This window comes from Dipodomys merriami, unplaced genomic scaffold, assembly GCF_024711535.1.
Source record: "Dipodomys merriami isolate MVZ:Mamm:240054 unplaced genomic scaffold, mDipMer1.0.p SCAF_19, whole genome shotgun sequence".
Taxonomy (NCBI): domain Eukaryota; kingdom Metazoa; phylum Chordata; class Mammalia; order Rodentia; family Heteromyidae; genus Dipodomys; species Dipodomys merriami.
The window spans coordinates 2455975-3032690 of NW_027203270.1; the positions used below are offsets into that span (position 1 = coordinate 2455975).

The following is a 576716-nucleotide window of genomic DNA, read 5'->3' on the forward strand; positions in this document are numbered from 1 at the left end:
GTGATAGGCTGGGGTCCACTTTTAGTTTTCTGCATGTGGCTGCCCAGTTTTCCCAGCACCAGCGGTTGAAGAGGCTGTGTTTCTTCCATTGTATGTCTTTGGCTCCTTTATTGAATATCAGCTGGCTGTAGGCTTATGGATTTATTTCTGGGTCTTCTATTCTGTAAATGGCAAAGAAACACATGAGGAAATGTTCATCATCCCTGGTGGTGAAGGAAATGCAAATAAAGACAACCCTGAGATACCACCTTACCCCAGTCAGAATGTCCCACATCCACAAATCAGCCAACGACAAATGCTGGAGGGGATGTGGAGAAAGAGGAACCCTATTACACTGCTGGTGTGAATGTACACTTACACAACCACTTTGGAAAGCAGTCTGGAGGGTCCTTAGAAAGCTAAAGATTGACCTCCCTTACTACCCAGTCATACCACTTCTAGGCATTTACCCTGAACAACAGGAACCAATATACAAGGACACGTGCACCTCCGTGTTTATTGCAGCACTGTTCGCAATAGCTAGGATATGGAAACAACCTAGATGCCCCACCACAGATGAATGGATCCAAAAATTGTGGTATCTATACACAATGGAATATTATGCAGCCATTAGAAATGACAAAATAATGGCATTTGCAGGGAAATGGATGGAGCTAGAAGGAATCATGTTGCGCGAGGTAAGCCAAGAAAGAAGAGACAAACGGTACATGGTCTCCCTGATAAGCGGATGATAAATCCAAAATGTTAGGCGATACGACAAAACTAACAGGACTTAAGAAACAAAGAACTCCCACTCATCTGGTTGAACCACTACTAAATATCCCCATGCTGCTGATCACATATATGGTATATAACATGTGAACACCGTTATATGTTACAGACTGTGATAGACAATTTGCTCCAGGAAAGTTAGAATGAACTTGTGACTTTAAATGAACATCATTATTCCACAATACTGTGAAATCCTGGAAATTATGTAATCACTTAATCACAATTAAAAAAAAAAGAACCTTGGGGAAGGGAAGGGGGGATGGTAGGGGGAAAACAATGGAGGGGGTAACAATGTTCAAGAGGAAGTGTACTCAATACCTCACTCATGTAACTGTAACTCTCTGTATAGTATCTTTACAATAAAAAGAAAAAAAAGAAAAAAAGAAATAAATAAAAGTATGATCCTTAAATCTCAGTACCTAGATTGTAGGCATAAGCCACCAGCACCTGGAAAATCTCAATTCTTAAATGTGCACCTTTTTGATAAAATTGAAAGAATACTACAGTCTGGTGATCATTTCAGGGGAAAGCACACGTGCAGTTGTAAGAATTAAGAGCTGAAATGGCCACTTCATTAAGAAAGTACCATTTTCACTCGGAAGATCAACTAACAAGCAGATAATGGTTATTCAAACTTGGATATTTGGCAGCAAATTCTCAAAAGGTAAAAAGTATGATTATCATTTTGAGGAAAAAAACTGACAATATACTTGTGAATGATACATTTGAGCCTTCAAGCAAGAACTGGAATATAAGAAAACATATATCCTATCACCATTCTCTTGGCAGAACCCCAGTACTTCATTTTTATCACTATCTTGGTGATGATACTCGTGGTTGTGAGTTTTTTATATTGTATAATAAAATATGTACACAGCTGGAAGTTCAATGTAAGTCAGAGAGATAATACTTTCCAAATGGCCACTGTACAATACACATGTTTATTAAAGAAGATATATTTAAAATGCAACATGGAAGACAGTATTGATAACACATGTCTGTAACCCCAGTACTTGAAAGACAGGGTCAGAAGGATTATAAATTGGAGGCCTGCCCAGGTTACATATTAAGATTTTGACTCCAAGAATTAACAAATTAAAAATGCAATGGATTAAAGTGTAATGTCCAGGAAGTGGAGGTGGAGATCAAATGATAAACTGGCAGATTTGAGTGGAAAAAGCCAAGGGACAGTGCAGGTCATTGAGTTCAAGTCTCAGTACTGGCACACAAAAAGGTATCATATCCAAGTTGTGGGCTTGGATATTGAGAAAGGTGGGCATCCTCTCTACCTGGAAAAGAACCCTGTGTTATTCCTAAAGGCATGTAGGACAGCAGTGGGAATACCTCCAGCCATGGATTCCTGTGGCACAAACACACTTACACACACTGGCACTCTAATATGGGTCTACAATTCCTTTTTTTTGGGGGGGGGTGTCCGGTCGTGGGGCCTAAACTCTGGGCCTAAGTGCTGTCCCTCAGCTCTTCAGCTCAAGGCTAGCCCTCTACCACTTGAGCCATAGCTCCACTTCCGTCTTTCTTTTTGCTTATGTGGTGCTGGGGAATCGAACCCAGGGCCTCATGCATGCAAGGCAAGCGCTCTACCACTGAGCCACCTTCCCAGCCCTTGGGTCTACAATTCTTACACCTAAGGTTTTACCTTATCCAGAATCTGCCTTCTCCCTCTTCAACTTAATTTTAGTGCATTTAGTTAATTGGGTTATAATTGTTGATCTATTTTCAGAGTTCATGTTGCAAATAGTCTTTGAGAATCTACCACTTGTCAAGTTTGGATACAGCATTGGAAAAAAAGCTACTATGTGAAAACATGATTAACATAATCTTTCCTTTTCCAAGTTACTTTACTATGTAAAGATCTGGGCTATTTTTAGATTCACTTTCACCAATAAAAATGTATGCCAATAGACTAAATACAGAAGCAGACATGAAAATCCACCTGTCTTTCTGTGAGGCAGACATTAGATATTCACAAAAATGAAAAACGGTGTTATTCTTTCTCAGCAGTATTTGGAGAATATCACTTGTAAAGGAAAAAATATATTGTTCATGCTAATCTGTAAGGAATTGGGTAGTAAATTTTTAAGAATCAGTACCTTGTCTCAATTTACACTTTACTAGATATGAATGACGTAAACAAAAACTCCTTAGGTTCTTATAATTTACTTTTTAAAAATGTAAAGGGTATATGCCTATAATCCCAGCATTCAGGAAAGAGAAGCAGGAAGATGATCAGCTTGGGCCAACCTGGGGTACATAGCCAGACTCTGTTTCCAAAACAAAAAGAACATTAAGCAATTAGGCAGGGTTCTGACATCACAGAGTTGGATAACTACTAGTGTAATAAAAACCACTTAAGCCATCACACTAGAGACTGACTGCCCTTAGGGAAATGAAAGGTAAAAATTAATTATTAGTGATTAATTCTTTCTACTCTGGAAGGTAATAGAGCTATGGCTCAAGTGGTAGAGTACTATCCTTGAGTGGGAAAAGCTCGGGGACAGTGTCCAGGACCTGAGTTCAAACCCCAGAACTAGCACAAAATAATAATGATGATGATGATGATGATGATGATGATGATGATGATGATGATGATGATGATGATGATGATGATAAAAGTCTTGTTTTGTTACCAAATAAACGATGCCCACGTCATTTACTTGTTGCTAGACTATCTGAAATTTCTATTAGGAATTACTGCCATTGTGATAAATATTTTCAGACTTATAGAAAATTTGGGAGTGGTGCTGAGGGCAGCAGGCTCAAACCAGATGTCCACTTGACAAGAAATGCTTCCTGCAGCTTCCTTTCCTCCGTTCACCCTGGCTTCATCTAGTTGGTTCGAAATGGTATATGCCAAACTAATTGACGAACCAAACTAAGACATTCTCCAAAATAATACCCAGCTTTTATGCTTTTTTCCCTCCCTTAAAGTATATCATTCCTTCTCATTTACCTGCATATGCCCATTCTGTGCTTTAGACTTCGTTATAGATACCTTGGTCTATAGGTTCATCTCAGGAATCTTTACAACCAGGCCCTGTATTTGGATGGAAATCACGGATGGGGTGGATGGTCCTGCAGATGGAACATTCATCCACCCACAAGACCCAGCAGTGTCCCCTTGCTCTTCCCAGCCCGTCGTCATCATGAGCACTGACGCAGAGATGGCCATTTTTGGAGAAGCAGCTCCCTACCTCCGGAAGCCAGAGAAGGAGAGAATCGAAGCTCAGAATCGTCCCTTCGATTCTAAGAAAGCCTGCTTCGCAGTGGATGATAAGGAGATGTACGTGAAAGGCATGATCCAGAGTAGGGAGAATGACAAAGTCACCGTCAAGACCCTGGATGACCGGGTAATGTTGAGCTCCGATGTCATTGATAAGGGGAAGGGGTCCCTTGGCTGCCTGGAAGAACCACATGCTGGTCCATAGGAATCTGAGGATCAAATAAACTTACATGTACTGTTCTGGGGAGAGAGGTTAGGGGAAAGCTGCTATTATGTATACCTTCAGTCTTGCCTTTCTCACTCCAGAATTTTGGCTCTGTAGGATTTTGTGGTGTTTGCCTTGGAGGAAAGGAGAAATGCAGAACAGTTGGAACAGGGTGGATTACTTAAGGAGAAATTGCTGCTCATTGTAAGCTGGGGAAACCAAATGCAGTCTCTGAGCCGCACTGGTCTTACAGGGGAAGCTCAGGATGAGACTATCTCAATGTGGACAATCAGCATCCTTCCATCAGATCTCCTATTGGAGCGTGGGGGTCATTTTGCAAAATCTAAGCCAGTACTCTCAAGCACCTTACTTTCCCAAAAGTTGCCATCTTGCAGAGCATTGTGTATATGAAAGATCATCTCAATTCACAAGCTCATGCATAGGAGAAAAACCTGGCTTTTATGTATTTCTATTATTATAATGATTGAACTTGACCTTATTGCCAGCCCCTTTTCACTGGGCTCGGAAAAAAATGCCTTCTATCACTCTTGGAGTCTCACTGGCCCCCTCTTGAGAACAGTGTCACAACTTTGGAACTTTATACAGTATGACATTGAGGCTTCACTGACTCCCTGGAGGATCTATTAAGAAATGTGTCAAGGGGCACTCAAATAGTATAATTCCTTAGAGAGGTTGAGTCACCATCCAACAAAATAAACACTAGGAAATGGGCTCTCAAAAAGAGTGGGATCAAGAGGAGGGGGGTAGACAGATGAGGAGAGGAGGAGGAAGGGAAGAGTACAGTCATAAAACTCAATGCAGATCCTACAAAACAAGATGATCAAGGGAAGGGATAAGGTGAAGAGAGAGGGAAGAATAATGAGATGGGTGGCACTGAGCAAGATGCATTGTTCAATTTGTTCAGCTTCCTTTGTACAACTACTTAAAGATGTTTTTGGTGTTGATTTTGTGGCTTGAACTCAGGGCCCGGGTGCTACCTCTGAGCTCTTTTGCCCAAGGCTAAGCTCTCTACCACCTGAGCTATAACTCCACTTCCAGCTAATCTGGCGCTTAATTAGAGATAAGAGAGTCACAAACGTTACTGCTCAGGCTGGCTCCAACTTCGATCCTCAGATCTCAGTCTCCTGAGTAGCTAGGATTACAGGTGTGACCTACCAATGCCTGGCTCATTGAAGATACTATTTTAATGAAAAAAAAATGAGAAATAAGTGTCAATCCCTAAAGATTGAGAGTATGTAGATGTCTCCTTACCTCCCCTTGGCTACTCTGAAATCTAGAGCAGTGGGAGAGGAAGACCTCTCTTCTTGGAGAAATTTAGTCTGTACCAGCAAGTTTTAATCCTTTTACCTTTTTGGTAAAACCTTCAAAGCTTTTCTATGAACCTAGGTTTAGGGGAAGGAAAAACATAGAAAACTATACAGGCATATTCCCTTTTCTGTCTTCGTTTCTATATCTCCTAAACAAAGGAAGATGCTATTGCAGGCTAGAATGTGAGAAAAAGGTGGAAAAATTATAGTGGGGGATGGAGGGATTCAGTAATTGTCTCAAAATATTATCCTGTCATGAGGCAACTCCAAATGTTTTAACTATGAAAGCAAAGTTATAAAGAGTAATTGGAGCCTTGAAGAGACTGAGGAAAGAAACAATGGGTAATGCAAGAAAGGGGTGATTGAGCTGAGCTTTTATGTTGTCTAGACACAATTTCAATGAAGACATACTGGACAAAGGAATCCCCAACAGCAGGGGTATTGAAGTGGAAATGCAGCAAACACATTGGAGCAGTTCATTCCTATTTCACAATGTGTTATCATCCCCGTGTTCACAGCACATAGGGTAAACCAAGGCAATCTGCCTTGACATTGACTACCCTAAAACCCTTCTGGCCACCTGGAGGCCCAAGTGTTGTATACCTCTGCATACCTGTAGCCCTCTTCCAGTACACACAATGGCAGGCTGACTCAGGGAGGGTCTCAGGCAAAAACTGGTTTATACAGTTTTACAGAATTAGGTTCATCAAGGTCAGTTACTCTTGGATCATTGCTAGACTTGGAAATGCTCCATTAAGTTATAACAATGAGATACTTGCCACAGTAGCTCACAACTTCATTCCCTCCAATCAAAGGAGGTACACAGCACCCTCACCTACTTTTTCTCTCCATGCTTAGGTTCTCACTCTGAACAGTGACCAGGTATTCCCCATGAACCCTCCCAAGTTTGACAAGATCGAGGACATGGCCATGATGACTCACCTGCACGAGCCTGCTGTGCTGTACAACCTCAAAGAGCGCTATGCAGCCTGGATGATCTACGTGAGTGTGCTTTGATTTGCTCCTATTGCATTCATCTCTCTGAGTTAAAAACAAGATCCAAATATGGCATTTAGTCTGATTTCCCCACAGACCTACTCTGGCCTCTTCTGTGTCACCGTCAACCCCTACAAGTGGCTGCCGGTGTACAACCCCGAGGTGGTGGCTGCCTACAGAGGCAAAAAGCGTCAGGAGGCCCCGCCCCACATCTTCTCCATCTCTGACAACGCCTATCAGTTCATGCTGACGGGTGAGTGGTCTCTGATTCTTATTTGAAGTGAATAGGCTCTGGTCATCTAAATATTACAGTGATCAGCATGATATGAAAAACGTACCGAATTTGGAGATGAAAAAGTCAAAAGCACAATGTCTTTCATGACCAGTCAGGGTGTGTGGCAGGCCATTCAGGGTCATAGCTGGAGCCATACTAAACTTATAGCTACTTAAGAGGAGATTGTGGCATGCCCTCCCCCTGCTCCCTAGGCACTCACTGTGTAGGATATCTAGAAAAGAAACTGCATTAGTAACTACTGAGGAAAAGATGTCATTGAAGTTGGTTCTTGCTGGGGACTGTGAAGGTGAATCTGTTTGAGGCCTTTCACTAGGCTTTGGTGGTTTGCCTGCAATCTTTGGTGCTCCTTAGCTCTCTTCATCTCATATAATGTTCTGTCTTTCTGTCTGTCTTTAAATGCTCTTATATTATGAAGACTACAGGCATATCTAATCAGGGGATCATTCTGCTCCAGGGTGGCCTCCTTTGGACTAATTACATCTGCATCCTATTTCCATCTCATTTTCAAATAAGGTCATATCTTGAAATAGGAGGGGTTGGGACTTCAATATATAAAGTATAGAGAGATACAATTCAGTCCATACATTCTATAAATGTAAAACAAGTATTACTTTCCAGAAGTAGAAAAGAAAGTTATTGAAGAGCTATAGCTTGGTGATAGAGTGCTTGCCTGGCATTTGCAAGGTCCTGATTTCATTCCTAGCATCATGCTCCTCCCTCCCACAAATACAGTGATGTAAATTTTGCAAAACGATGGTCTCTCACCAGCTCTGAGTTTGAGACTTGCTTTGTTTGTTTAGAAGAGAAATGAGAACATATTAGAAGGTAACTGAAGATCTACAACATGAATAACTTACCTTATTCACCTCCAAGGAGGCCTGTGATACAGTTCCCCCATTTAGGAAATCTGCATGAATTCTCTCCAAGAAGATTAAACGTGCCCATATCTCACCCTTAATTTGTGCCAAAGTCAAAACCATGGTCTGTGATAGCTAACTTTTCCCCAGTGCCACCCTGTTTTTGTAATCCTGTCTGGTTTGTTCATTTGTTCTGTTTCTAGATCGAGACAACCAGTCCATCCTCATCACGTGAGTAATATTTGCACCATGATGACTTACAAGCTAATACTGCTCCTTCACTTTTCCTTATACCATTTACATTTTGTCCTGGTTACTGGGGCTTGAATTCAGAGCCTCATCCATTTGTATGCTTGCTCACGGTCAGTGCTCTACTACTTGGACCACTTCTCCAGCCTGGCTTTTTTCTGGTTAATTGAAGATGAAGTATCTTAGATCTTTTTTCTGCTTGGAATTGCTTGGAACCATGATCTTCCAGGTCTCTGCCTCCTGTGTAGCTAGGATTACAAGCATGAGACACCAGCACTCTGTGACCTTATCCATCCCATTTACTTATAAATCCACAGTGGAGAATCTGGTGCTGGGAAGACTGTGAACACCAAACGTGTCATCCAGTACTTTGCAACAATTGCAGTCACTGGGGATAAAAAGAAAGAGCAGCAGCCTGGAAAAATGCAGGTAAGCAGTGGTGTGCCCTCAGATTTGTCAGAAAACATATACCCGAAATACTGGGTGAGCACCAAGAATTTGCAGGGTATATGCTCAGCAGAGATGGGTAAATGGGTCATACTTCTTGTCTTCCCTGTATTCTTATATAGAACAACTGCTTGACTTTTTTTAAAAAAGTCCTGGATTTTTTCTCCACATCAGACAATTCTCTAATTCTCTGCAGATACCACTCAGGATCCTGCAATTCAACTGGATTCAATTGTAACACTAATTAGCTAGAGATAGCATGAGATCCAACAGCATAAGGGTACAGTCACACATGATTACCCTCACTTCGGATGACAGTCATGTGCCCCAGTTTGTTCTATCTATCTTTCTGACTAAATTGAAAGTTCTTACAACCCTGCCCCCCCCACCTCAGGCTCAATTATTTGCTAGAATAGTTCACAACATTTAGAGAAATATGACTTATATTCACTGGATATAAACTCAAGCACAGTCATAGAGAAGAGATATAGGATAATGTATGAGAGAAAGGTATAGAACTTCCATGCCTTTTCTGGGCATGCTACCTCCCAATATCTCCATGGTGCATCAGTCTAAAAGCTCTCCAAACCCTTTGCTTAAAGATTCTTATGGAGAGCTCATTTGGTTGGCATAACTGACTGAATCATTGGCCACTGACGATCAGCTCTGCCTTCAGCTTATCTCTTCTGACATCTCAAATTCTCTAATCACTTGATTGGCTCCCGCTGCCACCAGCCACCAGCCCACCACCATTCTGCAGCCCCTAGCTGCCATTCAGTTATTAGAATTAGGAAAGACACTTTTCACTTCAGAGATCCTAAGAGGTTTAGAACATTTATGCTTGGAAACTGGATGAAAACCCAAATGCACATTTCTTACTCTATCACAAGAACTCAGTGGAATAAGTCAGGAGTTGGTCCTACCCATGTCCACTTGGGGTCTAACCTTACTTCTATCAGCAGTAATTCAGGGATCCTCACCAATTCCACATCCTCCTCTGGAGAAGAAATGGTACCATCAGGGGTTTCCACACTGTAGTACACATCAGAATCAGCCAAAGAGCTGTTAACAAGGAATTGTGGGATCCCACCCCAAAACTTCTAGTTGAATAGGAGTTGGGCAGGACTTCTTAGTCTTCATTTCTAACATATTCCTAGGAAAAGTTCACACTGCTGATCCAGGGACCAGACTTTGAGAACAGGTTTCAAACTGCTTTAAAACGTCCAGGCAAAGTAATCATGAGAGTCAGAACAAAAACCCTACTGGCTGTGGCAGACTTCTGGGCATTCATTCTCATGAAAATATTGCTACTTGAACATTTTTGCAAGCCCTTGGTTTCTGCTGTGTGCTCTCTTGGGTTAATTATATTGCTAACGTTCTTCTACCTTCTGAACACCAATGTCTATGATCTTAGGTGGATCATGACACATTGTAATCAAGAGGTTACAATTTTCTTGAACACCCTGTTCAAGAAAATCTATGATATATAATGAAATGGGACCAGAAATGAAAGGTAGTATGCATGTCAAAATGATGGAGACAGAGAGTGTTCCAGTCTACATTTAACATGACTAGATGTTATTTTAGTGTTGTCCTACCTAATAAGAACTTCCCTAGGGGAGGATCTAAGACTCTTCCAGTATGGGGACTGTGTGTTCCTCTGTAAGTGTGCCCTGGCCACCAGGTGGTGCTGACCAGACACACTCCTGGACCCTGCTCAAAGCACCCACACTACCTTCTAGTTGCCAATAGTCTACTTCAGAAGTAAGTCCAAAGTGTCCTCTCTCTCTCTCTCTCTCTCTCTCTCTTTCTCTCTCTCTCTCTCTCTCTCTCTCTCTCTCTCTCTCTCTCTCTCTCTCTCTCTCTCTCTCTCTCTCTCTCTCTCTCTCTCTCTCTCTCTCTTTCTCTCTCTCTTCATCCTTAGGGAACCTTGGAGGACCAAATAATTCAGGCCAACCCTCTATTGGAGGCCTTTGGAAATGCCAAGACTGTGAGGAATGACAACTCCTCCAGATTTGTAAGACCCAGAACAATTTCAGTTATTTTCTCCCCTGCAACCACACCAACCTCTAAATGCTAGCTTTAGAAAAAATTCCACAGAAACTCAAGTATGGTGGATCTCATTCTACCCTCAAGAAATTCAGATCAGGGGCTGGGAAGGTGGCTCAGTGGTAGAGCGCTTGCCTTGCATGCCTGAGGCCCTGGGTTCGATTCCTCAGCACCACATAAGCAAAAAGAAAAAAGCCGGAAGTGGCACTGTGGCTCAAGTGGTAGAGCGCTAGCCTTGAACTGAAGAGCTGAGGGACAGCGCCCAGGCCTAGAGTTCAGGCCCCACAACCAGACCCAAAAATAAATAAATAAATAAATTCAGATCAATCTGCTAAAATAGAATAACTTAGTACACCTTGAAGAAAGTGTTGTCTTATTAATTACAGGAATAATACATGTGTATAGGAATATATGTATGTGTAGCTTTTCCGAGCTGTAGGAAAAAGACCAGGTCCTCTGGATAAAATTACCTGAGCATTGGGTAATCCAGCCTTTGAGGACTCTGAGTGCCAGGCAAATAGAAAGCAAGAAAGTGCTCCTACTTCTGGCTTCACATTTCCCAGGATTGTGTTCCTCACCTCTCAGTGGTAGCACTTATTAGAGGCCAGCAACAAATCATATAAATCAAATGTCTGTGGTGTTTTCCCACCTGCACTGGATAGGGGAAGTTCATCCGGATTCACTTTGGAGCCACAGGGAAGCTGGCATCAGCAGACATTGAAACCTGTGAGTCAAAATGCTGTACAAATAATCTTGGCAGTTAGTCAAAGGCATCTCTCAGCAATCTGAAATGACATGATGTGTTGTTACCTTAGATCTGCTGGAGAAATCCAGAGTGACATTTCAGCTCTCCAGTGAGAGAAGCTATCACATTTTTTACCAAATCATGTCAAACAAGAAACCAGAACTAATTGGTAAGTTCTCAGGATGTGTTTGTTTAGCTTCCAAACAAGCAACCTTGGAACAATGACCCAAAGTAAGTCACATATGGATGTTAAAGGGATTGTCTCCTTCAGATCTGCTTCTGATTTCAACCAACCCATTTGACTTCCCCTTCGTGAGCCAAGGAGAGGTCACTGTGGCCAGCATTGATGACAGCGAGGAACTGCTGGCAACAGACGTAAGTATATTTATTTGTTTGTAGAGAATTAAGATGTTTATTAAGCAAAAGGCATCTTTGAAAACTCAAGGGATAATAGGGATACAGAGCAAATGAGGGAGAGGGTGACAGTGTTCAAAAAGAAATGTACTCAATCCTGACTTATGTAACTGTAACCCCTCTGTATATCACCTTTACAATATTTTTTTTAATCAAAGGACACTAAATGATTAGACTCGAGATCTCAGAGAGACCAAGAACTCAGAGAATAGCTATAGACTACTCCCAGGAACCTTTCAGCTCTAGTCCAGGGCATTTTAGTTCTAATAAAATAGTCAATTTATGATATTTGTAATATAACATTTGTTGGAAGTTTTCAAGTTCCAAAACCATCTACAACTCAAAAAAAGTTGGAAAAAATACAAAAAAGCACAAAGTAAGAAAAGAAAATCTCACTCTGCAATGGCATTTTCCCTCCTCTCTGTTATCTCAATCCCTCAGTCCCTTTCCTCTTCAGTACTGTGGTTTGTATCTTTGGGGAGCATCTGCAAGATTAATAATCATAACCGTAATAACTAAATGTGGTTGGCACTGATATGGCACTGGGACAAGTGGCTCTATCTGCCTTATATCATTTAAGTCTTAAAAAATACTTTTGGCTAGTAGCATGGCTCACATGGTAGAGCACTTGCCTAGCAAGCACAAAGCCCTGAATTCAACCTTAGTACTGCCAAAAATCACTTTTTGACATAGGTAGCACTATTAGCCCATTTCAACAATGTGAAAACTGGGTCTTAGAAGAAGATACATAATTTTCCTGAAGACACAACGTCCATAGAAGACTAAGTGTTCACATGCAATATGAAAACTTAGAACTAGAATTCATTCCCTCCTCTGCTTGCTCCACCTTCACAGAAGTGCAAGAGCTATGGAAAGAGGTCTTACCCTTTATCCTAGGGACACTGCCCAAGTGCTTACCTTCTTAACCTTTATTTTGTGACATTTCCAGGTGGTATTATTTGTTTTAGGAAAATAGAAAATTTTCATGACTAAAGAAAGAAAACTACAGTCTAGCTGTTATGTAGTTTTAACAAGGCTTCCTTAGTCATTACTAACTTATCAGAACCATAAAGGGTCAGCCTCCAGGCCCAGAGAAGGGACCTCTGAAGTGCAGTCACAGATTTCATGGCATCTGTAGGGAATTTGTTCTGGGATATCCTTTGGATACCAAAAATCACAGATGCTCAAGTATTTCACATACACTGACACTCTATTTTCATATAATTACACATTCTTCTGTAGACTGCAAATCATCTCTAATACATTATCTAATACAATGGAAATACTATGTCAATAGATGTGAGACTACATTGTTTTGACAATAATGACAAGATAAAAGCCTGCATAAGTTTAGTACAAATGCATTTTTTACTCCTTTCTTTTAATTTATAGATGGTTGAACCCACAGATGAAGAATCTAGGGGTACTGAAGGCCAACTATAATTCTAAAAGTCACCAACGTGTCTCCCATGCACCCCATAGCTCTCTTACTGCCAGGGGCTCCATTCCCCTCCCACTCCTGGTATTTCTCCTTAATGTTCTGAGTTCATGACCTAGGAGGAAAAAACTTCTTGGGATTATATTTTCCATGAGGATCCTTAAGTAGTAATGCTTTCTTTGTTTCTTTTCACTTACCGAAAGATGATAAGATAGATAGATAGATAGATAGATAGATAGATAGATAGATAGATAGATAGATAGATAGATAGACAGACAGACATTCCTCAAATAAGATATAGATTAAAAGGATGGCCATCATGGCCCCATAATCTCTTCTTTTCTGTTAGCTTCTGATATGGTTACTTTTTCATGTCATCCCAAGAGTGTCTCACTCTTTGATATTATCCTATTGACCTACTTGGTCTACTGGTCCACCAGACATGTTTCAGCCCCTCTGGTAGACATTTGGGTAGGCTCATGCTGCAACCCCTATTACATATTCTGTGTGTGTGTGTGTGTGTGTGTGTGTGTGTGTGTGTGTGTGTGTGTGTGTGTGTGTGTGTGTGTGTGTGTGTGTGTGTGTGTGTGTGTGTGTGTGTGTGTGTGTACCCCAGAGTAGGATTTTTCCAGTTGAAAGCTTTCTGATAGAAGATGGGTAAAGAGGCTATGACACTAAGCCAATAACTATTATAGGCTCTAACTCAGCAGTGATCCAGCCTAGCTCTCATCATTGCTTTATCTTAACTTTTAGCTCTTGAAAAATCTACCTAACAACAAGTTTTTCATGTAAATCTGATAGCATAGAACCAGTGCATTACCAGGAAAATTTGGAGTTCCTGAAAAAAGGAGGGATCTGCAAAGTCTACCCCTTTCTCATGTGGAGAATGAAAGTATTACTTTTTGATGGTCTCCACTTCCAGACCTAACATTCTGTAATGAATTTGCTTGTTTCTGAACAACATGGGAATTTCTAGATTACAATGACAAACACTCAGCTTTCAAACATTATTTCTCCATCACTCTATACATATTTGTTCTCTCAAGATCACACTGGTGGGGCTGGGAAGGTGGCTCAGTGGTAGAGTGCTTGCCTTGCATGCATGAGGCCCTGGGTTTGATTCCTCAGCACCACATAAGCAAAAAGAAAAAAGCCAGAAGTGGCGCTGTGGCTCAAGTGGTAGAGTGCTAGCCTTGAGCTGAAGAGCTGAGGGACAGCGCCCAGGCCCAGAGTTCAGGCCCCATGATTGGACCCCCCCCCAAAGAAGAACAAAAAAGATCACACTGGCTCTGAATAGCCTTACTCAGACAACAACTTATATATAGGAAAAGGATTGTGCTGATTTCTTACCTGATGGAATAAAATAGGAAGTCACACTTTCTTCCCATAATGTTTGGCCACCAAAGCAAGCATGTTTTTTAAATGATTTTTGATCTTTAATTTACTGCCACCCACTTACTTGGGTAAACATTTTGTCATGTGCTATATAAAAATGAAGTAAGAACTCTGCTAAGAGAAAGCTGCATACAGGCCCCTGACTCCTACTGAAACAACTGTCCTTGTTTTTCTCCCAGAATGCCATTGACATCTTGGGCTTCAGTTCAGAAGAGAAAGTTGGGATCTACAAGCTGACAGGCGCAGTGATGCATTATGGGAACATGAAGTTCAAGCAGAAGCAGCGAGAAGAGCAGGCAGAGCCTGACGGCACTGAAGGTAATCACCTCCAAGAAGAGGGCTGGTCTGACTCTCCACCAGTGTTCATGTATAGTGTAGGCCACATGAGCTAAGTGACATTCAGCTTAAGACCTACTCTTCTAATGGCATAAACTGCCTTTGAGTTGTCTGAGTCGCACTGAATGTGAACCAGGTAAATCAATTCACTTGGTCAAGGACTCTACCCTGGTGAATCTCCATTCACTCTCACATCAAAGTTTGCCCCCTCTTTAAGGCAAACTCTGGTAGATGAACTCCTGTCTTGCACATCATCGCTCATTGAAAAATACTGTCCTCATCATTTAAACCCAAAGACTGGTAAAGTAGGAGTCAGATTTTCTTCCTTCTTTCACCCCTACCCTGACATCTGTGAACTTGAATCTCATTCAAGAACTGGGAAAAAATACAACTCTTCTTCTCTCATCTGGCTGGTACTATGATCACCCCCTCTCTGCCTTATTCCCAAATAATCTGGTAATAGATCTGCAGGAGGGAGGAAGAATTAAGCAGTGTTACTCATTGGATTTATCATCTTTTATAAAACACCCTACAAATTCCTTGAGTAAACAGCTGACAACATGGGTCTCTAATACCTCTCTACCTTTTGATTATATCCCCACAGTGTGTTTTAAATTCTCGGGTAATTAAAAAGAACTGTAGCCATAGGTTACAAGTTGGGAAAATCTACATTCATTTTTTCTTGTACCATAGGTCTCATGATTTGGTTAGCCATACCTGAGATCATCTTCCTCTTCAAATACCAAAAGCTTTTCATGCTAACATCCCATATATAAAAAGGTGGAGGTGCCAAGTTTAGTGGAATACTTTTACAAACCTAGCAACTCAGAACGCTAAGGCAGAAGGGATCATGAGTTCAAGGCTACACAGCAAGCCCTTGTCTCAAATAAGTAAATAAAATAAAATGGAGTCAAATTCGCATATAATCTATACACATCCTCTAGTATACTTTAAGTTGTCTCTAGGTCTCTTATAATACCTAATGCGATGTAAATGCCATATAAATAAATAATCGCTATACTATATTATTTAGACACTAACAACAAGAAAAAGAAGTCTGTATGCATTTAGTATAGATGCAATATTTTTCCATTCATGATTGGTAGAATCTACAGATTCTGTGAGAGGAAGCAATGGATAACCAGGGTTAACTGTACTCCATAAGCTATATGAAATTGCCGGTGTTCCTCTGCTTTTGACACCTCCAAACACTTGAAAGCAAGATGTAGGCTTTATATTTTCTTTCACTGATTAGCATAGAACTTGGCATAAATTTGCATAAATTTGCCTGATATAGGTTGTTAACTGTCCAATTGTGCCTCCTTTACTTATTTACCTTTGTAGGCATTATTAGATTTTAATATCATTACATAATTAATATCCTTTATGAAGCTGAAAAAGCAGTAAGTCAAGAGCAATCAAAAAGCTTGTCATGGGGGCTGGGAAGGTGGCTCAGTGGTAGAGCACTTGCCTTGCATGCATGAGGCCCTGACTTTGATTCCTCAGCACCACATAAGCAGAAAAAGCTGGAAGTGGCACTATGGCTCAAATGGTAGAGCGCTAGCCTTGAGCTGAAGAGCTGAGGCATAGCACCCAGGCCCAGAGTTCAGGCCCCACAACCAAAAAAAAAAAAAAAAAAAAAAAAAAAAAGCTTGTCATGGGTAAAATTCACCTCTAGAAAGGGGAAGTGGAAGTTTTTTGAGATCCACAGGCCTGGAGAAATTCAATGGGTGGGTAGTTTGCAGGAAAAGTCTAGGCCTGGTGCCTGTCACATCATCTCGCCTCTTTCTCCAGTGGCTGACAAGGCGGGATACCTGATGGGACTGAATTCTGCAGAAATGCTGAAAGGCTTGTGCTGCCCAAGGGTGAAGGTTGGAAATGAATACGTCACAAAAGGGCAAAATGTCCAGCAGGTAATAGAGATGCTCTGAATCCAGTGGGGTAAGGTTTTTTTGCCATCTGTTAACCATCTTTTCAATGTTCTTCCTTTTGTAGCACTCTGAAATACATGTGAAGCTATGCCTTGGGATTCATGGGGAGCTTATTCTCCGGGGAAGCCAAAATATGCAAATTAAATAGTGCCCCCTAGGTGCCATGAGGGCCTAGGACCAGCTTTGCTGGAGCATTATGGGCTATCCTCTATTTCCTGTTAGACCTTAGCTAGATAAGCTTTCTTTACTTTTCCTGCACACAACCCCCTCAGACATTTCAAGTATATTTTTTGTATTTTTATTCTCCTCCTGCAATTCCAGTGTCTTGATTCTAGTTCCAGATTCTCAGGAGAGACACTTAATTACCTGATGTGGGTCAATGATCCTCCAATTTTGATGAAGTGTACCCAGGGCTATGGAGTCCCATAGTATCATCATGGTTCTTAGGAAATTGTCTTCAGCAGTGGATTCGTTCTCACAGAAAGGAAAGGCCACAAGTTAGGAAAATTGTCTCAAGAAATATTTACTATATAATGCTTCACTATGTGAAACTGACAGCATCAACAGCTAATCATCTACATGACATCAAATCCATGTGTTTCCATTGCATGTGCAATGCTTTGAGTATTAAATGGTTGCTCCCTCTTCAAGGTGACCAACTCAGTGGGTGCCCTGGCCAAGGCCGTCTACGAGAAGATGTTCCTGTGGATGGTCACCCGCATCAACCAGCAGCTGGACACCAAGCAACCCAGGCAGTACTTCATTGGGGTCTTGGACATCGCTGGCTTTGAGATCTTTGATGTGAGTTCGTTGAAGCAAGTGGTGGGCGTACTTTGTGTTTGCCTTGGCTAGATTTCCAGGGAACTTTTTTCCCAAACTTTCTCAAATGGCTTGGTATTTAAAATAACCCAGTTCAACAGTCTGGAGCAGCTGTGTATCAATTTCACCAACGAGAAACTGCAACAGTTTTTCAACCACCACATGTTCGTGCTGGAGCAAGAAGAGTACAAGAAGGAAGGCATCGACTGGGAGTTCATTGACTTTGGGATGGACCTGGCTGCCTGCATCGAGCTCATCGAGAAGGTAGGAAATTTCAGGTGTTCCTGGGTTGGAACGCTCACCTTTTTCCTCTCTTCTGCTAATCCATTGCTGTCCCTAATCTCCTTCCCCAAGGCCGTGAGCCTTCAGAGCCCTGAATCTCCTCCTACAGAGGGGAAGCATGTGGAAAGCACCCAGATGTCTGTTCTCGCAGCTAAAGAGATCCATGGAAGGTCAAATTCTAAGGCTCAGCTATCCTTAATATGTGAGCAAGCTGGGCACTGGTATTCATGCCTGTAATCCTAGCTACTCAAAAAGCTGAGATCTGAGGATTGCAGTTCAAAGCCAGCCCAGGCAGGAATGTCCGAGAGACTTTTCTCTCCAATTAACCAGCAAAAATCTGAAAGTAGAGCTGTGGCTCAAATAGTTGTGTGCTAGCCTTAAGCAGAAAAGCTTAACTCAGCACCCTGAGTTCAAGCCCTAGTACATACACACACACACACACACACACACACACACACACACACACACACACACACACACACACACACACAGAATGTGAGTGAAAACTCAGCAAGAACCATGACATTTCTTATCTATTTAACTTTCCCAGTCCCAAGGAGGAGGGACTAGAGATAGGGGGGTTCTTGGTAGGACATTATCATGAAAACAGCATTAACATTTTAGGCACTAATCCATGTCTTCCCAAACTAGCAATAGAAAGTCCTGATGTTGTTTAACCTATGACTCAAATGAATTCATAGTTCTCTATGTAACTTCATGTTTGAAATATAGTTACAAGTGCTACATGTATATGTGTATAGTGTGTATAAATTCCACCCATGTTCTTTTGTCCAACAAGTATTAAGCACATTCCCTTTTTCCACCACTGTATAGGTGTTGCACCAAACACACTAGGAGCCTTGCCTTCACCATGCTCACATTCTAGTGCTCTTAGCACTACAGTGATGTCACCATAGAAAGTGTCATTGGCTTCTCTGCCAGGGAGCCATTGTAATGCACTGTGATTTGTTAACATCCAGTCTCTGTTGCCTGCCTTCCAGCCAATGGGCATCTTCTCCATCCTGGAAGAAGAGTGCATGTTTCCCAAGGCAACAGATACCTCTTTCAAGAACAAGCTCTATGACCAGCACCTGGGCAAATCTAACAACTTCCAGAAGCCCAAGCCTGCCAAAGGCAAGGCTGAGGCCCACTTCTCGCTGGTGCACTATGCGGGCACTGTAGACTACAACATTGCCGGCTGGCTGGACAAGAACAAGGACCCCCTGAATGAGACGGTGGTGGGGCTCTACCAGAAGTCTTCACTGAAGCTGCTTTCCTTCCTTTTCTCCAACTATGCTGGTGCAGAAACAGGTGAAATTCCATTCTTTCCCCTCCATTGTGGACAGTTCGATATAAGTACCCATATCCTAAAGCTACTCATTGAGCCAGGAATCAACCATGAGCTTCAGATTAAGCTGGATTTTTTAGTCTGCCTTTCCTCTCCATTTTCCTTCCTTCTACTCTCATTTCTCCTCTTCCTTAAAAATTCTGTGGAGTAAATGACTCTCACTGGACAAAGAAGACAATGTCATATTGTTAGGTTTTTTTCAAAAGTTAAGATATAATTCATATACAATAAAAGGGATACTTTAAAATATTCAGTGATGTTAGTCAGGAACTAGTGGCTCATACTTGTAATCCTAGCTCCGCAGGAGGATGAGATCTAGAATTTTTATTCAAACCCAAACCAAGAGGTAAAGTTTGTGAGACTCTTATTTCCAGTTAACCAGCAAATAACCGGGAGTGGAGTTGTGATTCGAATGATAGAGCATTAGCCTGGAGCACATAAAGCCAAGCAAGAGCACAAGGCCCTGAGTTCAAGCCCCAGGACTAGTATTCAAAAAATAAAAAGAAATTCAATGATGTTTCCTATATTCACAATAATAGGCAGTCAGCACCTTTATCTACGTAAAGGACTTCTGTAATATCCCTGTAATCAATGAGTAGTCTCTCCCCAGTCTTTGACAACTGCTACTCTACTCTCTGGCTCTTCTGAATTTCCCTAATCTAGAAATTCCATGCAAATTGAATGAAGTATTATGTGGGCCTCTGTGTTTGGATCTTTTCACTCACAATGATGGTTTCAAGGTCTGTCCGCATTGCAACATGTCTCAGTGCTTCATTCTATAGGCAAATAATATTGGATTGTATGACCAGACCAATATGGTCTCCTCGTTTAGCAGTTGACAGACACTCAGATTGTCTCTGCTTTCTGGCTAATGTGGACAGGCCTTTGTGTCCATGTGTCCATGTGGGTCTTGGTTGTCTATTCTCTTGGTATGCGCCTAGGAATGGAACTGCTGTGTCAAGTGATAACTATGGTTAACTTTTGAGGAATAAAACTCTCTTTCCAAAGTAGTTGCGTGGCTAATGTCACTTTTTAAGTTCATTAGCATATGTAAACTTTAGATGATCACCAAAAAAGAGATTAGAATGGTAGAGGTTCTGGTTTCTGTGGGTTGTTCATTTGGTGTGAGGTGACATCTCACTATGTAGCTCAAGGTGGCCTGGAATTTCACGATGGAGCCCAGGCTCTCTTTAAACTCTGTCTCCTTGCCTCAGTAGATGTGTAACACCATGAGGTGCCTTGTGTGATGCACACCAGTAACCTAACAGTCAGGAGGCTGGGTCAGGAGTATTGAGAGCTCAAGGCCAGCCGTGGCTACATGGTGAGGCCTGGCCTAATAATAATAATGATAATAACAACAACAACAACAACAACAATAATAATAATAATAATAATAATAAACCAGAACCAAACAAAAATAATAGAAAAGAGGTAAAGTCCTGAAAAAAAATCTATAGGCATTAAGAAGGATGCTTCAGTCTTGCCAGTTAATCAGTTCACTTTCCTATCTGTCTCCTAAAGGAAAGTTCTGTCCTCATCTAAAAGCATTAGTTAGATTCCCAGCCAAATTCCACCTGACTCTCCATTAACACAGTGGTAAAGTCAAATGTTCCCCGATGAGAGTATTTTAGAAGCATGTCACAAACAACCAGACAAACAGTACTTCTGGTCCTAAAGTCTAAAGGCAATAAAAACTCGCCTTTCTTGGGGCGTGGAAGAGGTGGTTCTGAGCCCTTACCGTGGGTGCTCTGAGCGGCACTTGACCTTCAGGCACTTCTGTGTCCATCTCCAGGTGACTCCGGAGGAAGCAAGAAGGGCGGGAAGAAGAAGGGTTCCTCTTTCCAGACCGTGTCTGCTGTGTTCAGGGTTTGTGACCTGTCAGTTTCTACTTTTCAGTTGTTTGTTTGCCCCTGTGACATGGCATATGCTTAGACAAGGGTGTTTTGATTTGATTTGTGTCTCAGGAAAATTTAAACAAATTGATGACCAACCTAAGGAGCACACACCCTCACTTTGTACGATGCCTGATTCCCAATGAGACCAAAACTCCTGGTAAGTAGCAAGCCAATCTTGCCATTATTTTGGACAGAAAAGCATACCCTGAAATGTATGTGAAATTCTGTGGGTGTACGGAAAGGAATAAGATCTCTATCGTTTCTCAAACTAATCTACTAAATCTAGTTGCTCGATTCAGCAAATACAAATACCAGATGCATGTTAAATTACATCTTTAGGTAAAACAAAAAAAAATTGCTCAGTAAGTATATCAATCAGGCAATGTTTGAAATATGTTCACTAAAACATATTTTTATTGTTTATTCTGAAACTACAATGCAATTGAATGTTATATTCTCTCTGACCCACTATGAGAATGATCTCATAGCCAAGATACAGAGAGTGTGTGTGTACATACAGAGACATGTTCAATCTATAACTTTCCAGAGTGTCTTGAAGGAAGGAGGATCCAGATGACTTCGAAGGTTCTCTCTACAACATTCTGTGGGTTTCTAGTCCATTTTCTCCTTAGCCTTAACCAGATTTTCTTCAGGGAATTCCTATCCACTAGAACTCTGGCAAATGATGGAACTGTTATACATCTACCCTATATGGTAGCCACTGTTTGTATGAGATGTACCCAGGGAAACAAAGAAATTGAATTTGTACTGTTGATGAATTCAAATGTAAGCAGCCTCCTGTGGGTCTAGTTGCTGTATTGGACAGTGCAAGCCAAAGCTTTGAACGTTGTATGGTTATATGATGATCTTCCCTCACATCAACCAGGGAAGCTCATGAGCACTCTCAAAGTTTTTACAAGGTTAAGACAAAAGCTAGCCTTACCTGCATCTCTCCTCAGAAATACAGGGATCCCCAAAGAAGAAGACATCATATCACCACAGTCTCAGACCCAGACCCAGCTTCCCATAACCCTCTGCTTTCCAGAATAGAATGAATGAATGACCTTTTTCCACAAAAGGCACTAAAGTATCCCTATCCTTAAGCAGAAACAGGAAACCACCTCAGGTTATCTAACGGGATAATGCCTACTGCCTATTCCCTCTGTCCTCTCTTGTAGCCTTGCTAGAACCCAGGGCCACCAGTAGGCTAAAGATCCAAATGCTGGCTTTCATTCATTCTTATAGTTAAGTGCAATTGAGCCTCCCTAAGGAGGTTAGGATTCTTTCCTCTGTGGGATTTCATCTGGTACTAACTCTTTCCATTCAAATCCGGGGGTTTTGATGCATCAAGTCATCAAAGATAAAAAATTAAAAAGTTGGGTAAACCAGAGACATGGACTCCTGGCATCTCCCCCCAGGTGTAATGGACCACTACTTGGTCATGCACCAGCTGCGCTGTAACGGGGTTCTCGAGGGCATCCGGATCTGCAGGAAAGGGTTCCCCAGTCGGATCCTCTACGCAGACTTCAAGCAACGGTGAGCTTCCTTCTCTTAACATCTCTCTCCTGTTGAGGACAGCCAAAGCTCACCTGGCCTGGGTGGTTGGTGGGCTCACCTATCTCCCAGGGTTTCTGTAGACTTCTTCTTTTGCTGGAAGGATGACCCCATGTCCAAAGTGAGTGCTAAGCCAGCCCAATGTGGTTCCAAGGCCAGTGGCCCTGTAGCCCAGCTATGAAGATGTGTCAGCTCTGATTTGATGGATGTGTAGGAATGGATAATTCTGGTACCAAACCATACCACTCACTTCCAAGCTGAGAGGCTAAAAAGAATGTCTCAGACAGTGTCCTATGTCCCCCATGGGAGCCAAGTTGAGATCTGCTGTCTTGGACTACCTCTCTCTTCTAAGATGCCATCTTGTGAGGAGTCCTTGAGGCCTTGACCTGGGTAGAAGGAGAGAGCGCCCTCTAGAGGCATAAATCACAGCTGACTTCAGGGCTCTTCCAAGTCAGATTAGAGCCATTTCCTCTAATGGCAAAAGCCCATGTATGTATGCACTGGCTGGACTTTCTTCCTTCTTGCATCTCTCCTCTCTAGGCCTCCTTGCCTAGTTAGAACCCATCGTTGGATTGCATCCAGACCAGCTGTACTGTGCAGAATTCTGCTTCCTCCTAAGGCTAGTGCAGGAGAAGTTTCTAGAAGGTGCTGATATCAGGACATTCTGGGAGGTTGAATCCACTTAAGAAAGGTGTCCCTTCTCCTCAGGTACCGGATCCTCAATGCCAGTGCCATCCCAGAAGGGCAGTTCATCGACAGCAAGAACGCTTCTGAGAAGCTGCTGAACTCCATCGACGTGGACCGAGAGCAGTTCCGCTTCGGCCACACCAAGGTGAGAAGGCTTGTCAGAGGAAGATGAGGGGCTCCTTCCTCTTCCATCAACCTGACCATCCCTTGTCTGGAAGCTCAGATATAGGGAGCTCTGCAGCTGGGTGGAGAGGGATCTGGCTCTTTAAGTGGCTGAGAAGAAAGCAAGGGCAATTCGAGACATCCATAGAGAGGAAGGATTCTTTAGAGAAGAGAACAAAGTTTTGTTTTGTTTTTTTAAAAAGGGACTCCAGGAACAGTGCAGGAAGAATAATCATAACCACCCAAACCAACCAGTTCCTGAGTACATGTGAATGCCCTTGTCAAAAATAGCCTTCCAGATATATTTAACTGTCTTCTCACTGGTGACGTAGGGATGATGGTAGTAAGGATGGGCCCTACCTAACTGAGTTTCTGGGCGAGGCAGGTCCATAAATCAGGTAAGGACCAGTGAGTGCCAAAAGCCATGTTCCAATCCTGACCAGACTCCCAAGAGTGAGGCAAACTAGGATTTCCAGTCTAGAGTCCAGGCAGGACTGTTTCCTTGGATGTCATGGGTGGGGAGAGGGGAGATGTTCTGCTGCTCAGAACAGCAAAGACAATGGGATTCAGGGTGGGACAGAGATAAAAGGAGGCATCTGTGACTTTCTCCTAACCTGGGCGTAATTGCTCTGTGGTTATCTTCGGGATTTGTCTTTGCCTTCTATGTGAGTCTGTAGGAACTCAACCATGTGGGTAGATGGGTCTAGAGCCTGCTTTACAACAGGTTGCCTTGCTGTCCAAGATGTGCAAGAGCAAAGAGAAGATCAGCTGGGAAGTAGATTCTGGGAGCTTGGTTGCTGCTGGTCCAATTCAGTGCTTGGAGACTTGACCTAGGATTGGGTAGAAAGAGGCTCCCGTGAGAGCCGATGGAGGACCCACTGGGGACCAAGCAGGATCCATTTCTCCTTTCATGCAGGTGTTCTTCAAAGCTGGGCTCCTGGGACTTTTGGAGGAGATGAGGGACGAGAAGCTGGTGACCCTGATGACACGCACACAGGCTTTGTGCAGGGGTTACCTGATGCGGGTGGAGTTCAAGAAGATGATGGAGAGGAGGTGATACAGACTCTCCCCCCACTTCCCCCCACCCTCTTTACTGAGCTGCCCGTGGTCACTTCCTGCTTCTAGTCTGGGGATCCTATCATTCATTCTTCATCCATTCATTCCTCTAATGTTTATTGAGCCAAAGTCCTGTGCTGGATAATCTGCTTGAAATTAGGGACACAGAAATAAGCTCTACCTTAAAGTGGCTCACAAAGCTCTCTTCACATTTGCATACATGGCAAATTTTAATAACTGCAATGATAAGGTTGCAGTCAAAGGCACAGAGGCCTGGGGCAAACAAATCCTCAACCCAGATGGTTGAGTGGTGGGATGGAGGGATCAGCAACCAAGACTAGCTTCCTGAAAGAAACTTTGCACGATCTGTAACAGGATGATCTGAAGGTGAGGGTGATAATAAGATCACGGTTACTTGTGGTATGGGGTCAAATGTGGGCATTGGAAAACTCTGTGCATCATCTTGAGGAACCCAGACTGCCTCTGGTGAATGGGGAGCCCTGGGGAGCATGTAAGAGATCAGTAATGGCATAAGGTCACTCTGACAGCTTGGGGGAAAGTTAACTTGAGGGGTGGAGAGGAAGAAGATTTCTAACAGAAGTCCAAATGAGAGGTGACAAGAACCTAAATTAGAACAGGCATGAGACAGAACAGAGTAGAAGAGAGGAATCTCAAAGACTCTGTGTGTATGTGTGCGTGCATGTATGTATGTGTGTATGTGTGTGTGTGCACATGCACACCCATACTGGGACTTGAACTCATGGCCTTAGCTTTTTTACTCAAGGCTAATGCTCTGCCACTTGAGTCTCAGCTCCCCTTCTGGCCTTGTGCTGGTTATTTGGAGATTAGAGTCTCAGGGATTCTTCTGTCCAGCTGGCCATGAACCATAATCCATATCTCAGGTTCCTGAGCAGCTGGGATTACAGGCGTAAACCACCAGTTCTTGGTGGAAAAGGAATAGCAACATTGACAACTAGTTATGTGTGGGGATTTCTAAGAAAGCAGAACTGGGGTCCCCCATTGAGGGTTAGGAATACCTCCAAACTTTAGCTTCACGAAGCCAATGGTGTTTGGTGAAACCAGCACAAAATGGGGGGGGGGGGGTTGGGGGAGGAAATCCCCAAGAAGGGGCTAGGTTAGGGAAAATTGAAACTAGGTTTCAGGTATCCCATAAATTTTGTAATGAGTTGTATAAATGTGGAACTCTGTGTAGTATTGGGAAGGGAGCAAGCAGTAACATAGGCTGGAAAGGAAGGTTCCAGTACTTATTGGGGTGGGATTGGGGGGATTAGCTATACCTTCCGTGGTCTGTTAATCCAAATCCTAACTGGTGCACAGGGAGTCCATCTTCTGCATCCAGTACAACATCCGCTCTTTCATGAACGTCAAGCACTGGCCCTGGATGAACCTGTTCTTCAAGATCAAGCCCTTGCTAAAGAGTGCAGAGGCGGAGAAGGAGATGGCCACCATGAAGGAAGACTTCGAAAAGGCTAAGGAGGATCTGGCCAGATCTGAAGCTCGCCGGAAGGAGCTAGAAGAGAAAATGGTCTCCCTGCTACAGGAAAAGAATGATCTCCAGTTGCAGGTCCAGTCTGTAAGTACCTTTGTTCTGAAGATACAAAACATAAGACTCTGAAAGGACCAAAAATGAGGAAGAGAGAGGACCCCCACCCCCACCCCCACCCCCCACAAAGGTGTGTCTATTCAAGCAACAGTGGTGACACCATGTGGTTATACAGCATATTGCAGGGCTGGCTCTGGCTTCCCTGAAACTAAGTGGACCAAAATCAGATCTACAGAGTAAACTTGTGTGGACTTTCATTTCTCCCTGTCTTCCCTAGCAGAGTTAAACATATTTTACTGTGGATATGAGAAATGTCTGTGTCTTATCCTAATCAATAGCTGTCACAAGTTCACCAAGTCTTTTAAAAAAAAAAGTCCTATCAACAAAAATAAATCATTCAAATTAAATAACCCAATCCAAAAACAGAGAAAGTAGTTCTTCCATGTGATGTTCAATACTATAATTATACTCAACAATCTTTCTGAAAATGCAATTTTTGTGTGTGCTGGTTCTGGGCTTGAACTGAACCTAGGCACTGTCCCTGAGCTTTTATGATCAAGACTAGTTTTCTACCACTTGAGCCATAGTGCCACTACTGGCTTTTTGGTGGCTAACTGAAGATAAGACTCTTATAGACTTCTCTTTCCAGGCTGGCTTTGAACAGATTTTCAGATCTGAGCCTCCTGAGTAGTTAGGGTTACAGGTATGAACTACCAGCATCTGGCTTTTGAGTTTTTTTTTCCTTTTGTACACAAGGTTAGCACTCTACGACTTGAGCCACAGCTCCACTTTCAACTTTCTTGGTATTTTTCGGAGATAAGCATCTCACAGACTTCCTACACAAGTGGGCTTTGAACCATGATCCTCAGACCTCAGTCTCCTGAGTTGCTAGAATTACAGGTGTGAGCCACCAACGCTAGGCAAGAATGTACTTCTTGCCGGGCGCTGGTGGCTCACGCCTGTAATCCTAGCTACTCAGGAGGCTGAGATCTGAGGATCGCGGTTCAAAGCCAGCCTGGGCAGGAGAGACCGTGAGACTCCTATCTCCAATAAACCACCAGAAAACCAGAAGTGGCGCTGTAGCTCAAGTGGTAGAGCGCTCGCCTTGAGCTGAAGAGCTGAGGGACAGCGCCCAGACCCAGAGTTCAAGCCCCACGGCCGACAAAAAAAAAAAAAAGAATGTACTTCTTAATTAATAGGAGAAACAAAACTACACCAGCAGGGCACAGCATTCTTCCACCCTCTCATTTCTTGGAGTTAAGGAATTTTTAATTTCCCCATCTACATAAACTTCTTCATATTTCCTTACCTTTTCGCTACATGCCCAAAACATTTTCTCCTCACTTCACCCTTTTCCAGACATGGTGGGCAAGGGGACAAATATGAAACCAGATTGTTGGGTGTGTGGTCCTCCATATAGGAGCTGTGTGCCCACAAGACAAGTCACTTGCCTCTGAGTCTTGGTTTTCTCATCTGTAAAGTGGGCAGAGCAACAGCACTCACTGATGTGGGTGTTGGGGAATCAAAGGGTTTAATGCATGTTGATCTTTAGCACATGGCTTAGGTTTATAAAACTTTTACCCTGTCTCATCATAGCAATTTCCCAGCAAGGTATGGCCAGTTCTGAACATATTTTTAACAGGGAAAGATGGTTTGATTTACTGAAAGAAAAGGATTTACTAGTTTTGTCTTGCCCTAGGGATTCACTATAATTCTTCTGGCACTAATTCATTCATGTGCTCATTTGTTCATCTTTGTGTGAGTGTGAGTGTGTGTGTGTGTGTATGTGTGTTTGGTGTCTGTCCTGGGGCTTGAACTCAGGGCCTTGCGATGTCATGGGGCTTTTTCACTCAAGGCTAGTGCTCTACCACTTGAGCCACACTTCCACTTCTGGCTTTTTGCTGGTTAATTGGAGATAAGAATTTCACAGATTTTCTGCCCAGGCTGGCTTGAAACTGCAATCCTCAGATCTCAGCTACCTGAGTAGTTAGGATGATAGGAGTGAGTGTCCAGCACCAGACTTCTTGTGTGCTTATAATGTCTTGTTTTGAAGGTTGAGGCAGCTTTTCTCTGTTAAAAGTTATATAAGGTAGCCATGTTTTGCAAATACAAGTCAGTTTAGCTTGACACAGAGTGCATGGCTTGTTTGTTAGCTGGTGGTGGTACCAGAAAAATGATATAATCCAATAGGCAAATTCAGCAAAGGTGGAGGCTTAGATGCTGGACTTTTATCCTTCTTGGCTTAGGTTCAGGCAATGGGCTTTTAGGGGTTTCTTAAGGAGCTGATTGAAATGTACAACATCCTGGTTCTTGCAGGAAACAGAAAATCTGATGGACGCCGAGGAGCGATGTGAGGGGCTTATCAAGAGCAAGATCCAGCTGGAAGCAAAAGTCAAGGAGCTGAATGAGAGGCTGGAAGAGGAGGAAGAGATCAATTCCGAGCTGGTGGCCAAGAAGAGGAATTTGGAAGACAAGTGTTCCTCTCTCAAAAGGGATATTGATGACCTGGAGCTGACCCTGACCAAAGTGGAGAAGGAGAAGCACGCCACAGAAAACAAGGTGGGCACTTGAGAATCCCACAGGCTACGTACCAAGGAAGATGGGTACAGGAGCCTCCTCCACCCAGCACCACCTAGAAGTTAGAGGCAGAAAGAAAGCGGAAGGGAAGGAGGGAGGGAGGAAAAGATAAAAAGGGGAAGGAAAACTTTACAGGTTACCAATTCCAAAGTAAAGATCTAATAGAGCAAGATAGAAATATTATTTTGAGCCAGGCGCCGGTAGCTCACACCTGTAATCCTAGCTATTCAGGAGGCTGAGATCTGAAGATCGTGGTTCAAAGCCAGCCCGGGCAGGAAAGTCTGTGAGACTCTTATCTCCAATAAACCACTAAAAAACCAGAAGTGGCGCTGTGGCTCAAGTGGTAGAACTCTAGCCTTGAGCTGAAGAGCACAAGGACAGCACCCAAGCCCAGAGTTCAAGCCCCACAAACAACAACAAAAAAAAAGAAATATTATTTTGTTATTGGAAGTTCCTGGCCTAAATGTTTCAATATAACATTGGTGCTGATGTCCTCCCAGGTAAAGAATCTTTCTGAAGAAATGACAGCCCTTGAGGAAAACATTTCCAAACTGACCAAGGAGAAGAAAGCCCTGCAGGAAGCCCATCAGCAGACCCTAGATGACCTGCAGGTTGAAGAAGACAAAGTCAATGGCTTAATCAAAATCAACGTCAAGCTCGAACAGCAAACAGATGATGTAAGGAGAGCTGAAGAGTTCCGATTCTGGAACCAGAGTCCAGAGTTCAGATCTCAGCCAATCCCCAATCCCAAATGTGGTGATAAGCAGGGTGACTGACTTTTAAAATCTCAGCTTCCACCTGAGAAAAAGGGATGCAAGCAGCTCTACCTGTAGGGGGGGGGGAGAGGGTTCCAAGGGACACTCAACGCCCAGTGGGCGGCAGTTATACACCCTAAAACAACAGGCACACAACACACCAATACACATTCACCACAGATCAATTGACATTTTCAGTAAAATATAGCATCATCATTATTATAATTAACATATGCCTGCAGGTTATTAGGATTCCCAAATCTCCTACTGTGTTCTAATACAATGAAGATCTGGCTCCAGTTCAGTGGTAGAATGCTTGAGCAGCATGTACAAGGCTCTGGGTTTGATGTTGGGTATTGCCAAAACAAAACAATATAATATAATGCAATACAAGAATAATAATAATACTTCATCTGTGGCCATGTGTCTCCATCATGGTATACTCTCATTCTTGGTGTAAGATCCAGGTTTGAGGTAATCTGATTTTATGTGTTACTGTGGCTAGAAGTTTTCTACATCTCTAATCTTCCTGAGGCCAGAGTAGGTATGCTCCGTTCACACACTTTGCTTTCCCTGTGCTCACATGGACACACACTGACATGTGAACAACTCCTTGCCTAAATCTCCCCATGGTTTCTACTGTGAGAAGGGAAGAGTAATGGCAGGCAAGGTAGACCTCCTGGCATTGCCCTTCCCACTGTGTATTCCTGTCTGGGTAAAAGCACTAGTCTATGGGTGTTGACCTTTTACCAACAGGAATGTGACCTGGACAGGCCAACTAGGAATCAGCCAAAAGAGGCACTAGGAGGCACCCAAGGGATCCAGATTCCCCCTCTCTCCAGGGGCTTTGCTAGAAGAGAGAAGAAGGCAAAGAAGGGAAGACTTGCTTCCTTCCAGGGATAACCTCTGACTATGTAACCCTGAAGCCTTGGGCAGGTGTATGGCTCTAAGGGCTGAAGGGGGTCCAGCTTGCTTTCCCAATGGGTTCCTATGTCTTATTGCCCATGTCTTTCCAGCTGGAGGGGAGCTTGGAGCAGGAGAAAAAACTTCGGGCCGATCTGGAAAGGGTGAAGAGGAAGCTGGAAGGAGATTTGAAAATCTCCCAGGAATCCATAATGGACCTAGAAAATGACAAGCAGCAAGTGGAAGAGAAATTAAAGAAGTGGGTGTTGCGTTTTCTGCCTCTCCCTTTGAGCCCGGAAGCCATCTTGTTTGCACCTCAAAGGGTGATAGTTTGTGTCCTTTGATTTTTGGTGGTTAATCTCTTTTCAGGAAGGAGTTTGAAATCAGTCAATTGCAAACTAAAATCGATGATGAACAAGTTCAGAGTTTGCAGTTGCAGAAGAAGATTAAAGAATTACAGGCAAGTGCCAGCCCTGCCTAGTGAGGGACATCTGTGTGCCAGTATACTGCTTGCTCTTCTCCGGCTCTCTCTTGTCTGGTTTATGTGTTTGCATGTTTGTAGACAAAGTCCCCCTTCATAGCTCAGGCTGGCTTCAAACTCTTGATCTTCCTGACTCATCCTCCCAAGTCCTTGGATGACACTCATGAACGACCATATCCAACTCTCCCTTTGTTTCTTGAACATTTCTATTCCATCTATTGGAGCTAGAGAGAATGTCCTATCCTTTTCTCTATGCTTTTTGCTTTTTGGTTGGTTTTGTTGCTTGGCTTGGTTTTTGAGACAGGGTCTCACTGTGTTGCTCTGCCTGGATTTTGAACTCCTGGGCTCAAGAATATCTTTCTGCTTCACTTTCCACAGTAGCTGGCACCATAGACAAGCATCATGCCTGGCTTTTCCCTCTCTTTAAAAAATAATACACTAATTTTATTGGTGACACATAAACATATCTCCTTGAAAAGAGACAAAATATTACCAGTAAGGCTAACTATTGTCAATAAAGGTGACTGACCACTATCCCTAAGCCTAATACCCTTGTAGTCTTCTCAGAAAGAACAATCAATTTCCCATGTTTATGGATCCTTCCAGAACTTCCCCCCAAGCCCTCATCACCTAGTCCCTCCACAAGTGGGCTGCTCTTTGTACGATGACCTCCCTGATCCATTGACCTTTCAGGCTCGCACAGAAGAGCTGGAGGAAGAAATTGAAGCAGAACACACACTCCGAGCCAAGATTGAGAAGCAGCGCTCTGACCTGGCCAGGGAACTGGAGGAGATCAGCGATCGACTGGAAGAAGCCAGTGGAGCCACTTCTGCCCAGATCGAGATGAACAAGAAGCGGGAGGCTGAGTTCCAGAAAATGCGCAGGGACCTGGAGGAGGCCACCCTGCAGCACGAAGCCACAACCGCCACCCTGAGGAAGAAGCATGCAGACAGTGTGGCTGAGCTTGGGGAGCAGATCGACAATCTGCAGAGGGTCAAGCAGAAGCTGGAGAAGGAGAAGAGTGAGCTGAAGATGGAGATCGACGACATGGCCAGCAACATTGAAACAGTCTCCAAGTCCAAGGTACAGACTCACCCTTTCTGTCCTTGGCCATGGGGAGCCCCTGAGCGTGTGGAACTTGATGCTTCTACACTCATTGCATGATCTGCACTGAGCCCCTCCTCCCTCCCAAGTCCTCACATTCATCTTATCCATCTTGGGGAGATGCAGTAGCAAAAGACTTTAAGACTGGGTAAATTCCAAACAACAGTCCGGGAGGCTGGGAAATCCAGGATCTAGATTTTGTGTCTGCTGAGGAACCCAAACTGTGCTTCTAAGATGGCAGCGTGATGCTATGTCTGCCCATAGCAGCAGGGACAAGGGAGCTAGTGCTCATTTTCTGTACAGACTGTGACTCTCTGCAAAGGCTGAATCATCAAGACCTAATCACCTCCCCAAGCCTCCACTTCCCAGCATTTCACTGGGGATATCGTGTCATCACAAGCACTTTGAGGTGACACACACGTTCAGACCCTCACCATGCAAGCTCAGTCAATGACATGCTGCCACTCTAGGTTGCATTACAGAAAAAGCTTCCAGTCTATCTGGAATATACCAGAGCGAATTCTATCCATGGATGATCTTCTTAGCCCACAATTCATTCCTGCAACAATTAACTCAGCCTCAAGAGACCAGATTCATCCTTTCCTGAGATGGTGCCATCATGACTTAGTAGCCTCCCACTGAGGCGCCTACCACTGCTCAGCCCCACCATGGGGGATGGAGCAAGCTTCCTTGGGAGGTATATAAACCCTGGAAGTACAAACCACATCCAAACATAGCATTTTCGGACAGCACTGCAGCTGTCTCCCTCTCCCTCTCCTTCTCCCACTCTCTCTCTCTTTCCTTCTCCCTCTCTTTCTTCCTCTCTCTCTCCTATGTCTCAGGGTTGGTTGAGTTAGAAGAAATTCCAGCATCACTCACCCAGTTAGGTCTCTAGCCAGCCCTCCTCACAGCCTCTCCACCTCCAACACTGCTTTCTGCTCTGTTTTCTTTTCTTGATTATTTTTAAAATATGATTGTATTGTTATTATTAAGGTATGGTACAGAGAGGTTACCCTTTTATAAGCCAGGTAACGAATACGTTTCTTTTTCTTTTTCTTTTTTTTTTTTTTTTTTTTTTTTTTTTGGTTGTGGGGCTTGAACTCTGGGCCTGGACACTGTCCCTCAGTTCGTCAGCTCAAGGTTAGTGTTCTACCACTTGAGCCACCGCGCTACTTCCAGTTTTCTGACTGATTTATTGGAGATAAGAGTCTCATGAACTTTCCTGCCTGGGATGACTTTGAACCATGATCCTCAGATCTCAGATCTCCTGCGTAGCTAGGTTTACAGGTGTGAGCCACCAGTGCCTGGCTTACTCGGGTTCTTTTGAGTGGCATCTCCTCAGAGGTTTGTTTACAAATATTAAATACTTAACCAACCACAAGCTGTTGCTCTAAGCTATTCATAATTAAGTAGCAATCACAAATCAAAATAAAACAAATCCGAAATTATTACAATTTTTTATTAAGTAGTTGCACTTCAATTCCAGAAGTCAACTTATGAGTCCAATGCATCTTGATCAATGTCGTTCTTGACCTTTCTTTCCCCATCTCATTCCTATCCTCAAGTTACGTATGGTTATAACTTTTATTCTTGTCATTTGTGGGGCTTGAACTCAGGGCCTGGGAACTGTCCCTGAGCTCTTTTGCTCAAGGCTAGCGCTCCACTTCTGGGTTTTAAGTGCTTAATTGGAGATAAGAGTCTCTCAAGGACTTTTCTGCCCAGGCTGGCTTCAAACTGTGATCCTCAGATCTCAGCCTCCTGAGTAGCTAGGATTACAGACATGAGCCACTGGCACCCAGCTGGTTATGATTTTTTAAGCCAACCTAACAAGAAGCCACATTGTCAAACTGTCCAGTTCCATATTGTACTCCAGAAACTCATTTTTCCCATTCATGAAGACATTTTATTTTTTTTTCTTTTAAGAGTAATATAGAAAGAATGTGCCGGTCCGTGGAAGATCAGTTTAATGAAATCAAAGCTAAGGATGACCAACAGACCCAGATAATCCATGATTTGAACATGCAGAAGGCAAGACTCCAGACCCAAAATGGTAAGGATATGGGCCAGGGTCTAAGGTCCAGCCAGGCTGGTCCAGGAGGTTGAAGACCAGCAAGGCTGATGGACCATATCTTTTTGGTAGGGGAACTGAGCCACCAAGTGGAAGAGAAGGAGTCTCTGATCTCACAGCTAACTAAAGGCAAGCAGGCCCTCACCCAGCAACTGGAGGAGCTTAAGAGGCAACTAGAGGAAGAGACCAAGGTGAGGATGCCTCTTTGGGGAAATGGTAGAGTTAGAGAGAATATGAGAGGTCAAATAATGCAATTGGACACATGGAGAAGTCTGGAGCTTCCTGTCTAGGCCTTGTAGAGCGGGAAGAGCCTGTACACAGAGGCCCTTGGCACTGGATCTTCTTTCTCAGGACTAGGAATCCACCAGGGGCCTTTCCTCTTGATACCTCTGTCCTTACAGGATGGTCTGAGAAGTTTGCTCTTCAGCTCAGAGCCTCTCTTCCCCATCAAAGTACTAGACTGTCCATCTCAGTCAAGCCAACCAGCCCCACAACTTGGAATGCTTTCAACTCTTTCTTCTTTATTGAAATCAGATGTTTGTGTCCAGAAATTATGTCAGCCCACTGTAGAGGCACCTAGTAGGTATAGCACCAGTACACACCATAAAAACTCAGGAAATGCCAAGAATATATATTCAATCATTGGAATAGGAATTTAAGGGTTCTCAAAACTGCATGAGTGGGGGGCTGGGAAGGTGGCTCAGTGGTAGCGTGCTTGCCTTTTATGCACGAGGCCCTGGTTTTGATTCCTCAGTACCACATAAGCAGAAAAAAGCCGGAAGTGGTGCTGTGGCTCATGTGGTAGAGCACTAGCCTTGAGCTGAAGAGCTGAGGGACAGTGCCCAGGCCCAGAGTTCAGGTCCCATGACAGACAAAAAAAAAATGCATGAATGGAATTCTGTGGTTGCTGTACACTGGCTATGAGTTACAGGATAATCTTCCAAAAAAAAAAAAACTAGGTTCATGTTCACTGTCCATCTTTCTCTTCTACAGTAAGGCAGTTTGATAGAACTGGAATCAGGGAAAGTAGGTAAGAACCAGTGCTTGAACAAGTATTGAGGTAGTCTCCTCTGTTTTGGTAGTACTGAGGCTTGAACTTGGGGCCTTGTGCTTGCTAGGCAGATGCCCTATCACTTGAGACATACCTCCAATGCTTTTTGCTTTAGCCATTTTTCAGATAGGATCTTGCATTTTCCTCCCCAGGCTGGCCTTGGCCCACAACCCTCATACCTATATCTACTGTGTAACTGGATTACGGCGTGTACTACTATTCCCAGCCTTACATGTGTTTGTTTTTTCAAGGATAAAGATGTACACCTGACTACACTGGGGAAACAGAATTCCTTGATGGTGGCATTAGAGGGTGCTTTGTGACCACTATAGCTAGAACTGAACTTTTACCCTGTCCAGATACGAATGTCCTCTCTTGCTTAGGAAGAGGAGGCTGAGCCCTGGAACAGCACAGCCCATCAGCAGGCCCTAGTGTGAGGACAGCTCATTCATGACACCAAAATATGCTCTATGTTTCTCATAGCCACAATTCTTTATCATTCCAGACCAAGGAGCAAGACAGTCAGTGCCTTTTTAATTCCATTTCCATACTTCTAATTAGATCCGCGGAAGAGGTCTCCATTTGAGCAACAGCTCTTTAGCATTATTTATTTACCTAACTATGACATCAACAGAGGATAGACCACAGGCCCAGAGTCACAGTGGGTAACCAACCAGACAGGGATTATATTGCTTTATTCTCAGTGTGTTTACTTTTATGGCTACCTACTGTTTGGCTGTTAGCAAATGTTCATGGTATTCTCTCCAACATGGTGTCATGAATTGTGTTTTGTTTTTAATAAAGAGATTTAGATATAAAATTTTAATATATTTAAATATATTCTAATGAAGGAGAGAACCTAAAAAATTTAAGTAGGTGATAAGCAAACATGGCCACATTTATACTTCATGGGAATGCTTCAAGTGTAAACTTTAAAAAAAAAATCACCTTAACTTGAAAAAGGATCTCATCATTTTACGATTTGTCACCGCTGCAATTCTCCAGGCCAAGAATGCCCTGGCCCACGCCCTGCAATCCTCCCGCCATGACTGTGACCTCCTTCGGGAGCAGTATGAGGAGGAGCAGGAAGGCAAAGCCGAGCTGCAGAGGGCGCTGTCCAAGGCCAACAGTGAGGTTGCCCAGTGGAGAACCAAATATGAGACGGACGCCATCCAGCGCACGGAGGAGCTGGAGGAGGCCAAGTATGATTCCAGGGTTACAACAGACATGCTGGCTTTATGACAGAAGCTAAGCGACAGGGAAGTGCTTGCTCCTGCCTGGCCAGAATCTCTCTTCCCTCCTTCTTAGTTCCTTAAGCATCCAGTGACATCTTATCACCTCTCGGGGGTCTCCCTGCCGTCCCCCTGTGAAACTACCTATCCACCTGGCTCTCTTGAGGACTCCTTGGGGATCCCTTCCTTGCCACCAACCATTTTGGGATTATTCAAGCAATACAGTCATGTCACTTAACCATGCATGGGGTATGTTCTGAGAAGCACATCTCTGTTGCCATTGTGGGAACGTTCTAGAGCGTATGTGTACATACCTCAATCAATCTATGTGGCTTCTTCAAGTGCTTTCCAGCACCACTGTAATTTTGTGGGCCCACCATGGGGTATGTTGCCTGGAACATGTTATTGGATAACACATGGCTGTGCTAGGATCCTCTCCTCTCAACACACCAGGGCCTGCTGATTCCTTCCCAGACTGTTCCTTTCTATTTTACCCTAACAGTCATTTTCCGAAATAATCCCACTCTTGCCAAGACACAAACAACATCTGGTTCTCTTAGGAAGAAACTGGCCCAGAGGCTCCAGGAGGCAGAAGAAAACACAGAGACGGCCAATTCTAAGTGCGCTTCCTTGGAGAAAACCAAGCAGAGGCTCCAGGGGGAAGTGGATGACTTGATGCTGGACTTGGAGCGGGCCCACACTGCCTGCGCCACTCTGGACAAGAAGCAGAGAAACTTCGACAAGGTCCTGTCCCTCCCCTCCCTCATCCCACCCCCCTGCATGGCTTCATGGAGGGGGTGGTCCAAGGGAGAGTCTCTCATGGCTGGGTGCATGAGAGGTCCTGCAGCTGCAGCCGCAACGTCCAGTTGGAAAGATCCTGAGTCTCTCTTTAGTCTCATGACAGACCCTCCTCCAAAGGGAGTCTTCTTATTAGTCAAAGCTAATTCTAATTACATTAAGCATGGAATACAAGTCAAGTGTCTCTAATCCAGAAAAATAAATCCCAAGTCTGAATACTGGAGAGGGATGATGTATCAAGTGGAAAATTCTACACCCGACCTCATGCACCATGTGGCAAATCAAAACACGGGCATGCCAAAACTGTCCCATGACAGGCTAGGTGTAGAAGATGTATCTGAAACATGAGTGAGCCCATCTCCAAGTATTTTATGCCTACACAAAAGTTCAAAAATCTAACCAGGAGGAGGGCAGGGTGAGGGATCACAGATCTGAAACATTTCTAGTCCCCAGTCATCTCAGATCAGAGATTCCCAACTTGTATCTTAAAGAACCTGGATGAACATTGTAGGGCCACCAGTTGGAAGCCAGTCTCTTTCTCTGGTCCATAAGAAGGAAAGGGCTACACTTTGGTATTGTTTCCAGCTCGTGTCTGAGTGGTCTCTATTCAGCCCCAAACCCCTCCCCGTACCCCATCCCACTTTCCACCCCCCACCCTCACTGCAGGGCTTTCTCCTTCTTACCTGTCTCTTTGTCATGTCTCAGGTCCTTGCAGAGTGGAAGCAAAAGCTGGATGAAAGTCAAGCAGAGCTGGAAGCTGCTCAGAAAGAATCCAGGTCTCTCAGTACCGAGATCTTCAAGATGAGGAACGCTTATGAAGAGGTGGTAGATCAGGTAGAGACGCTGAGGCGGGAGAACAAAAATCTGCAAGGTGAGCACTGTCAGCACCACCAGCGTGCAAAGTCTGTTTCTTCCTCTCCTCCTTCCAGCCCCTTCCCCAGTCAGCCACAGCCTCCTCCCTCCTACTGCCTTTCAAAACCCTCACCCATCATGCCTTGCGTCTACCAGTTTGCTCCAAGGCCCAACTCCTCTTCATGTAAGGTGGCAGCTTAAGTCTCATTTTTGAGGAGCAGGAGTCTCTAACAACAGGCTGCTGTTGTTAGAGAACAAGATCTTTCAGAGAGTCTGTCTCTAAATGTCTTTGCAACCTTGTGTTTGTCAATAAATTCCTTAGGCTGCAGAAAATTAGAAAACCAGACAAGACCTCTCTAAAGCCCCCATGCATTCTAGGTGATGATGATTCCATCCATTTTTTTCTGGTTCCTCTCTGTGACCCTTTTGAGGTCTTAGGGTGATGGTGTTGTCTCCCTGTTGCTACTTTCTCTGCATAGTTCAGGAGTGACACAGCTGTGTCTGCTGACACCTCCAAGGAACCACTTCCCCACATTCTCCCCTATATAAATGTCATCAGTGAACCACCAGCCCCTACAACGCCTGGCAAATACCTCTGCTGTGAAACCAGAGCCCATTGACAGAGATCCTAAATCAAACCCGTTCTTTGCAGAAGAGATTTCTGACTTAACGGAGCACATTGCAGAAACTGTCAAGAACCTTCAAGAAGTGGAAAAGACCAAGAAGCAAATGGAGCAGGAAAAGTCTGATCTCCAGGCTGCCTTAGAAGAAGTGGAGGCAAGTGTCATGTCTGGGATTCAGAATTTGGAAGCTGAAAGAGGGTGTGCTTGTCCATCCCTGTGAGGAGTTCCTTCCTGCCTGGAGGCAGACACTTCCTCCAAGGGGAAGATGATTACCTCTGGGGTCTGAAAAGGCTCTGCTCTGGTGTCCACTCACACACATCGCCTCTTGAGAATATATGCATCCTCAGTAGCTTCCTCTCTGAAAGCAAAACAGCAATCACTTGAAATGGCTCCTGAAATCATCAATCCTGAAAATGGCTCCCTAGCCCTCAGTGACTGTTGTAGCACAGAATCACCTAGAACAGAGCACTTTGTGCTGTCAGGAATGCTGCAGAAGCAAAATAGGCCTAGAGTCATCCGTGGCCACGCAAGACCATTGGTTGAAACATGTCTCAGGAAATTTAAACTGGTGCAGAATAACAAGGGAACAGATGTTCTGTCAAAAACACTGCTGGGTGACACATCACATCCTCCACAAACTGTGGTGTGTGTGTGTGTATGTGTGTGTGTGTGCATGCGTGCATGCATGTGTGTGTGTGTGTGTGTGTGTGTGTGTGTGTGTGTGTGTGTGTGTGTGTGTGTGTGCATGTACAGATACAAGGACTTAAACTCAGGGCCTGAGCACTGTCTCTTCAGTGTTTTCTGCTCAAGGCTGGTGCTCTGCCACTTGAGCCACACCTCTGTTTCTGGGTTTTTGGTGACTAATGGGAGATAAGAGTCTCATAGACTTTCATGTGTGGGCTGGGGTCAAACTTTGATCCTCAGGTCTCAGCCTCGTGAGTAGCTAGAATTACAGGTGTGAGCCACCAGCATCCTGGATCCTAAACGTTTTGCCAATTCCCAACTCAAGATGGATTCCTTGTTATTAACAGACACAATGTGTTGCAGTTTCATCACTGTTTGGGACTTTCGGGAACAGGTCAAATGCTCAAACCTCTGAGGATCATTCTCTCCATCTGTATAATGGGTTATTCTTATGCTATTTGTATTGGGATCGAAATATTCACAGTACTCCCAATAGCTCCTTTGCTCTAATCAGGGTTCCTTGGAACACGAGGAGAGCAAGATCCTGCGCATCCAGCTAGAACTAAACCAGGTGAAGTCCGAGCTGGACCGCAAGGTCACTGAGAAGGATGAGGAAATCGAGCAGCTCAAAAGAAACAGCCAACGAGCCACAGAGGCCATGCAGAGCGTGCTGGATGCCGAGATCCGCAGCCGGAATGATGCCCTGCGGCTGAAGAAGAAGATGGAGGGCGATCTCAACGAGATGGAGATCCAGCTGGGCCATTCCAACCGCCAGGTGGCTGAGACCCAGAAACACCTGCGCACCATCCAGGGCCAGCTGAAGGTGAGCCCCAGCCGCCTCCCGTGGAACCCAGGGTCCCCCAGCCCACCCAGCAGCTCTAGCTTCACTTCTGGTTTTCCCCCATCCCCGATCGGAAAGGATTCCCAGCTGCACCTGGATGATGCCCTAAGGAGCAATGAGGACCTCAAGGAGCAGCTGGCCATTGTGGAGCGCAGGAACGGCCTCCTCCAGGAGGAGCTGGAGGAGATGAAGGTGGCCCTGGAGCAGACAGAGCGGACCCGCAAGCTGTCAGAGCAGGAGCTGCTGGATGCCAGTGACAGAGTGCAGCTGCTACACTCCCAGGTGCCCACTCTCCTTTGGCTCTCATCTGCCTGAGGCAGGGAGAGCCCCCCCCCCCTTGCCGTCTTCCTCATGTCCAAGGAACACCCCTTTCCTCCATCCTTCAGCTCAGGTCCCTCCCCAGGGGTAGCGAGAGCCTAGGTAGGGAGTTGGCAGGGAGTTTTCCATTCCTCCATTCTAGCAGTCAAGACCAGCCCCTTGCCAGGAAAATCAGACTCTTGACTGATTCTTTTTTTTAAGTTTCCTGTTATCCTAAAGAAGCAGATAAAAAAAAAACCATATATGGGGGCTGGGAAGGTGGCTCAGTGATAGAGCGCTTGCCTTGCATGCATGAGGCCCTGGGTTCGATTCCCCAGCACCACGTAAGCAAAAAAGAAAAAAGCCGGAAATGGCGCTGTGGCTCAAGTGGTAGAGCACTAGCTTTGAGCTGAAGAGCTGAGGGACAGTGCCCAGGCCCAGAGTTCAGGCCCCTCAACGGTACCAAAAAAAATTTTTTTAAAAAATCATATATGAAGCTGGGTGCTGGTAGCTGATGCCTATAATCCTAGCTACTCAAGAGGATGAGATATGAGGATCATAGTTTGAAACCAGACCTGGCAGGAAAGCCTGTAAGACTCTTTATCTCCAAAAACTATCCAAAAAAATATCTGGGAGTGTGGCTCAAGAGATAGAGTGCTAGCCTTGAGCAAAGAAAAAACTAAGAGATAGAGCCTGGACCATTCGTTCAAGGCCCAGAACTGCGCACACACACACACACGCACACACACACACACACACACACACACACACACACACACACACACACACACACACACACGTTGTGGGAGAATCAGGATGAGAAAAAATTAGTTGTAGCTTAAAGCACTGAAGGATGCTTCACAGAAGGTGTACATGTTAAGAATTCCTTATCCCAAATACTTACAAGTGGGAAGGAAGGAAGGGAATACTTGGGACCAGACATGTTTCAGAGTTCAGGTTAGATTTTTGATTTAGGGGAATATTTACATATACAAAATGAGATCTATTAGGGATGAGATCCAAAGCCAAACGTGAAATTCATTTGCTTTGTATAAATGTGATAGTCAGAACCTAAAATGAATGTTATATAATATTTTTTACCTGAAGGGTTTTTTTGCTGTTGTTGTTTGGGATTTTGGTTTGGGGAATTTTTAAAATATATTTTTTATTATCTTTAAGTTGTTTATTATCTTTAAGGAGTTGCCATTCAACAAAACAGTTTATGGATACAATGTGTCTTGATCAGTTTTACCCCTTTTAACAATTTCACCTGTCCCATTCAACCCACCGGTCCCCTCACTTTTCTTAATTTTGTAGGAAATGCATTTAATTTTGACTGCATCTCTCCTCCCCCTTCTTCTGTGATTTGCCTATCCTGTTCCCTTAACCCCATCCAACTCCTTTCAATTATCTGTTTCCTGGTGCATTTTTTTTTGAGACAGGGTCTTGCTATGTGGCTCAGGCTGGCATTGAACCTGTGATCCTTCTGCCTCAGACTTCAGTGCTGAGAATTCAAGCATGCAACATTGTGCCCAGATTTTTTTGTTGGTGGTGGCAGATTTTGTTCCCTTGTGGTGCTAGGGATCAACTCAAGGCCTTGAGCTACATCCTTAATTCTACTCTGGCATTGTCACTGAGAACAGCCACATGAGGTCAGGTGTGACCATTTCTACTTGTGGTCAAAGTTGATATTCAGAAACTTAGAGATTTGAGAAGATTTTCAGATTTCAGGCATTCACACTAGGATGCTCAGTCTGGGCCATCTAAAATGAAATGTTAGAATCTTTTCAAAATAATTATTTGCATTGCTTTCATGAAAGTTGGATTTTATTTTTTTATGTATTTGTTTTTTGGAAGTACTGGAGTTTGAACTCAGGGCCTTGTGCTTGCTGGAGCAGACTCTACCACTACTAAGCCATGATGCTACACAACTTTTTTTTTGCACTGGCTGTTTTTGAGATAGTACCTCACTTCCTTTCTTACATACCTAGACCACAATTCACCTAGATTTTGTTTCCTATCATAACTCATTGACAAGCATGAACCTGTCATTCCCAACTTTATTCATGAAGGTAAAGAGTCTCATGGGTTTCTCTGCCTAGGCTGACCCAGAAACTTCATCCTCGCAATCTCAGCTTCCTGAGTAACTAGGGCTATGGGTGTGAGGCCCTGAAACCAGCTAAAAGTTGCTTATTGAAGAAGAATTAGGAGGAGGAGGAGGAGGAGGAGGAGGAGGAGGAGGAGGAGGAGGAGGAGGAGGAGGAGGAGGAGGAAGAGGAGGAGGAGGGGGAGGAGGAGGAGGAGGGGGAGGAGGAGGAGGAGGGGGAGGAGGAGGAAATAAGCAAACCCATATTGTTACTATTTAAGGGTCCCTCTTCTTAGATTGTTATGAATTATACAAATATTGTATTTTTATTCACTTACATTATAGAGGGGGAGATTTTATTGTTGCATTTCCACATGTTTACAACACATTCTAATCAATGTCCACCCTCTTGCCTCCCTTCCCCTAATATTATATAAATATATATCAACCTTTTACAAGTAAAATATATATGTTAGATATATAGATATAGATATATATATAATCAACCTTTTGCAAGCTACTAGTGTCATTTAACAGTATCTGGCGAACATATTTCTATCTCTTTAAATGTTCTTCTATGATGTAATACTAATGGCCAAAAAGCAAAATGTCTAGTTATATATAAAGAGCTTTAATCAGGGCTTTGTGAGTGGATTAGATTGTTCCCAATAAAAAATTATATTACAAAAAGAGTCATAATAAATATCTTCACAAATATCTGAGATGATTACTATTGTCTTACTATCTCTAGAAGCACTTTTCTAGATGTAAAATTTCAGGTAGAAACAGTGAAGATGTGCATAATTATATTGTAAATTACTATTTAACAAGGCCATCCCTATTTTTTCTCATTGGGAAACTGTGTGAAAACTGATTTATTATTGTCATTATTATTATCAAGTTTATTATTATTATTGTCAACTTTATGTTGAATACACTTCATCGGGTTTTTTTTATCATTGTTACTAAGGAATTGGATTCTCATCATTATTTTGTCCATTTGTATTTCTTTTTATGTGCCTGTCCCAAAGCTTGAACTCAGGGCTTAGGTACTGTCCTTCAGCTTTTGTGCTTAAGGCTAGTTCTCTATCACTTTGAACCACAGTTCTGTTTCCAGATTTTTGGTGATTAATTAAAGATAAGCATGTTTTCACAAACTCTCCTGCCTGGGCTGGCTTTGATGATCTTCAGATCTCAGCCTCCTGAGTAGCTAGGATTACAGGCGTGAGTCACCAGCAACTAGCCCGTTTGTATTTGTTTTCTGATGTGTTTAACCTATTTATACTTCTTACCTTTTTTCTCATTGATTTGTCTTATTTATATGAAAGAGAATTTTCCCCATGTTATACATTGCAAATGTTGTCTAGTTTGTCCTAGGTATAGTTTATTTTGATTGTTAAAATTATTTTTTGTGTTACATAGTTATTTCTATCAGTCACTTCTGTGTTCCAATACTATTTTGCTGAATAACCTAACTATACTCATATTTGAGATTTATCATTTGTTCAATTATTTATTTGTGATACTGAGATTTGAACTTGGGACCTTACACTTGCTGGGAAGGTGTTCTTCCACTTAATGCTTGCCTCCAGCCTCTTTTAGCTCTGGTTATTTTTGAGATAAGGGTCTTGCATTTTTACCTGAGCCTGCCTGAACCTCAATCTTTGTATTCACAGTTCTCCAAGTAGTTGGTATACTAACTGTTGAGACAAGGTTTCACAAGCCTTCTAGTTTAGGTTGGCTGAGAACCTCTTGATTTCCACCTCTCATGTCACTGGAATGGCAGGTGCATACCACCAAACCCAGCTGTTGGTTGAGATGGAGGCCTTGTGAACTTTTTTTTTTTTTCTGGGGTGGCCTCAAACCTGGATCCTCCATATCTCTGTCTCCCAAAGAGCTCGTATTTCAGCATGAGTCACCAAATGCCTGGCTTCAATTTTTCTGCTTCAGGACTTGGTGTTCAGTCAAAAATGACACAGTGTCTCATAGGATCACCCCTGGGAGAAATAAGAAAAAGAACCTGATTATGATTTACCTAATTCCCCACTCCACTTGCTGTCTTCCTGTTGTTTGGATTGCCCAAATGGAACCTTCACCCTGATATCTAATTTTTCTTGTAGAATACAAGCTTGATAAATACCAAGAAAAAACTGGAGACTGACTTGGCTCAGTGCCAGGCTGAGGTGGAGAACTCCATCCAGGAGTCCAGGAACGCAGAGGAGAAGGCCAAGAAGGCCATCACTGATGTAAGCGCCCTCTTCTTATTTTGCAGAGATGGTGACTGCAGATCAGAAACGGCTTTTGGACTAGGGCCCAGAAAGAGGGGGAACGATTCCTTGAGAGCTTACAGTGGCATCCTGGAGGGATGCCATGAGAGAAGGGAGTCATTGTAGAGCAGAGTGGGATGTGGTAACTGACCCACGGTGGGGGAGGTGGAGGCAATGTGAGGCTCAGCATGGTGCACACAACCAACCTTACCCTCATCTTCCATATGCCATGGGTGGGTATGAACAGAAGCTCCACCGATTATCCTGTAACCCTAACTAGGCTGCCATGATGGCCGAGGAGCTGAAGAAGGAACAGGACACCAGCGCTCACCTGGAGCGGATGAAGAAGAACCTGGAACAGACAGTGAAGGACCTGCAGCACCGTCTGGATGAGGCTGAGCAGCTGGCTCTGAAGGGTGGCAAGAAGCAGATCCAGAAACTGGAGGCCAGGGTAGGATAGTGTGAGAAGGTTCTGGCTCTCCAAGTGCCCCCTTAGGCAGAGTCACAATCCAGAAATTTAGGGAGGGGGGGAGAGTGTCTGCTGATCAAGTCCCTGCAAAAGTAGCTTTAGATCACTTGCCAAAATCACTGGGGGCCAAATGCCCACCTATCTCTTTTCCACCTGTCACTACGCCCCACCACCCACAAATCCATCTTGATTTGCTATTACTTGTAGTGACTTTTTCTTAATATTTTATTTTTTCATTTTTATTATTTATTGAATGACTTTTTTATTGATGTGGTACTAAAAAATGGAACCCAGGGCCTCAAGCACGCTAGGCAAATACTCTACTGCTAAGCCACAATCCCAGTCCTTTAGTGACTTTTTTTAAAAAAACGTTTCTTTTTTAAAAATTTTATTTTATTGTAAAGATGCTGTACAGAGGTACAGTTACATGAGTAAGGCAATGAGTGCATTACTTGTCAGTCATTGTTATCCTGTCCCTTTTGTTGTCCCACTATCTCCTCCCCCACCTCCCACACTCCTGCCCACCCCACCCCATCCCTGCACCCGAAGTTGTAAAGTGTGTTTCCTGTGGGTATCATTGTTGCAATGGGTCGTCCTGTGTCGCTGTTTCAGCATTTCGTTATTCCCCTTCCCCTCCCCAGATTAGACAAATGTATATACAAGATGCAGGGTACCAAAATCAAGTACAATGACAACAGGGGATATGCCATAGGGGGAAGAACATACAAAAGAAACAACCAAAAAAAGAAATCACATAGTACATTTAAAACAATAACAATAAAGGCAGACCTCTTGTGTCCATATCTCGGGGTTCATTTCACTTAGCATCATCTTATATGGACACATGTACATCGCTTTTGAGCTTTGCAGCTCATCTGATAAGATTATTCTACATGTATACTAATTATTGCAAATAAGGGAAACCATGGGACCTAAATTTCTTTTGGACTGGCTTACTTCACTTAATATGATTTTTTTCCAAGTCTTTCCATTTCCTAACAAATAGGGCAGTGTCATTCTTTATGATGGAAGTGTAGAATTCCATATATATAACACATTTTCCTGATCCATTCATCTACTGCCCTCAATAGTACTGCTCTCATCTTGATTGGTTCCATATCTTAGCTATGGTGAATAATGCTGCGATAAATATAGTTGTGCTGGTAGCTTTAGTACGGTCTTGTTTGTGATCATTTGGGTAACTGCCCAAAAATGGGATTGCTGGGTCATAGGGGAGCTCTATGTGAAGTCTTTTGAGGAACCTCCATAATGCTTTCCACAGTGGTTGAACAAATTTATACTCCCACCAACAAAGCAGTAGGGTTCCCTTTTGTCCACATCCCCTCCAGCATCTGTTGTTATTAGATTTCTTGATTATAGCCATTCTAACTGGGGTGATGTGAAATCTCAATGTTGTCTTGATTTGCATTTCTTTTATGGCCAGAGAAGTTGAGCATTTCTTCATGTGTCTATTGGCCATTCTTATTTCCTTTTCAGAGAAGTATCTCTTTAAGTTTTAGCCAACTTATTAATCAGGCAGTTATTTCTTTGAGGATTTGTTGTTGGAGGATTTAATTTTTTGAATTCCAGGTATATTTTAGATATGAGATCCTTGTCGATTGTATGGCTAGTGAAGATCTTTTCCCAATCCGTGGGCTTTCTATTGATCTTGCTAGCTATGTCCTTTGCCATGCAGAGGCTCTGCAATTTCATGCAATCCCATTTGCCCAACCTTTCTTTGATTTGTTGTGTTTCTGGATCTTTATTAAGAAAATTTGGCCTGTGCCAAGGAGCCTAGATTTTCTCCTATTCTTCCTGTAATGTTTTCAGGGTGTCTGCTTTGACTTCAAGGTCTTTGATCCATTTAGAGTTGATTCTGGTGCAGGGTGATAGATAAGGATATAGCTTTAGTTTTCTACAGGTGTTTAACCAATTTTGCCAGCACCACTTACTGAAGAGGCTGTCTTTCTTCTATACTATTTTTTGGCACCCTTATCAAAGATTAGGTGGCTATAGATCTGCGGGTTAATTTTTGGGTCTTTGGTTCTACTCCATTGGTTTTCGAGTCTGTTCTTGGCCAGTACCAAGCTGTTTTTATTATTATGGCCTTATAGTAGAGTTTGAAGTCTGGTAATGTTATTCCTCCATCACTGTCCTTTCTGCTAAAGATTATTTTTGCTCTTTGGTGTCTTTTATTGTTCCATATGAATTTTTGGATTGCTTCTTCTATTTCATTGAAGAATGAGGTTGGAATATTGATAGGTATTGCACTGAGTTTGTAGATAGCCTTTGGCAGTATTGCCATTTTCACAATGTTAATCCTCCCTATCCAGGAGCACGGGAGGTTTTTCCACTTCATTAGTTCTGCTTTAATTTCCTTTTCCAAGTTTTTAACATTTTCATCATAAAGATTCTTCACCTCTTTAGTTAATTCCTAGCTACATTATTTTTTTGTGGGGCTATTATAAAAGGAGTTGCTTTCCTGATTTCAGGTGTGTTCTTTTCATTGTTGGCATACAGGAGAGCCATTGATTTGGGGCGGGGGTTAATTTTATACCCTGCTACTTTGCCAAAGGTTCAAATCAGCTCAAGTAACTTGGGAGTAGAGTGCTTTAAGTACAAGATCATATCATCTGCAAAGAGGGAGAGTTTTACTTCATCTTTCCCTATTTGAATCCTCTTTATGTTTGCATCTTGTCCTATTGCTCTGGCTAGACATTCTAATACTATATTGAAGAGGAGTGGAAAGAGTGGACATTGTTCCTGAGTTTAGAGGAAATGTCTTCAGCTTTGTTTCCATTAAGTATAATGCTGGCTGTAGGTTTGTTATACAAGGCCTTCATTGTATTGAGAAATGTTCCCTAGATTCCTCGCTTCTCCAGATCTTTCATTATAAAGGGGTGTTGGATCTTGTCAAATGCTTTTTCTGCATCTGTTAAGATAATCATGTGGTTCTTATCCTTGCTCTTGTTGATGTGATGTATTACATTAATCGATTTGTGTATATTGAACCAGCTTTGTATTCTTGAAATGAATCTGTTTGATCATGGCATATGATTTTTTTGATTAGTTGTTGAAGTCTATTGGCCAGATTTTTGTTGAGAAGTTTTGCATCGATGTTCATCAAAGAAATGGGTCTATAGTTCTCTTTCTTTGATGAGTCCCTGTCTGGTTTTTGGATGAGGGTTATGATGGCTTCATAGAAGGAGTTAACTTTCACTTTCAATTTCATTGACTTGTTGGAGAAGTATGCTGTGAATTCTGCTTTGAAGGCCTTGTAGAATTTAGCAGTGAGCCCATCTGATTCTGGGATTTTCTTGGATGAGAGGTCTCTTATTGCTGTTTCTATTTCAATGCTGTTAAGTTGTTTTAGCTCATCTGGTTTAGTTTGGGCATATCAATAGTTGCTAGAAATTCTTCCATTTCATCCAGAGTCTCAAACTGAAATGAGAAATATTCCCTTATAATGTTCTGAATCTTGGTTGTTTCTGTGGTGATGTTTCCATTCTCATCTCTGAGTTTGTTCTCTTCTTCTTCTGGTAAGATTTGCTAAGGGTCTGTCAATTTTGTTAATTTTTTTCAAAGAACCAACTCTTTCTTTTACTGATTCCTTCTATGGTTTTTTTTTTTGAAGAACCAGCTCTTTGTTTTGTTGATTCTATGGGGGGTTTTGGATTCTAATTCATTTAATTCTGATTTAATTTTAATTATTTGTTTCTGTCTGCTGGATTAGGGTTTGGCTTGTTGCTCTTTTTCAAGGAACTTCAGGTGTCTCATTAAATTGTTGGTTTCAGATCTCTCCAATTTGTTGATGTAGGAACTCAGAGCTATAAACTTCCCTCTGAGTACTCCCTTTGCTGTGTCCCAGAGGAGCCGGTAATTTGTAAGTTCATTTTTGTTAACTATCATAAACATTTGAGTTTCTTTTCTAATCTCTTCCATGACCCACTGGTGGTTCAACAGTGTGTGGTTTAGCCTTCATGTGTTATAGGATTTTCTTTGGTGACTTTTGGAGTGGAATTCTAATTTTATTCCCTTGTGGTCTGAGAGAATGCAGGGAATAATTTCAGTGTTTCTGTATTTGGACAGATTTGGTTTATGACCTAAAATGTGGTATATTTTGGAGAATGTTCCATGTGCTGTTGCTGATGGGTGAAATAGTCTATAGAGAGCTGTTAAGTCTAGTTGGTCTATGCACTTGTTTAGATCTGCTGTTCTCTGGTGAGTTTTTGCCAACTTGATCTATCCAGCAGGGAAAGCAGTATGTTAAAATCACCAAAAATCAACATCTTTGGATCTATGTGTAATTTTAGGGAAAGTAGTATTTCTTGGGTAAATTTGGGTGCTCTCGTACTTGATGAATAGATATTTAGAACTGTTCTATCCTCCTATAGGAGAGATCCTTTCATTAGTGTGTAGCGTCCTTCTTTATCTCTTCTCACTAATTTTAAATTGAAGTCTATTTTATCTGATATTAGTATTACTACTCCAGCCTGTTTGTGGGGGCCGTTTGCTTGGTAGATTTTATTCCAGCGTTTCACTTCAAGAATATGTTTGTTTTTGTAGAAAAGGTACATCTCTTGAAGACAACAGACAGACAGATCCTGTTTTTTTGATCCAACTAGATTCTATATCTTTTGATTGGAGATTTAAGTCCATTAATATTGAGAGTTAGGATTGAGAGGTGTTTGGTAATTCCTGTCATGTTACCCACCTTCTTAGAGGCTGTGTCTATATTAGGGGTTCTGTCTATGTTTATCTGATTCTTTGCTTGGGGGCTGTTTCTCTGCCTTCATCATGTTTTAGTTGGTCCTCTATGTGTAGGACATCTTTAAGTATCTTTTGTAGTGCTGGTTTGGTAGAGACATATTGTTTAAAGGTTTTTTTTGTTGATGTGGAAGGTTTTTATTTTTCCCTCATTTATGAAGGAGAGTTTAGCTGGGTACACAATTCTTGGTTGATAATTGTTTGTCTTTAGGGTGTGGCATACTTCATTCCAGGTTCTTCTTGCTTTCATGTCTCTGCGGAGAAATCTGTGATTCTCCTGATTGGTTTTCCTTTATAGATGATTAATCTTTTCTCCCTGGCAGCTTTAAGAATCCTTTCCTTGGTTTCTATTGATCCTGTATGGATTACAATGTGGTGGTGGGATGTCCTGTTCTGTTCTGGTTTATTTGGGATTCCAAAAGATTCTTGTATCAAAAATGGGCCTATCTTTTTGCATGTTTAGGAAGTTCTCTGTTGGGATTCTGTTAAATAAATGTCCTAAACCTTTGGCTTCTGTTTCTAGGTCCTCTTCTATACCCATTAGCCTTAAATTAGGCCTTCTGGTGGTATCTTCTCTATGCTGAATAGATCTATCATATTTTTGGATTTGTTTTGAATACTTGTCTGTTCTTTCTCTATAATATCTAGGCTGTCTTCTATCCCAGAGATATAGTCTTTTGCATGGTCTAGCCTACTCTCCAGACTTTCTACTTTGTTTTTTTTTTTACTTCCTTTCCTTCTAATTGCTCAGTTTTAATGGCTTCAATTTCTTTGTTGAATCTTTGCTTTAGATCTTGTATGGATTTCTTTTCCTCCTTAATTTGGTTTTCCATGTTCACTTTCACTGGAATCCCGTTCCTTTTGTTGGAATTCATTCAGCTTTCTGGTGTGGATTCCATGAATTCATCTATTAATCTTTTGTTTGCCTTATCATGCTCATATGTAGCCTTATGTAGACTTTCAATTTTTCATTCAGCATGTTTACCAGTAGTGTTTGTAAAGCATTTTGAGAGGTATTCTCTGGATTTTTATTAACTGCTCTATTGCCTGTTTGTCCTGGGTGGGATTTGAAATTCCTTGACTTGTCATTTTTCTTGTTTTTCTGTGCTTGTTCTTCCCATTTGGGAATGAAAGCAAATCCAATTCCTCATTAGAACACAAGTACCAACCCAGGGCCCTGTGGTTACACAGATTTTGGAGGTTTACAATTAGCAATGGGTGTTTTCACTCTATCTCTCCTTTTTTGGGAGTGAGTGTATATTCAATTACACACCAGAACACAATTCTAAGACAAGCACCTACCCAGAACCCTGTAGTTGCACAGACTGGGAGTTTACAATCAGCGATGTGTATTTTCACTCTGTCTCACCTTTTTGGGAGTGTGATTATATCCTGTTACACACCAGAACACATGTCTAAGACTAGCACTTACCCAGAGCACTGTAATAACACAGACTTTTGGGTTTACAATCAACAATGGGAGTTTTCATAGTATCTTACCTTTTGGGGGAGTGAGAGTATACCAGTTACACATTAAATCACAATTCTAATACAAGCCCCCACCCAGAGCCCTGTAGTTACACAGGAATTGGAGGTTCACACTCAAAATGGGTATTTTCATTCTATTTCTCCTTTTTGGAATTGAAAATATTTCCACTTCACCACCAGAACACAATTTTATGGCAAGTCTGACCCAAAGCCCTTCAATTGCACAGACTTTGGAGGTTCTCACCCAAAGATAGATGTTTTCCCTATATCTCTCCTTTTTGGGAGTTCAAAGTATACCTAGTCACTTACCAGATAAGCACCAACTCAGAGCCCTATGATTGTGCAAACTTAGGAAGTACACAATCCAAATAGATAATACACTCTATCTCTCCTCTATTGGATATGTAAGTAGGCCCAATACCAACACTGAGCACAGTTTTAAGACAAAATCCACACCTGGATTAAAAAAATAAAGAAAAATTAAAAAATTATAATTAGGGAAAAAGGAAAGAGGAAAAAAGTATCTTCTATTTATTTGGGGGCTCTTATGTCTCCCCTAAGTCCACTTTCCAGTTTCTTGATGGCATCTTAAATTTGCTTTTAGTGATCGGTTTTCCCTGTTGCTTGGTTGGTTTCTCAAAGCAGTTTGTTTGGGTGCACAGAAAAAAGTTCTGCTTCACAGGCTTAGGGATTTTTTACCTTCTTCCCAGACTAAAAAGCAGGATCTGCTTTTGTTTTTTTCTTTGAGCTGCTGGGAAGAGGTGTCTGGAGCTGCTGGGACTTAGCTTGTGCATGTCAGTGATCTTTCCCAAAGTGGGGAGCTCCCTTTGGGTGACTGTCCTGGATCCTCTCTTGTTTTTTTAGCCTGTCCAGTTTTTATTTATTATTTTTAATGAATTACTATGAGATTCCTGCAGCCGGCTAAGGTGCTGGTTTGGCTGAGGTATAGATGGAATTCCTTTGTTGCCTGCAGTGGGTCATGGCTGCCTGTCTGGGCTCACCAGGTAGTGAAGGTTGTTCTACTCTGGCCCTGTGAGGAGTTCATTCCTCCTGGATGGGGCAGCCTTCCCCTAGGCAGAGCCGACTCTCACAGGTCCAAATCCTTGCCCTGGACAGAAACGGTACCCCCTGCTGCTTTTCTGTTCCCAGTTCTCTGCTAGCTGTTATGGTGGAATCTATGCCAGTATCAAATACGGCGTTCTTCTCTGGTGGCAGAGAGGGTAGGGCTGCCTTCCCTGAGCTGTTCTGTGAGTAGGAGTGGGGATACTCACCATTTCCCTTGGCTTTTTGGCCCCTCCTGATCTGCACTGGTGGTCAGCAGGATGTGGAATTCCTGTCTACGCTGGAGGTGGGTGAAGAGATGCGGCCCTCAGTCTCTGGAGCATTTGTTCCAGCTTTGTCTGGCCAGTCCCACAGCAGCTGGTGGCAGCTGTGGCAGCCACTTTTGCTCAAATCTATCTTCTGGTGCAAACTGACTGAGTTTTTCCTTGCTAGGCAGAATCTCTGTACTATTACGGCTCACTTGGTATGATTTTCCCATAGTGAGTTATTCCTTGAACTGGGAAAATTGGTTTCTTGGAGAGAGCTCACATGTAACCCAGCTACATCTCCACCATCTTTCTCTGGTCCCTAAAGTGACTTTTTAATGTTGACTTTTTAAGGTTCACTTTCTGTGTTCCATGGATATTCCTGTCTACACACATAAGTGGTGAAAATACTATTTATCATCAAAACTAAATGTTTCCATGTGATTTGCTTCTAGAAGCAAGCTTTGTTTTGAAAAGCAAAGGCCCATCCTGCATAAAATCTTTCACTTCTCCATGGCTGCCCTTTTCAGATCTCATCCCTCCTTAGCTTTTCTGATCTCCACCTAAGGTCTGCCATTCTGATGTATTTCCTCCTCCATCCTCAAAGAAAGGAAGAAGCTTGTGTTTTCTTCCTTCAAATCCAAATACCAGAAAAGATGGATTCCCCCAACACCAGAAGTCCTGCTTTTTTCCTTCATCTGGAAGCATACATATTTCCTATTTGTTCTGTTACTTTGCTAGTGGTTTCTTCATTTCCCTCTGATAGTTTATTTCAATCATGAGCATTTGGCATTTAGAGGAAGAGGAGGTGATTAGAATGTTTCTGTTGTCCTGCGGAGAGCAAAGACAAGAGTGGGTGGAAAGGGGGTGGAAGAGAAGAAGGAGGAGAGGAGAGGAATAATTTCCCAGCAGGAAAGTTCCCAGACACTAGTTTTAGTCACCAGGCTCAGGGTTCCTATAAATACAAAAAGAGTTTTGGGGTTTTGGGGGGGGGCAGGATTAAAAACAAGATCATAGACATGTGATTAACAAAAGAAACTGTAGGAAAGTTAGAACTGCTCCAAAAAGTAGTGCTTATTTTCCATTATTCCCAGTTTCTATGCCATTAAAAGGGGCTTAGACACATCTGTCCTCTGGGATCCCCTACTGCTATCAAGGGTTCTTTGTTTCCTGGGTTGGCTGGGAGCCCTCTGCCGCCTTCTTCCTGGAAACATGTCATCCAGTTGCACACACCCAGTTCTCTGAGCTCTACAACCTTTCCAGAGGTCAAGACAACAATCACAGGGGAAAGAGTGTTATAAGGCCTGCTAGGAGACAGTTTCCTGATCCATGAAGAAGGTGGGGCTCTTTTTAAGAACGGTGTTCAGAGTGAACCTATCCTAACTGTCCAAGGCCAGCATCACCCTCGCTGTAACCATCGGGACTCCCTGGGGAGAGGGGCAAGTGTCTCCCCACCATGGGTTGTGGCCATTGGGACCACAGTGGGTGACCATGATCGTGAATGAAGGCTTGGAGATGTGACTTGACTTCTGTCTTCTCTCTGCTTTACTCAGGTGCGGGAGTTGGAGAATGAGCTGGATGCTGAACAGAAGAGAGGAGCTGAAGCTCTGAAGGGGGCCCACAAATATGAACGCAAAGTCAAGGAAATGACTTACCAGGTGCATGTCTCCAAATCTCATGCATGGGCTCCAAATCTCATGGATAGCAGCCATGGACTAGTGGAGGGTGGGTAGGGCTGGGGGATTTGGAGGGTCCCCCTGACACAGAGGCTCTGTTTATAGGCTGAGGAGGACCGTAAGAATATCCTCCGGCTCCAGGATCTGGTGGATAAGTTGCAGGCCAAAGTGAAGTCTTATAAGAGGCAGGCAGAGGAAGCGGTGAGTATAACAGGTCGCCAGGACACTCTCACCCACCTGGGTATCCTATGGGGCAGAGGTGGAAATGGGTATTGGGTGAGGACCAGCCAGGAAGCCTCATCCTTAATTTGCCTTTGTAGGTGTGAACACAGATACCTGCCCTCAGTCCCTGCCAGCTCTCCCACCTCTGTGCCCTCTTATCTTGCCTCACATTCCCACACGCCTCCATCCCTTTTCAATCTGTCCATCTCAGTCTATCCTACCCCCATCCTCACTCACTCTACCCACCCCAGAGCAGCTTAGACCCCCCTATGGGCCTCGAACCAACCAAGCCTATCCACCAGGCTCCTGCCTCCTAGCCTGTACACCATCCCTCCACCCTCTGTTCTCCCTGGTCCCCATCACCTCCAGCCTCCAGAAGCCCTTCCTTCCCTCCTAACCCCCACCCCTTGCCTCTTACCCCACCCCCGCTCATATCTGTGAAATCAACAAGAGAAAAAAGGAATAAGGTAAAGCCAGGGTCCTCCTCTTTCTTTTCACCTTTTAGGGTGGTTTACAAAGTGTCTTCTCTTGGGGCTGTAGGTCTGAGGGTTATGGATAGCAGAAAGCTGAGGTTGAGAGAAGGAGTGGCTTTTTCCTTTATTGAAAAGAAATTGTGCTGGGTGGGTTGGGACATGCCTAAAATCCCAGTACTCAGAAGCACTCAGAGGCAGAAGACTAGCCTAGGTTACATTCTCAAAAAGGAAGAAAGGAATAAAGAAAGGGAGGAAGGGAGGAAGGGAGGGAAGGATGGAGGGAAGGAGGGAGGGAAGGAAGGAGGGAAGGAAGGAAGGAAGGAAAGAGGGAGGGAGGGAAGGAAGGAAGGAAGGAAGGAAGGAAGGAAGGAAGGAAGGAAGGAAGGAAGGAAGGAAGGAAGGAAGGAAAGGAGGGAGGGAGGGAGGGAGGGAGAGAGGGAGGGAGGGAGGGAGGGAGGGAGGGAGGGAGGGAGGGAGGGAGGGAGGGAGTAAGGGAAGGAGGAGGGGAAAGGAAAATTGAATTACATAAAGTTAAACTGGTTGCTTTAGTTCAAGAATTTCTCAATTAGCTCTCCAAGGTGGAAGAAGCATGCTAGAAAGTAGCACTTTCTGCCCTCAGCTGGCCTTGGGAGAATCTCAGGACTAGTATTCTGAGCAACAAAAATTTAGGAGGCCCTGCCTGAGACAAACGACTAGCACTTGGCTCCTCCCAGTACTCTTGACTGTCCCTGCCCAAGAGTCTGGTCACTTCCATCCTAACCTCCAGCAAGCACATTTGAGCTGGTTAAGTGGAGGAAGGGACTATGCATGCTGGCTTAGTCCAGGATTGACTGGGCAAGGGGATGAGAGAAGGCAGCAGGACACCTAAGAATCATTAGATGCCCAGAGTTCAAGCCCCAGGACCAACAAAAAAAAAAGAAACATTAGATGAGCTTTAAATAGACCCATACAGTGACCTGGTTCCACACAGGTAATGGGCAGAGGCATTGGACAAGGAGGACCTGAGCCATTCACTGGTGTTTGATATGCCAGGTGCCTTGGGAGAGCTCTGGACTTGAATATCCTCCAAAGAGCTCTAGGAGTCATATGGAAGAGGGCTCCAGGGAGGGTGAGTGGTCCTTGGAGAGGCAGCAGCACCTGCAAGGTGACCCCAGGCCATCTACATGAGCTGCCTGTCCTCACACTCCGGAGAACTCCACCTATCTTCCCTACTTGCTGGCAGAGAATCTAGAGTCCATATTTCCCTGGTCCTCCAACCCCCCAGAACTCTACTGAGAAGCCCCACAGCTTCATACCCCCCCCCCCGTCTTCTACACAGGAAGAGCAAGCCAACACGCAGCTGTCCAGGTGCCGGAGGGTCCAGCATGAGCTGGAGGAGGCTGAGGAGAGGGCAGACATTGCTGAGTCCCAAGTCAACAAGCTGAGGGCCAAGAGCCGTGATGTGGGGGGCCAGGTAAGAGTGAATACCTTGGGGTGGCTTTCCCCCAGAGATCCAGGGAGGCCTAGGAACTACCCAGGAAGAGTTTGATCTCTTTATTCCTGCTACTGGATCACACACACACACACACACACACACACACACACACACACACACACACACACACACACACACACACACACACACACAAATTCCCATGTCACAGACTCTCACAAGAACAAGCAATGAGGTACAGGAGGAAAGGCATGTCATCCACACCGCTCAGGAAGCCCCTGCCTTTAAGAGGATCTGTTCTATTTTCAGTAGCTTCACCGGCTCATCTTTTCACAATCTGCAAAGAGAAGCAAAGCCATTCCTTAATGTCACTTTCCTGAAGCTCCAAACTTTCCATCTGCTCCACTTCAAAGTAATCTTCAGCCTCCCATCAAGTTTGACTCATTTCCTGTGTACAATTTTTTTTTCTCCCCACAGAAGATGGAAGAATGAGACTCTCCTGAGGCTGATTGGTACATCCAGGAGAATAGTGGGGAGATGTGTGAGAAATAAAGTCTCCTCCATACTCAGATTCCTGGCTCTGCTGTGTTTGTGATTATGATCTGCTCATGTTTCATGGACTTGCTTCTTAAAGTCTTACTTGCAGTGTGGTAAGGCATGTGAAATGGGAGTCTCCATGCCCCAAGTAAAAGAGGTGAAATCCAACTCATGGCCAGATAAATCACATTTCCATTAACACTGTGAAAATAATCATTGAGCTGAGATAGAGTTCAGTGGTAGAGCTTTTACTGGGCTTGCAACAGGCCCTGGTTTTGAGCACAACAAATACAATAAAAAATAAAAATAGCTGGGTGCTAGTAGCTCATGCCTGTAATCTTAGCTACTCAAAGGAGTTTGAGGAGATCTGAGGATCATGGTTTGAGGTCAGCCAGGGCAGGAAAGTCTGTGAGATTCTTATCTCCAATTAACCACCAAAAAAGCCAAAAGTTGCTCAAGGAGTAGAGCACTAACCATAAGCCCAAAAGCTAAAGGACAGCACCTTGGCCCTGAGTTCAAGCACTGGCATAGAAGTTTAACTTAAAAAAATAAATAAAAGAAATTCTGCTGTTTAAGGCAACAGGGATTTACAAACATCATGCTAAGTAAAATAAAACAGATGCAGAAGTAGACATTTTGTACGGTTTATTTGTGGGATCTAAAATAGGTCTCACAGAAGCAAGGATAAGAATTGTGGTTGCCAGTGGCTAGGAGTTGAGGGAAATGGAGAGAAGTTGGCCAAGGGTATGGAGTTTCAGTTATACAAGGTGAGTCACTGGAGACCTGATGTAAGCATGGTGGTTATGAGGTACTACATACGTGAAGCTCTGGAGCTCTGGGTTCAATTTCCAGTAAACACACACATATACCAATCAAGTGGTAGACCTTACATATGTACATCACCTGTTTGTCAATAATACCTCAGTAAAACTGAAAAAAGGATTACATGCTGGCAAGTTCAAAGAGGAAAGAAGGATCCTTTTGCATAGTGATACCCCATTTTCCATAACTTTTGCAAATTCAGTTCCCCATTTTCTCCCTAAAGTTAGAGAGAGGGACACTGAGATCCAAATAGATGAAGCACTCTGACTTTAATTATGCAGGGCAGAGTAAATAGGCCTCTGACATCCCAGACTCCATGCATCCCTCTGGAGAGCTGTGTTACACAACTCTGTCATGCTCACACACAGTTTTTTTAAGAACATCTGAGCAATTAGCAGGTACAGCCATGCTCACTCACCTTAGGCAGACAGAGGCTTTGGATCAATTATATAGTGTGTGCACACCATCTTGATGAAACTTTTTAAAATTCATAGTTTCCATAACGTAGTAGTAAGAACGGGCTTACTACATGCCAGCACTGGAATAAGACCACTAATGTCCTAAACACCTAACGTCCATCTTCATCAGCCCTCTTTCAGGCTTTCTAGATTCTCCTTTTCATCTCATCACCAACCCACCCCCAAATGCCTTTGACCCCGTAAGTTGGTAGTTGAGGAAGATTAGAGTTGTAGTAGTAGCAGAAAACCATCCGGACATTACCTGCCTCTAACATGACCACCACTATCATCATCATCACCATTCTTTATCGCCATTACCATCATCATCAAGTCTATGATTTTCATTATCATCACCATCATTACCACCACCATCATTATTATCACTGTTACCATAACCACCACCAGCATCAGCATCACCATCTTCATCACCATCATGACCACATCCTCACCACCACCATCTTCATCATCATCATCGCCACCATCAATAGTCTCATGATCCTTGTTGAAAGGCCATTAGAAATGACTGTTTTTTGTCTGAGAGAACTTAAGGAGGGACTTTGATGATGATGCAGAGAAAATTCTGAATAAAATTGGTTTGTGATTTGTTTTTAATTTACCTTTTCAGTCTCATAGACAAGAAGACCAAAAGGGAGAAGCCACATTCTTGGTATTTCCCAGCTCACAAATTCTAATCCATGCTCCTGCAAATTCCATGGAGTTCCCAATAAGAGCAATTATATTATTTTTTTAAAACATGGAACAATTTCAAACGATGCTATTTGTGCACTCGTTTTTCGCTTTACAATCCCAGCCTGTCAGGAGACCAGGAAGATACAATGCCTCCAGGTTCTGGAGTTCACAATCTGCCTGGTACTTTGTGGAGAAATGAGCCTGTAGTGCTTCACTTCCCTGCACACTACAGAACCTCAGTGTTTGGCTGTTTCTCTGCCTGAGGATGCACTGTGGCTTTAAGAGCCCTGAGTCCCCTTCTGCCAGTATCCCCAACCTGCCCTTGCTTCTTCTCACTACCCAGGGACAAATCACTTTATGACTTAACCCTCCATTTCCTCACAGGTAAAAGAAAGCATAGCAAATTACTTTATATGGGGAAGGGGGTGGAGCTGAGAAGTAAATGAGAACATAAAGGAAGGAAGTTCCTTTGGTCTACAGCCTACCACATGGCAATAATCTTTTATAATGGAGGGGAGGGTTGAGGCATGGCCCCCAGGGCTGGGTGAAAGGCAAGACAGTAATCTAGCTGGACTTCAGTCTGGGGTCTCTCAAGGGTTTTCTCTGTCATGAGTACTATACTAGGTGTCATAACAGGACCCCTAGTATATGGACTCACTCCTTCATGATACCCCCAAAGAACCAGATTATTCTTATTCCATCTCCTCAAATATTCTTCAATTCACATGGAGGTCCTTAAGAAAAACTCACCCCTTAGTATCTCTTCACTTTTCCCAAGTAGTTCTTGGCCCCCCAGTCTCTGAATTAAAAGAGAAGAAAACATTCCTGAGTCCTTCCTTGTATCATATGTGGTGTAGTATCATACCCTGTAATATCATCACAGTATTGTATACTACATCATTAGCCTGATGATTAAATGAATCAATGAGTTTTTCATACCTTAATACCAGGTATGCTTTAATGAGGGTTAAGTATCTGAAGGTATTTCTTTTCTAAGGATTGGAGAAAAACAAAACAGAAGGAAATGAAAACAGGGTTCATGTCTTGAATTTTCTTCCCAAGACCTTGACCTTTGCCAAGGTTCAGCTGGCAGCTGGAAAGCAGATTTTTGAGCCCTGAGGCTGAGCTTGGTCCCTGAATCTCCTGGAACATTAAGCAAGAGGCTGCCAGACATCTACAGCTCACACCTGTAATCCTAGCTACTCAGGAGGCTGAGATCTGAGGATCGAGGTTCAAAGCCATCTGGGCCAAGGAAAGGGGAAAGTCCATGAGACTCTTATCTCCAATTAACCACCAAAAGCTAGAAGTAGAGCTGTGGCTTAAGTGGTAAAGAAATAGCCTTGGGCAAAAGAAGTTCAGGGACAGCACTCAAGCCCTGAATTCAAGCCCAAGGACTTGCACCTAAATAAATAAATAAATAAATAAATATGCAGTAGGGACCCTTCCCAGGATCTTTGACACTATGATACAGAGTAGTTCATATAAAAATCTCTTGGGACCTGATCCCACACATCTATACTTTTCAGAAGGCCTTGAGCAAGCCACGTAAATGCCACTGAATCTCAGCATGGGGTTGAACATCTTAATGAAACCTACGTCCATGCTGGGTGGCTAAAAAGCTGTTATGTGGTAGAGTGTCCAAATTGAAGGGACATAGTTGATGTTGTTTTACTAGCAATAATGACAATAATTTTGCTACTACATTATTATTAATTTTCATTCAGCAGTAAAATCTGGCCACCAAACCAGGACTTTAAGCTTGTCTAAGGCTTTGGAGAGCAAAGTTTATAGCCCCCTGCAAAACAGAGCTTTGCTGCCACCTCCTGGCTGAGGAAAGACTTGCTCTTCATTATGCAAAGGACCCCGAAAATTGGACTCAAGTCTGGAATTAAGCATTCAGAGCCAGACATGCCCTTAGGAATCATGAGCATCTCATCAGGTTTTACAGATGAGAAAATTCAGATTAGCAATAGGCTCTGATAACCCCTCAAGACTCAATGCCACAGCCACACACCCCATGTATCTTGGCTCCCAAAGCAGAAATCTCCCTACCCCTAAATGATTATTCCTGTAAATTCTCAAATGGAAGGTCATCTGAAGGTGGAGCTTGGTGATGGCTCTAGCAACAGAACTGGGACCATGTCCACAGATCTGTTCCACAGACCTCATTCTCCTCATCCAAGGACACTTGGCCAGGCTGGAAGAAAGTGTATGGGTCCCACAGGGGAAAACAGTACATCCATACCAACAGCTCCTGCTTCTAGCAAGCATGACCCACAATGTCCTGAAAGCCTCTGGAATGAAAGTGGCACATGGCACCCCAAAGCAAGCCTCCCCATGTCCCTTCCCTAGGCTCCAAATAGAGGAGGAAGTGTCCACTCTGCAGCAAGACACCAAAGCCAGCCCTGGGCCATTCCATCCCTGACATCCTTTCCACCTGCCTGCATCCTGCTCATTGTCACCAGGTTGACATCAAAGACTACCTGGCCCTCTAGCTTTGGGTGGTTCCAGCCTAGGGGAAGCTGGGATGGAGCAGCAGAAGGAAAAAGGAGATTGAGCTCAGTGTTTATTCCCTTTTTTTTCCTCGCTGAGGTCAAAGATCTCATTTCTGTCAGGTTCCAAGGTCCTCAGCCCTCTGACTCCAGGCCTTTCTCTCTACTTGGGTCTTCAAGTGTAAGGATGCAAATGGAGGCCCAGGCCGTTAGGCTCTACTGAATCCCTGTGGTTTCTCTATCCCAGCCCACACCTTAGGAGGAAGTCTCTTTCTCAAACACCCTTCACATTATATTCATAGGGAGGTGCTATCTTGGCTGGAAAGCTTGAGTGGTACAGCCCTTTCTGTGGAGAAACCAGTTGACCCTGCTAATAAATAACTGCCACCAAATAGCTACTAGCAAATTACAATGAGTTGAAACTCCACTAGGATAGCTATTAAAGTCGTCGGCTCCAATCTAGCATAGTTTGTGTCTGTGTGTGTGTTGTTCCATATGCCAAATGGTGGTAATGGTGTGTGTGTGTGTGTGTGTGTGTGTGTGTGTGTGTGTGTGTGTGTGTGTGTGTGTGTGTGCGTGTGTGTGTGTGTGTGTGTGTGTGTGCGTGCTGGGGTTTGAACTCAAGGCCTAGGTACTGTTCTTTAACTTTTCATTCAAGGCTGGTTCTCTACTACTTGAACCACAGCTCCACTTCTGGCATTTTGGCGGTTAATTAGAGATAAGCATGTCATGGATTTTGTTGTTGTTGTTGTTTTACAACAGAAATTGAGACTGAAACTGGGTTTTTAGATCCTGGGTCCAAAGTCCAGGAGTACCAATGTAAGTTCCAGCCTCTTGCCTTTATATGTCTAATAAAGAGAGGCAAGGTGAAGGGCAGAGAAAGGAAAACTATTACATGGCAGCTGTGGGAAGCTAGCACGTCAGTACATGTTCAGCCATTGTTCACTGCCTTCTGGGGTTTAGACATTTGTCTTAGGTCACACAGGTAGAATAAGGGTTGGGGAGAGGAAGGTGTGTATAGTTAATATGGTCCCAAGTCACAGATGTGTTCATCGGTATTCAGAAGTTGTATTAGATGGTATGACAGCCTGGGACAGCCTGTGGTTTCTGGACTGGTCAAATAGGGCTTTGTTAGATGAAGATGGAGACCTGACTCTTTCTGGATTCCAAAATGTCTGCACACTGACTCCAGAAGAGAATGGCTCAGGCCAAAGGACATAGGTACAAAACAGAGCAATCTAAGCCATCTAGCCTTTCCCCTGCTCCTAGTTTACTTGTGGACCCAAGTCAGGAGTCATTGTTCCTCAGCAAGAAAGCATTTTTTTTTAAGTACTTCTTACAATTCCAGAAAAAAAGAAGCTCTGTAGGACTGAATCTCCTGAACTCTTAACTGCCCCCAATCATGGGGATGAGAAAATGCTCCACCACTGCTATGAGGTTCTAAGGTGGAGCCCAGGCCTCGCTTGTTCCTGTCTTCTCCCACTGGAGAAACCGCTGGGCAATGAGACCCTGAAGACATCTCTCCCCTTTCCAAATGACATGGATACTAGGATGCATCTCATTTCCTCCCTAGCAAAACCCCCAAATTCCATGTCAAGTCTGTCACCACTGAGTGGAGGAGGAAGAGACACTCACAGCCCCTGCTTCATAGCCCTGAGCTTCCTGTCCTGGGAATCAGGAAATACAGCTCTGGGGTGTGGCCAGACAAAACATCTGAACTCAGATCTGGGCATGGCTGAGATCTGGACCCAGGGCCACCCATAGCAGGCTGGTGGCCGTACCAGGCTCCTTGTCCCTGTGAGAGAACATATAGAGATTTTAATCTGCTCTGCAGTGAGTTCACTGAACATCTGCCACATGCCAGGGGCTGCTCTAGGTACCAGGAAAAGGGTGAAATAAGTAACAAGAATTAGGAGAGCCTTCCTTTCAGGGCATCTCCTCCTGCTTCTCTCTCCCATCCCTAGGCAAACACACATCACTTTCCATTTGGGCCTTTATTTTGTTTTTTTTCATTGTGATCATTCATTTCCAAGTTTTATTCCACCGTAGGATTATCAGCTCCATGGAAAGCCAGCACTCCCTCATTATCTCATCTCTAGCATGGATGGCAGAGTCCCCACATATAAATTGCCAGAAAAGAGACACATCCCTGGCAGCATTTTTATAATAATAAAATCATTAAAGTGCTTACTGAAGGAACTGCCTGGGTATAATATGGTAATAATTTCCATAGCAGGAGCGGCTAAAGTTAATTGGGTACATATAACAAGCTAACATGGAGCATCTTCATTCTCATTAGACCCCTATGCTGTCAGCTCTTCCTTTATTCTGCTTTTACAGATATGGCTCAAAGTTAAACGATTTGTCAATGACACACAGCTAGAAAGTGAAAAGATCTGAACATCTCAGCCACCATGCTACTTTTAGGGTTACTGAGAGGGTTACGTATAGCTGTAAAGGCAAAAACACCAATAACATTTGACTACACCAAGATGTACACAGGACCTACTAACAGGAATTAAATGAAAGAAGTCAAAGTTAATATATGCATACTGATGGGAGCCGGGTGAAAATGTATGGCTGTGTCAGAAAGGCCTACATTCGGGAAAATAGAATGGCGTCTCTAACCTCTCAGTGTCTTCATTTCTCGGTGAAGTTGTATGTAAGCTTTTCCAGTTATCTACTGGTTAGTTTTTTGTCCTCCAGACTAGGTGGAGGATTCACTAATTTGATAGATGAATCCTTGCAGAGATGCTAAGGAGGAGATGTTTGGTCCCTCGGGAAAGGCATCTTATAGAACTTGGAGAAACAGAGTTTTAGCTCAGGTAGGATTTGGGGAAATGACATTGGGTTTATGCTGGCCTGAGGGAGAAGAAGATGGGAGTATAGGGACAAGGAACTCAGAAAGACAGAAGAATAACAGTGTCATGATAGCTACTCCTATTTTGGTATTACTTCTAGCCAGTACTAGGACTTGAATTCAGGGCCTGAGTGCTGTTCCTTAGCTTTTTCACTCAAGGCTGGTGCTTTGCTATGAAACCACAGTTTCACTTCTGGCTTGTGTTGGTTAACTTGACGTAAGAGTCTTACAGACTTTATTTTCCAGGCTGGCTTCGAACCATGATCCTCAGATCTCAACCTCCTGAGTAGCTGGGATTATAAGTGTGAGCCACTGATGTTTGGCTTTCTATTTCACTGGTAAGAGGTCCACTCAAAGTGTAAGCTAAGACAATGGATTTGAATGCAGCAGCATAGAAAGAATTAGTGATATGGATTTAGATTTCACTGGCACAAACCTTTCAGAAACTACCAATGTTGTCCAGGCATAGTGATTCACACCTATAATCCCATCACTTGAAGACTGTAAGTTTCAAGGCCTAGCCTGGGCTACTATAAGCAAGACCCTGTCTCATGACAAATAAACCAAAAAAAAAAACCTGTTAATTTTAAATTTAGGTGTACTATCAATGGTGAATATCCATACTTATCTGAAAATCTATTAAATAGTCCTCCTTTCCTAACAGTATTTCTCCAAATAAGACAGGATTCTCCTCATACACTTGTGACAAATCAAGCAAAAGCAACACTCCCTGCAATAGATTCAGTCCAGGAACAGACATGAAAATCAACAACCTTCTATTAAGCCAGCTGTGGAATAGATGTACAGATAGGTAACACACCAAGCTTCTCACTAGTCTTTTGTTGATTACATACTTTTTATCAAATATACATATATATATATATATATATATACGTATGTGTATATAACTTGTTCATTATAATGGGTTAATTGTGGGACATTTTAAGGAAATTAAATATTTTTTTAAATTTCACAAGGTTTTGTTTGTGAATATCAATCAATTCTCCTAGGAGGGGTTCCATTTTAACATAGACATTTATGGATGTAATCCATGCTAGTTGGAGTCACTCCTTCCATCGATTTCTCTTCCCTTCCTCTTTCAAGACCAGTCTCAGCAAGTTTGCTTGTTCCATTTTTACATACCTGTGCATGAAGTATTTTGACTATAGCCACCCTCCTTCCCCTCCTCTGTCTGCTCCCTCTCATAGTACCCACAGTTGAGTGAAGGCATATTTCAACTCCTAATGTATACAAATTGTTAATTGTATACATTAATTGTATACATTGTATAAATTAATTGTTAATTGTTCGAGTGGGTTTTGCAATGGTATTGCTCACCTGTATGTACCAATGTACCATGCCTTAGATTGATCATATATATACACATGTATATTATGTACATACATAAACACATATGCATCAATCATATACATATAAATATATATGCATATGATCCTCCATATATTTACATCTTAGGTCTGACTCAGTTTTATTTTCTAGTCCACCAACTATCAACTTTTAGAACTTCTTCCCCCATAAACCAAAATTTCTTTTTTTGTTGTTGTTTTTCATGGGGCTTGAACTCTGGGCTTGGGCGCTGTCCCTGCGCTCTTCAGCTCGAGGTGAGCACTCTACCACTTGAGCCACAGCACTACTTCCTAAAACAAAATTTCTTAATGATCTCAGTAATTTTTTTAGGAGAGGAAAGGGATTCAGAAACTAAACATGTAAGCACCTCTCCCATAGAGCTTTAGCTGGACACTAGAGAAGCCCCCTGTGGCCAGAGCCTAGGAGAAAACAGCAGCCCCACCTTCTCTTCATCTTAGCCAGCCTAGTCTACCCAAAGGAAAGCCAGCTCCCCAGACATCATGCAGGAAAAGGGAAAAGGAAAGTTTTTCTCACTTCCTTTCCTGTACCATACCTTGAGCAGCCTCTCTAGGGGTGCCCAGGGGACAGGGCACACTTTGCCCTCCTAAATGAATAGCTGTGGCGATTTCCCCAGCACCCATGGTCCTGAGCATGTGGGGCCAGTTAGGGAGAAGAGAAGGGGAGGAAGGTCCCTGGAGCTAGCAACAAGGAGAACTGTCACACCCGTATGTAGACATGGCTTCAATTAACAGCTTGGGTAAATGTGAATTTAGCTTCTGTTGGGACCTTGTGCTTTATGGTTATAGTGAACCACATCTTCTTGTGTTCACCAAAGAGCAAGTAGATGGTGGAATAAAAAGAGAGCAAAAAATAAAGCTGGGCGCTGATGGCTCACACCTGTAATCAATCCTAGCTACTCAGGAGGCTGAGATCTGAGGACTGCGGTTCAAAGCCAACCCAGGCAGGAAAGTCTGTGAGACTCTTATTTCCAATAAACCACCAGAAAACTGTGGCTCAAGTGGTAGAGCACTTGCCTTGAGCTGAAGAGCTGAGGGACAGCACCCAGGCCCAGAGTTCAAGCCCCATGAACAACAAAAAGAAAGAAAGAAAGAAAGAAAGAAAGAGAAAGAAAGAAAGAAAGAAAGAAAGAAAGAAAGAAAGAAAGAAAGGAAGGAAGGAAGGAAGGAAGGAAGGAAGGAAGGAAGGAAGGAAGGAAGGAAGGAAGGAAGGAAGGAAGGAAGGAAGGAAGGAAGGAAGGAAAAGAAAGAAAGAAAGAAAGAAAGAAAGAAAGAAAGAAAGAAAGAAAGAAAGAAAGAAAGAAAGAAAGAAAGAAAGCAAAAATTAGTCATCTGCCACATGTAAGCAAGGAATGGTGCTTCCAGCCTTACAGAGCCTGAGAAGACAGGCCAAAACTGTGCTCTTGTTACTCTCAGTGGCTAGAATGAGCCATGCAAAAAAGATGTTTTTGAAACATTCAAGTCCAGATTGCTATGTTTCTTGGCTTTAAAGATTTGTAAGTGAAACCATTAAGGGAGAAATAATTCCAAGCTCAACCAAACTTTTGTAGCAAAAACATAGCACAGATCCCAGCTCATTTAATGTCAAAGACAACCTCGACATCAAAGCAAAAATTATTGGTTGATGTTACTCATGAACATGGATGTGACACATTCTTAAAAAACAAACACATGGGAAAACTGAATCCAATGATATGCAAGAAAGGTAATAAGGTGGGTAGGGTGGCACAGATCAGTGGCACTCAGGAGGCTGATGCAGGAGTCTGATGAGTTCAAGGCCATGAGGTAAGACCCTGTTTCAGCAATAATAATAACAATAACAATAATAATAATAAATAGTATATCATTGGGTTATTCCAAGACTGTTTCACTTAACATTACAAAGTCTTGAGTGTTAATACATTTCATAAACAGATCAAAAAAGAAAATTCATATGATCATTGCAACACATGCAAAACAAAAACAAAACAGTTGGATAAAATTTACCAACTAAGCCAGGCTTGGTGGCACATCTCTATAATCCCAGCACTTAGAAAAGAGTTTAAGGTGGGAGGATAAAGACTTTGAGTCCAACCTGAGTGATTGGCAAGACTGTCTAAAACAAAACAAAGAGTAACAAACAAACAAAAAATAAATCCCCCACAAACCAAGAATCTACAGAGGAAAGTCTTTCAAAACATCAGACATGAGCTAGGGATATTGTTCAACAACAACAAAATAAGCTGAATTTTAAATGGGCAAAGGATTTGGACAGACATTTCTCCAGAGACACAAGTGGCCAAGAAGCTTGTAACAGATGTTCAACATCATTAGGAGAATGAAAATCAAAATTGCAGGGAGACATGGCCTCTCATTCATCAGGAAAATAACAATGAACAATAAAGGAAAAGAATCCCAAACCAAGGATTAGGCCCTAGGAAGGCAAGAGGTGCTGTTCAGAGGTAGAGTATTTTACTAGTATGTGTGAGGCCTTGGATTCAAGCACCACTGCCCAAACTAAAAATTAAAGAAAAAGGAAGAGCAAAAAAAGAGGAGAAAGTAAATAAATGTCTCAAAGGATATCAGAGACAAGAAGCTTAGTGAACTGTCATTGGGATAAAAAGGTGGTATTATATTGTGTTGTTCATATTTCCCTTATTGGGACCAAATACCTGAGAGAAAACATTTAAAGGAGAAGTGTATTTGGCTCAAAGCATCAGGAATTGAAGTCTGGACCCATTTGGACAGGACAGCTTAGATCTGGGAGGGTGTGGTGGATCAGATTCCAAACCTCATAGTGAAGGAAGGAAAAAAAGAGAAGGGAGGCGGGGCAAGCCAAGCCTTCAATATTGTTCCTGGGGTGAGAAAACAATATTAAGGTTTAAACTCAGGACGTCTTCCTAACCCTGTTGGTGACTTTGTGGGGAGTTGTTTTTAGATTTGGGTTTGGGGTCTCCCCTCTCTTCATACAGGTACAGTCCTGGAACTTGAACTCAAGGCCTGGGCACGATCCCTAAGCTTTTTTTAGTCAAGGCTAGAGCTCTATCGGTTGATCCACAGCTTCACTTTCATGTTTGTTTGATTTGGATTCTGTTCACTTTTGAGGGTCAGAAATGCCTTTATGAGGTCAAAGAATACTGAAAACATTTTTCACATAAACAAACATTTGTGCACACAAACACACACACACACATACATGCAAGTAGTGAGGGTAGAGAGATGAATGAGTGAATGAATGCATGAATGAGCCTTTAAGGCCAAAACAATAGCATTCTTTAGATGCCCCAGGCACCATTTGGAATCATCTAGTAGGAGAAGGCAAGGCCAAGGAAAACCATTGAGGATAAAGACACAGGCAACAAATGAGGACAAAGTCACAGGACAAAGCCACAGGCAATGTCTACAAGGGAATTAATTCCTAGCTGCCCAGGTCCAGGTGCCCAGGTTGCCATCCTGCAGCAGGGAAATCTACACACCCTGCACTCTCCTGCTTTGCAGATGTTTCTCCAGAGCTGGACCCAAGGGAACCCACTGGGACAAATCAACTTAACCCTAGCAGTTTCAGAATTTCAAGAGGAGCACTGAATAGTATAGCCAAAGGGGTTGGGGACGGGCACAGTTTCAGAGAAAGACTTCCTAGTGACTTACAATTCTTATCCAGTGCCAAGGATAGGCTGGGAAATCCTAAAATATGCCCTTTGTTTTTTCCTCTTTACCATCCCAACCCTTCCCTAAACTCTAAGCATCTAACAAAAGCTGCCAAACTTCTCTTTTGAAGGGTTACACAAATCACCCCCCCCCAACCTTTCCTCCCCTGGGACTTAGGGAGAAACAGCAGCAGTTGAAGGGAATGGGGACCAGGGAGCCTCCCTTGATTGAGCAGGTTAGAAGGTAGCCAACTGTCATGAAGACGAGCTCAACTACTATGTCCATGTCTCCCCAGAGCTGGGGAGGGGATGTTAGCAGATGCCTGGGCTATGACTTCTCATTCCATCTACAACCCAAGTAGATGTTGCTGAGCCCATTTTGTAGATTGAGAAAACTGAGGTTAAAATTTGCCAAAGTCACTTCAAGGAAAGAAAGCGAGCCTGGATTTTCCCCTGGGGTACTTCATCACCTTGCCTAACAGAAGGGTTGGCGAGGATGAGAAGAGACTTCCCAGTCTGGCATTCTCTGGAATATTATTTAAGGATCCCTGGTTGGAGCAGATAGGTTCAGAAATCCAGGTCTTTGTTTCCCATAGGCCTCTGGGGCAGTATCTGAGGACCACAGTCAAACCCTGCTTCTCATCCTATCTACAGTCCCAATGTGGGGAGACCGCAGGAGGAACTTCATATCCAGCCCCTGATGCAGTGGGCTACAGCCACTCGAAGAAAGTTGTATAATGTGCTAAAGGCCCAAATGGACTTCCTGGACTCCCCACCCCAGGCCCCTGCCCCATCATGGAGCTTCTGTGAGCCTCAGTAAATTCAAAGGATGGAATATGAGCACCAGTAATTAAGTCCAAATTTGGGGTAAGGCCTGGCCCTCCTCCTCTTTCTCCTTCAAGCACTCCACACCTCCTCCCCCTCCCCCACCCCAAGAGCTCCACACTTCAGGCTACAATGGCTTTCTTTCTTTCTTTCTCTGACCAGAACAAAGGCTTTTTAAGCCTTAGGCCGTACAATCATGGCCAGCTATTTCCAGGCATTTGGAAGGATCACTTTCATTACCAAAGGCTCCTCCTTCCTGCTGCCCAGACAATGGAGGGGAGGAGGGGAACTACAGGGCTGCTCTTTTCTCCCCTGCAGCTTGGACTTGTGCTCCTCAGACCCCCAGTGCCTTTTTCTGCTTTGCTCTCTGCTCTTTACTCCTTTCTTTCATGGGGAAGATTGATCTTGGCTCAGCAGGTTCTGTGAAGTTTCCTGGCACAAAGCTTTCATCCCCAGCCAGCCTCATCTTCAGCTGTTTTCATCAGAGTGCTCTGAAGGAGGGTCCTCCTCTTCTCCCACTCAGACCTGTATATCCTTTGGGGCCCATCAAACCTGCCTACCATGAGTTCCTACAATGAACTCATCTGTTATTTCTTTGGTGACTTTACCCTCTGTATAGTTTGTCCCCTCAAAGGAATTGGGTATTGGGCAATGTGCTAGGATCCGAATGGTAGGGCCTTTAAGAGAGGCTGATAAAATTTTATAAAAGGATCGATGTAGCCAGGAGTAGTAGGCAGGCCTGAAATCCCAGCACTCCAGAGGCTGAGTTGGGAGGATTTTGATTTCTAGACCACTTTGGCTACATAGCAAAACCCAGCCTCCCATGAATCAAAAAAGAAGGTGGCTAGGGATTAATATCTCTCTTGGAAGTAAAAATTAGGTATCACTTGAAGGTAAGCCACATGGACTATTTGGGACTCTTCTCCCTCCCCACCCCCAAAAAATCTCTTTTCTGGACCAATTTCAAGGATCAGTAGAATTTTCTCTTTTTTTCAAAGATCTTAGAGGAAGCAGAAAGAATTCTACAATCAAAGTAACATGAACAGATTGTAAACCTCGTGGGTTTTGTTTTGTTTTGTTTTGCTAGTCCTGGGGCCCTGAACTCAGGGCCTGGGCGTTGTTCTTGAGCTTCTGTTTTTGCCCTAGGCTAATACTCTACCACTTGTGCCACAGTGCCACTTCCAGCCTTTTCTGTTTATGTGGTACTGAAGAAGTGAACTCAGGGCCTCATGCATACTAGGCAAGCACTCTACCACTAAGCTACATTCCCAGCCCTAACTGGTCAAAACTTTTGCCCTTTAAACTAACAATTGCTTGCAACCAAGTTTCGACTATTCACTCATTTCACAAATATTTAATGAGCGCTTAGTCCATTGTTCTGAGTTTGAGGAATAAAAGCATAAATAAGACAGCCAGAAATCCATGCCCTTGTGATTTGATCCTAGGGAGAATTTTCAGTGGCTTCTGATATAGGTATGTGTGGAATGGTTGTTTGTTTGTTTTTTTGGAGGGGGGGGTGTTGTTGGTTGTTTTTTGTTTTTTTGTCCTTGTGGGGCTTGGACTCAGGGCCTGTGTAATGTTCCTGAGCTTTATTGCTCAAGGCTAGCACTCTACCACTTTGAATCACAGCTCCACTTCTGGCTTTTAGGTGGCTAATTGAGTCTCACCAACCAACTTACCTGCCTGGGCTGGCTTTGAACCATAATCCTCAGATCTCAACCTCCTGAATAGGTAGGATTACAGGCTTGAGCCTCCAATGCTGGCTCTGTTTTGACAGATGATATTATATTTCTAAAAAAATAGATTGAATATATTAAAATTCAAGTTAAATCTAGGAATGCAGCTCAATGAGAGAGCACTTGCATAGCATGTGAAAAGTTCCAGGTTCTGTCCTTAGCACAGGGGGATAAAGTATCATCCCTCAAGCCAAGGGGTATTTAGGGTAGAAGAAATTAGGACAGCTCAGGAAGGAAAATGGTCAAATGAATCATTTCATTAACTCATTCCTTCTACTTCTGGCTTTCCATACCCTTTGTCCTGTCAAAGATCAGTCTCTAAGATCCATGTTCTCACTTCTTTGTCCCTCAGCAGCACTCTTCAGCAAGACACTGGCAATTGGGAATATATTCAGCTGCAAGTATCAACGACCTCAACAACAAAGTTTTAAACGACAGGGATATTTGTTAGAAGGGGTCTCGGTATTTGTCTATTTTTTTTATCTTTCTGCTCTTCCATTCCAGTGTATTGGCCTTTCTTCCATATGCATATATCAATACCATCCCAGGATGGATAGGTATCATAGCTAGACATTTCTTCTGTTTGCTAGGATGGGAGAAAGAATGGAAAGGAAATGCCTTAACTTAGCTCATCTGACTTTTCCCAGAAGCCCCAAGTAGACTTCCTCTTCTCATTTGTTCCGATCAGGTCACATGACCATATCTAGAGCAAAGGAAGTTGGGAGATTCTGTATTTAGATTTCCAGTTTTCACAATGGAAGCAGTGAGTGAAAGAAGGGGATTGGTGTTCTCCAGAAAGACTTTCAAACAGCAACCCCAAGCCATAAAGGCGATGCAAGCTATCTTAGACTGGGAAAGAAATTAACAACAACCAACGGAAGAAAGAAAGAGAGAGAGAGAGAGAGAAAGAAAGAAAGAAAGAAAGAAAGAAAGAAAGAAAGAAAGAAAGAAAGAGAGAGAGAGAGAGAAAGAGAGAGAAAAAGAAAGAGAGAAAGAGAGAGAGAAAGATAGAGAGAGAGAAAGAGAAAGAAAGAGAGAGAGAAAGAGAGAAAGGGAGAGAGAAAGGGAGAGAGACAGAAAGAAAGAAAGAAAGAAAGAAAGAAAGAAAGAAAGAAAGAAAGAAAGAAAGAAAGAAAGAAAGAAAGAAAGAAAGAAAGATAGAAAGAAAGAAAGAAAGAAAATAGCACATTTTAGCCTGAGTACAAAACTTGTGAACTGGGCCAAAACTAGGTCACAGTCAGTCTGGACAAACCCTAGGCTGGCTAGAAAGCTTCCTTGCTGGGTGGCTCAAGGCTGTGCCAGAAATTTACTACCAAGAAAACCCAGGTTATCTTGTAGAATAAGACAGAAATGGAGGACACTGAGTAAATCATATGGCTTCCTCTGCTGTTAGGGATTAAACAAACAGAGGAAGACTAATCCCCATCTCAGCTGATCATTCAGGCATCAACCTTGGACACAGTTTTGTCAGGAATAAGAATGGGGCCCAGCAGTAAAGTTCATTTTCCCATCAAGTCTATCCTTTTTTTTTTTTTCCCTAGCCAGCTGAATTGGATTGTCTCCTCACGTTACATAAACACTTTCTACCATCATTATTATGAGTCAAAGTGTCTCATTTATGCCAACTCATGGGGCTTTGGGTTCCCACACAAAGGAAGTTGGAAAGTGACATTCCAGTCAAAACATAAGTTTGGCATTGCATAGTAAAAAGGAAAAAGAAAACAAAAATCCAAACAAAGTTTTATGTGTCTCTGCACATGTGTCTGTGAGAAAACACACCCACACACGATGTCAAAAGGTCACACTGGCCTGATTATATCCTAAGCCCAGGCCTGTCCTTGTAGCTCTGACCACATTTCAGATGCTTTAATTTAACAAATGATTTTGGATTCCTACAATGCCTGCCTTTCATCCAGGCAAGTTAAACCAAGTTCTTCTGTGAAGAGCATATAATTCAATATCCTGCTGCTGATGTTCATGAGAAAAGATCTTGGTAAAATGAGTCTAAGCCTCTGTAAACTGAGGATTTATCCATCTGGTGTTCTACCCACCCATCTACTCATCTACCCACGACTGATCTTTCTATCTATGGCTATGCACTCACCCTTCCATCCTTTGATCCATCCATCCATTCACCCATACATCTCTTCCATTCATCCATCCATACATACATACATACATACATACATACATACAACAATGATTCATTTTGTTGGGGCTTTCACTCTCTCTTCTTTCTTCTTCTTTGCCTAGTGGTAATATTCTTTTATCCTGATAAGCCTTCACTTTTTACATGGAATGCTTTTTCCCTATTGATCTTTAAAATCCAGTCAATTCTCTTCTGGAAGGTCTTCCTCTGTGAGAACCATGTTATTTTTTGTCTTAATTCCTGTGTTTTATATTTCTGTTTTATGATATAATAACCTGCTCCCTTCCGCAATGCCTCACTGTTATTTTGCATTGCTCTTGTCTCTTGTGATTGAAATAGTTTTTGTTATTTCTGATCTCTCCAATAGATTCTGTGTTCACTTTTAAAGTCTGTAGGAAGCGAGATTTTTACTTTTTTGCCATTGCTTTCCACAGCTGCTGCCTTGCCTAATGGTATGCAAATCGTAAGCACTCGACAAATACACATATGTTGATTGGATGCACAATTTTCATCTGTGAAGTTGATAATGTTGTTAGAGAAATATTGTGGATATTAACTGACATGGTGTATCTAGTAAATCTCTTCATAAACTGTAAACCCTTAAAGACATTATTATTAATGCTGCTTTATTTGCATGAAAATAAATAACAGGTGAATAGTCATATACACCTACAATCTGAATAAACAAGGTATGTTGAATGCATATCTTAATAATGATGGACTCATTGGATCCTACACAAACCACTTGAGTTACAAAGGTAGATTGAACCTAATCTTGTCTTTAAGGATTAAAAGCTCTTGGTTCAGCAGAGGTAGAAGCAGAAGAGCCTGTGATTCATAGAAGTACATGAGCCTGCAGAAAAACATAACATAGACACAAAGTGCTCAAAGACTCTTAAGGGATTCTTTAATTCTGCCTGGTGAAATAAGGAACGAATTCACTGAAAGACTGTCACTTGAGCTGAACTTGAAAGGACTTAAAAGAAGTATAGTAGACACAGAAAGAAGATGTGAATGTTCTATAAAAGAAATGACATAGATGCGCTGGCTGTGCTTGGAGAATATGAAGCAGGATCATTCAGTGGTAATCTAAAGTACCTATAGAAAATAGGCAGAAGGCAGATACTGAGAACCAGGGCCTGGCCTAGGAGCCATGAGCTTATCAGGGGCTTTATAAACCATCCTGAGCCTTGAGACCTTGATTCCAATAACAATGCAAAATCACCGAGGAAGAAAATGATTAGATTTGTATTTCAGCTAAATGACTATCCGCAGCAGTGTTTTCCACTGCAAATAACAGAAAACTAATTAAAACTGACTTCAGCAGTGAGAGCATGTATTATTACCTCACCAAACTGGAAGGTTAAGGGGAAGCAAGCTGAGGCCATAGTTTAATCAGTCCCTCAAAAACTCCATGTTCCTTCTGTGTCTTCACTGTGCAAGCATTTGTCATTGGCTTTGATCCTACATGGTTACAAAATGGTGGTCTCAGAAGGGTGGAGATATGACTCAAGTAGCAAGCATGAGGCTCTGAGTTCAGTCCCCAGTGTTTTTAAGTGGTGGTCATGATAAAACATCCAAGAACAACCAAATTCTAAAACCATTCCCCCCAAGAACAGCTCTGCCCAGCCCTACCATGTCTCCTTGGGTCACACCATCCTGTGACAAGACAGACACGTTTGTCAGGATTACAGTCAAGGACTCATGGGTACTGAGAGACCAATGGAGAAGATACCGCTGACCTAAAGGAAGAAAACGCAGACATGAAAGAGGACAGGATTTTCAAGATACATCTTGCATGTGAAAAGAAACTTGGCACCTCATGATATGTGAAGGAGAAGGCAGGAGTTGAGAATGTTCCAAGTTTCCAATCTTGGATGACAGAGTGACTAGTGTCCTCTTGCTAGAGAGAGGTGTTTGAGTGGTCATTTGGCATGTCCCCTAACGCCTACCTGCCGAGGGCTGAAAGCATGACAAAGATGATTCATTTAACAGCTCTCTTTCTCACAATCAGTGCAGAGATTTCTTTATTTGTAGAAAAAGGGATGTTTAATAATACCCCCAAACCACAGGCTCTTGTGGCCAGGGCTACACAGAGTACCTTGCACAGAGGAAGGAATGCAGGGTTCTAGCCAGAGTTCAGTCACTTACTCACTAGAGATCTCCACCCTTTCACATCACCCCCACTAAGCCTCAGGTTATGCCTCCTTCAAGTGGGAGAAATACTGATTCCTGAACTGTCTGAGATAATTGGATTCAAAAATATGCTAAGTGCTAACTAATATAGCACCTGGGTGTGGTTTTTGTGGACTATCCAGATGAGAGAGGCAAAAATCCTCCTCCAGAGAAGTAGAAAAGCCCACATAGTCTTCTCCACTCTCCAGAATCTGATGCATATACTGGCTGACACAGATGAGCAAGACATACGTGCTCCTAGACCCTCCCTGAATGAGAGTGAGGAGGGCAATTGGACAAAGAAAAGGAACAAGTAGTTTCAGGTATACAGTAATAGGCCATTTCAGAGACCAGAATTGCTATGATGACAATTACATGGTTAACACCATGCGGATCATGTCCAGGGTCCAGACCCAGGCCACAGGGTTAAGCATTGTACACTCTGGTCTCTAAATGTATTAGCATTGTCAACAAATAAACCCGTGCTATGGCTTGATTGTGTGTGTGTGTGTGTGTGTGTGTGTGTGTGTGTGTGTGTGTGTGTGTGTGTGTGTGTGTGTGTGTGTGTGTGTGTGTGTGTGTGTGTGTGTGCTGGGCCTGGGCATTGAGCTTTTTTTACTCGAAGTTGGTTCTCCATCACCTAAGACGCAGCTCTACTTCCAGCTTTTTGGTAGCTAATTGGACATAAGATTCTCACAGACTAGCTTCAAAATGTAATCCTCAGATCTCAGTCTCCTAAGTAGCGAGGATCACAGGTGTGGGTCACCAGTGCCTAGCTTTTTATTGTTCTTTGATTGCAGAAGGAACATTTTGTTCTTGTTTAGTTGCTTCATCTGGTTATCTGATATTTCTCAGAAATCTATGTATTACCTCAAAAGCCTTAAAATTGAGAAACAGTTTTCTTCTTTAATCAGCTTCAGCCATTTTATGTACTTGTAGTTAAGCATCCTTACTACACAAGTACCTAGACTAATGCTTTGCCACAGTGGGAATTTAATATTGGTTTTCTTTCCAAACTGGCTCCCCATTCTCAACTTCTTCCCTTCTCTGTTTTGTTCTAATGAAATGGTATTGTGACCATTTGGAAGAAAACCTTCTCATTTGCAAAGAAAACATGGAGTCACTTCCGTTCAGAGTCATTTGCTCAATCTGTCATACGGAAGGTCATTCCACATGCTAATGAATGTGGAGAAAGAGAGAGACAGCAGCAGGGAATTCAAAACATTTTTAAACATTGAGGGCAAATATAGATCTGTTCACCCAACCCCAAGATATGATCATCAGGAGCCATCTGTGAATACGTAGAAACAGAATCTGGGGGACTGAGAAACAGAATGATTCATTCATGTGATAATGGTCTTTTGGATTGAGTGGTGTGATGGAGCTAACTTGTAGAGTTAACTAACTACAGAAAGGATGAATAAAAGGATGCATGAGCCCTTGAAAGGTTTGCTTAATTCATATCTAATGGAATCTTACCAGGTAGTAAGGAGTGTGGGGAGTGGGAGGGGAAGGAGTTAGAGAGCTCATCTTCAATATTCTTGCACGAACATGGCCACACTCTAGTATGATTCAATATTAACAGAGTGGGTTACTGAAGGAACACAGAACTCATTTAGTCCACAGGTTCCCTTGGACCCAACATAGGGACTTCACACAGCAGCCTAAACACATAGTTAGCCATTGGCTTCTCAGTCTCTGCTTGAAGTCCTTCAGTGAAGAATCAAAGGACAAAGAGGCAACATGCTGACATTTCTTCCTTACCTGGGTGTTGTCCCTAGGAGATTTAGCTCAAGGCTGGGAATCTACCACTTGAGCTACAGCTCCACTTCCAGCTTTGTGGTAGTTAATTAGAGATAAGACTCTCACAGAGTTTCTGGCCATGATTCTCAGATTTCAACCTCCTGAGTAGCTACTGGTACCCATCAATGTTCTTCCTTTTTATACATATCTCTTCCCTTCCCACCCCTCCCCTCCCTTTCCCTTCTCTTCCCTTTCCTTCCCTTTCCTCCCCTCCCTTCCTGTTCCCTTCCCTCTGACTTTCTCTTCTCCTCTCCTCCTCTTTCTCCTTCTACCCCATTATATGAAAATATTAAAGAGATCATCAGCAAAGTAGTCTGCTTTTCCTTGGCCATGCCATGTTCTTCAGATTCTTATTCCAGACTGGATACTCAGTGCTGTGACACCAAGACTTTTGAAGGACAGGTAGGACAAATTTTTCCTAATAGCAGGCAGTCCATTGAGATGTTCCTTTTATCCAAATCCTAGATACTACTTCTCCTTCATCATATCCAGGCTTATTTTCACAAGCCACCCCAAATCTACCAACACCAACAGAAGCTGAGACCTCCTGAAAACTGCTATGTGGAAGTCAGCACAAATGATTTGCAGCCCCATCTGACATCCTGGGCACAACCTCACAAGAGACCCAAGAATCACCTCACTAAGATGCTTCTAGGCTCTAGCATATTCGCAGATAGCACATTTTAAGTTGTTTTAAGTTGCTAAATATTGAGGCATTTTTTTTAATGCAGCAACATGCAACTATTGGGCTTTTCCTATTGGATTATTTTTCTCTTTCTTATTAATTTATAGAATTTATTAAAGTACTCCAAATACTAACATTTCTTAGCTATGAGAAACACAATTATCTTCCCCCAACTTGGCTTATCTTTTTTCTTTATTCATGGTACTCTTAGAAATAATACAAATTTAAAATTTAATGTAACCAAATCTACCAGCTCTTTTCCTTTATAGTTGAGATTCTTTTAAAAATCTTTTAAAGACTCATTTGCATTTTCCCTTAAATATTTTAAATTTTATCCTTATAAATTAAATTCTTTAATCAGTCTTAAAATAATTGAATTGATATAGCTAGAACTTCTCTTTTAGCATTCTTATGTATAACTTTATTTTAATATATAATTTGTTATGCATTTTTCAGTTTGAAGATTTGTTATTGGTTCTGGCCAAGTCAAAGCACTTACCAAGTGGGTTAGTAATGTTTTCTATTGATATAACAAAATACCTGAGAAACATAGTAAGAGAAGATTTCTTTGGGCTCATACCTTTAGTTTTCAGTTCATCATGGTGGAGGTATGGTAGAGCAGAAAAGCTCACATCATGGTAGAAAAGGAGACAGAGGGCTAGGAGAGAGAGAGAATGCTTGTGCTAGCAGGCTCTCTTCATTTTTCCCTTTAATTCCAACCCAAGTCTATGGAATGGTGCTACCCCCATTCAGGGTGGATTCTCACCCCTGACTTAATCCTTTGCAGAAACACTCTCACAGACACTCAGAATTGTGCTTTGCTGATCTCCTGGACACTTTTAAATTCAATCAAGTTGACAGCCAAGATTAACTACCACAAGTCCACCTTGCCAATTTGAAATCCAAAAATAGCTCCTTAAAAATCATCACACTCCAGTCCTGGTAACTGAAAAGCACCTCCATCTCATAATGCAAACCATCCAGACCACCTTTAAGAGCCCCCATTGTCTTCATAGGCCCACCATTATTCCTAAGCCCAAGTTCAATCTCTCTTCTGACACCCAAGGCAAACTCTTAGCTGTGAGCCCTTGTAAAAATCAACATGAAAATTACATTCTTCATAAAACAGCACAGGGTAACCATTCCCATACCACTGAGGAGACATGGGAGCAAAGAAAGGAGGGATGAGATCAAAGCAAGGCTGAAATCTAGCTAAGTCAGCATTAAGTTCTGTAGTGTCAAGTTTTACATCTATCCAAGGCCATGTAGTGTTTTGATATAAGTTCCAACAGTCTTGGATAGCCCCGGCCCTACAACCTTGCTCATTGCACCTGACAAGGTCTCTCTTGGGCTGGCTTTGCTTACTGCCCACAGCTTTCATCAACAGACATTCCATGTTCCTGGAAGCTCTAATTTCTTAGCAACTCTGCTTCACCCTCCCAGCTTCACCCATCCTCTCAACAAGCTGCCTAGCATGCATGGCCTAGCGTCCCAGACCTTCCTTTGAAGTCTTCATGAAAGCTCCTCTGACCCTATAACTCTTCCATTTTTGTGCACATGCAAAACCAGCATCACGTAGATGACAACAAAGTCTGCCACCAGCTGTCAGTAGAGGGGTCCCTTCAGGTCTCAGCTTTCATAGCCTCTCTGGGCCTGGTAAAATAAATCCTGAGAAAAGAACTTCCTAGGTAATGAACAAGGTGCCCTGGGAATGTGGGAGGGCTCTATTCTCGAGTCTTTTCAAGGAGTTTATATATTTTTTTTTCCACCCTACAGTCTGTGATGAAGTCCAACCAGTCCTCATATGCCTTTAATTCAACAAAACCCATGACTTTGGAAGAAGAGGAGAAATCCCTCCTTCACTGGATTCACACATTGATAGCTGGCAACTCACAGTGGGACTCAGCTAGAGGCTTAGATAAGCAGCTGTGAGCCCCTGGAGACAGAGTACTGTCATCCATCCTCTCCACTTTATATCAGGAGATTTTTTTGTTCTATGTACAGGTGGACTGGCTCAGAAAGCTATGACAGGTGAGAAGGAAAAAGGTCTCTTACTTGAGTATGGAGTAATTGAATCTCTGAAAACTTAACTGGGTCCAAACTGTCTGACACCTTGGAGAAAGAAACACTATCTCTGCCACCACCTCTGCCAGATTCAACATTGCAACCCAGTGCTACCTAGGACACCAGCTGAAGAAGACCAGCCAAAGGCCCAGTGACCAGATGACACAAAAAACCCTGGTCAGGTAGAGACACATGAGCTGGCAGAGAAACAAGAGGTCTTTCTCCTGTATGTTCTCTGAGAGGACTCTTGGAGCAGGCATGAGAGGCACCAAGGAAGAGAGGAATGGACAGCAAAGAGAAGATCTGTAGATCTGATGCTTGAGCTTAGAGCAAGGGTCCTAGGCCAGATGGCCAGGGAGGATAAAAATATCTGAATGTTATGAAATGTTTACCCGAAATGAAATTCTTTTCAACTGGAAGTGACTAGACAGAACTGATATTTATAAGATCGAGCTAACTTTAGGTTTTCCACTACTGAAGCCAAAAAGGGGCTTTTCCATAAAAAGGAAGTAAGTTACAAAAATAAAGAGAACTTCTTGTTGGCCCATGGTTAAGTGATGACTGTTGAATCAAAGTGGCTAAATAAATAAGTAAGAAGACTTGACTATACTCTATCTCCTTTTGAATGTTGAAGGGATCTGGGTCCCATTCCTCAAGATTTTTACAAGTACAAATACATTGTGTGTGTGTGTGTGTGTGTGTGTGTGTGTGTGTGTGTCAAAGCTTGAACTCGGGACTTTCAGTTCTTGCTAGACTTTCTTGCTCACATTGGTGCTCTACTATTTGAACCACACTTTCAGTCCAGCATTTTTCTGGCTAATTGGATTTTAAGCCTCACAGACTACCCTTGAACTATGATTCTCTAAATCTTAGCTTCCAAGTAGCCAAGGTTAAAGATGTGAGCCACTAGTGTCTAGAAGGTATTTTTCAATTGTCTAGGAAATCTTCTACCCTTTGCAAATATGAATCTTATCTGAGTCTAGACCAGCAGTGTCTTTGAGAAATTTCTGTGATATAAATAGTGAATGTCCATCATATGTCATATATCCAAGTGATAGCCATTGGCCCTATGTGGCTACTGAGAGTCTGGATTTTAATGTGATTGAATAGTCATTAATTTGAAGGTTAATAGCTGCATGTGCTAGTGCTATCACATCAGATGATGTAATTCTAAATGGAGTCAAATATTTCTTTCTACCTGATTTTTTTTCTTAAATCTGCTTTCTTGATTCTAGAGTGTATCTTCTTCCTGTTCACTATTGCAAACTAAAATGTCAGCATTACTTTGGCTCTTGGTTTCTGGCTCTTCCCTATCACTTACCAATACTCTTAGAATCACATTTAGAATTATACCAGCCTTGGAAATTTTGAGTACAGATTGGATATATGGTAATATTAGGGAAATTCTTAGATTTCATTCTGCATATTTGCAGACACAGCGATGCCAGGCTTACAACATGCGCTAGATAATAGAATGGGGAATAGATAGAGGAAACAGGTGAACAATTGTTGGACTTTCACAATGGGTTCAAGGGGCACTGAGACTACTCTCTTAATTTGTATATGGTTGTAAGCCATGGATCTTGAATGGCCTCCAAAGGCTCATGTGTTGAAGGAAGCTCCATCTCATGGCACGATTGGGAGATAGTACAACATTTAGGAGGTGTAGCCTAGTGAGAGGAAGTTAGGTCATTGGGAGAGTGCCCTTGAAGAAGATAATAAGACTAACTGTCCCTCTTCATCTTCCATCCCCACTCCTCTTTCACAACTGCCTTGAGATGAACAAGTTTCCCCCATCATGCACTTCTTCCACAGTATGCTAGTGTTACCACAAGAGGATAGTGCCTCAAGGCCATGAACCAAAACCTCTGAATCCCTAAGCCTAAATAAACCTCTTTCCTTCTAGATGGGTTTACCCCAAGCATCTCATCAGATTGACAGAATACAGGTTCATACAATACCTAAATGTTTTCATTTTTAAAAGCAGGACCTGAAGCTGGGTGCCAGAATGCACATTTGTAATCTCAGATATTCAGGAGGCTGAAGCTGAGAACTGTGAATTCAAAGTCAGCCCAGATTTGCATAGTGAGACTTTGTCTCAAAATAAATGAATGGATGGATGGGTGGATGGATGGATGGATGAATGAATGAATGAACTACAAATAAAAGTTCTTAACAAAACAGAAAAGCTCTCACACTACAAAATTAAGTGGAAGAGAAAAGCAAGTTATATGCACTATAACAAGGAATTTATGTACATGGGGGAAAATACAAGGTGTAATGTAGTTAGCTGTCCAGATGGCTGAGTTAAGTTCCTGGCTCTGACACTGCTGCACAATTTCAGGGAAATATTTTTAGCTTTGCTAAATCTCCGTCTTCTTATGTACAAAAGAGCCATGCTCTGTTGTTATACCTTTTAAGTCATTGTGGAAATTAAAGAAGATTATTTGTGAAATACCCAGCATACAACACCAACATAAGCCAAATCACTTATCTGTGGGGTACAGAATCATGAGTGGGTACTCCTGAACCATGAATTTATCTAAGTTTCTACAGGAAGAATTCTTTCCTTTTATACTCTAGAAAGGAAATGAGAGACAGGGAAACAAATAAAAAGAGAAAACTGGGGGAGAGAGAGAAAAGGGGTTTCCCAAAAGAAATGTGCTCATTACCTGGCTTATGTGACAACAGCCCCTCTATACATCACCTTTACAATAAAACTAATTTTTAATAAATAAATAAAAAGGCAGGAATCCTGGTGCTGGAAATACCCGTGCCTGTAATTCTAGCTACTCAGGAAGGTGAGATCTGAGAACTGCAGTTTGAAACCTGCCCAGGAGAAAAATCTGTGAGACTTATTTCCAATTAACTAACAAGCAAAAAGCCACGAAGTGATGCATGTTCCGCACCTGTGTTCCCTCCTCCATTAGCTGGGGTAACTCACATGGTAGAGTGTCAGCCTTGAGAGAAAAAGCCCTGAGTTCAAGCCCCAGTAAACAAAAAAAGAAAGAAGGAATAGAATCAGGAAGGGAGAGAGAGAAGGAAGAAAAAGGTGGAAGGAAGGGAGGGGGAAGCAAGGTAAAAAGGAGGGAAGGGAAGGAAGGAGAGATGGAAGGAAGAAGGGAGGGAGGGAAGAAGGGAAGGGAGGGAGGGAGAAAGGGAGAGAATGCTTCCTCTCTGACTATTTCTGTGTTTTGCGAAATTGTTAGCAAAGCAAACTAATACTTTGTCTACTTAAAATGAGAGCTCCTGCTATGTCTAAACAGCTGGAGTTCCCAATGAAAATGTTTTGGGACTTTGGGGATTGGTGTCAGACAAGCATTCTCTGCACACTACCTCTGCCCCCAGATTGGGTCTTGTCTCTGCAATGGTCCTCCTTATTCCTGACCTCAAAGCTTTCCACATTGAAGAACCCAATCTTTGCAATTTCCTCTTTCTATTAAATTTATATCTTTGCAATAAAATATAGCCTTCCATTTTCCAGCTATAACTCTCCTTCCAAGTAGCAAGGATGTCTTTGAAATTCTAGTTTTCTTCCTCTAGTAACATGGACATATTTCCTTACCCACCCCTCCATACCTTTGGGAGATCAGCACATAAGGCCATTATAAATCTTCTAGTCCAGTTACCTCTTAGTTTTGCCTAAGAAGAACTGGACATTGTCTCTATCATCCTGTTTCTTCTCTATTCACAAAGAAGGCTTTGCATTTTACCCTCAACGATCAGTGAACATACTAATAATCAAGTAAAAAGTTCTTAAATGTGCTGTGATGCCACTGGAGAATGTCCTGCCCAACACTTTCTTCCATCGCTCTCCATCCTTTGCCAGAATATCCTAGGCTTTGGCCCAGGAGATGAAATCCTCTTCAACACCATCAACTCTGCCAGCTGCTCACTCCCAACGTCCTCCCTTTACTCTTCCAAAAGTCATAGCCATCACTGGATAAAAAGATGCAATACCATTTATGTTCCAAAATCCTTAGACATCCTTCTCAGAAACTTAGAACTTTCAGAGTCATAGTTTGGACTTTTTTTTTGGACTACATCATTCAACTGGGTCTGAAATGAACAGAAATGGCAGTGGCTTTTAAGACTCAGTGTAGAGACCCCACTGTGTCTTGGAGTCATATTTCAGAAACATGATACCCCTCTAAGACTGCTATGCCTGGTCCCAGGGAAGAATAAGCCTGCATGCTCAGGTTTTTGTTCCACCTGGCTGGGGCTACTTTCTAGTACATGTGAAGATACTACTAGATGGATACCACTGCATATTCAGTGGTCATATCCTCTTGCCACATTTGCCCTCTTCCATGACCTTAAAACAAAGAAAACAATCAGAAAACTAGGCTAGAGATGTGATCAGAAGGGACTGCTGGTGACTTTACCTGTGATGTATTTTTAAGCTAGCTGGTGAGCATGTATTTGTGTATTACTTATTGACTAGTCTTCTGAACTATTCCATCCATTAACATTTTTTGCAGGTTGCAACTCAAACTCATAAACCCAAAAGCCAATCAGATTATTCACTCTATGGATGGGTTCTTTAAAACTCAATAAATTGCAGCCCAGCTCCTTAATGAGTCTTCTGTGATACAGCCCAATTGTCTTTCTCCCCAAGCGTTACAGGTAAAATGTTTTGAATGCTCCAAAGTCCAGGTGTCCAGAACTCCTCAGAAGGCTGAGATCTAGAGGATCATGATTTGAAGCAAGCCCAGGCAGAAAAGACTCAAGTTCCAAAATTACCAACAAAAGAAGCTGGTCTGGAGATATGGTTCAAGTGGTAGCTCATCAACTGAGCAGGCAAGCTGAACAAGCTTGAAGCCCTGAATTTAAACCCTCATACTGGCAAAAAAAAAAATTAAAATGTTTCAGTCAAGTACTGATAGCTCACACTTGGTATTTGGGAGGTAGAACTCAGGAGGGTGTCAGTTCAAGACCAACTCTAGCAAAATGTCAGCAAGACTCCCAGCTCAACCAAAAGTCAGGACATTGAGACATGTACACAGTCAATCCAACTTATAAGGAAGGTATAAAAGAAGGATCTCAGTCCAGGCCAGCCTAAGCATAAACGCAAGATCCTATCTGAAAAATAACTAAAGCACAATGCTGGAGATGTGACTTAAATGGTAGAGCACCTGCCTAGCAAGTGTGAAGCCCTGAGTTCAAACCCCAGTGTCACCAATAAAATAAAAATAGGTTTATTTTTGATGAATTAGTCCTAAGATAAGTGATTCAGGAGAATAGGAAGTACTACTCCTCGTGGTCACCACAATGGGCAGATTTTAGCCTACAGGAATGAGAAAGCAAAGCCAAAGCAGACACACAAGGATAGTTCAAGGTCCAGAGTAGGTCACACCATTTCACCAGCTCTACTGGTGAGAACTTAGTCACATGATTGCAACTGCCAGGAATGCTGGGAAATATAGTCTCCCTCTGATCAGCCATGTGCCTGTTTATAGTTTTCTTACGTGGCAGGAAAGGATGAATGTCAATAAGCAATTGAAGCTCAGGGTTCCATTCTTCTGAATAGCCTCTGGTAGCCCTGACTCCTCCCTAGCTTAGATGTCCTTGTGCGCAGTTACCACTAGTGATATTATCTCAGGGTTTATGTTCTACCCCAGCTATATCCACACCTGCCCAGGTCCTATGAGCACTTAGGCATGGCTCTGTATCCTTAATGCTTGGTGTTTGCTAGGCATGAGATGTATGTTGAGTATACCTATGGAGGAATTTATGGCGCCAAATGAAAATGCAGGGTCCAGGAGCTGGGAAGGTGGCTCAGTGGTAGAGTGCTTGCCTTGCATGCCTGAGGCCCTGGGTTCAATTCCTCAGCACCATATAAGCAAAAAGAAAAAAGCTGGAAGTGGCACTGTGGCTCAAGTGGTAGAGCGCTAGCCTTGAGCTGAAGAGCTGAGGGACAGCGCCCAGAGTTCAGGCCCCACGACCTGACTCAAAAAAAAAAAAAGAAAAAGAAAAAGAAAAAAGAAAATGCAGGGTCCTTTGTTCAAAAATGGGAAATTTAGTCAGGAGCCAATGACTCGTGCCTGTAATCCTAGCTATTCAGGAGGTGGAGATCTAGGGATTGTGGTTTGAAGATTGTCTGGACAGGAATGTTGAAAAGACTCTTATTTCCAATCAACCACCAAAAAAGCCAGAAATGAAGGTCTGACTCAAGTAGTAAAGTGCTACCTTAAGTGAAAAAAGCTAAGGGATGGTGCCCAGGCCCTGTGTTCAAGCTGTAGTACTGGTGAAGAGAGAGAGAGTAAAAGAGAGAGAGAGAAAGAGAGAGAGAGAGAGAGAGAGAGCATTTTAAAGTGATAGCAGGACATTATACCAAGCATGGAGTCAACCCAGGACCCTTTGCCCCTACATAGGTTGTTCACTAGTCCCAAGCATACAAGTAAATAAATGAGTCCAATTTAATACCAGGAATCACCTTCTAATAGGAAAAGCCACATATCTGTTGTGCATTCACATGCAAGAAGCAGAGCTAAATCAAATTATCCTTGTAAATATTGGGGAAGTAAATCTTTGCTGCCCCACAGGCTGAACTCAACAGAGGTCATCCCAAGGACAAGAACATTCTTCACTTCCCAGGGCCCTGTCATTTGCAAGGTAGGGTACAGCAATGCTGAGCTGCTGGCTTCTCAGCAGTCCAGATGTGTGACAGCTTACTTCCTACCAGGACTCCCTTTCAGCAAGTCATCGTGGTATTTTTCTTACAGTCTCAGAGACTCTCTGAGTTAGGAAGACCTTAAGAATCACTGCCAAGCACTCCTCCAGCATCTGCTCAGACACCTCCAGCAACAGGGAACTTCCTACCTCTCCAGGCAGCTCCTTCTGTCTTTGACAGCTCTGCGGATGGAACTCTTCTGGGAGCCAAAATCTACTTCCCCGTGACTTTCACCAGCTGGGGTGGAGCCACATGAGGAATTAACAAATCCACCTCCTGTGTCACACCCATGTTTAGAGGACTCTGATGTCTCATCTGAAAGCCAACGCAGCCAACAAGCGCATAGGACTGGAACCCAACCACTGATATGTTTGGTTCAGGAAAGATTAAACTTCTGTTTGGGGGGATCAATTGGTAATGTTGAAAAAATCTGGAGATTCTATAAAGTGTAGAATTCAGGCTGCTAAATCGTGGAAGCCCTGGACTAAGAAAATCTCACAATTCCATTTGCACAAAGGACACTAAAGGATAGATGTTGAGTGGGAGTCTTTCACTCTCCACCCAGCCTGCTGCTCTGGCAACTTCATATCCATACATTACTTAGGGTACGTCCACATACCCAGCTTCCCTATTGTATGAGTGGCCAATGCATTGTAAGCTCCAGTATTTATGTTGGCTTTGGGGTATCATTACATAGAATAATTCCTATTTTATCTTTTCCTCTTCCTGTGTGGAATGCAGAAGTGCTGGTTAGTGCTCCAGCAATTGCACTATGACCACTGAAGATGGAAACCACATGTAGAAGTGGGAAAAACAAACAGCAATATCCCAGGTCAATCATGATTCTAGATTTGCTGTATCTGCTGTATTTAGATTTGCTATGTGTAAATTAATTTGCTGTATCTAAGTCTGTATCTAGATTTGCTGATTTCATTCTGTCTGTCACTGAACTTCCTTTACTGGAAGTAAATAAGGTAAATGAAACAAATAGACAGGCTTTGATTAAGTCACTCTTGTTTCAGGCAATTGTTATCATTAACTAAACATAGTTCCTCCCTGTTAAATATTTCTGTGTATGTGTGTGTGTGTGTGTGTGTGTGTGTGTGTGTGTGTGTGTGTGTGTGTGTGTGTGTGTGTGTGTGCTAGTACTGGGGCTTGAACTCAAGGCCTTGTGCTCTAGATGGTATTTCTTGCTTTTGGCTGGTGCTCCATGCCTGAGCCAAGCCTCCAGTTTAGTTTTACATTTTGCTGGTTATTTGGAGATGGAGTCACAAAGGCTTTTCTGCCACAGCCGAGATACTCAGATCTTAGTCTCCTGAGTAGCTAGGATTATAGGTGTGAGAAACTAGACACCAGGTTTTGTCTTTGCCTCTCATTATAAGGAAGTTTCTGCATCTATCAATGTAAAGTGATTAATCACTACCCACAAAAGCATTAATTGGGATGCTTACCTCATATCACACATAGAAATTAATTCAAATTAAATCATAGTTTTATACTTTCAAAAGCATAAAACTCTTCAAAGAAAATGTAATAGTAGCCAGGCACCAGTGGCTCCTGCTTATAATTCTAGCTACTCAGGGACCAAGATCTGAGGATTACAGTTCAAAGCCAAGCTGATCCGGAAAGTCCGTGAGACTTTTATCTCCAATTAACTATCAGAAAACTGGAAGTGGAGCTCAAAGTGGTAGACTGCTAACCTTGAACAAAAAAGCTCAGGAACAGCACCCAGGTGGTGGATTCAAGCCTCATGACTGACAAAAAGAAAAAAAAAAGAAAATGTAGGAGTAAATCTTCGTGATATTAGATTAGTAATGATTTTGTGGTTATGACACAAAAAGCATAATCTATTTTTTAAAAAGTAGATTGATCTTCATCAGAATTTTAAAACTTTTGGGTTGAAGGCATGTTTCAAGTGGTAAAGCACCTGCCTAGCAAGCATAAGACACTGAATTCAAACCCCTGTACCTATGAAACAAAAAATAAAAATAGTGATGCTTCAAACACCACCACCAAAAAAAGCGAAAGAGAATGTGAAAACTATTTCCAAACCTTACACTTGATAAGAAAATACATCCAGAATGAAGAAATATTCCAAAACTGGGCACTGGTGTGGCTCACGCCTGTAATTCTAGCTACACAGGAGACTGAGATCTAAGGATCAAGTTTCAAAGCCAGTGGGACAGGAAAGTCTGTGAGACTCGAGGAGACTCATCTCTAGCCACCAAAGAGCAGGATGTGGAGGTATGACTCAAGTGACAGAGTGCCAGCCATGAAAGAAAAAAACAAGTAAGAAGGTGAGGTCATGAGTTCAAGCCCAAGTACCTGCACAAATAAAGGAAAGAAAGAAAAGAGGGGAAAGAGAGGAAAGGGAGAAAGAAAGGAAGAAAGGAAAGTAGGGAGGGAAAGAAGGAGGGAAGGTGGGAAGTAGGGAAGGAAGAAAAGATTTTAACAGAATGTTTAGAAAGTCACATCTTGCGAAATGTGTGAAGGATTTAAAGACATTTCCCCAAGAAAATACTTACACAGTCCATAATAAACACAATACAGTATACTCCACATGATTAGCCATCAGGGAAAATGCAAAAGGGCAGCAAGAGGCTTCTTCCCCCTCCCCCCCCCCCCTGCTAGGATGGCAAGAATCTCATTAACAAGTCCCTGCTGGCAAGGCTGTGGAAGGATTGGAACCCTGTGCTTTGCTGCTGGGAATGAAAAATGGTGTCGCCACTGTGGAAAAGGATCTGGCAGGTGCTCAAAAAGTTAAACATAGAACTACCATATGATCTGGCAATCCTACTTCTGGCTTGATATCCTCAAAGAATTAAAGGCAGGCACTCAGGTACTTTTCCACCAACATTCAGAGCAGCATTATTCACAACTCAAAAAGTGAAAACAACCTACCTGTCATTCGACAGAAGAATGGATAGACTCTGATCTATACCTAACAGGGCAGAGAATTCAGGGAGGAAGGCAAATGAAATTCTGCCCATGCTGCAGCATGGTTATCTATGTCTCCAACATTATGCTAAGGGACACAGACACAAAAGAAACACACTGTATGGTTCTACTTCAATGAGGGACCTATAAGAGGAAAATAGAGAGAGAGAGAAAGGGCAGGGACTAAGAGGAGAGGGAAGGAAGAAATCAATTGTTCAAAGGAGACAGAATTTCTCTGTTTGCTTTTTTATTTTAATTTTTTTTTGGACAACATCAGGATTTGAACTCAGAGTCTCATGCTTGCTCAGCTTGCTTACTCAGCTGATATTCTGCCACTTGATATTCTGTCACTTGCTTTCTAGTGGTTAATTAGAGATAAGGGTCTCACAGACTCTGCCCAGGCTGTCTTAGAGGAGTGATCCTCAGATCTCAGGCTCCTGAATAGCTAGGATAACAAGCATGAGCTATGGGCTTTCAGCTCAGAGTTTCTATTTGGATGATGAAAGCTATTGGAAATAGATAGTACTGATGTTTAAAACAGCAATGCTGTTACAGTTAATGTCATTGAATTATATAATTAACATAGCTAAGGTGGAACATGTATGTTCTCTGTATGTTACTTTAGTTAAAAAAAAAAAAGTTGGACACCATGGCTCATGCCTGTAATCCTAGCTACTCAGGAGGCTGAGATATAAGGATCAAGGTTCAAAGCCAGCTCTGGGCAGAAAAGTCTATGAGACTCTTAACTTCAATTAACTACCAAAAAGCTGAAAATGGAGCTGTGGCTCAAAGTGGTAGAGCACTGGTCTTGAGCATAAAAGGTCAGGGACAATGCCCAGGCCTTGGGTTCAAGTCCCAGGACTAGAAGGGAAAAAAAGGAAGAATGGGAGAAAAGAAAGAAAGAGAGAAAGAAAGAAAGAAAGAAAGAAAGAGAGAAAGAAAGAGAGAAAGAAAGAGAGAAAGAAAGAGAGAAAGAAAGAGAGAAAGAAAGAAAGAAAGAAAGAAAGAAAGAAAGAAAGAAAGAAAGAAAGAAAGAAAGAAAGAAAGAAAGAGAGAGAGAGAGAAAGAAAGAAAGAAAGAGAGAGAGAAAGAAAGAGAGAGAGAAAGAAAGAGAGAGAGAAAGAAAGAAAGAAAGAAAGAAAGAAAGAAAGAAAGAAAGAAAGAGAGAGAGAGAGAAAGAAAGAAAGAAAGAAAGAAAGAAAGAAGGAAGGAAGGAAAGGAAGGAAGGAAGAAAGAAAGAAAAAAAGAAAGAAAGAAGGAAGGAAAGAACGAGGGAGGAGAGAGGGAGGAAGAAGGAAGAGAGGAAAAGAAAGAAGAAGAAAGAGAACATTGGTAGAAATGTAAAAGCAAGCATCCTCTTTAAAGAAAAATCTAGAACTTCCTCCAGTTGTAAGGCATGGAGTGAGTCACTCACAAGCATTCAATTCCACTCCTATAAATATTCAGAAAGGTTAAAATGTGCATCCACACACAAGCTTTTATATCAATATTCAATGTAGATTATTCGTAATGGTTCCAAAAATGGGGAAAATCCCAAATGCCCATCAGAAGATGTGCTATACAGAACATTGAATATTCAACAATTAAAAAAGAAAGAAGGAGCCGGGCACCTGTGGCTCATGTCTGTAATTCTAGCTATTCAGGAAGCTGAGGTCTAGAGGACTAAGATTCCAAGCCAGCCAGGGCAGAAAAACCCATGCCAGTTGTGAGAAAGCAAGTTAAGTGAGCATTAGGTCCTGAGTGCAAACTCCAATGAATAGGTAGGTTACCGGTTGGCAGGGACAGAGCTGGGAAGCAGAGTAATAAGGAATGACTATGAACACGTATGGAGGGAAGACAGTTCCATTTATTATCCTTTTACTGAGCCTCCTGAGTGCGGAGATTACAGGAGTGCACCACTATGCCCAGCAAGTATAAAGTTCCTTTGAAAGATGACAAAAAACATTCTAAATTTAGATTACAGTGATAATTACTTAAATCTCTAAGGTCAAAATCATTGAATTGTATAGTTTTAAAAGTCTTATGACACACTCATGACATGACAAGAAATGTTTTATTATAACCTTTGGAAAGGAAGCCTAGGACACCTGCTCCAACCTCAGTATTTATCAACCTGTGGTCATCTTCTTTTCATCCATACGCACATTTGCTCTTCCTTACTTCTATTTTATTTATTTACTTAGTCATGGGGCTTGAGCTCAGGGCCTGAGCTTTTGTGCTCAAAGCTAGCTCTCTACCACTTTGAGCCACAGCTCCACTTCCAGCTTTCTGGTGGCTCATTGGAAATAAGAGTCTCACACACTTTCCTGCCCAGGATGGCTTCGAACCAGGATCTTCAGAGCTCAGCCTCCTGAGTAGCTAGGATTACAGGCGTAAGCCACCAGTGCCAGGCCTTACCTTTCTATTATTTTGAAGAAACTTCCAGATATCTTCTCACAGACAACACCAGCCAAGTCTACAATGTGCCTGGCTGGCTGCCTTGTCCCTGGCTGGTTTCACATTTGTTTCTCCGGCCTTCCTGGAGCTATTTCAAGGATATAATAATGACTGGAACCAATTCCCTTCCTACCTAAGCCTCTCAACTTACATAGCCACAGCTGGCATTGCCCTTTGGGCATGTTGGTCCACTGAGGCTGTTTTCATGGAGCCAAAATATGTGAGAAACAGGTCTCTCCAGGGTGACAGTGAAATGGAGGATGGGTCATTTGTTCCCAGGGGAAACTCAAATATTAGATAACTGGTGCCTGCTAATGAGATCAATCATATCAGTGTTTGATTTTCTATGACCCCAGTTTCTGACTCTGTTTTCCCTCAGGAGAAACTTTTCTCCTTGCTGAAAGGTCATGGGTGAAAGCAGCATTTCCTACCCCCCCACCCCCCCACCCCAGGAGCTGGCTCGCTCATTGCTGGCGATGGTCACTCATGTTGACTGGATTCTCCCTACCTTCCCCCTTTATCTTGAGTAAGTGATGTAGGCTCTAGCTCACCTTCCACAAAACTGCCCCTACCCCCTGCCCCTCCTGCTGCTTCCCTGATTGGTGTCTATTTGCTGTATCTCCACCACTGAAAGCCTGACATTTGTGACCCTTATGTTACCTGATTTCAGCCTGACCTCAAGATAGCTTTGAAAATGCTTCCCAAAAATCCTTGGGATCACACATGGCTTTATGTGTGTGCTTGGGCAATCCTCATTCCAGAATAGCTCTTCTCTAAAAGTTGATTTCTACCTGGCTTACCCACAGCCTCTCCTGCTTCTCTCCCATTCCCTGTCTGTCTGTTTGCCTGCTTATCTGTCTGTCTCTTTCTACAAGCAAGCTGTCATGTGCCAGCTACCCCACAGAAGGTCTTCTATGGTAAGGGATGGAAGGCATCCTGCAGGCAACAGCCAGTGAGGGGTGAGGTCTTTAATCCACCAACCTATGGGGCTCAGAATCCCACCAACACCCATGGCATGAGCTTGGAAGTGGATCATCCCTATATGGAGCTAGCCTGGAATGGAAGATCCTGAGCCTGAGAACCTGGTTAAAACTCAGCCTCATTCTCAGCCCCCAGAAATCATACTGTGCCCCTAAGTATAGCGGTGACTTATTATGCAGCAATAGGGCCTCTGTCTCAAGGGTCTTCTTTGGTGGACCCTTAGTTCTTTAACCTTCCAGCTGGCCATGCCACTACTACACCATCAGGGCCACCAGGCTGAAGGGGTTGCATCCATCCGTTTTTGTGTTACTATAACAATATGCCTGCAGCGACTAACGTTATAGAGAGAGGAGATTTATTCAATTCAGTTTTGGAGGTTTAAGTCCAAGTCTGAGTCCAAGCTGATCCCATTGCTTTGGCTGGAGTATGTGTAGGAGGGAGTGGTCCTATCTCAAGCTATGGAGCAGAGAGAGAGTAAGGACCCTCCCACTAGTCTCCACTTCTTACAGATTCCCCAGCAGAGGATCAAGCCTCCTTATGTGGACCTGTGGGGAAATGATCCATCTTGAAACCATAACAAGGAAAATGAAAAATCCCCCAAGGGGACAATGATAGCTCACTGGTGGACACTGGTGGCTCACCCTAGTAATCCTAATGACTCAGAAAGCTGAGATCTGAGCATCATGATTCAAAGCCAGCCTGCATAAAAAATAATAATAATAATAACAATAATAATAATGACTGAGACTCTGATCTCCAATTAACCAGCAAAACCCTGGAAGTGGAGGAATCACTCAGGTGCTAGAGAATCAGCCTTGAGCAAAAAAGCTAAGGGGGTGGGGTCAACAAGCCCCAAGTTCATGCACCAATACTGGCACAAAACAATTTATTAATTAAAAATATGCATCTTCCCAAATAATTTAATACACAAAGATTCATTAAAGCATTGTTGCTGTGGTGAATGCTGGTATCCTCCCCAAAATTCATTCAGCAAGTCCCCATGCTGAAGGCATGCGAAGTTAGGTGTGATGCATCAGTGAGAGCATTATACCTGTAATCCCTTGTATATGGGTTGATGCACAGATAAATGGCTTTTAGGGCCCTGTCATTCTCTCTTTTTCCCTCTCATTCTATCTGTGAAGCAGGAGGCACCACACAGGACACAGGGGACTGCCCACAGGAGGTGCTGAATCTGATGGGGTCCTATCTTTGGACTTGCCAGGCTCCAGAGCTGTAACTGTGTATTCTTTCTAACTCACAGTCTGAGGTGCTTTATTACAGCAGCCAGAGCCAGCTAATACAATCACTGAGGACATTTGCATTTCTGAGATCAACAGAAATAGGCTTAGTCTTCAGGAAACGATTCTCAACAAGAGGTAATTTCATCAACCAGAGCACCAACCCGGTCCTTGAGAGGGAAAGAGTCTTACCTTTTTGTTGTTTCATATGTTTTTTGCCAGCACTGGGTTTAAATTTAGAGCCTCACAATTGTTCTGCTTGCTTGCTCAGCTAGCATTTTACCAGTCGAGTCTCACCTCTAGCTTGACTTTGTGCTGGTTATTTCAGAGATGGAGTTTGGTAGACTTTCTGCCTAGGCTGGCTTCAAACTGCCATCTGCCTTAGAAGCTAGGATTACAGGTGTGAGCCACTAGCACCCAGCTTTTTATTCATTTTGTATAGAAAGCACAGGGATGGTGGTATATTTCTATAACCAAAGTCTTGAGGAGGCTAAGGAAGAAAGATCAAAAGTAGCTACCATAAGTCTTACTTTCTGTTACTTACAACCAAGACTATCTGAAGTAATTTAATAAGCTAAGGGACTCTTACAACACATACCACACTGTGACTGTGTTCTCATTTCTCAAGTAAAGAAAATGAAAACTTACATAGTCATATGTTAAATGAAATGAACCCCAAAATAGGACACTGATATTTTTTCTTGCTTACTATTGTTTCTAACATATTTATAATGTACCATGTGATTTTTTTTGTTTCTTTGTAATGTTCCTTCCCCACGGTATAACCCCTGTTTTCACTGTATTTGATGTTGGTGCCCTGCATCATGTATATACATTTCTCTAATTTGTGGAGGGGAAGGGAAAAAACAAAATGCTTTAAATAAGGATACAGGTTGACCCATTGTAACAATGAGATGTACAAGACACTATGTTGAAAACGAACTTTACAACTTTGATGGTGGGGCGGAAGGGATGGTAGGGGAAAAACACAGGAGGAGGCAACAATGCTCGATAGGAAATGTACTCATTACCTTGCTCATGTAACTGTAACCCCTCTGTACAGTATTTTTACAATAAAAAACATGCAAAAATAGAAATTCAAAAATAAAAGAAAACTGAAAAGTAGTGGCTGAGGTTTGGAAGACAGAGTACCCCGTTTCATCCCATAACAATGCTAGGAAGTTGCTTTTATCTCCATTTACAGATTTCTTTACAAATTTAGGAGATTAAATAATGCCCAAACCTCACATAACTAATACATGTACAATGTTCTAATCTAAGTATGGGAGCCCAAGCCTGTAGTCCTAGCTACTCAGGAGGATGAAGAAGAAAGATTACTTACCGCCCATGGCTTGAAATAGGCTTGGGCAATTTAGAGAGATAAACAGGTAAGTAAACTAGTAAATGAAATACTCCTTTCCAATATCCTTTGGTGGTACTTGTCAATACCAAAATCCCTCTGGATATTTTGTTTCACAGCTGGTATGGAATAAAATTTTTAAAAAATCAGTAACCCTAATTCAGGTCAAATCAACCTGACCGTAATTATGTTCATTGCTTCAGAAAGAGCATTTGCTAACTGAGTGCTTGTCACACTGAAGGACGTGGCTACAGCTGAATGGATTTCACAGTCCTAAGACCTGTGTGTCGATGTATATTTCTGTCTACAGGCTCTCACACAATTTATATTCCTCATCCACCCTCCAATGGGTAATTACCCAGCGTCTGTTCTCTGAAAATCTTTTATTATTTTTTATTCTCTCCCAGATGTGGAGTTGTGCTGCAATAATTTCGGGGTTTGGGGGAGAGGTCCAGCTGCTGGGTTTGGGAAATCTTGTTTCTTTTCAATCCTTTCAACTTGAATTTATGATGAGGCCCTTCTTCCAGCCCTGCCCTCTTTGCATGTGTTTGAGTCTGTGATATCTTTGGTTTAATTATTCAGATGTGTCTCTTGCTAGAAAATGTATGTAATGACTGTTGCCCAGATTCGGGAGCCAGGATTAGGGATCTGTATTTTTAAATCCTTGACTTGACCCTCTGCAGTATCTCCAGAGTAAAATGAGGGGAGACCAGATAGCTTGTTAATTTAAAGTTCTACTGGGGTTGAGAATTTAGAAAGTCAAGATGAGGCAAGCCGGACACCCATGGCTCACACCTGTAATCCTAGTTACTCAGCAGGCTGAAATCCGAGAATTGAAGTTTGAAGCCAGACCAAGCAGAAAAGCTTGTGAGACTCTTATCTCCAATAAACTACTCAGAAAAAAAAAAAAAACGTGGCATCTGGCACACCAAGGCTCAGGGACAACACCCAGACCCTGAGTCGAAAGCCCATGACTATGGGGAAAAAAAGATGAGGGTAACAAGGATGGAGATGATTGGGAGAGGGAACAAGGGATGGATGACTTTATTTACATCCAAAGACTACAGCCACTGCTATAGTTAACTAGGTTAGCTTGACTCACTTCTTGGATTGTGAACTCGATTCTAGGTTCTTTGAATTTTACAAGCTATTCTAAGTATTTCTTGCAATGTTACAAATCATCCCAAAATTTATTGACTTACGGGAATATCCATCATTTTATTGGCTTTCATTGTTTCTGTGGGTCAGATATTTGCAAGGGTCTCGGGTGAGCAGTTCTGGACAGTAGTCTCATGCAGTTGCAATCAGAGAATAGCTGCACGGGTGGGAAACGGCAGCACTTCTTTCTTTAAGTGGCTTCAGGGTCTCTCCAGGTAAGAGTTTGGGCTTCCTCACAACATGGCAGCCTCAAGGAATACAGGACTTCTCACCATCGCTGGAGGGAAAATTCCAGGGTCAAGTAACAACTGCATTGCTTGTTCTGACCAGTCTTTAATACTGATCAAACAGGGGCAAATATCATCTACTTTCAAAGGAAGGAGACATAAACTCTACCTTTTGATGTGTGGTGTGGCAAGGTGACATTATAACATAAACCTCCTGGAAGGGAGAGACCATAGTAGCCATATTGTGCCCTCATGATTCTCTTCCTGTCTCACTACTGATTACTCGTTGCTTACCTCTCCCATAACACCTGCCACTGAGAAAATGCCACAGAAATGCTTGATGAAGCTCAATACAACAAAGTATTTATGCTATGTATTTAGTGAGCACATGCTAGGTATCCAATACCAGGTACTGGATCAGGCAGAGGGATCGCCTGATGGACAAGACTGCCTATACTCATGGATCCTACATGGGCTCAGGGATAAAATAGCAACTCTTAAATAATCAAAGAAATAGGTATGGATAAATTGTATGAAGGTGAAAACAAGGAGTTCTAGATGGTTTATCAGGGCAATGTCTTGATCCCACATGGAGTGGGCAGGGCTACAGAAGGGTTACCTGATCAGTCCACAGGGAAGGGAGATTGAGAGTTGTGGAACAGGCAAAGGAACTAAGAGAAAGCCAGGAAGCCTGGACACAGGGGACAAGAGTGCCCAGAGCTGGCTGATGATAGACACCACCAGCTTGGAAAAATGGGTAAAATCTAGGCTCATGGGAATCTTGTAGGGGATTTGGGGAGCAGGTTGGTCCCTGGTAAGTACAAAGTTGTTGTTGTTGTTGTTTTTAAGATAAGGGGATTGAGAATACAGCTCAAGAAGGCCACTTGGGAAAAATGATGGCACATGGGTCTCTCAGCAGCTATGAGGTGATGTCAGGAAAGTCACTCAGGAATGCTGAGGGCTGCTGTCTGGTGACTTAGCGCTGCTGGATTACAATGGCATTGTCCATATTTCTTTCTTCTGATTCTCATACCAGAGCCTCTCATGCACACAGTCTCACTCAGCACCATGTGGCCAAGGGATCTGGGAAACCAAAGACCCAAAGCATGGCTTCCCCACATGCCTCGGACCATAGACCAGGATTCAAGTGAGCTCAAGGAGACTCCCAGGAGGAGAATTAAAAGAGACACTCACTCCAGCCCTACATTTTCACAAACGTGAGAGGCAGTGTGTGCCTCATACTTACTCCAGTGTAAGATGGATTTGGAGCTACTTCCTGATTAGGAAGAGCTGCCACTACTCCAAAGGCCTCAGGGTCAAGGACAAGTCTCTAAAGACAGCATGTCTAAGCAGGGCTAATGCACGGAGGGGAGAAGTACAGTGGTGTCTCTTACCCACAGTTTGTTTTCTGCAGTCAAACCACAGCCTGAAAATATTAAATGGAAGATGTCATGTATTAACCATTAATGGAATAAGAAATAAACATTTCCAGGCCTGGTGCTGGTGGCTCATACCTATGATCTTAGCTATTCAGGAGGCTGAGATCTGAGGATCATGTTTCAAAGCCAGCCCAGGTAGAAAAGTCCATGAAACTCTTATCTCCAATAAACTACTCAAAGAAAATCAAAAGTGGATCTGTGGCTCAAGCAGTAGAGTGCTAGCTTTGAGCAAAAGAAGCTCAAGCTCACCCTGAATTCTTGCCCCAGGAAAGAAGAAAGAAAGAAAAAGAGAGAGGAAGAATGAATGAAAGATAAAGAGAGAGGAGAAGGGGGAGGGAGGGAGGAGAGTATGTATAATACAAGTAGAATTCCATTGTTTCCATGGTTTCAGGCATCTACTTGGGGGTCTTAGAATGTATCCATCATGACTGAGAAGGACTGACTGTATTCTAAGGAAAAAACAGTATGAAAAGAATTCTAGAGATCTAGAACCTAGTTCACCAGTAGAATTGAATAAGAGAAAAAAACTGGACGATTATGTCAGTCACACTGAGGTTCAGCATTTGCTTGAGCTTTGTTTGTGTGTTTGTTGTTGTTTATGTTTTGTTTGTGGTTTGAACTTACAGACTTGTGTTTGCTAGGCTGGCACTCTACCACTTGAATCATATCCCCAGCTCTGCCTGTTTTTTTTTTCTTAATTTTCATACATTAATCATACAAACGGATTTCATTGTGATATTTCTGTGCATGCATATAATGTACTTTAATCAAATCCATCCCCTCTGCTACTCTTCCCCCACCCCTTGTTTTGGTTTTCTGAATGTGAAGGGCATGGGCTAGCATGCTGGACCACGGGGAATGACTCCTGAGACCTCAGAACCATGGGTGAGAGAAGTTGCCTTACTGCAATGAAGCTGAAAGAGACCCATCCGTTCTTGTCAAGGGAAATGTGGAAGGGGGAAGGGGGTACTTCATGCACACTGAAGGGAGAGTGATTGTCATACCAACCTCTTTTTTTTCCCGTGAGGCTTGAACTCAGGGCCTAGGTGCTGTCCCTGAGCTCTTTTGCTCAAGGCGAGTGCTCTACCACTTTGAGCCACAGCATCACTTCTAGTTTTCTGGTGGTTAACTGGAGATGAAAGTCTCAAGGACTTTCCTGCCCAGACCAGCTATGAACCCAGATCATCAGATCTCAGCCTCCTGAGTAGCTAGGATTACAGGTGTGAGCTACCAGTTCCTATTACCAACCTTTTCGAACCATCTCTACTCACACCACCCTGGTTCCTATGCCTCTATCTCTCCCCTGAATTAGAAAAACAGCCTCCTGACAGATCCTGATTCTGCCCTTGGCCTCTGCCAGCTACACAGAAAATATGACCATGATCCTGGCTTCCTCCCAGGCTCTTCAGTGGCTTCCTATGCACTTGGTGTAAAAGCCACCATCTTTTGAGTGGCCTACTGGCCCTGTGTCACCTGGCTTCCCCATGGGATGTGCCTGCTTGGCCCAATTTCCAATGTATGATAATATATTCTGAGTGCCTAGCTCCTGTCCCCTCTCTCAACCACTTTAGACCACAATCAGGGAAGGGCAGAATTTTTGCCAACTGCAGCTATGAAGGAGCCCAAGTCCAGCATTGCCAGAACTCCTGGTTTCCAGGAGAAACCACATATCTGGATTTTTTTTAAATGTCAGATCTGATGTTTAAGTTTGGGAAAATAATATTTTTTAATTTAACATGGAGCTGGTCAAATAAATCAGAGGCCACAGATCTTTAATTTGTGGTCTCTGGCCTTGTGTAAAGAAGCAGAAACCAGGCTTGAAAGGCAAGCTCAGAACTTTTTGTGGAATGGGATGTGGGGATGAAGATAGCTCTCAGAGGGCCCCTTGTTTATAGGTTCCAGTGCAGCCACCAGGGGGAGCTCAAGGCTTCCTTCCTGGGACCACATCTGTCACCTTCCACCCATATAGAGCCAGCTGCCTAGAGGACAAAGAGGATGCACATCTGGAGTGACAGACAAAGTGGTCCAAGACTTTTGGGCCCACGTGACAAGATCTCTTCAAACTCCCCTTGGGATTTCTCGTGGGATGCTCCAGTATCCAGTTGCTCAGGCTCCTCTAGCTGAATTCCTGGAGCTCAATCCTATGGTGTTCAGGTGTACATGAGCAGCCTGCCCTCATCTGCAAAGCCAAGGAAGAATGGGTTCCGTGGGATGAAAGAAAGACCCAAGGATCCCTTAGATTTCCAAGCTTGAACCCTGGCTGGATGGGGATAACTTTGGTGTGAACTACCAGGAGAGGACCAGCAGCTAGCCAACAGCAGGCTGACTTAGAACCCTAGGCCCACTGTGGTCTTGTATGTCCAATTTCATGTAATGGAATGGAATCTCCAGTGGGTTAGTGTTAAGAGGTGGGTCTTTAGCTGGTGACAGGATTTTGGAGAGTTGTACTCTTATAAGGAGGGTGAAGGCCCTTTTCAAAGATGCTTATATGCAGAGTGCAAAGGTACATCCCTGTAATTCCAGCAATTGGGAGGCTGAGGCTGCAGGATGGCAAGTTCAAGAGCAGCTTGTACTATATTAAAAATAATGATAATATGGAAGTGGAGGTGTGGCTTGAGTGGTACAGTCCTAGCTCTGAGCAGAAAAATCTAATCAGGGCTTGAGGCCTTGAGTTCAAGCCCTACAATTGGCACACATTAATAATAATAAAATAATAATAATAATAGTAATAATAGATATCAGGGACTCCCTGACCTCTTCTACCATGTGAAAACACATAGCGGTTACCATCTCAGAAGGAGTGAACCTCATCAGACACTGAGTCTACAGTCTACTGGTGTCTTGACTTCGGACCTCCTAGCCTCTAGAACTACCTGAATTGAAACATAAATTTCTGTTGTTTATAAATTATTCAGTCTGTGGTGTTTACTTATAGGGGCCTAAACAGGTTAAACCCAAGGCCAAACATTCTTCTATCTGTATTTTTTTTCCTTTACTTTTCTTTTTTTTTTTTTTTTTTTTTTGTTCTGGTCCTTGGGCTTGAACTCAGACTTGGATGCTATCCTTGAGCATTTTTAGTCAAAGCTAACCCTCTACCACTTGAGCCACAGCTCTACTTCTGGCTTTTGTTGTGTAGTTAATCAAAGATAAGAGTCTCACAAACTTTCCTCCCTGGGCTGGCTTTTGACCTTGATCTTCAGATCTCAGCCTCTAGAGTAGCTAGCATCACAGGCATGAGCCACCAGCCCTTGGGCTAGTTCTGGGAAGTGATTCAAGTCCAGGGCCACCTGGTGCTACAGCCTATGTTCTGTGTGCCCATTGGCTCTTCCCTCAAGTGAATGCAGTAGTGAAGCAGAAAGGTCCAGAATCTAGCCCAGGGACAAGAACAGAACTTTAGGTCATTGAGTCACATGACCTGTTTGTTGGACATAAGACCCTTCTTTATGGCCTCTAACTCCTAACTGGACACATAAGAAAGCTCTTTGGAGTCAAACAAGAAGAGCCTGGGGTCTCTGAGTCTGATTGAATCCCTTGTCTCCCTAAGCTGCGGAACCAACTTCTCATGGCTGTGTCATTCTTCCCTCTTCCAAGACCGCTTCACAGAAAAGAGGTCCTCCTTGCTCCTCTGACACCTTTTATTTAAAAGGACCCCATCTGGTGAAAATCTGTAAGCTGAGATTGAAATCAAGGAAGTAGGAATGGAAAGCAAAAATGAAGTGGGGGAGGGACCAGAGCCCGCCAGCATCGCTCACCCTGGTGAGGTCCAGCAGAAAGCCTGGCAGGAAAGGTTAATGGACCCCACTTTGGAGTTGAATCAGCAGCCCTTCCAGGGTCCAGAGCTGCCAGCTTTTCCTGGCCTCTCCCCAGCAGCTAAAGTCTCGTGCCTCTCTCAGCTCTCTGGATCCTGTTTGCTCATTGGCTTGGCACAGAGAGAGAGAGAGAGAGAGAGAGAGAGAGAGAGAGAGAGAGAGAGAGAGAGAGAGAGAGAGAGAGAGAGAGAGAGAGAGAGAGAAGGAGGAGAGAGAGGGAGGGAGGGCATAGAGGGAGGGAGAGGAGAGAGAGATGGAGGGAAGAAGGAAGGAAGGAAGGAAGGAAGGAAGGAAGGAAGGAAGGAAGGAAGGAAGGAAGGAAGGAAGGAAGGAAGGAAAGAAGGAAGGAAGCAAGCAAGGAGGCAAGCAAGGAAGCAAGCAAGGCAGGCAGGCAGGCAGGCAGGCAGGCATCATTTGCTGGTACCAGTTGGAGAGGGCAAGAAGAGGCCTGTGCAGCTGTGCAGAGGTAGTGGATATGAGGGCTGAGGATGGGGACAGAGCAAGAGCCTCTCCAAAGCCCACTAGGTACTAGGAACTGGTGATTCATGCCTGTAATCCTAGCTACTCAGGAGGCTGAGATCTGAGGACCTGGGTTTGAAGCCAGCTGGGACTAGAAATTCTTTTCTCTTCTCCAATTAACCACCAAAAATTAGGAAGTGGAGCTGTGGCTCAACTGGTAGCATGCTAGCCTTGAGCAAAAATGCTCAGTGACAGCATCCAAGGCCTGAGTTCAAGCCCCAAGACCAGCACACACACACACACACACACACACACACACACACACACACACACACACACACACACACACACACAATGGTGATTGGGATCTGGGATGTGGGCCTTCCTTCCCAACCCCACTCACTGCATTTAAACTCTTGTACTCAACTTGCCAAATAACACAAGTTCGGTTGATAAACCTCCCTCCAGAAAGCCTTCCAAGAGAAAGCCTTCACTGTGAAAGCACTAATCAGGTCCAGCGAGTAGTCTTTCAGGCACCTTTCCCTGAAATGCAAGAATCCTGTTTCTAATTTACTGATTATGTAACAGAAAAATGTCTTTGCTAATTTTCTAAGAAGAGCACATTAGCCTGCTTAGGGATCTCATGTTTCCTTGTGAAATCATGAATGATATCAGTTCCCTTTAATAAATGGAACCCAGAAGGAACATCCAGAATAATTGCTTTGTTTATTAACATGCAGTGATTAACATTTCAAAAGTAATTTAAATAAATACAGGGTGAATCTGAAATGGGGCCCCCAAGGTAGTGATTGGGACAGAGTAAGCCTGCATTCATTTGAACTTGGGATTTAAATTTGTGTTTTCATTAAGGCTTTCCATGGTGGTGACATATGCCTGTAATCTCTGTGCTTGAGCAGGGTGATTGGACCAACCTACACTATATAGCAAGACCTTGTCTCAAAATAATAATGATGATAACAATTAATAGATGAAATGAGATGCTGCCTTTCTAAGGGGAAGGGGGCTGTTTATCATGGAAATATACAACCAAGAGTCCCAGTTCATGGTCAGGAAGTTCAAGATCCCCCCACAGGCATCAAGACAAAGACAAAGAAGCTCCCCAAGCCCTGTCCTTTTACCTGTGTGCCTCAAACTTCTTATGGCTTTCTGGAGATGGAGGCAGCAGCACAGGACACAATCCATGGAGATTCTTGGAGTACCAATTTTGAAAGCAGAAGAGAGAATTGATTTTTCCCCCCAATTGTTTCTGAGGTTGCACTGTATTTTCCCAGACTATTCTTGAACTTCTATGCTCAAGCAATCCTCCTGTTTCAGACTCCCTGATATGATGGGATTACCACGGTACCCAACCAAAGTCTTATTTCTTTTTATGCTTTCCAAACATCCCAGGTAGCTCAGACAAGCTAAGTAATGACATCCCCCTACAAGATATCTACATCCTCATTCCCCTGATATGTTACCTTGATCATCAAAGATAGGGGAAAAAAGTCTTTGGACATGCGATTGAAGTAAAGATTTTGAGACAGGAAGATTGTCTTGTCCAGAGGATCCTAAATGCTACCACATGTATCTAGGACAAGAAAAACTTCACCACACACAGAAGAGGAGGCAATGTGAATACAGAGGCACCGGCTGGAATGAGGGGCCACAAGCCAAGGAATGCCAAGAGTCTCCAGAGAAGCTGATAGACGAAGACAATATATTCTTCCCTTGAGCCTTGGGACAAGCACAAATCTGCCAACACCTCAACTTCAACTCTTAACGCGGCTAGTGTAACCGATTTCCAACTTCTGGCCTGCAGGACAAAGGTGTTTTGTTGAAAGGCATCAGGTTTATAGTTTGGTTTTTTGGTTTGCTGTTTTGGTTTTGGGTATGAGAGATTGAACTCAGGGCTTCGCACTTGCTGGAAATGCAGCACTTGCTGGAAATGCAGCACTTGAATCATGCTCCTAATTACTTTTCATTAATTTATTACAGTCACTACTAGAAACACGAACATTGCTGTTGGCTATCGTTTTTCTTTCAAGTGCTTCTGAGCTAACACAGTTATTACTTCCATCTCATCGTAGCAACACTGTCTGTGAAGTCACAAGTTTGAAGTACATAAATTAACTATTTAAAGCCTGGTGCTGGAGGCTCATACCCGTAATCCTAGCTACTCCAAAGGCTGAGAGCTGAGAATTAGAATTCAAAGCCAGCCTGGGCAGAAAGGTCCATGAAACTTTTATCTTCAGTTAACCACCAAAAAGATGGAAGTGGAACTGTGGCTTCAGTTTACTCAAGGCTTGAGCAAAAGAGCTAAGGGATAGCGCTCAGGCCCTGAGTTTAAGCCCCAGTACTGGAAAAAAATTTTAATTTAGTATCATTTTATTTACCTGTATAACTGTCTATTGAGACAGTCTCTTTGTGTAGCTCAGGCAAGCCTTGAATTTGTAACACAGCCTGACCTCCAACACAAGCTGCTTCTGCCTCAGTATCTAAAGTACAGGGATTACAGGTATGCAATACTAGGCCCATTTTCAGTATTCTTCCACATGCCCCCCCCCACTAGATCATCAGTGGAAAGACCCTCCCACACACATATGCACACACTTTGTGAAACACTGACCCAACTTCATACAGCACAGAAAGAATCCATGTTGCAGCTGGGCTTTCAAATTTCACTTTCAAATAATCAGAAAAAAGAAAGAATCAGCCCCTTTAAAAATAGAAGCCATCACTCCTGCAAAATTTCACAGAGCCCAGGGTTTTAAATGCAGAATTTAGCAAACTCTTCAATCATTCTTAGTTGAGTAACTACCATATAGATAAGGACTCTTAAAGAGGAAGGAAGGAGCCATAGAATGTGCTGGGAAGGAGGTAGATCTGGTGGCAGACTAAACACCCAGAACTATACACCCCCATGATTCTTCTCTTATCTCAGAACAGAGAAATTCACAAGTAGTGCAGGAGTAGTATGGGGGGAAAATGCAGAGGTAGTGTGGAAATATTATGAATTAGTTAGAGCTCCCAGCTGGAAGAGCATCTGCCAATCATTAAAAAGTTCCCCAGGTGCATACCTGTAATCCTAGTTACTCAGCCGGGCAAGTCCTGAGGATTGTGGTTCAAACCAGCCCAGGCAAGAAAGTCTTTGAGACTCTTATTTCCAACAAACCATCCAAAAGCTGGAACTGGAGCTGTGGTTCAAGTGGTAGAGTACTAGCCTTGACTGGAGCTGTGGTTCAAGTGGTAGAGTACTAGCTAGCCTTGAGTACAAAAACACAGATACAGTGCCCAAGGCCCTGAGTTCAAGCCCCAGGTCTGGAATGCGTGTGCACACACACATAAGTTTCCCAGGACTCAAACAGGAAAACAGGGAGAAAGTAACTCTCATTCTAAGAGTTGAAGCTGCAGAAATTAGCCTGGTTTAGGATTATCCTGTTTCCAGCCAGGCCAGTCTTGCTTAAGCCTATGAGTGGATATAGGTGGGGCAGGCACTATGATTCAAATACATCACCCAGAGTTTCATCTGTTGGAAAGGGGCCCCTAGTATAACAACATTGCCAAGTGGGAGGGAGGTGACTGGGTCAGGAGAGCACGAATCTTCTCTGCACAAACAGAGAAGATTTTTATGTTCTTGTAGGAATGCCTTTGTTTATATGAGCACTCTTGCTCTATCTCATCTTGGGATGCTTGGCTGAGTTCTAGTGTAGCAGGTAGGGTCCCTCCAGGTGCCAATGCCATGCCAGCCTCTAGACTCTGACCTATATATACCTCTTTACTTTATAAGTTACCCAGTCTCAGGTAATCTGTGATAGCCACAGGAATACAACTAAGACAACTGGCTACTGACAGCCATCTTTCAAAAGGAGGCAGGCCTGGATTTGAACCAATATTGCTCTACTTCTTTCTTTTTTTTTTTCTTGCCTTTTATTCTTTTTTTTTTCATTTTTTTTATGGGAGGTTTTGTTGTTGTTGTTGTCATCATTGTTGTTGTTGTTTTCAGTACTGGGGATGGAATCCAGGGCCTGATGCTAGTTGGACAGGTGCTCTACTACTGAACTACCCCGACTCTGTTTTAAGTTAGGATCAAGATTTTGCTCTGTCACCCAGGCTTGTCTCAGGCTTATGGTCCTCCCACCTTGGACTCCTGAGTGCTGGGATTACAGGTATGCATCACTCCTCCCTTCAACTTCCCCTTTACATGCACACTGTTTCATCACAAAGCCTTACTGCATGCTTCAAATAAACTTGACACAAAGGTTAGGGAGCAGATTCTCAAGTTTAGTTTACACATTACTTCTACTGTTGAGAAAAGTCATTTGAGAGCCAACTTCTGTTTATTTCTTTATTTTTAGTTCTAAAAGACAGATAGCTTGAGTGAGCACCAGTGCATCACACCTGTAATTTTAGCTACTCAGGACACGCGATCTGAGGGTGATAGAGGCTAAGCTATCAGGATCGGAGTTCAAAACCAGCCCAGGCAGGGAAGATCATGAGATTCTCACCTCCAATAAACTAGTTAGAAAAGGCCAGAAGTGGTGCTGTGGCTCAAGTGGTAGAGTGCTAGCCTTGAACACAAAGAAGCTCAGGGACAGTGCCCAGGCCCTGAGTTCAAGTCCCAGGACTGGCAAAAAAATAAAAATAAAAGAAAAAGAAAGAGAGGGAGAGAGAGAAAGAGAGAGGGGGAGGAGGAGGAGGAAGAGGAGGAGGAGGAGGGAGAGAGAGAGAGAGGGAAAGAAAGAGGAACAAAGGAACAAAGGTTGGATTTTCTGTTACTTACAATTTGAAAGTCTCTGACAATCCAGAGCTGAGTCACTGACTGCCTCTTGTACTCAGGCACATGATGGAAAGTTGCTTGCCTACTTTGGCTGGGTCATGCCCTCAGCGCAGGGGATAACCTGTACAGCCATACTTGGGAGGCCTGAGACTGAGGAAGATTTTTTTTTCTCCTTGAAGTAGCTCACTTCTAAGATGGCCTGCACTGACGCCTTGCGTGGGGCCATCTTGAACCATAGAGATATTCTAGATATGTAACCAACACAGCCAGGTACAGGTGGCTGCCACCTGCAACCTTAGCTACTCAGGAGGCTGAGATCTGAGGATCACAATTCAGTCAGCTCCAGGCAGAAAAATCTGTGAGACCCTCATCTCCATTTAACCAGCAAAAAGCTGGAAGTATGGCTCAAGTGGTAGAGCACCGAACGTAAGTGAAAAAGCCAAGTGCGAGTGAGAGGTCCTGAGTTCAAGTCCCAGTACTAGAAGAGGGAAAAAAAAGTGTCACTGCTAAAGCAGTGTCACAAAAAACACCAAGACAACAACCTTATGGAAAGTTCTCATGTGGAGAAGCAGAGAACACTAGCCCACAGCCCAGTGAGGGTGCCATCTTGAAAGCATATCCTCTAGCCTTGGTCAATACTCAGATTATAGGCATGAGCAGCCAGGGACATAGTCAGGAACAAGTTGTAACCTCATGAGAAATCTCATCAGAATTTTCCAGCTCAGCAAGTACATTTTCACAATTCGTCCTCCTGGCCACCATCTTCCCTTCCAGGCTCCTCCTTGATTTCCTTGGACTGCCTCTTTCCTCTTAGAATCATCCTTGGGCTGGGCACAGTGGTGGAGACTGCAGTCCCAGCTACTTAGGAAACTGAGACAGGAGGGTAGCTCAGTTCGGAGCCTTTCTGGGCAACATAATGAGAATATGTCTTGAAAGAAGGAAGAAGAGGAGGAAGGGAGAGGAGGAGGAGGAAGAGGAGGGAAGGAGAGAGAGGAGAGGAAAGAAAGGGAAGGGAAGGGAAAGGAAGGGAAGAGAAGGGAAAGGAAAGGAAAGGAAAAGAAAGGAAAAAGGAAAGGAAAGGAAAGGAAAGGAAAGGAAAGGAAAGGAAAGGAAAGGAAAGGAAAGGAAAGGAAAGGAAAGGAAAGGAAAGGAAAGGAAAGGAAAGGAAAGGATGTGTATCTCAATGAACAGGAAATTCCATGTTCCTTGTGAGTCTGCTAACTGTCCCCTGGTCTGGACCATCTTCCTAAAGTATAGAGGGAATAAAGTTCCCACATCTCCTTCCCATGGAGAGGTCTGGGCAGTCAGAAGAGCCCCATGAATTCTGATTTTTCTCAGGGCTTTGGTAGAAGGGGGCTGGGCAGCAGTATGCCACCATTGTCATGGCAACATGCTCCCTGTTGGGTCTGGGCTGTACTCCCAGGGAACTGGTGCCCAAGTAGAGTGGGCATCTGAAGGCAGAGGAAGCAGAAAGGGCCTGAGGCAGTGAACATAGCAGGTGTCCCGCTCTCTCCAGAGGCAGATGGCTAGGGGGAGCAAAACCAGCAAGCCCAGCAACTAGAAAAACGAGTACACTCCACTGAGTGCTGATCAAAGTCATCCACACAGACAAGACTCTCCTCTGTCTGCACTGCACATAGATAATTCCATTTGGTGGCCATAACATGATCAGCTCTGGCCTACAGGTGACTTCTCGTTTCTGACAATAAAACTCAACAAACCCTTTCATTCACTATGCCATTGGTCACAAAACTTAGCTGGACATTGAGATCATTTGAAAAAAAATCTTTCTTTTTTCATTTTCTGTTATTTTTGGCAGTGCTAGACTTTGAGTTCAGGACCAAGCTTGCTAGGTGTGGACGCTACCACTTGAACCACATTCACAGCCTTTGTTGCTTTAGTGACATTTTGCATAAGGTCTCACATTTTGCCCAGGCTGGCTAGACTGATGGCAAGCCAGGTGCTAAAAGGTGTGCATCATCATGCCCAGGTTTTTATTGGTTGAGAGAGGGACACACAGACTTTTTTTTTCTCAGGTTGTCCTCAATCTCTATCCTTCTGGCTCCAGACTGTAATCTATCTATCTAGTGACTGGAAATCTGGTGATAAAGAAATAGTAACAAAGGGGAGCATAGGTCAAGCCGTACAGACTTGAACTCCAGGAGTGGGGCGGGGGGTGGGGAGGTGGGCAGGCCTGGATTCAATTCCCAGGACTAGAATGAGGGTAGGGAAGATGAGAAAAAATGGTATCCCTGAATTTCTGCCTTCCAGGTGTTCTGAAATCTCCAGGAAATTGTCACCTGTGCTGTAGCCAAGTAATGGAAAACATTACTCTAGGCCCAAGGTTCTGAGCTAGATCTGTGCATGAGAATCATTTTGGGGGAACCAAAAGAAGAATACAAACATCCCCAGAACCTCCTCACTACAAACTCCCTTAAGTTGATCCCATGTATATATGTTTTTTTCTTTTTAGCAAATCCGGCCACAGCTGGCATTGCCAACTTAGACCAACATGGGCAAAGCTTTCTGCTGAGAATGATCTGAGGAATGGAGGAAGAACTGGAGGAATTGTAGGCTGACCTGGGTATTGTTTTAGCTCTAGTTGGATACAGGTTGCCTTGAAATTATGAAGACACAGTTATTATCTATTGAGACAATAGTAACCTGGCATTGTTACTTTTGTATGTCTTGCTCTAATACCACGTCACTAGGAGACAGCTGTTCCCAGAGGCTTCCCTAAAAGGCTCACAGAAAACTGGGGTCAGCATTCAAGGTCCTAAGTCTCAGGGATATTAGGCAGCCAGAAGGAACCTTCAGCCTGGGTAAGGGAGTGGTGGGGGAGGGGGACTCATGAGAGCTTAAGTATGGGAGCTGCTAACTTACCTGGGAAAGAGCCACAGGGACAGAGTTCAAGCCTCAACACACACACACACACACACACACACACACACACACACACACACACACACACACACAATTGGAGCTCACTATTGCTAAGATCTATAAGGAGGAAGTAACTCTCTTTCCTGCTTCCCATTCATTGCTGGCTTCTCCTAGGCGACCAGTAATCAACTACTTAATTTAATTTCAACCAGGAAATGAGCTGTTCCCACATAAATGAATTTGCCCAATAATCAAAATTGTTGATTTTACTTACAAATACTTGAGATAATTTGGAGTCTTTTAAACCTCTATAGATGAAGAACCTTAAAAAGATGCTATACACTGAGTTGTCTTGTGTGTGTGTGTGTGTGTGTGTGTGTGTGTGTGTGTGTGTGTGTGCTTGTACTGGGATTTAAACTTAAGCACTGGGTACTGTCCCTTAGGTTTTTTTTTGGCGGGGGGGCACAAGACTGGTCCTTTGCTACTTGAGCCACAGCTCCACTTCTGGCTTTTTGGTGGTTAATTGGAGACAAGAGTCTCATTGACCTTGCTGCTGCCCAGACTGGATTGAATTAGGATTCTCAGATCTCAGCCTCCTGAGTAGCTAAGGTTACAGGCATGAGCCACCACCCCCTAGCTTTTGTACACATTTCTTGCTTTGCTTATTTAAAATTTCTTTTGTTCAATTCTCTCTGAATTCTCGATTCCTAAAGTAGCTAGCATATTGGCTTCTGGGAAAACAAGATTTCCTGTACTGTTTCTCCCAGCTTTGAATACCCAAGGAGGATACTATCAGGTCCTTTTTGGGCTCCAAGATGATTACAGGCTGGACAGATTGCAAGGCAATTTACAAGAACATTCTTAGGAGGCCTTTTGTCCAGTCACTAGATCCATGTAGAGTATTCCCGTTTCTAGGGTACTGACCTTCAGGTGACCTTAGAGAAGGTTTAGGAAACCTTTGTCTGTGAGCCTGTTGGAAAAGCTAAGAAGTTACCTAAGCCTGAATTCTATTTCCTCACCCAACCTCACAGGCTTCAGAAAGAGAAAACAGAAAAAGCCCATGAGACTATTATCTCTAATTAACCAGCAAAAAGACCGAAGTGGAGCTGTAGCTCAAATGGTAGAATGCCAGCTTTGACTGGAAAAAGCTAAAAGACAATGTGCTGGCTCTGAGTTCCAGCCCCAGTATCAACACAAAGAAGGGAAGGGAAGGAGAGGAGGGGAGAAGAAAGGGAAGGGGAGGGAAGGGGAGAAGGAAAATACCCATGCTAACTGGCTACCTCCTCACAATGCCAAGTCTGGAAGTTTCTATCTAGCACTCTGACTTTTTCTATCCAGCCAATGTCTTTTCTCCTGGTCAGAGCCCAGCTCTCTGCATTAGGCTCCCTGGACTTTTGGTAGAGATGACTCTTGACCCCTGACATCCTCTTACATCCTTCCTATGACCTTGGGCTACAGATGTCACCACTCCCATTCTGTGGATGGGAAAATGGAGGCAGACACACTACAGCCACTTGGCCTGACCATGTGATTAGTAAGCAAAAAAGTTGGGATTCAGAAGGGCCTCTTCATTTGAGTTTTCATTAATAAACGGAGAGCTAATTATAGTCATTGAAGAGACTGTTCCCTCTGTTGTGATGAATTCAGAATTTATTTTTAGCCTTCAAAGAATAGAGACTAGAGGGGGGTTGTACCAAGAAATGGGCTATTGCTGTAAATCTTTCCTTGGCCAGCCCTTTCTTTTAGGCAAAAACCAACTCTCCACCACACCATGCATTAGTAAGTAGCTTTATTTTTACTTTTATTATTTTATTTTGTGGAAGCTCCAAACTCTCCAAGGATTGAGGTCCTAAGCCACATTTTTGTGTTTGTGCTGGTCCTGGGGCTTGAACTCAGGGCTTGGGCACTGTCCCTAAGCTTTTGTGCTCAAGTCTAGCTCTCCACCACTTGAGCGACAGCTCCATTTCTGGCTTTTTAAATTGTTAACTGGAGATAAAAGTCTCCCAGACTTCCCAGCCCTAGCTAGCTTCGAACTGTGATTCTCAGATCTCAGCCTCCTAAATAGCTATGATTATAGGCGTGAGCCACCAGTGCCTGGCTTCCTGAACAACATTTAATAAATACAGAAAAAAAATAATTTTTACACCTTGATGGTGGGGGGGAGCTGTTTACAGATGAAAACATCACACTAAGCCATACGGCTGGGAAAGGAAATTAGTGTAAGGTATATTAAATAGGTAGGTTTCATTAGGTAGCTGGTGAAGAGACCATCACAACTATTCAGGCAGGAAAAGTAGCTGCCCCCCCCCCACCGCCCGCTGTGCATGGTGGAGAGGCATGGCCAAAAAGGGGAGACCCACCCCCAGGGCCAGGACTTATTAGGAGCTAGCTTCTCTGGAGGGGGGCAAAAGAAGCAGAAGGAGTGAAATAATCAAGGCAATGTCTCCCTCCCTCCTTCTCTCAGATAGATAGATTAGATAGATAGATAGATAGATAGATAGATAGATAGATAGATAGATAGATAGATAGATATCCCTCTCTCTCCAAGTATGTAAGTATGTGCAGGAGGTGTCTAACTTGTGTCTCTAGGCAGATTCAGGTCTGGAAGGACAAGTGTTTATAAACTTCTGAGTTGAGCTTTCTAAGCTTTTCTTCAGATCTCCATTTTCTGGGGGCCAAATTTTCCAAGCTTTAGATATGTTAATAGAGACCATCAAGTTGGAGTTGGGTTTGGTACCAGAGACATTTTTCTGTACATGGTTTCTGTTCAGCAGCAGCTAGTTGGATAGTCCCTTGTTCTTTCCTCCCCAAGGGTCATCTGAAAGACTTACCTGCTGTGCAATAATGGAACCAGAAGGCCTTAAGTCCACACACCCTGGGCAACTGCTGTGCAAAGACTTCAGTTTTATCCTTTGATCTTTTTGTTTAGGAGCAGAGGATGCAACTCATGACCTCCTGTATGCAGGCCACTGAGTTACCACCCCAGCTACAACCTTCTACTCCTGTCATATTTGGTCCTATAACTTAAGATCCTCAGAAGCATCTCCTTTCTCTTTTCTCCAGACTTCCTTCACAAGTGACAACTTTAGCTTTCCCTCAAGGTAGCTGGGGTGGGACCAGCCTTTCTCCTGGCTTCGGAGTCTGGGAGGGAGGGAAGGTGGGAGAATGGAAAAGTTGGACTCTGATTTCTCTTCAGTCTCCTCTTCAGCCTCCCTTCTATCCCTGTGCCCTTTTCTTACTGCATATTCTCTGTCCCTCTTTTTCCCTTATTTTCCTTTCTTCGTTTAATCAATGCTTTGTTAGGTTAAAATCGGTTTCAGAGCCGGGCACCGGTGGCTCATTCCTGTAATCCTAGCTACTCAGGAGGCTGAGATCTGAGGATCGCGGTTCAAAGCCAGCCCAGGCAGGAAAGTCCGTGAAACTCTTATCTCCAATAAACCACCAGAAAACCGGAAGTGGTGCTGTAGCTCAAGTGGTAGAGCACTAGCCTTGAGCTGAAGAGCCGAGGGACAGTGCTCAGGCCCAGAATTCAAGGCCCACGACCAACAACAAAAAAAAAATTTTGGTTTCAGACAGCTGGGTGCTGGTGGCTCATGCCTGTAATCCTAGCTACTCAGGAGGCTCAGATCTGAGGATCCCTGTTCAAAACCAACCCAGGCAGGAAAAAGTTCATGAGACTCTTACCTCCAATCAGCTAGCAAGAGGCCAAAAGTGGAGCTGTGGCTCAAGTGATAGAGTACCTGCCTTGAGCCAAAGAACCAAGGAACAGTGCCTAACCCCTGAGTTCAAATCCCAATACCAGAACACACACACACACACACACACACACACACACACACACACACACACACACACACACACACATGTATAAAGGCTTATCTTCTCCAGCCAGTGGCACCACTGGGAAGTAATGTAGTCTTTAGGAGGTAGAGCCCAGTAGGAAGAAGTTAGGTCTTCATCTGGGTACCCTTGAAGAAAATAAGGAGGTCCTGAATTACTTTCTCCTCTCCTCTCCTCTCCTCTCCTCTCCTCTCCTCTCCTCTCCTCTCCTCTTCTCTCCTCTCCTCTCCCCTCCTCTCCCCCCCTCCCCTCCTTTCCCCTCCCCTCCCCTTCTCCCCCTTCCCCCCCTCTGCTTTCTAGCCACTATGAGTGAGGTGAGCAGCTCACTTTGGTACACACTTCTACCATGATGTGTTGCCCAGACATTGGCTCAAAAGCACTAGGGCTAGTGGAACACAGACTAAAAACAGTGAGCCACATGAAACTTTTCTACCATATAAATTGATTATCCCAGGTATCAATGCAAAGCTGACTGCCACATCTCTACATGACAACAGGGTCACATCCCAGTTGAATCTATTCCAGGGAGGGGGATTGAGGGGTCAACAGATGGGCCATAAGGATGCTGTGATCAGCACAGAGGATGCTGGGTTCAGGTCAAGTTTCCAACAGGCTTGCAGCAGTGCATGAGGGCCCAGATATATCACATCCTCACCAATGTCTGTGTTTTCTGTTTTCTCTTTCTGCAGAGAGAGAGAGAGAGAGAGAGAGAGAGAGAGAGAGAGAGAGAGAGAGAGAGAGAGAGAGAGAGAGAGAGAGAGAGAGAGAGAGAGAGAGAGAGAGAGAGAGAATACCAGTCCTGGAACTTGAGTTCAGGGTCTTTTGTTGTTACTTGGCTTTTATACTCCGGGCAGATGCTCTACCACTTGAGCCACAGGTCCACTTCCAGCTTTTTGGTGATTAATTGGAGTTATGAGTCTCACAGACTTTCCTTTCCCAGTCTTGCTTTGAACCATGATCCACAGATCTCAGCCCCCTGAGTAACTAAGATTGCTGTCATGAATTGCTGGTGCCTTGCTATTGGTACCTCCTATGAGTCTGATTTGCTTCTCTTTACTAATAAAGTTGAACATCCATTCATGTGTTCTTGGCCATTTGAATACCACTTTATGAAATACCTGTTCAAGCCTTTCACCCATTTTTGTTTAGTTCTAAATTGGGCAACCTCTATGATTTAAGTATGTGCCATACCCCCAGAGGTTTACATCCCAGAGATGTAATTGTGTTAAGAGTTGAAATAAGGCCTACAGAGAGGTCACAGGGGACATGGCATTCAGAAGGAAATAATGCCCATCCCTGGGCTAAATTGATTTCATCAAGAGTTGCTGCTATAACAAGTTTGATCTTCGTGGCACCCTCTCCAGCTTCCTCTCTCGTCTTGAGACCTCTCCTACACACACCCTTTCCAATCTCTATGTTGCATGAAGCACCATTGCTTTAAGCCAGTGAGATTGTAGATGACTGATTACAGGTAAAACCAGGAGCCAAAATAAATGTGTTTGCACTATAAAGTGTCCAGCCTTGGGTACTTTGTTACAGCAACACCATCATCCATCCTTACCTTTTTCTGTTTTTTTTTGGAGGGGAGTCCGGTCATGGGGCCTGAACTCTGGGCCTGGGCACTGTCCCTCAGCTCATCAGCTCAAGGCTAGCGCTCTACCACTTGAGCCACAGCGCCACTTCTGGCTTTTTTCTTTTTGCTTATGTGGTGCTGAGGAATCGAACCCAGGGCCTCATGCATGCAAGGCAAGCACTCTACCACTGAGCCACCTTCCCAGCCCCCCTTTTTCTGTTTTTATTTTAGTTTCATTTGTCTATTTTTTTAGGTAAGGTCTCATTTTGTATTCCAAGCTGGATTCAAACCCAGGATTTTCTTGCCTCAGCCTCAGAGTGGCAAGTGCCTCTTCTCTATCTTTTCATTGTTGATCTGTAAAAAAAAAAACAACAACAATTAACTATTAGATTAATTATAATTATTGTAATGAATTGGTGTTATCTTTACTTGGCAGTACTGGGGTTCAAACTCGGAACCTTACTATGCTGATGTGATGCTGTTGAGCCATACTTCTAGCCCTGGTGTGTGTGTGTGTGTGTGTGTGTGTGTGTGTGTGTGTGTGTGTGTGTGTGTGTGTGTGTGTGTGTGTGTGTGTGTGTGTGTATGTGTGTGTGTGTGTGTGTGTGTCTATGTGTGTTGTTGTTGTTGTTGAACACACTGGGATTTGAACTCAGTACCTTGAGCTCGCTTGGCAGGCACTCTACTATTTGAGCCATTCCATTAGCTCCAGCACTGTTTTTCATTGAGCATTTTTAGGATAAGGTCTTCCTTCTCACCTGGGCTATCCAGGTAGTAAACTATCCACATGGTTTAGCTTTTCATCATCATCTGCTCACAGGTATGCAGCACTGAGTCTAGCTTCTCTTCCATAGAGATAGAATCTTCAGGACTTTTCTGCCTGAACTGGCCAGGCACTAAGGCCCTCCCAATTTCAGCCTCCCATTTAGCTTTGAGATTATAGGCGTGAGCCACCAACATATGAAAGCATTTTATCTATATCCCTAGGCCTGGGGTGCTGTTCAGGTTTTAATATGTATTAAATAGCTCTTTAGGTTGTTAAATGAACCAGTGCATTGTGAGTGGGGAGAAATACAATTTGGTAAAGAAGGTCTGTATTTCTTTTTTTTTTGTAATAACTTTATTGAAGTATAATTTACACATAAAATATGTTTGTTTGAAGTCAGCAGTTCACCAAGTTGTGCAATCATTACCATAATCTAATTTTAGAACATTTTCACTACCCCAAAAAGAAACCTTGTGTTTGTTTGCTTACTTCTGTCCCCAGGCAACCATGGATATATTTACTGTTTCTACAGCTTTATCTTCTCTGGACATTTCAGATAAAAGGAATCAAATCACATGTGGCCTTTGGCATCTTTAGCCATAATGTATTTGAGATTCATCTTTGTAGTGGCATCCGTCAGGAATTCATTCCTTTTCGTGGCTGACTATTCCATCTTCTAGGTATACCTCATCTTTCTATTCATTAACTAATGAACATTGGGTTAATTGATTTTTATTTGTTTGTTTGTTTTTCTATTTTGAGATAGGGTCTCATCTGTATCTCACCCACCCAGGCTGGTCTTGAACAGTAATTTTCCTGCTTACACATCCCAATTTCTGGGATTACAGGCATCTGCCACCATTTCCAGCAACCGATGGACATTTGGATTATGCCTACTTTTTAGCTCTCCCGACAACGCTACCATGAACACAAATATTTATATGGACATTTTTTTTATTTTTCTTAGGTAGATACATGAGAGAATTGCTAAGTAAATTTATGTTTAAAGTTCTTGTTTTCTTTTCTTTTCTTTTTTTTTGCAGGAACACTATATTTATTGGGTCAATAATTCATTTTTTAGCAATACAAGTACAGAATATATCACAATGCTGGTTATAAACATTCTTTTCTGTTTTTTTTTGAGACAAGGTCTAGGTATATAGCAAGCTGGCTTGGAACTCATGACCCACCTGTACTTCTCCCTGAGTGATAAGATTATAGTTGTATACTACCTTACTCAGCTATATTTAAATTTCCACTTCAATTATTGCCCTGGAAATCTTAGTTCAATAGGAAGTGTTAGAATCAAGTATGGTGGTGCACAACTGTTATCCCAGTTACCCAGGCAACTGAAGCAGGAGGATGACAAGTTCAAGGCCAGCCTGGGTTACATGGCTAAGATCATATCTCACAAAAACTACCAGGATCATGGAACTAGATAGATCATGATAATTACTAATACTGAAGTATTTAATATATCAGACTTTGCTCTAAACAGTTTATGTGTTTAATCATTTAATCTGCTTATGAACTATATAATGTAAATAATGCTATATCATTTTTATAGTACTGAAGAGTGAATTCAGGGTCTTGTGCTTGCTGGGTATCATCTTTTATACACGAAAAGGAAAATAAGGTTCAGAGAGGTCAAGTAAATTTCCAAGGCCACCCAGCTTGAAGGTGGCAGAACTGGGGTTAGGGTATAGGCAATCCAGAGCTTATAGCCATTCACTATAGTCAACTGTCCCAAGTCTCATCTTCAGTACTTAACTTCCATTTATATTTATACCAAGGGGAGATAAGACTGAAGGTGTTGTGGCTAGTCTGGTAGGGATGTAAGTTCCAACACTGCTACTGTAACAATCTCCTTTTCTTTCTTTTCTTCCCTCCCTCCCTTTCTTCCATCCCTTCCTCCCCTTCCTCTCTCCCTCCCTCCCTCCTCTCTCCCTCCCTTCTTCCTTCTTTCCTTCCTTCCTTCCTTCCTTCCTTCCTTCCTTCCTTCCTTCCTTCCTTCCTTCCTTCCTTCCTACCTTCCTTCCCCAGTTCATTACCTGGGTCTCCTGGGAGTGTTTAGTCTGCCTGTAGTTGAGAAATTTCAAATCTTCCTGACATCACAGGTGGCTGGAAAGTAAGGCCTAAGAATTCTGCTTGGCAGGTGGCTGCAGAGGGTCCACACAGAGCCCAGCCATGCCATCAGATTTGACATTTTACCCTTTTCAGAATTTAGTCTGATTAATTTTAGAGGCTGTTTGTATAATCAGAGATCATGGCTCTGTTCTCTGTTTCATGTTTTGTTTGGGGAATCAAAATTTAAGGTTTCAAAGACACAAAGCAAGTACTCTACCACTGAGCCACACTCCCAGCTCTGAAATGGTCTCATTTCGCATTGTGACAAGAGTTTCACTGTGGAATCCAACTGGCCTCCAACTTGAAGTCATTCTGCCTCAGTCTCCTAAGTGCTGGGATTACAGGTGTGCACCACCACACCTAACTGCATCTGTGTCTTGAGTGTGACCCCCTCATACAGGGTCAGTTGTGAAATTTTCCACTGGGGCATCGGATGGACACTTAAAAGTTTGGATTTTGGAGCATTTTGGACTCCAGAGTTCCAGATTAGGAATGCTCAATTTTTACTCAGAGAGATTAAAGAATCTCATTAATTACAGGTTAAGGATCGTACTTTAATTTTTTTTTTCTTCCAGATTAAGCTAACAAAATACCTTTTACTTCTGTGCTCTTGCTTGGCGATCAGCATTTTGTGTGTGTTTGCTGGACCTGGGGCCTGAACTCAGGGTCGGGGCACTGTTCTCGAACTGTTTCTGCTCAAGGATAGCTAGCATTCCACCACTGAAGGCACAGCTCCACTTTCATGTGTTTGGTGGTTAATTGAAGATAAGAGTCTCACACACTTTCCTGACTTCAGATATCAGACTCGGATGCAGCTAGCATTACAGGCAGGAGCCACCAGCACAGAGCTGAGATCAACTTTTTCAGTCTTATCTTTGTAGTACCTGGGCAGGGAGCATGGTGGCCTCCTACCGTTTGTTGACTGAATGAATGAGTGTATGCTCCACAGCCAGTCCATCTAGATTTTCAGGAGAGTTGAACCCAGAAGGGGCCTTCCTTTTGTAGATAAAAGGGAGTGGGGGGACGCGGGTGGTGGAGGGGGGAGACAGGATTGCTTTCACCTTTCACCTTTCCTGTTTAGTCCCTTGGGCCTGACCCCAATGCTACCAACGACTCCAATCCATCTTCCCCTCCCCTCTCCTCTCCTCCCCTTCCTTTCCTACCCGGTCCCTCTGGTGTGACTGGCTTTGCCCTGGGCTTCCCTGCTCAGGCTCCAGACTTCCCACCTGTCATTCACCCATTGTTCAGTTTCCGGTGAGTCAAGTTCAGCCCCAGGTTCGCCTTTTAGGATGACAGCTGCACACATTCCCTCATTGACACCTAGGAGGCGACGCCCTCCCGCCACCGGCCACCCGGGCCCACGCGATCGCCACCCAGGGGCTTTGCCACCCCCTGCGCGGGCAAGGGGGGGACCCGCCTCCGAGCAGCGCACCCCCCCCCGCGACCTCCCTGCACACGATCTGCACGACCCCCACACACACACACCAACCCCTCTACCCGCTCCCAGCCCTTGGCAGGCGTGGCAGTCCCGGCCCGCCCCCGGCCCGCCCCCCGTCGCCTAGGACCGGCCCCGGCCCGGCCCCCTCGCTTGCCGTCCGCGGAGCTCCGCCGGCCAAAGGCGGATGCTCTGGGTCCCGCCTCCCCGGGGAGCGGCGCCCGTCTACGCGCCAGGGCCGATCTCCGCGGCCGCCGCCCGCGCTCCGCGTCCCCGGGAAGTTGTCTCGGGAACCCGCGACCCCCCCCACCCCCACCCCGCCAGGTCTCCTAGCCCTGGGCCCCGCCCCCCGCCGGCCCGGGGGCGTCGCCCGCCCGCGCTGCCCGGCCCGCGCGCGAGTCCCCCGCTCGGCGCCGGTCGTGCGTCCCCTCCCGCCGGCCCGGGGACCCCCTGCGAAGCTCCCCGGCGCGCGGGAGCCCGGGGGGTAGGGGGGAGCCGGGCGCCTGGGACCCCGCGGAGCCGCCGGCCCAGCCCGCGCGGGCTCGGCGGGCATGCAGGCTGCTCGGTGAGCCCCGGCACCGAGGCCATGTCCGGGGCGCGCTGCCGGACCCTGTACCCCTTCTCCGGGGAGCGGCACAGCCAGGGGCTGCGCTTCGCGGCCGGGGAGCTCATCACGCTGCTGCAGGTCCCGGACGGCGGCTGGTGGGAAGGCGAGAAGGAGGACGGGCTCCGCGGCTGGTTCCCCGCCAGCTACGTGCAGTTGCTGGAGGTAAAGGGGTGGAGGGGGGCCCGGGACGCGGGGTTTGCGGGGTCGGGGGGGAGGTGGGCCGGGGCGGGGAGACCCGGGCTGAGGTCTCGCGCGCGCCCGCAGACCTGTTGCCCGTGCTGGAGATGCTGTCCCTCCCCGTCCCCGGCCCTGGCCCCGGGGAGCGGCCTCTGCCCTGCGATCTTTCCGTTCAAGGGGGAGGCGAAGGCAACGGGAGCCCCCCCCCCCCACCGATCCCCCTGGAAGATGTGGGGGACACCGGCCGCCCGAGTGCGCGCCTCGCCCGGCCCCCCGCGGCTGCACGGGGGGCGCGAGAACTTGTTGCCTGGAGTTGTGGAGCGAGCGGGCAGGAGCGCTGCGGGCAGAGACAGGAGTCGCCAAAGGCTTGCGTGAGTCTGGCAGTGTAGTCTTGGGGGTCCAGGAGGTGCCACCCGCCCCCCCCCCAAGTCCCCGCGGCTCCAATCGGAGCCTGGTGGCTGATGGTCGGTCTGCTGTCCGGGGTCAGGCTGCCTGGCCTTCGCTGGCGGGGTGGGGTGGGGGGCGCGCCCACCTGCCGGTCATCCGCATCACCGGTGGCCATCCCTGGCTCCACCAGCGAAGATCATGACCCGGAGATACAGGCAACCCGCAGCCAGCGCTGTCCCCTTACCCGGGGCTTCCAATCCCAGCCTGAAAGTAGCTCATTCTTGGGTCTCAGGCGGGGCCCCAAGGCTGCACAGGACCTGGTGAGCCAAGTCAGCTGGCTGTTGATTGTCTGGGTGACAATCGCAAGGCCTTGGTGTCCTCTAATCGCTGAGCTCATGGTCACAGGCTGAGTGAGATCCGAAGTTTCTAAAGTCCTTTGTCTGTGTGTAGGGGGTGGTGGTGGTTCTTCTACAGCTGACACCGAAAGCTGGCTGACCCCAGCATTGTTGCAAAGACTGCATTAAAAGTTATTCCCGATTTTCTGTAAATATTCTTAAATATACCGCTGCAGCCTGACTAGATCATGGGAGATTGTGTTTATGTCTTCACCCAGACCTATTTCACAAAGAACAAAGTAGCAAATATTGAATGTGACTCTTGGTGGAAGAGGTAAAGGGGAGGAAAGGGAGTTGGGGGTGAGAAGGTTTTGGAATATTTGCCTGAGAAGTGTCTTGTGACTATATCCATATGCATGGATGCATATGTATGATATCTATGGATATATCTACAGATTCACTTGGTAATCTATAAATTATATACTTTCTATCTCTAGATATTTAATATCTGTGGATGAATTTCAAATAGTGAGTAGCCTTCTAGGAGTGGTGATGTTTCCCACATCTCCTTCCCAAGTGGATGGACAGACAGCTTGGGAGTAAAATCTAGGGGGTGTCTTGGAAAGGTGGAAATGAGCTTCTATGGGCTTTTAGCTGAGTCTCTTCTGGGAACTCTCAGTTCTATGTTTTGAACAGCTGTAGCTGTAGGAGAAGCTCAGGAGTGTTCTTTGGCTTTTCTCAGTCCCTTTCCTCTGAGACAGGTGTAAAAGAAAGCAAGTAGCCTCCTTCTTACTGGAAGATTCTAGCTCCAAAGCCCCGGGAGAAACACTTATCTTGAGAGTTCTGGTGGCTTTGTTTCTCCAGGAAATCCTAAATGTGGAAATGGGGTTGGTGGATATCTGTAGGGTAAGGAGGGCTCCTGGCTGGGACCCCAGCCAGCTGCTTTGAGGCTGAATGGGTGTTAGTAAAGTCAAAGTGGCGCTGGTTTGTCTTCTGTGTGTTTGTTTTTATTTTTGTTTTTGTTCTTCTTGGAGAAAGGAAGGGAGGATGTACCAGGCCCCAGGGACAAAACAGAACTAGGATCTGGGAGTCCTGGGTGTGCCAGTCACATTCCCCGGCTCATATATACTCAGGAAGTCTCTGGTGCTTCAGGACCTTCAAGACTTGCCACACAGTGCCCATAAGTGCTATAGAAAGGCTCCTCCAATTGGTTGAGCATCTATTAGGCTCCAGGTGTGGTGTGTGCATCATTATCAGTTTTCTTGTCATCTCTGTGCAGGGTGCTGCCACTCCTATTTTTATAGATGAGCAAATTGTTCCAGGAAAATCTTGTCCCAAGCAGAGGAACGTGGACCACAAGGCCCTGGCTACACAGGGTGTGGAACCAGCTACTCCCAGAAAAGGGATGAGGCCTGTGTTAGTCAGTAGGAGAGAGGGGTTAAAGAGTTGGAAAAAGCAGAGCTCCCAAGAAAGCATCCAGTGGGTAGAGCAGCCAAACACATAAAATCCTGAGACTCGAGGTTCCCAACAGGGGCTCTTGAAGCCAGGAGAGCAGAAAAAAGGCCCATCAGTACTGGAGCATTAATAAAGCCAGGGTTTCTACTGGGGTAATAAGGACCGCCTCCCCCCCCCCCGGCTTCCCTCCCTGTATATCCTGGTAGATGCACCTGGAGAATGACTCCTCCAACATGCACCCAGTTTATTTTTCACCCTTTGATGGAAAGAGGGATGGCAGGGATGTTTGTCTTGTGGAGCAGTGTGAGACACTGAGAACAGTTTGAGCAAAATGGCCATGCCCAAGGATGCTGTTCAGATGAGAAAGGGGAAGAGAGACTTTGTCAGAAGCATGGGCTGTGGTGGAGAGTTAGAGATGACTCTGAAAGAAACTTCCAGTTCTACCCTTGTAGCCAGCCATGTACTCCTTTCTTCCCCAGAGGAGCCCATCATGGTGGAAGTCCTGATTATCAGGGAGATCTATTTAGTTAGGATGGTCAGAAATTGTAGCCCACACCTGGCTTTCCGTGGACAGACTCCAGGAAAACCTCAGCTCAAGTAGAGAAATGTGCAGTACCCTGAGAGGCGTAAGGACTCTGGCCTCAGGGGTCTGGGCTACTCAGGGTATGACACAGTCCTTCAAGGGAAACCAACTTTCTATCCCTCTGACAAAAAGCCTGAGATTAAACAGCTTATAAAGAAGAGAGGTGTATTTTGGCTCATTTGTTTCAGAGGCTCCAATCCATGCTTACTTGGCCTTGTTGCTTTAGGACCTATGATAAGGTTGATCAGGAAGACAATGTGTGGAACAAAACTTCACATCCCATAGTGGCCAGGAAACAGAAGGAACCAGAATTCCCATGTCCCCTTCAAGAGCCTTGCTCTCAATGATCTAACTTTCTCTCATACACCCCACCCTACCTCCTAAAATTCTACCATTTCCCATTAGTATCTCTAGGCTGTCGACTGAACCTGTAGTGTAAGTCTTTAAAGAAACATAAGATCTAAACTATAACAAAGCCTAACAGACAAGCCCCACATTTGACTATAGGACATTCAGGCCCTTAGATAAAAGGAGCTAGAAAAAAATCTTTCTGGATGGTATCTTCAGCCTGAAAGAAGTAGAAAGAGTAGAGAACTCTCCTATCATCCTTTGAAAGACAGGTTAGAGGAGTGAGTTAGTGAAAACCTGAGGCCAGACAGATATTCTGGCTCATGTTCTATCAGCTCTAACTAAGCCAGGCCCTAGATCATCTCCATAGGCACGGGGCCCCCACATGGGAGAAGATTTCCACTAGCTTTCTGGGATACACAGCTCCTGGGATAGGTAGTTAGATGAGGGAGGTTGGATCTCTATTCAGGGAAGACTTGGAGAGTCAGACATGTATGAAAAGCGGTTGAAGTACTGGTCAGGCCTGCTGGCTGGAGGTCCTTAATGGCTTCAGGAATCCCATGTAGCCTACATTTTGACTGGAGAGGATAAACGAGGGACCTACCTCTGAATGCTGTAGGACATCTTCCAAAGCACCTGGAGAGCTTTGGGGAAAATCATTTTGGAAGGGGCAATAATATTGGAATACACACCCCCTTCCTCCCCCCCCCCAACAGACCTTTAACTGGACACAGTTTTAGAAGCCATGATATCTGGCTGCCATGTGTTGTGGCTTGGTGTCTTGGTGGCCTCTCTCCTCGTTGGTAGCTCCTCTTCCAGGGTCTTTCTATGGAGAACTTTCTCTTCAGTGAGGGAGTAAGAATTCTAACAGTTGGTGGCTGGCTTCCAAGAACACAAAAGCATAAATAATAGGCATAGATAATCCAGGCCTCGTTAAAGCTCTAGCTCAGGCCTGGCTCATCAACTCTGCTATGTTCTGTTGGTGAGGTATGTCACGGGACCGGTGTGAAGGCAATGTAGAAAGAGGTGGACACAGGTATGGAAAGAGGTAGAAGCATGCTTCACAGTGGGTCATGGTGACTTTTTAGGGTCATTGTTGAATCTTTATGGATCTTTCTAGAAAACTTAAAATCCATATACCATAACCTCCTATCCTCAAGAGCTTAGGGAGGATGCATATGGGTCAGATGATCTATTCAAGGGGAGGCAGCAGTACCAAGTGGGACTAATGAGAGAGGGAGCCTCTAGAAGAAGGGACAATGTCAGAGACTTGGTCTTTTGGCTTGGAGATGCTCTACTGCAATCCTTGGTGAGTTTCTCCTCACCCGACTCCACAAGTTTATTTCTAGACATTTATGATATATAATGCAGCTAGAATCTGAAATCATATCTGCCTGAACCCAAAGCCAGGAATGGTGGTATATGTATATGGCTATAATCCCAGTATTCAGGAGACTGAGTTTGAGGCCAGCTTGTTTTCTGTTTTCTTTTTCAAAGATTTGCTCGGCTATAAAGCAGAGCCTGGGTTTGCCCATTACTGGATTGTCTCAACGGTCCAGCATTTTGAAAATAGCATTTTTGGTTGGCATGAATCTCTGTCTGCCTGATACTTGCTTGCTAAGACATACAAATTGATGTTAATATAGGGCCATTTCCCCCATAGCATGAAAATAACAAAATTGTGTGTGACCTTGACCTTCATTCCAAGATTTTTCAGGTGGTCATTGACTCTGTTCACACAAAGGTGTCATTAGGGCTGGTGACAACCATGATCTGTAATTGGAACTGAAATTGTCATCTTCACAAAGTCAACCTACCCTAAGGTTTGAAAATCTACTACTGGCCACTGCTTGGTCTGTATCTGTCTAGCAGAAGCCACCCCCATCTCTACATTGTGGTCTGGTCAAGTGTCCACTGTCTGGAACTTTAAAGCGGTGAGCAGGGCTTCTGGGATTCTGTGGGAAATCCTGTGGCATCTTCACAAAAGTTCCCTTAGCAACAAAGCCCCAGGAATCCCTGACATCTATTCATCACCATATGAAACCCTCACATCTATTTCCACCTAGAAACATGAACAAGATGCCGACCTTCTTGTATTCTTCTAAGCCTGGAAAAGCCCAGTTAGTGTCTGATGGCTTAGTGGATTCTACCTGTGAACACAAATCCGGTTCCCACTTGGCTGATGAAAGGAAATAAATGTTTGGCAAACCAGGAGGTCTTGTGTGTATGTAAGTTCTGACTATTACCAGGCCACCAGGAGACATTGCTCTAGCAGCTTGCTTCCTTATTACTCACAGTAGCAAGGCAACTTTTCTAACAGAATGTTAGACTGATCTTCCTGTGCTTAATTAAGAAATTAGTGGATTGTTTTCTCCTTGTAATAGAGACTTCTGGGGTAGTATTTATACCTCTGGAGGAGTAGAAATGGTACCTAACAAGTGTGTCTGGCTTTTGCTTTTGCAAATCAGAGCATAGGAATGTGATATGGAGAAGGGTTAGCTGTAACAGTGTATAAATTATGTCTTTCTCTTTTTTTTTCATACTGGGGATCAAACCCAGGACCTCAATAAAACTTATCACTGAGTCACACCCTCACATTAGACAGTGAGAAGATCCGCTTCCTTCTATCACTTTTTTTTATTTTTGTGTGTTGGTATTGGAACTTGAACTCAAGGCCTTGTGCTCTCAATGGGCTCAAGGCTGACACTTTACCACTTTAGCCAGGCCTATATTTTCTACTCTTTTGCTGGTTCATTGGAAATAAGTCTCATGTACTTCTCTGCCCTGGCTGGCTCCCTCAGATCATAGTTTCCTAAGTAGCTAGGATTACAAACGTGAGCTACTGGCAGCTGGCTCACATTTATTTTTGTGCTGGCACTGGGTTTGAACTCTAGGACCTTGTATTCTCATTCAGATTTTCCACTCAAGTCTGGCACTTTATTTATTTATTTTTTGGGGGGGGGTCTGGTCGTGGGGCCTGAACTCTGGGCCTGGGTGCTGTCCCTCAGCTCTTCAGCTCAAGGCTAGCGCTCTACCACTTGAGCCATAGCGCCACTTCCGGCTTTTTTCTTTTTGCTCATGTGGTACTGAGGAATCGAACCCAAGGCCTCATGCATGCAAGGCAAGCACTCTACCACTGAGCTACCTTCCCAGCCCAAGTCTGGCACTTTAACACTTGAGACACACCTCCACTTCCATATTTTTGTCTGTCAGTCGGAGATAAGAGTCTCATAGACATTCCTACCGAGGCTGGCTTCTGAGATCTGAGGGTCTCGGCCTCCTGAATCGCTAGGATTCCAGATGTGAGACACCAGTGCCCAGCATCCTTGATCATCTTTTACATGTCCTCTCTCTATCTCCAGGTAAAAATTTGTTCTGTTAATGTAACTTCCTGGTTCACTGTATCTCTACTTTTTTCCAGCTACAAATTGAAATCCAGATTGAACTTCCAGATACTCATATTCACACATCAAAACTAAGCTCATAATCTCAGATCTCTCTTCAATCTCTGGTTCCTCCACCCTCCAAACCTTAGTGGATGTCACCACCATCTGTCTGTCAAGTCCCCTGATATTTCCACTGTCTCCCCTCCTCCCCTGTTCACCAGGTTAGCAAGCACTGCCCATGGTCACTTAGAAGCCTTTTTTAATTTTTCTTTCAGAGTTTTCACCTCTGTACTTGGGTTTGTAAACCTTTTCTGGAAAAGGACAGGAAACATTTTAGGCATTGCCAGTCAAGAGGGAAGCTTGAGCCAACGCTGCCTGCCTGTGATCTGTAGTGTGCCAGAGACAGGGAGAAGTGGGAAGAGCACCCTGAGGGAGCTCTGCCACAGCAACTCGGTCTGCTGCTGGAGGTGAAGCCTCCATAGACAAGCCACAGACCCATGTGTGTACTTGTGTTCTGACAAAACTTTATTTGGGTCTTAAGTGTCCTCCAAAGGCCCACACATTAGAGAGTGGGCCCCAGCATGGTGCTACCAAGAAGGAGTGAAATAAGTGGAGCCTAGTGAGAGGTCTTCAGGTCATTGGGTTATGTACTTGAAGGGGAGTATGGGACTTTGTTCACTCTCCTTTTCACCTTCCCATTCTGAAGTGAATGGTTTTGCTCTGCCACATACTCCCACACGAGGGGCTATCCGATGCTGTTGCCTAAAGCAACAGGTCTGCCCCACCATGCACTGGGATTTTCAAAACTATGAACCAGAGCTTCTCTTCCTCTCTCTCTCTCTCTCTCTCTCTCTCTCTCTCTCTCTCTCTCTCTCTCTCTCTCTCTCTCTCTCTCTCTCTCTCGTCAGTTGTGGTGCTTGAACTCAGGGCCTGGAAGGCTAGTACTCTACCACTTTGAGCCACAGCACTACTTCTTTTCTGGTGGCTCATTGGAGATAAGAGTCTTACAAACTTTCCTGCCCTGGCTTTGTACCACCTCCCTCAGATCTCAGTCTCCTGAGTAGCTAGGATTATAGGCATTATAGGATTATAGGATTATAGGATTGAGACACAGAAGCCTGGAAGAGCTTTTCTCCTTACAAAAGAAATAATAGAGGCTGGGAAGGTGGCCCAGTGGTAGAGAGCTTGCCTTGCATGCATGAGGCTCTGGGTTTGATTCCTCAGCACCACATAAGCAGAAAAAGCCGGAAGTGGCACTGTGGCTCAAGTGGTAGAGCACTAGCCTTGAGCCGAAGAGCTGAGGGACAGCACCCAGTCCCAGAGCTCAGGCTCCATAACCGACAAAAAGAAAGAAGGAAAGAAAGAAAGAAAGAAGGAAGGAAGGAAGGAAGGAAGGAAGGAAGGAAGGAAGAAAGAAAGAAAGAAAGAAAGAAAGAAAGAAAGAAAGAAAGAAAGAAAGAAAGAAAGAAAGAAAGATGGATACGGGAGGCCTCACAAAGGTAGAGTACCTGCCTAAAATGTACGAAGCCCTGAGTTTAATCCCCAATGACTCTCAATATGAAAGGGTAGCATACTGGTATGGCACTTGTCTATCATGTTTGAGGCCCTGGGTTTGATCCAGTGCCAATAAACAAATAAATAAATATATTGTTTATTGGAATTTATATTTGAACTTGTTATCTTCCTTATGTGCCATGAAGTTTTCTGATGTGTGTATATGTATGTGTGTGTGTGTGTGTGTGTGTGTGTGTGTGTGTGTGTGTGTGTGTGTGTGTGTGTGTGTGTGTGTGAGAGAGAGAGAGAGAGAGAGAGAGAGAAAGTAATGTGATTTGAATTCAAGGCCTGTGTGCTATCCTTTCGCTTTTATACTCAAGGCTGATGCTTTGCCATTTGAGCCACACTTTTACTTCTAGATTCTTGCTGGTTAATAGGAGATAAGAGTTCCATGTACTTTTCCTGCCTGGAATGAATTTGAACTATAATCGTTAGATGCCTGAGTAGCTAGGATTACAAGCGTGAGCCACCAGGGCCCAGCTTGTTATTTATTTATGTATTTATATCATGAAAGACAACAATAATACATTGGTATGTGAAAAGGCAAAGCAGTTAGGCAAAAACCTTATAATAGAAGACATACAAAGTCACTTACAAAAATCCATCTCACTAGTAATCAAACGATTGTAAATGAGGCAGACATGAGGTGCTGATTTCAAGCTCCAGTGACACCCAAGGTTGTTTTTTGCTGTTGTTGTTGTTGTTAATTTTTTATGAAAAGATGTCTTTACTCAGATGTGGTGGTTCAGACCTGTAGCCCTAGCTACTGGGGAGGTGGACATGAGGGGCAGTTCAAGGTCAGCTCAGTATAAATTATTTCTTGAAACTCTATCTCAATTATTGTCTGGGCATAGTGGCATGCACCTTTTATCTCAGCTACAGTAGTAACCCAATGGCTTAGAAAAAAATGGCACACACCTGTCATCCCCAGAGATACACACAGAGAAATGTAAATAGGAGGAACATAGTCCAGTCCAGCTCAGGGAAAAAGTGAGACCCTACCTCAAAAATAACCAGTAGAAAAAGGGGATGGAGACATGACTGAAGTGGTAGAGCACCTACCTAGTATTGAGAGACCAAAAACTCTTAAAAATAATATCAAAATCATTTTAGAAAGTGTGTATTTTGGAAGTGACACTATGGCTCAAAGTGGTAGAGCCCTAGACTTAAGTGAAGAAGTTGAGAGACAGTGCCCAGGCACTGAGTTCAAGCCCCACAACTGACAACAACAACAACACAATATAATGTACAAAATGTGTATTTCCAGGCAACAGGAAAATTTAAAAGCATGGTATTTAAAATTTAAAATTTAAAAGCATGGTATTTAAAAGCATGAACAACACACATAGCCTCACAGTTGCATTTCTAGAAATTTCCATTTAGGAGGCCTCTGCTAGGCCTCCTCATGTCCCTTGAGGGTAGAGATTGGCTACATCCTAAATATCCACCTGGGGGAACTGGTTAAAATCAGGCTTTAGATTTGTGCTCAACACAAATCTAGGTGTGCGCACATGCGCACACACACCATACAACACAACTAAATTGAAGCTGAATTTCAAAACTAAAAATGCTGCCAATGATGCTGCCGATTCTCAAGAAATTGGCATCGTTTAAACTTCTTATGGTGAAGATAAATAGTTGGTGTTTTGTTGTGAGTAAACTGCTTTTTAAGAACAGGACTATGTGTACAGCGCATTCCCTAAGTACAGGTTGAAAGACTACACTGTGGTCCCAGGCCACTCTATTTGAAATATCCCAAGTTAACAACAGGTTTTTGTTATTTGGGGGTTGGGGTAGGACATAAAAAAAAATGCCAGTATTCCTCTGAAACCAAGTCTGGTGTGTCTGTGGTGTGACTGTCTGTCACCTTGTCGTACAAAGGACTTAAGGCAGCTTACCAAAAAGCATATGGCACATTCAGATAACAGCATAAATGTGTGAAATTCGAGGAAGGAGAGAGGAGAAAACAAGGAAAAAGAAAAAGATGATGGAGTGAAATTTGAGTGATAGGGCTTGAGTTAGAAAGGGTTGATCAGATTCAAGAGAGGTCCTCCCTTCAAATAATGATAGGTTTGGTCACTTCCCAGGGAAGAGTAACAGCAATGTTCCAAACACAGTCAGTCACATTAGGGGCAGAGACAATCTTATCAGTCAGGATGGGTTAAAAGAAGTTGCCTTACTAAAACAATCTCAGTGACTTAAAACAAGATAGGTTTGCTTCTTGCTCCTGCTGTGTCTGATCAGAGTTAGTTTGAGGCTACACAACCTCAGGACCCAGGGTTATAGAGTAACCGCTCTTGGAATCTTACTGCAGAGTTGTGTTAAATTGCACATTGCTTTAAAAGCTTTTGCCTAAGGGTGGCACATAATTTGATCTACTATTTCATTGTCTAAAGCACAGGCATACTTCACTTCAAGACCATGGTGGGATGCAGTTCTTCATCTGCCTGGATGGAGAAAATGAGCAAGCTTGCGTCTTGGTGTAGATTGCCTTGATAACTACTGTGCTCCTGGCCACTCAGGATTCAGTGCTTCCCAGTTGCATTCAGAGTGGTGCTTCTCAGACAGGACCCAGTGCTTCTAGAAAAGAACTTCTCACAGGATCCTGTGGGCTGTAGGTTCTGATTCAGTGACCCTGTGATAGAGCCAGAGGCTCTGTATGTCTGACAAGCTGTCAGGCTCTGTAGATGCTGCAAGGAATCAGACTACCATGTGGACCTCAGGAGATACCCTGAGCTCTGCTGATCCATAGTGATGCCTATTATTCTTTCAAGTAGGCTTTGGTGGGCTAAGAAAATGACTCTCCAAGATAGAACCAAGGTCTCTCTGATCCCTTTCTCCCCACCTTTCATCTCATCTGGTTTTTTTTCTGAAGCTCAGGAAAGGGTTTTCTCTGATGCTTTCCTATCTAGCTAAAAGGGCAAGACTGCAGATTAGTTCACAGGAAGACAGACTGTCGTTGATATCCAAGCTATTGTCTATTGGCCCATTTATGACCTCTCAAAATCTCTCTTCCTAGCAGAGCACTGGTGGCTCATGCCTGTAATCCTAGCTACACAGGTGGCTGAGATCTGAGAATTGTGGTTCAAAACCAGCCTGGGCTGTTATCTTTTATCTCCAATTTACAAGGAGAAAGCGTAAAGCAGAACAGTGGCTCAACTGGTAGAGCACCAGCCAACACCTAAGGGAGAGTACCCAAGCCCTGAGTTTAAGTACCCTCCCATCTTTCTTCCTTTAATACTATGAACAGCTACAACTTTCATTGCTCCCTGGGAAGAAGCTATTAAAACTATAACCATCTGGTCTTTTTGAGTCTGACTCTCATGTACTTCTATGTCAATAATTGTGTATGTCTTTTTTTCTGGATAAGCTACCCATTACAGCTTGCTTTATAGACTCAACAGACCTTCATGGAGCAGAAAGAAAGTTGCCATTGCCCCTACAGCTCCTTCCTTCCACAGCAATCCAAGAGTGCATTGACATACTAGTAGATACTTGGTCTATACTGTTTAAACAAATATGGCTATTTCAGGATCTCAGATTCCCAGTGATTGTTCTCTCTTTGTATGTGTATGTATGCATGTGTATGTGTTTAACATTTGAGCACTGACTGTATACCATGCTTTCCACAAGACAACAACACAGCCAAGTTCAAGTTTTCTTTAGGGGAGGCCTTGGAGGATGTTCCCTTTCAGGAGGACCCCTTTCAAGAGACCTCAAGTTCATACTAGTTCATATGAAAAAACTCCAAACATTTAACTCTTCTCAGATACCATCCTTCCTCCTTCCTTCTCATTAGCTTGTCAGATGCACAGAGAATTCCAAGATTAATGAACAAGAAAAATAATTAAGTTGTAAAAGTTCTTTAGAGATGTTATTTTAAAAAAGACCTGCAAAATGAATCCTTGTCCTTTATTTAATCATGAGAATGGATCCTTCTTTTAGCAATGGTTCAGGGAAGAGAGTCATTGAGCCATTTGTTTTTGATTTGTAATATAATTTAGGCATCGAAATATGAAACCTCAACTTTAAATTTAGTTCAAGTCTACTGTTCTCAGTTAGCAAGTGTTTTATTGATAAATAGCTACCAGCATTCATTGTGCTTAGAGGGGGAAAAATACAACCATGTTGAGTAGTTGATAATCGAGGACACATTCAGCAAAATCTAAGCCAGTTCTTAGACTTGGGTTTTATTAAGAAGAATCTGGGTCCTGGGGCACATCAGAGTCTACCTGTACAGATACTTGGCTACAATGTCAGTATTACTTCAACACTAATGTGGATGCAAATCATGGTGTGGGAGGTATCTCCTGAGAAAATGCAGATTCTAGTTTTGTAGGTGTGGGTTGATGCCTGGGTCTGAGGGAAAAGTACCTCCCTGTTCACGAGGTACTATTTAGGTCCAAGTATACAGCACAGCATACTTCAGTGACTACCTGGGAGGGGTCTCTGCCCTATAGTAGTTCTGCCACAGGAACTAACTAGGTCTTCTAAGATTAGAGTGAAAGTTTACAGCTTAAAGACTCCTACAAAACAGCCACATTATTAATGCCACCAATACCTTGCCTGGTAACTATATTCTTCCCTTCCTTTTCCCCTTCTTGTGTGTGTGTGTGTGTGTGTGTGTGTGTGTGTGTGTGTGTGTGTGTGTGTGTGTGTGTGTACACTAGGGCTTGAACTGTCCACTCACTTTTATGCTTAAGGCTGGCACTCTACCTTCTGAGCCACAGCTCCCTTCCAGCTTTTTGGTGGTTAATTGGAGAAAAGCGTCTCATGGACTTCTCTGCCCAGGATGGCTTTCAATTGCCATCCTCAATTCTCAGTCTCCTGAGTAGCTAGGATTATAGGCATGAGCCACCTATGCCCAATTTTCCATCTTCTTTTTTGTGGGGTTGATGATTAAATCCAAGATCTTGACTATACTAGGCAGGTGCTCTACCACTTGAGCCATGCCCCTGATCCTACTTTTTGTCTCACACAACACTGAGGACCTGCATTTCTAATTTACTCTTACGGGAAACAGCTGTTGGTGATCTCTGGGCCACAACTGGGGTTGCAAGACATTTGGTACTTAAGGTTTTTTGTTTTCTTCTTTAAGTTTGTCAATAAGACATATTTGATCCTGGACTTAGATTGGATATTAAATTTTGCTTTTTTTTTCTTCAAATGGATTATACAAGGCTATGCAAGTTCATGGAAAAGAACACGGATTTAGGAATTAGGCTTCTGAGTGTACTTAATCTTTGGACAGAAATACATAGGGCCAGTGTCTGGGGTTCGTTTGTCTACTCAGTCCCTGAGCACAGAGTCGGGTGGGACTCAGGAAGGCTGTACTGGGCTGGGGGCCAGGAGCCTGGCTATGGAAGTGGTCGAGCCAGTAGCAAGGTTTGCAGTCAGCGTGATGTGTGGTATGAGGTAGCAGACGCAGGGCCTTGACTCAGTAGGCAGAGCATAGAGGTAGAAGGAGCCTGGATGATCTGGTCTGGTACCCAGAGTTTTAGGAGGTCTGTGCTGTGGGATGTGGTTTACTTGTGTGGTTAAAATGGGGCTGCAATCCTGAGCCCTGTTGCTATGTATAATGTTGGCTGCTCAGCCCATCCTCAGTGGGCATCTGAATCCAACTCAGCTCCCACTGCCTGTGTGGCTCCAGGCAAATTGCAGTGTATTCTAAGTCATTTTTAGGGTTTCTATGAGGGTTAGAAGAACATAGGGGAAGAGGAGTGTCCCTGACCTTGTTCATACCCTGTAATGGGAGTTTACATTCTCTTATGTGATAATTATGCACCCAGTTGCATGCTGGGAGCTGCCTGTGGATTGGAGGCAGGTTTGGGTGGGGGGCTCTGCTACTGAAGGAAGAGAGAGGCTCTCTCAGGGCCCCTGTGTGGACATCCTGTGAGACAGTCCAGACACAGCTCTGTGGGCAGGACACGGCACTTCTGAACATCTTGTGAAGTGCAGATTGGGGATGAGGAAACTTTGCTTTTCTTTCTTAGTGGTCATGGGTTTGAAGTCCAGGCCTGACTTACCAATTAGGCAATCTGCCACTTGATCCATGTCTCCAGCCTTTCTTCCTTCTCACTTCCCTTCCCTTCCCTTCCCTTCCCTTCCCTTCCCTTCCCTTCCCTTCCCTTCCCTTCCCTTCCCTTCCCTTCCCTTCCCTCCCCTCCCCTCCCCTCCCCTCCCCTCCCCTCCCCTCCCCTCCCCTCCCCTCCCTTCCCCTCCCTTCCCTTCCCTTCCCTTCCTCTCTGTCTCTGACTCTCTGTCTCTCTGTCTCTCTCTCCATCTCTCTCACTCCCCCCTCTCTCTTTTGTGTACATGCATGCATTGGTACTGGGACTTGGATTCAGGGCCTGAATTCAATTCAGTCCACTTGAGCCACAGCTCCACTTTTTAGCAGTTAATTGGAGATAAGAGTCTCATGGACTTTTCTATCTGGGCTGTCTTTGAACCTTGGTCTCAGAACTCAGCCTCCTGTGTCACTAGGATGACAGACCTGAGCCAATGATGCCCAGCTCCATTGGTTCTTTTTGAGGCAAGTACTCACGTCATGCCCTGGTCAGTCTGGGATTTCATCCTCCTACTTGCACTTCCCTGCGTTATTAGGGATGATAGATACGTACCCCTGCCTTAGCTATTGTGCTTCCTCTATAGCTGGGATAAGAGGCATGTGCCACCAAGCCTAGCCATTTGTTGAGATGGAGTCTCTCAGATTTTTATGCTGGGGCTAACCTCAAATTGAACTGAGATCCCCCGATCTCTCCCCGCCAAGTACTATGATTGTAAACCCATCATACCCAGGGAGACTGTTTCTAACAAGCTCCCAGGGGCTGCTACAGGTCTTGGGTTGCATACCTATAAAGTATATGTTTTGTGTGGAGAAGAGTCCCACTGACAATGGTCAAACCTTCTGTTCCTTGCTAGTTTATTGGAAACTATTGTCTCATGATTGGGCTCGGATAGTTAGACTTAATTGCTTCTTACCAGGGTTGATGGGTCCCTGGCTTCCTGGGCAGTCCTGGAAGAGACTCTTGTAATGAAGATAAAGATTTTATTGGGAGAGGTCAAGTTCAAGAGATGTGCTAACAGATATTCTCTCTCTCTCTCTCTCTCTCTCTCTCTCTCTCTCTCTCTCTCTCTCTCTCTCTCTCTCTCTCTCTCTTTCTCTCTCTCTCTCTCTCTTCTCTCTATCTTTTTTGCCTGTTTCTGGAGCAAAGTCTAGGTGGAGAACCCCCTCTCCCCAATTACCTGGCGGTCCTGGGGATGGACCCCAGGGCCTCCAGCATGAGACAACTTTTTGCATGCCTCTGTTCTGCCAACCTAGCCACACTCCTGCTCATCCTGAAAACAATTTCTTAAAGCACTGTGTGGGGAGGGAGTAGATGGAATCTTGGGCAGTGTTTTAGGGCTCTAAGTTGAAGATGATATCGCCGAGCTGATGTCTCCCGCAGTTCCTAGATGGCACCCTTGGGTCTCTGTTCTAGGCTTGGCCTCTCTTCCACTGCCAGTTACTGCTGTGGTCCCTGTCCAGAGGTGTTCCTGGTTTATAAAGATTTCTAGATGTTTATTCTTTGTCATGATGCTGCAGTGATTTTTCTAGCCAGTTTGATCACCAAACTCCCTTGTTGAAGACCTTCAGGTTTTTTTCATTGTCTTTCCATTAATGTTTAATGACCCTGATGCAAGAAGTTTGGGGTCTAGAGTGGTCTTGGGTTTTGCATATGAGATAAGAGTTTTTGTTGTTATTGTTTTGTTGGTGCTGTTACTGGAGCTTGAACTCAGGGCCTGGGCATTGTCCTTTACCTTTTTTCTGCTCAAGGCTGGCACTTTACCACTTGAGTCATAGCTCTACTTCTAGCTTTTTTGGTGGTTAATTGGAGTTAAGAGTCTGTAATCCTAACTACTCAAGAGGCTGAGATATGAACATTGCAGTTCGAAGCCAGCATGGGCAGGCAAGTGTATGAGACTCTTAGCCCCAATTAACCACTAGAAGTAGACCTATGGCTTAAGTGGTAGAGCACTAGACAAGCAAAAAAGAGATCAGGGACAGCATCCAGGACCTGAGTTCAAGCCCCAGGATACACACACACACACACACACACACACACACACACACACACACACACACACACACACACACACACACACACACACACACACACACACACACACACACACACACACACACACACACACACACACACACGAGTCTCCTGGACTTGCATGTTGGGTCTGTGATCCTCAGATCTTAGCCTCCTGAGTAGCCAGACAGAGCCACCATGCTCTGCTAATCACATATCTTGGAGAAGGGACCCAGATCTAAATGTGAATCTGAAGCTCATTTTATTTATTTTTTAAAATATTTATCTTGTGTGTGTGTGTGTGTGTGTGTGTGTGTGTGTGTGTGTGTGTATGTGTTTTCGTTGGGTTTGAACACACAACTTCTTGTTCTCACTTAGTCCTCTCACCACACCTCCACTTCTTTTTTTTTTTTTTCTTTTGCTGGTTCATGAGAGAGAAGAGTCTCTTGGATTTGCCTGCTGAGGGCTGGCTTGGTGTGGTGATCTCAGATCTTGGCCTCTTGAATGAAGGCTATTTTAGGGCCGTAGTTTCCCTGAGCTTTGTCACATGAGGATGTGTTGTGCTTACTCAGAAAGTTTTCAATGTTGGAGCATTTCAGATTTTGGATTTTCAGATTAGAAAGCTCAACCTGTAAAACCAATGAGGCCCTTTGGGCTCAGGCTGGCTGCTCCTGGCCTGTTGTTCCACAGTCTTATCAAAACCATGTGGGACATCCAGTTCTTGGCCAGGATCTTGGTGTCTCTTGACCCACATCCTGGCATTGAGTATCTTGTTCTTGAAGCAGCTCCCTCCCCGCATGCTCTCTCATCCCTGCTTACCCCTTTACTTTTGTTTAAAAAAGAACATTCATGGATTGTGCAACTGTTGCCATGATTAATTGTAGAACGTTTTTCATTTTAATCACCTGCCCCCACCTCAAAGCAACCTGTGTCCATCAGTGGTCTTCTCTCCATTCTTCCAACCAACCCCAGCCTCAGATGGCTGCTCTGGAGATTTCACTTGAGTAAATGGAATCATAAAATGTATGGCTTTTTGTATCTGGCTCTTTTCACTTAGCAGAAAGGTCTTGAGCCTTGCCCATGTGGTAGTATGGATAAGCACACATTAGCCCTTTATTCCTCTTTATGGCCAAATAATATTCCAATGTGTGGATATACCATATTTAATTTATTTACTGACCAGTAGATAGAATTTGGGTTGTTTCTCCTTTTTAGGTCATGGTGAATATTGTTTCTATGCTAGTATTTTTTTCAGTGCTAGGGAATAAACTCAGAGCCTTCTTCATGCTAGGCAAGCATTACCACTGAGCTACATCACAGCCCTTATATGACTTCTATGACTACTAAGTTCTGGGGCTCGAACCCAGGGTCAGGGTACTCCTCCTTAGCATTTTTGCTCAAGGCAGGTGAAGTCACATCTCCACTTCTCACTTTTTGGGTAATTAATTAGAGATAAGAGTCTCACAGAATTTCATGCCCAGCTGGCTTCAAACCTTGATCCTCACATCTTAGCCTTCTGAGTAGCTAAGATTACAGACATGAGCCACTAGCACACAGTTAGTGGGTTTCCTGGGGTCCAGGATTGGGTCTCTTATCTTTTGCTTATGGCCTAGCATAGAGACTTGGTGAGACAAAGAACTATCAGAGCCATTCACTTGGACTGTGGTGCCAGTGAATATGATTTTGTCTTTGCCATCATGATAATTATTTGGTTTCACATGCTGAAAATTAATAATGATGTTTGCAGGGGACACATATAGAATCTGTTCCCATCTAGGCATCTTACACATGGACCATGTGTCACAAGACTGACTGGGGAACAGTATGCATGACCCACCACAAAACACTCCTGTGTAGGGCGAATAGCTTCAGATCCATAAAAGGCAGTATGTTATAGTTTCCTACTGGAGAGAGAAACAGGCCTTAAGGCAATCAGTCTCCCTTGGGATGGGTTTGATTGCTGGGTTGTTCTCAGAATGGGAGCTATCTTAGCTTTCTGTTGCAATGACAAAGCACCTGAAAACCCAGGTTAATAAAGAGAGAGGTTCACTTTGCCTCAGGGTCTTTGACCCTGTCACTTTAATCCGGTGACAGAAGTGCTCAGTGAACCAGGTGCCAGTGGCTCACACCTGTAATCCTAGCTACTCGGGAGGCTGAGATCAAGCTAGCCCAGGCAGAAAAGTCTTAACCACTCAAAAACCAGAGGTGGTGCTGCGGCTCAAAGTAGTAGAGTGTTAGCCTTGGGCAAAAGAGCTCAGGGACAGGGCCAAGATCCTATACTCAAGCCCCACAGTTGACAAAAAATGAAAAAAAGAAAGAGAGAGAGGGGAGGGAGGAAGGGAGGGAGGGAGGAAGGAAGGAAGGAAAAAAGGAAGGAAGGAAGGAAGGAAGGAAGGAAGGAAGGAAGGAAGGAAGGAAGGAAGGAAGGAAGGAAGGCAGGAAGGCAGGCAGGAAGGAAGGAAGGAAAAGAAGAGCACAGTGGAGGAGCCAGGGCTGCTTACCTTATGGTGGTTGAAAAGCAAAGAGAGTAAGAAAAGCATCTGTTTTACAATATTCCTGTTAAGAGCAACCCCCACTCCCATGACCTAATTCCCTCCCACTAGGTCATGCCTCCTGAAAGTTGTACCACCTTCCAGTAGCACAGATTTGGATCAGAGCCTTCCACACAGAAGAGGCACTGTAGGGAGATGGTGACAAGTTTGGGTGTTCAGTGTTTCCTCACTGGGCAGATGGGACTTTGATCATGTTGTGTACTTCACCTTGTGCCTCAGTGTCCAGATCTTTGAATGAAAATAATAGGTATTCAAGAGTGGTTGTTAGAGTTTTCTCCTTTAATAGATCTGCTCTGCAGAAAGCCTGGTATTTGTTATTTGACTGATAGCTGCCACCTCTCTTCTTTTCTTTTCTCTTCTCTTCTCTTCTCTTCTCTTCTCTTCTCTTCTCTTCTCTTCTCTTCTCTTCTCTCTCTCTCTCTTTCTCTCTCTCTTTTTCTTTCTAGTTCTAAAGATGTTCCACTTATTTCTTATTTCCATCCATTACTCAGAATACCATCTAACTATTTGCTTTTTCTTAGAAAGAGAAACCTGCTTTCTTGAGTTCCCTCTGAAACTCAGGGTCATCATTTTTGATGATGACCTTGTCTTTTCTCCTTCCTGGCCACTGTCACCTTAATTCACTTTCAATCTTAGTCATTCCCAGTCACTTCTGTCTCATTCTTGCATGGTCATTGAAGATATGTTTGCCCAGGAAAATCCTGGCCCCTTCTGTCAATCTTCAAATTTGTCTAGGTGTGTTTGGACTATAAACTTAAACCACAGCTTCCTCTCTGCAGTCTCCTCTCATCCAGAGTCTCCTTGCCCAGGATAAAGATGACGCTCTGATTAGAATCTTAACAGGCCAGTAATTAAGGAGAATCTTATCTTGGAGCAGGTGACAGATAAACCAGCTAGTAAACATAGATTTTTTTTTCTTTTTAGCAACTAAAGGCCCTAAGTATCTCCTTGCCCCTGGAAAGGTTGACACTTAGTAAAAGGGTAAGTTCTCTCTTATGCTCTCTTTCTGTCTCTCTCTGTCTCTGTCTGTCTCTCTCTCTCTCTTTCCTCCCTTTGTCTATTAAACAGTGCCTTTTTCTCTTTCTCTCTTCTCCTATTTCTGTCTTTCTCTCCATCTCTTTCTTATCTCTCGCTTAAGCAGGGTCTCACTATGTAGCCCAAGCTAGCCTTGAATTGGCAACCTTCTCTTCGGGGCTCCCAGCTGCTGAGATTACAAGTGTGCACTGAATCACTAGGCTTTCCTAAATGCTGTCTGTCACTGGGAGTCCTAGACTCCAGGAGGTTGTCAAGATGGGACATAGAAAAGGGGATGATGATTTCCTCTTTCAGCTTTTCAGCTGTGGTCTTTGAAGCTGTCTCTGCTCCAGTTCCCATCAGCTTTTATCAACCCCATCCTCTGACCCTTCAGTGTGGCACTTGAAGAAGATGAGCTCTCTGCTTTTCTGTTTCCTTCAGTTTCCTCTGTTAATCAGGAAACAGAGACATCTTCACTGGGTTGGTGGCACAGTTGAACTCGCCCTGTGTCTGACTCTCTTCTTTGAAGGCAAGAGGCATAGCTGTCTTCCAAGTGTGGTTAAAAAATAGGGGGTGAAGAATGTATCTCCAAGGTCAGCTTGCCCCCTAGCCAGAGGATGGGTCTTGCTGATGTGTGTGAGCTGGGGTTGTGTTGGGCATGTGCCATGTCTGAGCCAGGCTCTGCACCTCTGTGGTCCTGTAGAATCTGTGATGGGCATGGCTTTATATTTTCAGATGACTTCCTGTGCCTCACCCAGGGTGAGGTTCACCCAGGGTCAAATGGCCTGTGAGGGAGCAAAGTGAGGCTCCTTTATACATCTATGTGGAGTCCTTTTTGGGCGTTCCCTGCAGGTGTAGGGAGCCTTGCCATTGTATTGGAGTGTGGCCAAGGCATTGCACTTTGCCTGTGACTGGACTCCTGGCCTTAAAACACAGTGACTCCTGGCCTTAAAACACAGAGCCGGAGTGAGAACAAGGAGAGGGGAACCAACACTGAAGCCCTCCCTCTCCCAGTCTTGGGGTTCATTTGTGAACCTTATTCCCCTTATTCCACTTCTTCCAGGCTACCATGGCAAGGGTCCTGCATCACAAGCACCAAGACCCCTCAGGCTCTGTGGGACCCAGTTTGGAAATCCTGTACTAAGCATTGCCCGTCTGCATGACGGTAGCATGTGGGTTGCAGGCAGGACCACTGCGCAGTTCTGACTCACTTAGCAGGGGAGGCGGGGGTGGCTGGGGTGCTTTATCATTAGTCTTGGGGAAATGATTTCTCTGAGAAGCAGGCGAAGGTGTAAATTATGCTTCGCTGCAAATCGTGAAGACTGTGTGTGTGTGTGTGTGTGTGTGTGTGTGTGTGAACATACATATTCTTAGGTACAGCTACAAGTCTCTTGAAAATGAGGACTGATGGGAGATGCAAGCAAATTGGAAAGGGTTACTGTGCACCCGAGCAGCTGACATGACTGATAACCATAGTCACCTATATGTGATTGGAGGGAGACGACAGCCATCTTTGTGTGTATGTGTGTGTGTGTATGTGTGTGCGCGTGCGTGTGTGCATGCTATTACTGCGACTTGGATGCAGAGCCTGGACATTGCCCTTGAGCTTTTTTGATCAAGGCTGGCTCTCTATCACATGAGCCTCAGCTTCACTGTTGGCTTTTTAGTAGTTAATTGGAGATGAGAATCTCATGGACCTTCCTTTCCTGCCTTGTCTGTCTTCGAACCCCGGTCCTCAGATCTCAGCCTACGAAGTAGCTAGGATCACAGCTTTGAACCCCCAGGCTACAACCACCATCTTAGGGGGCTAGAGGGAGCAATTCGAAGACCCTGACATCCCCCTGAGAGTGAGCAGTTTCTCTACATAGCCAGATGCCGCAGCTTGGACATGGACGTCAACAGTGTCCTCCTCAGTTCCCCTACAATGGCCACTGGTTGCCCCTGATCCACGTTTCCAAGGGCTCTTTGATTAGACTCCTTATGTGTCCCTGTGCAAGCACCCTCTGGTCTCACTGCTTCTCTGCTCTCCTCACTCTGCTTTCCTGAGGAGGCCCTTCCCCCTCTTCTGGCTCAAGCACTATGGCCTGGATATGGCTCAAGTGCCTCCCCCAAAGCTTGATGTTGTTGGGAGCTTGGTACAGCAGAGGTAAGGCTTGCAGCCTCCAGGAAGCCAGTGAGTGGTCAGATAAACACACCGGGCACAGAAAGTTGCTCCTGGGGCAGTCCAGAGTGAGGGAAAACTCAAGGCTCATGAAAGGCTCTATCTCCTCCGGATCCATGTGTTGACATCTTCGCCTTCAGGACCCCAAGATGTAACTGTCTTAGAGACAAGACCCTGAGGGAGGTAAGTTACAAAACAGTCAACAGGGCAGGGCCTTAATCTAACACAACTGGTGTCCTTAGAAGAAAGAGAAATTGGTGTTGGTGACTCACACCTGCACTTTTAGCTACTCAGGATGCAGGGGCCTGGAGGATGGTGATTCAAAACAGCCTGGGCAGAAAGGTCTATGAGACTCTGTCTCCAACTAAGTAGCAAAAATCTGGGCTGGAGGTGTGGTTCAAGTGGTAGAACACTAGCTGTCAGAAAACAAGCCAATTGAAAGCATGAATCCCAGAGTTCAAGCACTGTTACCACACACCACAAATAAATAAATAAATAAATAAATAAATAAATATCCAGATTGGGAAGACTATATGAGCCAGAGGCCTGTTATGAGCACACACTACACATAAATAGATAAGCAAAAAATAAATAAAATCTAGATAGGGAAGACTATATGAGACAGAGGCAGGTTAAAGAAGGCCCTCCACACACTAGGGAGAGGCCTTAGAAGAAAGCAACCTTGGTGGTATCTTTGTTTGAGACCCTTGGCTTTTTGAACCATGGGACTTGAACTCGGGACCTGGGCACTATCCCTGAGCTTTTTGTCTCAAGGCCAGTGCTCTACCACTTGGAGCCACAGCACCACTTCTGGTTTTCTGGGGATTAATTGGAGATAAGTGTCTCATAGGCTTTCTTGCCTGGGCTGCCTTTGAACCAGGATCCTCAGATCTCAGCCTTCTAAGCAGCTATGGTGTGAGCCATTGATGCTCAGCTTTACGCTCGTTTATTTCCTCTCTAACATTTCCTATCTGACAGGCTTCATGTTCTGTGTGTTTACTATGTTTGCTAGGATGTTGTCATGAGCCTGTGCACTCTGCAAGGTCACGGCTGTGGGTCCATCTGTTCTTTCGTGTGATCCCCAGAATCCAACACAGGCGAAGGCCCTTAGAGTCCCTCACACACACTGTGGGTGAGTAATGTAGGAATCCAAGTCCTGGGGTCTGATTCCTTACTCTGAGCCTAAATTCAGACTTGGTAATTAAAGCAGGGTGTCATCCATCTAGTCCTGCTGGGCTCTAAACACTTGAGTTTGCTGAGAACTCCGAGTTTTTTGCAGCCCAGGAGGTAACCAGATTTTTGGTTACTTGCAAAATTAGACTCCAAGGGAACAGACCCAAGGGAGACAGGGGAGAGCCTTGTGTGTGTGTGTGTGTGTGTGTGTGTGTGTGTGTGTGTGTGTGTGTGTGTGGTGGGGGTGGAATGGGGGGTGGAGGTGTGTGCTTTTCTGGGCATGTGGCTATGGTCTTGTGCATGCTGTTTTCCCAGCAGACGTAGAAGTTTCTGGAAGGCAAGGACAATGGTGGTCTTCATTCTCACTGTAAACTTGTTCATGGTGCTTCTCAGACACACATCTGCACGTGAATGGCATTTACATCTGCACATACATGTGAGCTTTTTAACAGCCTGGCCAAATGGATTACCGGTCAGATAAAGACACTTAGGGCTCAGAGGATAAGCAACTTGCTCAGGACACACAGCCAGCCAGAGATTCCATCGCTGCTCAGAACAAATATTGTCTGCTGTTTCCCTTCCCCAGAAGGGGAGGTCTAGTTTTTTTATGTCAGATAAGAACCATGTGGCACAGCTTATTTTGAGAGATAGGAAATTAATCCTTATGCTGTTGGACCTCATTCATATTAGAGGGTTTTTTTTGACACTTGGAATTTTCTTTGTGTGTGTGTGTGTGTGTGTGTGTGTGTGCACGCACATGCACGCACGCGCTTTCACATGCTTGCTTTTCTTTTTCACTCAAGGCTGGCGCTCTGCCACTTGAGCCACACTACCACTTCCAGCTTTTTGCTAGTTCATTGGAGATAGTCCCACGGGCTTTTCTGTCTGGGCTAGCTTCAAACCGTGATCCTCAGATCTCTGTCTCCTGAGCAGTTAGGATTATAGGCCACCAGTGCCCAACAACACTTTAGAATTTTCCAGTCAGGAAGACATTCTATAAAAGTTGCAGTGGCCCTTTCTATTACTCCAGAAAGTGAGGTTCCTCTTTTCTCATCCAGCTTCAGAGGTCCTCTGAAAAAAAAGCAGGTTTCCGGCTTCATTGGGGGTGTTCTTCATTTACTAACAGGTCTGACTTAAAGAGCCATTGTCAGGGATTCTTGGTGAAGGCACCCGGCCAGGTGGGAAGGACTGCCCAGCTTGGGATGCAGTTCTGGGTTTCACCATTGGAGCTCTGTGTTGGCCCAAGTTACTGACAAGTCTGGCTCTAGTTGCATCTGGCCTAAGAGGAAGCCTGGGGAAAGCTTGCCTGGAGAAAATTCGGTCAAGATGTTGGCTTCTGACGCCTCTGGTTTTCTTCCAAGCCAGAAGAGGAAAGGATTGTGATTTACAGGATAAAGGAAGTGCTAGGGTTTTCTATGAATGGAGTGAGCTCCCAGCAGGGTAGATGCTTTGCAACTCAGGTGAAACCACACAGCCAAGACAAAGCCCTCCGGAGTTGAGGGGGAGGGTTGCCCTGGGCTGGTGTCAGGTAGCTTGCTGGGCTTTGACACAGTTTCTGTGTGGTTGGGGTGCTCCTGAGCTCAGAGATGTCCCTCAAAGTGATGGCACTGCTGGGCCTAAGGTAGAAGGTAAAGTGCACTCTCACCTTGGAGCTTTTTGATGCATGGGCAAGATCACTTCAGCACTTAGGAGGCTGAAGTAGGAGGATCTCGAGTTCTAGGCCATCTCATCCTGGGATACAGGATGAGAGATTATCTCTCCTCCCCTCCCCCAAGAAAAGGAGAGCAGGATGCAACAGCTCATTTATGGAGCCAGTGGAGCCAGTGCTCAGGAGCTCTGCGGTGTGCCAGGTACAGCCTGGGAAATTGGAGATCCACAGCAAACCTAGCTCACAGAAACCTTTGCAATAGACAGACAAGAAAGCTAAGCAGACAAAGCCAGGCACCCGTGGTTCATGCCTGTAATCCTAATTGCTCAGCAGGCTGAGATCTGAGGATCCCAGCCCAGGCAGGAAAGTCTGTGAGACTTATTTTCTCCACTTAACCACCAGAAAACTGGAAGTGACACTGTGGCTCTGTTGGTATTATCCCCACCTCTGGTCCTCAGTTCTACCCAGATCTGAGCGCCTCTCAGCCCTAGAGTTTCTGCCCTATAGCTGGCCACTCCCTCTCTCCGCCCAGCCCTACCTTGCACTCATTTACTTTGCTTCTGCCCTCACTTCCTACCCCCAGACCTGCCTGCCACCTGGGTAGTGGCAGACACCATGTGCTCCCTCTCCTGGGGAGATATGGGCTCCTCTAATAATAATAGTAATCTGACAATAATCTTCCTCCTGTGCCTGCCTACCTCTGTGTGGTCCCCTGGAATGGTCATGAAGGATTCTTACAGGCTTAAGGTGTTAGAGCGAGAGCCTTAAGCAAAAAAGTCCAAAGACAACATCCAGGTCTTGAGTTCAAGCCCCATGATAGATGGGAAAAAAAAAAAAGAGCAGGTAATGTGATGATTTAGACAGTTTGTAGTTTAAGTGGCTAGGTAGACATCCCTTTAGGAGAAAATATCTGATGAGAGCTCTAGAAGATATGAGGGAGCAAATGTGTCGATTTCACGCACTCCAGCCAGAAGTCAGCAAGAACAGCACATGCAAAGGCCCTGGGTTTGAGTGTTTCTGGAGAGGAATAAAGAGGTCAGTGGAGCTGGAGAAGAAGTGAATGTGGCATAAAGAGTATTGAAGATAGAGCGGTGTGGCGACTGAGGGATGAGAGATACCTAGGGCACGAGCGTCTTGGGGACCTTCATGAGTCCTGACATTTATATTAAGTGCTAGAGGAACCATTATAGGAACTTTTGTGCAGACCAGTGACATGGTTATGCTTATAAGGCTCACTCTGCTGCATTATTGAGAGTCGATACGAAGGGAGCAGAGGGGATGGAGAGCAAGGGACAGAAGGATGGAGATGAGTGAAGAGTTTTACTGTAATAGTACAAGAGTTGGGTGTGGTGGCACACGCTTGTAATCCCAGCTACTCGATAGGCAGAGGTAGGAGAATCACCATCCAGGGCCAGCCCTGACAAAAAGAAAACAAGACACTATCTCAAAAAATACTAAAAAGGCCGGGCGTTGGTGGCTCATGCCTATAATCCTAGCTACTCAGGAGGCTGAGATCTGAGAATCATGGTTCAAAGCCAGCCTGGGCAGGAGAGTCTGTGAGACCTTTATCTCCTGTAAAACCATCACAAAACTGGAAGTGGCACTGTGGCTCAAGTGGTAGAGCACTAGCCTTGAGCTGAAGAGTCAGGCCCAGTGTAAAAGCCCATGACTGGCAAAAAAAAAAAAAAAAAAACACCTAAAAAGTACAATGATTTAGAAGGGGGGACATGGCTCAAGGGATGAAGCAGCTGACTAGCAAGGAGGTCCTGAGTTTAGACCCCAGCACTGCCCCCAAACACCCCAAAACAGAACCAAACCAAAAAGAACAAGAAGCAGGTAGCCTTGGCTTTGAGCAGGGTAGCAAATGTAGACATGGTTGTCACAGGTAGGTTTTGAATATGTTCTGAAGGTAAGACCAGTGGATTTGGTGATGAGTTGGGTGTATGATGATGGCTGTGGTGTTGCTGGCTTAAACCCCGAAGAACAGAGCTGCTACATCTTGAAAAGGGAGGATGGATGGAAGAAACAACTTTGGGAAATCAAGAGTTTGCTGAGGGACAGGGCAAAGTTAAAGTATGTGATAGCAATAATAGTAATTAAATAGTTTGAGATGAGGCAGATGGTACTCGCCTATAATCCTAATACTCTAGAGAGACTGAGAGAGGAGGATTACCAGTTTGAGGTCAGCCTGGCCTAGATGTGGAGCCCCTGTCTCAAGAAAGACAAGTATTTAGAGAGATGACTTACACACGTATGTGCATGTGTATATGTGTGCTTGCATGTGCATCGGTCATGGGGCTTGAACTCAGGGCCTAGGTGCTATCTCTGAGCTCTTTTGCTCAAGGCTGGTACTCTATACTTTGAGCCACAGTGCCACTTGCGGTTTTCTGGTGGTTAACTGGAGATAAGAGTCTCATGGACTTTCTTGCCCCAGCTGAATTTGAACTGCGATCCTCGATCTCAGTCTCCTGAGTAGCTAGGATTACAGGCACCCAGCTTTAGAAAGATGATTCTTAAGTTCAAGGGAGAAATTGGAGTTAGAGCTAAATTTAATGTCACTGTGCAACTGGTCCTCAAGCTGCCATATTGGCTAAGATGGCGTAAGGATGAATGTGGACCAGAGAAAGGGACACAGAAGAGACCTAGGGGCCCTAGCCTGGGAGTACCCAAAGCAAAAGCATGAGGTGGGGGCCAGAGGGTGAGGATCAAATCAACCAACTCCAATAGGACGATGCAGTGACATGCCAGTGGCTCATGCCTGTAATCCTCGCTACTCAGGAGGCTGAGATCCGAGAGTCATGTTCCAAGTCAGCCTGGGCAGGAAAGTCCCAATTAACCATCAAAAGCTGGGAGTGGAGTTGTGGCTCAAGTGGTTAGAGCACTAGCCTTGAGCACAAAAACTCCCAGACAGTACCGTGGGTTCAAGATCCAGTACTGGCACAAAAGAGGGGGCGGGGGAAGCAGCCAGTGGATGAGCGTGAAAACCCAGGAGATCACATAGGGCTTGGAGTTCAGGAGACACTGACTTCAGGGACCTCTGACGTGAAGAACCAGGCATGCCGCTGGGATTGGGCCAAAGTGTCTCTTCTGTAGCCTCACAAACATAAACCTTAGCATGGCCCAGGCCTGTGTATTTGGTGCTGGGAGCTGACCTTGGCCTCACGGACTGCCCTGCCCACAGTCTTAAAGGAAGCATGGACTGTCCAGAACGTTTCTTATTATGCTGAGTATAGACCAGCATTTCTTCTCATTATTAATTTTTAATCACACGAGTACTATATGAATTAGGCTGTGCATCTCAAGTATGGTGACAGAGCCCCCAAATAGGGAGGAAATTGGTTCTTGGTTGGCAAAACGTTGTAAGACTTACAATGGTTTATGGTCCTCCCCTGGAACAGCATATAAACAGATCTATAGCATGTCTGCGGTATTAAAATTTCATGGCAGTGGAGAAGCGATTGGGGAAGAAACTTCTCAAAGGGCTCCTTTGAGAGGATGACATGAAAATAAGACTGAACCATTTGGAAGTGCCTTTAACTGCCTTGCCAGCCCTCTGTGAAAATGTACCCGGATGTTTCGTGGGTTTGATTCTTCTCTTAAATAAATCACAATAAAGCATTTCCCCTGCTTCTGGCCCTGAGGCTTGAATTCAGGGTCTTGTACTCCCTTTGCTTTGCTGCTCATGTTCATTGCTCTACCTCTTGAACCATGCCTCCCAATCTGGCTTTGTGCTAGTTCATGAGAGTCTCTTGGATTTTTCTGGCCAGATTGCTTTGAACTCCAATCCTCTGGCTCTCACCCTCCTGAGTAGCTAGGATTGCAGGCATGAGCCACCGATGCCTAGTTAGCCAACGGTTCTCAACAGGCTGATTCTTGAAAAAAAGGGAGACAGAGCCAGATACCAGTGGCTCACACCTGTAATCCTATTTTCTCAAGAGGCTGAGATCTGAAGATCAAGGTTCAAAGCCAGAGAGACTCTTGTCTCTCTCTCTTTTTTTTTTTTTTGTCGGTCGTGGGGGCTTGAACTCTGGGCCTGGGCACTGTCCCTCAGCTCTTCAGCTCAAGGCTAGCGCTCTACCACTTGAGCTACAGGGCCACTTCTGGTTTTCTGGTGGTTTATTGGAGATAGGAGTCTCACGATCTCTCCTGCCTGGGCTGGCTTTTGAACCTCGATCCTCAGATATCAGCCTCCTGAGTAGCTAGGATTACAGGCGTGAGCCACCAGCACCGGGCTAGAGACTCTTGTCTCTACTTGATCAGCAAAAAAAAATACTAGAAGTTAAAAGTATTTCTCAAATGGAAAAGTCACACACACACACACACATCACATCACAAAGTCACGAAGCAAATTAGGACCTTCTTTTCACTCAAAAAATAAAATTAGGCTGAGGGAAATGTAGCTCCATGGTAGAGTGTCCAGCCCGTGATGGGGGGAGGGGAGACCCCAGGACACCTGAGGGTACATTGTTAAGTAACTTTGGGAAGTTGGGAAGTGATTGCCCATTTATAAAATCTGCAGCCTCTCTTTAGGAGCGTGAGGGCTTAGTGAGTCTTCACACACCCCTCCTCCCCTTGCTGCTATCTGTATGTTTTGTTTGTAACCAGGAAGAGCTGCGGCTGCCCCTGGGACTCTACTTCACAGCCCGGAGGTCCTGAGCCTGATCCAAACCACTGAGCTCAGAGCATCTCCAGAGAGACCCGGCGTGTGTCTGGGGGAGCCCAGCCTCTTCCCAGGGAGACCCAGAGGGAATCTTCTGGAATGCTAGGAAGGCACTTTTCTGAGCTATGCTGGTGCACTGGCCTGGTGTTGGGCCTCCTCCTGCCTCCTTGGATGCTTGGGGCTGGGACAGGAGGACTTGTGGGATTTCAGTAGAATGCTTAATGACTGAGGGGAGCGACTGAGCCTGCAGAAAGGCCATACAGAAAACCTGGGCCCTTCTCTTCTCACACAGAAGACCTGTCTTCCGGTGCTTGGAGAAGGAGGCCAGGGAAAACCTATTACTGTGGGTATTTGCAGCTTAGTTTCTTGTATTCTCTTGTCCTATCAAGAAAACCTCAACTTCTTTAGGTCCCAGGGAACCATAGACACACTAGATTCCCAGAAAATGAATGGTTTGGATGGATGGTTTGAGTTTGATTGGAGCCAGGCCTGACCTGGATTTTTTGTCACATTTCTTGTACTAGGAGTGGACATGGGACCCTTTCACTTCAGCCAGCTAAGGTCCTCCTTCACCTCCTTGGGTCCTTCCACTGAACAACTTGGGAAAGAGCTCCCTCCCTCCCTCCCTTCCCCCTTCTTTCTCTCTCTCTCGGTTTGCTAAAACCAGGAAGACTATAAACTTGAAGCCCCCATAAGTCTATGTGCTAATACTTGGGGGGGGGCCTCTGAGAATGAAGGTAGCCAAAAGGAAGATGGTTGAGATACTATTGACTGAGTATGTAGATCCATCAGTACTTGAAAGCAATATACTCCTGGACTTTCGTTTTATCATCCAATACATGCTATTGACCCCGTGTGTGTGTGTGTGTGTGTGTGTGTGTGTGTGTGTGTGTGTGTGTGTGTGTGTGTGTGTGTGTGTGTTTGGGGGGGCATTATGTATATGTCTGAAATTACTTAGCGTAGGCGTTGGGGTCTTGCAACCTACTATGTCCATTTAAAACAACTGTATGGAGAAATTCCCCTATTCTGGCAAGCACTGTATATGAGCCTGTGATTTGGAAGGTGGAAGGGTAAATGTGGTCATCACAGAAATGCAGGAATTAAACGTCGTCATCTCTGAACTCCGGTAACAATTTCAGCTCCACCACACCTGGCTTGTTAGTGGAGATAGGGGCTCTCTAATTTTTTGTCCTGTGTGGCTTGCCCAGGATTGATCCACTTGTTTCTTTAGACAGAATCTCACTACCTAGCCCAGGCTGGCCTCTCACTCAAGATCTTCCTAGCCAGCCTCTCATGTGGTGGGTGAGGTTATGGTGTGTCCTACCTTATGTGGCTCTTTGTTGTTCTGTTTAATTTTAGTCATTTGCCTAAGTGTGTAGACCTTTCAAATTGTGTGCGTATGTTTTATCTTTGCCTTTTTGGTTGAAGATGTTTTGCCCCCACATTTTATTATGAAAAATGGAATGGTGCAGGAAAATGGAAAACATTTATCATCTATCTCTGTCATTATTGTTTTATGACATGACTAGCCCCCTAACCACCATCTGATTTTATTTGAAGCGTATTGAAGAAGGTCGGAAGAGCAGTAAATAGCCCTCACCACAGATCTTCAGCACATGGACCCCAACTAAAGAATGACATTTACAGTTTAGATTTTCCCTTTTTCTTTTGAAGTACACCTTAGGTAGCTATTATCTGAAGTGCCTGGGGTCAGAGTGTTTTGGGTTTCACATTTTTCTGGATTTTATGTTCACATAGACATAATGACCCATCTTAGGGATGGAACAAAAGTCTGAATCTAAAAAATTATTTATGTTTTGTGTGTGTGTGTGTGTGTGTGTGTGTGTGTGTGTGTGTGTGCGCGCGTACGCGTGCACGATAATACTAGGGCTTGAACTCCCTTAGCTTTCTAGCTCAAGGCTGGTACACTAATACTTGAGCCACAGCTCTATTTCCAGGTTTTTGGAGGTAAGAATCTCATGGACTTTCCTGCCTGGGCTGGCTTTGAACAGGGATCCTCAGATCTCAGCCTCCTGATGGGTAGGCTTACAGGCGTGAGCCACTGGTACTTGGCCATCATACTTCCTGATAAGCAATGCTGCTAAGCACCTTGCCATATCATTTTATCCATTGTATTTCCTCTCTCATGGATGGTAGAAGGGTGGGCTTTAACTTTTGTGGAGGAGGATGTGAGGGAAAGAATCAGTTGACTGGCAGGGGAAGGGGCGGGACTAAAAGTCCTCATCTAGGGACCCATTAGCCAAAGATGAATTTTTCCAGCAGCAAAGCGTCCCAGTGTGGGGAGCAAGGAAATTCTGATTGGTTAAAACTTATCCAAAAATTTGATGGAGCAGCAGATTTTCTAAGCATGGAACTTGAAGCCTTATCTTCTCATCATTTCTAGTTATATAACTTTTTTTTTTCCTGATGAGTGTCAGCCTGCAGGAGAACTCGCCATCATTAGCAGATCTTGAAAGAGATCTATCCAGCCACTGCCAGAGGAAGCGTGGCTCTTAGCTCCCCACGTGGCTGTCAGACATGACTTCACACTGGAAGCCGAAGGTGTTGGTACCAAGAAGAATGTTCTCAGGGAAATTGACAGAAATGGATTCTTAAAATAAAATAAAATTTCCCCCTGTCAGCTCTGGGGTTGGCAGGCCTTGAATGTTGGGCCATTTCTACACATTCACAGACCCAAGGTTTTGGATTTTTTGTGAGTTCATAACCAGCAAAGATTCTCTCCTCCCAGCAGCCCTGGATATCTAAGCATGTTACCAAGAAGGGCTAGGTTGGAAGGAAAAGTGTTCTTATTTAGCTGTATGTGTGTGTGTGTGTGTGTGTGTGTGTGTGTGTGTGTGTGTGTTTACACTTAGGCTTGTACCCAGGACCCTATATTCTTGCTCTGCTCTTTTGGTCAAGGCTAGTGCTCTACCACTTGAGCCATACCACGACTTCTGGCTTTTTGCTGGTTAATTGGAGGTAAGAGTTTCACAGACTTTCCTTCTGGGGCTGGCTTTGAATTATGATCCTCAGATCTCAGCCTCCTGAGTAGCTGAGATTACAGGTATGAGCCATCAGCACCAGGCTAAAAGTCTTTGTTTTGAACCTTCAGAGATATTAGGGTATTGCAATTCCTTCCAATAATGAGTCACTTCTAAGCTGTCAGACTCAGCAGTGGGGTCAAAGCATTTACAGGAACTTTGGGGATGTCCTTTTCTCTGGGAGGTTTAGAAATCCTAGTAATTGAGGTAGTCTGAGGGCCTGCATTAAGCGAGTGTATGTATTTACTTCCCTGGAATGTGATTGAACACAGACACAAATATGCCACCCTCTGTCCCCACCCAAACCCGATGGGGCTCTGCCTGAAAGGGTGACAACACTTATCTGTTTATGCAGAGCCAGAAGCCAAGCACAAAGCCCATACATAAGGAGGAGTGAAATGGTGGGCTGTGTTTTAAAGCTGATTGGGTAGGCATGGACAAATATTTTGTAGCTAGAAAGATGGAAAGAAAGAAAGAGAAGGAAGGAAAAAGAAAGAGGAGAGAGAAAGAAAGAAAGAAAGAAAGAAAGAAAGAAAGAAAAAAAGAAAGAAAGAAAGAAAGAAAGAAAGAAAGAAAGAAAGAAAGAAAGAAAGAAAGAAAGAAAGAAAGGAAGGAAGGAAGAAGGAAGGAAGGAGGAAGGAAGGAAGGAAGAAGGAAGGAAGGAAGGAAGGAAGGAAGGAAGGAAGGAAGGAAGGAAGGAAGGGAATGAAGGAAGGAAGGGAATGAAGGAAAGAGAAAGAGGAGAAAGAAAGAAAGAAAGAAAGAAAGAAAGAAAGAAAGAAAGAAAGAAAGAAAGAAAGAGAGAGAGAGAAAGAAGAGAGAGAAAGAAGAGAGAGAAAGAAAGCAAAGAAGCAGCCAGGTAACTAAGCATTTGAAGAGGACTTTTGGCTTCCTTCTTGCTTCCCATAAATCTTGACTTAATAGATAAGTCTCAATTCACTAGGCCCAAAGGAGCCCAGATTCTGAAATAGCATGCTCTAAATGCAGGCATTTTTATTGTGTTCACTGCAGGGAGATGGGCACACACTATCGTGGATTAACTCTTGTTGCTTTCTTGACCTCTTTTGTACAAGGCAGTTAGTTTTGGAGCGGAGACAGCCTATCTTGTGGAGGGAGGGTTTCCATGCTGCTCACCAGGCCTCACCCACAGAGGGTTCAACATGCTGGGTCTGGATTGAGGCCTGAGAACCAGCATTTCTGGCAAATTCCCAAGTGATGCTCGACTGTGCCAGCCTAGTCTTTGAACAGTGGACCTTATGGGCATTTACTCGTGATCTCTGGAGAGGATTTTGTCTTGTGAAGAAAAATGAGATCAGTCATCTCGTGGAGGATGTGGTCAGGACCTGCTGTCTTTGGGGTGTCTTCTAGGAAGTGGATTTGAAGGGCTGATGTGGGTACATCACACACACACACATATTTCCAGTATTAGTGTTTTTATTTTTTAAAGTTTCTTATTGTAAAAATACTGCACAGAGGGGTTACAGTTACATGAGCAAAGTAATGAGTACATTTCCTATCAAGCATTGTTGCCTCTTCCTTTCTTTTTCCCCTGTCATCCCTTCCCTCCCAGTGTTTGAATTTTTGAACTCGGGGTCTCACCTTTGCTCTGGTTGCTTTTTGCTTGCTCACAGATGGCATTCTACCTTTTGACCCATGCCTCCAGCCCAGCTTTTGGCTGGTTCATTTGGAGAGATAATGTCTAGGACTGGTCTGCCTCGTCCAGCCTCAGTACTACATATATCTCAGCCTCCTAAGTAACTAGGATTATAGATGCAAGCCATCAATGCCCAGCTAAAAACAGTTGTTTTGTTTGTTCATACACACATTCATTTTTGGGTGTGGAGTGAAGTAGAGTGATGGAAAGCAAGACTCAGGACCTCGTGCATACTGAGAGTGTTCTACCACGGAGCTGTTGTAAACCCTGCACTTCAGTTTGAGACTCAGCTTGGTCATGATACCTCATGGTTCTGAGTTTATCCACCCTGGTTCCTTGAAAGTTGAAGTGCATTCTGTGAAGGCAGGAGTTTCCTGAGTGTGGAGGGGACCCAAGGTTTCTGGTGCCATCATTTGTGTGTGTGTGTGTGTGTGTGTGTGTGTGTGTGTAGAGGCTGTTTTGGAATTTGTCCTCATGCCTATCTGAAATCCAAAGTGCTCCCAAATCCAAAGTATTTGGAGCTTTGATATGGTGCTACAGGTGGAAAATTCCACACCAGGAAGTTCCATACCCAAAATTGTTAAAGTACTATACTATATTATATATATATATATATATATATATATATATATACACACACATACACACATACATATATGCACACGTGTGTGCATGTATACATGTCAAAGACATGTGCAATGTATGGGACACATAAATGAGTTTTGTTTGGACTTGGGGGTTTTATCCCCAAGATATCTCAATAGATATTTGTAAAGATTGAAAATCTGAAAACATTGATACTCCCAGTCCCTTCCAGGGTATTTTGAATACAGAACACTCGGCCTGTAGTGGTTTTCCAGGACTTGTCTTACCTCATACTGGGGATAGGCAGAGATTATCCCCTTTCTTGGGGGGTTGATCTCACAACTGCTATCATTGTTCCACACTCTGTGTGTGTGTGTGTGTGTGTGTGTGTTGTGTGTGTGTGTGTGTGTGTGTGTGAAAGAGAGAGAGGGAGAGAGAAAGAAAGAGAAAGAAAGAGACAGGCAGGCAGGCAGACAGACAGACACAGACAGACAGAGACACGGAGACACTGACAGATAAACAGACAAAGAGAGTATCTGCCCATGTAGCTGGTCCAAGCTGGCCCCAAATTGGATCTATGGTTTCTTCACACAGGACTGTTCCCTGCATTATGTTTATTTCTGGGATGTTGATATTTCTTTTTTATTATTGTGAGCAAAATTTAATTTGTTTTTCAATTGGTTATGGATGATGTATGGTGTTAGAAGGATCTAATAAATAGTCACATTCCTATCTTTAATGGGAATTCCTCCGGAACTTCCTCATAACACTGGTCCTGGCTGTTAGTTTTAGATTAGCATTTATATTTTCTGTTTAGCATTTTAATATCCTTTCATGTCTGTTTCTTTCTTTCTTTCTTTCTTTCTTTTTTTTTTTTTTTGGTGTCTTCATGGAGGGGATGAGATTAGCCTGGCCTTTAAAGTCACAAGTGGATGTAGGATTTTATCAGATGCTGACATCTCTCAAAATTGTGTGTATGTATGTGTGTACTATTAATACAATTAACAACATCAATACATTTTTTTTTCTGGCATAACAGAAGGTTGAAATCAGAGGCAAGTCAATGGAAAGCCTAGGACAGACTGTCTGAAAGCTTAGATTTATGATCTAATTCTGTTCTTTTTTTTTTTCAGTACCACCAGGGTTTGAACTCAGAGTCTTGTGACTCAGAGTCTTGTGTTTGCTCAGCTGGCACTGTATCACTTGAACCACACCGCTAGCCTCGCTTTTATTACACATTTAATTAAATTGCTTCACATCTATTAAAAGAACTATGAAGAAAAGTATGAAACGAGGACAGTAGCATGATCTCAACTGTTCTGGCATAGTAAACCAAGAATCCATTTATTCATAAGTTCCCTACACAATCCAAACGGATCAACACTTTCTTACCTATGTCAGCCAGGTAAGAAATGCTACCATGATACTAAAGGAATGAGACAGAGAATGAGATTGCTTGATTTAAATGGGGAGCTCATAGAGCACCTGGGGTGGGGTGGGGAGGGCATTTGAGTAGAGAACTTAATGCAGAGAAGGGACATGAGTATGGAAGTCTGAGGAAAAATAATGCAGGCCTTAGGAATAGGAAGTTAGCTGGAGGTGTGGCTCAGGTGATAGAGCATTTGTCTAGCAAATCTGAGGCCGTGAGTTCAAACTCCAGTACTACAAAAACAAAACACGAAAAGGAATAGGAAGTTAGTGCGAAAGCCCTGAGTCTGTGGTGCATTTCAGGTATGGGAGTTCGAGGAGAGTCAGTTATTGTAGGGTGTCTTGGGCCATCACAGGGACTCTGTTTTGTCTAGGTGTGAAGGAGAGCCTTTGTGTGCTGGTGAAATGATCAAGGGTTACTCTGGCTGCCGAGTAAAGGGATGAGCTGAGGTAGCTAGACATGGGGCATGGTGACTCAGTCTGGGGTGAGATCAATGAAGGTGATGAACAGGAATTTGGGGTCTCTTTTGCGGGTGGTGTTGACAGGGTTTGCTGTCTTCACTTGGCCTGTGAGAAGAAAACATGTCCCTGAATCCTGTTGTCCATAGCAAAGGAATCTAGCCTGCACTCCTTATTGAAACCGGAGTGCCCCCCATCAGTTCTCCAAACATCAGGCTTGGACTGAAGATATTGGGCGCCCCCAGGGCAGTTCTGTCCTGTGGCTGAGCCCAGTTGACCTCCGGGGTGGGTTCATGGTGCGCCCCACATACCCAGCTTCCCCTGGATCACAGGAGAGTGGCTCAGGAGCAGGAGGAACAAGTTGGCATCCTGCCACACAGTCATAATCGGCATTACTCAGAAGATACTAGCTGTGGGTGACATCGTGATGAATTAATAAAAGCCAGAGACACCATTTGGGAGACATTTGCTTTCCTTCAAGTGTCTGATCCTCCTCAGACAGCCCTGTGTGCGGTTCTGGCTTGGACTTCCAGCGGCCCACTTGCTAATTTATGCTCTGGCTCTTCAAACTCACTCCCAACTCTGGACCGGGAAGAGCTCTCAGTCTCCCTAAATAGTATTGTCTCCAGTCTCCCCTGCTGTTTTCTGCTGACTTGAGTGCCTCCTTTTGATCTTTTGCTGGGAATTTTCTTTCTTTTTCAGTGTTTAAGCACCCTGGCTGAACATCGAAAACAGTCCCTTGGCCGGTGGCTACTTTATCTCCCCCACCTATGAGGCCCATGGGTGTCCTGTGAGCTCAGAGGTAGTGTCTGAGCTGTGGATTTGTGGAAATAATAAGCACACTCGGCATGATGTGGTGTCAGTCATCTTTCAGTCACTGTGATAAAATACTGAGGATAAACAGCTTAAAGGAGGAAAGACTTGTTTTAGCTCCTGACATTAGAGGTTCCATGCTTAGGTATATGGAGAGGCAGAACATCACAGTAAGGTTGAGGCAGAGCAGAGCTGCTCACCTCAGGGTGGCCTGGAAGCAGAGAGAGGGCAAAGGCCAGGGACAAGGTATGTCCTTCAAGTTCACACTTCAGTGAGCTCCTTCTGACAATTAGGCCCTTCTTCCTAGTCTCTAACAGTTCCCAAGAATGCCAGCAAATTATGAACCTACCAAGGGATAAATCTACCCAGGAGGTCACAGCCCTGATGATCTAGCCATTTCCCAAAGCTGCTACTTGACAGTCATAGCTTTGGAAACCAAGCGTTTGACACATGAGTTTGGACCTTCCATACCTGAAATGTAAGATATCTTTTAGTTTGTTCATTTTCTGCCAGTCTAGGTCTTATCTCTGAGCTCTTTTGCTCAAGACCTAGAGCCCTACCACTTGAGCTCCAGCTCTACTTCTGGCTTTGTGTGTGTGTGTGTGTGTGTGTGTGTGTGTGTGTGTGTGTGCTAAATTGAAGATAAAGGTCTCAGAGACTTTCCTTCCTGGACTGGCTTTGAACCACAATCCTCAGCCTCCTAAGTAGCTAGGATTATAGGCATGAGCCACTGGTACTCTGTTTACCTTTTAGGTTTCTTAAGATATAATTCGGTATCACAGTCTGTCCATTTAGCCTGTTAATTCCAGTGGTTTTTTAGTACATACACGCAGCTGTGTAACCAACTATGTGTTGTTGTATGATCAATTTTAAAATATGTTATCACTTCAAAAAGAAACAGCATCAGTGTGTTGGTGCCTACCTGTAATCCTAGCACTCAGGAGGCCGGAAGATTAAGCGTTCCATGCCAGCTACAAAGTGAGACCCCCATCTTAAAAAGCACAAGCCCCAAACAAACAAACAAAAGAAAACTATACACATTAGCAACCACCCACCCTAGACTTCATTACCCACAAAGTCGATTTTCTGTCTCTATTTGCCTCTTCTAGACGATCTCACATAAATGGAGTGATCCAGATTGGGTTGTGGTTTCTGGCTTCTTTCATCTAGAATGTTTTTGAGGCTCACACATGTGGTGGCATGTATCAGAAGTCGTTTCTTCTTCCTCCTCCCTTGGAATGGACACATTGTGTTGTATTTATCCCAGCCTCAGTTCAGGAGCACTTCTTGGGCTATGTCAATTTGTTGGCTCTTAGGAATGACTCTGCTAGGTAGATTTTCATACATTTCTTTTGTGTGGACATAGGCCTTCAATTTTGCAGGATGAATATCTTAAGAGTTAAATGGCTGTGTCATTCAACTATATAGTCTAACTATACTTAACCTTTTCAGGAACTACCACAGTATTTCTTGTTTGTTTGTTTTTCTTCTTATTCTGGGACTTGAACTCAGGGCCTAGACATTGTCTGGTAGCTTTCTCACTCAAGGCTAGGACTATGCCACTTGAGTCACACTTCCACTTCCATATTTCCTACCTTCCTTCCTTCCTTCCTTCCTTCCTTCCTTCCTTCCTTCCTTCCTTCCTTCCTTCTTCCCTCCCTCCCCCCCTCCCTCTTTCTCTCTCCTGGTTAATTGTAGATAAGTCTCACAGATGTTCATGCCCAGGCTAATTTTGAACCACACTCCTTAGGTGTCAGCTTCCTGAGTAACTAAGATTTTAGACATGAACCACAGTCACTGGCACCCAGTCTTCTGTGCTGTTTTTTGCTTTTGGGGTTTTTTTTGGGGGGGAGGTTGTTTTTTGGTCGGTCCTGGGGCTTGAACTTGGGGCTTGGGTGCTGTCCCTCAACTCTTCTCAAGGCTCAAGGCCTAGCACTCTACCCCTTTGAGCCACAGCACTATTTCCAGTTTTCTGGTGGTTAATTGGAGATAAGAGTCTCATAGACTTTCCTGCCTGGGCTGGCTTTGAACTGCGATCTTCAGAGCTCAGCATCCTGCGTAGCTAGGATTACAAGCATGAGCCACTGGTGCCCAGCTCTACTGTACTGTTTTATATTCCACCAAGAGTCTGTGAGAGTTCCAACTATTCCACAAACTTGCCAATAATTGTTATTATCTGTGTGTATGTGTGTGTGTGTGTTGTGTGTGTGTGTGTGTGTGTGTGTGTGTTACAGTTACACTGGTCACAGTAGCTCACACCTGTAATCTCAGCTACTTGGGAGCCTAGACAAAAATGAGTTAGTAAGTCAGATGTCAGTCCCTCATGCCTGTAATCCTAGCTTCCCAGGAAGCTGAAATCTGAAGATTGCAGTTCAAAGCCAGCCGAGGCAGGAAAGTCTGTGAGACTCTTATCTCCTATTAACCACCAGAAAATGGGAAGTGGCACTGTGGCTCAAAGTGGTAGAGTGCTAGCCTTGAGTAAAAGAGCTTAGGGACAGCGCCCAGGCCCTGAGCTCAAGCCCCAAGACTGAGCAATAAAGGAAAAGTTTGCAATACCTCATCTTAACCATTGTTTCTCACAGTGGTGTGAGTCAATCCCTAACCGTGTCAGGGATGTAAATAGGAGAGTCACAGTCCAGACTTGTAAATAGGAAAATCACAGTCCAGACTTTGTTGAGTAGAAACATGAGACCCTCCACTCCAAATAACTAAAGCAAAAAGGGTTGGGGGCTTGGCTCTCCTGCCTAGTAAATATGAGACTCTGAATTCAACTCCTAGTACCACAAACAACAGGCAATGATCATGGTTGTGTATTACATATGAGCAATAAGACAGAGTTTCATATTCTGGCCCATTGAAGGACATGAGGGAAGGCAGAGATGAGCCCAGCTCACTCTGGAATGCTATGAACTGTGGGTTGCAAATCAAAGTTGATTGTATCAAGTGTAGGAGCCCCAGGCCTGGGTCTGTCTGTGGCCATGAGGAGCCCTGTGTCCCCTCACACTACATGGCTTGGGCCTCCTTCCATTGACTCCTTGGAGCTTCTCAGCAGCCAGAGGTCAGCACAGGGACAGCCAGGCACGGGGAGCAGTCGTCTGTGGACTCTGCAAGTTGTTTCTTGGCCTTGATTTAGGAAGGGATTTAGGGAATTATTTCCTCTGAAACCTCCACCAGAGAATGGAATCCCGGAGCATTGTGGCCTCCACCTCCCACGGGTGGGTTGGGTGATAGAACCGCCCGGAAGTGCTGGTATGGGCCGGGAGGATGCATAGGGCCTGCTGTGTGACTCAAGCCCTGGCCCAAGGCAGGGTGTAAGGCTTGGCTCCCAGACCTGGCTGCAGTCCTTGGAAAATGGGCCTTCATTCCCTTACTGGCTTTGCTTCTCCTTTGAGTCTGCCCAGCAGATCGCTGGAGAGCAGAGGATTAGCTAAGCCCCAGATGTTTAGACATAGCACTGACTCAGTGTTTGCCTGCTCTGCAGAGAGCTTATGTGGCCTCGAGAGGTGGTCTTGGAATTTGCTCAGATCTTTGTGAGGGTTCTGGTGTTTAATCAGCATCTCTAGGGAGAGGCAAAGCTCTCTCCCGCCCACCCACCCATCTTAGGCCTCATCCCATCTACACAGCCTCCTTGGAACTCGTCCTGGGCCAGGAGTTCAGGGCAATTGGATATTGAGATCTCATCTGGGAGGGGACCTTGTGCTTCTACGTTCCAACCAGACCCCTTGACATTGCTGAATTCTCTACCATGCCCATCACTTCCCTGGTTCTGGTTAATGTCTTTACAATCAAATTTCTCCAGGTATACTTGGGCTGTCTAGCCTGGGCTCTGGCCTGAGTGTGGCTCTGGATGGCTGCAATGATGAAATACTTCCTGGATTTGCTGGAGGGAACTGTAGATACAAGAATCTGGGGCAGAGATAGTCTTTTATGTGGCTGCGCCGGCCCCTGGAACCATAAAAGCTCTCAGCCCTGACATTGAGCCCAGCTCGTAGACATCACTTCCTAAGCAATTCTCAGTCCAAGTTCATACTACAGGCTGGTAGAAATGAGGGAGGGGTGCACGAGCGATGGTCTCTGGAAGCCAGGGGACCCCTCAAACTGAGGAGGGACTGAAGGAGGCATTGCTCTCTACTTCCCATGACTCCCCAAACCACTGCCTGGGTAACTCCACTGTTCAGAGCAATACTGACACCCACAATCCCAGGCAAACCCTCCTGAGTGGAGCTCACAGATACAGGAAGCCAGCAGGTGGCTAAGACCTAAAGGGCTGTGCCCAGTCAAACCCATCAGCCAATCACTGTAAACAATTCCAGGCTGGAAATTTCAGAATCTCCCTGCCTCGCCATGTTGCCAAGTTAAGTCAAATCAAAACTAAACCACAAACAACCTGGTGTGCTGGCAAACCCCACCTGCCTGCATTCAGATGACAAAGTCCTCAATGCCCAGGAAATCGAGTCCTAAACACACAAATTGCTCACAGCAGAAAATCCAGTATGGAGGTCCTAGACTTCCAGTCACTTGGCTGTCTTTCCCTGCAACCATCCCAGACTCTCCAGGCCTGGAAAAACAGAGCCCAAGAAGTTATGGAAAATCCAGCAGCTCAGGAGGCAGAGCTGGGATTTGAACCTAGAGCCAGATGATTATCTAGAATAAGAGTGTGTTGGTTCTGAGTGGCACTCTGGTGGCATAAGCTCTAACCCCCAAGAGTGGGCTGAGGCTTCCCTGGATTATGTGGGGGGGGAGGGGAGGGAGGGAGAGAGAGAGAGAGAGAGAGAGAGAGAGAGAGAGAGAGAGAGAACATGCACATATGTGCATGTGAATTCTGTCTTCTTCTCCTCCCACCCATTCATTATTCAGGGGTTTCCACCCTGAGAACTCCAAGGAGTTCCAGGAAAAGGGAGCCAGTTGGAGCAAATACTTTCCCCTGTCTCCCTTGCAAGAAAGGCACATTTAACTCTTGCCCTTCCTTGTGTTTCTGGCTCATTCCTTGTTAATGTTGGTGGCTAGGAATCCAGAATAGTACTGCCAACCCCTGCTGTAAATCTTTCGCTTATTTTGGGGGGTAAGTGGAGGGGGAGGCTCTGCCATAGCGACCCCATGACAGATCTGAACTGGCTGTAGATGAACAGTCAGAGGTCACCCTGTCTCCACTCTCTGTCCAGTTCCTGCTGGCTCTGTGCTAGACTGAGGGTGTGGGGTCGGGGGAGTGGAAGGGAAGTGTTAATAAATAGGGAAGGGTGGAGGGGTTTCTAGAAGATTTACTAGCTAAATATTTTCCGGATGTTTTCATAGTCCTTTAAGGCCAATCCAGGGGAAGGCTGAAGAGGGCTTAGTGGAATCCTTCAATGCCTTCCCTCCTCCTCCCCACGCTCAGTGGGGCCCTTGGTGTTCTGGCTTTGCTCCCAAAGCCATGCTGACCTCCTCTCCCCATTGTCCCTTCACCTTTTATGCCTCAACTTTATCCTGCTGAGCCAGAAAGGGGATCTTTTTTGTCTCTCCTTTAATTGCATTATACATGCAATGTTATGAACTGTCATTTTTATATTTTTTTTTTGTGGTGCTGGGAATCGAACCCAGGATCTCATACAGGCTAGGCAAGTACGCTACCCAGTGAGCATACCCTATCCTTTTCCTATTTTTGTTCTTGTTTCTGTTTTTGGTTTTAAAACCTGAATATTATTTTTTTTAAGGTGGTAAATAGTGTTGGAACTCAGGGTCTTGAGCTTGCTGGCAGGCACACTACTGCTGATCCATGCCTCCAGGCCTCCCCCTTTTTTTGGGGGGGTCCAGTCGTGGGGCCTGAACTCTGGGCCTGGGCGCTGTCCCTCAGCTCTTCAGCTCAATGCTACACTCTACCACTTGAGCCATAGCTCCACTTTCCGCTTTTTTCTTTCTATGGTGCTGAGGAATCGAACCCAGGGCCTCAGGCATGCAAGGCAAGCGCTCTTCCACTGAGCCACCTTCCCAGCCCCCCTCCCCCTTTTTTGTACTTATTTTGAAGCGAGGCTTTGCTTCCTCCTAGGGCATGTGACTAAGTTATGATCTCCCATTGCAGCTGGGATGACAGGAACACATCGCCACACCCAAATTCTTTCTGTCAAGATGGAATCTCATGGAAGTTTCTTCCCTGGCTGATCTGGAACTGTGATCCTCCTGATTTCAGCCTTGTATGAACCCAGATCCTCCCATTTCAGCTTCCCAAGTAGCTAGGATTATAGACATGAGCCAACAGTACTCAGCTAAACATAATATCCTTCAGTATATATTCTAAGTGTGTATTCTTAAAGTATATTTCTGTTAGTAACTATATGCACTGAATTTTTGGCTTTTGCTATTAATTTATATCTTAGATGAGCTGTTATTGATTGTGTTTAGTGATACACACTGAGGTTCCTTGTGTGTGTGTGTGTGTGTGTGTGTGTGTGTGTGTGTGTGTGTGTGTGAACTCAGGGCTTGGGCACTGACCATTAGCTTTTTCACTCAAGGCAGATAATTTAACCACTTGAGCCACAACTCCACTTCCAGCTTTTTGGTGGTTAATTGAAGATTAAAAAAAAAGTGTTTCAGGACTTTCTTGCCTGGCTAGGAACCATGATCCTCAGATCTCAGCCTACTGAATAGATAGCTAGGATTACAGGTGCGAGTCACCTTTCTTTTTGTGGCTGTTATTAAATTCATGGAGGGTAACATTCTCTATTAAGTTGTCCTTTTGCACTGAGGTTAGTTTCCTGTGATGTGGTGTGTATTTTAATCCACACTGCACTCATTTTGTAGGTTGGACCCCAAGTACTATGCAAGACAGGCCTTCGCAGGCCTTTAAAGTGCTTTCTTAGAGACCAGCCAGCGGGAGGCCCGTGTCTGCCAGCAGGAGGGACCTTGTACATGACGTGCTTTAGAATTTGCTGAGGAACTGTGTTCTGCAGGCTGTGCTGTTCCCCAGGGCCTACCCCTTCAGGTCTCACTGGGTACCTGTATGTGCAAGTTGCTGGCGCAGCCTTGCTGGCCTATATGAGCAAGAGCTGTCTAGGCTGGGCTCTGCTGGGCTCTGGACTGGCCATTTCCCAGTTGGCCTTCAGCTTGGCCTTCCCTTATTCCAGGTTTGTATAAGGCCCCACCACGAGGGGCCGGTTGGAGCTGGAAGCCGTGTGGGGAGCCCTCTTGGACACAGTGATGGTTCTGTTTCCTCCTCTGCCTTGCCAGGGGCCCCCATTCACGGGAAGGAGAGTCACACATTCCCCCCTTGAGATAAGAATAGAGCCCAACTGTGCCCCAGGACAGAGTCCAGCTTCTTCAGCCAGCCCTCCGAGGGCTGGCAAGGGCTCCCACATGGTACTGGCATGAGTAGGCCCTGGCTGCCTGCCCTGCCAGCCCCTTGTGCATTGTATGGCCAGGACACTGGGTGTAGTGTGTATGCCTGCCCAGGCCCCCTTAGGAAACCCACCATGGCCAGGCTCTGCCCAGGATGGAAAGGCTTATCCTTAGATCAGCCCTCCCCAGGGCTCTGCAGTGCCCCCTTCTCTTACCTGTGGGTCTTGGGCTCCAACCTTCCCAGGATTAGCCTGGGCTGTGTTTTCCTGGAAAGGTTGGAGGGAGCTCCTGCAAAGAGAGAGAGAGACAGGCACTAGAGGAAGCTGGAAGCTGGGTGCTGAAGGTCACTCAGCAGCCTTTTTGTGCAACCCTGAGAGATGAGAAACAGGACCCCGTGAGGGTCAGAGATGATGGGCATGATGAGCAGGGTTTGGGTTCCTCCACTCCTGGGTCTGCCTTTGTTGGAGGCCTGGATGGAATAGCGTAGAGGTTCAAGAAAAGGTCCTGAACAGATACTACAAGGAGGACAAGAGGCACTGAGCAGGCGCTGGGCTGAGTTTGGCTCCGAGGTAGAGCATCTGTGAGGCCCTGATTCAATCTCCAGCAAGAACAAGAACAACAACAACAACAAAAACCCAAATTAATAAAAATAAGGCAAATTAAAAAAAAAATCCACAGTGATCCCTGGCTTTTCATGGAGTCATCTTGATGATGCTTCCTTCCTTCCTTCTTTTCTTCCTTCCTTCTTTTCTCCCTTTTTTCCTCTTTTCTTTCCTTCCTTTTCCTGTTTCTCTCTCTGTCTCTCTCTGTCTCTCTGTCTCTGTCTCTGTCTCTGTCTCTCTCTCTTTCGGTGTTACTAGGTCTTGAAATTGGGGCCTATTGAGCTATGCCCTAAACTATTTTTGCTTTTAGTTACTTTTTCGATAGGATCTTGTGACTTTGCTTCTCAGAGCTGGTCTCAGGACATGATCTTCCTCCCTATGCCTCTGGTGTCCCTAGAATTATAGATGTGAACCACTATATTCAGCTTGTTTATTGTGATGGGTGGGTCTCACTAGCTGCTGCTGCTGCTTCTGCTGCTGCTGCTTCTTTTTCTTCTTTCTTTCCTCCTCCTTCTCTTCCTCCTCCTCTTCCCCCTCCATCTCCTCCTCCTCCTCCTCCATTCTCCTTTCTCCTTTCCTGTTTCCCCTTCCCCTTCCCCTTCTTCCTCTTCCTTCTCTTCCTCCTCCTCCCAGTGCTGCCCCAACCATGATCTTCTCAGTCTCTGTGTATGAGTAGCTATGATTACAGATAAGCACCAGTATATGTGGCCTTGCGTCATCTTTAATGCACTCATTAGCTTTCAGATTCCAAGGCATGAAAACCAAAACAAAACAAAACAAAAATCTAAGCCGTGTTTCTCAAAGTGTGGTCCATGGATGGGCAAATACCAGCATTACCTAGGAACCTGCTGGATGCACTTCCACATTCTCAGGCCTGAACTCTGGAGAGGGGCTCAGCCATGTCTCTTACAAGCATGCTCCCTAGGGGCTTCTGTTTCATAGCCCTAAGAAGGGGATCTAAAATCAGTTTACATACTTTCCCAAGTCCATTATGTGACAGATGACTCTAGTGGGTGCTGAGGACTCTGCAACTCACAGGCATGAAATAAACAAATGCAAACATTTCATTGCTTTAAACAGGGTTTCTCCAAGCCAGCCTTTAAAAAGAAACGCTCTGCTGACTATCAGTGGCTCTCACTACCCTTGTTTATAATCTTAGCTGCTCAGGAGGCTGAGATATGAAGGGTCAAGATATAAAGTCAACCCTGGAAGAAGAGTCCAGTGGATTCTATCTCCAAGTAGCCAGCCAAAAAGCCAGTCTGGAGGTGTGGCTCAAATGGTAGGGCACCATCTATGAGGTAAGAAAGCTGACTGAGAGGGCAAGGCTCTGAGTTCAAGCCCCAGTATTGCAACAGGGAGTGGTCTAGTTAGTTAAGAAGAGGGGTTAAGTGGGGGTGCTGGTGGCTCATGCCTAAAATCCTATCTGCTCAGGAGATGGAGATCTCAGAATTGCAATTTGAAATCAGGCCAGGCAGGAAAGTCCATGAGATTCTTAACTTTAATACACCACCAAAAAGTTGGAAGTGGAGCTGTGGCTTAAGTGGTAGAACAGTAGCCTTCAGCAAGACAGCTCAGGGATATCTCCCAGGCCCTGAGTTCAAACCTCAGGACTGGGGCATATGCACACACACACACACACACACACACACACACACGTATTAAAACCAGTTAGATGCTGTTGAACAGCCACCAGACAAGTTGTCAAGCCCTCCCTTGGGGAGCTCCCAGACAACCCAGTGAACTGAGCATCCACTTGCAGAGAAGCGAGCAGTTCTTACAAGCCCAGGTTATGGTGGCATTGAGAAAGGAGAAACTTCTCCTGACATTGACCACCAATGAAAGACATTGTATAGAGGATCCTTGCACTCCTTTTTCCAGCAAGTTCCATGTTTCTGTCGGATTAGCATGCTTTCACAAATCTTATGAAGCAGGGTTGCTCATTCATAACTGTTCTAGAATTAGTGGCCTCCACCTCTGTCTTTCTGAATAAAATGTCAGCTTCATGAGAGTCCAGTCCAGGCCTGTGGCAAGCATTCAGTCTATTTGATGAGGGAATAAGTGAATGAAAGATCTTGAGGTTTGTTCCAGAAGCAGTGGTCATATCTCTTCTTATGGAAGTCTGGAGCTTGAACTTGGGACCTCATGCTTGCTAGGCAGGTGTTATACCGCTTAAGCCAGGCGTCTACTTCCAGCTTTTCGCTGGTTAATTGGAGATGAATATCTCTCAGATTTGTCTGCGTGGGATCACTTTGAATCTTGAACCTCCAGATCTCAGCCTTCTCTAGCTCTTGGCTCTGGCCCCTGTTTTACTTGGCTATTTTTGAATCGGGGGTATTTGGCTTTTTACCTTGACCTGCCTAAGCTTCAGTCTTCCTGCTTGTGTTTCTTTGTGTCTCTGAGGATGACAGGTGTGTATCACTGCACCCAGCTATTGCCCTTCCTGTATAGCAGGGACAATAGGCCAACACCACCACACCCAACCATTACTTGAGAAGGAGTCTTGTGAACTGTTCTGCCCAAGCTGGCCTCAAACCACCATTCTCCCCCCAATACCCGTCTCCATCTCCTAGATTTCCAAGATTGCAGACATGAGACATCTCCCCCAGTCAAACCTTGAACCATTCAAAATCAGTACCCATGCCCCAGCCCACCTGAGCTCCTGATTCTCCTCACCCCATCTTATCCCCTGTCCAGCCCTCACCTTCTAACATTCTGTAGCCATGAGTTATTAGCACACCTTCCATCTCCCACTGGAACGCATCCTCCTTGGAGGCAAAGGGTCCCTTGTGCCCCCAAACTTGATATGTATTCCACAGATGTTTATCAAATGAATGAATGAGTGGGGGTGCCTGGGCAGTACTTAACTGGTGCTATTCGTCCCTAGGAATTCCCCTGAGCACATTGGCCTAACAAGTGCAGAGTGTTGGTGTGTGCAGCAAGAAAGACCCACCTCCCCCGCACAGCCTGGCTGCCTGCGGTGGGCCTGTGTTGAGCTCATGGCTTACTTGGCCTTGAAGTAGGACCAAGGGGCTACCTTGTGATAGCTCAAAGACAACAGAGCTTTCTGGAATCTCTAGGCAAGGCAATGCAGGCTGCAAAGGCAGGCTAGAGAGGCTGACAGGTGTCCGTGGAGCTGTTTGTAGGCAAGAAGTTTGGAGCTTGTGGTTGGATTGCATTCCTGATCCTGCCTTACTCCCACACAGGGTTCCCACCCTGGGGACTGTGAAGAGTTGTGCAATGGATGGCAAAGGTGAGATCCCTGTTTATTCCCTCTCCAATGTCTTGCTGTGCAACCAGACTTACCTGCTTACTCAGAGGTGGTCAGGGCTGAGTCTATACCTGGGAGAGCAGGTAAATTGCAGACCCTCAGGGTACACAGATGGCCTGGATCTTCAGTCATGCATCCAGCAGTGGAACTTGACACTTCCACCCCAGCCTGCTCCAAACTAGATGCCCTGGCTTCTCCAAAGGTCATTCCTCCTTTTTCCTAACTCACCTTAGTCAATGACTAGTTTCTCCTTGCAGCTTGTGGAAGACCCATAGCTCTTCTTTTCCCTCCATAGAGCCCAGGTTGGCAAAACAGATTTTTTTTTTTAAACCTTGCTTTTTTTAAGAACTGGGGATTGAACTCCAATGAAAAGCTGCCACTTCAGCCACACCCTCAGCCCTTTTGCTTTAAGTTCCTTTTTCAGATAAAGTCTCCAATTTTTGCTTAGGGCCACCCTCAACCGATCTTCCTACCTCAACTTCCAGAATAAATGGAACCATACCACCAGGATTTTTTAAAATTTAAATTTAAATATATTTATTTGTTTATTTTTATTCTTTTGGCTGATCCTGGTACTTGAACTCTGGTTCTGGGCACTGTCCCTGAGTTCCTTTTGGCTCCAGGCTGGGGTTCTACCACTTGAGCCACAGCACCACTTTCACCTTTTCTGTGATTAATTGGAGATGAAAGTCTCAAGGACTTTCCTGCCCAGGCTTGGCTTTTGCACCTCATTCTTCAGATCTCAGCCCCCTGAGAAGCTAGTATTACAGGCTGAGGACCAGGGACAATGGAAGTCATCTCCACACTGCTCCCCAGTCTGTCCTTTCAAATGATTAATCTGATCTTGTCACCTTTCTGCATCTGGTATGGTTTCCTATGTCACATCAGCAGAATAAAAGCTAAGGAAGTTTTTGCCATGGCCCACAGGGCGATGAGAAATTCTGCCTCTGTACAGAGCATATACAGCCTTTCCTTCCTAATTCCCTGAGCAGTGCAGCATAAAATGGTTTCCATAGCATTTACATAATCAAGAGATGATGAAAATATATGGAGTTGTGTGTACTTGTATACAAATACTGTGCTTGTGTGTGTGTATGTGTGTATGTGTGTGCGTGTGTGCTGGTACTAAAGGTTGAACTCAAGGGCCTTGTGTTCTCACTTGGCTTTCTTGCTCAAGGGTGGCACTATATTACTTGAGACACAATTCTACTTCTGGCTTCTGAGTGGTTCATTGGAGGTGGGTTCCTCAGGTTTGTCTGCCCAGGAAGGCTTCAAACTGGGATCCCCAGATCACAGCCTCCTGATATAGGCATGAGCCACTGTCATCCAGCAGTACTATGCCTTTTATGTACAGGACTTGGGCCTCTGTTGATGGTGCTGTCTGTGGGGTACTGGTTCTAGTGCCCAAAATAAGCCAAGAAACAACTGTATTCCCCGAGTTCTGGATTGCCTGTGTTTCAGGAACTCACTGGTGGGGGTCTTGGAACACATCCCCTGGCATACTTAGGGATCAACTGCTTTGGTTTTGTTTTGTGTTTCCCTCAGGCTACCATGGCCCCAGGCCCAGTCACACGGTTGATCTCTAAACCCTAGAGAGCTGAGTGTCTTCACCACAGGTTGCAGGATGCTGATCACTTTGCAGAGTCCAGGTTTCTGTTTCTCTTCCTAGCTGAGTTCCTAACTGAGGGGTTTGGGGGAGCCCTCTCCTTTCTCCTAGGCAGGAACAACATGCATGGTTTGCTGCTTCTAGCATGGACTTAGAACTGGCACGGAAGGATGAAGTTTCTATCTGTGATGTGGAATGAATTGAGAGGAAGGAGTGAGGATCTGCCCAGGAATGGGGGTCAGGGTCAGAGGCAGAAAGGTGGATCTTGTCAACAGCTAACCTTTGTGGAGAATGGGGGTGTTTGGAAAAAAAGGAAGAGCAGAAAAAATAAGAAAAAGCATCAGGATTAGGTGAGGGGGAGGGGGGTTTGGATGTGCCTCTAGGGTAGGTATTTCAGGCTTGGGGACCCCAACAGAGCCCTTGACAAAATGGCCAAGGAGGAGCCAAGAAGGATGAGCTTTGGGGGGAGGGGGGAAGCGCAGCTGTAAGGGTGTCCTGTTGGCTTCTTGCCATCTTCCTGGGCAGGCGAAGTTCAAAATCACTTCCTGAGTTAGAAGGAGGTAGCATTTTACTCCTTACCCTCTTATTGATTGCTGGTGAGGCAGCCTTGAGTATGAACCTACAGTTGTGTTTTTGAATCACTCCTCTCTCTGGCACCACCCTCCAGCCCCACCAGGGCTCCCCTCCCTCCCTGCCTTCTTCCTCCCCTCACTCCTCCGTCCCTCTACTGGCTGGTTGACTCACTCCATTCTTGTGCAACAGCCCTGGCTCTTCTTCTCCCAGAAGAAGAGCTGTTTTCCTCTGAGCCATAAACTCCCTTCCTGATTTATGTCTTTTCATTTGGGTTAATGCTTTCCACATTTAGGTCTGGAGATTAGTGCAGGGTACATTACTACAGCCACCAATACCCCAGTGCCCTGCTGGGGCCTGGCACACAGACAGCGGCCAGACACAGAAATAGAGAGGAGTAGCTTAGAGTTTCTTACACACACACACACACACACACACACACACACACACACTCTGTGGTTTGTAGCAGTCTCAACCTCCTCCAGCCTCCCTGCCTCCCAGGCAGAGGCAATGAGGAGGGGAAAGCAGACCCCTCCCTTGCTTCCCATTAGAGAGACTCATGGTCATGTCAATTTCCAGTGAAGGGCACACTGCACACATAGCAGTAGTGTGAGGAGGTGGTTGACTGCCCGCTGAAGAAGCCACGTAAGGGGAAGTGATAGGCAGTTGTAGGGTGTGGAAAACTGCTATCTCTGCGGCTTTCAAAGCTGTCACATGACAGTGTGTGTGTGTGTGTGTGTGTGTGTGTGTGTGTGTGTGTGTGTGTGTGTGTGTGTGTGTGTGTGTGTGTGTGTGCGTGTGGTTTTTCTCTCTTGTTTTTGGAACAATATTATTACCTTTGTTGCTATGGTGGTGATATGGGGGTGGCTAATTGGACACAGCCCTGATGCAGGCTGCAGTTTGGTGCCCATAGTGACTATCAGACAGCAGCCATGGGGCTTGCTTTGATTTCCTTCCCTGGAGGGAGAAGCTGGCAGAGAACCCTTCCATGATGACTCTCTAGGCTTTGCCTTCAAAGGACCACTGGGGTGCAGTAGCACCCGAGTCAGAAGTAGATCCCTGAAGCTAGAATTTAGGAGGAACACGTTTCTTTGTCATTTCCAAGGCTGGATTATAGCCCAGATTTACCGGCAAGGTGTTGGGGAATGCGTAAGAGGCCCCAGATAACAAGGAAGGATATGTCCAGAGCAGAGAGAGGGATCCATGTGCCCATGGCATCCTGGGAGTACAGGGTACCTGCTAACCTCATCAGCGGCAAGCTCACTCGGTATTTGCTTCTACAACATCCATGGAGAAGTCTCAAACTTCTGGTTCAACCCGCATGCACCAGAGTATACAGTTGTTTCCCTACTCACAGTGGAGTCAGTCCTGATAAACTGAAAGCAGTAAGGTAAAAATACGTTAAGTACATGTAGATCCAGGCTACAGCCTCACTCAACAACAATACACTGTAGAGGGTCACTGGCTTCACTTGAAATTTTAGGCTGGGCTCCAACAGAATGGAGACAATCAGACTGTATGTTGCCAGCACAGGAAAAATGATCAAATTTTAAAATTCTCAAATAATAAGCTTGAAGCTGGTAACTCACAGCTGTAATTCTAGCTACTTAGGAGCCTGAGATCTGAGGATCATAGTTTGAAGCTATCCCAGGCAGGAAAGTCTGTAAGACTCCTATCTCTAATCAACCACCCAAAAGCTGGAAGTACAGCGGTGGCTCAAGTATTAGTAGAGCTATTCTTGAGCAAAAATGTTAAGGGTTAGCTCGTAAGCCCTGAGTTCAAGCCTCAGTACTGGCAAACACATACACAACTCCTAAATGTAACTTGTATTGATTGCATAGTTTCACACCATCATAAAGTAAGAAATAATTCTAATCAGATCAATGTAAAACAGGGATTTTTCTGTGTCTTTGTTAATTTCATACTTATTGAAGAGGTAATTTGCTCAAGCCTAAAAAAGAAGGTAAGTGAGAAGTTGGACTTTTTTCACCTTGGTCCTCTACCTCTCAGCTCCCTTCTCTAGAGGCAAGTAGTTTCTCGTGGGAACTTCCTGAAGTAGTCCATATATTTGGAAGTTTATGTATTCCCCTGTTTTTGTGCTGGTTCTGAAGCTTGAACTCAGGACATGGGCACTGTCTCTTAATTTTTTCACTTGATTTTTCACTTAATTTTTACTACTTGAACCATAGCTCTACTTTCGGTTTTCTGGTGCTTAATTGGAGATTAAAGTCTCATGGATTTTCCTGCCCCGTCTGGCTTCAAATCAAAGCTATCTTCAGATCTCAGCCTCCTGCATAGCTTGGATTACTTGGGTGAGCCATGGCTACCAGGCTGATTTTTTTTTCTACAGATACAGCCCCCTTCTCCCCTACATCCCTTTTCTAGCAAACATTCCCACCAGCAGCATGCAGGAATGCCTATATTCCTACAGCCAGCCCAATATAGTACATTTTTAGATTTTAAAAACTTCTTATTTTGGAAAGTACTGAGTTTGAACTCAAGGCCTTATGCCTATTAGGCAGATGCTCTACCACTTGAGCCATTCTACCAGCCCAGGTTTTCAAAATGTCTACCTTTTCATTCAGAAATTTTATCTCTGTTGAATTGGTCTTGGCTGATTTTTCTCCCACATCTCCCCCACATTATTGAGACCTCATGGGGCAGTGAATGAGTAGTACCCCATCCAGAGGACCAGAAGATGACCTTCCTTTCTGCAGGTCCTTCTGAGGGCTTGGCCAAAGCTTTCTTCTGCTTGCTAGGTTATTTGGCCCACTCTTGTCTCAGGGGACTCTTCCTCTCAGTGTTTACATTTCCTACTTGTGGTAACACCACCAGACTCTATTTCCTACATGAAGAGGTTTTCTTAGTGTCTCCTTCTTCCTCTCTCTACTTCCTCCCTCCCCCACTTCATTCTTGTGAGTCCTGGCTGTCATAGTGACTGTCCTGTGCCTTCAACTTTGCATGTTCCAGATATCTAATCTTTCAGTGAAAAGCCAAACTTGGGCTGATACCTCTGGCCCACCATTAACTAGCTGTGCATCTTGGGACACCTGCCCAAGGGCAAATTCCTGGGTGGAACTAGGTATGATGTCAGCATTTTTCTCCTCCTGAGTTTCAGTTTTTCTAGGCAGGGGGCTGACAGTGAAGCTCCAGCCAAAAATGTTGGAAAGGTGTCCTAAACCAGCCTAGGCCAATAGAACCTTCTGAGAGGATGGAAACATTTTACATTTGTGCCATAACCACATGCCTGGTGGCACTGAGGATTTAGCTCAAGTAACCAAGGAACTGAGCCAATAGTTTATTTGATCTAAATTAATATATTCTAATAGCCATATGTGCCCAGTGGTTTCTCCGGCATACATCATGGCTCTGGAATAGACACTTTTAGGAGAGTAAGACAGTTAAGAGTCTCAGAAATAGAGCATGGGGTTTCCCTAAATCGATGTCCAATGGTAGCTCTTTCTCCAAATGTCACAGATCTAAGATCTGTTTCATTTTAGAACTCATTCATTTCCCTTTCTTAGAAACATAGGGCCATCTAGCTCTCAGGATGATCCCAAATTCCAATTGGGAATGTAGGCTTCCTTGAGAACTTTTGATATCCCCATAGCCAGCACCAAGGACACAAAGCAACTAGCCCCGCCCTGATGAAGCATCTAGCACTGGCTTTCACACCTAAGTTCAATACCAATACAAAGGTTGTATGTGAAGTCATGATCTTCAAGGAACAGTTCCTCAGTGCTGCTATAACAGATCATAAGCTTTGTGACTTAAAAACAGCACATCTCCAAACTATGATTCTAAAGATCTGAAGTCTGAAATGAGTCTTATGCGGTTCCGAATCAAGGTGTGGACTGTCCTGCACTGGCCTGGCTCCTTCTGGAGACTCCAGAGACTCCATTCCTATCCTTTTCCAGCTTCTAGAGGCTCCTCACTTGGCTCATGACTCCTTCCACTTTCAACTTCTTGCTTTCCTCTTGGAAGGATCCTGTGATTACATTGAAAACCTACTCAGATAATCCAGACTAACTCCCACCTTAGAATCCCAAACGTGAAATGCCCCCATGAAAGTGTTTTTGGTCATAAGATGACCGTAGCAGCTTCTGGTTGTTAAGATGGGACTATGTCAGAGCCTATTTTTCAGCCTACTCCAGGGAGGGTCCTTCCAATACTTGGGGAAAAAAGGAAGTTCCTGCAGGCAAAGGAAGTAAGGCACTTCGGGGTGTTCTGGGGTGGTGGGCATGTGCAGAACTTGAAGAAATTTGAAGTCTCAAATTTTCTGGCTGTCAGGATCACCTAGAGAACATGGAAACTTCACCACGGCTAAGCCTCACATCAGTGAGATTGGGCCTGTGTGTGCTTTGCTAGTTCTCCAGGTGATTAGTGATTCTCAGCAAGGTTGCTGAACTAGTGCTGTAAGATCCCAGAGGTTATTTGTGTGCCTGCTTGTGGGAGGTGAGCAAGTGTGAATGCCAGGCTGCAGACAGGAAGTGCTGGGAGGATCGGAGGAGGGGCTAGTGTCTGCTGATGAGCTGCCACCTGAGCCATACCTGGGAGGCCAGAGAAGGGGTGGCTTTCCCTGAGAAGAAGCAAGGTTAGAGCTCCAAGCAGAGGCAGAGGCCTTGGCAGCAGCAGCACTGAGGTAAGTGTTCCTATCTGGGGCCGTGGAAGCCAATGGATATCAGGGCAAAAGTGAGTGACCTGCTAGTGTTGACAGGGAGAGAGGCATGATTCTACCTGCAGTACCTTCCACGTGCAGTGGATGAACGCCTGGACTGGATGGCGGCTAAGGCAATGGGGAAAATAAGTGATGAGAGACTGAAGAGGAAATACATGTGTGATGTGGGTCTAACAATCCTTTAGTATTTACTGAGCAGAATGTGTTGAGAAGTCTGTTCTGTGTGCTCAAGAAGAGAATGCTGGCATGCAGTAATGAGTAAGATGAGCAAGCTTCTTGATCTCATAAGCATGCTTGGGGTGGAGTGGCATAGTAGAATTGGGTAATAAGCAGACAAACACAAATAAACAAGAAAAGTATTAGCCAATGGTAAGTGCTCCAAAGAGTTGCACGGGAGTACAACTCTTGGAATTAGGAGCCACTCGGTAATTTCTTTAGATCAAGGGCTTGGAAAAGGAGAAGGTGACACTTTGCTGGTATCTACATGCCAAGAAGGAGCTGGCTTGGGAAAAGATTGGGGTGAGGGTGGGAGTCAACTCTCCAGGAAGAGGCAATCACAGGTACAAACGTGTGAGGCATGATCCAACTTGCTAGAGATAGATAGAGAAGCACTGTCCAGTAGAACTTTTGCAGGATGGAGAATGTTCTCTGTCTGCACTGTCTAGTAGGGTAGCCTCTGGCAACTTGTGACCACTGAGCACTTGTAGTGTGGCTAAGAAGACAGAGGAATTGAATTTTGTATTTTAGTTGAGCCTGAATGAATTAATCGTGACTTCAAATTGTGGAAGATGATCAGAGTCAATTGTATTGGACAACACAAAGCTAGTTGCAAGGCCAAGGTGGCTGGAGGGGGAAAAGTTAAAATGAGAAGAGGTAGATTCCTTGTTTTGGTTTGGTTTGGTTTTTGAATTAGAATAACTGGATTTTTTTTTCTCCTTAAGAGTAAGTCAAAGTCTTTGGATGGTTTTGTTTACAAGGTTGTTACAATCTAATTTTCATTTTTGTAGTACTGGAAATTGAATTCACAGCCTTGTATTTGCTAGGCAAAATGTTCTATTGCTTGAGCTCTCCACCCCCCAAAAAAAGTTATTTTGCCTTTATTTCTATAGCTTTTGGCTTATTTTTTAGATAGAATCTTTCCCTAACTATGTCTGGCTACCCTCAAACCTCCTCCTTCTAACTCTAGAGTATCTGGAATTACAGGTGTGCACCACCACACCAGCCACTGATGAATGTCTTATAAGTTCCCTTTGGCTTCCATGTTGAGGATGAGTTGTAGGTGATGAGAAGCAGAAGCAGGAGATCATTGTAAGATGATATGAGGAGTGTTGGAGATGCCTTGGGAATGGGGTGGCAGCAATGGAGAGGAGAAATATAGGTGAATTCCAGATGAGTTTTAGAGACAGAAGTGATAGGAGGTAAGAGAGATTGGGGGTAGAAGTTGGGAAGAGTAGATGCTCCTACACTTGGGGAGTAAGCAACAAGAAAGGAGGAATCCCTTCTGTGCCTATTAGAGAATTAAAAGAGGAAAATGTTTAAGGTAAAAAGAGTATTTATTTGAAAAATGTAAAAAAAAAACATGAAAGGAAGTAGCAAAGCTCTCCATCTGGATGGGGGCTTAATGAGGAGTCCAATAGAGTCTTCTCAGAGGGCTAGTTTATGGAATGAGGCTCTTCCCCTATCACCTTTCCTTGATTTTGCTCTGATTGCTTGATGGCTTGTGCCTGTAGCATCCTGGCTCTTTCCATTGGTTGAGTTGGCACACGGGGCATGATGGGAAGAAGAAGCATTTGAGCAGGAGGCCAAGGAACTATGGGAACCAGAAGTGCTATGATGAGACACACGTTAATCCATCATGTGTTAGGTCCACCACTTCTTATCTCTGTCTCCCCAACAGTTCCCCTTTTTTTCTCTCAATGATTGGCAATAGCATTTATTAACACAGAGAGTGAAGCACAGGCTTTATTGTTTGGGGAAGTGAAAAAAAGCAATTTCTCCTTTGAGTTTGTTAGATTCTTCAGTGTAAGGAAGCCATGGGTCTAGAAAGCTGAGAGAAGTAAGGGCTCATGATAGGAATGTAGAGTCATTAGGAAATAGAGAATTTGTAAAGCTCTTTGTCAGGGTCAGTTCACTGAAAAGAGTGGACAGATAGAGAAAGAGGAGAGATCCCAGGGACAATACAATCTATTTGACATGAGTCCAGGAGAAAGTTCTAGAAAGGGAACTTTGACAGAAAAATGAGATAGGAGATATGGAAGCCAAGAGAAGGAAGGCATGTTGAATGTTGACTGTTGCTGGCTGGTTGAGGCCTGTGGCTTACTCATGGGAAATGCCCGTGGATTTGGTGAGACTGTGGAAGGGCTTAGTGGAAGGTGTAGAGAGCATGAGGAAGGGAACAAAGGAGGAGTCTTAACTGTACTCATAACACATTGGGTGAACATTTTTGCTCTTTGGGAGCAAAGAGTAAGTCAAGGATGGGGCACTGAGGTTAAGGGCTATATTTGTTCCTAGGGCTATTTAAGGAAAGACGTAGCAGCAGGCCACCTTTGGCGGGAAGAGGACACTTCAGTCCCTGGGTTGGAAGGGAACAATGACAGTATGGGCACTGAAGTGGGTGGGATCTGGCTGGTGAGTTGAATAGTAGTCATTGTTGGATGGCCCTTATCTTTCTAAGTAGTGTGAGGCAAAGGCATCATGGGAGAAATAAACCATTTCTTTGAAAAATGGTAAAGAAACCCACGGGGAAACTGTAATAGGGCTGTTAAGACTGTGCTTCTCAAGCATGAATATGCTAATAAATCACTTGGGGATTTGTTAAAAATGCAGATTCTGTATTTGTAACAAACTCAAAGGTGGTGTTGATCCTTCTTGTCCTCAGACCATGGTTTGGATAGCAAGAATCCCTAGCGCTTCTTTTACCCCCCACTTTAAGTAGCTAAGAGTCCCCAGCATGTTTTGTGTGTATGTGTTTCTGTTCTGGGTCTTGAACTCAGGGCCTAGGCATTGACGCTGAGCTTTTTATTACTTTATCACTTGACCCACAGCCTCACTTTCAGGCTTTCGGAGTAGATAATTGGAGATAAGAGTCTCACAAACTTTCCTGCCCAGACTGTCTTCAAACCATGATCTTCAAATCTGAGCCTCCTGAGTAGCTGGACTACAGGTCTAAGCCACCAGTGTCCAGCTCCTTGGCACTTCTTCAATGGGAGGCACAAAAGGCACAGGAAGATGCAAGGCTTTCTAATGTGATATCCAGGATATACCTCACTATCTATCCTCAGAACTTAAATTTAGGCCAGAGAAGCAAGTATGGAGTGTCCTTTGAGATCTGTGACCATCTATTTAAAGCAATTCTTCTCAATGTTACCTGGGAACTTCAAGCAAATCAGCAACAAAACAAAACAGGGACTGGGTGTTTTAATAATGATTGAGATTTTGAGTGAATTTATGTAGGGTGAGTCCCAGGTACCCTACTTCTTAAAACCTCCTCTGGTGATTCTGATGCTACCTCAGGCATGAGAACCACTATTTAAAATTCCAGGTCAAGAGCATGACCTTGCAAGTAGGTTGTTAAGATAGAGTAGAACTGGGCTGCCCCTAGAATGTGTGGGCTCTTGTCTATTTAAACAATTTAGCTCACCTGAAATCAACATGGCAGGGCCATTCTAATAGCTTAATATTACACAGTCCCATGAAGGAAATGCTATGTTAATTAGCAGGAACAATGTACTTAGCAGGTTGCTCTTCTAGAACAGATACACACACACTCTCTCTCTCTCTCTCTCTCTCTATATATATATATATATATCTATATATATCTATATATATATATATATATATATATATATATATATATATATACATAGGCCAGAGCTCATTGAGACATCTGGTCTACCTTATGTAAAAAAATCTATAAGGGGAGGGGATAGTTTTGTGAATCCAAGGTCTCTTAGAAAAATTTAAAGAAGGTCCTCATTGAATAGAGCTCTTGGAGTCATGCCATCTGGTCAGGAGCAAATGTAGATGAGCAAGAAGCTTAATAACTTATAGGATGAACTCTTATCTGATCAAAACCTTTGCAAGATGGAAAGTCTCAAAGAGTCAGCATGACTGTACACCTAGAATTGTGATAAATCCACTGGCTCTTGTTTTCATGGAGTAACAGCCCAAACAATAGCTTAGCAGCAACAACAGAAAGTATGAAACAAAAGGATTTATTGGCCTCCCCAAGGGAAAAGCCCAAAGATACATGGCTGTAAGCTTGGCCACTTCTAAAGGTACATTAGATGGTCTCACAGATGGGCCCAGCCCCGCCCTCCTGTCTGTTCCCCATCCCTGGGTTCCTGTATCCTGGTGATCAGTCCTGTATAATTCTCTTCCCTTGTGAGCAGGATCTGGTTACTTTCTTCTAACTACAACAGTCATGTGAGGAGGGGAGGCAAGAGGGAGAAAAATGAGGGAGGGGGTAACACGTTAGGCAAGACATGTACTTACTACCTTACTTATGTAACCCCTCTGTATATCACCTTGAGAATAAAATTAAAATTAAAAAAAGAAAGTGATGGAGTGTTACTTAGGAGAATGGATAACAAAATGGCTGTCACTTCTTCTTTGCCTTTTCAACCTCTTGCTTTCCTGCTGCCTGGTTCTGAGGGAAGTTACCTACCATGTTGTGAGCTATTCCAGAGAGATACTCCTATATCAAGGAATTTAGACCTTAGCAACCAGTAAAGAATCTCCTGACTCAAGGTCTGCAAATAGCCAATGAATAGACTTGGAAGTAGATTTTCCTCCAGCAGAGTGCTAGCTACCATCTTGATTGCAGTCCCTTAAGGAATTGAGTAGACTGGGTCTGGGAAAGCTGGGTCCAGATACCTGGTCCCCAGGAACTGAGAGGGAAATGATTGTTGTTTTTAAAGCACTAAATTTTAGGCTAATTTATATATATAAATAATAATAACTGAAGCTAGTAAATAGAGGACAGAAAAGTAATGCCATCAAACGTCTATCTCTTGCCAGGTGCCAGTGGCTCATGCCTGTAATCCTAGCTACTCAGGAGGTTGAGATCTGAGGATCATGGTTCAAAGCCAGCTTGGGCAGGAAAGTCTGTGAGACTCTTATCTCCAATAAAACACCAGAAAGCCAGAAGTGGCACTGTGGCTCAAGTGGTAGAGAGCTTGCCTTGAGCAGAAAAGCTAGGGACAGTGCCCAGGCCCAGAGTTCAAGCCCCTCGACCCCCGCCACACATCTTATCTCTTGCTTTACTTTGTCTTGATGTCATTTTCTAGTTTAACAACCTCCTCAGAAAATATAGTTCTAATGAACTATATTTTTAAAAAGAAAAGAAGAAGAGCTAGGCATCTGTGGCTCATACTTGTAATCCTACTTAGGAGGCTGAGATTTGGAGATCATAGTTTGAAGCCAGATGGGGCAGGAAAGTTCATAAAACTTTTATTACCAAATTAACCAGCAAAAAGCTGGAAGTGGAGCTGTGGTTCAAGTGGTAAAACACTTGCCTTGAAATAAAACAAGGGGAAATGCCCAGTCCCCATGTTCAAGTTCCAGAACTGCCCCTCCAGCCACCCTCCCCCCTAAAAACAAAACAAACAAACAAACAACAACAACAACAAAAACCAGGGTAGTCACTCCCCAGATTTTAAACAGAGCCTGAGGGGGCAGTATTGGGATATAGCATAGGATCAGCCTCATCCTTATCTAGTAGAATGAGAAAGGAATAACAGTGGTACCACCCAAAGGTAACTGATGAGATAGGGTAGTGATGGAAGACTTGATATTCATCTAGATTGCATGGGAGAGATCTGTTCCAGCTCTCAGACAGGGAGGGAAGCCGAATAGTTAGAGCCACAGAAGTAGAGGGATTAAGGGACGTGTCTCAAAGTATAAAAGCAGAAGCTCCATGGAGACTTTAAGAGTGAGGGCTACGGCAGGAAAATGTTGTTCAGTGTTTAATGGGACACAGAGAGAATAGGCCTATTTCTATGCAAAGATGTAAGGTAAGAAGAAAGATGACAAGGAAACCAAAACAGGCAGATAGAGAATGATCTTTTGGGTATCTGGCAACAAGCTTTTGCTCATCTGGCCAACTAAGACACAAGTTGAAGGCTGGGCTAGAAATATCATGAAGTCAATCCAAAAAAATGTCAAGTTCAAGTCTCTCTTAAACCTGAAAAACTCCAACTCTTCACCAAAAGTTTTTCATTTCCTTCTGAGCCTTTAGAACTTTTTAACAAGGGGGGGGGGGGAAATGGATGAGTTTTTATCTCTTCCTTTCTTGCTTCTCTTTCCATTCTTGGTCTCCTGTGTAGGCACTAAAGAATTCAACTAATAATAAGCTATAAGATTCAGTGGAAGGAAAAACAGCCCTAGCCCTTCTCTGGCCCCGCTATATGTTTTATAGATGGGGGTGGGAGGGAATGGAGGCTGATACCATGTAGGGCAAGTTTGGGAGAAAGGGCTCATAGATTTGGGGTACACTAGCTTGCTTGAGAGAGTAGACTCGGTGAGGGTACAAAAAGACCAGTTCATGGGGTGACACACCCAGGGTGACTAGCCTTGCAAAGTCACCAGAGATCCCACTTTCTTTCACAAGAATTGTTGCACAGAGATACATTTGTATTGTAGCTGGTTACACCCTGCCTAGTATGAGTCTCTTTCCTATTCTATTGAGTAATTTCATCTATTGTATTGTATTACTATTAGTAATACTACTACTACTATACTAATAATAATAAATTGGAGTAGGTATAAGAATAATGAAGCTCAGTTAGCTAATTTTTAGTATGTGCAGTATAAGGGGTAAGAAGCAAAGCCACCTAAGGCAAGAGAGAGATAGATGTCTTTCTCATCAGGTAACAAAACCTCTCAGTGGCATGAAAGGCTTACAAAGTCCAGTCCTACTTGGACCACAGCCAGCTTCAGGCAAAGCTGTTGACTTCAGCATGTATGATGGAAGTCTGGCAGGGTACCATGGAACCTGTCCCAGAGCTCAGGAATGAAACCTAGCTCTTCAGGGGTCTGAGAAGCCAGTGCTGTTTGGTAAACAAGGGTGTGGCCATGGCAGGGGCTGGATGGGTGTGTCCCCACCTCCCTCTGCACTTTCATGACTCACAAACGCATGCATGCTCTGAGATAGATCATCAATTCCTGCCAGCTCCTTTCACAAGATGAGGAGTCAAGGCTTACAGCAGGTCCTGGAACTCTCAGCTCTCCATGCTCACGGCCAGTACTGTGTGCCTAAGTTCACTGATTTTGATGATCTGTTCTCAGAAGCAGGTGTTGGGCACTGAGAATGCACATGGTTCCACAGCCCTGAGCTGATCCTCCTATTACACCTCTCACACTTATGAGAAGCTATACTCCCACCTTGTTCTCCTCCTCTGCCGTCCTGGTGGACCTGGTCCACCATTGGTAAATAAAGACTTATTTTTCAGATGGGTGCCTAGACCACCCCATCTCAACCCATCCCCATGACCTGTTAGGTTGTGTCTACATGGTAAACACAGAGTAAATATCTGAGTAGAAGTCATTAAGGCAAGCCACTCTTACCTGTGGTGGCTTAAAAGTGTCTTTTAGTGACAGCCCAAGGAAGCCACTTCCTGCTTTACTGGCCAGGCCAGTGAAGTGTGGGGACACTCCAGTGTTTATTTCTCACCTCCTCTACCTGGCTGTAGGGCAGAAGTTGCCAGTGTGTCCCTGGTGTGTTTGCTGAGGTTCAGGTGAAAGCACAGAGCCCAAGTGAGCTTTTATAGCTGTGCTGCCACAAGATGAAGCAACTTGGAAAGGGGACCACACAGCTCAGGAACCCTGGCTTCTACTTGCACCTGTGCCTGAGTGCCTCATCTGACTGACACACCCAAGCATTCTGTTGGTCCTCCAGTTTGGCGGCAAGCTGTGTGCTGTGTTCTGGGTCTTCACCTTGGTGCTACTGATCCTTCTCAGTCTGGGAACATGACGGGCTGCGCTTTATGAGACCCTGAGTGGCGAAGCAATATGAGGAGTGTCTGACTTTTGCTATGCCATCTGCCTCCCAAGAATTCAGTTCTGGAATACTGCCAAGCTTGTGACTCATAGCTGTAGTCCCAGCTACTTGAGACTGAGGCAGGTGAATCCCTTAAGCCTAAGGAGCTCACAGTCAGACTGGGAAACGTAGCTAGACCCTATCTCTTATTAAAAAACAAAACAAAACCTTTAAGCCAGGCACTGGTGGAGCATGCCTATAATCCTACCTACTTAAGGAGCTGAGATTATCAATCAAGGTTCAAGCCAGCCCTAGTAGGAAAGTCTGTGAGACCCTTATATACAGTTAACCAGCAAAAAGCCAGAAGTAGAGGTATAACTCATGTGGTTGAGGTATAACTGAAGTAAAGATATAATTCAGCTTTGAGTAGAAAAGCTAAAGGAGATTATAAGGATCTGAGTTCAAGCTCCAATACTGGCACACGCAGGTACATGCATGCGCACGCGCACACACATACACACACACACACACACACACACACACACACACAAATGTTTATTTTGTACCATCCTGGCTACAAATATAAGTAACCTCCTGGGAAAGCTGCAGAGATGACAATGAGTGGCTGTATCCAGTCAATGTAGCCTGCATTCTGTATTATTGTTATTGTTGTTATTATTATTATTATTTTGGGGCTTGAACTCAGGGCCTATGTGCTGTCCCTGAGCTCTTTTGCTCAAGGCTAGTGCTCTGAGACACAGCATCACTTCCGGTTTTCTGGTGATTAATTGAAGATAACAGTCTCGTGGACTTTCCTGCCTAGGCTGACTTTGAACTGCAATCCTCAGATCTCAGCCTCTTGAGTAGCGAGGATTACAGGCGTGAGCCACCAGTACCTGCTGGCTATAGCTTGTATTCTTGTTGGGTAACTGCAAACAAGTAATTGGAGTAATCAAAATTGAGAATGTTATAGGGGCTCAGAGGTGGGAAGAAGCGGGTAGGGTTTCACAGAGGAGGAAGCACTGGCCCTAAAAGGAAGACTAGGTACTCAAAGGCCAGAGAAGGAAGGCAACCCAGGCCCAGGGATAAGGAAGAGCCAAGGCAGAGTATTGATGGGACATGTGGGAACCCAAGTCATCTATTGGGGCTGGAACCCTGGGCCTGGTACTGGCAAGCCTATGCTCCACCACTGGGCAACCTCAGCCCCTGTCTAGTTTTTGATTTAGAAAATGTTTGGCCTGGCTGAGTTATAGAGCTGGATAAGAGAATGAGAGTTAGTTAGTTAATTAGTGCCTCTGATGGGATCCTTTCTATTGTACTACAAAATCAGCCCCGTGTGGCTGCAGAAAAGAAGGAAATGATTAAGACTCCACCATAGGGACCATAAGTGACATAGCTGTAAGCCCCATAGGGTCTACGGATGTAGCTGTCCGGCATCAGTGGCTCACATCTGTCCTAGCTACTCAGGAGATCTGAAGATTGCAGTTTGAAGCCAGACCAGGCAAGAAAGTCAGGAAGATTCTAATCTCTAATGTTCAGTCTCTAAGGGACAGAGCCTAGACTGAGTTCAAGCCCCAGTTCTGGCACAGGGGGAGAGAGAGAGAGAGAGAGAGAGAGAGAGAGAGAGAGAGAGAGAGAGAGACAGAGAGAGAGAGACAGAGACAGAGACAGAGACAGAGACAGAGACAGAGACAGAGACAGAGAGAGAGACAGAGACAGAGAGAGAGACAGAGACAGAGACAGAGACAGAGACAGAGACAGAGAGACAGAGACAGAGACAGAGACACACACACAGACAGAGAGAGACAGAGACACAGAGAGAGAGAGTAGGAAGAGGGAGGATGGGAGGGAGGGAGGGAAGGAAGAAAAGGAAGGAAGGAAGGAAGGAAGGAAGGAAGGAAGGAAGGAAGGAAGGAAGGAAGGAAGGAAGGAGGAGGGAGGGAGAGAAGGAGGGAGGGAGAGAGAGGGAGAGGAAAAAAGAAAGCGAGGGATGGTTTTTCCATAAAGTTCCAGTAATCTTGGTTTATTCAGTCCCACTGAATTGGGTGGCCATTCAGAACCAGGCTCTGTAGACAGATGGAATTGGCTAAGGGGCTAGATGATGAGCTCTAGTCCTGGGTCTGTGGATTGGGTAGTGTTGTACACCCCAAGAACAGAGAGAAGGGGCTGGTGGCTAAGCAGGTAAAAATAGCAGGTTGACCACTGGGTGGGCAGACTGTTGAAGCTCCTGCAAAGACTTGGGCTTGCATTGTGTTTTGTAGACTTTCTACAGTTTCTGTTATGGGACAAGAAGGTAGGCATCTACCTATACAAGGTAGGCTTGTATAGGCTCGATGCAAGATAAACACAAATATACACATACATTTTGGGGGCTGGAGCATGTGATGTGTGTGTGTGTGTGTGTGTGTGTGTGTGTGTGTGTGTGTGTGTGTGTGTGTGTGTGTGTGTGTGTGTGTGTGTGTGTGTGTGCGTGTGTTGGCACTGGAGATTGACCTCAGGGCCTACGTATTGTCCTTTCATTTTTTCACTCAAGGTTGGTGTTCCACCACTTGAGCCACAGTTCTACTTCTGGCTTTTTTTTGCTGGTTAATTGGAGGTGAAAGTTTCACACACTTTGCCTGGTCTGTCCTTGAACCTTGATCCTTGATCTCAGCCTCCTAAAAGAGTTTAGGATTATATGTCTGAGCTATCACCACTTGATTTAATCTGTAATTCTTAGACTGAATGTGGCTTGTGAGAAAATGGGGTCCTTGTGCAGACTTTTAGGTGGTCTCAGGGAGCCACTGAGGGAGGGAATGAGGGATCTGAAAGAGAACTAAGAGTGGAGGGAAAGCAGAAGTGAAAGGAGAGCCTCTGTAATGGCCTCAGGATGGACAGGAAGAAGGTGAGGCTGAGCAGGAAGGGGAGGGAGGAAGCAAGGCAGAGAATTCCTCAATTCTGCAACTGAAGAGAACCAATGAAGGCTGGCCTTGGGCAGAGGAGGAGCTAGGCCACACAGTCAGCTGTGTGACAAACACAGCTGTAGTTCTGTTTTCCAGAGTCATCCAAATGTCCATGCAACAGATGCATGGTATTATATGTGACTCCTTCCTGTATAGACCTGACTTAATCTTCGCAGCAGCATAATAGCAACAAAGTAGAAATGATATGATCGTCCATGGGCAACAAACCTAAGGAGTAAAGACACAAATGAGATCTTATTTGGTGAAGAAAATTTATGAAAAAATAAGGCACTAAAAGCTTATACAACCATTCTGATCATGTCTCACAGAGTATTTGGAGAAAGATGTAAAACGCTATCTCTATATCTTATATCTACATATCCTCTACATATGTATGTAAATAGATATATGTAGATATATATACATGTATCTATGTATCTATACAAATATATATCTATATAGGCAGATAGCTCTATATAGATAGATATAGATATAGCTACTTTGGTATGGTTAAATTATTAGGCCAACAAAAGGCAAAATTTAGAAGAGCTAGGAATATGTAAGGGAATGAAACCATAAAGACAAGCAAAGAAGTAATTTGTTAAGAAAGTGAGGATAGCATTTGATTTGAGGATGGAAAGGGGCTGGATCAGGATGGGACACTTGGGAGGCTTCATGGTGTTTATAATATAAGGTCTTCATTGGGGCAGTGTTAGGAGATGGGAGCTCATGTGAAATGTCTGTCTCATGGGAGTGGAGCTCTACAGAATGGATTAAAGTCTTTCCCACAGGATGGGGTGAGTTGTCATGGGAATGGGTTGCTATAAGGTGAGGCTACATCAAAGTCTTGCCCCCAGTTTCTCTTTAGCTTCCCACCATGAATTGAAGCAGTTCAAGGCCTTTACTGGAACTTGGGACTTCCCAGCCTCTAGAACCATGAGCCAAAAACCCCCTCTGTTCTTTACAAAGTACCCAATCTCAGATAATCAGTGATAGGAACAGACACCAGACTTAAAGCCTTTGGTAAAATCCATATTTGCCAATGGAGCCCCCTTTTTCTCCCAAATAGTTCTTCTACTTGTCCAGATGTTATGGAACTCACATTGATATGGTGGAAAGGGGCCTGGATTGGAACTCATAAGAACTGGGTTTTGAAGTCACTGCCAGATCATTCTTTTTTTGGGGGGGGGTCCGGTTGTGGGGCCTGAACTCTGGGCCTGGGCACTGTCCCTCAGCTCTTCAGCTCAAGGCTAGCGCTCTACCACTTGAGCCAAGTGCCACTTCCGGCTTTTTTCTTTGTGCTTATATGGTGCTGAGGAATCGAACCCAGGGCCTCAGGCTTGCAAGGCAAGCGCTCTACCACTGAGCCACCTTCCCAGCCCGTCTGCCAGATCATTCTAAGACACTGAGACCAGCCACTTTATATTCTGTCCCTCCATGTCCTCCTCCAAAAAGATTAAAAACAAAACAAAACAAAAAAACCCGGAGGACTTTAATGAGCTTTGTAATTGTATAATTCACTGATTTATACCAACGCTGGATAAATCGCCAGCATTTGTGAAGATGCCTGAACATCTTAGTGGGAAAGTAAGTGGATATCTTTGTGTTTTTATAACAGCTGGGTTTTGTTGTTGTTGTTTTGCTTTTTTTTTTTTTTTTTTTTTTTGGTTTTTTCCCTACTCTCATTAGGCTCTGGTCATTTGCAGGTAGAGATAAATAGCTAGCATTTGGAAGCAAACAGCTTTCATAAAAGTTAGCTCATCCTGAGGTTTTCTTTAAAAAAAAATCAAGTAAAAAAATTAACTTATTGGTCTTATTTGGGGTCTTAGGAGCCTTCAGCCTGACAGCTTTGATGATAGTACACTGTGTCTTCACAATTGTGAGGTGTGCTGCAGAAATCTGTTCTCCATCATTCTGGCTTGTGTTACTTTTGCCCAGAAGTCAGCAAACGCAAGGTCATCCCTGCAACTGCTCACTCTGTCATCATAACTGTGTGGCATTGTGGTGTGTGTTCTTTCTTGATTTTCCACGCTGTACACTGAAATGCATTTCTTCTTATTTTAAGCAAAAGTAATCACATGCACATGGCTACAACCAAAGACAAATCATAATAAAGGCTCAGAAAGCAAAGCAACACCCTGGCGGCCATCTCCTTTGTGTTGGAGCATGCAGCTAAGGTTTTGATTTAATTCTCCTGGTAGTTTCATCTAGAATCTTGAACAAAATACTTGTATGGTTGTATGATGGTTTCCAATTTATTAACTTTGTGTGTATGTGTATGTGTGCTGGTACAAAGATGAACTCAAAGTCTGGGTTCTGTCCCTTAGCTCCTTTTCACTCAAGGCTGGTACTCTACCATTTGAGCCACAGCTCTGCTTCGGGCTTTTTGATGGCTCATTGGAGGTAAGAGTCTCATAGACTTTCCTTCCAGGTCTGGCTTCAAACCTCAATCCTCAGATCTCAGCCTCCTCAATAACTAGGTTTACAAGGATGAACCACTGGCACTCAGCTGATTCATTAACTTTTAACAGTATCTGTTGAGGCCCTGTTATAACAGATGAGGAGTCAGGTACTTGTACTATACCTCAAGTGTGCTAGTTCTTTGTTGTTGCTGCTCCTCTGCTGAGAAAGGGATTCAGAACCATTGAACTATATACTCAGCCCACTCTTCTTATTTTCATTTCTTCTGTGACCTGTGCCTTCGCTGATGGCAACTGGGGCATAGGATCTACAGCCAGAAGCTGACCCTAAAATGTACCCCCTCTCCCTTTTCTTCCTCTTCCCTGGCTTTCTCTCCTTCTCTCCTCTTTCTTTCACTACTGGAGATTATACTGAAACATTTTGCACTAGGATCTTGTGCCAGATCCTTCTATTTCTGCCTCCCTATTAGTTAGGAATATAAGTGTGTGCCACCACATCTGGCCCTAAGGAGTCCTTTTTTCTGTTTCTCATGATTTGGTTGAATTGTCAAAATGGTCATATTGACAAAAGCAAAATTCAACATAATCCTCAGTGAAATTCCAATGACATTCATAGAAATAGCAAAAAGAATCCTCACATTCATACAGAAACACGAACTATCCCAAATATCCAAAACAATCCTGAAGAGTAAAACCCTGACTACAGACTAGACTACAGAGCCATGATCTAAAATCAGCATGGTCCTGGCACAAAAAAATAGACACATAAATCAATATTATAGGATGGAAAACCCATAAGTAAGCCCACAGTTTCATGCAAGTTAACTTTTGACAATGATGCCCCAAAATACATTAGTTCTTTTCTTCTTTTCCCCAATCCCACTTTTAATAGTTTGTGGATTTTATTGTTATTATATATATGTACATATATATGTACATATCTATATATATGCGTAATGTATTTTAATCATAATCTCCCTAACAAGTCCTTCTTAAGGACTTAAATTCAAAGCAAGGGTTAAAGCATTTGGCTTATGGCACTCTAATCTATAAAGACTATTTTCAATTACTGTGGGTTCTTTTCTTGGGCCCCTGTTTTTTGGTGTTAGGACAGGAATAATTGTGCTTCTCTGGAGCAAGTGGCTTAATTTATCCTGAGGATACTAAGGCCCAGGTAGCCAAGCACCTGGCTTTCTTTTTCACCCTGCCTCATGCTGAATTTGGAGTTCATCTTTTGTGTGGGAAGTTTGGACTGAAGAGATCCCCAGACCTCATCTTATGCTTTGTTTTGTTTTTCTGTTGTTATTTTCTCTTTCTCTAGGTTTTTCCTATGGATGGCTAGAGTATCCATAGCCTAACCATTCTTGGTACCCATATCTTCTCTTACCCTAAGAGTCTGAGAGAGGCTGGGGCTCGGGGAGAATACATCCCACCCTCTCAGGCCTTTCCTGCCTGCAAGTCCGACCTGTGCCCTGCACAACCCTTCTCTGGGCTTTTCCCTTCCTTTCTATGTAAGAGGCAACCTGTCCTGAAGTAGGGCAGTGTGGCAGCATGCCCTGTGTAAGTGAGGGTGATTTATTTCTCTGTTAAAGACACTGTGAGACTGTGAGGTTTTGCCTTGAATCCCTTCAGAGTGCTGCACTGAGGCTTATAAAAGTTGCCTGGCAATTAGGGCCGCGTGGAGCCGCCCCTCCAGCCCAGGCCTGCACAAGTTTAATGAGAGTCAAAGAGGGGCCAATGGCACAGGATGGTGGAGTCCCTCTTTCTTGAAATGCTCATTCATTGCCTTAGCAGAGAGTTTCAGAGGGAGAATGTTAGAGCCAGTTGATGGTCACGTACAGCTAGGCATCATTGGGACCTTGGGCTCACTCCTCAGAAGACAGAAGATATCCTGTCTATACCTACCAGCTACAGTTGTGCTAGCTTTCTCATTATTTATTCCTGTATTTTAAAAAGCAGCATAGCCGGGCACTGGTGGCTCATACCTGCAATGCCAGCTACTCAGGAAACTGAGATCTGAGGATCTCTGTTCAAAACCAGCCCAGGCAGGAAAAACTGTGTGATTCTTATTTCCAGTTAACCACCAGAAAACAGGAAATGGGGCAGTGTCTCAAAGTAGTAGAGCACTAGCCTTGAGCAAAAGAGCTCAGGCCCTGAGTTTAAGCCCTATGACCAACAAAAATAAATAAATAGAAAATAATAAAATAAGCAGCACAGACTCCTTTCTCCCTTTACAGGTTGGCTGCCCGTGAAAATCTGAACCTTTTTAAGCAGACATGATGATAGCACAGAGAAAAAAATTACTCCATAAAACGTGAGATCACACACAGAATTATGGGGTATACTGTATAATAGGCCAATCTGAAGCATAAATAGATTTCCTGTTTAGACTTGAAGCTTGCCCCTAAGACATCTCCTTGTATGTATGCAATTTATTCCAAATCTGAAACATTCCGATTGGAAATGCATTTGGTCCCCACCATTTCAGATGGACAGAATCAACCTACGGATACTGAAACCGTACACAGTAGCCCAGTGCAGCTTTAAGGGGAAGTGGGTTTGCTCTGCTTGAAGTAAGGGTGGGGGCCCTGAAGATACTTTGTGCCCTTCACTCTTGGCCATACTGCCTTCTTCCTCCTCCCTTCTCTCCTCTTTCCCAAAGCTCTACCTCTTAGAAGGATGGACTTCCTTTGCATTTCTTTATACAGGATTTTTAAAGACTTGAGGCTGGGAGGAGAGGAGTAGCCAGACCGGAGAAGAACCTTAGAGTTGAACCCTGTCTCCCTGCCTCTGTGATAAACATGTCAGCAATGTTAAATCTCCTGTGGTCTTGTTTGCATAGGACAGGGTCACTTGCTAGTTGCATTCTGAGACCTCAGGCTTGCAGAACCAGTTCTTTATTATCAAGGCTTGCAGATTGTGAGGAAGTTGCTTAAAACTTTCTTCCCTTTCCTCCTTCCCTTCCCCTTTCCTCCCTTTGAATATAGAGCTCTTCTGGTCTGGCCTGGTTCTGAACATGGACCAGGCGGGGAGGGAGAGACACCTTCTTGGTACTTGACTCCCCTTCTCTGGAGTTGTGAGGTTTCCCCTAACACCAAGCATGCCTTTTTCTTTTCTACGGAATTACAGCTTTTCCCTTTGCATAAAGAAAAATAAATAGATAAAGTAGTTCTCGTAAGCCCTGGGTTTTCAAGGCCCTTTGGTTTGTATCAGTGTCCGATAGAGGTCTTTCGTGAAAACTTGGGAGGTGGTTAGGTTGGCCTGCTGGAACCCCAAAGCTCTTGATCCTCTTTCTTATAGGAGACACGGGGGATGTTTTGATATCCGTTGTGTCTGGCTCTTTCTGCACCCACCTCAGCTCACTTCTGTGTCTTTGACCAGGATGCATACCTCAAGGTGAGGCAGTACCTCTGTGATATCTTCTGCAGGACTCTCTGCACACCTTTCTGAAAACATGTATTCCTGAACCCAGTCGGGCTGATCACAGCATGACCAGCCCAGACATTTTCTTTCACGTGCCACCTTTATGGTTTCAGAAGAGCCTTGTTAGGCAGTTCCTTCTGATTTCAACAGCTTGTACAATGCAAGTACATTCCCTTTTTACACCATGTGCAATTCCCTACCCTGCCCTTGGCCTTTACTCAAACTCTGTCACTAAGCCGTCTAATTATTTAGATCGCCCAGAACAAGCCCAAGTTTCTTATAATAGACCCATCATATGGACCATGCTAGGAGCTCGAAATGACCCGGATTTTCAATCAGTGCCAGGTATTGCTGTGTGGGAAGGAGCGAGGCAAACTCCAGCTCTCAGATCACAGGGACCCCACTCATCTCCCTAGATACTATCTTTTAAATGCTGTAAGGAACATTCTCTGGTGATTAGCTAATGACTTTGGATGAGGCTAATGCAATGCCAAAAATGTGAGTCACTCCATTACAGGTGTGGACAACTGTGAGCATGCTCCGTTGTCATGGGAACACGAACAGCTATTCATCTCCCAACTAGGAAGAATTTACTTTCAGCCCTGTAGAATGAGGATGTTTGTGTTCTCCCTAAAGCTTACCCCTCACCTCTGCCCTCTATCCAGCCAACCATTGGTCTTTTAGTGGATTGTCTTGGCCCAGAATGTTACGTATTTGACACCCCCCCCCCCCCCCCGCCCCATGTAGCCAATAGGAATCAGTCGCGGTTCTACTGCCTAATTTGAAGTTTCAGCAACTGAATATTCCTCAAGGTAAGGCAATAATGTTGAGGTGGCTTTACTTATTTATTATTTATGTTTTTGTACAAGTATTGGGACTTGAACTCAGGAGATGGCTTTTTTGCTCACAGCTGACACTCTATCATTTGAGCCACTCTTCTACTTCTGGCATGTTGGTGATTAATTGGAGCAAAGCATCACACAGACTTTTCTGCCTAGGCTGGCTGCAAATTGTAATCCTCAGATCTCAGCCTCCTGAGTAACTAGGATTACAGGTGTGAGCCGCTGGCATTTGGCTAAGAGCTTGACTTTCTGAGTTAGATTTTCCTCACATTGTGGCTCTGTCACATGTCAGCTCTGCAGCTTTGGGGAAGTATATTTCTTCTTTGGTTTCCATGTCCTTATGGATAAAGTGGGATAATCCCTACTTTATCAGGCAATTGGAAGGACTAAATGAAAGTGTGTCCAAGTGGTGTTATCACTCAGTAAAAGTGGAGACTCTCTTCATTCTGTCTTCCTATGGCATAGGGGCAACTGAGATGGAGAAGCCCAGGATCCTGAGCAATTATCAAGGTATCTGACCTGCCCAGACACCAGTGCCCTGGGTTGTGAGGCTGGTGTACCTTGGGCTGGTTAGATGAGGAATCATTGTAACTTTCTCCCACCATACAAACCTCAGAAACTGATTTGGCTGACCCCCCAAAAGTAGAATTTCTTGCACAGGTTCTGAAGTTTTGCAGTATGGGTAGAAGGCTGGAGAAGAGATCCTCAAAGCAGCCAGCTGCCAGGTGCTAAGCTGTGTGATGCTACAGCACCACTATAACACAAATGATCTTACCACAAAAATGGCACAGCCAGGTTCATTGGTTCATAGGGCAGACTCTAGATGTGTGTGTGTGTGTGTGTGTGTGTGTGTGTGTGTGTGTGTGTGTGTGTGTGTATTTCTCTTGCTCATTATTTAAAGTATCTTCACAAGGCATCCAGAGTATTTTTCTCACATCCTGTGAAAGATGAAGGAACCCCAGGAATCTCTTTAGGTTTGTCATGGGTAGGGGACCCCTAGAGTAAAGAAATAGAGAAAGTGGGCTGGGAAGGTGGCTCAGTGTTAGAGTGCTTGCCTCACATGCACTGGGTTCAATTCCTCAGCACCACATGAACAGAAGAAGCTGGAAGTGGCACTGTGGCGCAAGTGGTAGAGTGCTAGCCTTGAGCTGAAGAGCTGAGGGACAGCACCCAGACCCAGAGTTCAAGCCCCACAACTGACAAGAAAGAGAGACAGATGGGGGGGGAGGGAGGGCTGGGGAGAGGGCCTGGGTGTCCATGTCTCCTGCCTGGAATCCTTGCTACTCAGGAGACTGAGATGTGAGGATTGAGTTTCTTTTTTTTCTTTTCTTTTTTTTTTGGGGGGGGGTGTCCAGTGGTGGGGCCTGAACTCTGGGCCTGGGCACTGTCCCTCAGCTCTTCAGCTCAAGGCTAGTGCTCTGCCACTTGAGCCACAGCGCCACTTCCAGCTTTTTTCTTTTTGCTTATGTGGTGCTGAGGAATCGAACCCAGGCCTCATGCATGCAAGGCAAGCACTCTATCACTGAGCCACCTTCCCAGCCCAAGGATTGAGTTTCAAAGCCAGACTGAGAAAGAAAGTCCGTGACAGTGTGATCTCCAATAACTACCAGAAATGCCAGAAGCGTATGGCTCAAGTGGTAGAATGTTAGTCTTGAGCACAAAAGCTCAGCGACAGCACGTAGGCCCTGAGTTCAGGACCTAAGACCAGTATTGCGGGGGGAAAAAGGATATGGAGGAAGGATACTTGGCAATGAATCAACAAATGTCTGTGGCAGCAATGTTAGACAGATTTATGTTTTTTTTTTCTTCTGGAAATGAGGCACATGAATGAGATGCACTTAAAGGACTATTTATTTATTTATTTAATGCCAATACTAGGCTTTGAACTCAGGATGTTAAGCATTTGCACAGCTTTTTCTGCTCATGTTGGTGCTCTACCACTTGAGCCACACCTCCAGCCTGGCTTTTTGCTGGTTAGTTGGAGATAAGAGTCTCTTGGACTTTTCTGCCTAGGATGGCTTCAAACCTCAATACTCACATCTCAGCCTCCTTAGTAGCTAGGATTACAGGAGTGAGCCAGCAGCGCCTGGAAAACACTTTGATTTCTAATAGACTAATAAATAGTTCCTCCTCTGAGAGAATAATAAGAATTGACATTATAAGTCACCTCAAGTTTTCATTTTCCCCTAAAACTTACTGCTCCCAATATAGGTATTTAATAACCAATATTTTTGAATCATATAATGTTTAATAATATATAGAAAATGACAGATTATAAATACATCATATTCTAAAAACCAACTTCAATGAGCTATAAGTTAAGCATAAAATAGAATCCATTTTGTATGTATAGGTGACTGAGATGGGCCTCATGGTAAACATTTGTAATCCCAGCACTTGGGAGGCTGAGCCAGGAGAATCATGAGATTGAAGCTGGCCTGGATTATATAATGAGACTCTGCCTCAAAAAATAAACAAACAATTTACAACCTAGGTGAATGACAAACAAATCATGGTGGCTACCGTTCCAGTCAGTCAATATACAGCCATCCTTTAATATGCATAGGGGATTGTCATGGAAGGACTGGAATATGTCCCCTAAGTGAAATTGTATAGTGTTTGCATATGCACATCCTCTCCATGTTTTAAACCATCCCTAGGTTACCATGAGCTTACTAATGTAAATACCCTGTAAATACTTTTAATGCATATAAATACCTAATTACTTTAGGGAAAGATGGCAAGAACAAAAAGGTCTACACTTTTGCCCTGAATATTTTTGGTCCTAGATTCAGTGAATCTACAAGGTGGAGTCACAAATATGGACAGCTGACTGTATAGAACTTTTTCCAGAAAGTTATCTTTGGCTGTTTGAGTCATTCTCATTCCTCTGCTCCAACCGAACCTTTCCCTCCACCACCCCCTAGATCATCTCTGGTCTTGTTTCTACCTGTTTTGCCTGTTCTTGAATTTCATAGAAATGGATCAGACAGAATGTACCCTAAAACTGGCTTCTTTTGTACGGGATAATGTCTAAGATTCATCCACATTCTTCTTTTGAATTTTCTTTTGAATGCTAAGTAGAATTCTATTAGCTGCATTTACTACAATTTGCTGATTCTGTTGTCAATTGATGGACATTTGGGTGGTTTCACTTTTTAGCTATTATGAATAAATCTGCTGTGGGCATTTGTATGTGAATCTTCAGGGTATGTTTTTATTTCCTTGGCATAAATACTTAGGAGTGAAATTACTGGGTCGTATGGTAAATATAAGTTGGACTTTATGGAAAATGGAAAAAAAAAAAACTATTGTTTTCCAAAGCAACTGCTTCAAGTTTCTCATCATCTATATGAACTTCCAGTTGTTCTACCTTTTTGCCAACATTTTTTTGTGTGTGCACAGATACTGAGTCTTGAACTCAAAGCCTGGGCACTGTCCCTTTACTTTCTCACTCAATGTTGGCACTCTACCAGTTGAACCACAGCTGGCTTTTTGCTGGTTAAGTGCAAAATCATCTCACAAATTTCCTACCCTGGCGAGCATCAAATCTAGATCTCAGATCCTCAGATCTCAGCCTCCTGAGTAGCTAGGATTACAAGTGTGAACCCTGACATCCAGAAAAATAAACAAATAAGCAAATAAATATTTAATCCATCCTACTGAGTATGAAGTGATTCCTGTATTTTCCTAAAGGGTGGTATTGAGCATTTTTTCGTGTGCTTAGCATTAACTCTGGACCTGACACATATTAATATTGGCCAAATAGTCAGACATAATACATTACTTGGCATTAAAAACCCTTATGTGTTTCTCTCATTCTATTCACTTTTCTCCTTCTCTTCCTGGGGGTACCCACTGTTGTGTGGCTGGTATGTATTTTCCATGAACATGTTTTACATTTTTATTAGTTTGTATACATCCAGATTGGTACTAAGTAATGTCTTGCGTGTTTCCAAACTTCCATGCAATGTTCCATGCTGTGTTTATTCTTTGCAATTTGCTTTTGGAGTTTTGCAAGTTGATACATTTTAACCTGATACATTGTCTTATAATATGAAGACTCCACATTTATCCCTACTCATAGGGGTTGCAATTATTTACACTATGCTTGTCTCCTGGGGTACTTAATGTGAGTGTTTCCCTGGGGCTAGATACCTCCAAGGGGAATATCTTCATTTCAGTATGCACATCTGGATTAGGCTAAATAGGGCCAAGTTGTTTCAAAGAGGTTTTGCAAATATATCCTGCCACCCACTGAGTGTCAGAATTTCCATTTGTCATTGCCAAGCCCATCAGACTCCTGATTTTTGCCATCTGAGAATACATAGTCATGCACCTCAGATTTGAATTGTATTTGTATTTCTCTCATTGTTATGAAGTTGTATATGTTTGCACATGTTTATTTACTATGCAACATCTCCTGTGTCTTTCTGGGTCTCCTTAAGCTCTGTGTTTCTTTCTTTTAACCCCTGTTTCCATTTTTTTTTACTAATGTCATGCAGAAGTTTTTGCTTGTAATCTAAACTAAGTTATTAGCCTATCACTTAATGGATTTTGTTTTTTCTGTTTTAAGAAATCTTTTCTTATCTGGATGCCCACATGCAGAAAGAGACTGAAACTATCTCTAAGAAGAAAAAGTTTAAAAACTGAAACGAATTTTTTTCTTGGTCTGTGGGCCTGGTTCAAGTAGTAAAGCACACTAAGAAAGCATGAGGCCTTGAGTTCAAATCCCTATACTGCCCCAAAACTCGTAATGGTGCTGGGTGCCAGTCTTATGCCTGTAATCCTAGCTACTTAGGAAGCTGAGATCTGAGGATTGCAGTTCAAAGCCAGCCCAGGCAGGAAAGTCCGTGAGACTATTATCTCCAATAAACCACCAGAAAACTAGAAGTGGCACTGTGGCTCAAGTGGTAGAGCACTAGCCTTGAGCTGAAGAACTGAGGGACAGTGCCCAGGCCCAGAATTCAGGCCCCACAACCGGACCCCACCCCACCCCCCAAAAAACAACAACAAGCATCTCACATACTTTTCTGCCCTGGGCTGGCTTCAAACCTTAATCTTCAGATCCCAGTCTCCTTAATAACTAGGATTACAAGAGTGAGCCCCCAGTTTGCATTGAAACTTCCTCTTTCTTTAGGCTTTCTTTAATAAATCTCAAAAACAGTTTCATGGGCCTGGAGGCACAGCTCCAATGTAAAAGTCTTTGCCTGGCAAGTATGGGCCCTGAGTTCAAACACCATTGCCAAAGAAACCAAACCAAACCAAACCAAAACAAGTTGTAATTGTCTTGTAGCTCCATTTATTCATCACTAGCATAATTTTGTTGCTTTTTGGATTGCTCATTTACATTCTTTTCTGTTGATATTAATGCTCATTTTTATCACAGTAAATAGAATTTTCAAAAGTCCGATCTCCCATCCCTCTCACAGGCCACCACCAGTAATTCTGCAGCTTTAACACCATTTTCTAAATAATATATTAGTGCTGTTGGGTCTTATCACCATAGGTACCAATTTTCTTAGTTGTCTATTAGAGTTCTCATTACAGAAGATTAGTCCTGGCTCACCTATTAGTGCTTTATTCCTCTCTCCCAACTTACCTCATTTAACTACTCCCAAATAGTGACATCATGATCTATAGTCACCGCAGAGTCTAGGGTTTTTTACTCTGTATAAATTCTGAGTTTCGTCTTAGCATCTACTTCTTTGATGGAACAAAATTAAATAAAGTCAAAGTCAATTTTCTTTTACTTCATGTCTTTCCATCCCATGCACGAATTCTTCTCCTGGATTAATTTCTCCACATACTTATAAACTCATGAGGCAACCTATCACACACCTATTATATATATATATATATATATATATATTTATCATAGTCTATTACTTTCGTTTTTCGCAGTACTAGGGATTGAATTCAGGGCTTGCAGGTGCTCTACCACCTAACCCACATTTCCAGCCCCCTTTTGCATTGATTATTTTCAAGGGTCTCACATTGTATCCAGTGCCAGTCTGGGCTGCGACCCTCCTACTTATGTTTCCCCTTGTCACTGGGGGTGACAGGCTTGAGCCACCACACCCAGCCTTCCCTATAGCTGGGCTAGCAGTCACTCACCACCATGCCCAGCCATTGGTTGTGATGGAATCTTTCCAATTGCTTTTTGCCTGGCCTGTCTTTAAACCTTGATCTCTGGACCTTTCCACATAGCTGGGATTGCACACTTGAGCTCCCACACCTGGCTTGATCAGGTTTGCTTTTGACCATGAAGGAAGGAAGAGTCTAATCTGATCTACTCCACAGTCAGCATTTTGACATCTACCTTCATCACCAGTCAATTATTTGCCTTCGAGTTTCTGGGGGGGGGGGCGGGGGGGGGGTAGGGGCTTACATCTTTCTCTTTCTTGGTTTTCTCTTTTTTCTTTTTTGTTGTGTTAGAGCTCATCCTCCAGCAGAGATTCCTGAAAAGAAAGTTGCTCTGAGCTTAATCTGCAGCACAAAAGTATTTGCCTAATTGCCTATTTTCCAGTATGACTTGTCATTTGTCTTCCAGGTATCCTGAACTTGTTTGCCTCTGGAGTCAAACTAATGTCCTTGCCTGTGGGATGGGTGGAATCACTTGGCTGTCTTGCTTAGGATCTAGGAAATTTTTCTCTCACCTGTGTTTTAAACCTCCACCTCAGTTGCTAGTACCTGTGGCCTGCCTGGGCCTTTCTGAAGTTCCACCTTGTAGTTCAGCTCATCTCTTTCTCCAATCCCTTTAAAGGTACCTAGGTTTCCCTTTTCCCCTCTGTGCTAAGTCATTACCATGTATTCATTTGTTTCCCATTGTTTAAAATTTTGTTGATATATCTCATTTGTTGTTGCCTCTTTCTTTCTTCATCGTGTTTTTCTCCTTGTAGCTTCTTCCCTAATTTGTTTACAGTCATATTTAATTGGAAAGCATAGAGATAGATAATCTGCTTTCACTCACTCAACCATTTTAACCAGAAGTATTTATTATATTTTCTGATTATTGCTGATATGTTGGCTTTTTTATTTCTTTATTTTTTGTTGTTGTTGGTCGTGGGGCTTGAACTCTGGGCCTGGGTGCTGTCCCTGAGCTCTTGAGCTCAAGGCAAGTGCCTTGAGCCACAGTGCCACTTCCAGTTTTCTGGTGGTTTATTGGAGATAAGAGTCTCATGGACTTTCCAGCTGGGACTGGCTTTGAACTGTGATCCTCAGATCTCAGCTTCCTAAGTAGCGAGGATTACAGATGTCAGCCACGTGCACCCGGGTATGTTGGCTTTTATAAATAGCTCTTGTGCTCTTTTTATTAATTCTGATAGCTTATGGAACTTCTTGGTGTTTAGAGTATGCAATCACCTGATATAAGGATGTCAGCAGTTTCTCTTCCCTTCTGACTTTATTTATTTATTCATTTATTTTGAAGCCATGGTCTCTCTATGTAGCTCAGGCTGTCCCTAACCTACCCGTGCCTCCTGAATGCTAAATACAAGACAATGCCACCCTGCTTGGCTCACACTTTGTAATCCTTATACTTTCTATTTTGTTTTGCTGTAGGATTTTCAGTTACAGTATTGAAGAAAGAGATGGTAACAATGAATAGAATTGTCTTATTCCTGACTTATTTTTTTTAACAGAAAAGCTTCCTGTGTTTTCTATTAAATATGAAGTTTAATTTTTGATTATGATGATTCATCATGTTAAGAAAATTCCCTCCTAGTTCTGCTTCCCAAGGACTTTTAATCACATAGGGGTGAAGACTTTTTTTTTAATCAGTATTGATTCTGCATGTGGATTATTCTGTATCTTTCCTTGTGTTGAATTTGACTAGTGGGCTCTCTGATGTTTTAACATCTCTGCCTATCTAGGAGTTGCCAATGCTGATTTCAAATCCTTATACTTTCATGGAGTTAGGCAGGCCTTTAAATTCCTTTCTGCTTGTATTCTTGTTCTTTGAAGTTGCTACTAAAATACCATGAAAGAAATTGAATGTTTTTCCCCTTAATTTCTGGCTGAGATTTCTCAGATCCTAAAGCTTTGAGAGAACTCAAGATAGTCAAATCCACATAGTCTTTACATTTCTTTACGGTAGACTTTTGGCTGCCAGATCAATGCCTTTGAAAGTCATAGATCTATGCAGGTTTTCCATTTCCTCTTAAGTCAATTTGAGCATTTTTTATTTTTCCGGAAAATTGTTATCAATGATAGGAGATGATATAACCAGGTAGTTCCAGAACATGGGGAGTAAAATAGCATTTTTAGTTCATTCATGTCACCAACATTCAGAAGGTTGGAGGGAAGAGATGGAAGATGAAGTCTCTTGGGATTTTGTATTATTCAGAAAGAGAAAAGAACTATTGATTAACAGGGTGCTTGAAGTCAAGTGATCATATTGAAAATGTCAGCGTAACCACCTAAGTAGTACAAATGGTCTTTCTAAATGGCAAGATTGTGGGAGGAGATGGGTCATAAAGAAAAAGCAATCAATCCCACAGAAAGTAAGGCAGGAGGGAGCAGAGCATGCCCAGAGAACAGCCTGCTAAAACATGTCCTGAAGTTGGCCCTTGGGTAGGTTTCCTCCCAGGAAGCCTTGCAGGATCCCTTCTGCTCTTTCTGCCTGCACCATTAACATGGCATACATCCCGCACCTTGTGCCACACAGCTCACTCACCATCTTTCCCTCTTACCAGAAAGCAACTCTTCCTGGGGCTGGCCTGGATCATTTATTTGCATGTTCTCAGTGCCTGACATATAAATGTCCAGCAAACGTTCAAGCCTGTGCTAGGATTCAAACTCAGGGCCTGGACTCTGTTCCTCAGCTTTAGTTGCTCAAGACTAGTGCTTTATTGCTTGAGTCACACTTCTACTTCTCCACTTCCATTTTTTGCTGTGTAACTGGAGATAACAGTCTCACAGACTTTTCTGCCCAAGCTGGTTTTGAACAGTGATCCTCAGATCTCAGGCTCCTGAGTAGCTAGGATTACAGGTATGACTCACCAGAGCCCTGCTTAAATGTTTGAATAAACATTGATGAACAAGTAAGCAAATAGGTGAAACAGACAAGCAAGCAACTCCCAAAATGATGCTCTGCCAGGCTTGACTGCCATAGGGAGACATCTTCAACTGAAATTGTCTTGGTTGATCAGGGGAGTAAGGATCAGAGGAAAGACCTGTGGCCTTGAATTCAGGTGTGGAGAGCTCATCTGTTCACCTGAAAGTCCTTCTTAGTCTCTCATCTATTATGCACTTGACTTGCAGTTTCCAAAGATTCCCTGTGCATTGAGGGAGACAGTTTGTATGCTTCAAATGAGTGCTTCTCCGGCATTTGTGTGCCCACAGTTCACCCTTGCTAGCATGTGGAGCCTGATGGGAGAAGTCTGGGGAGGGGGTCTGTATGCTGTGCATATGACAAACCCAGTGTTGGCCTCTCTATTCATTCATTATACAGCAAGGTGCAAGCTGTCACCTGTACCCAGACTCTGCCCCAGATGCTTGGAGACAACACGCCAGAGAATAAGCTCCAGTGATCACTCAGCCCGCCAGCCCTACATTGGCCAGAGAGATACCTCACCTTTCACCTCTTCCTGTGCATCATGAAATAAGCTGGCTCCATTTTTGCCCCCCAGGGAACCCAGGATGGCATGAGTACCTGTGGTACGTGCATTCTGACCACATGCTCATTTTCTGGTTTCTCAGGCTGAGCCACACACAGCCTGTCCAGACATGTTGCATCTTGGGAAGTCCTTGTCTCGACGATTCTCATGTCATTTGTCACTGTTCTCCGGCCCCACCATGCTTCATCTGTGCCATCAAAATCCTATTCCCTGTGTCATCGCAGCCAGCCTTTACCTTGGTGTCTCTCTGGTCCTTGAGCCAGGTGGGGGGGAGGGGCGGGGAGGGGCATCTCTTGGTTTTATATAAGATACAGGCCAGAGAAGAATGACACTTTCTTCTTTCTTTTTGACTTCTTTGCTTTTAGGAAAAAATGGCATAAAATCAATGGGAAATGCTCCCCCCCCCCATTGTGATAAATCACTATAGCTCAATCCTGGAGCCAGTCACTCCCATAGGCTTCTGTTCTTCATTGAACCTTGCTCATCAGCCTCGCTCCTTCCACAGTCTCATCCCTCAAACGTTTGCCATGTCTCAGAAATAGGACTGGCAAGGGGTAATTCCCATTCTTCATCTTAACAATATCGACTCTGTGGTTGGGAAGGCTTGTGGATAGACAGGGCTCTTTTAAGTAATGATGGGACAGTGATTTCTGAGGCTATAGTTTTGTGTCCAATGTTATAAAAAAAAAAAAAAAGGCCAGAAGAATCTCTTTGTATGTGTCTCTGTCTCTGTCTCTCTGTCTCTCTCTCTCTCTTTCCTGCCCCTTCTATCTGGTGGGGGTTTGAACTCACACTTACTAGGTTGGCACTCTACCACTTGACTAATAATCTCCAGCCCAGAATTTTGCTGGTTAAGTGAAGATGAAGTCTTAAAGACTTTTTTTTGCCAGGGCTGGCCTCAAATCAAGATTCTGTGGACCTCATCCTCCTGAGTATCTAGGATTACAGGCATGAGCCACTAGCACCTGGCTCTGAAACTCTGACATGGCAGGAAAACCTGAAACTGGAATGTTATTTGGGGAGGACCAGGCCCAGGCCTAGGACAGGAAAGTCTGTCCTGGCTCTTTCCACAGGCATTCTTGGCCTTTGTAAGTTTCAGCCATCCCAGGGTGACCAGAGTTGTAGCCTTGTGAGAAAGTTAGGGATAGGGTAGGGACATCAAGCCAATTGTTCATTTATTCCAGCAGAGATGCCACGGAATGGACTGTGGATAAACAGGGGTCTCTGGCCAGAGTCTGTGTGCTGCCTTTGTGCTGTGCACCATGGCCCTTCCTAATAAAAAAGCTCAGATGAACAAGCTGTAGACTGTGTAAGTAATCTGGGCCAGGTAGGTGACAGTGCTGAATGAGGCAGGAGAGACTAAAATAGGGATGTCCAGTGTCAACATATGAGAATCACCATGTTGAATTTAAGAGCATCTGGTCTCTGTTTCTCCCCATGATCCATGCTTGCATATTCCTAGGCATGAGAGTTTTTCTCATTGCTAAGGTGATTCCCATGGACAGCCAAAGGTGTGCAAAACACAGCAGCAAAGAAGGGTAGAAAAAGTGGGACATTTTCCCCATTCTCTCTGGAGCAACTTCAGTACGGGCATCCTAAGTATTCAAGAGATAGTTGAAATCATTATGCTGTGGGTTTTGGTGAGAGCATCCCTGCTTTTTATGTTCACCACTAAGTCAAATACTTTGCAAAGCAAAACAAGAGGACTAATTTGGGCCTGTGGTTTAGTTTTCAAGCTTTAGTGTACAGTATAAGTCCTTGTTAGGGGCTGGACTCCATGAGATTGGCTGTTCTCTGCAACATGTAAGTGCCAGGGTCAGTGCCCTCTCTGGCTCATCTCCTGTTTTCAGCCCCCATCTCAGAGCCAAGCTCTGTAAAAATAACATCTACCGAGCATAGGCCTGGCCAATCTTCATCATCCCACAGAAATCCTATGTAAGGCATATACTATATTTGGTCCCATTTCTCATATGTAGAAAGCCACTTTCCTGAGAGGATTTGAGGAGCCAGGATCCCAACCAAAGTCCCGTTGCCCCATGAGCTGGAGCTCTTTGTAAGGCCAGACCAATAGCCTGGAAAGCTGAGCAGAGCCTCTGAAAGCAGGAGGTAGAAATGTTGACCCAGGGCATGAGAAGAGGCTGGGACAGCAGATCCAGTCTAGTGGTTGGGGATGGCTGGACCCTTGGGGTTTGGTGAGCCTCAAAGTTGGAGAACAAATGTGTGAGAATGGAGGAAGATAAGGCTGGAATGGGCCTGGGGATGGGTCAAGGACTGGGGCACACAGGAAGCCAGTAGTTCTTGTTGGGCCTCATGAACAGGATAGGGCAGGTTATACACTGCCTGTGTATAATGTTCCCCAAAGTGTTATGCTGAGATGGATGTAGATAGATGCTGTAGTTTGGACTGGAGTGTGCCTTAAAGGCTCATGGATTGAAGTCTTACCAGCCCAGGATACTAATGGGAGGTGATTGAACCTCTAGAGATAGGGCATGTTCTTGAGAATAATGCCTCTTCCTATTTCTCTGCTTGGCATCCTGGGCTCCAGGAGACAAGCAATTCTTTCCAACACTGGCCCCTGCTATGATATTCTATGCGGTTAGAGGCCCAAAGGCAATGGAGCCAAGCAATTACAGCCTGAAACCTGAAACCATGAGCCAAAGTACACATTTCCTCCTTTTCAGTTGATTCTTTTAGGTGTTTTGTCACAGCAACAGAAAGCGATCGTAACAGTCCATGGGAAAGACTTCAGTGCCAATGAGTCATGCCGAGAGAGAAGGGTTTTCCTTTTGCATTCTCTCTGTGTGTTCATGATTATGATGGGAAGAAACTTCTGGGTCGCTGAGTGACAGAGAAAACCTCAGCAGGTAGCAGCAAGGATTGAATATCTTTGTCTGGTTTTCTTGGTGGTTATTACTGCAAGCTTCTGGTAAATGTTAGTAGTTTTCCATTTGGAGATGACTAGAACATTTTCTATTGAGCCATTTTGTGTGTGTGTGTGTGTGTGTGTGTGTGTGTGTGTGTGTGTGTGTGTGTGTGTGTGTGTGTATGTATGAGTGAATAAGAAAAGTGAGTCAACTAAAACTATTGGTAAACAAAAGAAAAAGCTATGCTGAAAATTATGATAGTGGTCAGAAGTTACTGAATGAATGAATTAAAGTTCCCTGGATCTTGGGTCAAACACACAAGAGTTCAAACCCACTGCTCATATGACGTTGTGCAAATGCTGGCACACTTTTATGCTGTGGTTGAGTCCATTGTAAAACACTGATATTAAATGAACTTCATAGGTGTCAACTGCTTGGCCCAGTGCCTCACACAGAGTCATTTGCAGTGGTTGTTATTACGTGATGTGCTTGTTGACACAGAATACAGAGCACACAGAGAGGTCAGCATTCCTGGTTTAATGACAGGCACCAGCCAGCTTTGTGAGGGACTAAGTGCTCTGTCAGCAGAGCATTTTAGGAGCTTGTCACTATGAGGGATTTGGTGTCAGGATTCTGCCATTGGAGGGACCAGAGAGCAACGAAGTCCCTATCCAATGAATATTGGACAGCCAAGATGCAGACAGAGTTCACATAGCAGGCTGGTCTCTGCTCTCCTCAGGAAACGCTACCCTATCATGGGTGTTCTGGACTTTGAATTTGGGAAGAATTTCCACTATTCCCTAAATGACATGGTGGCCCTTCCATAAAACTGTTGGTGTGTATAATATGGCTTATAATAAATACCTGCTTTTCCACTGAGAGTCCACAATTTGGGTGGGGTCGATGCCTACATGACTGGCTCCCAGTAATAATTTGTGGACTAGATCTCTCATGAACTTTCCTGGGAGATGATGTGGTGGCAACCTATTGCTAGAGGAGTTAACCATACCCTGTGAGACTCCACTGAGCGAAGATGCTCCCAGAAAAGGACTCCGTCAACTGGACTTGGACCTTACTCCAGCTCCAAGCTCCTTCACTTACTTGGCATCTTCTTGCTGAAATACATCTTAACCAGGAGGACAGATACATGCTGGATCTTTCAAGTTCTTCTAGCCAGTGATCAAACCAAGGGATGGTCATGGAGACTCTCAGCATGGTTTGTTGAGAATCAGCAAAAGGTCTCTTAGAGTAGACAGAGGCAAGAGAACTGGTACAAATGCTCCTGGGAAGAGCCACTTATCAAGAGCCTATGGCAGGGTTTCTGGGGATGCTAATGTGATGTCCCTTTGCTTCTCACAGAGCAGCTTGAAAAGTTTGAGAGGAAGTGTTGGGAGTTTTTATGCACGGCTCAGATCTCAAAAATAGCCTGTGCTAAATCTCTGAAAGATAGAGAACAACTTCAATTTTTTTTTTTTGCAAAAATGACCATGATGAACACCAATGATTGTTGTCACCAATAATTCTAGAGACACCACACCCTAGTTTCTTTATAGTGTGTAACTGACCACACCCAGGCTGTGGTTGGAGTCAAGATTAAGGAATGCTGATATGGATTTCCCCCCTGGGGGATCTGACTCAGGGGTGGAATCTTCTTTTCACTCAATGTCTGTTCAAGCTTCCAGGACACAGTTTGTGACCTCTGATCCTACCCACCCTGAGCCAGGGTCAGCAGGCCAAGGGAGAGCCTGTGGGCTGTGTTTTCAAAGAACTGTCCTGTTGTGAGAGATTACAGACATTCCTCCTGGCTTAGGGCTGGATCTCATGGTCTGGTTGTTCTGTTAATATCCCCAGAGACATATTCTGTAGTCTTGCTAGCCTTTGGTTTAGACTCCCTACTCCAGCCCATGGGGAGGACCACGAAGCTCAGGGGAATGGGGGCCTATGGGTGGAATGACAGGAGCTGGAATGAAGCAGTAGGCAGAGGACGCTCAGCTGATATAAGCAGGATGCTTGAAGCCATCTAATTTCATTGGAACAGTGTGTGTGTGTGTGTGTGTGTGTGTGTGTGTGTGTGTGTGTGTGTGTGTGTGTACACACATGCACACATTTAACCTTTAACACATATACACCCACACCCACGCAGGCATATACCAGTACTAGGGCTTGAATTCAGGGCCTGGGTGCTACCTTTTAGCTTTTTCTGCTCAAGTCCAGTGCTCTACTACTTGAGTCACAGCTCTACTTCTGGCTCTTCAGTGGTTAATTAAAGATGACTCCCACAGACTTTTCTGTCCAGGCTGGCTTTGAACTACAGTGCTCAGATTTCAGCTTCCTAAGATCACAAACATGAGCCACGGATGCCCAGCTTTTATGGGAACACTTTGTAAAGGATGTTGGTAGAATAGAGACTTAGGAGAAGATGCTATGACTTGCCAGAAGTATAAGCAAATGCAGGCCAATTTTATTGCACTTATTTGTTCTTATCAGCCTATATTAATTGCACATATTACTATATCACATTGCAGTATCTCCCTACATATATGTAGTATCCTATGATCAAATTCACCTCCTCTGTTGGAAGGCTCATTTTCAGTGCTTTATGTACATGGGCTCATTTAATTCAGGGCAAAGACTTTGATGATGGCATTACTATTGTCATGGGCATGAAAATAGGACTCTTCCAGATTGGAGAAGGATCCAGTGGCCTACCTAGAAGATCGTGGATTCAACCCAGGCATTCTGGCCCATCTCTAACACATGTTGAAGCAATTGTAGCCTCCAGCCATCCCCTCCTACTCTCAAATCCAATGACCCTGAGTAGCCAATAAAGGCATATCCTGGCCATTGGGGCAATTTACATGACAGCATGTAAGTGACATTGCAGGCTGTACGTACTAAGACTTTAAAAAATAGACTTTTGTAATATGTGGGTAACTATGGAGAATATAAATCTCTTATGTCAGTCACATTATCTTAGTGCCTGAAGGGTTTATCTTGGGGCTGAATGGTTGTTGGAAACCCATTTTCTATGCTCTGGGGAGTCACACTTTTCTGCCTTGCTTTCTGAGCCTGGTCTGTAAACCAGTTACCACTTTCCCTAGAGCTGTTTCTGCTATGTTGTGTGTGTGTGTGTGTGTGTGTGTGTGTGTGTATGTGTGTGTGTGTGTGTGTGTGTGTGTGTGTATCTGTGTGTCTGTGTGTCTGTGTGTCTGTGTGTCTGTCTTTCCTGACAGAGCACTTCTACAAGGCACCCACAACTTCTAGCTACGGTCAGCATTGAGCATGTGTCAGTAGTTTGTCTCATCTCTGTGTCCAATTTGGTATGATTAGGCTGTGTCTGAGAACGGCTCCCAGGTACGTACATGTCCAGTAATTGATTTGGAAGAGGTCTTTGCAGATGTCATTATGTTAAGGAGGTTGAGCTTGTCTTGGGTTGTCTCTTTAAGCCCTGAATACACTCACATGTTGCTCCTCAGAGAAGGAAGCTGCAGAAGATTGGAGCCATACCTCTCACAGAAAGGATGGCCAAGGAGGCAACAGTGGGAGCCATGGGGTCTCAGAACCAGGAATGCCAACAGCCACCCAGAGCTGGAAGTGGCAAATCTTGAACTCACCAGGAGTATGATCCTGCCAGTACTTTGATTTAAGCTCCTAATACCGATCTCAGACCTCTGGCCTCCAGAACTGTGAAAGAATGCATTTCTGTTGTCTTAAGCCATCAATTATGGAGTCAATGGTAATTTGTTATAGCTGCTGAAGGAAAGGATTTAGAAATGAGGACTCTTTGAGAGAGGACCTTCCCAAGTATTGGCTGAAAACAGGGGCGGAATCTCCACATTCTCCCTGCATTGTGGTCTTTTTGGCTTTCAATGTTTCTGTTCACATAATAACTTGGCCTTACCAAGAAAATGTTAGTCAGGATTCTTCCTGTTAACATCTAAAATTGCGTTCAATGGAAGAAAAAGATGTTTGTAGATTAGTGTAGCTTAAATAGTCACAGAAAGTACAGCTTCTGGCATAGTTTGATGTAGTGGTTTAATCAGTGTCATGACTGATAAGTCTGATCTGTCTCTGTCTCTGACTCCTCTTCATCTCCACTCTTTTCTGTGTTGGCTCCATTCTTGGTGAGATTTCCTGTGAGGTGGACAGATAACCAGTAGATGTGTATTCTACCTTTTTTGTTTTGAAGTTTGAATAACTAAACTTTATTCTTTCCCAAACTGAAATCAAATACCTGCTTTTCCTAACAGTTCCAACCAGAGTGCAAGGATTCAGCCCAGATGACTAACTTGGGTGGTATACCTACCCTAAAACTAGTCACTATAACCAGGAGGAGGGATATGCTAGGTTTAGCCAGGTTCCACTCCAAGAAACTTGAACAGGGGAGGGAAAAGTAGTTCCCAAAGGCAAATCTGGATTCTCTCATTGTCAGAAGTACAGGCTCTGCGGAGCTGGGGATGCAGTAGGCTGCTTCTGGCCTGGTAGTTGCAGAAGTTGATGAGATGCCTTGGGAGCCACAGTGGTTTCTAGGCTGCTGGATTACCTCAGATAAGTTTGCAAATGCCAGCACAGGCCTAGAGGCTGTCCCTCTGGCCCAGCCTGTAGCAGAGGAATCCCCTCTCTCACACACTGGGGAGCCTAGACGAGGAAGAGAATTGAAATGATGGAGCTCTGAAGCTTCGGCAGCAGCTGCCACCCCACCCCGCTGGGGCCTTCTATTTGAAAATCCCATTATCAGAGAATCTTTGAACTTCAGTTGGCATTTACACAACTAATGTTCCATCTGTCTGGGGAGCTCTGCATTGGGAAATGGGGACAGGAGTGGGGAAGAGCGCTCCTGCTACAATGGGCCTCTCTTCAGCCATGGTCTTTGTAGGGGGTGATTCACCGGGGGCATCCAGGCAACAAAAGAACCATTGTGGCTGAGTGGGAAAAAAGTACTTCTTCTGTATTTTTGTCCCCCACTTACAAGTAAGAGCCCTGAGCCTGGGAGTCCTGAAGAAGGCCTTTGACCTTCTTCAAAGGGGAGGGTAGTCAGCAATTGAGCCCTGATTCCATGGTGGTCAGGAAGTTGTGCCCTTAGACAGGTGAGGGCATAGGTAACCGAGAGTTACAGAGACAGACGTAGGAGGTTCAGCCTTCAGTGGGTGACTTGTAAGAAGCATTATCTTGGACAAGATCATCATCCTGATCTTGACTCCAAGACAGTGATGGGACCAAACCTAGGTTTCCTCCACTGAGAGGAGCCTGAAGCCATAGAATCTGGTGGTTTCCAGTTACCTGCCTCTTCCATGACATTTTGTATATAAGTATAAAATGAGACTGCCTGGAAATGTTTGGAGCCGGGCCCCATCTTCATCCCTCTGAGCAAGGCCCTTGCAAAGCAAGCATTTGTTGGATGGAAGGACAAGAACCCTGTGTCCCATCAGCAGACATGCTGGCACAGATGATACTGAGCCCTGATTGCCTTCTTATACATCTTGTGAGGGTTTCCTTGGAGCTATGGTTCCCACACTTTGGAGCGGATGATGGCGGCTTTGGCAGAAATGCTGAATGCTTGCAACAGACAAGTTCAATACGTGCCTCACTGTGCCCTAGGAAAGAGTGGGATTTCAGGGGCTTTCCTGGGGTGCAGCAAGAGGGGATAGCTACCTGTGTGTCTTGGCGCACACATGCACATGTGCACATGCACATACATAGGCACACAAACCTCCATGCTTCTGGGAATCATTTTATGGAGGTGGGAGGAAGCAAATACTTCTTTTATCACCATGACAAGAAAGTGATGTTCACAGGCCCTGCCCTGATGTTGCTTCAGGGGAAAGCCCATGAAACCAACACACAGTCACCCTCTGCTGCCCCTTCCTGATCAACTCTGACAAACTCATTTGTTGGCAGGGTTTGTCTTTGCTGGGTGAGGGGAGGGGCAGCGATCCCTTTGTGTCGCCCTCTGGTGTCTGCAGCTGACCAGGGACTCTCTAATCTCCCTGCCCTTGCCCAAGCCACTGTTCCTTACCAGAAGCCTTCCCCCACCTACTCTACCCTCAGGGAAGAGGATATTCCCTGGTTACCCAGAGGATTCTGGGGGACCAGAGGACATTTGTGGAGGGAACTGAGACCTTCAAGGCAATTGAGAATTAATATCAGCTGTCAGTGGCTCAGTGAGACCAGGAGAGAGAAGAAAGGAAGAAAAGAAATAATGGAGAAATGGGGGAACAGGTCCAGCTGGCCAGTTCAGAGATTCAGGAGACCAAAAAAGCAACCCACTAGCAAAAGCAGAAATAGCTATGCAACTTGCTTGTATTCATAGATTTCAAGAATCTCTGTCCACTGCATTCATATGGCTCTGATGGGCTAAACTACGTGCATTTTGTATATTTATAAAGATTTAGATTTTCTGTGCAACAGTAGAGAATCATTTGAAGCCATAACATGAGAATTTAGAGAATCATCTGCAAGACCCTTAAAAGAAAGCTAGTCATTCCTGCTTGATCATGGGTCAGAGCTCCTCATGACCTCTACCTGCCCCAAGGGGGAATGGTATGTGTTGTCAGACCTTGTGTGTTGTCAGACCTTGTGTGTTGTAGAATATTTAGCAGTATCCTAGATCTTCATTCACTAGATGACGATAGTCCCTAGAAGCTAGGCACTGCCATGCCATGATATTCCCAACAGACACATATACTGTTCATTTTGGGAATGTGTGTGTGTGTGTGTGTGTGTGTGTGTGTGTGTGTGTGTGTGTGTGTGTGTGTGTGTGTGTGTGTGTGTGTGTGTGTGTGTGTGTGTGACTATTAAGTATTAAGGGTGCAGATAGAATGAAGGCTGTAAATAAGCCAACCTTGGGCTGGGAAATTATTCTGAATCATTCAGCTATCCCCAAAAGAATCATCGGGGATATTAGAAGAGAGAGATAGAAGAGGGAGGAGAACCAGAGAGATGGTGGTGTGAAGACAGCTTCACCTGGCTTTGAAGATGGAGGCAATCTCAGGTCAGGAAATCTGGGCCACCTCTGGCATAGACTTGGGAACAGGCTCTTTGCTGAGAATCCAGGGGGAACATGGCCTTGCCAGTACCTGACCTCAGCCCAGGGAGACCCACTAAGTGAATGACAGAGCCATAGGTTAGATGTGTGTTATCCAAAGCCACTGACTTAGCTCTTAGCCGCCCCTTGGCCTCTCCCACCCCCATGAGGATAACTAGGAGATGTCTCTAAACAAAGTCTCCCATGGGAGAGAAAACCTACATCCTCAATTCAGAAATGCTGTCTTCACAGAGTGCCATATTGTTTTCCTAAACACAGAGAAGGAGTTTTCTGTGTTTTGCAATGGGATTGAGAGAGGGGGTACCCCAGCTCTGCTTGCTCTAGGAGGCAGGAGCTCATGGCAGGAAAGAGGTGGGTGCTGCAGCTTCCCCTCCCCCGCTCCCCCAGAGGCTCCTGGAGCTGTCACACTGTCATTAACAATGCTGTATTCCTGTCAGTGCTTGTGCATCTGTGGATAAAACCAGAAAAAGAAGCCAAACTGTCTTCAACTGCACCATAAAAGAGAATATAAAAAACTCAATAAAACACTAAAATGTCCGTCACAGCAAGATTGCTAGTCAAGACCTCAGCGAGGATGGTAGAGAGTAGGCTGGGTTCCCCCCAGCCTCACACACACACACACACACACACACACACACACACACACACACACACACACACACACACACACTCACTCACCAGCAGTGTTTGTGGGAGTCATGGATAAAGAGGTGAGGCCAGGGAAACCCAGCCCATGCTGGGGGCCACCAAGCCTGGGCTCTGTTCCAAACACACGGACCCTAGTTTCTTGGGCCCAGCCCTGATGCTGTAATTTCTGTTTATTCTTGTTGAATATGAAATCCATATGGTTCTGATTTCTTCCTTGTAATCTGTCATCTCTGGGGCTTTGGAGCCAGCAACCAGGCAAGGCGTCTTTGAAATCGCTGCTCTGGGGAAAGGTAGGAACTTGTGCCTTGGGAATTGAGAGAGGGAAACAGACTGGCCCAGGGGGTTCTGGTCCTAAGCCAGAAGACTAGGTAGGCTTGTACCAATAGGAGAGGAGTTTGCAGAGCACATGGTATATTTGCACAGCCAAGGGTCCTTTTCTTATCCTTGACTTAGGGCCCAGGAGTCCTTAGACCCAAGTGTGTCCATGATACCTGCTGCCTCATATCGAGCTCTGGTCTATGATTTTTCCCTGCAGGTCAGAAGCTTGCCATATCTGGGGCAAGCTAAAGTTGGAGGTAGGGAATACAGAAAAGGAAGAGGACAAAAAATAAGGAGAAAGTTCTCTGTCCGTGACTTTTGTTGTTGTTGTTGATGATGATGATGATGGTCATGAGGCTTCAACTCCAGGCTTGGGCACTGTCTCTGAGCTCTTTGATGAAGGCTAGTGCACTACCACTTTGAGCCACAATGCCACCTCAGGTTTCCTGGGGATTAATTTGAGATAAGAGTCCCGTGGACCTTCCTGCCCAGGCTGACTTCAAACTGTGATCCTCAGATCTCAGCCTCCTGAGTAGCTAGGGTTACATGCATGAGCCATCAGTGCCTGGCTGCCCATGACTTTTGATATGACTGGGACACTGGCAAGACTGTTGCATGATGGGACAGCATTGCAATTGAGTCACTTACCAGGAAGATTTGGCCCTTACCCCCATAATTTACATTTCTAGAGGTCTGGGTAGGGTTCTCAAGCTCTGTACATTCAAGCAAATTCCCAGGTGATACTATTGCCCCAGTTCCATACCACTTGTAGAATACTGATCTGCAACAATAACAGAACCCATATAGTTAAAATTATATTAAGAACAAATAGTTCTCAGGACTTGGCTCTTTGGGTGGGAGGACTCATTCTTTGAATAGACAAATGATACTATAAGGGTCCTCATTTCTGAATTGCCCACCCCCAATGTGAATATAATATTTTTTTTACTTATCCTACAATAATATTGGCTTCTTTTAGCATAGAGCTCTATGAATATTTTTTTATTTATTTATGTGATTGTTTATACTGGTACTGGGTATTAAACTCGGGCCTTGTATTTTCACTTGGTGTTTTGCTCAAGACTGGTCCTCCCACAGTTCCATTTCTAGCTTTTTTTCTGGTTCATTTGAGATCAGAGTCTATTGGGTTTTTTGCCCAGGCTGGCTTTGAACCACAATCCTGAGATCTCAGCCCCCTGAATAGTTAAAATTAGAGTCTTGAGTCATCAGCATCTGCTTGTTCTATAATTTTAACACATACATAGATTTGTATAGTTGCTCTCTGCTGCTAGGATGCAGAAGTCCCATCATCCCCCAAAACTTCCCTTATATTCTCTCTTTGCCTTCAAATCCTCCCCTACTCCATCTTCTGGTGTCTTCATCATTTCCAGTGGCATCTGCCCTTCTGAGACTGTCATAGAAGTGGAATTATACAGCATGGAACTTTTAAGGGCCAGTTTCTCATGGTCCTGTTAATAGTTGTTTCTTTTGAATTGGTAATTAGTATTCCTCTGTGTTAGTGTTCCATCTTCCTCATTCCTTATTGATCTTTTGGAATTTTTTTTCCAGTTATTAGGCATAAAACTGTGGTACTAGCCAGCTCTCGGTTACTATCACAGATACCCGAATGACATAACCTATGAAAAAGATAAAAGGTTTGATTCACAGGTTTGGAGGTTTCAGTACAGTATTGCTTTTGAGCTGTGGTCTGACAGGCAAGCATGTCATGGTGAGCAAGCTAAAGTTGAAGCTCCCCTCAAAACTGGGTTGCATAAAAAGAGGAGGAGGAAGGGGGAACCTGAGGTCCTATTTTCACCTTCACAGGCTTCACCTTTAAAAGGCTCCTTCACTTCCTGGCAGTGTCATGAGCTGAGCAACAAGCCCCAACACTTGAGCTTTGGGGAGCATTTAAGATCCAGACTTTAGGAGCTGCTCTGATGATTCATGGAAAAGATTTTATGTGGATATATCTTTTTACTTCACTTAGGTACATAAATCCTATTTCTCTTGGGATTGCTGTGTTGGGTGGTAGTACATATTTAATGGGATAGGAAATTGCCACCCGGCTCTCCAGAGCAGCAGAACCAATTCACTTTTCCTCTCACAATGCCTGAGTTCCAGTTGCTCTGTATCCCTGTCAACACTTTTTTTACATTGAAATCATTCTAAATTGCATTTGATTTCAAAACATAGACAGGAGTTACAGAAAAGATTCATAATTGTCCCAGGTCCCAGCTTCTTAGTGTGACTCCTTTTGGACTTGAATCCAGACTTGCTGTCTTGAAGGCTCTGAACATTCTTGCTGGTGGCAGTGCCGAAGGATAATGATAGAGAATTATTGCACCAGCTGGACTTTGGAGCCAGCAGCTTCTGTGTTGTCCTGTGTGGACTTCAGCAACACCAAGAAGAATGTAAGAAAAAAAAGGTGGGGAAAAGAAGAAGAAGATGAAGAGTCTGGAATCATAGAGGAGGAAAACACTAAGCACCTTCTTTTCACCTCACACCTATTTGTTTCACTTTGGATGCTCAGAGAGGTTGGAATGTCATTCAGCTAGCTGGTGGCCTTTGGACTACTTGGCACTGCAGGCAATGACAGAAGACCATCTTTGTTTCCAGAAGCATTCTTAGCAATCACCCCAGGGCTACAGGCTACATCCATGTGGATGCTGAGGAGTAGAATTTTTCTATCTGGTCATCACATTCTCCCTCTCTTGGGCCCACTCTGGGTAGGAGCTGGCATTCATGAGGAGTATCTGCAGGAATGGTGACCACAGCTGGAATCAGAAGGAGTGACTTAATGGGAGGAGTTAGTTCATGAGGACCAAGTACTCCTCTGGAGGCCGTCCCACCCATCCTCAAGGGGGAAAGGGACCAGCTGTCCTGGAAGGCTGTAGACATGCTTTTCCAATTGCAGAATACTTCTCTTTCATTTTGAATATCATTTGTTTGGTTGCCATGACAACATCAAGTCTCTATTTTAATGCTAACCTGCGTGGTTGCAACTTTCTATATATAAATGCTGCTTTGCACAGTGAATTAGCCGATGGCACGGGGAAGCAATGGATGTAGGGATGGTGACAGAAAATGACCAGCATGTCAGATTTGCGTGAGGACAGACCGCAGGGCTGAGGTGAGTGGGAGCCCAGGTCTGGCTGATTGTCTTCCATGCAGATGCTACAAGCGAATTAGAGCAGGATGAAAGTGAAGTAACTCCACTCCTATGGACAGAGGAGACTTCCTTGGCTTTGCCTTGAAGGGACTTAGATGATTCTTTTCTTTCCTTCCAGTGTCTCCCCTTTTCACAACAGCAGGGGATCAAGGTTGCATGGTGACCCAAGGCTTTGCAAATAAGGAAAAAGGGTTGGAGGTGATGGCCTCAGGCTTGCCTCAGTTTCTTGGTTTGGATCTTCCTCTTCCTGATTTTGCTTTGTCTTGGTTTCCTAGGCTAGGCAGTCCCTGTAGCAACAAAATCGCTCTAAATAGCCAGGCACTATTATTTTAACTACCCAGAAAGCTGAGATCTGAAGATCATGGTTTGAAGTCAGCCCAGGCAGGAAAATCTGTGAGACTCTTACTGCCAATGAACCAGCAAAAAAATAAGTAGAGGGGCAGCTCAAGTGGTAGATCCCCAGCCTTAAGCAAAAGAAGCTAAGGGACAGAGTTCAGGCTCCAGTACCAGCTCTCTCGCTCTCTATCTCTGTCTCTGTCTCTGCCTCTCTGTCTCTCTCTTTCTTTCTTTTTCTTTCTTTCTTTCTTTCTTTCTTTCTTTCTTTCTTTCTTTCTTTCTTTCTTTCTTTCTATCTTTCTCTCTCTCTCTCTCTTTCTCTCTCTCTCTCTCTCTCTCTCTCTCTCTCTCTCTCTCTCTCTCTCTCTCTCTCTCACACACACACACACACACACACACACATATATAGATAGATAGATAGCCCTAAATATTATAGTAGAGCTGTCAAAAGAAGCCTGGAATCCATAGGTACAGTTTCCCCAGGCTCTGCAGGCTCTCAAAAAGGGAGAACAGAGGAGAAGCTGCTGGCCAGACATCACAAAGCCAGTCACGGATAGCTCTTCTGTTTGTGTTTCTACCCTGGATCAGGGCAGCCTGAGGCATATGGATCAATGAAAGGATCTACAAATGAAGACACACTGGACATTCTTGTTTGGGCTCCAAGTTGGAGGAGATATAATGCACCCCAGATTATGTAACAGAGTCCAGAAGCCAGCTAGCCTCTTGGAAGGAGCATGGAAGAAAACTTGGGATTCATGCACATTCAGCCACTTTCCACGTGGGTGACAATTTTGTCAACTTTTCTTGATTTCTCTGTGTTTGCACCAAGTGTGTACTCAGCACTGTGGTGACTCGATATCACAGCCAGTGTGAATCTATGAAAGTCTGGGCTGGGCTGCAGCAGGGGGACAGATGTGTCTGAAGATTATGTGCTTTATGACTTACAAAGTGTTCCTATAGCTGGGATAGCTATAGGAACTGGCCAAGCCAGTGTTGACCCACGCCAAGGTTGGCCAGGCCAACCTTGGATTTGGTTTCTTGTTATGGTGCCAAAGCAGCGCAATTATGATGTCATCAGAATGCCACATTCAGGCATCTTGTCTTCCCCTGTAACATAAAACATTCAGCAAGCAATTGAAGTGTGTTGGATCCAAATACATGAGCCTTGTTCTTTTTAGCTGTTTTGTTTGAGATGGAGATCTCACTGTGTCAATCAGCTCATCACAAACTCTTAGTGCAAGTGGTCTTCCTGATGCTTTCAGAGCCTCATGTGTGTTCAGCAAGTGCTCTGATACTTACCCACACCCAGTGTCTGTGTGTCCTGTTCTTGCACAGAGAAAGTTTGTGATTATAACAAGAACCTGTAACTGGGATGTGCTCTACAGAGTTGGGGAGACTCAGAATATCGGGAATGCAAATCTACATGGATGAGCCAAGGAAGGGTCTCCAAGGAATTGGACACGGTCCATGATAGGATCTCTATCTCTGTCTTTGACTCTGCCTCTCTGTCTTTGTCTCTGTCTGTCTGTCTGTCTCTCTCTGTGTCTCATCAGTCTTATATTGAATGTACTCCAGGACTCATGATCTTATGATCCCTCAACCCTAGCCAAGGCCCAGGATTATAGGCATGCACCACCACACTCATCTTTCAAAGGAGGGCATACTATAAAAGGAGGGCAACCTTTGGAGAAACAACGAGTGAATGGAGTCCTGAGCTACACGTAGTGCATGCTGTCAGTGTCCACCCGCAAGGAGAAACAGAATGTCCCCATGCCCTGCATGTGGCAAAGGTCCAGCATGGTTACAGGACATGTTTGCCTTGTGTGTTTTGGGGCCATGAAGTAAAAATGTGCTTTATAACCATGAGTCAGAGTTGCAATTTTAAAAAAAGAAACACTAAGGACATTTGGAAACTGCTGGCTTTGAGTGGTGCTTAAATGAGCTTGAACTCTTCCTCTGAAAAAGGCCACTGTACTGCTTCCTTTCCTTCTGACATCCCGGGCAGGGGAGGGCCGGGGTTTGCATGGGGAAGTTCTCTTGCAGCTGTATTTGGAGAAGCTGGTATGGAGGCACAAATAGGAAAAAGCTGAGAAGCTGGAAGTCTGTGGGAAGGAGAGAGAAAGGTTGTGGCAGTTGCTCCTCCTAAGGCCTGGGGTCTGTCAGAGGATAGATTGTGGTTCTATGGCAACTGCTGTGTTTCAAGAATACCTGTGTCCTGGCCCTTGAAGCACAGGGTTCGAGTGTTCATTCCTCTCAGATCCCAGGAGGAGGTCCCAAGTCCTGATCCTACCCTGTCGCAGTCCTCTGGCTTCCTGCTCTCATATTTTTCCCCCTTGTGAATCTCCATTCTGTCCTGTCTTCTCCTCCACACCTTCTCATCTGCTGCTGGGGTATGTTTGCCAGAAACCAAAAAAGACAGACTTTCTTTCCAGAGTCCTCCCTGTCTAGAAACCTGGTGTTAGGTTAGCCTGAGGAGTGGGAATCTGGGGCAAGAAGGAGCGAGCTGCGTGTTTGCAGTCCATGTTGCATTATCTGCATGCGCAGATACCTGGGCACAAGCACCCAGCTGCCTCCCCTAACCCCACGTGTTGGTAGTTAGAGGTCCTGGCCAAAAGGATAGATTTTACAAGGTGGTAAACTGGCTGATGCTTATCCTGAGGATGTGGTATTTGAACCTTTAAAACTCTAATCCTTGCTACTCAGGAGGCTGAATTCTGAGGAATGATGTTCAAAGCCAGCCTGGGCAGAGAAGTCTATGAGACTCTTATCTCCACTTAACAAGCTAAAGGCTAGAAATTGAAGCATGAGTCAAGTGATAGAGTGCCAGCCTTGTGTGAAAAGCCAAGCAGAGCTTGAAGCCCTTAGTTCAAGCCCCAGTATTAGCTAATTAATTAATTAAAATTAAAATGACTGTATATATAGGTACACAATCAAAAGCTACATACTAGTAGCCAGTGGGCAAAACCAGTGCAGAACTATGTGTAACATTACTCGGGGGGGAGGGGCTCTTTGTTTTCCTGTTTGGAGGTTTTTGGGTTTTTTTTGGTTGATTTTGCTCATGGTTTCATTTTTAAACTTTTAACTTGGTTGTCAACTTTTATTTTCTTTTTTGGTGGGACTAAAGTTTGAACTCAGGGCCCTACACTTGCTAGCCAAACACTCCCTCCCCTCTTGCTTTTGCTTTAGTTAATTTTCAAATAAGATCTTGTGGTTTTGCCTGGGGCTAGCTTCAGACTGCTACAATCTTCCTACTTATGCTTCACTGGGAACATGCCAGGCTCACTGGTATGGAGTCTTTAACTTTTTTGCCTAGGCTGGCTCAAACCACAGTCCTCCCAGGGTCTGAGTAGCCGGGATTACATCTGTGAGCCACCACACTGGGCTGATTGGCAACATCTTGAAATCAGCACATTTCACATTTAAAAAGGTGGATTTCTGTGGTATATATACACAATGGAATTCTATGCCTCCATCAGAAAGAATGACATTGCCCCATTTGTTAGGAAATGGAAAGATTTGGAAAAAATTATATTAAGTGAGGGAAGCCAGGCCCAAAGAAACATAGGTCCCATGGTTTCCCTTATTTGCAACAACTAGTATATGTCTGAGACAAGCAGAAACAGTCAGATAAGTTGATGTTAGGTGAAATGAACCCCAAGATAAAGATGCAAATGTTTTTTTCTTTCTTGCGATTGTTTCTAACATATTTATAAGATGATTTCTTTGTTGCTTTGTATGTCCCTCCCCCACAGTATAACCCCTGCTTTCACTGTATTTGATGTTGGTATAATTTGTAGAGGGGAAGGGAAAAAACAAATCATTCAAATGGGGATACAGGTGGACCCATTGCAGCAATGAGATGTACAAGTTGTTATGTTGAAAAATGAACTTTACAACTTTGGTGCGGGGATGGGGGACGGGGAGGGGGGATGGGGAGGAAAGGGATGGGAAGGGGAAACAAAGGAGGAGGCAACAATACTTGATAAGAAATGTACTCATTATCTTGCCCATGTACTTGTAACCCCTCTGTACAGTATTTTCACAATAATAAAAAAAAAAGAATGGTGGATTTCTAGGTTCTCTTGCAAAAGAGAACTGAGAACAAATGCAAAGCTCTTGATACACTGAGCCTGCCATGCCATCCTGAATGGCCACAAGGTGCTGATAATGAGTGGGGCAGATTTCCACTTTGTCACAGTGTCCACCCATCTCAGCTGCATGATCTACCAGCCCAGAGGCCAGTCTGGGAACAACTGCCATTATTATGTCATTTCAGATCTTTTTTCCCCCTTTATAGTAAAGGAAGGTAAAGGTAGTTCTCTTTGGTGTTAGCGAGTCAAATCCAGGCTTTCAGAGTTCAGCCTGGAAGGGAGGGACTCCTAGTCCCAATAAGCATGAGAGCTGAGCCTCTAGCTGCCCCTGCCTCTTGATTGGTGGACCAATAGGGGCTATTTGTTGGACCACCTAGTGTTGCCAGGCCCCCAAAACAAACTGCTCATAGCCACTTGATATGGCAATCTGTGGACTTCCTGCTAGAGTGTTGTTCCGTCCTTGGGTGCCTGTCAAAGCTCTTTGCTGTGGGGTTTTTCCTACCCACCCACTTAATAAGCCCCTTCTTCTTGGCACTGCTCTCCAGTTAATGAGGCTCCCAATAACAATGAGCTGTTACTGCTTATCTTTCAGGTCAGATTGGTAATGAGGGGTTTGGCTGGAAATGGCTTCCTCAGCAGCCTCCTCCTGGAGTGTGTGCCCTGGGAGGCAGGACCCCTAGATGCCACAGCTGAGCCCCAAGGCTCCATGGAGAAGTCCAGGGTGAGGAGAAATTACCGCTAGCCTGGGAGACAGAGCAGCAAGTTCAAACTGGCCTAATTATAAAATGAAATAAGAAGTACTCCCCTCCAGAAGTTTGTAAGGGTCAAATAAGCTATTATAGATCAAGTTACTAACCCACGATTAAATAGGGAATTCTTCAGCAACTAAGGATGGCACCAAGATCACATATGATGGTGCAGTGCAGGCACTAAGGACTGACTTTGATGGCATCTGATGGTAGAGAAAAGGGGGTGAATCTAGCTGTCTTTTTTTCTCCATTATCCAATCTGTTCCTTTCTCAGAAGCTTGAAGTCAGTGCAGGCAAGGGCGGGGGTGGGGGGGGGACTGTATTCTTGAGTGTACATGGTCATGGCCAGAGGGGTCCAATGAAGACACTCACAGGTCCTTTGGGGGGTAGGTTGTCAGGAGCTTGTGTGGTCTCTTTGCATCTCTTGGTCAAGAATGGTGTTGGTCTCCTAGTCCCCATGGCTTTCAGCCCCCTAAGTCCAAGGATCATGGTAGCCCCAGGAGGAATGGCAGCCTCAACCCCATGGGTCTTACTGGCATCTTTGAATGCTTTCCTGATTTCTAGTCTTACCATATGATTGTTCTTCCTCTTGTTCCTACTGCCAGCCTGGTCCATGTTTGGGAGGGTTAGAGCCTTATTCTGGTAAGTTCCATGCAGGTGATCAGGAAGCCCCTGCAATGGTAAGTCTCCCTGAGTGGCTTCTGCTGATGGCAGAATGATATCCAGGAACTCAATGGACATCACAAGGTGAATATCTACCACCTACCGGCATTCCTGTATTTCACTGAATCTTTACAAAAACCTGTGGGATCCATGTTGTATTTCTATGTTTCTGTCCAGTCAGGTGACTTGCCTAAGATCATGTGACTAGGAAACCACCATTCGAATCTGATTTGAAGTTCTGTGCCTGGCTGAAGGTAAACAGCCAGATCTGGAGGCAAACAAAGTTATCTGTGGCCAGCTGAGTTCTATCTGTCTCCCTTGCCCTCTGCCCAGGGTAATCACACATATGCTTTGTGTTGGGCATCTCTGTTGTATAAACTTTAGAAGCTTCTGGACTATTCCATGTCACCTTGTTTGAATGGAGCTTTGCATCTGAATCAGTGTGTGTGTGGCTGGGGTGCAGGGGAGAGGCAGGGGAGACAGGCAGAAGAGGATTTGGCAAGAGGGAAAATCAGGTGGGTTTCAGACTTCACTGTGTTGCCAGATGTTTCCTCCCTGGGCCTCTTCCCTTCACACAGCTCAGCTCACTGGCCACAAACAGCTGCGGGTGACTGGAGGTTGGGTAGAGGGGGCTGGATGGAGAGGACTACCTTTCCCAGAGCAGTGTGGAAGGAAGTCTTAAACGGGGCCTGCCTTGAGCTGCACCGTCTGAGCACATGCCCATTCTCTTCACCATGGCAGTGGTTCCACACTGGAAAGTCCACCCAACAGCACAGTACACCACATTCCTGAGTTGGGAGTCTGTGTACACTGAGCAAGGACTGACTGATGGATGTGTTCATGTCCTGACTTCCCCACCACTTCCTCCCTAAAGCTGATTTATCTCGCAGTGCCTGAAGGCCAAGTGGGTGGTGTCTTCCACACATGCCCAAGAGAACCTTCCCGCTTCCCTCTTAGGTGAAATATTAACACAGTATGCTGGATATGCCTTTCTCAGATTGCAGAGTTTTCACAGAGAAACTCCTACTATGCAGCTCAGATTGTTTTTTATCATTCAACAAATACATGTAAGTGTATTTGTACTGACCTTAATGGGCCTCATTACCCATTCCAGAGTCAGGCCATGATTCCATTAAATAGTCACTGCTTCCTCATCATTCCACAAATATTTATTGATCGCTCACAGAAACTCACAAAAGAATGAACTTGTCTCTCCAAGCTTGGCCTCCGTGGGATCGTTTCTTCGAATGTTCTAGGAGAAAGTTCCTCCTTGTCTCCCTCACTTCCTTTGTCCTTCTTTCCCTTCCTCCCTCTTTTCTCTCTCTCCTTCTCCCCCTTCCTCTTCCTTCTCCTCTTTTTCCTCCTCTATTCCCCCTTTTTTGCACACGATCAAACCCACAAATTCATTGGCTGGTGCTATATCAATTGAACCATGCCCTCAGCCCAAAATTTTGCTAGTTACTTAGTGATGGAATTGATCTGAGTTTGCTGCCCCCGATGGCTTTGAACTGCAGTCCTCCAGGTGAAGCTAGGATTATAGGCATGAGTCACCAGTGCCTGACTTAACTGAGCAATGTTCATTTAATGCCTGTCTCATGCATTTTCTTCTTTAGGTCATCCCTTTTTATGGTGGCTGAGTTTTTCCATCCTGACTTTCTGTTCCTCTTTCAAAGATTCCACAGCTTCTAGCATTCAGGCAGCTTCCTGAGATTCTTCTGAATTACTCTCTGTGATGTGCTCTGCCACTCTTCCGGTGAGACTCAGGATGGTGTTTCCTCACTCCAATTCTGTTGTGCCTCAGCCCTTCATCTCATTCATAAACAAGGTGGGAACAGTGGATGGGGCATGTGCCAACAGATGGAACCTATGGACTCCTGCTCTCTTGATACCAATCACATGGGAGAAAGTTGACTGCCCTTAGCAGAGCATGTACGTTTGATGATGCATGAATCTGTATCCAGGTCTCATTTTCAAATTGCCCACCCCTTTGTGCTGCCATTTTTTTTTCTTTTTTTTTTTTGGTTGTGAAGCTTGAACTCTAGGCGAGGGTGCTGTCCCTCAGCTCTTCAGCTCAAGGCTAGCTCTCTACCACTTGAGCCACAGCGCCACTTCCAGTTTTCTGGAAGTTTATTGGAGATAAGAGTCTCACTGACTCTCCTGCCTGGGCTGGCTTTAAACTGCCATCCTCAGATCTCAGTCTCCTCAGTAGCTAGGATTACAGGTGAGAGCCACCGGTGCCCAGCTGTACTGCCAGTTTTTAATGGCCTGCTTCTCTGACATTCCACATCTATGGAGTACATGGGAAATCACAATTTCTACTGTTGTCCAGGTTTGGCCTGTGGGTCCTGTACCTTTCAGAATGGTAAACAACTCTTCCAAGTCTCTTACCTATCCATCCTTCCCCCTACCCTGTTTCCTGAGAATCATTGATCCTAAGTAGACCATGGGGAAGGAAGAACATCCCCCATACCATATCTGTGCAGAGAGAACTAACTGAATTGGACACTGATAGTGCATACCTGTAATCCTTGCTACTCAGGAGGTTGAGATCTGACAATCAAAGTTTATAGCCAGCCCAAGCAGGACATTCTAAGAGACTCTTAACTCCAATTAGCCACCCAAAATTGCAAGCATAGGTGTGGGTCAAATGGTAGAGTTCCAGCCTTGGGTGATAAAACTTAGGAACAGTACCTAGGCCCTGAATTCAAACCCCAGTACTGGCACCAAAAATAAAATAAAATAAAAATAAAGAAGATTGACTGCTCAGGGACAAGGTCAATGTAAATCCTGCCCCAAAGATTAGAAGCAAGGAGTGGTAAAGGCACTATGCTTCTTTAACTGGTCTCTGTTTGTTCTATAAGGTCCTCGCTATTAGCTCCACTCAGGTGGTGTGTCCCAAGACTGTCCTTTTCTTCTTGTGGGTAGCCAAGCAGCAAGTTCATAGCAAGTTGACAGAGGCAGCCCCTTGATGCCTGCCCCATGCTCAACCCCATGGGAATCTTCTGTGCTTCTCTTCACTGTCTTGTTAACTGCCCTGTGGTGATCCAGACGCACATGCCAGGGACCATATTCCCGCCACCATGGTGATGTGGTCAGGAGATAATTCAAGTTTGGGTTTTCGGGGATTATATAAAGAACCCTCAAGCACATTTTGTGGGTGTTCCATCGTGTTTTATGCCCAGCCTGAGATAGTGTTTCTCAAAGTGTGCTCAAGTTTGCACGGAAGGATCTGCAAGATAATTTTAGATCACATTGAGGAGACAGTTTTAAAGTTACATTTATTTTAGCGTGTAACAGGAGAAAAAAATCGAAACAACCAAATCACATCCAGATTTCATAGATATTATTACTTAAGGCCAGGCTAAATTTAAATTGGTTATAAGTCAGTTTAAAAAAAATACTGAGTTCATTCATGAATGAGGTAGGAACACATCCATAACTCAGTAGTAGAGTGCTTGATTAGCATGTTCAAGGCCCTGGGTTAAATCCTCAACACAGCTGGGAAGTTTGGGAAGCACTGTACTAGGAAATCCCTTGAATTGGGGCTTCAAGAAGGTATATGTCTGTGCTGGTACCAGGACTTGAACTCAGGGTCTCATGTTCTTACTGCGTTTACTTGCATACGACTGGTACTCTTCCACTTGAACCACACCTCCATTCCAGGTGTTTGCTGGTTAACTGGAGATTGAGTCTTACAGACTTTTCTACCTGAGCTGGCTTGTAATCTTGATCCTCCAGATGCTCCTGAGCAGCTAGAATTACAGATGTGAGCCACTGGTGCTCAGCGTAGGAGGCCTTTTAAAATCAGTACCATTTATGATATGTTCATCTTTTATTAGAAATATTTTCTGGCATGGCCACATAGAAACTTTGGAAGGGAGGAGTCCGTGGACTCTGCCAACATTGATACAAGAACTTCCACTACAAGGAGCTGTCCACCCAGAATGGCCCTAGTTCTGCAGCCAACCATTCTGACTGCCCTGTTCACTTTCTTGCCTTCTTTTATCATGGCAGCTTAATATCTTCCTTCGTATCCACATATGCACTATTTCCTCATATACCTGTGATCCATTTGTATGTCCATCTCTAGTCCCACATAGACTAGGGTTTCTCTTTCCAAGATAAACAGTGACACCCTCCACACCAGTTCATGCTTTTGTGGACATTAACTACTTATTTCTTGAAGTAATTTGTTTCTCATTTGGCTTCTGTGACAAATTTCTAGAACTTGTATGAAGTATTTCCCATGTGGCCCTTAAGTACTGGGCACCAGCACCAGCACTTAAGTGAAAAGGCTAAGGGACAGTGTCCAGGCCCTGGGTTCAAGCCCCATTATTGGAAAACACACACACACACAACCACACACACACACACACACACACACACAACCACACAGGAGAGGAAATGATAAACTCAAGAAGCACCAGGAGAGAATTGATTTTCCAAAACTCAAGTTGAACTTTCTCCTCAATTTCCTTATGGACTTTGAAGCAATCTGAAGATTTTTACTACTTCCTCTGAAAATGCCACTTGTTCCATGAGCCACAGGACCAGACTGGTCCCCATGGACCACTGAATACTTTGAACTTGGATCCAAAGCCAGGAAACTCCACACATAGGCTCCAAACTGGGTCCCACCATTGATAGATCTCTGGGATCCTGGTTCTAGCATCTCTCATTCCCTATGGAAACAATCTCTCTCCTCCTGCCCTTCATCTCATCAGTCAGCTTCCAAGCTGCATATGTCTCTTGTATCTTGACCCTGGCACTCTGGTCAAGCCCTTCCTTCATATTCCTGCTGTGAGGAAGATTCTTTGTGTTCTCGGCAGCCACTTCCCTCCATCCTCCCAGACACCAGCAACCCCACCCACCTCTGGATTCTGAAAAACCCTTCTGTCTCCTGACTTCTCTCCTTTGGCACTGTTACACTCAACCCTGATTGCTCTCTTTATTTGGTTGTTTATGACTTGCCTTCCAAATTTCAGAAGTCAGAGCTTATTGTAATACTTGCCTACAACTTCCTCAGAATACAGGAAGTTAGTAACTGTGGGTTGGTTGTTCATAGAGTCAAAGGGCCACCTATGGGGTTGGGGGTGCTTGAGACCCTGTACCCTGGAGACTGCCTGGGCTGGGATGGTGACTAATCCTCTCTTCATGACTATAAAGCACTTAGAATGAGTCACCATCATATCCAGATGTTCTTTCTTATTAATTATCATCATAAGATAATACGATTCAGCCTACAGGAGGACAAGGGCCTGAAGTAAATGTGGCCTATTTGGTGGGTGGTTTTCCACTCCGTGGAAACAAAGAATAATCACAAGTGGATTGACTTTATCTGGCTCCATTAAACTCAGGAAAATTCTGATCCCTGGAAATGAGTTTCAGATTTCTGTTTTCACCAGTTCCCTAATGACTCTTATGGAGATAGGCAGCCTGTGCTGTAGAAACTTACCTGTTTGCAGAGGCAAGAGGAAAGGTCATTAGTGTATTTTCACAACCAGCCCAGAATTATTAATAAAGCAAAACTTATATGACTCCTGGATTGAGATGCTAGGATGAATCAGAAAGTCCATTATGGTATATTTGTGAGTCTATCAGACCATGAGAGATTAACATTGAGGTACCCTACCTAATGAATACAGTATCTCTCTAAATAGTATGCTTTGGTTAGTACAGGCCAGAGTACATTGGCTTCCAGTTTATTGGGGCTCAGAAAGGTCCTTGTGTCCTGAGAGGGGTTAGCACCAAACAACCTTAAAACTGTCACCTGTTTGTGATGATAAAACTAGAAAGTCTCAGATTATGACAGTTTCCCGGGTCATCTTAATTCCACAATGTTTTGCCCTGCCAGGCAATGTGTTTTGGCTGTTACCTTCTTTTGGTGGGGTCCTGCTCCCAAGAACACAGAACACCTTGGTCCTATATTGCATTTCTCAGCCTCATCTGGCCTTAGAGGTGTGTGGATCCCCCACCCAGCCTCTATCTAGTGCTACATAAAGAATGCCTAGTTCCTAGGCAGACACTAGTGGCTCACACCTATAGTCCTAGCTACTTGGGATCAACAGGATCAAAGCTGGAGGACAACTTAGATAGAAAAGTTGAGAGGTCTCACGGCTGGAGGCAGTGGTATACATCCTGGCTTTATGGGAGGCAGGGGTTGGGAGTAAAGTTGGGCAGTTTCAGGCAAGTTTAGACAGAAGTCTATGAGAATCCATCTCTGCAGAGGGAAACTGGACATGGTAGCCCGCATGTGTAATCCCAGCAATGATGGAAAGACTAAAATAGGCTCAGGCACATGTCTGGGTGGAAGTGAGAGCCTATTCTAAAATTGACTTGCAACCCCCCACCCCCAAAGCTTAGAGGTATGGCTCAAGTGGTCAAGCACCAAGCTAGCAAGCTTGAGGTCCTGAGTTCAAGCTCCAGTACCATGAAAGAATATAATAATTTTATGTAAAGAATCAGTTTCTAAAATCTCAGACAGCAAATGTGGAAGTATGTATAACTTCGAGCGCTGTCTCTAGCTGTTCTAGCTGCTTTCTAAACAGAAAGATCAATTTACCAAGGATCTACCTCTCTGCCTATACTGGTGGGTAGAGTCCCGCTCTTGGAGACCCATCCTGTTTTCACTTGTAACTAACATGGAACAAGCAACTGAGATACACAATGTTACTTGCCCCTCTTTTGCCCACTGCCCATTCAAGGTTTGAGAATGGTGAGAGTAGACTGGAGGTCAAGGCCAGGGAGCTACTACATCTCATTCTTCTGTGGGGTACCAGATGGCCAGGCTTGGATGTGTTTCACACAATGTTTCTTTGAAGGAACATTCTCCATCTTTTATTTTTATGTCCATTTTCATCTGGCCTTGGGTTCACACAGCTGGGACCCGGGCTGACGCCAGAGCTGTGTCTTAGGACTGGAAAAAAAAAGTTGGCTGAAACTTTCTTCAAGCAGGACTTACATAGGCCCAGGAAATCGTTCTTAAAATTCAGTGGACAAAGCCACTCTTGTACACAGGCCTGGCCGGGTGGGAAGCATCTGGTCAGTGATACAGGCTTGGCTATTGTATGCTATGACCTTAACCAATTTTTTTAAGCTGAGAAAGGGAGGAAAATGAGGGAATGGGATGGGGTGGGGGGCAAGGAATGAAGTCCTCCAGAAACTTTGCATCTGGAAAGTTCAGAATGAGTTGTTGATTTCCCAATAGGCACTGGAGCAGATTTGGAAGGAACTATGCAATGTAGTGGGTTCTTTATGAAAGAACCACAACAAGGAAAGCCACAGAACATCCTCCAGGGGTGTCCGGAGTGCTAGCCCTGGGCTGGCTGCTTGCCTCAGCCTCACTTCCAACAGAGCTGAGCAGAGCATATTCTCACGAGGAAGCTGCTAGGATCTCAGCCCTGAACCTGTGGTTTCAGATCAGCCCCGAGTCTGTCCAGGGCAGCAGCTCCCAGGGAGGACTAGCTGATCGCTGATGGTAAGAGTCGATTCTGCAATCAGGTGCTCAGTGTGTCTCTGCATGTTGCTAAAATGCCTTCCAGAGTTTAAGGAGGTTGTCCTGAAAAATCCTCTGATATTTGTGTTCTGCTTAAAGTTCTACTTAGTTAGCCTCAAAGATCTAGGGACCCTGTGTGTTTGGGGTTACCTTTCATATACCCAAGCATGAGTAGGGAGAAAAGTCTTGGTCTGTTATGTGAAGTATCAGGAGGGGATGGGTTAGAGTTGAGAAGAGGTATTTGTAGAGGGAAGGGCTCTTGGGGGTGGTATTCAAAGGCATATGCTGAAGAAACTGAAAAGTAATGTGGATTTATAGTGGTGTGTGTATAGGGACGCTTATATGCATGTGCAGGTACATGTGTACATGCATGTTACTGAGGCTTGAACACAGGGCCTAGGTGTTGTACCTTAGTTGTTTCAGTCGAGGCTGGTGCTTTAGTACTTGAGCCATACCCCTCACTTTTCTCTTTGCTAGTTCATTGGAGATAAGAGTCTCACTTTCCTGCCCAGGCTGGCTTTGAACCAGGATCCTAAGATCTCAGCTTCCTGAGTGGCTAGGATTATAGGTGTGAGCCATTGGGCCTTGCTGGACTTATACTCTTAATACTCCTTTACTTAACCCTTTCCCCCTGAAATGAAATGTGGCTTCTAGCTTCTTCCCAATGCCTCATTTCTACCTGGGACACATGGCGGGGGGGGGGGGGGGGGCTGTAAAACTCTTTAGGAAGCCAAAGGGAAGTTATTGGTGGCCTCTGTTCCACAAAAGGCAGTTAGTGATCCACTCACTCAGGGTACTATGGGTCCCAGTTCCGCTGATGCTTTCTTCCAACTTGATAGTGGGGGGTGGGGGGAGGGTGCCAGGAAAGGATGAAATTTAGAGGCAGTAAGCCGAGTTTGGCCAATCTGTGTGCCTTCAGAAGCTACGCTTCCCCTGCTCAAAAGTCCACATGTATTTGAAGCGCCAGGGGCCCCGTGAAACACAGATCTGGTGGTAGGGCGGAACTGGGACTCCACTTTTCCTGTAGGCTGGCAGAGAACACCCGTGCTAAAAGGTAGGGATCCATCCTTGGGGAATTATGCTGTACGGAGCCCGGAGTGGCCCATCAAGTTTCAGCTACCCAGACTCTGACTGTAGAGTACAGGCAATGCTGGTGGGTCTGGTTTGGTGAACCATGGGTGGGTGGGGGTTGGGGAGATGGTTCTGGGCAATGAGAAATGAGCAAAGAAGATGAACACACGAGCCCAAGCCAGCATGTTGGCAGCAATGGGGCATTGGAACGCAGGGGCCATTGGTGGGGTGTGCCTAAGCTGATGTAGAGTGTGTGTTTGGGTACACTGGGAAGAGTGAGCCAGGTATGCTAACTTCAAAGTAGGCAGACACAGAACAATTCCACTGGAACTACCTGTGGTGTGGGCAGGTGAACTGTGACATCAGAGTGCCATAGAGGATGGACACAGAAACAGAAGCCCAGGGTACCAGGGTAGAAATCCAGGGTGTAAGCAACTAGAACTTAGACCTCAAGTGGAAGGGGTGGAAAGGCCCCATGGGTGGAGAGGTGGAATCCCAGGTGTTTGGGACTTGGGAAGTGTTACTTCCAAATCATGTATGCATTGAATTGGACTTTTATCCTCCTGCAAAAACAAAAACAAAACCAACCAAACAACAACAACAACAAAACTGGTACATCCTTAGCTGACTGCCTATAATCCTAGCACTCAAGAGGCTGAAATCCAGAGGACTGAGGTTCGAGGCCAGCAAGCATAGAAGATCCTGTGCCTCCAGGTTATCAGAAAAAAAAGTGAGGCTGGTGGAGGCTCAATGTTTGAGGGGCAGCCCTGAGGAAGAAAGCTAAGCTAATCTTAAGGGCCTGAGTTCAGACCCCAGTACCACCCTCCTCCACAAATGGTATTTTCTTAGGACAGACACACTAATACTAACATTTAGAATCGTTGACATGTATTAACAATAAGGCAATGTAGACTGTTAAGTTCCACTTTTAAGAGATGAGGAAATTGAGGCCTTCTGCAGAGATGAAGCCAGTTGCTTAAGATCTCACAGCCAGATCATGGCAACTCTGGGCCTGGACTTATAAGTCAGGACTTATACCCTCTGCTCTTTGCAAGCTGGCATCATGAGATGCTAAGTCTCAGCCTCCGCTCTGTGGTCCTTAGCTGCCACCCCTTCATGTGCCTCAAGGATTCAGTAGCAGGAGCTTGATGGATCACTCCTGCTCCTCTCAGAAGCTGCTGCCACCCCCATTGGGTTTCATCTCCCTCTGGGCTCATGGTTAGAACCAATTAGGGGAGGCAGAAGTCTTTGATTGGAGTCACTGGGTCCACAGGCAGCTGGCACTACAGAGTAACTGAAGCCAGTCTGCAGGGTGAGACTAGCTACTTCTGCTTTCATTTGGTGCCCGCAGGCCTCCGCAGCTCTCAAAGAGTGACCACAGAGCTGGGCCAGCTGGATGGCAGCCACACATGGTGAGCTCTCCAGCTACTGAGCTACCACCTGCCACCCCCTCTCCCTGAGGAAGCCTGCTTTTTTCCCCAGAGCCTCTGCAGGGAACCACTACAGCCCTCAACCCCCATGAATTTTTTTCTGATATGTAGTTCCTTCCTATGCCATGCCACCTTTTTCTCAGGCTATCACCCCTGCAAAGGGCAATTTGACCAAGAATCTTCTAGATAGGTCTCAACCCAACCAAGAGCTCCCTGGAAATGGTGCTCCAAGATACCCTTCGAAAGTATCTTCTTGGCCAGGATAAATAATCACCAACGCTGTCCATCCAAGCTTGCATAGAGATTCTAGGGGGTAATTTTGAGATGATTAACCTTCAAGGTTAGAAGAAGTGCTAAACTCAGATCCAAATCCTTGTTTGAACAAAGTGGGACTTTTCAATATTTAGCTGGCTGATACAATGACCTGTGAGAGGACGAAAGGAGAATTCCAGAGCTGTCAGACTCCTTGTACAGATGTAGGATCATGGCCGCAGTCTTACATCCTGGTCTGGACATATGGCTGATGGCTGATTTTTGCTTCTATTACCTTATTGATGCCTTTGATACCATTTTGAAGCTTTCTATGTTGTTGTTGTTGGTGGTGGTGGTGGTGGTGGTGATGTGTGTGTATATGTGTGTGTGTGTGTGTGTGTGTGTGTGTGTGTGTGTGTGTGTGTATGTTAGTACTATGTCTTGAATTTAGGATCTGGGTTCTTTCCCTTAGTTTTTTTTTTTTTTTTTTTTTTTTTGGTCCGGTCATGGGCCTGAACTCTGGGCCTGGGCATTGCCCCTCAACTCTTCAGCTCAAGGCTAGCGCTCTACCACTTGAGCCACAGCGCCACTTCCAGCCCTTTTTTTTCTGCTTATGTGGTGCTGAGGAATCGAACTCAGGGCCTCATGCATGCAAGGCAAGCGCTCTACCACTGAACCACCTTCCCAGCCCCCTTTGCTTTTTTGATCAAGGCTGGCACCCTACCACTTGAACCATACCTTCACTTCTGGATTTTTGCCAGTTAACTGGAGATAAGAGTCTCATGGATTTTTCTGCCAAGGATAGTTCTGAACAACAGTTCTCAGATCTCGGCCTTCTGAAGAGCTAGGATGACAGGCGTGAGCCACCAGCACCTGGCTCCTTTGTAAGCTTTTATTCATTGTTTTTCTTGCTAGACATCAAATCCAAGGCCTTGAGTGCATTAGGTAAGAGCTCTACACTGAGCCACATGCCTAGACCATAGATTGGGCTTTTCTTCTACCAAGTTCAAGCTGCATTTGGCTAAGGAAATGAAAAGCTATCTAGACCAACAGATTGGAGACCTCTTCCTCTTTAGAGCCCATAAAGAATTTGGCGGAAATATGCAGTAAGGAATAATAATGTTTTATGGACATTTGTATTCCTTGCCAAGATGTCTCTGTTGCCTCTTTTGTTTATGTGGCGGCTGCTTTTGCAAGCTGAGCTGGACATCTAAATGCTTTGAAATATCCCTGGTGGGGGTGTCAGGCTCCACTACAAAAGATGTCCCTTGGGTCCTAGAACCTCCATCTTCAACACTTCAAACGCCTCCTCCTTGCGCCCAGCTCCAATGAGGAAACAGAGGCCCAGACTGACCATAGAAAGGGAACACAGCACCTCTTTGTGTTCGAGCCAGTGTGATTTTTGCTAATGTTTTTATCATCTGAAATTGGAGGGAAGCTATCAGGATGGCCCATGGTATTCTCTCATGACCAGGAAACAGGTAGGAGGCATGAACCCACATTCCTCAGCGCCCCCTGCTTTTCCCCCACACACACCAGCAAGGGAGTTGAAGAAAATGACTCTGTGAGCCAATGGTTGGAGCTATAGTATAGATATGGTTTGAGTGTGTCCCTCCAAGATTCATATGCTAGAAACTTGGTCCTCAACTATGGACATGTTGAAGGGCGGAACCTTTAAGAAGTAATAGCTTATAGTTGGGTCATGGGTCAGAAAGGCTTAAGGCTGGTCTCACTGAGTAAGTTGGGGTGAAGAAGGGTTGTTATAATGCAGAGACATCCCACATGCTTGGTCCCTCCTGCATTCTGTCAACCTCCTTCCTGCTTCTCCACCATGCGGTCATACTAGTGCTGTGCTCTCTCTGACCTCCAAAACTGTGAGCTAAACGAACTTGAGTATCCAGCCTCACGTGTTTTGTTAGAGGAATTCATAACAGACTAATATAGCTGGTGAGAAGAACCCCTCAGATTCTCTTGCTTGGAAAGGCAGATGCTGGCCTAGGCTACCAGGAGCCAGCTGCCTCACCTTTTAATTGTGTTAGAACACCAGGACCAGGTGGATAATAGCAGGACGATGGGATTCTTCTGGGGTTTCAAAACCCAAGAGTCAAGATGGAGTCAAAGTCCTCCTTCTTGAGAGAAGTCCTCTGTTTTCAGGAGTTCCCTCTCTAAAACCCAAGTCAAAGGGCTTCAGATATCAGCTTTGAACCTCTATAAGAGGCTCAATGAGTGACTTTGGTATTCAGTTAGGAATTTGATTGTGCCAGTTAGTCATTAATGAAATTTTTTCAAATGATTCAGAGGAGAGGGTGTCTCTCCAATCCCTGTCATGCTGTGTCATGATGCTAGGAAGAGCCACCAGCAGAAAAGACCAGCGATCTCAGATCGGAGAAGTATATGGCATCCAGGGTGCGATGACTAATCTCGACTACGAACTTGACTGGACCGAGAGACACCTAGGAGATGAGGAAAGCACACCTCCAGGTGTGTCTACGAAAGGTTTCTTGAGGGCCATGATATCAGGAATGCTTTCACTCATCGATGGATTCAAAACCTGACTAGATTATTGCAAGGTAGGAGAAGAGAGTAGGTCACTCGGGACATGTCTTTGGGAGTTGTATCTTTCTGTGACCTTCTTGTTAACTGCTCTACTCTGCTTCTTGTCCACCATGAGGTGAGGAGTTCCTCTACCATGTACATCTGTTGCTATGATGTTCTGCCCAAAGCACATAAGGCCCAATGACCATGGACTGAACTTTTGAAACCATGAGCCAAAATAAATCTTTCCTCCCTTAAGTTGTTTTGTCAGGTATTTTGTCATAGTTAGGCAAAAGTACTACACAGGGTCTTCTACATTTCTTGCATTGTCCAATAATTGGCCTACAGTCAGCATTAATTAGCCTTTCTGTCTTGATATCTGAGGAGCAATGACTGTAAACATCTTTTCCTGTAGGCTTGGAGAAGTGAGGGCTCATGTGTAAAGGAATGTGTACAAAGCTCAGAGAGAACATCTCTTTTTGCTTTCTTCTTCTCCTAGACTAGACCCTTGAAGGATATGAAATGACTTTCTAACCTAGGAGGAGGCCACCACACACATCCATATAGTTCGCAGGATCATTTATAAATCTTTTCATTAATTCTCCCCTCCCCTCTCCTCCCCAGAGACCCCCCCCCCATGTTTTCTAACTTAGCAAATTTCCCCGTGATGGTTGACTTCCTGTCTCCTTAATGCATGGACTCCATTGTAATTGTGTTCATCAAAATTCCTGACTAACCAGATCACTCCATTCCTTTATAGGGTTAGAAAATAGACACTATTGTTCTGTGTCCTCTTACTGCTGGGTCCTGAAAAACACACCCAGTGGTCTGATTGGCCTTCAGAGAAGCACTGGGGGCTTGCTAGTAGATATTTAGCATAATGGGACCTTCACAGAACCTACCAGGAACTAGATCAGTCTGGAAATGTCCATTGGCTGGCAGAGTTGTGGGTATTGGGAGAAAACTCCTCCTAGTGGACACCAGTGACAGCCTTTGTGGGGTTTCCTCCCACTACTTCATCGTGACATGTAGGGTGGCGGAGAGATGTAGCTGATGTAGTGAGGAAACACAGAGGGGAAATACAGTTGGCCACCTGGCCCAGCACCCCAACTTAGGCACAGTCTTAGACGTGGTAGGTTCAGGGGTCTGAGTTGTGTAAGTGGCAGACTGAAGCCAGTGAAATATGAATTATGCCACCCATCCATCTACCCCACACAGTGAAGTCTTAAATATGGTCAAATATGGGCTAGGGGGAGACCTGTACATTCATGATTTAGGGCTGTGTTGAGCTTTGGCCCTGAGAACCCTGTGAAGACGTCTACAGTCAAACAGGTGAGAGATCTGTGAGTTCCACCACTTCCTGCTGGGCTTTCCTTCAGCTTGCAAAGGCTTTTGGCCCCAGCGCATCCACCTCAGAGGATTCCAGGGCTCCCAATTCCCTCTCCACACCTATGGCCCACAGTGCCAATGAAAGATGGTAGAGGTGTCTCAAAGTACCAGGGCCTTTGTTCTCCAAGGACCCTTCCCAGATGTTGTGTTGTCTTAGCTTGGGAAGCTTGATCTAGACAGAAGCTGGACGCCTATGCCAAATCATCTCTAGATTATGTGGGCTACTAAACCCAATATAAACAACATCTTTATAAAGTTTGTTAAAGGGTCTGGAGCATCTAGGGACTTGGGTACCCATGAGATTCTGGAATCAATTTCCTATAGGTACTTGGGGACGTGTACTTTTACTTTTACTAAGAAACATCATCCGCAAGTGGTATTTCTGAGCCCTTGTCTATAAACAGATTTCTGTCACCCTCCTTGTTATGGTTGGCTTTGCACCATCTGAGGGTCCATCTCCATAACACTGGAGGTGACTTTTGAGATGTGGCCACACAGACATCAGAGACCAGCCTTGTTTTTATTCTGCATTTTCCATCTTCTCACCTAAGTGACCAGAGAAGTTAAGCCTTATCCATTTTGCTCTTTTAAATGCTGCTTCGTCTGGAACATTGTAGGACTAACCATGCGACACAGGTGGAGAGGGATTGTTCCTAAATCTTTCTTATACTTTTGGTGGGGTGGGGGAGGGTGCACACATGCTGGTACTGGAGCTTGAAGTCAGGGCCTAGGCACTGTCCCTTAGCTTTTTGTGCACAAGGCTGGTGCTTCTTCATTTGAGCCATAGCTCCACTTCCAGCTTTTCACTGGTTAATTGGAGATAAGAGTCTCATCATTTTGCTGCCAAGGCTGGCTTTGAACCATGATCTTCAGATCTCAGCCTCCTGAGTAGCTAGGATTACAGGCATGAGCCATCAGTACCCAGCAACAATTCCTTTTTGATTAGAGCCTATGTTCCTGCCAGTATCTATTTCTTGGCTTGCTATTCTGCCCTCTCCTCACCCCCTTTTATTCTTTGCATTCTGGGAAGGAAATTCTCCACTTTGTTTTACACATGACTAATTCACTTGTCTTTCTGCAATACAAATTCTCCATTTTATTGCAACTAGTGTGCATTTCCCTTCTGTTACAACTCCTTCAAATTTCCCTATAATTGTTACCATTTCCTACTCCTTGTTTATGTAATTTTGTTTTCCTCTTCCCACCAAGTTGCATTTTTGTTTTTCATTGGTTTATTCTTTCCTGACATCACTGATGTTCTGTCTTTCTGTCTCCTTTAAGCTTGCTCAGTAGTTTCCTGTAGCATTTCTCCTGGGTACCGTAGGTGGATCCTATGAAACAGTCGACTAGAAGTTTCCATGTACTTTCTCTAGGTGTAGAAGCCCTCTGCCTCTCCCTTCACTCCTTGCCTGGTGCATTCAGTCAGATCCACACTGAGCTAAGTAGAGCACACATGTGGTTCTGGATGTTACTCTCTGTGTAGCTATTTTGTGAAACAGCCTCCTCAAATCTCTTTGCAGCCCAGGTCCTACTAAAATTCCTAATTCCTTCCACTTACTATGGATAACAGGGCAGTGCCCCTGACATCTTTGTTTTTTTTTCAGTGATGCCAGTATGGGTCCTGAACTCAGGGCCTGGACACTGTCCTTTTGGCTCAATGAGAGTATTCTACCATTTGGGCCACAGCTCCACTCTGGGTTTTTTTTTGTGGTTAGTTGGAGATAAGAGTCTCAGAGACTCTTCTGCCTGGGCTGGCTTCAAACCAAGACCCTCAGATCTCAGTCTTCTGAGTAGCTAGTATTACAGGCATGAGCCACAGGGTCTAGTGGCCCTTAGAAATCACATAGTCTTTTTGTGTTGATATGATGAAATCAGCTCCTCCCCCTTCTCTTCTATTCTCCCTTTATTGTCTTCATTCACTTTCCCTTCATCTACCTCCTGGCCAATTTTTGAATCTCCTGTCTTATGAAGACACCACCAAGGACCCAGCCTGTCTCCTAGGAAACTACTTGCAAAGACCACATTCCTCAGAATACATGGAGCCACTGCCTGGGCTTCCTACTTCCTCCCTAACCAGTTTCTGGGAATCCCAATCTCTGAGTACATAGGATGGTTCCAGCGCTATAGCAGGGGGAGGGAAGAGACACAGTACTTTCACCTAGATGTCCAGCATTCTAGCAGACAGACTCAGAAGCCACTACATCACCGTGGGAGGTAGAGTGACCATGAGCAGCTGTTCCCAGCTCTGTGTATGAATCGTCCACCCAAACAGGCAAAAAGGCAAGAACTGCAGGTCATTGGCCACTCTCCTTTCCATCTTGGTCTTGCTGATGCTCCTTTATAGCTGCCATCGCAAACTGACCTCTGCTGGGCACAGAAGTGGCAGGAGAAGCTGCCTGGCCATTGTGATGACCCAAAGCTAAATAGTAATAAACTAAATTTCCAAGGGACCAAGATCTCCCGGAAACAACCAGCCATACCCTGGCTACTGATGGGTGTCCAGGTGGCTACGGGGTTGAGGAAGGGAGAACATGTTGGTGAGTTCTTTGTGGAGGAGCCTTCAAGCAGTGCCAATCACAGCACTGGGCTCATTAGCAGTCATTGTCATGGCAACGGGTCTGCCAGAAAGTGGCTCGTTAGGCTGACAACTTCAGAGGTGTTATATATAGATCTGGGTGTGGGGGGAGAGGGGGTGCAGAGCCCTGTGGATATGCCTTTCTTTAGAGCTCCTATTGCTGCTGGTTTTGAGGTGTGAGAAGACGCAGAACAGGGACCTTAAAACTCTCTGATCTGGCTGCTAAATCAAGGGTCTGCCGGCCACTCGGTTTACACCTGCATACTTGTATTTCCTCACTGCTTCTGAAGGTAAGAGACAGGTGCTCCCAGAAAGTGTCCCGCAGATGGAGTTCATCCGAGGATGAACTTGAACTTGAACTTGAAAAGTGGCGGAGGCTGTGGGGACTTGAGTGTAGGGGTTGGTACTGTCTGGATGCTGCAAATCCAACCTCAAATCTTTCTTAAAATAGTCTGCTTGAAGGGCTTGAGGTTAGGGGAAAGGATCCTTCTCTTTCAAAAGTAACTGGGGCTTCACGCTGTCTTTCTACAAATTGCGCTTATTAAAATTTTATTTTCCCTCCTGGTTTCCATTTCTGAGGTGATGATTTTTCCTAGGTGGCTTCTACTCATACAGTACAGCCACAGCCAGTGGGGGGACTCTCCTGGGGGTGTGGGCAGAAAATTCAGGTCCCCAGACCCTTGCTTGATTAGGAGGGGAGTAGAATTGGGACAGAAGAATATGCATTTTAACCCACATTCCAGGTAACTGTTAGAGGTATACCAAATGGATCACATTTCCAAAAATACTGCCGTTGGGGAATTTGGGTTTGGGGGGCTTTGTTTCAGAGATTGTTTTTTTTGTTCTTAGTTTTTCAGTGTGTTTTCATTTGGCTTGCTTTGTTTAAATTGGGGGGGGGGTCCGTGTGCACGCACACACATGTGCCAGTATTGGAGCTTGAACTACCAAGCCTGGGCCCTGTCCCTTCGAATCTGCTCAAAGCCAGCATTCTACCACTGGAGCTATACCTCCCTTTGTGGCTTTTTGATAGATAAGAGTCCCACAGACTTTCCTGCCTGAGCTGGCTTCAAACCATGATCCTCAGATCTCAGCCTCCTGAGTGGTGAGGATTATAGGCATAAGCCATCAGCACCCAGCCTGATTTGGTTTTTGTTGTTGTTTGTTTTGTGTTTTCCTTTTTTTGAGATAGGGTCCCAGGTTGGCCTGACATTCCCAAGTGATGGAATTCTGGGTTGAATACCCATACTCAGCTGGGTTATTGGTTTTTAATCTCTGGTGACTTCCCTTGCTAAGCGTACTTATTTTATTTGCAAAAGTGGACTGGATTGCTACATTAGAAGAAAATTTTTCAGTTGTGTTTTAAGCAAACAGACACAGCAGTCAGCCTACAGCTAGGGAACGTGACGGCCTGCGTGAGGGTGGTGATATTTTTGCACATCTTCCAAGAAGGCATATGCTCACTTGGAGACTGTTAAGATGGGCAGGAGGTTTGGGCCTGAGCTGTCATCCTCCTTGGGTGGGAGCTGGAGGTCAGGTGGTCCAGGAAAATGCATGGAGCTAATTATGGTTAGCTGAGGAGTGCAGTGGGGGAATTAGATGGATTGATGGAAACTTGGTTTTGACTAAGTAAAATTCTCTAGAACAGGGAACTGAGTAAAATTCTCTAGAACAAGGCTGAGGCATAGCTCAAGTAGTACTGCTGGCTTAGCAAGCATGCGTAGCACATATGAAGTCCCAAGTTCCATCCTCAGTAGCATTTAGAAGTTCTCTATAGTAAAAGCAATGTATTTTTGGTCTGATTGGTTGATTGTGGAGAGAGGGAGGGTGTTAGGGACTTCACACATGCAAAGCATGTGCTATACCATTGAGCTATCGCTCGCCCTGAAACTTGTGTCTTAAAGCAGTTTGTTTGTTTGTTTGTTTGTTTTACAATTTGACTTGCTTACCGTACTAGACAAGTTATTCAAGATTGTGACTCTAAGACTCCTTGGGTTTTTTTTTGGGGGGGGGGTGTTTGTTTTTTGTTTGTTTGTTTGTTTTTTGGGTCCAGTCGTGGGGCCTGAACTCTGGGCCTGGGCACTGTCCCTCAGCTCTTCAGCTCAAGGCTAGCACTCTACCACTTGAGCCACAGAGCCACTTCCGGCTTTTTTTTCTTTTTTGCTTGTGTGGTGCTGAGGAATCGAACCCAGGGCCTCATGCATGCAAGGCACGCGCTCTACCACTGAGCCACCTTCCCAGCCCCTCCTTGTTTTTATTCCTTTTTTAAAATGGGAATAACTGCCATCTGTGAGGGAGGCTAGTTATAAAAGATTTGGTGATTGTGTGAAGCTCCTCACCCAGACTCTGGTGTGCTATACACATGTGATCATTGGTCTGAGTTGTTACTGATGGGTAGAAATGATATCTGACTGTGATCTTCTTGGAGAACCCTACTAGAGTAGAGTTTTGAAGAGGTCTAGAAATCTCTCAATATTATATAGGAAATTGGGTCAAATACACAAACTTGGCCACTAGTGTTTATAGTGACATTATTCATAATGGTCCCAAAGTAAACATAACTCAAATGACAATCTGTGGGTAGATGATAAACAAAATAGAGTAGCTTCATAGTATTCTGAAAGTCTTTTAAATGATGTGTCGGTACAACGTGCTATAACATGAATAACCTTTACACCCATTTGGGAGAGTAGGCAGAAGCTTGGTAGGTTTTGTCACATTCCTAGAGAATAGATTATCATGTGTGGTTGAGCAAGTTGTTTACTCAACAAATAAGGGTAGATGGAAAGAACTGAAAACCCATCCTGATGCTCTGGTCCATGGATAGCTCCCCCTGGAGGAGCAGACAGGATTTACTAATTCCAACAAACACTCAGGCATTAGATTCTGAGCATGTGAGCTAAAGGAAACTACCTCCAGCTCCTGCCACTGTATTCTGCCATCTCTGGTCCTGTTCTTTTTTCCCTAGCACCATGGCCTGTTTCTTGCTCCCTTGCTTCCTTAGAGAAAGAGCTGATAGATTGGAAGAGAGAAGGACTAAAGGAGGGAAGAAAACTAATTAGAAAGAAAGTTGGAAGAGTAAGATGTTTTTATTGTAAAATACAGATAACATAAAGTTGAGCATTCATGATTTATATACTCATAATATTACATAACCACAACAATGAATTTTTCTATCCCCAGAGGGAAACCCTGTACCCTTTATCCCTTGGAAAACCTTAGTGTATTTCTATCTCTGTGGCTTTGCTGTTCTGGATGCTTTTTCAACATACAGTGATGCAACATGTGGCTTTTTTTGTCTGACATATTTTTACTTAGTATACCATGTTAATGGCTTATCTATATTATAGCATGAATTACTGTTCTATTTTTCTTTTCCTTTCCTTTCCCTTTCTCTCTTTCCTTCTTTCTTTTCTTTCCTCCTTCCTTCCTTTTTTTCTCTCTCTCTGTCTTTCTTCCTTTCTCTCCCACCCTTCCTTCCTTCCTTCTTTTCTTTTCTTTTTGCCACTAGTAGAGTTTGAACTCAAGGCATTTTACTTTAGTTCCAGCTTTTTCACCCAAGATTTTCATGTATTTGTCTTCAGATTTCAGCCTTCTGAGTAGCTAAGGATTACAGGTATTAATCATTGGCACCTGGTTTTTCTATTTCTTTTAATTTCTGAATACAATCCATTGTATGTGTGTACCACATTTTATTTATCCATCCACCCATGGACCAGAATTTGGCTTACTTCTACTGGTTGACCTTATAAATAGTGTTACCATGAACCTGTTTCAAGTTTCCTGCTTAGATTTTATCTTAATGCTTGTTTACAGTTTATGAGGTGCTACCCATTTGTTTCCATAGCATTTGCTTCTTGATTTGTTTGAGGTCAACTAGTAGAAGGAATCTCTTTCTAAGAGAGAAGAGGATGCCACGTGCCATTGGCTCACACTTGTAATCCTAACCACTCAGGAAGATTAGATCTGTGGATCACAGTTCAAAACTCACCCAGGCAGGAAAGTCTGTGAGACACTTCTCTCCAATTAACTACCAAAATGGTTCTAAAAGTAGAGTGCTAGCCTTGAGCAAAAAAGCCCAGGTCCTGAGTTCAAGTTCCAGGGCCAGCACCATCTCCCCAAAAGATGGAGAGAGAGAGAGAGAGAGAGAGAGAGAGAGAGAGAGAGAGAGAGAGAGAGAGAGAGAGAGAGAGAGAGAGAGAGAGAGAGAGAGGGGAGAGAGAGAGAGAGAGAGAGAGAGAGAGAGAGAGAGAGAGAGAGAGAGAGAAACTTTAGTTGCCACTGGAGATGGAGGCAGTCAGGTGGCAGGCAGGGAAGCAGACTTACCTGACATGGAGTCTGTCCTTACTAGTGACAGAATTAAGAAATAGGCCATGTTGTCCTGGTGTGCCTTCTTCTTCCCATTTTTTGGTGTATCTTAGCATTCCTAGGCCCTGTATTTCAAGTACCTCTATGAAAGGCCCTGAATTTTGTAGCTAAGGAAGACCAGTGAGAAGTTACTAGATCTTCCTTGATCAAAGTATCCTCTTATGGAAACTGGGGCTTGTTCTGAGCTCACAGGGTTGTTTATTATCTAGCTATCTATCTCTACTTAAATTTATTTATTCTTACAGGGTTATTTAGATAAAGAAGGCAGAGTGTTTCTAAAGAGGTAGCACTATGCAATTGGGAAGAAAGTCAGGCCCTTTTGGTTCCTTTGTAAGTGGGGCCCAGGGGTTTGAAGGTCCCTGTCCACTCCCAGCCCATAGAGGGGCACTCCTCACTGCCTGTCCTTCTCCACAGAACCTGTCAGTCAGCACCTCAGGGTGTTCACTTTCCCTGCAGGTGTTGCTTGGGTAGTCTTGGAAACAGAGAAGCAACAGTTGCTAGTGACATTTTCAGTGTGAAGAGGAGTTGGAGGGGAAGTGGAGGGAAGGGCTATGGGCTTGCCTGAGCCTCACCTCATAGGAAGCAGAGAGCCTGGGGAAGTCTGATCTCCCTGAGCTCCCACTCAGGGGGATTCCCATCCATGGAGCAGCCCTGGTGATGTGTGGCTCCTTCATGTAGTGCTGGGTGTGTTAGTGGTGATCTGCACAGCATCTTCTCCATTTCCTATAACCAGGCTGCCTGAGTCTTCTTCTTCCTGCCCCTCCTCCAGTCACGTGCTTGCCTTGTGGTTGAGTTAGCACAGTCTTTGAAGTGTTTTGACCTTGAGGTAGAAGAGCTGTTTTCACTGTACTTTTGGGTCCCCCTGTCTGAAATCCATTTCTGGCCGTATGAGTGTTTTTGTTGTTGTTTGTTTGTTTGTGGGGAGAGGGTGTATATTAGAGCTTGAACTCAAGAACTTGCATTTGCTAGGCCAATGCTCTACCATCTGAGAGCCCCAAACTCAGCCCTGTTTTGCATTACATTCCTCCTTCTCCACCACCAGCACCAGGGCTCAAACTTAGAACCTCATATCCCCTTGACTTTCTTGCCCATGACTGGTGCTCTACCACTTGAGCCATACCCCCAGTGCTACTTTTTGCTGGCTAGCTTGAGATGGAGTTTTGAATATTTTTTGCAGGGCTCAGTTTGAATGGCAATCCTCCAGGATTCAGCCTTCTGAGTAGCTAGGATGGCCAGTGTGAGCCATTAGCACCTGACGTCACTCCCTCAACTCTGTACTCAACATGAGCCTCTGTCTTGTTTGTATTCTGGTATCTTCCGGTCCAGGGGAAGCCTGGGCAATGTGTATGCTTGTGTTTAATGGGATGTTTTTTGTGGGTGAGAAGGCAGTCTGGCAAAATCCTGCAGTGCTTTTGGCCTGGCTTCTATGCACTTAGGTCACTTGCTTATTTCAAGAACCATCTTTTACCTGGGATCAAAAGCAGCACTGCAGGTTGGCAGATGCAGATGGAGAAGACAGAGACATCTAGGGCAAAGGGGAAAGCTTTGAATGCAGTTGTGAAAATTCACAATGAAACATGTACCACAGCTCCACAGAGGGCCAGCAGGAAGCCATGTTTACTCCAAATCCCTGGAGCAGCTAGGATTTACTCCTTGCCCCCTGATAATAAGCAGGCCGCCGCATGAGACAGAGACACACATGGTGCTGCTGGCTTCCCAAAGCAAGACAGAGCAAGCCTCTACAGCTCCCATAAGCAGTGGTCACTAGTGACCCATAGTGACCCATCTCTCTGGTCATAGCTCCAGGATGCTGGGGAAACTGGGAACCTTTCATGTTTCTTACAAGTCTTCCACTTTGCTGAGAAATTCCTGTCATTCTCCTGTGGCTGGAATTCTCACATGGATCAATTTAATTTCTTCAAAATGCACAGCAATGATGTAGGCTAATTTGAAGCTTCTGTCCTTATTTTTAAATGTTCTGTAGCTAAGAACTTTTGGTTTCATGTTTACTGGAGAAATTTTAGGTGGAATAGATAAGTAGAAAGAAGAGACTTAAAAGCCACCCCTAGTTCCCCCATCCAGAAATCTTAGATGCTGTTTTCATATAGGTCCATTTTTATTTTATTTATTTATTTATTTTGTTGTACTGGTTCTGGCACTTGATCTCAGAGCCCGGGTGCTGTCCCTGAGCTTTTGTGCTCAAAGCTAGCCCTCTACCACTTGAGCTACAGCTCTACTTCTGGCTTTTGGGTGCGTCACTGGAAATAAAAGTTTCACAGCCTTTCCTGCCCAGGCTGGATTAGAACCATGATCCACAGGTCTCATTCTCCTGAGTAGCTAGGATTACAGGTATGAGCCACCGGCGCCCAGTTTAACACAGATCAATTTTACATCTATTTTTCTGACTTGCAGATTTTTTTCTCTGATTTTTTTTTCTTAAGGATCATATTAAATAATGCATGGCTAAAAGATTCAACCTGTAAAAATAAAAAAAAATTGCATACATCAGTGAGCCCGTGTCTAATTTGATGCTGAATCCCTAGTTCTCTTTGCTAGAGTGGTTTGGACACTTGATGGATCCCCGCACACCCTGCCCCTCACCCAGTTCTTCATAGACCCAAGGCCTGATGATGGATGTTTTGCATTTCTCTCTGCCTTGACTTGCATTAATTACTTCTGCTCGCTTTGCACAGCGGGCCTGGGGCTTCTGCTGCTGTACTCCATGGGCCTGTGGATACTCCACCACAGATTTCCTAGAGGGGTATGTGGAGTGACAGGGGCCCCTGGCAAGCACAGTCCCCCACCCTGCCATGATTGATTTTCCAGAGTCCAGCAATGTGGAGGAAGCCTAGCTCTGTTCTCTGCCTACCATTTCTCTCATAGTGCCTGTTTGTGGCACCTCTGAGCTCACACCTGGGTCACCTGGACCCGCCCCCAGGGAGTCCATGAGCCGTGTTATACCCTAGCATCAAACAATTACAGGGTGGCTTTATGAGTCTCTGACTTTCTGGTTTACAATCAGTTGTTAAAATGCCCAATGTGTGTGACCTTTCCTTTCCTCTCCATCAGAAGCCTGGAATGGTACCCCCTCCGCCAGGAGAGGAGAGCCAGACCGTCGTCCTTCCACCTGGCTGGCAGAGCTACTTGTCACCTCAGGGCCGGCGTTACTATGTCAACACGGCCACCAATGGTGAGTCTCTCTGGAGGAGCAGCCTGCTCCGGTCCTCAGTGTCTGTCTCTCTGAAGGGATGCTTTTCTTCTCCTCCCTCCACTCCATGGCGTAGGGACATTTTCCTGAGGATTCTTTGCCCTGGAGCTTTGATGGAGTTCTGGTTGGGCCACATGGCTATGTGGTAGGGATCAGACTTAGGTCTGTAGTGATAGGGGAGGATCAGGAGGAAGGCTGAGCACCAAGGTTCACACCATCCCTGGACCCTCAAACACCCTGAGCATCTTTGTCAAACCAACTGCAAGGTCTGGGGGCTGTGTTCTCCAAAAGAGATTCTGAAAGGTTTTCTGAGGGGATCTCAGAACTGGCTTATCTTACGCGACAGCACATTTTCTTGTGCTTTAATGATCTTTTAGCTTCCAGTGAGGGCTGAGTAGTACACAGTCTCCTTAATTTCACTGTGATACCTTTTTCTCTTTCCTGAAGCATCTCCCTGACTACGTTCCTCCGAATGCCCTAGAGGATATGATGGAGCTTCATGAGGATGAGTGACATCAGCTAGCACAGTGTTAGCCTGTGTTTCAGAGCTGAGTAGGACTGCAGCTCCATGCCTCTAATTATTGTGGACTTCCTGGGTCTTTCTATTCACTCCCGGATGCCAGATAGGGGGTCCAGTAGGTACAGTATACTCCAAGATGAGCAGGACACTGCTGAGGAGGTAGTCATGGGTAGGATAGTAAAGATTCCTGGAGAAGGAGCCACATGACTCTCCAAGGAGGGCTTTAGACTTTATCACCAGAGGACCAAGAGAAGCAACACAAAACCAAACATGATATTGTACCCGAACCCACTTGTTGGCTCAATCTTGGTGTCTCTCATTCCTCATCTATGTCTGTCTGACTTCCTGGTCACCTCTTACTCCTTGCAGGTTGGGATATATGGGGGGTTATGGTGCCATTAATATGGCTTGTGATTTTGAGCCTGCCCTAGGAAAAGGGCTCTTGGTGACAAAGAAGCAGCTGCTGTTAGAGGAGACGCAAAGAAACTGACATCTGCCGCTCTGCGTGGCTGGTTACTCCATACCCCTGGCCATAGATCCACTGGGGTGTTCTGGTTAAAGAGGCAAGCACAGCTTCTAGGAAAGAGGAAGTAGACCTAATTCTAACCGTCCTTATCTCACGCTTCCTCAAAAGAAACAAACGGGCTCTGCCCTGTTATCGGAGACTTGGCTTTTTTTTTTTTTCCCAGAGGATCATGTGTGAACGCAGTTCCCCATCTGTACTGTGCAGAATTTGGATGCAGGATCCTGACATCATCAGCAACATGAATCTGTTCTTCTCCCCAAAATAGCTACTCTGTTGCAAAGAGGAAAGGGAGGGGAAGAGTTTTCTGAAATCAGCATTTTTGTCTACCTTTCTAAAAGAAAGAAAGAATTAAAGGAAAGAAAAAAACAAGGAAAGAAATAGCCAGGCATCAGTGGATCACACCTGTAATTAGAGCTACTCAGGAAGCTGAGATCCACAGGTTGGAGGCTCAAGGCCAGCCAAGGAGGAAAAAAAAAAAAATCAAACAAAAAACATCCTGGAGGCTCCATCTCCAATATAACCAGCAAAAAAGCAGGGCTGAAGGCATGGCACAGATGATAGACTAACAACTGAGCAACCAAGCCCAAGGTCCTGAATTCAAATCCCAGTACCATCCCCCTACCAAAAAAAAAAAAAAAAAGAAGAAGGGAGGAAGGAAAGAAGGAAGGAAGGAAGGAAAGGGGAGGGGAGGGGAGGAGAGGGGAAGGGAAGGGAAGAAAAGAAGGGATAAATAATATACTATCAAGGTAAAAATTTAATGAGTGTAAATAGGATTCAAATCCCATTCCCAGAGCTGTTTATCATATACAACCTTCCAAATAGTTGTATTCCTTCACTTCTAAACATAGGTATGCTTATTCTTTTACAGTGAAAACTCCTGTCCATGTTTTCCTTTAAATTATTTCAACAATACCTTGTACATTTCAGCCTTATCCACTCCTCTGTTTTTTTGTTTTGTTTTGTTTTGTCTTGTGCCAGTTCTGGGGGATTGAACTCAAGGCCGAGGGGCTGACCCCGAGCTTAGTACTCTACCATTTGAGCCATAGCTCCACCTCCAGCTTTTTCTGTGATTAATTGAAGATTAGAGTCGCATGGACTTTCCTGCCCAGGCTGGTTTCAAACCACATTCCTCAGAGTTTGCCCTCCTGAGAGGACTAGATTACTGGTGTGAGCCACCAGCACTTGGCTTTACCTATTCCTCTTAATAGCAATGTGATAGCGATAAACATACAACTATTCACTTAACCAGCAATCTACTCATTAATGGATATTTAAGCCACATTTTGCATCAATGACATCTGATAGCTTTTTTCCTAGGGCTCTGCCTTTAGGATATACCATCCTACCAAGTCAGAGCTTCCTTACAGGTTTTGAGATCCTGTGAGCCCAGAGTTGCTCCACATTTTGCAGGCTTTTTCTACAGGACCAGGAAGTACATGCTTTAGGCTTAAAATAAAATAAATAAAATAAAATAAAATAAAAGCAAAAAAAATAAAAGAAGATGTAGGGTCTCTGTCACCATTGGTAAGTGTCATTCTCATAGCCACAGAACTTCCACAGACTAACCAATGAGTGTAGCTGTGTTCCAATAAAACTTTATCAATGGATGCTGAAATGTGAATGTTGAGGGAAAAGGGAGGTGGTACTGGGAATTGAACCCAGGGCTCCAGCTTGCTAGGTAAGGGTACTCTACCCCTCAAGTAATTTTTATGTGTTTTGAAGTGTCATTTCATGTTTTTGGTTGGTCATGGGGCTTGAACTCTGGGCCTGGGCATTGTCCCTGAGCTTTTCAGCTCAAGACAAGTGCTCTACCACTTGAGCCACAGTGCCACTTCTGGTTTTCTGGTTAATTGGAGATAAGCGTCTCATGGACTTTCCGGCTTTGAACTGTGATCCTTAGATCTCAGCCTCCTGAGTAGCTAGGATTACAGACATGAGCCACCTGTGCCCAGCTTCACTTTTTTTTTTTTAACTTTGTTTTCAACCATTATAAAATGCAAAAGATGTCAGGTAAGATAGGGCACACCTGTAATCCCAGCACTCAGGAGACTGAGACAGGAGGCTGAGAGACTTGACTACTTGAGAGTCCCTGTCTCCAAGAAAAAAAGAAAAGAAAAGAAAAAGAAGCAAAAGATAAATGTAGTCTACAAGTTCATGGGTGGTGGGATTGGCCTACCTGCTCAGCTAGGTTAGTGTCAAATCCAGCAGAATTGGCCCTGCTTCCTTTTCCTCATGGCTTTGGTAATCCTGGCTCTCTGATCTCCATCCTAGATGTGTTCCAGCCTTGTCCACCATGTAGTTGTTCAATCCATTGTGTTTTCATTTGTTTGTTTAGTTGATTGAGCCGCCGTACACTCAATACTTACTTACTGAATCTCAAATTTATATCTGGCAGTGTACTTTCAAATTGTTTATTTTCTTATAATGAAAGCAGATTTCATTCTTTCAAGGTAAACAGGGTGAGTTTATTAAAAAAGAAAGGAAATCTGTGAAAGAAAGTAGCAAAATTCTCCTTCTGGAGGGGCCCCAAGAGGAGTCCAGTGGATTCCTCCTGGAGAATGATAGCCTTGTGGTAACAGGGCTCCTCCCCGTGTCTTTCCTCTGATTGCTTGATGGCCTATGGAAGCAGATTCTAAAGTTTTCTCTGTGTGTGTGTGTGTGTGTGTGTGTGTGTGTGTGTGTGTATTAGGCAGGCATTCTAGGGCTGAGCCACAAGACACACTTCTGGTCCTCTTTTAAACTGGTCACTTTGGTGATAAAAGCCTTGATTCATGCCTTGTATGCTTATTCCTAGACTGCAATCCACCTGTTTTAGGTTTCCTGTGTAGCTAGGAAGACAGGCAAGCACCATCCTACCCAATTTTTGGTTGCCAGTATGTCTCACAAATCCTTCTCCCCAGGCTGGCCTCCTACTGAGAGCCTCCTGATTTCAGCATTATCAAATTGCTAGGATCACAATCCTTGAACATTGTGTCTAGGATTTTGCTCTTTGGGTTTAGGGAAGGAGTAAACAGCTGTCTTTCTCCTTCAGCATCTTCTCTGAGACCTATTTTGTTTGGCTACTGGTCTGTTTTTACGCTTTTGGAGTCTGATGATCTTTCTGCCTGTTTCTTATATTTGCATTCATCTCATCTCCTGGCCTCTGAGCTTGGGCCTCACTGCTTGACCAGCTGCCTCCCCACCTTTCTGGCTCAACTCTGGAGTATTTTGTGCTGTTTTCCTCTTTCCAGGCAACAGTTCATCACCGCGCCCTCCCACCCTACCTGCCACCCATTGCCACAAACCACCACAGTCCACTCCCTCATCACCTTGGTCCTTCCTTCGGCCCAATGCAGATGCCCCTGGCATGGGCAGGAGGCAGATTCCAGACCCCTAGATAAGAATCCTCTTGGATGCTCCAGCCTCTTACATAAGAGGGCACAGCTTTGGCACAGAACCCACTCACATCCGCCCATATGTTTTCCATCATCTCTAGATGACTTAGAAACACCTAACGCGATGTCAGTACTGGGTAAATAGCTGTTATACTCTATTGTCTAGGGAATAATGACTAGCGAAAAAAGTCTGCTAGAGTTCACTTCCCCTGAACATTTTCAATCCTCTGAGGCTGGTAGAATCTGCCAGCACAGAAACCACAGATATAGGAGAACCTGTGTTTTCTCTTATTACCCCTCCCCCTGTAATCCCCAGTCTCTTCTCTCCCCAGAAGGGGCTTGGGCATAATGGGTGTTCAGCCCCCTTGGGTCACACCCTATACAATAGTCATGCAAAAGCCTCATTTCCATTTGGAAATTCCCTTGCTGGCTAATCGGCTTATGTTCACATCCATTAAGGATTTGTGGATGAGGACTGTCACACTGCTTGCCACTGAGCCAGGCTGTAGGCACACAAACATCAAACCAAACACCATCTTCGCTCCCTGAGACCATAGTTTTAGTTGGGGTAGGAAAAAAAACCAGAATAGATACTTACAAACATTGGGGGCATTGCAAGAAAATGTGGGGGCTTATTTGTTAGGAAATGGAAAGACTTGGAAAGAATTATATTAAGTGAAGTAAGCCAGGCCCAAAGAAACATAGGTCCCATGGTTTCCCTTATTTGTAATAACTAGTATATATGTCTAGGACAAGCAGAAAAGGTCAAAAGCTACATACATATGACCATATAAGATAATGTTAAGCGAAATGAACCCCAAGATAGGGACACAAGTGTTTTTTTTCTTTTTTGCTATTATTTTTAACATATTTATAATGTACTATGTGTTTTTTTTGTTGTTTCTTGTTTTTTTGTTCCTCCCCCATGGTATAACCCCTGCTTTCACTGTATTTGATTCCAGTGCCCTGCATCTTGTATATACATTTTTCTAATTTGGGAAGGGGAAGGGAAAAAACAAAATGCTAAAATAGGGATACAGGTTGACCCATTGTGTCAATGAGATGTACAAGACACTATGTTGAAAACACAGGCACGGGATTGGGGGATGGGGAAGAGGTGGGAAAGAAGGAATAGTAGGGGAAAAACAAAGGAGGGGGTAACAATGATTGATAGGAAATGTACTTATTACCTTACTCATGTAACTGTAACCCTTCTGTACAGTATCTTTACAACAAAAAATACATATTTAAGTTAAAAAAATAAATAGCCAGGAAATAAAAAGAAAATGTGGGGGCTTCTTTTTTTTTTTTTTGTTGGTCCTGGGGCTTGAACTCTGGGCCTGGGCACTGTACCTCAGCTCTTCAGCTCAAGGCTAGAGTTCTGCACTTGAGCCACAGCACCACTTCCAGTTTTCTGATGGTTAATTGGAGATAAGCGCCTCACGGACTTTCCAGTCTGGGTTGGCTTTCAACCGTGATCCTCAGATCTCAGCCTCCTGAGTAGCTAGGATTATAGGCATGAGTCATCAGTGCCTTTGTGGGGGCTTCTGGGTGGCTGAGTCACCTTTATCTGGGCATCCTGCAAGTCCCTGAGGAGGACCACTGGATACAGCATTCTAAGTCCAAGTGGTAGGCCAGGCAGAGGTTGCGGCAGCCAGAGAAAGACATGCTAACGCAGTTGGCACTGATCAGGAATACAGAGGTGAAGGAAAGTTAGAGGTCTGACCTGCAATGCCCTGGAGATATTAGGAGGAGCAGGGTCTTTATCCAGTAAGCCATGGGAAACAGTGGAAAGGTTCCACACCGTGGCATGACCCCATCAGAGCACTGTGGCACGGTGCTTGTGCAGCAGACTGAAGGATTTCAGAACAGTGAGCGTAGCATCCGACAACCTAAATGAGAAGAGAAATAATGAGGTCACACGCCAAGCTCAGCAGTGGCTGGAAAGGAGGAGGCAGAATCTGTCAGACAGGGGGTGGCAGGACAGGGGCAGGGAGAATTTAGATTTAACCTGATTTCTTTTCTCTTTTTCCTTTCCTCTCTTTCTTCCCATCCTTCTTTCCTCCTTCCCTTCCTCCCCTCTCCCCCCTTTCCTTTCTTCTTTCCTTCTTTTCATTCTTTTAGTTCTATTTTTTTTATTACTGAGGCTTGAAACTCAGAGTTTGGGGCTTACAAGACAAGTGCTCTACCACTTGAACCACGTCTCCAGCCTGCTTTTTCTTCTTTTTTAGATCATTTTGTCTTGTTTTGAGACTGAGTTTTATTATATAGGCTGGGCTGTCCTGGAACTCATGATCTCCCTGCCTCAACCTCCTGGGTGCTCGTGTTCCAAGTGTGTACCACCACACCTGGCTCTTTTAGGGTTTTTTGTTTTGTTTTGTGTTGTGTTGTGTTTTGGTTGGTGTTCTTTGCTTATTTGTTTTCAAGTAAAGTTTTGCCCAGGCCAGCCTTGGACCATTATTGCCCAATCTCTGCTTCTAGGTTAACTGGAATTATAGATATGCACCACCATGCTCAGCCATTCTCTTGATTTTCCACCTTTCATGGTAACATCATGCAGTGAGAAAGGGTATACCAGAGAGGAATGGATTTGGAAGAAAGGTAGTGAGTCAAAAATAAAAAAAGAAAGGTAGTGAGTCCATGTTTTATTTGTGGTTCCTTGTGGGTATATTTAGCCTAAGATGTCTAACATGTTTGGATAGCTGAATCTGTGCTTAAAGGGATCTAGGATAAAGATGGAAGCTCAGAGAACTATGTGTGTACATAGTGCAGCACTTGGATTTCACCACTACTTAATTCCTTGGGCTGATCACCATTGTGCAGTGACCTAGCTGTACAACCACATGCATTTTTTTAGCAGAGAGCTGTGACGATCACCCAGGGAATGTCTATAGGAGAGAGGGCTGAAGCAAAGTGTAAGGCAGGCGCCAAGGAAGGGACAGTCAGAGATAGGAGGAATCCATGGGCTGGGAATGCCATGAACAGCAATGGAAAATAAATTGCCCAGACAGTTAGAGACAATCTGAAGTCCAGGACAGGTTTATGGTAGGGTGATCATTGAAAACACCAAGAGAGCTCAGATTATTTAGGAAACAAGTGAGATGGCTCCTGGAAAGTTCCTGTGGCTGTGAATGCAGTATCATTGCTACTGTTTTCATGTAAACTCACCAAATCCCACAAGACACGGTTTGTGAAATTTTGGAAGTCCCCACCTCCCTCATTTCCCCATAGCTTGTGGCTTTCCAGGGCATTTCATCATGCAGAATGGCCCCCAGTGCAGTGCCAAGAAGTCCAAGGTAATAGGTGTCAGAAGCTTGCTTTATAGGAACTCTCTGTGCTCCTCATTAAGTTGACTATGTGGCTAAATTGGGACTGTGTTTAGTTCCTGGAAGGTGAGCTATTTCCCCCTACTTTGAGGTTGGACCATCTGACTCCCAGAAGCCTGTCAAAAAGCCTAAGCCCACCCTTTCCAGACTAATGCTTTATCCAGATCCCAAGTTCAACAGAGCATGAGTGAGTCCCCAAGCTCAACAGAAGGAGGCTCTTGATGGAAAGGTAAGGGAGAATCTAACACTAGTTTTCTAATGCAGCAACTCCTTGGGAACTGAACTCCATGCTGTGAACCTCTCTGTCTCTAATGTCAGCTCTTGATGACAAGGCTATTTACAAAGTGGGTTCATCAGCTAAATCATTTTACTCTATAGTTATCTGGGGGATTGGGGGGGAGCCATCCAAATCTTCTAACACAGAGGATGTCAGATTGGGGTCTATGGATTAAATGACACTCACAGACTATTTTTTGTTGATAAAGTTTTATTGGAGCACAGCTATGCCCTTTTGTTTACATACCATCTATAGCTGTTTTGCGCCAAAAAGACTGAGTGGAGTCCTTGCTACTGAGAACATAGCAGCCACAAAGCCAAAGATATTTACTGCCTGATCCTTTACAGAAAAAGTTTGATGATCTCTGGTGGAACAGACAGAACCCATTCATTTTATAGAAATGGAAACAGAGTGCTCTCTGTGGTAGAAGATTTATTCCAAGTCATTTATAAGCAAGCATTTAACTCCTAGTCATCTGTGAGCAAACTATGGCTAGACCACACCTGTTGTTATTTTTTTTCTGTTTCCTTGGTATTCAGAAGGTCAGGCATGGGTAGCTGTGATTTAATTTGGAATAAGGGGGACTGAGTTCACGGATTAGTAGCTAAAGAAATTCATAGGAAGTAATAATTAACTTGGAGGCATATCTTTCCGTGTAACTTCAGAGTCAACTAAAACTCAGGAGAATTTTTAATTTGATTTATATTTTCCATGTTTTTATTAGTGCATCTTAATTGTGCCATATGAAGGACTTAGTTGTAGTATGAAAATTGTTTCAAAGCTCTTTTTGACAAAGGATCTATCTCTATCTGTTCATACTTTATTATGTCTGTGAATGAAACTTGGCGTGGACTAAAGTAGGGTTTGAGCTTCAGGACTCATTTGCCAAATAGTTTCCTTGATTTCTAGTTTTAATCTTTCCTTAATTGAGTGGATTTCTCATTCCAGCTTTATTATCCCAAGAATGAATGTGACTTTCTGGGCAAGTTTTCCAGAAGAACACTTTTAAAGCCATTCTTCCAGCTTTCCTTTGTTACAAATAATTGCTTGCTTTTCTAAATCCCCAAATAGAATGGCCTTGATAATTTCCTGGTAATAAAAGTTGCCCTGGAAAGCTTCTACACCCCAAAACAGCAGTCTATTTTCTCTTGTCCATCTGTGTTGAGCAAATGTGAAACTAAAAAGATGTTTGTATCTGGCACATTTGATTGAACAAATTAAGCTGTGTGTATCTGCGCGTGCACACACGTGCACACACACGAACACACTTATGTGCCTTCCTTATTTTGGCTTTATTATTATTTTGTAATGGACGCTCAGTGGAAAGCTGCCAGAGTTGAAAACATTGTTAATCTGTTTCAGGGCAGGCTTTGTTTTTCTCTTCTGGGGCATCCATTTTACCTTGTAATGTTTAGGTAATACTTATTGACGTAGCACACCCCTCATGGATCACCAGTTTTTAAGTCCAACAGTACTTTCACACTGCCAATTATGTTGAAGATCCACAAAAGCCAAATGACAAAGGAGATAGATTTTATTGCTTGCTTGCTTTATCTTAGGAAATTGTGTTATTTGGGGAAAAGAAAAAGATATTTTATTGGTAAACAATGTGAGCAAATTGCACCTCCTTGGCTATTAGCCAGAGCTACTAATTAGCTGCAAGTATTATAAATATGGAAGTGGAACAAAAAGAAATGTATGGACTAGGCTAATCATGGTAGCCCACATCTGTAGTAATCCCAGCTACACGGAAGACAGAGGTAGAAAGATCATGGTATTAAACTGCTTTGGAAATCAGTATGGAGGTTCCTCAAAAGACTCCACATATGGGCTGGGAAGGTGGCTCAGTGGTAGAGCGCTTGCCTTGCATGCATGAAGTCCTGGGTTCGATTCCTCAGCACCACATAAACAAAAAGAAAAAAGCCAGAAGTGGTACTATGGCTCAAGTGGTAGAGCTCTAGCCTTGAGCTGAAGAGCTGAGGGACAGCACCCAGGCCCAGAGTTCAGGCCCCACGACCGGACCCCCCCCCCCAAAAAAATAAAAGACTCCACATAGAGCTCTTCTATGACCGAGCAATCCCACTTTTGGGCATTTACCCAAATTATCACAAACAAGGTTATACTAAAGCTACCAGCACAACTATGTTTATCCCAGCATTATTTACCATAGCTAAGATATGGAACCAACCCAGATGCCCCTCAGTAGATGAATGGATCAAGAAAATGTGATATATAGATATAGATATAGATATAGATATAGATATAGATAGATAGATATTCTATGCCTCCATAAGAAAGAATGACACTGCTCCATTTGTTAGGAAATGGAAAGACTTGGAAAAAATTATATTAAGTGAAGTAAGCCAGGCCCAAAGAAATATAGGTCCCACTTATTTGCAATAACTAGTAAATGTCTAGGACAAGCAGAAAAGCTCAAAGGCTATGTACATATGACCATATAAGCTGATGCCAAACAAAATGAACCCCAAGAAGGAGACACGACTGGTTTTATCTTTCTTGCTGTTTTTTTTTGGGGGGGGGGGGGTCCGGTCGTGGGGCCTGAACTCTGGGCCTGGGCGCTGTCCCTCAGCTCTTCACCTTAAGGCTCGCACTCTACCACTTGAGCCACAGCACCACTTCCAGCTTTTTTCTTTTTGCTTATGTGGTGGTGAGGAATCGAACCCAGGGCCTCAGGCATGCAAGGCAAGCACTCTACCACTGAGCCACCTTCCCAGCCCCTTGCTGTTGTTTTTAATGTATTTATTTATATTTTGTTTCTTTTGTATGTTCTTCCCCCACGGTATAACCCGTTTTCACTGTATTTCATTCCAGTGCCCTGCATCTTGTATATACATTTTTCTAATTTGGGGAGGGGAAGGGAAATAACAAAATATTGAAATAAGGATATAGGTTGACCCATTGTAACTATGAGATATACAAGACACTATGTTGAAAATGAATTTTACAGCTTTGGGATGGGGGAGAGACGGAGAGGTGGAGAGGGAAGGGATGGTAGGGGAAAAACAGAGAAGAAAGTAACAATGCTCAATAGGAAATGCACTCATTACCTTACTCATGTAACTGTTACCCCTCTGTACAGTATTTTTACAATAAAAAATATATACAAAAAAAGAAAGATCATGGCCCAAGTTTGGCCTAAGCAGAAGTGCAAGGCCCTTTCTGAAAAAAATGGACTAAAAATAAAAAGGATTATTGGCATGGTTCAAGTAGTAGAGCACTTGCCTAGCAAGCAACATAAACCATAAGTTCAAAATCCAGTACTGCTCCCTCAAAAAAAAATGAATGAATTATCATAGCAATTCTCTTCTTAGTTATATGCCCAAGGAAACCCAAAACAGTCCATCCATGTACTCCTGTACATGTATTTTGGGAGCAGCTTGGCTCATCACTGGCAGAAACTCTACCATGCCCCAGAGACTGATGAATGGGGGCAACAGAATGTGGTGGATATACATAATGGCATCTAACTATTCAAAAGGATGAGGTACTGGGAGATACATTCTACTGCGTGGACTCAACCTTGACACTATCATGCTGCATCAAGATGGACACAAACGGCAACAGACTGCATGATTCTATTTATATGCAGTGCTTTGAACAAGCAAATCCATAGAAACAGAATAGATTAGAAGTTGCCCAGGGCTGGAGGATGGGTGACTGCTAATGAGTACAGGGTTGAGGTGATAAAAAAAAAAAAAGGTGTTATAATTAGATAGTGGTAAGGGTTACACAATTCTGAATATACTCAAACCCACTGTACTATGTGTTTTTACTGAACAAGTTTTGTACTATGTGAATTATATAGCAATCAAAGAATGACTAAGCCTAGGCATCTTCAAGGAGGGTGGATATGCATGTGACATTCTTGGTGGCCCACTGGGAGCAGCAGTTCCTTACACATCTTGGTTGGGGATTCCTTGGTTGTGGTTACCCAATTTTGGTGCACCACAGAAGCATCTAGGATATGAAAGTTGTTTTAAAAAAAATACCAGTACAGGGCTCAGTTGATAGAGCGCCCATCAATGAATGAGTTGGGTACCGACTTTGAGTTCCAGTCTTGAACCAAAAAAAAAAAAAAAAAAAGAAGAAGAAATGCCAATACAGAGGTCTATCATGGACCCACTGAATTGGAATCTTCTATTTTTAGAAAGAGTGAATATTTTTTACATTATATCTTTTTAAAAAATTATCTTTAATTGGGGGAGGGATAGGGAGGAGGGAAAGAGAAAAAATGAGGTAAGGTGTAACAAGTTAGACAAGAAATGTACTTACTAACTTACTTATGTAATTGTAACCCCTCTGTACATCACCTTAACAATAAAATTAAAATTTAAAGAATTATCTTTGTTTGTACAGAGGAGTTTCAATTCACCATGAGTACAATGCAGCTTTGTCACCTCTTCAATCTTTCACCTCCAACCCCACCTATCTCCTCAACCAGTTACATTTTCATAGAGATACATTGAATATTATTGAATATCATTCTTTTCTACTTTCGTCTCCCCTCCCCGTAACCTCCCCCTCCCACACTTCCTTTTGACCTTACCTGCGGTGACATCTCAAATTCCAGCTTCTAATTTCCACTTTGTTAAGACTTCTAGGTTAGTTATTCAAAGGTGATTGGTTATATTTTTAAGAGTTTTCTAGCACTCACCACCTGGTTTTTACTTACAAAAAGTCATAGTGACAACAAAATTGGTGGAGATATATGATTGTGTTAGCTTTCTGTTTGTCATGGGGTCAGAAACAATCAACTCATAAGGAGGCTAATTGTTTTGGTTCATGGTTCAAGAGATTTCAGCCTCTGGTCACTTGGAGCTATTGCTTTGGGCCTGTGGCAGCATGATACATCATGGTGTGAGCATGTGATGAAGGGGGCTGTTCACGTCATTGTGACCAAGAAGTAAAAGAGAAGAAAGGACTGAGCTCCCAATATTCCCTTCAAAGACCTAACTTCTCCTACTAGGCCCCACCTCCTGAAAGTTCCTTGCCTCCTAACTGTTCTACAGTATGAGGACCAACCCTTCAACACATGGGTCTCTGGGAGCTGTTTCCATCCAAACTATACCAATAGCTGCAAATCAAATATTTATAATATTGGTTGAGGAGCAAATTTAAGTCCAGTTTTCACTATCAGAAATAAATACAGTGAGAAAATACACTGTTCTTGAAACTGCTATGCACAAAACATAGTTCCAGGGCTAAAGGTTACATATGTATAAACAATTGTAGTTAAAATAGAATCTCAAAGAAGAGTTACTTAAAGACAAATAATTCAGTTTGGGGTTTGTTTGTTTGCTGTTGTTTGTGTGTTTTTGGTACAAGGATTGCTCTCTACCACTTGAGCCATACTATGTCCAGCTTTTTTAGTGTGGTTAATTGGAGATAAGAGTCTCACAGACTTCCCTTTTCTAGCTGACTTCAAACTGTGATCCCCAGATCCCAGCCTCCTAAATGGCTAAGATTATTGACGTGAGCCACTAGCACACAATTAAATATTTTAATTTTATGGTAACAAGATTTAGAATGCATAGTAAACTGCCAAGAAAGATCTTGACTTTGTTGACTTGCTTCTTCTTTGGTTAGGAAGTGTATGCCAGCAGATAGTCATTGTTCCTTTGTGGTTCATCATACTACAGAGCCCAGTGGCCTAGTAAGAGCTGGTGGCATCTGATAGCATCTGTAGGAGATGGGGGAATCTCTTCTAGTCATTCCATTGACCAGCATTCATATATGAAAGAGCAAGGGAAGTTCAGCATGATGGTATAAATTGTGCATCCTTAAATTGTGTACTACATAATTGTGTACCCTGGAATTTGCATGGCATGAACTCTTATCAATGTGCTGGTTTTATCTAACAATCTTATGAATGGGAATATATCCCAAAGAAACGAAAGCAGAATAACAAAGGCAGACCTGCATGCCCATGTTCTTCATTGAAGCATTATTCACAATGGCCCAGGTATGGGATTAACCATTTACTAGTGGATGAATGGATAAAGGTAATATAGTTAATAGGGACAGTGGAATACTCCTCTGCCATAAAGAAGAATAAAAAGTCCTGCCATGGCGGCATCATAGATGAGACAGAAGGACATTGCCTTATGTGGAAACAAACCAGACATAGAACAATAAGAACTGTGTGTTCTCACTCATGATCAGGAGCTAAAGAAGTTGGTTTCATAGATATAGAGAGTAAAGGGGCTGAGGGAATATGGTGGATAGCATTGAAACAAGTAGGTAAGAGAGTATGATTTATAGTATTTTATTATGTTTTTATAATAAACTAAAAATTTCTCTAAGGACAATTAAACTTGAAACAAACAAACTTCAAAATCAAGAAATGTGGCTTAAAGTATTTTTTCATTGCAGGTAGCTGGCTGTCTGGGATAGAAAATTATAAACTTCATCATCAATTGTTACTTAAATTCTATTAACCACTTTGAAAAGAAAAAAGAGGAGTTGGGCGATTACCAGAATGAAAAAAAAGGGTAGTTAAGAAGATAGATATGCAAATTACCCTGATTTTATATTGCATTTTATATCTGTATTGAATTATCAAATTGTAATCTCAACATAGGCACAATTATTCTAGAAATTAAAATAATGTCCAGGTCTGTGAGACTGAACTCCCACCAAAATGGCATTATTGTGCGTCATGTAGCTGTGGTGAGGGACAGGAGAAATGATAGCTAGGCATGGCCAGGGCTTATGGAATCCTAGTAAGCTCTTCTGCAAAGACAGGCCAATTAGTAGATGTCATAGTCTTGGTTGTCTTGGGGCTACAATGTGCTTACAGATATCTTTTATTCTGTGTATGTAATTCTTTTTTTTTTTTTTTTGGTCCAGTTGTGGGGCCTGAACTCTGGGCCTGGGTGCTGTCCCTCAGCTCTTCAGCTCAAGGCTAGCACTCTACCACTTGAGCCACAGTGCCACTTCCGGCTTTTTTCTTATGTGGTGCTGAGTAATCGAACCCAGGGCCTTGAGCATGCAAGGCAAGTGCTCTACCACTGAGCCACCTTCCCAGCCCCTGTGTATGTAATTCTTAAGAATATTCAGTTAGTGATAGGCACTAATGGTTTATACCTGTAATCCTAGCTACTCAGGATGATCAGATCTGAGGATGATGGTTCAAAACAATTTCAGGCAGGAAAGTCCATGAGATTTTTATCTTTAGTTAACCACCAAAAAGCTAGAAGTGGAGCTGTGGCTCAAATTGTAGAATACCAACCTTGAGTGAAAAGGCTAAGGGACAGGATCCAGGCCCTGAGTTTAAGTCCAAGGATTGGCACGCGCGCGCGCGCACACACACACACACACACACACACACACACACACAATTCAGTTATATTCTGTTAGCAGCCAACATTGAACATTGGAGAGATTTTCCAGAAACATCTGGATACTTTTATGAGATACGATCCTAGCAACCTGCCTTCTTGCATGAACACACCACGCTGGTGAGAGCTGAGAAGGTCGTTACTCGTGTGATGATTTTCTGCCTAGTTGGGCTTTGAGCATGTTACCTGTGTCCAGTTCTGCTGGTGTTAAGCGTTTTGGCTCTGTGTTGAGGCACAGAGCGTCATGATTCTGTGTCAAATATTATAAGGCAGAGGCGGAGTCTGACCCAAAGTTAGGATGATATTTTATAAATGCCTTGGAAATGGGAGAGAAAGGGTGAATGAGCACAAGCAATTCGAATAAGGGATGGAGGGAGAAACAACGCAGGAATCAACAGTCATGAAGAGGGACCTTCAGATTCATCCCACACTCTGGCTTTTTGCTGGCGTTTTTCTGTGTATCCGATGTGTAGTGTCAGAGCATCATTATAAGCCTGGGGCTAGCTAACTACTCAGGAGGCTAGGATCTGAGCATCATGGTTTGAAGCCATGGGATGGATGTCTATGAGACTCTGATCTCCAATTTACCAGCCAAATGCAGGAAGTAAGGGTGTGGCTCAACTAGTAGAGTCCCTGCCTTGGATGGAAAAAGTTAAGGGATAGCACCCAGGCCCTGAGTTCAGGCATTACTAGTGGCACAATAACAACAATAATAACCACCACCCACAATAATAATAATAATAAACTTCAGGCTTGTGTCAGACTGCGGGACCCAAAAGACATAGAGGAGCTTAGGCTATAGCAGGATACTAGAGTAATGGGGGTACAGTAGTCTGGACAGATAGAAGCTGTAAATATTTAGAAGATTCAATTAAAGAAAAAAAATTATTATTTTTGTGCTGGTCTAGGGGCTTGAACCTAGGGCGTGAGCACTGTCCCTGAGTTTTTCTGTTCAAGGCTAGCACTATGCCACTCGAACTCCATTTCTGTTTTTTTTGGGGGGGTAGGGGGGTTGTAGTTAAGGAGGTAAGAGTCTCATGAACTTTCCTTCCCCAGGCTGGCTTCAAACTTCAATCTTCAGATCTCAGCTTCCTGAGTAGCTAGGATTATGGGCATGAGCCACAGATGGAGAATTTATCTGTAAGCTCTATTTTGATAAGCAAGTGGGCAGGGACCATGTGAATTGATTATCAAGCAACAAGTATTTGATAAATGCCTCGTGGGTGCCCAGCTCTAATTATCCACTTGGATGGCTTCTTGCAGGGGTGGTGTGGGCGAATACAATGCAAATGGCCTGTAGGCTTTCTGAAGTGGATAGAGGTGGTTCCGTGGGACTTTCCTGGTGCATTGGCTTTGACTTTCTTTCCTGCTTGAATACACCTCTGAAGGTCCCTTCTGGCTCAGAAACTTTGTTGCAACCCCAATGTTCTCATCCCCCACAACTGCTGGCAAGTGTACCTCCATATGTAAAAACTGGCAGGACTTTCCTGGGATGAGATGTGTATTGTTGGAGGCAGATCTTGGAGTGGGGTAAGAGGTTTTTTTGTTCTTTCTATCTGAGTTGGATTCCAAAGTAGGCAGGACTCTTCCAAGAGCTGTGGGAGTAAGAAAAGGGACAATGAAGTTAGTTATGAAAGATGCTTGTGTTTCCTTTGTACCCACTCCCTCTGGGAGCAGTGTGCCCAGCCCTGTAGAGGGACACTGAGACCCTCAGGGGCCTTATCATCCCTTGGACCTTGGACCGAAGCTCCTCCTTCCTTCTTGCCTGCTAGACTCCGTGCAGATCTGCACATACCTCCATTCCAGAGGCAGCTGCTTCTGTGACAATGGTGAGTGGTCTCTCCTAGAGATGAGGTATGGGTACACAGCCCATCTGTGGGAATCCGGGCTTACCCCTCCCCCCCCCAACTGGTTATGATTTAAGTCTTATTGGCTAGGTTGTAGAGCCCTTATGAGGGATCCTGGTGACAGAGGTAAAAACCTCAAGCAGCTTTGACTGCAACGTGAATAGTTGAGAACCTGTTTCCTTTCCGTTTCTCTCAGAGAACCAGCTGGGTTGGGTTGATTGTTGACCTGGGCCCTGCAGACCAACTTGATAGGTTCAACATGCTCATTCATTTGTTATTGCTTAGTTGTTTATTTTTAGTCTTTCCGAGGTATTTTTTTGGTTTGTTTGTACTGGGTTTCAATTCAAGGTCTAGGTACAATCCTATAGCTTTTTCACTCAAGGCTGGTGCCTTCCCTCTTGAGCTACAGCCCTTCTGGCATTGTGTGTGTGTGTGTGTGTGTGTGTGTGTGTGTGTGTGTGTGTGTGTGTGTGTGATTAATTGGGGAGAAGAATCTCACAGACTTTCCTTCCCTGGATGGCTTTGAACCGTGATTCTTAGACCTCAGCCTCCTGAGTAGCTAGGATTACAGGTGAGAGCCACCAGCACCTGGTCTGCCTTTCGACTTTTATTATTCAAAAATGCTTTATTTTTTTTTAATTTGGCTTTGATTCTGTGCTTGCCCCCCCCCATACTTTTCACACTGATTCTCTGCTTGTTCCTGTCACGTGTGCGTGGAAGTAGCCTAGACCCTGCAGATGGGTTTTCCTTAGATGGCTGCTGGGCAAGCACATTTGGGTGTCACTGTAGTCCTCAAATCTCAGCCTCCTGAGTAGGTAGGATAACAGGCGTGAGCCACCAACACCTGGCTGCAAGATGCTATTTCTAAAGGCTCAGGGCAGCCTGAGTTTGCTAGGGTCTACGTCTCAGGAAAGCCTTGACGATATGTCAAGTGTTTCCAGACACCATCCCAGAAGAGGAAAGAGAGTTCCTGCAGCTTTCCTTGGTACCACCCGCTTGGAGGAAGTGGAGTGGATAGTGGACACATTCAAGTAAGCTGTAATTTGTAGGGCATTTTGATGCTTGTACATCCTGGCCTAATACCTACAGGCAGGTGTAGCATCTGTGCAGAAGGACCCCAGGAGAGCCTAGAAACTCGACTGACAAGCAAATTCTTGCAGATAGTCTGTAACCAGACTATCTGGTTGTGATGCTCTGTGTTTTCACCTGCCTTCCAGGTGACCCCAGGGTACAAGGCAGTTTATAAAACACACCTTGGAGGCTACCTTCCAAGGTACCCCTCTGCTCTCAGCATGCTGGCGTTCTGTTGAGCATGTGAGTGTTGGAGGCCTCTTCACAGAGAGGGTTTGAAATCTACTCCAGCAATTTCCTAAGGAATGCTATTTCATTCAAGTCTAAAATGCTACCTAATTTGTCCCCATTTTGCATGGTCTTCTTTGTGTCTGATTCCCTTCTCTGCTGTTCAAGGCTATCCCGAGAATAGCTTTTTAGGGCGAGAATTTCTTCACATATTTTACAGTGTTGGTTCAGGAGAAAGACATGTTCTTTGTGTTTTAGGGGTACTGAGAGTGAGGAGGGGGGGTTCTTTGTCTCTGGGGCTAAATGGCCTCCCTCTGGAATCCCAGTGGGTTTGCAAATACACCTGTGGCTGTCCAGAAAGCTGGCTGTTTTGATTTCCCGAAGTAATTTTAGCTCTTTCTGGCAATTTCCCCTTTCCTGTGAAAAGCAACACTCTCATTGATTTTGAGCATTATTTATAAAATCACACCTTTTACTGGAAAGTCTTCTATATAAAGATTAGCAATGCAGAATGACTGCAGTGAATAAATGGCAACTTTCTCAGAAAACAAACGACAGAAAAGGGTGACGTATAGGTAGAAAAATACCACTATGGGGGAGGGGAAGCTTACAAGCAGTTGAGAGGCATGACAGCCCATCCCCCTCCTTCAGACTTGTTAAGAAGCCATGATTTAGCAGGGTCATGGGACAATGCTCCACATCCAATCAAATGCCTCTGGAAAGGGTTGACCATTTACAGGGCAGGATAATTTCCTGGGTGTCCTTGAGCTTCCTTGGTCTTATTATAAAACTAGAAACTCACGCATATTAGCTTTTGTTTGCTTATTTGTTTTTTGTTTTATGTTTTTGTAGGTATTGGAGTTTGAACTCAGAGCCTTGCATATCCAGGCAAGTGCTCTACCACTTGAGCCATACATTATCTTTGGAATAAGGTCTTGTGGTTTTGCCCAGCCCTGGACTATCCTCCTCCTATTTACCTCTCCTGGGTAACTGGGATTACAGAAATGAGTCACTATGTCCAATCCAGCCCAGGGACAGCACCCAAACCCTGAGTTCAAGCCTCAGGACCAGCACACACATATACAAAAAGGAGGCAGTCATTTAACCAAAAACCATGAGGATAGAAAGCTAGGTGCTAAGGTTTTATATGCGTGTCTAGGATCCTGGGATGTCTTATAACCCCACCTTTCTTTGGGTTAGCTTCAGATATCTGAACTTGTCTTTCATTTTTCAGGAGGCCTTTGCCCACCTGCTGTGAAGATAGTCACTTCTAGTCTCCCTCTGTAGGACTCCCAATTGTTCCAAATAGCAATGGCCAAGTATCCTCATTCTTAGTTTGAGCATATTTTAGAGAAGGCTCTCCAGCCCATGTAGAAAATGGGTGTGAGTTGTTAATGGTATTTTATAATTCTGATTATCTTTAACTTAATTTGTATAGAGAGATAGGTTTCTTCCCGTTGAAGTCACACATAACTAGGTCCTGGGCAGCAAGTGGTCATATTCCACTTAGCACTCTTATGAATGACTCCCTACTCCCCCTTAAAAGTGTTCATCCAGATGGAATTAAATTTCAGGAAACGTATGACAAGTAGACCTACCATAATAGTTTTTGCATTTATCAGCTATTTCTGTCTTTCTCCATTGCCTCTGAGAAGGACCTTCTGACCCTGTGCTGAATTGGTCTGCTCCAGTCTATTTCTCACCTGTCTTTTTCCATTGATAGTTCTCTTTATTTCTATACCAGCCTCACATACATCCCTGGTGGTCTATATTCCTGGTGGTCTTGAAATCATATATTGTAAATGCCAAACCATGTAGATGTTATATGCTTTTTTCATATGCGCATGATTTTTATTTATAGTCAGAATAAAATTATATCCAAATAGGGTGTACTAAAAAAAAATGTAATCATTTGCTGGGCACTAGTGGCTCACATCTATAATCCTAGCTACTCAAGGGGCTGAGATCTGAGGATCCAGGCTCAAAGCCAGCCTGAACGGGAAAGTTTGTAGATCTCTTATCTCTAATTAACCACCCAAAAGCCAGAACTAAAGGTGTGGCTTAAGTAGTAGTGTACCAGCCTTAAGTGAAAATGCTAAAGGACAGCGTCCAGGCCTTGAATTCAAGCACTAGTGCACACACACACACACACACACACACACACACACACACACACACACACACACACACACACACACACACACACACACACACACACACACACACACAGAGCAGCCGTCATTTTACTTTAGTTTCATTTTTAAGGATCAACCAGCATCAGATGCCGCATGCCTGCAGTCATTTTCAGTGCATAAATAAGCACACACATTTTGCTTACACTCTTTCATAAAGGTGAGGACTTTTGCACGCTTAGCAGTAGGCTCTCGAGATTGTTTTCACACAAGCACTGCAGGCTTACCGTCCTAGCTTTCAGAGCTGCCTGGAATACCATCCAGCAAACACGTCATACTCAGTGCTCCGTGGGCAGACTCAGGCTCTTTGTGGGAGATTTCTCCCTCTAACAAAACAAACAAACAAAAAGATTCAGTCCTCCCCCTAAAAATATCTCTATCCTTATCTCATTGCATACCTACAACTCTTGTTTGCTGAACATTGTGCGCCTAGCTATCTCCAAATTGCCTTTCAGAAAGAGGAATTCCCTCGGCTTTCCTAGTCCCTTGCTAACTAGTGGTTGTCATTCTTGAAAGATCTAATTTATCCCTTGAGTGATAAAATAGTACCTGTTAGCTTGTCTCTGTGATTTTCAGTGAGAATAACATGTTTTCTTGCTTATTGATCTTTTTTTTTTTTTTTTTTTGGTAAACTCTTCATATGAGTTCTTTGCTGGGATCAAATCTATGACCATGAGCATGCTAGGCAAGTGTTCTGTCACACAGAGTTACATTCCCAGCCACTTTGCTCTTTTAAAATTAGGCAACTACTGGGGCTGGGAAGGTGGCTCAGTGGTAGAGCGCTTGTCTTGCATGCATGAGGCCTTGGGTTCGATTCCTCAGCACCACATAAGCAAAAAGAAAAAAGCCAGAAGTGGCGTTCTGGCTCAAGTGGTAGAGCGCTAGCCTTGAGCTGAAGAGCTGAGGGACAGTGCCCAGGCCCAGAATTCAGGCTCCACGACCGGACCCAAAAATAAATAAATAAATTAAATTAAATTAAATTAGGCAGCTACTGATTTATAATTTATATCATGAGGAAGGAATCTGGACTCTGTTTGCCCTCCCTGGCCCTTTCTTAGTCTTTCTATTGTTCTCATTATCTTTCCTTTCATCTGAACATGGGCTTTGGAGGGGGTGGGGAATGGTATTGAGGCTTTACTTTAAGACCTGCAGTTTAATCAGCTTGCTTGTTCTGGTGGCACTCTACCACTTGAGCCATGCTTCCAGTCCTGCTGTTTTTTTTCTGGTTAACTGGAGATGGAATATCTCAGACTTTTCTAGCTTCAAACCTCTAGCGTCTAGATTGGATTACAGGCAGGAGCCACCAGGAGGCAAATGATTTTTTTTTTTAATTCAGCCATTAGCCACTACCAAAGTGAGTTCTAATAGTTACATTAACATGAGTCTTCTGCTTGGTGAATGGGAAGGGAGACAGAGACGCAGTCCTTGACAATGTCAGCCCTCAGAATCCATCTGGTGAGAGGGAGGGATAGCCCAGGTAGGAAGAAATCCTACATTCTATCTGCTTCCTGTCCCTCTTGTGCTCACACAGTCTGCATGACAGTAACAAGGAACACCCAGGCTAGACTATAAGGTCATTCCGACTGTCTGTCCCCAGGCACAGTGAGAATATCCCCCACTGCTTCTCACTTCCTTCCCACCATGGATCCCTCCACTTCAAACACCGGGAGTGAGATTGCCAAGAACTCACTTGCCAAAAACTCACCACTAGGGCCTTAAGACTGGCAGGGAGATCAGCCCAACTAGATCTCAGCTCCTGAGCACTCCCTAGAGCCTTCTCCCTGGATCCTTTTCCTTCTCCATAGTGTTTGCAGACTCTTCTCTCCTCATCCTTGCCTGCTCTAGAGACTCCAAGGACTTGGGCATGCCAAGGCTTTGTGGCAATATAGTATGACTTGCATAGCATGGCAGGGAACCCAAGTAGATGGCAAAGCCTTCTGTCAGCAGTGGCTTTGGGGGGAGACAGATGAGGTGAAGCTGGTGCTCCTAGATGATTGGGATGGAGACTGTCAGCATGTTGAGAATGTTGAGCGTTCTTTAAATTACCCTCCATCACCGCCATGTACCTCGCCTCATCCTAAGTCTGACTACACCCCTGGGGTTGTCGAGGCTCTCTTGATCAGTGATGAGTTCACAATGATTCATGAAGGAGCATGTAAATGTTCCCACATCTGGGTCATCACTGACATTGCTTAAAAAGATTGGTGACTGTTGGGTTCCAAGCAAAACCTCTACTCAACCCAGATCTCCAGGTTCGAGGTGGGAGAAGCTGTACTTCCTGCAAATGGCCCCAGACACTCTGGGGAGGAAGTGAGATGGTGTTTAGGGTTTGGATTCTGAGCATCCTGTGCTTTGGATTGGAAAGGCTTTGCTTTCTGGCACCTGCCTGTGGTTTTTCTCAGTCACAATGTACATAAAGGCTATAAGCTGAGGCATAGCATCCAAAATCTTCCCTCTGGTGCATGGGACATGGCTGGGGAATGAGCGACATTGCAAAACAATTGCTAGAATTAAGTTTGCTAGTGGCTAACAGCTGATCTAGTCTGCTGCTGCTGCTGCTGCTGCTGCATGCGCGCGCGCACACACACACACACACACACACACACACCTGTCCGCTTAGTGAAAGAACACTTTTTTCCTATATTGAAGACAACCTTCCTTAGCTCTCAGTCCCCAAGTGGGTCAGGTGAGTTCTCTCTAAATGCTTAGGGATTCCCAGAGTTTTATGGAGGAATGCCACAAAATACCACAGGGCCATCCCAGGCCCTGCCTTTCTGGCCTGCTCTGCCAGTCAGAGGCTCCCTGTGGATCACAGGGTTATTTTAAGGATCTTGTAAGCTGTGGAGGAGTTGGGGAACCACTGACAGTGAGGTTTCCTGGAGCACTAGGGAACCCCCCCCACACACACACACAACATACACACAACAGCTCAGCTTTACTATGGAAGACTTTCTAATTCCCCTTTGCCCCCAGCACCATCAGAGGCAGGGACAGGTGAGGGGATTGGGAAGCAGAGGAGAGGATGGAGGGGATAAAGAGGATTTTATCACACATTACTCTTCAGGATCTGTGGGACTCCTGCTGCATTAGAAAGTAGGAAAAGGGGCCAGACACTGGTGGCTCATGTCTCTAATCCTAGCTACTCAGAAGACTGAGATCTGAGGATTGTGGTTCAAAGCCAGTCCACGCAGGAAAGTCCCTGAGACTCTTGTCTCCAGTTAACCACCAGAAAACCAGAAGTGGAGTTGAGGCTCAGACTGGAGGAGTACTAGCTTTGAGCAGAAGAACTCATGGACAGAGCCCAGGTCCTGAGTTCAAGCCTCATGGCTGACCAAAGAAAAAGTGCTAGAAGATGTCTTTGCCCCCTAAGCTCCTCTCCATGGCACTACAGACCTGGAATATGGCGTAGTCACTCGTAGAGCACCATAAGAAAACTGAAGTTTAGTGACATGGTCATTTGGAGATGAGGGATGTGCTTTGGAGCCGAACTGGTGTTTATGAGATGCCAGCGCTACCTCACAGCTGATGAAGGATATCCTCGACACAACAGCAGAGCCACATCCTTGTTACATTCCTTTCCTTTCCCAAGACTATTGGGTCCCTTCTCCCCGGAACTTTCCTCTCCTTTAGTGCCCAGACAGGCTCATTGGTCAAGGGTCAGTGCCAGGTTGGGTGTGGCTGCCTGGTGACTCCTGGGAAGTGAAGTGATGTCAGCCCCTGCTTCCCTTTCCTTCCTCTCCCTTCCCATCTTCTTCCCTCCCCAGGCTCCAATCCTGTCACAGCTTCCCACTTAAGACCTTGGATCCTCAGGGCTCAGAGTCTGTGCTGGCTAAAGCTCAGGACACAGACTTTTGGGGAACTCTAGGTTGTCTGGGATGGACAATCTGGGTCAGCAGTGGCTCAGTAGCCATTCCCTTGGTGAAGGGACATGGCTGATCCTACAGTTCTGGGCTGGCTCCTTTCCAGCAATGTGGGGGCAGATGTTGGAGAGAAGCATTGTTGTTTCCCACTCTGCTGAACAGGGGAAGTAGAAGGTAGAATCAGGGATCGTGGCAGAAGCTGGTATAGGATGGTGGTCAGATGAAACTTCCTAAGTAGGAGTGTCTTTTGCAGCGCTATTTCTCCTGGGAGTCACAAAACAATTAAGGAAATCAGCTCTGTGACCACAACATGAGAAACACAAGTGGAGGAAGCTGCTTCCATGTGGGGTTTGGGAAGTATCCTAGCCTAAGCATCTCCTTTGCAGTCCTGAAGTTTTGAAACCACATGAGATAATAAGCATTTGATGTTTTCCACTGCTCAGTTTGGGATCATCTGAGATGTCGCAATAGATGGATAATAAATAGCTTTCAGGCCTTTACTCAAATGCTCTTTTCTCAGTGAGTCCTATTAAAATGTCAGCTTCTTTATAATATATTCTTTATCTCCCTTCCCTGCTTTATTCTCTTTGGCATGTACTAACATTGGAGTCGACTAGTTTCCATCTTTATTATGTGTTCCCTGGTCTAACTCCTCCCCACCCCCAATGCACATTCTAAAATGAGAAGAGAATCTAGAACTTTTCAACATTTATTTAAAAGTAGAATGGTGGAAGTGGTGCTGTGGTTCAAAGTGATAGAGTGCTAGCTTTGAGTGAAAAAGCTCAAGGATAGTATATAGGCTCTGAGTTCAAGCCCCATACCTGTCCAAGATAAAAAAAAAAAAAAGTAGAAAGGCATAATGCCCACTAGAATTGAAGCTGAGGGAAAGGAGGGAATATTTAACTATTATCTTCTCTGCAGTACCCTACCTTCATGTCCAGAACAGCCCAAGATACACAGTGGGCCTTCAAATTCGTTGAATGAATAATAACATTACCTCTGAGGATAGTTCTCAGGTAGAGATTTTAAACAGCACTTTTCTTTTTGTTTCTTTTTTTTCTATAGTTCAAGCACCCCAACATAGAGCCTGGTGGGACATGTCTAATCCACAAGTGGTAGCTTCTATTGTCACACTGTGAGAAATGCCATTTCTCACAGTAGCCTCAGTTTCTTATCTTACAGTGGAAAAGATAACACATATTTATTTCTTAGTTTTTGTTCTGTGTGTGTGTGTGTGTGTGTGTGTGTGTGTGTGTGTGTGTGTGTGTGTGTGTGTGTGTGTGTGTGTGTGTGTGTGTGTGTGTGTGTGTGTGTGTGTGTGTGTTGGTCCTGGAGCTTGAACTCAGGGCTTGGGTGCTGAGCTTCTTTTGCTTCAGGCTGGAACTCTACCATGTGAACCATACCTTCGGTCCCAGCTTTTTTTTTTTTTTTGCTGGGATAAGAATCTCACAGACTTTCTTGCCTAGGCTGGCTTTGAAACCACAATCCTCAGATCTCAGCGTTCTGAGTAACTAAGGATTATAGGCCTGAGCCACCAGCGCTTGGCAATCATCATTATTTTAAAGACAGATTTCTGTGCTTTGAAACTCAGATTTACATAGCTTTCAGCTTCTCCATTGCCCTCTCTCTTCACAGGTTTTGCTCTAGGGACAGTCATTGTAAACCACAGACAGAGGCCTGGCTTGCTCCAGAATCCTCCCATCCTGGCCTGGCTTCTGTTTCCATCCTGACTCTTGGCTTTGGTAGTGAGGATAGCAAACTCACTGCATCCAGGCCCCATCATTTGTGCACATCTGGCTGCCCTGGTTTCAGTGGACAAGGACTGGAGGAAGTTATCACCATTAAGAAAGAATGCTGTGGGTCAGCTGGGTTTGGGGTGGGGGGGGGTGACCCAAGGCCATCTGTGTCCTTCTACCCTGAGCTCAGCCCACGTGGAGTCCGGGTGGCCATCACCCCCAGATGACCTTGGGCCCCAGGGATGGAAGCTTAGAAAATACAAAAGGGCCTTAGTTCAGGGCAACTCAGGCTCCAAGCTACCCCTTCAAGTCTTATCCTGGCTTGATCCAAGAGCCTAGTACATTGTAAGTAGATCAGAGAATCTTCCATGGGAAAAGGCCTGGAAATGGCCTTCTTTCTGTGGGTGGTATGGTCATCAGTAGGATGGGTCCTGCTGCTGGTGAGGTTACCTAGCCAGAGCCATAGATCTTGGCCTAGCCTGGCCTGGCCTGGCTCGGTTCCATCCCTGCTTCAGGTTTGATTTTGTGTCCTAGCCAAGCTTCAGAGATCAACTGGACTGAGCCTTTTGGGCCAGCTGGAGGGTGGGGCATATAGCACTTACTGGGATTCTACCTTCTGGGGTCTAGAGGTGACCCAGGCTAGCTAGTACAAGGACGGAGCCCCATGGATGACAATGTTCTGCCCACAGCAGTGTTGCTGTCACTCGGATTTTCTTCTTTTTATTTTCCTGCACCGGGATGGGATAACTTTTGTTTTGTTTTGCCAGTGACATAGGGATCTCACTACCTGTCTCAGACTGGTCTCAAACTCACAATCCTCCTGCCTCAGCCTCCCAAGTGCTTGCTAGCCTGCTTGGCAAGCAAAAGTATTGTTTTTAATTACTAGATAATTTATTTTATTACCAGATAATTCATGGCGTTGAAGTGGGGAAAGTCAAGCTAGGGGACAAGAACAGAAGTGCGGTGCTGGATTTATCTCTTATGGGATGTTTAGCTGAGTTTGGAGGAGGGAGAGGGGGCCAGGCAAAGGAAGCAGTCATAGGTTGAACACTGGGAAAATCAAGGAAGGTTTCTGCATCTCACAACCCCAAGGGAGAAGAGCCTCTGTCTTTTTTTGACAGCTCTTAGACCAAGCCTCCTTCTTGTGTACTTTAGAACCTTCAGGTAGCGATGGGCATGTGGGAATGAATGCCAGTTGATGGCTGGGATCCTGGGACTAGACTTTGAAGTCCCAGGGACAGAAGCAGACAAGGGAGTGGGAGGGTGAGGTTGGGTGGGTACCAGCCCTGGAGATGTTTCAGAGGATCCCAGCCAGAAAGGCACCTTGCTCAGCCCATGGAGAAGACTTCCACCCCACCTGCAAAGAGAAGCTGGCTATCTTGGAGACTGGTCGGGGGCTAGATGTAGGCAGGAAGCCGGGGTCCTGTGCAGCCGAGGTAAGGGAGGAAGGTGACTGCGTGTCCCAGTGGTCGCTGGGACACTCCGGTTTCACCCTGTGGAATTCTCACTGTGGTTTTTCTTTTTCTTTGACCAGAGACCACCTGGGAACGCCCCAGCACTTCTCCTGGGATTTCAGCCAGCCCTGGCCCTCACAGGAGCTCTCTGCCTCCAACAGGTACCGTGCACTCATCAACCTTGGATATCAACTTTGGGTTCTATGCCCCTATCATGGGAAAGGCCTGAAAGCCGGCTTGGGGGTCCCATCAGCCAGGGCAGGAGGGCTCGGGCTGGATGAGGACCCTGAAGCTGTCTGCCTGGCAGCTTGGTGACACCCGGCGATGTGGCTGCAGCTCACGTGATGTCAGAATGAGGTCCCATAGCCCAGGTCCTGCCAGATGTAGGGATGGAATGGCTCCATCCCTACACTGAGGATTAGAAGCTAAAAGGATATGGAGTTTTACAGGGCAAACAGAATGTTCTAGAATTCTTGTGGAGGCTGTGAATTCTTTATCTGCAGAGGTCAGCACATGAGCCTTTGAAGTAGGCCTTCTTATTAGAGGTTTGTCTGCGATTCCTTAGAAGACAGCTAGTGCTGATGTGCCAGGAAGAAGGCTGTGGGACTTACCCTTTGGGAGATCTGCTGTGAACATATCATGGTGTAGGTCTCTTGAAATGTCACCTTCTCTGGGGAGCCTTCCCTGATATCTGCTTAAAACCCTCGCTTGCTTGCTGTAGAGCCATGGAGCATGCTGCTTGACTTCACTCAGGGCTCTTCTCCCTGTGATTACTGATCTTCCTTACTCTACAGGGAGCTCCTTGAGGGTAGTAGTTGGGTTTTTCTTACTTAATGGACACCTGGGGGCCCACACAGAGCCTGGTTGTGTTGCTGAGTATCACAAATGTCACAAGCACACTTGATGGGTCTCCCCTTTAGAAAGTGAACTTGGTGCCGAAGGGTAGCTGGGAATTTAACTGTGAACAAGTTAAGAATGAGTGTGGTTATCCCACCTATAATTCCAGCCACTCTACTCAGCAGGCAGAGGTAGGAGGATCATCATCGAAGAAGAACGCAAATCCTTATCTTAAAAAAACAAGGCATGAGGCCGGGGAGGCTGGGAAGGGATGGGAAGGGGAAACAAAGGAGGAGGCTACAATGCTTGATAAGAAATGTACTCATTATCTTGCCCATGTAATTGTAACCCCTCTGTACAGTATTTTCACAATAAAAAAAAAAAACCAAGGCATGATTCAAGCGACAGAACTCTAGTCTTGTAAGCATGAGGCCCTGAATTCATTATTATTCAAGTATTCAATTCCCAGTGCTGCTGTCAAAATTTATCTGTATGTGTGTGCGTGTGTGCGTGCATGCATGTGTGTGTGTGTGTGTGTGTGTGTGTGTGTGTGTGTGTGTGTGTGTGTGTGTGTACATACATCCAGAGAGAGAGAGAGAGAACTCAGCAGAAAGTCTAGCAGGACAAGGGTGGAGACACCAGCAGGAGAGGGAATCCACCATCCTCAGCCTCTGGAGAGGAAGGAAAGTATCCTTATAAAGTTCTCGGAACAAAAAGTAGTCTGAAGATCTGAATCATTTCCCTGACACAGCACAGATAACCGTAGAACAAAAGTTGGTAAGAGACTCACCACGTAGTGCTCGTTGTCAAAAAGCAGCTCATACCAGTGCGTTGTGAGGGATGGGAAAGTTGCTGGGAACTGGAAATGACAGTGACACAGTTACCTAGGAGGAATCAAATGAGGTGACACTGGTGGTAGTGGGGGGAGGGGGTCTTAATGAAAGTTCTTCCATGTTTTAACTTTTTTTAAAAAATGTATGACATATGTTTCTTTTTACTAATAAAATATTTTTTATAAAGGACTTCCCTATGCAAGAGGAAAATAAGTCCCATTTCCTGAGGAGATGGTGTAGCCTCAGATCAAGTCCCCGGAAATGTTACCCTTCAGCCTTCCTAGCTACATGCTAGATGACCAGAGATAGTTCCAAGCACACAGCCTTTCCTTCTGCTGCTACTGTTCCTGAGGCTGTTTTAACAATAGAGTTGCCAGCATGAATGATGGGAGGCGGGGACCCTGCTTTCTGGTTCATTCCAGACCAGCCAGCCAGATAAAGGGGGCAAAGCTCAACTGTCTTTTCTGGCCAGATGCTTTGTTCTTTCTCATTGAAGCTAAATATCAAAACTAAAGGATAAAGTAGTAACCACAGTATCTGAAGAGGAGCACTCAGTCCCCCCTCTTCCCCCATCTAGCTCTACAAACAGCTTTCAGAAGGTGGAATTTTATTATGGAAAGAGAAATCGATGTGGCAGGAACACCAGGTTGCTTTAAAACTTGGCTCCTGTCCTCGGGCTTCAAGAGTTTGTGGACTGCTGTCCTGGGGACCCCTCAAGCACCTGGATCTTAGCCCGAACTATTGTGTTCCTGTTTCTAAGAAAGCCACAGAAATAGAGTGGCAGCCCCTTTCATTCCTAAATATGTCAGCAGTGTTTCTCTGTACTGGGGACATAGCCACAGATAGACAGGTACCATTTCTGGGGACCTGAACAGAGGAGAACACAAGAAATGGGTCACATCCTTACATAGGAATGAAAGTGGGGCTGGGTGACAGAGGGTAACTAAGAGATCAGGGAAGGCCTCGTAGAAGAAATGACATCTAGGTTCTTTTAAGGACAATTCCAAGATGGATGGGGGAATAGGAATGAGTTCTAGCTAGGGATCCGTTACCGCAAAGGCCCTGAGGCAGGAATAACATTAGAAGATGTAAACAGAAAGTGGACCTGTAGGTCTGGAGGATGAGGTTGGACAAGTTGGAGAATGACAGGAGTTAAAAGACTGGAGTTAGGGCAGGCAGAGCCTGCCAAGCCAGGTAAGCCAGAGGCAAGTACTGCAGGGAATGGGTGGGGGCCAGGGAGGGGAAACAGGTGCTACTATATGCCAAGAGAGAAAAGGTGAAGGAAGGGCAGAGCAGGTTCATTACATGGCATTGACAGCCAGAGAGAGACAACACTTCATTCCATCCTGTCTGTCTTTAGGGTATGCACATGAACTATAGGTTTAAAAGGACAAGGAACTAGAGGCAAGAAGCAAAAGGTATAAAAAAAACAGTCCCAAGACTGGTTAGGAACAGCCTGGTTCTGGGGAAGTGGTTATGACAGCCAGGTCAGGATAAACAAGTCATTGATGCCCAGAAGGTAGTGAATCTTTTCTAGCTTCCAACATGGTTGTGAAGTGATGACAGGAGTGAAGGGCTCAGCAGAGCAAAGGGCACAGATACAAAATGGAAGATGGGATGTTGAACTTTTATCCTGCCTTTATTTAATTCATGAGCCCATGTAAAGGGCCAGTAAGTATGTGTGTGTATGTGCACATGCTTGCACATATGCACATACATACACATACGTACACACATACACACATATGCTGGTCCTGGGACTTGAACTCAGGGCCTAGGCAGTGCCCTGAGCTCTTATGCTCAGGGCAGTACACTATTATTGAGCCACAACTCCACTTCCAGCTTTTGGGTGGCTAATTGGCAGTAGGATTCTTGCTGACTTTCCTGTCTGGGCCAGCTTTGAATCATGATACTCAGATATCAGCCTCCTGAGTAGCTTAGCTAAGATTACAGGTGTGAGCCACCTGCACCTTCAGTACCCCTCATCAATTTCTCCTGTTGACAATCTATTGATTTGTCAAAATGAACATTATCCTACTAATGCAGTGTTTTTATTCTCATCTCATATTTTCCCATTAATGTCTTTTTGTTAAATCGATGATCCAATCCTGGAAGTGATATCACATTTAGGTTTTATTTAAATCTGATTTGTTTCTGTGTACTTAGCCACCTGTGGCTATTGGCTACTCTATCCTACAGAGCAGATGCAGGGAGGGGTTTTCTAACCCTCTAGGCTAAGAATCGGCATTGAACTTGTATTTGCATTTTCCCTCAGGATAGAGAAAACCTGTTATCTGCTGGAGGTTCCCTCGTAGGAGTTTAGGAAGGGTGTTTTGAGAAACTTGGCTTGGGATCTGGCTGTGTTCCACCTTAAGGATTGAGCCCAGCCAGGCATCATCCTTAGGCTTTTGGGAACCCAAATTAAAGGGGAGAGACAACCAAAATCAGGGAGGTCCTGCCTGTCTGTAGGAGGATGAGGAACCAACCAGGAGTGCTGGAGCAGAGAGCTGTGTCTCCCCTACACGGAGGTTCAATGGAAGAGGCTGTAGACTCATAGCTTCACCTTGTCCACCTCTTCTTCCCAGATCCTTAAAGCCCTGGATGGCTCACCACTCCCATCCAGGACCACAAGGGGGACTGCCCCTCCTTACAGACTGAACTACTCACCAGGCCCAGAGTGGCTCCCACACCCCTAAAACAGACCTTCCTTGTTGATGTCAGGAGATGCCCTGGCACCCATTACTAGAAGGAGGCTTGAGTGGTCCTTTTTGGCTTGGTGTTCCTTTTGTTTGTTTGTTTTTGTTTGTTTGAGACAGTCTTGCCAAGTAGCCCAGGCTGAACTCAAAGTTGAGATCCTACTGCTTCTGCCTTCTAAGAGCTAGAATTCTAAGCATTCCTTTAGGAACCCACACTCCTGGGGGCCGAGGCTCCAGAGACTTTACAGAAACTTGTTTAACATTTGGCACCCCTGGAAAAAGAGCCTGTGTTTCCAGCCATTCACAGCCATAGGTAAAAAATGTCTTAGACAGCCAAGGTAGACAGTGGGAACCAGTAGTCCAGATAGAAACTTCTGCACTGTGTCCACTGTACCATCAGCCTGCTGAGCTCAGAACTGGCTCTGGCTTCCTTGACTTCAAGCCCTGTGTTCTTGCAGCCACAGCTGTCTTTCCCAAGGTAGGTTCTGGCAGTCTTCGCTTTCCTGGCCCCACACGGGTCTGTCTCTGTGCTCACATGGAATGATGTGCAGTGCAGTCTTAGGAGGCTCTGGCTCACCAGTGGACAGATTTCATAACCTACTGTAAATATACAAATGTGAGTGATAGGGGCATTGGCCCCTAAGCTCTCTGCATCACACAACCCTGGCCTTTCCTTCAATGCTTAATATTTCTAATAAATACTGCATAACTAAGGTTCTCAATAACACAGCTGAGGAAATAATGTATTCTACCTCATTTAATATATGATAGATAGGAAGGGAGGGAAAAAGGAAAGAAGAGAAGGAAGGGATGAAGGAAGGAAGGGAGAGAAGGGAAGGGAAGAGAAGATGGATGGATAACTGTAAATGGATGGAAAAAGAAGGACACAAGAAGTGGATGGATGGATGGATGGATGGATAAAAGAATGGATAGATGGGTAGATAAGTGGGTGTTTGGGTATATGGGGGTATGGCTGTGTGGATGGTAGGAAAAATGTCTGGAATCAGGTTTTGAATGGTAGGGGGAAAGGTGATTTTAGATGGATAAATGGAAGAAAGGGTGGGTGAGTGGGTAATTGAACAGATAAACAAGGAAGGATGATGAACAGGTTAGTAGATTAGTAAAAGAAAGGATAGATTCAAGAACCATGGCTAAAAAGCCCCTGGGTTTCTTAACCTGAAAAAGAAAGAATCAGGCAAGGATTGGTTTTCCTGTATTGTTTGTATCCTCCAGGAAATAGGAATCTGGGAAGTGGGGTGCGGAGAATGAGGCTTTATGTGGCAGGGGCAGGGCTGTAAATGGGAGGCAGAACTCTAGCAAGGAAGAATTCCACATGGCAGGTCTTTGGTGCTTGGTCTCGGCTAGCTTTTTTGTTCCTTCTCTCTACTTTTGTAGAGAGATATCTAGATATCTGTCCCCTCCTCTTCCTATGCATCTCCCAATCCCTATCTGACTGTGCATACAGCAACGTGTGTGTGCCTGTGTTTATTTGGACTTACTAAACTTACTAGATAACATTTTGTTTCTCTCTTTTAAAGCTTAAGCCCTTCCCCCACTGAGTTGAGCATTTGACTTTTTTCTTCTATTCCCAACTTCAGTCGGATGTATGAGTGGTCCTTAAGCAACTTCACTTCCCCCCTTCCTAGAAGCTCCAGGCAACCCCACTCTGGGACTTGTTTACTTTGCAGCCGATGCGTGGTGAACCAGGCAGGAACCCAGAGCACAGGAAATGTCTGTTGCAAAGGCTCCTGGGCCAGGCTGCCAGGATCTCATGGGCCATCTCGATCTCCATCTCCACTGCTAGGGTTTCTGAATGTGCCCAGGAGCCTGAGACAGAGTGTCAGAGGAGAGCTGCTGTGTAGGGAGAAATGGTTGAATGGAAAACTCGTCTTTCTCTCCCAGTAATTGTTTTGACATGAGTAGTAATTAGCCAACAGCTGACAGACCAGAACTGAAGACAGAACAAGGGACTGGATTAGGGGCAGAATGCCCGTGCATGAGATGGGTCCTGGCTGCTCTTAGCACACTGGGCTGTGAGCCTAGTGGGGCTGGGGCAGAAGCAGAAAGTGGCCTACTGAGGGTGTGCTCTGAGGTCCTGAGAAGGGGAAGGAAGGGTCAGGAACACAGCTTTTGCCCTCCAGAGCAATCTTGCTTTTCAGCATCCCCAGAGAGAGAGAGACCATACCTGTTCAGGTAAAATCATGGCTGGCTTCATTTTTCATCATCAGACTGAATGGTGTGTTTTCTTTCCTTTTCTGTGGTGTCTTTATTTGATTTTTAGGCTGAGGGTCATATTGACTCTGTGTATTGACTAGGAGACTTTCCACTTGTTTCTGGGCTGGGGAGACAGTTGCTGCCTGGGTATTCCTTTCTTGAGAATTTGAACAGATTTACCCATCATGTCAATCTGGGGCCAGAGCCCTTTGGTGGGGAGGTAACTTTTCAGGTTTTACTCTTTGACGGGCAATTCTTGTGTTCCTTGAAACCAATTTTTCATGATTTGATTGTCTTTGAAGGTTTGGCTTTCAATAGTACAGAATTTGGAGCAAAACATTAGTGGATTTAATGAAATAACCCTGCTGTATTTATTGCGCCAATGTATTTTTTCCTCCATTCTTAATTCTGACCATTTGTGGTCTCTCTTAAATTAGGCTGGCACATCTCTTTTTCCTATTGTGGTTCCTATCCCTGCCCCCCCATTCACCATTAATTGCTTAATTAATTAATTACTTAATTTCTGTTGATATTGCTTTCTTCTGTTTTTATTTGGTTTATTTCTAAGACCTTTTGCTAAAATCTTAGTTGAATCCATTAAATTTCTGTTCTTCTGTGTTTGGTAATAGGATAATTAAGGCTATAGATTCTGCTCCCAGTATAATCAGGTTTTAACCTGTGTATATTGGTTAGCATTTCCTCTTATTGTTTTCTAGATACTGTCCAAAAATAGTCTTAGATTCTCCTTTAACCCTACATTATTTCTTAACTTTCCAAGTATTTGGGACCTGGAGATTGGGACCCTTGTTATATATGTTTATTCTTTCATCATTAATCTCTATTTTTTATCTGTTTCTGGTTAAACAATGGGACTGAAGTTATTTATGACTTTCCTATTTATTGAAACTTTATATGTAGCTGAAATTTGGCCAGTTTTTAATGGTTCATGGTTTCTTGGCTAAAGATGTCATCTTTGTGTATATTTAACACATCTAGCTCAGTCAGCCCTTTAAACTGAATTATTCAACTGGGCACTGGTAGCTCATAACTCTAATTCTAGCTACTTAGGAGGTTGAGATCTGAGGATCATTGTTCAAAGCCAAAGCCAGCAAAGGCAGGAAATTCTAAGAGACTCTTATCTCCCATTAACCAGAAAGAGGAAAAAGAAAAAAAGCTAGAAATGGAGCTGTGGCATTAGCTTTGAGCACATTAGAGCATTAGCCTTAAGCACAAAAAGCCCAGGTCCTGAATTTAAGCCCCAGTACTCGCACAAAAGTTAATTAATTGAATTATTATTCATATCGTGTTCATCCTCATGCTTGTTTATCAACCAGTCCTAGGCCAAAAACAAAGTACTGAGGTTTTGCATGATTGCCTTTAAACTTCCATTATATCTATTTTATCCATTTTAGTTACGTGTGACATTACATATATATAGTGGAATCATATAGTGGAATCACTAATGATGTCACAAAGCCATTCAAAAAGTTTCTGATTTTGGAGCATTTTGGATTTCAGACTTTTGAATGAGAGATGCTTAGTATGTAGTTGCTGTTGCTTAGATACTTACTCCTTTGCTTCCTGCCATGGGGCAGAGCTTTCTCAAGAAGAATTGGGGCATAGACATCAATTTGTGTGTCTCCTTCTAGTCCTGTGCATGGGGTCATGCTCTGGAATTCCTCCATGCCTACTCTCCCAACCTCCAGTGCACAAGCCTGAGGTCTGTGGGGGCTAAATTTAGGGACAAAACAGCAGTCTCCTGTGCCTTCCCTTCCCATTTCTAGTGAAGTACCTTATAATACAGAGGCCCCTTTTACAATTGTCACCTGGTCAGATCGTCCCTGTAACAAAGAAAGTATGAAAAGTAGGGAAGAATTACCCCCACTTGACAGGCACAGAAGCTAAGGGGAAACATCTCCCTAACCCTGTGGAACCTTGTACTGGACAAGAGCCAGGGAACAGCAATGGCGCAAGCCCGGGGATAATGTCATGGTATCAGAAGCTTTCAGAGCTGGTCACTGGTGGCTCACACCTGTAATCCTAGCTAGAGCCCAGGCAGGAAAGACCATGGGACTTCTATCTTAAATGAACCAACAAAAAGCCAGAAATGAGCCGGGGATAGGTGGCTCATGCCTGTAATCCTAGCTACTCAGGAGGCCAGCCCAGGCAGAAAAGTCTGTGAGTCTCTCCAATGAACCACCAGAAAACAAGAAGTGGTGCTGGAGCTTTAAGTGGTAGAGTGTGTACCTTGAGCTTTGAGCTAAGAGACAGAGCCCAGGCCCAGAGTTCAAGCCCCACAACCAAAAAAAAAAAAAAGCCAGAAGTGGAGGAGTGGCTCAAGTTGGTAAAGTACTACCCTTGAGGGAAAAAGCTAAAGTGGCAATGCCTAGGCCCTGAGTTCAAACCCTAGTAGCACAAAAGAAGAAGAAAAGGAAAGAAAAGAAGAAGGAGAAGAGCCCGGGGGGGGGGGGGGGGGGAGGAGCGGGGGAAGGGCCTTGAAGAGATCATGGTGGGAGAGTTTATTCTGCAGAGAGTGGGGGAGGATGCTACAAATGAGGGTCTTCCCTGACCGTAGGAGAGCCAGTTTATCTGCACCTATTGGGGGTGTGAGTTCCCCAAATGGCACATGTTCCCTAGGGGTTGGACTCCTTTTTTTTTTTAACTTTCAGGAAAACTAGGACTCAGGAATCTGTGGGTATGATCACCAGTTGTGAATTGGCAGAACCAAGTTTTATGATAACTAGTAAGCCCAGTGCTCTTTACTGCTCCACATCAGGAGCATCAACTTTTGAGCACTCACATGACATTCAGAAAGCTTTGGATGTGGAATCTTTGGATTAAGGATACATAACCTGTGCCAAGTCTATGCTAATATTTCATAATCCTAAGTCTCTGAAATCAGAAACCATTTTTTAATGAGCCAGGACTGTGGCTTGAACTCAGGACCTTGAGCTCTTACTTAGCTTTTTTTTTTTCCTCAGAATTTATGCTCTACCATGTGAGCTATACCTCTACCTCCAGCTTTTTGGTGGTTTAATTGGAGATAACAGTCTCATAGATTTGTCTGCCCAAGGCTGGCTTGGAACCACAATACTTAGATCTCAGCCTGGTGAGGACCTAGGATTGCAGACATGAACCACCAGCTCCTAGCTTTAGAATCGGAAACAATTTGGATCCCACGTATTTTGATGTAGCCTGGTAGCTACATCACAGTGCTCTGAGTTTGAACAGCGGATTTGTTTACAAGGGCCACTGGACTCCAACAGCTTCTGCTTCTGCTAAACATTCCTGAGGAAAAAAACTTAACCCCTCAAGAATTTACTCCTCCTGATACTAGACATTAGAGAGAAATACCCAACCCATTTCTACCACAGCTACTATTGATCGTTCCTCAGAGAGAGATGATGGCAGACACATGAGACCTCCCCATAGCCAGGGAGGAGGTGGGAGAAGGGACTCCGGTGGCGGAAGTCCAGGAGGCCTCTCTGGGCCCACTCAGCATCTGAGCCATGTCTCTGTCCCCGCAGTGAATGGATACCACGCATCAGGGACCCCAGCGCACCCTCCAGAGACTGCCCACATGAGTCTCCGAAAACCCACCGGTGATTCCCAGGTAAGGGGTCCCATTAGGGGAAGCAGGGGTAGAGCAGCTGTTGTGTAGGCCCAGGAAGGGCTTGTTAAAAATGGGTACATCGGGAAGCCAGAGATTTCAACCCAGTTCTGCCCCTGAGTAGAAAACCGTTGGCTGAGTTCTAATGGGTGAGCATCAAAGGACTGTAGTAAGTTGGGTTTTCTGGAAATCCAGGTTGGTTTGGAAAAAGGGCTGAGGGAGATGGGCTGACAGGAGAATCCAGGTTTCTACTGCTCAGGGTGGGAGTGAGGTAGGCCTCTGTCCTTTTCTCTCCCCTTCTAGCCTACCCTTAGGCTTTCCCCTAAGCTTTCCCCAGAATGGTACTGTTTTTTAATGCCAGTCCTGGAGCTTGAACTCAGGGCCTGGATACAGTCCCTGAGCATATTTTCTGGAACTCAGAGCCTAGATACTGCCTCTAGGGCTAAACCACTTGTGCCACAGCTCCATTCAGGCTTTTGATGACAAATTAGTGATAAGAGTCTCACAGGACTCCCTGCTTTAAACCACAGTCCTCAGATCTTAGCCTCCTGAGTAGTTAGGATTACAGATGTAAGCCACTGACACCCAGGCCAGAATGGTACTTGATAAAACTTGGTCATCTCAGTGCTTAGCCTGCATAGGTATAGCTGTCAGACAGAACATCTGGGAAGATGTGCCGGCTCATTCTCCATCCTGGGTGACATGTGTGCCAGGGTGCAGGGCGGGCTATCAAGGTCTCTCCTGGATTGTGCACAAGACCACAGAGGCACAGACCCGTTACATGATTAGACACGTTTCCACAATGGCGCAAGTCAGATTTCACCCCACACCATGATGCCATACCTCCTGGTTCTCCGATTATGTTCAGCACCTTCTAAGAAACTGAAGATTCATCTCACTTACTGTGCTCACAGATGATCAAAAAGACACTTCCCATCTTGGTGGTACTGAGGTTTGAACTCAGACTTGCCCTTGCTAAACAGGCACTCTGCTACTTGGACCACACCTCAAGCCCTTTAGTTAATTTTCAGATAAGTTTTCATATATTGCCCTTGCTAGCCCAGACAGCCATCCTCTTACATAGATCTCAAAAACAACAGGTATTCCAGGCATGTACCACTATACACAACCCAAGAAGAATTTCTTAATGAAACCACCAAACTCCACCACAGCCTTTTTTTGAAATCAAAATGCCAGCCTCCGGGGGTGATGATGCTAATGATAATAACAATGATAATTAATGATAACACTGAAGATATTGCTGAGAATAATAGCTGTTTATTTAGTGGCTTTTGTGTTCCAGTCAGCAAAGACCCCTATGTTCTGTTAGTACCATCAATTAAAATGTGACATTCAACTTTAACAAAAGCAAGAGTGTCGACTTGCACATGTTTACTTGGTTATCCTCTTAGGAGGCTGAGTATTGGTTGGACTCAGGTTCAGTTCAGTCAAGTCTGGCAGAGAATTTAGATATGAGTGTTAACAAGATGTATGCTGGGCCTCTTATTAAAGAGTCTAATCCAGGAACAGAACACATGGGATGTTTGTTTCAAGACTACCAGGGACCAAGCCTGAGTAATGAGGATCTAGGCTCAGTCAATAGTACACAGAGATGTGTCTGATCTCCTAGTCTCCTACTCATGTAATCCTTCCTAAGTCAGACCTGACTCAGTATGCTCCATTTTTGCCAAGTCCCAATGAACCTCTTTAAGCACAGCTTCTGTTGATCTATTAGAATGTCAGCTCACTGGTCATCTGACTTAAGGAGACATGTTTATGAAGACCTGAACCTCTTCTGCTAGGATTCAACCTCCACAAACCACACGGCTGCCCTGAGCATCGTGAGAAAGTGCTGGAAACAAGCTGTCCATTCATTCTTCCTTCCCTGCCGAAGCATGACCCTGAACTCCACAGAGCCGTTACTGAACCACTTTTTAAAAAATGTTGACGGGTGTAACTAACTGGCCAAATAGTGTATCATGAGCCTTTGACATGGGAAGGTCTTTTTCAGCATCTGCTTTTGGACCATGTTCAGGGTTGGTGAATGGTGTGCAAGGCTGCTCATTCAAGCATCATTTATAACTGTACATTGTTGTCCAACAACGGGGGATGGGACCGTGGCCATGATGTCCATCCAGACAGTGGCATTATACAGCCATAAAAATGCATTTTTAAGCTTTTTTTTCTTCAGAGCTGAAGACTGAACTCAGAGCCTTGTACTTGCTAGGCAAATGCTCTTCCATTGAGCCAAATCCCCAACCCCTCCTCCCCCAAAGAAAGTCATTCTTTAGGAGAAAATTTAATAATTTGGTGAAATGCTCATAGTTTAATATTGAGCAAGAAAAAAAACAGAGCCTATAGATAGCCTTCTTTGGAAACAGGAGAACTCTGCTTATGTGTGAAGAAAAATGACTGGGAGAAAAATAAGCCAGAGTATGTATGGTGGTATTAGTAGCGGGGCTTGAACTCAAGGCCCAGTGTCTTGCCTTGGCTTTTTCGCTCTAAGGCTGGTGGTCTACCACTTGAGCCATAACTCCACTTCCAACTTGTTGGTCATTAATTGGAGATAAGAGTCTTATAGACATTTCCTAGCCCAGACTGGCTTCAAGTCATGATCCTCAGATCTCAGTCTTCTGAATAGCTAAGATTATAGGCGTGACCCACTGGTACACAGCATCATTCATGGAGGTACTATGTTTGCAATTACAGTTCTCCATCAGAGGACATTTTTGGGGTGTCTGTAGATATTGTGATCCTTACAACTAGGGAGTGCTTAACTGGAACATAGTGACTAGACACCAGGAATGTTGCTAAGTGTCTGGCAATAAACAGGACATCTCCCTGCAGCAGAGACTCACCCTGCCCGGAAAGATGAATCACATCGAGGTTGCAAAACCTTGGTCAAAGACCATGAGTAATTTTTTATTTCCTTTATTTTTCCTCCAGATTTTCTCAAATGAATGCATTTTGCTTTTACAGAAGATGGACAGAATTTTTTTAATTAAAATAAAAAAGCTGGAAGGGATGTACTAGTACTGGGGATTTAGAGAAGGCCAGCTCTGGAGACTAGTTCTGGACAGACACTGGCTGCCTACACAGTAGCTCACTTGGATAATATTCTTAAGAATTTTTTTCTTTTTTTTGTGTGTGTGTCCGGTTGTGGGGCCTGATCTCTGGGCCTGGGCACTGTCCCTCAGCTCTTCAGCTCAAGGCTAGCGCTCTACCACTTGAGCCACAGTGCCACTTCTGGCTTTTTTTTTTTTTTTTTTTTTTTTTTTTTTTTGCTTATGTGGTGCTGAGGAATCGAACCCAGGGCCTCATGCATGCAAGGCGAGCACTCTGCCACTGAGCCACCTTTCTAGCCCCCGAATTTTTTTCTTTTAATAAAAGTAACTTTTTAAAGTAATATTAGGAGGTGGAACTCAAGGCCTTATAATTGCTCAGATTGCTTGTTTGGCTGTTATGCTACCATGACAGCCATTCCTCCAACCTGGCTTTTTGCAGGTTGTTTTAGAGATGGAGTTAGAGAAGGCTTTTATGCCCAGGCTAACTTTGAACCTCAGTCTTCTCCTCTCAGCTTTCTGGATAGCTAAGATTGTAGGCAGAATCTACCAGCCATGGCTCAGAATGTTATTCTTTTAGGCTGGTACCACTGGATAGAGAAGCTGCTCCTTTCCCCGCCCCCCTTTCCTAATGGTTGTAGGGCTTGAACTCAGGGCCTGCTCACTGTCCCTGAGCCTCTTTGTGCTCATGGCTAGCGCTCTGCCATTTGAGCCACAGCGGCACTTCTGGTGTTTGAGTGGTTAATTGGAGATAAGAGTCTCATGGGGACCTTTCTGCCCAGGCTGGCTTCAAACTGTGATCCTCAGATCGGAAACTTCCTGAGTAACTAGGATTACAGACATGAGCTACTGGCACTGCCCAGCAAAGCTACTACTTTTTAACCAACCAACTTGGAGCTGTTTATCCAAAGAGGCAGAAAGGCCTAAACAGGAGTTAGGAAGGCTTGCTAATTGCATATACTATTGCCCACAAAGGATGCCTAAGGATGTGAAGTACTCTTCCACATACAGGATAATCTACTCACCAGCTCAGGCTGTCAATCATAACTCATAATAATTACTTCTACTAATAATCAAAACATGAGTGACTGAAGGAAAGACCAAGTGGGAAGTGGGAAGGAAATGGCCACAGTGACAAAGCCCAAACTGACCTAAGATCTGGTTTAAAAGTCTACCTGCTATCTGCCCCTTGTGCAGGCTTCTCAAGAATATTTCACTAGGAGGGGGACTTAATTATCCTGGACCAGGAATACCCCTACCACAATGTGTCATGGATAGGATCAATGACTTGGGTGCCCAGCAGCTCCTAGAAGTCCTGGCCCCTCCTCCCATCCCTGGGAGACCTGGATAAATGGGCAAGGGTAATGGAGGTCTGGCACCACCCAGTGGACATTTATCTGGTAGTGCAGCCCTCAGGCCGACTGCTGCCTCAGTACCAGACAAATGCAACACTTCTGATTGGTGAAAGGATAAGGGATCGAGGGCCAATAGTCATGCCAGCTTTTGCAGAAGCAGGTCCTAACAGGTGCCCTTCCTTCCTATCTGTGCCTAGATCCTTTAGTGATCTTTCTTCAGTGGTTCCGGTTCCCCCATGAACTTCCCCGGGAAGATACAGGAGAGAGGAAAGGGAACAGGACTCAGGGCTCAGAGACCTATGAGACCCATCGAAGAATGGAGTTCAAGATGGAGAAAGCACTAGGCTGCTGGATCTGTGCCATTTGTGCTCCCTTAATTGAATAACACTTCTTGCTAGGCACTTGGACCTAGAAAGACACAGCCCTTGCCCTGGTGGAGGTTTATAACAGATGTGGAAGAGACATTAAATACATGATCATAATTCTGTCAGAGAGGAGGGGTGCAGCGATTGTGTAATCAGTGCCAGCCTGGAGGTGGTGGTGGTGGTGGTGGTAGAAATGTTAGAAATTGCTTTAAAAAAAAGTGAGGGAGAGGGGCAGTAGTTGGGGTAGAATAGCAGGAAGGTGAGAGATGTTTCAAAGAATCCACAAAGACCATAGCCATGTCTGTGGTTTGCATCATTCGCTGGTGACTGAGGGCAGAGAGAAGGCCAGGGGTTGGGGGAAAGTCTGCGGTGGGCCTGTCATGAGGAGCTCAGGTTTTGTATGAACAGAATTAGGGAGCCATGGAAAGACATTCTATAGGATCCCATCCTCTAAAGAATGCTTCTTGGGGGTAGAGAGAGGGGACAGGTTTCCCAGCTAGAGTCAAGATACCAAACTGGGAGAGGATTTTAAAAGGAGAGGAACAAGGTGCCGGTGGGTCATGCCTGTAATCTTCAGCTACTCAAGAGGCTGAAATCTAAGAACTGTGTGTGGTTCAAAGCCTGCCCAAGCCAGAAAGTCCATGATACTCTTATTTCCAATTGACCAGCAAAAAGCTGGAAATGGAGGTATGACTCAATTGGTAAAGCAACAACCTTGAGAGCAAAAGCTAAGAGTTTAAGCTCCAGTATGGGTACACCCACACCCATCCATACCTCACACACACATGTACACACACACACAGATTAACTGTCACAAATATATCAAAGGAGAAGCACCCTTATCACATTTAAGAAAAATATAAAATCAATAATATCACTATATGTGTGTATATATCTATAACATATAGATATGTAATATATACATATATATATATCAATATTCAAATTCCTCAGTTTTCTCTGGGATATCTGCTGTTTCTCTCTGACCCTGCCCGTCTCAAAAAATACCAACTTTATGAGACATAACTTAGAATATTATGCAATCCACGTACAGTTTGGTGGGTTTTTAAAATGATGTTCATAGAGTTTTGTAATCATGGTCCTAGCGAATTTTAGAACATTTTTCTCTCTCAAAAGGGATCACCCCAAACCTCAGGCACCCGCTAGTCTATTCTCTGTCGGTGGATTTTCTTCTTCTAGACATTTCATGTTAGGAAACCGTGCCGTGTGTGGTCCTTTGTGACCAGCTGCTCCATTCACACTGTTTTTGATGTCTGGGTTAGCGCGTAGATCAATCCCTTATTTCTCTGGCTTGGAAATGTCCCATTGTAAATAGACAATTTTATGTGTGGGTTATCTCTTTAATCCTCTTCATCTAGGTACTTTCTGAAGTGTGCAGGTCAGTTGTCTTGTGGGATGAATGACCTACATTCTTGGTCTGCTTGTCATGTAGGCTTGCTTGGGTAGAGGCTGGGTGGTTTGTTGAGATCTCTGTATGTGTCTTTTGGAGGTGGTTCTTAACGCATCTCCTGATCATAAGAAAGTGTACACCAGTTTTGCATCCCACCAGAAGGCTAAATTTGAGCTCTTGGTCAGCATGGCTATTGCTGGATTTCTCTTTGCCGGGCTCTGATTTGTTGGTGCTCTTCAGGGTACCAGAGAGATACTACGAATCACTCCTCTTTCCTAACCGTTTTCCCTTCAATACTTCAAACATCGGTGGTGATTTTAGCCCAGATTCCTCTTGACATTGGAGCTTCCACATGGCAAATTTCTAATTCCTGGTACATTGTGTTGTTGTTGGCATCTCCTAAGATGAAATGTTCCCCCTTTAGATCTGTTCAGTCATGGTCCTTACTCATCCTGGTACTCAGATTGTCCCAAATGTGACCTGCAGGAGCTCCTTTAAGAGCTGGCTTCTGCTTCCTTGCAGTATATCATCATCCCTTCTTGTATGTTTCCTTCCTTCCAGTGAAATAAGATGTCCTAGGTCTACAGTGGATTGGAATTAGTCATTTTCCAAGGAGCCAAGGCCTGGGTTCCTATTAGTAGGGAATAGTATTTGGGGAAGAAAAAAATGTAGTTAGTAAAAGTCGCTGTGATGAGCTGGAATGTCATTCTTTCTAAGTCCTTTCAGAGAAGTACTGTAGGGGTGTGTGTGCATGGGGGGTGGTTGTGCATATATGTGAAGCACATATACTTAGATGAAGTTGGATGATAGCACACAACTCAGCAGCAGCAAAGACAAGAAGAGCTTGCAATCACAATACACAGGTATCAGTGGATCATGTCTGTAATCCTAACTACTCAGAAAGCTAAGTCCTGGAGGATTAAGGTTCAAGGCCCACCTTGGCAGAGAGGTCTCTGCTACTCTGTCTCTAACTAGCATAAAGCTGCACTCGAGACATGGCTTGAGTGGTGGAGCACCAGCTGTGAGCAAGCCACCCAAGAAAGTTCAAGGCCCTGAGGTCAAACCTTTATACTGGCAAAAAAGAAAGACATAAGATGAGAGGGAGGGAGGGAAGGAAGGAAATGAAAAAGGAAAAGCAAAATACACATGTACCAGGACAGAGATGAGGAGTGAGTGGAGGTACACTCAATGGATGATATGCATTCCTGTCCTGGCCCGGGAGGAAGTGTGACCACCCCATCCACTCCTAATACACCGTCCTGTACACGGCTTTCCTGAAGCAAACGCTCATAAGTGATGGAAGTCTTTTTTTGTCCCCCTCCTGCAGATACCCCTGAGAAACAAGCTAGCACCCCAGATCTCAAGCTTGGAGAAATGAGGAATGAAGTATGTAGACTTAGACTCCAGTATACCATTCCTCAATTTCCTAGCCTATGACCTAGGGCCATTGTATCTTCTGTGAGCATCAGTTTCACAGTCTGCAAACTAGACAGGAGGCCATGAGCCTTACTGGGGCTCTAGGGATGAAGGGAGAGTAAATATGGCAAATGCTCAGCCTGTACCTGCCCGCCATACAACAGCCTTCCATGGATGGGGGCTCTTGCTGTGTGTTTCCATTCTTGGTAGTCTTCCTCCTCGGCCTTGTCATCCAAACAACAACTGTATGTAAACTGAAATACCACAGCAAGTGCTGACCATCACAGCCACATCCCCTCCCAACCCCTCCCCTACTGGGGTAGGCTCACCATGGCCTTGATAATGTAATGTTTGTCCATGGCAGGGGAGACTGCAAGCTACAGAATCTACCCTTCTTGCCATGTATATACTTGACTAGTGTTTGTGCATGGGAAGCTCCAGGTGTCAAGAAGAGAACTGAAAGGGTACTAAAGGGGTCAGATGGGTGCCCTGCTACTTGAAACATATCCACGGAAACCACAGTGGGCCACAAGCCTGATGTCACCCCAAAGCCTGCTAGGGTGCCCAGAGGATTTGATACAAGCAGAGGCTCCTTGGTTTAACAAAAAGATACTAGGGGAGATTTTAATATGCAGGGACGGATGGCTCATACCTGTAATGCTTGCTACTCAGAAGGCTGAAAACTGAGGATTGAAGTTCAAAGCCAGCCTGGGCAGAAAAATGAGAGACTCCCATCTCTGGTTAACTAGCAAAAAAGCCAGAAGTGGAACTGTGGCTCAAGTGGTAGAGTACCAGCTTTGAGTGAAAAAGCTCAGGGACAGTGCCCAGGCCCTGAGTTCAAGTCTCAATACCAACATTTATAGATGGTGACAGTAAGACTTCAGCAAGTTAGCATCCTGGGTTTCAGAGCTCTCGATGTAGTTTGTTGTCTGTGACATTGACGGCCCTTCAGCTTTGTAAAGACATTCCTTTCCATGAGTTGATGTTGTTTACCAGATGCAGGAAGACTGGAAGGGATTGACTCAAACTGTTTTGCTTCATTTTCTGGAGGGGTTGGGGGGAGGGAGTTCCTGAGCCAGGGGCTGCCCCCTCTGCTGCTATTCAACCCGCCTGGTGGTCCAGGCCTGTGCTGGCCTGGGGCAGGGGTGAGGGGCTCCTGGTCTCCTGAAGTTCATGGGGGAAGGCCCTTCCTACTTCTTCCGGTCTTTATAAAATGACAGCCACTTGCTTACACTCCAGTGCAGTGACAGGCCCAAAATACATGCGACAGTTACCCCTGATGCTTTAGGGGTTCGTGTGTGGCTCAGGACCCGGGACCTCTGTTATTGACTCTTGAACAGAACTGCTAATTGACCAGTGTAGGTTGGAACCAAACCTTGTCTTTAAGATGTGGTCATTTCACATGGCTTATCCTTGCATTTCTCCACCTGTTCAACCTTAAGACTTTTAGCATCTGTGAACAAGTGGGCTTCAAGTTAGTTAAGATTCCAGCTTTCTGTAGCTCTCTTGTCTTTCTTTTTGTACTAGTACTGGGACTTGAACTCGGGGCCTTGGCACTGCCCCCTAGCTTTTTCACTCAAGGCTGGTACTCTACCCTTTGAGCCATATCTACACTTCTGGCTGTTTGCTGGTTCATTGGAGATAAGGCTCACAGACTTTCTAGCCTGGTCTGGCTTTGAACCAGGATCTTCAGATCTCAGCCTCCTGAGAAGCGAGGACTTACATGTATGAGCCACCGGCCCTCTTTGGGGACCCTGATTCTCTTGCTACCAACAAAACAAGACAGGGGGGAAAACATCCGGAGATGTGGAGTCCGACGCTTGCTTTGGCTCCAGGGGCTGATAGAGCAGTGCCTTAAGCATGCTCTCTGTGATTTGATATTTTAGACTTGGAGGGTTCAGAATAAGATGGGCATGTGTTGAGTCCTCGGTGCCAGGAGGCGGTGACCTGCAGTCAGCCTTAACTCTCTCAACTCCCCTGTGGATCCCGTAGCACAGGCAATGAGCCACAGAACTGTTCACCAGCAGAGGGCAGTGGAGGGGTTAACTTCCCAAATCATAGACAGAAAGAAGAGGAGGGAGAGACCTGGTTTGGAGCAATTCTCTGAGAGCACAAACCTTCCTCCACTCTGCCGAGTGAGGGAGCAGGGGGGGGCTCAGGGATGCTCTTGCTTGTCCTGCTCCAGGATATGGTGACTTAGGAGTTGACAAGCAGAGGTCCCCGAACTCCTCGCCACATCCTCCCTACCCACCCACCCTGCCCTCAGTGCAGAGATTTTCACCAATCCCTCCCGACTTGGGGAACCTGAATGGAGGGAGGGGGACATAAATACATGCATATCCAATATGGAGAACAGCTTCGATGATATTTCTCACCTCTCTCTCCAGAACCTGGGCTCCTCATCACCAGGCAAAAAGCACAGTAAGGAAAACACCATCACTGTAAGTACCTTACAGGGGATGCTCCCAAGGTTGGGTGGCAAATTGGGGCAAACTGGGGCTAAGGCTGTGGACCGTTGCCATGGTAACGTGGGCCACCAAGCAGAAAGGACGCCCAGCCTGGAAATGGGAAAGGTGCAAAGCTTAGATGTGACTGAAGTTCCCCAGCCCCTCCCTCTCCCTCTCCTTCTCCCTCCCTTTCTCATTTCACCTCCCTCCACATCTTCCTTGAAGAAAGAACTGTGGGGAAGGGGGGGGCTGTGGAAGCCATTTTTGTCGGGCAGGCAGGGGAGGGCACATGTGTCAGAGCGGGTTGAAGAAGGTGGACCGTGCTGTGCGCAAGTGAGGTGACGTGTAAATTACAGCACGGCAGGGTTGCTTTTGTGCGGGGGAAACTTCTGGAAGCTGTCAAAGTTAAAAAGCAAGAGATGGCACCCTAAGAATAGAGTTCCTGGGAGTTCCCAGTGAGATGCAGTCAGCTCCTGCTTAGAGCCACCAGTCCACAAAGGAGCCCGTTCCCCACCTCTCTCAGCCCTCTGCTAGACTCAGGGTGGGGGCTGGCCATCAGTGCCCCCTCCTCGTAGAGGAAGGAACTGTCCATCACCCAACATTTAGACTTAAGAAGTAGAGTCCTGGGTTTGCTATGTCTGCCCAAGCATGGGAGAGTTGGACAGGGAATGTCCATGATTCTACAGTAGGGAAATATCCTGGGCTCCATCTCCTAGCATGCTGAGCCCTTCCAGCCACCTCCATGGACATTAAATCAGGAGCAGGTGCCTTTCCCTGGCTCATCCAAGCTGTCTATCCCTCTGTGTGGGAACAAGAGACAAAGACTAATAACAGCCAGCACCGCTGGGTGCCTCTCTGTCCTATAAGCAGAGATCCATGTGGCTCCCTTTACCCCTCGGCTGGGTCAGGTGTTACTAGGATCAATACAGTACCAGGGTTGCTTGTCTGGTTTCTGAGGCTAGAATGTGGCAGGGAACTGCTGAGCTGCTCAACCTTTGGGTCCAGTACCTCCGCTTTGCCTGCCTCACTGTCCACATCTGTGAAATGGAGAGTGGGCGGGGGTAGCTCCTGTGAGGAGGGGATGGGTGAGGACCGAATGGCTCTGTGTGGGTAAAGCACGTAGAATAGAGCCTGGCACATAGGAAGTGCTGGATACCTGCCAGAGTGATTCTCACCCTGTTTGCCGACCAAGAAACTGAGGCACAGAACAGTACTGTGCCAAGGACACCCAGCCAAGAAGTATCAGGATCAAAACCTAAGCTCTGGCTGGGTTTCAATGGCTTGTGCTTATAATCCTAACTACTCAAGAGACAGAGTTCAAAAGGAATTCTGATTGAGGGCAGTCCAGAACAAAGTTCTTGAGACACCCCCCCCCACCACCATGTCAACCAGTAGGTGGGCATGTACCTATCACCCGTAGCTACAGCAAGAAGCTTAAATAGGAGGATCTAGGTCCAGACTGGCCCGGGGGGGGGGGGGCGGGGAGGGAGGAGGGAGACCATGCTATCTTAAATGCCTGACACTAGTGGCTCACGCCTGTAATTGTAGGTACTCAGGAGCTAAGAGCTGAGGATAGAGGTTCTAAGCCAGCCTGGGCAGGAAAGTCCTTGAAACTCTTCAATTAATCACAGAAAAAGCTGGAAGTGGTGCTGTAGCTCAAGTGGTAGCATACAAGGAGCACCCAGGCCAAGTTCAAGGTCCAGGACCAGCAAAAGAAAGAAAGAAAGGAAGAAAGAGGGCTGGGAAGTTGGCTCAGTGGTAGAGCGCTTGCCTTGCATGCCTGAGGCCCTGGGTTCGATTCCTCAACACCACATAAGCAAAAAGAAAAAAGCCAGAAGTGGCGCTGTGGCTCAAGTGGTAGAGCGCTAGCCTTGAGCTGAAGAGCTGAGGGACAGTGCCCAGGCCCAGAGTTCAGGCCCCATGACCGGACCCCCCCCAAAAAAAAAGGAAGAAAGGAAGGAAGAAAGGAAGAAAGGAAGGAAGAAAGGAAGAAAGAAAGAAAGGAAGAAAGGGAAGGAAGGAAGGAAGGAAGGAAGGAAGGAAGGAAGGAAGGAAGAAAGAAAGGAAGGGAGAGAGAAAAAAGAAAAAGTAAAAAGTAACTGAGCAAAAGTGGCTGGAGGTATGGCTGAAGCCTTGAGTCCAAACAGTAATACTGCAAGGAAAAGAAAAGTCCCCAAAGAGAAGAATGGAAGAGTGATACACTTACTAGCGATGTAGAAGAGAGACAAACAGGAAAAATGAAGTTTTCCTTGGAACAGCAAGTCTTGTTCTCACCTTGGTGCCTTTCCTGTTCTGTTTTCTGCTCCTCTTGAGATGGTCTGCAACATGAGGTTGATATTCCAAGACACTGGTTTTAAACCGTAGGTAGAACTGTGGTGATACTTGCCTGTAATCCCCGAGACAGAGATAGGAGGATCAAGGTCCAAGGCTGGTCACAGGCAAAAGTGTAAGATTCTCTCTGAAAAACAACGAAAGCAGAAAGGGCAGGAGGCCTTGCTCAAATCATAGAGTACTTATCTAGCAAGCACAAACTCCAGTACTGCCCAAATAAAAGAAATCAAATCAAATCAAATGTAATAAAGAATACAGATTCCTGAAAGATAGCTACAGTTCAGTCTTTCTGGGAATAGAATATAAAAATTTTGCATTTTCACCAAATGCTTCTAGCAGTCTGAAAATAAACACTTGTGCCTTGGAAAATTGTTGCCAGGGAAACTGAGCAAAAAAGAGGGACCGGTTGTAGATCACAGAGCAAACCAGGAGCACTTGAACTCTAGTCTCCTTCCAGCTGCCAGTCCAGGACACCTGGCCTCCATGGCCCCGTATGTCTCCAGGCTAAAGATTTCTGTACCACTGCTCTTTCCTCTCCCCAGCTTCCCTCCACTTTCCTGACACCTAAGCCCTGGTTCTGGATTCAGGTCCTCCAGAGCTCAGGGTTTCCTCAGGAAGAGGGGGCACCCTGTTCCCAAGAGACAGGAATACGAACTTCCATCTCCCAGGGGAGATGAAGCATACAACTTCCGACTGTATCTGGTCCACGAGCACACGCGTCCCGACCTGAACAGCATGGGGTTGTGTCTACACTGAGGAGTGGGGAGGGGGCTCAGTTCTGAAGCTTGGTGGCCTGCCTGGAACTGGTTTGGGAGGGCAGACACATGGGTGTCCTGGCAGCAGGGGCAGCGTTGGCAGCTTTGGCTGGCTTTCTTCCCTGACTGTCATTACCGGTGCTGAGCCAGGCTGGCAGATGGAGCTGGCTTGTTTGATTGAGAGTGACGGGTGCTAATGGCCACTCATTGCCCTCAGCATCTAGAAGACTGCAGGAAAGATGACAGTAAAGCTACATGCCCACGCTCCCTTCTAGAAGGGGGAACTTGGGGATCCTTCAGATCCTCAGGCAGGGCACCCTGGGTAGAGCTGGGCACAGGATGAAATGAGACAGTTCTTTCTTCTGTCCTCACCCCCAACTTGCTAGCTTTTCCTTTCACCCACCCTCCTGAACCAGGAGGAAGATCCAGGACCACTGGGTTGTCAAACCAGGCTCCGCATTGCAAGCAGGTAGCACAGACAAGTGGCAGAGGAGACTACCCCACCCCCACCCCTAAGCCCACCCTGGGCTGGGCTAGGACAGGAGCAGGGCACCCTATCTCCCCATATCAGCCCCTCTGGAGGGGTTCAGTAGCTCTAACACCATGGATGCGTACCTCACTGCCTGCATCTATCTGTGCCCTTGGTACCCCAAAATGTAGGGGGAGCATCCCCTGTGGTCTTGGCTGCTCCTGTATAGAATGGGCCTGATAGAGCATCCTCTGCATGCTGGGTACCCCAGAAGGGGCATGGTACATGTGTCTCTGCATGATCCTGAGTCTCGGGAGCTCAGGGAAGAGAGGGTGGGAGTGGTCACCAGAACTCCTCTACCCCAACAGGCCCCTCTCTTGTTTTCCGCTGAACACTGAGCCCCCTGCCTTGGGGTTGAGGGCTTCACTTTGCTGTTAGCCTGATCTGGATTTAAATACTCTACTTCGGTGATCTTTCCTCATATCAAATGAGGCTGAGATTTTCAGCCTATCCTAAGCGTGCATGCCAAGCTCAGGGCCATGGACCCTGAAGAAGTGCTCTCCAGGAACCCATCAGTGAGGTGCAGTTCTCCACCTTCCCGCCAGGGGGCAGAGAGCTTCGATTCCAGGAGATCCTTTTGGGTTATGTGCCAGCAAGAAGTCCCCCAAACCAGAGTTGACCGTGGTGGTGACTGTCACATGGGGGGGGAGGGGCTGTATAGGTCATCTAATTCCCTTCCTGTCTAGCCAGCTCTCCTTAGGTAGGGCGGCAGGGCCACTCCAGGGACCGTACCCAGGGACTAGAAGTCCCTGAAACAGGGATCTCTTGGAAGGTCATGCAGGAGCTTAAGAGCAGAGCTCTGGGGCTCTATTGGACATTAAGCCTTCTTCAGGTGGTACCCTGCCCCCACTGCATGGTTCCTGGATCCCCAGAATCTCCTGGGAGCCCTGGCTCCATCCAGACCTCCTGAATCATCCAGAGTGCTTCACATACCCTCCAAGTGACTCCAAGGCCCATATCAGCCCAACTTCAGGACAGAGGACAGGTCAGGTGGGATTTAGGAGGGTCCCTGCTGTTTGCCCTGGTGCTGTCTCTCCTGAAGTTAGAGGGGTCTATCTTCAAGGACATGCTAGGCTGGGCAGATGTATCCATTCTCTGAGGACAGGTCACTACCTCTCATGGTCTGGCTCTTCCTCTGTGGGAAGATGTTTTACCCATGAAAGACCAAGGCCAAGGAAATTCTGGGTGAGGGGAAAAATGGCTGAAGAGAGGGAAGGGTAGAGCATGAGGCATCTTAGGAGGCCATGATAACCTGTTTCTGAGCAGTCAGCACTGCATTCCCAGATTCTGTGCCTGTGTTCAGCCATTGAACATTGAAATCATTTTCTTAAATTGTAGCTGTACTGAGCATGCACAGACTTCTTGTTATTCCCTAAGCAATATAACAGGTATGTGGATAGTGTCTACATTGTGTTAGGTATAAGAAGACTAGAAATGAGCCAGGTGCCAGGTATACATGCCTATAGTCCTAACTACTCAAGAGGCTGAGATCTAAGGATCCTGGTTTGAAGCCAGCTTGGACAGAAAACTCCCTGAGACTCTTATTCCAGTCAAACACCAAAAATCTAGAATGATGATATGGTTCAAATGGTAGAGAGTCATCCTTGAATGAAAAAACTAAAGCCCAGGGCCTGAGTTCAAGCCCCAGTACTGGTGGATGTGCATGCACACATACACACACACACACACACACACACATTTAGAAGTGGCTGTGTAGGTTCTATGCAAACAGGATTATTTCATCTAAGGAATTTGAACATCCAAGAAGTTTGCTATCTGCAGAGTCCTGGAACCCCTCCTCACCTCACATTGAGGGATAAACTGTACTTTCGTTCTGCTATTTTTATGTTCCTTTTTTTGGAGGGAGAGAGGTTGAAATAGTGTCTCCTTTCACTGGCCTGAACCTTGCTATGTAGTCCAAGCTGCTTTTCAGCTCATGACCTTCTACCTCAGCTTCCCAAGAGCTTGGATTATAGGCACGCACCTCTATGCCCTGTCAGTCAATATACTTCAAGATCAAAGTTCTTGTAGCATTAAATTTGATTGCAGTTTCCATGAGCTTCCATGATGAGAGCCAACTAAAGATGATCTGTGATCACCATTACTGGTTGTGACAGGAGTGAATGGAATAGGAAATAAGGGATATACGAAAGCCCAGAAAACATCCCTTGTTTCTATGATTGCCCCCAAGCAAGCCAACCTTGAACCCTTAATCAGAGATCACATCCAAAGGCCTTTGGGCCTGACTCTGCAGACAGAGGAGTTTGCTAGTTTATTATTATTATTACCTTTACTATTCTGTGAAACCTTTAATTATTTACCAACACTGAAAATACTGAGAGAGTTTACATTAAAAACCCAGCTTTTAGCTTGTCTCAAGTGATTTAAGTGGGTGAGTGTACCCCTGGGGGAAAAATTCTCTGCAGACCTCAGCTCTGCCCTCTCCCATCTGACATCCCCTTGGTTCAGCCAGTTTTCAGGCTGCAAGGAGAGGTTACAGGAACATCTGGGCTTTGAATCTACTTCCATGCTGCACCGACAGCCAGGGAGCACCTCAAATAGGCTATGGCAAAACATGACAAAGTCTACTTAGCACTCCCTATTGCAAGGGCCAGCCCCAAGTATGGGACTTCACTATGATTGTTAAGCTGTTGTAGTTCACATAATGTGGATCATAATATGGATCATGACATAACCTCTTGGCTGTGATCTTCATCCACCTCTGGATCATTCCTATCCCTGATTCTGTTGTTCCTCATCTTGGGAACAAATCAGGCCATCAGCTTCCAGAAATATTCTATACAGAAAAAAAAATCAAATGGATGTGTATTTAGTCCTACTTTATGTATACAAATGAAACATACTCTAATAATTGTACTCAGTGCCTTGCTTCTTCCCCTCCCCCTTTCCCCACCTTCTTAACAGTTCATCTTGATATATCAATGGTTAAGAAATACATCTGCCAGAGCCAGGCGCTGGTGGCTCATGCCTGTAATCCTAGCTACTCAGGAAGCTGAGATCTGAGAATGCTGAGATCTGAGGATCACAGTTCAAAGCCAGCCTGGGCAAGAAAGTCTATGAAACTCTTATCTCCAATAAACCACCAGAAAACCAGAAGTGGCACTGTAGTTCAAGTGGTAGAGTGCTCGCCTTGAGCAGAAGAGCTGAGGGAAAGCGCTCAGGCCCAGAGCTCAAGCCCCATTACCAGGAAAAAAAAAAGAAAAGAAAAGAAATACATCTGTAAGCTGGGCACCAGTGGCTCCCGGTGGCCTGTAATCCTAGCTACTCAGGAGGCTGAAATCTAAGGATCACAGTTCAAAGCCAGCCCGGGCAGGAAAGGCCATGAAACTCATCTCCAATAAACCACCAGAAAACCAGAAGTGGCGCTGTGGCTCAAGTGGTAGAGCACTAGCCTTGAGCTGAAGAGCTGAGGGGACAGTGCTCAGGCCCAGAGTTCAAGCCCCATGACCAACACACAAAAAATAAATGAACTTAAAAAAAAGAAGTGCATCTGTAGCCTGATGAAGCGGCTCACACCTGTAGTTCTAGCAATGTTGGAGGTTCAGATCAGGGAGATCATGATTCAAAACAAGCCCAGGCAAAAAATTTCATGAGATCCCTTATGTCAATGGGAAAAACTGGGTGTGGTGCATATGCCTGTCATCCCAGATATGAGGGAAGTATAAATTGGAGGATCATGGTCCAAGCCTGTCCAGGCAAAAAGCAAGACCCTGCTTGAAAAATAGAACAAAATCAGCCAGAAGTGTGGCTCAAGGGGTAGGACTCCTACCTAGCATGTAGACGTCTGTCTCATTTTTGTCTATCCATTCTCTTCACAGAAAGTGGGGTCCTGGTCCAGCCTTTTGCTGACATAATATTGCTGTAGTGCAGACATGTACACATGTCCCTACACTTTGGAGCAACTGTATCTCTAGTATAGGCTTTTAGAAGTGCAGATGCTGAAAGCCAGGCATGGGGTACTCACAACTATAATCCTAGCTACTCAGGAGGCTGAGATCTGAGGATCAAGGTTCAAAGCCAGCCAGGGCAGGAAAGTCCATAAGACTCTTATCTCCAATTAACCACCAAAAAGCTGGAAATGGCTCTGTGATACAAAGTAGTAGAGTACTGGCCTCGAGCACAAAAGCTCAGGGAAAGAGCCCAGACCCTAAGTTCAAGCCGCAAGACTGGCGCACACACACACACACACACACACACACACACACACACACACACACACACACACACACAGTGCACTTGCTGAGGCAAGGATCCAGATGTTTGCAATTGTGACAGAGCCCCCTTCTAGGGGGTCAAGTAGGTTGTGAATGCCTATGGCCCCCAATTTGCAATGCTGGTCTTTAGAGCATGTCCCATGAGGATGAACACAAGAAAACCTCCCTTGTACTCTGTTTCCAGAGACAGGGACTTTCTCATTTCTATTCCTCCAGGAAAATTATTTCCTCTCTGCTCCTTGCCTTGCAGGTCAACTGTGTGACGTTCCCTCATCCAGACACCATGCCTGAACAGCAGCTGCTGAAGCCAACAGAGTGGAGCTATTGTGACTACTTTTGGGTAGGTGCTATGTCAGGTTCTCCCTCCTCAGGGTCCCGATGGTCAGAAGTGCACATCTGGGAGACACTATGGTGGAAGGAGGTCTTTCTTGCTGATACCTGGAGGTAGAGTCCCCCTATTCTGAATCATAGAGTGATAATGAAAAACTACAGAGCTGGGCATGGTAGTTCATGACTATAATTTCAGCTACTTAGGAGGATCATGGTTCAAAGTCATCCTGGACAAAGAAAAAAGAAAGTTAGTGAAACCGCCATTTGAACAAGCGAGCTTGGTGTTGTGTCGTATTTCTACAATCCCAGCAACCTAGGATACATTGGTAGGAGGCTTATGGTCCAAGCTCAAGCCCAGGTAAACACAGAAGACCTTATGTGAAAAATAGGCAGAAGTGTGTCTTTCTTTTCTACCAATTGCTTCCACATTAGAAGACACCCAAAGATGCTTAGTGCCCCACCACCACTAGGGCCCACCCAAGTCCCTCCCATTGTGTGACTATTTATAGGGTATGGAGTGCACACAGGGCTGGAGAGGGCAACAAGGGGACAGTGAGCAGGGCTGGCAATGCATATGACCTTGCAGGATCTGGGGGCTTAAGCTGTTTGCAATAGGGAGGAGCAGAGCTTTGGGAGGAAATCCGAGGTGATGTGGTTTCACCTGGGCTGTGCAGGCTCATGGAGACTGGGAGAGGTACGCGCAGGTCTCACTCCGCCCTGTGCTATTGTAGCCGAGCACTTGAGGGTGTGCCATCTATGGAGAACAGAGGGTTTATCTGGCTTGTGGCTTCTGGAGCCCAGGATTAAGACCCAGCACATGGGAGCTGGAGCCCCAGGTGGGAGTTAGGTGCTCTTGCTATCCTTCACCAGCTGGGAGCCAGGTAGCTGGTAAATCTGCATCCTCTGCACTCTATTCTCCCAGCTCCGGACACTCCCATGGCTGATCACTTCTGCTTCCATTTCCTTCCAGGCTGATAAGAAGGATCCCCAAGGCAATGGCACTGTGGCTGGATTTGAACTGCTGCTCCAGAAGCAACTGAAAGGGAAACAGATGCAGAAGGAGATGTCAGAGTTCATCCGGGAAAGGTGATGGCCAAGCCCGCTAAGGCCCCTCAAACCCCGCCTAGGCCTCTGACCATAAACCCCAAAGGGGAATGTTACCTTGTAACTCAGCTTCATTGAGTTGCTGGGGAGAGAAGCTTTCCCATAACCTCATTCTGATCTTCACGGGTTTATCTAAAGACAGATGAGGAAAACACAAATCCAGCCCAGTGAAAACAAGGGGAGCTAAAGAAGGAAGTCCTTTCTCCGTCTTCCCTTCTGTACCACAAACTCACACACCTGCATGTGTGTTGCTCACAACTTGCCAAAAGCTAGTGTCCAAGGTATACTGGACATAGTTACAACTAGTTACAGCAAATGGCAACACCTTTTTCACAGATTTTTCGTGTGTGTGTGTGTGTGTGTGTGTGTGTGTGTGTGTGTGTGTGTGTGTGTGTGTGTGTGTGTGTGTGTGTGTGTGTAGGTCCTGGGGCTTGAACTCAGGGTTTGAGTTCACTTCACTTTTTCATTCAAGGCTAGTATTCTATCACTTGAGCCATAGCTCCACTTCTGGCTTTTTTTAGCAGTTAATTAGAGAGAAGAATCTCACGGTTTTTCCTGCCCAGGCTGGCTTTGAACCGCAATCCTCAATCTCCTGAGTAGCTAGGCTTACAGGTGTGAGCCACCAGCACCCGGCTCTGTGCTCTTATCAATGTTGGGTTAGCCAGTGCCTGGGAGCTGCTATTTTGGACACTCAGGCCCTCTCAGAGGAAATGCAGATTCCTGGAACTTTTCTCAGGGCACCTTGGAGTCTCGTGGGAAGGGCCTCCAAGCCCAGGATTGGTAAGCGTCTAGGAGTATATAGATTGTAGGGTAACTGGCCAACGATGCAGGCCTGCTGCCTGGGCTCAGGGAAATGGGGCAGGAGATGGAAGAGATACGGGCTGGCCACCCACGGGAGGCTGAGGAGGCAAATGGCACCTGCCCCTCCTGTGCCAGCATGTGCGATCGCCATAGCGACATGCCAAGATCTGGCTTCCAGAGGTTTCAGTCACAGTATGAAGTTGCAGCTAGCAATCCTCATAAAGCCTGGTGAGGGAAGGTGGAGAGGAAGCCACAGGGGTGAGAGAGGAATGGGAACTAAATGAGTATGAGACTTGGAAGGCTTGATAGAGCAGCCAGAGATGGAGGTTAGGACTGAGCAGGGTGAGAGGTAACAGATCATGAATGTCTGTGCCTAATTATGCCATTATCATTACACAAAATGGGCCCACTAGACTTGTTATCCATCCCCTCACCACACCCTCTCAAGGCCAGCTCCCTAAGCAGCCAGGAAGCCAATATTGCTGCTCAGGGTCTCTGGGCTTTTCTGATCACCGTCAGAAAGCACAGAGGGGCTGTGGGGGTCCCAGCTCTGTGTGCTGTGGGGGTCCCAGATCTGTGGCTACCTCTGGTGGTCATCAACACAGCCCCTCTGCCCCCACCTGGGCCCAAAGGAGTACTTAGGTGGTACCTGATGCCTTTGACACCCCCATACTTGGCACACAAGTCCTGGAGGCTAGCCTTAAGCTTGTGTCAAGTGCTCTCTTCTCCAGGGAAATAGAATGGAGCTGTATCTCTGGACACTGCCTGGTTTCCATGGAAACACATGTGCCCTTGACAGTTCCTGGCAATTAGAGACATTGGGGGTGGGAGGCCCTGGAGAGATGCTCTGTTCTTGTTTCCAAGGGGCCAACAGCCATCAGGGAGGGCCTGAACTTAGGTTTGGGGGCAAGAACAAAAGGGGGAACACACAGGTTGCCCCTGATGGCCCATCACAAGTTGCAGTCATTTGTGTACAGGTTCTCATGGGTTCAGCCATGGGCTAGATGCAGTGTGAGCAGCATATTACATCTTCACAGTCCTAGGGACAAGAGAACTGTCCTGTTGTTCAGATGAAGAAATAAGTTCCACTGAGTCAATATGAAGCCCCACTGTGTGCTGGGCAGAGAGATGAGGCTAGGCCCTCTCCAAACCCAAGTCTAGTAGGTGTGTTATGTTCCCTTATACAGCTGACACATAGCAAGATGGCAGGTCCCATCCATCTATCAGGGAGCTGACATGTTGGGTTTTCTCCCTTTGCAGGATAAAGATTGAAGAGGAATATGCAAAGAACTTGGCCAAACTCTCCCAGAACTCCCTGGCTGCACAGGAGGAAGGGTGAGTTGGGAGGAGAGTGAGGATACTTGGGAGGATCAGGGGATGTGGAGAAGGTGGGTGGGGCTCCTCATTCACCCATCACTCATCTAGGATGGTGAGTCTCCCAACGCCTGGCTGAAGATGGCGTCCGTGTGTGACTTAGTGACTTGTAGCTGGAGGGAACTCATGACATAAGATGCCTCTGTGGTTCAAAGTTGGAGACCCTTGTTCAAGACAGGTAGCCAGGGGTTGTGGCTCAGGGCTTGGACAGCCACGGTCCAGAAAAACACCTTCGCCTTGTCAGCTCTCTAGGCATCCAGGCCTCCTACTAGGTGCTAGAAGCTTCCAGAACCTGCCCCCCACCCCACCCCAGCACTGTGCCCTGACATCAGGATATACACCCCTGTTCCTCTTTCTCAGAGAGCAGTCTGGGAAGAAACTAGGTCTCAGGGGATTGTCTGTGAATGTGTGTGTGCGTATGTTTGCACGCGCTCGTGTGCACGCACACATGTCCCCATGCACTGGTACTAGGGCTTGAACTCAGGGCCTGGGCACTGTCCCTTAGCTTTGTTGCTCAAAGCTTCCAACTCTACCACTTGAGACACAGCTCCACTTCTGCCTTTTGGTAGCTAATTAGAATAAGAGTCTCATGGATTTTTGTTTTAGTCACATAGTATATAATTTATATGAAATGTCCAGAGTAAGCAAAGCCATAGGGACAGAACAGTTACCAGAGCTCAGAGGAGAGGGACATGGGAAATAACTGGGTAAGGGTGTATATTTGTCTGATGAAGCTGCCATCACAAAATAACACTGACTTTTTGCACCATATGGCGAATATTCTAAACGCCATGGGAGGATGGTTTGTGTTAGATTAGTTCATTTTATGATATGTGATTTTTTTCATCTGTGTAAAGAAGTCATGGAGCATCTCAGGAAATTAGAGTTGAAAGTACCTTCATTTTGACCTCGGTCCTGTGGAAGTGTGTTTATTCCCCCTGCAAGACAGGGGAAGGGGCGGAAGGAACCCCCAAGAAGGAAGACAAGTCATTGGGGAGTTGTGGTTGTCAGACAGCTGGGATGCTAGGGGAATCCAAATCTGCCTTCATAGCTCAGAACCCTTCTGGGGATGCAGATTTTGCCAGGCAAATATGGTTTTGATTAAGGCTTTGGCATGGGCTGACCATGGAGGAGCGCAGTGATTTTCACTCCCCAGCAGGGCTGCTGCCTCTGCCACATATATTCATGGCAGGAAAAGACTTCCTGATCCCCCATGGTGGGGTGCATGGGCTTGGGATGGGGCAGGAAGGAGGCGCAGAAGGAAGTAGCCTTGCTGCCAGGGCTGGGGGGGGGGGTCCTTCCAGCTCAGCCCTGTTTCCTGTACCACTGTACCACTCTGCAGTCTTCCGGCTTCTACCTCCTGGGGCTGGGTTCCTGCCAAGGACACAGTGTCCTGCCAACACACACACATGCTCAGTTAGAGCAGCCGTACACCACAAGCCTGGCCAGTACCACCATGCCAGGTACATGCGCATGGGCAAACACAAGCTCACATCCAAATATCAAAGCCATTCACCTGTATGTAGGCATCAGCCCCATTCACCACTGCATACATAGGAGCCCCCCAAACACATACACTTGTGTGTGCATGCATGCGCGTGCGCACACACACACACACACACACACACACACACACACACACGTGCTCTGCTAGCAGACACATAGGCAGTATCCACAGGGACTTCTGCCATTCAATGTGCAGTGACACTGGTTTGCACTTATATACAATTCTGGATATGTAACTTAGACTATGTTAAAAAAAACTTCCCAAAGTAGGCTGAGTGTCACTGGCTCATGTCCATAACCCTAGCTACATACGAGGCTGAAAATGGGAGGATCAAGCTTTGAGGCAAGCCAGGGCAGAGAAATCCTCGAGACTCCCAATTCAAGAAAAGGGGAGTTGGATATAGTGTCTCATAACTTCTTTTGGGGGGTGGCGGGTGGGAAACAAAGCCATTTAGATATGCTCTGACTGGATGTAGCATCTGTTATAAAAGAAATTAATGACAAAAAGAAACACATGTATCATCCCAACTGTGACAGGAAGCCTAAAATAGGTGGGTAGCAGTCCAAACACCCACCTGGACAGAAATAACAAAAAATAAAGTCAGACTGCAAAGCTAAGGCTTAGAAGTTTGGTACAGTCTAGGGGATGCTGTGGGAGACACTGGCTGCAGTAGCCCCCGTGTCCAGGTTAAATGTCACAGGACATGAGCATAATTCAGTTATTTATTGAGTTTTTCTCTCCTATGCACGCACAAAGGAAATGGGGTTTTGATCATTGTGATGGTTACATGCATTTTGATTCAGTATACCTTAAACTGTATGTTAGCATAGAATTGTTCTGAGCAGATACTTAGGACAGAATACACACACACACACACACACACACACACACACACACACACACACACACACACACACACACACACCTTTTCATCATGTACCTTCCTTCCTAGAATGGCTTTGTGTTCTGTTGGTTTTTCCTTTAGAGCTAGGATCCACCCTGACATTTGTACATATGGCATGAGATAAAGGTGAAGATACCTTCTTGTCTTGTGCATATACAGGTGTCTCCATATCATCAATTTAAAAAGTCCGTGTGAAGCTGGGCACCAGTGGCTCACACCTATAATCCTAGCTACCCTGAAGGCTGAGATATGAGGAACACAGTTCAAAGCCAGCCCACGCAGAAAAATCCCTATGAGACTCTTACCTCCAATTAGCCACTCAAAAACTGGAAGTGGCACTATGGCTCAAAGTAGTAGAGTTCTAGCCTTGAGCAAAAGAGCTCAGGGACAGCACTCAGGCCCTGAGTTCAAGCTTTACAACTGTCAAAAAAAAAATAAAAGCTGTCTGAGTACAGAGAACTTGCCTAGCTTGTATGAGGCTCTGGTCCCCATCCCCAGTGCTCACACACACACACACACACACACACACACACACACACACACACACACACACACACACACACACACACACACACACACACACACACACACACACACTGGTCCCCTCATTGACTACCTAGTGCACCATATCTGTGTGACTCAAGTTTTCCACTTTTGCATGTTGCTGTAACAGAATACCACAGGCTGGGTAATTTATAAAGAAAAGAGATTTAAGTTCCCGAAACTGAGGGGCTCTCTTGCTGTACCATAACATAGCCAAAGGCATCTCCTGGTAAGAAAGCAAGCGTGATGCCCAGCCAGCATGCAGCATGGGCTCTGTTATTATCTGCATTAATCTCATCCCAAAGGTCCCACCTCTTAACATTGCAAAGACAAATGTCAGCACTGAGCCCCAGTCTCCCCCACCTCCTGCACAGCTCCTCTTGCGGGCTCTCTCCAAGAGACCTTTCTTTCTATCTTTCTTTCTTTCTTTCTTTCTTTCTTTCTTTCTTTCTTTCTTTCTTTCTTTCTTTCTTTCTTTCTTTCTTTCCTTCGTTCTTTCTTTTTCTTTTTCTTTCTTCCTTCCTTCCTTCCTTCCTTCCTTTCTTTCCTTCTTTATTTCTTTCTTCCTTCCTTCCTTCTCTCCCCCCCTCCCTCCCTCTCTCCCTCCTTCCTTCCTTCCTTCCTTCCTTCCTTCCTTCCTTCCTTCCTTCCTTCCTTCCTTCCTTTCTCTTTTTTTTTGTCTGTCATGGGGCTTGAACTCTGGGCTTGGGTGCTATCCCTCAGCTCTTCAGCTCTACTGCTTGAGCCATAATGCCACTTCCGGTTTTCCAATGGTTTATTGGAAATAAGGATCTCACAAACTTTCCTGCCCAGGCTGGCTTTAAACCTTGATCCTCAAATCTCAGCTTCCTGAGTAGCTAGGATTACAGGCGTGAGCCACTGGCGCCCAGCCTCCTGGAGACCTCTCTTTGCAACCCAGACTCAGATAAAAATCACTCAGCCATTATCCACAAACACCCACCTGGGCCAGAGTCAACACTAGACAGACAGACCTGGACTGCGATCAGAGGGACAATTGCTGTTTGGTGGGGTCTGTTCTTCACTGCTGGGTCTGGAAGCTAGATGTATCCCAGCGTGCTATCTTTTCATCAGCTTTTGCCACTCAAGTTTAATGAATTCCCCCAGGGCAGGGTAGCTTTTTTTTTTTTATTAAATTAAGTCCCCTAAACTTTCAGCCTGGCTTTCTTTGGCTGGTTTGGAGAGGTCAGGAATAAGGGGGGAGGGAGAGATTATTTCAAATGATCAGTGAGGCTAGAGTTCCAAATAATAAAGCTTGTAGGAGTGGGGTCCTCCCTTTGAAAGTCTTGAGGATTTTTTTTTCTGGAAGTTTCTTCTATCTGAACTTTCTCCTTGGAGTGGAGCCAGGATGTTGCTTAGAGAGAATGCTGTGTGCTGTGAGCTGAGCAGTTAGCAGAGTTAGAACTGCATCCGGAATCTCTGAGGGGAGAAGCCACATTCTCAGGATGGTGATCTAGAACCTTCTCTGCATGCAGCTGTACCCGCATAGTCCCTGCACCTGACTGCCTCTCCCTACACCTGTGCCTCTCTTGAGAGCCAAGCAGCAGGGGTCTGCCTGTAATCCTTGGGTTACCAGAATACCTGTGCACCTTCGGCAGAAAATGAGGGAGATGAATGCCAGGAAGGCATCCGTTGTAGTCATTAGCTGGGTATCGAGCACCTGCTCCACACCTCTGGCTTCAGCTGAGGATTTTATTAGAACTGCACCCCACTGTCTTGTAGATATTTCCTAGCCACCTCTCTGGCTGTTGCTGTCTGCTCTCTGAGTTCCAAAGAGAAGGTGAGCTCATATTGGCTTTGAGTATGGCCTGGTGGGTGTTTTGTGCCTGGCCTCTGCCTTGTCCTGGTCCATAGTGATGAAGAGCACAGACTTCGTCAAGACATAAAGTTGAGCCCTTTGTCAAGGAGGACCGTGGCTCCAGACCCCTGGTGGATATAGCCTTTCTGAGCCCCCCCCCCGACACACACACACACACACACACACACACACACACACACACACCACACACACACCTCACAGTCTCCTTCCTGTTGCAGCTCCCTGGGAGAGGCCTGGGCCCAAGTAAAGAAGAGCCTTGCAGATGAGGCTGAAGTTCACCTCAAGTTCTCTGCCAAGGTAAGCACGTCCTGAGGGTTAGTTAGGCCTTGGGCTGGTCCTACACAAGGGCATGCTGACCCAGAGCTAGGAACTATTTGTTTGTAGTGTTAGCCATTTCTGGTAGTGCAAATTCTAAGCTACACACATTAAGTCATGCCCCTAGATCGTGTTTCCATTGTGCAGATCCACTGTATAGTAGTCCTAGGAAGGTGTAAGTACTAGGTATGCATTACTATATGTTTCATATTGTGTATCTAATTGCAAGTTTTTGCTTCTATGTTTATTTTGTTTCTTTCAAGTCAGTACTAGGACTTGAACTCAGTGCCTGGACGCTGTCCCTTCACTTTTTCACTTAAAGCTAGTGCTCCGCCATTTGAGCCACAGCTCCACTTCCAGCTTTTGGGTAGTTGATTAGAAATAAGAGTCTCACAGACTCTGCTGTCAGGCTGGCTTCAACCCAAAATCCTCAGATCTCAGCCTCCTGAGTGGCTAAGGTTACAGGCATAAGCCACCAACTCCCAGATAGTTACGAGTTTATGTAATTTAACAATGCTGTGTTTAGCATTCAGGTCTTGAAAGCCAGTGGAGGCAGCCCCAGGGCACCTTTGTGGCAAGGACAAATATACCAGTTTCTCAGGCAAACCCCTGCATACTGGAACCCCACTCTGTCTTTACCAAACTTGCAAAAGAACAGATCAGGTGCTGGTGGTATGGCTTTGTGGTAGGGCTACTGACTTGCAAGCCCTAGGCTCTGAGTTCAAACCCCAGTACTATGTATATGAGAAAGAGACAGAGAGAGAGAGAGAAAGAGAGATCGTGTTCTCTATGTTTTTGGAGTCTACTTCCACTAGTCTCTGCCCAAACATTTGTTTCCATTTCCTGGAGTTCATTTTGATAAATATTTTATCTGATCAAGTGCACATAGGGATTGCTTCTTTGTATTCCTCTCCTTAGAGTATCCTCCTTTTCTGACCAAACATTTCATTTTGTTAGGTTTATTACAAATTTTGGAACAGGTAGGTGAACTCCTTCTATTTGATTTTAAAGACATTAGCACGCAGACTTTTCTGAGGACAGGGGATATATAGCTCCTTCTTACTCCATCTCAGTAAGTAAGGAAGCACCCAGCTCATAAGAGAGGAGTAATAAGTATTGCCAAGTCGAGTGTCGGTGGCTCACACCTGTAATCCTAGCTACTCAGGAGACTGAGATCTGAGGATCACCGTTCAAAGCTAGCCTGGGCAGGAAAGCCCATGAGACTGTCATCTCCAATAAACCACCAGAAAACCAGAAGTGGTGCTGTGGCTCAGAGAGCTTTGTGAGGAGTTGGGGTGGGAAGGAAGACCCACACCATCACCATTGCTTCAAAAGGATGCTACTTTTTGTGCCAAGAGCTGACAGCCAGATGTGAAAATTGGGGGAGGGGGCTCCCCACTTCTTGCATAGCTTCCAACAGGTTATTTCTATGCTGGGGATCATGAAACACTTTTCTAGTTCCCAGTGAAGCTGAGCTCTCACTATCTGAGCTCACAGAAGCGCTCTTCTCCCCATCTCCACCATCGCTGGTAGACACGGCCAGCTAGAGACTGGGGGGATGAATGGGAGGCTGCTGCTGTGCGCAGTGGGGCCATAAGCCAAATCAGGAGCTTTGGGAAAGTTTGGTGGCATTTTCTTCCCATGGCCAGGACCTCTCATTTACCATCATGTAGACTTTAACACAGGTGGCAAGATGTTCTTTCATTGCTAGGTGCTGGTGGCTCACACCTGTGATCCTAGCTACTCAGGAGGCTGAGATCTGGAGATCAAGGTTTGAAGCCAGTCCAGGCAAACAAATCGGAGAGAAACTCATCTCCAATTAACCAACAGAAAACCAGAAATGAGCTGTGACTCAAGGGATAGAGGGCCAGCCTTGAGCAAAAATAGGGTGAGTGCCTAGATCCTTTGTTCAAGTCCTGGGACCAGCACATGCTCACTCTCAGTCTGTCTGTGTGTCTATCTGTCTGTCTGTCTGTCTCTGTTTCTCTCTTTCTCTCTCTGTGTCTCTATCTCTCTCTGTCTCTCTCTGTCCTGTCTTGCTGTCTGTCTCTGTCTGTCTCTGTCTCTGTCTCTTTGTCTTTCTGTGTCTCTCTGTCTCTGTCTCTCTGTCTCTGTCTCTGTCTCTCTCTCTCACACACACACATACACACACAAATGCTCTCAGGTGCACAAGACAGGACAGAATTCATATCTCTTGACTTCATCATCCACAATACAAGACAGCCGCTCCACTCCACAAATGAGAAGGGACAGAGAGGATGTCCCAGGCCCTCTCCCACAACTGAGTGGACCCAGTCACAGAGCAGGTAACAGAAGGCCCAGCAAGTGCAGGACTTGACCCTTAGGCCTTTGCTTCCTACGGTGCCAGCTTTGCAACCGTGGTGGTTAAAACACAGGACCCTGGGGCTGGAGATGCAGCTTTCCCATTGGAGCGCACTGGCTTCCGACTCCCAGACCACACAAACAGAATTGTTAACACCTGGCTCTTGAGGGATGCTCTGCCAAGTGGGGTACAGGCTGGTCCCCCAAATGGTCAGGCATTTAAACCAGTGTCCACAGAGCAAGGTAGATTTTACATTCATCCACTCAGAGGCTTATGAAGAAGGATCTCCAAATACCCCAACAGACTTGGCCATGGGAACTTCTGCTGCTTCTAGTCTCATTGTCCCTACTGGCCATCTAGTGGCCTCTTGGCAAGAGGAAAGGAACTCCCAGGATGTGTGTGTGAGAGTGAATATGTGTTTGTGTGCGTGTGCATGTGCACATGTGCCCTGGATCATGAAGCTACATACACATCAAAGCTGTTTTCAGATCTGCCCCCAAAAGACATATTGAAATTCTGCTCTGCAAGTTCGCCGTCAGGGGTAAAAGCTCTTTAAGAAATGTAATTTCGTTACGGCAATCTTTATGGCTTTTCTACTCTACCCAACCAAGCTATTGCTGATCGCAACAAGTGGCTGAAGAGATGAGATTGCTTTATTCCTAAAGAGCTTTACCTTGCTCCAACGGAAGAAAGGAGGATTGGAAATTTTCCTGCTGCTGGCTGGAAATTTAATTATGCGATACAAGCCATGCATGCAGTCAGATTTGCAGGGACAGGGGAGGGAGGATGAAGAGTTTTAGCTCAGCGCTGTCTCTAACAAGCTTTGCAACCTAGGGCAAGTCACTTAGCAGCCGCCAGATTCCATTTCTTCAGGTGTGAAATGAGAATCTTGGACTAGACTGTCCCATGAAGCTCACGGAGAGTGACCCATGGCCACCTCCAGCACACGTCGATACCCTTGTCACGTGACGCCCATGCCTGCTCATACATATTCATGCACGTAGGTGGCAGAAACGGATATTTCCTGTCCCAGGACTTAATCCTCTGCCTGAAATGCTCTGTTATCTTCTGTCCAAGTCTGCTCTGCTCTTCTCTCCAAAGAGCTGGTCTTGATCCATTAAAGTGACTTCCATGCTCTCAGTCATCACTCAGCGTTTTAAGAAATCACTTGCAATTCTGAATTTCTCCTGTTCTTCTCTCATGGTGTATGATTGCAAAGGAGTGGAAGACAAGAAGAGCTGAGGGTTGGAAAGGAATCAGGCTCTTCTGGTACTGGGCCGGGCTGCCCATAGAGTCACACTGTCAGAAAGGACTTCTGACTAAGTACCTAGAAAGCAAAAGCTCTTGCAAGCTAAGAATGGGTATTAAAAGCTACTAAGCCAGCTTGTTAAAGAAAAAGATTAGATATTCAAAAAGTACTTAAGACACACTGGATACCATGGCTTACGCCTACAATCCTAGCTACTCAGGAAGCTGAGATTTAACATCAAGGATGCATGCCAGCTTGGGCAGACAAATTCATGAGATTATCACCAATGAACCAGCAAGATGTTGGGATAGGGTCATGTCTCAAGTGGAAGAGCCAGCCTTGAGCAAAACAGTGGAAAGTAGGATCTCTTGAGTTTAAACCCCAGTATCAGCACACACATGTGCATGTGCATGTGCATGCTCATGCACACACACACACACACACACACACACACACACACACACACACACATTTATGACTGAGCCTGAGAGTTCTCATCATTGATTGTGCAGTCAAATCCCCTCCGTCAGATGGCAGCATTGCTTCCTGAGCATTATTTGGAATTTGGGGAAAGCCTTTTGTTACATTGACTGGGTTCATGCCACAGAGCCTGAGCTGGGGCTTCATGCTGGGCATCCTTCCAAGTCACTGAAGGGCTCATGAAGGTCTGGCAGTCACTCATTTACCAGGTTTTCAAAGAGAGCTAGAGTTTCTGAGTCAACAGCCCATTTAGCCTCCTCGCCCCAGGAGTCGGGAGCTGGTTCCCATAGCAACTAAATTCCACCACTCCTACTCAGCAGATGCCTCCTCTGTCTCTGTACAGAGGTGTAGTAGTGCCATGTCTGCCTATAATTGAACACCAGGGACTGGCTAGGTGATAAGGAATAGAGGTTCACTTAGATCACAATGGTGGAATCTGAGAAAGTCCAAGATCAAAGGCACCTGGCGTCTGCCAAGAGCTTTCCCATGGTGTCATACATGGCGAAGACATGTAGGTTCAGATCTCCTCAGGGTCCCCTCCTGGGTATCCCCAGCCCAGCAATCTCATGGAATCCTAATTGGGACACGGTCAAGAGCGTAGGAAAGGGTGCATGTGCGACATCTTACAAACACCACCAGGTGGGGATATTCTCCTATGGAAGGGATGTTCTAGAGGCTCAAAATGGACAGGAGACATTTATAACCCATAGCAGGAGGAGCTCCCCAGCTGGAGGGCCAGCAGGCCTCTAAGACCCAGCAGGTCTAAGCAGGCTGTCCCTGTTAGTCACCCCCAAAGCAGTGGTCTTCCCACCCTGAGGATAGACTGCTTAGACATCCATCACTCTGCAAGGAGTGAAGGAATCTTACCCTGCTGTAGACATGGTCAGACACTGTGCCCAGTTAGTGGGCAAGCCAGCTGTGGCCTCTGGCCCTGGGTTTAGCCTACAAGCACACAGTCCTAGCCATCTCCAGGGGCAGGGAGAGAAGGACCCTGGAGAGAAGAAGAGAGGAGGGGAGAGGAGAGGAGAGGAGAGAGGAGTCACAAAGCCTCAGCTGAAATGGCACCTACTTGAGGTGGTGGAGTGGTGCTAATCACAGGCACATTTGGGATGGATGGAGGCTAGGCTGGGGACCCCTGGGGAGGATGGCTAGTAAGATTATAGAAGGCCAAGACCCAGGGCAAGGGTCTGGGAAGCTGGGTTAGGGGATCTGAGAAGCTGAGTGGATAGGATTCCAGGCTGAGTGAGAGGTTTGGGGAGGCTGAGGAGTGAGCATGCAAGTGTTAGGCTGTCTCCCACCTCTGGCTTTGATCAGAGCAGCCTTTCATTGATCTAGTTTTTGTTTTTGTTTTTGGGTTTGGGGTTTTTTTTGTTTTAAAGAATATATTTTGTCATCTCCGATTGCAGAGGGTCACATCTGTATGCGTAGCTATTGGGGAGGCTGAGAATGGGAAGATTGTGGTTTGAGGCCAGCTCAGGCATCCGTAAATGGGAGACTCTATTTTTAAAAAATAATAATGAAGGTAAAAGGAGCTGAAGATTTGGCTCACATGATAAGAGTACCTTCCTGGAAGTACAAGGCCCCAAGGTCAATGTCATAGAAAAGCAATAACAATCAATGAAAAATAAAATAAATATCATCTCACAATAACAACACACCTCCCAAAAATGTCCTAAGAACATATTCTCAAAAAGAGGTGGAGTGGGGTGAGAAAAGGCGAAGAAACAAAGGAGAAGGCAAACAGGTATCTGTGGCTCCCACCTGTAATCCTAGCTACTCAGGAAGCTGAGATCTGAGGATCACAATTCGAAGTCAGGGCAGGAAAGTCAGGGAAACTCTTATCTCTAATGAACCAGTGAAAACCTGGAAGTAGAGGTGTGGCTCAAGTGGTAGAGTTCCAGTCTTGAGTGGAAAAAGCTAAAGGATTAGCTCCCGAGTGCTGAGTTCAAGCCCCTCTACCAGCAGAACAAAAGCTGAAAAGCTCAGTGCCAACCAACTCTTCTCAAAGCAGGAGTCTCTTCCCCTATCCCTCAGAACACAATACAGTTCCTTCGGTGGGGACAGACAGTGTACCTGTGCCCAGTTCCAGCGCCTTGACTTGAGAAGACCTCCCAGGGTTACTGCTTAGGAATTTGCCCTCGTGAGTTCCCAACAGGCCCCAAGCAAGCACCCTCTGTAGATTTGGAGCAGGTCCCTGTCATCTTTGCATCCTAGGTACCTGGCCCATAGAAGACAGTAAGCAGGAATTATCCAGGCTATCACCTAACACTAACCTAATTAAGCAGAGTCCTTTCAATCACTATTTGCTGAGCTGAAGGCAATGGTGTCTGAGCCAAGCGCTTGAGGCTATAGATGGGTGTGACGTAGTTCCTGTCCCCAGAAATTCCTAGTTTCGAAAGTACAAGAGAGAGACATGACCACACAAAGCCACTCGAGAAGTAAGTGGTTAGTCATTAGCTCGATGTAGCCAATTACCAGTGCATACGTGTCGTACACCATAAACATATGCAAGAGAAATTGAAAAGAGATAGATTTTGGAGAGGCAGCTGTTGTAGACACTTAGAAGCGGAAACACTTAGGTGATGGGGGAAATTGGAACGTTCCAGGCTCACCTGTGTTCTTCCAAAATATGAATGGTGGGCCTGGGACCCACAGTGACATGTGTACACTGAGGTTACAGAGATGCTCCTGTCCCAGACCTTCCTGCCCTGCCAGGGATGGAGGTGTCCCTCCCTCCTATCTGCCCATCCTGCCGCCACGGCTGTGCCCAGGCCTGACTGCGGCCTTCCCACCCTCCTCCCCAGCTCCACAGCGAGGTGGAAAAGCCCCTGATGAACTTCCGGGAGAACTTCAAGAAAGACTTGAAAAGGTGCGACCACCACATCGCCGACCTCCGCAAACAGCTGGCCAGCCGCTACGCGTCCGTGGAGAAGGTGAGGGGGGACGGGACAGGGCGGCTGGGTCACACACGGAGGCTTTGGGGGAAAGCCAGCTGTGGTTGTGTGTACTACCCAGAGGCCTCTGTTCCCATATGACGGGATAGTGGGGAGGCCAGAGAACTCTCTTCTATACAAGTGGTAGGTAGAGATCATTGCCCTGGGAGCCAGTGGGAACAAGGAGAGGACTGCAGGTGCACTGGGGATTCTGGTGAGCATGAGGCATTTTTATGAAGGATGTGGTGCTGGTATCCATGGGGCTGCGATGTCCGGGATCTCACCTGCAGAGGAATCCCTCCCCCTCACCCCCCCACCCCCTCTCCCCCCACAACACACACATAGCAAGCTCTGTGACCTGTCACTGTACCACAGGCCCGGAAAGCCCTCACAGAGAGACAGAGAGACCTGGAAATGAAGACCCAGCAGCTGGAGATCAAGCTGAGCAACAAGACAGAAGAGGACATCAAGAAGGCCAGGAGGAAGTCCACACAGGCTGGTGAGGCCCCTGCTACCCCCGGGGAGTGTGGGGGGGGGGAGGTGGCTGGAAATGGGCCTTCAGAGAGCTGGCATCTCTTCTGTGCCAGTTTTTTCCCTTCATCTCTCTCCAGCACCTTGTTTTCTCTCCTGTCTGTGACCAGGGATCCTAAAGGACAAGATGTAGGGGGTAGAAGGGAAGCTGGCCAGGCTGTTCCCAGGCCCTGGTCAGGGCCTCCTGTCCTGGCCTTTCTGCTTTCCCACTCTGGTTCTCTATCCAAGAGTGGACACATCCCACCTGCACCAAGAGTGCAGGGTCCTGGCTCTGCTAAGATCACAGAAGTGCACCCCCAAAACACCTGAACTTGCCCATCTCTCCAGGCAGGGATAGATGATTCATCAGCCTTCAGAATCACCCACATTCCCCCAGTGTGTTGGTTTCTGCTGCCACCTAATGGATGAACTATGTAGTACACAAGGAGCAGGGAAAGGGCTGGTTAGAACTGATAAAGCATTTCAGTGTGTGTCTCTAAAAGAAGCCGGGTTTTATGACATGTAAAGACAACACATATCTCTGGGATTCAGATGTGTATTATGGAATTAGTGTTTGGATGACGTTCAGGTCCCTTTCATCTTAACTCCTAGTGAGACTGTTATAATTAATTTTGTTATATAACAAAGCAGCCACGCTACAGACATTTTGAAATCAAATGGAACAAAATAAGCCAACCAAAAAAATGTGGTATAAGCATAAGCATTTACTGTATAGATCTGACAGTTCACAATGATAAGTCACTGGGTCCAGAGAATTATTAAAATCCATAATATAGGTCTTGGGAATAAGAAGGGGATCAGAGAAAGAAGAGGTTTAAGTTAGTTTTATTTATTTTTAAAAAGCTACATGCTAGTGTCTCATGCTTGTGATCCTAGCGACTCAGGAACCTGCGATCTGAGGATCAAAGTCAGCCTGGGTAGACAAATCCATGAGACTTTTTATCTCCAATTATCCAGCATAAAGCTAGAAACAGAGCTGTGGTAGAACACACCATCTTTGAGTGGGGGAAAGAAAGCTAAGGGACACAGCCCAGGCCCTGAGTTCAAGCCCAAGGACCAGCACTAAAGTGAATAGTCTTATTGCAAAAACAATGCAGGTACATGGCAAACATTTTAAACATTTTAATACTCCCACAATAATACAAAGTATTATTTGCCAGAAATAATCCCCATCAATGCTTCCTCATGTTTTGATTTTTTATATTACTTAAGTTTTTCAGAATGGATCATTACATTGTCTTCTGAACTAATTTTTAATTAACATATGGGAGAAACAGCCCTACTTAATTTCCTCTAGATCGACTTACATATCCATTCATTTATATCATGCCTAATTTTTACTTAAAGTATCCCTCCCCCCCATCTTCCCCCCGTGTAGCCCCACCATGGGGCTACCAAAGGGCAAGGTACAAACGAGACCTATCATAACTATAACTGTGTGTGTGTGTGACAAGATCTGAATTTAGATGGCTCAAACAGTTTTATTCAGTTCAGTGAGTATTTCCAAAGCACTTTCACAGAGGGTCCCCACTGGTAATATTTTTGAATATCTGTTCCCCAAATGCTTAGCACTGCCTTCTTAACAATCATTGGGCATAGGCATAAAAAAATACTTTGAAGCCAGGCACTGGTGGCTCATGCCTATAATCCAAGCTACTCAGGCAGCTGAGATCAGAGGATCACAGTTTGAAGAGAGCTCAGGCAGGAAAAGTCTGTGAAACTTTTCTCTCCATTTAAGCACAAACACGTCAGAAATGGAGCTGTGGTTCAAGTGATGGAGCATTAGCCTTCAGCAAAATAGCTCAGCTCAGAGATAGCACCAAGGTCCTGAGTTCAAGCCCCATGACTGGCACAAAATAATAATAATAATAATAGTTTGTTTTTTAATCTGCATTTCTCTATGAGCAGAGTTGAGCATTTCAAAACAGATTTAGAAAAGTGTTTTCCTTTTGTTTTTCCCTCCCCATTTTTTTTGTTGAGTGGTTGGTCTTGTTCTTATTGACCAATTGTCAAAGATTATGCTTGGGAGATGAACTGTCACCTGAATTATAACTACTTTACTAAGGTTATATTTTATCTTATAATTTGGTTCTTTTTTTTTTTTTTTGCAGTACTGGGGTTTGAATTCAGGTCCTAAAGCTTGCTAGCCAAGAACTTTATCACTTGAAGAACTACTTCAAATAATTTTGTTCTTTGTTTTTAAAAAATGATGTTTTTGTTCTTTATTCATCTAGTTTCTGTTTCTATTTTTCTGTCTAGTGTTTTCTTCATGTGTCTCCTTTTGCGGGGAAAGCCTGATGGAAAGAATTTCCTTTCCAAGATATTCTTCTCTCTAGTCACTTGTTTTTTTCCTACGTTTTTTGGGGGGATGCAGGTGAGGAGGATCAGCCCGAGGAGAGGAGAGAGTATAGATGTGGGCACAGGTGTAGAAGACCAGCCCTGAGGAGAATGGATGGAATGCAATGACTGCCTTTTTTTTTTTCCAGGAGACGACCTTATGAGATGTGTGGATCTCTACAACCAGGCTCAATCCAAGTGGTTTGAAGAGATGGTGACCACCACTTTGGTACGTGACCAGAGATATGTGAGCATGCCAGTACCCAGGCTGGCACACAGGGAGCCCTGAACAGCTGGCGGTGTGCACAGGGGATGGTATGGAGGTGACCGAAATCACTAGACCTATTCCAGTTGTTGGAGTTAAGACCTCAGTCTGGGCCTGTTCATGCATTGAAACCCCTCATCTGTCACCCCTGCTATATGAGTTCCTTGGGGTGCCCACTGGGGAGGGGTTAAGTTTATCCAGGACTTCCCTAACTTGAACAGATAGTGACCCTTTTATGACAAACAGCCAAGCAGTAGAGTGACCTCACTCCTACCCCTACCACTGCCACAGCAGATCCTTAGCAAGGGGGAATGTAAGGAGGCCTCTCTGATCAAGACAATAGGCCTCCCCCCCGCAAAGGGTATTGAAGTGTGACTGATGAGAGAAGAGACAGTGTACCAGTTGCTCACCTTCTCACGTCACCATCCACAGCCACACCTGTCCATCTAACACAGGCCCAAGTGGCTGCCTCCCTACGGAGCCAGTCCACCAGGCAGATTAGAGGTCTCCCCAAGGTCAATGACCTGGTTCTCCTCCATATTAAGCTCCCAATTAAGCCCCCTGCTTTACTCCCCTTCCTGGTTAATCACCTGGGCTCTGACCTAGTTATGCACAGCATAACAGCCTAATCCCCTAAATTCATACCAAAGACATGGAACCACTTAGAAATGAAAGGACAAGCCTCCTCTTCTCTTCCCTTCCACCCTGGGCTGCTCCACTCCCAGCCTGCTCTGAGTTCCCTGCCAGGTTTCTGCTCCATCCCCTAGCACTAAAGATGGGCATGAAGCTCAAGGTCAAGGAGTCTGAGCGACCCAGCCGCTCCCACATGTCTTCTGTTGCTCTGCCCTATCAGGGCTGGGGTTGTGCAGATGTACGATCGTCATTAAGAACACGGCAGCCCCTGGTTTAAGGCCTGGCCCTCCCATAGTTGTTCATCACTTTGGGAAAATGTTATCATCCCCTGGCTAGGAGAACAGGGCTGATCCCAGAAGCTCCCTAGGGAAACCCTAATGAGGTCATTTGGGGGGATCCGTGTGAGGCTTTTCATCCTACGTTTGGCAGATCTCTCACATTCAGAAAGTAGTGTCGGTCCCCATAATCTTTTTTACCCCAGAGAAGGGTTTCTTCTCCATCAGATCCCAGAGCCTCAGATACAATTGAGGGCTAGCAGATAGGGTCTTATATGGAAGGCACAGCATGGTCTGGGACCTGCACAGGATGGTCTGGGACCTGCATAAGGGGCAGGCCTTAAAGTTAGGGGATATGTTTAGGAGTTTCTGGTCTTTCCTGCCCTGGCAGGAGCTGGAGCGGCTGGAGGTGGAGAGAGTGGAGATGATCCGGCAACATCTCTGCCAGTACACACAGCTGCGGCACGAGACGGACATGTTTAACCAAAGCGTGAGTGTTCCTCCACCCCGCCCCCAGGCCTTGGCCACCAGGAACCTCTGGAGACAAAGGGCTAAGGGAACACCCACCTGGGTCCAGGCCATGGCACCTTAGATGGCTGCTACAAATGAACCTGTCCCAAAGTAGGCAGCAACCAGCTGTTGCTGCTTGCAGATGACCTGTTGGGATCTACTCGCCAGGACTGTCCACCCTGTGATCTATCCTAGGGTGGAACATAGATGTCCCTGTTGAGCCATTGCAATAGTTAAAATAGCTAAAAATGTTATTGCCTGCCATGGTGAATTTCTCCTTTTTTTTTTTAAACTATTTTATTGTTATTATAAAGGTAATGTACAGAAGGGTTACAGTTACGTATGTCAGGTAAAGAGTACATTTCTGGGGCTGGGAAGGTGGCTCAGTGGTTGAGCGCTTGCCTTGCAATGCATGAGGCCCTGGGTTCAATTCCTCAGCACCACATAAGCAAAAAGAATAAAACCGGAAGTGGCGCTGTGGCTCAAGTGGTAGAGCGCTAGCGTTGAGCTGAAGAGCTGAGGGACAGTGCCCAGGCCCAGAGTTCAGGCCCCACAACGGGACCCAAAAAAAAAAAAAGAGTACATTTCTTTTTAGACAATGTTACCCCTTCCTTCTCTCCCAGTTTTTCCCTTCCCATCTCCACCCACAAGTTGTATAGTTCATTTTCAATATCGTGTCTAGTGACCACCACTGCTGCCTTTGTTCACCCTTCTGTCCCTCCATTTCTGTGGTGAATTTCTTAAAGGAAGGAAAAAGCGAAGCAACCCTGAACAACTACAACTGATAAATGTATTCAAAACACCTAAAGTCATTCTCTTGGTCGGTGTGTGAAGACACACCTAGAGGCAAAGGTCACAGCTGTGAGTCTTTTTTGCCAGTCTTGGGGTTTGAACTCAGGACTTGGGCACTGTCCCTGAACTTCTTTTGCTTAAGGCTAGCACTCTACCACATGAGCTACAGCTCCACTTCCAGCTTTTCCTGTTTTTATGTGGTACTGAGGAATCGAACCCAGGGCCTCATGCACACAAGGCAAGCACTCTACCACTGAGCCACCTTCCCAGCCCACAGGGGCACATTCTTTAAGGCCTTTTGCCCTCTCATCCAGGCCTCGGATTTGCAGAGTGGCAAGCAGAATCAGCATCTGTCCTAGGCTCTATCCAGTTCTTGTGGCCTTCAGATGGGCCTCCCATGGGGCCATGGAACCTTCTAGAAAGGCTGCTCAAATCAGTGCTTGAGCAAGAGCAGCAGGGTTTGGAGAAGACATCCTTAGCTCAATTGCCACCACCTCTGATGGTGTCCCCTCTTCTCTGTCCCTTGCAGACAGTCGAGCCTGTGGACCAACTGCTTCGAAAAGTGGACCCAGCCAAAGACAGGGAGCTGTGGGTCAGAGAGCACAAAACGGGCAACATTCGCCCCGTGGACATGGAGATCTAGACCTGCCTGCGCAGCCCGGGGGATCCTGCCTGGGAGAGAGGCTGGTGGGGCCCATGGAGAAACGGTGGTGGCTCCTGCTGGGTGGAGCTGCCCTCTTGTCTGTTCTCCAGGGTCCACTGAGGAGAAGGGAAAGAGCTGGTGATTCCAGAAAAGCAACCTGGCCCAATAGGGGTGTGGGGAAGGTGGCAATATATTCCCAGGCCTTGAAGATGGACCCACAGCCCTGCCCTTGTTTCCAAGACTAAGCCTCCCCAACTCCTGCCCTGTGCTTGTCATTCTGAGAACAAACTAAGGCTGGAACTCTGTGGCCCCCAACTCAGCTCCACAGGGGTGGCTGTCCCGTGCTGGTGCTCCTGGATGCCCAATCCTCACCCTCCAACTGGCCCCTTTGTCTCCAGGGCTTTGAAAAACCAGAGAAGTCTTGATCCAGCCAATGTCAGGATCAGAATCGTGGCTAGAAGGCACCATTTCACAGCTCACAGCTCACATCCAGATTTTTTTTTCCAGCCCTCTCCTATTTTCCCATTGCATTCTGGGAGCCTACATCGGGCTTTCCTCGGGTCATGTTTCATCCCCAGGGGTCTTGGGAAGGAGACTTGGCTCCTGTCTTCCCAGATCAAGCCTGCCTGGAAAGGGCGGGATAGGACTACCTCATTCGGCACATCAGCCCAAAGCCAGAGCATGGGTTGAATCCTGGTTCCTACCAGATCAGGCATCAGACCCAAACCCCAATCCACCCATCAGCTCAGCCTGCTAGCCTGCTCAAGAAAGCCTCCTACCCCTGCCCTGGCCCACTACCCTGTCCAGGCTTCAGCCAGCTGGGTAGAGACATCCTAGCTTGCATCAGAGACCAGCAGGCACAGAGGGGCCAGCAAGGATCTATCTGCAGCCATGTCCCCTGCACCCTGAGCTAGCCTGGCCACCGCCCTCCCAGAGATGTCATCAGGCTGGGACTGTCCCCTAAGAGATACAGGTCAGGACACATCATTGTGATTCCCCAGATGACAGGGTTTGGAATGGCTGTTCCTTGTATCAGACTGTCTTAGGACTGCTGCGGTAGGTTGTAAACCATCTCGGGAGTGTCCTGCCACCTGGCCTCCAGCTCCCAGCTCTGTGCTGGGCCCCATGCCTCCTTTCCTCTGCTCATCTTCCCTGAAACGTCCTGAGTCCCATGTAACCAGACATGCTTCTAGCCCTGGGCCCAGCGCCCCCTTCCCCTTCCACCTTTCCCTCAAAAGCAGTTTCTCTACCACATGAGTCTAAAAGTATTAGCCGAGGGGCCAGGCAGAGAGAGGCGACTCCAGGATGTCCCACAGAGAGCAAAGGGGTGGGGAGGCAGATGCTGGCTGCATCCTAAAGCCCCGGGGATCCATCTTTCTTCATCTTTCCCATTGATGACTATGAATTCTGCCCATCCATCCCCCAAGGGGGCAGAATGCTACCAGCACCAGTGTGCGATCTTTCTCTGTCTGACATGTTAATAATGAGTGACTTAATGAATCTTGAACCTTTCTCCACCTTTTCTGTTGAATCAGAATTGCTCTCTCGGGGGTTCCTATTAGAAAGACACCTAACATACTAAAGCAAACTGAGCTTTGTCTCTGATTCTTATTGAGATATCCCCAACCACAGAGACCAGCACCAAGGAAGGCGTTCACTAAAACCAAGGGCGGGGAGCTGCTTGGAGGATCTAGGCTGAGCTCAGACTACCAATATACCGATATACCAGCTACCAATTTTAGGATATTATTTGTTGGTTTCTTTATTTTACAAAGGGTGCTCGTGGTCATTGTAGTATGGCTTTGTGAGCTAATTTATGGATGCTTGCCAAATACTCAAAGCCAGTATGGCTCTGTACTTAATAACACAGCTGTTTTGAGGGCAAAGTGGCAATTGTGATATTGTCTTCTCATTCCTGCTAGAGGGGTCCAGAGCCTTCTGAGCTGCCTGGCATCTTCTGCCTCAGCCTGAGCAGCCTGCGTCTAGACCAGCCCATTCTGAGAACATTCTCTCCTCCTCATCTTCTCCTCGGCTTCTTCACCTAGGCCTTTCTGTTTTACTTTCTTCATTCTCTGGTTCATTCATTGAGCATTCACTTAAGGTCAGGCAATGTGCTAAGAAGACAAGGTACGGCTGGATCATCTGTGAAGCCCACAAACTCTTGATCCATGGAGACTTTCCTTCTCCAAGGAAATCTTGGTAGTTACCTTCACACTCTCTGCAGAAAATTTAGGTGTTCAGGGGTTCTCTTGTGTTGATTCAACTGCATTCATTCATGGGGGGGGAGGAGGCTTAGGCTATGAGAGGATCTGGCTTGGGTTTCTTCAGGACGGGTGAGCATGCGTTGTCCAGGTGGAAAAACAGATGAAGGCCTTCTGTGTGTGCCCACTTGGGAGACCTGCTGCACTTAAGCTTTGTCTGTGGGAGCCTGGTTTTAAATCTCGAAGATGAAAGCATTCAAAGTGAGGTCATTTCCATGACAACTGCTAGGAAGAGCTACTTGTTACCTTTCATTTCCTCTAGTGCTTTTGAGTAAGACTAGCATGCACAGAACAGTGGATGGTGTGCATCACTGTGCTAAGTGTGCCACAGAGACCATTCTGGGTCACACCACCCTTCCTACTTCCACTTGACCACCTCCTGACCTAGGTCTAGAATAGGAGGCTCTGCACTATTCATTCGGACTGATTAAACTGCCAAAGCGAACAGACTGTACAAATTCATCCCCGGGGATTTGTTTCTATTTCTCTTGTGGACAAACCAGTCAATGACTAGATTTAGTAGATGAGGAACATAAAAAAAAAATCCTGGCTGAGCCAAAGTCCCCTCTTGGAGACACAAGCCATTAAAATTCAAAAGATATCAAAGACCCTGGTTTGTGGAGGTGATTTTACTCCCAGCAGTGAGTGAGCTTTGACAGGGAGAGTTTAGACAGGACTCTGGAGAGCTGTTTGTGCTGTGCAGACAGGGAAAAGCACTTTATAGTTGTTACGTGGAGACAGATGAGCAGCCTGTTGGCTTGGTCATCTTATTCCCATAGTTCTACCCACCCCTGCAAAGTTCACTGCTACCTTCTTTCTCCAGGGTAACTAATATACAATTTGCCACAAGTATTCAGTCAGTGACTTTTGACAAACTTAAGTGGTCTTCTAACCACCACCAAAATCAATACAATATTTCTGTCGGTCCCCCCAGATACCTTGATATCTAAATTGTGGTCGATTCCTTCCTCTTACAGCAACCCTGCCAAGGTTCTGACTCTATAATGCTGCCTTTCCTAGAATGCCATATAAATAGTCACTCTGATATAACCTTTGAATCACTCATGATGTTGTGTGTGTGACAGTAATGTGTTCCCTTCTTTAGGGCTGAGTTGTATTCCATTGCATGGATGGACCATACTGCTTCCTTATTTTAAAAATGAGTCCTTTGAAGATTGTTAAGAGCTCCATCTGATTTGCACAACTGCATCCAACCTACCGTTCTCAGGCTTCTGTGCCCACCAGTGCTCCTTGAGGGGCGAACTTGCCTTTTGGGGCTCATGCTCACTTTGGCCCATGAAGAAAGCACAGATTGGAGAGAAGTAACAGGCAGGGTCTCAGTTGTTCTCCATCACGGCAGGAAAATCAACGCCTTCCTGGGTTCTCCATTCAGTCCCCACTGACTTGGAACTCATGGAGCGCTGCGGAGGTAGCAGGCAAGAGGGGGGGAGCATGGTGAAATGGAGGGGGAGGGTCACAAACAGGCTGACCCATCCCTACATCTATTGTTTTACCTGCCCACTGAGGGCAGGTTCTAGATGATCCCTAGGGGACCCAAAGAGACATTCTGTCTTTTCCCCTCGTTTCTCCCTTGTATTCTATGCAGGGCAAATCCAGGTGGCATCTGCACAGTTGTGCAGTTACCCAAAAATCTTTCTAACCAGACACTTCTTCATGTAGACCCAAAGGGAGCCAGAGTTTCCTGAGTTAAAAATAAGGTAGTTCCTCCTAGGGCCTCTACCCCCCCCCCACACACACACAAATAAAAGTTGTTGTCTTTTAGGTCTATGTCCCAAGAGCCAAGTCAGGGTTAAAAAGAGAGCCACCACACACAGGTCTTGCTCCTGGCTTGTGTCTGTTCTCTACGAAGTGATAGCAAGAGATAGAACCAAACCAGCAAAGGCCAAGCCAGACTGTGGTATGACCCCCTCCCCCACAGTACCCATCCCTCCAACCTGGGTGTCGATCCTCATCACCTGCTCCATGCAAGAGCAGCAGGGAACCTGGATTCGAACCCAAGTGGACATCAGGGGCCCAGAAGTCAGAGTTCCTGGGATCATGGTAACAGCTAGGGCTGCTGCCTAAACTCTTACAGGGCTGAATTGAGCCTGGGAGCACTCTCCAAACTCCCCTATCCTCCTCCCATCAGTTCTATTAGGGCTTGCTTGCAAGGAGAGACCAAAGCCTGCTGCAGGAGAGAAAGCAAGAGGGGATCTGGGACTGAACTGCTGCTCCTGGGCTGGGAAATGCATTGGGTTGGGGAAGGGGGACTGGCACTAACACTCTCTTTCTCTGAGTCTTTTCTCTGGTCTTTTGTGTTTGAAGGCCAGTGTCTGGTGGGATGTGAAGGGTGGTGCCCACACCCTGTCCATCTCCCCATTGCCCTGTCCCCTAGCCCCATCTCTATCCGTGCCCTCTGTGCGCTCGCTTGTCCAGTGCAGCCTCTTCCCTCTCTGAAGCTTCTTCACCAGATGTTCTGGGGACCAGAGACAGACAAGGGACACTAGCCAGCATCTCTCCCTTCCTGAGGCAGAAGATGGCCACATATCTCCCCTTCGTAAGATACAACAAGCACACCCATAAACCCTCTGGAAGTGGAATTTTTTTTTTCTAACAAAATAAACCCGCTTGTTTGGTTTCTTTTCTGTAACTTTTGCTAAATACTTTATACATTTTTTTTTTTTTCTGGTCGTGTTCTCTAGCGGTGGGTGGTGTCTCCTTGGCAGTATTCCTCAGCCTGGTATGAATGTGTTTATTCCATGTTGTAGCTCCTCCCACCCTCGGACTGCCTCCACCACTAAATCAAACCCATGTAATATAATTTATAAGTAACACTGTTGAAACTCTGACTCCCTCCATGGGGGCTGCAGCCCCCTTCCCCTCTACCCCTCATAATAGCATTTGTGTGTATTAATGCGAAAGAATTAAATGTTTCAAGAGTTTAAATTTTGAAGGTATTTGCTATAGATAATTGTCCTATGTTATTATAAAGCATTTTCAGGAAGTTCAATGCTCTTTTTTCCTTATTTTTTTTCTCTCATCTCTGTGTACACTTGAGATGCTTAGATTTAACCCATGTAAAACAAACTGTCCAGAGACACTGGGTCCCCCAGGGCTACCCTCCTTCCTAGAGGGCTGCACGCATGAACTTTGCACTCTTCCCTTCCTCACCCCCACCCCACCTCCACTGGGGTTCCCAGATCTGGTATCTGCTTGGTAACCTAAGTGGAGGGGCAAAAGATACCTAATCATTGATGCCCACTGCTGGCCCCAGCTCTGTTCCCTCTGGTGTCTTCCTGTCTCTTTAGGTCCCTGGGGCTACTGGTTATTGTGTCTGTTCTTAGTCATCCATTTGTTTATTCAGTCAACAATCATTGAGTGTCTACTGTATGCCACATACTGCTCTGGGCACTTGGAGCATATCAGTGACCAGAACAGAGCCCTGCCACCATGCAGCTAGAATTCTAACAGGGAGAGAAGGCCAGCATTGTATTCTTGGTGCAGAAGATGCCAGACACGTAGAAAATGAGGAATAGGGAAGGGGAAAGAGGGAAATTGAAATAGCAACCAGGGTGATTGGAACGGCCCACAGGGTTGAGAACATGACATCTGCTTGGTAGAGACATTGGTCTCTAAAGGAAGAATGCTCCAGGCAGAAAGGGGAAAAAAGCCAGAATAAATGTCTGAGGCCAGTGTGGCTGGAGTGGAGGGAGTAAGAAGGACAGAGCAGGTATGCTTGGGGAAATAGAGACAAGGTAGGGTGGAACATCCCTCTAGGGGACACTGGTGTCCCTGGGCACAATGCAGCATGTGACATTCTTGTAGATAAGGGCAGAGGAAGGGAAAGCTCAAATGCTCTCAGCAGGAAGTGCTCTGGAGTACCACAGGAGAGGAGATGGGGTCAGGTCCTCTCCTGGGGGGAACAAGATGGTGTCTTGATGGGTGGGAAGTGGGTTTGGCAGAAAGACAAGTGAGATCTAGGATCTCCTTCCCGGTAGCCCAAAGGCTCAGTGGCCATTTGTCACAATGAGATTGGACATGGGGAGGGGAGGAGAGCATCTTTCCCTTTTCTGTGTCCCCCACCATTCCTCTCTACTATCTCAGTGCAGACTTCCCAAAGGCAATCTTGGAGAACCACCTGGTCCTTAGCCCAACACAAGGAAGGTGGAGGGGTGGGCTTGAGTGTCTGAGCCCAGAACTTCCAACCCTTAGCTCCCACCTAAGGGATGGCATAACCAGTCTCTGGAAAGCATGTGCTGTGTTCAGTCAAGGTAGGATCAATGTGGGAGAGACACAAATGGCCTTCTTACCCACAGCCAGTGGTCTTTGCAAGAGGGGGGTAATACCAAGTGAGTTTATGGCCCCAGGGCAGACTTAACAAATCCATTCACCATCTATCATCTCCAACAACTTGTTTGGCTAAGAAGCCGAAGTTCTCCGTCTATCAAGAAGATGTTTATTCAGGTTTTCAAACAAACCTCTAGGACATTCTCAGCATCAACACAGCTGCCTGCAAGTCCCCTTCCCAGGTCCCAGTCCACAGGGGGCCTCTGGGCACAGCAACCTAAAGAATGTGACTGCACACAAAATCTGCTCTGGCTGCTTCCTCCTCAGCCTTGAAAAAAGACAGAAACACCTGGGGACTCTGGTAGACTTCCCCCAAGATCCAGGGCAGGTTTCTCCTTCCCCAGGACCTCCCCTGTGGCTATGGTGGCCCCTGGCCCTCACCAATAGAAATGGAACCTCTGGCATCTTTGTTCCAGCCCCTGCTGAAGAAAGAGGCCGCACTGAAAGCTCAAAATGAACATGGGCAGGTCTAGGCTCTCCTCTACAAGGCTTTGCCTTGTAGCAACCTGGGACCCAGGGATGGAGCCTCAGTTTCCTCACCTGTGCTGTCAGCCTTGCATCGTGTGCAGACTTGATGAGCACAGACCAACGACAGTGGGAGAGCTTCTAGTTGCCTCCTCTCAGGTCTTAGAACAAAGGCACCAGGCCCTCTGGCCTCCCTCTCCTCCCACTGTCCCCCAAGGATGCATCAGGAAACATGGATGCTTTATAAGTCAGGGTGGGTGAGTTCGTTTTTCGAGTTTGGTGACTGTCCCATTTCTAGTTACTCTTGAAAATAAATGTCTGATGCAGGACCATGAAAGAAGAGAAAGTACTCCTATTAAGAAATAATACTCCCTCCCAAATTACAGAAAAAGTTTTGACTCTCTCTCCCCCCCCCCCGTCTGTCTCCGTCTCTTGTCTCTCTGTCTCTGTCTCTGTCTCTCTGCTCTCTCTGTCTCTCCCTGTCTCTCTGTCTCTCTCTGTCTCTGTCTCTCTGTGTCTCTCTCTGTCTGTGTGTGTGTCTCTCTCTCTCTCTCTCTCTCTCTCTCTCTCTCACACACACACACACACACACACACACACACACACACACACACACCTAAACTATAAAGTTTCCTGAGAAACATCAGGTGGTATCTTGGCAGGGTTGAGTCAGCACTCTGATGTGTGACCTTCTAGATCCTTCCTGAGCAATGCCAAGGTGAGTTCTATGGTTTGGATAAAAAGGTCCCTCAAAGCCCATGTGTTGAATGGCTAGTCCTAGGCCATGGTGGTACCTTTAAGAGGTGGAGTCTAATGGCAGGAAGTTATGTCATTGGGGACATGCCCTTACAGGGGATATTGGGTCTGGCCCCTTCCTGTCTCTCAGTCTCTCTAGCTCTCCCTCTCTCCCTCTCTTTCCCTTGCTCCCCTCCCCCTTCCTAGCTGCCTTGACATGAGAAGCATCCTCTATCACTGGCTCCTACCATGGTATGCTGCCTCACCACAGGCCCAAAAGCAATGGGGACAATCATCCACGGACTGCATCTTCCAAAGCTATGAGCCAAAACAAAACTTTCCTCTTTTTAAATTTATTTCCAGTTGGAATTTTGTCACAGTGACAAAAAGCTGACTAACACAGTGGGCCTGCCGAGTGACTTTCTCTTGCTCTCCCCACCAGTATCCTTTTAGGAAACAGGATCCAAACCCCACTTCCCTGCCTGGAGACTTTGGGGCTTTGTTCTTCAAGATCCTCATCCCTAGCAAAGAGGAGATAGCACTCCCATCCTGGAGGGCAATGTTGAGTTCCTCCAGCTTACTGTTTATCTGTCCACTCACTGAGCAAATATGTACTATTGGGAATTGGCTCCCAGCATCCTGCCATGCTGCCAAGAGACAAACCTGCAGGCTGAAGCTGAGCCACTGGTATATCATGTTTGGCCCACTATTAATTAATTGACAAAGTTTAAAAGTTTTAAGTTACATTTGAAAACTTGATTTATTTTTTTTGGGGGGGGGGGTCCAGTTGTGGGGCCTGAACTCTGGGCCTGGGCACTGTCCCTCAGCTCTTCAGCTTAAGGCTAGCTCCCTACCACTTGAGCCACAGTGCCACTTCCGGCTTTTTTCTTTTTTGCTTATGTGGTGCTGAGGAATCGAACCCAGGGCCTCGTGCATGCAAAGCAAGCGCTCTACCACTGAGCCACCTTCCCAGCCCCTGAAAACTTGATTTCTATTGGGTAATTTTTTTTAAAGTCTTGCAACACTGTTCTGACCACATAAAGGAAAAACAAACTCAAATCCAGCTTCCCTTCTTCCTGTCCAATCAAAATACAGGGCACTTCCGTGACCCCAAAAGGTATGGAGGCTTCTCCCCACCAGCAGCACAGACACCACTCTGAGGAAGAGGCCAGCAATGCTGTGATCCAATTCGGTTCTGATCCTGTCCATTTGGAGACAGCATCAGAACCCCTCTGCTAATCTGAGGGCTCAGCCCCCAAGACACTGCCAACTTCCAAAACAATCACATGCCCAGACCTCTGGAAGCTCTGACTGGGTGCAAACAGGGATTCCCACTTGAGGCCATTTCCTCATTTACTATAAAGAATCTCTACCCCCACCCCTGCTTCTATCCTTTCCTTTTCCTTTTCCTTTTCCTTCCTTCCTTCCTTCCTTTCTTCCTTCCTTCCCTCCTTCCCTCCCTCCCTCCCTCCCTCCCTCCCCCCCTCTTTCTTTCTTGATTTCTCTTTTCTCTTGCCAGTATTGGGGCTTGAATTCATGGCCTGAGCTCTGCCCCTTAGCTTTTTTGCTCAATGCTGTCGTTCTTCCACTTGAGCCACAGTTCATCTAGGTTTTGGGGGGTTTTTTTAAGGTGTTTTTTTTTTTTGGTGATTAATTGGAGATGAGACTCCCAGAGACTTAACTGCCCAGGCTAGTTTCAAACTACAACCTTCAGATCTCAGCCTCCTGTGTAGCTAGGATTTCAGGCATGAAGGATATTTCAGGGGACACAAAGAAGCCACCTGATGAAGAGATGCACAGAGGCTGGCCTGGAAGAACCCAATCATAGATCTCACAGTTTGCGAATTTGGCATATGCCGCCCTCTTGGCCTCCCTCACTTTCCTACATGCCTCCATGTGTCTACCTTTGGGGTTTACATGGAGATTGCATTTGCCTACCGGGTAGGGAAACCTAACAAGGCTATTTCTTCCAGGCAGCATCACCCCCCATTCTGAATTGGGAGTCTCCATGTTTGTCTACAATAAAAAAAGGTAGGTCAGAGAATCCCTTACGGTCAGCTCTAAGACAGAAAGGCAGACAAAGATTAAGATCTGTTTTTAGCTCCTATGACCTGCCTTGCTGATGAGCACATCTAGTTTCTAGACCCAACCTGAGGAAGAAAAAGAAACAGATAACAGGAGGGCAGGTCAGAGAGAGACGTGGATTTCTGAGACTTAAAGCACCCCAACATTGTTCTAGTCCTTTTGGGAAATAACAAGAGCTTTAAGAGTTCTGAGCCAGGAATCACAGACAAAACTTCCAAAATACTCATTACACCCTCACAAATGGCCACATCCATTGGCAACCCCCTCCAGTGGACTCAGGTCTCATTCCCCATTGCCTCCCCAGGCCACCTGCTTCCCTCACTGGCCCCTCCTTGTAGGCAGTTTACTTTTTGGTCCTTTGTGACTGATGACTACTAACAATAAAATAATACAAATGCACATGACTTACAATGGGGTTACATCCTGACAAAACCTTGTAAGCTGAAGCTACTGGAACTCAAAATGTGTTTGGAGACTGGGCACTGGTGCTCATGCCTGTAGTTCTAGCACTAGGGAGGCTGAGATTGAGGAGGTCATGGTTGCTAGCCAGCCCAGGCAGAAAATTCCTCAAGATTCTACCTCCAAGGAGGTAAGGGGACATGCTGGCCTGTTCCAGTGATCCCAGACATGAAAGGAAGCCTGAAATAGGTGGACTGTGGAGTAAGTCGATTTTCACTGGGGCCAGTGAAAATCATTAGCCTAACAAATACGAGGCCCAGATTTCAAAACCTGCAAAACCACCCTAAAAGTGCATTTAGAGACCAGGGATATTAACACATACTTGTACTCCCAAATACTTGGGAGGCAAGTACCAAATGGCAAGTACAGTGGTTTACATCTCTAATTCCAACTACATGGGCAGCATAAATAGAAGGGTTTTAGTCATAGCCTAGCCATAAGCAGAAGCTTAAAACCTTATCTGAGAGATATGGAAAGCAAAAAGAGGAACTGAGGAGAGTGGATCAAGTGGTAGTATGCCCATCTAGTAAGTATGATGCACTGAGTTTAAATCCCAGTACCACCAAAGAAAAGGCTTCACTTGGTTCAGCTAACTTTCAGAGCATCCTAACATAACATCACCCACCCAAAATGTGCTCAGAACACACGTCAGCATACAGTTCAGATGGGCAAAGACCTCTGGCACAAACCTGTACTATGATAATGTGCTGCATGGTTCATGTGATTTATTGAATACAGTATTGACCATGAGAAACAGACGGTCTTAGGGGCTGCCTTCCACCCCCATCATCAGGTCCAAAAGCTGTTCATGAACCTTCATGAAGTCAGAGTCCGATGTTTACCATTCATTGTATGCCAGATTTAATTTTGTATGTGTGTGTGTGTGTGTGTGTGTGTGTGTGTGTGTGTGTGTGTGTGTGTACACACATGTGTGAGGCATTACTAGGGCTTAAACTCAGAGTTTTGTGCTATCACTTGGCTTTTCTTCTCAAGGCTGGCACTCTAATATTTGAGCCACACGCTCACTTCCGGCTTTTTGCTGGTTAATCAGAGCTAAAGGTCACACAGACTTTTCTGCCCTGGCTGACTTCAAACTACCTGAGATCTCAGCCTCCCAAGTAAATACAATTACAGGTGTGAACCACTGGTGCCTAGCAGGTTTGAACCATTCAAAGCAGATTACACTAGTTGACTTAGTGAACTGTGCCCATTCGCTAAGCAAATATTAACTGAGGGCAACTGAGAAGTAACTGAACATGACCCCTTCCTTCTTGGAGCACAGTTTGGAACGTGGTGGTAGCAAGGCTGAGTGGGGAGTGGGGTTATGCTGTTGTACATAGAGTCATCGGTCAGCACAGGCCTTGCTGAGAATGGGACATTTCAGCCAAGATGGGACTGAAGTAAGGGATTAGGAAAGTGTAAGGGCAGAGAGAGGTTAAGAAACCTGCCTTGTCTGGCACCCGTGTCTCATGCCTGTAATCCTAGCTACTCAAAGGCTGAGACCTGAGGATTGAGGTTCAAAACCAGCCCAAGCAGAAAAGTCTGTAAGAATCCTATCTCCAATTAACCAGCAAAAAAACAGAAGTGAAATTGTGGCTCAGACGGTACAGTGCCATTCTTTTCTTCCTTCCTTCCTTCCTTCCTTCCTTCCTTCCTTCCTTCCTTCCCTTCCCTTCCTTCCTTCCCTCCTTTCTTCCTTTCTTCCTTTCTTCCTTTCTTTCTTCTGACAATCGTAGGGCTGGAACTCAGGGCCTGAGCTTTTCTGCTCCAGGCTACCACTCCACCACTTTGAGCCACAGTTCCACTTCTAGTTTTCTGGTGGTTAGTTGGAGGTAAGAGTCTCACGAACTTTTCTGCTTGGTCTGACTTTGAACCAGGATCCTCAGATCTCTGCCTCCTAAGTAGCTAGGATTACAGGCATAAGTCACCAGAGCTGGGCTAGGGTGCCATTAAAAAGCTAAAGAAGAGTGCCCAGGCCTTGAGTTCAAGCCTCACTATGGGTACAAAAAGCAAAAAAGTGGAGGGGAGGGGAGGGAAGAGAGCTGAGGGAAGGAGAAGGGGAAGGGGAAAGGGAGGGAGAAGGGGAAGGAAAAGGGAAAGGAAAAGGGAAAGGAAGGGAAGGGAAGGGAAGGGAAGGGAAGGGAAGGGAAGGGAAGGGAAGGGAAGGGAAGGGAAGGGAAGGGAAGGGAAGGGAAGGGAAGGGAAGGGAAGGGAAGGGAAGGGAAGGGAAGGGAAGGGAAGGGAAGGGAAGGTTCTCACTGCTAGGTAGTTGGCAAAGCTGAAATTGTCACCCAGCTGTCTGGGAGCCTAGGCTCCTAAGCCCTGCATTAAGAGGCTCCATTCCTGCTCACAGTGGAGCACACCCAGAGACCATAACTGTGCCTGGAGGGCTGGCCAGGAGTCCTGGGGAGGAGACCCTGGGTCTCCCTTTTCTCCTGCCTTTCTTTGCACAGGCCTTTCTTTGAAGTGATGGGCAGCTCCCAGCTCTTTATTTTAATCTCCTGAGGGTTCTGGGCGGAGGCCCCTCCCCATCCAGGGACGGGGAGGAACCAGCTGCAAATCCCTATAATCTGCTAAGGGACCCCACTGTCCATCCCAGGGCAGCTCAGTGCTGCAAGTGACCAGGGAGCCCACAGGTGCCTCTGCCCGCATTTGCCCACCCGCCTTCACCATGGGGAACAGCAAGAGCGGGGCCCTGTCCAAGGAGATCCTGGAGGAGCTTCAGCTCAACACCAAGTTCACCGAGGAGGAGCTGAGCGCCTGGTACCAGTCCTTCCTGAAGGAGTGCCCCAGCGGCCGCATCACACGCCAGGAGTTTCAGAGCATCTATGCCAAGTTCTTTCCCGACGCCGACCCCAAGGCCTACGCCCAGCACGTGTTCCGCAGCTTCGATGCCAACAGCGATGGCACGCTGGACTTCAAAGAGTATGTCATCGCGCTGCACATGACCACGGCGGGCAAGCCCACGCAGAAGCTCGAGTGGGCCTTCTCCCTGTACGACGTGGATGGCAACGGAGCCATCAGCAAGAACGAAGTGCTGGAGATTGTCATGGTGGGTCTCTGCACCCCTCCCCCTGCGCCCCTTTCCACTCCTGCCTCGACCTCCCCCTCCCTGCGTGGGACACCCTTCCGTGGAGAGCGTGGATGGGAGGGACACCTGCCTGTGTGAGGAGGAGGGGCTGTGTAAGGATCAAGGGAGCAGAGGGGCATTCCTGAGACCTTAAGGCTTCCTAAAGAACAACTTGAGTGTGGCTAGAAGGTTTTGAGTTTCTTTCTTCCCTCCCTTCTTTCCTTCTCCCCTTCACATTCCATCTCTCCTCCCTTTCCTCTCCTTTCTCTCCTTTTTCCATCTTCTTCTCCTCCCCCACCCCTCCCCACACTTTCTTTTGGTACCAGGTCTAGAGCTTGCACTGAAGGCCTAGACACTGTTCCTGAGCTTTTCTTTCTTTCTTTATTTTTCTGAAAGCTTGGGCTCTAACACTTGAGTCACACCTCCATTTTCAGCTTTTTGGTGGTTACTTGGAGATAAGAGTCTCATAGGGTTTCCTGCTGAGGCTGATTTTGAACTATGATCCTCAGGTCTCGTCCCACTGAGTAGCTAGGATTACCGTTGTGAACCACTGGCACCATTGCTTCCTTCTTTCTTCCTTCCTCTCTTCCTCCTTCCCTCACTCCACTCCTCCCTTCCTACTTTCTTCCACCTTCCCTCCTCTCCCCTCTCCTCCCTTTCCCTTCCTCCTTTTCTTTGTTCCTTTGCTTCCCGCTCCCCTCCCCCTCCTTTTCCTTTCCCTTCTCTTCTCTTCTCTCCTTTCCTCTCTTCATTAATATATCCTTCAAAACTTTCAGCAGTCCACATTCAATTGAAACACATAGCATGTCTCAAACCTGAAACAGAAAGAGGTCCCAGCTGGCGGAGGGAGGAGAGGAATGTAGATTCTGGCCCTCACACAACGATCACCGCACCCTACATCTGGGCTTTTCAGGTCACGGGCTCTAGATGAGGCTCTAGAACCATGCCCACAGTGTCCTCAGCCTCCTCCCCGCTCCTTACCTGAAGCTTCCTAAGTCAGATCATTTGTTCTGAATATTTTAGGTTATCTTTTTCTTGCCCTGGTCCTGGGGCTTGAATGAACTTAGGTCCTGGAGCTCTCACTTGGCTTTTCCAATCAAGGCTGGTGTTCTACCAATTGAGCCACATCTCCACATTCGGCTTTTTGGTGGTTAATTGCAGATAAGAGTCTTTTGGATTTGTCTACCCCAGACTGGCTTTGAACTGCAATCCTCAGACCTCAGCCTCTTGAGTAGCTAGGATGACAAGTAGGAGCTGCCAGTGTCTGGCTTAGTTTATGTATCTTTAAAATAGTTTTTGGTCTAACATGTAAGGGATCCATGCAATGTAGAAAGAGTCAGGGAGAAAATAAAATCACCTTCAATTCCTACATCCACAGAAAAATACAATTACCACATCTTTCCAGTCTGGTGTCCATGTAGTTTTTAAACAACTCTGGGTTTACATATTTGCATCATTTTCCCAGCCTTTTTTTTTACTTAGTAACTCTCTCATCATGAGTATGAAATATCATTACACATTCTTCCAAGAACATTTTTGTTTTGTGTTTTGCAGTGGAGTCTCACTATGTAGCCAGGCTAGGCCCAAATTCTAATCCTTTCGCTTCAGTGTCCTAAGTAGCTGAGATTGCAGGTGCGTGCCACCATGACTGGTTTAAAAATATTTTTAAGAGCTACTTAAAATTCTATCCTATGAGATTGAGCATGGTGGCTCATGCCTGTAATCCTAGCTACTCTAGAGACAGAGAGTGAGAAGATTGTCTAGGCAGTCAGGGTAAAAAGTTCACAGGAACTTGTCTCAACTAATCAAAGTTGGGTGTGGTGGTGCACATCTGCTCTACTGGCTAGGGAAGTGTAAATAGGAGAATCAGAGTCCAGGCTGGCCTGGACATAAATGGGCTGGATGGAGATACCTTATTAGAAAAATATAACTAAGAAAGAGCTGAAGGCATGGGTCAAGTGATGAAGTGCTTTTCTAATAAGCACAACGTCCTGAGTTCAAACACAAGTACTGCCACAAAAAAACAATCATACTATGGAAATGTTATAAAGTTATTAAAACATTTCTAGACTTTTACACATTAAGCGTTTCACTTTTCTATTCTAGCATGTACAGTTTCCTGGTTTTGAGATCTCCTTACTGGTTTTAAACCACATGCCACTTGTTTTATTCTTAAAATTCCATCCCTATTAGAAATGAATATTTTTCTTCATATTTTATATACTGTTGTGTGAATTTGCAATCATGGTTTTATTAGTGGAATTCTTCCCCCCCCCTTATTAGGAGAAATCATAAATAAAATAGCCAAGCATGCAACTGGAGGTCATCCTGAGAGGTCAGCTTGGGTGCCTGCTAAGGGAAAAATGGGTATCAACCTCTCAGTCTCAGTACAGATTGCAGAACAAGCTCCTCCCAATTGGTGGTGGGCTGTCTGGGTGGTAGGGCATGGGACCTAAATGGGTGCAAGGCCCTGCAGAGGCATAGGAGTTGGTGCTCTGCCAGGAAGAAGGGGAAGGAGAAAAGAGGGATGAGAGGAAAGGAAGAAAGAAGGGAGGAATGGGGACTAATGGTTGAGACTGTGCCAGGTAGCAACAAGTCCCTGCTGATCACAAAGTCATGAAGCAGGACCCTGGTGTGGAAGTCAGAAATAATGAGTTCTAGTCCCAGTTCTGACATTGCAATGTGGCTATGGAAAAAAAGTTTATATTTTCCCTGGGCTCAGGGTGAGGCTTTGTTGATTTCTGTGGCCTTTCCCAGGATCTTCGAGATCTGCCTGCCACATACACACACCCCCATTAGAAGTAAGATGGGACAGGCAGCCAGCCACACACAACATTAGACATCATGCCTGTTTATCCTGCTTGGCTTGTAGTGCAGGACTGACTGGAACTTGGGGAGCCAACTCTGGAGGGGGGGGATGCTGCCAAGCCAGGCTGCTGCCTTGAACCACTGGCACTGACTTCCTGGTCAGCATTTCTCTCCTACCATCAGTGGTCTGAGAGGGCTCTCCTCAAAGCTATTGATCTTCTAGGACTGCAAGCTCATTTCCCAGGCATTACTGGTTCTACCTGATCTGTTCCAGGGTATCTCCAGGGAGGCAGAGGCACTGAACAGAAACAAGTAGCCTCCCAACAACCATGCCAGCACAGCAGCCAGCCTGCATCTTGAGCCTGCTCAGCACTGTGACCTTGGTCCTAGGCTTGGCTGGCCCTGGTGTTACTGATCCAATTAAATTCCAACCACATGGAACTGGAAGAGCACATCAAGCCCACTTCATCTCCTGCTTTGATGTCTCAGTTCTAGAGGCACTGTGGATTTTTCCCTCCATCCACCTGGTTTCTTGATTAGAGAGAGGAGAGAGTGGTAGGAAGGAGTCCTAAGCCCAAAGCTCAGCTGGATCCCTCTATAGGATAAATGTGGGCGTACGGTACCCTTGGAAGATCTCAGAAAGTCTCATGGATCTCTCTCTCCCCTTCTCTAGCCTCACCCAGTATTGTCTAGCAGCAAAACGGGCAGATGCCTCTGTAACATACAATATAGGTTCTAAGGGGGAAAACCTGCCTAGGTTAGAATCTGCTTGCCACTGGATAACTCTGGCCATGTCTCAGTGTAAAAATGCTTAGAAAAAAATTGTTCTGAAGAAATATTAGCCATTATGAACTAAGTTTTCAGTCTTGCTGGGGAGCTAAGATTAAGTACTACCTGGGCCTAAAGAAGCCATTTGGTGCTCTAAAACCTGGGAACTGTAGGGTCTGTGGTACTATATAACCTCAGGACTGCTGTGGTTATCATCACTGGCAGGTTTTCTTTTCTTTTTCCTCTTTTTAAATAAAGGAATTATAGCCAGGTATGGTGGCGCATTCCTATAATCTCAGAACGAGGAATCCTGAGGTTTTAGGAATGTCAGTTCAAGATCAGCCTCTTTGGATAGCATCTACATTATCAGAAAATCCCACCGGTACAGAAAAGTATTCAGTAAGAAGCCCTTTTCACTTTTCCTCACATTCCCTATCCCTTACAAGAACTTCAAAGATCACAGATGCCCCAGCCCTGGCCCAGGAGTTTTGGTTCAGTGGAAAGGTAGACCTGGATCTTTGTATTTGGACCATTACGTTAAAGGATGACTGCTCTTCCAGTGAGTATTTGAACACTAAAGAGGGAATCTGTGTTGGGGGTGATCAAAAACATCCTCAATATGTTTTTAGTGGTTATACTGATTTGCATTTCCACCAACAGTGTAACTGGGACACCTTTTGTTCCATACCCTCTCCCCCACACTTATCACATGCGTGTGTGTGTGTGTGTGTGTGTGTGTGTGTGTGTGTCTGTCTGTCTGTCTGTCTGTCTGTCTGTCTGTCTGTCTGTCTTTGTGTCTGTGTTCCCAGGGATCAAGCCTGGGACCTTGCACATACTAACAAGTGTTATACTCCTGAATTCTACCCCCAACCCCATCCATCTCTTGTGTGTGTGTGTATGTGTTTTTTTTTTAATAACAACCTATTATTTTAGTGTTTTTGGTAAGGGGATACCTTATCGCAGTTGGCTTGTTTTTGTATTGCTAGTACTGGGGCTTGAACTCAAGGCCTGGGTACTCTCTCTTAGCATTTTCTGTTCAAGAATAATCCTCTATCATTTGAGCCACAGCTCTACTTATGATGGCTAATGGGTGATAATAGTCTCATGGACTTTACTGCGTAAGCTGGCTTTGGACCACAATCCTCAGATCTCAGCCTCCTGAGTAGCCAGGATTACAGCCGTGAGCCACTAATGTCCAGCTTCATTGTGGTTTTGATTCATCACGTCAAGCAACTTTGCATATATTTGTGGGCCATTTAAGATGTTTTCCTTGGAGAAATGACTATCCAGGTCCTTGGTCCATTTTTAAAAATGTGATCATTTGCTCGTTTGCTGTTGCTTTTATATTTTGGATATTAATTCCCTTCTCAGAGAGACAGTTTGCAAATATTTCCTCCCATTAGGTCCATTGCCTTTTCATTTTGCTTTTTTCTTTGCAAATCAAAACTTCCTATATGTAATATAACCCCACTTGTCACCTTGACTTCCGGGGTCACGGCCAAGTAAATAAAAATCATTGTCAAGACCAATGCCAGGAAGTTTTGCTCCTATGTTTTCTGCTAGGGGTGTATATCGTTGTATCCTAGGTGTACAGGGATTTTTGTGTATGGCATAAGGGCCTGAGCTAACCCAGAAATGTCATCTCCTTCCTCTCCTTTGAACAAATTCTCTCTCTTGTTCTGGTACAGGCTATTTTCAAAATGATCAACCCTGAGGATGTGAAACACCTTCCAGATGATGAAAATACCCCTGAAAAGCGGGCTGAGAAGATTTGGACGTTCTTTGGAAAGAAAGATGATGGTGAATTCCTTTTTTTTTTTTTAATTTTCAGCCTAGGGATCCCAGCAAGATTTCTTCTTCTGAATTACAGCACTCAGACAGCACTGGGGTCATTGCTCACGACCAGGGCTGTCTGTGGGGGCTGGGGGAGGGAGGAATGACCAGAAAACCTACCGCCCTAAAGCCAACACAGTGGCCTCACACCCCATCACTGACAAAACTCATGGGCCACATGGGGTTCCTTGTGGAAAAGAAAGGCCCTAAATTAGGAGTGCTTTTGATGGAAAACATCTTTTGTTTTCGTAAAAATGATCTACTTGTTTAAGGGAGAGTAAAATGTAAAATCAATAAATTCATTAGCTACTTGTACTCAAATGACAGGCTCAGAGAAAGTATAAACCACTTTCTCTTTAAATGAGAGTCTATTTTCTAGACACTCCAGGGAAGTTGTTTTAACACATACTTCTCTTCACAACAAGATCAAGACTACAGTTCAGCTTAGCCATCCTTGAACATTCAGCCCTAATAACTGGAATCTCAGTGTGTCTGAACACTAGGGAGTTCGTTTGGATCCTCCAAGATGCTCCACAAACATGAATTTGATTTAAACTACATTGCTAGGGATTTGTTGGGAGGAAGACCATACAAGGAAATGGGGAGGTATCTAAAGGAGACTGGGAAAACCATTAGACTAATATTCAGATCTACCCTCCCCCCCATCCCCCCACCCCGTTAGGGAGAAAGGAAAAAGAGGGAGGGTTGGGTAAGGGATGTCTAGATTGAGATAGGCCGTGGTGGTTCACACCTGTAATCTTAGCTACTTGAAAGCTGAGAATAGGAGAATCATGGTTCAAGGTCAGCCCCAGTACAAAAATTTGTAAGAAAGCCGGGCGCTGGTGGCTCACGCCTGTAATCCTAGCTACTCAGGAGGCTGAGATCTGAGGATCACGGTTCAAAGCCAGCCCGGGCAGGAGAGACTGTGAGACTCCTATCTCCAATAAACCACCAGAAAACTGGAAGTGGCACTGTAGCTCAAGTGGTAGAGCGCTCGCCTTGAACTGAAGAGCTGAGGGACAGCGCCCAGGCCCAGAGTTCAAGTCCCACAACCGACAAAAAAAAAAAAAAAATTGTAAGAGTTCTCAATTCACAATTGGATGTGTAGTGGTGATGTGCACCTGTCATCCTAGCTTTGTAGAATGACAGGGGAGAGATTGGGAGGATCACAGTTTCAGGCTGCTTCAGAAAGCCTAAAACAGGCAGATCATAGACCTCACCCACGTATGAGCAGGAAGCAAGATCCTATCACAATAATAACCAATACAAAAAGGGCTGGAGGAAGCCAGGTGCCAGTGGCTCACACTTGTAATCCTAGTTACTAAGGGGTCTGAGATCAGAGACTCAGGGTTCAAAGCCAGCCCAGGCAGGGAAATCCATGAGACTCTTATCTTCAATTAATCACAAAAGACTGGAAGTGGGGCTGTGGTTCCAGTGATAGAATGCTAACCTTGAGCATAAAAATGTCAGGCACACTGCCCAGGCCAGAGTTCAAGTCCCAAGTCCAGCAAGAAAAAATAAATTAGAAGGCTGGAGGAAGGTAGAAGTTTAGTAGTTAGAGTTCCTGCCTAGAAAGCATGAGGCCCTGTGTCCAAACCCCAGTACCTCCAAAAAAGAAAAAGAAAAGAAAAAAGATGTTTATACTGCAATGATGTTCTAGGACAGTGTTGGCAAAGCTGGGGGCAAGGGAGGTGGAGGGGGAAGGGTACCCAGTGAACCTTCTCTGCTCTGCTCATTGGCTGGAAGCTACCCAGGAGAATTGTGGGCTTACGCTGAAAGCAATGATGTATTCCAGAGCTCATCAGATGAGGCTTATGAGCCTGTTGGTCCATGGAAAGATGTACCAGAGAACTTGGGGTCAGGCAGGGACCACAAGCTCATAGGCCAAGCAGCCAGAATGATGAAAAATGAGAACCGTGGAAAGTGATTGCTCTAAGTGATGGTGACTGATAAATAGTCATATGGATATGGCTTCCAGCATTTTCTGTGTGGAAATACAGAGCCTGTTTGGTGCCATATCATCTGATTTCCTTTTTGCTGGTTCTAAGGCTTGAACTCAGGACCTGGGCTCTTTCCTTGAGCTTCTTTTGCTCTATGCTAGCACTCTACCACTTGAGCCACAGCTCCACTTCCTTCCTATCACTTTGCTTTTTTAAAGAGAAGACAGCACCCAAGTCATGGACAATCAGAAGTGTCTCATTTAATAAAGCACAGCATGGCCAGACATATCTGAGGAGCCAGCATGGCCCCCCTGGGATACTGTCCCACCAGTATTCAAGAAGAAAGCCCCCAAATAGGACAGCAAATCAGGACAGACAGAGATGATGGGCTGTTCTGACCAAGTCAGGGAAAGTCACTGGAGAAGTTAGGGAAGCATAGGACTTAAGGTCCTCCCTCTTCCATGCCAGCCCTGTATTCACATAGCCCAACTTGCCCAGACCCCTCTCTGGGTGCCTGGTCCCAGCCCCAGATATGCTTCTCCCTTGAGCAGATTTTCCCCTTCATTTGCAGGAACCCAGGCTACTTAAGAAGCCTTCCTGTGGCACTTCATCCTAGCTCTTCAAGTTCTCTAGCCTCTCTCCTAATCTTTCTTTGGGCATGTCCAGGTGTTGGCTTCTCTGTCCTGTGATTTGCTAGTCTGAAAGCTCACCCAGGCCAGGTCTCAGGAGGGGACAATTTGGAGGACCCACACATCGCTCTTGCCACTGATGAATGCATTCTTGTGTGGCCCATCTAGAGATGGTGGGGGGGCCAGAGTGGCAGGCTATGAGGGTGGAATGGGACTTTCTGGATCTAGGCAGTACTTGTTGGGCAGTTGGAATTGTAAAATCCAAATTTAATTCCCCAGACTTGTGCAAGGAACTGTGCTGGACCCCAATTCCCAAAGGGATTAAGCATGTCCCAACGGATCAGAACACAGATCAATAGAAATCAAATTCAGAGCAGTAACACCTTGGTGAATACCTACTATATGCAAGGCACTATATGAACCTACTACCATAAACAGACAGAAGCACTTATGTAGACCTCTCTCTCTCTCTTTCTCTCTCTCTTTCTCCCTCCTTCCTTCCCTCTATTCCATCTTCCCTCCCTCCCTCCTTTGCTCTTCTCTTTCTCTTTTCTTTTCTATCCTACTCAGTGCTTTTTGCCTGCTAGGCAAGTGCTCTACCACTTGAACCACACCTCCTGCTCTTATTTTAGACTTCTCTCTCTATAGGCTTGTCTTTCCCTACCATATGCAGAACTTCCTGGACACGACCTTTCTATCCTTCCACCCTCTGCTCCCTGCAATGGCCTCATCCCCTAAGCTCCCTAACATCTGGCACACAGAGGAAGGGCCCAGAGACATTTGTACAGCTGCATGGAGCCACTTATAAAACCCTGGGAAGCTGGGCCTGGCTAAGGAGTAGGGCTCTCTCTCTTCTATCCCCAGGAGATAGAGCAGGGGACATGGGAGCAGGTACACAGGAAGGGATCACAGAGGAGTTGTAAGCTGGAGCTCATTGGGGTTGCCTGTATGCAACAAGGCTTCTCTGCATCTGGTGACCCTTCACCTCTCCTTCTCTGCCCCCCCCCAAGGGGGAGGGGATGGTCCCCGGCTCCCTACCAAAGACTCTAGGCCTGTTATCTGGGTTAGTTGCTTTGCTTAGTCCCAGAACTCTAGGCTTGAGACTTGAAGTAATTTTAAAAGTATCCCAAGGGAAATACCTAGCAGTATGAATTGTTTAAATGTGAGATGATCAGCAAGGCAGTGGGCACCCCCTGGGACACAAAGCACAGGAGTAGAATCCACAGTAGGGGTATCCTAGAGATTTCCAAAGTTCCAGTCATTTGCCTTCTTGTTCTTGGCTTGGGAGGTAAGAGGGGATTGTCTGAGGGTCTTAGGGCTGAGTAATGGAGGTATTGGGGGAAGAAGCCATAAAGACACTGGGTATTCAATAGTTTTACAGTAGATACAGTTACATTTGGCATTGTGCCTCAATGTCATTCTCGACTGATGGTTTTCCTCTACACACAGATAAACTTACAGAAGAAGAATTCATTGAGGGGACCCTCGCCAATAAGGAAATCCTGCGACTCATCCAATTTGAGCCTCAGAAAGTGAAGGAAAGAATAAAGGAAAAGAAACCCTGATGCCAACTGCTCGGACCTCTCTACCCACCCCTCAACTCAAACACCTGCAAGCACATACACGTACTCACACATTCACCTGTATGTCCACAAACACCCAGGACCAAGGGAGAGGCTCCAAAGCCCAGAGCAGCTCCCTGCCAAGCCAAAGGTCTTGACCAGTTCACTGGTCTCTCTTCTCTGTCTTTAATGACCCTTCCCCCATCATCATCTGCCTACCCCTCCCTCCTCACGGCCCTGTGATAATCCCAGGATTACATAGTAGGAGTCTTAAGTGTTGGCCCTCTCCCTGTAAGCTACTTGGTGGGTTGCTGAGTAAGCAGGTTCCAATAAATGCAACAGGAGCTAGGCACACAACTGGTTGGTCATTCATTTTCTTTTTCTTTTTCTTTTCTTTTTTGGGCATGTATGTGTGGGGGGGGGAAAGGGAGGTGAGATACTGGGTCTTGAATTCAGAATCTGGCACTCTTGCTTATTTTTTGTCCAGTCAAGATTGATATTATAATGCTCAAGCCACACCTCTACTTGCAGCTTTAAAAAAAATAGAATGTATTTATTTATTTATTACAATACTGAGGTTTGAACCCAGCACCTTGTACTTGCTAGGCAAGTGCTCTACCACTTGAACTATACCACCAGCATTTTTTATTTTTTAAGACTCACTAGAAGTGAGTCTTACAAAAAAGAAAAAAACAATAAAGCAGAAGCACTTCCTAGCTTTTCACTGGTTAATGGGGGATAAGAATTTCCCAGGGACTTTTCTCCCTGGAGTTGGTGTCAAACAATGGTCCTCAGGTCTCAGACTCCTGAGTAGCTAAAATTACATGTGTGAGTCTTGAGTGCCCAATTTTAGAAAGCAATATATTGCAATTGTATAATGCTAGCCATAGTGTCCACTTCAGGTCTCACTTCATCCAGGAGCTCCTATGATGCTCAAGGTTCACTTTTCATCTTTTATTTTGCTTTTTCGTATTCTCCTCATTCATAAGCAAGTTCTCCCCAGGCTGGCAAGAAATTCACTTGGAGACCCAGGCTGATTTCTTCCTGGCTCCAAATTCAGCAGAAATGAAAAATAAACAAACAAACAAAACCCTCTTTTGTTTGGAGTCCCAGACCAAGCCCCAAGATTACATCTTGACCTCTGTTAGATTTTATGCCCATATCCGACCCAGTGTCTGATGCCTGGAAGATGGAAGGCCTTGATTGAACAAGAAGACTGCTATGCCTATCTCTAGAGCTGAAGATTGAGTCAGGAGAGCTCAAAAATCATGGGAAAGGGCTGGGAAGGTGGCTCAGTGGTAGAGTGCTTGCCTTGCATGCATGAGGTCTTGGGTTTGATTCCTCAGTACCACATAAGCAGAAAAAGCCAGACGTGGTGCTATGGTTAGAGTGGTAAAGTGCTAGCCTTGAGCTGAAGAGCTGTGGGACAGCGCCCAGGCCCAGAGTTCAGGCCCCACAACCAACAAAAAAAATCATGGCAAGAAGAAAATGAATGGCTACCAAGAGGAAAACTAGGGTGCTATAAGCATGTAGATGCAGACTTGTAAAACATCAAATAGATATCCATGTAAGTGACATAGGGTAGTTACTTCAAATTTCCACAGCCCTGCTTCCTTGTTCACATGTCAATTGAAAGGCAGAAACAAATGAATTTCCAACTAAGAACAATTCCAAACTGCACTGTCCCAGGATGAGACCTGCTCACACAGGACCTTATGCAATGCCCCTCTGGGTATCTCCAGGAGGCGCCTCCTACACTATCACCAGTAAGTCCCTCGGTGCCGGGTGCCATTGCTGCTCCCAGGCACAGTCACTCCTACCACAGACACAGCTACAGTGCTCCTGAGGTGCCCAAGCTGCGTATGGATCCATCTGCTAGGGAGATTTCTACACTCGAGTCTCTTATAATGACCCCAAGGTTAGTGACAGGTGCCATGGAAACAACTCTTCTAGATTTGTTCAAGTTCAGCCATCGGCCATGGAGCTAGTGGGGTGATAGATGCCATGTGGCCACCCAGTTCTGCCCCTTTGGTAGTCACACAAATTTAAATAGACTTGTGTCTCAGGCTTGTAAAACCCAGCAGGGGTGCCTATCCCTTATCAAACTACACAATCACCCCAGCACTGGAGAGCTGTGAGTGAGCTGAGAATGTTCTTATGGAAGAATTTCTAAGTTCAGAATGCTACTAGGGAAAAGGCTCAGCTCATCGGGGCTTTAGCATAGTATTGTTCATATGGAAGATGTCACCTGACTCATGCAGGGTCGAGGTCAGCCACATGAAATAATCACTCAGGTGGCTTTGACACCAAAAACACAGACAATAAAAGGGAGATGAGGGGAGAATTGATAAATTGGACTTTATCAAAACTTAAAACATTTGTACATATTTATTGAGAGAGCAAAGAGGGTCTTTCACAGAACAAGAAAAAAATATTTTCAAAGTCTAAGATTTGAGCAGAAATTTTTCTAAAACAGACAAAAGTGACCAATAATTAAGCTCACAAAAGATGGTTAACATCAGCACTCATAGAAAAAATAAAGAAATAAAGGCAGCCAGGCACCCGTGGCTAATGCCTGTAATCCTAGCTACTCAGGAGGCTAAGATCTGAGGATCACAGTTCAAGGCAACCTCGGGCAAGGAAAGTCCGTGATACTCATCTCCAGTTAACCACCAGAAAACCAGAAGTGGTGTTGTGGCTCAAGTGTTAGAATGCTGAAGAGCTTAGGGACAGTGGCCAGGCCCAGGCCCAGAGTTCAAGCCCCACCTCTGACAAAAAAAAAAAAAAGGCAAGTCAAAATGACAAGGAAAACCAGGTCAAAAGTGATTCTTGCTTGTAACCCAGCTGCTAAGGAAGCTAAGCTCTGGGAGATCATAGTTCAAATCAAGCCCAGGCAGAAAAGTCTGTGACACTCTATTTCCAATTAACCAGCAAAATGCTAGACTGGAGATGTCACTCTAGGGATAGATCTCCAGCTGCAAGCAAAAAAGCTGAGCAAGAGCACAAGACCCTGAGTTTAAACTACAGCACCACACACGCGTGCACGTGTGCACACACACACACACACACACACACACACAAGGCTTGTTTCATTTAGCATAATATCCTTTTCAGGTTCAACCTCTCCTTGATCTTTTTATACTGTGAAATACTCTTTCATCCAGTGGGAAATTTGGTTTGTTCATTCATCTACAGATAGACACCTGATAGAGGTGTCCATCTATATCTCTGTCTCTGTCTGTCTCTGTCTGTCTCTGTCTGTCTGTCTGTCTCTGTCTGTCTGTCTGTCTCTGTCTGTCTGTCTGTCTGTCTGTCTGTCTGTCTGTCTGTCTCTCTCTCTCTCTCTCTCTGTCTGTCTGTCTGTCTGTCTGTCTGTCTGTCTCTCTCTCTCTCTCTCTCTCTCTCTCTCTCTCTCTCTCTATATATATATATATATATATATATATATATATATGAGTCCCTGCATTCAAAGTTGAAGATATTCCATCAGATATCTTCATATATCATACCTGGCCACTGGTCTCTAAATTATTCCAGAGGGGGCTTGTCACCCCAGATTGAGAACACAAGGTTGATTCCTCAAGGCAACAAACCAGGGGAATAATCTAGAAAATGAGACACTTGCTTTTTCCTCTTTGACCTTTGCTTCAGGCCCCTCCCCCTCTACTTACTCTGGTTCTTAAGAAACCACAGTACTGCCAGCTGAATGTCACAGCCCTTTCTCCCCATGTCACACGTGTTTTGCTCCAATGAGAAACCAGATGTGAAAGAATGGACAACATGCAAATTAACTTAAATAAAATTTTAATCATTAGCAGGGCAAAGAGCGAGCAGTGTGGATGGACTACCCCATCTGTGGGACAAAGTGTGGAGAATGTATTTGCAACTGCCTTACAGAAAATGCTCCCCCCATTAGTGCCAGCATCCAATGTTTCTAAGAGACCTCATAATCCTGTCTCATTCAACCAGTGTGTCTAGACACATACCCCAAACCAACCCTGGTTTAGGCATTTGCTAGGAAAATGAAATATCCCAGGCTCTTTTCTCTTTCTCTCTTCCTTCCTTCCTTCCTTCCTTCCTTCCTTCCTTCTTTCCTTTCTTTCTTTCTTTCTTTCTTTCTTTCTTTCTTTCTTTCTTTCTTTCTTTCTTTCTTTCTTTCTTTCTTTTCTTCCTGTGTATGTGCTGTTACTGGGTCTTGAACTCAGGGCCTTTCATTCTTCCTTGGTTTTTTTACTCAAGGCTGGAGCCTTACCACGTGAGCCATACCTTTACTTCTGGTATTTTGGTGATTACTGGAAATAAGAGTCTCATGGACTCTCCTGCCCCATCTGGCTTCAAATTACAATCCAGATCTCAGCCTCCTGTGTAGCTAGTATTACAAGCATGAGTCACCAGCACCTAACTGGTCCCAGTTCTCTAGTTGCAGACTGGTTAGTGACATGAACACTTGCAGAAAGGGGAAAAGTAGAAGGATATATATTTTAGTGATTGAAGTCTGGATAACCTAGACACTAAAAAAAAATCACTCCTTGCTTCATTATGCACTTGCCTTTCCGTACTCTTCCTTCAAACCAGAGGCCCGAATGGTATAAAATCTGAGAGGGCACCAAAAGTCTGCAGAGTCAAGAGAAAGAAGACTTTAAAGTAATCATTTAAAAATAAAAATGAGTGTTAAAACTAATGCACAAAATACCAGCATTTGGGGTCAGGGCAAAGTCTTTTGCTACTAACTCATCCCAGCCCCGGTGACAATGAAACTTTATTTTTATAAGTGGCCTGTGGACTGTAGTTTATGGGTTTGATTTTCAAAGACTTCATTGCAGCATGATTAACTTTGTTCTATGAGCTTTTCAGAAGTGATTGACTTGTTGTCCTGGTCCCACTGCAAAGAACTCTTAGAAAGAGAGTTGTCAGGTAAAAGACAATGCACAACTGAATTCAATCTCAAAGTATATCCTGTGGGATATACTTGTACAAAAAGATTCCTATTTTTCTGAAATTCATATGTAATTGAGCACCATGTATCTATATTTGCTAAATATGGCTGCCCCACTTAAGAAGAATGGAAACATCATTCCCTCACCCACCCTCTACACACATCTCCAAGATAAGAGTTCCACAGCCTCATACCCCACCCACATACACATACACTTCACACACATGAACTTAGTGCAGTGTTTCTCTGGACTGTTGCTCCCTGCATCTTCCTGCAGCGTCCTCTATAGCTTCAGTCACAGAGCTGGTTCCCATGCACAGCTCAGAATTTCCCATGGGCATGACTTATGGGGATACCTTGGGGCCACCTTCAGCGTGTCCAGCTTCGGCCTACTTTTCAGTACCCATCAGAGGTGCTAAGGAGTAGAATTATTATCAGTGGGGACTGGGGATACAAGGGTTGTATACTTTCAGGGCAGGAGGCTTGGCCCTTAAAGGGCTAATAGAGAGTTATTCCCAGTGAGAAGTATGTAGAACAAATCAGGCTGGTGGAAGCCAAGCTCAGAAAGGCAAATAGATCCAGAAAAAGGAGGAAGGGACCAGTGAGAAGGAGGAGAAGGTCCCTGTGAGCTGGGGCCAACTTTTTGAGAAAGATGGCATTATGACAGTTTAAAAAGTTCTGCTGACCATACAGAGAGAACTGAGACAGAGAGAGAGAGGCAAGACTTACAGGAGAGGAGGGGAAGAGGAGCAGGAAAGTTGGGTCTCCTGGGTGACCTCATGATAATAGTCTGTGTAGGAAGGGCAGGTAGGTCACAGATCTCCCTTAATCCTCCTGGGTAACTCTCTGATTCCCTGCCCAGTGTTCTCCAAGGGAGGGCTTGGCATCAGAATTCCTTGCTCGATAGACATTTCCAGTTCCTGGCCATCAACCCAAAAGAAGTGTCTTAGTATCCCAGAGCTGAGCTTAAGATTCGGCAGTTTTGAAGCTTCCTAAGGGGTTCTTACACACCTTAAATCCAAACTCAGCAGGAACCTATATACCATGATGGGAGGAGGACACATTGATGGACTGTAGTTAATAACAGGCCTTTCATCTTGATGGGACTCCATCCACTTGAATTTAGGGCCCCAGATAACTGGTGGCTATCTGGGAAAAGTGTCAATATGGTGGGGTGGCCAACGCAAGTCGAAGCTGTGAGCATCACACCCAGCCTCATTTTTCCAGAACTGGAAGATTTTGGTGACAGACATCATGTGGAAATGGGCCTGGTGAATGGGAAGAACCCATCCTCCCTTAGCAACTATCCGTTGTTGCTTCTCAGGAGTTCCCAGGCTGGAGAGCCAGAGTGATGAGCTCCCTGCTCTAGATCTCACTCTCTTCCAGAATCTCCTCCATAGTATTGGCCAGGGTGAAATCCCCCTCACTGCTTTCAGACAGACTGCTGCCGCGGGGCCAGGCTGCATGGCCCCTGTGAGGCCGGGGGCCCAGCTCCCCCAGGCCCTGTGCAGCCAGGCAGGAGCTATGGGATGAGGACTGCAGCTTCCTGAGGGTCTCTGCGCCATCTTCCTGGGATAGCTTCTTGGGATATTTCCGTAGGAACTGGAAGTTCTTCCCCAGGACCCAGGCTCTGCAGCCTGAGTGGCGGGCTAACCAGAAGCGGCCCCAGGACTTTCGCAGTTCGGCCTTCACCTACCAGGTGAGACAAAGACATCATTAATAACACCTTTACCTATGTGTCTATTCCAACAGCGTTTAACAAGAAGCTACTCCACGCTCGCCTAAGTCATAGGAGCAAATAAGACGCAAAATAACTTATTTGGCCTTACGAAGAGAGAGAATGGCCAAATTTGCCAGCAGGCCAGTTTCACTGGCTCAGTGAATGAGCCATTTTGCTGTCTTAACCCTTACATGGTAAGGTCACCTAAAGGAGCCTGATGTTAATCCATCAGTTCTCTATCCATCTTTTTTCCTGTCATTTTTTTTCCAGGAAAGTAACTTAAAGCTTTTAGTCATTTATTTCTATTTTCTTAGGTCTCCATAAAATCAAATCCATTGGAATGAAATCTCTACCCAGCCCTTTGGAACAAAATGTTGCCTGATTCTAGAATTGTAAATGAAACCAATATATTTAAGCTTGTCACTGCAGTTTTTTTTTTTTTTTTTTTTTTTTTTTTTTTTTTTTTGGTACTGAGAATTGACATCAGGACTTTGTACTTGCTAGGCAGGTGTTCTAGCACCTAGTCATTTCTAATTGAGGTAGGGTCTTTCTTGTTGCCAAAGCTGGGATGGACTAGGCTACAATCTTCCTACTTGTACTTCCCTGCTTTCTGAGAATCTCAGACAATTGCCAGTATACCCAGGCATTGGTTAAGATGCAATCTTTATGCCAGAGGCTGGCTTTGAACAATGATCCCCTGATCTCTACATCTTAAGTAGCCAGGAATACAGCCTTGAGTCATCGTGACTGACATAATTTTTGTCTTTTGATGGGGAATTAAAAACTTGAGATATGGTGTTCAGGAAAGGATTACATGGTGGCATTTGAGCTAAAATATCTGCCTTTGGGACAGGAAGCCAAAGTACAAAGACAGAAGCAGCAGTGAACAAAACGAAGGGATCTTTGTTGACAAGAACCTTACATCCCCATGGAAGGAGAGAGAAATAAACATTAAAATCTAGAATGGCTGAATGCTGATAGTTCTCACCTATAATCCTAGCTACTCAGAAGGCTGAGGTCTGAGGATTGCGGTTCAAAGCCAACCTGGGCAGAAAAGTCCGTAAGACTCTTATCTCCAATTAACCACCAGAAAACTAGAAGTACCACTGTGGCTCAAGGTGCTAGAGGGCTAGCAAAAAGAGCTCAGGGACAGCATCCCAGGCCCTGAGATCAACCCCCATGACCAAAAAACCAAAAAAACCTTAGAGGGAGGGAAGAATGAAAGAGGGTTGGAAACTGACTCCTAAACTACAAGAAAATGGTTATTATGACCTTTGCCCCTCTACTGCTATTCTTTTCCCAGGTACTAGAGCTTGAAACGGAAGGCTGTCTCCAGACCATTGCACTAGTGGGAAGTGGTGGAACCTTCTGGGGATGAAGCTTATGGATAGAAAGTTAGATCACTCTTAGAGGGGATATTAGGACCCCGACCCTCCCTTCTCTCTGCCATCTGCTCATGAGGTGAGCAGCTCATTCATTCCATAGAACACTGGCCATCATATACTGACCACAGACCCAAAGGCGACTGGATCATGCAGCGATGAACAAAAGCATGATCCAAGATAAACCTTTCCTTATTTTTAAGTTGATAATCTCAGATATTTGTTGCAGTATCAGAAAGCTGACTATACATAGGGAAGCAGAGAGCTGGTTGGAGCCATGCAATTATAGTAATAAAAAGTATTGCTGGGTATCAGTGGCTCATGCCTGTAATCCTAGCTACTCAGGAGACTAAGCTCCTCATCACAGCTCTAAGCCAGCCCAGGCAGGAAAGTCCACTGAGACTCTTATCTCCAATTAACCACCAAAAAAGCCACAATGGAGTTGTAGTTCAAATGGTAGAACCCTAGACTTGAGCCAGAAAACTCAAGGATAGCACCCAGGCTCTGAGTTCTAGCTCCAGGACCCGTTTGTATGCAGCTTTGCAAACTCCAAAATTCCCAATTGTTTCTTCCATCAAACTTTAATCTAGCATGTGTCCAGTGGCTCCAGAGCCGGGTTTGAGCTGCCTCACATCTATCCTGACTCCTTTTCTCATTTGCCTCATTTGCCCTAACCTCTCTTAATCTGGGTGCTCAGTAGACCTTTCAATAAATGCTTGACACTGCTGTACCATTACAAGCAGAAACCTCCAGAGACAGGGAAATTCCAGTCCTGAGCTCACCAGAAGTTGGGGTGGTGGCATGGAAAACTTACCTCTCCATTGGCAAAGCCATACTGCAAGGCCACAAGGAATCCCTGAAAGGAAAGGAAGCTGTAGCATGAACTTTGACTCAGAAGACATTTGATAGTCACCAACAGCCAAGCCCAATGAACACCCCCAGAATACACATGAAAAGCATTGCTTAAACTCCCCAGAGTTAGCCAAACTGGCTGTGTGAACATGGATTTCCATGGAATCACTTCTTTTGACATCTGCCACCTTATCAGTCTAGGTGTTTTCCTACGTGGGCATGGGTTAATGATGATTAAATATGTCAGTCATTCAATGATGCAACAACTGGGTAAGGTCCTAGTCACATTTCTACTGTGCATGGTGGTCATTGGCTAATTTATTTTACCCAACTTGCATTCTTTCCTTTTAGAAATTGACCCTCCCTTACTTCTAGGCTCATGGACTAGCACTCATTCATGTAATCTCACAGTTTGGGGTGGCCATGACCATAGTTGACTCAAATGGGCCCATGCTCCTCCTAAATAAGGCCAGAGTTCTCATCCCTGGGAAAGGAGAAAGAATATAGTTATAACCTCATAGAGAGAGAGAATATATATCATCTATAGTATATATAAAATGCATATCTAATAATATATAATATATAGTTACAAATATATATACACTATATTCTCAATATATTTTTCTACATATATTCTACATATATATTCTATATATTGTTGTAACTATATATATATACATTCTAGATATATATTCTCTAGAGAATAGAGAGAGAATACATACATATTCTACATATATAAAATATATAATAATATAGAGATTATATATAATATAGAGAAGGTATACTAATATGTAGAATATAGACAGAATATATAAAATATATAGAGAATATATAGAATTCTATATATAGTTAAAAGAATATATATCTATATATATAGATATATATTCTATTACAAACACCTTAAGTCTTAGCCATATAGTGAGAGCCCACTTGAGCATGAAGCCCACATGGGAGACCGGAAGTGGCAAGAGATAGATTACTTATGATGTTGATGGCTTAACTCCAGCTATACCTGTTCCTGAAGTTCTCATTTATTCAGCATAGTAAATACTTTCTTCCTTTGTGAAGATATTTCTTCTGAAAAGATAATTTCCCACCAGTGGTTTCCCATCACACATAGCATAAACTCTCCTAAGAATGGAAGGTCTCAGGTGACTTAGACCCTGGGTCTCTGTTGCTTACTTTGTCTTATGATGTTTGACCAATCATCATCACCCCCACCCCAGGGTGGTCGTGCTCTTCTTCAAGTAAGAGTTTATTACCATGTTCTTTTTGGAGTCAGGCTAGAGATATCCAGGCTGACCATTACATTGACCAAATAAATGCTCAGAATTTGCTCACAAGTGTGGAATTCCCCTTCTCTCCCATACCTAAATATTACATGGGCCTAGGTTACGAACAGAGGTGTGATAGAACAGTCAATCATTTCTACTTAAGAAGCTTATCAGAGGTGCACAGCTGTCCTATGTGTCTGGGTGAAAGAAGAATTGTTTGCTGGATATCATTGGCTCACAAATGTAATCCTAGCTATTCAGGAGGCTGAGCTATGGAGGATCAAGGTTGAAAGCCAGCCTGTACAGAAAAGTCTGTGAGACTCTTATCTCCAAAATAACCAGCAAAAATACTGGGCTGGAGATATGGCTCAAGTGATAGAGCACCAGCACAGCAAGCAAGTCGAGTGAGTGTAAGGCCCAGAGTTTAAACCCTGGTAGTAGCAAAATAAAAATAAATAAATAAGCTGGGCACCAATGACTCACACCTGTAATCCTAGCTACTCAGGAGCTGAGATCTGAGAATCATGATTGGAAGCCAGTCAGGGCAAGGAAGTCCATGAGACTCTTATCTCCAATTAACTACCAAAAAGAAAAGCCAAATTGTGGCTCAAGTGGTAAGAGCCTTGAGAGGGAAAAAAAGGAGGGACAGTGCCCAGGACCATTGAGTTCAAGCCTCAGGACAGGCACCAAAAAACAATAGATAGATAGATAGATAGATAGATAGATAGATAGATAGATAGATAGATAGATAGATAGATAGATAAAGAGCTAGCTTTCAACTTGCCAGAATTCTTCCAAACAGGGTTAGGTAAAATAGTAGTCCACATGCCATATGTGTCTTCTATTCTCCCTTGAGTTCCTGCCACAGTGTTTGGAACATCTGGAGTCTGGCTCTCATTGGTTAAGCAAGTATGGAGGATGGGGTCCCACAGAAAACAGGGCTCTCCCTTCACACAGCACCATCATGTGACAATTTCTCCAAAGCCCATTGGTAATGGGAGGCTAGCAAAGCTTACCTGGCAGTAGAGTAAGAGGCCCTCCAAAGCAGCAAGAAAAGGCAACTGTTAGGGCCAATGTCTGCACTTACTGGTTCCTGTGGGGGCATCACTAAGGTATGGCCCACCCCATCTGCCCAACCACATACTCACTTCTACCTGAGGGGCCAGGGGAGGGTTAGAACATGCAGTGTGGGGGTACTGAGAAAGTGGAGGTCTTTGCTCACACAAGTTTTCTGGCTGTGTTCTGGTCACTTCCTTTCCTCCCATTCTTTAACAACACTAAGTGCTAAGCAGAGCTCCAGCTGAGTGCAGGATTATGATCCATTGTGGTGGCTGATCGCCATAGAGAGCCAGAACAACAGCTAGCATAAAAGTCTATCTATCTGAATGAATGTGCTCGACCGAGCCTTCAGATATTTGAAGTTTCAGCCAAAACTTACATGTGCCAAAAAAAAAAAAAACTAGACTTTGCCAGGCACTAGTGGCTCATGCCTGAAATCCTAGCTACTCAGGAGGCTGAGCTCTGAAGATCAAGATTCAAAGGCAACCCAGGCAGGAAAGTCTATGAAACTCTTATCTCCAAAAAACTACCAAAAAGTCAGAGGTGGAGCTGTGACTCAAGTGACAGAGCACTAGCCTTAAGCAAAAAAAGTTCAGGGACAGTGCCCAGGTTCTGAGTTCAAGCACCAGGACAAGCATACACACACACACACACACACACACACACACACACACAAAGACTATGTAGATATGGTGGAACATATCTATAATTCCAGTCCTCAAAAAGCTGGGGCACAATCTTAAAGCTATCCAGGTTATGTAATGAGACTCTATCTCAAAAGAAAAAAATTTAAAACACTCAACTACATTCCAGTCCAGACATCCTATCCTAAATTATCATTTAAATTTTTTTAAAAAAACAAAATTATTATTACGTTAAGCCATGAAGCTTTAGGGTGGTTTGTTAAGCAGCAATAGATAACCAAAACATTCTCTCATGCCCAGGACTCTGAGAAATGAGGTTTCTCTCTTAGAAATCCATAGGAATGGCTCCATAGGAATATCCAGCCCTAAACTTGCCTTGAATGTATGAGATCAGGTGATCAAGGATTCACACTACTTGATCGTGTGTGTGTATGTGTGTGTGTGTGTGTGTGTGTGTGTGTGTGTGAGAGAGAGAGAGAGAGAGAGAGAGAGAGAGAGAGAGAGAGAGAGAGATTGTGAGAGTAGCCACTCAATAGTATAAATATAACAGCTGTAGGATTTTGCTTTTGCCCTTTTTTGTTTTGTTTTCTAATTTAGGATTAGCTTTTAAAGAAGATTAAGACTAAGCAACATAGAAAACTCAAATTACTAACTCTTAGCATTTGAAATTCTCCCAGATTCAAACAAATTCAGTCATGCTTTCATACTGGGAAAAAAAAGTTACCAATAGGCTTTTTGTCTTAGCTTAAAACCACAAAGAATTCAGCTTCAACAGGAGAGGGGGAAAAACAAAACAAAAACAAAAAACTACCAGACTCTATCTGATGGCATAGGCTTGAAGACTCCATAACTAGGTGTCTACTAGTTATGATTTTCTTCAAGGCATCCAAGAGAGCAGGAAAAGAGCCTGGTTAGGCAATCAGGACAAAGGCCCTTTCCCATAGAAGTTCTGCATCCCTCACCTTGAGCAGTCTGTGTGTAGACTGCTAGCTACCATGGCCTAAGTAGTCACACATGCAGGCCCCTGGGCATCACCATGACCCTGAGCTGTTGAACATGCATCCTGGGCATTAAGTCATGTCCCATTGTCCCTGGAAGACTTGCATATGAACAGCAGATTAATTAAATCCCAGAGATGTGCACCTGAATGCGTACCCAATGAGAGGGTCTAAAGAGTGCATGGTGAGCTTGTACAGGCTGCTGAGAGCCTCTGATTGGGTCTGCAGATGGATGTGGCTCACACTCTGTCCAATGATCTTAAGAGTTACGAGCTCTTTCCTAGAGACACTCTATCCAATGTACCCCAGTGAGTGCCCTCCCTTGAGACGCCTCTTGGGTAGTGGGAGCTCTGCTTGTTTTTTTTTTTGTCAGTAAATCTTGGCCATTTTACTGTGTGTATGGACTCATTCTTTAAGACAAAGGACCTGATCCAGGTGCTATAGGTTTTATTATTATTATTATTATTATTATTATTATTATTATTATTATCACTATGTGATGTGGTAGTCACAGGCAGAAGCTCAACTTCTGCACCCAAGGCACCATCTCAGTTCAGCTTTGCCCTGTCACATATGTAAGTTCTCTGAACCTCGCTTCTTGCATGTAGTTGTGATCATTTCTCCTCTAGAGGAGGAGAAAGACCCAAGAGACTGAAGGAATTCCATATTAACCCAAGTTCACTGTGCCATTTTCATTCATTTTGATGGTACTCTGGTTACATTTCCTAATAATTTTCTTTGTATACATTCCAGGGATGACAACATGAATCTTAACTTGGCATAACCAATTTCATAGTAATATAAACTTAATTCTGGTAAGAAGATCTCCATGTATTCATTCTTCTCTTATGCTATTATTGCCATATAAGTTAAAGCTTTATAGGTTATAAACCAAATAACACAGTTAATCATTGCTATTTTATCACACCATAGCTCTAAAATCAGCTGAGAGAACAAAAAATAAAAACCAATATACTATCCAGGCACTGGTAGTGCACACCTATAATCCTGGCTACTCAGGAGGATGAGATCTGAGGATCATGGTTCAAAGCCAGACTGGGCAGGAAGATCCAATGAGACTCTTATCTCCAATTAACTACCAAAAAGCCAGAAGTGGAGCTATGGCTCAAGTGGTAGAGCACTAAAGCAAAAAAGCTCAGGGATAGCACCCAGACCCTGAGTTCAAGCCCCAGGACTGGCACCAAAAAAAAAAAAAAAAGAATCAATATACCAGTTAGTCTTTCACATTTCTCTGCATGTCTACATTTTACAGTGCTTATTTATTTCTTTGTGTGGATTTTGGTTATTCTATATTGTCATTTTCTTCCAGTCTGAAGGACTTCCTTTGAAACTTCATTTTTTTAAGGGTACAATTACAAATTATGTGCATTCCCTTTATTATCCATGGTGACACATAAAGAAAGAAATATAACTATAATCGCATCTTAAACAGCAATGTCTTCTGTCTTTTTCATCCTACATACCACATTAAGCCTTAAAATTAAGTTTTTAAGCTCTCTACTATAATGGATTTCTTATCACTGAAATGTATAGCCAGGGTTTAGTAGTAGTAGACAGAACAATGACTGCAGAGACAAACAAAGCACTCCAGGACGCCATCTATAGTTAACCTGCTGGTCTCAGGATGAACCTTGTGTCTGTGTTGCTGATTCCTGTAGTGACACCTAACACAGTAGTGGCCTTTGATCCTGAGTCCAATAGAATCATTGATTTCACCTTTTGATCTAACAAGTGACATATAACAACTGTTTCCATCCACAGGAAGCCTCTAGAGCTCTTAAGTTCATTCTGGATGTTGACTTTATAAATTTTTTTTTGCATTTCCAAATTCCTTTAGTGAAGATCAATTATGGTCAATCCCCTTTATCTTCCATGTTGCTTCCCAAGATTTTGGTTATCAGCCTGAGCTATCTGAAGCAACCACCCCACCCTCCCACCCCCGGCCAAAAAAAAAAAATTCTTGTTGAGCAGTGAGCACTATTTCAGAAGACAGCCTTTGCAACTTCTTGTGGGAGCATTTGCCAGCAAATTCTCCCTGCCTGTTTTATTTCAGAATGTATTTTACTTCTTTTTTAATTTTCTTTCTTTAAAAAAATTTTCTTGCTGGTATTGGAGCCTGAATTCAGGGGTTCCCACTTGCTCAGATTGTTCACAGCTGATGCTCTACCACCTGAACCACACTCCCAGCTCTGCTTTTTGCTGTTTAGATGGAAATGGAGTTTTTCCAACTTTTTTTGCCCAGCTGGCTAATGGTAACCTGTTGTATTAGTGATCTTTGTAAATGAGCCATACCTTTCTGTATTCCCCTCCCCCTCATTTTAGGCTGGGCCTCTGACCTACTTGGACACAGAATACAAGAGAAAGCATTAAGATCAAGCTGCAACATTTATTTTGAGGCTCTTGGGAGCCCTGAACTGCCGTATGAGAAGTTTAGTCACCCTATGGAGAGAGCACAGGAGAGGACACATGGAAAGTCAGAGACCCTAAGCAACATACCTGACAGTAAGAAATGATGCCCTCGAAATTGGACCCAAATGAAATGAGCCCCAGCTTAGGCCCCTACATGTGTGGAAAGAAGCCCTGGAAACCCTCAAACCAAGATTTAGTAACAGTTCATGGTTGTCTTAAGCTTCTAAGTCACAGATAGTTTAAGCAATGGATAATCAGAATAGTCAAATAACCTAACCACAGCTGGTCTCTTGTTCCTAGTTCCAGCCCCCACATCTGTCAGGTTCAAGACTCATATCTGGACTCCTCAGTCCTTATCCAGTTGTGTGTGTCTTGTATTCACATCCCTTGAAATACAAAGTTCTCTTTGTACAATGAATGTTCTGCAGAGAATCCAGCAAAAATAGGCCCTTAATAAATGGCTTCACGTTACTACTCAGGGTTGATGGAATCATGAGTCACCCCACCTATTACAGCCCAGGAATGAGAGCATTTTTCCTTTCTGACTCACCAAATCACACTGGCAAGATCAAAGCCATCTGCATGCCTTTCTAATGTCAAGGGTCCTCACCAATAAAGCCAGCTGATGCTAGAAATCTATTTTCAGCCATGGACCTTCTCAATCCCAAGCCTGTTTCCACCATGTGCATTTTGTTTCCTCCACAGCCACGGGGTGCCATGGTCAGATTCTTACTTACATGGAAGGAGCTCAATGTCAACTGAATGAAGAGTCGTATATGTTTTGAATGTCCTTCAACTTGGTCATCAGTAATGAAAGAGAAGAGGATCTCATGGACACCCAGTAAAGGAATGAGGACCAGCGTTGATTTTGCCAATCTGTAAATGATAAATGACAGCCATGAGGGCCACAGTGGGACTAGGCAACACTTCCTACTTTTCTGGGCATGTCTTTTCCAAAGACATGCCCATCCTGATAAGCAGTTGATTTTCCAGTTAGTCATAATCCTCAAATCTCAGTTTCCTGAGTAGCTAGGATTACAGGTAGGAGACCCCCCCCACCCCCCGTGTCCAGCAACATTCGAGTCTTATCACCAATGAATTCCTATACATAGTAGATGCTCAAGAGACATGAATTGGATGGATAAATGAATGAATGAATCCTTCCATGTAGGTTATCATAAGCCTTCAGATATTAACATGTTGCCGGATAGATTTCCATGCAGTGCTTACCACCCTGAGATGCTCCATCCAACCCAGGTCTGACAAGCTCTCCATCCTCTGTTTAGCAGGTGCTTCTATTACTTTCCTGTTCAACAATTCCAACCTCATAGAAGGAAGAGAAAATGAATTGTCCCAGGGTACACAGACACTAAGTGACAAGTCTCAGCCTGGAAATGGAGTCTGTGGCTGGGCTTTGTCCTCAACCCTCAAGCTACCCCTTGGCCTTATGACAGCCAGGGCTGCAGGAAATGGAAAGTTGACTCTCCTCATAAAAGTCCTATGTGGAGATTGACTTTGTACACAATCTACACAAGAAGACAAACATTCCTTTGTACCACCCACGTGTAAAGTGCACAGCTGGAGCCCAAATGCTCCAAACCAGTGGATTACAAATGTGGCAATTAAAAGTCCTAATAGAGCTTTTATGTATTTATGTTTTGGTGCTGGTCCTGGGGTTTGAACTCAGAGCCTTGGTTCTCTGTCCCAGAGCATTTATTTTTTTTTGGGTGGTTCCACCACTTGAGCTACAGCTCCACCTACAGCTTTTTTTTTCTAGTCCTGGGCTTCAACTCTGAGTCTGGGCACTGTCCCTGAACTTCTTTTGCTCAAGGCTAGCACTCTACCACTTGAGCCACAGAGCCAGTTCCTCCTTTTTCAATTTATGTGGTACTGAGGAACCAAACCCAGGCCATCATGCATGCTAGGCAAGCACTCTACCATTAAGCCACGATCTCAGCCCTCACAGAGCTTTTAGATTGCACAGTGGGTCCTGCATATGACTTCTGCCTTGGTGGGACTGCAGATCAAAATATGTGTCTGGTGAGGCAATAGTAGTTCACCTCTATAATCCTAGCCACTCAGGCACCTGAGATCTGAGGATTGTGATTCCAAGCTATCCTGTGCAGAAAAGTCCATGAGACTCTTATCTTCAATTAAGCAGCAAAAGCCAGAAGTGGAGGTGCGATTCAAGTGGCAGAGCACAAGTCTTGAGTGACAAAGCTAAGGGAGAGCATCCTGGCTCTGTGTTCAAGCTGGTATACACACACACACACACACACACACACACACACACACACACACACACACACACACACACGTGTGTCTTTATTGAATACATACACACTGTTCTCTTGTCGTTAGCCTCTAGGTAATACAATATTGCAACTACTGTGATGGCATGTGCATTGCTTTAGGTTTCAGCTGGAGGGCATTGAGTATATGGAACAGATGCATAGGCTATATGCAAATAGCATGTCTGGTGGGTCCTGGAGCCAAGGAACAACTCTATAAAGCTTTCTGGACTCCAGTATGAACTCTTAAATCCAAAGCTCTAGAATATGGATCCTGAGAATATGGATTTTTGGCTTTTTTTTTCCAGAGCCAAGGGCCACACTCAGGGCCTTGCACTTGCCTGGCAAGTGCTCTTCCACTAAGCTAAATCCCCAACCCCAAATGTAGATGTTTAAAGAACTACTGATAAATAGCCAAGTGTGGGGAATGGCAGCTTTTCCCTATTGAGTCATTTTTTTTTAATTTGAAAGTAGCTACATGAGCAAAAGTGACTCATATTTAGGGCACAAGCAAAGCTACTGTCTTAACAGACTTTGTGGGAGGGAAAGGAATTTAAATGTAAGGCATTTGTAAGCCAAGTCTCTTCTTAAAGGGCCAGACTAAGAAGAAGATCCCCCAACCCTCCTGAAAAAGATGTAGAAACTCAGTCCATACATTCTTCAATGAATCAGGTACATAATTACTCTATCCGAGGGAGCTTACAGAATCCTGTGTCTGTGAGACCCCTTGAAACACAACCAGCATTGACAAAACAAACCCCCTTACCTTTGCACCCTAGAAGGAAGTAAAATTGGGGAGAGGAGAACAGGAGGCACTGTACCGGAGGGATTCTACCTGGCTACATGGGCTGCATATCCCAGAGCCTTGATTGCCAGAGGAGCCCAGAGTGGGGACATGGGCTGCAGGCCCTGGATAGATATCTGTCCTGAATCAGGCTGGATCTGCTCCCAACCCACACTCACCTTCCATCCACCCACCCACCCACGTGGAGTCACTTAGTTAGGTACCACTGACTAGCTCCAGAAAGATAAAATTTCAAAAAGTGTTCTTTCTCTTCTCTCTTTTCTTTTTCTTTCCTTTCCTTTCCTTTCTTTCTTCCTTTCCTTCCTTCCTTCTTTCCTTCCTTCTCTCTAAAGTTTTGTGTTTTGTTAAATTTCCAAGAATGCTTTTATTTATTAAGTTATTTAGTTAGTGTTGGCCAGTTCCAAGGTTTGTTCAACTAGCTTGTTTGGCTGATACTCTACCACTTGAGCCATGTTTCCAGTCCAGCACTTTGCTGTTGATTTGGAGATAGAATCTCATGGACTCTGCTACCTAATCTAGCATCAAACCATGATCCTCAGACCTCAGCCTCCTGAGTAGTTAGGATTATCGTCATGAACCACAAGCAGCCAGTTTTCCAAAAGTACTTCTAAATCTGTTTAGCTTAAAGATTGCAAAATTATCATAATGGGTTGGACTACACCTACAGACAGCATTTGCTTAAGGCATATTGTGATGTCTGTTTTTGGAGAAACCTTTAAATAGCGAAGCTATTTCAAGCAAAGATGTCCAATTTTCAGCTTCTTTTGAGATCTGAGAAGATATAATGACATGGGGCTTGAAGTCCTGATTGGTGAGCATCAATACAGCCAGATGATGGTTGTGGCTGTAGAGAGAATCTACCCACTCTGAAGAATTTCCAGGCCCCACCTGGCTTATTCTCCTTATCCACTGGGATGCTTGCTTAGCCCTTGCAGTGTTCAAATCTGTGACTCTTGCTCAAGGATCTTTTTTATCCCTTATTTTTGGTGATACTGGGATTTGAACTCAGGGTTGTGTGCATTGTAGACAGGTCCTTTACCATTGAGCTACCTGCCCAGCCCTTTTTGATTTGAATTGTTTTTCAGATAGGGTTTCAAATTTTTGCCTAAGGCCAACCTCAGACTATAAGCTTCTACATTATCTGGAATGGTAGGCACATGCCAACACATTTAGCTTATTGGTTTAAAGAAGTGTTTGGGCCATTTAGTCCCTTGAGCTCCTCTGGGTGGAAGCAAGAAAAGACTCATGATTCATATTATTCTAACTTCTTAGACAGAAGTACTATTTGTGTCACAGCTCAGATGGAAAGCCATAAATAGCCATGGCCATTTACTCTGATGAGCCGTGTATGCACATACTTTTCATCCATAAAGCATTTGTTTATTTAAATGGTACAGTTTGTTGTAGTCATTTAAGTATTCAACAAACATTTATTGTGAATCTGCTCTGTGTATGAGAGAGAGCAAAATGGGAGAGAAAGACAGTAGGATTGCAAGTTAGCAGTGGGTCTGGGTTCAAATCTTTTTGTGTCTGCTGGTCCTGGGGCCCAAACTCAGGGCCTGGGCACTATCCCTGACTGAGCTTTTGGGCTCAGGGCCAGCATTCTACCACTTGAGCCACAGCATCACTTCTAGCCTTTTAGCGATAACAATATCACAGACTTCGCTGCCCAAGCTGGCTTGGAACTGCAACCCTCAGATCTCAGCCTCCTCAGTAGCTAGGATTATAGGCATGAGCCACAGTGCCCAGCTTGGGTTCAAATCTAAACATCTCTAATTACAAGCAATATGACCTTGGGCAAATTATAGCATCTGCCTGATATGACAGGGTGAACATAAGGATTAAACCAAAAATGTAGGCTGCACTGTCAGAATAGTTTGTGACACATGACAAATGATCAATAAACCTTACTTTTCTTTTTTGTTAAACAGTACTGGGATTTGACCTCAGGGCCTTTTACTTGCTCAACAGATGCTCTTTTACTTGCTCAACAGATGCTTTACCCCCTTGAAACATGTTCTCAGTCTTTCTGCTTTTGTCACTTTTCAAATAGAGTCTTACTTTCTGTTGGGGCCAGTGTGGACCACAGTATTCCTATTTATGCTTTCCATTATAGCTGAGATGACAGGCAAGTGCATTTTATTTGTTGAGATAAAGAATTAGGATGGGAGTGGGGGAAGCTTATCAAGTTTTTTTACCCAGGCTGGCCTCCAACTAGGATCCTCCCAATCTTAGATTCCCAAGTAATACCTGTGTCCAGATTAGTTTTCATTGTTTTTATTTTTTTTTAAGAAGCCTTTCCTGCTTTTAAATTACTGTTTCAATCAGCTTTCCATTGCCGTGACAAATACCTAAGAGAAACAACCAAAAAGAAGAAAATGTTTCTTTGGTTCATGTTTTCAGAAGTTTCCATCCATAGGTGCCTGTCCATATTGCCTTGGGCCTGTGGCAAGACAGCACATCATGGTCTGGTGCATATGAAAAAGCAAAGCTGCTCACCTCCTGGCTGTCAGGAAGCAGAGAGAAAGAGAAAAAGACCACAGTCCCAAAATCCCTCTCAAGGACACACCCACAAGCACCCAACTTCCTCTCACTAAGCTCAACCTCCTAAAGGGTCTACCATCTCCCAGTAGCACCACAAGCTAAGGACCAAGCCATCAACACAGGAGCCTCAGGGAGAGCACTTCAGATCCAAACCCTCACACGTATTATAGCTCCAATTATTCTGATCAATTTTGCTTCTCTTTACAGAGTTGCCATTTTCTTGTTGCTGGTGGGAATTCAGAATATAATACTCCAAAACAAGGTACCTTAAGGTTCCACCCTACACTTCCTAAGTAAAAACTGCAGTAGGCTCACAAGGCTGTGCTTTGGGGCCAGCTATCAGAGGGTGCTTATAAGCTGTCAGGGTGGGAAAAATTGAAGGCATTGCTGAGGGTCTAAACATGGAGGAGGCCCCAGGGGTAATCAAGATGGGGCACAAGGTACCAACAGTAAAGGTTAGTCTCTGAGACTCTCACGACTTATCCACTCCCTGTGTCTGTCTCTTGAGTATATTTGTGTCTGTTCAGTTTCTGGGCGCATCCTGGTTTTCCATCCCTGGGTTGCAAAGAGGACTGCTTTCCTCGCACAGAACTCGCAGCTCTGCTTGGCCTTGGAGCTCTACCCTCTGACACTGGTAAGACAGTCTTGGGAAAAGGAGCAAACAGACTGCTTGGCCACTTGGAAGCCTGACCAGAGGCGCCAGGACAGACAGCAAGATTCCCTTGGGCCTGGGTGAGGCCAGTTCCCCAGGGCTATTAAGAATATCTACAAAATGTTTGGGCCAAAATTCCAACTAGTATTCCAACAGTATTTATTTGCCCATTCCTCAATAGGGTATGTTTACCCTTCTAGGAGGGAGTCTCAAGGAGATGGGGTTTGGGGTCTGGGTACTGTGGGACATCCATATCTCCAACATCCCTGAATTGTCCTAAGATGCAGGAGATGATCTTCCATAACACAGAAGAAAACAGGCCAGGAGAGGACCTAACTACCTGCCCAAGGTTAGTGAGGGAATGTAGGCAGTAGCCAGCCCTCTTCCCTCCTGTTTATGTTCCATGTCAATGTCCAGTCTTTACAAATATAGAATACAGACTCCACTAAGCATTGCATGGGGTCCACATTGTGTCTACCTGTTGTTCTCAAGCATTCCTTAGATGTTTGTCAGGTTAAAAAAAAAACCACCTTCCCAGAACCTAGGAACCCTTAACAAGAGTGAGAAACAAGCCTAGAGTTGCTTTGACTCACACATCTTCCTCTGGCCTCTGTAATAGGCTAAAATTCCCACCTCGGAGCTACACTTTGGTAAAAACACTCCCTCCCCAGCAGTCCTGTTGAAATTCACCTACTATATGGAAAATAAAAAGCAAGTAGGAGTTGAGTGCAGTGGCTCACACTTGTAGTTCCAGATATGTGAGGAGTATAATTAGGAGGTTCATAGTCCAGGCCAGCCCAGAGGGGTAGGGAGACCAAGACTCTATTCACAAAAGCAACAAATCAGGGTGGGGTTGTGGCTCAAGTGTTAGAGTGCCTAACGAGTGCAAGGTTCTGAGTTCAAGCCTCAGTACCAACTAAAAAAGAGTAACTTCCAATAGAGGGAGGAATGTGTCTTTGATTCTGTTGCCTTAAATCCTTTCCCAAGGAAGGTGACACAAACTTCCCTTGGAAGGAAGCTTTCTTTTCCCCATAAACAAGTCCTTCTTCAGAACATTTTAAAGGTCTCCTTCCAGAGGACTGAGAGTATCCTTGATTCTCTGTCACTGGTCACTGTCATGGGGTCAGAAGGTCATCATTGGGCAAGTCCCACCTGCTTCATAAATTGTTTCCCCAGACTTCCTAGCCATAGGAGACAAGTTGCTAACATAACCTGTTCCCCCTCCCCAGGACACTAGGCCACACCACCAGGAGTCTAAAGAACGTTGTACTAAATAACCACCAAGTTGTGATTTCAGGCCACTCACCTGTATTTATAGTCTCTGAAGCACATCTGATGAGCTTTAAGTTTGGAAATGAGAAGTCTGAGGATTTTTAGGAAGATGAAGAAATTGACCTTGGAAACAAAAAGTAGATCTGACTTAAGGAAGATGCCATGCAGCTGTAAATACCAAAGTCTACCCTGAGTTTGGCCATCTGTAAGCCAGGGGTAAGACAGCAGTTAGCTGGTTCCATAGTAAACACTGACTGCAATTCCACTGTCTCACAGCTCTCATAACTTCCTAAGAGTCTGAAATGAAGCCTAGAGCAACATTCAGTTTATGGTTCTGTTTCAGGAAGGCCCAAAAGACAGGTGGATATCATTATTGTTGTTTATTATCAGCATCATCATTCAACATTTGTTCAGTACTTACCATGTTACTTAGAACTTCCCATATAATATTTACTTAATCTTCATAACTACCCCCTGTAAGTTTTCATGACAACCCCCCACACCCAATTATTTTTAATCCTCATAACATAAGGAGGAATAATGGGCACAAGAATGAGTATAAAGCTCAGACTTAATAAATGCCCCTTTCTTTAACAAAACACCAATCTCCCTCTCTTCTGTATGGAAGTCCAGTTCTCTTGGAGGAGGTCCTTCAACCATAAGGGAGGCATGTGTTCTCCATTCCCTACATTATTTCCCACAAGTGTCATGGAATGGGCAAATCTAGCCCTTCATTGTTCAGCCTTGGTAGAAGTTATCAAATATATCTGCAAATTCCTTGACATTCCTCTCAGAGAGCAAAATCTAATCTTAATCCCCTGTCCTGAATGAGCATTACATTTCATTACTTGAATTTAATGAAGGGACTATAGTGGGAATGATATTGTTTCAAGACCTATATTCTACAGGCACCCCCCTTCTCTCTTAGATTGCTCAGTCTGGGGGAAAGTCAACCACTATGCTGCAAGGATGCTCAAGCAGCTTGTGGAGCTCTGAACAGAACCAATGTTGGAGAATCAAGTCATTGTGCTGACAACCAACACTACTTGCCAGCTATGTATGTGTGAGCCACTTTGGGTGTTGATCCCCCAGCTCCAGTCAAGAATCCAGATGGTAACAGCTCTGACTGACATCCTGACTTCTAAGAGATCATGGACATCTGGAAATGTTAGAAAGCCAAGACGTTGAGCATGGACTGACTCCATATGAGCTTATAGAATAAGAACAGGATTTGTGAGGAGACTGGGAAGGGAAGGGAAGGCCACATGACACAAGCCCTTTTGCCATCAAAGGCAATGGAGAGTCAATTAATTTTCAACAGGAAAGTGACTGAATCAGCTTTGTACTCCTGCAGTTAAGAAAGATCATTTTAGTAACAATGTGGAAAGATTAGCCGAGAGCCTGTTTTCAGAGTTCGTAGGGAGGAGGATGGGGAGGTGAACTCAAGAAGCTAGCCTAGACTTTCAGTGATGGAGAACAGTGCATGACTTGACATTATTGAAAAGTTTGCGTCACATAAGCTTTGTTACAAGTTGAATGTGATGTCAAAGATGGCCTCAAGTCTCATTAGTAGATCTCAGATATGTGGTAGTGCTATTCACCAAGTTGGATGGCACATAGAAGAATGTTGACAATGGGAGGGAGAAGGCAAGTCTAGTAGTTTTGAACACAAAAGATATCATAAGGCAGTTGGCAGTTGAACACTTATACCTGGATCTCAGCAGGGCACAAAACCAATAGAATGATGAAGTTACCCAGTGGTATATCATAAGTTGGAGAGAAAGGGTTAAGATTAACCTTGTAAAAGAGAACAGTAAAGTAGCCACAACAAAGGAAATTCCAAAAGAGTACCTGGGAGCCGGGCATGCTGATACACACCTATCATCCCTGCATTTGGAAGGCTGAAACAAGAAGGTTTTGAGTGCAAGGTCAGCTCAGAACAGAATAGCGTGGTCCTGTCTCAAAAATGCAAAAATAACTGGAAGTGTGGTTCAAGAAGTAAAACACCTACTTAGCAAAGCACAAAGCCCTGAGCCCAATCCCCAGGGCCACCAGAAACTAAATAAATGTAGCATAAAAAATAGCTAGGTCACTTGGAGTGAATCACATCATGAGACACCCACCCCTCCCCCCAAGAATCTCATGAAGAGAAGAATTATAAGAAAATTTAAAGGCTACATCAAATTAAAATAATGTAAGATAGCATTTAGCTATAAAGAGCTCCATACAAGAAGCTTCAATGTAAAAAAGGGAGCCCAGGTCAGACTTCAATGCTTTAGACATTTTGGGTTTTTTTTGGTCTTTGCTTGTTTGTTGTTTATTTGTTAATTTTTGTAGTACTGGGGTTGAAATCACAACCTCGTATTTATTTGCTAGACAAGCACTCTACTACTTGAGCTTTTTTGCTTGGGCTATTTTTTCAAAGGGGTCTCACTTTTTAGAGTTAAGCAGCCTGGACTATGGTCCTCCTATGTATGCTCCCTGAGTAACTAGGGTGACAGATATGAAGAACTGCACTAAGTTATTTTATGGTTGGAAAAGGTTGTTGTAGACTTTTGCCTGGGTTGGTCTTTAACTGTATCCTCCTGATCTCAATCTCACAATTAGCTAAGATTACCAGGTGTGTGACCCAGTCTACCTAGCTTGCTTTGTTTCTCAATGAAAGGTGAGGGGAGATGGTGTAAACAGTTCAGGAGGCTTGTCTATAAGAATAGAGATAATGCCACTTCATTTTTATTTGCCAGACTGGAAGAGGTCTTGGTGGCAGTTGCTTTTTAAGAATGCAAAGATTTAAGAATGTCTCCATGGGAAGGGAAAAAGAGCTGGCAGAAAAGGGCAATCAGGTGATAATTAATAGAATAAAGTCTGTACAGGTGTTGATAAAGTCTCTCCATCACAGTAATAGTGTCCCTACCTAGAAATAAAATCCTATAGTTACATATTGAAACACAGTCCATGAGATCCTAGTATGTACTTCATTAGCCTAGATGGAGAAAAAAATCAATGCTCTGTAATAAAAAGCTAGAGTTTTAGGCAAGTGGCTATTTATCTAAAATGTAAGCCAAGAAGAATGATGGAGTTTCCCAGCTAAAGAATATTTAGTAACAGAAAACTTAAATACAAACTAAATGTAAGCAAGTAATTTATCCCCTTTAATGGGATTTCTGTTTTCCATCATAAAGAGAAAAGGCTGTGAGAAGACTTAGTGATTTGTTATTCTTACAAAGTAAGCAGGGGAAAGGTGGCATACTTCACTAAATGCACTTAGATAGGAGCTGTCTCCCAAGAAATGAAGGAGGTGTGAATTCACTGTGTCTTCATGAGACCAGACAAGAGAAAATGAGCATCCACCATCCACCAATGAACTACAGGAGGGAGGGATGGAAGGAAGAAGGGAGAGCTTCCTAGGACCTATTGCTCTGGGATGAAATCTTAGCCCCTGTTGTCCTGGCACCTGGGACAATCCAGAATTTCAGCAAGACAAAAGTCAGCAATTCCATTTGGAAAATGTAGCTCCCTGCCCAGATGTTACACTTATTTGTGTACCCCAGCATCTGTATGCAGATCTGGTACTACAGGTCGCCAAAGTGATGGCTAGCATGGCAGGATCTGGGGTTGGGGGCAGGCTAGCTTCAGGTGGAACTATTCCATCTGTTTGCAAGCCTGGATCCTCTGACCTGCTATATGGATAAAGGGGCCCACATACCTTCCCCAATAGCCCAGGTGAACTATGATGCTCCTCAGGAGGTAAGAAGTGACTGGGAAAGGTAGAAGGAAGCCTTTGGCTCTTGGTATTCACATTCATACACTTTTTCAAAAGAAGGAAAACTTCTGTAATCATCTGTTATCTGATTTTCTTTCCCTGTGGAAAGAAATGATAGGATGCTGCAAATGTATGTGATGTCTGCTATACATCTTCAAGAGAATATGGGGGTGAGGCTATGTCTGGGGAGCCCTGGACCAGCCTGACTTTCTGGTGGGACACAGGAACTGAAGAGGGATCAGGTCAATGAAAACAATACGCTTTTACCAACTTCTCAGTTTTGCTACATTGTTAGAAGGTCAGAGGAGACTCCGTGAGAATAAATGATGGCTTTGACACTAGGACTTCATAAGGTCAACAGAGGGCTCATTCAATTCATTGACTCAAAACAACCATTCAAGTCAGGGACTGGGGGCTCATGACTAGCTAGTCCTCCTAGCTACTCAGGAGGCTTAGAGCTGAGGATCAAGGTTTGAAAACAGCCCAAGCAGTTGGTGAGACTCATATCTCCAGTTAGCCAGCAAAATGTCAGAAGTAGAGGTGTGGTCACATGGTTAGAACACTACCCTTGAGCAAAAAAAAAAAAAACAAGGGAGAGCTCAAGGCCCTGAGTTCAAGCTCCACAGTACTGGCACCATCAAGAAGTCATTCAACCAGAAGTCCAATCTGTTAACTGTGGATCAAAGATCTTGTATAGCTGAATCATTTGGTGAGGTCATCTTTAAGGATTGCACTAATCAAGGCTTTATCAATTTTCTACAGGGATAAAAGAGACTAAGACATAAAAATGTACCATATCCAATATGACTTAATTTACATGTTCACTCAGAAGTGACAGTTAAGTAGTGAAAAAGCATACAAAGAAAGAGGTAGGGGACAGCTGGGCACCAGTGGCTCATGTCTGTAATCCTAGCTACTCAGGAGGCTGAGATCTGAGAATCACTGCTCAAAGCCAGACTGGGCAGGAAAGTCCGTGAGACTCTTATCTCCAATAAACCACTGGAAAACCAGAAGTGGGGCTGTGGCTCAAGCGGTAGAGTACTTGCCTTGAGCTGAAGAGCGCCCAAGCCCAGAGTTCAAGCCTCATGACCAAACAAAAAAAAAAAAAGAAAAAAAAAAAGAAAAAGAAAGAGGTAGGGGAAAAAGGAGGAGGGGGAAAAGGGAGGAGGAAATAAAAAAAGAGGTAGGAAATAATTCTCTGATTTCTTTGTCTAGCCAAAGACCCAAGGAACATGTAGTCTTCAGACTGACACATTCCAGGAGTGTCAGAAACAGAGGAAACATTGTACCAACACAGCAACAGATAATAATAATAATAGTAGCAGCAGCAGCAGCAGCAGCAGTAGTAGTAGTAGTAGTAATATGATGTCCATTTGTCAACTCAGATATTGATCAGATACTGATCAGCCTGCAAGCTCTAGGATTCTAGTATTCTTGGAACTGGTTTTAGGGCTCCCAAAACAGCATGTCCTACCCCCACATGAAGAGGATAGAAGGTGCAAACACAGGAATCACGAGTCTGCACTCCATGCCTGGCTTGTGATATGCTCTTTAGCAGGGTAAGTTGACTTCTATAGTCTTTTATTTCTTTATCTTTCAAGTCAAAGTTGGACTGGACCAATGTTTCTCTACTAGGGAATGGTTCTGCCCATTGGAGGTATGTTGCCTTATCTGACAACATATAATTATCACAAACCAAAAGAAGAGACTGTCTTGAACACTAAAGCATGACAGAGATGGAAAGATAATCAAAAGCTTTTCTCTGTGGTCTACAAGGATATTCTACCAATTCATTCTACCCATTCCATAGGTTATCGGGGCTTGAACTCAGATTCTAGGTGCTGTCCCTGAGCTCCTTTTACTCAAGGTAACACTCTGCTACTTTAAGCCACAGCTCTACTTCTAGTTTTCTGGTGGTTAATTGGAGAAAAGAATCTCACAAACTTTCTTGCTTGGTCTGGCTTTGAGATCCTCAGATCTCAGCCTCCTGTGTAGCTAGGGTTATAAGTATGAACCATCAGCATCCGGCTCATGGTTAAAAATTCCCTTTGACCAAAGGGCAATTTGCCCAGTTAGGAAACATAAGTATCTGGGGACGGCATCCAAACCACAATAATTTTTTAAAACATTCAGATAAGCAACTGGAAACAACTAAGTCTAAGATGTATTGACACACATAGCTTCTGTGAGATTGTGGAGTAAACATTGGAGATACAGTAGAACCTGAACTCATCACAAAGAGAGCTATTCACTTCTCTTCTTTATTCTATCTGGTTACAAAGAATCTACCAGTGATCACAGATCTTCACCAAATTCAACCATATGCTTAGGCTGGCTGCCTGAATGAATAAAATATACATATGTCTTACAATGACAGGGTGGTTTGGGTTTGGGTTTTTTTCTGTTTTTTTTTTTTTCTGGTAGTACTGAGGCTTGAAATTTAGATCTGGACACCATTCCTTGGCTTTTTCATTCAAAGCTGGCACTTGAGCCACAGCTCTACTTCTGCCTTTTTACTCTATTAATTGTATATAAGAGTCCCACAGACTTTCCTGCCCAGGATGGCTTTGAACTTTGATCCTCAGATCTCAGCCTCCTAAGAGGTATGAGCCACCAATGCTAGGCTTCAAACAGGTTGAAAACAACTATTTGGAGCAAAATTCTGTATGTGGTCTGAGAAAATAGTGAGGTGAATGAAGTACCTGTGTGTCCAGGAACAGCAGGTGATACTTGACCCTGAACTTAGAGACAGTGCAATTGTTTCACCACTGGATCAGACTAAGAATTGGGATCCTGGAGGGAACCTGAACCAAAGAACTATTGCCAAAATGTCTGCAGCACTTGGCCTGCCAGTCTCAGGCCTGGGAGAATAGTGTTTGAATGGCAATGCAGTGTTATGGTTATAGGTGCCAATGTCACCCCATTGGGCCCTGTAGGCTGAGATCCAGCACCTACCTACTGCTTCTGTGACTTTTAAGAAAGGAACTTCTCATTTTCCCAATCTTCTTGACAAAAGATAAACAGAATAGCACCTCTGCTTCATAAGGCTGGTTGGGAAGTTTAACTGGGCAGTCGTGAGGGTGCCTCAGAGCACCTCCTAGGTGGGTACTGAAATCTCAGAGAAGAGGATGTGGAGAAGGGAGTGCTAGGCCTCAGCATCATTAATGAGATGTGAGTCACTGGGGGAGGAGGGGCTAGCTTCATTGGATCATTTGCTCCCAGTCTGATCCCTAGTAGGAAGATACCAGCTACAGGTATGCCATCTTCTAGACTTCAGGTGATATAGCCCTGGCAACTAAGGGGCTCTCTGATGCCTTGGTTTGCCTGCCATTTCTATGCACATTTCTCCTTCCAGGTCACCTAGATTTGAGCAGGCAATTTTACTGACAAATATGGACAGTCCGCTGTGAAAAATAGCTGCCTTGTTTTTTTTTTGCTGGTCCTGGGACTTAAAGTCAGGGCCTAGGTGCTGTCCCTGACCTTCTTCTGCTCAAGGCTAGCACTCTACCACTTAATCCACAGTGCCACGTCTGTGAGAGTCTCACAGACTTTCCTGCCTGGGCTAGCTTCAAGCTGCAATCCTCAGATCTCAGCCTCCTAAGTAGCTAGGATTATAGGCATGAGTCACCACCACCCAGCTTAAAACCAACTTTTTTTTTTCATAAAATCACACTATTTACATGGACGTGGCAAAAATGGGTCATCCAGAAACCACTTGGAGGAGTCATGATAGCACCAAACACAATGCCCAGCACCCAGCGGGCACTCAGAGAGGATGGCACTCCAAGAAGACTTTCTGTCTCCCTTGTAGAGCCTGCCAATCCTTCCCACTGCTGGACAACTCCCTATGCTTGTGCTCAAGCTTCTCTGATGGATTCATTCTCATATACTATCCTCTAAAAGGCCTAAGACTCTAGAGCAGTCATCTCTTCCCATCCCAAATATTCTGAGCTACCGTGAGTCAAAATCTTTTCCTCCTCAGAGTAACATCATCTCCTGATTCTACCACTCAGGACAGCTCTGTTTTGATACCAATTGTATGATTTTCATTGGTGTCTTCCTCCTTTCTGCTAATGATATTAAGCTACAAGCTGATAGTTCTGTTGTTGTTGAGTCTTTGCCTAACCAAACCTTCCCAGCACCTTGTTCACATTGCAGCCATTTAGTCAGGGATCACAGAGCTGGGCATAGGTCCTTATATGGCTGTGAAGACCCAAAGAGAATGAGGTTTACAGTATTACTCTGAATCTAGTCCCTAACTAGCTTCTGACTCCTCATTCAGTAACTGCTCATAGTTCAGCTCTGCCTCATGGAAGGAAAGGATATTGAATTAATTTGTGGGGTTAGGAGATAGGGGAGGGAATGTTCCTCAAGCTGGTGAGTTCAGGGAAAAGAGGTGTCAGGATTGAGCTTACTGTGACACAAAGCAGCATGGGTCCACGGATGATCCACCAGATGTTCTTGTTCTTGTTCGCTGCCCAGCACCTAAGGGCAAAGAACAGATAGGAGACAAAGTTGAGACCAAGTTGAAGGTCAACTTCTCATGCCCTGTGGAAAACCTGTGCTTGCTCTTGCTTGTCCTCCAGCCTTGCTTTCTACTAATCATTCTCCCAAGAGGTGAGATAGAGAGAAAAGGACTAAATCCTTTGTCCTGGTACTGCTGACTATTCTTACCATGCAAGAGCTCTTCAGTATTAACAGCTCAGTGCATGAGCCCCTCCACATTTTTCTCCATGTAATGTAAATCTTTAATTGTGGTATCTTATTGCTTCACTAGTTTACTTTTTGTTTGTATACCCATACTCGGGCTTGAATTTGGGGCCTAGGTGCTGGGTAGTGTCCCTTAGCTTTTTCTTTTTCTTTTCCTTTTCCTTCCCATTCTTTTCTTTTTGGTCTGAGATTGAGATTCAAACTCAGTACCTGACACTTTTACTCATTGGCTGGCACTGTACCAACTAAGCCATGCCTCCAACCCCTGACCCTTAACTTTTCGCTCAAGGCTGACACTCAATCACTTGAGCCACAGCTCCACTTCCAGCTTCTCAGTGATACATTATATGTAAGAGTATCACATACTTTCCTGCCTCCACCTCTTTTTTCAGGACTTTTAGTCTCTAAAAGTCAAAAGATAAGAACTAATTTGGAGCCAGGCATAGTGACACATGCTTATAATCCTAGCTACTCAGGAGGCCAAGACAAGAGAATCAAAAGTTGAGTCCAGACCAGGAAAAGTTAGTCTCTCTCTCAAAAACAGAATACAAACAAAAGGCCTGCAGGCATGACTTAGGAGTTAAGAGTGCCTACCGAGTATGTGTGGCCCTGAGTTCAACACCAGTAGCTTTAAAAAAGTTTTTTGTTCTTTTTGTTTTAATAAAATGTTCTCATAATATTTCACAAAACAGGTATGCCACAATTTGAGTAATGATTCTCACACTGATGGGAATTCAGGTTTGTTTTTGTTTTTGCTTTTTTTTCTGTCATGTTGACAGTGTTCTAATAACTATCTCCATGCTTATGATGTCCTTACATACTCAGAATCACAGCTAAAACTTGCAGCATATTTATGGTTATCTGCATGTGTGACTGAATTAGTAAGTGACTACAAGATTTTTGATTACTTATCTACATTCCAAATCATATTCTAGATGGACACAGTCGGAAAGTTGGTTGCTTTCTTTGGGAAAATGGTGTCATTCTTTAAGCATTTCTGGGAATTACTGGCTCATAAAGAGTAAATCCAGATGAATTACTTACCCTTTGTTCTCCAGGTATGCACGAGCAATCCCCCAGGGGACAACAAATAGCATAGGGAATACTGTGAAGAAACAAGCAAGTTTAGTTAAAGACTGGTTGGCCAATGAGAAGATCAAGAATGAAATCAGGAAAACTCCATTTGCAATAACAGAGAACTTTAAAATTAAATCTTCAAAAGAACAATAACCATATTAATCAATGGGCTAATAAGCTAGAGAGTCTTCTCAGAAGAAGTAAAAATGATCAATAGATACGTGAAGAAATGCTCAACATTTATGGCCATAAAGGAAATGCAAATCAAAACAATATTGAGATTCCACCTCACTCCAGTTAGATGGGCTATTATCAAGAAAACAAATGAGCTGGGCTCTGGTGGCTCATGCCTGCAATCCTAGCTACTCAGGAGGCTGAGATCTGAGGATCATGGTTTAAAGCCAGCCTGGGCAGAAAAGTCCATGAGACTCTTTATCTCCAATAAACCACTAGAACACTGGAAGTGGCACTATGGAGCACTCACCTTGAGCTGAAGAACACAGGGATAGTGCCAGTCCCAGAGTTAAAGTCCCACAACCGCCAAAAAAAAAAAAAAATTGATAACAGATATTGGTAAGGATGTGGCCAAACCAAACCAAACCTTAATAACACTGTTGGTGGGAATATAATCTTGTTCAACCACTCTTGAAAACAATGTGGAGGTTTCTCAAAAAGTTAAACATAGAACTACCCTATGGTCAATCCAGCAATAGCTCTCTTGGGCATTTATCCAAAAGATTACAAACCAGGATACATTAGAGCCACCAGCACAATTTTTATTGCAGCACTATTCACCATAGCCAAGTATGGAATCAGCCCAAATCCCCCTCAATGGACAAATGGATATATATTTATGTGTGTGTGTGTGTGTGTGTGTGTGTGTGTGTGTGTGTGTATACACAATGAAAAATTACCCATTAGAAATAATGATATTATATCATTTGTAAAGAAATGGAAAAATTATGTTAAGTGAAGTAAGTCAGGCCCAGAAAAACAAAGTATGCATGTTTTCCCTTATATATGGAAGCTATATTTAGCATACAAACATATAAGTAAATACATTGCATGGTATACAAGTATATAAAAATGTATTGACTAAAATAGTTTCAAGGGAGAACTCAAATAATGTATTTCCTTTAAAAGGCAAAAACAAAACACCATGAACAGAATATTCAACTGGGGTGGAGATTAGGTCAAGGGGAAAAAAATGTGGAAAAATGAAGAGAAGAAGAGGAGGAAAATGCAGTCCAAAATGTAATGTATATCCTACAAAATTAAGAAGAGTTGAGGAGAGGGTTGGGGGGAGGAGGAATGGGTGAGAATGCTTTTATCAAGATGCATTTATCAACATGCATTGCATTCATAAAGAGCCTTGTTAAATGGCATCTCCTTTGTACAACTACTTAAAGATAATAAAAAATAAAAGAGAATTAAGCAGACAACGAAACAAAAACAAACAAACAAAAAAGAACTGGTTGACCCCTTCTGCTTTCCTCCCATTTCATCAACTGGTTAAAACTTATAAAAATGCATATATAAGCTTGTGGCCTGTGAGAGCAGAGCAAGATCTAGGCCTATTCATTGTTGAATCATCAGAGAAACCAGGATCCAGCAAAAAACAAGGGCCTTGTCACCAGTCACAGTTTAGAGAAAAATCTATGGGCATTAGAAAAAGCTCCTGAATCACAGGTTGTTTCCTTGGTATCCTGAAGCATCCAGTTCTCCAGGGGTTTGTAGAGGTGGGGAATCCAGATTTAGAGGCTCTTGGTCAAATTTAACAACAAACAAACAAACAAAACCTCATCTTCAATGCCTAATGTTACATACTGAATGTCTGGGTCCTCCTAAGATTTATATATTGAAAGCCTCCAAGTTTGATGAAGATGAGGGCTTCACAGAAAACCATGTTTAGATAAAGTCATGAGGGTAGGGTCCTCATGATGTCATTAGTGCCCCCAGATGCAGATTAGAGTGCTCACTTACTCTCTTTCTCTCTCTCTCTTGCTCTCTTACGCTTCCAATTTGATCCGGCTGGATCCAGTTCGATCCAGTTTCATCCGGCTCTAACCGATTCAATCCGGCTGGATCCGGTTTGATCCGACTCTTTCCGGATCAATCCAGTTCGATCCGGTTCTAACCGGCTTGATCCAGTTGGATCTGGTTCGATCCGGTTTGATCCTGTTCGATCCGGTTCGATCCGATTCTAACCAGTTTGATCCGGTTCGATTCAGCTGGATCTGATTCGATCCGGATCCCAGTGGGATCTGGGGAGAACCCATGTCAGTGTGTTCAGACTCAGTTTGAGTCGGCTGAAATTCAGCACAACTGAGACAAATGTAAGCCTATTAGTTTGCCTCCATCTCTCTCAAAAAAGAACTTAACAACTTGTTTGTGTTTCCATCTTTTTCTCAATAGGCTGAGAGGTTCTAACCGGATGGATCCAGTTCGATCTGGCTGAATCCAGCTCAAACCGGCTTGATCAGGTTCGAACCCCTAACCAGTTTGAACCGGTTCGAACCAGTTTGTTCCGGTTCTATTTGATCCGGTTTGAACCGGTTTGATCCAGATCTGACCGGTTTGATCTGGTTCTGACCAGTTTGAGCCAGTTTGATCCGGTTCTAACTAAGCGGTTTGATCCGGTTTGAACCGGTTTGATCCGGATCTAACCGGTTTGAATCGGATTGATCCAGTTCTAACAGGTTTGAGCCGGTTTGATCCGGTTCAGACTGGTTTCATCTGGTTCTGACCGGTTAGATCCGGTTCTAACCGGTTCGATCCGGTTCTAGCCGGTTTGAGCCGGTTCTGACCGGTTTGATCCAGTTCTGACTGGTTCTAACCGGTTTGAGCCGGTTTGATCCGGCTCTAAACGGTTTGAGCCGGTTCGATCTAGTTCTAGCCAGTTTGATCCGGTTCTGACCGGTTTGAACTGGTTTGAGCCTGTTTGATCCGGTTCTAACCGGTTCGAGCCAGTTTGATCCAGCTCTAACCGGTTTGAACTGGTTTGATCCGGTTCTGACCGGTTTGATCTGGTTCTGACCAGTTGGAACCGGCTTGATCCGGTTGCACCGGTTTTAGTTGGTTTGATCCGGTTTAAACCGGTTTCCACCGGTTTGAGCCGGTTCGGAACAGTTTGAACCGGTTCTAAATGGTATGAACTGGTTCTAAATGGTTTGATCCGGTCTAACCGGTTTGATCCGGTTCTGACCAGTTTAAACCAGTTTGAAGCAGCTCTAGCTGGTTAGAGCCGGTTTGATCCGGTTCTGACCGGTTTGAACCGGTTCTAACCGGTTTGATCCGGCACTAACCGGTCTGATCCGGTTAGAGCCGGTTCTTAGCGGTTTGAGCCGGTTCTGGTCGGTTTGAGCTGGTTAGATCCGGTTTGAGCCGGTTCGATCCAGTTCTAACCGGTTTGAACCGGTTTGATCCGGTTAGATCCGGTTTGAGTCCGCTTGATCTGGTTTGAACCAGTTTGATCCGGCTCTAACCAGTTTTAGCCGGTTTGATCTGGTTCTAACCGGTTTGAGCCGGTTCGAACTGGTTTGATCCGGTTTTGACCGGATTGAGCTGGTTCTAGCCGGTTTGATCCGGTTTAAACCAGTTTGATCTGGCTCTAACAGGTTTGAGCTGGTTTGATCCGGTTCTGACCAGTTTGAGCCGGTTTGTTCTGGCTCTAGCCGGTTTGATGCGGTTCTGACCGGTTGGAACCGGTTCTGGCCGGTCTGAGCCGGTTTGAGCCTGTTTGATCCGGTTGTAACCGGTTTGCACCGGTTTTACCCAATTTGATCCGGTTCTGACCGGTTAGAACCAGTTTTAGCCGTTTCGATCCGGCTCTATCCGGTTTGATCCGGTTCTGACCGGTTAGATCCGGTTTGAGCCGGTTCTAACCAGTTTGAGCCAGTTCAATCTGGTTCTAACCGATTTGATGCGGTTCTGACCGGTTCGATCAGGTTTGAGCCAGTTTGATCCGGCTCTAACAGGTTTGAGCCGGTTTGATCCGGCTCTAGCCGGTTTGATCCGGTTCTGACCGGTTTGAGCAGGTTTGATCCGGTTCTAGCCGGTTTGAACCCGTTTGAGCCGGTTTGATCCAGTTTTTAACCAGTTTGCGCCGGTTTGATCCGGTTCTAGCCGGTTTGATCCGGCTTTAACCGGTTTGCACGGGTTTGATCCGGCTCTAACCGGTTAGATCCGGTTCTGACAGGTTTGATCCGGTTCTAACCGGTTTGAGCAGGTTTGAGCCGGTTTGATCAGGTTCTAGCCGTTTTGATCCGGTTTGAACTGGTTTGATCCGGTTCTAACCGGTGTGTGTGTGTGTTCTATTCTCTTGCCTCCTCCCACTTCTCTCTTCTTCTCTCCTCAACTCTACTCTGCCCTTCAGAGACACCTTTCAGTTTGATTTCTAAATAACTGAAGGTTCTGTTGGACTCTCATACTCTGATAGATCTCCAAGAGAGGAAGCTAGAGGTCATGTAACTCACCCCAACCCACCACCAGGTATCTGGGCCACATCCGCCTTTCCAGAAGCACCGTGGGCTCCAGTAGTGCATGGAGGTAAAGGCCTTCGACCAACAGCCATAGGTGGTTGGCACCTACAAAGTAGTGCAGAAGGACCTGGACAGAGCGACAGGAGGTAGATATCTACAGAAAGAAGAACATATGATGGTGAGTCCTGGTTGCTTCAGCCCTTGGACCCCAAGTAGGAAAGCAGGGCTTCACCAAGCATATCCCCTACCCCAGGCTCCCCCTTTTCCTGGACCCTTGGTGACCACTTGAGAGAGGTTGGCAATAATATAAAATGTTAATGGAGGCCAATCACAGTGGCTCACACCTATAATCTCAAGTTTTTGAGAGAAGGATCAATTAGATGTCAACCATGAGCAATAAATCAGCAAGACATCATCACAACAAAAGAAAAAGAGGGACTGGGAAGGTGGCTCAGTGGTAGAGTGCTTGCCTTGCATGCCTGAGGCCCTGGGTTCATTTCCTCAGCACCACATAAGCAAAAAGAAAAAAGCCAGAAGTGGCGCTGTGGCTCAAGTGGTAGAGTGCTAGCCTTGAGCTGAAGAGCTGAGGGACAGTGCCCAGGCCCAGAGTTCGGGGCCCACGACCAGACCAAAAAAAATAAAAGAAAAGGAAAGAAAGAAAGAAAGGAAGGAAGGAAGGAAGGAAGGAAGAAAGAAAGAAAGAAAGAAAGAAAGAAAGAAAGAAAGAAAGAAAGAAAGAAAGAGTAGGAGAGAGGGAAGAAGGAAGAAAGGAAGGAAGAAAGAAAGGCAGGCAGGCAGCTAGACATGGTAGCAAACACTTCTCATCTCAAGTATCAATAGGATTGCAATTCAGGACAGATTTGACCAAAATAATTCATGATACTATTTGAAAAATAACTAAAGCAGAAGTGGCTGAGAGTGTGGTTTGAGTGGTAGAGTTCAAACTACAGTTCCAACCAAAAATAAATTTGCCCCAATGGAAACACCAAAGGGTTTGTCTCCAATCTCAATTCACTAGGCTACAAACCAATATCCAAAACCTCTTCATATGATTGGAAATTATGAAACATTTTTTTATGTTTTTTCTTTCTTATTTATTTTTGACAGTACTACTTACTATGTGGGTACTCTACTATCTGAGCCATGTCTTCTGGCCTTTGGAAGCTCTGAGTAAACAAACTTCCAAGGAACCCCATGGATCCAAAAGCAATTATAACAGAAATTAGAAAGCTTTCTTGAACTGAATGTGAAGAAAATAATGAATTCTTGTTATATGTAACTAATACTAGGACTGGTATGAATGGACTAGAATGAAACATTAAAAAAGAAAAATAGAAAAAATAAAAGAAAGAAAAATAGGGGCTGGGAAGGTGGCTCAGTGGTAGAGCACTTGCCTTGCATGCCTGAAGCCCTGGGTTCGATTCCTCAGCACCACATAAGCAAAAAGAAAAAAGCTGGAAGTGGCACTATGGCTCAAGTGGTAGAGCACTAGCCTTGAGCTGAAGAGCTGAGGGACAGCGTCCAGGCCCAGAGTTCAGGCCCCATGACCGGACCCAAAAAAAAAGAAAAGAAAATAGCTGAGAATTAATGATCTTAAAATCATATCAGAGAAGTTAGAAAAGGTGAGAGAAAATTAAATCCAAAGGAAATACATGGAAGGAAATAATAAAAATAAAAGCAAATTAATAAAAATCAGTGGAAAGGAGAGCATAAACAAAAAATTCTCAATTATTGAGAATCTTCTAGGAAGGATAATCCAAGAAAAAAGAAAAGAAAGAGAAATTACAATCAATATCAGGAATATCAATCATCTGGAGAATAAGAGTAGGAACCAGTAGGAGGGAGGATGACTAAGCACATATGAAAATATAATAACAAAAACCATTAAGCCTAATAGAGTGGATTTGACCAAAGTACATATATTCATATATATGAATATATACCACAATAAAATCTTTTTCTATAATTAATAAATGCCAATAAAAAGGAAGAGATGAAAAGAGAGTATCTTAAACAGTATTATGTGAAAGAATTTGAAAAGTTAGATGAAATAGACAATTCCATAGAAAAACTCACTACCATGGATGTAAGATTCATGATTAAGTCATAACTTAAAACTTTCTAAGATAAAGAGCCCTGAGTCCAAAAGGTTCACTGGTATAATATCCCAAAATTTTAAGGAATAAATAATATACATCTTAAATAAATTCTGTGGGGGGAGAAGGAGAGGAAGGGCCACATTCCAATATAAGAGGTCAACAAAACTTGATACAAAAGCTTTTGTATCAAAGCTTTTGATGACAAAAGCTGTATGAGAAGAGAAAACTATAGGCCAGTTCTTCTCATAAATGCCAACAAACTAATGCTATACATAACTCGGTATTGGCAAATAGAATCCAACAATATAGGAGATAAATAATCTGTCAATGCTTAATTTGAACTGTTCCAGGAATGCAAGGTTGGTTTAACAGGTTACCACATTACTAGCAGGATAGGAAAAATTACTTTCACTGTTGCAGATTTCAATGTAGAAGAGCCTTGTTGCTTTAAAAATGTGTAATTGAAAAAAATTGACCTGGTCCAATTCTTTTGCTAATAAATGAAAAAAATTCCCTTCCTGAGAACACACAACAGAAGTTGTGTGCTCATTTGCCTGTGGATTCCTTACCTGGCCCCCTCTTGGGAGGTTGTTCTAAGTCATGGGCTGATTCTCTAACTGAAAACCTTGTACATCCCTTTATCTTTCTGTTCCCCTCCCCAGTCCCACCCACCTTCCCTCTTCTTCCCAGTTCTAACCCATCAGGTGGGAGCCCCTTTTTGCAATGGGGCAGAAGACTACCTCCGACAGGTAGGACATCCATCCATTCTCATTGTCAGGCCTCTTGGAGTAGGAGTTGTAGAAGACCACATCCTTCACCAGCACAGCCACAGCTCTCAGGATGAATGAAGCAAACAGGTTCATGTGGATGTAATTGCGTGTGCAGTGGAGTTTTCTGCATAAAGAGAAAAACAAATGCCTTCCCTCAGGAAAGTGTGGCTGGGACCAGAACTCTGCCTGTCCTGCCTATGGATCCATTACTGAATGAAAACATAGGTACTGTGGTAGGGGTAGGGGTGGGGGTTATTCAAAGCTAGATGACTTGATTATGTGCCTTACTTCTTAGTGCCTCATTTTCCTGACTATAAAGTGGGGGTAACAACAGCTACCATCTATGTAACACACTGACCAATCCACATGAACACAGACTGTGGGTGTCTTTACACTTTGCCACTACAAGAGAAGTAGGACCTCTTGTTACCCTGGTTTTATGCCTAACAGAATTAAAGCAGAAGGCTTAAGCAACTTATCCAAAGTATCATGGAGGTGAGAAGAGCTAAGATTCAGATCAGAAACTCTGAGACTAGAGTATGGCTCTCGGAGGCTCTGCTGTGTCTAAGAATACATTTCATCTCAAAAGGTTGGGGAGACTTCACCTGTGAATTCTGTATGAAGTCCATGTAGTCAATGCCCAGAAAAATGTCAGATATTATTAGGTATCCCCGGAGCCTCCTGCTGACTCTGCTAAACAGGCTGACAAAACACTGAATCTTCAGTCCCTCTAGCTGAAAGATCCTTTTCACCACTGTGAAGCACCTACCTCCACCAATTTGCTTTATAGCTAGTATTACACATTTAATTTCCAAAAAAATTGACTGGCACTGGTGGGGGGAGAAGTCCTGGTATATTATTACATACGCAACCTCCCTGGATAGGCCAGGAATATTTGAGGGGAGGGACTGGGCCTTGCTTTTCCCAAAACTCCAGACAAAACATACACCCAGTTAACCATGCTCAGCTGACATTCCTTTCTGCAGGGCTGAGCAATTATTTTTCCTGGGCTTGGTTCTGAACTTGGGAAGATTATGTGGAGGGAGATGTCAGATATGGACACAAGAGGTGGAAAGTTCCCACCCTTCAAAGATTGCTCTTGTATGATGATATGTGGTCATGACTTTGTTCTTGGAGCTGAAGCAGATCCTGAGATTGGGGAGTCAAATGAAGTGAAACCTGGGACTAGCAAGCCCATGTAGAGATTGATCTGGAACTCACACTCAGATTTCCAGAATTCCCATCCTTGTGTCTTTCCATGCGGACTGCTCATTCTGTATTATATTTTTTTCTGTTCTTGAAAGGACCCAGACTTCGAGGTAGCCTCAGACAGCTCCTTAGTGGATCCAGAAATAATCTCATTTGGATGACTCTTACAAATATGATATAGCAGCTAGATACTGGCACATGCCTGTAATTCTAGCTGCCTAACAGACTGAGATAAGGAGGAACAGGGTTCAAGGCCAGTCTAGACAGAAAAGTCCATAGATTCCATCTCCATGCAATAATCAGCAGAAAATCAGGCTGGAGATATTGCTCAAGTGGTAGAGTGACAGCTGCACAAGCAAGCTGAGCAAGAGCATGAGGCCTTGAGTTTAAATCCCTAGTACCACCACCACCAAAAGAAGTAAAAATGACTCAACAAAATGCACTAGACTTTTGGATTCATAATGAAAACCCTCAGATTCTCTAGCCTGTGTGATTGGGATCCTGGCTCATTACACACCAGCTCTGTGATTATGGACAAGTTCCTTCATCTCTCTATATTCCAGTAAAATTATTTATAAAAATGGAAACAATACTAATATTAATCTCTAAGGGTTAGAATTCATCTTTATTCAAATTAGGAAGAGAGTGAAATGAATTGAGGCATACAAAGCACTAGGAGGAAGTACTTCAGTACTCAATAGTTTCCCAGGAGTTCCAGACCACCTAGGAAATTGTTTCCATGTCTTCTGTAAGAATGACACCTCTGGTGGAGCAGTGGTGAGAGGGAGCTGTGGTGGAATTTGGTTTAATCAGGGGCTAGGTATTTCATCTAAAAGAGGCAAAGGTGGTGTGAGTTCTAGACTCAAGTTCAAGCTCTACATTCATCAGCCTTTATAGACCAGCAACACCTCAACAACTCTCACTGGAACTTAGACTCTCCTCTCTTCTCCTTATTTGCAAACTGGGATGATGGATGCCCTTCAGACTACATCAAGTGGCTTTCAGCTCTAATGTTCCATGCTTTCACCCAGCTCAGGTATATAGTGCTTTCCAGAGGTTGTCACTGAGCAAATTCTATGATCTATGTCTGATCACAGGTGTGCAAAATTTCTACTCACCGAAGGAACAAGAAGAGGGTGAGAGCCAGGAAGAGGGAGATAAGGGACACGGAGTATCCCACGGTGTACATCAGCTGCAAGGTGGACAGCAAGGCATAGTGATCTACCTGAACACAAATAGAGAGTAGATGTGACCACCAAGACATGGCCTGCAACCCCAGCCCCATGCTCAGGGCCACCAGCATTCTAAGCTCCCTATCCCCCAACCTGTTTTGATATCTTTCCTTCCCTACCCTTGTTAATAATCCAGCAGGGCAACAGACTGACCTCTGGCACCTCTCAGAGGACAAGGACCCCAATGAATGAGAAGCCAGAAGTGAGACTCAGCCTATGATTGAACCGAATGCCCAACAATGAATCATATCAAGTACAGAAGGGTACCTTGGGATGGAAGACAGGCTCTTTGCTCCTAGGGTGCTGTCACTAGAGTCAATGAATCCTGTTCTCTAAGGCCCTGATTTCTGTCTAGATGGCTCCCTCCTAAAGCAACTTTATATAGATAACTTGTAGAAGAAGGCCCAATCGCCTGAATATTGCTTATCAGAATGCCTGTGTTGTTAAGTCTAGCAGCAGAGTCCCACCTTCTCATTCAACCCATCTTGCATATCAATGTTAAGATTATGCATTTTGCCAGGCACTGGTAGCTCATGCCTATAATCCTAGCTACTCAGGAGACTGAAATATGAGGATTATGGTGCAATGCTGGCCCAGGCAGGAAAGTTTGCTAGATTCTATCTCCAATTAATCAGCACAAAAAAAAACCTGGACTGAAGGTGTTGCTCAAGTAGGAGAGTGCCAGCTGTGAGTGGAAAAAAAAAACAAGGATCAAATGTGGGAGGCCCTAAGTTCAAGCCCTAGTATTAGCACACATGCAAAAAAAGTAAATATCACAACAAAATAATAAAATTGTGCCTTGAATAGATATGAACTGAAAAATACACAATGATCAAATTCTGTATTTAAGAATAGAAAGGATTCTTTATAAGGGCACCGAAAATCGCCTGAAGTAAGATAAAGTAGCATTTCCATACTGCTACGCATGATTCCATAGCAAGGCATCTAAACATAGTTTATGCTTATGCACGTGGACACACAACCTACAAAGTGCCACTCATCATGCACCAGGGCCTCAGCATGCTGATAGCTGAGAGAACATGACATACTTCACTTGACAAAACTCTGAAGAGCAAAGATTTACAAATAGTGACCTTTAGGGGGCAAAATTTCAACTCACCATAAGAAGCACAGGTAAACATGGATAGAAGATTTTTAAGTGTTTGAATTCTTGGAAATAAGAATATTTGCAGAGGGGAGAAGGCAATATTCTTGTCCCCACTACTTTTTTTCTTTTGGGTTGTTTTGAGACATAGTCTTGCTATATATTCTAGGGTGTCCTCAAACTCACAATCTTCTTTCTTGAGTTTACAAGTGCTGCCATTAGAGGTGTGAGCTACTACAGTCTTCACTGTTCTAGAGTGGAATCCTTACTTCCTGTCTCTGAAAAGTCTTATTCTGCTGTCTCTACTCACTGGCTCAGGGATGGTGCTGCAGCAGACCAAAGCCAAGTTCACATCTGCTGAACTCAGTTTTGCACACTGCCTAGATATAAGAATCGACCAAGGATCTCTAAAGTGAGCATTGACACCCAGACCCCATTACTTACCAGTTGACTCCAAATTTGTGAAATCATCAATTCAGCATTTATTGACAACTGTATGTAACATAATTTTTAATATAATTGTATTGTTATTATTAAGATGTTATACAAAGGGACTACCAGTTTAGGTAGTGAGTGTGATTCTTTTTTGACCATGTCACCCCTTCCTTCACCTTTCCCCCAGTTATATTTTTTTACCCCTGTACTAAGTCAAGGGTTTGGGAGTAGTCTTTACTATGATTATAACCTTATAGTTATAGCTTCCAATAAAGGAGGGAAGATAAGAAAGACACAATGTGCTTTATTTAAGGTATTGAGGGGGGAGCATAACTTGTGTGATGAAAAAAAAGCCAGGCAGATTCTTGAATGCCATCCCAACTACACGTGTCATTTTGATCCCTTTAAGAGGTATGACCTGTCACAGAATAAAACTATAGGGAACACAGAATTCCACCAATCAAATCTAAAGTCTAAAGCTTTAGAAAAAATGGTCTGAGCATGGGGAAGGCCTTTCATCTCTGATAGGAAGAGAGTACATACCACCTACTGGGTAGTAAAGGAACTGAGTCACATCTGGGGTGAGGTATTACAGACCCTGAATGAAACAGAACCAAATGACTAGATAGTGAAATGTCTTGGACCTGGAAAAGATCAAACCCACCCCCCAAAGGACTGAAAAAAAAAGACTGAAAAAAATCACCTTGTGAACCATGCCATGTCCTACTGTCATGTGAGACCAGCTGGACAATTACCGGTTAGCCAGTTGGAAAACACAAGTGCTATTAAAAACTTAACTATGGATAGGTGCCTGTGGCTCATACCTGTAACAGTAGCTACTTAGGAAGCCAAGATCTGAAGATCATAGTTTGAAGCCAGCTGGGGCAGGAAAGTCCATGAGATTCTTATTTCCAATTAACCAGCAAAAAAGCTGGAAGTAGAGCTATGACTCAAGTGGTGGAGTGCCAACCTTAAGTGAAAAAACTAAGAGACAGTACCCAGGCCCTGAATTCTAGTCACAGTACCACCACACACACGTGCATGTGGACACACTCACACACGCGCACATGCACACACACACACACAAATTAAATACTTAACCTTGTAAATTTACAATAAAACCAACTATTTCAAAGATAAATAGCTTTCTAGCTACTTTTCTACATTCAGTACATAATTACTTTCACTGTTCTGTCTACCTAATGGAAACATGTCTACTATTAGCTTCTGCATATCTCTCCCTAGATCTGCATCCTGTAACATCACACTGGCAGCTTGGAACTGGCCTCAGTAGGAGCATTTACACCACAGGACTTAGAAAATGTTACAGATCAGATCATTTCTTTTTTTCTTTTTTCTTTTGTTGGTCTTGGGTCTTGAACTCATGGCCTGGTGCTGACCCTGAGCTCTTTTGCTCAAGGCTAGTGTGCTACCACTTTGAGCCACAGCTCCAACTTCCAGTTTTCTGGTAGTTGATTAGAGACAAGAGTCCCAAGGCCTTTCTGGCCTGGGCAGGCTTTGAACCAAAATCTTCAGATCTCAGCCTCGTAAGTAGCTACAATTACAGGCATGAGCCATCAGTTCCTGGCCAGAGACCTTTTTTCTCCTGGGGTGGAAGGAAATATCTGCTAACACACCCACACTACTGGTGGTGATAACTAGACATAACGACCGTTGGGTCTCATGGTAACCATGTTACCTGAGACAGAAATCCCTACTTTCTTGTGCCAATTTGCTACTGTTATTTTGTATAAAAGTTTCCATTTTTGTCTCAACCAAGCAAGGTTTAACCAAATCATTACATTTCTTCAGATATAAGATTGTGCCTTACCTTAGTATTTATTACAAAAATTTCAAACATTAGCAAGTTTAAAGGAATTTTATAAAGAACATCTGTAAGCACACTGCTCAGATTTTGCCATTAAACTTGGCGTCAACATAACCTTCTCTCCACCCCTCAAATAGAGAGTGATAAATTACTTGCACTGTCTGACATTAATTAGAATATGGTACATTCAAGGCTGTAATCGATTGCTGTCGTAGTTCCAATATGAATTATATCAACAGGCACTTGATTTTAGACTTTAATTGAAAATAGGATTAACATATTTAAGAAAATGTATTCAGTAAGCTAGAATTATTTAAGAATTAAGAAAGATTTGCTTGTTTAAGGTACATGAAATATTTCAAGCAACTGCTATCTTAATATGTACCCATCTCACTTAAAGTGTTAAGAGGTATTTAAGTAACTAGTGTAGAAATGGCAACAAAAATTAATCAAACATGTCCTTGAAAGAAAAAAGGAAGGAAGGAAAGGAGAAAGCACATGGAGTCAAGTCTGAAGGGTAGATTTATTGATTCATTGGGCATTCTCTGAGCTGCCACGGTGATTTGCTGAGCATTTACTTTGCTGGATCCTGGATCCTGGCAGTAGGGCAATAATTCTACTGACTACATGCTAAGAGCTTGCTGACTACATGCCAGAATTTCTCCTAAGAAATTTACATCTCTTGTCTCCCTGAATCCTCACAATGATTACACACAGTAAATAAGATCCCTGTGGGATGGGTGACAAAGCAAAGGCCCAGAGGGACAAAGTAATACAGCCAGAAAGTGAATAGTCTAAATATATGGCCAGGTTGCCAGGCTGCCAGGCCCCAGACCCTGTGCTGTGTCAAACTGCAGTCCCTGGCTTCTAGTGGATCTATACTCTCTGAGATGATAGATAGACAGACAGATAGATTAGATAGACAGACAGACAGACAGACAGACGATAATTGATAGGTAGAAAGGAGATATGATAGACAGACCATCAGCAAGATAGATGGTAGGTAGCAGGCAAACACCTGAGAATTTCTGAGAGTAACAGGTATAATAAAGGCACTCCATCAAGGGTATAATTAAAAGTAAGCCCAACATCAAGGATATGATAAAAAAAAAAAAAAGTAAGCCCAAGGGCCACTCTGAATTAGATGGCCATGGAAGGGCTCTCTCTGAAGGAAACAGTTGAACTGAAACCCAAGTGGTAGAGGATTTGTAGGAAGGATTCAGGCACAAACACCACACAAAGGCCAGGACAATTCTGGAGGCATTCCTTGCGATGTTATGCTTCACCTTCATAGTGGAAGGAGTTCTGTAACTGCCATCAAGGTTTATGTGATTGTAGACCTCACCTGGCTGAGTATGTGGTGGAGGAGCTGGTAGAGGGCTCTTTGTATGACCCACCCCCACCCCATACCCTGCAGGAAGGTGGTTTGGAGGCTGAAATAACTTATTGCCAAACCAAGCAGACTCACGTTTTTTTTGAAGCTGTGGTTCTCGGAGCATTCGGAGTCATCCTGCCAAATATCTGTGGAGTTCTCTAGTGTCTGCCAAGTTCCCTGCGCCAAGCAGTGTCTGTAGGCCCTTCCTGAGCTCTCTGAAAGTAAACAAAGCACTAGAGGAAAGGTCAGAACATACCGCCCATTCCCTAAGCACACTGGAAGGTCCTCACCCTGGTGGCAAAGCTGTGGAAAATCCCAGGGAAAAGGGATTCTTATTTCCCCCTTTGGGGGCTCATTAACATCCCTATTGTTTATTTAGAATAGAAAGAAAAATGCGGAAGCCTCCAGATTTTGTAACAAACCATGATCTGCTAATGTCTGATGTGTTTATCCGATGTCTCTGGAGTTAGAACAGCACCCGGGTGACTCAGAGATGCTCTAATCCACATCCCCTCCCCCACAAGGTACAGCCCAGCTGGGAGATGCTAACCTGGGCTCCTATGCCTGCTCCATGGAGATTCTCCTCCTGATAACCAAGAAGTGGCACCCATGAAGAGAGAACAGTGGGCATAGGGCAGATAGAACCCAAATGAAGCCTAATGTGTCACCTATTCACAAACTGGTCTTCTGAGACCAGCACTTCCACCCTACAGTCCTGATGACTTTTTTATCAGGAATTTGGAAGACTTCTATGCTTTCAAGGAGGATTAAATAAAATAATATATGTACCAATGATGGGCAAGTCACTCTGCCCATATTGGGTAATGGTGTGACTTAGTCATGCTTACTCCAGAAAACCCTCTCAGAAGTTCCTCCACCTGGAGAATCAATAAGAACTGGAAAGTTGCTGTAACCTCCTCCTCTAGATCATGCATGTCATAGACAATGCATTGGTACACACGTAGTACATCTACCTGCCTAGCTAACACCTTTGCCAAAGTATTGATTTGACATCACAAGCAGTATGCTACAAACGCTCAAGCCATCCTTGCCTTCTATCTGTCTCACATGGCCCTCCCTAACCATCTCCACTTTCCAATATATCCAGATCTGACACCTAGCCTTCTGCTTTCTTCCTGACTGGAGCCATCATCTCTCCTCAGAAAGTCTTGCCTCACTTCTCTGGGTAGCCCAGCTGCCAGTGAGCTAAACAGAATATTAGTGTATATCAAACTTCTGCTCAAGGCTGGGAATGTGTCTTAGGGTACAGTGCTTGCCTAGTATGCATGAAGCCCTGGGTTCTATTCCTCAGTACCACATAAGCAGAAAAGGCCAGAAGAGGTGTTGTGGCTCAAGTGGTAGAGTGCTAACCTTGAACAAAAGAAGCACAGGGATAGTGCCCAGGCCCTGAGCTCAAGCCTCAGGATTGGCAAAAAAAAAAAAAAAAAAAAAAAAACTTCTGCTCAAACTCTCCCAAGACTTGTCTAAGGATAAATCAGAGTCTTTGCATGGCCTTCCACAAAATTTTGTAAGACTGGGTTCTCAGATCTCTGTCTCTTACTTACTACCTATTGATCATTTTTGCTTCAGCCTTATCTCTCTACCTTTCTATTCTTGAAACAGCCCAGGCAGTTCCCAAAATAGTCCTTGGCAGTAAGGTGTATTCTTTTGTAAACATAGCTCCTTTATTGACTAATATTAGCTAAAGCCTTCATCCTCTTTTTGTTGTTGTTGTTGTTGGCCATGGGGCCTAAACTCTGAGCCTGGGCACTGTCCCTCAGCTCTTCAGCTCAAGGCTAGTGCTCTACCACTTGAGCCACAGTGCTACTTCCAGCTTTTTCTGCTTATGTGGTGCTGAGGAATCAAACCCAGGGCCTCATGCATGCAAGGCAAGCACTCTACCACTGAGCCACTTCCAAGCCCACCTTCATTAAAGTGATGGCTAAACATCACCTCATTACTGAAGCTACTAAATGTACAATCAACTCACTCTTTGCACCCCAATCCCTCCAGCCATTCCCCCCATGCTATCTATCTAGAATACATCACATCAGTACTTACAAGTGGGGTTTATTGATTATCAATGACTTTCTTTCTGGAAGGAGAGGAAATTTATTCTGTTTGGGTTACTAATGTACACCAAACACTGAAATATCATGTCTGGTACACAATAGATGCTAGTGAATACTGATTAGATGAGTCAATGACAGCAATGCCACTTGACATTTATGTTCTCCATGTCAGTCTCTATGCTCTAGGCTGAGCATGCTACCCTGAACAAGGCATGACTCAAAGTCTAACTTGGAGAGTACAAACAAAAAGTGGCATAAGTTGTTACCAATGCCACATGGGGACTTCACAGGTAAATGGGAGAAGCTGGAGAATTTTACTTAAAAGATCAAAGATTTAAGTTGTGTTTTGGGGCAGAAATGTGCAGGCAGAACCTTGGGGGAGACATCTTAGACGGAGAGTAAGCAAAGGCACAAAGTAATGGTCAGGTAAAAGGGCCTGGCAGTTGTTCATTTTGCTGGAGTGGAAAGAAAGGGGGAAATGGGAGAGGATGCTGACCAGGGAGCAGAGGCTCATGCATGCCATTTGACTGGCATTTTAGAAGGCCTTGTGGAGGGAGGCTGGAAAGGGCCAGATCGGGGGCTGAGGACAAGCAAGTCAGAGGGCACTGGTGAGCCCTCAGTAAGGCAGGAGCAAAAGGAGATAGAAGGGAGATGAATTGGCAGACCTAGCTGCCAACCAGAGGAGGTAGGAATTTGAATGGAGCCACCTGGACTATGAAGCCATCCCTGAATGGGAAGGGTTTATTTCTTCTTCCCTGTTCTCATTTTCTTCTCTTATCTCCCTATTTCTACTCCTTCTGGTGGGAGTCTTGATCACTTTACCTCCAAGATTATTCTTCATTTTTCCCTTCCCTCCAGTCTCTCAACTCTGCCCAAATCCAAACTCCTAGCAACTGATTCTTTTGGTCACCACAGTCATCTCTAGACTCACCTTCCTGATTCCTCAGTCCAACAGCCGCTTGCAGTCAATGATGTCTTCCCTAACTACAGATCTCCTATGTCTTCTTATGTTTTAACCTCTTCCATGACTCTATGCACCTTCCTATACACAAAAACAATGTGGCACAACTTCCTTCACAGTCAGGCTCCAGCCTCACTGAACAACCATAGACCTCAATACAGCCTATATTTGCCATCTCATTCCCTTCTTGTATCAAAATGTTTATCCCTTTAATTGTATCTCAAAGAATCTGCTGCATCTCTTCACATTTGAAGTTGCTCTCCAAGCCCTCCCTAATGCTTGAATGCAAAAAAAAATGTTGAGGGAAAAGAATCACTTCCCCATTTTGCAAATCATATTTCTATTAGTGTATGCCAGAAACTCCTAAGGTAGAGTGGACATATGCTTTTATATTCTGGGACTGATCTTGGACCCAGCTTCAGCTCTCATTTACAAAGCACCTGTAAGCCAGGCACCAGTGACTCCTGCCTGTAATCCTAGCAACTCAGGAGGTAAGAACTGAGGTTCACGGTTCAAAGCCAACCCCGGGCAGAAAAGTCCATGAGACTCTTATCTCCAATTAACCACCAGAACTGGAAGTGGCACTGTGGCTCAACTGGTAGCATGCATGCCTTGATCTGAGGAGCTCAGGGACAGTGCCCACACCCAGAGTTAAAGCCCTAGGACTGCCACAAAAAAAAAAAAAAAAAAAAAAAAAAAACATCTGCTAGCCAGCCGTTGGTGGCTCACACCTGTAATCATAGCTACTCAGGAGGCTGAGATCTGACTATCACAATTCAAAGCCAATCCCAGGCAGGAAAGTCTGTGAGACTCATCTCTAGTTAACTACCAGAAAACTGGGAATGGCTCAAAGTGACAGAGCACTAACCTTAAGCAAAAAAAGCTTAGGAACAGTGCCCAGGCCTTGAGTTCAAGTACCACAACTGACAAAAAGAAGGGAAAAATAGTACCTGCTAAGTGGCAAACTCTCATGTGTTCCTCTCTCTCATTTATTCCTCAAAATTACCTTAAGAATTTGCTAGTATTCACATCACTGTTCAGACAAGGAAATTACAGATCAGAGGCTCCAAGAACTTAACCCAAGTGCTAAAATATAAAATAGAGGGACTGGACATAACCTTGGAGCTTCTGACTTAAAGTTGAGTGTTCTTTCTGACTTAAAGTTTGAGTGTTGGCCTGAAACATTCAGATCCCTCTGTTCCAGAAAGTTCTCTAGTACCTTTTCTTCTGTCTTCTCCAAGACATCCCACATCTCCATATCTTCTGAGTTGAGACTAATTGAATTACGTCATAGGACAATTCTATATATTATGTCACTAACTCCCAGAAACTCATCTTCATCGAATATATATATATATATATATATATATATATATATATATATATATATATATATATTCTCTCTCCTTCTATCTTCTTCATTCTCTCCCCTGGCAGAGTAAAATGATCAAGAGGTCATGTTTCTGGAGCAAGTGGTGGGGATGAAGAACATTATCCCGAGTTCCTATTATTCACTTCCTTTAAACAGGATCAAGGTAAGCTAAGTGATTAATTCTCTATGCAAACCCCATGGCACTTCACAGCACTTCCTCCCAAAGCTGATGCAAGGGAAAATTTAAAGTCCTTGCCCTAACAAACCACAAGTTGCATGGCTGTGAGTGTCCCAGGCTCCCCCACCCCCTTTCTCTTCTCCATAATTGACTATTCTTAATCCTCACTGCCACCAACTTTCTGTGGTATCCAGGTCTGGACTCTATCACTCTGTCTTCTACCAACCCATGGTATAAATGGAACCACCCTAAGTAGAACTACAGGGAGATACAAGAAGGAAGATGTCATACTGAAATCTGAGAAGATGTATGTGGGGGAAGAGGAGTTGGTGCTCTTCCCCCTAACTGCCCCCTCACTAGCCTCACCAAGAGGAGCTGGTCTTTCAAGAAATTTGAAAACAAAATTACTTATTTCTTGTTGTCAGAAATTGGTAAAAATAATATATTTATTACCTTTATTCCACCAAGGCAAGTAGGAAGGGCAGGGAACAGAGACATTTCCAGGAGAAGAGTGAGGCCAGCACACATATTGATCAAATGTTCCTTTACAAAATATACCTAAAAAGAGAAGAGAAGAGGGGATTGAATGGGCACTGGTGCGGGTTGCCTGATAGAAGCAAAACCCACCGTCCTGCCCTTGAGAGTTGGTCTAGCCTTCATAAAGATTGCTACAGACCTCCCTCTTTTTAGAAGGTTCAAGGATGAGAAATTATTGGAAGAATTACAGAAATGTTGTGTTTAGCCCCAAACATTGTGGCCTGCCGGATTCCCTGACCCATGGGAATTGTAAGGGTCAATCAATGATGATCGCTGTGGTGAGCTACCAAGCTTGGGGCAACTGATAACCAATGTATGTGCTTACCAGAAGTGTCTTTGAGTAAATCTTTCAGGCACTTCTCCTTGTATTGAGCCCACTTCCGTGTTGTCTCCTCTAGAAGAGATCCTGGAACCTGAGCAGACAAGAGCAGTTACCCCTCAAGTAGTAGCAAACTCAGATTTGACCTTGTAGCTGCCCATCAGGCCTCCAGAACTTCCCAGTGAAGTGCCCTGTGGCCTGCACCAAGACACAGAATTTCTCTACTAGCTTATGTCTGTCTTTCTTTTTTTTTTTTTAATTGTGAAAATACTGTACAGAGGGGGTTACAATTACATGGGCAAGATAATGAGTACATTTCTTATCAAGCATTGTAGCCTCTTCCTTTGTTTCCCCTTTCCATCCCTTCCCATCCTTATCTTTCAAAAGTACATATGAAATGTACAGTCATAACTTAATCAGAGTGGCTCAAAATATAATTTTTGTTTCAAAATCTTTAAGGAAGGGTTACATTTCAAGAATTCTAAGCAAGATAGTCATTTCATCCAATACATTTATGCTAAACCTTCACACCCTCCCACAACTGGTTAACTACACCCTCAGACTATTTGGATCCCGAAAGAATCATCACAAAGGACTCAATAATGTGCATGAGAAAGACCTGCATTATGCAGGAGCTGTTTGTATAGAGCCAAACCCACCGAGCAGATAGATGCTGAGTTGCTATACAGAGAGACCCTGAGATGCTTTTCTTTCTGACCTTTGTCTATCTCATTCCATGGATCTTGGGAACATAGCCCTTACATTTAGGCTGTGCAAGCCATGGAGCAAAAACCTTCTCCTTGTGAACTTGTACCATTTCTTTTGATTTGAAGATGGGCCTTTCTTTCTCTTATCCTGTCCAATTGACTGGCAAGAAGGAGGTGAGTGGGCACAAAGATGAGCATGTTTCTAATCCTAAAAAAGAATTTAGACCAGGCCCCAGTGGCTCTGGCCTGTAATCTCGGCTACTTAGGAGGCTGAGATCTGAGGATCAAGGTTCAAAGCCAGCCCTGGCAGGAAAGACTGTGAAGCTCTTCTCTCCAATAAACCACCAGAAAAGCTGTAAGAGTTACTGTGGCTCAAGTGGTAGAGCACTAGCGTTGAGCTGAAGAGCTGAAGGACAGCGCTCAGGCCAAGAGTTTAAGCCCCATGACTGCCAAAAAAAAAAAAAAGATGAGATCTGAGTATCAGGTTTCAAAGCCAGTCTGGGAATGAAAGTCTTTGAGAATCTTATCTCCAATGAATAACTCAGAAAAGAAAAAAAATCCAGAAGCGGTGCTACGGTGTAAGTAGTAGAGTGCTAGTCTTGCACAAGAAGAAGCTCAGGGACAGTGCCCAAGCCCTGAATTCAAGCTGCAGGACTGGTTTAAAAAAATTAGGATCCAGTAATGGTAAGGTAATATATAATCAGCTGGTAAAAATGTCCGGATGAGTTCTTCTCTCTGTGATTCTGCCCTTGACTTGGAAATTTTATCTTTTTTCACAAGACATAACAGACTCAGATGCTGTTTGGCACCAACCAGGTAGATAACCGCAAAAAAAGAAAGCAGATGATATATATCTATATATATACATACACACACATATATATATGCATATAAAACTCGAGAGATGACTCACCTAAAGATACTCAAATTTAATTAAACACACACATAGTCAACCCCTATCCTCAAATAACAGCCTCTCTCTTTGAGCTGTGGAGTGGCCTGCTTTTGCCCCCTGAGTAGCAAATCCAACCTCCCCTCCTCCGACATGCCTTAATGGCAGATCAGTAGGTTCCTGGTTTGCACCTTCCCCAGAGAATGAAACAACCAGCTTTTTCCAGAAGAGCTTGTATTTTTGGTCACTATTAACACAGAGGTTTCCAGATTTTTCTCAGTGCATGTGACCTTACAAGCTTAGTAATTTTCCAAAGTCCTCCTAGACCAAAAGATATATTGAAAGGCCTTTATTAAGTAAATAGGTCCAAACAGTTCATAAATATTTATGTCTTAACAACTTAGTGCCTGTTGGGTATTGCACAACTTCACAAGCTTTAGAACTGGACTGAATATAGCCACCTTTATTTCCTGTTCCACACTGAGTTAGGTTCTGTTCAGTACTTGCTTTTTATCACAACTAGTTTTTCAAAGATACCCTATCATCAAATGCAGGAGAATGATCTCACTTCATAGCTACCATTGCCTTGAGCATAGAGTCTAGTAAATGCCAAGAAGCACCATGGTCCTCACTAAAAATTAAAAAATCTCAGAGTCCTCTGTGAGTTCACTGTGGGGCCGTGGGGTACCTTGGCACACAGCTAGGGAACCACGAATTGGCCTTCAAGGAGTAACAATAACAATACAATCATTGGTATCTGTCCCTTTTCATTTGTCATGAGCTTTAAATCTCTACTAATACCCTTCTTTTGGCTATGGCCCAAGAAGTAATAAGTAAATTGATTAGCATATTATTTTTAAAAAGTAAATATTCCAAAAAAAAAAATAAAAAAAAATAAAAAGTAAATATTCCAATGGGACCATAACTGACTCATGCTATTTCTTTTAACAGATTTAGCAGGTAGTAACTAAATACTAAATTTCCAGAGTCCTCAAAGCCCTCCAAGTCAGACCCTTCCTTGCATAAAATGTTATTTACGTCCTCAGGGCCCTCACTGGGCTCTGCCTAATGAAGAGATAATAAAAATCAGTCCTAATCAGTCATATTCTCCTAGCTCCCTTGCTCTTTCTATAACAAATGACCATGGTCAAAATCCCAGGTACATAGGAGGAGGATATAGAAGGATCGCAGCGTGAAACCAGCCCAGGCAAAAAAAGTTAACAAGACCTTAAGCTCAAAGAATATAGTCGGATACAGTGGCACATGGTTGTAACCCCAGCTACTCAGAGACCTGAGTATAGATAAGATGATCTGGGTCTGAGGCCAGCCCTGAGCAAAAGTGAGACCCTATATTTAAAAAAAAAAAAACAAAAAGCAAAAAGGATTGGGGGTATGGGTCATGTGGTAGAACACTTGCCTAGCAAATGCAAGGCCTAGAGTTCAAATTCTAGTAATATTAGATTTAAAAAAAACAAAACAGGAAAGAAAAACAAGCTAAAGCTAAAAACTGCTGAATTGGTCAGCTTAGGTAAGCTGGACAAAATCAGGCTGTCTTCTAGTACTTGTTCTAAAGGCATAAAAAACATAGGAAGGATATCCAAGTTCATCCACAGTCAAGCTCCCAATGAAACAAGGAAAGGAAATATATAGGTGTATTTTCTTCTAACTGGAAAGGTTCAGCTTGACCCTCCTTTGCTTGCCTAGCCGCCAGTATCCTCTGTGATGAATATGACTGAGAAAGGGATAACAAGAAGAGGGTAAAATTAAACCTTACTGTTGATGTTCTTTAAATCTTTTCCTTTGTTTCAGAATGAATGTCTTTCACTGCAGATAAAACAGAAATTACAGGTTCCCCTAAATGGGAGACCAGAGGAATTTTGTCTCATCACTCAGTAATTTCTATCCAGACTCTTTTCTCTGCACACGTATTTTACTTTCTTCCTTTTCATTTCTCATTGAGTCCTGCTTTTATGGCTTTTCATTTTTCACTTAGAAGATGTATCATAACTATTTCCATTTCAAAAAAAATATCAAGTAAATAAAACACCCTCTGTTGACCACATATTATCCAATAAACAAATGTAATGTAGCTTTGTTTTAAAATACTCCAGTACTTGGGGCTGGGAAGGTGGCTCAGTGGTAGAGCACTTGCCTTGCATGCATGAGGCTCTGGATTCGATTCCTCAGCACCCCATAAGCAAAAAGAAAAAAACTGGAAGTGGCACTGTGGCTCAAGTGGTAGAGCGTTAGCCTTGAGCTAAAGAGCTGAGGGACAGCACCCAGGTCCAGAGTTCAGGCCCCACGACCAGACCAAAAATAAAATAAAATAAAATAAAATACTCCAGTACCAAATAGCAAAACTGTTTTCAGACGGTTTCAAAGATAAAGCATGTTTGATGAAGATTCTCAGTTCACCATTTTATTTTCTTAGGAGAAACTCTGAGTTGGAATCTCTAGGTGACCATTTTTAAAAGTTTTTTGATTATGTCTAACCTCCTTCCCCCTCCCCCACACACATTTTTTTACTTGAAACTCTGTCAACACTTCTGCCAATAATGTATAAAATCACTTCTCTAAGAGCCTTCAGGAGTTTATGATTTTGAGTTGGGTACTGGTGGCTCACATCTGTAATACTAGCTGCTCAAGAGGTTGAGATCTGAGGACTGAGGTTCAAAGCCAGCCCAGGCAGAAAAGTCTCATTTTCAATTAACCAACAAAAATCCTGAAGTGCAGGTATGGCTCAAGTGGTAGAGTACCAGCTTTGAGCAAAAAAGCCAAGTAAGAGCACAAGGCCCTGAGTTCAAGCCCCAATACCAGTATACACACCACACACACACACACACACAGAGTTTATGACTTTTTTAATGCAAGGGACATAACTAAATAATGCAAATGAGTGAGAGGGTGTACACACTCTGCTTGTCTTTAGAAACCAAACTATCTCTGAGAATTTCTCATTAAGTGAATTTTATGAAGACTTCCTGCCTGCAAACATCTCACAGTCCTCTGTGTTCCAGGCAGGGAAAACATATCTGAGCAAACTTCTTCATGGTCGTCCACACCAAGCTTTGGAATATAAACATCTGAAGGAAGAAGATGAGGTTGGAGATAGGGACCAAGGAGAAGGTCATTGGGATCCTAGCCACACATGGGAAGACAGCTTCACAAACAGGGTGACAAGGGGGTAAGGGAACACACACACACACACACACACACACACACACACACACACACAGCACAGCACAGCACAGCACAGCACAGCACACACAGCACATTATTAATTATGGAAATACCAGTGCAAAGGAATGAAGGTGTAGCCTTGTCAGCATCGTAAGCCAGCCTGAGACACTGCAGATGCTGCTTTTATTATATATAAATAGTCATATGTCAGCAGCTCCCAAGAGTGCTAGACATGACAGAACACAAGGCTTCCACCCGCTGGGTAGACACAATGGCTCCACTCACTCACAAGCTACATGAGGAAAGGCAATCGTGCAACTCATCTGTTGCTCACTTTCCCATCTATAAAATGGGTGCAACTAATAATGTTCTTCTCAGAGGCTGGTCGTGAGTATTAAGCAAACACAAATGTCCAGTACGATAGCAGCGCTTGGTATGGGGTAGGCCTTGGATGTGTTTACAGATAGAAAGAGATGACAATGAAGCAGTTAGCTAGACACATCCATTGGGTTTACGGTAAAATATTCAGAAAATAGAAGCACTGATGAAAGTCCTCAGCCATGATCCCACAATACTAACAATGGAAGTCCTGGGGTGGATACAGACGAGAGCATCTCTTCCTTCAGACTAAGCGAGTCATGGTTGTGTACACCTATAGTACCGGATATGCAGGAGGTAGAATCGGGAAAATCAAAGTCTGAAGCTACTTGAGACAAAAGCACAAGACCCTATCTGAAAAAAGAACAAAGCGAAAAGGCCTGGGGCATGGCTCAAGTGGCCTTGTCTGCCTGACAAGCACAGGCCCTGAGTAGGGCACAAAGAAGGAATTCTTCCAGACCTCTGATTGGGCTCACTCTTATTGTCCATGAGGGCTTGAAGGCAGTGGAGAGAATCATGATACAGACAGTGGAGTTTCCTGCCTCCCTAGTCCCCGGTAAAGCCTCTATCTCTGGGGCCAAACAGGAGCAACTAGCCAAGGAGCAACTATTCCCTGGGAATAGTTCCTTTTCTCAACTGAGCAATACTGGGGTTCCTTCACATTATAGCCCCTTTAAAAATGGGACATTGGAAAGAAAGGAGACAAAGACCTGATTTCCTTGGATTAGAATAAAGCAAGCTGCCAGGCCCCAGTGGCTCACATCTGTAATCCTAGCTACTCAGGAAACTATGATCTGAGAATCCCAGTTCAAAGCCAGCCCCAGTAGACAAAGCCAGAACTTAAGGTATGACTCAAGTGTAAAGTATCAGTCTTGAGTAAAATGCTAAGACAGATTGCCCAGGCCCTGAGTTCAAGACCCAGTACTGGCACAAAAGAAAAAAAAAAAGTAAGCCACTAGAAAGCCTAACTATAAGAGATACAATATATTAACATATCCTGGAAACTGTCAGCTTTCTGCCATTGATCTACATTTATTGATGTACAGGAAAAAATCATGATATAGGGAAAAAAAATCCATGGACTCAGTTTCTCCACCCATAAATGGAGTTAAGAAGAGACCCTACCAAACGGGGCTTCGGAAAGCATGAAATCAGAAAGAATTTGTTTTATTACCAAATAACAATTATAATCTGAGCTTACAATACATTTATTGTTTTTAATTGTATATAAATGACTGGTAGAAAAATGTATAGAATAAGCCCCCAGATAAGGAATGAAGGTGATCTCTAGCTGATGGAATTGAAGTGATTTGTGGTTTATGCTTAAACTTTCTTAAATTTTATGCATCTTTTTTTAACATTGAACATTCTAGATTTATACAATAAATTGAAAGGAGGAAAAAAGGGAGGAGAGGAAGGAAGGAAGGAAGGAAGGAAGGAAAGAAGGAAGGAAGGGGGAGGGAGTGAGGAGAGGAGGGAGAGAGGAAGGGAGGGAGGGAAAGGACAGAGGGAAGAATAAAGGAAGGCAAAGGAAAAGAAAGAAGAATAATGAATAGATAACTGCCCATTGAACATAAACAAGCCTGAGAAAAGATCCAGGCAGCAATTTTAAATGCTATGCAGAGTTCCCATAGACATGGGAAAATGCCTATAACATGATGTCAGGGCCAGCATAGAAAATACTTCATGCTTTATCATTTCAGCTGTGTAAACAAACAAACGTATAGAAAAGAATCTAAGGAAAACAGGCCAAAAATATGATTACCTCTGGATGCTAAAGTTGTAGCCAATTGTTATTTTCTTAATACTGATTTCTAGTTCTCAAATTGCCCTTCCCAGGGACTTAAATGGCATTTGTAAATCAGATATGCACAACTAATCACATTAAAAATAGAAGAAAGGAAAAACTGCTCTTACTTGCTTGATGGAAACCAGCAGCAGCAGGGCAAGGAAGAGCCTCCCAGGGCCCCAGAACAATTGCTTTCCTTGAGAGAAGAGATGGCCAGTCCTCTGGGCATCCCTGATGCCCGTGGTCAGAGCCTGCAGCCCAGGCTGGGTCCTCCCATGGCTTTTCCCAGGCATTTCCAAGCTTGGCTGGGACCTCATCCTCCTGGAGTCCTGTCACCAGTGTGGGCACATGCTTCTAGCAGTCCACGATGTACCACAGGCAGCCTCCTCCTGCATTCCTCCTCATCCAGAGTGCCAGAGAGCAAGTGTTTGCACAAGTCCTCTGCACCGTTTGAGCGTCGGAACACATCTAGAGTGACCTACCCAGTCTCCAACTTTCTCATCCCCCGCTGTCCCCTCCCAAAAGCAAGGAGATTTTTTTCCCAGATTTTCTCCACCACAGCTATGCTTCCTGGGATTTCCCCATAAGAAAAAGGCAGGCATTCAGTGGTTTCTACCCAAAATGTGGTTTGCTTTGTGCACAGGGCTCAGGTGAGACTCACTGGGGTTTGAACAGCTCTCTGGCAGAAGAGTTGGGCTGGAACTCATTCCCAGGCAATGTCTCTTTAAGGGTTGCTCTTTTGTGACCCTAAGGCGTTAAGCTCATCTAAGATGAACTAGGTGGGACTGGGAAGGTGGCTGAGTGGTAGAGTGCTTGCCTTGCATGCATGAGGCCCTGGGTTCGATTCCTCAGCACCACAGAAACCGAAAAAGCCGGAAGTGGCGCTGTGGCTCAAGTGGTAGAGTTCTAGCCTTGAGGTGAAGAGCTGAGGGACAGTGCCCAGGCCCCACAGAGTTCAGGCCCCACAACCGACCCCCCCCCCAAAAAAAAAGATGAGCTAGGACCATCCACAGAGGCCTGGCCACCTCTGGACCCTGCTGGTGCTGACAGAACAGGAGCCTGAGTCACTCAGCCCTCCAGAGAGATCTCCTGGCCCAGATCATGAAGCAAAATCCCAAATTAATGACTCAGGTTTGGTCTACACAGTAGCAAAACAAAGTATGGAGAAAAAAATGTTTAGCCTCCACTCCTCTTGAATATCTACTTGTTCTAAATACCACATCGTATTTAAAACAAAAGCAATACCGCTCATCCACCTGGATGCTTTTCATGGAATTTTCACCCACATAAGAGTACCCTCTCCTCCTAGTTCACATTTGCAGTATCTTTTCAACCAATGTCCCATTTCATTTCCTCCCATGAACCTCCACCCTTCATTCTCCATTTGACAGCTGAGAAACATCCAGGTTCAGAGAAGAGAGGGTGCTGGTCCAAAGCCACACAGCCAGTGAAGGATAGAACCAGAATAGACAGGTCTTCTGACCACTCACCTGACTATGGCTACTTGAGAAGATGTCTCTTTTCAGGGTAAGCTTCTGTCATTATAGGCTCCCTTCTGCTAGGCCCTCCCTCCCCCCATCTCTCTCTGGCCAGCTCCCAGAACCTCTTACAACTTTTTCCAGCTTCCCAAACTGGAGACCCAAACTGGAAGAGTCATAAAAGATCAGGTAAGCAAGAGACAAGATCTACTTGTTTTTTTCCTTCCTCCCTCACTTTCTTTTTCTATTTTCTTTACTCCTTTCAGTCTTGTCTTCTTTCTTCTACCTTTCCCTTCTATTTCCTTCCATTTCTTTCCTTTTCATTCCCTTCCCCCATCCTCCCTCTTGCCTCTTCCTTCCCTCCCTCCTTTCCCTTCTTCCTTCTCTTCCTCCTTTCTTCCTTCCTTTTTTTTGTTGCCTTCATTTTTCTCCTTTAAGTCAAATCATAGCTCATCTTGGCTCACTTTTCTGATGAGAGAAATTCTAAATGGCAGGGGGTGGGAGGAAAAGATGAACATCATTTAACAGAACCCTGTAAATCCCCACACAACAAGCTTGTGAACCTCAGTAGTAAAATGCTCTGTCTGAGCCAAAAGCCACAGAATGGACTCGCACGGCGATGTGATCTCTGAAGTCGTGGTAGCCTCTCGTTTGGGACAGCAGATAGTGGCTGAAATGGTGGGAAGGGAGGAATGTCTCCAAGTGATGAGCTCCGGTCCAGGCATATGGCTTTAAAGATGAGCCTCCAAGTTGTATGCTGAGAAAGAAAATACCTGCTTGGTAGGGCTATTCCATCTCATCTCTTTGGATGTTTTCTCAAACACATTGTTCATTTCTAAAAGGACAAGGGTTGGTTCTGAATATGACTTCCCTCCCCGTTGGACGAATGCCATCTAGCGACACAATATGGTAAAGCCTCTTAGTGAGCAGGCAGTCAAAAGCACACACACACACACATACACACACACACACACACACACACACACACACACACACACACACACACACACACACACACACACACACACAGCATGTAAGGCTATTGGGAACACAAAACATAGATCTTTTCTTCAGATTTCACCAGCAGGAAAGCATAGACAAAGTGAGATTAACCCTGAGTCCTTGCTCAGGCAGGTGGCTCTCTGATTAAATCTGGGTTCCTCAGGAACTGTTTAGCATGTGATTAGAGCCTGAAGGAACCCACTGTTTAAAAGGAAAGGAGAGGAATCACCGATCAGAAAGAGTAAAAATGGGGATGCACTTTATCAAAGTACAATATACACATGTCTGGAAATACCACAATGAAATACTTTTGTTTAATTGTTTCTGTAAAAAAAAAAAATTAACTTAAAGACCTCCATGTGTCAAATGCCATGCAGAGTCTCCCTCGTTCCATTCTTTCCTAACTTCAAGCTTATTAATTTCTTGTAGAGTGTTGTATTTTTCTAATTAGTTTTTTATTAGTTTTCTTGCTATCCTCATAGCATTTGCTTTTTTCAGTTCCTGGGGCTGAACTGAAAATTGCACCGGGCTGTACACTTAAGGTGAAGATGGTAAACTCTCACGTTGCATGCATTTTACCACACTTTAATAATAAACCAACGTGCAGCACTGAAGGACCAATCATACTGAGCAGACTATGTCTCAGCCCTGTACCCCTTCAGGACATGACATGCAGGCACACACTCGGCTTCCCCAGGGGAATGCAAGGCCAGCTGTCAGGATGCCAGATGGCAGGGCTGGGGAGTGGGCACCCGTGATGCAGAGGAGAGGAGGGGCTCCCAGCTCATCCTGCCGCTGTCTACCTCATTCAGCCATGGACAGGGCCAGGCAGCAGCAGGCACTGACCCTCCTGCCTGTCTGTCTGGCTCTCACCTTCTCCCTCACTGCTATGGGCAGCAGCCACTGGTGTGAGGGGACCCGGCAGACCACGAAGCCCCTGTGCCAGGACTCGCTGGGAGGGCCCAACTGCATTCACTTCAGCCGGGCCAGAGGCAGTGGTGGCAGCAGTGACAATGCAGACCAGGCTGTGCAGTACATTTGGGAGATGGGGGATGACAAGTTCATCCAGCGCCGGTTCCACGCGGGGCTCTGGCAGTCCTGTGAGGAAAGCCTCAACAGCACAGGTGAGCACAGCCCACAGGTGACCGGTGTGGGGTGGTAGTCACAATAGTGGTGCTAGAGCCCAGTTGCCTGGGTTTGAATCCCAGCTCTGCCATGGAATGTCTGTGTGTCCATGAGTCCCTTTACCTCTGAGCCTCAGCTTTCTCCTCCAGAAAAAGTGAGACCCAAAGCAGAGCTTTTCTCCTAGAGTTAGTGTGCAGGCAAAAGAACTAAGTCACATAACACACCAGGGAGCAGTGCCTGAAGAGTTATGTTTATTAAACATTAGCTTTTGCTATTATATTTTTTCCTGGACTTTTAAGTGATCTTGGGAAGGACGGAAGGAAGGAAGGACAGAAGGAAGGAAGGAAGGAAGGAAGGAAGGAAGGAAGGAAGGAAGGAAGGAAGGAAGGAAGGAAGGAAGGAAGGAAGAGAGAGAGGGAGGGGGAGGGGGGAGGAAGGGAGAGAGAAATAAAAAAGAGAGAAAGAAAAAGAGAGGGAGGGAGGGAAGGAATGAAAGAGAAATAAGAGAGAGAAAGAAAGAGAGAAAGAAGAAAGAGAAAGAAAGAAGAAAGAAAGAGAAAGAAGAAAAGAAAGAAAGAAAGAAAGAAAGAAAGAAAGAAAGAAAGAAAGAAAGAAAGAAAGAAAGAAAGAAAGAAAGAAAGAAAGAAAAAGGAAGGAAGGAAGGAAGAAGGAAGGAAGGAAGGAAAAAGGGAGGGAGGGAGGGAGAGAGGGAGGGAAGGAGAGAGGGAGGGAGGGAGGGAGGAAAGGAGACTTTCATATTACTGGGTCACTTACTACATCTATCATAAGCATGACCTCTAATTAATAAGATCCTTTACTGTTAATACTTGAAATAACTCTACACAGTAAATATTATTTCCTCCTCTCATAAACAGAGCAACTGAGGCACGGAGGTTTTAACTTTTGAAGCTGGTAAGCCCATTTCTTTTCCTACCATATTATTCTACCCCAGTTCATCAACAGTATTAGCCTGGATGTAATCTTACACACTTGTTGCATGCAAAGCAAAAACCCATTGGGAGAGGATTCTATTTCTTTCCACATCTCAAGCCTGTTATATATTTCTTGTGTAACTTTTTACTTTCCCTGAAGTTTTAGTACCATCCGAGGGCTTGAACTCAAGGCTTGGGTGCTGTCACTGAGCTATTTTGCTTTAGTATTCTACCACTTGAGCCACAGCTCCACTTCTAGATTTTTGCTGGTTAACTGAATATAAGGCTGGCTTTGAACCATGATCCTCAGATCTCAGACTGCTGAATAGCTAGGATTACAGGTGTGAACCATCAGCACCCAGCTTCCCCAAAGTTTTTATTTGCCTTTTCTTTTTCCATCCCCATACCCTTTATTTATTACCTTATTCCTGAGGCATAATCAAAATGTAACAAGAATAAGCCCTCAGAGACACTGCACACCCCTGTATGTAACTCCACCCCAAAGGGAGCCACCAAGAAGCAGTCTGGACTTATGTGTCCATTCATCCAGGTCAGTAGTAGTGAGATACAAATGGCACAGCAGTACCTAGAACTAGACTGTGGCAAGGAAGGGCTCCCAATTCTCCTTCTCAAGGAGTGCTGTCTTATCTTTAAATCCCCTTCCTACATTCATAGGAATATGTTGGAAATCCATGATGGTACATCTTCAAGTGTTCTCATGATATGGGGCTGAGAATGTGGCATAGTGGTCGGGTGCTTGCCTAGCATGCATGAAGCCCTGGAGCTCTGGGTTGGATTCCTCAGTACTACATAAACAGAAAAAGCTGGAAGTAGTTTAAGTGGTAGAGGGCTAGCATTGAGAGAAAGAAGCTCTGGGACAGTGCCCAGGCCTTGAGTTCAGCCCCAAGGACTGGCAAAATAATAATAATAATAAAAAATAATTCTCAAGGTAATCCCAGATACTTGAAGACTATAAATACCACTCCTATAGGCAAATTGCTTGGAGACGTCTACTCTCTTTCCAAACTCCCATCTGATAAATACCTACTTTTATTTTCACAGCTGTATACAATGTCACACCAGAATCAGAATCATACAGGGAATTTGTAAATAAAAAAAATTCAGATACACAACCTCAGAAGTTGCAATTCAGTATTTGAGTGAAGTCTAGAAACTTGCATCCTTTTTTGAAATTTTAAGAAGGAAATGATTACACATAAATAAGAAATCAGCTCATTTTGAAAAGAAAAATCAATAGTTCCTGTTCCTTCCTGGTCCATAACTTAGACCTATACTACAGGAGGCACTGCTTCTGATTTATTTGTTGTTTATTTTTCTGGTATTTGTTTCCATCTTTCCAAACAACATAATGATAATACATGGGCTGGGAAGATGGCTCAGTGGTAGAGCGCTTGCCTTGCATGCCTGAGGCCCTGGGTTCGATTCCTCAGCACCACATAAGCAAATAGAAAAAAGCCGGAAATGGTGCTGTGGCTCAAGTGGTAGAGCGCTAGCCTTGAGCTGAAGAGCTGAGGGATAGTGCCCAGGCCCAGAGTTCAGGCCCCACGACCGGACCCCCCCCCCAAAAAAAGAAAAACAAAAAAATAATGATAATACAGTCTTAGTTTTAGACGTTTAGGCTTTCTGATATAATAATGGGATTTAAGGGTCACATTATAACATCCCATATACCATCTGCCATTTTCTTACTAAAGTGATATCATTGTTTTATTTAAAGTAATACATTTTATTTAAATCAATAAACAGGTAATCTTGACTCCGTAACTAATTTTCATGATAGCTCCAGAAAAGGTACTATGAATACATATGTTTATTTTTCTTGGAGTTTCTCATAGCCTTTATTTTCCTATCCTTATAGTGTTTGCATTTTATTCTATTCGACTCTATTCTATCCTGTGGTATCAGTACTTCTAATATACTTCCCCAATAATTATGAATGAAAGGAGTCTGTTCCAGCATACAGAAAGTCCATAGGAAAAAAAGGAATTCAGCACAGCATGGAGCAAATGCACTAACAACCGCTACCATGTCAGGCACCAGATTAGATGAATGGAAGGAGGCAATGGTAAGAGAACTACAGTGCTAATAGCTCGTGATCAGTAGGGGAGACCTAAGATAAAAGTAAAATAAGAAGGAAGGCTCCTCTATGATGCTGTAATGGGAAGGAGTATCCTTAATAACTCTAGGCATGGAAAGGCTTCATAAAGAGGTAGCCACTAGGCCAGGATTTTAATAAATGCATATCAAGAGTGAGACATGCCAGGCAGACAGAGCTGACTGGGCCCACATCTGGGCATCACAGCTTAAGGCACCTGCACCAGAATATAAGCAGGGGAGGGAAGAGGCATTGTTATACATCAACAAAATGCACATGGCCTAACATGTCATCTGAGGCAACTTCTCCTCCCCTGCAGTGTACGGTCAAAGTCTCTCCAGCATAAGAAACTGGACAGGACAATGCTCCCTGGAGAGAAGAATCTAGCTAGAAAAGAATTGACATTGCTGTAAATAATGTCAGGGGGAGTGGGCCTCAGTAGAAGCCAAACTCAAGGAAAGATTTAGAAAATAAAATGGGGCTGTTTCTTTAGTAGCCAGGGAATGGGAAGAAAGTTCATGCTGGACACAGGTAAAGGATGGGACTGGACTTAAAGGAAGACTGGGAGAAGTTGACTGGCCAACTGCATATCCTGCAGTGTGGGTCTTCCATAGTCACAAAAATATTAGGCAAGGGCTGGGAAGGTGGCTCAGTGGTAGAGTGCTTGCCTTGCATGCATGAGGCCCTGGGTTCGATTCCTCAGCACCACATAAGCAGGAAAAAAAGCCAGAAGTGGCGCTGTGGCTCAAATGGTAGAGCACTAGCCTTGAGCTGAAGAGCTGAGGGACAACGCCCAGGCCCAGAATTCAGGCCCACGACCGGACCCCCCCCAAAAAAATACTAGGCAGGTAGAAGAGAGAAACTAGCCCCAAGACTTCTGATAAAAATTGTAACCCAGTTTATGTGTATTGGGAGAGGAGGTCTTTCTGAGTCTAAAAGAAAAAAATGGATCTGGGAGCATAGCTAAGAGGCTGTAAGGTTCTGTCAGGTAGTTCACTCTAGAGGAGCTTTTCACACACACATACACACACACACACACACACACACACACACACACACACACACACCACCTTCACTTAGATCACAGCACCGAAGGCATGGTTGATGGGGGCATGCTCTCAGAGGATTTTTCTCCCCAAGGAGAATTAAAGGTAATTTCTTGACCCCTTCCCAATTTGAGTGCAACTGTGTTCTTGATCCCAGGTTGCAAAAAGCTCTCAACGAGTGTCTTATATATTAAAATTACTCCACAGAGAGGCTCCTTGTAAAAAGTAGATAAAAGAGTTGTGCTGTTTAGGGAATTCACAATGTTCATATTAAACATTTTAAAATCCCACAGTAGACTTGTTTAATATGACATATCCCAGTGTCTCATTGGCCATAGAAGAAATGCGTATATATATATATATAACACATATATTATTGATACATATCCATCCATATATGGAGATAATATATATATGTCTATACATATCCATAAATATCCATTTATAGATATAGATAATATATAGATGTATATTACATAGAGAGAAATTGATTCATATTCTACAAGAGACTAGTGTTTGGTGGTGCACCTGGAAAAGGCTGGCCTAGAACAGAGCCATTTTATAGATGTAAAAACTGAGTTCTGGTACAAGTGTCTCATGGAAGATTGAATAGCTAGATACTAACAGACCTGCACACCAGCTCAAATTTCTTAATTCTTTGCTCTGACTTTTCCTGTTACCCTACAAGGCATAAAAACCTCATACCACTCTAAAATGTGTCCGTGGATAGTTCTGTGTTCATCAATCTTAAAATCATCTGCTCATAGCTGGGTGTCAGTGGCTCACGCCTGTAATCCTAACTACTCAGGAGGCTGAGATGTGAGGATCACAATTCAAAGCCAGTCCAGGTAGAAAAGTCCGTGAGACTCTTATCGCCAATAAACCACCAGTGCTCTCAAGTGGTAGAGCACTGGCCTTGAGCTGAAGAGCACAGGGACAGCTCTCAAGCCCAGAGTTCAAGCCCCATGATGGACAAAAAAAAATCATCTGCTCACATTTTATGTATTTCTTGGTATAATGTTATCTTGGTATAATGTTATCAAGGTCTCTAAAATATCATCACTTTAGTAAGAAGGAAGAAGACAACTTCCCCAGAACATTTTTCTGCCCTCTAAAGAAATATATGTTTCAGGTTTTCACTAAAGCAGTAAATTTTAAAATAAATTCTTAAGCCAGGCACCAGTGGCTCATGCTTGTAATCCTAGCTATTACGGAGGCTGAGATCAGAAGATCATGGTTGAAAGCCAGCCTGAGTAGGAAAGTCCCTAAGACTCTTTTTTCATAAATTATCAAAAATTTCAGGAGTAGAGCTGTGGCTCAAGTGGTAGAGTGCTAGAAGCAAAAGAAGCTCAGGGACAGAGCCCAGGCCCCAAGTTCAAACCCCAGGACCAGCAAATAATAATAATGATTATAATAATAATCTTAATAGCAAATAAATTAAGATATTACAGAATAAGTTTAAAGCTATATATTAGAAGTTACAAACTCTAGTGTCTTATAGGAAGACATAATAAAGGTAGATGAAGCAATAAGCCTAGACAATGACCTTGAACTTCCTGCTTAGGCTAAAGGGGAAAGCTACTCACTCTGCTTAGCTATGTCATCTGCTTAGCTGACTCTGATATGGTCAAGTTCAATGAGCTTTCAATAGAAGTAAGATATATGAATTCTATTTTCTCACTTAACATTTTCCTTAGAATATGATATAAAGAGCCAGGTACCAAAGACTCATGCCTGTAATCCTAGCTACTCAAGAGATCTGAGATCTGAGGCTCACAGTTCAAAGCCACCATGGGAAGGCTCTTATCTTCAATTAGATGGCAAAAAGCTAGAAATGGAGCTGTGGCTCAAGACAGCACTCAGGCCCTGAGTTCAAGCCCCAGGACTGGCACATACACAGAGAGTATTGTATGAGACCAAGAAAGGATTTTTTGGAGGGGTCCAGTCATGGGGCCTGAACTCTGGGCCTGGGCGCTGTCCCTCAGCTCTTCAGCTCAAGGCTAGCGCTCTACCTCTTGAGCCACAGCGCTACTTCCGGCTTTTTTCTTTTTGCTTATGTGGTGCTGAGGAATCGAACCCAGGGCCTCAGGCATGCAAAGCAAGCGCTCTACCACTGAGCCATCTTCCCAGCCCCAGAAAGGATGTTTATAGCAGAGTATAGCCTGGGGTCCCCGCTGGGAAGGGCATCACACTGTAAGGATTGTAGTCTGGAGAGGATAAGCGTGTGCCCAAACCAAGTCCAAGCCAGTGGCTTCCTGGTGTCCTGGTACCCAAGCTCTGCTGCCCCAAAGGCCTCACTGGGAGGTTCCCTTCTGGGTCAGGGACATCTTCCCACCAGCAGGTCCTCCCAAGAAGCTTTATGCAGAGAGCTATTTTGTGACACCTTCCGCACATAACACCTCCCATAGTTCTGATCTGTCCACGCTTTTTTTCCCCCACATTTTGAAAAGAATTTTTGGAATAAAAATTTCTTCAGGGGCTGGGAATGTGGCTTAGTGGCAGAATACTTTCCCAGCATGTGTGAAGCCCTGGGTTCAATTCCTCAGTACCACATAAACAGAAAAAGTGGGAAGCGGTGCTCAAGTGGTTGAGTGCTATCCATAAGCAAATAAAAAGCTCAGGGACAGTGCTCAGGCCCTGAGTTTAAGCCCAGGACTGGCAAAAAGAAAGAAAGAAAGAAAGAAAGAAAGAAAGAAAGAAAGAAAGAAAGAAAGAAAGAAAGAAAGAAAGAAAGAAAGAAAGAAAGAAAGAAAGAAAGAGAGAGAGAGAGAGAGAGAGAGGAAGGAAGGGAGGGAGGGAGGAAGGGAGGGATGGAGGGAAAGGAAAGAAGGAAGGAAGATAGATAGATACATAGATAGATAGAAAGAAAGAAAGAAAGAAAGAAAGAAAGAAAGAAAGAAAGAAAGAAAGAAAGAAAGAAAGAAAGAAGGAAGGAAGGAAGGAAGGAAAAGAGAAAAGAAATAAAAATAAATCCCTGGTCAAAGCAATGGCTTAAATGTTCTCTTCCTTGGGCAAATCCAGAATTCCAGAGGATGTGTTCATTTTAAATTCTAGACTGCTTTTCTAAAATTAAAAATGCCATGGGAGAGGAGGCTGGGCATCCACATAAGGGAGGTGAGGAGGGACAAGCAAGTGGGGATGGCACCCAGGGCTTAGACACCATCTCCCACTTGGCTGCCCAAGTATTGCCAAGCAATGTAACACCCGCCTTTCTGGCTTCATGGGATTTGTAAAGATTTTTCCTTCTAATCCCGCTGGCTTTATTCAAAAGGAGCATCATTTCTGAGGATTCATGTTAATCAAGGGTTCATTATGATCTGACTCTCAGGATCCAAGCTAAATTCACCCTTCTAAGCTATTGTGGATTCTCTTAACTCTGTTAACTCGTCTGTTAACTCCAGTCTCTCCATGCCCTGCCTCTGGCCCTGTTCCTAGCCTCTCATTTACTCTTGTTAGAAAAGCCTGCTCTCCTCAGAAATAAGAGAGACTTTTACTCCGTGCTATGTTTTGGATGCCATTTGAATATCTCCTAAAGGTCCCTGTGCTGGAATCCTAGGCCCCAGTGTGGTAAAGCTGAGGCAGGAGGAGCTCTAAGAAGAGAGACGCATTGAAGCGTGATTTGACTAATAGGACAACCGCAGAAAGCATTGATGTCATCCTGGAACCCTAGTTAGTTTCCAAGAGAGCAGGTTCCTGTGAAAAGAACTGACTCCTGAATCCCTTCTGCTTCCTGTGGATACTTTCTCCAACCATGATACCATCTGCCACGTTGTAATGTTGCCACAGGCTCTCACCAGTTCCAAGAGGAAACTGGCACTATGCTCTTGAATCTCTAGAAACTATGAGCTACAGACATCTCTTTTCTTTATGTAGTATCCATCCTCGGGCACTTCATTATAGCCACGGAAAACATATTAATACACTCTTCCAAACATTAGGTAGAGAGCTAGCAGGTGGTGATGGAGACAGAGGTAGGGAGTCTCCAGCAGGGAAAAAAAATCTCATTTTCAATTCCTAACTCTATTTGAGCTTGCCTTCCAAACCTAGAAAAGAGAGGTTTTTATACTTACCTGTATCAATAATTAAACACAAAAAATGTGTAAAGCCATTAATAAAATACTTCCATAACTTTCTTGGAGAATTGTTAAGATATTCATGTTGCAGATGAAGAAGACCAGGAAAGGCCCTGACTATAGTAGAAGTAGGCCGTTTGTTCCACATGCCCACTGTCTCTCACAGGCTGTGGTTAGGATCTGATGAGGTAAAATGGAAAAAAAATATGTTCCATCAACCCTAAAAAGCCTGCCAGAGAGGAAGGTGTGAGTATTGGGGTTTCCCTGGTACTATGGTCACCCCTATTAGAAGTGAGGGAACTAAGATGAACTTTTCCACTATAAACAAGAGATCTCAGCTACTCTGCCTGTGCCAGAGAATCAATAGAAAAACGTGCAGTTGCATTCATCTAAAGTTGATTCCATTTCAATGCTACAGGGACCATGCTGGCTGCAGGTGGACAAAGGGGGCCCTGAATCTGTTCCTTCTCTCTCCATCAGGCTATCTGAGTGCATAGTTATGTGAAGCACTTATCCCTGATACATGTTTTATTACAAAGGATCCCAGAGAGAAAGTCAACCAAATGTTATACTATAAATCCAGTTTACGTTTCTCTTCTTCCCATGGCACAGCGGAGAAGCAATGCAGAAGTGAAATGAAATGAGGCCCAAGGCACTTTGGTGTGTATATGTGTGTGTGCATGTGTTGTGCATGTAGGTATGCTGGTACTGGGTTGAACCCCTGGCCTCATTCTCTGACTTGGCTTTTTCACTCAAGGCTGGCACTCTACCACTTGAGCCATACCTCCGCTTCTAGATTTTTGCTGGTAATTGGAGATTCGAGTTCCCAATTTTTCTGCCTCGGCTAGCTTCAAACCTTGATTCTCAGATCTCAGCTTCCTGAGTAGCTAACATTACAGGCATCAGCCACTGGAACCCAGCTGTAAGACTTACAAACTTTATGTTTGCACCATCAAAAGCATGTGTCTGCTCAGACCTGTGACCCTTGCCATGTGCTAAGGATGAATGTTGGTGTCCTCCCAGTGGCCATGTGTCGAAGTCTTACAGTGCAGTTAGGTGGTAATTAAGGCCAAGAAGATGGGACCCTCATGAGTTAGATCTGTGGCTCTATATGAACAATCCAGAGAACTACCTAGAAATATAGACATGAATGCAACCTGGAAGATAGCCTGTAACCACAGTCCACTCTGAAGTGAGCTCTGAAGCCAACCTCCAGAACAAAGGAGCAAATTCCTGCCCTGAAAAGCTATCCACTCTGTAATAATCTGTGACACTTTTCCAGAATGACGAAAATATGGTATCAGAGGGGGAAAGGAACTGGGCTGTCCCAAGGAAGCAGAGGTGAGCTATGTTTGGGGGAGGTCCTGAGCAAGAGGGACCCATCTACCTCATTTCTGTCCCCAGTTCACTGGATGTAGACAGTCACATGGACTGAGTGCCATAGACTGTGTGTATCACACTCCACATAGAGGATTGCCCCCTGTCTATGAACACTGAAGGAGCCACCTCATTTCTCACTCAAAATGATTTATGGCTCACTTATGGGCCTAGAAACACCATTTTGCCCCCCAACGTGTCAAGTCTAACCAACTCATGGCTGCATTCTCTTTACTTTTTAGGTGAACAGTGCCGAAGTTTCTGGAGTCTAATCCCAGCTGAAGAACAAGGTAGATGACGTATTCATGCTCTGTCCACTGATCATGTGGATGATTTTTATTATTTTATTGAAAGTGGGGAACAGATGAAATGATTGTATCTGACATTCCCAGGAAGTCGACTCCAAAAGTCAGGATTGTAGGCTGCATCGTGTACCATATAACTTTAGTGTGCTAGAAAACAAACTCTTCAAGGGCTGGAGGGAGCTTTGGTTGGCCATATCTGCCACTTCCCCTGGTGTAACTATGGGACTGGCCAATTTCAAGCTATTCATGTAAGGTAGAGTTTGGAAGACAGCAGCTCTGGAATTCCACTGCCTGTGGCTCATTTTCTTTCCTCTTTTACTCATGAAATGTATAGGTATGTTTTTCATGTCTGTTCTCCAGGTTGGAATGGAGTTCTTGTGAAGGCCTGAGACACGTGTGCCTCGTTCATTGATGGGGCCCATCACCTAACGTGTTTTTTAAGATTCTAAGCTTCCCTTTCCCATATCTTAAACACTCTACCCCCACTCTACTCCATATTTATGAAGTTCCTCAAAGTAAAAGCAGGATCCCAGTGAGAGGGGAGAGCAGCAGCTGACACAGGAACAAATAGGATCATAGCACCAGCCAGCCTCACACAAGGCTCTTCAACTCCCAGACTCTTCTGCCTTTGTATTTATGTTTCTGTGTCTTCTTTTAAAAGGCAGAGATGGTGTCTTCTGTTGGAATCCAATTGATATGTCAACTGTGGGTTGAAGACACGGACATCTCTAACTAGCTCACTTCAGGGTTCTGCTTAGTTTTTAGCCCTGTCAACTATCAACTACAGGCTATCACTTTATGATCATCTACATGAGGCTCTAAGAACCTCCTTCATTTACCAGCTTTCCAAGTTTCAACAGAGGCTTTTTGTAGCTTTGGTTCCAAGTCACTTTTTTTTTCCTTTTATGATTTGCGAGTCATTAAGGGTTGGCTATGGCTTGAAGCCACAGGCGGCTTGGTCCTCTGTATGTTGACGTTGAAGGATGGTGAGGAATCTTTAGACATGGGGACCAGCGGTTAAGGTCATTGAGGGCACTGCCCTCAAAAGAGATTAATGTAGTGTTCATGTGGCCCAGGGTTAGTTCTTGTGAGAGTGTTGTTACAATAAACAGCATGGTGCCATGACTCCATGTTCCATGATGTCATACAACCAAGGGTCATGCTGTTTGGAATTTCAGCATCCACCACTGTGAGCTCCTTAAACCATTTTTTGGTAAAGTACTTAGCAACCAGCATTTCCCTGTAGTAAGAGAAAATGGAACTAAATCAAATGTTTGAATCTCCCAGAGCTTCTGAATTGAATATGCCCAGGATTTCTGTGCTCTCTTCCTTTTGTAGGTGTCTTGTGGCTCTCCATTGGGGCTGAGGTCCTGAATGTATTTCTGATGCTGACAAGTGCCATCCTCTTAGGGACAAAAGTGAGTTGTTGCAGCTCAGGATTCAACTGGCTCAAGGTGGATGCCTCAGTGGCCATTCTCATGGTGCTCGCAGGTACGTTCCAGCAAGCAGATTCTCCACAGCCTGCACTATAGGGACAAAGGCAAGGGCACAGGGAAGATGATCCCCTGGACGCATCTGTGAAATATCCCCATTAGATGGATGCAATGTAATCTTGCCTGGGGAGACTAATGGAAAGAAAGGGGAAAGGCATAGATAATGAAATTTACCTGATGAGCTGGCTCTGAGGACAGAACTGGCCTTCTTTAGTGCAGTGGTCTATGTAGGAATCCTATAAGGTTCAGAGCTCTGCTATTAATGGCTGTGGGACTCTAAGCAAATTACTTACTTTCTCCAAATTAGCCGTCAGGGTTAAGCTATGATGAAGGCTAACTAGGAATGTACAGGGTTCGGTAAATAGTAGCTTTAAAAATTGATGTTTATGCTGGGGAACAGTGGCTTACATCTCTAATCTTAGCTGCCTAGGAGGCGGAGATCTGAGGATCACATTTCAAAGTCAGACTGAGCAAGAAAGTCCACAAAACTCTTATCCTCCTCAATTTATCACCAAAAAGCTGGAAGTGAATATGTAGCTCCAATGGTAGAGTGCCAGTCTTGAGTGAAAAAAAAAAAAAAAAAAAAACAAGGGGCAGGGCCCAGGCTCTGAGTTCAAGCCCCAGTATGGGTATAAAAAAAGTTACTGTTCAAGTTTAGTGTCAATATTCCATAAAGAACTCCTTTATTAGTTCTACCTCCATGTTCTCTAAGCACCTTTAAAGCAACTTAATTTGCTCTCCTAAGGTTCTGTGAATGTCTTTCCTCCACAAAAAGACTCTGAGCACAGACTTCCTCTGGTTGAATATCAGTATATCTGCCCAGTTTGTACATCAAATTGGATGTGCTTAATAATTATAACACGACTTGTCCCAAGTTCTATCATTAGTGAATACAATCCAATTTCTGCATCCTTCTTAGTAAAGAATCAAACCAAGAACCCTGGAGACTCTTGTCCAGGTCCTAGCCTCCACAAAGTTCTTATAGTGATCTAGATGCCTCACAGTTCCAAGTATGGGAAACAATATGGCGGGTGGAAAGTTTCTGAGTGTATACATGGAGATGCGTTCCAGGACTGTGTGTGTACTGAAGGCCTGCTAGCTCCAAACCATATAAGGCAGAAAGCCTCATCCATTGTGCTGCATTCTTCTCTGTGGCTCAGAGTTTTCCTTGTGCAGGGCTCCTGGGCATGGTGGCCCACATGATGTACACAACTATATTTCAAATCACTGTGAACCTTGGACCAGAAGACTGGAAGCCTCAGACATGGGACTATGGCTGGTCATATTGGTAAGTTGCTTCATCATGGCACCCACCTCAACTTTTGTAATTTGGGATTCGTCTTGTAGGTTTCCTGAAGGCCCATCTCTTCATCCACGGTGAGAGTCCCTGCCTCAACACTTTGGGCAGATATTTAAAGAAGTTATGTTCATATGCTTGGCACATAGTAAAGTCCTCAACATTGTTGTAATCATAGTGTGTGTGTGTGTGTGTGTGTGTGTGTGTGTGTGTGTGTGTGTGTGTGTGTGTGTGTGTGTGTGTGTGTGTGTGTGCCTGTCCTAGGGCTTGAACTAAGGGCCTGGATGATTTCTCTGAGCTTGTTTGCTCACAGCTAGTGCACTACCACTTGAGCCACAGCTCCACTTCTAACTTTTTGGAAATGTATTAGAGATAAGAGTCTCACGGACTTTTCCTGCCCAGGCTGGCTCTGAACCATGATCCTTAGATCTCAGTCTCTTGAAAAGCTAAGATTATAGTCGTAAGCCACCAACGCCCAGCGTAATCATAATCTTAAACACAGATTGGAAGGAAGCTTTCTGAGCTAGAATATCTAATAAATACTTCCAAGAAGGGAGACCTGGGATCTGGTCTCTTACCCAGCAGACTAAACCACATTGATGGTCTGTGAAATCTGTGATACCAGATGCTGGTCCTCATTGCTGACAGCACCACTCCCCTCACCATCCCCCACCAGAGGGGAGGAGGCCCTGGAATCCCAGCTACAGCCCTTCCTTCACTGTGCCTTTTCTTGGCAGTCTTGCCTGGAGTTCTTTTGCCATCTGCATGGCTGTGGCGGTCACAGCCACCAGTAGATACACTACAGCCCACCTGGAGTGTCGGGAGAAGCAAAGGGCAAAGCAGAGCAGTCGGCACCTTCAGCACAACAACCCAGGACCTGACAGTAAGAAGACTATCTGGCAAACAAAAACTGCTCCCAGACCTGCTGGACCTGTCTTTGTGAAAGTAGCACGGCCCTTGCCACAAGATGTCCCAGGCAAGGTGTCTGCATGCTAGCTGGTGTTCTGTAGCTGCCAGACCCATACATGCAGACAGACAAGCCAAGCACTTTGTACCCACATTGAACCCCTTCTGGGGTGAGCTCCAGAAGCACGGGGCTATGCAAATGTAAACTATCATGTCAACCTTTACCAGATACTTTTGATTTCTGCCACTCTTTCTGTTGAAATGCCAATATCTTCCAATAAGATAACTTGTAAGATGATATCAACTATTGTCACTCTAGTATCAAGGAGCTTCATAGCTTTCTTTTGATTTGTTTGGTGGTGATACTGGGGTTTGAATTCAGAGTCTTCGATTGCTAGCCTGGCACTCTTCTATTTGGGCCATGCCTCCAGCCTGGCTTTAGCTGATTAATTGGAGAAGGAGTCTATTAAATGTTTCTTCCTAAACTGGCCTCAACTTTGGTCCTCCAGATCTCAGTAATCTTGAGTAACTAGGATTACAGGTATGAAACTCCAGCACCTGGCTCTTGAGTTTTTTGATGGTAAGTCTAAAAACGGTATCAAAGAAGAGAGGGGAAAGAGAAGATGAAGGAAGTGTTTACAATTGGACCCAAAAGGCATTGTCTGTCAGATTTATTGATAGAAAAACCCAAACTGTTCTTCCTCGACACACAAATAGCTTTTGTAGCGAGCTATCTTATACTTTCTGTTGTTATTTTCTAGAAGACAGAAATTACCAGACTACTGGTAGCTCAGGTCTAGTTACTCAAGAGGAGAAGATCTGAGGAGCCAGGTTCAAAGCCAGTGCAGGCAGGAAAATCCATGAGTTTCTTTATCTCCAATCAACCACCAAAAGCTGGAAGCAGCGGTGTGGCAGAGCACCAGCCTCAAGGGATAAAGCTAAGAGACAACACCTAGGCCCTGAGTTCAAGCCCTAGTACTGGCACACACACACACACACACACACACACACACACACACCACACACACACACACACACACACACACCACACCACACACACACCACACACACAGATATTTTTAAATATTTTTTTACTATTTTCTTTGAAATTTCATAACAACGAGATGTACAAGACACTATGTTGAAAAGGAACTTTACAACTTTGTTGGGGGCGGGGGTGGAGGGAGGAGTCGGGGAAGCAGGGAAGAAAGGGATGGTAGGGGAAAAATAAAGAAGAGGGTAACAATGCTCTATAGGAAATGGACTCATTACCTTGCTCATGTAACTGTAACCCCTCTGTACAGTATCTTTACAATAAAAAAAAAATATTAAAAAATCAGAAGGATAGTCAAATGCTACAAATGAAAACACTGGAATCACAGCTCAGTGAAACAGACTGAATGGCTTTAGCTTAACTGAAGTCCCTGGAGCTTTCACGTCTAAAAATAAACAATGCCAAGCATGCAAATCTTGTGTGGGGCAATGCAGGACTGTGAGTTCCCAAATGTGCTTGATTACCATATTGCATGAAACACTTTTGTATTTTGGTCTAACTTGTTTGAGGTCACAAATTGTCAGCCACATAATTTGGGGGAATTTGGTTGTTGTTGTTGCTGTTTTCAGTTGTTGGTTTTGTTTTGCTTTGTTTTGTTTTTGCTACAGGTGCTTGCTTATAACCTGGGCTTTGTTGAAAAAGAAAATGAGTCACCAAATTCTAATAATTTTATGCATGTCATAGTTCATGTTCATTTTTATTTATGTATTTAGTAAGCATATCATAGTTGTCTTTGGTGTTTCCATTTTTTTTTTAATTCTGGATCTATTTGTACTGAATCACCACAGTCAAAAAATAAAGGAAAAAAATCCAACTAACTTCTTTGTGCTTGGGATTCGGTTGAGCTCATGTGTATAATAAATGTCAGTTGCATGGAAATTTGTATTTTGCTCCATGGAGACTATTTAAAAAGATATAAAATGATTTCTGCTGCAATGTGTGCATCTCAAAGCATGTGTGTTCCCTGGGTCCTTTGCTCTCCTGGGAAGATGAGTTCGTACCCACAAGTCTCAGAGGCCCTTGTCTCTAAGCTGGTTCTCTTACACAGCCTGTCTCCTTGCATATTTGTGTAAAGAGATCCTTTCTGCCTGGTTGTGAGGATATTGAGTCAAATTTGATGTTAGAGAAAAGAAAACCCAATTGCAAATGTTCCCAAAAAGACATGTTCTTCTCTCAAAATACACACGTCTCACAAGACTGATGCTGAAAGCATCCAGGAAAGAAATGAATTTTCCGGAGCTGCATGAATGAAACTGGCATCACTGGACAGAGAAAGGAGCCAGGGACCAGTGTGAACAGCAGGACAGGAGTGAAGGCCATTAGTCATAGAGGCTGAAGTCAGAATTGTCTCCTGAGCCCCCAAGGCCCTTTTGTTTCTTTCAAAGTTTAAAGAGGCCAGTTGCGTTGAAATAAAGCACACAAAGAGAAAAGCATACAAATCACACATGCACAGCATGGGGACGCAGCCGGTGAGCACCTCTGCAGATTGCTAAAGACAGAGACAGAGCCAAGGCGTTCCCTGCATATCACATTGTTGGAAGATAGATCCTGCTGGAGATTTTAATGCTTTCAGTGTACCAAAATGATCTGTTTGATATCTGTTCACTCGTAGACTGGAACTTTCTCTATAGAAACTGTTCTTTATATTCCTGGCATCTAGAATGATGAGTGTGTGTGTGTGTGTGTGTGTGTGTGTGTGTGTGTGTGTGTGTGTGTGTGTGTAAGTGCTGATGGCTCACACCTGTAATCTTAGCTACTTAGGAAAGCAGGCAAAGGTAAATCAAGCAGATAACTCTGAGAGAATCTTATCTCTAACCAGCAAAAAGTGAAAGTAGAGGTGTGGCTTATGTGATAGAATACCAGCCTTAAGAAGCTAAAGAAGAGCTGAGCCCTGAGTTGGAGCCCCAGTTCACACACACACACACACACACACACACACACACACACACACACACACACACACACACACACACACCATTTTGCATGAAAATAAGATATGGTTAAAAGAATTAACTCTGGAACCAGACAACTCACCTGTTACAGCTTGGTTATAAAATGGTCCCAAACGCTCACTGACAGCTTAGTCCCTGAGTGTGACCACGATATAACAGTACTAACTTCCTCAATGAACTAATGCAGTGAGGAATGGGCGATTAGAAGGTTGGAAGGTAAGAATGGGTCTGGTTGGAAAAAGTGGGTTATTAGAGATATGCGTTTGAAAATATATCTCTTCCCTAGCCCTTTCCTGTGTTTGGCTCTCTGCTTCCTGGCTGTCAGGAGGGGAGCACTTTCCTCCACCATAACCCTTTCACCATGATGGTCTGCCTCATCACAGGCCAGAAATAGTAAGCTCAGACAATTGTACACTACACAATATACATGTTTTTCAAATCTGAAATTTGGTTGCAGTGACCCAAAAAAATGTAAACCTAAGACACTGCATATATAAATCCCAGATCCAGGCTTGGCACCAGTGGTTCATGCCTATAATCCTAGCTACTCAAGTGGCTGAGCTCTGAGGGTCACAGTTCAAAGCCCAGCCCAGGCAGAAAAGTCCCTATAAGAGTCTCATAGGGACTTTTAACCTATTAACCATTCAAAAACCACAAGTGGGGCTGTGACTCAAAATGGTAGAGCACTAACTTTGAGCACAAAGAGCTCAGAGACAGTGTCCAAGCCCTGAAGGCAAGCCCCACAACCAACAATCATCATCATCATCATCATCATCATCATCATCATCATCATCAAACAAATCCCAGATCCTCCATTTTACTTGGCCACACCACTTCATCTCTCTGTGACTTAGTTTGCTCTTGCAAAAGGAGAATAATCCTATTTCAAAGATGTGGAGACTAAATTCATTAGGAAGTGTGCAGATCTAGGAACAAGGTCTGGCATTTCATAGGCACAATGGAAGGAGCAACTGCTATGATCTGCCAAGCTAATGACACTCTTATCTCCAATTAATCAGCAAACCGCCAGAAGAGGAGGTATGGCTCAAGTGACAGAGTTCCAACCTTGGGTGAAAAAGCCAAGGGGGAGCACAAACAGCAGCGTGTGCATGCACACGCACACACACATGCACACGCACACACACATGCACACGCACGCACACACACACACACACATGCACATGCGTTCGTGCATGTGAGAAAAAATGGGACAAATTCTTAGCATTTTATATAATTTTATTATTATTATGAAGGTGCTGTAGACAGAAGGGTTACCATTTCATAAGTCAAGTGATGAGTACCTTTCAATGTCTCCCTTCCCTTCACTTTCTCCGGGTTTTCCCCACTCATCCCTGCCCACATGTTATATAGTTCATTTTCCACATGTGTACACACTTCCTCCCTCTCTTTCTGCACCCACTCCCTTTTTCTCCTCTAAAATGATAAAGGCAAAAACAAACAACAACAAAACCACCGTGCTTCTTAGCATTTTTCATCCCAAAAGGTAATGGTTATCTTCTTGGGTGTGAAGGTCTATGCCAGATTTATGCTGTGCACTCTTACTTTGTCCATCTGACAGTCCTGTAAGATGAGGCTGTTGCTCCCATTTTACAGTTGAGGACAAAGGTACAGGCTCCAGTAGATAAGCAACACTCTAGAAAAATGCTTTTTCCTTGGCTGCATGTCAATGGTTCCTTCTGCAACAGGCTCCACTCTGCTTAATACCAGTATTTCTGGGCTTTTCACTCCCAATCAGAAGGGGAACTGCCTTCAAACTACCTGAAACAGGAAGTGAGGGCAAGGGTGGCTGTACTGAAAATCCCAGGGCCTGATCCCTAGTGCTCAGCCCCAAGCTGCAGGGAAGCTCTGGTAGCCCAACAGGCCAGGAGAGCTTTAAAAGTCCTGGCAAGACCTTGGAAATCAGATCCAGCCAGCATGTGTCCCTGAATATCAGAGCAGGCACTATATTTACCCTGAAAAGCCTTTTAGTGCAAGTGAGAGCTATAAATAACCATTAAGGCCCAAGCAAGTAGACTTCACACATGGATCTCCTTCCAAGAAATGCAGACCCATTTTAATTAAATTTGTCATTAACCTGTGGGGCAGGCAGCCCCACCCCCAGCCCCCCAGACTCAAATTTGCTTTTGGAGACACAGTAAGTAACTTCTTACTTCTTATTCGATTGCAAGCTCACTTATCTGGGGAGCGGCCTGCAGGCTGCACAGAGCAGAGAGGTCCCTGAAGGATTCTGCAGCCCCAGGCCCCCCTCTCTCTACTCTGAGAGTCACATCTCCACAAAGCCGACCTTTTCCACCTTGTTGTCCCCCATCCAATCCCCAGAACAAGATGGGAATCATGGCTGTGCTGATGCTGCCTCTGCTACTGTTGGGGATCAGCGGTCTCCTCTTCATCTATCAGGAGGTGTCCAGGCTGTGGTCGAAGTCTGCCGTGCAGAACAAAGTAGTGGTCATCACAGATGCCATCTCAGGACTGGGCAAGGGTAAGCTGGCTCCACCCGTGTGTGTGTGTGTGTGTGTGTGTGTGTGTGTGTGTGTGTGTGTGTGTGTGTGCCCATCTCTACCCAAGGGACTGGCAAGAAGCACCTGCCAGGTGGGGAGGGATCACTTTGGAGTTCTTCAGGGTATGTCTCTGTTTCTTTCCTTGGGGGGAAAGCTATGGCTTCCTTGAGGGATACCTGAGAGGACTGGAATGTTTTGGGAGTTGTAAACTCACAGTCTTAAGAGTTCAGAGTGGTGTATCCTGTGACTGGTTGTGCTTTCATGGAGTTTCCAGAAATGGCAAAAGGCAAGGAAAGTCCTTAGCTGCAGCTGCACGCTGGTGGTATACTCAATGGAAACCCAGACTTGGCTCTGGCACTTTTCTAGCTGGTGACTTCACTTCCCTGCTTTGCATTTCTCATCCGTAAAACAAAGATGCTAAGCAACTTGTAGCTCGTGATGTATCTGTGAGCAATGAGTAAATTCAGAGCAGGTCGCACTTAACAGAGCACCTAGAAGTGCCCCCTCCCCAAGCATTAGCAATGATGTTGGTGATGATCACACAGGCACAGTGTGCCCACTTCAGTGGGCCACACACCCCACTACTCCCTACCATAGCCTGGTTCTTCTATAACTACCTCCAAGTTTTGTAGGCATTTATATTAGCATCTTCTGAGTTAGATCATCTCAAGGTCCTTCTGCTAGTGGCTTCTGGGATGAAGGGCCAATAAATGCCCTTTGGTTTTTCAAAATTCTCACTCTCCCATCCCAAACAATGAGTTGAGTTGCAATTTTCACTGTTGTTTTTGTTATTTTTTTTTCAAATCCAGCAGAAAGTCCACACAGCCAAGCATCTATTAGTCATTCAACAAAATGACTATCTGGCCACTGTGTCATGAGCATTGTTCTTTCCAAAGAGTAATTCTGGAAGGCTGGGAGCATTCTACCCTGAGAAACACCTTCTCTGAGATTCCTCTCAAGCCTGCTGCTGCTTCTGTGGAACATCACAGTGAAAGTTAATCTACACGCTTGAGGATGGCTTATAGCTCAATGAGTGACCATCTTGGGTCAGTCATATGTTTATTTTTTAGAAGCATAAATCAGATAGATATGGCTCTCTGTATGTCCCCATAGTGGATCAGAGAAGCAATTCTTGAAGATGTCCTGTCTCATTAGAAGGGGGTAGGGCCAAACCAGGGCACTATATTTACCAATCGGACCAGACAGCAGACAACAGCATTGCCCAGGAAAACTGAAAAGACATGTCCACCTAAGGCCATTCTCAGTTAAAGGCTTTAGGAAAAGCAAAGTCTCCAGATAGAATGTGTGATCTAGAAACAGATCAGGCTGCTGACACATGGACCCTAATGTGGCCTTTACTAGAGAGCTTCCCCTGCCACCTTAACTTCTATCTTATATCCCATGGCTCTTTGCACACGTGCACCCACACTAACATGCTTCTCACACTGTTCCTTCTCTGTGTTCCCTAGTTATTCCCATGGTGAAGCCAGTGTTCTGTGCAGCTGGTATCCCCAGCAACCAAATGCTCAGTCAACAGTGCTCAAACATGCTGATCTAGCCAGGCACTGGTAGCTCATAACTGCAATCTTAGCTTCCCAGGGGGCTGAGATCTGAGGATCACAATTCAAAGCCGATCTGATAGGAAAGTCCATGAGATGATTCTCTCCAACTGACTATCGAAAAGCCAGAAGTGGAACTCTGGCTCAAATGGTAGAATACTAGCCTTGAGCACAAAAAGCTAAGGGATAGGGTCCAGGCCCTGTGTTCAAGCCCAATAACAACAATAAAGGGGAAAATCTATCTAATAAACAGTCTAATGATTTTATTAGTCCAACCATTTGACTGAGGGAGGCACTCATTTAGATAAGTAGTATGTTCTTTAATGTTTATCAATGATCAATTATCTTGTAATGTTTATCAGTTTCCAGTTTGGTTCCAATATGGTCATAGGATTCACTACATGATTTCAATTCTGAATTTCTTGAGGGTTTTAAAATGGGCTAGATGTGTCAATCTTGGTATATGCCCCTTGCCAGCTTGATAAGAATTGTCTAGAGTTGCTGTTGGGGTAAGAAGGGTCTATATATATTATCTTTGTCCTGTTGTTTGAAGATACATCGCAACTCTCTTGTGTCGCCATTGGTGTGTATTACTACGTAGCTGCTCTCTCTACTGCTGTGTGATGTACATGGTTTGATAATCTGCTTCCTATGTTAAATTTCATTCAGTTATGGTTACTGGTTGTATAAATCAGGACCCCAGGAGTCACATCTCCAGAGCAAAACTCACATTGACAGAGAAACATGACTGAGTCTGTCATGACCACTAACTTCTTACTACATCTCATTGGCCCACTCTGGAAAGAGATACAAGGCAGAAAGAAATATGCTCACGCATTTAAAGGCAACTTTAGAAGCTGGGTGTATGTGAACTTAAATTAGGGCCTGCCCTCCATGTGTGGCTGATGACAGTGATTCCAGACTCCAACTGCTCCTCTGTCAAGCCCAAGACAAGCAAAAAGTAAGAGCTTACACACACACACACACACACACACACACACACACACACACACACACACACACACACACACACAGAATCCAAAGCACTCCTGGATACCACTAAACCAGAATCGCCCTACAAGTAAAATGACCTTGTTGGGGTTCACAATAGCAAGCTATGGAAATCAAACAAATGGATTACATCCACTCCTGACCTTGCCCTAATCCTCCACAATTCAGCCAAGTGGGATGCTGTGTCACCTTGTATTCATAGAGTTTGCAGCAAGAGTGACAACCCAGCCTTTCTCAGAGAGCAGCCACCAAATCTCAGCCCTGCCTGTGACCACCCACCAATGCCCAGATCTTCTCCTTTAAATGTTGCTGAAATCAATTCTTGCCCTCTTTCAGTCCCTGCAGGTTCTCCTCTACCATTCTGTTACCTCTGATTTTGTTACCCTCTTCCTGATGCACATGCTATAAAATGGTCCCCCCGGGTTAGCACAGTTCTGGATTGGGGTTTCTACTACTACTGAGTTGTCCTTGGGTTAGCCAAAGCTAGACTTTGTCTGTCACCACCTTCTTGTCTGACGCTGGCTCCATGTCCTCACTCCCTGATGAGTTTTTTCTGAAGGGAAATCCCTCAAGAACCCTGGACTCTTATACCTCTGGCTCTGATTTTGCCCCTATGGGACCTAAGGTAATATACACCGCCTCTTAAAATTATGAAAAGAATTGTAATTCATCTCTCCACAACTGACAATATGCAAAGATTTCTTTTAATAGTTCATGGAATGAACAAGCTGTCCACATATGTCACTGTTATTTTTAAGCATCAAGATTAGTTCTCCAACCACACTCCAAAGAAAACTCTTTTGGATTTCTCTTTGGGGCCCCTCTCTGGATGGACAGTCTCTCAATCCTTTCTTTCACTGTTTTCAAATAAACTTACTCTGTTTTCCTTTAAAAAAAAAAAAACAAGTATTACTCCATAAGAATACTATATGTCTACCAACAATAACAGTCAGAAGGTCCTATCTGGGGTAAATCAGGAATTAGCCCAGAGATAAATTAATTAGATAGGAAATAGGTTCATGTTTTTAAGAAGAAGAGCCCTGGCTGGGGAGACCTATCACAGAGAAAGTGCAGCAGGAAAAATGGCAGTTGGATATCACAAACATGGCGGCTCTCTCAATCTTTAGATGGAGATAGGTTAGTATAGTGGTCTTAAAGGCTCTAGATGAGCTGGAATAACTCAGTGGTAGAGTGCTTGCTCAACTTGTGAAAGGCCTTGAGTTCAGTCTCGGGCACCCCTCCCCAAAAAGTATTTCTAGCCTTGGAAGAGAGTTGGAAGAACATCATGACGCAACTATGAATTCTTTTGACTTTTTGAGTTCTTAAGAGAAGGGGCTCAACCACCATTGGCTTCATCCATCAAGTATACCTTGCTTTTCTTCTTTTCCACAGAATGCGCTCGAGTGTTCCATACAGGTGGGGCAAGACTGGTGCTGTGTGGGAAGAACTGGGAGAGGCTGGAAAGCCTCTATGATGCCTTGATCAGCGTGGCTGACCCCAGCAAGGTAATGCCTTCCCAGCAGGCCTTGGGAACTCATAGGTATCCTTAGCTTACATCCGTTATTCAGGAACAGTTCTTGGGCTGAGTGGAGGAAGTTTGGTATTACTTGAGGTGAATGTGGTGTGATTAGCCCACTGGCCTTGATTTAGGTCTATCCGCCAGTCAACAGGGATTCATTTATTTTGACCATTCACCACACCAATAATTTGACACTGACCCTAGCCCTGATTTTGTGTAAGAATGCAGAAGATCAAGGATGTCTCATGGGACCCTAACCACCCAATGGGAGCCTGCTCAGCCAGGTACCTGTGGCTCAGGCCTGTAATCCTAGCTACTCAGGAGGCCGAGATCTGAGGATCATAATTCAAAGCCAGCCCAGGTAGGAAAGTCTGTGATCCTGAAATCCTAGCTACTCAGGAGGCCGAGATCTGAGGATCATAATTCAAAGCCAGCCCAGGTAGGAAAGTCTGTGAGACTCTTATCTCCAATTAACCACCAGAAAATAGGAAGTGGTGCTGTGGATCTAAGTGGTAGAGTGCTAACCTTAAGCAAAAGTGCTCAGGGGCAGCACTCAGGCCCTGGGTTCAAGCCCCATGACCAACAAAAATAAAAAATAGGGAACCTACTCTTCAAGGGCATAGCTCCGAACTACTGTTTATCAAACACTAGGAATGAACCACCTCATGGTATCACCAATTTTTCCAACTGTTCCTAACCTTAGACCCAATAGTCCTGATAGCAGCAAATGTCTAGAGCCAAACACAGCACCTACCTCATAGGTGCTGTTCCAATATGGATCTAATGTATGCTGAGAAGGATTTTCTTATGGCCCGTCATCCAGTTTGGAAAGCAATTTCCAAAATGGAGCTCAGAAATGCTCAAAGTACTGATGTCACCACTGGGACCAGGGCATGGCCTCCAAAGTGGACCATTATCAAAAGCAATATTCATTTGGATTTATTGGTTTGGGAACCCTGGCCAGAATTACATGTTTACAACTTCCTTTAGTTTTGTCTCTTGATAGGAATCCCGTGCACTTTGAATTTCTAGAGCAGTGGAAGACTGTTGGATTGAGAGCCCCTCAGGTTTATAAGGGGAAAGTGGTCCCACACAAGCCATGATTCTCGCATTGGTTCAACAGACATTCACTCCAAAGTTGGTCCTCCTGGATCTCTCAGACATCAGCTGTGTCCAAGATGTGGCAAAAGAAGTCCTGGATTGTTATGGCTGTGTGGACATCCTCATCAACAATGCCAGTGTGAAGATGAAGGGGCCTGCCCACAAGATTTCCCTGGAGTTGGACAAGAAGATCATGGACGCCAATTACTTTGGACCCATCACTCTGACCAAAGGTCTCGTGAGTTTCTCCATTTCCCCCTGGGTTTCTAGGCCACCACACACCAAGAAAGGACCTGTGACATAGCCAGATAGCCATGTCACTCAATCTATCAGAGGCTCCCAACTTCAGTAAGAGGAGCCTTAAACACAATCACTGAGAAGGCTGATAGAAAAGGGCTGTTGGAAATATGCTACCACTACGTTTCCAATCTCTCTGTCCATGACACTCTTCCCCCAGCTCCGCTCTCTATGATTCTTTGTGCTTCCATATCCATGGTCCTCTTCTCATTCAACCTGTCTGGAGATGTCTTTTTATCTTCGACCTATTTTTTTCTACATCAGTTTTACAGTTGGTTAATGTTCCTGTCCTCAAAAATAAAAAGGAAAATGGATTTATCACCAAACTACAAGAAGCCCAGTGTCTTTTTTTGTGATAATGGGGCTTGAACTCAGGTCCTCATGCTCTTGCTTGGCTGGCTCTCGATGGCTGGAGCCACAGCTCCACTTCTGGCTTTTTCCTGGTTAATTAGAGATAATATTTTCTGTCCAGGCTGGTTTCCAACTGTGATCCTTGGATCTCAGCTTCATAAGGAACAAAGATTACAGGCACGAACCACCAGTGCCTGGCCCAGTATTCTTTTCTTTAATATTATTTATTATTATTGAGTAATTGTACCACATTCTCTTTTTATTCTCCCCTCCAATCCCTACTCTCCACCAGTGTTCTTTAAACATATGTGGGTGTTATTCTGTATTATTTACTTCTCTGTTACACAGATGCTGTTTATTGACTGTTTTTGTCCATTTGTTTGTGATACTGGGGTTTGAACTCAGAGCTTCACGCTTGCTGGGGATGCATTCTTTCAGTCCTTGCACTGAAACAGGGAAGGCAGACGATGTCTACCTTTAGAGGGGAAGTGGTGGCTTCTTCATGGACCTAACTGAGGGGCTTGGAAGACTTTGTGGGTATAGCCTTCTCACCTCAAAACTCAAGGCTCCAAGCTGCAGCCTATGGAGTTACAGCTGGAGGTATCCACTGAACAGAATCTGATTAAGCAGAAGCCCCAGGGACACATACACATGCATTGGGTACATGGCAGAGGCTGAGAAGGCCTGGTCTCCAGTCATAGTCTCACCAGCCAGCTCCATTCCAGGAGCCTCTGGAGATGGAGGATCAATGAGGGAAAAGAAGCCTTTGGAACAGAGAGATGACTTTCTAGACCTTCTAGAAAGTATACCAGAGAAAAGTTTCCCCCAAGTCCAACACTGATCAGATACCAAGAGAGCCAGCAAAGGCACCTCTGTCCATCAAGCCCCAACAGCAACTTCTCAGTGGCAACAGCTCACAGAGCAAAAGCAGCAGAGTAGGAAAGGCCAGGCCAGGTTGCCCCGATGGGTGGGCCTCTCCCTATTCAGGGACCTGAGTCTGGCCACAGCTCTGAGTGTCTATTTGCTCATCTCTACCAAGAAGGTGCTAAATTTCATTGACCACTCTGGAAATTGAGTCTCTAAACAACCTTTGAGGTTTTTTTTTTTTTTTCATTTTTGGTTTTGTCCATATTTCACTTGTATTCTTAGTTTATAGCATTTCTTTCCCCTACATTTCATTTTAAATGAAATCCAAAGCAGAGTATGATGGTACTTGACCATAACCCTGGTTATTCAGAGGTAGAAACAGGAAGATCATTGTTTAAGGGCAGCCAGAAAAATAAAGAAAGAAAGAAATAGTGAGACCCTGTCTATTCAAAAGAGAAAAGACAAGAAAATGAAAAGATCCACACTAGGGAATGAATTGTGGAATTGTGTAACCGTGTGTGTATGTGTGTGTGTGTGTGTGTGTGTGTGTGTGTGTGTGTGTGTGTGTGTGCATGTGTGCACAGCAAAGAAATTGTAAAGAATGCTCTACTCATCTACTTCCTCTCCAAGATTCCTTACAGTTATGCCTTATGTTTTCCAGTCCTACTTCCCAACATGATCTCCCGGAGAACAGGCCAGATCGTATTAGTAAACAACATCCAAGGGAAGTTTGGAGTCCCCTTCCGTACAGCTTGTAAGTTGCAGAGGCGAAGATGATGAATCTGTATGTTGTACACCTTAAGTGACAGAGGTATTGTCCGCGTAAGACCAGGCACATAACTACACAGGGGGAGGGATGTCTCACCCCCAGAGATGAGCTGAGCTGGCTCTCTGCTGGGTCTTATTCCTTCAGTTCCTTTTATTTTTCCTTTTTTGGTGGTGGTAATGGTGGTACTGGAGTTTGAACTCAGGGCCTCTTGTTTGCTAGGCAGGCACTCTTACCACTGAGCCACATCTCCAGCCCTATTTTTCACTGCTTACTTTTAGGATAGGATATCACTTCCCACCTGAGCATGTCCCTGAGCTGCCATGTGCCAGCTGTAGGCTTCTGATTGTTGCTGGCGTAACAGGCTCATGCACCACATCTGGATTCCCTTTTGTGGAGCTGGAGTCTCATAGACTTTTCTGCCCTGACAGGCTTGGTACCTCGATCCTCCCAGTCAGTCTCCCCTCTATCTTGGGATGACAGGTATGCACCACAGGTTCAGAAAGGGTCTCGCAAACTTTTCTACCTGGAACTAAGATCCTCCTATTCTCAGTGTTCCAAATAGCTAGAATTACAAGTGTGAACCACCAGCAACCAGCAAAGTTCTTACATTTTGAGCACTTGGAGTATGCAAGTCTTCTCAGAAGATGCTGAGGTGTAAAATATAAGGTTTTTCTTCTCCTGAAGCTTAGTCAGTTAGAAGCCAGTCTGGGCAGAAAAAAAAAAAAAATCCATGAGATTCTTTTTTTTTTTTTTTTGGGTCCAGTCGTGGGGCCTGAACTCTGGGCCTGGGCGCTATCCTTCAGCTCTTCAGCTCAAGGCTAGCGCTCTACCACTTGAGCCACAACACCACTTCCGGCTTTTTTCTTTTTGCTTATGTGGTGCTGAGGAATTGAACCCAGGGCCTCAGGCATACAAGGCGAGCGCTCTACCACTGAGCACTCTACCACTGAGCCACCTTCCCAGCCCCTTCATGAGATTCTTATCTCTAATTAGGCACCAAAGAGCTGGAAGCGGAGCTATGGCCAAGTGGGAAAGTGCTTGCCTTGAGCACACAAGCTCAGGGACAGCACCCATACCCTGAGTATAAAGTCCCAGGATTGGCACTAAATAAATAAACAATGCACAAAGGTGATAGAAGTGTGGCTCGGCTATAAAATGGCTGCCTTGAATGCACCTGACTCTAAATTCAAATCTCAGTACCACACCAAAAGAACAAACAAACAAAAAAAAAAACCCCACATGATTAACCATAGTCATATAGCAGCCAAGTTGCTAATCAGAGTTCAATTTTAACTCTGACTTTTGCTCTTTTTCTCTAAGCAAGGGTTTTATTGTTGTTCTTCTTGTTGTTGTTGTCATCATTTTTGTTGTTTCAGTTTGTGTGTGTGTGTGTGTGTGTGTGTGTGTGTGTGTGTGTGTGTGTGTGTGTGTGTACTAGAGCTTGAACTCAGGGCCAGCTCAAGGCTGGCACTCTACTGTTTGAGTCACACTTCTACTCCACTTCTAGCTTTTTGCTAGTTCATTGAAGATAAGAATCTCACTAACTTTCCAGACCTGGTAGCTTCAAGTTGTGATCCTCAGATCTCAGCCTCCTGAGTAGCAAGGATTACAGGTATGAGCCACCAGTGCCTGGGTCTGAGGTGGATTTGTGAGGCTCCTTTCAGCCCTGAGCTTTGAGGAACATCTAGGTCAGCTGTTGTGTCTCTAATGCATCTCTGGGGAAGCAGGGATGGCCCTTTCCCACACCAACACCCACCTCTGGCTGATGTTTCTTCCAGATGCGGCCTCTAAGCACGCTGCCCTGGGCTTCTTTGACTGCCTTCGGGCTGAAGTAGAGGAATATGACGTGGTGGTTAGCACTGTGAGCCCAACTTTCATCCGGTCCTACCATGTGTATCCAGAGCAAGGACACTGGGAGCCCTCCATCTGGAAATGTGAGCTTTTCAGAGGGAAGCTGGGAGCTGGGGGGTGGGGGATTGGGAGAGGTCATTGTGTGGCTGGGCCCAAGGTGGGTGTTCCTGAAACATGAGTCTAGGGTGGGGTACACACCTTCAGACCTGAGGCCTCTTGATAAAGAAGCTCAACCTCCAGACAACAGACCCAGGCCAAGCTGAACTTATACACTAAACCTGCCCTCTGGGCCTGTTCCTTATGAGAACCTGGCCTGTAAGCACCTGCCCTGTCCAAGGAGGGGGCGCTAGGTAGAAGTGGTGTCCAGCCAGAGAACAGCTAGAAGTTTGTCTCTGCCACACATAAAATGGATGAACATAGATTCAATTCTTAAAATGAGTCTCTGAAGCTGAGTGTGGGTGGCTCACGCTTGTAACCCTAGCTAAGGGTTACAAGCTGAGATCTGAAGATCATAGTTCAAAGCTAGCCCAGGCAGAAAAGTTTGTGAGACTCATCTTCTCTCAAAAAAAAAAAAAAACTACCAAAAAAATAGAACTAAAAGCCAGAAGAAGAGTTCTGACTCAAATGGTAGAGCACTAGCCTTGAGCAAAAGCAGCTCAGCAGACAGTACCCAGGTCCTGAGTTCAAGCCCGGAACTGGCACCCAAATAAGAATCTCTTAATAACTCTGTACCTCAGTTTCCCCTCTGGAAAATGAGGGCTAATAGAAATTCCTACCCTCATGGAGTTGTAAGAAAGATGAAGTTTCCAGCTCACCGGCCTACAAGGAATGCTCTACAAATACATGATGTCATATTCTCGAACATTCTACACATAGAAACACTTCATCTTTGCCAAAGGCTTCAGGTCTACCTTGAGGAAGGCTCCAAGCTGAGGACAAGTATGTGGTTCCAACAGGCACTGAACAAACTCAATTCCATAACACTGCAGCTTGACAGGCCCATAATTCATTTGGCACCCCGGTATTCTCTAAGCTCTGCCCCAGCCCTCCTACCTTCTCATCAGGTGAAAGCACTGAGGCAGCAAAAGGGAAGTCTGCAGGATTGAAAGGTCACCCCACCCCACCACCACCCACCCCTGGGGTAGTGGCAAGCAGATAGCAGCGTGGCCTGGCAGCCTGGTCTGTGCGGGTGCACGCATTTCCCGTCCCTTTGGGTGGGCAGAGGGTTCACCCCAGGCTGCTCCTGGCCCAGGCCTCAGACCCCCCCTCCCCGATCCCCATCTTGGGGCTTTCAGTCTTTTCCAGGAAGCTGGGCTACGGCGTGCACCCCGTAGAGGTGGCCGAGGAGGTGATGCGCACGGTGCGGAGGAAGAAGCAAGAGGTGTTCATGGCCAACCCTGTCCCCAAGGTCGCGGTCTACATCCGTACCTTCTTCCCCGAGTTCTTTTTCGCCGTGGTGGCCTGTGGGGTGAAGGAGAAGCTCAATGTCCCCGAGGAGGGTTGACTGCGGGATGCCAGATGTGGTACCCCATGGGAATAAAGGCTGTTCCTGGCAAGTGCTGGCCCTGCCTGGCTTGGGACCCCTCCTCACCTATAAGGAGCTCCCTGAAGGGTCGCACACCCTCCTCAGGAGAGAACTGTGGGCCCCCTGAGGATGTGCCACTAGCATCCCCGGGGCAACTTCCAGAAGCTTCTCTGTTCTGTGAAGTGACACCTGAGCAGGGACACAGGAGCCAAAATGTGTCATACCAGCCTTATGCACACAGTCTGTGACCACCAGCCACACAACGGCTCACCTGAGGTTCACCCCCAAAACCACATGCATCCTATTATACCATAGAAACCTGTTGGGTGGCTCACACCTGTCATCCTAGCTACTCACATTGCTGAGATCTGAGATGGCCGTTCCAAGCCAGCCCAGGCAAGAAAGTCCGTGACACTCTGATCTCCAGTTAAGCACCAAAGAGACATAAGTGGAGATGTAGTTCCAATTATAGAGCACAGCCTTAACAGAAAAAGTGAAGGGACAGTTTCCCAGGCCCTGAGTTCAAATCCCAGTATGGGATGGTGGGGGCATGACACCAGCGTGAGGGAGAGAAGGACAAGGCATCTGTCCACGTCAACCTCCAGCAACCCGATGAGACTCGGGAACCCTTTAGGACAGAACTGCCCCATGATACCTTCTGTTAGAATGTCATCTAATATGGTAGTCATCAAACACATGTGAGCTACCTAGCACTTGAGAAACTCCCAAGTTCTGGACAGTCTAATGTCCTGTGGGCCTTGGTCTCCCTCTGGATGCTCCTTATGACCTTCAGATGTCCCTGGCTCCCTATGTCCACTCAGAATGAGCTGTCACATACGCCTAGTAATGAAAAACACCAACTCATGAGTTGAAACCCAGAGTAAAACAACATCTTTATAGGAGAGTGAGGCCTAAGCTGGGTACTGGGTGCTGAGAGCAATGTGTCATGTAGTGTTAGGAATGGCCACAAGATGTTGCTGTTGCTTCAGACATCACCATTGGAATACCCCAAAGCAGCCATGTTCCCCTGTGCATTCAGTCTTTGATGAAACTTCCTTTTCAAGGTCCCATTTAGCCCTTCTATCAGCCTCAACTCATTAGAAGGGCTGACAACCCATTTCACAGATAAGAAAACAGGATGTCGTGGAGTAGCAGTTACTACTCACAACAAGGAGAGCCCCAGATACACAAAAGGACTGCATGGTAGAAGGGCCAGGTAGTTGGTGATTGTCCCAGACCACAGAGTTGCCATCCAAACACACTACAGAGCTTGAAGCAGCCCTCATATTCCACACTGGGGTGGGGGTCGGGGAAGGAGCTGTGGAAATTTCCACAGGGAAATCAGCTGATTTTCCCCATTCAAAATATCTATAAAATTTTTAATTAAGTAGAACACCTACTGAAACAGAAAAAAGGAAGAAAAAAAGATCACATTCCCGAGTAATCACATTTAGCATCTTGGCCTTCACAGAAAGACCAGAGTCCTTACAGAGGCTTGACAGGACAGGGCACTTTAACACCAATAGGAATAAGAGTTTATTTTGATCTGTATTTGAGTCACTACGGCCTGGGAGCACTGATTTAGCTTACTGTGGAAGAGAGATTCCATTGTGGAAGAGGTGACATAAATAAACACTTATAGTCACCGAAAGTGATAAAACAATGCACTTACTGGATCCATTGTTTGGACATGAGGAAGGCAGGTTACAACAGAACAGGGGAAGTTTTCTTGTGCAGGCTTCAGAAATTATAATCATCATATAGTTTTAGGGCTGGTGGGAGCTGCCAGCCTGCTAAGTTTAACAGTATATTCCAAAAAAAACTTACCTAATAGTCACAAAGATGGTAAGTTCAGACACAGAGACTGGTCATAAATGACTAATACAAGAACTAGAGCTAGCCTGAAATAATATTGGCTCTCAACTGGCAACATTCCGTCATTCCACAATCAGGAAGTTGTGGTGAGTCAGTCTACAGGATCTTCAACACATCCGTGGCTTCTTCAGATAAACTCTCTTGTTTATGTGTGTGTGCCAGTACTGAGGCTTGAACTCGGGGCCTGGGGACTGTCCCTGAGCATTTTTCACTCACAGCTAGCATTCACCCTTAAGCCATAGCTCCATTTCCAGCTTTTTGCTGGTTAATTGGAGATAAGAATCTCTTGACTTTCCTGCCTGGGCTGGCTTTGAACTATGATCCTCAGGTCTCAGCCTCTTTAGTAGCTAGGATTACAGGTGTCCAGTTTCTCTTTCAGACAACTTAGTTCACCTACCCAGTAGCTGAGGATGCGACCTGATTTGGAATAGTCTTTGCACATGCTGTCATACTAAAATTAGGGAGAGCTCCTTATCCAACATACCTAATGTCCTTACAAGAAGGCAACTATGTGAAGATAGATACACAGAGAGACCCACAGTTCATGTGGAGCTGAAGGCAGAAGCCAGCATTCTACTGCTGCAGGCCAAAGCACACCCATTGCCAGCCACAGCTAACTTGCTTCTGGTGAAGCAATTATTCTTTCCTTCTTCTTTCCAAGGGGCCAGGGTCTCCCACTAACAGCTTGAATTCACACTTTCTGTTTCAAATCACACAAGGTGTGACCATTTGTTATAGCAGCTCTCAAAAACTAATACAGTCCATTTGTTTCCAGCCTGGATCTTAATTGACCCAAATAATACCCAAAAGAAATCCATGGGAGCCAGGCACTGGTGGCTCATGCCTGTAATCTTAGCTACTCAGGAGGCTGAGATCTGAGGATTGCAGTTCAAAGCCAGCCCGGGCAGGAAAGTCCATGATATTCTTATCTCCAATAAACCACCAGAAAACCAAAAGTGGCACTGTGGCTCAAGTAGTAGAGCACTTGCCTTGAGCTGAAGAGCTGAGGGACACGCCCAAGCCCATGACCAACCAAAAAAAGAAAGGAAGGAAGGAAGGAAGGAAGGAAGGAAGGAAGGAAGGAAGGAAGGAAGGAAGGAAGGAAGGAAAAAAAGAAATCCATGGGAATCATTCAGGGGAAACTCAAGAACCAGAGGAAACAGGTTCTTCCTTTACAGAGACATGAGTCCTTCCAAATGGCCTCACTCTGCCCAAAGAAACAACTAGCTCCATAAGCCATTGGGGAACTAAACAGCTTTCTAACTGGAGGGACTATTTAGTCCCAAGTGACTTGTGGGAAATTCACACACCAAAATGGAACACACACACGTACACACATACACACACACACCATACACACACACACACACACACACACACACACACACACACGCACACACACACACACACACACACACACACACACACACACCGCCCACCCCAGCATAAAACTATTACCTTTCCAGGGTAAAATTCTTACCTTTAGAATAAACTAAACAAGTCTGATCAGTGATAGGTGTCTGAGTGGAAGAGAGCAGGGTTCACAGGACAGCAGATAGACGGCCAGAAGGCGTGTCCTGGAAAAAAAAAAAAAAAAAAAAAAAGATGGCCTAAACAGCATGGTGGGCCAGCCCTGTGCAGAAGAATGCCAAGGTCTGGAATCCTCAGCTAAGATAGGCTCTGTGAGTTCCTGGCCCTGCCCCATGTCCTTTCCTGGAAGTGGATGGTTTTCTCTGACTCGGGATTTCCCACAAGTGTGGAGATGCACCACGAGCCCACCCAGGCAGAAAAATGGGCCAACTTGGTTCTCCCCATCTCCCCCGACTCATGGCCACTCCCTTCCCCATGACTGACCACTAGAAAGTTAAATGAATCAGTGATGACTTTGAGAGGTGAAAGCAACTGCTCACACATTTATTCACCCAAGTGCCTGTAAAGTTTTATTTCATTACCTTCAGGGTCAGGTGGCCAAATGGTGCCTCCAGGATTTTTTTATTATTTACTTTATTGTTATTAGAAAGGTGATGTACAGAAGGGTCACAACTACATAAGTCAGGTACAGTGTCTCTCCCTAACCAGGCGAGAGTAAGGAAACAGAAGAACTCCAGGATTCATTTTGGGGCCATGTCTCAACAACATATTTACCTGTGTGGGCTTCACCTTGAGCAGCTCTGCCCATGGTCATGAGGAGATGGATACTCATGGTTCCAGGTGTCCTCAATGCCTAGCAGCTGAGTAGAAAGAGATATCTCATTCGTGGATTGACTTTTCTCTTAGCCTGACTCATTCTCCCTGCCACTGGGGCTCTGACTTCCTGGGAGGGTCACCTTCCCCATAGCTGCCTCCCCCAGTCCTTGCCTCAGGCTCTGGCAAAGGAACTCAGGGTTCTTAGAGGGCACCTCTCCATTCCTCTTCTTTCTCCTTTTCTCACTCCTCCTGACATCTTGTCTGGTCCTCTGTGCGTGTCAGTCTCATTTTTCTCTTCTCCTGCGGGCTGTGTTTTTCTGTTTCCTTGGGATTTCTGGTCCCACCCAGCTCTGGCATACGCACAGTCTTGATTTGCAGAGCTGTCAAATGCAACCTTAACTGTCTGGCATCTCACAGCTTGATTGTCTAGGGCAAGCCGGCTCTGACTCTTTAATGCCTCTCCCCTTCCAAATGGCTGAGAGAGTGCTGGCTTACCCTGACTCAGGGGTCCACTCCAGTTAGTCCTCTTCCAACTTATGTGACTGGATCTGGATCTCCAAGAGAGAAGCCAGGGGACAGCAGGCATTGACTTCCCCATCTTACTGACTCTTGGGTTTTAAAAAGCCAGCACAAGACAAGCACTGGTGACATATCTGTTACACTAGCTGCTCAGGAGGCTGAGATCTGAGGATCAAGGTTCAAAGCCAGCCCAAGCAGAAAAGTCAAGAGATTCTTATCTCTAAATAACCAGCAAAAGCCACAAGTGGAAGTATAGCTCAAGTGGTAGAGCTTCAGTCTTGAGGGAGAAAAAAGCCAAGCAAGAGGTACAGAGAATACTGGTAAATAAAATAGTCACTCAGTGGAATTCTTGAAATCTTGCAATTCTGACTACTAGCACCTAAATCTTTGTAATTGAAGGAATAAAAAGAGATTTCAGATTTGAGCTGACACTTAACCTCTCTTAGATTGTGGCCCATCAAACAACCCCACGGTCTTCCCAGTGGTTCCTGGAGGAGCAGCCATTATACTCTGAGGAGAGTGAACACAGCAGCTGCATGTGCATCTGGAAACAAGAATGTTGTCCTTTTATTCACTTATAAAAATCATAAAGTGGGGCTGGGAAGGTGGCTCAGTGGTAGAGCGCTTGCCTTGCATGCCTGAGGCCCTGGGTTCGATTCCTCAGCCCCACATAAGCAAAAAGAAAGATGACTACAGCTACAGCACCGGAAGTGGTGCTGTAGCTCAAGTGGTAGAGAGCTAGCCCTGAGCTGAAGAGCTGAGGGACAGCACCCAGACCCAGAGTTCAGGCCCCACGACCGGACCCCCCCAAAAAAAACCCAAAAAATCATAAAGTAAAAAAAATCATAAGATAGACCATTAAGATAAAAATGCAAATCATGCATGCAAATCATTTAAAGACAATGACAAAAATCTTAGTAACTCATCATTACCTTTGAGAAGGACCAGATCCCCAGCACATTGTAAGCCACCACACCTCTCTCCAAAGGTCATAAGCCTCCCTCCCAAGGTCATATCTCTACTTGTCACCATTCTGAATGCTGCTGATCCTTCCTTTGCTTTTTTTGTAGTCTCATCACATATATGTCTATGCCTAAATAGTACATTGATTCAGCTTGCTTATTTCTGAACTTTAAACACTTCAAATCTGTTCTCTTCTGCCTGTAAGTTTTCATTTAAGTCCATTGAGTCTAGAATCATCCACTTGTCCTTTCTTCTAGGAATGGCTATAATTTTCTACTTGACTAAATTACCTTTTGTCATGATTATAGTCTATTGTTCACATTTTGTTTCACTTCTGCAAAGTCTTTGATGGTGAGGCAAATTTGGGCATGAAATCCAATTCCCAAACAACCAGTGTCATGCTATAAAAGCACCCACAGCTCATTATGGGGAACAAAAGAGTACCCAGATATTTACCACCGGAGATTGATATATTTGATTCAGATGAACATAGCTCACTTCTGCCTCTCCTCTCTTACTTTCTCCTCTCTCTCTCTCTCTCTCTCTCTCTCTCTCTCTCTCTCTCTCTCTCTCTCTCTCTCTCTCTCTCTCTCTCTCTCTCTCTCTCTCTCTGTCTCTCTCTCTCTCTCTCTGTCTCTCTCTCTCTCTCTCTCTCACTCTGTCTTTGTCTCTCTCTCTCTCCTCAGATTGGAACTTAAACTCAGGTGCTTTCCTTTAGCTTTTTCACTCAAGGATGGTCTTCTACCACTTGAGCCACAGCTCCACTTCTGGTGAATTGGAGATAAAGAGTTTCAGGGACAGGCTTTTTTATGTCCATGGGTATGTGTGTACCAGTCCTGAGTCATAGCTTTGTCCTTGAGCTTTTACCTCAAGGCTGGTACTCTAACACTTGACCCAAAGCTCCACTTTCAGCTTTTTGGTTTAACTGGAGATAAGGGTCTCTCTGACTTTTCTGCCTGGGCTGACTTTGAACCATCATCCTCAGATAGCAGCCTCCTGAGTAGCTAGGATTACAAACATAATCCCAGGCCCTGAGTTCAAGCCCCAAGACTGGTGTACTACACACACACACACACACACACAAACACACACACACACACACACACTCACACACACACACACACACACACACACACACACACACACACACACACACACACATGGGAAACAAGCAAAAAAAATCTGAGGGATAGCACCCAGCCCTAAGTTCAAGCCTCAGTACCCATACTAAATAATTATATATAAATAAATTTGAAAGGAATAGATGGAAGATGGAGGAGTTGGAGGTGAGGCTCAGTTGGTAGAGTGTGGCCTATGAGCAACGCGTCAGGTACCAAGTTTGAGTCCCAGTGTTGCAACCAACAAAAAGTGGTGGGGGCAAGATGGAGGGAGAAGGGAAGCTATCCAGGTCCAACAACTATGACAGAGACATGAAGAGCAAGATTGTTACTCAAAAATTACCCACCTTGCCTCCTGGCACCAACTCTAGTCCTGGATTCAAACCTGACAATGTATGTGTGAGCAATCATTTCTCCTCAATCCAGCAACAAACCATCTGTGTGGAGCAATGTTACATTCCCAAAAAAAGCCTGGAGTCTTTTGCTTTCTTTACAGATAACATGTGTGTTGGATAAATAGTCACTGAGTTATGTGGAAAAAGCTATAAAGTAAATTCCATTTCTTGACTCCCCTTCTGGAATTCCACACACTTCTCTTTATCTCCAAGGGATTCTTTCCTGTGTAATTCTCCATAAACAAGTTGACGCCAACTGCCCAGGGCAAGAATTTTATGTCACATCCATCTGGGTTATGGTACTCTGTGACTCCCCATAGTCATCTTATATGTCTTCAGTGTCTATCATTACTGTAAGTGGATTTGAAGATCATACCTGCCAAAGGCACAAATACGTGTGTGCCAAAAAATTATCACCTGGTGTGACAATTGCTATATTGGACATGTGGCTTCTTCCAAAGCAGGGCCACTACTGAGCTTACATCAAGATCCAAGGAGAGAAACATAAGAGAATAAACTTTAGGGGATGAGTAAATATGCTCACCAGGGAGCCAAATAATAAAATAACCAATTGCTCTGCTCCATGTTAAATTATTTCTGCTCTTGGATTCTATTCAGGTGTTGTGAAGAGAGATTCAGTCTTGTTGAAAAGTTGCCTCAAAGCCTAACCTGTTTTTAAGGAATGAGGATATGAAGAGTCGGGGAAAATAATTTGTTCTGTTGTACAGAGTTGATATGGTCAACCAAACTCACATTTGCCTGGGTGCCAGTGGCTCATACCTATAATCCTTGCTGCTCAGGAGACTAAGACCTGAGAATTGTGGTTCAAAGCCAGACTGAGCAGGAAAGTCCATGAGATCCTTATCTCTTAATTAATTAACCATCAGAAAGCTAGCAGTGTAACTGTAACCCTTCTGTTTTTGGCATTTCCAAATAAATAAATAAATTAGCTAGAAGTGAAGGTCCTGAGTTCAAGTCCCATGACTGCCAAAAAAAGTGAACTTGCTCATAAACATCTATAAAGTCCCTCTCTGTAAACCCCTAGACATATTTCTATACTGTGTATAGAAATTTTCAGATTGTGAGAACTACTAGAATTTGGTGAGTTTCACTGGTGTCATTTTTGGACCCCCAGGTCAGTAAGGCCTTCAGAAACAAAGTAAACTAACAATTTATTTTGCTTCTATTTCAATGGGGTCCCATCATCCATGCATTTAACATATTGCATATAATATTTGAAAATCAATTATAGTAGACTGGCAAATACATAATAGAAGGATAAAACAGCATGTGGATTCAGATAAAGTCTGTGAGTTACTGGTATTAGTGAAGAATAGGGCTAGGGCAAACAGGATGAATGAGGACGAATATGGTGAAATATTTACTTGCATATAAGAAAATAGAGCAATAAAACTTGCTGAAATTTCACAATGAAACTTTTCCTTATACAAACTAATGCATGCTAATTCAAAAAGAAAGAATTAGCTGGGTACTGTGGCTCACACATCCTAGCCAAGGATTGGGAGATAGCAGTTTGAGGCCAACCCAGGCAAAAAGTTAGTAAGATCTGATCTCTATTTAAAAAGATATGCTAAGTCTGATGGCCTGGGTTTGCCATTACACTGACATGGGAAACAAAAATAAGATCACAGTCATGCTAGCCTAAAGTCAAGACTTTACTTATTAAAGCTGAAGACAGAGGCTAAAGTGGTCGAGCATCTACTGAGCAAGTCCCAGGCCCTAAGTACAAACCTCGGCACTGTGGAAGAATAAAGGAATGAGAGAGGAGAGGAGAGGAAGAGAGAAACTAAGAAAAGAATCCATCAAAGCATCTGTGGGATTATATAGCTACAGAAAATGGATGTCCTGCATTTTTGTGTGAGCCAATGGGCATCTGGGCCAATTCTGATAGACTTTCCAAGAGAATCTTCATATCAGATGCAATCCCATTGACAATCACTAAGGAAATAAAGCCTTCTGGAATTCTATACACTTCTTTTCAATTGGGAGACCATTTGGAATATTCCATTGTAATAAAAAAAAAACATAAGCAACAGCACAATTTCTTTTTTCTTTTTTTTTTTTTTTTGTTGGTCATGGGGCTTGAACTCTGGGCCTGGGCACTGTCCCTCAGCTCTTCAGCTCAAGGCAAGCGCTCTACCACTTGAGCTACAGCACCACTTCCGGTTTTCTGGTGGTTTATTGGAGATAGGAGTTTCACGGTCTCTCCTGCCCGGGCTGGCTTTGAACCGCGATCCTCAGATCTCAGCCTCCTGAGTAGCTAGGATTACAGGCGTGAGCCACCAGCGCCCGGCTTACACAGCACAATTTCTTACTGGAGAAGAAAAAGTAGAGACAGATAAATCTGTCAAGAACTTTCTTGAACCAAGGTTCACAACATCCATTGCCCTTGACTCTGCAGCTATTTTGGAGAAAATGAACAACTAAGTCCATTCTTCACATCAAATCTTCATTTCTAGCTCCATCTTTATACTTGGCACATCTGAATACAAGGGCTTCTCCCAGGAAGCAAGTATTTGCTGCACTCATTTTCCCTCACTGCTATACTAAGCTATACAGCTGAAGAGATAGAAACTTGACATTTAAGAAGCACTTAAGAATGAGTGTTGTTGTTTTAAGGCTGGCTGAAATCTAGGAATGTAAGACCTATCTGGTTCTCTCCTGAATAGTTGGAGAATGTGATATTGTCAAAGCTAAAACTACTGTAGCCAAACAAGAAAGCTATAGATTCTATGGTAACACATTCACTCAATCAAACGTATTTCCTGAGTGCATATTATGCACTGGAGGCTCAGAGACCTCCTTTCACTGAACTTACAGTAATCACAGAAGCAAGTGATGAAGAGAAATACTATAGTGATGAATATATTCAGGGGTTCCACATCCACAGAGTCAGCCAACAATGGCTGGAGCAGATCTGTAACAGAAATTGTCCCCGATCAATACCATAGGACAACCACTTACAAAGCCTTTACACTGGATTGGATATCACAAGGAATCTAGATATGACTCAAAATACATAGAATAATGTGTGAAGGTTATTTATAAATAACAAACTTATTTGTAAATATACGGACTTGAGCATCTGTATACTTGGGTATTCAGTGAAGATTCTGGAAACAACCCTGAACAATACTGAAGGACAACTGTGAGATTAAGCAAATAAACAAAATGAATGCAACTTTAGAGCAGGATCTCAGCAAGGACTTCATGAACATGGTGATATTTGACCTTCCTGGATGATGAGAAAAAATGCTATGAAAGGAAGGGGTGATTCAAGCATGGGGGAAAAAAAGCCAGTGTGGTCAGAGCCCAAAGAAGGGAGATGTGGTACACGGGGGTTGTCCATCTGTCCTTACCAGTGGAAGTTTGAGGCAAGGGAGATTTATGAGCCACCCATTTTCTGCATCTAAAAGCTTACTCTGAACATATGTACTGGGTATGTGGGGGTGGGGGTGGTAATTAAAGCATAACAGTGGAGAAGATGAGAAGTAGGACAAAAGGCTACTAAAATGATCCAGGACCATTTGGTGATGTACACAGTAGGACAAAAAATCAGATCTGTGAGCTCTGACTGCATTTCAGTTCCCAATTGTGTCCTGCACTTGAAAGGATGCTCATTATGACTTTATGACTCTGTTATGCTCAGCATGTCACATTTTGATGGGACTTCCCACTGGAAAAAGGTATGTGGATCGGTTTTCCTAGTGGATTCTCATAGCATCTCTGGGAAGCAGAGAAGTCAAATATTAAATTCCAACCTAGAGTTAAAAGTCACAAAATTAGAAAAGTAGCTCACTTAGAATATCTTAAAGCTATTCTAGGCTCCCCGTAGCCTAAAAATTGAATAAACTTATTTTTTCACAGAACTGTGAGAATTTAGCCCATGTTGATGAGGAACTTACAGCCCAAGATTAAAATCAAGTTAAGACAGGCATTTATGGTTTACACCTGTAATCCAAGCAACTCAAGGGACCCAGGTAGGAAAATCAGTGAGACTCTTAATCTCTAATTAATCACCAAAAAGCCAAAGGTGGAGCTGCAATTCAAGAGATAGAATGTCAATCTTGAGTGAAAAAGCTAAGGGATAGCACACAGGTCCTGAGAGCAAGTCCCAGGACCAGCACAAAATAATAATAATAATAATAATAATAATAATAATAATAACAATAATAATAAATTTTTACTTCAAGATATACACAGTTAATGGTGAATGTACACATATGCAAATAAATGGAAATGTATAAAAGTCTATGGGCTTTCACCAAATGGGGGAGGTGAATACAGAGGACTTGTTTAGGATTAGAGAGAGGAATAGAGAAATTCGAAGATATGGAGAACATCAGGACTGGAAGAGAGTGTAGCACAAAGCAATAGTGTTTTAGAGCTGGAAAGTTGAAGGTCCAAAGGGGGCAAAATGATATGCTAAGATACATCTGTTGAGTGGATGAAAAGGGAGGTGGTTGGATTGAAAGCAAGCAGGTTGAAAGTCATCAGAGGCGTAGGAAACAGGGAAACTAGAGAAAATGTGTATCTAGCACTGAGTCAAGAGGAAGGAGAGCAAGACAGAGACATGGAAGACACTGGGAGTAACTGTCTCCATGCTGATACCCATGGCAGGCCAATGCCACCTTTGTGTCCACCTTTGGTTATCACCCAATAGGACCAGAATCTTCTACCCTCTGCTCTCTACTAGTCCCTAGTCTCTGCTTCTAGATGCTTCATCAAAATGAAGCTATTTTTATACTGACCCATATCAGCATATCCTGTCTCTCATTGTTTGTCTTTCTCTGCTGCTTAATAATTTTGGAAGTGTAGAAATGCACACTGGATATTTGAATTAGGGACTCACCATTGGTTGGCAAGTAAGATCTCAGGACCTTTGCTCAGTATTTGGCCATTAACTGACCAAAGATACCAGGACTTTATTCCAGTCCAGTGCTCAGTACTTCTACATCCTTGTGAGAAACTTGGGTGCTTTAAGGTTTGGAGAAAGGAGACCTCCACATGCTTGTTCAGGCAAGAGAGAGTTTATCAGCAGAACTGAACCACCAGCCCATACAAGATGGAGAGGTACAGAGGGGGATCTTATGGAAAGGAGAAAGGTTATGTAAGGAGAGGGCTGGAGGAGATGTGGCCACAGCAGATAAGGAAGTGACCTCAGAGCCTGATGGACCTCTGACTGTCCCCAGATGCACCAGTTACCTGGGTTATAGGTGTTGTTGCAGGGACTTCTAGAGAGGGCCACATGTGCTTAGAGGAGAACAAAGGGAAGGGGCCAGTTTTCCCAGGTGGACCTAACATTCCAGCCTTTGATAGTTATAAAGGGGTGCTGACTCTGGCTACTTTCTGCTGGCAAGGGACATCAACATTAGGGGTAGATGATAGAGATGTTGTCCGGTCCAGGAGAAGGCAGCAGTAAGAGGTCCTTGGTGGTGAACACATGTACAGGTCTTTGGATGAAATCTGAAAGAAGTCTAATGAGGCAGGGGCTGAACAGTTAGAAAAGAAAAACATTAGAGGGCTTACAAATGGTAGAAGGAAGGGCAGCCATCCATTCAGATTGGATTACTTGGCTAGTTCCTGTCTCATGCATTCCAGGTAGTCCTGTAGTTGGTGGATCATATCCTTCACATCTGGTGACTAGGTAGAGAAGAGCATGATGGACTGGTTAAGAATAACTAGTCAGAAGCTGGGGCTGGATTGGCATGGGTAAGGGACCAGTGGGAGAACTTAATCATTGCTGTAACTGGACTATGGATGTCTGGACTTTAGAGATGGGAGACCCAAGGCAAACTATCTTGAATCTAAGACACACTATACATAGAAATAGCAGGTAATAAAGGCAAGAATGTAGGTTCCTGTCCATTTAGAAGAAGGACTGGTATGAACATCAGATACGCAAGTTTATTTTTTTATTGTAAAGATATTGTACAGAGGGGTTACAGTTACACAAGTAAGGTAATGAGTACATATTGATAGGCATGTTTATTAACTATTTTCTTTTGATCTCCCAGCTCTGGTTAGTTTTGAAAATGCAAGCAGAAAGTGACTCCATTTAGGGTCTGACACCATATCCTTAAACGCATAGTTTTTTCCAACTGCTTCTGGATGGTCCCTTAACACTGTCCAGGTAGGTCTCTTTTCCTTGATGGGAGGATACCCTAGTGGCATTTTTGCTAGTTGCTGAGATGGCATGTCCCATTTGACTGATGGTATGTCCCACGTTGGAGGTAGTGTGACTGACAGATTAAATGAGAGTTTTTGCCATAGACCCTTTTATTTGCAATTGAAGCAACAAGGAGTTCAACAGAAATACTTTTAAAGTAGAGCTTACCTGAAACTTAAGAATGGAACTTAAGTTTGCCCAATAAATACTTGCAAGAGTTCTTTATCCCCCTGTGGAACTGACAATGCTGCAGAGGTTCAAATCTGTAATGACAAAACTCAATAGTGGTCATGATCAGACTTTTTTTTTTTTTTTTTTTTTGGGTCCGGTTATGGGGTCTGAACTCTGGGCCTGGGCACTGTCCCTCAACTCTTCAGCTCAAGGCTAGCGCTCTACCACTTGAGCCATAGCACCATTTCCGGCTTTTTTTTCTTTTTGCTTATATGGTGCTGAGGAATCGAACCCAGGGCCTCTGGCATGCAAGGCATGCACTCTACCACTGAGCCACCTTCCCAGCCCATGATCAGACTTTTGAAACAGCAACTGATTAAACAACTTTAGAATATTAATTGATATTGAAACCATTGCCAGCTCTGTAACCAAAGCCTTTGGAAAGACATATTAGACACATTTGTTCACACCCAAATCTGTTGAGTTTTTTGTGGTCTGAGTTTAAAATTGCCCATTTTTCTTTTGGCCTGGGGAGTCAGTTAAGCCTTGATTACCATAGAATTGCACAATGACCCTCCTTAAGGCAATTTACTGTTATTCTGCCACAGCCAGGATGCCCAAGCAGAGAAGAGGGCTATCCCCTAATTTTTGTCACAAGCAACACAGCTAATAGTTATGATTGAAGTCAAAAAGCAAATAATTTCAGGAACTATCAGTACCAAAAATATTAATATTTAAGTCAAAAACACTTGAGTTTAATAGAAAAGACTTTTTCTCACACCATGCTGACAGATTTTATGCATCACAACATGTTTTGAACATGTTCACACACACACACTTGTGCACAAAAGTTTTAAGGTGCACGTAGGTTTTAAAAATAAAAGTCAGCTGTAAGTTTTCTGGAATTCCAATGGGAAGAGATACTTTTGCCCATAGCACTATAGAACCACTTGGCCAATGCTAGAAAAACAGGCAACAAAAACAAAACAAAACAAAAACACAAGACAAAACTCAAGATGCAAATACATTAGCTGACAGAATTAAACAGAATCTCTGTGCTTAAACATTTATTTGGTAAAGCTTGGTGTTAGAGTGGGGAGGGGTCACATGAAAACCCACCACGTGGTCAAGATGGTGAATTTCTGGACAAGTCACAATCATAAGGAAAGTTGGCAGAGCTTTATTGAGTAGGTAAGCAAGCAGGCAAGCAGACAAACAAACAGAAAGGAAGAAGCACACTCAAGGAGAGTGTGGGTACTCTTGAACGGAGAGAGACAGAGACAGAGAGACAGAGAGAGATCGAAACAGAGAACAGAGAGGGGGGAAAGGAGAGAGAGAGAGAGAGAGAGAGAGAGAGAGAGAGAGAGAGAGAGAGAGAGAGAGATTAAATGGCTACAAAACAAGGAGGTGGCTAGGAGGCTTATATCCATACCTATCCTGTGTCAACCACACAGGCCTGGCAGGCACAGGGGGTAAAGGTTGACAGAGGAAGACAGGGGAGAGAAGGACAAGCAAGGAAAGCAAAGAAAGTCTGAACATATAGAACCCATCACCATTTACCATTGCCTTGGCAGAAACTGTCCCAATAAAAATAAAGCATTTTGGCTTTATAGAGTCCTTTAGAGGAGTCTGGTGAAGACTCAGAAAGGCCAAAAGGTGTAGAGGATCACTCTGGCATGGCAAGAAAGGCAGAGGGGTGAGCAGAGGGACCCGTAGACAGGAGTCACTCACTAGATGCAGACAGACAGAAGACAGGAGACTGTGTAGCGAATGTGTGGCCAGCGATGGTAAAGGCAAGAGATCGGGCGTGGGGCTCCTTTGGCAGTTTGTATCTATGGAGGAGGCTCAGTAGGACAACTGACACTCAGAAAGAGAGAGAGAGGTGGGGATCCAGCAACTCCTGACACTATGCCCTACTGGGTTTGAGCAGCATCATGTAAGGTTTGGAGAAAGGAGACCTCCACATGGTTGTTCAAGCAGGAGAAAGTTTATTAGCAGAACCAAACCACCAGCCTGCACAAAATGGAGGTGTGCAGAATGCAGACTTATGGTAGGGAGAAAGATTATATAGGGAGAGGGGAGAGAGGAGGTGTGGCCACAGTGGAGGGTGAGAGGAGGTATGGCTGCTGGGGAAGCAGAAGTGGCCTCTGAGTCTGGAGGACCTCCCACTGTGCCCAGGTGCTTAGAGGGTAACAAATGCTCAAAGGGAGAACAAAGGGAAGGGGCCATTCCCCCCACCTCCTCTTCCCACTCTCCCCCTCTCCCCTCCAGACCTAACAAGAGTCACTATATCTATCCCCCCAATTACTAAAACCACACTTATAAATAACCCATGAGTCAAAGAAGAAACCCAAAGGTTTTCTGACAGGAATGACAATGAAACTATAACCTAAAGAATTTATGGACCAACTCTGCAGCAGGCCATGGGGGACATTTAGAATAGTAAATGCCTATCATAGACAAGAAAAAGAACCTCCCAGCAATGACTTGGGAACACATGTTAATAAACTAGAGGAAGTGGTGCTGTGGCCCAAAGTGGTAGGGTGCTACCTTGAGCAGAAAAGCTCAGAGGCAGTGCCTGGGCCCTGAATTCAAGCCCAATGACTGGCAAAAGAAAGAAAGAGAGGGGGGGGAGGGAAGGGGAGAGAGAGAGAGAGAGAGAGAGAGAGAGAGAGAGAGAGAGAGAGAGAGAGAGAGAGAGAGAGAGAGAGAGAGAGAGAGAGGGAGGGAGGGAGGGAGGGAAGGAAGGAAGCAAGGAAGGAAGGAAGCAAGGAAGGAAGGAAGGAAGGGAAGGAGGAAGGGAAGGAGGAAGGGAAGGAGGAAGGGAAGGAGGAAGGGAAGGAGGAAGGGAGGGAAAGAAAAGAGGAAAAGAGGAAATTAGAGAAAGACTTCCTTATTTCCGAAAGGCCTCATTTTTGGTAGGCCTCATTTCCGGTAGGCCTTATTGCCAGTATGCCTCACTTCCGGCATGGATCATTTCTGGAAGGCCTCCCTTCCTGCAGGCCTCAGTCCCCACAGGTGAGGAGAATGCGGGTTCTCCATGAAGCAGGCAGCTAGCTGGCAAAGTCCGGAGCTGAGTCCCCAGCTATGGCCGCTCAGGGCGGGCCATGGCTTCCTTGCCGGGTATTGCCCTGCTGATGCTCCTGGTGTCCCAAATCACCATCCTGGCAAAGAGCTGTGGAGAGGACGACGCCCCCAGCAGGCCCCAGTGGCTGCTTGTTGTAGAGTCCTGCAGATGTGAGCCTGTGGGGCGATGATGACTTGGACACGTCCCACAGCCACCTGTGGCCTGGAGGTGGTCTCCATTCCTCAGCACTTCCAGCAGCCCGGGGGCATCGAGGTTCACGGACAACCATCTCAATGGGACAGCCACTCAGAGATGAAGGTGGGCCACAATGGGACCGAGCACCAGCACCCCTCTGATGGCACCAGTGCCTATCAGAAGCACGCCTATCTATGCGGTGGTGTTGCCAACACTGGAGTCCCTCCTCTGTAAGATATTAGCGTTTTGAAACTGATACTGGAAATTCTTCTCTGGTGCCACACAGGTATTCGGGAGGATGATGACTGCTATTTACTGAGAACCTTGCTGCTTTTTGGCCTGGTTAAAATGTTGGCTGCATTTTCCACACACATGCTCACACAGGAAAAGCAGCAAGCACAGAATTTGCTTTCTTTGAAAAGTCCAAATTCCTATCCAAGGAATAAGCTCAATAAAATGCTGAAAATTCAGGTTGCTTAGTTTGTCAAGGGACTAAAACAATGATGGCTGTAACTTTAGTCATCTAAACCAAAAACAGAGCAAGCTTTCATGCTGTTGTAGATCAGATTAAAAAGCTGATAACTTTGAAATTTTACTCTATAGACATTCTAAACGAAGTTCAACATGTTATATTTTCAAGAATTACCAAAAATCAAGCCAGAAATGTAATGTTATTCGAACTTCCCCTGAGCATGGATTTCAAACCTATATACCCCTACAAAAGGTCTTTTATCCAAGCAGGATTTTCTGGCAGGCAAGTATTGCAAGTGTTTTGTTCCTGTGCTAATGACAGAGTTAAGACCACCTTCACCCCACTGTAGGTCATTTGCCACTTTTATCAACTTGGGTTTCCTATTAATTAAAATTCCTTTCATTAAGTAATTTATAGTCCTTACAGAAGGCCAAAAACACCGCCACAGATTAGAATATGCAATAGAAACTTTTCACACTCCTGGAGGAATAAAATATTTCAAATTAAGGTGTTTAACTCTACTGAATTTTTGGAGAAAACCAAAATACTATGAGATTAAAAAATCTGTTGAAAGATGCAAACCATTTCTCTACTTTTACTTATGCATTTTTAAAAGGTAAAAATAGCTTATAAATAAATCAACTTGCAGATTTTAAGTTCATGTTAATTTAAAAAACTTCTATGCTTGGGGCTGGGAGTGTGGCTCAGTGGTAGAGTGCTTGCCTAGCACGCATGAAACCCTGGGTTTGATTCCTCAGTACCACATACACAGAAAAAGCCGGAAGTGGCGCTGTGGTTCTAGTGGTAGAGCGCTAGCCTTGAGCAAAAAGAAGCTCATGGACAGTGCCCAGGCCCTGAGTTCAAGCCCTAGGACTGGCAAAAAAAAAAAAAAAAAACTGCTATGAAAATGAAAATGTTGAAAATAAATTGTCAGTATTTCACAGTATACATGCAACATTAGGGCCAAAAAAAGTATTTTACCCTCGTTGCTGTTTTTTCCTCTTCTGCCCACTTTCCTAGGTGTTAGAGGAAGGGAAAGACTAATTAACAATAGTCACAAATCCAGTCATGTAGGAGCAAGATTATTAGTTAATACGTAGAGTAATTTGTCTTTTAATTTTTATTGTAAAAGTGTGGAGAGTATTTTTTTTTTATTTTTTGCCAGTCCTGGAGCTTGAACTCAGGGCCTGGAACACTGACTTTGAGCCTCTCTGTGCTCAAGGCTAGTGTTCTACCACTTGAGCCACAGCACCACTTCCGGCTTTTTCTGCTTATGTGGTACTGAGGAATCAAACCCAGGGCTTCATGCATGCTAGGCGAGCACTCTACCACTAAGCCACATGCTCAGCCCAGTAATTTTTATGAAATATTTTTATTTTTATAGAGGTGTACAGAGGGTTATAGTTTTATAAGCCAAGTAATGAGTGTTTTTTAATTTTTAAAAAAAATTTGTCAGTCTTGGGGCTTGAACTCAGGGCCTGCACACTGTCCCTGAGCTTTTTCACTCAAGGCTAGTGCTCTGCCACTTTGAGCCACAGCCCTACTTCCAGTTTTCCAGAATAGTTTCTAGACTTTCCTGCCAGGGTTGCTTTGAACTGTGATCCTCACATCTCCTCCTGAGTAGCTAAGATGTCACTTCTTCCTTTGCTCTTTCCCAGCTTTATCCTGATATCGCTACCCACAAGTGTATAGTTCATGTTTCAGCATTGTCTCTACCAAGTACCACTGCTGTATTTTGCTTCACCTTTGGCCTGGAGGGGAATTTTTATCTGTCAAATCTCAGAGCCTTGTACCTGCCATCTATCACTGAGCCATTCTGCTAGACCTTTTTGCATTGCTCTTTTTTGAGAAAGGGTCTTGTTTTATACCTAGGCTGGCCTGGACTTCAGTTCTCCTCTATTTGTGCTTCCCTGAATAGTTAGGATAACAAAAATTGCATCACCATACCTAGCCATTAGTCAAGATGGAGTTTTTCCCCCCAAGCTGATCTCAAAATGCCATCTCCTAATCTCCACCTCCCAAGTACCTAAGATTACAGACTTGAGCCTCCATGCCCAATTTGTGGGATTTTCTTTTTACAGGACAATCAAACCATCTAAACTATTGTTTAGATGCTAAGAGAGGTAGTACATGCCTCTGATACCAGCACTCAGGAGGCTGAATCAGGAGGATTAGTTTATGCTAACCTGGATTACATAATGCAGACCCTGAGTCAAAAAAAAAAAAAAATACATGTAGAGATGTGACTCAAGAGTTAGTGCACAAGCCTTGATTGGAAAGAGCTAAGGGACAGCACCTAAACCCTGAGTTCAAGCCCCACTAACCCAGCAACATCTCTCCCCCATCCCACACCACCGCCCCCCCCAGAAAAAAAGAAAACACTTAGTGGCTATATGAAACAGGACTGCTGTTCAAAGGAGGATATCATTTGATGGAAACAGACGCAGCACCAAGTGGCAAAGCCTAGGGAACAGCAGTTAAATATCAGAGGTCAGTTACATGGAGCCCTGTAACCAAATCTGTCTGATACATGGTGCAGAGAATGCTATCTTAGGTTTGTGTTCCAGATATCGTCAGGTAGCTATTCAGATGTCAATTACTTGGTATCACCAAAAATTCTTAGGAAGGGGAAGAGGACTCTGACTTGGATAAAGGGATCTTAACTTTTTTTATCCCGATCTGAGTTGATACACAAATCCAGAATCCCTAAAATGACAGGAAGGCTAGATATAAATGTCCCCATCCACACACCACGTCTGCCATAAACTCCTCTCCCAAACCTTACTAGGAAAACCTACTGTGACATTTGTCTGAGTTGACACTGATTCTCAGGAACACAGACCCCTGAGTGGGCACTTTTGGTAACCAAGTGATAAACAGAGTTTGAACACAAGTTTGCATCTTGGCTGACCCAGTGGAAATGGGATACTTTATGAGGATATTTCAATACTCTATGTTTAATTTGCTGGTCTCAGCAAATAGCAGATTGCTACATTGGTTTCCTTTAGCCAAGTCTCATGTGACCAATATACTTGTGGTATCTGAAATTTATATCTATTTATCTGAAATTACCTTAGTCTACTAGGTCTTTGTGTCTTTTCCAAGAACCATGTAGGCAAGAGCTTGTCTATTTTATTTCCTATTACCCTGCCAGAGCCTGAAATAGTGTTTACTATCTAATGGATCCTCAGATGTTTGTAGAGTCAATTACAGTAGGGTCAGGCAAATGTCACTGTAGCAATCCTTTCCCAATAAATAGCCTGAATCAAAAGCAGAATTGCATCCCTGCAAGAATCAGAAATTAAAGCCACAGAGACTTGAAACCAACCTGCTGTGTATCCTAATTTATTCCTGTCACACTCAGTTCCCCAATTCGGTGTAAAAAGTTAATATTTGAAGAATATCAATGATCCAAACAAGAAGTGATTGCCAGGCACTGATGGTTCACATCTGTAATCCTAGCTACTCCAGGGGCTCAGATCTGACAATGACAGTTCAAAGCCAGCCTGGCCAAGAAAGTCCATGAGACTTATCTCCAATACCAAAAAGGTAGAAGTAGAGCTGTGGCTCAAGTGGTAAAGCACTAGCCTTGAGTAAAACTAAGGGACAATGCCTAGGCCCTCAGTTCAAGCCCCAGTACTGGTACATAAAATTACATTAAAGTAGACATATAACCAAAAGTAGTTCCTTGCTAGAATAAATACAACTGTTGGCACCTGAGAACAAGCTATCAAAATGACAAACACATTTTTTTCTCTATTTTGATAAGAAAAAAAATCAGGAATCAAATTTTTCCTCCATTTTGATGTCAGAAGTATTCTAGCTTTAGCAATAGGTTCTAAGGATTCAGGAAAATAACTCCAGAGCAAGGATTATCTGTGTTCAAATCCCAGCTCTGTTGTTTACTAGATGTTCAACTTAGACAACTTCTCTGTGCTTCAGATTCCTCACCTGTAGAAGAGATAACCATATTTATGCCAAAGGGTTGCTATAAATTAACTAATAATGTGAAGTGCTTAGAACATCTCTTACACTCAGCCAAGCTTTGTGTATTAAATACTAGTCAGCTGTCATTGTTAGCTTTTATCTGGGCAGCTTCAAGATGTAACCTAGCCTGTCCCTCAGCATGCCATACGGCTGGTGCAGGTGGTATACAGCTGGTAGGATGTAGCTAACATCTACCCCTTCAGCTATTCCCACACCAATCATCCTTCTCTAAGCCCTTCGACCATGTGGGTCCTTGGAGCTTCTGGTATCATCAGTATGGCTGACATCTAGCCCAAGACTTGGGAGCCCTTCCTGTCATCACCAGATCATGTCCTCCCTCAAACAGCACAAAGAGGGAGGAGGAATGCCTGTCTGTACACAGAGCTAGCTTCTATCTGACTTCAAGCTTCCAACCTTTCCCTAACCGGGTCTCAAAGGGACCATTTCTGTGACGGAAAAGCACCCATGTTCCTCTGCCACACTTCCTAAACTCACTCCCATCTATCACCTGCCCAGATGCCCATGGCCTACAAGCATGCTTCCCAGGCTGGCACCACAGGCCTGATGCCTCCAATCTGGGCAGAAACCTGGCTCGGCATTTCCCAGGCTGTTTTACAAACTGCACAAGCAGTACTTTCTGGGGGAAAGGCAGCCTCAGGAAAGAGGATATAAAGGAAAATTGGGCATCCTTGGAGACCTGAGATAACACATAGACCCACCAAGGCCCAAATGTCCTTTGCCCTATCTATCTATCTATCTATCTATCTATCTATCTATCTATCTATCTGTCTGTCTGTCTGTCTGTCTGTCTGTCTGTCTGTCTGTCTGTCTGTCTGTCTGTCTGTCTGTCTGTCTGTCTGTCTATCTGTCTATCTATCCATCCATTCATCCTGTCTTTGCCTCATCTATTTTTCGATCTACCTATTAGTACTGGGATTTGAATTCAGGGCCTTGTATCTGTTATTAGGTAGGTGCTCTACCACTCCAGCCTAGCTCCCAGTGCTTTTATCTTAGTTTATTTTTTAGGTGCAGTCTTAAACTTTTGTTCAGGCTAGGTTCCAACCACATTCCTCCTACCTTCACCTCCCACAGGTGTGCATCACCATGCCCAGCCCATCATTGCCTCTTTCTGTTGCTCCAAAATTGGACAAAGTATGTGGTGATACCTGCAATCCCAGTATTCAGGAGGCTGAAACAAAAGGATAGAATTCAAGGCCAGCCACTGTTGAGCCCCATGCCTAGGATCTAGCTTAGCATTTTCTTAGTAAGAAATGATAGATTGTACAAAGCAATGTAAGAAACATGTGGTATGAGACAGGCTCAGAATCCCAGGTTCTCAGGCCTAAGACCTCTAGAGACAGAACACCGCCCAAGATGTCTATTTCATTAGATAACAGCAGTCATTTCAACAAACAGCACTTTTAAATATCAGAAAGAATTCACGTGATGACAGGAATGCACACTCTACTCAGTATGAAAGACACAAGGTCATTTTGAATCATTCAGATATTTTTCAGGTTTCACCAACATAACTTTATTAAAATTGTACATAGATCTCATACTTCCATTTTTTTATTTAAAAAAAGGTCATTTTTCTGGTATCAAAATAGCTATCTTTTTAAAATAACTTGACAAACTTTAAAACAATTAGTTTGTTATATATTAAATACTCTCCTAAAATATCAGCACTTTCTCTTCCAACTCTCCTAGACTCTTGCTTTATTGTTACTACCATTTCTTTCTTTCTCTTTTTCTTTTCTTGACATCTTTGATGCTTATGCCAGAAAAGCATCTCATGGAAAAAAATGTATAAGTCCACTATTAAATCTTTTTTGAAGAGGAAAAAAAAAAGGAGAAGCCAGTAATAGTACTTGAAATGACATTGAAGACTCTTTTTAATACTCAGGTTCTGGAATTAGTTTAGCAAAATATCAGTTCTTGAAATGGTTATATTGACCCGATATCATCCTCTAGTGGCCAGGATGTATCAAAGCACCCAACAATACAGTAGGTTATTTGGACACAGGACTACTGGGACATTAGACGCTGGAAGTTCAGCTGTGGAGTTTTTCTTTTACTTTCAGGGCTCACAAGAAAACTTGTGAGAAAAGCCATGCTGAACCCAGGCTTCCCACAGCTGCCAAGTGCCCAGTTCCAGTTTCACATAGTTCCCAAATGTTTCTCAGAAGCTGGACTCTGGTAAGGTTTTCTTTCGACCTAAGGAAAGAGTGTGGTATTTCACCCTTTGCAAGGTACCATAAGAAGTCTGCTCTCCTGGAACACTCCTCTGGGGGGCACCAGTAGCACTGGCTCTGGGGGGTCTGCCAGCTTTGCGAGGGAGGTGGAGAGAGCTGGGTGCAGATCGGACGTCCCTCTCCAGGTGGCTACCAGAGCCCCTGATCAGGCTCTCTCGTATCCTGAGAGCAGGAGATGAGCCTTGAGCCTGCCCATCCAAAGCAGGGCTCAGCCTGCCACTTGCCAGGGACACTGGGGGTACTGGTGGCAAGCCCTCAGCCCTGTCAACCTTCCTATGCTCTTTCTTCCAAAACATGGACCTCAGAAGAGTGAGTGTCCCCTGAGGGAGCCTGTCTTTCTCACAGACCCTTTCCTCTGTAGCAGCCTTCATCTTGGGCAAGGTCCCTCGGCCAGTGTCCTTAATATTTCTAGACAAAGCCACAGAGGGGGATGATGGGCTGCTCTGGCTTCCCACTGGGCCACTTCCTTTCCAGTTGGCACTCTTCTGGCCCTCCGCGCGGGCTGGCTTCTCATTCCCCACCGAGGGCATCACACTGAGGGGCAGGTCAAACTTTTTGGGAAGCCGGATATCCTGGCTTACGTTTTCCTTCAGCGTCCTGGCTGCGTTCAGACCATCTAAGGATCCAGGGGCCAGGTGGTGGTTTGGGTACCTTGAAGGACAAGGGAACCCCGCTGCTCCTCTCCCATTGGCTTGGCTGCTGTCATCGCCATTAGCAGAAAGGGTGACATCGAAGCCTGGCAATGTTGACTTCTCGTTCCCACCAGCAGCACTCATCAGCAGAGGCACAATGGACTGGCTGGTAGAGCGTGGTCTCCGTCGAGACTCCAAGTACTCTACCAACTCCACAGATGCACCAGGTCGTTTCTCCTTGGGCCCAAAGGACCAGCGGAGGGGCATGGTTTTGAAGGGCCCATGCTTGACTCGGGAAGAGGTGGGTGCCTTCATACTGATGCTTCGACCATGCAAGCCCCGAACCAGAGGTCTGGACTCCAGCCCACCTGAAAGAGACCACGAGCATCTAAATCACTCTCAAGTCACTGCCGAGGGCAATGTCATCCACTTTGCAATGACACCCAAGAGGACCCCAGTGGCTTCACCTACTTCTCCAGAGAAGAATGCATTTATACAGGGAAAGCCAGAGTCAAGGAAGGGACAGCTGTCCTTTGATACGTACTGAGGGACTAGTTGCAGGAGCCCCTCAGATACAACTGCAGACATCCCCTGAGGTAAAACAGCTGAGTATCTACACCAAACCCAGGCACACCCTTCCACAGGCTTTCAGTCATCATGCCTACCTAGTACAATGTAAATGTTGCACAATGTGAGTGCTTGTCCTATTGTATCACACAGGGAATCACAAGAAATAGGATCGTCTGTACCTGCTTCGTACAGATGCATTTAATTACTTCCTGCTACGAGGATTTGAATTCAAGTTCTCAGATATAGTCAGCTTGCCTGCTTACAGCTGGAGCTCTATCACTTGTGCCATCCCAGCCATTTTTCTGGTTATTTTGGAGGTAGAGTCTCAGGGACCTTCTTCCCAGGCTATCACAACAGCCCAAATGGAATATGACACAGAGGAACTCTGAAAAGGAAAAAGTACCACTACCCCTAAAAAGACCACAGGAAGTACAGGAAAGGGAAGACCTGAGCAGGTGCACAGGTGCAAGCTTAGGTAGAGCAAGACCCCAGAGAACTCTGCTGAATGAAGCCATCTGCCTATCACTTTCTTGTCATTTCCCAAGAAAGGACCATGGGGGGAGAAAGATGCTCGAGACTCACCACAGGAAGAATCTAGAAGCAGCTCAGAGGTTTGCAAGGACTTGACCTTTCATGTTTTTTACAGATAACTTCAGATACTTTCTTTTTCCTTTACAGTGCTTCTTTAGATTTACCAAGAATAGACACAATTTTACCCAAAATACTTTGTTGTCGCAGTCTGCCTTGACCTTCCTTCTTTTCCATCATTAAATTCCCCTGCCTCAGGAAAGGTGCAAGCTGCTCTGGAGTCAGAGAGACCTGTGAAGTTTTCTCTTCCCCTCTCCCACAGCCCTGGCAAGTGCAGAAAGGGCAGCTTTGTATTAGGAGGACAAAGCCCTTTTCATCATGGGAGAGCATGGCTAAAGCCCTGGCAGGGGGCTAGAGGACTTGGCCACTGTCCTACATAGCTGGGTTTTGTTGTTTAGTTATTCCCAGTAACTAACTAAGGTTTGAACCCAAAGCCTTATAGTTGCTAGGCAGATGCTCTACCACTTGAACCAGGCCTCCAGTCCTTTTTGGATTTTTAGTAGATCTTGCATATTTTTCCGGGCCAACCTAAATGGCAATTCTATTTATGCCTCCTGGAGGAGTGGAATGATAGGCATGTATCTCTGCATCCAGTATGTTTGTTAAAAGGGGGGCTTGCTCACTTTTTGCCCAGATGGACTCAAATTGCAATCTTCCTAATCACTGCCTCCCAGGTAGCTTGGTCCCAGGCCAAGACCCACAGCAGCATCTACCACATTGCATAGGAAGCAGAAACCCAGAGAGCTGGGTTCTCGTCTTTCTCCTGGCTGTCCTGAAAAGCAACCTTTCTTCATTTTTCTTCCATTCTATTTACTGCTCTGCTGTAAGAAGATCTCCAAGGGAGAAGGAAGATGTAGATGGAATGGAGAAGAAAGAATGGAATGGAATGAGTAAGCACATACACACGGTGAGGTAATTGCTCACCAGCTTCTCAACATCCCATATCTTATGCAAGGGGGATGCAAGTCCTAAAATCTCTCTCCTGGGAGACAGATTTGCTGGGATTCTGGGAGCAAGATGTCTTTCATTGTTAAAGACCATTATAGAACCTCTCCACCCTTACATTATTTTTCTTTTTTGTGCTTTTTGTTGGGGTTTGTGTGTGTGTGTGTGTGTGTGTGTGTGTGTGTGTGTGTGTGTGTGTGTGTGTGTGTGTGTGTGTGTGTGTGTGTGTGTGTGTGTGTGTGTGTGTGTGTGTGTGTGTGTGTGTGTGTGTGTGTGTGTGTGTGTGTGTGTGTGTGTGTATGCATGTGCATGCACGTGCACGTCAGCCCTAGGGCTTGAACTCTGTCCCTGAGCTTCTTTTTGCTCAAGGCAAGCACTCTACCACTTGAGCCACAACACCACTCTGGCTTTTTTTGTGTATGTGGTACTGAGGAATTGAACCCAGGGCTTCATGCATGCTAGGCAAGCACTCTACCACTAAGCCACATTTCCATCCCTTGTGGTTTGTTTGTGTGTGTGTGTGTATGCTGGTCCTGGGGCTTGAACTCAGGGTCTAGGCACTGTCCCTGAACATTTTTGCTCAAGGCTACCACTCTACCACTTGAGCTACAGCTCCATTTCTGGCTTTTCTGGTAGTTAATTGGAGATAATAAGAGTCTCATGGATTTTCCTGCCCAAGCTGGCTTTGAACCACTATTCTCAGATCTTACCCTCCTGAGTTGCTTGGATTACAGGTGTGAGGATTAAAGGTATGAACCACTGGCTGTATCTTGTGTTTTTTGCAATTTCCTTTGAGCCTGGTAATCATTTCTTTATGGAAATCAGCGTGACATCCAGGTCCAACCAGACATCCAGATGTCTTCTCCTTTACCCTCTACTGACAAAAGTAAGACAGAGCCACAAAGATGAACTGAGATCTGCCCACCTCCCAGTCTGAGCCAGTACCATGAGGCTGGGCAAGAGAAATTCTGGCTGTCACACTACCAACCTAGGATCCAAACTCACGGTCCTTTCCAGAATCTTAAAAATATCTCCCCTTTGGAGAGGGTAGAACAGAACTCTATGGGCAGAAATACATTTAAAGGGGTCCTGCAGTCAGACAGTAAGAAAAATAGGAAGAATGAAAGCCAGCCACTAAAGAAACAGCTACTGGAGAAAACAAATGCCAACGTAACCAATTAACTTGAATCTCCAAGAGACACATGTACTGAACACTGGATACTGAAAAGTGTGACTTCTAGGATTTAAAATTCAATAAATGACTCCAGATGTGGTGCCGTACTCCTGTAATTCCATCTACTTGGGAGCTGGAGATCAGAAGAATCACAGAGGGCAGCCCAGACAAAAACTTAGTGAGACCTCATCACAATCAACAGCCAGGCATAGTGCTTTCTTCTATGAAGGAGACCGTAGGTAGGAAATCTGAAGCCACCCCAAGCAAAAACTTGAGACTCTACCTTAAACATAACTATAGCAAAAGGAGCTCAGGACACTGTTCAAGTGGTAAAGCCCCTGTCTAGCAAGCACACGGTCCTGAGTTCAAACCCCAGCATGCCAAATAAAAGAATAAAGTTCAATAAAGAGTGGGAAGGGGGCTAGGAAGGTGGCTCAGTGGTAGAGCGCTTGCCTTGCGTGCATGAGGCCCTGGGTTCGATTCCTCAGCACCACATAAGCAATAAAAAAAAAAAGCCAGAAGTGTTGCTGTGGCTCAAGTGGTAGAGCGCTATCCTTAAGCTGAAGAGCTGAGGGACAGTGCCCAGGCCCAGAGTTCAGGCCCCACGACAGGACCAAAAAAAAAAAGAGTGGGCAGGGTAAATTTGATCAAAGTACATTATACTTATTCCATGTATGTAAATACTGTAATGAAATCTCTTTGTGCAACCAATTTATGCTAATGTACTGGTCTCTCTCATATCTGAGAGAGACACCTGTCTCAGGAGTCTGAGATCTGAGGATCAAGGTCCAAAGCCAGCCTGAGCAGAAAGTCCATGAGACTTTTATCTCCAACAAACAAAAAGCCAGAAATGGAGTAGCTGAGCACCAGCCTTGAGCAAAAAAAAAGCCAAGCAAGGGCATGAGGCCCTGAATTCCCCAGTACCAGCACGAAAAACAAATGAATGAATTAAAGACTTTTAGGATCACTACTGAGACCCACATGAGTGAGATAAAGAAAAGAACAATGAAAGATAAAATGCAAGAAATATCTCAAGTTAAAGCAAAATGATAAAGAAAGAGTAACCACAGAGAGAAGAAAGAAGACTGACAGAGCCAGCAGACCCAACGGGCAAATCAAAGGAATCTGAAGAGCAGGAGAGGCAACAACAATTAGCCAAAATGAAAGAATATTTCTCCAGAGAAAGTCCTGAGTCCATAGAAGGAAAGGTATCCCCAAGGTCTGACGCACAAAATTATCCCAGGCAGAGCTGGTAGAATTTCTAGACTCCAAGGTCAGAAGAGAGAATCTCAAATGCTTCCAGCCAGAAAGAACAAGTGACACTCATGTGAACAAGTTCAGCCTAGGCTTCTCACCTGCCACCCCGGGTCTGGGAGACCATGGGAAAACAGCTACAAACACTTCAAAGCCAAGGACTGTGACTCAAGGATTGTGCGGCCAGCCAGGCTGCTGACCACTCCATGCCCAGGTAACTCTGCAGAGATTTAATGAAGGCAGTGGGAGAAGAGGAGGCAGGGGGTATGAAGAGCAGAAAGCCAGGGTAGACCATGGGCTCCACCATCTGGGAGCTGTCCATGCAGTTCAAGGTCACCTCAAGTCAAATTGGAGTGTACAGGCAGGAATTCTAACAGCAGTTTGCATCAGAGACTTCTAGACTGGCTCAGCAAAATCTGAGTTGAAGGCAATCAGGCAAAATCCTAAAATGCAAAATATTTTGAAGTGCTCCTTTGGGGAAAGGATAGGGAAAAGGTGTATTTCTCACTTAGTTGGGGGAAAGAAGAGAAGGCAATGTTAAAATAGAATACCCAACTGAAACCCCTTTGTGTAACTACTTAAAATAAAAATTAAAAAAAAAAAAAGTAGAACGCCTCCCAGGGCATTAGCTTCTTTCAGCAATGTACTAGCAGGAAATGTGGTGGATGATAAATGCTGAGAAAGGAAAGATTCACAAAGCAAAAGAAGCAAGTAAAAACAGAAAGAAGGGAGGGTCAAATTCTTATGCTGGAACAAAGTAGAATTTAATGTTAAAAACAGTCAGGCACTGATGGCTCAAGCCTGTAATCCTAGCTACTCAGGAGGCTGAGATCTGAGGATCATGGTTTGAAGCCAGCATAGGCAGGAAAGGCTATGGGACTCTTCTCTCCAATAAACTACTCAGAGAAAAATGAGAAGTGGCACTGTGGCTCAAGTGGTAGAGCACTAGTCTGAGCAAAAAAGCTCAGGATCAGTGCCCAGGCCCTGAGTTCAAGCTCCACAACTGACAAAATAAAACTAAAGTTTAAAAACAGAAAGCAAGATAAAGAGCAATATTATAATGATTAAAATACCATATATAAGATCTAAGCATGTATCAGCAAAACAGTTAACAATATATGACAGAAACTATTAAAACTCAAAGAATAAAGGAATGCTTGCTTAAAAACACTGGTCTAGCCAGGTGCCAGTGGCTCACACCCATAATCCTACCTACTCAGAAGGCTGAGATCTGGAAGCCTGAGGTTCAAAGCCAGCCCCGGAAAAAAAAATCCATGAGATTCCATTTCCAATTAAAAAGTGGAGCCAGGGGGTAGGAGGGATAAACAGGAGTAAAATGAGGGAAGGGGTAACAAGTTCGACAAGAAATGTATTTACTACCTTATATATGTAACTCTAACTCCTCTGTACATCACCTTGACAATAAAATTAAATTTTAAAAAGTGGGGCTGAAGGCATGACTCAAATAGTTGAACGCCAGCCGATTAAGAATCCCTATCCCTTGAGTTCAAACCTGGACACACACACACACAAATTCAAAGACTCACTTTCTTTAGTACTTATGATAAAACATATCCTTCAAATAGATAACACGTTATTTTTATGTCACTAGATCATTTATAAAATAATAATGATGGACTTGATCACAAAATGGAATAGCTTAGAGATATGCTCAATCAAATTAGGTAGGGGAGGGGGAAAGAACAAAAAAGGTAGCCAAATAACCTTACTACTTGAAACTTGTAGATTCCAGGTAGATCAAAACAAGAAATGAAAACTGAAAGGAAACTATCTGGTGAGAGCTGAAAAAGAGAAAAACAAAGTATCTGCTGCGCATTAGAACCACAGAGGAAATCTGTCAACAGAGTACCTGGAGATGCCCTTGTCCCAGGACATGGTCCTAGGAGAGAGATCCCTAACAATTTTTTTAAGATGGTTGTTTCCCTAATAACTGCAAAAGTAAGGGGTTCTTACATCTGCCCAATTCTGTAAGGTACAATCCCCTTGAAACCCAAATTCATTCATTTCCTTGCTATAGTGTCCCATGGTACTTGCCAAGACATGCTAGGTACTTAGAGACAATGGTGACGTAAGTTTAAGTTAACAAGTAACTAATGAATCATATTCTGTAATCCAGCAATTCCATGCTAAGTATCCCCAACAGAAGTGCAGACATATGTACACCAAAAGATAGGAACAAAAATATTATAGCAGTACAGGCTGTATATCCCTTATACAAAATACTTGGGACCAGAAGTGTGCAGGGTTTTGGAATATTTGCATATACATAATGAGATATCGGAAGGATGGGATCCAAGTTTAAATATAAAAGTATTCTGTTTCATATATACCTTATGCACATAGCCTGAAGATAATTTTACTTCTTTAAAAAAAATAAATTTTGTGCCTAAGACAAAGTTTCATGGTGAGGATATTTTCCACATGTGGTACCATGGTGATATATTTCAGATTTTGGAGGTTTTTGGATTTTGGATTTCCAGATTCAAGATGCTCTGGCAATAGCTCCAAATCTTACTACAACTGGATAAATAAATAAAATATGACCCCCCCTTTTTTTACAATGGGGAATATTTTTTTGTAGTGGGGGGGAAGTACTACGTTTTGAACTCAGGGCCTAAAACTTCTAAACAGATGCTTTATTGCTAAAAGTCATGATTCCAGCTCTGTTTTTCACTGTGTTTTGGCTTTCTGTTGTCATCATACATCCTCCCACATACTTGAAATCAGCTCTAGATTGCCATACTACCTAATACAGTGGAAATGTGATGTAAATAGTTGTTATACCACATTGAATTGGAAATAATGATAACAAAAAAGTCTATGTGTTTGGCACTGGTACAATTCCCCCCCCCAGATATTTAATCTGTAGCTGGTTGACTTTACCAATGAACAACCCCAGGTTATGGATGGGAAAGCAAGACGAGAGAAGGGAGACAGGTAAGGGCAGGTCATTGCAAAACCCTCTCAAAATGATCGACTCTAGCTAGACTCAAGCCTATGAAGTACCAAATTTTCAGAAAGCAGAGGAATGATTGTGATAGACAGATGATGAAATGAAAATCAGGAAACTGAACCAACATACCCTTGTCCTGGTTGCCAAGACTGTTTGTGAAGACAGGAGAGTCAGGCACCCGGGCCAGGGAAGGGCAGGGGGCAGAGCTCCAGGAGAGCAGGCTGCCTGCCGTGCTATTCCCATTGTTGCTGCTGAGCCTCATGAGCCAGTGGTCAGACAAGGAGGAGCTGGTGGAGCCTGCACAGGAAGCACAGAGAGGGAGAGGCTAGACCCAGCCCATCCCCACAGGGCTCTAGGGGGAGCATCTTACAACCAGACCCTCAAGCTCACCTTCTGTCCAGGACTATAGCACTGAAGGAACCATGAAGAATGGCCACCCAGGTGATCAGCATGCAAATTCATAGAGACATTGGGGCACCAAATTTTTCATACTCACTAATGAGTACAAAAATGCCTTCTATGAAATGGCTTGCCACCAACTCTGGCTTCCTAACTAGTTTTTCCTATTTGTTTTTACACAGTCAAAGGACTTTATCATTTACCACAGAATCAGATTAACAGCATTGGGTCTTCAGTTCCCATATATCAACATACAAATGAGCTAGGTAGACTTAGAGGGGCATACCCAGAGATCAGTGCTTCAGCATAGCACACCTACTCTTATCTGGAGGAACAGGTCTTTATTGGGCTGGACAATAAGAAAACCAGCCTTTCTGTCACATACTAAGTATCTTATTGTTCTTTCAATGTCTACATTTTAAAAATAGAAGGCAGACTTGAATTAGGTTTGATTTAGACGTGCTGAGAAATCTTGGTTTCATCTGGCCATTCTCCCCCGCCCCCCCCCCCAGAAATAACTAGGAGAAAATCTGTTTTTGTTGTGTTTTGTTTCACCAGTACTAGGGTATGAACTCAAGGCCTGGGCACTGACTGTCCTTTAGCTTTATCTGCTCAAGGCTAGCTCTCTACCACTTGAGCCATAGCTCCACTCTGGGCTTTTGGGTGGTTAACTGGAGATAAGAATCTCACTGGCTTTTCTGCCTGAGCTGGTTTCAAACCATGATCCCTAGCTCTCAGTCTCTTGAGTAGCTAGGATTACAGGTATAGGCCATCAGTACACAGCTGATTTTTTTTAAATACTCTTTCATCCCAAAGACTAAAATGGCTGGTTTGCGGGTCACATAAAAGGGTTAGCTATGGCACTGTTTTAATCATCTAGATTTCCAAGCAAGTTTGAGGCTAATAAAGAAATGACTGGCATGCTTTTAAGTAACAACATTTGCTAAAAAGGTCTTGTAGTTTTTATAACAGCCCTTCCCTTTCAAACAGCAATCACTTGGGTATATGTGGCACACATTAATTAAATCTAGCACCATATGAGACTGGGAAAAGGGAACCCCACACTCCCAAACTCACCTGCCAAAGATACCCAAAAATGATTCTTCTCCCCTTTCTTGGTTTACAATATTATCCTTCCCACAGCCTGATGGATGGGCTTCTAGTCTAAGGGGTCTAGGGTTTCTTTATAGCAGCATCCAGGACTTCTTCTTTTCCATCCCTGCCAACCTTCCTGGTCCTGGATGTTCAATTAAGCATCCTTCTCTTCCCTACCCATCTCCAAAAAGCAGGCGTGCCCACCTCTCATGGAGCTGCTGGCTGACCAGGGTGGGATGCTGTTCCGCTTCTGATAAAACAGTATGTATGCCCCTCTGGTGTTGACCTCATCTTCTCCAAGTGGTTCCACTGTGCTGTCATCGTAGCTGTACCACTGGCCATCCAGAGAGTTCCGGCAATAGGCTGCAAAGGGCCAAACCCCAAGTCTCAGTGATTCCAGCTCCCAAGGAAGAGCTGACTGAAAATTGGGCATGCTTCAAGTAGAATAAGGGGAAAAAAAAGAAGTCCATCTGGGGCCAAAAATGAATTTGTAGACTCTGCAATGATTCATAAGTTATACTCGCAATTCTTACTGCTACAGTAGGTTGATTTAAGATGAATCTTCATACTGTAGCCTTTATTCAGCAAATCTCCCATAAAAGTGAGTCACACATTATACATCCAGACAATGTCAACTTTCAACCCATTGCTTTCTAGATTTAAAATATCTCTGCCCAGGTATACAATAAAGTATTAACTAGGCTGACCATCAGAGGCTTACACCTGTATTCCTACTCAAAAGGCCAAGATCTGAGGATCACTGTTTGAAGTCAGTACGGGCAGGAAACTCTTACCTCCAATTAATCACCAAAAGCCCAGACATGGAGTTGTGGCCCAAATGTTAGAACACCAGCCTTGAGTTAAAAAAAAAAAAAGCCCTGATTCAAGCCCCAACACACACACACACACACACACACACACACACACACACACACACACACACACACACACACACACACACACACACACACACACACACACACACACACACACACACACACACACGAGAAGAGAAACTAGGATTTTTGGAATCCCTCTTTTCTCAAACATTGAAGGAAAGATAATGAACATGATTTTGGGAGAGTCATGACAAAATAACTTTTCCTTGCTTAGGGAGCACCACCAAAACCCACTGATTTGGAAGTTAGTAAACTATTCTTATAATAAGCCAGATAAGCAAATACTTCAGGCTTTACAGATTACATTGGGCCACACACACACTCTGCCACATGTCCTTCATGCTCCTTTTGTTTTTTTTCCTTATCACCTTTAGAGAACTATTTTAAACGTCTGTGATACACAGGCCCTAGACTGGGCCACAGTGTGCTGACCCTTGCACAAATCTGAGCCAGGCACCACGAGTCCATCTTTGCTCTTCTTCTCCCTTCCTACCATACCGCATCCAAAGGCGATTCTTACTGATTCTCCTTCCAAAGCATGAATACTTTGCTAATACCAACTCTCACTTGCAGCCCAGAAACATCTCCCAAGCTGGAAGGCCAGCTCCCATTCTTGACCCCTCCTGCTAGAGGGGTCATCCTCTCCCAGAGTGAACATTTCAATCTGTGTATTAAAATTATGCTTATACTCCTCTACTTAAAAATCTTCATATGGCTTCTGTAATACTGTGAAATGCTTCCTAACCTCGGAATCAACAAAGCAAGGATTTCTTTCTCTATGTTAATGAGTTGAATAATGTCTGACAGCCCCTGCATAAGCTTAAGGCTAGGAGCCAATGACCAGAAAGACCAAGGTAAAACTCATAGGCTGGAACTTTCAGTCAATGGGACAAAAAATAAATAATAATAATAAAAAAGCCAAAGTCCACAAATGTACCCAAACACAAACATAGATATTCAGTATGGCAGATGTCATCTTAAGGAAGGAACTAAGTGAACTCAGTGAGTGGTGGTTGGGACAAAGAGGTATCTTCTAGGGGGAAATGACCAGAACCCTATGAGAGGTAGAACACTGGCCTCACATGCAAATAGCCCTGAGTTTGATCCCCTGTATTGCCAACACACACACACACACACACACACACACACACACACACACACACACACACACACACACACACACACACACACACACACACACACACACACACACACACACACACACACACACACAAAGCTATCCCAATCCTGAGATTTCACCCTACCTATCAACGTGGACATATAGGTAATGACACATGTAATGGGTTGAGAGTAATATCTGTAACAGCAAAAGAATGAACCAGCCGAATGTCCACCTGCAGGGCACTGACTTAATAAATTGACATAGCTGTCCAGTGCATTTATAGATGAAGATGGAGAAGCTTTTTATATATCTATAAAGGCTTCCAAGGTAGATTTTAGGGGGGAAAAAAGAGAAAAATGCCAAATGTATCTAAAAAAGGCAATACCTTTATTGGAAATACATGAAATAAGTAATAGAATGGATAGGAAAATACACTCCTAATTGCTTGGTATTTACAGAAAGAATGGAACAGATGAGAGGTAATTACAAGTGGTTGAATGCTGGGGGTGGTGGCAGGTGGGATCACCTTTGAATATGGGGTACAGATGAGAGTTACTCATGAATGGAGGCGAGGTATGGTCACCTTTGTAGCGGGGGGTGGGGGGGGAGAGAGTCTTGGGGGTCACCCTTGAACATAGGAGGGAAAAGAAAGGTACATACATGGGATAAACTTTTCACAATCTATCTTTTTTTAGGCTGTGTGTGTTCTGAAATGAGGGATTCAGCACATATTCAACATATTTAAGATGAAACAGAAGGCATTTGAGATTTCTAAAAACAGACATTTCTGAAATGTAACGACCAGGTTTCCGGTATGTAGAAAGAAATAAACCCCCAGCGTCAAAATGACAATGAGAGAGAAAGCAGCTGCTCAGATTTGGAGAGCCTAGCAAGCAGAGGCAGCAGTGGTACTCCAGGAGCCAAGGTGATGGAGTTCAAGTCCAAGTGTCCACTTGGAGGAGGTGGAGGAGGATAGGTATGGAAGGGAGCCATTCACCAGGATGTGCCCCCAAGAAGCTCAGAACTGAATCAGTCAGGTACCACAAAAGGCCCGGCCAGGTTAGTCAAGAACCAAACCAGAGTGCTCTGACAAAGACCTAAGAGAAGGAAGGAGTGCTTCCCAGCCACAGTGGGACCCTGCAGTGACACAGTGACAAGATGAAATTGAGCCTATCTCCCAGAGAAAAGACAAGGCAATGCAAAGATGGGAAAGGTGATGAAAATGAGAGACTATCAGGAAGTTTCCTAGTGCTGCTGCTACTTAGAACAACACAAAGGTATTCTTGTAGAGGCCAGGAAGTAAAACAGAAAAACAAATCCAAGCAGGGCCTCATTGGTATAAAATCAAGATGTGAACAAGGCTGCATTCTGACCTTAAGATAAAGAGATGCCACTGGGCTGTTCTCAGAGTGTCTGTCTTCTCAGCTTTTCCCGAGTTCAAGTACCAGTACCAGCACAAAAAAACGGAAGGAAGGAAGGGAAGGTGGGAAGGAGGAAGAGAGGAAGGGAGAGAGAGAAGGGAGGAAGGGAGGAAGGGAGGAAGGGAGGAAGGGAGGAAGGAAGGAAGGAAGGAAGGAAGGAAGGAAGGAAGGAAGGAAGGAAGGAAGGAAGGAAGGAAGGAAGGAAAAGAAAAAACAACAAAAAAGCACCCCACAGGGAAAAAAACAGATACCAAATCTGATAAGTAAGATTCGCATAAATATTACTGTTGGTTCTAATAATTGCCCTCCGACATCTGATATGTCTGAAAAATTTGGGCAGTATTTGACTTTATATTGTATCCTCTAACTTGCCTAAGCAGGATGTCAGCTCTTCAGCTGGAACCAGGGGTGAAGTCGATGTCCCTTGTGCACACTCTCTAGGGAGCAGTCAGCCAGCAGAGAGCCAACAGGGCTCAGCATTCTGAGGATGGGGGAGCGGGGGTCGGGGGGGGGGGGGAGCAGAGGCTCAGGCCACAGCAGAGCCATGTGGCCATGGCGACCCCATGCAGAGAGGCAAGGCAAGGCTCACCTGTGTAATGCCCACCTTGCAGACTGCCGTGGTGGTTGCAGACGGCATACAGGTCGTACAAGAAGTCCAGCGGATAGGCAGTAGGGAGGTGGGTCGGCTGCTGCCAGGAGGGCCAGGGGCCAGGCACCGGCTTGGAGCTAGTGCTCCTCTGTGCCACGTGCGGGGCCATGTCCAGGCCAGACAGTGGAAACTTCACCAGTGTGGAGAGCTTGTTCCTTTTCTCCCCCACCTGACAGAACCTTTTCAGGTGGATGATGAGGATGTCAGGCAGAGTCCACAAGCTCAGCTTCACCATGCCTTGCTGGAGGACCTTGCAGTGTGGACATTTCCAAGCGTCATCCTGGGCCAGCTGTAAAAGAAGCCCCAGGATCATGAGGCACGAGGCCTCCCTCACAGCCTTCAGTCAACTTACTAATGAGGCAGCCAGCCTCCACTACTACCGCTACCACCACCACCCACCAGGGAGAGGACCCCAGGACAGGACCTGCTCCTCCTTGGTGTAGGACTGAAAACATTCGTCCAGGGTACAGCTGGGCTGCTGGTGCGCCGCCTGCTGCCGCCACACACTGTCCGCATCCTGGACCCGCTCCTCCTGGAGGCTTCCGAATAGCCTGAACAGAGACAGGACACCGTGGCATTCAGGGGTTCCCCCTCCAAGAGGGGTCTCCTCTGTCTTCTCCTCACAGCAAACCTGGTGGAGGGCATTAAGCAATGCAAAGCTGTACCTTCCCTATAGGAACCAATGTGGTTCCTGGAACTCTCCTATATGCTCTTTTTCTTTCCCTTTTTCTCTCTTCTGTTTCTCTTTTTCTTACTTTCTTCCTCCCTCCCTTCCTAACTTCTCTTTCTAAACCAGTAATGGGACTTGAACTCGAGTTTTTGTGCTCAAGACTGGCACTCTACTATCTGAACCACAGCTGCACTTTTAGCTTTACTAGTTATTTGGAAATAAGAGTTTCATGGACTTTCCTGCCCAGGATGGCTTCAAACCACCATCCTCAGATCGGTGCAGGCTTGAGCCATGAGCACCAGCTCTGCTCACTTTCTGTTATGGGAATCACCTGTCTTCCTCTAGCAAGTCTGGAAGGACAAGGTGTTGGGGCTTATTCATGCTTTTCACAGCCCAGTATAAGGCCTGCATACTGATGAGAGATTAATAAATCGCTATTGGACCGAAATTTCTGTTCACAAATAAAGCTGGATATGATCAGTGATATAAAGGGAGTCAAGAAGCATGATAAAGGGCTGGGAAGGTGGCTCAGTGGTAGAGCGTTTGCCTTGCATGCCTGAGGCCCTGGGTTCGATTCCTCAGCACCACATAAGCAAAAAAAAAAAAAAAAAAAAGCTGGAAGTGGCGCTGTGGCTCAAGTGGTAGAGCGCTAGCCTTGAGCTGAAGAGCTGAGGGACAGTGCCCAGGCCCAGAGTTCAGGCCCAACAACTGGACCCCACCCCCCAAAAAAAGAAACATGATAAAGAGCTGGACTCAAGTCAGATGTCCTGGGTTCAAATCCCAGCTCTGCATATACGAGCTGTGTGACTTAAGCAACTGCTTACCCTCCTGTGTACCTCAGTCTCCACTGCAGAGAAGTATGGAGCAGAATAGTATCTACCTTATGGTACCCACCCATAGGCTATGATGAATAGTAAAGGGCAAATAAAGTGCCCAGAGCATGAGCATCCCAGGGGGAGGGCTATGTAAGCAATGGATGCCCAGGGCCCCCCCCCCATCATCACAATTACCAGGAGCATCCTGGCTTTCTCCATCAGATGGTACTCACTAAGGTCTGCAGGGGGGATGGGTCAAGTATTTGCTCACACACTGCCTTCCAGTCATTCCAGAGAAACTGAGTCCAGGGAAGGTTTGTGGGCCCAGGGAGGTCACCAGGAGGCAGATTCCATGAACTCACCTCTCCTTGATAGAACTATCCCACTCCACAGCCAGCTTGACATGGGGGGGACCACCTGGCTTCCTGATGTGCAAAGCCCTGAGGAGAAAAATAGGGGAGCCCATCAGAAAACACCGAGCCTCCTTTCCACAGCTTAGTGAGGCTCAGCAGTCGGCTTCCTGCCTGTGATTGAGGTTCCAAAGTGAAATGCCCCAACCTAAGCAGAAAGTTAAGGCTTAGCACCACCAAACCTATCCATGTTTTCTCTTCTCTTCCTCAGTAAAAGGTGGCAGCTCTAAGGCTTTTTGGTGACTTCAAGAACACAGATGAACTGTCCCAATATAGTCCAACTACCTTCTCAGTGTCTCTAGCATCATTGTGTAGGAATAGGTGGGTGTCACACAAACATCCAGTTCTGATAAAGCCCAAGGAGAGCCACTAACTTCCCCACTACCACTACAGTGCAGGAGCACCCACAAGCCACCTCACCACCTAAAACACCGCCTCCTTCCCCACCCTCCAATACATAGACATCTCCATGTGAGCCAACCTATGATTCTTCTCAACTGCTGGGGCTCAGCACCTTTCAGGAGAGATTGGTCAGCCTTAAACAGAAGGGGTGGGGCAGGGAGGAAAGGGAGGGCTGGATATTTCACACTGAATCAATAGGGCAGATAGAGATGGTGACCAAGTCCACACCTAGAACCGGTCAGAATTTATAGCAAGAGAAAAGGGAGCCAGGCATTGGTGGCTTATGCCTCAAATCCTGGCTGCTCAGGAGGCTGACATGTGAATATCACAGTTCAATACCAGCCAGGGCAGAAAAGTCCGTGAGACTTGTATGAGAGAGGGAGAAAGGAGGAGGGAAGCTGGGGAGAGGCGGGGGGGGGGGGGGGGCATGTGCCAGGGGAAGCCAGGATCCAGGTGTGGTTGGGGTCCCTGCTGATTACAGGCAAACGCTGCCTCATCTCTCTGTAGATCAGAGAGAGCTAAGCCTTGAGCAGACTGCCATTCCCTCTTTCCTTCTCACTCCCTTCAAAGAGGAGAAGTGCATTTGCTGTGGTAGGAATGGAAGATACCACCACACCCCAGACCCCCCCTCCCCCCCCATCCTTGGCCCATCAGGCCGTCCTCTCTCTCTGCCTCGAACCCCTTCAAAGCAGCTCAGCCCTGAAAATACTGGAAAGTTCATTTCTCAAGAGACACACTAGGGGCCCTGTATCTAAGCCTCTTTCTTCAGGACTCTCAAATTCCCCATTTCCACTGTAAAGGAGGCCTGCAAGGTGGGAGCTGTAGGAGTTCTGCTTGGATAGGGGAAGCATGGCGATTTAAATCTGGGGAGTCTAGGACAATGAATGTACATGCCTTCTCTTCCTTACCTGTCAACTGCCCAGTGGCAGAGGGGACAGCTGTCCTGTGGGGATAAGTAGCTGCAGGCCAGGGAAAGTCCGACAACACGGATGGAGAACAGAGATCCCAGGTTCTGCCAAGGCAAAGCAGCCATCATGTGGTCGTTGTGTGATCTAAATTAAACTCTTCAATTAAACTCTTTTGAATTTATCAAAAAGTACAATCACTTTTTCCATAATTGGATTTTGAACATTCTCTGAACAATTGTTTTTTTTTAATCAAGATATACAGAGTCTTCACTTCTTTTATTGAGATTTATACTATTGTGTGTATGTGTGCGCATGCGTGCACGTACATATGTGCACATATGTGTCTAACTACTCAGGAAGCTGAGATCTGAGATTCGAGGTTCAAAGCCAGACTAGACAGAAAAGTCTGTGAGACTCTTATCTCCAATTAACTACCAAAAAAAATCTAGAACTGGAGGTGTGACTTAAGTTTTAGAGCACCAACCATAAGGAAAATAAAAACAAAAATAAAAATAAAACAACCTAGTCCTGGATTTCCATAGTACCATGAAATAATAATAATAATAATAATAATAATAATAATAATAATAATAATAGACAAACAACTAATAAACAACGACTACTTATGTGTTAGTAATTCACTAATTAATTAGTATCTTCAGCCTGAACTTTTAGGGCTGAGGATATAGCTCAGGGGTAGAGTACTTGTCTAATGAAAGGTCCCGATTTGATCCCCAACACCACAAAGAAAGAAATCCTGCCAAATTCTTTGGGCAGAATAAGCGGATTCATCAGTCAGGTGCCTTAGGACTTTCCTGTAGTAATGTGAAGTAAAAGGAGCTGGTGCATCTACCAGGACTATAATCACACAGTGGCCTATGTTTTCAACAAAGAACAAAGTATTGGCTTTGACTCAAGGCTGACCACAGGAGCATGTACTTCTTAAGAAGAACACCCTCAGAGGAGAACACTTTCTCCTGTCCCCTCTATTTGACCCATGCTGTTTACATTGCACGACCATCTATCAACAAAGTTAACATCTTCTTGAAGGCAGCTGATCCTGCCAGCATTGGCCACACACATACACACACACACACACACACACACACACACACACACACACACACGAGTAGTGCATGCACTTGCACACACGCATACACATACACACAAACACATTTACCCTGAGACCACAAAAAACATCTCTGAAATGATATTTCTTCATTGTTCATGCAAATTAATCCCCTCTAGCTAATCAAGTTTTTTGTTAAGAAACATTTTTCTCTCCCTTATTCTGGCTAAGCAAATTCATTTTAAGTACTTTCAATATACACTCATGATCCTTAATTTCTTCGGCTCCATGTTGAAAAATTTGAATATATTCTTTCTAAATGATTAGCAGATTGAGCCAATATTTAATACAGTATTAAAAAGAACCCTGTCGGGCTGGGAAGGGGGCTCAGTGGTAGAGCGCTTGCCTTGCATGCCTGAGGCCCTGGGTTTGATTCCTCAGCACCACATAAGCAAAAAGAAAAAATGCCGGAAGTGGCGCTGTGGCTCAAGTGGTAGAGCGCTAGCTTTGAGCTGAAGAGCTGAGGGATAGCGCTCAGGCCCAGAGTTCAGGCCCCACGACTGGACCCAAAAAAATAAATAAATAAAATAAAATAAAAAGAACCCTGTGTTAACTAGGTGAGCTAGCCAGAGAGCCTCCTAACCAACCACACAGAACACAGGGTTGACCAACAGATCTATTGAAAAAGCATCACGAGGGGCTGGGAAGGTGGCTCAGTGGTAGAGCGCTTGCCTTGTATGCCTGAGGCCCTGGGTTCAATTCCTCAGCACCACATAAGCAAAAAGAAAAAAGCTGGAAGTGGCGCTGTGGCTCAAGTTGTAGAGCGCCTTGAGCTGAAGAGCTGAGGGACAGTGTCCAGGCCCAGAGTTCATGCCCCACGACCTGACCACCCCCCCAAAAAAAGAAAGAAAAAGCATCACGACCAAGCTCAAGATTTTCTGTAGTTGAATCCTGCTGGTCCTACCAAATGCTTGACTAGTTTCTAAAATTGAAATGAGAAACTCTATAGAAGCAAAAGTGCATGTATGTGACAGGCAAAGGACAAGGATAGTCCAGATGAATGCTCACACAAAAGTCACTTCATCCTCTTTCAACCATCAGTAGCCCACAGATCCTGACCTACTTGTAGACAAGTTGGTTTCTAATTTGGGGCCTGGGTCAGATCTGTTCTATATTCCAATGAACAAAATCCTTTAGAGATAAAGTTGGTACAAATGCAAGCAAAGATCTTTAACAGAGTGGTATTTTGGTGTCCATCTTAAATCAATATGGATTTTTCTGAGCAGGAAAGAAATGTCAGTTATGAGAAAGTAGCACTGAAGAAACCCTGGAATATCTCCCAAAGAAAAGGTTCTCATGAAGAGGATAGTGAGAGAGAAACAAGATTCTGGTGCTACTAACCTATCCCTAAAAAATTCAACACATTCTTTGCTAGGCAGCCATAAGAATTGTTTCTGATACTGTAGAAGCTCAAAAACAATAACTTGAAAGGTGTTATAAGAGGGGTGTGTGTGTGTGTGTGTGTGTGTGTGTGTGTGTGTTGGGGCATGTGTGTGTGTATGTGTGTGTGTTGGGGCTTGAACTCAGGACCGAGGTGCTGTCCCTTAGCTTTTTCACTCAAAGCTGAACTCAACCACTTGAGATTCAGCTTTTTGATGATTAATTGGAGATGAGTCTCATGGATTTTCCCATCCAACCTGACTTTTAACTGAAATCCTCAAATCTCAGCTTCTTGAACAAGTATGACAGCTTTGATCCACAAGTGCTCTGCTAAATATATGTGTGTGTGTGTGTGTGTGTGTGTGTATACATATATACACACACACACACATATATATTAATTTGGAGATGAACCATAAGAGAGTAAGTAAATAAACAAGACAAAAAAATGTTTTCCTTGAATTTTTATTCTCTAGTTCTAAAAAAATAGTTTTTTTAATATTTAGATTTTTACATACAGACACAAACATCCACCTAAATTTTCTACACAAATTGTAAGTCAAGTCCTTTTAAATTTTCTGCCCAAATGTGTAAGTTACAATTAATTACAATAGGCTACTCTGGGGGAACCATGGAAAGCCATTAAAATAAAAGGAGCGGGGCACCAGTGGCTCATACCTGTAATCTTAGCTACTCAGGAGGCTAAGATCTGAGGATCCCCTTCAAAACCAGCCTGGGCAGGAAAGTCCTTGAGACTCTTATCTCCAATTAACCATCAAAAAACTGAAAGTAGAGCTGTGGCTCAAGTGGTAAAGCATTAGCCTTGAACCCAAAAGCTCAGGGGTGGTGCCCAGACCCTGAGTTCAAGCCCTAAGACTGGCATGTATACACACACACACACACACACACACACACACACACACACACACACACATAGGAAAGAGTTGAGAATACTATACACACTGCTATTCCAACGATATTTGGAATGATTCAACAAAAAATAAAGGCTTCATCCTTCTAGGTATTTGGTAAAACCACAAAGATTAAAAAGGAGCCAGGCACCAGTAAGTCACAGCTGTAATCCTAGCTACTCAGGAGGTTGAGAGCTGAGGACTGCAGTTCAAAGCCAACCCCGGCAGAAAAGTCCATATGAGACTGTTATCTTCAATTAACCACTCAAAAACCGGAAGTGGCATGTGGCTCAAGTGGTACAACACTAGCCTTGAGCACAGAGCTCAGGGACCGCCCATGCCCTGAGTTCAAGCCCCAAAATGGACCAAAACAACAACAACAAAAAAAGATTAAAAGGTCACTGGCCACAAAATAGCTACCTCTGTGCACATATATCAACATGGCAAAATAACATGACCATTACCCTCATGAAGGGCAAATTGTTCTCTCTCCCTAGATTCATCTTCCCAACACCCGCATGCACTCAGTCATGCGCACACACATGCACACACACGCATACCTGTGCAGAACCCTCAGTCCTCATGAGACAGCAGACTTTACTGAGGATACACTGTTGGAGCTGAGCCCAGGAAATGGTTCTGTCCTCCCTTATCAAGAATGGTGGGCCAAACCTGAAGATTAAAAAGAAATGTAAAAACCCACAGTATTTCACAAATAAAACTTCATTCTGTTTTACTAGAATAATCCCTCTTTCTCCTTTTCCCTCACCCCAGGAGTTACTGGCTGTTCTTTGCAGTTTATTATTCCAGATTTTATTTTAGAAATCCCTTATCAATCTAAGCTCACTTTATTGAATTCTGCATCTTGATGGTGCTAGGGATGGACCCTTGGCCCTTGCATTTGCTGAGCATACACTGAACCAGCGGACTATACCTCCAGCCCAGAATTCTATCCTTCTGTGTGTGTCTGCGTGTGTGGAGGTCAGAAGGAGTGTTCGGGGCCTCAAGCTCTCATTCAGTTTTTGTTTCTGTTTTTGCTCATGTCTGGCACTCTGAGCCATGCTTCCACTTCTAGCTTGTTGCTAGTTAATTAGAAATAACAGTCTCTCCCATTTGTCCTCCTGGGCTGACAAACCACACTCCTCAGATGTCAGTCTCCTGAGTAACTACGATTATAGGCATGAGTCATCAGCACCTGGCAGAATTCTATCTTTTTAATACTTCATTCTTAAGTGTTATGTTATTTTCAGCTGACTAATAATAATTATATGTTACTTGTGAGATGTAATGGTTTAATATATTGTGGAATTATCAAATCAGGTTAATTAGCATATCTATCTATCACTTCCAACACTTTTATCATTTCTTGGTAAACACCTTACTCAAGCTTGTCTTTCAAATTCAAGGGCCTGCCTTGCGACTGGGGGTGGGGAAGAGATTTTGCCAGTAAAAACTGGACTATATAAGAAAGCTGTCTTTTTGTTAGTTTGTTTGTTTTGGGGGGTCCGGTCGTGGGGCCTGAACTCTGGGCCTGGGCACTGTCCCTCAGTTCTTCAGCTCAAGGCTAGCGCTCTACCACTTGAGCCACAGCGCCACTTCCGGCTTTTTTTTCTTTTTTTGTTTATGTGGTGCTGAGGAATCGAACCTAGGGCCTCAGGCATGCAAGGCTAGCGCTCTACCACTGAGCCACCTTCCCAACCCCAGAAAGCTGTCTTTTGCAAAGTTGTACTGTCACTTTTCTGCACTTTTCATTAATGCTTATCATTTTCTAGATTATAGGGTCTATTTGTTGGTTTGCTTGTTGTCGGTACTGGAGTTCAGCTTCATGCTGTAAGTAATCTATCACAGAGCCATGCCTCCAACCCATAGTTTATCAGAGTTTTGGGGGCATAATGTTGCACTACAAATAGTAAAACTGTTTTATCTAAAATAATCTATTTCATCTAAAAAAAATTAAATGGATTTGTTTTTTTTTTTCCCCTCTTCCTCTTCTTTTTCCTTTCCTTTTCTCCTAAACAAATATCACTCTATAGCCCTGGCTGGTCTTACCTTCCTGATCCTTCTGCCTCTGCTTCCTGAGTAGCCTGAATTATAGGCATGTGTCACCATTCCCTGCTTCTCTTTCTTTCTACAGCCAGTTTTCTTTGCCCTGAGCTGACTGCACTGCTAGCCTTTCTTTATTACATAAAATAATAATTGTGAAGACAATAATCATTGTTCCTACAATTAATGGGAAAGCTCTGATGTTTAATTAAAGATGATGGGAGCCATCTGCTGAAGGCAATTAGTTCTGAGCCTCTTGATCAAAAAGTACCTTTACTCTCCTCTCCTAGTTTATTAGCCTTGGGAATAGATATGTACACGTACCAAGTTAGAACTATTCTAGTCAGAATATCAAGTACAATTTCTACACATCCCAGACATCCCATGGAAACAAGATGAAGGTAAACATACCTGCTGGCCTGCTGCCCTGACCCTACCAGGTTACAGAAGAGGATGAGCACTTTGTTCTCACTGTGATGAGACAGAGATAATCGCTGACCCTCACGGGCCACCAAGCGGGGGGACACTGAGAGACCAGATGGATGAGCTAGAGGAGAGAGAATGACATTTGTATTCTTTTTTTTTTTTTTTTTTTTTTGGGTCCAGTCGTGGGGCCTGAACTCTGGGCCTGGGCGCTGTCCCTCAGCTCTTCAGCTCAAGGCTAGCGCTCTACCACTTGAGTCACAGCGCCACTTCCGGCTTTTTTTTCTTTTTGCTTATGTGGTGCTGAGGAATCGAACCCAGGGCCTCAGGCATGCAAGGCAAGCGCTCTACCACTGAGCCACCTTCCCAGCCCGACATTTGTATTCTTAAAGGAGTTCCTGTGCTGGGTCAGAGCCTTGGCTGTGCCTGCCCCCTTTCTCTCTGAGCATCTTTCACCCCCAGGAGAAGAGGACACCTAGGAAATGATAAGGGTTTCTGGCACTTGTGCCACCTGACACTCAATGATTGCATACTTGGGATTGAATCTGCTATTATTTCAGCCATTTTAAAAGAAGGAACTGACGTGAATTAGCAGTTTCCAAATCAACCTGAAAAAGATTCCAAAATGATTGTGGGTGCTTTTATGACTTGATTCAAGAGCCTTCTGAGTACCTAATGTCTCACAAAGCCAACACAAGAAACAATACAGAGAAGAGAGGTTTTTTTTTCCCATTTCCAATCAGCTCTGAAATTCTGCCCTTCAGCTCAAGTGTGTCACTTGGTGATCAGTCTGAAACAAGGACTCATTTCACTAGCTTGTAATATAGTGAAGGCAGTCAAACTGGAAATTTGTTCCAGATTCCAACCCAGAGTCTCTCTGTAGCCTCAGGAACATCAAAAATCTAGTGCCACAGCCAGACACTTAGGCTGGCTTAAGAAATGGAGCCAAGGGTTGGGAAGGTGGCGTAGTGGTAGTGTGCTTGCCTAGCATGCATGAAGCCCTGGGTTTGATTCCTCAGTACCACATAAACAGAAAGAGCCAGAAGTGGCACTGTGGCTCAAGTGGTAGAGTGCTAGCCTTGAGCAAATCAAGTTCAGGGACAGTGCCCAGGCTCTGAGTTCAAGCCCCAGGAGCCAAAATGTATGGTGTGAAATGATAGTTAGAAACTGATGTGGGAAGTTGGTCAGCTTGCAAAGTGATAAACATTTGACTACTTGTATTTCAAAATATTCACCAAAGAGAAAGACTCTTACAGATTTGTTCCTTATGGCCTTATTTATTGTAATCTGACATTGGAATTGACCCAGAGGTCCATTAACAGGTGAAAATGATGGTAAGTTACAACATACAAGAAAATGATGCATCATATAATTTTTTTAAAAAAGAATACAATTTTCATACATGCAAAAGCAATATGGATGAATCTTCAAATAATGATGCAATGGGTGAGTAGGAATATAAAAAGAAATATACATCATCTGATGCCATGTATATGAAATCTACAAAAGGCAAACAAGTTTATGGCAAAAACACATGATAAGTAAAAGGCAATAACTGGCAGTTAACTCATAAAGCTAAATGGCCAGGGAGAGATTACAAAGGGGGACACAGTAACTTTGTAGGTGATGTATATATGCAGTATCATGACTACTGTAGTTTCATAGGTTTATACATGTTAAGACATACCTTATTCTTTAAGTTTATATAGTTCATATCAATTTTATCACAACAAGCCACCAGAAAAACAAAAACAAATGGAACATGTTAGCCAGTCAGGTTGATCCTGGTGGCTCACACCTGTAACCCTAGCTACTCAGGAAGCTGAGATCTGAGGTTTGAGGTTCAAAGCCAGCTGGGCAGACAAATTTGAGAGACTCCTATCTCCAATTAACCAACAAAAAGCTAGAAGTAGAGGTGTGGCTCAAGTGGTACAGCACTAGTCTGGAGTGAAAAAGCTAAGGGACAGTACCCAAACAAACATAGATTGTGAACCACAGAATTCCTGAAGAAAAGATTACCCCAGAACTTCACTGGATAGTTCTCAAATAGTGTCTCTAGACCAACTGTTGGCTACACAAATTCACAGGCCCCATCTATTTACTGAACAAAACGTCTAGGGGCAGAGCTGGGAAATCTGCTTTAACAAGTCTTCTGGGTAATTCTAGCAATCACTAAGGTTTTGAGAATAATTCCTACCTACCTGTACACCAAATGTCAGGGAAAAGAAGCCTTATTTTTCTGAATACAAAAACTAAATGATTTCTACCTTTTTACCTAGAGAACCTCCTCAATCCCAAATCTCCTAATACCTAAGTAAAATTATGCACATCACTATAGTACCTGAGAGTGTCCCAAGGCCAGGAGATGGAGGTGCTTGGAAAGCATACACATTATCTCCCTCTGCAATGCTATTCAGGTCCTCTTCATCAAAGAAAGACCGCTGGAATCCACTGGGATACAGTTCAACCAAAATCACCTAGAATAAGAAAGATCATTTAAAAAAAAAAAAAAAGAAAGAAAGAAAGAAAGAAAGAAAGATCATTTCCCTCTTGAATTCTCTAAGGAAGCCTAACAGATAAGAAATCAAAAAGTGACTGGGAGCCTTAAAATTCCTTTTTACCCTTCCTTTCTTTAGGACTAAGTAGCTATGTATTTTAAGCAAAAACATACTACCTCTTTTTCCCCTTCCCCTCCACAAATTTTACCGACATCAAATACAGTGAAAGCACAGGTTACACTGTGGGGAAGGGACATACAAAGCAACAAAGTAATTATCTTATAAATGCGTTAGAAACAATGGCATGAAAGAAAAAAAACATTTGAATACATATCTTAGGGTTCGTTTCCCTAACATCACCTTATCTGACCTTTTCTGCTTGACTCAGACATATACTAGATATTGCAAACAATAAAAAATAATAATAAATAAATAAAAATGTTCACCAAATTAAAAAAAAACATACTACCTGTAACAATAAGATTGTCCACAGACATCTCAACTGCAATAACAACAACAAAAAGTGAGAATCCTAAAGCTTTATATCCAGCTAAACTATCATGGAAGAAATTTGAAAAAGCCCTCCTTCAATAAGCAGAAAATATTTATCATGTTTTTTCATTGAGAAAATTTCTAAAATTGTGTTACTATCTCTAAATGGTGTTACTAACCTTTTTCATATTATGTCATACATTTAAAAAAAACATGGTGATGAAAAAAGGAAAATAGACAAATACTTTTATAGCACAGGAAAAAGGAGCTCTTGGCTGCCTCAGACCCAACTCAATATCTGAGTACACATAATTCACATAACCTATTCAAGGTACAAAAACTAGTAGGTTCTCTTATAAAAGACAGTTCAAGATTTCTAAAATTAACAATAAGAAGTCAAGTGTAATGACATATGCCTATAATATTATTCAGGAGACAGGCAAGAAGATTGTGGATTCAAGATCAGCCTGGGCTATGTAGAGCAAGACCCTATCTAAATTAAATTAATTAATTGAATCATAAATAAATGGATCAGAAAGAAAATTCAGGTTATAAGAAGAAATAATGAATCAAAGGAAATGGTAAACATTGATAACTATAAGTATACACTAACTGTAAAACTAAAATACTATCACCATTTCTACAAGTAGGAGGAGAGGAAATACAGTACAGAACAACAATAATTACTATCCACAATATTGAAATCAAAAAGGCATATAGGAGATCAGCATTGGTGCTCACCCCATAGTTCTAGCTACTCAGGAGTCTGAAGACTCAGTCAGAAAAGTTCTCAGGGTTCATTTCCAAAATAACCAGCAAAAGCAAAGAAACTGGACTAGATATGTTGCTCAAGTGGTAAAGTGCCAGCTGTGGGAGGAAGGAGTGAAGCCAAGTGAGATCACAAGGCCCTAAGTTCAAGCCTCCACTATTTAAGATCCTCATAAACACCATGAGAGAGGTCAAGGGGTTGCTCGGATGGTGGTAGAAAGGAAACCACTGCCATGAAGGCAAAGGCCGGTAACCATGGTTGTTCAGATGTATACATACATAAACCTCAACTAACTAGTCTTAAGACATGTTTTCTTTGTTCTATGTCTATTATACCTTTACAAACACATTAAAAATATGTTTTATTTGCAATGATCCCATCATATGGTCAGGGTAGCACATGGTCCCATGTCAGAGAGCTAGAGAGTAACTAAGTCACAATTAGAACTACATTCAGAGCCTGTCTATCCTGCTGGTCACCAACATGACCACCTTTCCCACCATGTCCTCAGCCACAGGGACTCCATCCTTCACCAAGACTCCTTAAAAAAAAACCATAACAAAGCTGAGTGTTCATGGCTCATGCCTGTAATCCTAGCTACCAAGGAGAAGATGAGGATCACAGTATGAAGCCAGTCCAGGCAGGAAAGTCTGTGAGACTCTTAGTTTTCATTAACCAGGAAAAAAGCTTAAAGTGGAGCTGTGGTTCAAGTGGTAAAGTGCCAGCCTTGAGCAAAAATGCTAAGCAAAAACACAAGAGCCTGAAATTCAAGCCCCAGTACTGGCACACATACACGAGAAGAGGAGAGGAGAGGAGAGGAGAGGAGAGAGAAGAGAGACACAGGAAGGAAGGAAGGAAGGAAGGAAGGAAGGAAGGAAGGAAGGAAGGAAGGAAGGAAGGAAGGAAGGAAGGAAGGAAGGAAGGAAGGAAGGGAGGGAGGAGGGGAGGAGAGGAGGAGAGGAGGGAGGGAGGGAGGACCCAGCCTTAAATGTCAAATGTCCTCATGTCACAGATCATCTGTCCCACAACATGCACTGGTCATGTACTTGATTGTACTGTTCCTTCAAGTTCCCTGATGGATCATCTCAGGAGCAAACACACAGAACAGCACCCCCAGCTCTGAAATCAAACCACTGTGTTCAAACCCTGCCTCTACCACTTCCTAGCTGTGACCTTGGGCAAATCACTTAATTCCTCCAGGACTTTTTTTCTTATCACTAGCAAAATGAAAACCGCTATACCATCTACATTACAGAGTCCTCGACATTAAATCAGCTCTAAATGCAAGTGAAGCACAACAGAGGCAGGCTACTGTTGGAATTATTCTGATCATCATTACAGCCTTCTTAGAAGGTAAAGTGTCCTGTGGTGACCCTGAGTAATGCAGGGAGAAGTTCCAGGCCTTGTCACCACTGACACCAGACTATTAATCAAACAGAAGCAGAGAATCAGGCTGGAATCACCTGGGAAGCACACACTAGCTTAAGCAGCCAGTCCAGTCAGCATTCTGCCACCCAGTAACCAACCAGTCACCCCTACACCATTATCATACCTCATCTGTAGAGATCCCTCCTTCCTCAGCCACCATCTTCCTCAGGGTGGCCACTGTGCCAAGGATGGGCACAGCCAAGCCAATCCGCAGGAAACGTTGGCTCTTAGAGGGGAAGACCAAGGTAACACTCAAGAACCTGGAAAACAGGAAAGAGTCACATCCTTAAAGGACTGATGCCCTGAGCATTAATGCTCAGGAACCCCACGATAATGAAGTTGTCAGTTGGCTTGGTCCCTGCACTTTAGGTAAACTGCCACTAGGTGGCAGTGGGAGAGCCAGAATTTCCTAACCTGCTTTTCCAGAGTTGAAAAGGTATTTAAGAATCACCACACGTTGGGAACCCAGGGTGAAATCTCAGCATCCAGGGGACTGAGACTGGAGAGGCCAGTTCCCAGACACACACATACCTGCCTCTCTCTCTCTCTCTCTCTCTCTCTCTCTCTCTCTCTCTCTCTCTCTCTCTCTCTCTCTCTCTCTCTCTCTCTCTCTCTCTCACACACACACACACACACACACATCATGATGCATATCTCCCAAGACTAATTATTCAATACATAATATTAAGAAAAAAAGCTTGACAATTTTTTTTAAGTTTGAAAAAGCAAAACTGCTTTTATCACCAGTACAACACATCCTATTGGTGCATGCATATATATATATAGCTATGCTGTTGTTTGAACTCAGGGCGACACACCTGCTAGGCAGGAGCTCAACCATTTGAGCCATGCCCCCATCCCAATTTACTCCATTTTTTAAAATGAAACTTTCCTTTGCAACTCTTGTTTCTACTTCTCATCCTTGCCAAACCCAAGGCCCTCTCTTTGGGGAGGGTGGACCGTTATTTCTGTTATACAGTACACAACGATAATTGTACAGCTGAGATGTGAATTGCGGAGTCTGCCCTACAGTCTGCAATCTTAACAACTGTGCTTCAAGAATCAGGCCAAGTAACCCCAGTTACTTGGGAGACAGAGTTGAGAAGAATCATGGTTTGAGGCCAGCCAAAGCAAACAGGGGGGAAAAAAAAAAGGTGGAAATGGTGGTACACACCTGATTTCCCATTTACAGCAAGATGTAAAAATAGGGGAATCATGGTCCAGGTCAGTCCAGGCAAAAAGCAATATCCTATCTAAAAGAAATAACCAGTGTATTAAAAGACTGGCTTAAGTGGTAGACCTTGAGGGCCTGAGTTTAAACTCCTAGTACTGAAAAAGAAAAAAGGGAAGGGGGAGAGGGTAGAGGATGTTTGTGGGGTTAATTCAGAGAAGGCTTTATGAGACTATTGTAGCTTCCACTACATCCTAAACACAGAGGATGTCAAAAGGGGAGTGTGGGAGAAATGGTACTAAAGGAAGTGGGGATACAATAAAGAAATACCTCCATGTCAATCCAGTGACACTACCCATTGCAAATGCATTAATGTTCCAAGCTTCTGACTGACATTGGGCAATTCCTTGATGGCTACTACTAAGCTGAGCCTCCTGCTTCTTATATAACCCAGACCACCGATCTCCACAGAGCCTATATCTCCATCTCTTTGCTCCTTCAATAAATCATTTTCCCATACTTTCGCAATGGAAAAGAACATTTCTCTAGTGACACTCATGTACCTTGTCTGGCGCAAGGGGATGGGAAGAGAAACACACAAGAAGGGATCGAAGGTATTGCTCTGTTTCAGGCAGTGAGGACAAGTCAGGGAAGATCTGTGGAGACAAAGCAGAGAAGATGTAATTACACAAAGCCCCCTGGAAAGTGAAAGCTAAATATAGAAATACCCTTGTGTTTCCCTTCCCCACAACTCTGCTCTTAGGTATACTCTGGTAAGAATTAAAAACAAGTGTTCAGCTGTAATCCAAGCCTCTAAGGATGCTGAGATCTGAGGATCATGTTTTGGTTTTTGTTTGTTTGGTTTTTGTCCGTCATGGGGCTTGAACTCTGGGCCTGGGCACTGTCCCTGCCCTCGTCAGCTCAAAGCAAGCCTCTACTGCTTGAGCCACAGCGCCACTTCTGCTTTTCTAGTGGTTTTATTGGAGATAAGAGTCTCCAGGACTTTCCTTCCCCAGCTGGCTTTGAACCATGATCCTTAGATCTCAGCCTCCTGAGTAGCTAGGATTACAGGCGTAAGCCACTAGCGCCTGGCTTAAGGATCATGTATTTTTTTAAACTCCAGTTAATCACCAAAAAGCCAAAGTGAAGCTATGACTCAAGTGGTAGAGCACTAACCTTGAGCACAAAAGCTCAGGGAGAGTGCCCAGGCTCTGAGTTCAAGCTCTAGGACCAAATAAATAACATTTTTTTTTAAAAAAGCAGGTGTTCAACTGATACTTATAGCAACCTGTTCACAAGACTGAAAAGGTAGAATAAATTCAAATGTCCATCAACAACTAGTATTGTTCCCATTTTATAAAAGAGAGGCCTGAAGCTCAGAGAAGTAACTTGTGGCCAGGGCTCTTAAGTGACAGAGTGAGGTATTTCCCGAGTCCCTGGTTACCATTCCTGTGTCCTTCAGTACAAGTGCAGCACAGCCTTTTCCCGGGTAGATGTAAGTTCTGTCTATCTTAGTCTTTCTTTCCAACAGAACATTCCTTTGCTTTATCTGGGAGCTCTAAAAGTGCAGACTGTACGTTCCACGTGAGTGCTCTGATTATGTTTCCTTAATTACATATTCATCCAATATAAAAGGGATTTTTGAATACGATGTTACTGTTCCAAAAAATGTGTATTCACTTCCTCAAAGACAAGAGCCCAAGCTTGGTAACAGGCTCTTCCTGTAACCCAGGTGGCCTGACTAGGTTTGAGCAGCAGGAAAGAAGAGGAGGCGTCAGGACCAGGGCTGAGTCCCTGCACCGGGGAGAAGACAGCCCGGCAGGCCTTCGGTATGCGAGAACACTGCTGTGAGTGTGGAGGCGCTGGAGCATCCCTTCCCATCTTCACGCACCTGAGCTGCTTCTCCACTTTCCACTGAGCAGACAAAACAAGAAACACCAGAAAGGGATGCTAAATCCCAATGGTCTGCTCCTGGCTACTAAACTCTGGGACACAAATTCTCCAAAGCAATGTAATTCATCAGAGTTCATCAGCGCCTGTAATGCTAGCTATTTGGGAGGCTGAGATATGAGGATCATGGTTCAAAGCCAGCCCAGGGAGGAAAGTCCAATTAACCACCAGAAAGCCACAAATGGATCTGTGGCTCAAAGTACTAGCCCTGAGCGAAAGAACTTAGGGATAGGGCTGGGAAGGTAGCTCAGCGGTAGAGTGCATGCCTTGCATGCATGAGTCCCTGGGTTCGATTCCTCAGCACTACATAAACAGAAAAAGCCGGAAGTGGCACTGTGGCTCCAGTGGTAGAGCGCTAGCCTTGAGCTGGAGAGCTGAGGGACAGCGCCCAGACCCAGAGTTCAGGCCCCATGACCGGCAAAAAAAACAAAAAACAAAAAAAAAAAAAAACTTAGGGATAGCATCCAGGCCTTGAGTTCAAGCCCCATGACTGACCAGAAATTTTAAAAAAAGAAATCAATGGTGAGCTTAGGCCTTGTGCCCACTAGGCAAGCAGCCTCCACTGAGTTTTACCTCCAGTCACCAAGAGCTTTATGTTCAAAGTGCCCTCTGGTAGACTTACCCTAGGAACAATCACGGTGATGCTTTGGTAAAAGCAGCATATCAAGATGCAGCATTTGTGTTAGACCCCCACAAATATTTCCCCTCTACTACCTCACTGCCTACCTAGGCATAAAAATGGCTTTAAAGATACATTTTTGTCTTTGGAAAATTTCCAAATCTCCATTTCACATTTATGCAGACAAATGATAGAGAATTTTTTTTGTTGACTTCTTCATTTTTTCTAGCCTATGAAGACTAAGCCAGATTGCTTTTTTTTTTTTCTCATGAGTTAGTCCAAGGATATGACCTTTAAGTTAACCCCTAACCAGAGTCAAGTAGCAAAATATGTTTGGTCAAAGAAGAAGTAGGGGAACATAAAGAATGAGCTATGCTGGGCACTAGTGGCTCACACCTGTAATCCTAGCTACTCAGGAGGCTGAGATATGAGGATCATGGTTCAAAGCCAGCCCAGGAAGGAAAGTCCCTGAGACTTTTATCTCCACTTAACTACCAGAAAACCGGAAGTGGTACTGTGGCTCAAAGTAGTAGAACACTAGCCTTGAGCAAAAGAACTCAGGGACAGAGCCCAGACCCATAATAATAACCAGCACAAAAGTGGCTGACAGAATAGCTCAATGGCAGAATGCCTGCTTAGCAAACATGCAGCCCTGAGTTCAAATCCCAGAAATAAGGGGGGGAAAAAAAGAAAAAGAAAACCTAGTTTTTCTCCAAATAAATATCAAAACAACTTCTGTTTCTCAAAGATTGAAAAATGAAGATGAGTGTGACCAACAGATCCAAAAGAGGGTAGAGAGGCAACTTTGCTTTTGCGTAAATCTCTGACATGGAGAGGCCCTGGGCTTAGTCCTCAACACCCAGGGGAGTTGGGGCAAAGCTTAAAGGGAGACAGAGGAAGGAGAAGCTCAGAGCACAGGTGCTAAGCTACCATTACCCATCCATCCCCACTTCCATGAGGAAGGTTAATCTGATCCCTGGTGAGCCTCCTGCACGGAAATGGGCAGGGGCAGCAGGGACCACCACTCAAGGGCACCAGCTTAGAGTGGCCACCACCAAGGCTGAAGGAAACCTCAAACACCTGGGATCATAATGACACTTGCACTTTGCCGTGGACTTCCAGCTCAAAGCAATATTTTTAGCCATCTCCAGTCCATTCTGAGCACGAACACCTCGCCTCTTTCTCAGCTTCCTGCAGGAGAGAAATCTCCCTCAAGGGCACAGCTCACCCTTCACACATGATTAGGGGACCCCATCCCAAGTCAGGTACCTGCAATATGGACTTCAAAGCATCTCTAATTTTCCCTCCAAAGCCCTTCATCAATAACATTTTTTTTTTTTGGAAGGGGTGGGAGAATCTAGTTTCGAATTCAAAGCCTTCAGTTTATGAGGCAGGGCTTCTACTGCCCCAACCCTGTTTTGCTTTAGTTAGTTTCCTAATGGAGGTGAGGAAGACAGTTCAAACCAAGATCTTACTACCTAGGCCTCCTGCCGGGACCACACACATGCACCACCACATTTGGCATATTGGTCGAGATGAAGTTTCCCAGGCTGGCTGTGAGCCTCCCAGAACTCCACCTCTTAAGGAGCTGGGATTACAGGTACTTTCCACCACATGTGGTTAATCAATAATATTTTCATTAAAACCTTGGGGTCCATGGGGCACTGGTGGCTCACACCTATATTCCTAGCTACTCAGGAGACTGAGACCTGAGGGTCACAGTTCAAAGCCTTCCCAGACAGAAAAGTCCCCCCGAGACTTTTATGTCCAATTAACCACTCAAAAACCGGAAGTAGCACTTTGGCCCAAAGTGGTAGAGTGCTAGCCTTGAGCAAAAGAGCCCAGGGACAGTGCCCAGGCCCTGAATTCAAGCCTCATGACTGACAAAACACACACACACACACACACACACACAAACCCCAAGGTCTCCCCAAGGTTCTCATTTTTCTCAACTCTTCTACCTCATACCTCTCGCAACTCTTAGTGACTCCACCTCCAAATCACACTCCAAGTTTTCAGCCACCATCATCCCTACATCCTCATTATTTCCCTCCATCCCCCATAATAACCAGAGTCCTCTATATTGATGAACCACACCATACCCTGCTTTACCCTCTGTAATCCCCTTCCTGGGCCCTTTCCCCTGGAACTCCACCTTTAGCTTCTGATTTGTACTGGTTCAATATATTCCCACCCACTGGGTCCTATTCACCCTCTAGAACCCATCCAAAAGCACACCTCCTCCAAGAAGCCCACAAAAGAAATTTTCTCTTCTTTGCCCTCTCATGCTTTCACTGAACACTACACATTGTAGTTCTTGAAACTATTCTGCTTTGTGTGAGTACTTCCGCAGATGAACAATGACTCAGGAGACACATAGAAGGGCCATATTTCAAAGCACAAAAAAATGATCAAGATCCTAGCTCAAAAGCAAGCTGGACAGGGTGGTGTATGTCTATAGTCCCAGCAACTTGAGAGAAAGAGGTGGGAAAATTACAGTCCAAGGCTAGTGTAGAAGAGATAGCTAAAAAAAAAAGGGGGGGGCCTCAAAATGATAGAGTAGTTGCCTAGCAAGCATGAGGCCCTGAGTTCAATCAATCTCTAGTATCAGAATGAAAGAAAAGAAGGCTAGAAGGTCTCATAAAACCATATTTTAATTTTAATTTTTGTATCCTCATAGTATAGGAACTCAAACTCAGAATGACTAGTTCCACTGAGCTGCCTGGCCACACAGGACACATCTATCCAGCCCCAAAGTAGTCATTCTTTGTGGATTCTTTGTGAATGTGACCTCCACATTCTTGTTCTATAGGGATTACCTTCCACCACTCCCCCTTCGTGGAGGGGGAGGGAGGATAAGGAGGAGGAGGGAGAGGTAGAAGGCTCCAAAAACCGAGAAGAAACATTAAAAGTCATAGCCAACCAGAGTGGATGACTGGGTTTGTGATGGGAGAGAGGAGGGTGCTCATAGGCCTTGCTGCTTCATCATCAGAGGGTAAATGTTGAAGCGAGACAGAGAGAAGAACAGCAGCAAGCTGGTGGAATCCTTGGGTGCCACATTCCAGGCCTATCCCCTCACCTGTACTGGGCCTGGAAATGACTCTGCACAAAGCTGGGGCCTAGAGAAAGCTGGGCAGGTGGGGACAGGAGGCTCTCGGAGGCTCTGCGACCTTCAGGAGGTACCTGCAAAGGAAACAAGGACAAGAAGCAAATGAGACCCAGCCACATTACCTCTGGTCACTCAGCTGCCTCTCCTTGCCAGTTTCTGTGGAGCCTTGTCCTTGAAATGCTTCCTTCCTACACCCTTTGTGCCAGAACCACCCAGAAAGAGTATGCCCATGCAAGGCACCAATGGCTCACTCCTCAGGAAGTAGAGATCTGAGGATTATGGTTCAAAGCCCGTCCAGGCAGGAAAATTCACAAAACTATATTTCCAATGAATTGCCCAAAAGCTGGAAGTGGAGCTGTGGCTCAAATGGTAGAACACTAGCTTTGAGCACAAAAGCTCAGGGATAGCACCCAAGCCCTAAGTTCAAGCCCCTCCAGGACGGGCAAAAAACAAATAAATAAAAAATAGCATCCCTTCCACATGGAAGGTATGTGCCTTCTGCCTAGCACATAGTAGGTGCTTCGTGCATGTTTATTTGCTGGTCTTTGCCCCAGCTCCATCTCTTTCTTTCTTCTGAAAAGTGGCATTTTCTGGAAAACAAACTGCCGAAAAGATTGCTTTATGTGTTGGTGTTTACAGGGTAGTAAAAATATACCTTTTGGTAGGATGAAAACATTCAAGGATCGTTAAAGTAATGGAAAAGAAAGTGGTCCTCGTGTTTTCTCTCCGGGTTACAAATAAATCTAGCTATATGGCTTTCCTCTGTCCTCAAAACAGAAATAACTTCAAAAAGAAAAATCTCTCAGAGTGACGCTGAGGGCAGTCGCTTTTCCTTCTCAGAAAGGGAAAAGGAAGTTTCATGCCAAGTGATCCAAAGAGCTCTGCTCTCTACCTGCAAATACACACCACCAGGCCTCCAGAACCAGTCCAATTTCCTGAGACCAAATTTCACCACAGGCTTCATCCCATGACAGAAAATGTTTTCTGGTTTTATAAGGTACAAGGAAGAGCTGAGTAAGCTCTTCTTTTGCCAACAGATAATTCCTGGAACAGCCTATGGGGTGCCCTATTTCTAACCCCTTGCCCCAACTCTGGCACAGAAAGTAGCTGGTTTGGTGAGCACGAAGATGAGGAATGTGGAATCGGGCTGACTGGTTGCCAGGCCCAGTCAGTTTGGCCTTTGTCTGCCACATAAGAGTCTAGATTTTGTTCTGTGTGCAATAAGAAACAACTGGAGGGCTGGGAGTGTAGTTTAGTGGTAGAGTGCTTGCCTAGCACACGTGAAGCCTAGGTTCAACTCCTCAGTACCACATAAACAGAAAAAGCCAGAAGTGGTGCTGTGGCATAGAGTATTAGCCTTGAGCAAAAAAAGCTCAGGTATACTGCCCAGGCCTTGAGTTCAAGCCCCAGCACTGGCAAAAAATAAAAAAAGAAGCAACTGGAGGGGTTGAAGGTTTAGCATAGTGGAAGAACTGAGTTCATTCCTCAGCACTGAAAAGAAGCTGACACTGGAGCAATATAAGCAAGAGTGACCTAATCTTACTTCCTTTGTGAAGACATCTCACTGCACTATGGAGAATATTATGGCTGTGTCAATTGGATGAAGCTCCATAGGAATGGAACTCAGTGATAGAGCATTCACCTAGACTATGTGTGAAGCACTGGGAGGAAGACCTAGCTACTTGGAAGCCTGAGATGGAGAAGATCCTGCCCAGTCATGTAAGACAGACTTATCTGTCAACCAATAACTAGAAATGGTGATGTGAACTTGTCATTCTACCCTCAGTGGGAAGCAAAAAATAGAAGGATCAAAGTCCAGGCCCTTACTGGACAGGAAGTAAGACTCTATCTCAAAAATGATCCATGCAAAAGAAGACTGGATATGTGGCTCAGCCATAGAGCACTTACCTAACAAGTACAAGGCCCTGAGTTTGAATTTAGGCATTGCTGGGAGGAGAAAATTCAGTAAACACTATGTGTGTGTGTATATGTGTGTGTGTGTGTGTGTGTGTGTGTCTGTTTATGTGTGTGTATTTATATATATGTATGGATATATATACATGTATATATATATATATATATATATACACACACACACACACATGTATATAGTGCGAGACATTGTGGCACATACCTGTAATCCAAGCACATGCAAGATGATGTGTTCAAGATTAGTCTGGATTATATGGCAAATTCCTAGGCTATAAAGCAAGTTCTCAGCCTGGCCTATGAGACTGTCTTCTAAGAAAATGTATGTATTCACACACACACACACACATACACATACAAACACACACACACATATATATACACACACATACACATATATAATTCCAATTCAGAATGTGTTCACTTAAATTTATAGAGGATACAGCATAAAAGGCATGCATTTATCTGCTTAGGATTGCAGTCTTTGGGTAAGCAAATAATTCTAATGCTATAAAAACCCCCTAGAGCCAGGCACCAGTGGCTCACGCCTATAATCCTAGTTACTCAGCAGGTTCAACGCCAGCCCAGCTAGGAAAACCTGTGAGACTCTTAACCACCAGAAAAATCAGAAGTGGTGCTGTGACTCAAAGTAGTAGAGCACTAGCCTTGAGCAAAAGAGCTCAGAGATAGCACCTAGGACCTGAGTTCAAGCCCCATGACTGACCAAAACAAAAGCCCCCTTAGCCTATAATCACCACCAAAAAGACCTGTAACCCAGGTGGGCCCACTCAGAATATTTCATTCTCTCAAGTCATGTGTCCAGGAACTAACACACAAACCAAGCTAGGATAATCAGGCTTTTCCCTGGGCCTTTTCTGGAAATTCAAGGCTCTAAAAATGAGATAAAAAATTGCAGAAGGAACTTCTTGCTGCCATGTAGGCAGTCAGGGTGAGAATGGCACCAGAGACAAGTACTAAAGACTCAGCGACATGACCAGAGTCGCTTCATCCAAACCTACCTGAAGCTGCTTCAACCACTGGCCTCCACAGATTATGAAAGCCAACTGATGATGTCTTTTCCTTCAGTTGGATCAGTTAAATTTCTGCCACTAGCAACTAAAAAGGCCTGAATAAGATCAATAGAGAATTCACCTACAACCCACAACCCACAACCCTCATCTGATGATGACCTTTCCAGATTTAGTTAGGTTTAACCACTGGTTTTTTTGTTTGCATTACTGTATGTGCCAGTAAACACACACACAAAAAGATACAACATCCTTAGTTTTTTTGTTTTTTTTTTTTTTACATCCTTAAGCAGGAGATAAAGTGATCACATTCAAGCATTAAGTCATTATGGGTCCTTATGTAGCAAAGTTGAAAAAGAACATAGCTAATATATGGATTAACTATGGTAGTGACAAAGACTAATGCTTTTCTCATTCTGAAGGTCAGGGATTGAATCAAAACCAGAAATGCTTGCCATTCCAGCTTATTTATATCTTTTTCAATGTATTGTCCCAAATGTCGTTAAAAAAAAAAAAAAGGAAAAAGGAAATACTAGTACACACATGCAAAAGACATCCTACATCTTGGAGAAAATAGTTTAGAATTGCTGCTGGGGGAGGGGACACGATCACTAAGAAAACAATGGTGAGTTAGATGATCGGGACTATCTAAAAAGAATAAAAAATTGGCCCTCATGGCCTCGGATGGCCAGACTAATACATGGAAGATACAAGGGGTAAAGCAAGAAAGAAGAGTTTTGAAATTATGAACCGAAACAAAACCCTTTTCACTATTTGGGGTTATGGAAGAGGAGAAATACAAGAAGAGGAAATGCCTCACCTAAAACAAACAAGAGCTAAAAGAAGGAAGCGGTATAATAGCACTGTGCATCCAGTAGCAAGCAGATACAGGAATCCAGGAGTTCAGTAAATATCCAAAGAAGAAGAAATGCGATACAATGTGTTGCTTTGCGAGTGACCAACCTTCTCAGTCCCCAGACCACCACGAGATGAGCCTTCCAGGTCCTCATGGACACGATCCAGCAGCCAGAGCAGGAATTCCAGGGCGTCATGTTGGGAGTTGCCTTGGAACTGAGAGCCATACTTGGAAACAGCATTCTGTAAGGGAAGAAATGAACCCTGGGATCACCTTGGCATGGAGACTCCCTAATGAATGTCCATATGTACTACACTACCCAGGGTCATCCATCATTCAGCAGCAGTCTGGGATGACACCCAGCTAGAAATGCTCTTTTTGACTGACTCTTGCCCCCCATCTGCTATAAAGTTCCTCAGTATTAGATTCTAGCCCTTGAAAGCTAAGGGATTATCTCTGTGGAATTTATTTGTATGGGGGGTGGGGCTGGAAGCATGCACTAGTAGTATGACTTGAATTCAGAGCCTGTGCACTGTCCTTGAGTATTTCCTGCTCAAGGCTAGCACTCTACCACTTGAAACACAGCTCAACTTCCAGCTTTTTGGTGGTTAATTGGAGATAAGAGTTCCATGGACTTTCCTGCAGTCTGACTTTGAACCATGATCCTCAGATTTCAGCTTTCTAAGTAGCCAGGATAATAGGCATGAGTGACCAACACCAGACCTCTGTTAAATATTTTGAATTTACTGACCATCTATCTTCCCTAAAGCTTGTGTTCTTTGATGGCTGGTATTTTATGGCCATTGGTCCTCCCTCCAATACTCTATCCCCATGCTGGTATCTATCTACTCTCCCTATCTCCCTCTCTTGTTTCTTTCATTTCCAGAGCATCCACTCTTTCTTCTTTGAGAGTGGCTCATACTTGTAGCAAAGTTGACTTCCTAAAATACATATATAAGTGGCTCCATTCCAGTCATTTCACTTATGAAACTGTAAGAATACTACTGAGAAACAGTGACTCACATCTTTAATCCTAGGTATTCAGGAGGCTGAGATCTGAGGATCAAGGGGCAAAGCCAGCCCTGAGACTCTTATCTTCAATTAACCACCAAAATGAAACTGAACAAAAAGTAGAGCTGTAGTTCAAGGGCAGAGTGAGTGCCCCCACCCCCTTGAGAAAAAAAAAAAAGATAAGGACCACACACAGGTTCAAAAGTTACAATACAAACTTTGCTTTCTGTGGTTAGATAATGAAAAGGTTGAGCCAGTCCTTCATTTCCCCCACCCCTGCCCCTACCCCAGGCCCTACAAAAGTAAACAAAACAAGACTTCCTAGCTCCCTTTGTCTTGGCCTTTGCTAAATTGTGCAACAACTTTGTCATTTTTCTGTGCCAATGCCTATTTCTGCTTTTGAAAGTTTATTCTAAAGGTTAGCATTGCAATACTATATAAGAGTCTCTCATCCCTTCTCTGGGGGCACCTTCCAAAAACGTAGGATTCTCAGCAGCTCCATGAGCACCTTTCTAGAGACTTTATTTTTCCCCTGAGTATACAAGGTCCCTATGTCTGCATACACACAGACATGTGTTCACAGTCCATTATGGCCAAACGTCCACTGGTAGATGGCAGTATCAAGCCTCTACCCTTAGACTGCAGAGCCAGGTCCCCACCCTCAGATGGTGGAGCCAGCCAGGCTTCCAGCCTCATCCCAAGCAGGTCTGTTCTTTGCTCATACAAGGCCAGACACCAGGATAATTCACATCACTATCAATCCAACAAAACAGCCTGAATTTTAATCTTCCCTGGAAATAGGAAATTTTAGGATGAGTTGAAGCAAAATTTCAAATCTAATCAATTGAAATGCTGTTTCTGCATCTTCATGCCAATCATCTTTCTTGGGATTTCCACCCTAAACTTCTTTGCACTTTGATTCCCACATAGGAATTAAGGAAACACAGGAGTAAGCATGTAGCTCAATGGCAGAATTCTTGGCTTACGATATACAAGGTCCTGGGTTTCATCCCTAGCACTGCCCACTTTACCCCATCTCCAAGACACAGAACAAGCCAGGTGTTGCAGGCTCACGCCTGTAATCCCAACTATTCAGGAGGCTAAGATCGGAGGACTGACGTAAGAAGCCAACCTGGGTAGAAAAGTCTACAAGACACTTATCTCCAATTAACCAACAAAAAGACAGCAGTGGAGTTGTGGCTCAAGTGGTAGAGTACTAGCCTTTAGCAGAAAGCAAAAGGACAGATAAGCAAGACAACAAATAAGTACATAACAGTTTAAAAAAGCAAAGGGGCAGTATTCATGCCTGGAATTCAAGCCTCAGGTACTAACATAAAAAAGTTAAAAAAACAAAAGAGCACATCCAGTTGTTTCAATTTCAAATAAGCAATGATTGTTTTAAAAGAAATATGCCCTTATGCAATTTTTGGAGCATATTTATACTCAAAGCATATTCATTATTTATCTGCCTACAATGGTGTGTAGCTGGCCTTTCATCAAACAAATACAAACAAGGTATTATTCTTTTTTGTTCAATAAACTAACAATTTACTGAGATCTATTACACAGCATGGCTACTATAATTAATAATAGTGTATTATACACTTGAAAATGGTAAAATTCAAAATCAACTGAGACCTGCATTTTATCTGACAATCCTACCAGCAAACCACCCTCAAACCTATATCTCCTAGTACAGACATTCTCATCTGGATGAACAGCCAGTGTCCCTCTAACTTAGAAGCTCTAAAACCAGCCCTTTTTCTTAATGTATCTCTCCCAATCTCCCTCCCATCAGCAGCTGCCAAATCAGTTGTTAAGCAGACTGGATTCTGGCCCCCAAAAGGCCTCTGCTCCTCCTCTAGAGTTCATTCTAACTCTTACTGTTCAGTTCTAACTAAACCTGACCCAGAGAACCTGTACCTAAGGAGGAGCTTGCCCAGCGCATCTCTCTCTCAGGGCCCAGTGTGCATGGTAGACCAACCCAGCAGTTGCTCTGAATCCATCCTTACTCTCCAAATCATCTCCCAACAGTCCAAACTCCTTCTCCATTCTGGCCCTAATCCACATCTTCTATCTGTTTGCTTACAGATTTCGAAGCTTCTGCCTGTTTCAGTGGTCTATACCTGCACCTCCCTCCTTCCCTGCCTGTGAAATCCAGTACCCTCCAGCTGATCGTGATAATTCTCTAAGACTGGTTCTCTTCCTGATAGCCTGGCTACAAGACAATACCTTAAAAATGTCCCTCCTGGTGGGGTGTTAGTGGCTCATGACTATAAACCTAGCTACTTAGGAGGCAGAGATCTGAGGATCACAGTTTGAAGCCAGCCAAGGCAGGCCAATCAGTGAGACTCTTATCTCTAATGAACCACCCAAAAACCAGAAGCCGATCTGTGGCTCAAAATGGTAGAACACTATATTAGAGGGGAGGTGGGGGGTGGGGGGAAGAGCTCAGGGACAGCACCCAAGTCCTGAGTTCAAGTCCCAGGACCAACCAAAAGAAAAAAAAGTCCCTCCTAGGACAATTGTTCTTCCTATATTCCTAACCACTCAGGAGGCTTAAGAGCAGAGGATTGCAGTTCAAAACCAGCTTAGACAGAAAAGTATATGAGACTCTTATCTCCCATTAATTACCAAAAAAGCCAGAAATGGAGCTTTGGTTCAAGTGATAGAGCACTAGCATTGAGTAAAAAACTCAGGAACAGCTCCAATCTCTAAATTCAAGCATGCGCACGTACACACACACACACACACACACACACACACACACACACACACACACACACATGTACACACACACACACACAAGGGTCATTCTATAAAAACATTTTCTAGGCTGGGCTTATGGAAACTTACACACAAGCAAAAATACTTCAGCGTATCAAAATTATCAGGGGAAAATGGCATCTTATTAAATGCATTGATACAAGATGATGTTAAACATTGTAGTTTAAGGACAGGGGACATAGCTCAGATGCCTAGTAAGCACAAGTCCTGAGTTCAAATCTCATACCACATCCAACTCTCAATTGACAAGATAACTCAAAAACTTTTCTTCCAGCCAGGTGCCCATAGCTCATGCCTGTAATCCTACTTACTCAGGAGGCTGAAGTCTGAGGACTGTGGTTTACAACCAGCCCAGGCAGGAAAATCTGTGAGACTCTTTTTTTTTTTTTTTTTTTTTTTTTGTCGGTCATAGGGCTTGAACTCTGGGCTTGGGCGCTGTCCCTCAGCTCTTCAGCTCAAAGTGAGTGCTCTACCACTTGCACTACAGCACCACTTCCGGTTTTCTAGTGGTTTATTGGAGATAGGAATCTCACAGTCTTTCCTGCCTGGGCTGGCTTTTGAACTGTGATCCTCAGATCTCAGCCTCCTGAGTAGCTAGGATTACAGGCGTGAGCCACCGGTGCTCAGCTTCTGTGAGACTCTTATCTCCAATTAACCCCCAGAAAATCAGATGTGGCAATGTGGCTCAAAGTGGTAGAGATCTAGACTTGAGCAATAAAAACTTTTATTCCCTATGATAGGTGCTGGTGGCTAAACGCCTGTAATCCTAGCTACTCAGGAGGCTGAGCTCTGAGGATCAAGAGTCAAAGCTTGCTGAGGCAGAAAAGTCCTTGAGACACATCTCCAATTAACCACGAGAAAACCATAAGTAGGGCTGTGATAAAGTTCTAGCCTTGGGCAAAGGAGCTCAGGAACAGTGTCTAGGCCCTGAGTTCAAGGACCACAACTGACAAAAAAAAAAATATTATTCCCTAGGCTGAACTATGATCTACTCAACCTCAGCCTTCCATGCAGCTGGGATGAGCCATCAGTGTTCACCCAATATTTGATATTTCTATCCTACAATATGACTTGGTTCTATTTGTGCACATATGTTGTTTTTTCCTCTCTCAAATATTAATAATTTTAGCATATTTCATATTTCCAGATTTTATAAATGAATTTGTTTGTATGTTTGTTTGTTCATTTGGTTGGTTGGTTGGTTGGTTGATTTGCTTGTACCACTGAGCCACATCTTCCACCTAGTATTTTGCTGGTTGATTGAAGATGGAGTCTCTCAGACTTTTCTACCAAGGCTGACTTCAAACTTTGATCCTCCATGTCTCAGTCTCTTGTGTAGCATGGATTACAGGTGTAAGCCACAAGCACCCATGAAACCTAACTTTTAATATGCTCTAAATGGTTGTTGCTTTTAACTTTCTACATTGTATCTAACCTCATGAATGACAGCAATAATTCTAAAATACAGATTCCTAGAACCATTTTGCATTTTTCCCTGTTCCATGTTTTTTGCTCCATTTTTTGTTTTGTTTGAGCTACTAAAACACAAGACAAATGAAGAAGGAATCCTTGTTTTTTTTAAAAGCAATGCCTCTAGCACGTCACTGTAGATCTAAATTTGATTTTATGCACATAAGCTAAGATAAATTCCAGATGGCTGAAACCCTTAATATAACCATAGAAAACTATAGAAAGGACATAAAATAGAATATTTATCAAAAGATCTGACATAAATAAATCCAAAGCTTCCAGAACTGAGGAAAAGAAGGAGATGATCTGGAGAAAATGTTTGTAGCAATTATGGCAAAGGCTGAGAAATGTAAGAGAAGAAAAAATCAAAGGAATATTAAGACAAAAGCAGATCTACATTTGGGAGGCTGGGGCTGAAGGACCTTAAATTCAAGGTTAGCCTGGCCTACACAGAGAAACGGGAAGGAAAGTAGGAAGGAAAGAAGTAAGGAAGGCGGGGAGAGAAAGAAGAGAAACAATAGATAAATAATAGAATGGACACACAAACATGGACAGTTCTAAGAGCAAACTAGACAAAAAGGCAAAAAGAAATCTTTCTCCTTGCTCCTAATCAAAGAAATCAAAAGAAAAAAAAGGTGAGATTTCTTTTTGTTCAATAAGTCACAGAAATCTATTACACAGCATGGTGACTATAATGAATAATGTATTATATATTTGGAAAATGAAAGGAAAATAGGCCTTAAGTGTTCTCATTACATACACAAAAAATGTTAAGTATGAAAGTTTGGTGGATGTTAACTAGCTTGAATTAATCATTTCATCATGGATACATATATCAAAACTCATGCTGTTCAGTGTAAATATACACTTTGGGGTGGGGCCTGGGGTTTGAATTCAGTGTCTCACACTTGCTAGTCTGCTAGGCAGGCCCTCTACTGCTGAGCCACATCTGCTAACCCTGGTTTGTTGGGTTTTTTAAAGTGTACATGAGCTATACAAGAAGGAAATTCATTGTGACATTTCCACACATGTATACAATGTATTTTAATCAACCTCTCTCCAGCCCCAAGCCCTGTTGCTGCTTACTATTAAAAAAATAATAAAATAGGATGTGGCTTCCTGGCCTAGACCACAATCCAATTATTGTGAGTTTTCTGTTGTAGTTGAGACAACAGGCTCCAGGCACCATATCCAGCTTTCCTCCCCTAGAATGGTGTCTCATGAATTTTTCTGCCAAGGCTCACCTGAACCTCGGACCAAACCTCCCATATAGTTTAAGATTACAGATGCATGCCACCGGACGCAGCCATGGATTGGGAAGGGAGTTTCATGAATTTATCTGCCTAAACTGGCCTAGTACCACAATCCTCAGATCTCAACCTCCCAAGTATCTAGGATTACAGACCTGAGCCACTAGTGTCCAGCTAATTCAACTTTTCCTTATCAAGAATAAGTACTTCCATTAAAGTACTTGGTAGGCCTCTCAGCCCCACCCAACCTCTGTGATTGGCACTTTCCATTCCCAGGACCTGGAGAGCACTTTCCCATCTCCCATGTCCTGAGTTGACACATTTTTCTTCAAAACTCAATTGTTGGATGCCTCCCAGGAAAGCCAGCTTCGGCTCAATCATCAACTGTCAAAACACCTTGTATTTTTTTGTTTCTCTAGCATGTCACAAGTTCTAGTCCTGTGTCTGTAAGAATCCTTTTCATGAGCATACTCCCTTCTCCCTGGACATAGGAAGTTCTGAGATAGCCTCAGGATCTGGATTTGTAGTTGTCTTACACCCCACATTCCCAACAGTAGTCTCCAAGGTCTATAAGAATGTGTGGTATGGATGAATGTTTAAACACAGGTAAAATAGGATGATCTCAATCAGATCTCAATCCCTAACGCTTAAAGACCCAGAGTGAGGACTCTTCCTCCTAACCATTCAATCTGGTCAAAATCCCAGGAAACCCCAGATGCTATCTACTTCATTAACATATTAAAAACAACTCAATTACCCATCAATTCCCTAGGGCTAACCAAGGAGCTCCCAAACTCTAGGGATTTGACAGCTGGTTAGGAAATCCTGGTGAGTCACTCAATGACTGATTACTAATTTGAGGGTTTTTTTTTTCTTTTCTTTTCTCTCAACTACTCAGCTCTCTCCAGGCTATAGTAACTGGGTGGGAGTGCATTTGGCAAGAAAAAACTCAGGAATTACCTTCCTCCCTCCTCTATGTCCCCGCAGGTGAGGAGGTCTAACCTAAAACAGGGACCAGGCACTGTCCTCCAGACTGCACATCCAACTTATAGGCAACAACCCAATAATAAAAGACTGTCCAGTAAGTTCCCATTCTCCAGATGAACACAGTTGAGGCACAGCAAAATTTAGTAACTGGCTCAAAAATCACAAAGCCCTCAGAGACCTTGCTCTTAACCACTACACTACACTGCCTCCCCTGCTTAAAAAGAGAACAGTGGCCAAGAGAGACCTTCATGACACCCACTGAATCTCTGCTAGTCAGTGCTACCTCCCTGAGGAAGGGGGTGGGGGGTGGAGAGGGTGGTTTGGCATCCTTGCAGGTCACGTGACAAAGACTGCTTTCTCGGGCTGAAATTCAAGAGCAGTGATGCTTGTGGAATGAGCACTGACAGGTTCCCTTCCCCCACACACACCCCCACCCTCAACCCAGAACAATTCCACATAGATGGGGGAGCCTCAACTCCAGGTCCAAAGCTGCGGTTTTTCAGCACGCCCTATATGCATCAAGAACCAGGAACACTTTCATCCACCTAGGCCTCTGAAAGAACAAACACGAACACACACACACACAACCACTTTCACACATTATTTTAACCTGAGATAAAATGATAATACCCAATTTTACCAAGTCTGGAGACTCTGTAGGGACCTCAGCACGGAGAAAGTGACCCAACCCATAACAAACGCAGTCCCTCGTTCCTACACTGTAGATTTAATGTGCATTCAACTAAATAAAGAACGTACCTCTAAAATAGCACACCCACTGCCCCTCCCACCCCCCTCACCCCCCCCCCACACACACTCCACACAGTGCCTGGCCCACGAGTTCTCACGCGGATTTAGAATCCAACCCAAGGCCGTCCGATCTGACGACCCTCGCCAAGACTCCCAAGACCCAGCGACACCAGTGTTGTGTTTGGTGTTTTTTTTTTCTTTTTCCTTTCCACGCCTCCCGCACGCAGCTCCTCGGGGCCCTCTGTGGCCTTTGTCTGGATCGTTTTCTAGAACTAAGCCGGCCGCGTCCGAGTTCTCGGTCAGTTCTCCTCGCCAGCATCACTTCCTCCACGGGAGGCCTCGGCCTTCCAAGCCCCTAAGTGGAAAAGCTTGAACCCTGGAGTTCGAACCCAGCCTGCCTACAATACTTCCACGAATGTGGGTTGAACGCACGCGCGCGCGCGCGCACACACACACACACACACACAGCCGAATACACTGAAGCCTGCCAGCTTTCTCCACCCCCGCTCCACATACCTGGGCGAAATTAATTCGTGGGGAAAACATGCGTACCGCGTCACCCCCAAAAGACAAAGGCGGCAACCCCAAGCAGAGCTGGGTTACATGGCACCTAACGCAACAAGGTCCCAAGGAAACCCTTTCCCAACACTTCTTCTTAGGGCGATGTCTGCGGCGCGCTTCCTACCTTGAACTCGGCGGAAAGTTGGGGCGTGTACTCGCGGGTCCAGAGCGCGCGCACCAGCGCCGCCAGCTGCTCGGTGACCTCGGCGCGGCCCGGCGCCGCCCGGTAGCGTCCCAGCGCCAGGAACTCGGCCAGCAGGTCGGTGTTGCTGAGACACTGCACCACGGCGTTCATAAAACAGGTGTTGCCGTGGTTCTTCAAGCCCTGCGCGCCGGGCGGCCGCACCCCATTGCCCGCGGGGAGCTGGGATGGGGGTCCGAGCAGGCGCTCCGCTACGGGGCTCCCGGGGGCTGCTACAGCCGGACTTGGGGCGCAGGCAAAGCCCCCCTCGCCGTCGCCATCGCAGTGTCCGGGTTGGGGTTGGGGTTGGGAACGGGGTGGCGAGTCCCGGGGCCGGGAGCGGCTGCCCAGCGCCAGCAGGAAGCGGCTGAACAGGCGGCGCAGGGAGCGGCGGCGGCGGGGCCGGGGCGCGGCTGGCCGCTCTCCTGCCGGGTCCCCAGGGCCCGGGTCCATGACTCCCCGCCCGATCGATTCCCGGAGCCTACCGGCCCAAGGCGCACTGGCAACCCCCAGGCCCTGATAGCTTCGGAAAGGCGCCCGGCGCCGGCTACCTGCGGACCAGGTGTGCGGGGCCAGGGCGGAGGTGGAGCCGAGGGCGGAGCCTCTCGTTCCGCCCCGCCCCGCGCGGGAATCCAGCCGCTGGGCCGGCCCTCCCGGGGCAGTGCGGGCCACCCCAGGGCCCTCCGGATCCCTGCCCTGCCGCTCTGCGGGGAGGCGGGGGGGACGAGGAGCTCCCGGAGTCAACGTGGTCCAATTCCCCCACCCTTCCTTCCCTTTTCTAAACCCGCAGACCTGCAGTTCACCTCTGCTCCCGTTCCCCGCCCATCTTTCCAATCCGGTAGGTAGACGACCAATGGAAAATTCGGAAGCGCCCAGGAAATTGTAAAGCCTTTGGCTATCGCAAAATGTCTTGCAATTCGCAGCCAGGTGAAGACGGGGGTGGGGCGGGGGGGGGGGACAGAGAAGGAAGAGTCTCCCCAGGGTGTGGCGAAGGGATGGGGGGTGGGAGGGGTGCTTTTGTGCAAGGCTGAGCCCTCTGCAGGCTAGGTGTACGCGGTCGGGTGGCGCCACCTCTCTGCAGCCCGCTGCTCCTTGGGGGCCCAGGGCGAGCACTCGCCACCCCGGGGCCTGAACCCGGAGCCGCCCGCCTGTCACCCTTAGAGGAAACACCCAGAGTGGTTGAGGATTTTGTTGGGTTTTTGTTGTTTTTGTTTTTGTTTTTTAAACTAAGTAGTAGATTAGAGTCATGTTCCAAAACTTGTGAGACTGGATCATCATCGTTGTCTCGGAGAAATGGGCTCAGATTGATCAATGCCAGGTAAGGAGAGAAACCGGAACTGGACCCGGCTGGGGAGTCCCAGCATTGTGTTCCTGCCCTTTCCAGGCTCCGGGTTTGCTCAGCAGGAAGTTTTCAGCCTCTCTGGCGCGCCCCCTATGTGGTGGCCTGTTCCCTAGTTAGCGCAAAATCCTCGACGAGTTGTTGCCCAATGAGAATTGGTCTGGCCTTGCCCCGCCCTAGATTCCCTAGGTAACCCTGCTTGCTTTTATCCTGTAACTGTAAGGTTTATAATTAATCAGGGAAAGTCTTGTAAAATGAATTTCTCATCAGTTGCTAGCTCGAAGAAGGATGGGTGAGCAGCATGCAGAAGTCAGTATTATACCAAGACACTGAAATAAATGTCTGTTATTGAGTAGATGGCCATCATTTATTTAAATATCCTCCTTGAGATTTCAAATCAGATTGCAGAAGTTATTTGATGCAAAAAGAAAAAAAATTCATTCTACGTGCTGGTGGCTCATGCCTGTAAGCCTAACTACCCACTGAGATCTGAGGATTTCAGTTCAAAGCCAGCCTGGGCAGGAAAGGCCCTGAGACTCCAAATAATCACCAAAAGGCTAGATGGGAAGCTGTGGCTCAAGTGGTAGACTTCCAGCCCTGAGCAACACACACCACACCACACACACACACACACACACACACTAGTATTAAAGGATATGGATATGCTTCAAAGCTAGGCACTGGTGGCTCACACGTAAACTTAACTACTCAAGAGGTTGGGATCTGAGGACAATGGTTCAAAACCAGACTGGCAGGAAAATTATGAGACTCTTATCTCCAATTAACAACCAAAAAGCCAAAAGTAGAGCTGTGATTCAAGTGGTAGGGTGCCAGCCTTGAACAAAAAAGCTAGAGGACAAAGCCTAGACCCTGAGTTCAAGTCCCAGTACTATACACATGCACACACAAAAAAAAAAACAAGATACATACATACATACATACATACATACATACATACATCGGAAAACTGTACTATGACCTAAAGTCTTAAGGTGTATCTGGAAAATGCCACCATTCATCCTAGTTGGATGATCCATTTCCTCACTTTTCTGGTAGTAAGCACTGAAGAAACAGTTCAGGAACAGGTCTGATACAATATCTCTGAAATTTTATCTTTAGGATGAAATTTCAAGCCCCCAACAACATAGTGTCTTTAAGAAAACATTCAAATTTACTTCTGCATTGGGAATTCTGCTCATGTGTTATCACATTGTTTTACTCAATTCTCACAACAACAATTTTAAGCATGATATGTGCAGTCACTTGACAAAAGTAAAAAACTAAACCTGAGAGTTTTTTAAAAGACTACCCTAGATGATCTTGGTTCAAACTTGTCTTGCAGCTTGTTCAATGAAGATAATTTCAGCCAGGCACTCATGGCTCATATCTACCATCCTAGCCACTCAGGAAGATCTGGAGGATCATAGTTCAAAGTCAATCCAGACAGAAAAGTCCTCCAGTCTTCCTTTCCAATTAACTAGCAAAAGGCCACTTCTATCTGGGAACAGAACATGAGGGATATGTGTGGGGTCTGCAGTGTCATTGAAGAGATTGTACAGGAAGTGATAACTTGGAACTTACTTGTGTGTCTTTTTTTAAAAAAAATTATAGTCTGGCTGAAGTATTCCTGAACAAACTTCAACTTTTTAATATATAATTTAAGAATGAAATGTATTCTACAAAAGAAAGACATTTTTAGGGATCAAGTATTTTGACTGGGGAATAAAACCTGAGATGTGAGAAAGTCAAGACTTGGGCTGGAGTTATCCAAACTTGGTGGTGGATGAGAGCATGTGCACCAGGGTGCAAGGCAGGGAGGTGGTTCCAGGCTTCAAGAAGCAAAAGGGAACTTCCACCGCAGAATGGCTCCGTCTGCGCTCACGCTGATGATGTACTTATTCCCTGGGCTTATCCGTATGCGAGTGATGTTGCCACTGTGTCCTACTCCAACATGCGTCACTTCACCCTCATTATAATCCCACACTTTGATCAGATGGTCATTTCCACCTAAAGAAAAACAAAAAAGGCAAACAACATTGCTTCAATAGAAGAGAAATAGCTCTGATTTCCAAGAACTCATTTTCAATACATTCTCCATGTGCCAAATTTTTGTGGGGTCTGCGGACTTAAACTCAGGGCCTGGGCACTGTCCCTGAATTTTTGTGCTCACAGCTGGTGTTTCTAACACTTTGAGCCACAGCTCCGCTTCCAGTTTTCTGGTGGATTAATTGGAGATAAGAGTCTGCTGGACTTTCCTGCCTAGGCTGGCTGGCTTTAAACCTTGATCCTCAGATCTCAGCCTCCAGAGATTTATAATCTGTATAATCTGAGAGCTGTAATCCTAGTGAGGATTAGGATTACAATGAGTCATCAGTTCCCAGCTGTAGGCTTTTTTTTTTTTAAACCATGCTGACTGTTATATTCAAGGTGAATTAAATCAACTTGTCCTTCCTTGAGATACTTCTACCATTTCTTCAATTGCCTCCTGTCTGGAATTCCTCATTCTCTAAATAATCTAAGTTTGGGTGTTTTTTCTTATCCCAGGACTAACCTGTGACAAAATGCAGTCCTTCCTGTGAGATGTCCATACCATTAATGGCCCCAGACAAGGAACCTTCCAACTCTCTGATTACTGACCCATCAAATATTTCCCAGTAAGCAATCTGGAATTCAAGAAAAAGAGGCATTAGGTGGGGCTCAGCTCAGTGGTATTGTCCACACACATGCTAACACAGATGATTTCACTTTATATAAAAGATAGCAGAAACTACTATACTCTGGGATGGTTTGGGCTGAAATTAGAAATAGGCTACAGCAGGGGTGGAGAAACCATTTTTAATATTTTTAGTATTGGCTTTTTTAATTTGCAGGCTATTTAAAGAGATGTTGATATGCTGATAAACCTGGATTTCCACAGAAAGCTTTTGATGAGACTAAGCAGATTGAGCCTGTAACAAAATATAAAATAAAGAAGTGTAAAATAAGCACTTTCTGTGCTTGAGGAGAGCAAAGCTGCAAGCCTGGTGGGAGGGAAAGCTCCTTGCTTCCAGATGGGGTTCTGGAAAGAGGAACGAGCATTCTGGAGAGTTCTGAAAACTTGATCCTACACAGCCACCTGCCTACTGTGACTGGACCTTCTTTTGTCCTTACTTCTCTCCTTTCCCAAAGCAACAAAATACAGGATAAGACTTGAAGACAAATTTATACCCTGGTCCCCTCCTAGAAGGGAAACTTTTATGTATTTATTTTTGTGCCAGTAATGGGGCTTGAATTCAGGGCCTTGTACTCTGGCTTGGCTTTTCTGTTCAAGGCTAGTACTCTACCACTTGAGCCAAACCTGGCCTTCTGGATTTTTGCTGATTAATTGGAGATGAGAGTCCCACAGTCTTTCCTGCCTAGGTTAGCTTTGAACCATGATCTTCTCATATCTCAACCCCCTGAGTAGCTAGGGCTACAGACCTGAGCCATCCATGCCTCATTAGAAGGGAGACTTTTAAGTAAAATTATTTTAGTGAATTAGGAACACACACACAAAGGGAGATTTTTTTTTTTTGGGGGGTCCGGTTGTGGGGCCTGAACTCTGGGCCTGGGCACTGTCCCTCAGCTCTTCAGCTCAAGGCTAGTGCTCTACCACTTGAGCCACAGTGCCACTTCCGGCTTTTTGCTTATGTGGTGCTGAGGAATCGAACCCAGGGTCTCATGCATGCAAGGCAAGCACTCTACCACTGGGCCACCTTCCCAGCCCCACAAAGGGAGATTTTAGTGATTATAGTTTATAATAATCTTTGAGCATCTGCCAGGGGGATTGGTTCCAGAACCTACTCCCAGGAAGACCAAAACCTACACGTTCAAGGCTGTTATATAACTTTTGCCTACCCTCCTATACATTTTAACCACACTTAATGCAACCAATAGAAATGTGATAGTGATTGTTGTGATGCTGTTTTATTTAGGGAATAGTAATAAAGGAAGGAGCTGGGAAGGTGGCTCAGTGGTAGAGCGCTTGCCTTGCATGCATGAGGCCCTGGGTTCAATTCCTCAGCACCACATAAGAAAAAAGAAAAAAGCCGGAAGTGGCACTGTGGCTCAAGTGGTAGAGGGCTAGCCTTGAGCTGAGGGACAGCGCCCAGGCCCAGAGTTCAGGCCCCACGACTGGACCCAAATAATAATAATAATAATAAGGAAAAGTCTACATGTTCAGTCTAGATCCAATTTCCCCCCAATCATTTTCAATCCTCCATAGTTGGTTGAATTCATAGACTTGGATAAGGAAGACCAACTACTCACCTTTCTGTCTGTCCCACTGGTGATAATCTGGAACTCCTCAGGGTGATAACACACACACTGGAATAGAGTATTGGCCAGAATCATCTGATTCCTCCTAAGACGCCTGAAATGTAGATTCAATAACTGCAAAACTATACTTGTTCTTCCCAAGAAAAATGTGTGTTCTATTCCAATTATACATGGTACTAGCTTGGATTTGGGTTGGCCTGTGTATCTTCAAGTTTTCACAGCACCCAGCACATTAGCATATGGATATCTTTTTTTTAAAAAATCAGACTTCTGGCACAGTGGGCACTGATGGCCCATGCCTGTAATCCTAGCTATACTTAGGGAGCTGAGATCTGAGAACATGGTTCTAAGCCAGCCCAGGCAGGAAAGTCCATCCAAAAAATCAGAAGTAGAATTATGGCTCAAGTGTAGATCACTGTCCTTGAGTCAAATAGCTCAGGGACAACACTCAGGCCCTGATTTCAAGACCCTAGACCAGCAGACAAAGGAAGGAAGGAAGGAAGGAAGGAAGGAAGGAAGGAAGGAAGGAAGGAAGGAAGGAAGGAAGAAAAGAAGGAAGGAAGGAAGGAAAGAAGGAAGGAAGGAAAAACAGACCTCTCAGTGCTCTGCCCTGTCTACCTATATATCCTCACACCTTATCTGTCAGAGGCAGTCAGAAAACAAGAGGGGTTGGGGGACCCTTTCTAAACATAAGAGTGCAAACTCAATGTGAAACCTGGAGTTTGAAGAGACTGAACTCAGAGCCCACCTGCTACCTCCCATATAAGGTGTTTTATTCTGGAGGCCACCATTTGTCCAAATGGAGCTGAGTGAATTTCACTTTTTTTTTTAAATGGATGCTTTTGGAACCCACCTGTAGGGATTTGGATTCCATGGGTTTAAATGAGGCCCAAAGATTTGCATTTGAAACCAACTGTGCTGTGCTCAGGAGTTTTGAGAACCCCTGACTTAGATGCTGTATAAGTTGAATATCCCATATCCAAAATGCTTTGGACCAGAAATGTCTTGAGTTTTTGAGTTTAGGCAATGTAGTGATCTTGCTTAGACTTTATAGGTAGAACATTTCTAATCTGAACTCTAAAATACTTCCAATCAGCCAGCTATAGTCCTAGCTATTCACAAGGCTAAGATCTGAGGATCCTGTTTCAAAATCAGCTTGAGCACAGAAATCTATAGACCCTTATTTCCAATTTACTAGCAAAAAGCTGGAATTGGAGGTATGGCTCAGTAGTAGAGCACCAGCCTTGGGGAAAAAAGCCAAGCAATAGCATGAAACACTGGGGTAAGCCCCAGTATCAGCGCAATAAATACACACACACACATACTCCAGAATCTGAAATGGTTGAGTGCTGATACGATGCTAAAAATGTTTACATTTTCAGAGCATTCAGATGTTGGATTTTTAGATTAAGAATGTTTATCCCATACCAAGAAAAATGTAAGTATCACTTTCTTCCATAGATTATGTATAGTGTTTAATGGATGGGTGGGAGGAGGAGTTGGGAACATAGGGATCTGATTCCAAAATAAAAACATACAGCAAAGGGGCTGGGAAGGTGGCTTAGTGGTAGAACGCTTGCCTTTCTTGCCTGAGACCCTGGGTTCGATTCCTCAGCACCACATAAGCAAAAAGAAAAAAAAAAAGCCAGAAGTGGCACAGTGGCTCAAGTGCTAGCCTTGAGCTGAAGAGCTGAGGGACAGTGCTCAGACCCACAGTTCAGGCCCCACGACTGGACCCCCCCGCCCAAAAAAAAAAAAAAACATACAGCAAAAAAATGCTTCTAGCCAGGTGCTGGTGGCTTACGCCTGTAATCCTAGCTACTGGGGAGGCTGAGATCTGAGGAGCTCCAAAGCCAGCCTGGCAGGAAAGTCTGTGAGATTCTTATCTCCAATAGACTACTCAGAAAACCAGAAGTGGTGCTGTGGCTCCAGTGGTAGAGCGCTAGCCTTGGGCACCAAGTGGCTCAGGAACAGAGTCTAAGCCCTGAGTTCAAGCCCTGAGCACAGAGAGGCTCAGGAACAGAGTCCTAGCCCTGAGTTCAAGCCCCAGGACTGGCAAAAAGAAAAAAAAAAGAAAAAAAAGCTTCTAACCAAAAATCAGAAATCACCTTTGCAAATTTTCTGAATTATTCCTCCAGTGAAGTTGCCATGCTCTGGTCTACTTAGTTTGGAGTCAACTCACTCGGAGTGGTGTAAGAGGTCTCTGGACACATGGCCAATTGAGGGGAAGGGAAATCTATACCCCCAGAATTCCCCTGTCCCAAGCCTTCCAGGATTCTTGTGACTGAGGGGCAAGAAGGAACTGTCCACACTAACTTCCCCAGCTTCCTTTTCTTTACAACAGTTCCAGTTAAATTAATGCAAATCAAATAATGCAAGCTTTCCCCAGAAACTTCCCACTTCTCCCAGAGGCTCCACCCTTCCCATCTGTGTCAGTAAACCCCAGCTGCCAAGCAGACCCAGGACTTTATCACTGTTGCCTTACATAAGATGGAAGTCCACCCTCCTTGGGAGTTCAACCAGGTATCCTGTCCTCCTACTTTGTCATCCCAGGTACCTACACAAGGTCCCAAATGATGCAAGTGCCATCAGTGCTGGCAGTGACACATTCCTCGTTGTTTTTCTTCACCCGGATGCAGGACACAGAGGACTTGTGCTCCTTCAAGGCCTCCTCTAGCTTCTGGGTGTGGCCACAAATCTGCCACACCCTCACCTGAAAGTCCCAAACCACAAGCTTTAACACAAACTGGAGACTTCTGAAGGGACCAGAAAAGATCCAAGAGCAGATTCACACTTGCTGAGCATGGCTTGGTTTTCTTTTTTTTTTTTTTTTTTAACGTTTCCATGCTTATCATAAGTGGGAATGGTACCCTGAAGGGCAGGGATATTCGTGGACAAGATGCTGTCATCTATGGAGCTTGGGAAATGCCACGGATGATCTGGTACCTGCATCTGCTTTCAGCAGACACACACTATGAAAATCGATCATGCCAAGGCCTCTGCTAAATTAAGTGAAATAATCTGCCTTCTCATGTCTGCTGAGCACTGTTCTCAAATTTCTGGTGCCATCAGGAAACTTCTTGGGTACCCAGAGCCATATTTAAACTTTCACATCAGCTGTTCAGTTTTAAAAGCAATGGCTGTCAAGCCCAGGAAACCCAGTACCCATTCTCCATTGCAAATATTTTCTAATACCTGCTTATTCTCCTGACATGAAATTCATAGATGATACAACCACACACCAAATTCTAAAACAATCAATATGATGCTCTCATTATAAGTAAAAAGGAATGGATAAAGGGAAAGCTGGTTATTGTAAGATGTTATTTAATGGATAAAGGCCGTGTTACAACCATGCCAGGAAACCTAGTAATGTGATCTGATGCATATACCATTTTTAAATGAATATGTTAGACTTAAAAAATAAAAATAAGAGCAGAAACTGTTCTGTGTGAGGCCTCCAGCCAGTGAGAAAATAGAGGTCTAGGGGATTAAAAACTAGAATTAAGATAAATCAGAAGAGGTTGGACATCTCTATACCTGGTAGGAGGGAAATAAGGTTACATGAAGTCAGAAAAGCATTTGAATGGTCTACATTGTCAGAGTAAAGACAATGGCAGTTTAAGATTATCCCCCAAGAGGTAGGCCAGATTCATTTTTATGCTGTTTAAGTAATTATCTTATGACATGGGTAGAGTAATGACTAGTATTAAAGAGAACAAATTTCCTTTTTTTTGTCAGTCCTGGGGTTTGGACTCAGGGCCTAGGTACTGTCCCTGAGTTTTTTTGTTCAAGACTAGTACTCTACCACTTGAGTCACAGCTCCACTTCTAGGTTTTTTGTGATTAATTTGAGATAAGAATCTCACAGAGACTTTCCTACCCAGGCTGACTTCAAATCCTGATCCTCAGATTTCAGCCTCCTTAGTAGTTAGGATTATAGGCATAAGCCACCAGTACCCAGCCTCATTCTGGTCCTCTGATCCTCATGCCAGTAATTCCTGAGTAGCTGGTATTATAAGCATGCACCACCACACCTTTTTAGGTTAGGGTGTTTTAAAGAGGGGCACTTGAATGTGGAAGTACCTGAGCGCTTTAGCCATTACTACATTTCCTCAGTGCATTCCCCCAAGCAGCTAGGTCTCTAGTACTTACAAAGCCCTGGAAGATTGTCTTTAGGAAGAGACCTACAATCGCCCAGAAGGGAAGAAAGGAGTAGATGACACGGAACTGTGACTATCACCGAGCAAGCCAAGAGCACAACTTCTGTAAACGTGATTTTCTGATCAGGCCCAGTGGCTCACACCTGAAATCCCAGCAACGTGAGAACTGGAGATCAGAAGCATTATAGTTCCAGGCCAGCCAGGGCAGAAAAGTACATGACACTCCATCTCAACAGAAAAAGCTGGGTGTTAGGTATAGTGAAGCGTGTCTGCCATCTCAATCATGGCAAGAAGTGTAAATAAGAAGATCATGGTCTAGGCTGGCCCGGGCAAAAAAAGCAAGACCTTATCTCCAAAACAGCCAGAGCAAAAAGAACTGGAGGTATGGCTTAATGGTAGAGAGCCAGTCTAGCAAGTGCAATGTTCTGAGTTCAAACTCCAGTACTGTCATAAATAAATAAATAAATAAATAAAATATAAATAAGCAAACAAACAATAGGTTGGACACTGGTGACTCACACCTATAATCCTAGCCATCAGGAGACTGAGATCTGAGGACTGAGGTTTGAAGCTAGCCTTGGCAAGAAAGACTATGAACTCATATATCCAATTAACTACTCAAAAAAAGCCAGAAATGGAGCTGTAGCCCAAGTGGCAGAGCACTAACCTTGAGCAAAAAAGCTCAGGGACAGTGCCCAGGCCTGAGTTCAAGCTCCAAGACATGCCTCCCCTCCCCCAATAAAATAAATAAGCAAATAATGAATGTATTAAGATAAATAAGTATTGATGTTTTTTTTTTTTTTTTTTTGTCGGTCGTGGGGCTTGAACTCTGGGCCTGGGCGCTGTCCCTCAGCTCTTCAGCTCAAGGCGAGCGCTCTACCGCTTGAGCTACAGCACCACTTCCGGTTTTCTGGTGTTTTATTTGAGATAGGAGTCTCACGGTCTCTCCTGCCCGGGCTGGCTTTGAACCGCGATCCTCACATCTCAGCCTCCTGAGTAGCTAGGATTACAGGTGTGAGCCACCAGCGCCCGGCTTGATGTATTTTTAAATGTGCACATATCTGCACATATACAACAATGGAGAAAAAAAACAAACATGTCACAACTCTGGCAAAACACCAACTTGGATTCACAGGTTGTTTCCATACCTGGTGTTTTCAAGTCTGTATCTCAAGTGTCTTTCTGTGAACAAATGTATTTAGATGTATGTTTTTCAATTTGTAATAAACTTTAGGGTATCATCAAAAATCTTTAACCTGACCCTCCTTGACAGTACTTGAGACTTAGTACATCTTCAAATGGATGGTGTTCTATTCATTGATTGCTCTAAATGGAGCTTTTTTGTTTTGTTTTGTTTTGAAGAAATGCATTTTTAAGAGCAGTACCTCGCCTTCCCCGCCACCACTGATGATTCTTTTACAGTCACTGGTGGTAGCAATGGCGGTCACTCCGATTCTATGAGCATTGCTAATGACATACATCAGTCGTCCGGACTCAGGGGCAAAGGCTCGAATTTTGCCATCGTCCCAAGCTGGCATGAAAGGAAGACAAAAGGCAAGCAAGGTTGGCATACTCACACTCACTCTCTGCAGACTGCCCATCCTCTAAATCATAAATGAGAATCCAGATTTAGAGAAACACCAGTAATGAACCAGGTGACAACACTCTCACCCTCTTTTCCTGCTCCTCCAAACTGCTCCCACCCGGAGCTACTCCCACAAGAAGGAAAGGTGAGCTTTGGTTGACTCTGTCTGCAGGTGTGTCTTATGTCAGGTAAGGGAGGATTCAGGGGGAGGGGGAGGGAAGGAAAGAGGGAGGCCAGTTCCCAGCTTCCCGTGAGCTATAGACCTATACATTCAACTAGTAACTTGATATCATATCTGGAATGTATCATTTAACAATTCCAAGTAATTATTGGCTTTCCTCCTCTGCTACTACAGCTTTACAATGGATGCTCCTTTCCCCATTCTCAGCTTCTTGCCCATCTCAATAAATATTGTTACCATCTATCAATCTATTCTTCTACCTGTCTATCCATCCATTCATCCATCCATCCCATTTATCCATCCATCTATTCATCCATCCATCCATCCAGTTGCTTAAATTCCTCAGAGTATCTCTATTCTACCCATCCAACCCAACTCAGCATCCAATCCATCAGCAAGTCACATCTGCCTTTACTGTAAAAATATCCAGAATCTATACACCTTTCTCCCTTTCCACTGGTACCATCCTATCCAAGCTTTAATAGTTTGATTAGTTATTTCCCACCTCAGGGCCTTAACACTTGCTACTCCTTCTACCTGAAATGCTTCTCCCCCAGGTCTCCACATGACTGGTGCTTTCTCATTAGATTTAGTGTTACCTCTTGGTAATTTTAAGTAGGATGCTCAAGGTAAATCCCATTTTAGCAAAGACTTGAGGTAGTGAGAAGAGATGGGAAGAATCTGTGGGATAATCAGGGGGAGGAGCAGCAGGCAGACAGAACAGCTAGGGCAAAAGCCCCAAGGCCAGTATGTTTGAGGAACTACCAAGAAGCTAGTGTGGTTGGAGAGGGTGAGCAGTAGGGGTAGATGTCCCAGGTGAGTAGGGGAAAGGGAGGGTGGGAGAAGGTCATGCAGGGTCTAGCAGGTTATCACCTGGACTTTATTAACAGGAGATAAAAGACTTTTGAGCCTGGCTGGATTCCACATTTTAAAACAGATTTCTGGTCTCTTGGTTGTAAGTAGATGTGGAGAGAGAGGTGGGAAGGAAGCTACTGTGGTGTCTTAGGAGGAGATGGTGGTGGCTAAGAAAAAAGAGGACAAGGTGACAAATAATGGAACCTTGACTATATCTGGAACTGGGAATCCATCAGGACACATGGACATGAGTTTATGACAAAAGCAAAGGTAAAAATGTTGGCCATTTCTGACCTGAGGATTTTTCAGCCTAAGTGCAATGCAAGCCCTGGTGACCACACTGGGTTGAAGACAGGAGAAAGCAGAGCCAAGGAAAGAAGGAATGAGGCAGGTTCTTAATGGTACCATGTTAATAAGCTGTCCCTAAAGATTTGCTTGACCTTTCATTGATGTCAAAAGTAAACTTACTTTGTGACACCCAGGGAAAATTGATGTAGATCACATATAGATGATATTAAGAAATACTTTTATAAGAAAATGTTTTTAGAAGTGAAATATTTAAAGGTAGACTATCATATCTATAATTTAGGCATAAGCCTAGCATAGGTGGCTCTTGCTCATAATCCTAGCTCTCAGAAGGCTGAGGCTTGGAGGATGAAGGTTCCAAGCCATCCCAGACAGAAAAGTCTGTGAGACTCTATCTCCACTGAACCAGAAAAATGCCAGACTGGAGACATGGCTACAGTGGTAGAGCACCAGCCAAGAGAGCAAGCAAACTGAATCCAAGGCCGAGTTCAAGCCTCAATACTGGTTAATAATAATAATACTTTGGCATAAATTGAGTTTTTAAAATTTTCCCTTTTGGAGAATAACCTAGCTTGAGTAGCATATCTTTCTCCCATACAACAAAAATGGTCTGAATACAAGTATCCTTATGCTATTCATTAAGACCTCAAGTCCTTCTCAAAATTGAATTAGTAAATTTCCCTACTGAGAGAAACAGAAAAGTGACAGGTAGCAATTGGGGAGAAAAGAAACTGCTTACTTGGTCCTTTCTAGATCAGAAAAATCCCCCACCTGGAAGGGAATGATGAGGAGAGGAGAGGCTAGACAAACCCCAAAGCCAGTGGCCCTTAATAGGCTGACTCAGGTTATCCTTCTACAGGTCAAGACTGGTGGAGAGTGAGAAGGACAAAAGGTCAAAGCCACAGTCGGAGCCCAATGCTAAATCCTGACCAGTAGCCCTTACCTGAAATGATGCTCTTGCCGTCTTTCATGAAATCAATGCCGTGGCAGGTCATGTTAGGCACGGTGATCCGAAGCAGCTCCCTGTTGGACATTGTGTGCCACACTCTAATGTCCCTCTTAGCACATGTGGCAAATAGCTCAGCGGTACCACTGCAAAGAAGCCATCCAGGAATAAGAGATGGTGCCACAAATGATATGTGGTGTTAGGCACGCCTTTGGCACCCAAATGTGTCTCACAAGGATCTAGGGCTGGATGCCTTTTCTGTGATGATTCCCCAAATCTCAGAGATTTCTCATGCTAAGTGGCTTCCCATGCCCTCAAATCCCCCATGGGAAATCTTTTCTAGTGTTTTCCCTTTAGGAAAGGTTGGGACAAAGTTGCTTTAAAAAAACAAAAACAAAAACAAAAAAGGCAGGGCACCCATGGCTCATGCCTGTAATCCTAGCCACTCAGGAGGCTAAAATCTGAGGATCTCAGTATCCAGTCAGCCCAGGCAGAAAAATCCATGAGATGCTTTTTTTTCCAGTTAATTACCAAAATGTCAGAAGTGGAGCTGTGGCTCAAGTGGTTGAATGCTATCCTTGAGCAAAAAAAGCAAAGCTCAGGGACAGTGCTCAGGCCCTGAATTCAAGCTCCAGGACCAGCACAACATTTTTTAGAAAGTCAATTTGAAGTCTGTTTCAACTGGTATAATAGTCACATTCCTTTTCAAAAAGCACTTTATTGAGGTATGACTGACACAAAGTTACATAGTTGATATATGTAACTGGATAAATTTGAAAGCAAGTATATGCTTGATAAACAACGTCTCTTGAGATAAATATTTGCATGGAAATTTTACATTAAAGGAAGAAACCCTTTCCTAAAGCATAGAAGATCTTATTAAAATTTCAAAGTGCCAGGCATTGGTACCTCACACCTGAAATCCTGCTACTCAGCAGGTTGAGATCTGAGGATTAAAGTTTGGAGCCATCCCAGGTAGATAAGTCCACAAGACTCTCATCTCCAATTAACCAGTAAAAAGCTGGAAGTGAAGGTGTAGCCAGCTCAAGTGGTAGAGCATTAGCTTTGAGCATAAAAACTAAGCAAGAGTGCAAGGTCCTGAGTTCAAGCCCCACTACTAGTAAAGTTCATGTAACTAATGGTGAATACAATAGAAAGTCTGTTAAAATAATTCACTTCATTAAAAAAATTAAGGAGAAAATTCCCTTGCATGCTGCATCAAATCCATACCATACAATATTCTGTTTCTACTTACAATGGAAAGACAATGTCCTGTACAGCTTCAAAGTGGCAAGTCGCAATGAGAGTCTCTTGGAACTCCGTAAAGCTGATGCGATAAATGTGCGATTCTTCTGTCCCTACGAAAAACTGGTGTCCTTCTCCTCGAAGTGTGATAGAAGTGACACCACCTTGTAACTGAATCTTCCTTTGAAGAGAAGCAAAAAGATAAAGTAAACTCACTCCATCAGCAGATATGTGCTGCCCATACCAAGCATTCAAGAGGGTACCAATCAGCCTTGAGATAAGCGACGAGCCTTCAAGGAAGTGGCATGCTTGGAAAGATGTGGCTTATTCATGATGCTTTCCAGCCATGGTCAGCATATGTTAAAAGGGTCATGAAGGATGTGACCCATCAGTGGGATATGTTCTAAACTGGGCTGGACAAGACAGGCAGGATTTAGTTAGAAGAGAATGGCCATGCAAGCTTATGGGTACAATGGCCTTATGTCAACTAACCCCTTTATTAATTCCATTTCTGAAAAATAACCCTAAAATCAGGCTGGGGGGGGTGGGGAACCTTTCTTTTGAAATTTTTTTTGTCCAAGCCTGGGCACTGTCCCTGAGCTCTTTTGCTCAAGGCTAGAGCTCTACCACTTTGAGCCACAGCACCACTTCTGATTTTTGTGGTGGTTAATTGGAGATAAAAGTCTGACAGACTAAAAAAAAAAAAAAAAAAAAAAAAGTCTGACAGACTTTCCTGCCCAGGCTGGCTTTAAACTACAATTCTCAGATCTCAGCCCTCCTGAGTGGCTAGGATTACAGGCGTGAGCCCCTAGTGCCTGGCTCATGGGGGAAAATCTTTAATATCAAATGATGCTCACCTTATCTAAAAGAGGGAAGAGTTAGAAACAACTTAAATAACCAATGATAATGGAGCAATTAAATGATCTATGGGATGCAACTTCATAGGTATATTTGCCTAGCCACTAAAGTGATAATCATGGAGTATGTAGTTTATGTGTATCTGTAGTATATGCTTCTATGTAGTTTATGTATTGTGTAATATATGTATATATTATCATTACAACATAAATTAGCATGTAGTAATATTATGATGCATATGGTGTTTGAAGAAAGTAAAAAAAATCAGTATGTGGGCTGGGAAGGTGGCTCAGTAGTAGAGCACTTGCCTTGCATGCATGAGGCCCTGGGTTCGATTCCTCAGCACCACATAAGAAAAAAGAAAAAAGCCGGAAGTGGCGCTGTGGCTCAAGTGGTAGAGCACTAGCCTTGAGCTGAAGAGCTGAGGGACCGTGCCCAGGTTGAGTTCAGGCCCCACAACAGGACCCCCCCCAAAAAAATCAGTATGTAAAATTTTGTACATTATTTTAAAAATTGAATAACTGGCAAAAAAAAACAGAGAGAAATAACAAAATGTTGGGATCAACAATAGAATGCTTGCCTAGAATATGTGAAACTCTGGGTTCAGTCTCCAGCATTGGAAAGAAAAACCTTGATAGCAATTGTGTATGTGAGAACCTTTAGTGATTACTTTTTCATCTTGCAATTTCCGATTTCTCCTCCCCCTCCAACACTGTTTAAAAAGTACAAACTTTAATATATATAAACATATATATATATATATGTATGTATATATTCACACACACACACACACACACACACTAACATAGCCCTGGGATCCTTGTTGTCCATATCAGTAATCTTAGCAACTTGGGTGGTGGAGACAGGAGGACTACAAGTTGAAAGCCAGGTTAGTGAGACCCTATCTTTGAACAAAATACAAAAATACAAAAGGGCTGGGCATGGCTCAAGTGGTAGAGTGCTTACCTAGCATACATGAGACTTTGGGTTCAATCCCAGTAACCCACTGTCACAAACAATTCCATGGCTGGGGGCTGTCATGTAAGGAGCCAGTATAGGAAGTGCGGTGTCTTAGAAAGTCCAGTTTATTGGTGGGACTTGGTTGTTAGCTCTTTCACTAACTAGAGGTTAGTGAAACCCCATTTCCTGGGCTTAACCCCACTCTCTCACTTGGCTTATTTATTCACTGCTAGTGCTTTACTACTTGAGCCAGGCCAGATTTTTGCTAGCTGTTCTGCAGATGGAGTCTTGTGGACATTAATGCTTGGGCTGGCTTTGAAGTAGGAGTTTCTGCATTTTAGCCTCCTGGATAGTTAGAATTACAGTCATGAGCCACCAGTGCCTGTCTCCAGGATATATTTTTACTTTACCTGGATGATAAGGTTAGCACTTATAGATTATCTGGTCTTTTTTTTTTGGCCATAAAGTTTTTTTTAATGTTTTTTATTGTAAAAATAGTGTACAGAGGGGTTACAGTTACATGCGTAAGGTAATGAGTACATTTCCTATCGAGCATTGCTACCTCCTCCTTTGTTTTTCCCCTACTATCCCTTTCCTCCCCACCTCTCCAACTCCCCTCTCCGCCCCCAAGTTGTAAAGTTCATTTTCAACATAGTGTCTTGTACATCTCATTGTTACAATGGTCAACCTGTATCCCTATTTAAACATTTTCGTTTTTCCCTTCCCCTCCCCAAATTAGAAAAATGTATATACAAGATGCAGGGCACTGAAATCAAATACACTGAAAACAGGGGTTATACTGTGGGGGAGGAACATACAAAGAAACAAAAAAAATCACATAGTACATTATAAATACATTAAAAACAATAGCAGGAAAGAAAAAAAAACATTTGTGTCCCTATCTTGGGGTTCATTTTGCTTAACATCATCTTATATGGTCATATGTACATAGCTTTTTGGCCTTTTCTGCTTGTCTCAGACAAATACTAGTTGTTGCAAATAAGAGAAACCATGGGACCTATGTTTCTTTGGGCCTGGCTTACTTCATTTAATATAATTTTTTCCAAGTCTTTCCATTTTCTAACAAATGGGGCAATGCCATTCTTTCTCATGGAGGCATAAAATTCCATTGTGTGTGTGTGTGTGTGTGTGTGTGTGTGTGTGTGTGTGTGTGTGTGTGTGTGTGTGTGTACACCACATTTTCTTGATCCATTCATCTACTGAGGGGCATCTGGCTTGGTTCCATATCTTAGCTATGGTATATAATGCTGTGATAAATATAGTTGTGCTGGTAGCTTTAGTATGGTCTTGTTTGTGATCATTTGGGTAAATGCCCCAAAGTGGGATTGCTGGGTCATTGGGGAGCTCTATTTGGAGTCTTCTGAGGAACCTCCATACTGCTTTCCAAAGTGGTTGAACAAGTTTATATTCCCACCAACAATGCAGTAGGGTTCCCTTTTGGCCACATCCCCTCCAGCATCTGTTGTTATTAGAGTTCTTGATTATGGCCATTCTAACTGGGGTGAGATAGAATGTTAATGTTGTTTTGATTAGATTGTCTGGTCTTATAGTGACATTTTTTCATGCATGAATTACTCTCAAACCAGAATATTAGTTCTGGGAGGACAAAGACCGTATCTTATTTTTTAATAGTATCTAGCACATTGGTTTGGATGGCAGTGTATAAAATTTTATTTATGTTTATCTCAATTAAATTAGTCATGGAAACTATACAGCCTGGTATCTGGCACAAGAAAATAGCTGGTGAATATTGGCTATTTGTATTTAAAAGTATTCACTATTTGCAAGTAATAAGTACTCACTGTGTAATCAATTTCATTGGATAATACAATTTTTATTGTTATTATTAAGGGGTTGTACAAAGGGTTTACAATTCCATAAGTCAGGGTATGAGTACAATGCTTCTTGGACAATCTTACCCCTTCCTTTATTCTCCCTCATTTTCCTCCTCCTATCCCTACCCACAACTTATATCATTCTTTTTTTTTTTTTTTTACATAGTGAGAATACGCTAATTTTGGAAGTTTAAAATTTGAGAGTTGTGGGAGGTGATGAATTTGTAATGTATTTCCTTTGTTGTGTCTCCATATGTGGTGTAAAAATGTAAATATTTGTTAAATGGTGGTGCCTGTCTAGGTTATAGTGGATGACTTTGATTTGAGTCAACACAAACTATTTCACTGGCAAAGAAACCATTCTTTATTGTGATTGCAACTACTCATTTTAATAGCAAGGTGAACTTCTTTAACCAAATATGACTCTGCCAATACATTTTAGTTGGTGGCCTTAGGTAAACCTCCCTGTAGCGGGTCTTTTACTCTCCCAACCCTGTCGGGCCCAGAACTTACCTGATGGGTTTATAGCTGGGGCTTTTACAAAAGACCAGCAATCCAGCTCCGGAGCCCAGCAACAAACCACCCATCTTCAGGCATCTGATAACGGTCACTCCCTAAGCAGGGAAAACAGTACTATGAGAAAGGCCAAATGGTCTCATCATTAAGAATCAATGTAGTATTACATACCTGTAATTCCAGCTATACAGGAGTTATAGGTAGGAGCACTATAGCTTGAAACCAGCCCTAGGCATAAGTTAAAAAAAAAAAAGCAGAAAAGGCCTGCGGGCATGGCTGAAGTGGTAGAGCACGCTACCTAGTACGCATAAGGCCCTGAATTCTAATCCCAGTATCACATACAAACACACATTCACACAAAAAGAATGAATACAATGCATGACACAGTGAACATGGCTGAGGCCATATGACTGTTACACATGATGGAGTTTATGAAGGTATTGGCTATGGTAGAACTTGGACATTGAATGCTAACATGGGAGTATATGTTATGAAGTAGCCTTCCTAGTCCTGCAAAAAGCAGACATGCCTCATCATCCTTCTTCCTATCACCTGCAATATTTTGCTGTTTTATTTTGTTGTAGTTGTTCTCAATTTTGCAGTACTGGGGTATGAGATCAGGGTCTTCTACATGCTAGCTCTTTTTGCTTTTTTAGACAAGGTCTTGCACTTTTTATTTTGTTGGCTCTTCTGCTCAAGGCTAGCGCTCTATCATTGGATCCACAGTGCCACTTGTAGTTTTCTGGTGGTTAATTGGAGTCTCACTTTGGACTTTCTGCCTGAGCTGGCTTTGAACTTTGATCCTCAGATCTCAGCTCCCTGAGTAGCTAGGCATGAGCCACTAGCACCTGGCTTGGTTCTTGCACTTTTTGCTTGGGCTGACCTTATTCTTTTACCTATACCTTCCTCACAGCTAAGATACAAGTATGTGGCACACACACTCAGCTTGTCTGTTAAATTGAGGCATTGTTAACATTTTGCCCCATGGTTTTGAATCACAATCCTTTCGATCTCCATCTTTCAAGTACCTGGGATTAACAGATGTGCGTTACTATACCCAACCACCTGTACATTTTGAATATGTTAAATGTTAACACTTTCACATTCAGTGGAATTGAGTTAAAGTAGGAAGTATAAATGTAGCCTTAGCAATACCAGTCTTTGAGTTATTCACAAAGTTTCTACCAAGATGCAATTCTTGTAAATGCAGATAGGCCAGATTTGCCATCTGAAGACATCACAGAAAGCTCCTTACTAACAATATTTCCTGAACTAAAGCAGTAGATACATCATCTTATCAGAAGTTAGAAACACATGGAAAATTCAAGCAATCTTCAAAGTTTAGGGATGTGTAATGACCTGCATATAGTAACTCTAAAGTTCTAATGCATGATAGTTAGAGTTTGAATATGTCTCAAAGTCACCCCGTCCCCAATGCAACAGTACTGGGAGGTGACTAGGTCATGTACCCAGACATGAATCTGCCCTCCTGGAAGGAATAATGTCATCAAAGGAGGGGGTTGTTTTCAAGAGAGTGGGGTGTACCAAGACATAGGGCTTGTTGCAAAAAGTGAGCTTGGGAAGTGATGCTGTAGCTCAAAGTGGTAGAGTGCTAGCCTTAACTGAAAAAACTCATGGATAGTGCCCAGGCCCTGAGTCCAAGTCCAATGATGGACACACACACACACACACACACACACACACACACACACACACACACACACACACACACACACACACACACACCACAAAACCACTTTTTCTGGCACGGGTAGCTTCTACCTGTAATCCTAGCTACTCAGGAGGTTGAGATCTGAGGATCACGGTTTGAAGTCAGCCCAGGCAGAAAACTCCCTGTGAGACTCTTATCTCCAATTAACCACTCAAAACCTAGAAGTGGCACTGTAGTTCAAAGTGATAGAGTGCTAGCCTTTAGCAAAAAAGCTCAGGGAGTACCCTGTTTAAAAAAAAAAAATCCTGGGTATTAGCTTTGCTCATCTGACAAAGCTCAGGGGGGTATCATTATACAGATTTATGAACTTAGAGCCTTACATTTGGTAGGGCTCTACCACTGAGCTACTCCTCCAACCCTTTTTGCAAGGTTATTTGTGTATGTGTGTGTGTGTGTGTATCTGTGTGTGTCTGTGTGCTGGTAGCAGGAATTGAACTCAGTACTCTTACTCATTCTCATTCACCTTTCTTGCCCAAGGCTTGAATTCGTACCATTTGAATCACAACTCCAGTCTGGGGTTGTGCTAGTTAGTTAGAGATAGAGTTGCTCAGTTTTCCACCTGTACTGGCTTCAAACCCCAATCCTCTAGATTTCAGCCTCCCAAGTAGCTAGGATTCTAGGCATGAGCTACCAATGTCTAGGTGTACTGGTTATCTTTGAGCTACAGTTTGGATCCCCACCCCCTATCCCCTAGGCACACAGATGGACCACAAGCCTCCTATATAATGCTTCCTGATATAGCTGGGATGACAGATAAACACCACCACACCATTGTGATGGAATCTCATGGACATCCCCCCGCCCCCCAGGAATGCCTGTAACCACTATTCTGCAGACCTCATGAATAGCTAAAATTACAGGCTTGAACTGCCACACCCCGTTATTTATTCTTCTTTTATTTCTTTCATTAGAGTTTTGTAGTTTCTCCGTACAGATCTTGTATTCAAGCTAAAAGCATGAATATTAAATAATCATATGATTAGGAAAATTCTGACATTTCCCCAAGAGCGCAGTACTACATTTCAAAGTTTCTTGAGAATATCTGTTAAGGAGATAGAACCATCTGCTCTGTTATCCGAAGTGAAATAGACAGCAGCAGAGCCTAGCACAAACTTTCAAATTCAAAGTTTAGTAGAAACAGCTCTTGAGATGTTCTGGGGTGCAGGGAATAATAGCACTTATTATATAAAATCATTATTTGATGGTGAATATTTTATTTTGGTTTTAATTCAACATTATTAACTGGATTTTTTTTTCTTGGTCATGGGGCTTGAACTCTGGGCCTAGGTGCTATCCTTCAGCTCTTCAGCTCAAGACTAGTGCCCTACCACTTGAGCCATAGCACCACTCTTGATTTTCTGAGTGGTTTATTGGAGATAAAGAGTCTCATGGCCTTTCCTGCCTGGGCTGGTTTTGAATCATGATCCTCAGATCTCAGCCTCCTGAGTAGCTAGGATTATAGGCATGAGCCACCATGCCCGGCTATTAACTGGATTTTTAACCAGAGTTGTTAGAAATTTTGCAAATATGAAGAATTGACTATTTTTAGGTCTCATTCATGACTTATCTGTTGAGGCTAAAACCCAAGATCTTATTATTACAGTACAAGAAAGGTATATCTCCAATTAACCACCAGAAAACCAGAAGTGGTGCTGTGGCTCAAGTGGTAGAATGCTCACCTTGAGCTGAAGAGCTCAGGGACAGTGCCCAGGCCCAGAGTTCAAGCCCCATGGCCACCACCAACAAAATGTATATGTATATGTATGATCTATTAGATAAAAGGGCGCCCCTCAACTGGGCTGAGACAAATGACAAATGACAAATGACAAATAAGGATCCAAATCCTAAAGCAACAGCTCTTGTGCTTTGAAAAAGTAAAAGTAGTTCAGGTGCTGAGTCCATATCTAAGGATACCTAGCAATGGTATTGCCTTAGAAGGAACCAGAGAAGCCAGCTTGAAGAACTAGCCAGAACCCTTTGCAAATACAGATGGAACTTTGGGAATATCACTAATTTGTGAGCATTTTTTTCTGTAGTGTGTGTAAGTGTGTGTGTGTGTGTGTGTGTGTGTGTGTGTGTGTGTGTGTGTGTGTGTGTGTATGTGTCTGTGTCTGTGTCTGTGTCTGTGTCTGTGTCCTGGGGCTTAAACTCAGGGCCTGGGTGCTATCCCTGAGCTTTTGTGCCCAAGGCTAGCACTGTACCACTTGAGCCTCAGCTCTACTCGTCTGGCTCTTTTGGGGTGATTAATTGGAGATAAGAGGCTCACAGATTTTCCTACCCAGGCTGTCTTCCAACTGTGTTCCTCAGATCTCAGTTCCCTGAGTAGCTAGGATTACAGGCCTGAGCCACTGACACCTCACTTCTATACTCTTTTTTTGTTTTAATTTTTTTATGCCAGTTCTAGGGCAGCCTGACACGTTTGTCCCACCTTTTTACTCAAGGCTGGTTCTCTATCACTTGAGCCACCATTTCATTTCCAGATTTTTCGTGGTTAATTAGAGTTAAGAGTCTCACAATTCATCTTCCTGGCCTGGCTTTTAAACCTCAGGCCTCAGATTTTAACCTCCTGAATAGTTAAGATTACAGGTGTGAGCCTCCAGCACTCGGCAACTCTACTTTTTCTGAATGAAAGTCTGTGCTACTTGTGGAGGGCAAAGGCTATTGTGAGGGTCTCCACTCACCAAACTGTACTTGTCCTTCTTAGGCCCAGTGTCTGCCATCAATTTGGTCTTGGGATTCACTTTTAGAACATCTCCAGTTGTGGTACCAATGTAGAAAAAGCTGTCATCATCTGCCATCTGGGAATAGAGAAACAGAAACCTGGAAACATGATCAGAGAGAGGATAAGAGTCCTTTGAAATCCTGTGAGGACTAACAAGATGCTCATAGTGAGGTCTATCTCCCCAGAATCAAAGACAGTTAAGAACTGCTCTGGAAGGAGCAGTATCCTTGCCAAATATAAACCTAGAAGAAATATTAGTCTCCAGTTGACCTGTGCATTTCACTTGACATCTATTTTGGTCTGATAATAGCATGTACAATCTGCCTCGTGTCTACCCCTGAGACACCTAGGATGAAGGTGTACTCCTTCAAAGAGGCTATAGCCAGGCGCTGGTGGCTCATGCCCATAATCATGGCTCAAACCAACCCTGGCAGGAAATTCCATGACACTCTGATCTCCAACTAACCACCAAAAGGAAGTAGAGATGTGGTTCAAGTGATAGCCTTGAGCAAAAAAGTTCAAGGACAGTGCCCAGGCCTTGAATTCAAGTCCTAGAATTGGTGTGCTCATACACACACAGACACACACAGACGCACACACACACAGACACATACACACAGCTATAATTTGCTTCACTTCATAAGTTTCCAAAGTCTAATTCATAAAAAGACTATGAATTAAGCCAGGCACCAGTGGCTCACACCTATAATCCTAGCTACTCAGGAGGCTGAGATCTGAGGATCACAGTTCAAAGACATCACGGGCAGGAAAGTCCAATTAACCACAAGAAAACCAGAAGTTGTGCTGTGGCTCAAGTTGTAGAGCTCTTGAGCTGAAGAGCTCAGGGACAGTGCCCAGGCCCAGAGTTCAAGCCCCACAACTGACAAAAAAAAATGCTGACTTAAATAAGAGGAATAGATCCATGGAGAATGAAGTCACAAGATATGAATCCACATTCAAAACATAAGAACAATTTCTCTTTATGGGAGAAACATATTTAAACAATGAATTTTACTATCAGAACCTTATTTCCAGTACTGTAATCAACATTGGTGGCATAGAGATGTGTCACTGTGTCTGAATGCCACCTGTCTACATCACTTCCTCTGGGGGAGGCAGGGTTTGGGTGTCTGGTGACAGCTCAGGTCCCAGTTGATACAGGACCTGAAGCAGTTTCTCCTCCTCCCCTGAAGACAGTCCCAGAAATGAAGTCCCTCCCATCTGGATCTTGTCATCCACATTTGTACACCCACACATGCATACACACACACACACCTCCATCAGAACTGTTAACAAGAGCTAATAGTTACTTCACATGATCCTTAAAGGGACACTTACGGAAATACTCATAACTATTCTTTTCAACTGTCCTGTCTGGCACTCTGTAGGCCGGATTTTTCTATTTGGGAGATCCAGTTCCCACACTCGAATTGTTCCACTATAAAGAAAAATCATAATTAGGTGGATATTTATTTAATGATCACTTCACATCTGTTTTATATTTTTCTGTATTCTCTCCAAGGAGAAGCTAGAAGAAAAAGAATCAAATCTCTCTTTTTTTTAGGGTATTTTTACGGCCTACTCTCTACTTAGGATCTTCTATTAAGTCTGCATGACAGCTGTGAGACAGGTTTTTATGATCCTCATTCTCCAAATGAGATGAAGCAAACCAGGAATTCGCACTTAGCTATCTACCTTGAGGTTGTACTGTGTAGAATCAAGGAAACAAATACAGAGCAAACCAGAGTTCATTCTTGTTCTCCTCCTTTCTGGCAAGTACATGTGTGTGTGTGTGTGTGTGTGTGTGTGTGTGTGTGTGTGTGTGTGTGTGTGTTGTGTGTGTGTGTATGCATATATATACATATATGTATATATATGTATATGTATATATATATATGTATATATATATATGTATATATAGATATTTGCCAGAAATACCATATATAATATATATATATATGGTATATTTTTGATAGTTGTTGACATTGTGAAAAAGCTAAGGTCCAGATGCTAAACATATACATTACCATATATACTTCTCTTTTGGTTTTAAGAATGCCTATTAATTTGCAATGTACTATTACATATATTATATATTATATATATGACGCCTATGTTAACTGTAGTCATCACATCACACAATATATACAGTCTGAGTGTCCATCAGTAGATAAATAGATAAAGAAAATGTGGTATAGCTGCCGGCCAGTGGCTCAGGCCTGTAAGCCTACCTACTGGGAAATCTGAGAACCGAGAATCAAGCTTGGTAGACAGCCCAGGCAGGAACATTCATGAGATTCTTAGTTCCAATTAACCACCAAAAAAACAGAAGTGGGGCTGTGGCTCAAGTGGTAGAGCTCCAGCCTTCAGCAAAATACTAGAGGATAGCACCGAGGCTCTGAGTTCAAGCCTTAATATCAGCGCGCGTGCGCACACACACACACACACACACACAAATGTGATAGATAGATAGATATGGTACATATACATATATATATATATATATATATATATATATATATATATATATATCTGCAAAGGAATACTCTTCATCCTTAAGAAGGAAGTAAATCATGTCATTGGTGACAATATGGATGAACTCAGAGGACTTAGGCTAAGTGAGACAAGCCTGGTATGGAAATACAAACAGTGAATGATCTCATTCTTGTGGAATCTAAAGGGCCATACTTACAGGAACAGAGTTCCTGGAGGCTGGGAAAGGGGGGAGTAAGGAAAACTTGTTTTGAGGACAAAGTTAAGATATTGAGTTATATAGAAAACTTTTAAAGGAAAATATCTTGTACAGAGAGACCTGTCTTAAAGGAAGGAAAAAGGAAGACAAAGTAGTTCAAAGTTAAATGAAGCACTTCACACAGGACTAAATGTCTGGTTGGTATTTAATAATTATATGTTGAGTTAATCTGACTTAGTAGTTGTATAAAAAATATCAAAATAGGGCTGGGAATGTGGCTTAGTGGTAGAGTGCTTGCCTAGCATGCATGAAGCCCTGGGTCGGATTCCTCAGTACTACATACACAGAAAAAGCCAGAAGCGGCACTGTGACTTAAGTGGTTAAACAAAAGAAGCTCAGAGACAGTGCCCAGGCCCCGAGTTCAAGCCCAGGACTGGCCAAAAACAAAAAATCACAATAAACATCACCAGGATTTCTTGCCAGGTGCTGGTGGCTCATGCCTGTAATCCTAGCTACTCAGGAGGCTGAGATCTAAGGATCTCTGTTCCAAGCAGCCCCAGCAGAAAAGTTCATGAGACTCTTATTTCCAATTAACCAGCAAAAAGTGAAAGTAGAGGTATGGTAGAACACCAGTTTTAAGCAGAAATAGCCAAGCAAGAATGAGAGGTTCTAGATCCAAGCCCTAGAACCAACACCAAAAAAAAAAAAGCATGTACTTTGACCTTATATTTTCAAAGCTGTTATATTTGAACCTGTATGTGACATGAAACAAAGATGCTCTTATGCCTTTTAGCAGTAGTGGGGTTTGAACTCAGGACTTTGGGATTGCAAGGCAAGTGCTCTACCACTGAGCCACTTTCCCAGCCCCAAGGACCTCAGGTTTGCTAGGAAAGTGCTCTACCACTTGAGCTGCACTAGGCATCCCAAGAATGTAGAACAAGGAGTTCAATCTGTAACTGACTGTAAACAATCAATTGTGATAACTCATTACCTTTGACCAGCCGCTTTTATGTCTTTTATGTGTGTGTAACCTTTTCCTCAAATGCCAATCAGGGAGCTATCTAATTGACAGTTATTTATTTTGTTAGTTGGATATAGGCCTCTGTTCTGAGGTTCAGCTTGATCACCATGAGCTGGTTGAAGCCGATCCTACTAGAAATGATGTCATATGGTTAATCATTTAAATATTTGAACTTCCTGGCACAGTTCATTTGCAAAATAGTGAGGAGCTGGGAAGGTAGCTTAGCGGTAGAGTGCATGCCTTACAAGCATGAGGCCCTGGGTTTGATTCCTCAGCACCACATAAATAGAAAAAGCCAGAAGTTGCGCTGTGGCTCCAGTGGTAGAGCGCTAGAGCTCCCAGACCCAGAGTTCAGGCCCCATGACCGGCAAAAAAAAAAAGAGCAGGTAGTGAGAAATTCCAAGTAGTCAGTGAATCTTCGCAAACTATACAAATTCCTTGAAAAGCCCAAACTAGAAATCACATGTTTTCAGTAACAAAAAAAGGAACCTGAATTCAGTGAATCTACAGAAACTGTGCAGTAGGAACCATAGCATTTTCCAAGAACCTTAGTGAAAAATGCCTAAACATTTGTTTGTTGACAGCCCTGGGGCTTGAACTCAGGGCCTACGCACTGTTCCTGAGCTTCTTTTGCTCAAGGCTAGCACTCAACCAATTGAGCCACAGCGCCACCTCAGATTTTTCTATTTATGTGGTACTGAGGAATTGAACCCAGAGCTTCATGCATGCTAGGCAAGCACTCTTCCACTAAACCACATTCCCAGTCCCCTAAACATTTGAATGACTGCAAACATTCTGAAAATTATGATGTAAAGTATTGGTCCAGGACTACAGGCATGCGTCCCCAAACTGGTATGACCGTGTTTTCTGGGCAAACAGCTAGATTATCTGTGATTTCTGACTGATGATTGTGACGTACTCTCCAGCAGTAACAAACATTTCATCCCGGCACCTGGAGAAGACCATGGTGGTGGCATTCCCAACGTTGAGGCCAGCTGCTGGACTGCCGCAGATGGCATCTTTCTTGGCTATGCTCCACACCACCACACTGCCAAGACAAGAAGAAAAACAAATGGAACAAAACAAAACAAAAAATGCAGGCTTTCAAAATAATCAGCAAGGACATCAGTGACTCCAGAAAAGAAAAACAACAAACAACGAAACAAAATAAGTTACCAACAAGGGAACAAAAATTACACTGGTTAGCTGGATGCTAGTGGCTCATATCTGTAATCCTAGCTACTCAGAAGACTGAGATCTGAGGATCATGGTTCAAAGCTAGCCCAGGCAGGAAAGTTCATGAGACTCTTATCTCCAATAAACTATCAGAAACTGGAAGTGGCACTATAGCAGAGTGGTAGACTGTTTGCCTTCAAGTGAAGAGCCCAGGGACAGTGCCCAGGCCCAGAGTCAAGCTCCACGACTGAACAACAACAAAAAAAAAATTACACTGGTGCTCCCCCAACATCCATCTTTTCAAGCACAATGGTACTGGAAGTAAAATGTTTTAAAAGCTTCCAAGGAAAACAAGAGGCTAAACATCAATGAACCTGTCAGTCAAGTTGGATGCTAAAATAAAGACATCTACAATATGTAAACATGGAAGTTTAACATCCATTCATCTCTTGTAAGAGTTTTCCTTGGTGATGTGTTGCGGGGAGCGGAGATTGTAATAGAGGTACAAAAATCCAGCCTAGAGGCCTGGCTGGATAAGAGGCAGAGTGCCAGTTAAGTGAGCAAGCTAAGCCAGCATGAGACCCAGAGTTCAAACCCTAGTATTAACAAAAATTAATGGCAATAATTTTAAAATACTACACAAACCTCATACACTATTTTTCTTCAATAGACTGTGTCTTTAACATCTATATTAGAAATATGTACTGAACTGTAGTGTTGCATTTTTCCCCCAAATAGAGTGCTTTTATTATTTGCTTATTCATTTTGAGATACGGTCTCACTAGTTCACAATCCATGCTCCTAATTTCTGAGAGTACAACAGTGCACCATCATATAACTGTCATTTTGGGGGTTTTGTTTTGTTTTGTTTTTGGCATGGAGGAGATGTGGGTACTGGATCTTGAATTCAGGGCCTCTCACTCTTACTCTGCTTTTTCTTTCTCTCTCTCTCTCTCTCTCTTTTTTGGTCGGTCATGGGGTTTGAACTCTGGGCATGGGTGCTGTTCCTGCGCTCTTCAGCTCAAGGTGAGTGCTCCACCACTTGAGCCATGGTGCCACATCTGGTTTTCTGGTGGTTAATTAGAGATAAGAGTCTCATGGACTTCCCTGCCTGGGCTAGCTTTGAACAGTGATCCTCAGATTTCAGCCTCCTAAGTAGCTAGGATTATAGGTGTGACCCACCAATGCCCAGCTGACTGTGCTTTTTCATTCAAAGCTAGTGTTACTCTACTACATGATCCATGCCTCTAGTCTAGCTGTTCTTTGCTAGTTATTTGGAGATAAAGGTCATGTGGACTTTTCTGAGCACACTGGCTTTGAACTGTCATTTTCAGAAATCAGCCTCTGTCCTGAGCAGCTAGGTATGAACTAATAGCAACCAGCTTCTACAATGCTTTCAATATACTTTTCTTCTTTCAATTCATTAGTTTGTGTTCTTAGCTTACCAAACTTGACTGAGTCCCTCAAGGTCAACATTCATGTCTTGACAAGGCAAGTGTAAAAATGTGGAATTACACTGCCAAGGTTTATCACCAAGCTCTGTCACCAGCTGGTGAATTTAGCTTCTCAATCACCTTTAGATATCAACATCTTCCTCCTGAAGGAGAAGCTGTGTGGCTTAAAGGACATGACATGCGATCATGCTCAGTTCAATTGCTATCCCATAGCAAGTGCTCTAGCAATGCTAGAAAATGACCACCATTGGCTTCATCATCCTGTCTTCTTTTAGAACAACAGTTCTTGAATTTAGCTATAGGTTAGAATTACCTGGGAAGCTTTTATAAGTCCAAGAGTCCAAGCCAATCAAATCAGACACTGAAGGTGGCTCCAGGCATCAATAGTAGCTTAGAAGATTGCCAGGCTGACACTCACTTTTTTTTTTTTTTTTTTTTTTTGGGTCCGGTCGTGGAGCCTGAACTCTGGGCATGGGCACTGTCCCTCAGCTCTTCAGCTTAAGGCTAGCACTCTACCACTTGAGCCACAGCGCCACTTCCTGCTTTTTTTTTTTCTTATGTGGTGCTGAGGAATCGAACCCAGGGCCTTGAGCATGCAAGGCAAGCGCTCTACCACTGAGCCACCTTCCCAGCCCGACACTCACTTTTTTTGTGGTACTTTTCTCATAGGCATTTCATGAACTGCACACTCAAATACAGCCACACCAAAAGAGGGCATTAGAGGGACCAGAATATCTGACACTTCTGGAAATACGCTAAACAGATTTAATTTCTTACCTTCCATCATCTGGGCCTCCAAGTGATACCAAGTACAGTTCATTAGGTGAAAAGGCGAGAGCTTCAATTTTGCCCTTGTGAAGGGACAGCCGAGCTAGCAGTTCGTTCTTCTTATAATCCCACAGGATAATATCTGCCTGGGAACAAGAATCTACTGTCAGATGAGGTGCTGCTGTTTACACCTAGAATCCTAACTATTCAGGAGGCTGGGATCTAAGGATCACTGTTCCAAGCCAGTCCAGAAAGGAAAGTCCATAAGACTCTTATCTTTTAACCAGCAAAAAAGCCAGAAATGGAGGTGTGGCTCAAGTAGTACAATACTAACCTTGAGTAAAAATGCTAAGAGACAGCACCTAGACCCTGAGTTCAAGTCTCAGGTGTGCACGCGCGCGCGCACACACACACACACAACACATGGTCAGATGACTGATAAGCTTTCGTATAAGCAGAATAATAGCTCCAAAAATAGTAGCTCTCCTATGTACTACAAACATGACAAACAGCAACAAAGACAGTCTTTTATTCTTAGATATTATCAGTCCCAAGCTTCAATGTAGTATAAAACACAGCAGATTCCTCACCAGCAGCCAATAGAAGTAGAAATGACTTGGAAATCAAAGGGTGAGGAGGAAGGGTAAAACACAATAGCCTACAAGCTAAGATCCTGGGGTGCCACTGGTCTTCTGGGAAAGCATCTAAAAAGAAACTTAACAATGAACTATGTTCACTCCATTTACCTTGAAGCCCATGAAAGTGACTTGGCCTGAAGCAATGTAATTTCCACTCTTGGAGATGGTCATACAAGAAACATTGTTGCCATGGCCATGGAGGAACTTCTGCTCATTAGTATTTATGGCCTGGATAAGGACAGTGCAGCCCAAGGGGTAAATCAGATGTTCCTGATCAGGATGGCATTTGAGACCTGCGGGAACATGTCCTAAAAGAGAAATTTAAAAAAGAAAAAATTATAAACCATGCTCTGGTGACTCACAGCCTGTACTCCTATCTACTCAGGTGGCCAAGATCTGAAGATCACAGCCCAAAGCCACCCTGGGGCAGGAAAGTCCATAAGATTCTTTTTTTTGGGGGGGTCCAGTCGTGGGGCCTGAGTTCTGGGCCTGGGTGCTGTCCCTCAGCTCTTCAGCTCAAAGCTAGTGCTCTAGCACTTGAGCCACCGTGCCACTTCCGGCTTTTTTCTTTTTGCTTATGTGGTGCTGAGGAATTGAACCCAGGGCCTCGGGCATGCAAGGCAAGCACTCTACCACTGAGCCACCTTCCCAGCCCCTCCATAAGATTCTTATTCCCCAGAAAAGCCAGAAGTGGAGTTGTGGCTCAAGGGGTACGAGTGTCAGCCTTAAGCAAAAAAAAAGCTAAGGCCCTAAATTCAAGCCCCAGTTCAGGTTACACACACACATACACAACACCAACCATTATAATCAGGTACAGAAATGGCTGGTAATTTTTTAATGAGAGTGCAAAAGACAATACCTGCAATACACCTTGGTTCAATTAAAATAAGTACAGGGCAACAGGTAATCTTATTTTTTATTTCCTGGACAAGAAGCCTGGCACTGTACATCACTTGTCCATCTTGGCTGTGTATCAATCCCAAGGGATCCTGGTCAAGTCCAGATTCTGGTCTGAGGTCTGGGGTAGTGTTCAGATTCTGTGCTTCCCGCAAGCTCCGAGGGATGTTGATGCTGGTTCTAGAGGCCCGATTTAGACAAGATTATTCTAAGGGCTAATTTTCCTAATCCTCAAAAGTGTGAGAGCTCTAGCACAGGCAGCTTGTTTGGGAGAGAAAACAGGCAGAAGGGGAGATAGAGCCCATTGGCAGCTCAGTGGTCATCCTGTGAACATAAAATCTGGCTTCTGGGGGCTGGGAAGGTGGCTCAGTGGTAGAGCGCTTGCCTTGCATGCATGAGGCCCTGGGTTCAATTCCCCAGCACCACATAAGCAAAAAAAAAAAAAAGCTGGAATTGGCGCTGTGGCCCAAATGGTAGAGTGCTAGTCTTGAGCTGAAGAGCTGAGGGATAGCGTCCAGGCCCAGAGTTCAGGCCCCACGACCGGACCAAATTAAAAAAAAAAAAAGAAATCTGGCTTCTGTTACTTAGCACAATCTCCTCCAAGCTCACTCTTCTTTTTGTTGTTGTTGCTTTGTTTTGCTTTTAATTATTATTATTAATATAATATAATACATTATAATTATAAAATAATTAATATTACTAATATTAATTATTATTTATCATTAATATTAATTATTATTACAGGGGCTTGTACTCAGGGCTTCCAGCTCTCCTTTGGCTTTTTCTTCTCAAGGCTAGTGCTCTACCACTTGAGCCACATCTCCATTTCAGGTTTTTTTGTTTGCTTGTTTGCTTTGGTTTGCTGGTTAATTGGATATAAGAGCCTCATAGCCTTTCTACCATGGTAGGCTTCGAACCAGGATTCTTAGATCCCAGCCTACTGAGTAGCTACGCTTCTGTTTTTAAGGCTGAACATTATTACTTTTGTGTGTGTGTGTGTGTGTGTGTGTGTGTGTGTAAGAGAGAGAGAGTTTAGTTTTATAAACCCATTTCTTTGTTCTTGTAATACTTAGGCTGTTTCTGTTTGTGAATGACATTGCAATGAACATGAGAGTGTAATCAGTTTCTCTTCAAGGTGCTGCTTTTATTTCCTTTGGATCTATATGCAGATACGGGGTTTCTTGATCATATGGGGGTTGTATTTTAATTTTTAAAATTATTTTCTGTAATGCTTTCTATAATGGCTATAACAACTCATTCCCACCAACAGCAGGGATTCTGATCACATCACATTTCCACATTCTCATCAACAACTTGCTATCTTTTGTATGGTGATAGCCATTCTAACAGATGGTAGGTGATAGCTCATTGTGGTTTTGATTTGCATTTCGCTAATGATCAGTGATGTTGTGCACTTTTTAAAAAGCATATATACCTGTTAGCCATTTGTATGTCTCTTTTAGAAATACCTTTTTAGGGTCTTTAGCTGCTACTATTTCTATTTTCCTCCTGTTCCTGCTCCTGCTCCTGCTCCTGCTCCTCCTCCTCCTCCCCCCTCCTTCTCTTCCTCTCCTTCCTTTGCCAGTCTTGAGGCTTGAATTCCAGCCTGGGTGCTGTCCTTGAAGTTTTTGCTCTAGGCTGATGCTCTACCACTTTAGCCATAGTACCACATTCAGTTTTTATTCTGGTCAGTCATAGGGCTTGAACTCAGGGCTTAGGTCTGTCCCTGAGCTCTTTTTTTTAATCAGTTGTGAGTCTTGAACTATGGGTCTGGGTGCTATCCCTCAGCTCTTCAGCTCAAGGCAAATGCTCTTTCACTTGAGCCACAGTACCACTTCTGGTTTTCTGGTGGTTAATTGAAGATAAGGATCTCACAGACTTTCCTGCCTGGGCTGGCTTTGAACCATGATCCTCAGATCTCAGCCTCCTGAGTAGCTAGAATTCCAAGTGTGAGCCACTAGTACCCAGCTCCCTGAGCTCTTTTGCTCAAGGATAGCACTCTACCACTTTGAGCCATAGCATCACTTCTGGTTTTCTCATGGTTACTTGGAGATAAGAGTCTCATGGACTTAACTGCCCTAGCTGGCTTTGAACCACAATCCTCAGATCTCAGCTTCTTGAGTAGCTAGGATTACAGGCTTGAGCCACCGGCACCTGTCCACATTCAGCTTTTTTGGTAGTTAATTGGAGATAAGAGTCTTGTGAACTTTCCTTCCCAGGCTGGCTTCAAACCATGATTATCAGATTTGAGCCTCCTAAATAGCTAAAGGCTAAAGGTTAGCTATAAAGCTAGCCTGGCATCCTTAGCCTGTTTTTTAAATGACCCTTTAGAAGATGAGAAATGAGTCAGGCACAAGAAGACAATACTGCACAATCTCCCTCCTGTAGGAACTAAAAAAAATCCTACATTCATAGAAGCAGAGTAGAATGGTGATCGTCAGGGTTTGCAGGTGGGGAGAATCAGAGATGATGGTGAACGGATTACAAAGTTAGGTATCCAAGATGCTAAGTCTTGGACACCTACTGTACAGATACAGCTACAATTAATTATATTTGCATTATTCACTTGCTAAGAGAATTGATCTTTGGCATTCCTATCATATATACAAAATCAATAACTTCATAAGGTGGGCATGTTCATTATTTTGATGGTGGGAATAATTTCACACTGTACACATATATCAAAATATGAAGTTGTATATTTTATATACCTTTTTGGGGGGTGGTCATGGGGCTTGAACTCTGGGCCTGGGAGCTGCCACTGAGCTCTTCAGCTCAAGGAGAGTGCTCTACCACTTGAGTCATAGCACCACTTCTGGTTTTCTGGTTGTTAATTGGAGATTAGAGTCCCATGAACTTTCCTGCCCAGGCTGGCTTTGAATGGTAATCCTCAGATGTCAGCCTCCTGAGTAGCTGATTATAGGTGTGAGCTACTGGTGCCCAGCTTTATACACTTTCTGTGGTTCAAGCCTTTTGAATTCACGGCCTTATGCTTAACTAGACAGGAGCAAAACTCCACTTCAGCCACACCTCCTGCCCCTTTTTAGCCTTAGTTATTTTTGGATAGGGTCTATCCTGGAGCTAGCATTGGACCACAATCCTCCTACCTGAGTCTTCCATGTAGTAGAAATTGTAGATATGCCACAACCCTTAGCTTGTTGATTTAGGAGTTTCAACTTTTTGCCTGGATTGACCTTTTTTTTTAAATATATTTTTATTGTGAAAATACTGTACAGAGGGGTTACAATTACGTGGGTAAGATAATGAGCACATTTCTTATCAACATTGTAGCCTCCTGCTTTGTTTCCCCTTCCTGTCCCTTCGTATCTTCCCCCCCCAACCCCCCGTCCTCCCCCACCAAAATTGTAAAGTTCGTTTTTCGACATAACGACTTGTACATCTCATTGTTGCAATGGGTCCTCCTGTATCCCTGTTTTTACAATTTGTTTTTTCCCTTCCCCTCCACATATACCAACATCATATATAGTGAAAGCAGGGGTTGTACCATGGGGGAGGGACATACAAGGCAACAAAGATATAATCTTATAAATATGTTAGAAACAATCGCATAAAAGATCTCTCTCTCCCTCTTTATTTGGTCAGTTGTGGGGCTTGAGCTCTAGGCCTGGGAGCTGTCCCTGAACAATTCAGCTCAAGGCTCATGCTCTACCACATGAGCCATCGTGCCACTTCTAGTTTTCTGATGCTTTTTTAAAACATTGTGATTAAGTGATTACATAAATTCCCAAATTTCACAGTATTGTGGAATAATGATGCTCATTTAAAGCCATAAGCTCATTCTAACTTTCCTGGAGCAAATTGTCTATCACGGTCTATAACATATAACGGTGTACACATATACACCATACATGTGACCAGCAGCATGGGGATATTTAGTAGTGGTTCAACCAGATGAGTGGAAGTTCTTTGTTTCTTAAGTCCTGTTAATTTTGTCATAGCACCTAACATTTTGGATTTAACATCCACTTATCAGGGAGACCATGTACCTTTTGTTTCTTTGCTCTTGGCTTACCTCGCTCAACATGATTTCTTCTAGCTCCATCCATTTCCCTGCAAATGCCATTATTTTGTCATTTCTAATGGCTGCATAATATTCCATTGTGTATAGATACCACAATTTTTGGATCCATTCATCTGTGGTGGGGCATCTGGGTTGTTTCCATATCCTAGCTATTGTGAACAGTGCTGCAATAAACATGGAGGTGCATATGTCCTTGTATATTGGTTCCTGTTGTTCAGGGTAGATGCCTAGATCTTAAACCACAATTCTCCTAATTTCTCCTTTGTATCTAGGATTACAGTTATGTGTCACCATGCCTGGATTCTACAATCTTTTACTAGTCAAGTCTATGTCAATAAGACTTGAAACACATTTTTCTTTGGTTATCGGGTTCTGAGCCAACACTCCAGACCTTCATCACACTGGGTATTTTGAGATAGGATCTTCACTCTCTGCCCAGGCCCATGCCTGGATTACTACTATCCTCCTACCTGGGACAGCAGACATGCACCACTGCATTCTTCTTCCATTGACATAGAGCTTCACAAATTTTCATTGCCTGGGCTGGCCTGGAACTCCAGTCCTCCTGAGCTCAGCCTCCTGCATACTTGGGATGATAGACTCATACCAACATGTCCAGCTATTGGTTGAGAGAGGGTCTTGTGAACTTTTTTTTGCCTGGTTTGGTTTGGGCTATGCTCTTCCTGATTTGAGCCTCCTGAGAGCTAGGATTATAGGTGTGAGACACTGTGCTCATTTTGGATGGGAATTTTTAATTGTTTCAGTTTTAAGTGACCACTAGGTGACCTGGAAGAGCTTAGAAGCATTCACAGTGGGATCTCTTTCCTTATGTCCATCCTCCAAATTTGTGCCAAGAATCAGCCCTATGGCAAAATTTTGTGAACATGAAATCACTATTAACTATTATCTATAGTTACTCATCTTAGATTAGAAAAATTGTGGTTACTCCTCATGTTTAATCTGCAATATAAACTTTAAAGCCAGATTGACTCCTTTAAGCAGTCATGATTGTATTTTTAGTGACATGGCATTAATCATACAATATAATTTCAGGAGCAATAACTTCATAATAATATATTATCCCTCCATTCTGAAAACAAGGAATGCTTGTCAATGAAGTCCTCTTTTATGACCCCCCCCCATAGCAGTATATCCAACTTTTCTTCATGAACATCTTACACATTTCTTATATTATAACTGGGTATTTTAAATGTGTGTTGCTATTTCCTTCTCTATGTCACAGTACAGCATGACATTTTGATACATATATGCAACGTATAGTGATCAGATTAGTGTAACATTAGACATGTATCATTTCTTTCTACATTCAAAAGCCTGACATAGTGACTGATACCTGTAATCCTAGCTACTCAGGAGGTAGATCTCAGAAGAATCACAGTTAGAGGCCAGTCCACCACCTGAATGGAAACATCTGGGTGTAGTATCTCAACTATGGTGGGAAGCATAAATAGGAAGATAGTAGTCCAAGCTGCCCCAAGGAAAAAGGGAGAGACTGTTTCAAAAATAACCAAAGCGGAAAAGGTCTGGGGACATAGTTCAAGTAGCAGAGTGCTTACCTAGCAAGCACAATGCCCTGAGTTCAAACTCCAGTACAAGTGAAATAAAATTCAGCGTTGTTGTCAACCATATCTAGACCCCTATACTTCAGAGCATTAAAAGTTACTCCTCCTATTTTGGTGCATTCCTGTATCTGTTAATCACTCCCCATTCTTTTCTTCTCCACACCCTTCAAGAGCGTGGAGAAGAAAGATCAAAAGTTGATCCCAAAAGCTCTACTTTTCTCTCCCACATATTAGAACACATGCCTTTGTTGCATGGATGTGCGTGTGTGTGTTTGTGTATTTCACTTCACATTATGTCCACCAGTACTCTAGTACTTAACTGACTTTTTTTTTGCCAGCCCTGGGGCTTGAACTCAGGGCCTGGGCACTGTCCCTGAGCTTCTTTTACTCAAGACTAGCACTTGAACACTTGAACCATAGTGCTACTTCTGGCTTTTTCTGTTTATGTGGCATTGAGGAATCGAACCCAGGGTGCATGCATGCTAGACAAACATTCTGCCACTAAGCCATATTTCTAGCCATTAAGTGACTTTTTCTTCCATATTTCACTTCCTCTGGAAATGTCTTGGACATTTCCATATCTAAACACATTCTTTTGTTCATATAGCTGAACACAGTTATTGAAGAAATGCTTCCTTTCATTGAAATTGTGGGCATTCCTTTTATATGAAGTAACTTCTTACAAGAATAAAGTATATTGCTTTTAGAAAATCCTACTCTTACTAAATATATATTTTCTTAGTTGCAAGACCCTTATAAAAATTCATATGGTTATCCATATGGAAAAAATAAAATTAGGTCTCTATTTCACATCACACACAAAGAATGTTCCAAGTGTATAAAAGGCCTAAATGTGAAAAAAAAAACCCTCAAGACTTAACTATTTACACAGATATAGGAAATGACTTTTTTCACAACCATGTACAAAACCTCTATTAAATTTTAATGAAAAGCCAGCTGCTTGTAATCTTACCTACTCAAGAGGATGAGACCTCAGGATTGAAGTTTGAAGCCAGCAAAGCCAGGAAAGTCCATAAGACTCTTATCTCCAATTAACAACAACAACAACAATAAAGCCAGAAGTGGAGCTGTGGCTTATGTGGTAGAGAACAAGCCTTCAGCTAAGGGACAATGCCCAGGCCCTGAGTTCAAGACCTACTACTGGCACACAACACACACACACACACACACACACACACACACACACACACACACACACACATTAAAATTTAATTACAGAAGACAAAGTGAAAAGAAAAACAACCCAGAAAAAGCTATCTGTAATAGCCATAACACAAAAGAGTACCATTTAGCCAGGCACTGGTGGCTTATGCCTGGAATCCTAGCTACTCAGGAGTCTGAGATCTGAGGATCAAGGTTGGAAGCCACCTTGAACAGGAAAGTCCATGAGACTCTTATTTCCTATTAATCACAGAAAAAAGCCAGAAGTAGTGCTATAGCTCTAGTAGAGTGCTAGCTTTGAGCAAAAGGAGCTTAGGAACAGTGCCCAGGACCAGAATTCAAGGCCCAGGACTGGAAAAAAAAAAGAGTACACTTAATATACAAAGAACTTCCACAGAGCAATTTAAAAAACCAACAAAAAGCCGGGTGCTAGTGGTTCATACCTGTAATCCTAGCTACTCAGGAGGCTGAGATCTGAGGATCGAGGTTCAAAGCCAGACCAGGCAGGAAAGGCCATGAAACTCTTATCTCCAACAAACCACCAGAAAACCAGAAGTGGCACTGTGGCTCAAGTGGTAGAGTGCTAGCCTTGAGCTGAAGAGCTGAGGGACGGCACTCAGGCCCAGAGGTCAAGCCCCACAACCGACAACAAACAAACAAACAAACAAAACAACAACATGAACTTACTAACAGGAAAAAAATGGGCAAAGGAATAGAAATGGGCAATTTATGATGAAGAAAATTGGAAACCCAGTTAAAACATGATGTTCTTGACAAGTAATGAGTGAGATACATGTTTTGTTTTTCCTAGAATCTCATCCCCATCATAATGGCTAAAATTAGACATTTGTGATAATATTGAATGAAGGAACTGCTTGCTGGGAGAGTGAATAGCTTTGGAAGACAGTGTTCTATACTAATGATAGCTTGAATATGTAAGTACATACTGTATGTTTCATATACACAGAAGTGCCTGGGTTCCCTGGGAGCCACTAGCCCACTCCAAGTTCTATAACCTGCCCAATGTAAACGTCAGCATGCAGGTGTACATGTCTTCAGAGTTATAGTCTTTGTATTTAATAGTTAGAATTGTTAATTACAAAAAAGAAAAGTCAACTCTGGTAGACAAAAGGAAAAAGAAAAAGGAAAAGAAAGAAGGAAAAGAAAAAAGAAAGAAAGAGGAAGGAAGGAAGAAAAGAAAGAATAAAAAGAATGAAGGAGGAAGAGGAGGAGGAGAAGAGAAAGATGAAGAAGAAGAAAACAAGTTATGTCATGGAAGGAATACAGGTAGCTCATAGAAGTTCAGAAAAGCATACTTGAAAAGTGGGTGGGCTTAATAAGCTGAACTAAGAAACTTTTTTTCTTCATCTTTCTCTTGCTTTTTTTCTCTCTTCTTTCTATCTTTCTCTTTCTCCCTTTCTTTCTCTTCTTTCTTTCCTCTCTTCCTTCCCTCCCTCCTTCCTTCCTTCCTTCTCTCTCTCTCTCTCCTCTCCTTTTCTCTTTTCTTTTTTCTTTCTTTTGCCAGTCCTGGGGCTTGAACTGTGAACTCTGGGCCTGGGATCTCACCCTTTTTTTTTTTTTTTTTTGGGTCCAGTCCTGGGGCCTGAACTCTGGACCTGGGCACTGCCCCCTCAGCTTTTCAGCTCAAGGCTAGCACTCTACCACTTGGGCCACAACGCCACTTCCGGCTTTTTTTCTGCTTATGTGGTGCTGAGGAATCGAACCCAGGGCCTCATGCATGCAAGGCGAGCGCTCTACCACTGAGCCACCTTCCTAGCCCAGATCTCACCCTTTTTGCTCAAGGCTAGCACTCTACCACTTGAGCTGTGATTAATTGGAGATAAGAGTCTCACGGACTTTCCTGCCCCCACTGGCTTCCATGATCCCCAGATCTCAACGTCCTGAGTAGCTAGGTGTGAGCCACCAGCTTAAGGATCTCTTCTTGTTTGGCTGGCAAGGCAGCATTTGATTTCCAGGGTTCTCTGCACCTCTGCACCCCTCCCTGCACAGAGAAGTTCTGAGTGGGACCCTCTACCTGAGCATATTAGGTTCCATTTTTCCCAAACTGGGACCACAGAACTGGCTCTTAACCGGTGTTGTGTACTCAAACAGAAGGGTATTCTGACAGGCAGTACATATCCATTGATCTCCATATGTTCTCACTGTTGCTCAGTCTCTCCCTCTCCCCCCCTCACACTTTATAGACAAACCATACCCAGTTTGACATTGTATTTTACACTTACGTTTAAGCATCCTTTCCTGTTGTTCCACTTAGATCTATCTCGTTTTTCTTTAGGATTATATAGTTATTAATTGTACAAAAGACTAATAAAAATTTATGGAGGGAAATTTTGCCCAGGGTGGCCAACACAGACAGCATCTGGTGATTACCCAGGCTGAGGAACTCCAGGGCAGTGTGAGGCTCAAAGCTAAGGAGAGTTGTCTAAGGGAGAGGGTCACAGCCACTCTTGCTCATTGGAACGGAAGACTCTACAAGACCCTAAGGCAGGGAGGCTTCTGCTGCCCCAGGGTTCGTCCCTGCTCAAGGCTCCTGCCTCCATCCCGCCGTGACTTTCAGGGGCCATCCGGTTGTGTATCACTTGTCCCAGTAGGTACAACCGGTCCATGGGAGTCCTAAATCACCCCGCCCATTGGGCACGAGAGGTCTCACCATTGAATCCGATCACAGCATCAAGTTCCAGCTCAGCCAAATCGGTCTCAGGGGGAGTTTGATGATCCATTTAGGTGAGAGTCAAGTCTTTCTCTTTCAGGCAGCCAGGGCAGCGTCTCCTGGTCGTTATGACAACTGGCGCTCGCGCATGCGTGCCGGGTTCTCGCCTGCCAAGGCAGGTGCTGTGTTTTTCTTTCTTTCTTTCTCTCGCTCTGTCTTTCCCTTTTTCTTTCTCTTTTCTCTTGTCTCTTTCTTCTTTCATCCTTTCCCTTCTCTGTCTCAAAGTGTGTGGTTCTCCTTGATTTCTATTATTCTATAAGCATGTTTGAGGGGTCGGACATTATATGCACAGAACATGTTTGCCTCTCCCCAGTGTAAATTCTGGAGTTTTAAACTATATAATTAAGCAACTAATGAGATTTAAAAAAATAAAACAAAGAGATTGCTTTTGTTGGGTAGACATCTGTATGAAATAGTATATACTGGAATTGATTGAAGACGAGTAAAACAATTTAAAAAGTTTTTCTTAGCTTTATTGAGATATAATTTACATATTGTAAAATTCATTTAAAGTTTCCGTAAGTTTATACTATGTGCAACTATCGCCACGGTCCAGCGTTGTTTTGGGAAGCAGAGTAAAATGTAAGGAGCTGAAATAGAAAAGTTTTGAAGCGTGCCCAACAGAGAGGTTTTGGAGCTTAGATCCTGTTCAACCATTTTGCTTTCCACGAGCCCAGCAAATTCGTGTCTTGGAAATGGATTGTTTCAACCTACTGTACTCTAGAGGAGAGCTATTTTTGATTATTTTATGATTTGTCGGTTCCCCATGCACAGGTCAAGGTGCACACACACCAATGCCGGACTCAGGCTTGCGCGGAGCGCGAACGGCGGGGATTGAGCCCCGCGGGCCGCCGTAGTCAGCTGCTGCGAGCAGGAAGTGTCCGGGCCGCGGGCGGGCGGACGGAGGCTGCGGGATGGCACCGGACCCCTGGTGAGCTGTGGGCGAGGGCGGCGGTGTGCTGAGGGGCGAACGCGGGAGGGTCTGACCGTGTAGGACGGGCAGCGGTAGAAGCGCTGAGCGTTTGGAGGCGTGGAGAGGGGCGGAGGGAGGACCCCGCCGCGTCCGGCCGCCCTGACTGGAAGCGGAGCGGAGCGCCGCCGCCGGCGCGTGTGCCTCAGGGGTCGGGGCCGGGGGGCGTTTCCCCGACCCCCCGACGTGTGGGGCCGGCGGGTACGGGCCGCTGTGGACTCCGGCCGAGCTCGAGGTGAACGGCTCAGGGTCCGTAGCCGGACGTCCATCCCGTGGGCCTGTGCGCACACCTGGGGACCCCGGGAGGGAGATGAGGGGACTTGGCCGCCAGCGGGTTTAACCCTGTCCCGCGTCGGGTCTGTCCCGCCGAAGATCGCCGCCTCTGCGGGGAGCAAACAACAGCCGAGGAGGGTACTTGGATTCAGGTTCCCGACCTAACAGACTTTGACTCCCTTGTGTAATCGTTGAGAACCGTGTCCCCTCTCCGGAAAGTTCTCCTTGGAGTTTCTGTCTTAGGTGGTGGTTGGTGGTGGTGGTTTTTCCTAATGCAGTTTATCATTGTGTAAAGTTGCAGACAACCTGGGTGTGAGGAGAGTGGGATCTTCAGAGCCAAGTGAAGAGTTACTCTGGGATCTAAGCAATCTGTAGCTCGAACTTCGTGTTCCTCCTTCCACCCCTGGTTTTGGCATTTGTGTACACTGCGATAGACGAGTCAATCTATTGAGTATCAGCGGAGAAGAAAAATCAGGAGCATTTTTATTATTTGTAAATAACTCTGTGTGCGTGTGTGCGCGTGTGTGCCCTAGGGTTTAAACTCTAGGCTTTTTTTTTTTTTTTCCTGCTCAAGGCTAGTGCTCTGCCATTTGATCTACAGCTCCACACTCCAGGATTACAGGTGTGAGCCACTGACACCTGGCTGGTATGATGATTTTTTTTTTTTTTTTTTGGTCGGTCGTGGAGCCTGAACTCTGGGCCTGGGCACTGTCCCTCAGCTCTTCAGCTCAAGGCTAGCGCCCAACCACTTGAGCCACAGCACCGCTTCCGGCTTTTTTTCTGCTTATCTGGTGCTGAGGAATTGATCCTAGGGCCTCATGCATGTGAGGCAAGCACTTTACCACTGAGCCAACTTCCCAGCCCTATGATGATTTTTTTTTTAAAAGGCCTTTGGTACAGTTTGTTTCGTTGCTATCCACTTCCTGGAAGCTAACTCCCTCAGTTTACCCATAAAGTAGAACATAAAGCTCTTTTCCACCGCTAACATTGAAAAAGCACCATTTTCTGTTACTTTCAATTGTTGGACTAAGTGCTTTCTATGTGACAGTTAAAAAGCAACATAGTGGATTAGGAAGGTAGAATTTTTACTGTCAAAATGGTTGCTTAAGCAGTGCTATCTTACAAGAAGCATAGTTAAGCCACATTGTGTTAGAATAGTTTTTCAAGGTGCTGAATGTATGGCTCAGGTGATAGAGCACCAGTTGAATAAGAATTGTTTTTCTGACAAATTTTGGCCATGTGTCCTAGTTTTAGTTGATTGCTCACATAAACTCTTAACCCCTTTCAAGCCAGCCAATTACACAGGATTGTGAATCTAAGTTCTGACCATAGCCAATCATGCAAGAGTGTGAATCTAAGTTCTGGCCAATCAGAACAAAGAGCAGCAATTCATTAGGGATAAAACCTGGATGAAATGCCCACCAAGCTTTCTTGCTTACTTGGTTTCCTGTTAGTATCATGCCTTTTTTTTTTTTTTTCATATGTAACCCACTTTTATTTTTACTTTCCCAAGCTTTTTGAATCTTTTGTTTTGGTAGTTCATTTGCTTACATCAGATAATAGAGAAATATACAGGTAACAGACAACCCAGAATCCAATCAATCAGCATTGGTTTTGTTCATTTTGATGGAGGTATAACATGCTGCATCATGCTGCGTCATGCTATGTCTGATTCTCCATAATGGAAAATTTTCACATGCATGCAACATACTTTCTTCAGTTTTTAATTCAAACGTTGAAAGTATCTCTTTCTTCTTTAAATAACTCACAGAAATATAGCTGTCCAACTTTTTTTGGGGGGGGGGTGCTGTCAGTCATGGGGCTTGAACTCTGGGCCTGGGTGCTGTCCCTCAGCTCTTCAGCTCAATGCTAGCACTCTACCACTTGAGCAACAGTGCCACTTCCAGTTTTCAGAGTGGTTTATTGGAGATAAGAGTCTCACGGATTTTCCTGCCTGGGCTGGCTTTGAACCACGATCCTCAGATCTCAGCCTCCTGAGTAGCTAGAATTATAGGCGTGAGCTACGGGCAGTATCATGCCTTTTGAGTTGATGTCTTTATTCCTATGTGATACTTCTGTGAGACATTGCCACAAAAAGGAATGTAGACTGAGACTTAAAGAGCATAAGAAACAGTTTCTTATAGCTTTGACTTTTTGCTGCTGAAAATGAGATTGATGATGCCTCCTTGCTTTGGATCCTAACATTTACAAATGGAGTGGAGCAGTTGCTGCTCTGTCAATGCAATTGGTAAGCCTACTGATTAAAAGAAGTAGCAGCTGTGTACCCATCTGTGAACTTCACTCTTGGATAAAGTTAGCTTTGTTTGGGGAGTACCTTTATTTGTTGATGTTATGATATTTCCAGAAAATAATGTGCTAAACCTCAATAATTTTATATTCTGGTTGGATTTAAAAAATACGTTAGTAGGGGCTGGGAAGGTGGCTCAGTGGTAGAGTGCTTGCCTTGCATGCTCAAGGCCCTGGGTTCGATTCCTCAGCACCACGTAAGCAAAAAGAAAAAGCCGGAAGTGGCGCTGTGGCTCAAGTGGTAGAGCGCTAGCCTTGAGCTGAAGAGCTCAGGGACAGCGCCCAGGCCCAGAGTTCAAGGCCCCACGACCGGACCCAAAAAAAAAAAAAAATACGTTAGTAGCATTTTTTTCTTTTTTGTTTATTGGCTGTACTAGAGTTTCAACTCAAAGCCTCATGTTAGGTATGTGCTCTATCACTTGAGCCACACTGCCAGTGGTCTGTTTAATTTTTTAAATCATAGGTGAAAGATCTATGAAGTAGAATACTAAAATGAGCCCTTTATACTCATCACCCAGTTTCTGTAATTATTGAGATTCTGCCCTTATTTTGCCTCTTGCCTTCCACCCCACTTTTGCAGGTACATTCTTCTTATGAGTAAATCTTACACATATATTGATTTAACTGTGCATTCAATGTTTTTCTAGGAGAACAGAGCCCCAGCACATGTTCTGGAAACTTGTCTCTTATCTAGTTCCTCTGTCTGTGCATGTGAGGCATCACCATTGTCTTAGTCACTTGGGTCTAAAAATGAATCAATTGCTTTTTCTTTACCCCTTATTCCAAATTATTTCTTAATTTCTATTGTTTTTTTGGAATATTACATCTCTGCCATTTCTTTTTTGCTATTTCTACTTTTTAGGCCAGGACTTTTAGTTTAATGCCTCGCAGATGGTAAGTATTGGTGAGTGTGTGTGGAATTAAGTAGCCTGAGAAAAATCTGTTGGCTGTCTGCTTCTACTCTGTTGACTTCTCCCATTGCTATTTATATTTGTTTTTCCTAAAACCAGTACTTTAGACACTTGTATACTAGATACCTTGATAACATTGCCTGTAATCTCTAGGCAGTGATTCCCAAATTTTGTTATAGATTGCAGGTAGCATAAACCCTGACCAGGTTAAACCCCTTATTAATTTACTTTGTGTACTTGGGGCTGGCCAGAGAGTTGTGTGTGTGTGTATATGTGTTTGTGAGAATGACCTGGGGCTTGAATTTAGGGCCTGGGTGCTGTCCCTGAGCTTTTTTGTTCAAGGCTAACACTCTACCACTTTAGTCACAGCTCCACTTCTGGCTTTTTTTGTATGTGTGTGGGGAAGCCTTTTTAGACCTTTGTGTGGTTAGTTGAAGATAAGAATCTTCCTACCCAGGCTGGCTTCAAACTATAATCCTCATATCACAGCCTTCTGAGTAGCTAGGATTACAAGTGTGTGAGCCACTGGTGCCCAGTGAGCCAGTTTTTTGTCTTTTGTTTTAGATCTAAAATGAGAAATGGATTGGGGCAAGACAGGAATTTGTCCCAGCCATGTGACCTTCAATATTTCACATGACCTCTTCAAGGTCTTTCTGTGTTGCAAGTGTCTTCTTCAGCAAACAACAAAAACCCCAACAGATGGATCTCAAATTCTCCCATAAGTCTAACTTCCTGAGAGTGTTGTTCCAGGCTGTGTGGAAAGAGTAACTTCTACTTACCTCTCCTGTATGGGCTGCCCTCTCCTGCCAAGGTCTCTTGTTGGGACAGTGGGCCACACAGGTTGTTCTTTCTTTTTGTTCTCCAGTGTTTTCTGAGCCTTCTGCTGTAACCTGGTGCTCAGTCCAAGATTGGCCCCCTCTGGCCCACTTCCTCTAAATTCTTTGGTCAATGTTAATTTTTGCCATCTCTTAACTCCAGAAATCCTTAACTTAGGCACAGACTTTGCAGACTTTGTATGTGCATATTTGGATAGTGCTTAATAAAGTTCTGGCCTCTGGGGATGGGGGGGTGGTTCTGAGGTTTTGCAAAGGAACAAATGCTTTGTCAGGCATAGGTGGTTTAGAACCCAAGCTGTGGGCCAACCCATTTGGTTTCTTAGGCAAGTGCTGCCTCTTTGTGCCAGGTTTGCTTATGTCTAAATAGAGGTGGTAGTGATGCCCAACTTAAGGCATTGTCATGTGGATTAAGTGACTTGTCAGAAATTATGTTTTCTGAATTGTGCCTGGTACACAGGAAGTACTATTTAATGTGTAGTGTGATTATGCTTCTCTTTATTTTTCTCCCTGCCTTTTTGAACTTGTCACTAGAATTAAAAACTTGGGCCATTCAGAAATTCTTTTAAAGAATCTCAAACATTTTCTCTCTGCATGATTCTGATGCAGGTTCTCCACATATGATGCCACTTGTCAAATCGCCCAAGAAATTGCTGAGAAAATTCAACAACGAAATCAGTATGAAAGAAGAGGTGAAAAGGTTCCCAAGGTAATAGTGCTTACAATGATTGATGACAACTTCAAAGTGGGGAAACCTGAGCAATGTACCAAAATCTTTGCTGTTTATTTTGATACGTTGCAGATGTTGTTTTATCCCCTGTTTGCTAAATTACGATGTCTCCCAAGGTAGGGGTATTCTTATTCACTGGATGTTTATAAAGCTACAGTCCAATAAGACTTTGTGTGTGTGTGGATGTGGGTGGGTGTTGGGGGGGGTCTGGGGGGATTAGGGGGCTTGACCTCAGGGCCTAGGTGCTGTCCTTTAGCTTTTTTTCTCAACCAACCTGAGTTCAAGCCCCAGTACTGCCCCTCAAAAACCCAGAATTCCAAGGAGGATTTGAATTGATATGTAGTATATTTACACATTTAAGTTGGGGGAAATGCAAACGCTTTCATAATGCCAAATTTCTTTTTATTGCTTCAGCCATATTTATTGCATTGTTAGGTGCCAGGCATCATGGTGTTTTTGTTTTTGTTTTTGTTTTGGCCAGTACTGGGGCTTGAACTCAGATCCTGGGCACTGTCCCTTAGCTTCTTTTGCTCAAGGATAGCACTCTACTACTTGAGCCACAGCGCTACTTCTGGCCTTTTCTGTTTATCTGGTATTAAGGAATTGAACCCAGGACTTCATGCATGTTAGGCAAACACTCTACCATTAAGCCACATTCCCAGCCCAGGCATCATGGTTTTTTTTTTTTTTTTTTTTTTGTCATGAGGCTTGAACTCTGGGCTTGGGTGCTGTCCCTCCATTCTTCAGCTCAAGGCGAGAGCTCTACTATTTGAGCCACAATGCCACTTCCAGTTTACTAGTGGTTTATTGGAGATAAGAGTCTCATGGACTTTCCTTCCTGGGCTGGCTTTGAACCATGATCCTCAGATCTCAGCTTCCTGAGTAGCTAGACTTACAGGTGTGAGCCACCAGTACCCGGCTGGCACCATGTTTTTTTAAAAAAGTTTTATTAATAAACTTTAGCTGGATTCCAGTGGCTCTTGCCTATAATCCTAGCTACTCGCAAGGCTGAGATCTGACGGTTAAAGTTTGAAGTCATCTCAGACAGGAAAGTCCAAGAGATTCTTATCTCCATTTAACAAAATACCAGAAGTGGAGGTGTGGCTTGAATGGTAGAACACTAGCCTTGAGCTAAAAAAGCTAAGGCCTGAGTTAAAGCCTTATTACATACAACAATCTTAAAAGTAATTTTAAAAATTCTTTGAGGGCAGGGCATGTGATGCTGTATTCTCAGCTGTGCAGGAGATATAGGTATGAGTATAGTCTGTAGCCTGCCTGGACAAAAGTGCAACACCCTGTCAAAAAAATAACCTGTGAAACAGGCTGGAGTTATGGCTCAAGTGGTGGAGCACTTGCTGAGGCACTAAGTTCAAAACCCCAGTCCCACAAAAAAAAAAAAAAAAAATTCAAACTCTTAAGGGATGTTCTTGATATCTTTTTATTTTGTGATTGGTCACTGTACTAAATTCTTTTACTCAAGTATTTTTTTAAATTAGATACACAAGAAAACAGTCTTCACAAACATTTTCATTTAGAACTTGACTGGAATTAAAGCAAAATTGTGGCAGATTGCCTGACTTGTAGAAATGGGATAAGCAGTGAAAAAAGATTCAAGAAAAGTATCCTCTAAAATTGAGTAAGGAAGATAAAAGTTTGGAGTTCAAGTTTTTTTTTTTTTTTGCGGGGGGGGGGGTGGGTTCTGGTCGTGGGGCTTGAACTCTGGGCCTGGGCACTGTCCCTCAGCTCTTCAGTTCAAGGCTAGCTCTCTACCACTTGAGCCACAGTGCCACTTCTGGCTTTTCTCTTTTTGCTTATGTGGTGCTGAGGAATCGAGCCCAGGGCCTCATGCATGCAAGGCAAGCGCTCTGCCACTGAGCCACCTTCCCAGGCTTGGAGCTCAAGTTCTGCTACCCAATTTTAACTTTTCTATTGTAATCTGTAACCCAGAAATGAATAAAAACCAGGAACCTTTTGTAATATAGATGACTAGGTTCTAGTTTCAGGATTTTGATCAATAGGTATGGATGAGATTCAGAAACCTAATTTTTTTTTTTTTTTTTGCTGGTACTAGGGCTTGAACTCAGGGACTGGGTACTGTCCATACCTTCACTTTTTTTTTTTTGAACTTTGTTATTTTATATGGAGGGATTACAATTAACATGAGTCAGGTAACGAACACATGTGTCTTTTCTTCCCTTACTCTCTCCCTGTCCCTTCCTCCTGTCTCCATCCAGGAGTTGTATAGTTTATTTTCATCAGTGCCAAGTAAGCTCCACTGCTGCACTTTTTCACTGTTTTTCCCTTAAGTTCTGTACCCTTGAGTTCAAGTATTCTTCCAGCTGATTTTAATAACTTTCCCAAATAAATTATTTTCAATTTGCAAATAATGGTTCTTCCCTTTCTAGTCCTTACATATTTCTATAATTTGTCTTATTCTGTTGGCTAGAGGGTCTTCTCCAAAGTTAAATGATATTGTACTTTAGGCAGTACTCTATTCTTAGTTTTCCTTTTTTTGTTGATCGTGAGGATTGAACTCTGGGCCTGGGCATTGTCCCTCAGCTCTTAAGCTCAAGGCTAGTGCTGTACCACTTGAGCCACAGTGCCACTTCCTCTTAGTTTTTGTTTTTTTATTTTATTTTTAATTTTCTCTTTACTATATTAATCATGTTTATTTTTAATCAACATGATGGGATATATTTTTAGGCTTTCTTATTATCTTTTTTTACTAAAAATAAGTGCTATTTGCTGATTATAGACTGTCCTTTTTATGTAATAACTACATTTGTTTTGCTAATGTTTTAGGCATTTTAAACATTTAATTATTTAAAAAATGTTTTACATTTCTGTTCCTTAAGTGGGATTGATGTGGGGATTCCTTCTATTTTTTGGTTATCTTGGCTAGTATGAACAAGGTTATGTTATCTTAAAACATGAGTGAGGTTTTTTATCTGCGCTCCAGAAGCTTCTAATTGTGATAATGGAATTTTTTTATTATTATAAGGTAATTTTCTTTTCCTTCCTTCCTTCCTTCCTTCCTTCCTTCCTTCCTTCCTTCCTTCCTTCCTTCCTTCCTTCTTCCTTCCTTCCTTCCTTCCTTCTCTGTCTGTCTGTCTGTCTGTCATAGGGTTTGAACTCAAGGCCTGGGTGCTGTCTCTGAGCTCTTTGCTCAAGGCTAGCACTCTTATTACATAGCATCACTTTTTATTTTTGAGTGGTTTATTGGAGATAAGAATCTTATGGACTTTCCTGCCTGGGCTGGTTTTGAACTGTAATCCTTAGATCTCAGCCTCCTAAATAGCTAGGATTACAGGCATAAGACACTGGCACCTTGCTGGCAATTTTCTTATATTAAGAAATAAAATATTGCTGGGCACTGGTGGCTCACGCCTGTAATCCTAGCTACTCAGGAGGCTGAGATCTGAGGATCGTGGTTCAAAGCCAGCCCAGGCAGGAGGGACCGTGAGACTCCTATCTCCAATAAACCACCAGAAAACCGGAAGTGGCACTGTGGCTCAAGTGGTAGAGCGCTTGCCTTGAGTTGAAGAGCTGAGGGACAGCACCCAGGCCCAGAGTTCAAGCCCCACGATCGACCAAAAAAAAAAAAAATAAATAAAATAAAATATTGCTGGGCACTGGGTGGCTCACGCCTGTAATCCTAGTTACTCAGTAGGCTGAGATTTGAGGATCACAGTTCAAAACCAGCCCAGGCAGGAAGTCTGTGAGACTCTTATCTTCAGTTAACTATGAGAAAACTGGAAGTAGTGCTATGACTCAAGTGGTAGAATGCTCACCTTGAGCTGAAGAGCTGAGAAACAGCACCCAGGCCCAGAGTTCAAGCCCCACAACAGACCAAAAAAAAAAAAAAAAAAAGAAAGAAAGAAAGAAAGAAAGAAAGAAAAATATTAATAGCATTAACTAAAAACAATCCTTTTAATTTGTTTACTTTTTGGATTTTTTTCTTTCTCATCAGGTGACATTTCATTTAATGATTGAATTTTATTTTTTTGTAGTTCTTGAACTCAAGGCCTTTGCACTATGTGAGGCAGGTGCTTTACCACTTCAACCACACCATTAGCCCTTTTGCCCTTTTGGTTTCTTTATTTTTCTTCTTCTTTTTTTTTTTTGTTCCATCATGGGACTTGAACTCTGGCTCTGAGTGCTGTCCCTTAGCTCTTCAGCTCAAGGCTAGCGCTCTACCATTTGAGCCACAGTGCCACTTCCGGTTTTCTGGTGGTTTATTGTATAAGAGTCTCATGAACTTTCCTGCCTGGGCTGGCTTTGAACCATGATCCTTAGATCTCAGCCTCCTGAGTAGCTAGTATTATAGGAGTGAGCCACCAGTGCCTGGCTGTGCTGCTGCTCACTCCTTCCTTCCTTCCTTCCTTCCTTCCTTCCTTCCTTCCTTCCTTCCTTCCTTCCTTCCTTCCTTCCTTCCTTCCTTCCTTCCTTCCCTCCCTCCCTCCCTCCTCCCTTCCTTCTTCTTCTTCCTTCCTTCCTCCTTCTTCTTCCTTCCTTCCTTCCTCCTTCTTCTTCCTTCCTTCTGCTTCTGCTTCTGCTTCTTATTCTTTTTGTTCTGGTCCTGGGGCTTGAACTTGAGGCCTGGACACTGTTCCTGAGCTTTTTTGCTCAAGGCTGGTACTCTGCTCCTTGAGCCTCAGCTCCCCTGTGGCTTTTTGGTGGTTAATTGGAGATAAGACTCTCATGCACTTCTCTGCCTCAGGTTGGTTTCAAACTGTGATCCTCAGATCTCAGCCTCTTGAGTAGGTAGGATTACAGGTGTGAGATACCAGTGCCAGGCTACTTTCATTATTTTTTTTAATACATTTTTGATAGTGCTCAGGTTGGACCTCGATCCACCCCATGTAGTGGAGTAACGAACATGTACCATCATACCCAGCTTTTACTGGTAGGGTCTTGATAACTTTTTGCCCAGGCTGGCCTCAGACTGCCACCCTCCTGATCTCTGCCTCCCCAGAAACAATGATTATAAGTGTGAGTCACCATTCCCAAGTTTGATATTTTTTTTTTCTTTGCTAACAAATTGATATTGAAGTCATTATTTTGGTCTTATATAGGCTGTTCATAGGTCTGATAAGTGGGTTGTAGTTTTTTTTTTTTTATTTATGGGCTTTCACTAGATTGCATAGGCCTACCTCTTAATTCCTGAGCTCAGGTGATCTTTCTGCTTCAGCATCCCAAGTAGACTACCTGTAAAAGCTGCAGCCCTTGGCTTGTTGTGCTTTTATGTTCACTTAGTTTGCTGTTTACCTGCTTTCCTTGATGATTTTCCCATAAACTCTGTGGGTGAGTCTCCATTGGCTTCTAAAAATACTAGAACACAGTCTTTTTCTGGCTACTGACATCCTAGACAGGTGCTTAATATGTGTGATCTCCTACAGGAGAGGCACCTGCTTCCACCTACATTACATAATAGTTCCTGTTAACATGGCATCACATGGATTGTTCTACCTTTTTACTAGATCTCTGATTTCTTCCTTGTTTGAATGTTTTCATATATGTATGTTATATATATATGTGTATATATATATATATATATATATATATATATATATATATGTATTTAAATTTTTGAACCGATACTGGGGCTTGAAATCAGGGCCTGGGCATTATCCTGGCACTCTACCACTTGAGCCACATTTTCACTTCTGGTGTTTTGGTGGTTAATTGGAGATGAGTCTCACAGACTTCTCTGCCTGGGATGGCTTTGAACAGCAATCCTCAGATCTCAGCCTCCTGAGTGATTGGAATTATAGCTGTGAATTACCAGTGTCCAGCAAAATGTTTTCATTTAAAGGGGAAGTTCTATTCTTCCTATTTCCATATTCTAGAGAGGCTCTCTCCCCACCTCTCTTCCATGCTTTAATTCAGCACTTCAGAGTCACAAATGAAAATTGAGAATGATTAGAAAAAATTCATCCAGTCCCAGAAAGAGTTATGTGTGGTTACCATTCCTCTTGGATAAAAAGAATGCATTGCTCTAAAATGTTCAAATGGGTTATAAATATAGCAGTGTGTTCGGAGACCGGGCAAGATGGTAATGGGACTCGACACCCTGTCATTTGAAGCATGGTTGAGGGAACAGTGAGGGGTGCTGCCGTTTAATAAAATGGGAACACAGTTCCCTGTGTGGCTCCAGGGTACATAAATAGCATCAGTGAGTAGAAACACAGGGCAGAGAATTGAACCAGGCATAAAGGCAAACCAACAGTCTGCAGTTAGTGTCCCTATTCAGGTATAGACCAACTGCTGGGCTGTTGATGAGTACAAGTATGTGGTGGTGATTGGGTCAGGAGGTGCTGAGCCTGGTCTGTATTGGTCATAGGAAGGCTTAGTGCTCTTCCAGCACTTCCTTGATCGTGCCATAGTCTGTAAGGCCTCTTCAGTGGTTTAATGTGGTAGAAGCTCCACATCTGGGCTCCAATACTTAGGATGTGTTTTTCTTTTCGCAGCTTACAGTGACAATCAGAACTTTGTTGCAGAATCTGAAGGAAAAGATCGCCCTTTTGAAGGACTTATTGCTAAGAGCTGTGTCAACACATCAGATGTATCCATGTAAACATTTCCACCTCTTTTCTGGAGTGGGAGGAAAAACAATCTTATTTTAAGAAAGGAAGGAATCTGGGCCACCCAGGTTTTTCCACAGCTTGAGGAAGTCCTGTCCTCCACACCCTGGCCTATAATCTTGATCTGTCTTTTGAGTGTCTGTTACATGTTTTACAGTGAATGTGCCTACCAGGCAAGGCCTCTGTTGAGAATTAACTTGTGAGTGTGACCTTTTTAAGGCAGGAAGCTAGGGCTTTCAGGATTGTAGTTACCAGTACACAGCTCTGTCTGTCCACAGCCTTGAGGATTAGCAGTCACTGCTCTGGCCTCAAAGCTGCCATCACATCTTGACTCAGGTCTGCTTCTGCATCTGGGCCTTCCCTCCCCCACGCCCCCCACCCAAATCCTTAATATTATCAACCCACTGCTTTCCAAAAAGGTCAGAACCAGTAGAAACTAGCTCTGCTATGATTACTGAAATATGACTTGTTTGCCCTATTACCCCAGCTCAAATACTGCCCTTGGTTTGGGAGTTTGAGGGATAGAGAGTGGGCAGGACTTCCTTAAAGCACGTTGAGCCATTGTTTAATCTCTTGACAGTTGACAAGTATTAAAATGTTTTGTTTTTAGATATTTCTAATCTGATCAATGTGACCTATAACTGCATCCTTTAAGGTCAGTTTATATTGGTTTGAAAGCCAATCTTAGTCTTTATGTTTATTTTTCAAAGTTGTCAGTAGTTCATGCCAAACACTCATTGAGTAGCAGAGGAAGTGGTTCTGTATGACTCAGCTTTATATATGGGAATATGGAGTAATGTAGGAATAGTCTTTTAGGTAGAGCAACTGAAGGTGTTTTTTAAAAAAAAATACTTTCTCCCATGTGCAACTCTTCTATATCCTGGCTTATATTAGTTGTGTTATTTTTTATTTAGCCCATTCAGGTCTCTAATAAGAAGTTTAATTTTAGTAAATAACTGGGGTCTATGTTTCAGCACAATTGGAATACCTAATAATAGTTTGTAACTGTACTCTCCCTCATATAAGTAGAGTATCGGTTATATCTCATTAACTTATTATGTAATGAGCTTTTACATAGCTTCATACATAGACCATAGATGGTGTCTGATGGATGAGGCCATTTCCTGTACTGTCAGTACCAAGGCTGGGAAGTGTATCCAAGGGAAGGTGACAAGGTGTGTGCTCATGTTAGTTACGTAAAGCACCTACATTACAAAGCAACCAAGTATTGTTTCATGGCATAATGTTCTGGTATAATTACTGTATTTGTTAACTTCCATTAAAGCAATCATTATTTTATTTATATGCTAAATCTAATAAGAGAAAATTTTAAATTTGGAACTGTTGGCTGGAGGTATGGCTTAGTGATAGAATACTTGCTTTGCAAATGTGACATCTGGAGTTCAAACTTCAGTATCACCAAAACTTTTTTCCTACTAATTCTGCTAGTTATTAATGAACTCATTAGGCATGCCACAGTAACAATTGACTGTGTTCTCCTAAGTTCTTAGAATCTAATTATTTGCTGAAATCTAGACTTGGTTTGCAGTGATCTCAATTACCTCCCACTAAGCATTCAAAACACTGAACAGAGCTAAATAAAACATTAAAAATATATTTAGGGGGCTGGGAAGGTGGCTCAGTGGTAGAGCACTTGCCTTGCATGCTCAAGGCCCTGGGTTCGATTCCTCAGCACCACATAAACCAAAAAGAAAAAAGCCGGAAGTGGCGCTGTGACTCAAGTGGTAGAGCGCTAGCCTTGAGCTGAAGAGCTGAGGGACAGCGCCTAGGCCCAGAGTTCAGGCCCCACAACCGGACCCCAAAAAAACAAAACAAAACAAAACAAATATATTTTGGGACGTAAATGTGGATCATCCATAATTTCCTAGAAAAATCAAGAGCTTTAACTAGAATAAAAGTTTCTTTTTTAAAAAATTAAAAAATCCTGTTTTCAAATTATTCAGAATCTACTGTAACAGCCTCCAGTATTGCAGAGGTGTTATTCAGACAACCTACCACATGGGGGTGCTCCTAGACTTCTGTTTTTTAGGGAGGCCATTTTTCTTTCCATGGAATGAAAAAAGGGAGATCACTTCTATATTGTGACAACCATGTGTTGTCTAAGCCCAAGGCCTTAGGCATGCGAAGCATGCACTCTACCCCTCATCTGCACCCTTTCTATCTCCAGCTGAGACAGCTTTTTTGGTAATTCTTCTCCATCTTTTCTTCTTCTGACTTCCTGCTGCTTCCCAAACACGTTAAATAACTCTGTCAGCCTTCTTACAGTTTTAAGCTACATCAGAGAGTAACTTGTCACTTTTAGTCACTTTGTTTTACTGGTTTTCTTTAGTAATAAAGCTGGGTCAAACTTTATACTTCAAGTAAGCTAGTGATGCAGTTATAGAATCCAACATTCCAGCACAGAAGTTTCCACACCACAGAAAGCAATATTTGAAAGCTTTATTAACTTACCCAGGACTCCACAGCTAGGAAGTGGAAGATCCAAATTCAAATCCAAGCCTTTCTGGCTCCATGTCTATTTAAACTGAATTGTACTTCAGTAAAAATAATAGTCACCTGACACCTGACATTGTTTTTGAGTAGCATTCTCTATTAATTGGCATGTTGCTATAGTGCCAAGATAAAGCCTGTTCATAATGTAAATCCTTAGGAGCCTTCTTAATTATCAGAAAGATTAAAGAGTATTCACTATGGTCTACTAGGCATATTTTAGGATGTAATGCTTAGAAAACATTTCAGCCATTGTCAGTAGAGTGTCTTTTTGATCCTTTTCTTGGGGAGTAATGTTGGGTGACTTTTTTTTTTTTTTTTGGGTTGGTTGTGAGTCCTGAACTCTGGGCCTGAGCACTGTCCCTCAGCTCCTCAGCTCAAGGCTAGCACTCTACCACTTTAGCCACAGTGCCGTTTTCGGCTTTTTCTGCTTATGTGGTTCTGAGGCATCAAACCCAGGGCCTCATGCATGCAAGGCGTGCACTACTACTAAGCCACCTTTCCAACCCATTGGGTGACTTTTTAAAGTGACTTATTTCAATACCACATTTCCTTAGTGTGCTGGGAGTTGAGAATTTATGGTACCTTACTTAATAAATTTATGCCTTTCTGCACTTATGGAGTTTTCTGAGGGATAGTAGGATTTGCCAGAAAGATAAGTCCTATGAAGAAGAACCTAAATGATTAAATTCATGGAATTCAGCAGGAGATTTTTATGCTCTTTCCTGAACAAGTAGTTTTCTCTGGCAAGAGTAAATGTGAAACTAAAATGAAGGTTCTGTGCTTTTGAATCCATGAGTTTGCAATTAATAAGCCAGAGTCCTAAAGCCACAAAGTTTGAAATTGTTGGAAAATATAGGCTTAGTTTCACAGAGTTTCTTTGACACAGAAATTATAATTGCCTCACCAGCTGAGAGAAGATGTGTCTATTGGAGGCTGCATGTGAAATTTCAGGTAGTACTAAAAATATTCCTAGAATTGGCTTCATACAGAGCTTGTCTTTTTGTTAGCTTTTCTAAGGCAGTGCCTTTACCTTTTTTGAAAGTATAAAAATAATTTCTTTACAAAGGTATTCAATATCAAAAGGTATTTTTGGTGCCTTGGTAGAAGGCCTGGGGGGGTGGGGGGAACTTGAGTAGGTATGCTGGTGCATGCCTCTAAATCCCAGCTATTCAGAAGGCAAATTGGGAAGATGACAGAGGCTACCTGAGGTAAAAGGTTAGATTCCACCCTCCCCCAACCCAGTTCCCCAACAGCTTATCAGAAAGACTGTGGTCTAGTCTGATCCATGTGAAAATGTGAGACCTACAAACTAAAGTTAAAAAAGGCTGAGTCATGTCTCAAATGACAAGTACAAAATTACGGAGCCCTGAGTTCAAGGCCCAGGACTGCCAAAAAGAAAAGAAAAGTTAACTTTTCCTCAACACACTATTTTGGGAGGAAATTTTAGGAAGATAACTTGTGATAATCACAATTTAATTAATGTGAGTGACTAGTTGTAGAGAGGCTGAGTAGATTCTAGAAATCTCTCTGGTAGCTTCAGTGAAGGTAACATGGTTCTCCCACACTGTACCTTACCATGAAAGTTGTCACCAGTGTCCAGGAACATTACAGAAATAAAGAGAAGGCAGTATTTATGTCTATAGAGATTTCCTGATTTACAGTCTAGCACATAGGTCTTTTCCAGGCTTTGGTATAAATTCTTTTTTAATCCATCATAAAAAGTAGGTAGTTTTGTTCTTTGGGGTTTTTTGTTTGTTTGGTTTTTTCTTTTGCAGGGAGGAAGGCAGTATGAGACTTGAGCTTGACCTTCTAGCTAGGCAGGCAATCTACCACTTAAGCCACGGCTTCACTTCCATCTTGTTGCTATTTAGTTGTCACTTCCATCTTGTTGCTATTTAATTGGAGATAAGAGTCTTACTGTAATCGAACCATGATCCCTAGATCTCAGCCTCTGAGTAGAGTTATAAGCATGAGCCACCATCACCTGGCTGTTCTTTATTGTATCACTATTGTAAGAATTGCTGTCACCATTGAGAACTCATTGTAGTCCTCCCATGAAAGAACTTACAATCAAGTAAGGTGTTTCTATTAAGCATGCAAGTAATGGGATTAAGAAGGCATTTGTAAGCCAGACACCCGTGGCTCATGCCTGTAATCCTAACTATTCAAGCTGAGATCTGAGGATCTCAATTCAAAGCTAGCCTGGGCAGAAAAGTCGGTGAGACTTTTATCTCCAATTAACTACCAGAAAACCAGAGATGGTGCTGTGGCTCAAGTGGTAGAGTGTTAGCCTTGAGTGAAAGAGCTCAGGGGCAAGCACTGAGTTCAAGCCCCATGACAGGCAAAAACAAAAGGTACTTACAAAATGTGATGGGCACTTGGAGGAAGATGTGGACTTTGCCTAGTACATAGTAGACATTTAGTGGAGTTTGCTGATACTGGAAGCTCTGTGCTGTAGTGTGGACAAGCCTTCTCCAGAACAGTTCATTCACAAAGTAAGACAATCTCAATTCTTAACCCTACTAAGGATGGAACTCGGAGCTGAGATGGATCTGCATTTGCCGTTTTTCAAAGAATCTAAAAATTATTTCTGACTCCACTCTTTCTGCATTTTTGTTGGCACAAAGAATCCCAGTAGTTTAAAGTGCTGACAAGGTTACAGTGGAAAAGGTGGATCCAATCATCCCAGTATTAAGATTGGGAAATAGGAAATCAGGATCTCGTGTCATATACTACTTGACATTTCCATGAATTGGCTAGGATTACATGTAAAGGTAGCTTACCCAAATGACAACATACTATACCAGTTACAAATTTTCCTTATTTGTCTATTCTCTGGCCTTTGATTATTTGCTTAGTAGGGGAGGAGATGCCTAGCACCAGCCATCTACCTTACTACCACCAGGTACATCTTGTCCACATTCTACTCTGCCCAGCTATCACAGATGCACAAATCCACGCAGTGGTGGACATCACTATCTGGATGCTACAAAGTATTTCACTGCATAGACACACTAGTTCCTTATTGATGACATTTGGGATGTTTCCAGAGTCTGGCCATTGTCAGCATTGCTATGGCAAACATCTTTGATTCAAAGGCCTATACGGATGTGAGTGTGGCTGCAGGAGAGATACCTGGTGAAGCAATATGCTTGTTAGAGCTCTTAGCTACATCAAGGGCAGCTTGGCAGCTTGGTACACCTGTCTGCATCTTCACCATTTATGTGGGAGAGGGCTGGCATTCACCTCAAGTCTGCTTTCTCCCATTTGTAATGGGAAGGTGAATGTGGTGTGACTACTTGTCTTTTCACTTGATTAAAATACCCTGTGCTCTGTTAGGTCCTTTGCCTTCTTTTTATTTGCCATTCTTAATTTGCTAAATCAACCCTCTTGTGGATACCTTGCTGTTGTAAGTAGGACTAGGTAGTTGTGGCCATGGCTACTTGGAATCACCAGCCTTTCAGAGCTAAGAAAAGTTCATTTGATTAAGAAAAAAACTAGATGGAATTTGAGTTGAGTGGCTTATTTTTGTGCTTTTTGGGTCTGGTTTAAATATCCTTTCAAAAGAGTTCCTAGCTTTCTCTACTCTTTACCTTATATCAGGTTTTCTTTAACATTTCCTTGACTTTAGCCTTTTAAATGCATATACCCCATATTCAGTCTAGAAGAACTGGTATAGTTTGCTTCAAGAAAGCATGTCTATAAAACTGGGTTTCAGGTTGAGAGGGTGAGGTGGTGCTCAGTGTGGGAGCACATGGCCTTGAGCTCAGTCTCCTGCACCGAAAGACAACCATGAACCTTTGAATTAAGTTCTAATTTATATGTTGTTAACCATTTATGAGTTATTCTGCAAAAGGTGTAGCACGTGATTTGATGTCACATATAAAGAAACAGCCCCCAAGTGGTGAAGGGAGTGGTAAAGAAAGTGGGACTCCTAGTCTAGCACACTTACTAGATTGTTACATTAAATGATCACTGCTTGACCATTTTCCTTAAAGATAATGAACCAGCTGGGCACTGGTGGCTCACGCCTATAATACTAGCTACTCAGGAGGCTGAGATCTGAGGATCATGATTCAAAGCCAGCCCAGGCAGGAAAGTCCATTGAGGCTCTTTATCTCCAATAAACCACTCAGCAAACCGGAAGTGGTGCTGTGGCTCAAGTGGTAGAGCACTCGCCTTGAGCTGAAGAGCTGAGGACAGTGCCTAGGCCCAGAGTTCAAGCCCCACAACTGGAAAAAAAAAAAACACCAAAAGCCAATGATAACTATTTTTACAGAAGATGTTGCATAAAGTAGCACTTTTGCAAATTATATTCTTATCTGTTAATGGGTATTCACAGGAAGAAAACAGACAATTTAGAAAGCCTCATGCATGCCAGGCAAGCCAAGTCCTGGGCCCTATCTTAGGGTAGTTGTGGGTAAGGAAGTAACTCTTGAATACTAACTCCTGTAACTCAAGGAACCCCTGGTCCAGACTGCCCCATTAACTGGGAAGAAAATAATCCCTACTGTATTTCTCAGTGTAGCAACTTATGATCTATATCATTGATTATACCTGCCTTTGCAATGGCAGGTCATTTATCTGGAATATCAAGTTGAAGGTCAGGGCAGAAAAAGCTAGAGTATAGTTCTGTTCCAGATAGTGGTAACTAGAGAATCTATAAGAGCTAATGAGTAAACTTAATCATACACTAGGTAAAATGAGGTAATTCATACGCTATTAGACCTTAACTAAATGTTTGCAGCACACAGCTGGAAGGGGATCGAAGACAGAACCTCCTGGATGACCTTGTAACTCGAGAGAGACTACTTCTGGCTTCCTTTAAGAATGAGGGTGCAGAGCCAGATCTCATCAGGTATGATGTTTCCATTTACAGACATTGCTTGGTGGGTAAAGGTTTATGGGAAGTTAGTACAGCTGTTTCCTGAGAACAGCTCTTTATAAAAATCCCTACTATTTCTTCACAGTGTTTCATGATAGTCTCTGGTGTGCCATCTTGGGTGTGGCATACTTAGGTAGAACACCAGATCAGAAAATTTCTTTTCCATTTTGTTTTGGTTGAGATTTCTTTTCTTTTTTTGGCCGGTCGTGGAGCTTGAACTCTGGGCCTGGATGCTGTCCCTCAGCTCTTCAGCTCAAGGCTACCACCCTATCACTTGAGCCACAGACCACTTCCAGCTTTTTCTACTTATGTGGTGCTGGGGAATCGAACCCAGGGCCTCATGCATGCAAGGCAAGGTTTCTCAGTGGTAGAAACCTTCCTAGCCCTTTGATTGAGATTTAGCTGCCTTATAAAATCATTATGTGTGTAGGAAGATGGGTTTTGCTTTTTAGGTGGCACATTAAAAATGTGGTAAGACACAGAAATGGAGGGACAAAGGATGAACAAAGGCAGCAGTAATACTCACTAGACATTACGTTGAAAATGAAATATACAATTTAGGGGTGGAAATGGGAGGAAAAAACTGGTAGAGAGTGAGGGAAAGGGTGATAATGTCCAAATGGAAATGTACTCATTACCTGACTTGTGTAACTGTAACCTCTATGTACATCTCCTTTATAATAACAATAACAAAATGTGCTAAGAATGTGAGCCTGGGGCTCACAGAGGCAGAGAAATCTGCACTTGGATTCTGCCTGTGTTTTGTTAGTGATTTGCACTCCACAGAGCTTACAGCTTCTCTGAACCCAGCCCTGTATGAAAACCTAAACACCTAAAGAGGCTTGACTTTCCAGGGTTGAGGTTAGTGAACCATAAGCTATACCATCTTTAAAATTGGCTTCTAGAGAGCCAGGGGCCAGTGGTTCATGCCTGTAATCATAGCTACTCAGGAGACTGCAATCTGAGGATCATGGTTTGAAGCCAGCCTTGGGAAGGAAAGTTTGTGAGACTCTTAATCTCCAGTTAACCTCCCAAAAGCTGGAAGTGGAGCTGTGGCTCAAATGGTAGAGTGATAGCCTGAGCAAAATGCTCAAGGACAGTGCTCAGGCCCTGAATTCAAAGCCCAGGACTAGTGCATGCGCTCTCTCTGTCTCTCTGTCTGTGTCTGTCTCTCTCTCTGTGTCTCTGTGTCTCTCTCTGTCTCTGTCCATTGCACACACACACTCGCGCACGTGGCTTCTAGAACTTTCTTCATTGTGAGGACCATGGACAGGACATGGGTTTAGGAGGGAAAACAGCCTCTGCCCCCCTCTCCACTAGGGATGGTGCATGCATGGTGGAGAAGCAGCTTGTTTCTGCTCAGTTCCCAGGTAGGAATAATGCGGCCCTACAAGGACGGTGGTGGGTTTTAAGCCAGCCATTCACTATCAGACTCAATCTCAGATTGTTCTGTCTGGATGAGAGTGGGGGTCCTAGATGGTTCTCACAAATAACCAGCATTCCAGACTACTGTCTAAGGACCAGCTAAAGAGGATAATTTCTTTTTTGTGGGTTCTAGTCTTCCCAGAAGGGGACAGTGTTTTCAAAAAATAATTACAGTCAGTCATTGGTGGCTCACACCTGCAATCCTAGCTATTCAGGAGGCTGAGATCTGAAGATTGCAGTTCAAAGCCAGCCCAAGCAGGAAGGTTTGTGAGATTTTTTTTTAATCTCCAATTAAACACAAAAAAAGTGGAAGTGGAGCTGTGGCTAAAGTGGTAGAGTACTAATCTTGAGTACAAATCTCAGGGACAGCACCCAGGCCTTGAGTTCAGGCGCGCACGCACGCACGCACGCACGTGCGCGCGCGCACACACACACACACTCACACACTCTCTCTCTCTCTCTCTCTGTCTCTCTCTCTAAGAAGTTGTGAAGTAAGTTTTTAAGTCTTCGCACAGAAATGAGATCTGAGGCATATAAGAGAGGAATTTTGCATGAGTGGACACATTTATTATGGCTCCTCGTAACTCTGCCAGTGTTGAGTTCCATGGATACAGG

General features: G+C 44.3%; 9 protein-coding genes and 1 long non-coding RNA gene across 19 annotated transcripts in view; 6 read left to right on the forward strand and 4 right to left on the reverse strand.

Annotated features, from left to right (window-relative positions):
- The first annotated feature begins 3935 nt into the window (after nucleotides 1-3935).
- On the forward strand, nucleotides 3936-57061 carry Myh13 (myosin heavy chain 13). Its single transcript, XM_070026720.1, has 39 exons — nucleotides 3936-4139; nucleotides 6404-6547; nucleotides 6638-6794; nucleotides 7897-7924; nucleotides 8260-8371; nucleotides 10314-10406; nucleotides 11101-11164; nucleotides 11254-11352; nucleotides 11455-11558; nucleotides 14610-14748; nucleotides 16561-16679; nucleotides 17349-17498; nucleotides 17610-17780; nucleotides 18800-19109; nucleotides 20939-21012; nucleotides 21111-21198; nucleotides 22460-22577; nucleotides 23304-23427; nucleotides 24361-24497; nucleotides 25839-26094; nucleotides 28381-28623; nucleotides 29142-29318; nucleotides 30413-30558; nucleotides 30669-30759; nucleotides 31474-31863; nucleotides 33808-33934; nucleotides 34025-34143; nucleotides 36009-36205; nucleotides 36796-36979; nucleotides 37739-37904; nucleotides 38538-38662; nucleotides 39707-40015; nucleotides 40112-40315; nucleotides 44537-44662; nucleotides 44964-45134; nucleotides 54268-54372; nucleotides 54496-54591; nucleotides 56404-56538; nucleotides 56995-57061. Exons 1-39 carry the CDS (start codon nucleotides 3936-3938, stop codon nucleotides 57007-57009), a joined length of 5817 nt encoding a protein of 1938 aa, XP_069882821.1. The 3' UTR covers nucleotides 57010-57061.
- A 64065-nt stretch (nucleotides 57062-121126) lies between these two features.
- Nucleotides 121127-331328, forward strand: Gas7 (growth arrest specific 7). Of its 4 annotated transcripts, none has more exons than XM_070026964.1 (14): nucleotides 121127-121714; nucleotides 248365-248485; nucleotides 276356-276436; nucleotides 286383-286468; nucleotides 296462-296515; nucleotides 304622-304711; nucleotides 305672-305787; nucleotides 307867-307941; nucleotides 312990-313068; nucleotides 319943-320071; nucleotides 320447-320570; nucleotides 323089-323168; nucleotides 324504-324602; nucleotides 325944-331328. In XM_070026964.1, the coding sequence occupies exons 1-14, from the start codon at nucleotides 121133-121135 to the stop codon at nucleotides 326055-326057; spliced, it is 1830 nt and encodes a 609-aa protein (XP_069883065.1). In that variant the 5' UTR covers nucleotides 121127-121132; the 3' UTR covers nucleotides 326058-331328. The 4 variants fall into 4 exon arrangements, with proteins under 4 accessions (XP_069883065.1, XP_069883068.1, XP_069883066.1 ...); XM_070026965.1 differs by lacking the exon at nucleotides 121127-121714 and adding an exon at nucleotides 231643-231660; XM_070026966.1 differs by lacking the exon at nucleotides 121127-121714 and adding an exon at nucleotides 241068-241220.
- Nucleotides 331329-339005: 7677 nt separating this feature from the next.
- On the forward strand, nucleotides 339006-349286 carry Rcvrn (recoverin). The gene is made up of 3 exons (XM_070026721.1): nucleotides 339006-339461; nucleotides 344744-344855; nucleotides 348907-349286. Exons 1-3 carry the CDS (start codon nucleotides 339081-339083, stop codon nucleotides 349020-349022), a joined length of 609 nt encoding a protein of 202 aa, XP_069882822.1. The 5' UTR covers nucleotides 339006-339080; the 3' UTR covers nucleotides 349023-349286.
- Nucleotides 349287-352485: 3199 nt separating this feature from the next.
- Nucleotides 352486-408784, reverse strand: Glp2r (glucagon like peptide 2 receptor). 2 transcript variants are annotated; one of them, XM_070026968.1, is made up of 13 exons: nucleotides 408476-408784; nucleotides 401408-401495; nucleotides 400999-401103; nucleotides 396056-396195; nucleotides 391106-391212; nucleotides 388749-388902; nucleotides 385904-386063; nucleotides 381396-381456; nucleotides 380057-380126; nucleotides 371913-372001; nucleotides 365052-365190; nucleotides 357872-357913; nucleotides 352486-355647 (listed from the first exon to the last, which is right to left on the reverse strand). In XM_070026968.1, the coding sequence occupies exons 1-13, from the start codon at nucleotides 408662-408664 to the stop codon at nucleotides 355321-355323; spliced, it is 1671 nt and encodes a 556-aa protein (XP_069883069.1). In that variant the 5' UTR covers nucleotides 408665-408784; the 3' UTR covers nucleotides 352486-355320. The 2 variants fall into 2 exon arrangements, with proteins under 2 accessions (XP_069883069.1, XP_069883070.1); XM_070026969.1 differs by having other exon boundaries at nucleotides 352487-355647; nucleotides 396056-396177.
- A 2857-nt stretch (nucleotides 408785-411641) lies between these two features.
- Gsg1l2 (GSG1 like 2) lies at nucleotides 411642-425587 on the forward strand. The gene is made up of 5 exons (XM_070026886.1): nucleotides 411642-411951; nucleotides 421739-421786; nucleotides 423140-423292; nucleotides 424471-424582; nucleotides 425329-425587. The coding sequence occupies exons 1-5, from the start codon at nucleotides 411642-411644 to the stop codon at nucleotides 425585-425587; spliced, it is 882 nt and encodes a 293-aa protein (XP_069882987.1).
- A 4927-nt stretch (nucleotides 425588-430514) lies between these two features.
- On the forward strand, nucleotides 430515-441903 carry Dhrs7c (dehydrogenase/reductase 7C). Its single transcript, XM_070026722.1, has 7 exons — nucleotides 430515-430658; nucleotides 430844-431003; nucleotides 434985-435097; nucleotides 436235-436445; nucleotides 438389-438481; nucleotides 440275-440430; nucleotides 441643-441903. Exons 2-7 carry the CDS (start codon nucleotides 430850-430852, stop codon nucleotides 441849-441851), a joined length of 936 nt encoding a protein of 311 aa, XP_069882823.1. The 5' UTR covers nucleotides 430515-430658; nucleotides 430844-430849; the 3' UTR covers nucleotides 441852-441903.
- LOC138830343 (uncharacterized) lies at nucleotides 434410-440333 on the reverse strand. Its single transcript, XR_011373007.1, has 3 exons — nucleotides 440253-440333; nucleotides 439104-439201; nucleotides 434410-434478 (listed from the first exon to the last, which is right to left on the reverse strand). It is a non-coding gene; the product is annotated as an uncharacterized lncRNA (long non-coding RNA).
- Nucleotides 441904-464538: 22635 nt separating the features above from the next.
- Usp43 (ubiquitin specific peptidase 43) lies at nucleotides 464539-513443 on the reverse strand. Of its 3 annotated transcripts, none has more exons than XM_070026971.1 (15): nucleotides 512870-513443; nucleotides 504037-504171; nucleotides 500087-500190; nucleotides 495002-495094; nucleotides 493392-493527; nucleotides 490422-490557; nucleotides 488069-488204; nucleotides 486175-486286; nucleotides 482195-482298; nucleotides 480837-480914; nucleotides 479414-479540; nucleotides 478945-479278; nucleotides 475102-475260; nucleotides 473533-473700; nucleotides 464539-466266 (listed from the first exon to the last, which is right to left on the reverse strand). In XM_070026971.1, the coding sequence occupies exons 1-15, from the start codon at nucleotides 513377-513379 to the stop codon at nucleotides 465194-465196; spliced, it is 3405 nt and encodes a 1134-aa protein (XP_069883072.1). In that variant the 5' UTR covers nucleotides 513380-513443; the 3' UTR covers nucleotides 464539-465193. The 3 variants fall into 3 exon arrangements, with proteins under 3 accessions (XP_069883072.1, XP_069883071.1, XP_069883074.1); XM_070026970.1 differs by having other exon boundaries at nucleotides 478930-479278; XM_070026973.1 differs by lacking the exon at nucleotides 512870-513443 and adding an exon at nucleotides 512701-512859 and having other exon boundaries at nucleotides 478930-479278.
- A 1449-nt stretch (nucleotides 513444-514892) lies between these two features.
- Cfap52 (cilia and flagella associated protein 52) lies at nucleotides 514893-554729 on the reverse strand. 2 transcript variants are annotated; one of them, XM_070026975.1, is made up of 14 exons: nucleotides 554610-554729; nucleotides 544343-544542; nucleotides 543606-543742; nucleotides 541151-541246; nucleotides 537824-537923; nucleotides 536445-536561; nucleotides 532029-532129; nucleotides 527852-528022; nucleotides 526594-526742; nucleotides 524109-524254; nucleotides 521123-521274; nucleotides 518553-518655; nucleotides 516817-516928; nucleotides 514893-516272 (listed from the first exon to the last, which is right to left on the reverse strand). In XM_070026975.1, the coding sequence occupies exons 1-14, from the start codon at nucleotides 554677-554679 to the stop codon at nucleotides 516097-516099; spliced, it is 1830 nt and encodes a 609-aa protein (XP_069883076.1). In that variant the 5' UTR covers nucleotides 554680-554729; the 3' UTR covers nucleotides 514893-516096. The 2 variants fall into 2 exon arrangements, with proteins under 2 accessions (XP_069883076.1, XP_069883075.1); XM_070026974.1 differs by having other exon boundaries at nucleotides 514895-516272; nucleotides 541118-541246.
- Nucleotides 554730-555478: 749 nt separating this feature from the next.
- The window catches only part of Stx8 (syntaxin 8), a 244234-nt gene continuing 222996 nt past the window's right edge, over nucleotides 555479-576716 (forward strand). The window contains exons 1-4 of one of the 3 annotated variants that reach the window (XM_070026977.1): nucleotides 555479-555600; nucleotides 560573-560672; nucleotides 567164-567258; nucleotides 574539-574649. In XM_070026977.1, the coding sequence (XP_069883078.1) occupies nucleotides 555584-555600; nucleotides 560573-560672; nucleotides 567164-567258; nucleotides 574539-574649 (323 nt within the window). In that variant the 5' untranslated portion in view covers nucleotides 555479-555583. The remainder of the gene's footprint in view (nucleotides 555601-560572; nucleotides 560673-567163; nucleotides 567259-574538; nucleotides 574650-576716) is intronic. The other 2 variants (XM_070026976.1, XM_070026978.1) reach the window with 2 other exon arrangements.

Bases quoted from the DNA above. Each gene is read 5' to 3' on its own strand.
- Gsg1l2 (XM_070026886.1), top strand. From the start codon at position 411,642: ATGGACAGGGCCAGGCAGCAGCAGGCACTGACCCTCCTGCCTGTCTGT. The intron at 421,787-423,139 runs GTAGATGACGTA...TTCCTTTTGTAG, and splicing joins AATCCCAGCTGAAGAACAAG to GTGTCTTGTGGCTCTCCATT. The intron at 424,583-425,328 runs GTAAGTTGCTTC...TTTTCTTGGCAG, and splicing joins GACTATGGCTGGTCATATTG to TCTTGCCTGGAGTTCTTTTG.
- Gas7 (XM_070026964.1), top strand. From the start codon at position 121,133: ATGCTCTGGGTCCCGCCTCCCCGGGGAGCGGCGCCCGTCTACGCGCCA. The intron at 307,942-312,989 runs GTGAGTTGGGAG...TTCCTGTTGCAG, and splicing joins CTGGCTGCACAGGAGGAAGG to CTCCCTGGGAGAGGCCTGGG. The intron at 323,169-324,503 runs GTACGTGACCAG...CTGCCCTGGCAG, and splicing joins AGATGGTGACCACCACTTTG to GAGCTGGAGCGGCTGGAGGT.
- Glp2r (XM_070026968.1), bottom strand. From the start codon at position 408,664: ATGAGGTCCCAGCCAAGCTTGGAAATGCCTGGGAAAAGCCATGGGAGG. The intron at 396,196-400,998 runs GTAATAAATATA...CCTTTCCTCTAG, and splicing joins CTTGCCTTGGTGGAATAAAG to TGCTTTGTTTACTTTCAGAG. The intron at 381,457-385,903 runs GTGAGTTACATG...GTTTCTTCACAG, and splicing joins ATACCTGGTGGTGGGTTGGG to TATTCCCTATGCTATTTGTT.
- Myh13 (XM_070026720.1), top strand. From the start codon at position 3,936: ATGAGCACTGACGCAGAGATGGCCATTTTTGGAGAAGCAGCTCCCTAC. The intron at 7,925-8,259 runs GTGAGTAATATT...ATAAATCCACAG, and splicing joins AACCAGTCCATCCTCATCAC to TGGAGAATCTGGTGCTGGGA. The intron at 19,110-20,938 runs GTGAAATTCCAT...GTCCATCTCCAG, and splicing joins CTATGCTGGTGCAGAAACAG to GTGACTCCGGAGGAAGCAAG.
- Rcvrn (XM_070026721.1), top strand. From the start codon at position 339,081: ATGGGGAACAGCAAGAGCGGGGCCCTGTCCAAGGAGATCCTGGAGGAG. The intron at 339,462-344,743 runs GTGGGTCTCTGC...GTTCTGGTACAG, and splicing joins AAGTGCTGGAGATTGTCATG to GCTATTTTCAAAATGATCAA. The intron at 344,856-348,906 runs GTGAATTCCTTT...CTCTACACACAG, and splicing joins CTTTGGAAAGAAAGATGATG to ATAAACTTACAGAAGAAGAA.
- Cfap52 (XM_070026974.1), bottom strand. From the start codon at position 554,679: ATGGATCATCAAACTCCCCCTGAGACCGATTTGGCTGAGCTGGAACTT. The intron at 536,562-537,823 runs GTAAGTGTCCCT...CTCTATTCCCAG, and splicing joins GAATAGTTATGAGTATTTCC to ATGGCAGATGATGACAGCTT. The intron at 524,255-526,593 runs GTAAGGGCTACT...CTTTCATGCCAG, and splicing joins CGGCAAGAGCATCATTTCAG to CTTGGGACGATGGCAAAATT.
- Dhrs7c (XM_070026722.1), top strand. From the start codon at position 430,850: ATGGGAATCATGGCTGTGCTGATGCTGCCTCTGCTACTGTTGGGGATC. The intron at 431,004-434,984 runs GTAAGCTGGCTC...TCTTTTCCACAG, and splicing joins CATCTCAGGACTGGGCAAGG to AATGCGCTCGAGTGTTCCAT. The intron at 436,446-438,388 runs GTCTCGTGAGTT...TATGTTTTCCAG, and splicing joins ACCCATCACTCTGACCAAAG to TCCTACTTCCCAACATGATC.
- Usp43 (XM_070026970.1), bottom strand. From the start codon at position 513,379: ATGGACCCGGGCCCTGGGGACCCGGCAGGAGAGCGGCCAGCCGCGCCC. The intron at 479,541-480,836 runs GTGAGTTCATGG...GTCTCTGTTCAG, and splicing joins GATAGTTCTATCAAGGAGAG to GCTATTCGGAAGCCTCCAGG. The intron at 475,261-478,929 runs GTGAGCCTTGCC...GGCCCTTTGCAG, and splicing joins GCAAGGTGGGCATTACACAG to CCTATTGCCGGAACTCTCTG.